Below are 557,210 nucleotides of genomic sequence, written 5' to 3'. Positions count from 1 at the left end.
CCACATCTTCTTTACTCATTCATTAGTCGATAGACACTTGGGTTGCTTCCATAATTTGGCTAGTGAGGTGAACATAGAGGTACATATATCCTTTCAAATGAATGTTTTCATATTATTTGGGTCATTGCTCAGTAGTGTAATTATTGGGTCGTAGGGTAGGTCTATTTTTAATTTTTTAGTTTTCTAATTTTTTAATTTTAAAAATTAAATTAAAAAAATTCTTTGAGGAAACTCTGTACTTTCTTCCATAGTGACTATACCAGTTTGCTTTCCCACCAAAAATGCATGAGGCCTCTTTTTTTTACACATCCTCACCAACACTTGGTGTTTCTTGTGCTTCTTATTTTAGCTATTCTGACAGGTGTCAGGTGCTATCTCATTGTAGTTTTGATTTCCATTTCCCGGACAATGAGTGATGATGAGCATCTTTTCATGTGTCTGTTGACCATGTGGATGTCTTCCTTGGAGAAATGTCTATTCCTGTCTCCTGCCCATTTTTAATTGGGTTAGTTGCTTTTTTGGTGTTGAATTTATAAGTCCTTTATGTATTTTGGATACCAACACTTTACCAGACATGTCATTTGCAAATATGTCCTCCCGTTCAGTAGGTTGTCTTTTGGGTTTTTGTTGTTGTTTCCTTTGCTGTGCAGGAGTTTTTATTTTGATGTAATCCTAACAATAAATGTTTGCTTTTGTTTCCTTTGTCTCAGGAGACATATCTAGAAAAGTATTATGGTAAGTGTCAGAGAAATTAACTGCCAGTGCTCCCTTCTAGGATTTTTATAGTTTCAGGTCTCACATCCTTCATCCATTTTGAGTTTACTTTTGTATATGGTGTAAGAAAGTGGTCTTCTTTCACTCTTTTGCATGTAGCTGTCCAGTATTCCCAATACCGTTTGTTGAAGAAATTGTCTTTTTCCCAATGAATATTCTTGCCTCTTTTGTCAAAGATTAATTGACCATAACATCACAGGTTTATTTCTGGGCTTTCTGTTCCATTCTGTTAATCTATGTGTCTGTTTCTGTGCCAGTACCATACTGTTTTGATTACTATAGCTTTGTAATATAACTTGAAATCTTGAACTGTGACACCTCCAGCTTTGTTTTTCTTTTTCAAGATTGCTTTCTGAATATTGCCTCTGTGGTTCCTTACAAATTTTAGGATTGTTGGTTCTAGTTCTGTGAAAAACGTTGTTGGTTTTTTGATAGGGATTGTGTTAAATCTGTATACTGTTTTAGGTAATATAGATATGTCAACATTATTTGTTCTTCCTATTGTGAATATGGAAAGTTTTTCCCTTTGTTTGCGCCATCTTCAATTTCTTTCATCAGTGTTTTATAGTTTTTTGAATACAGGTCTTTCACCTCCTTGGTTAAGTTTATTCCCAGATATTTTTATTATTTTTAGCACAGTTGTCAATGAGATTGTTGTCTTCATTTCTCTTTCTGCTGGTTCATTATTAGTGTATGGAAAGGCAATGGATCTCTGCACATTGATTTTATATCCTCTGACCTTACTGAATTAATTGATCAGTTCTAGCAGTTTTTTTGTGAACTCTGTATGGCTTTCTACATATAGTATCATGTCATCTAAAAATAGTGAAAGTCAGTTAAGTGTCTCCCTTTAGCTCAGGTCATAATCCTGGAGTCCTGGGATTGAGCCCCACATCTGGCTTCCTGCTCAGTGTGGAGTCTGCTTCTCCCTCTGCTCCTGTGCTCTCTCGTTCTCAAATAAATAAATAGATAAATAAACAGAATACACCAGCTGTCTTTATATCTTAAAGAACTGGAGAATCAACAACAAATTAAGCCAACTCCACACACAAGAAGGGAAATGATCAAAATTAGGGCAGAGATCAATGAGATAGAAACTAGAGATATAGTAGAATGCATCAACAAAACTAAAAGCTGTTTTTTTGAAAGAATCAATAAGATCGATAAACCATTGGCCAAAGTAATCCAAAAGAAAAGAGAGAGGACCCAAATTAATAAAATTATGAATGTAAAGGAGAGATCATGACTAACTCCAAGGAAATAGAAACAATCATCAAAAATTATTATCAACAGCTATAATGCCAATAAGTTAAGCAACCTAGATGAAATGGATACATTCCTAGAAACTTAAAACTTCCAAAACTGAATCAGGAAGAAATTGACAACCTGAATAGACCAATATTTAGTAACGAGATTGAAGCTGTGATCAAAACCCTCCCCAAAAGCAAGAGCCGGGAGATGATGGAGTCCCTGGAGAATGCTACCAAACTTTCAAAGAAACAACACCTATTCTCCTGAAGCTGTTTCAAAAAATTGAAGCAGAAGGAAAACTTCCAGACTCTTTTTATGAAGCCAGCATTACCCTGATCCCCAAACCAGGCAAAGACACCACCAAAAAAAGAGAATTTCAGACTAAAACCCCTGATGAATATGGATGCTAAGATTCTCAACAAGATCCTAGCTAATAGGATCCAACAGCACATTAAAAAGATTATCCACCATGACCAAGTGGGATTTATCCCTGGGTTGCAAAGGTGGTTCAAGATTCACAAATCAATCAGTGTGATAGAACAAATCAATAAGAGAAGGGAGAAGAACCACTTCATGGTCCTCTTCATTGATGCAGAAAAAGCATTTGACAAGATACAGCATCCGTTCCTGATTAAAACACTTCCAAGTATAGGGACAGAAGGAACATCCCTCAACTTCATAAAATCTATCTATGAAAGACCCACAGCAAATATCATCCTCAATGGAGAAAAGCTGACAGCTTTCCCTTTGAGATCAGGAACACGGGAAGGATGCCCTCTCTCACCACTCTTGTTCAACACAGTATTAGAAGTCCTAACAACAGCAATCAGACAACAAAGAGAAATAAAAGGTATTCAAATTAGCAATGAAGAAGTCAACTTTCTCTCTTCACAGATGACATGGTATTTTATATGGAAAACCCAAAAGACTCCACCCGCAAACTACTAGAACTCATACAGCAATTCAGTAATGTGGCAGGATACAAAGTCAATGTACAGAAATTAGCTGCTTTCTTATACACTAACAATGAAAACACAGAAAGGGAAATTAGAGAATCGATTCCATTTACTATAGCACCAAGAACCATAAGATACCTGGGAATAAACCTAACTAAAGAGGCAAAGGATCTGTACTCAAGGAACTACAGAACACTCATCAAAGTAACTGAAGAAGACACAAAAAGATGGAAGACCATTCCATGCTCATGGATCAGAAGAATAAACAAATCTTTTAAAAAAGAAAAAAAATAAAATAAAAACAGTGAAAGTTTTGCTTCTTCCTTACCTTAAAGTTGAATGCCTTTTATTCCTTTTCCTTATCTGATTGCTCTGGCTAAGGTTTTCAGTACTATCTTGAATAAAAGGGTGAGAGTGGACATCCTTGTCTTGTCCCTAACTTTAGGGGGAAAAACTCTCAGTGTTTCACAACAGAGAATGAGATTAGCTATGAGTTTTTCATACATGGCCTTTATTATGCTGAGGTACGTTCCCTCTAAACGTACTTTGTTGAGGGTTTTTATCATGAATGATAGTTGTACTTTGTCATATGCTTTTCTGCATCTATTGAAATGATCATATGGTTTTTATCTTTTCTCTTGTTGATGTGGTATATCATGTTGATTGATTTGCAAATACTGAACCACACTTACCCTTCTTGGAACAAATCCCACTTGATTGTAATCAATGATATTTGAAATGCATTTTTGGATTTGGCTTGTTAAGATTTTCTCAAGGATTTTTGCTTTTTGTTCATCAGAGATATTGACCTGTAGTTCTCTTTTTTTAAGAGTCTTTATCTAGTTTTTGTTATTAGGGTGATGCTGTCCTCATACATGAGAAAACTTTTTTAAAGATTAAAAATAATCTTTCAAGATCCTGTGCAGTGTTGACATTCCAGACTCTCTGTTCTTTAATAATAGTGTTTCTCAAACCACTTCCATCAGAATCACATGGTTGGGGGAAAAAAAATAAAGAATCATATGGTAAAATACTTGTAAAAATGCACTTTCCCGGGTCTCCCTCAAATCTGAGTAAGAATCTTTGGGAAGGCACCAGAAACCCGCAGGTAAATAAATTCCTGCAGGTGTTGTATATATCCAGTATGAGGCTGAAGACTCTCCTTTGTACACTTTGCCTAAATGGGGCCACATATGCAATCCCTCCTTGGCTCCCACTCTGGCAGAACAAGTCGGGCTCCCAATCCTTATACCCACTAGTGTTCTTCAGCAAGCCCTTGCCACTGTCCCGAGCCATGACCAATGATGTAGGCATCTCACACAGAAAACGTGCCAGCACCACTCAAGTCACATTTTAAAAATGAGCCAATATGGCTAAGCCCATCATGGTTTATGCTGGCAAGGCTGAAAATAGCAACAACCAACAAATATTTTGCCCTTCATGTGGCTTCTTGCAGCGCTGCAGCTGTTGCCTCATCTAGTAAAAGTGCCAGGCCTAAGGGTAAACAGACACTTAATTAGGTTAGGGTGAGTTCCAGAAACTTTCAAGCAGGCAGACCAGTAATGGCCACCATGCTCTCACTGATACTCGGTGTGTGCTAAGAAATAATTATCCCACAGCTGGAGTGCTGTGGTTTCTCTCCCCTCTGCCCTCCCTCTTTGAACAGTGTTGTTTCAATTCTCTGACCTGATGGGGTGTTTAGTCACCAGGAATGCGATGGCGCCATTTCCCGTCAACGGTGCACTAGAGTAGATGTGCCTCGAAGCACCTGGAATCTGGTGCTGCCTTCTGGATTACAGCCTCAGCACAAGACAAGTTTCAACAACCCATGGTCTCCCCAGCAGGGGCCATAGTAACAGAAGAACACAGTGCCTCCCTGGCCTGGCTGGGAGATGACAACAAACGTGTCCCAACCAAAAAGAGGTGCAGTGTTCCGAGGAAAAACTCATGCTTGGTAGGTCCAACCAGGCCTAGGGGAGCTATTGTGGACATTTTCAATATGTTTCACTCTGTATTTTATGGTTATTGTTGTTCAAAATGACAGCCATCTGCTACCCATGGGCAAGAATCCCAGACGGTCGAGCTGGAGTTCGGGAAGCATCTTTTGCCTCCTGAGAGTGGCCAACACGGAAACCGCTTCCATCTCTCACCTCAGCCAGGCCAACGAAAGGCCCGTTCCTCTAAGGGCCAGAGGAAGCGAGATCATGAACTCATGGGAACGTGCAAGCGCTCATTCACTTTAGACGCCGTTCATTCTGGTAGGTCCCTTGCCTTGTGCTCTTTCTTGTCTTGTTTTGAGTATTTATACTTTGTTTAAACTATGCTGTTATGACATCTTTGTGGTGTGTCAGCTGGACGAGGGTAAACCACATTCCCCAAATTCCCTTCGTAGCAGGTGGGAAGGGTGTGGTATAAGAGAGGCTCTCTCATGAGACGTAGAGCAGAGAAGCAGCAAGCATCCTGTAGCCCACCCCCCCACCCCTTGCTCCCAGGTATTTAGTCCAACACGAATCTGGTGCTGCTGTGAAGGGGCTTTGCGGATGTCATGGAAGACTTTAATCAATGGACCTTCGGTTCAGGGAAATCATCTTAGGTGGGCCTTACTTAATCAGTTGAACTTTCTTAAATGGGAACCTCCGCCTTCCCTGGAGAGAAAGAGATTCTTCCCTTTGGAAGATGGTTTCAGCCCATGGGGTTTTGGCTGCTCCTGAGTCCTCCCGATGACCTGCATTAACAAACTGGATTTGCTTTCCAGCCCCAACTATTGCATAAGCCAATTTCTTGTCATAGAACCATCGATCTATCCATCTGTCTGGCCAGCCATGATCTCTCTACCTATCATTCATCTCTCCTATTGGTTCTGCCTTTGGTTAAACTCTGATACAGATGTCAGCTCCTTAATGTCATTAATTATGCCTCTTTTTTTTTTAATCCACCATGGCACATAACACAGTGCTCTGAAATACATGGTACATTAAAGCGTTACTCTGGGATTTTTTATTTAGTGTATATTTAGTATATATTTAAATACATTTAAATATATGTAAATGTAAAATATATTTATATTTAGTGTATATTTAGTAATATTTAGTAACTAATTTTTTTATTTAGTTACTATGTGATCTACTCATCAGATAAATATCTACACAATAAATTTCTGAGATTGTTTCAGTTTATCTGTGTTTATTGAACACCAGAAAAGGGAAGGGATGTATGTGCGTGTGTATGTTTGTGTGTGTGTGTGTGTATGCATATGCATGTTAGGACCTATTCTATATTAAAGCAGACCCCAAGGCCTTCCTAGTTCAATCCCAAACTGGGTTTTAGTGAGGGCAACAGTAATGCGGAACTGAGGTTGCTTGACCTGGTAGATTGTTTTTCACCTGGTGTTTGACTTATCAGTCACTCAATTTTCCAGACATTGTGGCATAAACTGCAAACTTATTCTTGCAGAAACATTCATTGAATTCAGTAGATATTGGAATATTTGATCCACACAGGCTACCACATATCCCTAGTACAGCAGATACTGTGGTCTATTTGCAAGTGAAGGAATTATATCACTTATTTCAAAATACCAAGAGAGGATCTTGTCTGTCAGCAATGAATTTTGAGGTATAACTTTTAGGGGAAGAAGCTGTGTTCAAGGGAGATTAAAGAAGGGAGCTTAAAGTTAAGGGGAAAGCTGGCAAAATGGCCCAGCAGTCCTCTGATCTAATCTTGGGAGTATGGGCCCCCATTCCTAGAATGGCATCCTGCAGGACCAGGTAGCCCTTGAACCTCCAAGAAAATACCCGGCTGCTGTCTGTCCTCTTGAAACTTGCCACTGGAGGGAAAGTCCGTGTCTCTTTTCCCTAGATGTGTCGAGAAAGGGCTCTCTTCAACGATGGCGGACCACACACAGAGACACTGTTTCTAGACCAATGAGATGATGTTGGCAGCAGGTTTTAGCTTCTTACTAACAAAGGTGATGTGCAGATGTAGGCTTGGGTCAACAACCACAGCGAGTCGATTCCTGCTTTTAAGGTCTGGTTTGACTAACTCGTTAAATATTGTGATGTCACCGCTGGCTCCCAGTCAGAAGACACAGATCCCAGTTAACACAGTCTAATAAGCTAATTTTCTACTCTGATACGATCTTTGAAATGAGTTTCTAATGATTATTTTTACAAAGCACCTACAAATGTTCAGCCTATCACAGTGGCCCATTAGCCGAGCGATCCCAACCTGGAACCATGCTTCTGCTCGGGCTGCTACTGTTTTGCTAGAGAAGACGGTACCTTCCTCTAGAAGATCAACCAGAGATCATTTCGACAGAAAATTCTTTTGACTATGTTGAAGTGCTACCTTCCTTCTCTCCTACCCTAGGCTAAAAATCATTAAATATCCAGATAAGACTGCCTCCTCCATCCCACGTTAATAGCTGACTTCTCAAATCCTTTCTGTCCAGACTGGAAGGAATTAGGCCCTGCCTGCTGAGGCACCTCCCTGGGTCATGAATTTGGAAGCAGGACCCTGCCTGTCCCATTGGAGGTGGGGGTTTCTAAGCTCAGGAGTCTGGCTGTGACTCTGTGGCATGGCTCTCTACAGATACATAGAGTGGGGGAGATGCCTCATGCTGGTATCCTGGTGGCCCCAGACTGTAGAGAGTTCGTTCACCTGCTCACTCTTTTTTCTTGGATGCTATTGAAGAAATGGAAGGATGACTGTTCACAGTTGTCCCTGGGGGAAGACAGTATGGTGGGGGAGGGCTACCACTTTTCCCCCAAGCCCACCACACTGATCCTTTCTGAAAACCAGCAGATGTCTATGGATGAGATTGGTAGATTGAGTTTTGTAGACAAGATTTATTTTTTTAAAGATTTTACTTATTTATTTGACATGCAGAGAAAGAATGAGAGCACAAGCAGGAGGAATGGCAGGCAGAGGGAGAAGGAGAAGTGGGCTCCCCGCTGAGCAAGGTGCCCGATGCAGGGCTTGATTGCGGGACCCTGGGATCATGACCTGAGCGAAAGGCAGGCGCTCAACCACTGAGCCACCCAGGTGCCCCAGCAGATAAGATTTAAAGTGTCAAGGTGCCAACATCACACTTTAGGGATTGGAGAGGGGGGAAATTAACTAAGTGCTTGTGGAGTTTAATCTATAGCACACAAATGAGAAGCCTGGGAGCTAGATGTGACCCATGGATATATTTTGGTTTTCCCCCACAAAGTTAGACCACACTGTGTTTTTAAAACAATTCAGTTAGATCTCCTGGAAGGCATGGTCAGTTAAGCATCTGACTCTTGATTTCAGCTCAGGTCATGATCTCATGGTGGTGAGATTGATCCCTGCATCAGGCTCCGAGCTCAACGAGGAGTCAGCTTGAGATTTCTCTCCCTCCCCTTCAGCCCCGCCCCTCTGTGTTCTCTTCCTCTTTAAAATAAGTAAACAGGGGTGCCTGGGTGGTTCAGTGGGTTAAGCCTCTGCCTTTCGGCTCAGGTCACGATCTCGGGGTCCTGGGATCGAGCCCCGCATTGGGCTCTCTGCTCAGCAGGGAGCCTGCTTCCTCCTCTCGCTCTGCCTGCCTCTCTGCCTACTTGTGACTTCTGTCTGTCAGATAAATAAATAAAATCTTTTAAAAAAATAAAATAAGTAAACAAATCTTAAAAAATAGATTTAGGGGCACCTGGGTGGCACAGTTGGCTGAGTATCCATCTCTTGGTTTCAGCTCAAGTCTGATCTCCAGGTTGTGAGATCGAGCCCCCTTTGTGTTTCTCTCTCCCTCTCCTTCTGCCCCTCCCCACTGTGTTCTCTTTCTAAAATAAATAAATCTTAAAGAAAAATTTTAGGTGTGCATTCCCATTTCAAAGCAGATTTTAGATAACATTTGCAACTTCCTGCTTATCTCGAAGAATCAGAAAACCAGGTCACCCAAAGGCTCCTGTTCCCACATGCCACAACCATTCAGCTGAGCCGCTGGGGACTGGGATTCTCCAGGATGTGCAAATCACACTACTCTCTCATCTCCCACCATGGAGCCCAAGTGTCCACCTCTATTTGTTGCTACACCTGCACTAGTATATGTCCCACCCCAAAGATCAGAAGGCAGTCACCTTGCAGAGGTGACAAGTGCTCTTATGTATTTAATATGCAAACAGAGAATATTGAAACAACACAACTTAAGGAGCTTTTATGAAGCAAATTGGACAATTCTACCTGCTTATATTACCTCTCTGCCCTTCCTGGTATTTGCTTTTGGAGGACTTCTCGGGCTATCTAGGGTAGGGCAAGTTTCTAGGCTCACAGAAAAGAGCTTCTGAATTGAGAAGGGGCTGGGGTGACCCACTGTCCCAGTTTTCCTGAATCTGAGGGATTTTCTGAGATGAGGAGTTTTCGGTGCTAAAGCCAGAGAAGTTCCTAGTATAGTGGGATGGTTGGTCACCGCAGGGGAAGGCTCCACGAAGGCAGTGAAGGGATCACTGGTAAAGCCTGCCTTCCTCACGGCTTCCCCCAGAGAAAGCCCATGGGGAGCTTGTCCCCTTCACTTTCCTGATCCTAAAACTGCCTGCTTCCCTGGTCCCTGTGCCCTGACTCGTCACTGAAGACTGTACACCCATGGCACAGGGGGACCGCCCTCCTGCTGCATTCCTGGAACGGACCTGGCTGTGGGCTTAGGCCTGGGGTTCTCTGCAGAAACGATCACATTGCTGGTCATTTCAGTTTGCTTCTCTCTCCAGACCCCACTGCGGTCCCTACCCCAGATGGAGAAGGAAGGCCCGGGAGCCCTGTGATGGGCTCTGAAGGGCAGCAAGGACACAGAATGAACGTGCTTGGCCTGTTCATCTGGTTTCCAGTTTACCAGCCGCTCTGCTTGTATTGTCCCCTGAAGCCATCTTTAAGAGAAGAGGATCCTCTGTCTTTGCCAGGAGAGGATCTGAAGCATTCCCTCCTTCCAGGGTCCTCTGCTGTCTGTCAGCTGGATGCCCCCCAGGCTTCCTCCTGCCAATCCTTGTCTTTCCCCATCTCAGCTCAGCACAGCTGCCCCCTCAAGATCCTTTCCTCAGCCAGCTCCACCTGACTCCGGTCACCATCCTCAGCCCAGGGTCCCCCTGGGTCCCCTACCTCCTGACGACTCAGCTCTGGACACATGTGTGATTCGGATTCCACTCATTTGGAATTCCCGAAAATTCCATCTGCGCCGAGCAGAGCTTTATTGTGGCTTATGTTTTACGAAGAAAGGTTTCCACAAAACAAATGAATACTGACAACAAAATTGCATGGATGTTTAGTTTAATAAAGAGGACAATCTGCCAAACGCTATCTGGGCTCCGGGGCCTAGTTCAAGTCCCTCAACAGATGTAGCAGCTGGCGCACGAGACACGCGGACCCCTTCTCTTTCCTGTTCCCGAAAGCCTCCATCGCCAGCAACCCCCTTACCCCCCTGCCCTGGGCCAACCCTCTGGCCTGCCTCCTCTGACCCCCAAGGCAGCTGGTGCCACAGCTTCTCTAGCCTGCATCTGTCCCTTTTCTGGTCAATTCTCCTTACCTGTGTGTGTGAACCAGACAGCTCTTGCAGCCACTTCCGATATCCTGGCCTCCCTTTCCTCGAAGGGCTGTTGGCCACTCTTCTGACCAGTCCCCATCAGGCGAGCATATGCTCCGACCAGCTCCCACCAGCATAGTCCTTGGGGCCTCCCCTGTGTGCATGCCCCATATCTCCTTCCCAGCTGATGCCGCACATCTCCTCCCCTGTGCGCATGTCCCACATCTGCTTCCCAGCTGATGGATGCCCTGTGACCTACTAGGGGCCTCCGCTGGCTCAGCCTAAAGTGGGGAGGGTCCATGCCTATGGGCAAATTATGACCTGTAAGACCCAAACACTAAGGATAAGTTCTTGTCCCTTCCTCTTCTTTGCAACAATTGTCCTGAGACACATTTATTCTCGTAGCCTCTATTGGCCCCATGGGGACCATGCCATCAGTGGCCGTTGGTTGATAACACATCCAGTGTGGCTCTCCGTCCTTCCCTGCCCCGCTCCCCTTCCTGTCTTTCCTGCTTCCCTGGGAGAGCAATGCCTCATGAAACAGGAACTTTGGCCTCAGGCAGTGTTTCTGAAGAACCCATGCCAAGACACCCTATATCCTTCTGATTGCCCCATCCATCACTCCCTACCTACCTTGGGGTGTCTTAGAATAAGCCAAGATGGAAACTGGGACAGGAGTCCTGGCACCAGTAAATGGGCAAGAGGTTGAGTCTTGGTGTGGTTTTGATTCAGAAGGAGGAATTGTGGGCACAGGGTAGTGAGTTCAGGGACTGACTGTACCATTGCTAGTCTCTTCCAAAGATAATCTACAGTTTTCTTGGTTTGTGTTTTCTTTCTTGAGGTAGAAGAATCATTCTTCATTGTTGCTCAGTCAGTAGGGCCCATGAGTTTTATTTCTCAATAAAGCCCATGTTGTTCATGCGCTTTCCCTTAAAGATGATGAAGTGTAGGGTCCTGGTTACAACAGCCAAGCCCCTGGGGTGAGAGGCGAGTCCTGTATGCCTTCCCCCTAGGCTTCCGAGTCACGTGAGAACACACACCATCTTTGATTTGCCTCAAGCGGAGCAGGTTTTCCAGCACCTGCAACAGAAAGAGTCTTAACTGTTGCCCAGAATCTGTGGCAGCATTTTGCTACTAGTTGGTAAACCTGAAAGCAGTAAAATGTTTCCTTTAAAATATTGATAAATTCTGATTGTTCAAAGGAGATATAGCTCAGCTTGTCTAAAAACGATTTTGTATTTACCCAATTACTTCATAAAATAATGATTTTTACCATGTTCTCTGTCCCCATCACACATATATGTTTATAATCTTAAGGTTATGGATTGTTAGAAGTTGAGGACTTGTCCCCTTCCTCTTGGGAGTCCCCAAAGCCCACTGTCTCAAGGTCTATGTCATGAGCCCTCAGGGAACAGTGCTGACTCGTCGTGGGGAGACTTTAACATGGTTCTAGGACAGTCCAGGGTCTGGTCCTGATATTTAAGGATCCAAGTTAGAGCAAGGGCTGTGACAACTCCCATGTCATGAGTGGGAGGAGATAAGGGGTTTATGGTCTCAGCCTCTGAGAGTCAGGGGTTTACGGTCAAATGAAAGCTAGAAACAGTTTTTGATTTAATCCCACTGTACCTTCTCCAAATCCAACCCTGGTTTTGACAAAAGAAATAAAAGAAGCAAGAGAACACACAGGGGTCATAGGGTCCTGTTTCTGTCAGATGCTGTTTCTTACCCACAAGGTGGGCCACACTGAGGTGTAGAGGGATCTCTTGAGGACATGGTCAACACTTTCCGCTCAGAGAGAGGAGGCAGGCAGGGTCCGGGGTCTGCTGAGAGCATGCGCGGCCCACCACGCCGCTGAAGCCAAGCCTTTGGGACACATAAGAAGAGGCTGAGTGTTTTCAGTCGAAAGACAAGCACTCGGGCCATTGGCTGCAGCTCTGAAAACATCACTGAAGGGACAATCTCAAGTGATACTGGGGCCGTCACTCCTTTACATTCTTCACCAACTCTTAGTCATAGATTTGTTGTATTGTGTTAAAACACACAGAACATGAAATTTACCACCTTAGCCATGTTCAAGTATATAGTTCAGCACTAGGCAGCACATTCCTATTGCTGTGCAACCATCGCCACCATCGCCTCTAGAACTTTCTCATCTTCCCAAACTCAAGTCATCTACCCAGGAAACATCAACTCGCCTTCCCTCCCGCCCCTAGTGCCTGGCCACCACGTGGCATCCTGCTCCCCGTCTCTGTGAATTTGATTCTTCTGGGACCTCACAGAAGTGGCCTCATTCAGTCTTTGTCCTTCTGTGACTGGCTTTATTTCATTTAGCGTCCTGTCTCCAAGCTGCATCCACATTGTGGCAAGTGTCAGACTTTCCTTCCTCGTGAGGCGGAATGCATAAGAGAACTTTAAAGCATAAAATTCCTGAAGGGTTCCTCCTTTTGCTAAGAGGACAACCGGACTGAGACCTCCCTCAGAGGCTGCTGCCTGGGTGATGGCAGGGCTCACTGGGGGAAGGATGGGGGGCAGTGGAACCTCTGTGACCCCACCCAGAGCAGCTCTGTCTTCCTCATCCAGCACCGGGCTTCTGTGCAAGAGTTCACTGGGGAGAGAAAAGACTCTGCTGCCAAAAATAGCTTGAAAACCCCTAGAGTCCCCTCCCTCTTATCCTTTTCCATTCTACATTTCTCTCCCCAGCTAATCTTTACAGAGTAAATGTCAAGGTACCTACTTTACCCTGGCTCTTTGAGTAAAGGTCAAGGGTCTCTGCCCATTCAGGACTCACCAATGATAAGAAGAATGATCCCAGTCTCTCCCAGGTCAGACGCGTGGATGTTTGTGGGCACAGAGAAGGACTGAGTGCAGCTCTGGACACACATCTCACTGAAGAAATTATTCTGGGATCTGTTACTATGAGATCTGTTCAGTGGAGTTGAAAACTAATTTCCCATGCTGAGACTGAACTTAGTACTTTCCCTCCCCATCCCTACCTGGATCCCTCTGACGCCACGAAGAAAACCAGAGATTGTAATAATTATAAATAGAAAGCCACACCCTGAATTCCAAGCTCTCTGAATCACACCCAGATTTATGTCTCTGGTCGTAGACTTTGTGGGCTTCCTGTCTTCCCAACACACCCTAAGCTTTCCTGCTTTGGTTCATTTGCTAAACACCTTTTCTCCATCTGGAGAGGGCTTCATCTCCATATCCACCTGCCACAGGCTGCATCAAAGGCCTGAAGTGATGTTTGCCATCTGGAAAGTCAGCTCCACCCAGGTCCTGAATCATGAGAGCAAGACCTCACGCTTGTAAAAAGCCCGTCCTAATCAGCAGTGTTGGGCACCCGGGGATAAACATCATCCTCTCTGCCTGGGGTCTCGTGAGCACCAGGGAAGGATAGAGCACCTTGGGTCCCCAAGTGGGAATCAGACCGCAGCTTGCCAATGACACAATCTGGGGCAACTGGTCTCCAGACTGGCCTTTAGGTGCAGCTTCAGGGCAGCTAGAAACCCCCTCTAGCCCTTACAGGGGTATGCATCAGGCTGATCAGAAACCGATGATTTGTGGACTGTAGGGTTTGGTCCCAACACCTAGTTTCCACTGGTCACTTTCCTTTATACTCTGACAAAACCTACTGCTGAACCACTCATCCTACTGCTGAACCACTCATCCTACTGGTCCTGAGAAGCAATTGCCATAAACTTTATTTTTTTTTTAAGAGTTTATGTATTTGAGAGACAGAATGAGGGCGAGAGAGAGAGCACGAGAGGGCGGAGGGTCAAAGGGAGCAGCAGACTCCCCACTGAGCTGGGAGGCCGACACAGGACTCAATCCTGGGACTCCAGGATCATGACCTGAGCCGAAGGCAGATGCTTCACCAACTGAGCCACCCAGGCGCCCTGCCATAAATGAAAACTCTGCCCATGACAAGACCATTACACTATCTTGATTCCACAGAATACCTTAACCAAACAGCTCGTTTTGCCAATGCTTATTTAAGGAATAGAGGAATAGGAGGGGCCTCTGTCACAATTGAGACAGAACCTTCTTCGTCGGGGATTCCTCCAGCTCCTGGACTTCCAAGGGACCCCAGCCAGCACTTTTATGCGCAGGGTCTGGTGACCCGAAATAAATGTACTAAGTGGACATTGACTAACAAGGTCACACATTATTTCTCATGACAACATGTCTTCAGCTTCTGCCCATGCACATTTCACTCCCAATTCTCCGATGTCTTAGAATTACCTGCAGCTCTGTAGCCCCAAACCTTTCCCTGGCCAACTGACCCAGGAATTGCAGCCAATACTGGCACAGCTGACCTCCAGGGTGCTTAGGTGGGTTTGAGGGACATCTTTGCTGGGTGCTTTGGGCTGGAGAATGGCAAGATGCAGAGAAGCTTTCTGATCTCCCACTAAGACCCCCCCCCCCCAGGCTACTTTTCTAGGGCCTTACATCCATGTTCCCCTCAGCACTCATGCTATAGGCTGTGACTGTTGGCCAAAGACGGTCACGTGGCTAAGACCAGAGTCTGTGTTGAGGACACCACACAAGGTAATTGGAAGGCCTATGCACTGGGGACCCTGCAGAAGAAGTCTACCCAGAATGAGGAGATCCTCTCTTCTCACCCAACACATAACCTCATTCCAGGTCATTCTGCAGAGTGGTTGGTTAGAAGGTAAGCAGTCATGGTGCATAAGTCAGCACAAATTGTGGCCCAGACACTGCCCTGCTAATATATCATAAACAGTATCACATGAGTAGAGTACATGGCCTGAATGCCCATTTTAACTTAAAGCCCAAAGCCCTACATGGACATGGTCTTCTGAGGAGCCCCTGCCTCTCCAGCTACTTCCCCCTCATCCATTTGTAGGCTCATGGAAGAGGAAGGAGGAGCTTCCCTGCCCTCCCTCACAGACGGAGTCCTAGACCTCCGCCTGAGGTGATCCCTCTGGAACTGTCAGGGAAAAAAGAGTTTCCATCTTTCCCAGACTCTCTCAGATTATGGGCCATGAGTGGGTGACAGATTGTCATGAATAATAGTGACAGAGTAAACTTACAGGGGAAAAAACCGAGAACCCATTAACTAGGAAGAATATTCTGGAATTAAAAACATGTAAGCTAATATAAGCTGGGCTGCCCTGGCAGGATGGGACACCTGTCAGCCGATGAGTTCTTACTAAGAGCCAAAGCCAGGTCTAGGAAAGACTCAAGTACCTCTTAGCCCGATAAGGCTACGGTTTTTATTTCACAAGGGACGAGGTCCCATGCATGGGAACAGAGGAATGCCCTCTTCCCATAACAAAACGAGACGCGGCTGCTCCCAGAAAGTCAATGCCTGCTTTGACTCCCCATGCTTCTTCTCTAGCTCCTGAGGTAATTGGCCTCCGGTCCGGCCGGTCCGGACACAGATGTAGAAATGGGACTTTCCCCCCACCTCCTGAGACTCAAGTCCCCCTCCTCGTCCCCCTTTAATTAAAACAAGCACAGAACACCTGAAGGAGGGAATGGTGCCCATCGATGGAACCGGAGGCTTCAGGCTTGAGGAGGGACCTTTAGAAGCTCATCTTGGGGCAAGTGTCAGTCTCCTGAGGGAAGGGTTGGAGGTCCCAGGCTGACGGACCTGGCAGAGAGGAGTGGAGCGCCAGATGGAGAGACAGAAACTTGAGAGGCACCTCCCTTTCACATCGGATCATATGGGTCCCAGCCCCCATGTGGTACAAGAGAACCCGTGGGGGACCAAGTTACAACTTCTGCTTGGAGATTTGACTGTCTCTTTGACCAGGAACTTCCACTTACCTCCACTGTAGTCACCCAGGCATGGTGTGGGAGTGTAATAATGAGGCTAGCGCTGTGCCAGGAAGACCCAGAGAGCTGGGGGCACCCAGGAAAAGAGAGTCCCACTTAGAATCATCCTTACTGTCCTGAAACCCCAGAACCATATTCCCCGCCCTGATTCCATTCTACGGCCTCTGCTAACCCATAGAGTGCCATGGTGCAAATCTAGAAAAAGGTACCCCAAGTGTGGAGCTTGTGGGCATCTGGGCAGATGCTGCATGTCAAAGAGTGGATTCCAGCCCCCCACTTTGCCCTTCACAGAGCGATTTGTGATCTACATAACTGCTCCCCCTCTTCCTGGCTGTTCTCCATCAATGACCAAGTAAGCATTTGCAGACAAAATGAGGGGACCTGTGGGAGAGAGGCTGTAATCATCACATCACAGCAAGTCTTCCGGGCACTGAGCTAGCGCTCGCCTCCATCACCTAGTCCAGTCCTCCCAGTGAGCAGATCGCTCCCATCTCTTGCTCTTTGGTAAATGAGGGTTCTGGAGGCTTCTTGAAATAAGAGAGCTGTCCCAGGACGAGCAGCAAGGAAGCAGGGGAGCCCCTGCCCACCAGCCTTTCTGAGATTTCCGAGACTGGCTCTCTGACCAAACCCAATCTCCGGAGGTGCTGCTTGTTTTCTGCTATTTTTGTGTCATTCCACTGATTCCTGAGAGCTGGCTGCAGGTTCAGATAAGGTCATGCCAGAAAGTAGATCCAGAAGGTCTGCCTGCCAAGCCCGGGCGCCTTCTGCAGGCCTCACTGTCTCCCCTGCAGCGCCTCACTGGTCTTGCTCTCACTCGTGCCTGGAGTGGCCCAGAGAGACAGAGCGCAGGGACAGGGTGGCCAAGCTCTCCCCCCCCCCACTCTTGCTCAGGTCCAGCCTCCTCCTGTCAACCACCAGAGACCGCATCTGCTTTCCTGCTGCCCCTTTCTGTCTTCCCTGCGATGCCTCGTGAGAGACATATGTGGGCCATCTTGACTCCAGGGACACCTGAGACAGACCCCTCTACTTTTCTGTTTCTCTCTAGTCTGAACAGAAGCCTTCTATGACAGATCGCGAGGATAGCGGCTTCTCCCATGTCCTCACCAACAAAGAAATAGTCACTAAACCATTCTGGTTTCATGGCCCCTGGTTTTCCTTGTAGACAATCCCCTACAGGGTTAGGGTAGGGGTTCCCTGCTGCGGAAGGGGTGTGTGACGCCTGGGGCCCCTGCACCCCCTCACCTACCGACGGACAGTCTCAGAAGCATGCTAAGACGTGTGCCCCGCTGTCTGCTTATACGTGTATGCCTGTCAGCTTTGGATTCACAAGTATTACCGAATCATTGGCTGTGCCCATGCCACTGCTGTGTAGACACTAGGTTGGTTAAAAAAACAATAATGCTATGTTTCGGTAATTCCTAAGAAACCAAAGGGATAAGTATTAGTGTCTTTCAGGCTCTTGTGCAGCTCTCAAAGAATGGAAATTCAGGACTGGGTGGTTCTCTCTTCTCATCTGGATGCCATGCAGTCCCATGTGCACTGGGTTACGCAGACACGATTCTTGGCAGTCCTCTCGGCGCGGAGCAGAGAGCTGCTGGGGAGCTCCCAGGGAGCAAGACTGTGGCCACCAAGCGGAAGGACACTGGTAAGGAGACCTCTGCTTTTCTGTAAAAGCTCAGATGCTTCTACATATGTGTGCTTTCAAATTCAAATCATGAGCAGAAAAAGAAACAAAAGTACAGCATTAAATAAAAAATCCAGCAGGAATGATTTATGTGTAGCATGTCATTTCATGAGATGCAACTTGGAGACAAAGGCTAGTTTTAAAGAGACAGGAAATCCTGCAGGAAAAGCAAGGGGCTACAAAAGAAATGTTTGTTCCTCAGACTGGAAGGAGTCTTGCCAGGTTTGCGGCACCTTGGAGATGTGGGGAGATCTCTTTCTGGGGTCAGGGGGGCACTGGCCTCATGATTCCAGGTGGGGAGCTCAAGGACAGGATCACCATATGAGGTGGAAAGGCTTTAAGGGGTTACCAGATTCTGCAAATGAAAGTATAGGGCACCCAGTTAAATTTAAATTTCTGATGAACAACAAATATTTTCTTAGTATAAGTATGTCCCATAGAATCTTGGAGATGTTCTTCTACTAAACCGAATTTGCTGCTTATTAGAAATTCAAATTTAACTTGGTGCCATCTTTTTTCTGGCAACCCAGTTAGGAAGCCTCCCTTGAGTCTCTGCCCATATAATTAAGAGATCAAGAGACACAGGATAAGAAAGAGGTGAATAGGAAGGTATACAGGGAAATCGATGTCTTCTTTCTGGATAGCTGAAAGTGAAGAGATAAAAAAGCTTTGATGTTAAAGATACATTTTTCTTTAAAGATTCTATTTACTTATTTGTCAGAGAGAGAGTATGTGCACAAATGGGAGAAGTGGCAGGCAGAGGGAGAAGCAGTCTCCCCACTGAGCAGGGAGCCTGATGCGGGACTCGATCCCAGGACCCTGAGATCATGAACTGAGCTGAAGACAGATGCTTAACTGACAGAGCCACCCAGGCATCCCTTAAAGATACTTTAAAACAAACAAGCAAACAAATAAAACAACTGGGACGCCTGGGTATCTCAGTGGGTTGAACATCCAACTCTTGATTTTGGCTCACGTCGTGATCTCAGGCTAGTGAGATCGAGTCCCAACCCTGGTCTTGTGCTCTGCGGGGAGTCTGCTTAAGATTCTTACTCTCCCTCTGCTGCTCTCCTCTCCCCCCATCAAATAAATAAATATATAAAATCTTAAAAAAAAAAAAAAACACTCTCAGAACAGAGTCAAGTCTGAGTTCAGTGGACTTGCCAGCATAAAATGTGGTTCTGATTAGGTTGAAAGTGATTTTCTTAAAATAATACCAGTACATTAGACGGTGATTAGAAGCAGTTACATTTAGGCAAGAAGTTCCCCAGCTCCCTTGACCTCCCTTCCACCTTCCCTAGATCCGCCTCTTCCTTCCTTCCTTCCTCTCCTTCCTTCCACCCTCTCCTTCTGTCTTGTCATACTTACTCTCATCGCGTAAATATTTACTGGTGATCAACTCCACACAAAGCAAACCTTCTAAATGGTATTTTCACTTTTACCCAATTGCATCTTTCTTTAAGACTGCTAAAAAACCAAGCATCACATAAATGAACTTCTATGCATGCCCTGGGACCTGGAGAAGAAGGGCTAGAAATAAAGAGGCCAATTTTGTAGATTGCTGTGACCCTGAGCGAGCTGGAAGCTTCCTGCCCCCATCTCAATCTAATCCCAGGGCTAACCAAAAAGGAAAAGAGCTGAGGCAATTGTCTTAAAAGTAAAACTCTACAATGTGCTTAGCTGTTTCTCCATCTCCCTTTGGAAACACCTCAACAGAAATATAAGGTGACAATTTGGGTCACGGAAGAGGCAAAGCCCCAAAGACAGGGAAATAGAGGTTGTTTCTATAATTAATTCCTTGAGAAATAGTTTCTGATCAACTCCCTATCACTGTTAGCTGGAATAGAATTAGAACGAGACGTAGAAGAGAAACCGTAAAACCTGTTTTGTTTCTCTACCTGCACCATCTTTGTCCGGACATTGGGCAGGCCAATTCTGATAGCAGGACCTCCCTGTGGGACGTGAGAGACAACCCAACAGGGTAGATTGAATGAGTCGTCTGTAAATATTCATCATCTAGAATTTATTGTGCATCCCTATGAATGAAGAGCTCTGAATTCCCAAACTCTTTAAGGCCCGCACTTACGACCTCCTCTCTCCTTGTGAGTACCAGACCTGGGCTATTTATTTTCCATGGAGCTTGAGTTTGCTGGCTCTCCTGTTAGTATTATACAAACAGATGTCAGTCACCCTCCCCAGACTCATCTTTCCAGCCCTTCTTACTCCATTAGGGAGCTGTCACCGTGGGCAGCCTCTAATTCACAACCTGTCTCCTCTGGCTGTTTCTGGGCTTGATCTGCCAAAGCTTTGTACCAGAGCCCATCCCTCCATGTGAGAAGATGTTCCTGAGGAGGAGTACGCTTCCACCTTTCGTCCCCTTTCTTCAAATGGAAATTGGTTCTGTTATGAAACCATTGGTTGACACATCATTTGTTCGGGCTGTGATCTCGTAGACAATTGTACATTAAAAAAAAAAAAAAAAAAAAAAAAACCTTGAATCCAACGGCACCCAAGCTGAAATCCTCCTGTTATTTCTCAGACAGAAGGACAAAACCCAAAATGTATCAGAAAATATTGGGAACAATGGCTGATTTTCATTAGTGTCGGATGGCCGGCTCAGCACTGCTGGAATTCCAGGGGCTATAATTTAGCTCCATGCTAAGTCAATTGTATTAAACCTTTCCTTTTTGGCCCATTTTCATGCCTCCTATGTGTTTAATTGTGCAGTTTCTCTTCGAATCAGCTGCCTGACATTTTGTTCCGGTCCACGGGGTCTTTAGGGCCAAAGATAGATTGTGAGTCCAAAGGACTTGTTAAAAGCAATGCCATTGAATGACAGTGACATTGTTCATAAGGTCCTGAGGTCAGAACTGGACATCTATCTTTGGGAATTCCTACATAGCCAGTATATTCACTTGGTCAAAGTCCCATTTATTTCATGGGTCCATCCTGTCTACTCTCAGACAGGATGCTTTTTCAAACCACAGAAAGTCAGCACTAGAAGAAACTTTGAAGATCATCTAAATCAGCTGATGACTTTTTTTTTTTAAGTTTAGGAAGCAAAGGGCCAGAAAAACCAATTGGTCAAGATGATTGACATCCCTCTTTGGTTTGCACAGCAAGTCATCAGTACGTATCAACTGCCTCAAATGGCAGGTATTGTTTATTTTATACATCTTTGAACTCACTGCACTCTTTTCAAAAGATGGTGCTGGGAAAACTGGATATTCACACGTAAACGAATGCCTAATGCCACATACAAAAATTAATTCAAAACAGATTAAAAACCTAAATGTGAGTTGTAAAGCCATAAAAATCTTAGAAGAAAACATAGGACAAAGGTATATGGGATATGATACCAAAGGCACAGGCAACAAGAGAAAAAATAGGCAAATTCAAGTTCATGAAAAGGTAGAAATGGTGTGCAATGAAAGACAATGTCAGCAAATACTTGTCAATCTGAAAAACTGGATGAAATACTTGCAAATCCTATGGTAAGGAATTAATATCTAGACTATATAGAGAACTCCTGAAACTCAATGAGAAAATGTACAACGGACTTGAACAGACATTCTTCCAAAGAATATTTCTCTATTTGGTCAATAAGTACCTGAGAAGAGGTTCAACATCACTTGCCATCAGGGAAATGCAAATCCAGACTATGAGATATCACCTCACACCCACCAGCATGACCACTATAGAAAAAGAAAAAAGGAAACCTCAGGTGGGGACTACTATTGGCGAGGTTGTGGAGAACATAGAACCCTCGGGAACTGTTGGTGGGAATGTAAAGTGATACAGCTCTGTGGAAAACAGTATGGCAATTCCTCAGAAAATTAAAAATAGGACTATCCTATGATCTAGCCATTCCACTTCTGGGTATATACTCAAAAGAACTGAAAACAGGTCTTGAAGAGATATTTGCACAGATTCACACAGCATTATTCACTATAACCAAAATGTGAAAGCAAAGTAAGTGTCCACAGATGATGAATAGATAAGCAAAGTGCAGTATTTCCATACGATGAAATATTACTCAGCCTTGAAAAGGAGGGAAATTCTGACCCAGGCTACAGCATGGTTGAAACTTGAGGACGTTAGGCTAAATGAAACAAAGCAGTCATGAAAAAAGATAAATTGAGTTTGATTCCATTTACAAGAGCTACTCAGAGCAGACAAACCAAAGAGACAGAAAGCAGAAGTGTGTTTTCCAGGGGCTGAGGGAAAGGGAACGGGGAATTGTTGTTTAATGGGTAAAGAGTTTCAGTTTTCCAAGATGCAAATAATTCTGTAGATGGATAGTGGTGATGATTGTACCACATTACGAATATATTCAGAAATGGTTGAGATGGTAAATTTTTTGATATGTGTATTTTATCACAGAGGAAATTAGAAAAAAAACTCTACTGAACTATTATGCTGTCCCAGGCAAGCCCCTGAATGACAAAGAGAGGAGACGCAATGATTTAAATAGTGTTTAAATATTATTTCTTAGTCCTGGACGCCAAACTAGACACTTTATGTATTTCAGTGAAGACAGCCACGGTATTCTATAGCATGGGCTTTTAAAAAAAACCATACTGCAATTTTCTTGTCCAGATGAGGGTTTGAATATTTAAATTAGTCAACTTTTTCTGTGTAACAAACCCCTCCAAAACTCAGTTGTTTCAATAATAACAACTTATTAGCATACAATGCTGTGGGTTGCCAATACTGGTGGGGTTCTACTGATTGGTTCTTCCCTGCTGGGCTTGGCTGGGCTCGCTCATATGTTTGTGATCTGTCCACTGCCTTTCGGGCTCCGTTGCTGGGGCGTGGGCTTCTGGAAACTGCACAACAGAAATGAAGGGGCTGTTACTAATATCCGTCATCATCCAATAGGCTCTCTAGCTTGGGCTTATAAACATGGCATGGAAAGGCTCCAAGTGTAGCACTGGGGCAAATGCTTCTCAAGTCTCTACTTCTGTCACATATGCTACTGTTCTGTTGGCCAAAGAAGGCCACATGGCTAGCCCAGACATAAGGGGTAGAAGAAGACTTCATCTCCTGATGGAAGGAGCTAAAAAGCCACACACATAGGTGAGGTTAATAGGAAGAAGACCTTTTGACTAGTATTACAATTTACCACAGTATCACAAGTGAAAATAGGCATGGCTCCAAGAACAAGGAATGTTCCTTGGCAATAATTCACATGGAGGGTGACTTTTATCAACCAAAAATATGAGAAGCATCTTAAAATACTGCTCAAAGTGTTCATGCCTCAATAACACACCATATTAAAAAGAGAAACAGAGAATTCCCACAATATCATTTCACTAAATAGAACATGGTCCCATTTACAATGGGAAGCTGAGATGTTCTTGAGATAAGACCATAGATAATGGGAACTGGATTAAGACCTCTGTTCATCTTATTTGTCCCCTCATTTAACCTTTAGATCCACTCTGAAAATCCCAGGGTCTTCGGCACATATTTTGAAAACCCACCTCAATGGCAGAGCCACTGGGCAAAGATGGTGACCTTGCCAGCCTCTCCTGGTTTCAGGCTTCAGGCAACACTCCTGCCTCTGTCTCTAATCTCTGAGGCCCAGTGGCCAGACTCGCTAGGTGTCAGAGAAGCAGGCCCTCCACTGATAAGAGCGTTGACCTACAAACCCACTGCCAAGCTGCGAATGTTTACATCAGGTTGAATGAAAAAAATAATTGCCTGTCAACACATGTAATTGCATTTGAGAAGCTTTGTGTCCATCTTTCATTTTGACAAGGTGTCCTCCGCATTCTCTTCTTAGATCCAGAACTCTCAGCTGATATTGGCTTCAGTCTGTGTGAATGATGGACAGACTGTCACTAACCCATTCAATTTTAGATGGTGCCGGGAGGTCCTTCTAGGTTGGAGGAAAGTTGGCAATGAGGAAAGGAACGCCCGAGGTCCTGAGGGGAGGGGAATTTTATTTATTCGTGCACCGCTCTCACAAAAAGGGGATTTCAGGTGGACTCTCAAAATACATGTGTAGCAGAATTTAAAAAATAAATCAAAATGAAGGGAAAATAAAACAAAAATAATTAATGAAATATTAATTGGGCACAGAGTTTCCTTTCAGACAATTCAGTCAGGAAAATATAACCCAGTGTTCATGAGATATAATTCAGTCAGTTTCTCAGGGGAAAAGCTTTTTTTCCTACCATCAGACTTCAAAACATATTTTTCCCAAGGGTCTTTACAGAGAGAATGTTGCCTGTGGACATTTTCCTCACCAACCTCCTGATGTAACAAATACTGGGATGGCCAGTGACAGGGTTGGAAGTCGGGAACCCCTGAGGTCTGGCATGACATAGATGGGCCTTCTCAGCTCAACCGCTGATAGGACCCACAGGGACAATCAGTCAGGGCCCAGAGGATTTGAATGCACTGACCTCTTTCAAGGGGCATAGACAGATCATTAGCAAGGGTTCAGCCTTGCCTGTGGCACCCTGAGGGATTTTTGAAAATGTAACAAGAGTACATTCAAGGTAACCAAAAACTGGGTTCTTCTCCTTAGAAAAGAAACATTGACCTAAAGGCCATGTACAGCATGGGATTAGTAAAGGGAAAAGGGAGATTGCCTGACATAAGCATGGCTGGGATTGGGGACATCGGCCTTCTCTGGAGCACACTGGTAGGGCGAGATCCACCCAACCACTCCTGGAAGGTTCTAGACTGGGTTTCCTTGGGGAAGCTGAAGTCACAGACTATAGGAGAATAGGGTGAGAATGGGTAAGATTGCCTCAGGAAGCTCCTGAGACTGGGATAACTCCAGATTTCTTGTTCTTAAGGAGGGAAAGAACATGCAGGCTCAGTGCAGGCACAGAGATTGGATACCCCTGGACTCCCAGCATTACCACCGTGGGCTGTGCGGATGGAGCAAGAGACAATCTTTTGAACCTTGGACTCCTTCGGTGAAAACAAGTTATGTACCTGCCACAATTATCCCAGGCTTAAACAGAAAGGGTGTTATTCATCTCGCACAACCAGAATTCCCAGGGAGTGAACTACAGGGCTGGTGGGATGGCTCGGCAGCCCCATCAGGGACTCAGGCTCCACCTTCCTCTCAGCTGTCTTTGATTTGTACCCTTCGTTCTCATGACACCCCTCCAGGCTTGGTGTCTGAAGTCCCACGTAGGGGGAAGGCAGGAAAGATAAAGCCTTCTGTTGCAAAGCTTCACTATTTTCTCCAGAGGAGAACAAATTCCGAAATGCTTGGATGCATTGCATCAGTCCAATGTCGCCCAGTCATCCCCAGCTGCAAGGGGTTCTGGGAAGTTGCTCTGTTTGCTGCCAGCCTTGGAATTAGAGAAAGAGGAGGGGAGGGTCCATGTGGCATGTAGGTCATTCTTTTACATTGCCAGTCTGTAGCCAGTAACATTTCTGTCAAAGAGCTGTCTTTTAAGCATTTAGCTCACTCCTCAGGAACATGGCGAAGACACAATAAATGTTACTGTTTCTCCCACTGCAGGGCAGAGCCCCAGAACGAGGCAGTCTTGGCTAGCCGGACCCGAGAGATCTGTCCACCAAACGTCCCAGATTTTCCAGATGAGCCTCTGTTTACAAAGTATTTGTTGTCTAAACATATATTGGATAATGAATCCTGATTTGGGGGTCAGAAGACAGGACCACCACACTAAAAAGCAGTTCTGGTGAAAGGTTGATATGAAGTTAATGGACATGGAATTGACATTACAGCCCTGGATACGGGAGAAATGTTTGGGAGGTATTTCTACATAGAAATGCAGCAACATAATAAGGAAAACAAAGGCTTCAAATCTCTTGGGAAAATCTAGGCCCGGAGAAAAGAATAGGGTGTTTTTTTCTTCACCCACTGAATATTTTGGAGAGGAAAAAGGGTTTTCTTAAGAACCTATTACTAACTGAGCTAGGATCCAGAGCTCTGAATTTCAGTCCTCTCCCTCGCCCACTGAGACTGAATAAAGCCCCTGCTTAGGGCATGAATACTGGGGAGCCCCTGGGGATGCAGTCTCTTGGGGATAGGGTGGGGACCACAGTGAGTCCTGTGACTGGGCAATCTTCCAGCCCCTCCCCCCGTCCTGGGGTCTCACGGAAGCCTTCCAAGCTTCCAAGCTGCCTTTCCTGGAGGGAGCTGGACCCGCCCTATATGGTGGTTAGGAAAACAGGGATAGGAAAAGTTTCTCTCACCCACCTCTGGGTTGCTGGAGCTGCCAGCCCTGCCGTGTCTTGAGTGTGATGCTGCACTGTGGCTTTGGGGCAATTTCAGCACAAAGAGGGTCTCACTGTTACACATGGAAGCTCTATCTCTTGCTTTGTTAGGTGCTCTAGTGTCCTTTTCCGTTCTTTCTGGAATTCCAAGTCTGGCCTGCTGACTCTGGAAAGCTAAGGAGCGGGTAGGGAGATAGACTATATAGAATACATACATACTGATCAGAGAAGAAATTTATGAGAGATGGAAGCATGCTTGATGTTTTGAGCCAATCACAGCAAAGCAAGAGAGCCAGTCTCTCATGCTCCACCACCTAGAAGCTACCCTCTTTTCGTCAAAAGCCAGGCCAGCTCCTGCCACCATTCCAGCTGTTCAGACTATGGAGACAGAAAGAGAAGCAGAAGACAGGCAATCATATCCTGGCAATAAGCAACAACCACAGCTCTCCCTTTAGAGGGAATGCACAGAAAAACCAAGAAAGAATCTACTCGATGATGCTAATTCAGGAACAGAAATCACCAAAATCTGCCTTTTGTGGGGTCCTCCAAGCCAGCTCAGCCTTTCTAGGCATCACAACCCACATGTCTCTAACGGTTGTTAAGAACCAAATTCCCCCATTCCTCCTTCTTGAAAATACTGGGAAATGTTATTTCAGTGCCCACCTGCATGGACAGGGTTCCCCAGGGAACACAGAGGAGAATCGTTGAGGCCCACAGCTGGGTTGGGGAGAAACAAGAATTTGGAAAAGCTGCACTGAACTCTATCACATCTCACTAGAGGTCTCAGTGATTCCTTGGTCAGAAGGGGAGGCAGAATCTGCTAGCTGTCCTCTTCTTTTTTTGTAGGAGTAGGGACACTAAACTCCATCCTAATCTATATGGCTACTCAGAGTAAAATTGCTGTAGTCTGTAGTGTCCTTTGCTGCCTCGGTGTGGCTATATGACTGAATTCTAGCCAATGGAGTATGATGAATGACTTCTGGAGAAGGTCCTTAAGATGCCAAGTCATGCTCTTCCCTTCCATGCTTCTGCCATCTGGAATGAGCCTATGATGTGATGACTGGGGCTGGAGCAGCCACATTGGACCATGAAGTGGCTTTGGTGTAGGAGACAACTTGGAGAAGACAGGGTATAGCTCATATAAACTTGCAGAATCACTATGTTGTACAACCCATCATCAAAATCTCCCAACAAATAAGAGCTCAGGGCCAGACAGCTTCCTGAAACTGCTCCAAAGAATAGAAATGGAAGGAAAACTTCCAAACTCATTTTATGAGGCCAGCATTATCTTGATCCCAAAACCAGACAAAGACTCCATCAGAAAAGAGAATTACAGACCAATATCCTTGATAAACACCGATACAAAAATTCTCACCAAAATACTAGCCAGTAGGATCCAACAGACATTAAAAGGATTATTCACCATGACCAAGTGGGATTTATTCCTGGGCTGCAAGGTTGGCTCAAAATCCACAAATCAATCAGTGTGATACACTACAATAATAAAAGAAAGAACAAGAGCCATATGATACTCTCGATAGATGTTGAAAAATCATTTGACAAAGACAGCACCCTTTCTTGGTCAAAACTCTTCGCAGTGTAGGGACAGAGGGTACATACCTCCATATCATAAAAGCCATCTATGAAATACCCACAGAGAATATCATTCTCAATGGGGAAAAACTGAGAGCTTTTCCCCTAAGGTCAGGAACATGGCAGGGATGTCCACTACCACCACTGCTATTCAACATAGTACTAGATGTCCTAGCCTCAGCAATCAGACAACAGAAAGAAATAAAATGCATCCAAATCAGCAAAGAAGTCAAACTCTCACTCTTTGCAGATGAAATGATATTTTATGTGGAAAACCCAAAAGACTCCACCCCAAAACTCCTAGAACTCATACAGGAATTCAGTAAAGTGTCAGGATATAAAATCAAGGTACAGAAATCACTTGCATTTCTATACATCAACAGCAAGACAGAAGAAAGAGAAACTAAGGAGTCGATCCCATTTATGATTGCACCCAAAACCATAAGATACCTAGGAATAAACCTAACCAAAGAGGCAAAGAATCTGTACTCAGAGAACTATAAAGTATTCATGAAAGAAATTGAGGAGGACACAAAGAAATGGAAAAATGTTCCATGCTCATGGATTGGAAGAACAAATATTGTGAAATGTCTATGCTACCTAAAGCAATTTAAACATTTAATTCAACCCTTATCAAAATGCCATCAATTTTTTTCAAAGAAATGGAACAAATAATCCTAAAATTTATATGGAACCAGAAAAGACCCCAAATAGCCAGAGGAATGCTGAAACAGAAAGCCAAAGTTGGCGGCATCACAATTCCAGGCTTCAATTTCTATTACAAAACTGTCATCATCAAGACAGTATGGCAGTGACACAAAAATGGACACATAGATCCATGGAACAGAATAGAGAGCCCAGAAATGGACCCTCAACTCTATGGTCAACTAATCTTTGACGAAGCAGAAAAGAATGTCCAATGGAAAAAAGACAGTCTCTTCAACAAATGGTGTTGGGAAAATTGGACAGCCACATGCAGAAGAATGAAACTGGATGATTTCCTTACACCACACACCAAAATAGACTCAGAATGGATGAAAGACCTCAATGTGAGACAGGGATCCATTAAAATTCTTGAGGAGAATACAAGCAGCAACCTCTTCAACCTCAGCCTCAACAACTTCTTCCTAGGAACATCGCCAAAGGGAAGGGAAACAAAGGCAAAAATGAATTATTGGGACTTCATCAAGATCAAAAGCTTTTGCACAGAAAAGAAAACAGTTAACAAAACCAAAAGAGGGTACCTGGGTGGCTCAGTTGGTTAAGCCACTGTCTCTAGATTAGGTCATGATCCCAGAGTCCCAGGATAGAGTCCTGCATTGGGCTCCCAGCTCCATGGGGAATCTGCTTCTCCCTCTGACCTTCTCCCCTCTCATGCTATCTCTCACACTCTCTCTCTTTCTCAAATAAATAAATAAAATATTTAAAAGAAAAATAAGACAACCAACAGAATGGGAGAAGATAATTGCAAATGACATATCAGATCAAGGGATAGTATCCAAAATCTATAAGAACTTATCAAATTCAACACCCAAAGAACAAATAATCCAATCAAGAAATGGGCAGAAGACATGAACAGACATTTCTGCAAAGAAGACATCCGATGGCCAACAGACACATGAAAAAGTGCTCCACATCACTTGGTATCAGGGAAATACAAATCAAAACCACCGTGAGATACCACCTCACACCAGTCAGAATGGCTAAAATTAACAAGTCAGGAAATGACAGATGTTGGCGAGGATGCAGAGAAAGGGGAACCATTCTGCACCATTGGTGGGAAGGCAAGCTGGTGTAGCCACTCTGGAAAACAGTATGGAAGTTCATCAAAAAGTTGAAAATAGAGCTACCTTATAACCCAGCAATCGCACTACTGGGTATTTACCCTAAAGATACAAATGTAGTGATCCAAAGGGGCACGTGCACCTGAATGTTTATAGCAGCAATGTCCACAATAGCCAAACTATACAAAGAACCTAGATGTCCATCAACAGATGAATGGATGAAGAAGATGTTATATATATTCCATATATACATATATATATGGAATACTATGCAGCCATCAAAAAACAGAAATCCTGCCATTTGCAATGGCATGGATGAACTAGAGGGTATTATGCTGAGCGAAATAAGTCAATCAGAGAAAGACAGTTATCATACGATCTCTCCGATATGAGGAATTTGAGAGGCAGGGCGGGGGTTCATGGAAGGAAGGGAGGGAAAAATGAAACAAGATGGGATCAGGGAGGGACACAAACCATAAGAGACTCTTAATCTCAGGAAACAAATGGAGGGTTGCTGGGGGTGGGGGGTAGGGAAAGGGTGGCTGGATGATGGACATTGGGGAGGGCATGTGCTATGATGAGTGCAGTGAATTGTGTAAGACTGATGATTCACAGACCTGTACCCCTGGGGCAAATAATGTATGTTAACAAAAAACCCCGATACATTTAAAGGATAAAAGCCAATTACTTCAAGTGAACCTGAAAAGTATAATAAAAATTTCAGAATTATCTTCATTTAAATTGAGCCAGAGATGGAAATTATTAGGCATACCCAAAAGAAAAAGAGATAATGCAACCATTCAGTCACTGGAAACCAATGTTCTGGCAGGCAGGGCTGGTTTGTGGGGTAGTAAAAAGGACTCTAAAATTCATCTTTGGGGGAAATATGAGAATAATCAGAGAATTTTTTTCAAAAAATAAGAATAACATAAACTGCAAAAGTGAAACGGTGCATCGTTTATTTTAAAGTGGTAATATTGATACACAAAGAAAGACTGACGGAATGGAATAAGATCTATATAATGTAAATATATTAAAGGAGTGGAATCTTAAAAAGAAATCAGAGGGGATGGGGGTGATAAGGATAAAGAATCCTTCTGTGGAAATGAAGAATAATTTTGTGGAAGATTTAGCCACAATTGGATGTTCTTTTTGTTTTTTTTTTGTTTTTTTTTTTTCTGGTACTTTAATTTGCTTTTTCTAGGCTTTCATTATTTGACTTAAAAAGGCAACTTTAAGCAGCATGAAGGGTGCCTACAAGTTAACTATTTCCTTTCCTCTTAATTTTATCAATCATGATGGCAGACACACAGCACCCACTAGATTAGGAAATTAAATGATTTCTAGTAATTCAAGATGAGTCCATTTCCCGACAGCCTCTTTATTATCTCTATATTTTTTTCTTTGCAATTCTTCCAGAAAGTTCTTGTCCCCAATCAAACAGATCAACTTGTTTTTCTCCTTTTCCTCTCCCTTCCCCCTCCCTCCTTCCATCTTCCTCTTTCTCCCCCGCCCCCCTTGCTCCCTCCCTGCCTTTCCCTCCCTCCTCCCCTCCCCTCCTCCCAACCTTCTAGTCTTCTCCCTCGTGCCTCAATCTCGCCACTGCTCAGAAGAAACATTCTCAAATGCCTAACCTTTTAGGCCTCAGTGATGAATAATGGGATCTGTTATCAAGGATAGCCTTTTCTAAAACTGTAATTTTTAGACTGTTTCCTGTTTTTTGGACGGCAGCCAGCAGTGGTAACCAGGTACAAAGCGACATAAAATCGTGTCTCTGCAAGTCTGGTTTTTTAAATGGTGCTTTTTAAGTCTCTGACTAGATTCGTCCCTGAGACTTTGAGAGAGCGGTTGAAGCTCTCTTTCTCTTGGAGACAGAAGGTGAAGACTCCTACCTTCCAAAACAAGAGGCCAAGAGCAAAATGGCAGGAAGTCACCTAAGGTTATTTTCTTTCTTTTTTCTCCTTTTTTCCCCAGAGGCAAATGGCCCTCCAGGTGAGCCCTAGGACAGGGAGCTCTCATGTCTGTCCCTGGAGCCTAGGTGACCCTAGCAGATGTTGGCTGAGCTGAGAGTGCTGGGAAGGACACGGTGACCGCTACTGCTCCCAGGGGGCATTTAATTGCCACATAAAAACAAACGAGGGCACAGTGTGCGGGGACAGCCTCTAGCTGGACACTGGGCCGGAAGTGCCCGGCACATGGTGCTCAGTAATTAACCGCTGAGCTGAGTTACTGAATTGAATGGATTCTTCCTCCAAGCAGGGCTTAAAATGCCTCTCCCATCACAAAAGAACAGCACAGGAGTGGCGATCTGCCACTTCAGGAGTCATCTAATTAACTCGTTAAGTAGGAGCACTTCCCAAAGTATATTAGTGAGAGGAGTTTTCTGGAAATCATCAACTGGCGAAGACTCAACTCACAAAGACTGTTTTTAATAAAGAAGTGAAGAGCAGGTCGCGAAGGAGGGACTGAAGGGAGCTCCAGACCTCCTGCGGCCCATGCCCTCCTCTCCCGGCCTTTTGTCTGTGTCCCTGAGGAAATGGAGGACGAGAACTTCCATGCATGTCTCCGTGAAAGCGCCACGTCGCCCGCCTCTGCCCACTTCTGTGTATCCCTGGTGCAGAGCCCCGGAGCCCTCCCTCGTTCTGAGGACTTGGCCTTCAGTCATCCCTCCTCTTGATGCTCATCCTGCCCCGCCCTGTGAACACGCCCCCAGCTCTCATCTTAACAATGGCGGCACAGGACCGTAGGAAACCCACTGGGGCCACCGCCTCTCCCCACTGCTGATCTTCTCTTTACCTGTTTTCAGGTACCCCCCTCAGAAGGGTGGCTCAGCTGTCCGTTCCACCTGTGCCCCTCTCAGGGTCTCACCACCGGCCCTGACCGAGCCTGCATCCCCCCCACCTCACCTGCTCTCTGCAGGGTACCCACTCTGTCTCTCATGGCTCCTTCTTTCTTGACAGTCTTTCTCCTCTGGGCCTCTAGGACACACTGTCTCCTGGTCCCCTATAGCTTCTCGGCCTCTCACATTTGCTGGTTTCCCTTCCTTTTCCCAACTTCTGAGAACGGCCTTCCTAGGACTCTATTGTTCTTTGTCCTTTGTTAGAGTCCTTTAAAAACAGAATCCTTTTTCCTTTCTGGGATCACTCTCTGTCCCCAGGCTTCAAAGGCACATATAGAAAGAAGACTTCCATATTTATGCCTCCATCTTGGACCTTCCTTCTGAATTCCATGCTCACACACCTGACATTTCCCTTGAGGGTCTATAAACCTCTCAAATTTGGCAGGTTCAAAGCCAAACTTGTGATTTTAATCCACAAACATGTTTGTTCTCATAGTCCTTCCCCACGTCAGCAAATGGCAAAATCATTCTTCATGTTGCTTGGATAAATAATTCTAGAGTCTCCTATTCTCCACTTCCCAGCCAAGAGCAGATCTTGTCCATTTTGCTTTAAATTATGTCCAGAATCTGATCCCTCCCACGACCTGGGCCTCATCAGGATGGACTGTTTCCTGATTCCATCCTTGAACCTGGCCCATCGCCTCTGAGAGCCGTACTTGTTCTCAGTCATCACTGGCCAGAGTTGAGATACCTCATCGCTGAATTTAAGGAGGATGACATGCAGGGACATTGAAGGATACTGTCTCAGCTAATTCTTGACTCCTGGACCAAATGGCTCAATTTCCAGTTCCTTCCTTCTTTCCCGTTTTTGAGGCTCTGACCTGACAAAGGAAAATTATAGAAAAATATATCCTTTCCTTCCTTCCTTTTTTGGGGCCTGAAGATTTTGAACCTCCCTTTTCCTGGGCTGAAAGATTGTCCCACAAGTGTCGACAAGCACTTAAACAAGTATGGACCTCCCTCTCAGGGTGACCAAGCAGAAAACCCACCTGGGACCCCAAAAGATAACCCAGTTAAAGCTAAGAGGTACATTCCCAGGAGTTAGAACAAAGGTTTCTGAAGATGCCACTTACAAGAAACACAAGAAAAAGTTGGAAATTTTCAAATACAGATCTTCAAAAGATGTAATGGACTTTATGTCTATAAACCTAGAGAAGACAGCTTTCTAAAATCATAAAGCGCTAGATGAAGGTGGTAAACGATCTGATAGGTGATCACATTTACCCCTAAATGGAGAACCCCAGGGAAGGCAGGGCAGGCAATACAGGGGTGGTATTGTAGAATATCAACTAAGTGACTATAAACCAGGAAAGAGAAATACCACCAGAACACATACACACAAAAGGAAAAAAATAAGACTGAAAGAGTACAATGCAAGCGATGTAGAGGGATCCCAAAAAAGAGAAGAGAGAAAGTGTAAGAAAAGAGATAATTAATAATTGTAAGAAAGCTTTCCAAACACAGCAAAGAAGGGATTGCAGTACCATAGAAAAATAAAGGAAAGGGGAAGAATTTGAATTTGAAGCATAAAGTAAAAAAAAATTTATATATCCAGGTGGAATAACTGAGGAAATAGAATTTTAAAAGCTATCTGCAAAGGAATGAACAGACTTCTCTTCGAGTTCTCTTCCAGAACAATGGAGTTACCATGGAATGCTATATGTCCAGCCAAACTGTCATTTATGTGTCATGTTAATAAGAAGACATCTTAAACTATGGAAAGATCTAGAAAATACAGTACCCCATACTATCCCTAAAACAATCATTTCTTTCTACACACTAGCCAACTGATCGATGAATTAAACTGAACTTTGAAAAAGAGAACTGTATTCAGCCTAATACCGATGAAACAGGGTTGGCTAAGCCCACGAATTCTTCTAATCCTGTTCTAATAGGATACAAAGGCCAACATCGTCATTGGAAGAGATGTTACAAAAGGGACCTAAATTTTTAAATACTTCTGATTGACCGTCAGAAATCAGATCATATTCCTCAGATCATATTCAGAACAAAGGGAATGACACCAAAGTCAGGGAGTGTAGTGAAGCCCAAGAAGGACGGTCCACACCCCAGTATGGCGTATGTGTGGCACCCATGCCGGTAGGACATGGCTTGCGTGGTCCCATTGCTGGGTGCGTGGTGGGAGTCACAACTCTTCGTTCCCAGATAAATCCAGGCTGGGAGCGAAGAAGACACTTAAGAGAAGATAAAGGGTGTTGTTATAGTCCAGATGTTGAGAATAGAGAAGAAGTATTCCTGATCTACGTCTTGAGTGTCGCCATGAACCGAATAAAAATAGCAGGGTAGTTCCCAAAGTTTTAGAGATAAGCAGAAGAAAAAAAAAAGTTCCAGCATTTTCCAGGAACCTTTTGTTGACTTCAGAATAACTGAATTTTGGAAACCTTCTGGGTATTGTTAAAACGACCTCCTGAACCCTGAGGCCACTTTGTGATGATGACTGTTGTGATTCTAACACCTAGTGTGGACAAAACCAGTGGGCAGCACCTGCTTCTTTCATAGTTGTGCAAAAGTACGGACCCTTTCTGGCGAACGTGTGAGTTAGGCTGTTTTTCTGATTTTGTTTTGCTTTTAAACCCCCATGACAAAATCCTAGCAGACAGTGTCCTCTGAATGGAACATCAAACCACATGAAAGCCAATTTGCAATTGCTTAAAAAATTGCAAAACAAATATTGCTTTAACAAGATTTATTTCTATCAGGGTCTGCTGCAGACTGTTGCGCCCAGGACTAATAAAAGGACACGGGTTTATTTCTGGTCCTCTTGGGCAAGCATTTCCCAACATTCTGGAAGTTGCAACATCCTGTTGATTTGATTCTGTAGCTTTCTCTCCGGTTCCCTCCACCCAGATTAAACATGCTTTATTTATTTAATATTTAAGGGTGGGAATTGAAATTGTTATTGTTCTAAAAACTTCTAGGCACTTTTACGATATCCTTTTACATAATGGGAGCTATTACCACAGGCTGAGAATCAGAGTTTTAAGGCAGTATTCAAAGGAATGAATGGGACACAGAGACTGCAGGGAAAAATAAATCAACAGAGAACAAACGTGACATAGAGTTAAGGAGGGGGGAAAATCAGCAGGGAATTTAACTGGTAAAAGAACCCTCAGAATCTGCCCCTCAGAACCTGGGGTTGGGGGGAGGGTTATATTCGTGTTACTGACAGGGGGACTAAGTTGACTCAATTCAATTCAAAAAGAAGTATTTTTGAGAAGGTGCCGCATTATGGGCAGTTTGGTGGGCATGAAAGGGAACACTAAAGATAAAATATTTATTCCCTTGAGGAACTCCAAACCTGCCAGGGAAAAGGAATGGTCAGCTGAGTCAAAAAACAGTTAACAACTATGTTCACTAAGACAGGACCAGAAATCACAACCCAGTCACCTTCAGATTCCAGCAAAACTGGGCTCCCTCTCTTGTCATCACCGCTTTGTTCCAAGCCCTGGTGTACCAAACAGCTTGGGTTTGCTCGCAAAATAGAATCTCTCAAGACATGAACAAAGAACACCCATGGGAATGTATCCACATTTACCTAGTACAGGACTTTTTAAGAAGGTTTCAGTACTGAGTATACAGTTTGTGCAGGTAAGGAGGGAGTATGGATTTGGGAAGGCAAAAGCGAAGAAAAAAGATGAATTCTCACCATCTGAGAGCATCTAGCCTTAGGTCAGAAGAGGAGAGTGCCAGGGTGAGAAGGGGGGTTTCAGAGAAAAGATTAGAGCTGACCTTCCAGGCAGCCCCAGATTTCATTTACCAAAGGCACAGCATCAGCAATAACTGCTCGAAAAAGTTGCACAGCTGGAAGGCTTCCCGGATGGTGAGCGCAAGGGACTTCTGCCAGTTAGCTCAGATGTGGCTTGGAAAGTAGATCGGCCACTTTCTCAGGAAGAATTCCACAGCCTTCCACACTCCTGTGTTACATAATAATTTTTTGACTCGGTGTTCCTATTGTGATCCTGTAAATACTTGTAGGGTAACTCTTTATTGAGCTCTGATGACATTTCCTTTCTTGAACAAATCATGCTTTCCCTGGAGTTTGTGAATGTCTCTGCTGGATCTATACATCCGTCCGAATACTGGAAAAGAGGTCTCCTACCAGTTTAGTTCTTTTTCTTGGAGCCCTTCCCCCTGGACACTGTGGTCGTCCCGCCCATGTGCAGAGGCTGCTCTCTGGGTCTGCTTTACAACAAGCAGCTCGTGATCTCTCTCCAGCATTTCCTGCAGATTGTTTCATTTCTCTCTTGTTGGATTTCTGATCTGTGAAGTCAGTGTCTTTCTCCTATATTTATTTCTTTGTTTCCAGCAAAGTACCTATGATGTTTCTTTTTAAAAAATTTTTATTTATTTTTTTAATTTCTTTTCAGTGTTCCAGAATTCATTGTTTATGCACCACACCCAGTGCTGCATGCAATCCGTGTCCTCCTTAATACCCACCACCAGGCTCACCCAACCTCCCACCCCCTGCCCCTCCGAACATTTAGATTCTTTTTCAGAGTCCACAGTCTCTCATGGTTCACCTCCCCCTCCAATTTCCCCCAACTCCCTTCCCCTTTCCATCTCCCCATGTCCTCCGTGTTATTCCCTATGCTCCACAAATAAGCGAAACCATGTGATAATTGACTCTCTCTGCTTGACTTATTTCACTCAGCATCATCTCCTATGATGCTTCTTAAGAGAGCGTGTATGCATGGAAGGGTTTTGTGTTTTATTTTGTTTTTTAGTTTTCTCAGATATTGCCTGTCTAAAAATGTCTTTAGTCAGGGAAGACTCCCCCCCTCCCCCACTATGGGACCGACTCAGAGTTGTAGGAAGAATAGCCGGACTCTGAGGGACCGTGGCCAAACTAGAGGAGCCCTAAGAGATGCACGAGGTAGGGAAGAGACACCATGAGGAGCGATGAAGACAGGAGGACACTGAAAGGCAGGGACACCGAGCAGACCACTGAAGAGGAAGACCCTGCCTGAGGATGTCATTTGGTGTAGAAACCAACCAGGAGGCTGCGCACAAGAGGAAAAGCACTGGACAGAGCTGGAGAAGAGGAAAGGGGTCTAGGAAAATGAGAAAAGCTCCCCAACAAGAATGGAGCCAGTGGTCTTTACAAACTTGCAGAAAATGCCCATTCTTCCTCAGCGCAGAAGACCCTGGGGAGACCCGCCAGCCCTATACTGATCTGTGTCCCTGAAGTGGACCTTCACGAGATGCTTAGATACAAAATAAGGCTTTAACAGGGTTGATTGCTATCTGGGTCTGCTGCAGACTGTTCGGCCCAGCACTGATAAAGGTGCATGGGCTTGCGGCAGGCACTCCTCAACGTCCTCTTTGAAAGATCTGAGGATCTACTCTTTGTCCCCAGTATTCCGAAACCTTGGGCCTTGGTATATTACTTTCTTTGCCCATTTAAGTGAACATTAGGAGGCTACTTTGAATTTCAGTTCTAGGGAGTTTTATCGGATTATTTTTTGGAAAATTTCCTCCTCCGCTTTTCCTCTGAAACTATTCCTGAAACGCTTAGGACTCCGATGTGGATTTCAAGAAGAATCCTTCAACTTCCTAAGCTTTCTCTACTTTTTACAGTTTCTTTGTTATTTTGTTCTCTATTTAAAGTTTCCTCAACTTTTTCTACCAAGTATTCCAGGGAATCCAAGAGTTCTTTTTGTGAAGTGTAACATGGAACCATAATGTGTAGCTTGGTGAGTTAGCTCCAATTTAATCTACCTTGTTATCATCACTCATATCAAGAAATAAAACCACATCCCCATTCAAGAAGAGTACATGAGTCCTTCTCTGGCACTGCATTCCCCTTTCTCTCCAAAGATGGAGCCAGCTCTGACTCAAACTTGAACTTTTAACTTTGTGTACTTTTGAACTTTATATGAATGGAATTATATTGTATGAAGACTTTCATTTCTGGTTTCTTTCACTCAATGTAAAGACTGTGAAATACTTTCATGTTGTTAAACGTAGCAACAAATGTTCATTTCTTAGCTTTGCTTTATAGTATTTTATTGTATAAATATATACAGGAGGTTATTATCTAGGTATTCCATTGACACTTAGGTCATTTTAGCTCTTGGTCAGTACTAGCAGCATTACTATGATGATTCTTGTACAAGAATTTCATGCACGCATACATGAAATTGTTGTCATTTGTCATGAGTTTATCAAAGTTCAGAAAATGTTAAACTGTGTCCAAGAGTTGTATAAACTTTCCCTCCCATTGACAGCATGTGAGAGTTTTAGTTTCTCCATATCTTTGCTAATACTTGGTACCGTCTATCCTTTCCATTTGAGTGTCTGAGTCTTATTATAGCTTTAATTTACACTTTCCTGATTACTAGTAAGGTTAAACACTTTCTTAAATCTTTACTAGCCATTTGAAGATCTTCTTTTATGAACTACCTGTTCAAGGCTCTTGCCTATTTTTCTACTTGGTGGACTTTTTCCTTAACTACGTATTATCATCTGGATAAGAACCCTTAGTTGTGGTTATTTTCTCTTGTTTGGTGGTTGGCCTTTCACGTTTGTTTGTTTTTTTTTTAAATTGTGTCTTTGATCAATAGAAATCTTGAATTTTAATGTAGTCATTACAATTTTTCTATCTCTTCTTTATGGTTGGTGGAGTTTTGTTCTGGTTTGGGTTTGTTTTTTTTTTTTAAGATTTCTTATTCATTTGTTCATTTGAGAGAGACAGACAGAACACAAGCAGGGGAAGAGGCAGAGGGAGAGGGAGAAGCAGACTCCCTGCTGAGCTGGAAGCCTGACTCTGGACTCGATCCCAGGATTCTGGGATCATGACCTGAGCCGAAGGCAGATGCTTAACCATCTGACCCATCCAGGTGCCCTAGGCTTTTGGTATTTTTTTTTTTTACCCTGCTTGACAAATCTTTTCCTATCCCAAGGTGCTATTGATATTCTCCTGTTAGCTTGTTGAAATTTTATTGCTCTAACTTTCCGTTGAGTTTTAAAATCCACCTGGAGCTGATTTTTTTGTGTGGTGTGAGGTTGGAATCAGGTTTCCCCTTTTTCCATATAGAGATCCATTTGACCCTTCACCATTTATTGAAATGGAACCATAATGTGTTTCCCAGTGCTCTACAGTGTCATCTGGTTATAAACCAAGTGTCCATATAGGAGTGGGTCTCCTTATGGATTCTGTTTTCTGGTCTGTCATCATATTTGTCTCTCCTTGCCCAAATACCACCCTCTTAACTTCCTGCAGCCCACAGTAATTCTCAAAACCCAGCAATGAAAGTCTCTCTACTTTGTTCTTCCCCGAGATTGCCTTAGCTATTATTGACCATCTGTATTTTCACACAAATCTTAGAACCAGCTTGCAAAATTTCACAAAATCCTGTTGGAATGTTGATCCAGATCGCATTGACTCTGCAGAAAAGAAATTGAAAAATGCACCTGTTTACAATACTGTATCTTGTGCTTCCTGAACTTGGTTTATTTCCACATTTAGGTCCTTATTAATTTCTCTTAATAATATGAGTTTCTTTTCTTTTTTCCTTTTGAAATCTTGTCCACTCTCATTAGATTTATTCCTAAGTATGTGATCCTTTGATACTGTTGGAAAGGATACCATTTTTATAGTTTTATTCTTGAATTGCTTTTTGCAGTTATACAGAAATACAATGGATGTGATATTCACTGACCTTGCTGAATTCTCTTTCAATTCTAGTATTTTTAGCTAGAGTTGCCTTTGGATTTTCTACATGCACAATCATGTTCCCTGTGAGTAATGACATATTGATTGTTTCTTCTCCATCTCTAAATCTTTATTTATTTTATTCTTTTGTGTGTGTGTGTGCTACCTAAGACATTCAGACAACATCAGTACATTTCAACACCTCTATCTGCAGCCTTGTTGATGAGCCAAGGCTGAATGTGGCAGGATTGTTTCCAAGAAAATAAGGAAAGAGATTCTCTTTAAGGTTTAGAGTAGAACTGGCCTAATCTAAACCTTAGAGAGAAATTTCCATGGGAAATATCTCTAGAATAGGGTTCTAGGGAAATGTTTGGATTTTTTATCATACTTACCTCCAGGATAATCAAGATCTTAAAGAAATCATCCAAAAAGAATCTACAGAGATGATAGAGAACTCCCCACCCCACCCCCTAGACCATGTAGGGAGCTTTGACTCCTTTCCTTGTGTCATCCCCTACAGATGGGGTTTTCAAATATTTACTGAATGTATCCGAGGGAAATTGGTACAATACAATTATTATTGTTATGGATTGAATTGTGTTTCCCCTCGCCTCCAAAAATACCCTTCCTATGTTAAAATCCTAAGCCTCAGGACCTCAGAATGTGACCCTATTTGAAAACAGGGTCATTTGCAGATGTAGTTTGTTAGGAAAAAAGTTATTACACTAGGCACTACTCAGATAGGACTGGTGTCCTTTAAAAAGATCACACACACACACACACACACACACACACACACGAGAATGTCATATGAGAATGAAGGCAGAAATCAGAGGGATGCTTATATCAGCCAAGGAACATCAAAGGTGGCCAGAGCTAAGAGAGAGGCATGGGCCAGTTCCTTCCCTCACGGTCTTCAGAAGAAACTCACCTTGCTGACATCTTGATCTTGAATTTCTGACCTCCATTACTGTGAGACAATAATTTTATTTTTTCAAGCCAGCCAGTCTGTGGTATTATGTTAGGGAACCTCTAGCAACCTAATGGAACCATGTTTTAATTTGCTTTTCTCTGATTACCAGCAACAGAGAATATTAGGTGGCTTTGTTTACTGGTTGTAATTTCAAAGGGAATTTATGAGTACTAAGAAGTCACTAAGATAACAGAATGACTTCATGATGTCATGTCACACAAGGTATGCCTTTCAGAAGTGTCTTTACTGGAGTTTCTGGAATGCTTCAATGTGTGGACCCCAGCTGTGAGTTTCTGAGGAAGATTGTCCTGGAGTGGGGTCCGGAAATCTGCATCTTTATTATGCTTCCTGGTCACTCGGATGTACATTAAGGTTTGAGAACCACTGCTCTAAAGGGACACTTTAGCTGTTGGTGGAGACATGCTCCTCCCTTGAGTATTCTGTCCTGTGCAACTCAAATCACATCACGTTGGTTAATTCTAGGTGTCAGCTTAGCTAGGCTATAGTGTCACATAGCTCTAACTCAACTCCAGATGTTGCTGTGAAGGCATTTTTTGATGGCATTAATATTTAAAGCAGTTGACTTTGAGTAAAGCCTATGAATATGGGTGGGCCTTGTCTAATCAGTTGAAGGCTTTAAAAGGAAACACCAAGATCCCCCTGAGGAAGAAGGAATCCTACCTTCAGATTCAAACTGTAGCATCAGATTTCCCCTGGGTTTCCAGCCTGCTAGCCTACTCTGCAGCTTTTAGACTTGCCAGCCCCCACAATCATGTGAGCCAATTCCTTAAAATACACCTCTCCACATACACACCTCCTGTTGGTTCTGTTTCTCTGGAGAAGCCTAACTAATACCTATGTCATGTCTATTAATGTCTGTGTATCTATGATTAAGGCTGGGCCTGTAATCGGCTAATGTCTTCATTAACTCCAGTTGGTTATGCCAATTTTACCTTTATTCTGTAAAAAAATTTTTGAGCACCTACTATGTGCTGGGCAATCTTCTAGAAGTGCAGACTTTAGCACAAATAAAAATAGCTTTCTGACTTCAAGAGTTCAGAAGTTTACTAGAGAGATTGAGATACAAGACATCTAATTCTCAAAGGCATCTTGTATGTGTTTACTTAAGAGTGGTAATTTGCTTGTTTTGAGAAAATTTGCCTGATGACTTCATCAAGTAAAAAGTTTGATTTTTGAAGTTCCCTCCCTTGATTGGCCCAAAAGAATTCATATTTTGGCATAATGATGGCCAATTCTGCCACTCCAACAATACATCATGTATTCCATTTGTGTTTTAAGCAAAGCAAATAGCACTCTGCTAGAGTATTTGCTTTCCTTTCTCAAAAAATTGGTGTGTTTCTTGGTAACAAGGGGAATCTGGGGGAACATTTATTTATGCTCGAGCACTTGACAGATCTTGAGTCAGATATGACAATGTGGAAGGCTGCATCAGGGAGCAAAGTCAAGCAATGGTAGACATTCATTAGCTCTTCCAGATCATTCTTTTTTTTCCCATGTAGTAAATTGCTTCTTCAGGCCCTCAGGCTCAGGGGAGGACCTGACTCACTCAGCTTTGATTATGTGCTAAGAGTGGGTGGCAGGCCTGGAGCAAGGTCAAGTAAGGACACGCCACCTCCCCCATGGCAAAGGGAACGTTCCAATCCCCATCCCTATCCACGGGTCACTAGGTTGTGCAGCTGATATCTCTTTCCCTGTTGTGGCTCTGAAGGGGTGGGAAGTTGGCATTTTCTGTGAGGTTGGAGCAAAGGTACAGGAATGCCTTTCCAAAAGAGGAGCATCTCCTGGTGATGGGATCAGATTCTGTGACACTGATTGTTGTCACGTGTTAAGTCAGGCACAGCCTGATGGGTATTAGGCACCAATGAGGCTAGAATTTACCAGAGACCAACTGAGTTACAGCTACCATTTCAGTCTCTGGAAGCTGGTGGAGATAAGCAAAACCATCCTTAATTTCTAAGCCATTCACTATAGCAAAACACAGTTCAGAAAGGAGGGAAAAACCAGTGCCCTCTGAGCAATTTCTCCTTTCTGACTTTCTGATTGGGTTTAGGGCAACAAAAATGACTTTGACCCTGATGTCACCTTTAGGCTCCAAAGACTCTTTAAGGGTGTTAGTAAATGCAGACACTGTAATTAGGAACTCCCAAATGCAGACACTGTGATTAGGATATCCCAAAGCAACAGCATCAGGCTGGGCCTTGGACTTGGTGGTAGCCAATGTAAAATGGCTGCAAACCTCCATCTTCCATTTTCATGGGGACAACTTGTTAAAGGATATAGCTTGGTCAGTAAAGGACTTCTATAGAATCTGGAAGGGGATTGAGATTTCTAACGTTTTCACCCTTGGTTTAGGACCAGAGACTGTGGATACAGTTTACCCAAGGGACATGGATATCAAGAGATTTTAGGGTGGGAGGCCACAGAGTCGTCTGCCTGGTGATGTCTCCATGAGCCAGGATAGAATGGATGGGAACAATCTTCTGCTTCGCTCAACTCTGTATTTCTGGGTTGCAGACAAACTTCAATGAATTGCAATGACCTCTCACATTCCTGTGACCTCTGCTTTTGTTGCCCCCCAATTTACTCCCAGAGACTACACCACACCAGGGAAATGTACATGGAAAATACCTTGTGAACATCCCCAAGATGGACAATAAAAACATACCATTCAGAGCTAGATTCTGGAGCCTGATTAAGCCCCTTTGGTGATTTAAAATGAACTCACTGGACGCCAGGGTGGCTCAGTCAGTTAAGCATCTGCCTTCATCTCAGGTCATGATCCTGGGATCCTGGGATGGAGTCCCGAATCTGGCTACTGGCTCAGCAGGGAGTCTGCTTCTCCTTCTGCCCCTCCCCTGACATGCGTGCGCGCTCTCTCTCTCTGTCTCGGAAATAAGTAAATAAATAAAAATTAAAAGGAATTGACTGAATTTCCCAGTACATTCCCACAGCTCCGTGTTACCTCTTGATGGACAGATGCCATATCAGTGGTGTGAGTAGGGTTAAAATTTGCTAATGTTAACCTGAAAAATAAAACTGCCAGTTACTTTACTGGCAAAATGGGCTAATTTGAGAAGAGCAGAGAATTGAAATTTGGGACATGTGAACTACGGCAAAACCCTAGGGAAGCCCTCAGAACAAAGGAGAGGACAGAGGGCATGGGGGACTGGCTGCTATAAACAAAAAGTCCGTTTATGTAAACTGAGAGCCAGAAGTGTGCTGGCTTTTCATTGGCTGAGTTGTGACAGTCTGTCTTTGGCTGGGCTGTTGCTGGGCAAGAAGAAAATCTTTCTTTCCCCTGGGAGATAGTCAAGGGTAAGTTTTTTCCAGTTGGGAATTCAAGGCACTTTTCTTCCTGGTGGGTCTGCCATTGGTAAGGACCCGCAGTGAGGCGTGAGAGCTCCCCCTTCTGGCTTCCCGGCTCCCTCTTAAATGAGGTTTCCTTGATCCAGTCTCACACTAATAATTCTCTAGTCCAGAGCCAGGCCTGGGAAAGGCCAGATGTTAAGGCTGGAAGAAGCCACAGACACCACCGGGTCCCACTGCTGGTTTCTACAGATGGAATCCACAACAGTCAGACTAATGACTAACCTAGGACCACACAGCTAATGATGGCGACGCAGGGACTAGAATCCAGATCTGAACTCCAACTCTGGGCTTTACTTACCTATTTTTTAATTTATTTTTTATTTTTTTATTATGTTACGTTAGTCACTGCACAGTACTTCCTTAGTTTTTGATGTAGCATTCCATGATTCATTGTTTGCGTATGACACCGGTGCTCCATGCCATCTGCGCCCTCTGTAATACCCATCACTGGGCTGGCCTGGGCTGTATTTAAAGACTGCTCTGCCCTGCCAGCAACAATAGTTCTGGTCATGCTGACGATGCTCCACCTACCAGCTGAGATAGACCCAGACTTACTTCAGCAGTCAGGAAGCCAGAGGAGCAAAGGAACAATTTGCCCCTGCAAGGTAGAGACAAAACAGCTTCTTTCACTAGTTTGCTAAGTTCCCCCATTTAACATGAGCCAGGGAACAAGCCCAGACAAAAAGCATCTCACAAACAAAACTCTTCCTGGGAGCTGGGGGCCATGAGGGCCATGTGCTGGTCCGTCCACTAGCACCAGATGTCTGCTGCTACTTGAAGACTTCCCTGTGATGTGGTTATTGTTTAATTCTCCTATAAAGGGAGTTCTGCTCAAATTCAACAGGACGGCTTAAATTCAAACCAGGGTGCGGGGCCCTGCCGTGCATTAGTTCCAGTGGCACATCAAAGCTCCAAGAAGGGGGCCTGGGGTTTCTTCAAGCGTGCCAACGGCCCTCGAAGCACCGTGCTGTGGTGAGGACGCCGATCTGCGTCTCATTCTCAGATGCATTTATGTTAGGCTCTGTGGCGGGATTGCCCTGCCTGGCCCATTGGGCCTTTAGTTCAAAAGTCTAGACCTTGAAGTAAGCGGGCAAAACTCAACCACAGAAGGCCACTTGGTCAGGGCCCTTGGCCAGAGGCTGGAAACAGGGGAGGAACAGCCAAATTCTTCACACACAGGCAAATGGGCTCCTTGAAGAAAGGGCTGTTAAGAAGCCAAATAATGAGATGGAAGATGGGTGTCCGCTGTGACTCATGTGTGCTGAGCCAGAGAGAGGAATCAATGGACTCAAGTCAATAAATATTTTCCTAGAACCCCCCCAAGGGTAAGAAGCAAAAGGCTGGGCCATGCTTGCCCTCAAGAGGCAGTTGTAACTTTCAACCAACTCCTTTATCACATAGGTGTCCGACTAAAACACGGACATATTAGAAATTTAAGAATGAGGGCCAAAATGCTATTTCAAGAAGGGATATCCAAGCACCGTGATTCACTAAGCGAGTAACATTGTTTGCTGTGGGTCTGAGAAGGGAGAGAGTGGCCTGGCCCAGCACAGCTTTCCAGAGAGGCTATTCTGGTGGGAGGCATTTGGCACAGACTTTGCTAGATGGCATTTATATCTGTGTATTGTGAACAAGTGAGGTTTTATTCGTTTGGGGAAGGAGTTAGGAGCCACCTGACTGTCGCAGACAGCGATTCCTCTGTGATGGGATCCAGTCCAAACAAAAGAAAACACAAGATTAATGATGCGATGGCTTTGCTTTTAGGTCTCAGCAGTCTTTCAGGTTCATGCAGGAGACTGCCATGATTTCTGGCCACACAACACAGCCTCTGTGATGGCTCTGCCCTTGACACTCTGACAAATAGCCCCGCAATGCCTAGTGTCACTGCCGTGCGAGTTACGGTTTTCTTCACTTCTGCACTGAACCTTGTCCTTACCTTCCAAGTAATCTTCCAGGTTCACGAAAAAGGACATTTATGGAACTTCTGTTTACCTCTTGCTGTACCTGGACATTTATGGAGCTCTAGTCTTTTTCATTCTTGGGAACAGTTGCAACCACCCACCCTTTCCCCAAATTATACTCATTCCTGTATTCATTCTATAATTCAATGATACTTAATTGAGCACCTGCTGTGTGTAGGTGCAGGATAGTCAATAAAAAACATTGGAGGTCAAGTGAAGGGATGGAGGAAAGTAAAGAGGTTGTGGAAATACTCTGTTACATGCATGGTGCCCAACCTGGGGTGTGAGGAACAAATCCCAAAGTGACATTGAAGCTGAACCCAGTGAGTAGGAGATGGTGCCATAGAGATTGACAGAGGAGAGGGGGTTCTGACCAGATAGGAGTGTATGTAAAAGGGCCCAGAGGCTGGGGGAGCGGCCATGTTCCAGAAGCCCAAAGGTTGTTTCAGAGGACTGAGCAGCAGTCAGTTGCTGAAGGCTTTGTAGGAATTCCAAGAGTCTTGACTCTGTCTTCAGGGCAGTGGGGAGCTCGTAGAAGAATCTTAGGGTCTTCAGCATGACAAGATCAGAGCAACTTGCCATGAAACATTCATTGGGCGCTTTGATCTCCCTCAGCATTTTAAAGAAATGACAGCACCCCAGGGGAGCCTTAGCAGGCATGCAATGAAGCAAAGGGTTTTCTCATTTTACAGGTGAGGAAATTTGAGATACATGGAGGTGACAGGGCTTTCCAAGGTCACAGAGAAGCCAAAAGTAGAAGTTGAGCAATCAGCGAAGTTTGTGACAGGAGAAGAAAATGGGATCATGGCGTGATGAATATACTGCCCAAGTAGAACTGAGCTAATGTACAATATAAATTCTCTCAGGATTTCTTTTTTTAAAGAACCAAACTCCCTGATTGAAAGTTAATCAGGAATGTATCATGCAAGTTGGGACATCAAAGGTCAAGGCTTTGCAACTGCACTGCAGGTACCTCTTATCCTGCCTCCTAAAATATAGCTAGTCAAACAACGATGTCACCAGACAGTGAGTAAAAGTGAGAGCTTCCACCTTGAGAAAAGAATGCACTTCATTAACTCTATACACTTGGTAGTGGATCAACAGTATTCTGAGTGGTTTCAGTTCCAGGGGGAGAAACAAGACACCAGTGACTTTTTCTCTGTGAAAATGTGAGAGGAGGAGCCCAGGATCAGTTATTCAGAACCACAGGGAGGTGGACAGTGGCTTGTTTCCTCCTCCATAAGAAGGGATAATAAGGCACCCAACTCATCGGACTTTGGTATGAGGATGGCATGAGTTAATGCTCATCAAAACACTTAGGGCCATGCCAGGCTTATGATACATGCTCAATTTGTTAACCGTCCTTTCCTTAAAAGATATGTGCACCCATTTGGAGAAACCTGGTGGTAGAAGGTCTTCTGCATGTAAAGGCTTCCCTGGGATCTAGAGGGGCCATAACTCTTATCTTTAGGAGAATGGAGTCAAGTGGACATGAGCCCCATCTCCCTACAACACCCAAGAGATGCAAGTACAGAATGTCTCTCCATCATTCAAGCCATGTCCACCATAGAGCAGAGGTGAGTAAGGAATGCCTCCGTGCTGGTGCTAATGTACCACTGGGTTGGATTCTTGTGTGGACCATCAAGAACAGCTGACCAGATATAAATGGCCAAGAACATCCATGTGAAGGGTGATTTAGCTGAAAGTGCGGTGTTTGAAAATTATTGTAATTTTAAAATTTTATTTGTGGGGCGCCTGGGTGGCTTAGTCAGTTAAGTGTTTACTCTTGCTTTCAGTTTGGATCATGATCTCATGGGTTTGAGATCGAGTCCCGCGTGCAGCTCCATGCTCAGCAGCCAGGTGAGGGTGAGGAGGTAGGGGTGGAGGGGTGGGGAGGTGGGGGAGGTGGGGGGGGAGCGAAGCATCCTGCTTGAAGAGTCTCTCCCTCTGCCCCTCCCCATGCACTCATGCTCGCTCTCTCCCTCTCTCTAAAAAGAAATCTTTCAAAAAATTTTACTGTAACTTTGTTGTATGACTTTAATTTAGTGTATAATATTTAGTAAAAATCCCTGGAAAGTCAAATTGGAGTACTACATAAAAAGGAGAGGAAGACATATCATGTTCTACTCAAAAAAGCCACCCTTCTCAAGGACTTACATCAGTTTAACAAACCCATGCTATCTATTTTCCAATCTCTGACTGACCCTTTCTACTGATCTCTGGACCACAGATTCAGTGAGGAATGAAGACACCTCATCCTTTTGTAAAAGCTCTTGACCCTTCAAGTGGTGATTAAGGAGATAAATCTACCTAGCCAAAATCATCCTTAGAAGTCTTTTCAGTGTTCTAGGCAGAGAGCTACAGGCAGCCAAGAGCTGTCTAAATTCAGCAACAATCTATAGGCCAGTTCTTTCCTTTAGAAGGCTGCTCATTCTTGGTCAGTGGGTCCTGGAGTAGAAGAACTGGTAGTGCCCACATCTTCAAAACCATTTACCCACCACCGTGAGTATTATTTTATTTTATTATTTTATAATTTTTTACCGAAGGATCCCCTGGTTGGTTTCCCATCGGTTGTGCGTGTAGGCAGGGCTGTGCCTATGGCATCTTTGTTTCCCTGGATGACCTCTCTTCTTGGTCTCTCTAGGATATAGACAGAAATAGCTACCCTCAAGTTTATGCTTTCTTATATAACGAAATGCTATGACCTTCTGGAGTCAGCTTTCTCCCCCTGCCCCAGATTTAACCAGAATGGACTTGCGCAATAATCTTGCTAATTTAATTTTTGCATGGCCATGGCATGAGTCAATACCTTTGATTTCAGCAGTGATGGGCTTTGCCTGTGACCTCTTGTCTATGGAGCTTGCAAAAGCAGTCTGAAACGGGAAGTCTGACTCCCTCCTGTGTTATACTCCTCCCACCTGTAATGTGTTGTCTTAGGTCTATAAATGCTTAGTTGATTAAGATTTCAGCAAGTTTGTACTATGTCTACTTAAGGCTTTGCTTAAAAATTCTAGCATAGCTAATTAGGGCCAGAACCAACATTTGCTGTTTCTCTGACAAGGAATTTTTATCGAGAATATACAAAGTACGATTATAACTCAGTAACAGGAAGACAAAGAACCTAATTAAAAATGGGAGTGGTTATTGGATACTTCCCTAAGGCAGATATATGAATGGCTGATTAGCATATGAAAGTTGCTTAACATCATTGGTCAGCAGAGAATGTAAAGTGAACACATAAGAATGTTTCACTGGATAACATTTTTTAAAAAGGCCTGACAGGGGTGCCTGGGTGGCTCAGTGGGTTAGAGCCTCTGCCTTTGGCTCAGGTTGTGACCCAGGGTCCTGGGATTGAGCCCCGCATCAGTTCCCTGCTGGGCAGGGGGAAGCCTGCTTCCCTTCCTCTCTCTCTGCCTGCCTCTCTGCCTACTTATGATCTCTGTCAAATAAATAAATAAAATCTTTAAAAAAAGAAAAAGAAAAAGAAAAGGCCTGACAATACCAAGTGTTGGCAAGGATGCTCAACTTCCAGAGCTGTCATACATTTCCAGTAGCGATGTAAAATTTTACAAACACATTGGTTATTTGGCAATTTCTCATAAAGTTCACAGACACCTGCCATGTGACCCAGCCACTCTACTTTTCAGTGAATACCCAAGAGATAAAGACATAGACACACAAAGACAGTGCATGAATATTTATGGTGGTTTTCTTTCTTTCTTTCTTTTTGGATAGCTCAAATGTCCATTAGTAGGTGAACAAACCCTGGTATATCAATAGGATAGAATACTATTCAGAAAAAAAATGGAATGAATAAAACACTCCTTGAAGTAAATTCATAGAGCCGTTTATTTCTTTAGCTTGTACAATGTCAGCTTGTGACCCTTCTCCCTCTTTGATTTCTCGGGCTTTGTAACTGAGTTTATATAGATGGACCTCCTAGGTCGTAACTCGTGGAACCAGCACTGTGTGTATTATAAGTGAATATAGTCAAATACACACAGAGATATATGCTACATAGCATTCTAAAGAGTAAATAAAGACTAACCTATTTTGATGGAAATCACATGAGGTTTTGTTTGGTGTATGTGTGGCAGTGACTATCTGGAACGAGGACAAGGGAACTTTCTGAGGTGATGTAAATGCTCTTGTCATCCATTTGTCAAAACTGATTAAAGGATGTTCCTCCTCTAGTTTAAAAAGTGCCCACTTTGGTGGTGGTGTTGTGTGGATTAAATGAGTAAAGCATTAAGCAGAGATCCCAACACATACCAGGTCTGGTTTCTGAAGTAGTGTTAGAAGCTTCTGGTTTCAAAATGGAGACCAAAATGAAAGACTGAAATGTGAGACAGGAAACCATCAAAATCCTAGAGAGAACACAGGCAGAAATCTCTTTGACCTTGGCCATTCTTACTAGACACATCGCCAGAGGCAAGGGAAATAAAAGCAAAAATGAACTCCTGGGACTTCGTCAAGATAAAAAGCTTCTGAGCAGTGAAGGAAACAGTCAACAAAACTAAAAGGCAGCCTATGGAATGGGAGAAGATATCTGCAACTGACATATCTGATAAAGGGCTAGTATCCAAAATCTATAAAGAATTTATCAAACTCAACACCCAAGAAACAAATAATCCAATTAAGAAATGGGCGGAAGCCATGAATAGACATTTTTCCAAAGAAGACATCCAGATGGCCAACAGACATATGAAAAGATGCTCAACATCACTCATCCTCAGGGAAATGTGAATCAAAACTGCAATGAGATATCACCTCAGGCCTGTCAGAATGGCTGAAATTAACAACAGAAGACACAACAGGTGTTGGCGAGGATGTGGAGAAAGGGGAACCCTCCTACATGGACACTATTGGAGGGAATGCAAACTGGTGCAGGCACTCTGGAAAACAGCGTGGAGGTTCCTCAAAAAGTTGAAAATAGAGCTACCCTACAACCCAGCAATCGCACTACTCAGTATTTACACAAAGGATACAAAAACACAGATTCAAAGGGGTACATGAACCCTAATGTTTATAGCAGCATTACCAACAATAGTCAAACTCTGAAAAGAGCACAAATGTCCATTGACTGATGAATGGAAAAAGATGATGTGGTACATATATACATTGGAATATTACTCAGCCATCAAAATGAGTGAAATCCTGCCTTTCACAATGGCATGGCTGGGACTAGACTGTTATTATGTTAAGCAAAATGAATCAGCCAGAGAAAGACAAATACCATGTTATTTCACTCATATGTAGAAATTTAAGAAAAAAAACAGATGAATATATGGAAGGGAGGGAAAAGAGAGAGAGAGGGAAACATACCATCAGAGACTCTTAAAGGTAAAGAACTGAGGGCTGATGGAGAAAGGTGAGGGATGTGTTCCATGGGGACAGGGATTAAGGACGGTACTTGTGATGAGCCCTGGATATTGAAGGTAAGTGATGAATCAACTCCCAAAACCAATATTGTACTGTATGTTTATTAGCTAGAATTTAAATAAAAATCAAAGAAAAAAAAAGGAAGCCCTAATGAATTAGAGAAAAACATGTATTATGAAAGTTATCTGTCAGTTTAAAACTTCTCCCCAAGCATTCAGGACTTATAAAAGCCTGCCTAAGAGCATTAAGGAGAATGAATTAAGGGAAAGAAGAAGAAGGCAAATAGTTTCTCCATTTTAGATAAGAACAAAGGAAAGATTAATTTTCTTTGCAACTTAAAATAGTCTCTTTGTTTGTATAATTAAAGTACCACTGATTTGTAAGCCTTAGTAGAGGGGCAAAGTGTACACAAAATTTGCAATTTAATAAAACATGTTTTAAATAAAGCAAGAAAAACATTAATTATAAGTTTGTTTTTTTAAATTACAGTAAGAGACTATGAGGCAGTTCAGTGAAATCCTTCAGTTTTCTAAAAAGAGCTCTAGGCTTAGAGTCCATGAGCAGCTTAAAAGTAATTTAAACCCACACAGATGCTTAGTTACTCCGGAATCCGGAGACCACTGGAAGAAATCAAACTTGGCACAGGGGAAAAACTAGGTTAGCCTTTAAAATGTATAAAGGGGAATTTGAAAGTGGTTATTTTGTCCAAAAAGAGATTTCGAGCCTAAGTGCAGATTTCTGCCATATTCCTTGGTATAAAAGTGATTCTGAGAATTTCTTTGAAATCAATTCGTAGAGTTAATTATATTTCTGAGCCCTGTGTCTGCCTGTGTTCCTTCTTCCTCCTTTTGTTTTCTCCAGCTTTTATAGCTGGGTTGATACCAACGGGTCCCCCCCAAGATGTACCCAAGACCATCCCAGGGTCTGAACCAAACAAGACTTGGTACTTTACTGTCTTATCAACTGGTCTTAGGATAAAGGGTACTGGGACACCCCTTGAGTGCCATCGTGGGCACTTGGCGTCCCCTCCCCAGCCAGGCTTGGCCTCTACTGAAAGCCTGGGTTCCTACAAAGCAAAGCAACACCAACAGGCAGCCACCGAGCAGCCAGACAATGAGAAAGGGCCTCTCTGAGTCAAGTGTCAGTGCTGCAACCTGATTCAGCTGCAAATTTGACATGTTTCACAAGTGCGGTCTGTGTCACAAAGCCAAAGGCCAACTTTCCACCTACACACAGTGCTGTGTTTTGCAGACCATGCATCTGCACCTTTGGGGACATTTCTGACTAAATCACTTGACTCTTCGGTTGGAGAGAATGGGTGGAGACATTCTCTTTAGGCCAGAAAGGCCCGTGAGAACTGTTGTTACTGAAATAGACGCTCTGCATTCAGTGGGGATTTTGGAGTCCTGGGATTTGGGGATTAGGCAGAAGCATTGAGCCACAGACAAGGACTCGTAATAGGACAGCAGAAACAAAGCCACTCAGCGATCAGACTCTTTAGGAATCAGAATAATTGGTACTGCAGTGTCTTCAGTGTTAATCATGACACCCCATAACTGAAATATGTACTAAAATCTTAATTTCTAGAAGCAGAAAAGCTCTACATCTGGTGAGCAGAAGTCTGAGCTGAGTCACCACCACAAGAGAGTATTACAGCCTCTCAACCATTTCTCAGACTGGTGCCAGCTCACATCCAGCCAGGGCCTGGGCTGAGGTGAAGCAGGAAAGACACAAGTTAAGGTCTTAGATTTAAGGAGGCTCTCACCCTCAGGGTTATATAAATGCAGGACCAGCCCCTGCAGGACCCCGGGAATATACTCACCTCCTTAAATCCTGCACACAGGTCTCTCTTGGCTCACCTTAAGCCCTGTTAACAGATTCTACTTGAATGAAAAGGAGGCTAAGCCCTCTAGAGGAAGGGCCAGGCTACACTGCAAACATTGGTACTGTGAATCCTTCTCCACAAGGAGCTGTGGCCATTTACCAGAGTGATTGCATTTTGGGGAAAGGTAAAAAATCAGATCTTCCGGGGCTTACAGGACACGTGCTCTGAACTGAAATTCATTTCTGGAGCAAAACAGCACTATACTCCACTAATCAGAACCAGGGTTTATGAAATCAGGTGACCAATTAAGTTTTGATATAAGTTTCACAGTGGACCCAATGAGCCCCCAGACCACCCTTTGGTGATTTCCTCAGTTTGGAATGTACGAGTGGAATATAGCTACAGGCCTTGCATAAGGAATGCATAATTGGGGCATCTTCAGCAACAGGCAAACTCCCCACATTGGTTCCCTGATCTCTGGAGTGAGGATGTGAGGGTAAAACAAGATCAAATAGAAGCCGCTGACGTTGCTTCCACTAAACGAAATAGTAAAAACAAAACTACGTTCATGGAGAGATTTCAGAGATCACTGCTACCTGACCAAGGTCTTAAAAGATGCAAGAGAAGTGACTCTGACATGTCCCCATTCTATTCACCTATCTGGCTTGTGCAAAAGACAGATGAGTCTGGAAGAATGAAGAGGGATTATCACAAACCTAGTCATGCTGGGATTCCAATTACAGTTATTGTTGCAGAAGTGGTTTTATTGCTGTATTGAATCAATACATCCCCCAAGCCAATGTATACAGCTGTTGATCTAGTGAATACTTTTTTTCTCTGAACCTGTTAGCTGAGACCACAAGAAGCCATTTGCTTTCGACTGGTCTTTTGGCCTCTACTGAAAGCCTGGGTTCCTACAAAGCAGAGTTAGAAACACATCTCAACTGTCCTATCTCAGAGCTATATCCACTCGCCAGCCCTAAACCATATTCTAAACACCTTTGCGTCACACAGAACATCATGCCAGTCCATTATATTAGTGCTGTCATGCTGATTTTTGCCTGGTGATCAAAAGAAGCGACCATCGGGAGATAATACTTTTCACATTTTTGCATGTCTTATGAGCAGAAAAACTGACTGCCTTTATTCTATCTTTTCAAGGAAATTTGTATAATGACTAGCCTTGGAAGAAGATAGAGATAGTGTCTTAATGTCTCCCTAAAGCCAAAGGTAAGCATGCTTACAGGGTAGTATAACGGTGATAATGTCTCCTTCTGGAGCAAAGGGCAGACACACTTACTGCCTATTATAAAAGAGTCAGCTTCCCTGACTTCAGGGTTCTTCAGGGTTCATCTGTGTGAATAGCTGTCAAATGGTCTTCTTTGTGTTTCCTCGTAGGAAATGAGTTTGTGGAACTGGTACAAGAAATGCTGATATTCTCCTATTATGATTTTGAGTAATAAAATCCTTTGTCTCTGACCTAGGAATCTCATGTCTTCTATCAGCATCCATGAAACTATGGCATATAACTTGTTAGCTTAGGAGTAGCATAAAATCTCAGAGCCTTCACAGTTATTAACAGCAATTAGTCTAGATACCTTGATAAGACACAAAAGGTTGGAAATGAATTCCATAAACATCCAGAAGGGTTCCACCCCCTTGATTCAATTTCTAGGGGACCAGGGATTTGGACTCTGTTGGGATATCCCTTCCAAGCTGAAGAATAAGCTGCTGCATTTGTCCTCTGTGATATTCTGATTTGTAATAAGAAATATGTATTTGGACTTTGTTCTTGTTTCTGGCACAGAGCTCCCAAAATCCTTGGAGTTTCCTAGATGAGAAGAGCAATAAAAGTGTCTTTTGTTTCGTTGACAAGGTGATTTTAGAAAGCATCTAAAGATGGAGGCTGGTTGCCAGGGGAGCCAATCATGTCATTAGAAAGTTGAAACTTTTACATGGAGCACTGGGTGTGGTGCATAAACAAGGAATCTTGGAACACTGAAAAAATAAAATTAAATTTAAAAAAAAAAAGAAAGAAAGTTGAAACTTTCAGTCCCACATTGCCTGACCTCTGGAGAAAGAAGAGGGCCTGGAGATCAAGTTCAGTTACCAATGGCCAATGATCTCACCAACCATGCCTATGTAGTGAAGCTTCCATACTGAAAGAAGAGAGTTCAGAGAACTTCTGGGTTAGTGAACCTGTGGACATTTGGGGAGAGTGGTGCTCAGAGCGTCAAATCTCCACACACCTTCCCCCAGATCTTGCACTGTGCATCCCTTCCATCTGGTTCTTCCTGAATTGTGTCCTTTTATAATAAATAGCCATAATTTGGGGGCCTGGAAATCAAGGAGTGGAAATGGGAGTGTGTCCTTTCATTATTATCCCTAATGATATATGTTTTCTTCCATCCCCATGACTTTAGGTTCTGCTGGTCAGGAGGTCTTCACAAGGATACACATGATACACATGAATGGCTGAATGGTTCCGTTAATATGGAAGGTAAAACTTTGGGCTTCCCCATGCCAGTGAATCAACCAGCAAAGGAAGGGGTTACTATACTGACTGGGGTGATGGATCTCATCTGTCAAAAAAAAAAAAAATGGGTTGTTACTATATACTGCAGGTGGAGGAGGAGGAAAAGCAGGTCAGGAATGTATCTATTGGGCATTATCAATGGAAAACCAGCAACCCACTGTAGCAAGACTGCTAATGACCAGAACCTTCTGAAATGAAGCACGGAGGGTTTCAGTCACTTCACCAGGCAAGGAATCACAACTAGCAGAAGGGTTTGTTAAGGGCAAAAGGAATTGGGAATGAGTAGTATAAGAAGACAGTCTTAAATACCAGCTGTGGCTATGTGATCAATTATAGACATGAAGACTGCAATGGTCTGAGCATTATTTCTTTATTTTAATATGTGTACATTAACCAAGTCTTCTTCATCTCTTCTATTCCCCTACTATCTAATATAAGTCTCCGTAGGGGTTCATTCTGATCTCAGCACTAGTTACAGGATACGTGAGGGCCCGTGAGGCCCAGCTAGAACAAGATGACCGCAGAAAGGTGAATAAAGGGTTAGCATACCCTCCTTTGTTTCCTTCTCACTAGGAATTAACTAAATCACACTAAGGAGAGGCCTGGACTCCCAATTATCTTGACTTGGAGCTCACATCGGCAAAGCCCTGTGCATGTGGACGCCAGGCTCACATGGGGTAGACTGCAGTGACTTTGGGCTGTGTTTCCTTAACTAAGCTGGAATTCCATTTTCCAGAATTCCCAGCTCTCCTCCACTTTTCTGGGTTAGCTTTGGCCTCAGGAAGCATCTCAGGAAGAAAGGAGAAGGCAGCAGCTGTGTGTTTCACCCTCCAAGAGACAGTTCACTGCCCCAGACATGGGGTGAGCTCTGCATGTCGTCGCTGATTTCCCAGCTCCCCCTGTGGCTGGGTGCACAGCTGGGCCATTGGCTCCCCTGGCTCCAAGGGTCTGAGGGTGTGGCTCCAAGGCAAAGGCTCCTTCCTCAGTCACCCATACCACCGATGCTGGAGGTGGTGAGAAGCAGTGTGCCCTGGCCCTCGTCCTTGTCCAGCTTCCCTTCCTGACATCAGTCTAAGTGGCCTTTAGGGATGTCAGGCTGAACTCCGGGAGCAGAGGCAAGCTGGCTCTTTACAAGCTCTAACTCTTATCCCCTTACTCTATGTCACCCACAGAAGCTTTGTTTCTTTGACCAAACTATATCTGATCCAGAAGGTGACATTATTAATGGGGTCATCTTTAAATAGAGAAGATAGAATTTGTTACAAGAGGAAATACACATGAGGGAACAAGAGCAGTAATTGTGTGGCAGTGAGAGGTTCCCTCAAGGCCGCTGAGAAAAGCATTGAGTAAGGACCTTTGTGCTGGCTGGGCCCTCAGTGAGAGTGGGTGAGAGTGTGCAAGTTCATGTGTGAGTGTGTGTGTGTGTGTGTGTGTGTGTGTGTGTGAAAGGTCCTTCACAAAAGGGCACAGGAAGGCCATTTGCCTCTGGCCTGAAATGATCTCCTAGTACACAGCCACAGCAACACACTGGTAGGACTTGATGAAGACAGACACCATACAAGTAAATCAGAATGGCCAACTTGAAATCATTAGCAGTCCACATCATGCACCGTGATGGTTAATGTTACATGCCAAAGTGGCTGGACCATAAGGCCCAGATATTTGGCCAAATGTTATTCTGGATGTTTTTGTGAGGGTGGTTTAAGGGCTGAGATTAACATTTAAACCAGTGGACTCGGGGCACCTGGGTGGCTCAGTGGGTTAAAGCCTCTGCCTTCAGCTCAGGTCATGATCCCAGGGTCCTGGGATCGAGCCCTGCATCGGGCTCTCTGCTCAGCAGGGAGCCTGCTTCGCCCCCTCTCTCTCTCTCTCTGTCTGCCTGCCTCTCTGCCTACTTGTGATCTCTGTCTGTCAAATAAATAAAATCTTTAAAAAAAATAAAAAATAAACCAGTGGACTTTGAGGAAAAGCCAGATTCTCCTTCATAATGTGGGTGGGACTCATCCAATCAGTTGAAGTCCTGACTAGAACAAAAACCGAGGTACATTAAGTAAGATGGACTTCTCCAGCCTGGAGTGCTTTGGACTAGAACTGTAATACTGGCTCTTCCCTGGATCTCCAGTCTGGTGGACTACCCAGCAGATTTTTTAACTAGCTAGTCCATATAATGTGATTCTCTTCCGTTTCTCTGGAGAACCCTGACCGATAAACCCATGGTGAAGTAAAGATTAATTTTGAAAAATTATTGTGATTGTTTTGTGAAAAGAAGCACAGTTACATTACATTGCATTTCTGTTTGAAAATTTGATTTGTTACATGTCAGTACTCTTTTAAATTACACAATGTTTTATAATCCTGTTCTACTACTCTCTCTCTAGATTACTCTGTTCTAGCCATCCTAGCCTCCTCCCACTCTTCAAATATGCCCCCAAAGACTTCGCATTTGCTATTCCTTCTACTGGAAATGCTTTTCCCTCAGATACCTGCATGGCTTGCACCCTTGCTTTCTTCAGAGCATTGCTCAGATGCATCTACAGAGGCTTTCCCTACCCTCCACTCATCTGAAATGACACCCTCCCTGCCACTGGCTCCTCTGGGTTCACAAAGACTCCCCAGACACCCAGAAGGCCCGCTGCTTACCATAGAATTCCTTTCTGCAGGTGGAAAATGACAGCAAGTGTGACTGATCATGAGATCTCGTAAAAACCAGAAGAGAAAGAATTGGCCCCAAAATGTGGATTTATATCTCAATAATAGCATTTCCAGTTCTCAATCTGCTTCATAGAGTTGCTATTTTAGAATTTAATGGATTTTAAACACATATTAACTGGTTTCTACACCGATACCTGTGTAGAGCTACCTTCTATTTCTTGTCAAAGGGTTCTCCACTTGTAGAATGTCAATATTGTCTGATTAGAAAAGTGACACATTTGAAGGGCACCTGAGTGGCTCAGTTGGTTAAGCTTCCAACTCAAGGTGGTGGGATCCAGCCCTCAGTGGGCTCCACGAGCAGTGCGGGGTCTGCTGGGTGGGGATTTCTCTCTCTCCCCCACTGTCTCCCTCTTTTTAACATCTTTTTTTAAAAAAGTGATACATTCAAGCCCACTTAGAGACACTGAAAAAAAAAAACAAAAAACAAAAAAGTGATGCATGATTTTGTAGAAAACAGGAAGATACAGTAAAACATATGTGAGAAAAATTGAAGTCATTGAAAAATCCAAGTATCCAGAGATAAGCAATACCAAGATTTTAATCATTCACCTTTTATTTATTTATGTTTTATTTATTTATTTCTAGACATATGTAATATATACAGCTATACTTTAGATTTTGTGTAGTTTGGTTCCTTTATTTTAAAGGAGTAACGTGTTTTCTTAGGCTCATTAAAATTCTTCATAAGCAGAAATTTTTCCTGGCTACATGACATAGAATATTCTATACGATTCTGTCATAACATATCTAACAAGACCTTTATTTTAGTACATTTAAATGATTTCCACTTTTTCATCATAATTGATAACAATAAGGTGAGCGATTTGTTCATAAATATTTGACATGAATCCCCTTTATTTTTTTATATTTTGACACAAACCTCTTCAATATTTGAATACTAACCTTGCCTTTTTACCTGAAGCTAAGCCTACAAATGTAAAGAGAATTATGAAAAGAGAAAATTTCAGTGAATAGTTTGGTACTGTAGAAATATTAGCTAAATTTCCTGTCACAATGTGTCATTTCTTTTTCTTTTTCTTTCTTTTTTTTTTCCCCCTTCTTCTTTTTTTTGCCTTTATAGATATTCTAAGCCTCAGGTTTTGCTTTTCCTCCTCTTAACTGTATTTCAGAAACAGAATTTGAGAGCCAAGGACCTCCATAGAGGCTTTCTGGTCCGACTTCCTCATGCTGCCAGTGAGAGGGGGAGGGAGAGGACACTCATCAGACCACAGTCAGTGTTAGAATTGCCAGGTTTAGCCAAGAAAAATACAGGACACTTCATTTGAATTTCAGAGAAACAATAACTTTTTAGTTTCAGAACGTCTCGAATATTAAATGGCTAAAAAATCAATATGCCTTGTCTACCTGTGTTTTCTAGCAAATGGGGGTGGGGGGTGCACACTGCAAACCCAGGCGTCCTGCTGCCTTGGGTCACGCACTCCGCATCCCCCAACACTGCATCCAGAGACACGGACCACCTTTATCCTCCAGCCCCTTCCCCCAATTCTGGGCCGTCTGTTCCCTTAATTTCCGTAAAGGCTACAGAAAACATGGCTTCAGACTCTGTGATTTTTGTTTCCATTGCAATGCTGCTGGGATAAGTGCCCTCACTTTGGGGCTCCCCCAGGACTAATGTGGCAGAGGTGCTAGTTAGGCTTCCGGTCCTCAAGTATTTGCGGAGTCCGTGACCAGGTCCTTTTTGAGGAGCTTCTGGTCCTGCAAAGGCAGTGCAGTCTGGGGGGGGGGGGGGCGCACGGCACCCCCGGAGTCGAGCCGGGACAGGGAACTGATCTGAGGAGTGGCAGCGGCCGCAGCAGAATTTTGACCGTGGTCAGGTCTGCGCGTGCGCACACGTGCCCGCAGGCGCTGCTCCACATCTCCTCGTGCATCTCCCGTGTTCCCTGGAAACTTGCAGTTGCTTTCCAGGGTCACCGCGCAGAGCCCATCTAGACGCTTGTAGCCGTGCCAAACCCTTCCGTACTAGCCATTTTCAGAGCAGTGACTGCGCCGCAGTGCGTGCTGGATCCAAACACAACACATTTGGATTTCAACGAAGCCCTCACAAATAGGGAAATAAAGTCGAATTATCAAGTTATGCATTAGAACGAGCCAGAGGATGTCCTTTCTTCGCCTGATGCAGTGCACCTGTGGGGGAATTAGGGCCTAATTCCTGGCTGTGCCTAAACCCCACAACATTGCCTGTGTTGGTTGGTGGGGGGGGGGTTATATATGTGTACATTTTCAAAAACGTTATTCATGATTGGGAAAATATTGATAAGTGTAATGATGGACGTGAACTCATTTTCCCACTTTCATCTGCACCACGCCTAATTTTGGATTACTTCTTCCCAACCATTTTTTCATGAAGCCGTTTTGAATTTCATTTCATTTCCGTGTAGTTGTAATCCCATTGTACTTGTAATATCCTACACTGTTCCTTTATTTTATATTACTCTGTAGTATCTTTCCATCCTATCAGTGAAAATTTTTCTGATTGCCAATGACTTAAGTGACATGAGGGCTTTATACTCTCATATGCCCTGAAGCAGGGTTGGCTCTGGGTGCCTGTGATTTGGGGGCTCATTACAAGGAGTAGGTTTCTTGTTTCTCTGCTGCGGTCTGCAAAGCCAACTTCTTCCTGGCCTCCGTGTGTTCATGGGGGACTCAAGTGGGGGCTCAGGGACGACTCAGGAGGAATCTCACAGAACAGCTGTCCCCCTCTGGCCCTCCAGGCTGCAGCAGAGCAGGAAGTAGCCCCCAAAACAAGAAAAAGGGTGTACGTGCTAGGCAGCAAAAATCACTGTTGAATTTAGGAAAACAGAAAGGGATCATGTCTGTAAGAGTGCAGCACAGCACCTGGCACGTAACACATTTGTTGATGAAATCGTATGAGGTCTGATATTTTGCTTGGAAAAAGCCCAAGGAGGGAAAGGCAGATGGTGGAGGCACAGAAAAAATCCTATTAGCCATGAGATGATCGATAATCGCTTAAGCGGGGTTTGGGTCCGCAGGGCCTCTGATTCGACTCTCTCTACATTTTTACGTGTTTGTAATTTTACATGATGACACATTAGAAAAGCGGGGGGGGAGAAACAACCCTGGTGTGTAAACACAAGTTTAAGAAATGCTTCTTGGGGACAGTGCAAGTCCTAAGAGGAAGTGCCAGTTACATACCTAGCATGTTCCCCTTTGGGGCAGGTAGGAACCTTGATTGACTTCAGCCTTTGTACAAGCTTCTCTATAAATAATCTCACATCCTTCTTACTGCACATGTGAGTGTCCTGCTGGGCAGGAATTTTATTTTTATTTTTCCGTCATGGACGCCGGGGCCCAAAGAACGAGTGAGGCACTACGCACCCAGTACTCCTCGGACCCACAAGCTCACACTCCACCACACTAGTCCTATTTTTTCCCACGTCCCCCCCCCCCACCCTGGCTTCCTTGCCTCCCCAGTCTGCACGATGGGGAGAATGGTCCTCCAAAGCCCTCTGTCAGCCCTTCAGACTCACTCGGACTTGAGGGAGCTGTAAGAAAAGGAGCGGAGTCCTGGATCTCCCAGCTGTCTGTGCCGGAAGTCTCCAGCGGGAACTTTTCTAGGGACAAGGAGGGGACACGCAAGTCTTTATCATAACAAGGCCTGGGTCGGTGGGGGGGGGGGGGCATCAGAGGGAGGCCCTGGAGCTCTTCCTCTCAAGGATCTTCACCAGCCTTTAAATTCAGGTACCAGTTTGCCGGGATTCCAGCTACCTTGAAAACCCCCATTGGACAGAAGCTCTGCCCTTGGACATGGGAGTTACTCACAATTAGTGAGGATCTGCCCCTTGGCTTGCCTCCCCTTCCCATGCTCATCCCATTGGTGATGTGTCCCCTGCAGCCCCACTTAGAACCCCAGCTCAGAACCCGCTCTGACCACCCCAGCCCTTACGGATCTCTTCTCTTTTGCCTGTTAATTATGGTCAAATACACATAACACGAAATGCACCGTCTTAACCATTTTTAAGTGTGTGGTTCCGCGGCACGAAGTACATTCACGGTGTTCTATAACCACGGCCACCACCCACGCACAGAACTCTTTCCATCTTGCAAAGCTCAAACTCTGTTTCTGTTAAAGAGTATCTTCCATTTCTCCCTCCCCCAGCCACTGGCAGTCACCCTTCTACTTTTTGTCTTCATGAATCTTCATGAATTTGACACTTCTAGGGACCTCATGTGAGTGGAATCATACAGTACAGTCATTGCTTGAACAACCTAGGATTGAGCTGTGCAAGTTCACTTATATGTGGATTTTTTATGGTTCAGTACTGTAAATGTATTTTCTTTTCCTTATGATTTTCCTTTTTTTAAGATTTTTACTTATTTATTTGAGAGAGAGAGTATGAGTGGGGGGAGAGGCAGAAGGAGGAGCAGACACCCCACTCAGCAAGTAGCGGGATGTGGGGTTTGAACCCAGGACCCCGGGATCATGACCTGAGCGGAAGGCAGAGGCTTAACCCACTGAGCCACCCAGGTGCCCCCTTATGATTTTCTTAACAACACTTTGTGTCCTCCATCTCACTTTATTGTAAGAACACAGTATGTAGTATATGTAATGTACAAAGCAAGTGTTAGTGGACTACTTGTGTTTTCGGTCAATAGGAGACTGTTAGTAGTTAAATTTGGGAGTCAGAAGTCATACGTGGGTATTTACTTGCTCAGGGGGTTGGTACCCCTAACTCCTGTGTCATTCAAGGGTGAATTCTATTTGTCTTTTTATGTTTGCTTTACTTCATACAGCACGACGTCCTCCAGGGTCATCCATGTTCTATCACATGTAGGAATTTCGTGCCTTCTGAAGACTTGCTAATGTTCCATTGTGCAGACAGACCACATGGTTGATCCATTCATCCATTCATAGACACTTGAGTTGCCTCCACCGACTCTGTTGTGAACAATGCTACAGCGAACATGGCTGTACAAATCTCTCTTCAAGTCTCTGCTTTCAGTTCCTTTGGATATAAACTGGGAATGGAATTACTGGATTTTGGTGGTAATTCTAATTTTTGAAGGAATTGTCATACTGTTCTCTCCAGTGGCTGCCCCATATTGTATTCCCACCAACAGTGCATGAGGGGTCCAGTTTTTCCACATCTTTGCCAACACTTGTTCTTTTCTGTTTTTTTTTTTGTTGTTGTTGTTTATTTGTTTACTAGTAGCCACACTAATGGTGTCAGGTGTCCATAGTATTGATTTTTATACAGATTTCCTTTTTTGTCATTACCTAATTGTGTTGGGTGTGTTGACGTGGTTTCCAAAATAGATTATATGTATTTTTAGGTCAAAGAGCCTATTGTATACATGTCACCCTCTGTAAGCAGAGGTGAGAAATACAATTGATGACAATGACATGTTATTTCTTCAAAAGCTGTTATGAGCAGTAAGTTGCTACCATTGATTTGTATTTCTTTCCCAATTATCTTTAACAGAGAGGAAGATTTTCAAAAATATTGCACTGAAAAATAAGTTAGAAACTCATTTATTTAGCAAACATTTACTGAACACCTAGATGCTGGGGATAGAGTGGTGAATAAGTCTGATTCAGTCCCCTCTCTCATTTTTATTCCAGCAGAGGAGAAAGTCATTACATTAATTTAAGTAACTAATTATTCATTTATGACTATGGTCAGTAAAATGAACTGGAAGTTCGGGAAGCTAAAGGAACTATATCAGGGGCATTTGGCATGTTCTGGGGGATTGGGAATGATGAATAAATGTTAGCTAGGGGAAGATGATAAGGGACAGAGAGAGACTTTAAAACAGAAGAAATAGCATATGCAAAGGCCCTGTGACAGAGAGCACATGATTCCTCTGCACATGTGAGAATATTTTGCATCTCCTCCCTACCAAGCAGGAGCTCTAGGAAACCCATGGTTGGACAAGCCCTTCCCTACAGCAATACTGTCATCTCTACTCTCCTCCACCAAGATGGTATGAGAGCACTCTTAGTATCTTGCTGGGTTATTTCCAGGCAGGGAAGCCAAGAAGCCAATTACACTCAGCTCCTCAAACATGAGGGTCTATGGAACAGTAAACAGGACCAGGCCTTGAGTGCCTTCCCACTAACTCATTACTCTATCCACTCTTGCCTCCGTTTGGAGTATCATCATGAAATAAGGACTAGAGGTAGGGGTTTTTAGGTAGAGTGGGTTCTGTCTGTCTTCATCTGTATGAAAATTTGCCCTATCTCACATTGGGTAACCAAAATCAAGTATCCAGGATCGTTGCTTCACTAGCCAGTAGGGTGTTGTTTATGGGGCGTAAGAACAGAACTTGCCTTAAAATGCCCCCAATTATTTCTTTGCCACAAATTGACACTTCATACATCTAACCCCACTGGCTTTCAGACTGCACAAGATGTTAGGAGGGGGTGATGGGAAAGGAATCAAGGTACACTGCCCCTCTGGGAAAACGAAAACCCTAGACAAAGTCTGTCACGAAAGTCATTGTGTAACACAGGATGGTTTCAAAGGCACCAAATCTGATTCTGGTCTCACCCTTGGAATCTAAGAGTTTTCTGACTTTGGTTAGGAAAGTCACTCTTTCTCTAAGGCTTGATTTAGCTATAAAGTGAGGGTGTGACAATCTCTGCTTATAGGACATATAAAAATGCAGGGCATTAATATAGATCAAGTGTTTAGTTCATGGGCGGTCAATTTTAAGGTAGTTTTAAAATACATTCGCAAATTCTTTAACAATTATCCAGTCGGAAGGTACAGTCTATGTCCCCCATATGCCTCCAGGTATAACATGCCAGGACTGAAGCTGGCCTGGAAAGTTCTAGGATGGGGACACAGGTGAGTGCTCACATGGTCTATCTGGTTCCATTGCTGGGTCACAAATTACCACAAATTCAACAATTTACAATCCCATTCCTTTATAAGCTAACAGCTCTGGAGGCCAAAAATCCAGTCACTAGTGTAGCTGGTTTTTCTGCCCAGAAGGTGTGTGTTGGGGTGAGTTCTCATTTGGGGGCTCTGGTGGAAATCCACACTCAAACTTATCCTTATTTTCAGCAAAATTAAGGTTTTTGAGGTTGTAGGAGTGAGGTCGCCTTTCCTTTCTGGCTTAGGGTCCACTTAAGGTGATTTCATATAAACTATATACATTGTGGATAGAGTTTGGGGAACAGGGAATTTGGGGGGTTATTTGTCCAACAAGTAGGACTGCCGCTTCTCCCCACACTACATCTGGGAGCTCCTCAGAGCAATTCTTCTAGCCAGTGCACTGGCACTCCCTCCCCCAGTCAACCTCTGTAATTTCAGGTGACCTTGGCAAAGAGAGGTGGATGGATGTGTTTGACCCTAATGGGGTACCACAGAGCTGTGACTGGGGCTTTCTAGTTGGGCTTTGCTGTCCCAGTACTTAGGGACACTAACCAACCCCATCATCTGTATTAGAAAGGTAATCTTTGTAGGATTCCTTGTAGGATGTGAGTGCCCTGTCCAACTTGGTCAAGCAAAATCTTGTGACGACTACAGGGATATTACTACCTGAGCATGACTGGTCAATGTTACCTCAATTACAACTCTGCAAGGCTGGGAAAGCCTATGTGACTCTCCTGCCCCTCTGCCATTGCTCTACTCCTTCCTTGACAGGCTGGTGCTGTCTGTGGGAATGGCATTCTTATTCACTCACTTATGCAAAATAAAATAAAATAAATAAACCATCTACCAAGCACCTATTTTATGGGTCAGTGAACACATGATCATCTCTCATCTGGATTGTTACAGTAGCCTTCTGACAGTCTCCCTGCTTTCACCCTGCCCATCTGCAGTCTATTTTCCACACAGATGTCTGAGGATCTTCTCCTAAAAATAACTTAGATAATGCTACTCCTCTGTTCAAAACCCTCCAGTGGCTCTCCCACTCGCTACAGTAAAAGCCAGAGTCCTCACCAAAGCCTGTAAAGCCTGAAGGATCTGGGCCCCCGCTGCCACTTGGACTTCATCTCTGACCTGTCTCTCCCAGTCTTCTCCAGCCACACTGGCTTTTGCTGTCCCTTCTTCAGCTAAGCACTCGTGCCTCGGGACCTTTGCACATGCTGATCTGTCTTTCTAAACTGCCATCCCCCAGACTTCTTCTACAAGCCTCCCTTCCTTCAGAGCTCTGCTCAGGAAGTATCTTCTTAGGGATATCTTCCTCGATCACCCTCTGTAAAATGCACACACACCTTTTGCATTCCCCAATTCTTAAAAAAATTTTTTCCATGCCCTTACCACCTCATGGCTTTCTGTCTATATATCTTGTCTATTTGTTTGTCTCTCCACACCAGAAAATGACTTACACCACGACAGACTCTGTTTTCTTTACTGCTGTGTCCCCCAGCACCTAGAACAGTTCCTGGCACTCAGTGGGTGGGGGAATGTGCTAAGTACTATATGGCATGTTGTGTATAAAAAGAGATGGATAAGAAAAGATCCCACAGGACCTTGCCTTTTAGGTGGCAGGAGAAGAGGCGTATGTAAACAGATCCTTGTAGTGTCATGACATGGGGTGCTCAGGGAGCCCTGGTGAGGGGCCAGGTGAATCAGAAAAGCTTTCCCTGAGCAGGGACATTTGATCCTGTCTTGCACGGTAAGAGAGAACTGGGGAGAGAAGGAGGGGTCTCCAAACCTCCCCTTGTTCTTCTGCTTCAGTCACACTGGCTGGTGGCTGTCCTCAATCCTGAGGTCCAGGGAATGACGCGGTTAAAAGAAAGAGGAACAGGTCAGATAAAAGATTTAGGCTTCTGTGCCTCTGGGTTAGCTAGGATCATGTGTTTCCTGGAACCAATCACTGAACGAGAAAGATGGAATGCTCTCATTGGCCAGGCCCGAGTCACGTGTCTCTACCCCACCCTCCCGCCGGGTGGGAAAGGGTAGGGAAGGAAATCAGCTCTTCAATCATGGGGACTGGGCATGCAGAAGCCCCCGTCCCAAGAGGCTAGGTGCTATTTCCATATGGGGAAATACATGCTGGGCGCAAAACACGGTTACCACTTTTGATTTAACCACTTTCTTCTTTTCACATCCCTGGTAGCCGTAATCTGTGTTCTGGTCTCAGTTTTCTTGTGCTCAGGACCCACCACAAACTACACGTCGGAACCTTTGTTCTGTATCCAGGCGAGGGAGAGGCCCCTGGACACCGGTGTGAGGGTGTGTGTGTGTGATGTGGGGAAACATCCGGTCATGCTGGGCAGGGAGAGCGGGTGTTGAGGGTGTAAAGCCGTCCCCAGGTCCCTATAGTGAGAAGGCCGGGAGTACCAACAGAGCAGGCTTTACCTACAGACTGTTAAATAGGCTTTTCAGTTATTTACTAACAAGGTAAGTTCTTCCGGAATAGGATCCTATGTTCAGAGCATCTGAACTCTTAAAGAAGAAAACAGCTTGCATAGTGCCTTAGTCTGTTACCTTTGCTATAACACAACACAGACTGGATGACTTATGAATAATAGATACTTCTCAAAGTTCTGGAGGCCGAACTTCTGAGATTAGAGTGCCATGATTGGGTGGGGGCGCTCTTCTGGGTAGTAGACTTCTCTAGGGTCCTCAAGAGATTGAGGGAGGGACTATAGTGGAAGGGACTAAGTATCTCTCCCTGGTCTCTTGTAAGGGTACTAATCCCATTCACAAGGCCTCCACCTTCATGACCTAATCGCTTCCCAAAGGCCCCACCTCCTAACAACATCACTTTGGATATTAATTTTCAACATATAAATTTTGGGAGGACACAAACATTCAATCTATACCATTTACTCTGACAAAGCCCTTTGTTTTGCTTCTTAAATGCTCCTCTGTCCTTCAGCTGTAGAACAACCAGCCATCCTGGTTTGCCCAGGACAGAAGGGGTTCCAAAAACAGTTTTAAAACTAAGACAGTCTTGGCAAAGCAGAGCTATGAAAACAAATAAACAAACAAAAACACCTGTGTTTTTAGGACTTTTAAGATTCTGAAATCATGGAAAATTTAAGCATGTACTTACAAACTGCTTTAATAAAGCACTATACTGCGTCTTGCCAAAAGGGAGACCACTCCTAGGTCCCGCAGGAAGAAAGAATTGAAATCACCTGTTCCTTAAGTAATTATCCCATGGCTCAATTGTAAGCAAAAGTTAGACTCAGCACAATACTTTAATCACCTATTTTTCTGAAATATGTTTCTAATTATTCTCTAATATAAATTATTTCATGTTATTGATGTATAACACATAGAGGAAACTATACAAATCAAAAGACTCAAATCAATGGATTATCATGAAGTTAAGACACCATGTAATCACCACCCAAATAAGTCGTTTTTAGTGGGAAAGAACCCACATCCAATTACAGAAGAATATTCTTTTTGTTCTCTAAGACATCAATTCTCTACATCTGGAAACTATGTTCCTTCAGCTACCTAAACTGATGCCCATTATTAGTTACCAGAATGCCAGGTACAACATCAAAAGACAAATAATCCAACTCCTAGCAATCCTTGTGAATTATAAATGGTTTTCCAATGATGGAAATTTTTACATAATTAGCATTTAACGTTTAAGTGTTTCTGGTTGAATTTTTTTTTTTTATATAAAAACGAGTGTATTTATGACAGTGTACATGTTTCCTTTCTTTTGGAAACTACTACTATGGGTTTACTTGGCTACATCAGCTGCTCATGATTCCAGTTTGCATAGGTTAAAGATAAATGTAGGTGAAAGGCCCTACATTATGAGTGATGCAGCTTTATAAATGTTGCCAAAATGATGGTAAGAGCTACACAGTACAATTCTTATTTTTTAGATGATTACTTTTTAAATAGCTAAGAAACTGAGACCATCTGACTGATGTATATAGCAGACTAAGGGGAGCCCTGGAGGGCCGGTGTGGGCACAAACCAATTAAGTTGAGCACTCAGTGAAATTGCTTTCTCGGCCAGGATGGAGAATGATTGATCACAAGTCAAATCGTACACGTGTCAGGCTGAAAGAGTTTACAGGTAAATTTGGCCCAAGGCCATTGCCACTTCATTTCTCCGGCTGAAACACTTCAAGTGGTTAAGTGAGTGGGGGAAAGCCACTTAATTCTTTGTACAATGAGACCCTCCAGCTGGGTCTTGCGTTGGTTTCCACTTAAGGTACAGAGGTAAGAAAGACCAATTTCTGGTGTTCATATGCACGACTGAGGTTGGGAAGTCTGCCTGATCAAGTGGTTCTCAACCCCACTGGACTTGAGAAATTGCTGGGGAGTTCGAAACAACAAAAAAGACCCAGATACTCAGGCCACACCCGAGATCAAACACTCCGAATTTTAGGTATGTTAGAGCCCAGGCATCAAGCACGTTTAATCGGGCAATTCTACTGGCAGCTGTGGTTGACAGCGCTGGGCAGATTCGAATGGGTAAAAGCCTCTTCCCTTTGAAAGAAGGGTCCTGAGACCAAACTTGTAGAAGGGCTTTCCCCGCAGCCTGGGGGAATTTCAGCTCGCAGGTCTGGAGGTCAGCGGCAAGGGACCGCGCTCAGGTGCCGCAGCACCGGCTTAGTGATAGACATTCTCGCGCACGTCTCCTTGGAAACACCCCGCATTGAGGCTCAAACCCACGAACCCGGAGAGAACTTGATCACCAATCTCCCGACCCTTCTAGGGACATACATCGGCGCGCGCCGAGACCGAGAACCGAAAGCGCATGCGCGAAGGATGAGCCCGGCGGAGGTACAGGAGCGGACCGAAGCGGGACCTTGAGGCGCATGCGCAGTCGCGAAGGCGAGGCTTCCGGCCGGCGGAGGCGGGGCCTGGGTTCCGCTGGGGGGCGGAACCCAGGCCGCGACCCCGACGTAGGTCGCGACCCCCACGCGGGCCCACCGGTATGGCCCGGCACGTGTTCCTGACGGGGCCCCCAGGTAACCCCGCCCAGGAGTCCGCTTCCGGGGGACCGCGGGGGTAGGCACTGGGGGCGCGCGGGGTGGGGGAGACCCGTGCTCTCGGGGAGGCGCGGCAGGCTGCAGGGCTCTGGCTGCGGCCGCTGAAGCTCCCGACCGAAATAACAGGCTCTGTGAGCGGAAGCCTGCGTGCTGCTTCCCTGAAAGCGCGATTTTAAGTACGGAAGATCGGATTAGAAGCGAGGCGGACGCTGGTTAAGAAGAAAGTTGCGGTTGGGTGGCGGGCGGGCTTCTCCGTGACCGTGTGGAAGAGCGGGGCAGGGTCGCTCAGTGGCACCGAACTTGGTGGGCGCGAGCGGTGTTTCAGGCCGCCTGCCGCGCCGGGACTGACAGGACGCCGTCGGTCTCTGTCGGTATCGCCCGTGCGCGCCGCAGGTGCTGGGGGTCTGGCCCCCACTCAGGGAGGGAAGCGCGGGTGTTCGCCTGAAGGATAGTGAACCCGAAGAGGAGACCTGCCCCCACCCAGGCTCCTGCAGGGGCGAGGCTGCAGGGTGAGAAGCCCGTCTCAGATCCTGTGTCCCTGCCCGGCCCTCCTGATGCCAGTCTTTGACAAGGCCCTCAACCCTGCGGGCCTGCGAGTGGATGGCATCGTGTTCCCGCAGAGGAGCTTGGAGGAGGAGGTCATTCCGGGCCTGGAATTGTCTTTCACTTTATTTTAATGGTTATGTTTTGCCTTAAGCAGGAAAGGCCACACTTAATAATATCGTAGACTTCGGAATTTTATTGTTACCAAGCGGAGGGGAAGCCGTGAGGAGTGCGGTGGTGGTTGGAGGAATGGCTGACATCCAGAGGACTCCCTGACCTGGCAAAGGACTGTCTTTCGACTGATTTGTCGGTCCTTTATTTGATAAACTGGGAATACCATTTGCTCAGCAGGCTGGCCCCAAGACACCTACGTGTTTCATAACAGAAGTGATCTGTTACTGTGTTAGTACCTGCCCTGGGTCCTGCAAGTGGCTGGGGACAGAGGTTGGCCAGGGCAACGTTGGCTCTTCCTCTTTCCTTTTTTATAAAAGTCTCATGTGCACACAGTTGAAAGACTCAAGTAATTCCACAGTATAGCTCTCCTGACCCTGTGTTAAAACCTGGTCACCCTCTCCATCTTCCTAGTGCAGTTATTTTGTAATCTTTATTAGCCCAGTACATGTAAAAGCTAATCCCAGAAAAGCCACGTGGTCAGTAATCTGTAGTTTTCTTTTCCCTTTATGTACAACTTTTTTTCCCCTTTGGAGTTACTGTCAGGCTTTTTTAAAAAGATTTTTATTTATGTATTTATTTGACAGAGATCACAAGCAGGCAGAGAGGCAGGCAGAGAGAGGAAGGGAAGCAGGCTCCCTGCTGAGCAGAGAGCCCAATGTGGGACTCGATCCCAGGACCCTGGGATCATGACCTGAGCCGAAGGCAGAGGCTTTAACCCACTGAGCCACCCAGGTGCCCCACTGTCAGGCATTTTAAAATAGTTTCTATCACCAGCTCCGTCTCAGCCTCTGCCTGCTGTCTAAATCGAATCTGTACACTCAGATCATCAGGTAATGTATCTTCTCAAAGTGGCCTCTTTTCTCTATGTTGTCGGTGTCCCACCAGTGTATCCTTAGCACTTAGCATTTTTCCCCAACTTCCAGCTGTCCAACTTGTGACCGATCTTGGAGGGCTTTCTCTGGTCACTAGATTCTACTATACCAGTGCACAGGGCAGGTCTGAAGGGCCAGGGAATTCCTGTCCCCTAGGAGCAGCCTCGAACCCATGACAGATGGAAGTTGGTGGCGGAACTCCCTATTTCCTCCACCCTTGGGAGAACTGAGTCCTGCATCTAAAACTGTCCCTTAGGATTCCCCAGTGGGATTAGCTACCCACACGGGCAACTCGCTTGATAACGCAGTTACTTCCCTTAGTGTCATGGGGTCACTTTCCAAATTAAACTACCTGCAGTTGAATCTTTATCTCACGGTAACTCTTATGAGAGAACTAGAGCCAAAAGGGTTCTAGAGCTGTCCAACCTGCTCGTCTTGCCTCTGTGTGGTGTGTGGAGCTGTCATTTTGGGGTTTCCTTCAGCATCGGTTACCTCTTAGTGTAGACAGCGTGAGGGTAACGGCTGAATGGATGGAGATGAAAAATTAACTGAAAGAAGATTCTAGAGCTTAGGAGGAAGGGTCTTGAGCCAGTGCCTCCTCTTACTTCCCCGTGTCCTAGCCAATATGCAGGACACGCAGAGCCCCCTTTATTACAGCTGCTCTGCGTTACCACCTTCAAAATGCAGTAACTTTTTTTTTTTTTTTTACATTTAGAGTAAAATCCACTTAATATAAGACCAAAAAAAAAGTCAAAGTTTGACAGAAGAACGTGACAATCACATGGAATTGCTATGTACAGAAATAAGTGCTGTGATCCTTCCCAATTCCTTCTCGACATTTCCTTGTGTAGATACATATACTTTACTTTTTTTTTTTAAGCTTAATGGAATACCACTGTATATGCCTGCTGTGTCTTAACCTACTCTTTCTCCATCTGTCCACATATTGTGGTCTGCTTTCTGTGCTGATACATCTAGGTTAACAGTGTTCTCTTTAATGGCTGCTTGGCTTTCCTGCGTGTTTTATGCACGTAGTACCATAATTTAACACTCCCTTACTGATCAGCATATAGATTGCTTTCTGTATCTTGCCATTACAGTGAATACTGACGTAAATACCGTTTCATATATCTTTGGGCTTCGGTCAGATTTTTGTGGAGGGAATTCACAGCGATAGAATTGCTGTGTGCTGTGGAAGGCGTATTGAAGCTGCCCTTCGGAAAAGTATGAGCTTACATACCCACCAGTGCCACTGGCCGGCATTAACCAGGTTCTTCAGGGACTTTCTGAAGGCAGCAGTTACTGGGGGACGGAGCTGGGATGAAAAACCTACACCATTCTCTTCCAACCCCAGGGAGCATGTGGCTGGGTTGCAGTTCATGTTCCAGAAGGCCAGCCGCCATTGTCTGCTGGTGTGAAGTTGAGAGGAGAGATTTATTAAAGAACTGATCATCGTTTATCTCAAGGAAGCTTAAAAGGGTCCTTGAAGAACCCTGATGACTGTGGCGGCATCCTTAGAAATAACATGATTTACAACTTTGTGGTATCTCGAAACAGTCTCTTGCAGACTTGCCAGAGGTTTCCCCTTTTTCCGTGTTGGGTCATCACGATGCCATTGCCTTCGGTGTGTGTGGAACAAGGCTCATAGAAACAAAGTCATGGGGACACACCAAGGCCCCTATTAACGTGCATGATCCTTACTAGTTGTGTAAGCCTGGATAAGTTACCTAGCCTCTCTGTGCCTCATCTGTAATCCAGGATCAAGAACGGTGACTGCCTGAGAGGGGGAGTTGTGAGGATTTAACCAAGGAAATGCTTGTGGAGTGTGCTAGAACAGTCTCTGGCTCCACAGGGACGGGTTACTTTGTCAGCTCACACGTGTTGGTGCTTGTGAACACATAGCAAGAGCCAGTCAGAGTAGTTAACAGGCCAGGTGGGTGGGGGGGTGAAGGTGCAGAAGCTGTAATTTGGGGAAGGGTTGGGGCAGGCTAGGGGAATGCTTAGGGACGCTGGAGGAGGTCAGAGAAGGGGTTGCCAACCTGTTAGGATTGCTCTTGTGAGAAAGTTTAAAACTGCTGTTTCTAGTGGGGTTTGTGGTATTTAAGAGACACTTTTTTGGGAGACAGAGTCATTTAAGTCCATGGAGGAGTGTAGGGATCTTCCCACAATTAAATATAGGTCCAGGGGCGCCTGGGTGGCTCAGTGGGTTAAAGCCTCTGCCTTCGGCTCAGGTCATGATCTCAGGGTCCTGGGATCGAGTCCCACATCGGGCTCTCTGCTCAGCAGGGAGCCTGCTTCCCTTCCTCTCTCTCTGCCTGCCTCTCTGCCTACTTGTGATCTCTGTCTGTCAAATAAATAAAATCTTTCAAAATAAATAAATAAATAAATATAGGTCCAGAGTGTTCCGAAGGTTGAAATCCCAACTTAAGGTGCCCAGCATTTGACCCAAGTATGACCAGGTTTACCTCCTCGTGAAAGAGTGTGGCTACCCACAGAGGCAAGTAAACCTAGTTCTAGAAGCTTGTCTCAGAGGATGCAAATTGCTCCTGTCATCACAGAGCTACTCAGTTGGTCCTGGTATTGTATATGTGACAAAATTAATGGTGTCTCGGAGGAATTTTAAAATCAGACTTTAAGATCCCATTCATATTTTTATTATGCTTGAAATTAAAAAGTTTTAACACCCTGGAGCAATCAGAATTGAAGTGCAGTTAATACTCCTAAAACTCAGGTGCAGCCCGTTTCACTCCCCGCCATGAAGTCTCTCAGAGTGGGTGAGTGCTGTGTGTCCTCTGGCAAAGGAGTGGTTCCTAATGGGCTTTTGTTTTGTTTTCTTTTTCTTTTTTTTTTTTTTTTAGGAGTTGGAAAAACAACGCTGATCCAGAAGGCCAGTGAAGTGTTAAAATCCTCCGGTGTGCCTGTGGATGGATTTTACACAGAAGAAGTCAGACAGGGAGGGAGAAGAATAGGATTCGATGTTGTCACGTTATCTGGCCTGCGGGGAGTTTTGTCCAGAATTGGGTACTGGTATTTCTGTTCTGTGGTATTTTATTCCCCCTGGGTACAAGGTTAAGCCAAACGATCCCTTCTACCTTGAAGAATCTGGGGCCTTTATGGATTTCTCAGAGAAAGAAAACAGAGATTGAAACCATCACATGAAAAATAAAGTATAAAAATAGCATATGTCACTTAAAACTCATTCCGCCAAGTAATAAGTGTTTAGCATTTTGTAATTCGTAGTCCTGTTTCCTGTGTGCCGCTTTTCTGTGGCGCGACCCCCCTGCGGCTTCAGGATTGCCCCCCAAGGTCCCTGCCAGGCCTGGTGGTGGAGGTGGAGGTACGCACTCCTGTTGGTAGCCCTGTTGTCAGGCATCCGGTTAGCTTTGCGTACCGGAGTGATTTTTAAGGGTGAGTGAGCCTACGTGGAGGGCCAGAGGCTCACTGGAGTGGCTACAAACCAGAAATCAGCATGGGGGCGTCTTCCAGCAGAGAATGCCCTGTCTTTTCATTCAGGTCAGAGCCTCCAGCCAGAAAATGTGAATGCCGGGTTGGGCAGTACGTGGTGGATCTGACTTCCTTCGAGCACTTGGCACTTCCGGTCTTAAGGGATGTAAGTATGTGATTTCTGCCTCTTGAGTCCATCTCTTCTTAGTGCATTGGGGGACTTGCTCGCCCTGGGAACAGTGGTTTTGCTCCAAAGGAGTGGCCAGTTTTGCATTTGACAGTTGGAAAGTTTTCAGATGATTAAACCTTATAAAGGATGTATGCACCATAATTTGATGTCACTCTGAACTACACAGAAATTCCTTTACACATACTCAGTTCATGGGAATATTTTATTCTGGGAGGGCTCTGATGCTTAGCTACAAGACCCCAAAAGTTAAATCTTTGCTCTGCCTTCCTCTCTTTTATATCTTAACCCTGTTTTCACAGCACAACAAATAAACATTTAGGGAGGGAAAATGTCATTATATAAATATAATGGGAAGCACCTCACATACTACAGATATTCCTCAACTGACTATGGGTTTACCTCCTGATAAAGCCATCGTATGTTGAAAGTCTGGTAAGTGGAAAACACGTGTAATACACCTAACCTACAAACCATTACCACTCAGCCCAGCCGACCTTCAGCATGCTCAGGACACTGTACAGTTGGGCAAGATCATCTGACACAAAGTGTATTTGATGATAAAGTGTTGAGGATCTCATGCAGTGTACTGAATGCTGTACTAAAAGGGAAACACGTAATGGCTGTGTGGGTGCAGAATGGTTACTAGTGTATTGGTTATTCACCTCCATGATCTCATCGCTGCCCTCAGACCTGGGACTCCAGCTCCTGCCCAGCGTTGTGAGAGATCATCCTGCATGCTGCCCCTAGTCCAGGAAAAGGTCAAAATTAAAAATCTGACCTGTGATTTCTATGGAATCTGTATTGCTTTCGCACCATCGTAAAACTGAAAAATCGTAAGTTGAACCATTGTAAGTCACGGACCATCTGTGATATATCGTATATCACTGTATTACCTGTTTGGTTTTTTTTTTAACAGCTTATTGAGGTATAATTCACATACTGTACACCTCACCCATTTAAAATATACAGTTCAACTTTTTCTAGTATATTCACAGGAATGTGCAACCATTCGTCACAAGCTAATTTTAGAACATCTCCGTCCTTTCAGAAGGAAGCCCCATACACACTGAGCAGTCATACTTCATTCTTCTGTCCCTCCCCACACCTGGCAACCACTACTCTACCTTCTTTGCCTGCCAGTTTGCCCATTCTGGGCATTTCCTGAAAAGGGAATCGTATAAAGTGGGGTCTTTTGTAACTAGCTTATTTCACTTGGCACAATGTTTTCAAGGTTTATCCACACTTCAGTACATATCATTCTTTTTCATGGTTGAATAATATTCTTTTGACTGGATATACCACATTTTGTTGATCTGCTGATCAGTTGATGGACATTTGGATTGTTTCTACTTTTTGGTTATTGCGAGTAATGCTGCTCTGAACATTTCTGTGCAAGTTTTTGTGTAGACGTCTGTTTTCATTTCTCTTGGGTTATACCTGGGAGTAGAGATGCTAGGTTATAATGGGAGTTCTGCATAAATCTTTTTGAGGAATCACCAGACTGTTTTCCAGACCAGCTGCATATTTGCACCAGCAGTGGATGAGGATTCCAGTTTCTTCACATCTTTGCCAGCACCAGTTATGGTCTTTCTATTTTCATCCATTCTAGGAGGTGTGAAGCATTATATGATTTTGATTTGGATTTCCCTGATGACTAGTGATGTTGAGTGTCTCTTTATGTCCTTATTGGGCGTCTGTATATCTTCTCTGGAGAAATGTTTATTCATTTGCTTTGCCCGTTTTTAAATTGGCTTAGTTGTGCTTTTATTACTGGGTTATGAGATGTCTTTATAAGATCTGGATACCAGTCTGTAATTAGATACATGATTTGCCAGTATACTCTTCTGTTCTGTAGACGCAGTCACTTTCTTCATGGAAAGTGAAGTTCAAACATTTTTGAGAAATCCAGCTTATCTGTTTTTCTTTTGTTGTTTGTGCTTTTTGGTATTGTATCAAAGAAGACTTTGCTGACCTAATTTCATAAAGATCGACTCCTGTGTGTTCTTCTAGGAGTTTTACAGTTTTACTGTTACATATAGGTCTGTAGTCTAAAGTAATTTTTGTGTGTGCTGTTAGGTATGAATCCAGATTCCTTCTTTCACAGATAAATATCCAGTTTTTTCAACACCATTTGTTGAAGACTCTTCTCTTTCCATGTAATTTCCTTGGGACTGCTGTTGAAATCATTTGACCATAAAATACAAGGATAATTTGTATTCTGAATTCTGTTCCAATAATCCTTATGTGAGTTCCGTCTATTCTTAGGTCAGTACCTCACTGTCTTTATTATGGAAATTAGGATTTTGACAGGGACTATATTGGGGAATATTGCCAGTATTAAGTCTTTTGATCCATGAATACGAGATGTCTCTCCGTGTACCTAGATCATCATCATATTTTTTTTTAAGATTTATTTACTTAAGAAAGAGAGCGTCCACGTGTGAGTGCAGGGGAAGAGGGAGAGATCCCAGGCAGACTCGCTGCTGAGTGCAGAGCATGATGTGGCTCAGTCTCAGGACCCTGAGATCATGCCCTGAGCCGAAATCAAGAGTTGGACACTTAAGTGACTAAGCCACCAAGGCGCTCCTCCCTAGATCTTCTTTAATTCTTTTCTTTTTTTCTTTTTAAGATTTATTTATTTTAGAGAGAGAGAGAGAGCACACAAGTGGCAGGGGCAAAGGGAGAGGAAGAGAAACTGAGAGTTGGAGACTTAACCCACTGCACCACCCAGGCACCCCTTCTTTAAATTTTTTTCAACAATATTATTTTATAGTTTCTAGTCTCTTAAGTTTTACACTTTTTAAAAAAAAATTTACACCTTAGCATTTTATACTTTTTGACACTATTGTAAATGGAATTGTTTCCTTTATGTCACTTTGGAATTTATCATTACGAATGTATGGACGCACAAGTGGTTTTTATTTGATGATCTTGTATCCTGTAACCTTGCTAAATTTGTTTATTTGTTCTAAGAGTTTTTCAGTGAATTCTTTAGGGTTTTCTGAGTACAAAATCGTATCATCTACAAATGGATATAGTTTTACTTTCTTCCTTTCGACTTTGGATCACTTTTATTTCATTTTCTTGCCTAATTGCCTTGGTTAGAATTTTTAGTTCAGTGTTGAATAAGAATGGTAAGAGTGGACATCCTCATCTTGTTCCTTATTGTAGGGAGAAAGCATTCAGTCTTCTACCATAAAGTATGACGTTGGCTGTGAGCTTACGATAACCATTACCAGGTTGAGGAAGTTCCTTTTGTTCCTAGTTTGTTGAGTGTTTTACAATGAGGAGGTGTTGGATTTCGTGAAATCCTTTTCCTGCATCTATAGTGGTGATTATGTGATTGTTATCTTTCATCATATTAATGTAGTGTATTATGTTAATTGATTTTTGGATGTTAAACCAACCTTGGTTCTTGGACTGAATCCCTCTTGGTCACGGTGTGTGATTATTTTTATATGTTGATGGATTCAAAAGGATCATATGCAGATCCTTTTATGTATGTATTTTTGGATTTTATAAAAATAAATAAAAAATTGTTCGCAAGTATTTTGTTTAAGATTTCCACATCTGTATTCCTAAGGGACACAGTCTGTAGCTTGCTTGTGCTATCTTTGTCTGATTTTGGTATCAGGGTAATATTGGTCTCAGAATAAGTTGGGAAGTGTCCCATCTTCTTTTGATTTTTGGAAGTTTGTGACATATTGGCATTTATTTTTTCTTTGTTTTTCTTTGTTTGATTTACCAGGGAAGCCCTATGGCCTGGGCTTTTCTTCACGAGAAGCTTTTTAGTTATGAATTTAATCTCTTTGCTTGTATAGGTCTGCTAATTTTTTATTTTTGGTTTTGACACTTGTGGTAACCTCTCTTTTAGTAATTTGTCTGTTTCATTTATCTCATCTGTTGGCATACAGTTCTTCATATATTCCCCTATAATCCTTCTTATTGTGGAGGTCAGTGGTGTTTTCCCTTCTTTTGTGTCTTATTTTAGTCATTTAAGTCCCCCCCCTTTTTTTAAGCCAGAAGAGAGAGGAAAATAGGAAAAAGTTTGTCAATTTAGTCAATCTTTTCAAAGAACCAACTTTTGCGTTTGGATTATAAATATATAATTTTTTATGTTCATTCATCAAATATTTATCAAATCCTAGATTTGATAGTTGTAAACAAAACAGACATGTTTTCTCCTCTCTCGAGACCCTCGGTCGAGGGGGAAATGTAGACATTAAGCAAGGAAGTGTATGTTATAAGCACTGTGAAGGAGACCACTGGGGTGCTGTGAGAGGTGCAGAAAGCTGACTTTAGATCAGGTGTCTGAGAAGGAGCTCTAGGGAGGTGGTGTGTAGCTGAAATGGGAAGACGAGAGGGCACCATCGCTTCAGAGAGTCAATACTGGGTGTGTGTGTGTTGGGGGGGTGGCGGCAGATTCTGTGGACAACATTATAGATGAGGGGAGCAGATAAACTGTGGCCCCAGGGTCCTGGGGCAGGAGGAGGTGAGGAAGAAGGTGTGGCTGGTAGGGTGGGTGGGGCACGTGATCAGGGTCTCCTGGACCTTATTAAGTACTCTGAGTGCCTTTAATCTGTGATAGACGTACTACTTTGATTAATTTTTGTAGAAATCCAGTGGTGACGACCTATCTCACAAGGCAGGTCTAAACCTTCCAGAGGTATCTGTTCCACCAGCAGGAAGGTCCAGGGTTTTTCTCATGGCCTGGTGGGCTCCGTGCGGTCTGGCCCGCTAACCTCTGGCCTTCTGACACCGTTCCCCAGTCTGGCTAGCTCAGACGCCTTCCCCACAACATTGCAGAGCTGGTGCCGCACCAGCCATTGGCTCGGGGCCCTGGCGGTTTTCTTTGGTTGGTGCACTGTTATCTTTGCCTCTCTGTTCTTCTTTGACCTTTGGGGCTGAGCGGAACGGTGCCGGTGAGGGCTTTGGTAGTTACCCGGGGCTGCCGGAAATTTAACCACAGCCCTCAGAGGGCAGTTGCTGACTTCAGAGGGCGGGCAGGGTCTTGCGCTCTGTTCTGTGGGGGCTGCTGCTCACCAGAGCCTGCCGCCTCCTTTGCTTTTTCCCGGTTGCCTGCTACTCCCACCTCTTGCCTCTTGGAATGTTCCCTCGGTCCCGTGCTGGGTCTGTTGTGGCCATTGTTTTGGTGTGAGCAGTCAGAGCACATGATGTTTTTCTCTCTGGTTTTTTCCCACCAAATGCTTACCTTTCTACTTAAATGTTCAAAGGGCAAGTGAAATACTTTAAATGAAACTCCAGATGAAGACTCTGGCTTTGGGCCCTGGATCAATACAAAGGACTGATTTTTACTCACTTGGCTCAGAACAGACGGAATCCTGCGAGAGCAGTGTGCACACACATGCATGATATCTGTCTGCGAAATCATGCAAGAAATCGTACAATGACTAGAATTAGAGCTTGACTCTCTTTTTTAATTAAAATGTAGAGGAAAGCAGGCTTCTCCCAATTTCTTATACTTTGGATACCAAACCCAGACACCCATATTTTAGGAAGAGTTCCCAGGCTGAAGGTTCTTACCTAGTCCAGGTCACAGACTTTTTTTTTTTTCTTCCCTGAAGAACAAATCTTTCTCCCATCTCTTACTGGAATGAAGAGAGGAAAAGGAGTTAGTGTTTTGCCTTTAGAAAGAAGAAATGGTGAAGTAGCTACACAACGAAAACAGAGGAGTATGAAGAGACAGTTGTTCTTACTGACAAGTAAACGGAAAACTCAAGCAACCACATCTAGGCAGGGGAGAGCCTTGGTGCAGGTAGCATGTTAGGGTCTCGTGCCCGGGATGTCTGAAAGCGCTAACTGTAAGTTCGGAAATATATATTAAGTGCCTCCTATGTGTAAGGTATTTCACCGTGGATGAAAAATATTTTGAGTCATAAGACGGAAGGGAGCTAATCCTTGGGTCCAACAGGGCCAGCAGGGGTGTGGGCCTGCGGTGAACTAGGTCAGAGCCTGCGGGGCTGGAGCCCAGAAGGGGCTGGAGGCCAGGGCAGGGCTAGAGGAGGAGTTGCAGTAAGGTTCTTAGAAAGTCCTTTTGTAGGGTTGACTGCAGTGGACTTTTTTCATTCTACTGGTGACGACTTTCCTTATTTGACAGCATTTTTATTGTTTTTTTGAGTATCGACACTCTCTACTCAAGTTAGCGAATTTGTAAAAAATATGAATAAAAACAAAGAAGAAAATAGGAAAAACTCATAATCTTATCACTGGGTTAACCGCTGTTAGTGTGTTTGTTTCTTCCCTCTTTCTGCTTTATTCCATCATTCCAAAAGGGGGACAAATACTGCGTCTGGTTTTATAGGTTTGGCTTTTCCTGTTAATACGATCCAGTGATGTGGGAATGGCCTATGAGGGGATGATCATCACAACTGTGATAATGTAGTGATTGCACAGTGTTTCCTGGCGTGGGTTTTCCGCTCTGACTCGGTGGTGGGTGTTTATCAACATCACAAGGACCCTTGTAGCGAACCCCCTTTGCACAGCCAGCCTTTCTCCCCAGTGGTGGAGCTTTCCCGGGGGATGATCTGAGAGTGAGGTCCTAGGTGAAGGGCTGACCTGGGGTATCGCTGGGTGCTGTTGAGGTGCTTCTGTGACTAGTCTGCCAGGTGAGGGTGTGTTCCTCTCCCTGCACTCTGGCCAGCAGGAGCGCTATACCCGTCTTCCGGTCTTCCGTAGAGAAACAGGCTTCTTCGCTTTGACTCCTGCTTTTAAGTTGCTAATGAGGTTAAATGTTTTTTAGCTTGAGTATTTTTTTAATCTAATTATTTTTGTTTATCCCTTTTCCCATTTTTTCCCCTTTTGGCTTAAAAAGATCTTTTATAAGGCAAATGACCGTTTCATATTTATTGATAGCACTTTTCTCAATTTGTCCCTTTGGTGATTTCCGTCCGTCCTTCCTTCCTTCCTAACTTCCTTCTCTCCGTGTTTTTCCTCTGATCATTGACACAGTCTCTGTATTCCACATTAACACAGAATTTCGTTCTTCTTCTATAGTACTGTAGTACCTTTTTTTCCTTTTAACATGTTTTTAATCCATCTGGATTTATTTTGACTATAATATACAATGAGACTATGAGTTGATTTCTTTCCAAATACTTAGCAAGTTTGCCAAAGCCATTTGTTAAATAACCCATTTCTCATTGGTTTGTTATGCTTTATTAATTATAATAAGAAATATATGGATGTATAATGTTCTAGGATTGTCTGTTCTCTCCCATTTGCCCATTTGAGTCTCACGTCAGTACCATGCTGTGTTAATTGCCATGTTGTCTTCTAGTTTAAAAAGTTGTCTTACCCGTTCTTGTTTGTTTGTTTTTCCACACTGTCGTGGTATTGGGGGTAACAGTGCTAGGGGTAGGGACAGTAGTGCAGGTCATCAGCAGTAATCCAGTGCGAACTGTGCTGTAGGCACGGGCACGCTTAGTCCTCAGGGTGTTTCTAGCACTCTCTTCCTGGTTTACAGAGGAGGAAACTGAGCTATAGACTAGAGGTTAAATTGCCCAAAGGCCCACGGCCTATAAGTGACAGAGCTGGCATGAACTGTAGGATCAAGACTCTATTATCCATCACAGAAGTCTTACATGGAGTGATTGGAACCATATAAAATTATAGTTATGTAGATTCAAGGAGCATCTTAATTTTTCAGCTCATAGTCTCCAGAGCCAAAAACCCGATTATCTCTCTGCTTTTCCATTTCTTTCTTTCTTTCTTTTTTTTTTAATTATTTTTTTGGCAGGGTTATTTATAGGTCTCTTCTACTTTCTGATGCTCCTGTAATTAGGATTGTTTTTCCAGTTTTTTAGTGACCAGGGCTGGCAGGATAACACTGTCCTTTTTCCTAATGGTCTTTTTGACAATGACACTGACTGCTTTATTAGAATTTGTTGCAGTATGGGATTTAACGTTTTATTGGCACCCCACCTCATGTATCTCCTACTCACACAAAAAGATGACAATAGATGATAATTTTTTTAAGAACAAAAAGTGTCTACTCCAAGCTGTTTTTTCTAGACTGACCCATGTCATTTTTAATTAAGATCCATGAAAAGAATAGGCAGCTAGAACCAGGACGTCTGATGAAAATCAACATAGTAGTACCTTGTTTTGATCAAAATAAGGCTTTTGGTGTATATTTGTTTTTAAGAGCAGGATCTGCTTTTGATTCTGAAATGAGATTCTGCTTCAGATCTTTGAAACTTCATTTGAAGGTGAGAGGATTCCCGGCTGGGGAAAGTTCATCTTTTACCACTTGACCTGGAATTGCTATTTCATATTTCGGGCCACTAGGCTTTAGAGAGAATTTGGAAAAATCAATTTCTAGTCAGGATCCATTCTTGAAAGGTTGACAGGAGCCCAAGCATTGCTTTTGAGTTTCCTTCATCATTAGCAAATGTGACATTTTTTTTCTTTGTTCCTCCTCACTTTCTATTTCTGGACCTCATGATCATATATATGCACTGAAAGATCGGCCAGGGAAACAAAAAGCTGTCTGGTGCAAACATAAGAATTAATTTAGAGATTGTCAGTGGAAACATTTTTGCAGTGAATCAGAAGAGGAAAATGAACGGAGAGTTCCGTGTAGGGTTGATGCTGCCCTTTATTTTGTAGGATTTTTGGGTCTACAGCCTTGTCAGGAGCTTCCAGGTGAAATGCAAAACCAGCCCCCCCTTTGTTGGGAGGGCGGAGGGAGACCAGAAAGAGGCAGGCCACTCCAGGCTGGGAGGTGGCAGTTGTATTAAGCAGCAGGAACTCACGTGTTGGATACAGCAAGATGAATGGGGCCCCCTCCTGCCCACCAGATCTTAAGTCTGTATGGAGAGAGGCCTTAGCTGGTTTTAGTCACGTAGGCCATGTCATTGTTCTCAGCACCACGTCATTATCTCAAGGCTGTGTCCTGGGAACAGTCTCTGGGGATGAGAAAGGCAAGTGGAACCCACACGCCAAGGGGTGGGGGGGCGGGGTGGTGAGAAGCCTCTGATTGCCCGGGTCCAACTCATGGAGCAGCTGGTGGTCTGTCTTTTCGATGACTTTCCCCAGGAGTCCCCCTCATTGCCCTGGGCAGGTCTGATGCTCTGTTCCTTCTCATTGCTGGCCTGTGGTTCTGTGATGTAGAGGCTGAGCCGGCCTATGCCTTGGGTTCTTTACCTTCCTGCCCACTCCCCGGAGGTCTCGCGGAGGCACGTGCTCCGTGAGTGGGACTGGGGTAGAATCTGCGTCAGCTGCTCTTTCTTCCCCATTACACCTCTGCTCTGTCCCATTTCCAGCACGTGCCACTGGCTGCCTCTCCCCGGACACGGCAGTCCAAGGCCCTGCTCCTTCGGAATCAAACTCACACGTGCGTGATCAGCTGGTGGTTTTCTCAAACCTTACACCGAGAAAATGTGCACGGGTTGTTCTTTTTTTGTATTGATTCTAATTTTTTGAACTTTATTTGGATACACTTTGACTCTTAGAGAAAATAACAAGAATAAGAATAATGCCAGACCACCCATATACATGTTACCCAGAATCACCTGTTTTTACCATTTGCCCTGTTGTTTGTTCATCCTCTCACGTGCACGTGCATGCTCTCCGCGCGTGCACCTGTGTGTCTGTTCGTACATACCAGTTTGAAGAGGGGACCATTTGAGTATATTGCAGTCACTGGGGTTTTGTTCAGTATATTTATATATATACTGAATATTTATATTCAGTTATTTATAAACATAAGTATATATATAAGCATATATTAAACATACATATTTATATAAGTAAAATATATTCAGTATATTTATATATAAAGTTCAGTATATTTTTCCAAAGAATAAGCATATGCTCTTATGTAATTGGTACAGTTCTCAACCTCAGTACATTTTTACACCAAGAAAATACTAATAGGGGCACCTGGGTGGCTCAGTCAGTTAAGCGTCTGCCTTCGGCTCAGGTATAATCCCAGGGTCCTGGGATTGAGTCCCATGGCTGGGTCCCTGCTCAGTGGAGAGTCTGTTTCTCCCTCTGATGCTGCTCTCTCTCTCAAATAAATAAATACAATCTTAAAAAAAAAAAAAGAAATACTAATAATCTTCCATTCCCAGGCTTGTTTTGTCAGTTGACTGGGTGATGTCCCTTGTAACAGGTTCAGGGTAAGGTGTTGGATGTAGCTGCCATATCTCCATAGCCTCCTTCAATCTGGAACATTTCCTTAATCATCCTTTGTCCTTTGTGACATTGACATCTTTGAGGAATACAGTTCTACTCTCATGGGACTTTCCTTTTGAGAGCTTTTCTGCTTGTTTGTGTAACTTCAGTCAGAATGATGCGTAAATTGTGATGCACCTTTCTCGGGCATCTCGTCCAGAGGAACTCAATGTTTGCGGATGTTTGTTTTGATTACGTGAGTGAAGAACTGTCATGTCCCCACTGTGCATTTACTCTTCTTTCCTTTAAAATTCATAAGCAATGAGTGGGGAGACGCTTTAAGACCACGGACGTCCTTGTCATGAAAATATCTCCTGGTTCTCCTATTTTTTTTAGCTTTATTAGATTATCTGAAAATAATACTTTTCACAGAGGCTTTACCTGGAAAGCCAGTTTAACTACTGCCTTTTGGAATACTTCCTGTAACAGGGTGAGTGGTAGCAAAGAGTAGGATTGCTGTGCATCGGAAAGGCGAACCACAAGAGCCGTAACGGTTGATTTTTCCTCATCAGAGCTGTGCCTGTTTACTTCTCTCCGGCCTCCTTGTTAGTTAGACAAGAAGTCATCACTGTTTTCCTGTAGCTAAAACATTCAACCTTCTCTCTTCTGAGCAGTATGTAATAAAAGGGTATCAGACCTCAAAAATAACTTGAATGAAAAGTTTAGGGGCACCTGAGTGGCTCAGTGGGTTAAAGCCTCTGCCTTTGGCTCGGGTCATGATCCCAGGATCCTGGGATCTAGCCCCGCATCGGGCTCTCCGCTCGGTGGGGAGCCTGCTTCTCTCTCTCTCTCTGCCTGCCTCTCTGCCTACTTGTGATCTCTGTCAAATAAATAAATAAATAATCTTTAAGAAAAAAAAAGAAAAGTTTAAATACTGAGAGAGATTCTTACTCAGAGGAATTATTATAAGCGCAGTTACTGTCAACACCATTAGTCGATAAGCAAGTGGCAGGAGTGAGCACCTCTGGGGGTGCCTGGTCCCGTCTCTCGCTGTGTGTAAAGGAGGGAGGCCTACTCCTGTGGCGGGGTTGGGCGGGGGGACGGCACATCTGCCTACTAAAGCAGGCCGTGCTCTGTCCTGGATAAAATGATGTCGATGACGTGAATTGTTCTGCGACCCCAACTATGTCATCCTTTTTGAGAAATTAAAAGTAATGTGGTTCCTCCAGAAACAGATGAGGGTATTTGTGGCTCTGCCTCCATAGCCCCTAGAAACTGAAGTGCTCCTGCTTCTCATTGGAGAGAAAAGTCCTTACAGGTAGATGATTTCCTTCATTTCTTTCCTTCAGCGTCTTGGATCCTTTCCTTCCCTTTCTTTCCTTCCTCGGCCTGACAGTGCGCAGGCGGTATCGCACGTGGGGATGGAAGGGCGCTCTGGCATCAGGTGATCTTGGCTTTGACTCTGAGCTCTCACTTAGGGGCCCAGTGACTTCGTCTGAATCCGCTGTGCTCCTCCTCTGTAATCCAGGCAGATGTCTGAATCCGCTGTGCTCCTCCTCTGTAATCCAGGCAGATAGCTGCAGGGCGGAGTTACTAGGACTGAAAGCAGCATTGTTAGTAAAGCGTGTGTGTCCCGGGCGGCTAGGGGGTGTGGATGGGGACAGGTGTACTTATCTCTCTCGAGAAGGTGAGCAAGGTGATGGGTAGGAGAACCTCGGGAGGACCCTCACATTAGCAGTTTGCCACAAAGCCCCCTGGGGGCCAGAGCAAGCTGTAGGTCTGTCACAGAGACCCACGAGCTCAGATGTCCAGGCTGGTCCCAAGGTGCTGGGATCACGAGGGTTGGTGGGTTCTCCGTGCACAGGGCTGACTGTCAGCCAGCAGATGCTGTTTCAGTCCTGGGATAGTTCTCGTAGCTTGCAAGATAGCAACGGCACCGTCTGGTGCTCTACGATCGGGTGCTCACGTGGGTGAGCCCCAGGGAGGCCAGTTAGGGACATCCGGGCAGAGCCTCAGCCCTGGTCTGCTGGGGTGGGAATCTCTGGCATTTGGGTGGGCACCGCTCCCGCCCAGAGCACACCCAAGGAGAGAAGGGCTGGGCTGCAGGGCGCGGCAGGCCGTCTAGACAGCTCACCCTGGCTACCAGCCCGTGTCTTCATCCCTGGGGACACGAGGTCCACATGCCACCAGACTGCTAAGGGGATCTGAAGCTTTAGGCTGGGAATAAGCACACGGAGAGGTCTAATTGGAGCCCTTCACTTTTAGTTCCTAACTTCAGACGGTTGAGCAGTTGTGGGCTTAGCGGCGGCCGCTGTTCCCACCACGTGCTTTCCTGGCCTCCCAGAACCAGTGGGTTTGCAGGGAAGGGCCCTAGTTCTGCCGCCAGACTTCTGGCGGATGCTCCCCAGTTCTTTCGCATGACTTTTGATACCTGTTATCCTAGACAGGCCAGCTCAGAAGCTGGTCCATGTGTCTAATACTTAAAAAGTTAAGACCACCAGAAATATTTATTAAGTAAATAATTCACAATAAGGCAAAAGCCACTTTAATTAGCTTTTTCTCGGATCAGTATTTTGGTTAAATGGAATTGCCTCCGTTCAGTATTTCTGTTAAATGAATTGACCACTTTGGTTAAATGAAATTACCTTTTCTTTCGTGTTCTTAAAAGTACATGTGAAGATTAAACAAAAACAAAAGTCACAGTTTTCAGTTCTCTGGCATAATTGGTACACAGATATTTTGTTGTTGCTCTAAATGTATTTAATCTTTTCAGAAAGCAAACTAGCTGAGTGTAAGCAAAGCTGTAAAATTATTCATAACTTCCCTTACCCCTGGCTGGTCAGTTTCAGGACCATATCCCGAGGAAATCTCTTCTCCCTCAGAACAAACAGAAGAGGTAAAATATGCTTTGCCCCAAGTGTTTCTCCCTTTCCATGACTGTGAAAGTGGATGGATAGTTCTGTGACCTGTAGGCCTGGCTAAGGAGTGGTGCATGATTCGTGCCCTCCCGCTGCCTCACGGTACCCTGCAGAGAGAGGAGGTGCAGGGGAGAAGGGCCGCACCCCAGATGCACACACAGTGATGTTCACCTGCGGCCCAAGGTGGCCCGAGGTGCTGCACGAGTGCCTTACTCCATCCCTTCAGGTACGGGCTCTCCAGGGTCTCCTTCTGACTTCCCCACAACCAGCACCCGGGAGGACTGCGCGGGCTCCTGACTGTTTTCAAACCTGGGCCCTGGGGCTGTCAGGCTGCGTCTTTATGAACTCAGAATTTGGAACAATGTAAACATGGTATGTGCTCGCTGGCTTGTTTTTTGTTTCCCTCTACAGTTGCTTGACATTCTATAAAAACAATTTTGAATATGATAGTGATCCTTTTTATTTTTATTTTTTTAAGATTTAATTTAACTTTTCTTTTTCTTTCTTTCTTTCTTTCTTTTTTTTTTTTTTTTTTTTTTTTTTTTTTTTTTTTTTGAGAGAGAGCAGGAGCAGGGGTATGGCAGAGAGAGAAAGAGAATTGAAAGCAGACTTCCTGTTGCACACGGAGCCTGACACAGGGCTCAGTCCCATAACACTGAGACCATGACCTGAGCCAAAGTCAAGAGTTGGACACTCAACTGACTGAGCCACCCAGGCGCCCCGATACTGGCTCTTGTATTTCACTCTTGAATTTATGGTCATGAGTTATTTAGAAAAACCAGTCTTGACAGGCTTCTCAGTGGCTTAGCATCTGGTATCTGCCTCTCACTTGAGCACCAATAACAGATTTTTCATCAAAAACCCCAGGCTTATTTTTGAGATTCCTACAGTTTCTGGATGATAAAAGTCCCTACTTTTGGACAGAGAGGATTTTATATAAACTAATGTTTCAAAGTGAGCATTTCCGGTTGGTAGAACAGAACGTATGCATGTGTGTCCAGATATCTTTGTGCAGGTGTTTAATGTTGGTGAGCGGTCATGGGTGAATGTTGCAGAGACTCCCAGGAAGGGTGGTTTTGGAGCCTCATGCTTTATGTTTGTATCTACTCGTGTGTATTTACATACATGTCCGCGTTCACTACCTCCCCACATACGTATACCCAAATACGTACATATACACAGGCATACACACGATTTTTTTTTAATTTTTATTTTTTAAATTTTATTTCTTTTCAGTGTTCCAAGATTTTGTTCATGCACCACACCCAGTGCTGCATGCAATACGTGCCCTCCTTAATACCCACCACCAGGCTCACCCAACCCCCCATCCCCCTCCCCTCCAAAACCCTCAGTTTGTTTCTCAGAGTCCACAGTCTCTCATGCTTCGTCCCCCCCTCCGATTTCCCCCAACTCACTTCTCTCCTTCTCCCAGTGTCCTCCATGTTATTCCTTATGTTCCACAAGTAAGTGAAACCATATGATAATTGACTTTCTCTGCTTGACTTATTTCACTCAACGTAGTCTCCTCCAGTCCCGTCCATGTTGATACAGAAGTTGGGTATTCATCCTTTCTGATGGAGGCATAACACTCCATAGTATATATGAATCATATCTTTATCCATTTGTCTGTTGAAGGGCGTCTTGGCTCTTTCTGTAGTTTGGTGATTGTGGCCATTGGTGCTATGAACATTGGGGTGCAGATGGTCCATCTTTTCACTATATCTATATCTTTGGGGTAAATACCCAGTCTTGCAATTGCAGGGTCATAGGGTAGCTCTATTTTTAATTTCTTAAGGTATCTCCACATCGTTTTCCAAAGTAGTTGCACCAACTTGCATTCCCACCAACAGTGTCATAGGGTTCCCCTTTCTCTACATATTCTCCAACACATGTTGTTTACTGTCTTGTTGATTTTGGCCATTCTAACTGGTGTATGGTGGTATCTCTGTGTGGTTTGATTTGAATCTCCCTGATAGCTAGTGATGATGAACATTTTTTCATGTGTCTATTAGCCATTTGTATGTCTTCATTGGAGAAGTGTCTGTTCATGTCTTCTGCCCATTTTTTGACATGATTATCTGTTTTGTGTGTGTTGAGTTTGAGGAGTTTTTTATAGATCCCTTTGTCCATAGTGTCATTTGTGAATATCTTCTCCCATTCTGTGGGTTGCCTCTTTGTTTTGTTGACTGTTTCCTTTGCTGTGCAGAAGCTTTTGATCTTGATGAAGTCCCAAAAGTTCATTTTCGCTTTTGTTTCCTTTGCCTTTGGAGACATATCTTGAAAGAAGTTGGTGTGGCTGATGTTGAAGAGGTTACTGCCTTTGTTCTCCTCAAGGATTTTGATAGATTTCTGCCTCACATTGAGGCCTTTTATCCATTTCGAGTTTACCTTTGCGTATGGTGCAAGAGAATGGTCGGGTTTCATTCTTCTATATATAGCTGTCCAATTTTCCCAACACCACTTATTGAAGAGACTCTCTTTTTTCCACTGTTTATTTTTTCCTGCTTTGTCGAAGATTAGTTGAGCATAGAATTATGGGTCCATATCTGGGCCCTCTATTCTGTTCCACTGGTCTATGTGTCTGTTTTTGTGCCAGTATCATACTGTCGTGGTGATCACAGCTTTGTAGTAAAGCTTGAAATCAGGCAACATGATGCCCCCAGTTTTGTTTTTCCTTTTCAACATTTCCTTAGCAATTCGGTATCTCTTCTGTTTCCATACCAATTCTAGGATTGTTTGTTCCAGCTCTTTGAAAAATGCCGGTGGAATTTTGTTGGGGATGGCATTGAAATTATAGATTGCTTTAGGGAGTATAGACATTTTAACAATGTTTATTCTTCCAATCCATGAGCATGGAATGGTCTTCCATCTTTTTGTGTCTTCTTCGATTTCTTTCATGAGTGTTCTGTAGTTCCTCGAGTACAGATCCTTTACCTATTTGATTAGGTTTATTCCCAGGTATCTTATGGTTCTTTGTGCTATAGTAAACGGAATCGATTCTCCAATTTCCCTTTCTGTATTTTCATTGTTCGTGTATAGGAAAGCAGGTGATTTCTGTACATTGACTTCGTATCCTGCCACTTTACTGAATTGCTGTATGAGTTCTAGTAGTTTGGGGGTGGAGTCTTTTGGGTTTTCCCTATAAATTATCATGTCATCTGCAAAGAGAGAGAGTTTGAGTTCTTCATTGCCAATTTGAATACCTTTTATTTCTCTTTGTTGTCTGATTGCTGTTGCTAGGACTTCTAATACTATGTTGAACAAGAGTGGTGAGAGTGGGCATTCTTCCCGTGTTCCTGATCTCAGTGGGAAGGCTGTTAGCTTTTCCCCTTGAGGATGATACTCGCTGTGGGTTCTTCATAGATAGATTTTATGAAGTTGAGGAATGTTCCCTCTATCCCTGTACTTTGAAGCGTTTTAATCAGGAACAGATGCTGTATCTTGTCAAATGCTTTTTCTGCATCAATTGAGAGGACCATGTGGTTCTCTCTTCTCTTACTGATTTGTTCTATCACACTGATTGATTTGCGAATGTTGAACCACCCCTGCATCCCAGGGATAAATCCTACCTGGTCACGGTGGATAAGCTTTTTAATGTGCTGTTGGATCCTATTAGATAGGATCTTGTTGAGAATCTTGGCATCCATATTTGTCAGGGATATTGGTCTGAAATTCTCTGTTTTGGTGGGGTCTTTCCCTGGTTTGGGGATCAGGGTAATGCAGGCTTCATAGAAAGTGTCTGGAAGTTTTCCTTCTGTTTCTATTTTTTGAAACAGCTTCAGGAGAATAGGTATTATTTCTTCATTGAATGTTTGGTAGAATTCCCCTGGGAATCCATCAGGTCCCGGACTCTTGATTTTTGGGAGGTTTTTGATCACTGCTTCAATCTTGTTACCAGATATTGGTCTATTCAGGTTGTCAATTTCTTCCTGATTCAGTTTTGGAAATTTATATGTTTCCATGAATGCATCCATTTCGTCTAAGTTGCTTGACTTACTGGCATATAACTGTTGAGAATAATTTCTGATGATTGTTCCTATTTCCTTGGTGTTAGTCTTGATCTCTCCCTTTTCCATTCATAATTTTATTAATTTGAGTCCTGTCTCTTTTGGATTATTTTTGTCATTGGTTTATCAATCTTATTGATTCTTTAAAACAACCAGCTTCTAGTTTTGTTGGTGTGTTCTTCTGTATCTCTAGTTTCTATCTCATTGATCTCTGCTCTAATCTTGATTATTTCCCTTCTAGTGTGTGGGGTGTGTGGGGTTAGCTTAACTTGTTGATTTTCCAGTTCTTTCAGGTGTAAAGACAGCTGGTGTATTCTGGATTTTTCAGTTTTTTTGAGTGAGGCTTGGATAGTGATGTATTTCTCCCTTAGGAGCGCCTTTGTCAGATCCCGTAGGTTTTGGACCAATCACACACATTCTTCATATGGTTTCTCTTTGTCTGAATTGACTGCTTTCAAACGATCGTTTTCATGTGCCAGATAGAGTTCTGTTTGACTTCTGGATGGTGCCCTGTGGGAAGACGACATCCACCATTAGTCCCAGTTCCTGGAGGCAGCAGAATGCCCCAAATACTCCTTGGTCAGAGCTCATTGGAATGCCTGGCTCTTTTGGGATCATCTGTTTTTATGCTGATGAGCTGGTACCTGACCGTTTTTTAAATTTCTCCCAATTTTGGCATTCATTTTCAAAGAAAAAATTTGGAAAGGACAGTGACTGGTTCCATAGGTGCTCGCCTCTCCTCCCTCGCCGCATCAGCGGGGCGCATTAGCTGCCTCGGCCTAGCTTTGCATCACTCAGTTCCGTGGGAAAGAAAAAGATGAATATGACCTGGTCCCGCCCCTGAAGGGGAGACGATGTCTGTGTGGGTGTGTGCGCATGCGTGGGTACATGCCCACGTGCATATGTGTGGGCGTGCGCGTGTAGCCCTCTCCGCGCACACAGAATACAGTTGAAAGTAAAAATGCAGTGCATTAGAAACACGGAAGTTTGAGTAAGTATACAGACCAGCTCTTGGATGACTACAGTGGGCCCCTTCCTGGCCTTTCTGCTAGTGAAGTGAGGGGGGAAATAAGTCGGCAGATGAGACGAGTACCCCTTACGTAAAAGTTTGACAACCGCTGCTCTAATGCTTCCCCTCCAGAACTGCCTCGGACTAGACCCCACAGTCTCACGTCGTCTGTTCCAAAAGATTGCCCGCTTGTCGCTGACGCCACCCAGCTAGCAGCCTTTCGGGAAGAACCCGTGACCCTCCCTGGCTTAGCATCCCTCGGTTGTTGGATAGAACCCACAGCACTCTGTGTACCTTAGAGGCTTCAGGACCTGCCCCTCAGCCCTGTCCCTCCCCGGCTGCCACGTGCACCCCGCCAGCCGCACCGCACTCTAGCTTCACGATTCTCAGTTGGAGACAGATCTGGCTGAACTCAGCCACACATTCTGAGAATTAACGGACGTCATTATTTATGGAGTGCAAGAACTGGCGTAAAAAGCACTTTGTAAATCAGCTTTAGAGTTTTCAGAGTCCTCATTTATACAAAGATACATAAAATGTGTTGGTCACTCAGCATTCACCGAAGAGTTACATGTTCTTTCGTGTCCCCACTGCCTCAAGACCATTCAGAGTCCTGTCAGCTTTCTCTGGGAAGGCTTTCCAGGGAGGGCATGGATGTTAGTGGTCGGTGGCTGTGGAGCAAATGGCCCCAGAACTGAGGAGTTTCAAACCACGGACTTTATCTTACATGGTTTTCCTGGGTCAGGAGTCCAGGAAGGGCTTAGCCGGGTGGTTCGGGATCAGGCTCGGTCATGAGGTTACAGTCGTCCCATGCTTGGCTGAGACGATCCGCCGCCCGGCTCACTCTCATGGTTGTCAGGAGGCCTCGGTTCCCTACCACGTGCCTCCTGAGCGTGCTTACACCATGGCGCTCCCCTTCCCCAGAGGAAGCGATCTGAGAGAGATGGAGACCAAGCTGGACGCAGAGGTCTTTTCTACCTAATTTCAGAGGAGGACATGCCATCCCTTCACCGTTCTGCTGATCACAGAGACCAGCCCTGGGACTGTAGGAGGGGTCAGAGCAGGGGTGGGAGCCAAAGGAGCTGGGAGGCCCTGGGGCCCGTGGAGGCTGGCTACCGCACCTGTTCCGAGAGGGGCTCCGAAGGAAGGAGAGGGATGAAGTTGTTAGGGAATCTGCAGTTCAAAGTTCAAAGGGCATTCAAAGGGCATTTGAATGCGGTTCAAAGGGCATAGTCCTGCTCACTTGTTTTTCTTCTAAACAGGACCCCTTTCCGTTTACCATTCAGTTCTCTCCACCAGCCCTCGCCGTGCAGACTGTGAAACACGCAGGCATTTGCCTGCAGCGGTTACCTCCTCCAGACAGGGAAGCTCCTGCAACTCAGAACCACACACACAAAGAGGCCAGTGTTACTAATAAGGGCTCCCAGGCTTGCTGTCTCATTTCTTTTAAACCTGAGGCATGCGGGTGCTGCTAATTTCCTGGGTGTATATAAATACAAAGCTCGGTTATTACTGGAACCGTTCTAGACGAGTGAACATTGCCAGGAACCTGGGTTGCTTGGGGAACTGAACTTCCTGGTTGCTGCTGTTTCCGAGGGAGGTCCCCCAGATCTGCTTGCCAGCGGGGCCCCTGTAGAATGAGAGGTCGTCTCCCGCCTTCCAAAGCTTAGTTGGTGAGTGACTGGGGAGTGGGACCCCGGGGCCCTTCGCTTATTAACATGCCTTGGGTGTCTTTGTCATCTTCAGGCAGGTTCCAGCGGTGGCCCAGAGCACAGAGTGTGCGTCATTGACGAAATCGGGAAGATGGAGCTCTTCAGTCAGCCTTTCCTCCGGGCTGTTCGTCAGACACTGGCCACCCCAGGGACTGTCGTCCTGGGCACGATCCCAATACCGAAGGGAAAACCACTGGCCCTCGTGGAAGAAATCAGAAACAGAAACGACGTTCAGGTGTTCAGTGTGAGTACAGCTGGTCCCCTGCGCCTATAAAAACGGAGCGGGTGACCTCAGACATGGGGGTGGCTTTGAAATGTACCTTTGCTTTGAATTACCATTTCCCCCCCTCGGAGGCCAGATCCAGGTGAGTCTGATTTTCTAGGAATTTATAGAACATACATTTTGCCTGTCCTCAATGACAAAACCCACTTCCCTGTGGCCAAAGTGTGAAACACAGCCTCCAGCTGCCAGAGAGCAGCACCGCGCAGTAGAATGGCCGGCGAGGGTGGAAATCCCCCGTCCGCACTGGGCGGTAGCCATCAGCCACTTGTGACTCCTTATGCTTAAATGAAAAACACATCTCTTCAGTCACCCTGCCTGCGTGGCAGGGCCAGTGCAGAGCGCGTCAGGCCAGGTGACGGAGGCAGAGCAGCTGCCCAGGCCTCACCCGCAGGTCCAGGGGGCGCACGGAGCTGTAGGCCCGCCCTGACCTCACGAGTGGGGCCCCAGGCCCGGGCCCAGTGGTGTGCTTTCACAAGCCCTCGTGCGGTTGTCAGGTGCCCGTCGGGGCGGGGGGTGGGTGTGTGTGGTAGAGCACATGTGAGTGAGGGCAGGCTCCTTCCTGCCAGCCGGTGGCCGTGTCCCGAGCCAGCGCCCGGGCCTCTGATAGCACTGCTGACACTTGGTCCACACACATGATGTCCTTTCCCCTTTGTCTCTCCGGGTCCTTCTTAGCTCGTTGTTTTGTCCTGAGCGCCTTCGTCTGTGTCAGGGAGAGAGCCACGTTCCCGGCTGCGCCCTGCCTGTCACTGCACCCCGCTGCCAGTGTAACGGCTCATAGGCCCACAAGCACCTTGTGAGTAGGTCGGGCTGGCTGGGCACCTCCACCTGGACACGGAGTGAGCGCCAGCCGCCCAGTACCACAAGCACCTTACGTCACTGGCTAAAATGCCACCACTGTGGCTCGCCCACCCTGTGGGACGTCCACATGTCATCACCAGCATATCCTGGGGTGCTCTTGCAGCAGTAAACCATGTTAGGGTTCGAGCAGCCGGACTTGGAAAAATTCGTGCCTGCCTCCCTTCGTTTACTCAGTAGGAAGTGAGCAGCACCATGTGCTAAGTGGTGATGCTGGCAGGGAGTGACCAGGTCGGTGCCCCCCGAGCGCGCAGTCTAGCAGAGGCTAGGCCCACCAGTGTCAGCCAAGTGGCCGCAGCATGTATCGACAAAGGCAAAGAAAACAACTACTGGGGTGATGTGGCCCTGGGGCTGGAGGCCTTTGGGAAGGGAGGTGCTGACCCAGGAGGGAGCTGCCCAAGGTGCTGAGAACCCTGCAAAGTCACGTGCTCAGTGACGTCTCCAAAGTCTGGGGGGCCCTTGTCTTCAGAGTTTCCTGTTGCTCTCACCATCTCTTACTTTACATGGCCTCCAGGTTAGAGTTTTTGGTTGTGATTCTAGAGTTTCTGTGGAAGTAGAGTGAGAGAGGAGGAAAGACCATTCATCTTCGGGCCAGGCGGCTTCCAGGCTGGAAGGTGGGGCGTTGCTGCCCTTCAATTCCGGAGACTGGCGGTCCCTGCAAACCAGTGTCATCTCCAAGTCCTAGATGGGATTGAGGGGCTGCGGCTGCTATATCCAGGAAAAAACGGTGTAATCTTAAGATAATAGCACATTTTCTCCTAGGACTGGAAATTATTCTCCAGGCAAGGTAATCATTGCTCCTAATGATGTGTAAATAAAGTGACTAGCTTTGGGTTAATTATGTAAGAGATAGGGGCTCCCACGCCCCATTGTTCTTATCTGTCTGTCCTGTGTTCCTTTCAGGCTGGTGTGGGCTTTCTCTTCCCCTTTTACAAATGAAGAATCTCATTCTCCTTATCGCAAGTCCAGGGGTGGGATTAGATATTTCCTGGTCCTGTCCCTTTCTCATATGCAGGGAAGTTCTCTGAACCCTGTCTGAGAGCAGCCCGTGCACCCAGCGCTTCGTCCAAGACACCGCAGAAGCATGTTCCCTTCCCTCGAGAGACGTAGGTGATGTGACATCAACATCCGGAAGCAGAGAAGGGAGAGAACTCTGTGGGGAGAGGTGGCCCGGGGGACATGGTTCCTGGGTGGGTTTCGAAGGAGGAAGTGGAGAAAAGAAGGAAGAACATTGCGGGTGAGGAAGTAAGTTCTGTAGCCTGGGGAGGACCCCCTCCCCGTGCTGACAACCGAGCATGTTAGGACATGGTCGTGGGACTGAACTCAAGAGGGAAAGGATTCCACTGAGTTACTCCTGTTACCTAGATTTACTGATAGCATCGGTAAACAGCACTCCTTTTCAGAAAGAACCCCCTGAATGCTTCCTGTTCCACAGAAGGTGGATAGATACACTTGCCCTATCCCTCCTCTCAAGTGGAGCTGAAAACCTTGGACATTACGTATAAAGCAAACATCAGGAGACCTGGAGGGTGGACAGAAGAAGGCACACTGGCTGGGAAGTGCAGCCAGAGGACAGCACAGCAGACACAACTGAACACTGCCTGTCCTACCAGGCACCAGGACAAGCAACTGGAACAGAAAAAACATCACGTGCCGACAGCAAGGAGACGGAGATGCTGGAATTACAGGGCGGGATCCTGAAACAGCCGTGACGAAAGTGCTTCAGTGATCAGTTACAAACATGCTGGAAACAAGTGAAAATAGAAAGTCTCAGTTTTAGCAAAGCTATAGAAGACGTAAAAATCAAAGAAAAACTTTAGAACTGTAACGTACAGTGACTGAATGAGAAAGTCTGTGGAAGGACTCCTCAGGAGAATGGAGGCGGACAAAGGGAATATTCGGTCAAGTTGAAGGTAGGACAATAGAAACTGCCTGACAAAGAGCAGACTTTGGGGGAAAAAACCCACCAAAAAAAAAAAAAAAAAAAAAAAAAAAAAAAGCCTCAGGGACTTGTGGTACTATAATAAAAGATCTAACATTCATGTCATTGGAGGATGGTCTTGGTAATTTAGAAGCTTCTATTATCATGGTGCAGGTATGGGTATTGACAGTCCCCTTCCTGAAAATGTTTCTCTTTCAGAAGTTTGGTTAATTTTGTTTCTAATGTCTCGTAGAGTTTACCAGTCTCTAAGTGGGGCCACCGAAAAATGTTTTCAGTTTATTTCACATTTGCTTGTCTGAGCATAATTATGTGAATGCTGTAGAGACAAGACAGAAAGCCCGTCACGGATCAAGATGACTAGAAAGAGCTGTGTGCACTGTTTCCCTGGTTCTGTAGCAACATGAAGAAAATACCCCTGCTGGCCCCCTCCTACCACGAGCACGCACAGACGTGTGAAAACGTGCACGTGCATATACACACACGAGTTCTGTTGTTGTAGTGGCATTTAGAAAGCTTGTCTCATTTGATTTCCTTTGAAATATCTGCTTGCTGGAAATGCTGGCAAAGTTATCTGCCGAGGGCCCAGAAGGGACAGCTGGAGCCTGGAGCCTTGACTTAGATGCCACTGTGGGCACCAGGCACTAAGCACCTGGACTGAGGTGCTGTGCTTGGTCCAGTAGATCACCGGGGCACATAGACCTCACAGTACTTGCTGAGGTAGATCTGCAATCTGTATTTTATCAATGAGAGGCTGCACAGCATGTCCAGGGTTGTCGGCTAGGAGGTGGCACAGCTGGGACTCAGACTTCTGTCTGTCCGTCTGCACGGCCTACGCTCTGGCACAACCCTTTTGGTGATAGGGATGGTTCAGATCATTTTGCTAAAAATACCTCAGATTACTAGAAATTATTTGGGTTTTCTACTTTATAAAATTTTACTACGACTAAAATCTCTTCCACTGTGAATTCAGAGCCCTTTATACTTCTTTTTTTCCCATAAAGCAGTTTTTAGACTTTTACTTTTTATTTGTGGATTGCAAGATCACAAGAGTAACAGGAACTAGGTCCTGATTTCCTTCCAGTTTGGGCATTCGTAGACCTCTGCTTGCTCATTCCTGCCATGGGTATTTTCATCACGCCAGGCATAAAGCATTTTTATTTCACCAGGAATTCGATGCTGTCCTCGGGGTCTGTGGACTTCTGTAGATAACAGGAGTGAGGGAGGGTCTGTTAAGCTCTGCTTCGAAAGCCAGCAGGGTGTTTGTGGACACTGACAAGCAAGCGAATCCTAAAATGCATGTGGACATGCAGAGGACCCCACTGAAACAGTCTTGGAAAAGAACACTGTTGGGAGACTCGTGCTTCTGACTTTAGAACTTTCCACAGAGCTACAGCGATCATGATAGTATAGGACTGGCCGAAGGCTAGACACACAGATGCGTGAAAATCCGGAAATAAATCCTTACATCTAAGGTCAGTTCATTTTTGGCAAGTGGGCCGGGACAACTTAATGAGGAAAGAATTGCTTTTTAATAAATGGTGCTGGGAGACTGGATATCCGCATGCAAGGGAGCGAAGTTGGTTCCTAACATCGTACACCAGAATTAACTCAAAGTAGATCCTAGGCCTAAACTTAAGAGCTAAACTCTACAGCTCCTTTTTTTTCTTTAATTTATTTATCTGAGAGAGAGCATGCATGCAGGGAGGGGCAGAAGGCGAGAAGCAGACTCTGCTAAACTCTGTGCCTCGTGGAAGAAAATAAAGGAGCAAATCTTTGTAAACTTGGGTCAGGCAAAGTCTTACTTGACACAACATGAAAGTAATTTTTGGTTTGGAATCTAACCTTTGTGGGAAAAAACAGAGCTAGAGGGACTGGATTTAGGAATCCGCTTATTTTTAGGTTCAATAAAATAGCATGAAACAGGCTAGTAATAACTTTTGATATGTGTTAACTTAAAACGAGCATTGTCAAATTTCTTTCCGTAATCCTGTGCTTATTAGGGATTTGTCAAGGTCCTTCCCACCGTTTCAAGGAAAATAGGCGGTTTTGTTTTGCTTTCTTGCATGTCGTGTATAGGCACTTAGGGGCATTTATTTCCTGCATATGCCTGTGTCCAGAGAGTCACAGCTACTCTGATGTCCTGGTGCCCAGGTTGTTGACTGGGAACTCTCAGGCCCTCCCATGGTCCCTGCAGACAGCACAGAGCAACTTGGATGCTTGAGATGGTCAGGATCTTCATAATCTGTCTTTTACCACTCAGCTGTATTTCAGAGATAATATTCAGATATTTTCAGAGATCGGTTAAGCTTAGATTTTAATGAACATTTACTGAGCTACCACCCCCTTGCCCCCGTGTGCCAGACGCAGGATGAATGAATTGCCTTGGTCCCCATGGAAGTCAGGGTCTATGTGTCACCAAGTCATCAAGGGCCACCGCGCTGGGCAGGGGCTCAGCTTTCCCTGGGCTTCCAATCATTTTCTGGAGGCCACAGTGTGGAGGGGAGGGCAGACCAGCTTCCTTCCTTGTTCTCTTCCTCGCCCAGTACCCTCTCCTGGCCAGTCTCTTGGGAAGGGCTTTCCGCAGAACCAGATCCTTGGTGGTTGACTACAAGACGGGTTGTGCATGCAGAGAAGGGCCCCCAGCAGGCCAGGTGGTGCTCCGCTCGCTCTCGAGTTTGAGAGCTTGGCTTTGGAGTACAAGCGCGTCTGTAACTGAACACCGTCGACAGTTTCAAGTACACCTCTAACTGCGTGATTCTCAGAAATCGTCTTAGGGAAATCAAAGGCGGTGGCGGGGGTTTAGTTAGCCAAATATTAATGTAGTTTTACATTCATCAATTTTTAACATGAAAACATTCCCAAAATGTACCTTTCTCGGTTCTTATTTTTTTTCTGTGGAACCAAGGCTTGGAGAGCATCTCTGCATGTGGGACGCCCCGCCGCTGCCGGGTGCCCTCAACTCCCAGCAGTGGGGCAGGGGCTCGCTCCCACCTGGTGAGAGGGAGGGGGCGTTTCTCACCCGCGGGCTGGGTCCTGAGACCAGTTGCCGCCTGGTGTTCGTGGTGCCGATGGAGAGGACTGGAGAGGACGGGGCATTTCCCGGGAGCACGGGATGGTGCCTGCGTGGCACTTGAGTGCTCCTCGGGGCTCCTTTTGATGACCTCTGCACTCCCACCCCTGTGAAATCGCACCCCTCTGCCGGCTCCATGTCTCCTTCGTAAATGTTGTGTTTCTGGAGGCAGTGAGGAGCTGCTGAGAAGGGAAGTGACCTCAGATGCCCCTCACCTAGGAGGCCTCCCTCTGAGGCACACAGTGAACTCTCAGACCCTGTGGGCGGAGCCTGGTGTCACGCTGCGGTCGGGGCGCAGGAAAGGGAACTAGTGGCCCGTCTGCTCTCTGCTGCTGAAGCCACAAGCCCCTCGACAACCCCGCTGAGCTCCCACCGCCGACGCTCACCTGTCTCCCCCTTTCCTCCCTTCACATCCACGCGCTTCCTTGAATGCAAACAGCAGAAACGGACTTTGGCTCATTTGAGCAAACACAGCAACAAAGAGCCTTGCCAGGCCGCGCGGTGCTTTCTCCTCAAGCTGGAGGCAAAGCTGATGGTCCCCATTTCAGTGGGACCAGAGCTGCGAGGGAGCGACAGGGTGAGGACAGGTGCACCCTGTCCTTGGACAGACGGCTGAGGGGCGGCCCCAGCTGTTGGCTGCTGAGCTCGCTCCTTTCAGGAGTCGGGTTCTCCGGATCTCCAGGGCCCGTCCACACTTGGGGACCGTGAGCTAGTTTCCTAGACTGTGTGGTCTCCCTGGGGGAAGTCCCAGCGCTCTTAGAGGAGGGCTAGTGGATGTGGGGGAACCATGGGGATAATGCCCCTGTGCCTCTCCCCATCGGACAGTCCTCCAGCACCTGCCCTGTGCCGGGCGGGCCGGCACACAGCGGCGGCTCTGCAGTTTGCAGCGGGCAGGCCCACTCCCCTCTCAGGGTGCGCCCGCACTGACCCGTGGCTTCGCAGATGTGTTCACTCGTCTTCGCGTGGTTCTTCGCCTGAGTCCTTCTCTGTCTGGGTGACCTTTGGGCAGAGCCCGCCTGGGAGCCTTTCGTCACCCTGCCCACCCCAGCTCCCGTGCGCCTCTCCGGGCCTTCTGTCCTGGACTGTTGACCGGTGGTGTTCTCACTGGCCTTGTCTGCTCCGCTCTTCTCTTCAGGCTCCCTATGGAGTCCTCCCGCTGTCCCTGGCACCTTGCTCAGTTTCTAGTTGATGCCCCGTCAGTGTTAAGTGGGTGAATGTTGGGGCGTGCCCATCGGGAAGGCCATGGTGATGGCAGGAGTGATGGCCCTGCCCTTACTTGGGGAGACACCCCCCCAATCCAAAGTTCCAGGAGGTGTCTGAGTGCTTTCCTTGTACTCGTTGGGACTGAACTAGTAAAGAAAAGTAAAAACGGATCACGGGGTAGAGCTTGAATAGGCCCTTGGTTACATTGCGTAAGGGCAGGAACTACAGAGAGTGCTCCCGGAGTCCAGAGACCCGGTCTGAGTGTGTACTGTCCCCCCAGCTGCCTCTGAGATCTCTGGATGTCCCCGCGCTTCCCGGGCCTAGCATCCCCCTTCCGTCAGATGTGGAGTTGACCCGTGCCAGAGGCACCTCACCACACTCGGTTTTTCTAAGTTCATGGAGGTGAGATCACTGGCCTTTGGGCCTTCCGTGAATCCGGGTGTGACTCATGGCCGCGTTGTGGCCGCTCTTGGTGGGCCCCTCGTAGGTGGCTCTCCTGGCTTCACTCAGGCACTTCCTTTTGTTCAGGTCTGGTCACACAGGGGTTGCGTCCCTCTGCATTTCCATCGTCCTTCCCGGAGCCCCAGCAGGGACTTGTGAAAAGCGCCCAACCTGCTTCCATGGTCCGAGCTGTCCGTTTGCAGAAGCTGGGGCTGGGGTTCCGGCAGGCCTGTCCTGTCCGCAGAGCGCCCTCCAGCTGGGCCGCCTCCCTCAGTCCCGAAACTCGCGGCACCCTCTCTGGGCTGTTTGGGCTCTTCCCGGAGAACACGGTCTAGCAGAGGACTGAGGAAGAGAAAGGATTCTGAAGCCCGCTCTCCTGCTTCTCCCCACAGGTCACCAAGGAAAACAGAAACCATCTTTTACCGGATATTGTGACGTGTGTGCAGAGCGGCAGGAAGTGAAGACGGTCCGCACCCCTGCGCTGCGCGCTTAAAGGAATGTGCTGTTTCACACGGAGCCTGGTGGGTGCTCCGCCTGTCAGAGATTTACGCCTTCGGGCTTACCAAACCTTACGGGCGTTTCCAGAGAAAGCCCAACAGCTGTTTTCCATAAAATGTTTAAAAGCTCACATTAGCCCGAGTGCTGGATTGGCCCGACGAGGTGAGCCGTCCGCTGTGGCTTGTTCTTGCTGAAAGATTTCTCTTTATTTCCTCTTGCAGTTGTGCATACGATTTTGGCAAGTTATGAAATGAGGAATGGTTTTCCGAGTATCAGATGGAACTTGTCCCCATCGAAGTTTGTGTGTTCCGGGGAAGGGGGAGAAGGGCGTTCGCTACCTAATCAGTTTTGCCCGTTGTGAAAATTAACCCCCTCTCCAGGGGTGGCTTCGGCTCCCAGGCGTAGGAGTTAGTTGTTTTTTTTTTAAATGGTTACTTCAGAGAAAAGCCGTTTGGGGTCCTCCCCACGCATCTCATTGTTCATGTGATTGCTTACTGCTTAATAAAAAGAAACAGAAACGCGGTGGTTGCAAACACGGGAGTCCGGTGTGGGAGGGGCACGGCGTCCTCGGAGATGCTGAGAGCTGCAGTGCCCCGCGGGCTCGGGCCTGGGGGTTCCGGTCAGAGGCCCCACTCTGGACACATCAGCTTAGACGTGGCCTTAAACTCTTCTGTGCCCCGTTTCCCTTCAGAAAAAGGGGGAGATGAGTGTCGTCAAAGGAAGGCAGGGCCACCGCACGGGAGGACCCATCATCAGCCGCCCGTGGGATCCCCTGGAGAGGGCCCGGTGCCTCTACACCAAGAGTCCTGGTGGGGAAAGCTCAGGCTGAGCCCACAGCAGGGCAGCTGCAGGAATGCCAGAGTCCCCGAGGCGTAAGACTTGCCTTCCTGGTGGCTGGTGGTCACTGCAGTGATAAACCGCACATTGCTTTTAGGTCATTTCGGGTGAAGATCTATGAATTTCCAGGATATTTTAGCAACTAGCCTTAGCTCCAAATCCAGCTGGCGTTCATGCCAGGTGTGTCTCCATCTGTCACCGAGGCCCCATCTGGCCATGTGGAGCCTAGACTTGTGTGTCCTGTGAGCCGCGCGCTGGGCACACTGTGCCGGGAGCACTTCAGTTTCTAACCCAAGATGGCGGTCGGGAGCCGGTGATGGGCTCTCTGGTCAGGATCCCTTCCTCAGCGCTTTCCCCTAAGGGAGCCTCCTGAAGCTTGGTGTGGATTTGCTAAGCCTTTGAGGGCTCACATGTGAAGGGCCTCCCGGACTGTGAACTAATCTCATATGAAGGGGTCACCTCTGTCCCACTGTCCCCACCCGGTTGGGTTGTTCAGGGAGTCCGAGCTCGTGCTGACAGGCGGATGTGACTTCTGCCAGGCCCTTGGGGACCGAAGGAGCACTGCACGCAGGTGTGGTCTGGCAGCCCAGCCTCTGGATCAGACCTACTCTCGTCCAGCCCAGATGGTGCCGAGGAGCCCTCCTTGGCCTCAGTTGACCTGAGAAAGGGGACAGGCTGGGGAGGCGTCACCTGTGTGCCCCCTGAAGACAGAGCCAGCAGGGAGCCCATCAGATGGAGGCTTTCTTGGCCTCCAGGGGTGCGGGCTCGTCAGAGCTCTCCATGCGGAACAGACTCGGGGCGGCCCCCAGCATGCGTGCGGGACAGGGAGCTTCTGCACCCTCTCTTTAATGGTAAAGAAATGTGTTTTTCGTGACAGATGGAGAGTTTGAACCAAGTCCCTGTGGCTCCAAAGCCCATGCTCTTTTTTTTTTTTTTTTTTAAGATTTTATCTATTTGACAAAGATCACAAGTAGGCAGAGAGTCAGCAGAGAGAGAGGAGGAAGCAGGCTCCCTGCTGAGCAGAGAGCCCAACGTGGAACTCGATCCCAGGACCCCGAGATCATGACCTGAGCAGAAGGCAGAGGCTTAACCCACTGAGCCACCCAGGCACCCGCCCATGTTCTTTTTTTTCTTCCCACTGTGTTGGTGCTTTCTGTCCTTTTCCGTGCATCCCGTGCCCCCGATCTCAGCGTTGAGGGGTAGCTGCGATCAACCGTAGTGGTCGTCAGCTGGAAGATCTCGGGGTGCTCGCTGCGGCAGAGTTCTTGAATGATTACCGTATGCCTCTGGCAGATGGAATGCTCAGGGGCATGTGTGAAAGTATCCAGTGCTCTCCCTGTCTTCTAAGAAATGAAGCCTAAGAGAGGATACTGTTATGGTCTGAGTATTTGTGTCCCCCACAAATTCGTGTTGGGCTCTGACGCCCGGTGTGATGGTGTTAGGTGGGTTTTGGAAGGGGCTGCGGTCATGAGGGAGCCCTCAGGAAGGGAATCAATGCCCTGATGAAAGACCCCGGACGACTGTCTCCCTTCAGCCCCTGGAGGTCATGGCGAGAAGTGGCCGTCTGTGAACCTGGAAGCAACGCCCTCACCAGACGAATCTGGTGGCGCGTTCACCTTGGACTTGCCAGCCTCCAGCACCGTGAGCAGTAAGTGCTGTTTGTGGGACGGAAGAGGATGGAGTCAAAGATATGTCCGACTCGGCCGCACACGCGCAGCCCGTAGTAAAGGCTAACGGGGGAAGAGAGGCCGAGGCAGGGCACCATCCGAGGCTGCTTCCCCGGCTGGCTCGGGCCCAGCGGAGGGGCGGACGCATACCCAGCCCTGTGGGTGCCGCTCCCTGAGAGCAGGTGCACTCGGTTAGAGACGGGTGGGGGGCCGGGACAGGCTGACATCAGGAGTTCACATGTATTCCTGAGCTTGAAATGCCTGCCCTCCAGCCAGGCCCAGACACCTAGCAGACACTTGGTCTGGGGCAGGACTCGAAGGAAGAATTTGTTTTGGAACGCGTGAGATGGACGTATGTGCTGCGGTGTGACGGACTGACGCTGGAGTAACAAGGCTGGACGGGCCAGAGCGGAACCGATCTGGGAACGAGTTTACGAAATCCTCCTCTCTCTTCCCCCGGAGCAGACTGTTGCACCAGCTACTTACCACGTACATTTAAAAGATGATTTCTTTTTACCTCTGAATAAGCACGCGGGCAGGGAGGACAAGTTTTCAAAGGCACAGACTGTCCCCTGACGGTCAGGCCTGATGCACCTGGCTCAGTCCACTCCCGGCCTTCCGGTCAAGTGCAGGGCGGGAGGGCGATGGCGGCCCAGGAAACGTAAAACCGGCCAGATTCCTTTCTGTCTTTTTGGGAGTTCATGAGGGGGTGTCTGGGAAGGTCGCCCATGCGCGCACACGTGCGTGTGCAGGCGTGCTGGTGGCGGGTGCCACGTCCCTGGAGCATAATGATTTGGACGAAACCTCGGGGCAGCGGAGGGGGCTGATGGGGGTCAGGAGACAGGGGTCTGCGCATCGCCCACTTGAAGGAGAAGCCGGAGCATCGCGTGATTTTAGAACAGCACTTGCCAGACAGATGGTCTCAACACACTATGCAAAATTTAGAATCAATAATGCCAGATTAGCCCCATGATTTATATAAAACCAAGCACTACAGTTTTTAGATCATTTTTAGAGGAGAAACAATTTCGTTCGGTGTCCAAATGCAAAAAGTAACCCCGTGGTTGTATGCCGACTGCACATTGCAGGAGCCCCAGCCCGAGATGCCATCTTAGCAGCATTTCCTTTAAGTGCGGGCGAGTCCAGTCTTTTGCAAGGAATACCCTGGATAAACGCTGGACTGGCTGAAGATCAGGCTAACGAGCGTGTGCGTGCGTGCGTGTGGCGGGGGGCGCCTGCGCGGCTCAGTCGGTTAAATGTCCGACTCTTGGCTTCAAATGGGGTCATGACCTTGTGGTCGTGGGAGGGAGCCCCGAGTTGGACTCCGTGCTCAGCGTGAGTCTGCTTCCCCACCACGTGCGCACGCGCCCCCTCGTCCCAGTTTTCCAGCTGTCAGGAGATTCACGTTCTGCGGCACAAGGTGGCTTTCTGGAGTTCTTACTGCCGGATGCCCACGGGGGTGGTCGGCCCACAAGAGGCCGACTTAATTCAAGGAGATGCCCTTTGTGGGAAGGCCATGCCCACAGCTCAGGACCAGCCATTTAGTCCTTCGGGCTTGGCTGTAAGATTGCCCAAGAGGATTTCAGGGACTACCCGCCAGGTTTGGTCTGGCTGACTTCGAGAAGTGCAGTGAGGTGCCAGCAGCCTCTCATTGGAGAGACCTGCATTTCAGTCAGTAACCAACTTTGCGTCTCGGGGGCTGGCTGGTTTGAGAATAATGCACAGTGTCTCTGATTACACAGACACCTGGTACTGTTAATTGGCAATTCTTATTTTGGGGAAAAAAAATTACCATCTGCTTCCAGGGGTAAGAAATTCTCTGCCATGCCCTCCCCTAGTCCCCACACTTCAAATCATAGATACCTTGAAGAAATATCTCCAAAAGACTATTTCTATGATCCTATTTCTATGATTTCTATGAACCATCCCCAGAAGGGCTGGTTCACCAGGTCAGTGATGCTATTCTTCACAGATTGTGTTTCAGGACCCCTTCACCCTCCCGTACATCCACAAGGAGTCCGGTTTCTGCTTTCCCCAGGTTCCACTTGGGGAAGGTCCCAGAATTTGCCCGAACACCGTTCTCCCAGTAGGGATGCAGCAGAGCTCACACAACCGGACACAGCAGTAACTGTAAACATTTTAATTCCAAAAACACAGGTGTGTGTGTGTGTTCTGTGACATGGGAAGGATGGCTTGGCTTGGAAAACAAGCGAACATTCCTGCGAGTGGACAGGTGCGCCGGGCAGCACAGGCCCGGCTCGTGGGAAACCGCGTGAGTGCGGTCGAGCGTCCTGTGAGTCTGAACGGCTTTCCGTTCTCCCGCAGGCCTCGATGTCTGCACTCGGGTCACTAGTATCGCTGGGTCTTGCGCGGGATACTTTAGACATGACTGCATGCACTACCACGCTTCAGTAAAGCTGGTTTGTACTTAACATCTGCGTAAACGTGGTGGAAAAGGTGATGTTTTCTCTATGCAGAGATGGAGCCCTACCGCATCTGACCGGCACCTGGCAGGACGCGTGCTGCTGTCCGTTTCTCGAACGTGGTTAATGGGAATGTATGAAACGCCTGTCGGTTCACATGCAGTTGTTGTATGTTCTGCAGGGCAGGAAAGGGACAGGCGCTCTACTTAGCCTAGCTGTTTTCGGAGATTACATGGCTGTCGTTAGAATGTTCAAAGTCTGGGAGTTGTGCGTGCCCCGCCCGAGAGCTCCGGGGCAGCTTGGAGCGGCGTCAGGGTGGGGGGAGGGAGGTGTGCTGTCAAGTGTTGTATCGTCGTGGGAGATTTCCTGTGCGAACCTGAGGTACAGTCGCTCTGCTTTCTAGAGCGGCGCTCGTGGCTACAGAGCCGGGCCCCGGGCCAGCCCCGTCCCTACTGCTCGTCGGAAGCGCTCTGCTGGGAGGCTGTGTCATCCAGGCCCATGTCCTCCTGGCTGGCTCTCCTGCACAGCAGCTCCCCGTTCTCTGCCATGGCCCCAGCCGGATGGCAATCATGACACTGCCCCTGCTCGGTGGCCTCGGTGGCCTCACACGGCTCGGAGAAGTGCTGGAGAAAAAGGAAAGGCAGCAAACATGTAAGGGCACTTCTGACCACAGCCCACTGCTGCAGGGGCTGACCTACCCCGCCCGCAGGGCAGGGGCTGAAGGCAGGGGTGGGGGCCCGAGGGGTTGGCCTCCACCGAAAGGAAGGAACCCATGGGTCTGCCATGCTGGGGTGGGTTGGGGGCTCTGAACATGGGGACTTTCCCCCCGGTGATATGGACGTGCTGGGCACACGGGCCCTCGGGTAAGAGGTCACTGTGTGTCTAGGCATCCTGGGTTCCAGCAGCTTGGTGCCCAAACAGTAATGCCAGTGCCCAGAGTGCCAGGGACGCTATTGTCCTTCAGGAAAGAGGGAGCGAGAACGTGCCAGAATCCCAGAAGCACACCCACAGATAGTATCTTAAACGGATTGGGCAGGTAGCAGAAAAGTGTGATTTTGTAGGTTTTTTTCTGAGGAAATGGAATCACAGAGGGGAAGTTTGTTTAGACATGCCGTGACCTAACTACACCTAGTTAAAGCTCCGGAAGTCAGCAGCTTCCCTTGCTTGCTCTTGGCCCCTGCCTGTGGGCCTCCCCCGTGGGTGTGACCCCATCATCCACGTCCACCTAACCAACCGCAAACCGAAGCTGGGCAGGCGGTAACCCTCGTGCTCTGTAAAGAGCATGAGTCTCTGGTCGGAGAAGGTATGAGCACGCAGAAGGGGCACACGAGACCTCCAGTGTGACACCCGGGTCTGCCTGGGGCGTTCCGTTCTCCCTCCTGACCGCAGAATGGAAGGCAAGTGCTGGGGGTCTATTTCCTTCCTCCCTGCTCCCCGCCGACAAAGCTCCAGGGTGAGCTGACCTCAGCTGGCGTGGACTCTGCGCAAGTGCCCGTGTCGTTAGGGGAGTCCCTCAACCTCTCTTTTCCTGATGTTTGCATACGTGGAAGTGGAAGCCCCCTGGGCAGCTGGGAAGTGAGATCCGGCCTTCGGAATCAGTGGGGGTCTAACTGCAGTGCTGGCGTGTCCTCTCCTCTCCCTCGGGCCCGAGTGATGTGAAAAGAGGCTGAAGTAGGACACGCCGCGCTGTGGATGCGGGAGCACATGCCCGCTCCCCTCCCCGGTTCAGGGCTCGGGATAACTGGTCTGCGGAGCACAGGCTTCGGGCCCCCTTCAGTGCCGCCCGCCGTGACCTTATCACCTACAGGACGTGTGCTGTGGGTCTTGTCTGCCTTTGAGCACGGCCAGAACATCTCCTGTCTAGCACTGCTCGGCACCTGTCACTCTGGGAACCCCATGGATGGGGTGATGGGAGTCTACAGGCAGCTGGATGGGGGGCATCAGGCCAGGAACCCGCACGCCTGCCCTGGCCGGTGAGCTGAACCCCTTACCCGTGTGGCCTGGCTGGCAGCCCTGGCCGAGGGGCCCATGACGATGTTGACACTGCTGGACGACTGGGTGTCGCTGGTGTTGCCCCCTTCCGCAGCAGAGAGTCCAGAAATGACCAGGGCACTCGAGAAGCTCCTCTTGCCGAACAGGAAGCTCAGGGTAGAGCTGGTGGACGAGCCCAGGCTGGACCGGATCAGTGCCTCTGCCCGCTCTCGGACGCTCAGGTGGCCCGTGGTGGTGACGGGTGGGGGCTGTGAGTGCAGGGACGCGGCCGAGGTGTGTAGGGAGAGCCGGCTGCCCGAGAGCCTCTGGGCCAACTCATGGACCGACGTGGATGTCTGCAGGAAGGCCTGGTGGCTTTCTACGATCGGGCCGGACGAGCTCAGCGTGGCTGGCCTTTGGCTTAAGGCTGCATGGGCCTGGACAGACTGACTCCTGCCTTTCCTCCTGCCTTTAAAAGAAAGCAGAACAGGTCGCCAGAGCACAGGGGCTTAACTGCGCCAAGGTCCATGCGACGGGGCAACAGCCTGGGCCCCAGGCGCCCAAGTTGGTCCACTATTGTCAGGGTCGGGATGGCCCCATGGGGACCCCTGAGAATGGAAGGACTTGATCCCAGGGCACCCGGCAGTCCAAGGGCGTGTGGGAAGCGCTGCCACAGGGAGCCCAGACCTTGGACCCTGTATGCATGCGATCGGCAGTATAAAGGGAAAACACGCAGGCTCTTACCATTTTTAGTCGCCTTAAAAAGGTAAGAGGGGATGGGCTGAGCCACATGCCAGTTGAACCTTTGTTTTCTGCCAAAGTTTTTCTTAAAATCAAGGTCTTAAAGTAAGAAGCCCTCACACAGGCCCCTCACAGACGTGACTGGCCAGGCCCAGGCCTGTGCCGACACGCACCCCAGCCCCCTCTTGCTAGCCACCGCTCCCCGCAGGGCCCCTCCTGTCCCCAGCCCGTGTCCAGGCTTGTCGAGACAGAAGGGTTTGGGCTGCCCCAAGGACTCAGTCCTGCCCATGTCTCGGGGAGAAGGAGCCTGCCCATGCAGCTTTATAGAGAAGCAGGGGGAGGAAAGCGTGTGATCGTGACTTAAGCCTCAGGAATCACTGGGCGCTAATGTCCAGCTGTCACTTTGAAGGGAGCGGTCAATGAGGTCACAGTTCTACCAGCTGCCTTATCCACGTCTCCCGAAGCTTCTACAGTTAGGCAGGCAATCGGTAAGAACAGAAGTGAACAGGTGGGCTCCCATGAGGTCCGTCCCATGCATTTTCTCACGTTAAGCCTCACCCTATAGGACTGATTGTGCACCTGGTGATTCCAATATACTTATGTGTGTGTAGAGGAGTGACACACAAGTCACTCTTGGAGGTCACACAAGTGACCTCCAAGCGGCTTCTTAGCGGGAAGGGCCCTCTGCCTCACGTGGACATTAGTGCGGTGTGGACACTGGGATGGCGGGGTGCCCGTTCCCCACAGGGGTCCCCACCCAGTCTCTCCTGCCTCCTGCCCACTGGCCGGGACCACGGTGTGTGTGGGGGGACACCCCCCATGGTGCGGCTCACAGCCCCGCAGGATGAGTGTGGGCAGCCCGGGGCACGCAGGCTCTCCCAGGGAGCGGGGGCGCATCTGGCTGATCCCTGCTGCAGAGCTGAGTGAGTTACTCTTACGGAGGGAAAACCAGGGAGAAAAGGGACCCTGACGGTCAGAACTAGCAGAGCCCGTGGTCTGTTAGTCTGTTGAGTCTGACAAGGCTGAGCATCTGTGCGTGATTTCTCCGGTCCCGCTGACCGCTGTCCAGAAACACTCCACATCTACCCGCAAGTCTGTGCTTTCGATGCTGGATCGCAGACCACCCGTACCTGGCCGGGGAGCTTCCCAGCTAATTCCAGGAACAAGGGGACAAAGACTCATCTACATGTCAGAGGGGAATGGTCTATGCTCGAGGCACGACGGGTATCTCCCCCCATTTCCTTGCTTCAGACTTTTTTGTTCTCTCTGTTGTTACTGTGGCTCTTGATGTTTTCTGAATTAATTTTGCAAGTGGAACAAGTAAGCGAACCATGCAGGGGCACGTGTGCTGCCCAGGATCGCCATCTGATCATTGAACTTCTTTGCCAATTACATCAGTATCAGATCATGAGTGCTTCCCCAGAAAACCTCCTCAGAACCTGGGTTTTGAAATAACCAGACAAATTCTCTCTCGTGGTTCATTAGCCAGCGCCGTTCTCTCATCTCGGCTGGTTTACTGGAAGGTGGTGGTTCACGTCCTCGCAGCTGAAGGCTAGAGTCTTCCTCGCCAGTCTGGGATTCAGACGAGCTGGGAATTCCTGACTGCCTCCCGCAAGGAGGTCACCAGCCTCCCCCATGGGGACCAGTCCCCTCCCAGCTGGGACGTCTACTTCGTAGCAAGGCAAGAAGACGGCAGGCTGTTGGGCCAGAGTTGAGGCCGCATGGGGAGTGCTGGGCACGGCAGGGTCAGCAGACGCACAGGGTGGGGGGCCGGGGACAGGGCTCCTGCCTGAGCGGGACCCCAGGCCTCTGGGAGCCTGGCAAGGGCCCGGGATGGGGACGCTCGGCTGGGAACTGACGGAGGGAGCAGTTGGGTCCCCAGGTACGGAGTTGGGCTTGGACACCATGAAACAAGATCCTTTCTTCAAACGTGGTTCACAGTCACGCTTCACACTGCTCCATCGCTGCTACTTGGCTCGGCTTCTCGGTCGTGCCCTTTCAGAGAGTACAGCCCCCACCTAGACCCCGGGGCCTCCCTCCCGCACGGCGCTTAGCACGTGGTGGTCACTGTCTGCTTTGTGCCAGTGTGTGGTACAGGCCACCGCCCTCCCAGGCCCTTGAAGTGACAATGACTGCATCATCCCCACAGGCTCGGCACATGGATTGGCAGTAAGGGACAGCAGGGACCAATCTGCAAAACTGACTTATCCTTGGCCATTAGAATCCTTTGGAAAGATTAGAAAATGCTGTGCCCGAGAGGCTGAGACCCCGGGTATGCACCTGCAGGCTGCCCCAGGCCCTCACTGCACGGGAGGGTGTCCTCTGGGAGGGGAGCTGGGACAGGGATTCCCCTATTGTTCCAGGGGACAGAGAGATCCGGGCGCAGAAGTCCCCAACCCTTGACTGGCAAACAGCCTAACGGCTGTCGTCGCACCGGCTGGACAGGCTCCTGACTCCTCTCTGGGAGCTGCGCTCTCCACTGCTATGGGTGCAGGAGGGTAAGGAAGCCAGAGCAGCCACAGCCCCACGGGAGGACCCTTGGGGACTGGGGAATGGAGAAATGCTGGCCTGCTGGGCACGGCGGCTGGGTGGCTTTCCACCACTGGCTGCGCCTCGTGGAATGATCGCAGCAGCAGGTCGGAGGCCCCGAGGGCAGGGCCAGCCAGCCAGGTGGGGCTGCCCCTCCCCAAGGGCAGCTCCTTCTCGGGGCCACCTGTCCCTGCGATCCCGGGGCTACTGCACACACGGCCTCAGAATGGAAAACGCTGTGCCCTGAGCCATCTCTGAGCCAGAAACCTTCCCTGGGTGCCCATGCCATCGGCCAAGGAGGAGGTGGGTAGAAGGGGTCCCGGCCAGTCCTCGGAGGGCCAGCTGGGTGTGGCTTCCCCCCCACACCGTGGGCACTTGCTGGTCCTTGCTGTTTACCAGGTGCTAAGCGAACACAGCACGGGAGCCTCAGGAAGTTCTCAACGTCCTGTGCTTTGGTGCTTCCGGTCCTGGGGCTCCGACATGCTGCTTACAAGATAGCACGTGTTTCTAACTGCTGAGGGATGGGGAGAAAAGAGTCGAGGGTCCCATCCTTGTACTGCCCACAGGGAGCGGGCAGGTACAAATAACCTCATGGGAAGGTGCAGAGATCCCTGTATGGCTTTAACCATGGTGGTAGGAAAAAGAAGTCGACATTGAACTTTTCCAGGGGGCAGGAGGGACAGAAAGGTGTCTGCATCTTGAGTAGGAGAGACAGGTTGTCCCCTCTTATGTACCCATTTTGGGCCTTCCTAGATTTCTTTCGGGGGATCTGCTACGCCAGTATGTCTCCAGATTTCCCTGTATCAGCCAGAGCTCATTTGGGGAGGGGGTTAAGGGGTGATCCCTGCCATTTCTTGTCTGGGACCCAGGACCCCCAGCTTCCCTCAGTTCCTTGGGCCCCCTTGGGGATGCTAATCCAAATGGTTGGGAAGAGTGGCCCCTTGCACAACTTGGACCTTTCCGCAGACTAGCTGAGGACCCTGGTTGCCTCCAGAGCCACAGCCTGGATGCCCTGGGGGTGGCAGCAGCCTGTGGGAGACCAGGGATCTGGTCCTCAGCTGCCCTGTGGGGTCTCCCTTCTTCCCAGGACTGTGCCAGCCCTGTGCGGCCAGGGGCATGTCCCCAAGGCATCACCAGGAGTGTGTCCACAACTATGTTTCCTGGAGAACTTCCGAAAAATGTGAAGCTGGGCCCTGGTGGGATTCTGACGGGGACTTGGGGCACCAAGGACGAGCCAACAGGATCTGCAGCTCCCGGGGCTGCTGCTCAGGGCTGTGAAGAGCAGATGCCGCCTACAGATGAGGTCCCGCTTGGGGAGAGGACTCGGTCTAGCCCTAAGGGAAGCCTCAGTGAGTGGCAGAATTCAGCTGTCAGAGTTTAGGGTGGGGGTAGGGGACCACCCTGCTGAGCACAGGGCCACCACAGACCTGAGCGGCCACCTAGCCGCCACTTCAGAGGGCCCTCCTCAGGTCCTCCTCCCGCCCGCCTCCCCCCACAGGACCAGGGAGCCGTAGAAACAACAGACAAGCTGACCCCGCTCCCACATGCTCCCACTGAGAGCCCTTGCCAGCCTGGGGATAGGACAAGCTCGGGCCTGGCAGGGACCCTGCCCGCGGCACAGATGGAGAGCTGGGCCAGGTGCAGGATGGTGGCTCCATCGGCTCGATCCTGGGCTTGGGGACAAGGGCAGTGCTCAATGAGGGGACGCAACGTCCCTGGGGCTAGAGTGACGGGACCGTGCGCGGTGGTTAGGATGGCAGGTTCTGGGCTCATCTCACCTGGGTCTGTCTGAATCCCTCTGCTGGGTGACTGCACAGTGACTTCTCTGTGCCCGTCTCCTCAGCAGCAAGATGAGGACAGGGAGGGCTTCTCTCTTTGGGTCACGGGGAGGACCAGTGACCCTGCACTTGGAAAGCACGCAGGACGGCACCGGACAGTTGTGAGGGCTGGGGCTGGGGGGCTGTTACTACTATGCTTTGTCACTGCTGCAGGGGTGGGCCTGTGGGCAGGTGCACAGCAGGAGGGGACAACAGCAAGCCAGGTGACTTCAAAACCACTGGTGTTTGGCCGTGGGCTCTGTCAAGCGCCTGAACAGGACGACAGCGGGTCTCAGAGCCTGAAGTGGACTTGGGCTGCAAGTGGGGACTGACGGTCACACGGGTTGGGAGCCCAAGGCCCGTGGGTGATGTCCCCGGCCCGCCTTGGTACCTTGTAGAGCAGAGAAAGCCAGGAGTGACCTTGGTAGGAGCAGTTCTAAGAACCAGTGATGACAAACTAAGTAGGATCTGGAGGATCCTACTCCAGCGTCTGCCACAAAAATCTGCTGTGTTCCCAGCTGCAGGCCTCTGGCTGGGAATGGGAAGCAGAGTCACTCCCCAGAGTGTCTGGGTCCTGGGCGGAGGGACGAACACTAACGTCTGCCTGGCCAAGCAGCAGTGGCACTTTCTACTCATGGAAAAGGGAAGAGGCGTCTCACAGGGTCCTAGGCTCGTCCGGCGCAGCCGCCTCCATCTCTTCGAGAGCTCGGGCACCTCCGACCAATCCCACCCTCCACCCCCGACTCTAGACTTTCGCTGGTGCAGACAAGTCACCTGGACAGACGTGCCAAGCACACAGGCCAGTCTCCATTTGGAAGCCACCTTGCATTTTCCCATCTGGAAAATCGCTTCAGTGATTCTGAAACCTAACATTGCTCATGCCGCAAAACACGTGCTAACAAAGCAGGAAGATTGTCCCCGCGCGAGGGCCTCGGGCTGGCAGGGGTTCTGCCCCGTGCTCAAGACAGGTGGCTCCAGGAAGGAGCAGCTGACAGCAAGCGCTCTGCCCCGCTGCCCGTCTCCCGTCTCCCTCTCTCCTTGCCTTCTTCTTTCCTTCCTCTCTAGCTCCCGTATTTCCATCGCTCAGTCTCATCTCGCTGTCTGTCCATTAGTCATCTGTGTCTCTATCTCCCTTTGTATCTGTATTATTTTACCATCTGTCTGTCTGTCTTTATCTTTCTATCTATCTGCCCTTCTGTCTATCATCTATCTACTGTCTTGCCCGTGTTTTATGTAAATCCTGTTGCAGTGAAATCCTCACCCTTGTCGGGGCATTTCCAGGAAGCGGGGACTGTTCCCTGCTAACTCGCTGGGTACAGAGTTGGCCTATGGGACAGGTACACAGAGGCACTTAACAAAGGCTTCTGGATGGTGAGGAAGCACAAAGGCCAGAAGACCAAATCCCTCCCAGGTTGTGAAAGGCAAAGCCCAGCGCCGAGGTGCTGGCAGGAACCGGGACAGAGCACCTGCTTCTCCCGCATCCATCCACCTGGTATGTCCTCTGCGAGCCCTCAGTGCCCCCTTTCCAAACCCATCCCCCCCACCCCCCAGTGGCACGGGTTCCAGAACCTCATCCGTCTGGTTGAGCCTAACTAGGTGGGCAGGAGTTGAAAAGCGGTTTTAGACTTTAAACTCATCCCAGACTTGGACCAGTATGCTGCCTCTATCCCGTGTGCTGGTGCCCCACCCCCTCTTGTTATGCTCTGAATGTCCGGTGTACAGGGGGAGGTGGGAGCCAGAGAGAAGCAGGAATGGGGGAGCAGGAGTCCTGTCCACACCCCACAGATTCAGAGAGGGACAAGGCATTCTGGGGGGTGCGCACAGCAGGCTGGATCAGTAGCTACGGATCTGCCAGACACAGAAGACACACAATTCAGTGGCCACCGGACGAGAGAGATGTAGGAGGGGAGGGCGTTGCCAGTGACAGATGGGCAGATGGACAGATGGCTGGCTAGGGTAACAAACGAGAAGGATAAAGGATAAAACCACAGTCTAGGGTACCTGGGTGGCTCAGTGAGTTAAAGCCTCTGCCTTCGGCTCAGCTCATGATCTCAGGGTCCTGGGATCGAGCCCTGCATCGGGCTCTCTGCTCAGTGGGGAGCCTGCTCCCCCCCCACCGCCTGCCTCTCTGCCTACTTGTGATCTCTCCCTCTGTCAAATAAATAAATAAAATCTTTAAAAATAAATAAATAAAAACCACAGTCTAAGAATTTTTTTGCAAGTAGCGTCAGTAAATTTGGGGCATCCTTTGGCCCAATCCTGATTTTTTTTCTTCTTCTAAGAAGGAGCCGTTACGCCTTAGGAGGACAGCATCACCCGTGACATTGGTCACTAGGACCCAAGGAGGTTTGATCAGTACCTATGAGGCCCTTCTGCACCCACCTGTCTTCTGTGTCCCTTCGCGGGGTGACCAGTGGTGGGTCCCATCTTTTCTGGGCTGTTCCGTGCTGCTCTCCTGGCTCTCGCCGCCGGGAGCGCGGCCGCCGCCTGCAGAGGGGGCAGCCCTCCCGTCCGCGTCTTCAATGTTACCGGTACCTGGCTGGCCGGAATCACAGCCCTTCCGCACCCTGTGAGGGGAGAGGGGCCTCAAGCACTCTCTGCGGACAGTTCTGCCCCCTCCTGTGCCCCAACTGCACCCATGTCGAGGTCAGGGTGGGAGACCATGCTCCATGGGTGAGCAGTGCGCCGGGGAGGCGTGCGGGGGCGCTCCTGCTCCCAGACACAAGTGCCCTGGGGTGAGTGAGCCACAGCCCTGCCCTTCCGGAAGCACCCCAGGCTCTGAGGCCTGAGCTAAGCCGCTCGGCCACCCTCCGGCCACCCCTTCTCGAATCCGATCTGCCTCATCAGAGACCTTACGAGCAGGCAGAGGGCTCATGGGACGAGAGCCGCATGCTCTGGGGGCGGGGGCTCAGGCCCAGTCTCCCTGACAGCTGTGCTCTGTGACCCCCAGCGACCCACAGCCTCGGCTGCTCTGCAGGAACACGAGCTAGACCCCAGCCCTGGCAAGCGTGAGGAACAGTCACATCCACGTGAGTTTGCCAGGTGTGAGTCTCCCACCATCCGAAACCGCTCGCGGAAACAAATGATCTGCTGGGCCGCTGGGGGACAGCAGTTTTCATCGTACGTGGAAATGCTGGTCAACGGTGAAACTCTAACCAGAAGTCGGGGAGCTCTGCATACCACACCCCCCCGGGACCCCCTCCCCAACATCTGGATGAAGGCCTGGGTGGGAAAGACCTACCTTAGCCACTTGGTCAGGAACCACGTCCTGATGCTGTCCAGAGGGACCGGGCCGCTCCAGACACTCTGCAGCTGCCTGTGGGTCCCGAGGTAGGACGTGGTCAGTGGGGACACATACATGGGGTACCCCAGAGGCTGGTCGCAGGAGGAATTGATCAAGTTTCGGAGGACCTGCTTGTTGTTCTGGATGCTTCCACGCTCTGGGTTGCGGTTCCGAAGGAATATGAGCTCTTGCTGCTGTCCGGCCCAGAGGCCGCGGACACATTCTTTGTTCACCTGCGGGTTGGGGAAGGAACAGGGAGGAGAGTGGATGACGGCGCGTGTTTTCAGTCCGCTGGTTTTACGCTCCAGACTGTGAGCAGGGCTGCGGGCCAGAACATCGGGGACCACACCGCTCAGGCCCAAAGCTGTTTGCACGGTCAGGCCAGAGGAGCGGTCCTAGAAGATGGGGGTCCCGCCACTTCCGTGGGGAAATGGGGTGAAGAGAAAGATGTTGTTTCGGTCCAGCAGTTGGAAGTAATACAAAGAGAAGAAATACTGGATAGAAAGCCTTCGGGACCAGGACTAGGCTACTAGAGATCTGGAAGTTTGGAGAACTAGAAAGTGTTTACAAGTAAGCCAGATCCTGCCCCTCATCTACATGGGTGTCTGCCAGGACTTCTGCCCAAACCCCATGAATGACCCTGGCCTCCCGGCCCACCTCTGCTCCTCTAAGACCATGTTCCTGCACCAGAGGCCGGTGCAGGGACGCGAGCACCAGTGCCAACCGGCAGGTAGGGCCACTGTACCTTGATGACCTTGAAGCTCAGGAAGCCCCTGTGGAGCATGATGACCTTGTACTCGTCCGTGCCCTCATCCACCACGTGTCGCAGGGTGAGCAGCTCCTCCTTGTTGGACAGCACGGCGCCCCTCCAGGCCGGGTCACCCTCGTGGCAGATCACGACTTTCTTCTCAAAGGACTGGATGGCCTCATAGAGGACCCCTGGGTCTTCATACTCGTCGGGGCAGGTGAACTGGTCCTGGGAGGAAAGAAGTCTGACTGCGGGCTCAGTGTGGACCAGAGAGCTGACTGCGGTGACGGTGGCGGGGGTGGGGGGGCGGAGGGGCAACGGAGGTGAGTGTCCAGACAGCAACCAGCTAATGACCCCAAGAGCTAAGCCCACATCTGTGTGGACTGTCTTCCCACTCTCCTCCCACATCCCAAGCAACAGGAAAACGTGCCCAGGGAAACAGCTTTGTAGCTTGGGCTCAGGCACCTGCAAGGTCATTTTCTCTGGCCAGTTCCTTTTCTGTCCTAGCGGAGTATGACTGCCTCCTAGCCACTCTCGAGGACCAGTGGCCACTGGCTGATGTCAAGGATACCTGGGTGGCCTCGGTGTTTAGTTTCCAAGTGACACACCCACTCACATAGGTCATGCCGTGAAAAGGGACTTACCTGAAAGGTCTTGTTTGCCCCTTGAGAAAGGAGTTTTCAAAAAATTCTTTTTAAAAAGTGGATTTTTATCTTTTAATTTTTTTTTTTACCTGGTGAAGCTTCAGGGACATCCTGATGGCTGGAGCGACGACCTTATGCAGAAGGTCCATGTCGGCAAAGACCCACTCGTCTCGTGCTGTGATCCTGAAGTCACCTTTGAAGAGGGCGTGAAGGCCGTACAGGAAGGAATCCAGGCTGCAAAGTAGAGTCCGACTTACCATTTGCTCACCCTGAACCGCGTTCGGAAGCCTGCCCTTCGGAGCCAGATCTGAGGCACCCGTCTGCGCTGTCAGGAATGACCTTCATGCCTCTCAAAGGTGGACCGAGGCAGAGCTCACCCATGCCCGGCCAGAGCCCGCATCCACACCCTCCCGACAGCCGGCGTCATGGCCAGCCTCAGTACCGTGGGAGCCCCCGAGCCCCTCGTGCTGAGCTCCAAGAGTGACGGTGCAGGTCCTGGTCACCGCGTCTCTGCATGCGGGGGGTCTGTTCCAGGACCCCCAGTGGAGCCCTCCTCGGTGGGGGGGCAGAGGGCGGACTGACAGGGCCCCCTGGGGACAGCCCAGAGCTTATGCTGTTCTCAGCATCCCTGGCAGGCTGCGTTACTCGTAATACAAACTGGATTCTACCCCGGCGTGGAAAGAAAATGAAACCCAGTGGGATCTCAGATGGGTCATCCAGACCCTCTGAGCACGTCCACTTCCCAGCCGCAGCCTTTGATGTACAGCTGTGGAAGAGGCATCATGGTGGGGGGGGGTGTTTAAAATGAAAGACTGGGGGTGCCTGGGTGGCTCAGTGGGTTAAGCCTCTGCCTTCGGCTCAGGTCATGATCTCAGGGTCCTGGGATCAAGCCCCGCATCGGGCTCTCTGCTCAGCGGGGAGCCTGCTTCCTCCTCTCTCTCTGCCTGCCTCTCTGCCTACTTGTGATCTCTGTCTGTCGAATAAATAAGAAAAATCTTTAAAAAAATAAAATAAAATAAAATGAATGACTGAAGGGTTTTCCGGGTTTTCACATTCCGGGGTCTTTCCTACCCTGCCTCCATTCCCTGCACATAATTGAGCACCGCCAGGATCTCGAACACGAGCGTCCTCCCAAGGGAAATCCTCCACGGTCTGGACGCTTTACAGTTGGGATGAAGGTCAGGAACCCGAGTTCGGGAAGGCAACGGATCCCATATAATGGGAACAGGAAGAGGGTTCTTCTTTATTTCTGCTGCTAGACTCCGTCCAACAGCCCTGGCCTCTCAGGTCCCTGAGCAGCAGTTAGGAGGCGAGTACAAGCAGCAGCAGCCCTGATAGGGCTGAACCAGGACAGAATGAGCTGGAAAACGTGTGAGAAGCAGAGTGTCATAGGATGGCTGCTCACGAGGATTTAACGAGCTGGCTCACCGCATAAGACTTCCGATTCCGCGCAGCCCGTTAGACCTGCACGTCAGGGAAATCGCTCCACTGATTGCTATTTTAGCATTTCGTGGCAAAACGTACCACTATCATTAATTTCCTTCTGGAACTCTCTGGAGAGGAACGCCGAGGCTTCGAGTCAGAGCAGACTGTGGGAAACGGAAGCAGCTGAGGTCTAGGTAGGTGGGGCTCGGGGTGCTGCGGTCTGGCGGAGCCCAGAATTTTCCAGAAGGAGTTCCAGGAGGCAGCCTTCCCAAAGGGCTCTCCCCTCACAGAACAAAGACTTCCTGGGCTGTGAGCTTTAGTGACCACCTGGGAGGCACCTAGGAGAGAGCTACAGGACAGCAGGGCCAGGCTGCAGAGGGCTAATGCCAGCAGCGGAAGTTGTCAGCTGAAAACGTCCGAAAATGCCACTGTCGTCGGATGGGGGCTAAGCACTGTGAAGGGACAGCTAAGTGGCAGAACATGGGTGAGCTGTTCTGGAAAGGGTTCAGAATGCCATGTTTCTTGCATACACAGGAAGACAAAACACTGCTCCAGACATAGGACGGGTTTGGTGGCAAAGGAACATTAAGGGACTTGACAGATACCCAGAGGAGCCTCTGCAGACCAGAGGACCCACCAAGGAGTTCCGGGTGCCAGGCTCTCGTGTGCTCAGTGCAGGTGTCCAAAGGCTGCTTACTCATCAGGAGGGAAAACTCCCCTTCCTCGGGAAGTCCCCCAGCAACAGACAATTTACTTGTCATTTTGGGGGGAGAAAGTGACGCCATTGCACTTAATGCTCTTCTTTTGAAATAATTCTCGGTGTAGGAAACAAAGCCCTAATTGGACTGGTGGTATCATCCCTACCACCTTAAAGGTAACGGCGTCCTGAAAGAAAGCTGTTTCCTTATCCTTAAGAGAATGAAGCTGAGGAAGGCAGAGGGGAGTGATGGGCTCGAGGTTGACGCTGAGGGACAGAGAGCCGGACTCTGGGACACCTGGGGCACATTTCTCATTTGGAGCTTCATATTGCTCTGTCTTTTTAAGATTCCACTGAGAGAGGATGAGCTCCCACCCCCAGGCCAACAGCTAGAATGGGGAAAGACGACCATATCTGAGTCAATCAAGGTTGGCCTTCATGGGGACTAAACAGCCCCCTCCTCCCCCTCCAGCCCTCCCCGACCTGACCTGGGATATTAGTGAAACAGGCTGTCAGCCAGGCAATCCCCCAGTGCAGAGACAACTGTGTCCAGATGTGCCGGATGAGGTAGGGGCCAAGGCAGACTGGGTTCCAGAAGGAACCTGACAATAGGTATAATCGTGTGTTCAAGATGCATAACGAGGTGCCTGGGTGGCTTAGTGGGTTAAGCCTCTGCCTTCAGCTCAGGTCATGATCTCAGGGTCCTGGGATCGAGCCCCGCATCGGGCTCTCTGCTCTGTGGAGAGCCTGCTTCCTCCTCTCTCTGCCTGCCTCTGCCTACTTATGATCTCTGTCAAATAAATAAATAAAATCTTAAAAACAAACAAAAAAAGGAAACAGGCCAGAAGGGGATAAGAAAGAGGGTAAGCGAGGTGGGAACAAATACTCGTATCTCATCCCACTGAAGACACATCGGAGCAAAGCCACGGCTGCCTTCTGGCTCCCCTCTGGCTCCCCCCTGGCTCCCCACCCGTCCAGGAAACATTGCTCTGAGAGCATGCAGCTGGAGCCATCTTCTTACCAACCAGCCCAGAGGCTGTGTTAGAATGAACCAGCTCTTGAACTCAACCCCATCTCGTCCTCCTGAGGTCAGCTGCCAGTCATTTTTGAAAGTTCAGTTTGGTGTATATACTCAGCACGCACCCTGAATTGATATTGTATTAAGAATGCTTTCATGCACGCTTTACCCAGGAAGCTGGTCTATTGGCTCTAGGATCAAACCAGCCTGCGGTCTGGATCCCAGCGACCTGCCACCTGAAGGGCACGCTGACACCAAGCGACAGCGTCCCTCGGGTAGAATCAAGGTGCTTCACTCGGTCTCAGAGTTCAGGGACCACACGGCGAGGCAGCATATGGCCCAGAAGAACTGGAGGGATGGGAGCCAGAAACCTAAACCCAAGCTTCAATTTTGGCTCTGATACTTGTTGATATTGGCAAGTCCCTCCACCTCAGTATCATCTCTTTCTTTCTGTGTTCATCCTTAAAATGGAGCTTGTCCAGGGAGATGTGGAGCCTGGGTGAGCAGCCAGCGAAGATCTCCTTACGTCAGGGACTGGGTGGACGCACACGTGTGGTCTGAGGAGGAGGGACACATCTCGGTGCTGGGGAGGGAACCAGTCCACCCCGGTGTCCAGCATTCATCTGCTCCCTGGGACCCAGGCCTGAATCCTGAAAAATGCAGAAGTCAAGTTCAAGAGAGCGGGAGACTTGAGAGCGCAGGCAGAAGCAGCTCCCACCGGAGAGGGCCCCAGCCAGCAGGACAGGGCAAGGTGCAGGCCAGAGGGTGGAGCATCCATGAACACAGAGGGCTTCGGGAGCCGGGAGGCGCGTCCACAGGCACCTTCAGCAGTTCTCAGAGGTACACGCCACAGACGAGCCGTCCACGAAGGAAGTCTGTGTATGTGGAAGGTGGGAACACAGGCCAGAGGAATGAGGGTGCTCTGAGGAGTTCCTACAGGACAGATCGGGTTCAGGGGGCGCAGAGATCAGGAGCAGGACTCTGGAGGCTGGGCGGGATCCCACTGTGGCGAAACACTGTGCCAGCCACTCCCCCGCATCCTGGGCCTTCTAGCCAGTAACTACCTACCTCATCCTCTCTCAAGCCTCGACAGTGTATAAACTTGCGTCGAGCATGGAGCACTGTCCCCCGTATGTGTGCAGGGAGCACATCGTAAGTGTTCCCTGCTACCTTTCGTCTCATTTCAGCATAAGCTTCAGGTGTAAACAAAAGGATGATTATGCTGCAGAATCCCGCTTCATGACTGGAAAGCAAGGGGGTGGCCTTCAGGGACGTTTTTTCAACTGAATCCTGAACAAATGATGAAACCATAATTCCCAAGTAAGAAATCATTAAAAGGCAAGATTTGATGAAAAGCTTTTTAAAAAAATGTGTTTGACCTCATGATGTTTTAACACCAACGCTCTGTGCTCCTGAGCCTCCATATCGATGTGCCACTACCATTAGCCAGTGAAAGTGCTTCTTGAGGCCGCCCAGGGATCAGGCACACAGCAGCTGTTCAACGTCAAACGTAGATTTTCTGACCCAGTTCCTGGAGCTCCTCTGCTGGTGGTTTGTGAGGGGGGCCTGGGGTCTATATTCTGACCAAGCTTCCCGGGTAATCCTGAGATCAAGGGACTAGAGAATCTGGGTGTCTCCTAAAGATGTCCAGCCGTGTCAGAGAAGGAAGGGAGCCAGGACCATGGAGTTTAATCCCTACACCAGGCCAAGGAAGAAGACCGTCCCATGTAGTATCACAACCCAAGGTCCCAGAAATGCTTGCTCCTTTTTCTAACTTATAAATTTGCAGATTTTCTATACACTCCACCCCTCTGAGTTGAGCTGGATGATCCTGATTTTAGTCAGGATCTTGCATCATATTTACTTTGTCTACTTCTTTCCTAGATTCTGGCTTCTGAGTTCCCAACCACAGTCGAGCAAGGGGACCTCAATCTTGTTCTGCAAGATGATCCTGTAGGACATCTGGCCCTCGTTTGGGCATCATCTCTAGTGGAAGCTTGGGAGAAGAAACTGAGATCATGTCCTGGAATTCTGAAGAACACTGTTTTCCTCTGTCCACTGTGGGTGAGAAGGGTGGGCAAATGGCATATGCGACCTCAGACCACAACAGCGACCTGCCATAGGCCACATGTCGGGGTTCCCTGTCTCCTGCATGGGGCTTGGCACAGCACATCTATGGCTGGCTTGTTTGTCTACCGTTTTTCAAGACTGTTGACCTTGGGGTTCTCTATCCTCTTGGAACCCTAGTCTACTCCAAGAGCCAGTAAGATTTCTCCTTCGAGCAAACATGCTGCTATAAAATGCTGCCATCTTCTCACCTTTATCTCTATAAATGAAGCATTGGCCAGGATCTGCTCTCCACCTTTCATGTAATAGAAGATAGCAATCAAGCTATCTTTTAGCTTGGGGTCAGTGAAACTATTTTGACTTCCTGCTAAAGCATCTCTTTATGGATGTATGCCTTTCTTTAGTGGCAGACACAGTTCTCCAGACCAAATGGGCCTTAAAGTCCAAATCCAAAAAAATTACCGGTATTTGCTTGGGACATCCATATTAATGCATTCTGTCTCCAAAACACATCGATATTTTATGTTAAGACACTAATATGCTTGTGCTCCTGGCTTGCTTGCATTCAGCATATTGTTTTAGTTGATTCTCAATTTACTCATTTTGGTTTTGCGTGTACACGTTTTTATTTCTTGAGGATTTCCATCAGTGCTGTGTTCCTGGTTGTAAGGTCAAAAATACTTTGCCAAAAAATCCATCAAATAAGGCAGAGCCTATGACTTATATTAAGCTGCTGTGTAAGACCCCTCTGGGGAGTCAGAGTTTGAAAATCCTCTGTTAACTCTTTAACATTAAATATGTGAGAATGACCTGTGAGGCTTCATCAAGTACAGCTAAGGACATATTCCTGATCTTAAAATGACATAATGGTAGATTGCACACATGCACACACACACAGAGGTCACGGGCCACACATCCTTTGAACACAGAGATAACTACACTAAATAAAATATTAGCAAGTTGTGGGGCACCTGGGTGGTTCAGTCGGTTAAGAATCTTTTTGACTCTTGATTTCAGCTCACGTCATGATCTCATGGTGGTGAGATCAAACCCCACAGCGGGCTCTATGCTGGGTGTTGGAGCCTGCTTAAGATTCTCTCTCTCGAGGCGCCTGGGTGGCTCAGTGGCTTAAAGCCTCTGCCTTCGGCTCAGGTCATGATCTCAGGGTCCTGGGATTGAGCTCCGCATCCGGCTTTCTGCTCAGCAGGGAGCCTGCTTCCCGCCCCCCGCCCCCGGCCTGCCTCTCTGCCTACTTGTGATCTCTGTCTGTCAAATAAATAAATAAAATCTTTAAAAAAAAAAAAAAGGATTCTCTCTCTCCCTCTGCACTCTTCCCCTCCCCCATTCAAAGAAAATTAGCAAGTTGAATTCATCACTGTATAAAAAGAATAATATAACATGACCAAATAGAGGTTATCTCAGAATTGTAAGGCGATTTCAGCAATGAAGAACCCTATTAATGCAACTCATTACATTAATAGATTTAAGGAGAAGAATATCATTTGAATGTATGCTCCCACATTTTAAAATAATTTAACATACTTTCCTGATAAAAGTTTGATTTAGCAAGCTAGGAAGGGGAGGAAACTCCCCAATTTGATAAAATCTCTATTACAAACCTAAAACAAACCTTACTTTTTAATGCTAAGGTGTTACTCTTATTCCCTGTAATACATGGATTAAGGCAAGGATGCTGTGGTAACAGAATAAGGGGCCCCCAAAGGTATCTGTATCCTAATCCCTGGAACCTGTGATCATGTTACCTTAAACAGCAGAAGGAGTTTTGCAGATGTGATTAAGAATTTTGAGATGGGGAGATTATCCTGGACTATCTGGGCAGGACCGATGTACTCATAAGGATACTTGTAAGGGAAAGAAGGAAGCAGGAGAAGTCGAGTTTGAGTCAGACAGAGATCAGAAGATGTTGTCCTGCTGGCTGGAAAGATGGAATAAGAGGCAGCCTTTAGGACAGGGCATGGACCCTTCCTCAGAACCTCTAGAAGGAACGCTGCCCAACAGATACCCTGATGTTAGCCTAGTGAACCCCACTTTGGACTTCCGACCTCCTACACTCTAAGATAACTAATTTATGTTGCTTTAACCCACCAAGTCTGCGGTAATTAGTTCCCGAAGTAATAGGAAACAAACACAGATGCCCATTTCCAACACTGCCCTGGAGGTCATAGCCTAAGTAATAAGAATTGAAGATAAATATCGGGGAGAAAAAAAAAAGCCATAACCATCATTATTTGCTGATATGTCTTCCCACCAGAAAATCAAAGAGAATTAATTGTAATATCATGTTTATAACAGAGTTCATAGGCATGTCCCAAATGAGAGCAAATAAAAAAAGATATCACCTTCCCATATGCCAGCAGTAACCAATTAAAAATGTGACAGGAAAGAAAAATTCTATGCCCAATCAAAATAAACCTACAAAATATCTAGAAATAACCCATTCAGAGATGAAAAATCTCAAAAAAATGGTAAAAGTTTACTGAAAGACATTAAAAAAATGGAATGATTGCAAAGATGCACCGTGTCACTGAATGACATTTGTGTTTTTCTCAAGCAGCAAATTCAATACAGTCTCGATCAAAAAGCCAACAGAGCTTTTTATAAAATGTGACTCTAAATTTCACCTGAGGAGAACATGAGCAAGAAGGGGTCCCACCACAAAACAACAAGGAAAAAGCAAAAATAGGGGGACTAGACTTCTCAGATATCAAAACGACATTATCACTTTAGGAAACCAAACAGTATGTTATTGTTATAAGACAGACGGATTGATCACTTTAACAGACCTGTAAATCCAGAAGCGTACCCCCTATGAATGGGAATGTAGACTATGGCAAAAGTGGTATTTCAAATTAGTGTTTTTAACTCACTGACTGAATCACTAATGAGCTACTTAGCAAATGGTATTGGACTATTAGCTATCCTCTTGGGGGGGGGAAATGGATCCCTATCTCCCATCATGTATGAAAATACATTCTACTTGATTTGTTAGGAGCTGGTAGTCTAGTGGGATCCTTCTCCAACAGATCCTACTGCTTTGCCCAGAATGCAAGATCCAGGCCATTGCCCAGGGCCAGGTTTGCAGTGAGAATCCTCAAGGGATGAAATGGCATCTCTTTCAGCTACAAAATGGCTGGTTCCTTGAGCTAAGTGCTCTTCTCCTGTCATGGAAAATGGTGCTCTGTGGGTCTTAGGGGCCAGGGGAAGAGAACCAAACACTCTGAATCTTATGCTGCCCCTGTTTATGAGAAATAAAGTCCTTTGTCTCTGACCCGCGTGTCTCGTGTCCTCTGCTAGACTCCATGAAAATATAACAACGTAGGTAATTACCTAATAAGTAGAGTATAATCAAATCCCAAGACCCGATAGGACTCAAAAACTAAATGGAAAGAAGTAAAAGCGTAGAATTATCAGAGGAAAATAGGGGCAATTATTTTTATGTCCTAGAGCTGAAAGAAAAACACTTCTAAGAAAGACACAAAATTTAGAAATTGTAATTTTTTAAAAGGGGTAGTAGATAGAAGACAAGTGTACCTTGTTGGAAAATATTTTTAACACATATTAAGATCATAAGATGAGAATACCTCCTAAAAATCAGTAAGAGCCTGAGAAAAACGGGTAACACACATAAATAGGCAGGCAATTCACAGAAAAAATATGTGGCCAGTAAATATGTAAAATGATCTTTACCCTCGCTATTAATAATAGAAATGCAAATTCAAACGAGAATGAGATAATTTTTCACCCATGAGACTAGAAAAATTAAAAACTGAATCTCCAGCATTAGTGAGGATACGGCAAAACACTCTTGGTTAGACTATAAATTGGGGCAGCTTTTTTGGAGAGCCATTTAACTGTATCTATAAAAATTACATTAAAACGTTTTTTGAACTATGGAAATTTTTTTTTTTTTTTGCAAGCAAAACCATTTATTGAATTCTAGCATATAAAATGTAGAGCACAGATGTTCGGCTCAAGTAGAGCTGGGGTGCTGTCACGCTCCGTCCCACCTCCCGTCACACTGCGTCCCTCCTCTACCCCACAACACAACCAAGTCAGAACTCTGTGGGCGTCAGGCCCCGGAACCACTGGGCCAGGCCGGTCTGTGAAATCTGTTACCTTCATTAGTCCACGGCTGACAAGGTAGCGCGCTGTCGGACTTGGCTGTGCTGTGGGACCGCTCAGTAAAGGGAATCAGTCCCAGATAATCAGAGCTTTCCCCAGAGCACCAAGAATATTATTCCCAGATTTATCTCATCACTATGTTTGGAACGAGCAGAGCTGACATGGAGTATGAGAAACTGCTTGAGACAAAGAAAATCCCATCAACGTGAGGTTTAAAAAAGCAGCTGGTGAGCCTGATGCTTAATCAAGAAAAAAAAACAAATAAATCCGACCCGGCAGGAAACCCCCAGATCAGGAATGACGGAACAAGTTCCTCGAGGAGCAAGAGAGAAGAAGTCTTTGCAAACGGTGCTCAGGTGGGAACTGAAAGAACAAATCCTTGAAGCATCTTAACTGCAATTTGTACAGAAAATTGGGAACTTATTTTTTCTTTTTTAAAAACCAGCTTTGGATGGATCAAACAAAACACCGCCTGCCTGGATGCTAGGACTATCTGAAGACTCCAGAAGTCTCTGGAAGATTCCAGAAATCGCCGAAACCCTTCCCCAACCGTGTTCCCGCCTTACAGTTCCCCCCTACAGTTTCATAAGGGGCTCCTGCTACAGCCACATGATCCTGTTTCTGCAAAGCCTGCCCTGGAGCCTCCTGCTGGGCTTCCCGTCATCAAATGAGGCCCCGGACGATGGACCGCAGAGGGCACCGCCAGGGCCTAGCTGGAGGCTGAGTGCGGCGGGAGAAGCCCGTGAGCTCCTCCCCGGGGTGCTTCCTAGGACAGGGCTTCACTGAGCGCTCACATGCGTAAGTCACTGAGCATTTCTCACCTTGAAGAAAACCGGAAAATTCGGAGATGTGGGTGATGAAAGAGTCACACGTTCTGACGTCCTAGGTGCTGACCTCCTCGGAGGCATTCAAGGCCACGGCCTTGAGGGAGAAAGGAGGAGACGCGCCAGCCATACCACTGCACCCCTGACGGATGCACAACCAGTAGCGGCCGAAACCCGCCGCCACCCCCCCCCCCCCGGGGAAGGGTCAGCAAGGCTGCCAGGGCTCACTGATCGGACGCCCAGGGCTTGCGAAGGTTGTTAAGCCAAAACGTGAGGGGTTCTGCCCTTCAGAAGCTTACAATCCGGCCTAACAATGCGCACTTCAGTTGAGTCCCAAAGGGCCTGGTGTGAAGGACATGATATAGAAATCCTGAAGAAAGTGCAAAGCAGACAAGAAACCAGTGAGGAGAGCCTACGTGGAACTGATTTCGAGCTCCCCGGGTCTCTATGATGCTCAGCCTTGGCCACACACTGACATCACTTGGAGGGGGTGCGTGGGTAAATCCTCATGCTTGCCCCCTCCCCGCAGGGTTCTGATGTCACTGGTCTGGACTAGGGGAGGGCCTGGGCTACTGTTTAAATATTTAGAAGCCCTCCCCCACAGGAGACGTTAATGTGCAGCCATCAAGGTGATCCTGACAGACAAGAGGAATCTAGAACACTTGGCCCTTGGTGCTAAGTGCCAAAGGAGAAGTCTGAAATGGCCCGTGATCTGGGGTATGAGAACCTCATCTCACAACAGCAGCTTCACGGGGGTACCAGGAGTGGAAGGGCAAGTGGCAGTGGGGTGGTGGGGGCCACAGAGCTCCGTGTCATTGGTGACGGAAAGTTCCAGAGCTTGTGCATGAATGCAAGAGAAGACTGGGTGACAGAGGGTGAAGGGTGAAAAAGGCAGGAGAGAATTTAACCTTGTTTTTGTTCTTTAAGAAGAGAAGCTTAAAAATCTTATTCATCCATAAGAAGAAGGAAATCCTACCATTTCTGACAACATGGATGGACCTTGAGGGCATTATGCTAAGTGAAGTCAGAGGAAGGCAAATACCGTGTGATCTTACATACATAGAATCTAAAAAACAAAATGAGGAAAAAAACCAAGCTCATAGATACAGAGAACAGACTGGTGGGTGCTAGGGTGGGGGTGGGGGACATACGAAATGGGTGAGGGGACAAAAGTCACCAACTTCCAGTCATAGATAAATAAGTCATGGGATGTAACGTAAGACATATGAATCTAGTTAACGATACTGTATTGCATACTTGCAAGGTACTAAGAGAGTAGATCCTAAAAATTCCACCACAAGATAAAAAGTTTGTAACATAATAAAAATACATATGGGGATGCACATTAACTAGACTTATGGAGGCGATCGTTTTGTAATATATACAAGTACTGAATCATTATGAAAGTAATACAAAGTTATATGTCAATTATAGCTCAACTGTTTGAAAAAGGAGAGAAACTTGAGCTATTTACATACAGGACAGGAAGATCTGGTAGAAAGAGAGCTTGAAAAACCAGCCAAAGGGACATCCAATTAATCAAAGTCCCACAGAGACAGGGAAGGGTAGTCTAGACTAGAGTACAGACGTGCCGCTTTTCTTTTGTGTGGAAACACAGGAAAAGGGAATGAAACTTTTTTTTTTTTAAGATTTGTTTATTAGAGAGAGGGTGTGTGAGTGCAAGCATGGGGGCGGGGGAGGCAGAGGGAGAGGGAGAGACCATCTCCAGCAGACTCCATACTGAGTGTAGAGCCTGGTGCAGGGCTCGATCTCATGACCCTGAGATCACAACCTGAGCCAAAAGCAAGAGTTGGATGCTCAACCGACGGAGCCACCCAGGAGCCCTGGGAACAGACCTTTATTAAGCATTCATTTTGCTAGAGACCAGGTTAGGCAGTTCTAATAAATGGTTTCATTTCATCTTTCCAGCAAACCCACCAGGACCACTGTGACACAGAAGTTCCTGTGCCTAGAATCCTGGGGATTTAGCTGTTCTGTATTCATGCTATTTCCAAATGTAGAGCTCCCAAAGGTCACAGTGACCCAAAGCCTCCTATGGGTCCAGCACAATTTATTATGGCAAGAACTAGCTACATAAACAGTCCAACTTTAAAATAAAGAAAACAACTGACAAAAATATAAAATCTTGGTGCCTGTACAAATGGTTTTCTCACATACCTGAGAGCCATGTTGTGGGCAGCCGTTCCCAGAGCTCTCCTCCCCAGGATGCACAGGGCAAAGGACAGGGTCACTAAAGCAGAGTCCTCATCACTGTCCAGGTTCTTGGAGGGCTGGAAGGGCAAGGTTGTTAATTCAACTTTCCCAGGGATTCCATCATGCAGCGACACAGAGTCATATCTCAGGGGGCTTTGTAAGTCAGCCATTGGGGTCACTTGGTCCTGTAGCATGACCCAGGGATGGGGGAACTCTCCGATTCCTGAAACACTCTCTCTTGTGGTTGGACAGGGAAAAAATTGAAATGAGGGAGCTACTTTTGAGAAGCTGTCATTGTCCTTGGTTTCATTCCTAAGAGGCTGAGTTCATCTCCAAGTGTCCTCAGCATGGGACCAATAATGCCATGAGACCCAACTGCGGGAGTGGGTTGGACCATCTTGATTGCTAAACAGATTGGTTCCCCAGTCCACGATTCAATACCCCGCATTTTGGTATAGATAATCCTTTTTATATGGAAACCTCAAAAAGCAGCTCTACACAAAGAGGTTTCCAGAGCTTCAAAGCCACGCCAAAGGCTTAAAATTGCACTAACCCTGAGCACAGTATAGAGGGAAATATACCTTTCAAGGCTCCTTCGCTGGAGACAGGGTATATGGATTCTTCCTTTAAAATTCTGCTTACGTGTTAAACAAACACTTATCCAAATACCAGTGTTCTCGCTGCTCTATTTGATCATTGTCTACCATACTGACTAAGCAGGATATGGACTTTATAAAATGCTCCTCGTGTTTCAAATTTAACCCAACGTCTCCAGCCCCGCTTCCCTGACCCACCTCCTGTCTCTTCCATGCACAGTACTGAATCCATTCTAGATAAACATTGCAGTAGCTGGCACGGGTTATCCCCTGGAGACACGGGACGTAGTCATCATCCACGTTCATGTTGAACATGGCAAGGTCACGCTCAATGTAGTGCCACTTGGCAAAAGGCTGCAAGGACTTCAGAAGGGATTCGTTTTTGATCCAGGAGAGAAGTTTGGGGGATGTTACCATATAGTAGATTATGCTCTGCGGAAAGAAAGCAAGATTATGAGCCCTTTTATCCGTTTTAAAGACAGAACGACTTTTTATTTATTATATCTCATAAAGTCAGTCAGTGTCAGGGATTGACATGTGGTGTCCTGCTAGCTTTTTTGTAAAGATTTTTTTATTCATTTATTTGAGAGAGAGAGAGAGAGAGAGAGAGAGCTCGAGCAAGGATGAGTGGGGGGAGGGGCAGAGGGAGAGGGAGAAACAGACTTCTGGATGAGCAGGGAGCCAGGCTTGGGGCTCGATCCCAGGACCCCGGCATCACGACCTGAGCTGAAGGCAGAGGCTTAATCGACTGAGCCATGTAGGCACCCCTTTCCTGCTAGATGTAATGCGTAGAACTCACCTGAGACATTCTAAAATGTCCTCTTTTACGGGTCACCACAGGGATGAGGGAAGTGAGAACAGAACACTAACGGAATGTGCCAGAACAGAAGTTCCGGGGTGAAGAAGAATGACAGCCAGCCTGATCCTTTCTGAGGGAGACACACAAAAGGGGCCTTGGGTTACTGCAGGCTTCCGTGGATGCCCAGCGTGTCTGATCCGGCCAAAAGAGATGGGGGCAAACCCTCTTCCAGGACCCCAGCCCAGGAGTGTTCAATGAACAAAAACACCAAAGTTCTTATGGAACGTACTTATGACGAGGCACTGTCGAAACACACATGCGTATGTAATCCCGGGTGCCCAGACAGTGGACATCTGCGATACCTTCCAAAATAACCCGTGTTTTCCCCTCCATCAGACACGCCACTTGGGAATCCCAACTGGTAAAAATGCCACCCTCGGGCCTTCTCCTTCTGAGTCACAGATTTATCGAAAGCCATCTTGTAGCTCGTGAATGGATTCATCCTTCAGAAAGGCTAGCTCCGGGCCGGGAGAGGTCCAAGCACAGCAGAGAACGTGAAACTCCAGCTCCGGTATGGGCGCATCCACGTGGGTGGGAGCATAGCTTCCCTGCAATCTTCTCTGTGCTTTATTACCACGGGCGGACGGACGTGGTGCTCACGCCACTGAGGCTGGGCTCCCCTCCCCCAGCAGCCCCCTACCCCCCCACCCCGAGCCTGGCTCGCATCTCACCTGGGAATCACCAGCATCAGGGAGAGGGGGCGCTTGGTGCCAGGAGGCAGTGTGGCACGCTCTCGTGGCCCCAAACCCTTAGTCAATGGCCTTCTCTGATTGTAGACACACGTTCCTCCGAAGGGAGACGACAGACAGGAGTGCACACAGCCTGGCCTGGGCATGGGGACTGTCACCTGTGACCGCAGTGGGCGGACACTTCCGGGCACCCTCCTGCCCTCTCGCCTGCTCTTCCCTGCCCTGGCCTGGGATGTGGAATCTGGAGAACCAAGCTTGGAGGTTGCTAAGGAGGGTCTGGTCTCAGGGTCTGAGGAGTCTGAGCAGGTGAGGGGACAGACACACGTGGTCCCCGGATTAGGGCCAAACCACCGCAAAGGCCTGACTCAGCCGTTCTTGGCTGTTGGGACTGCCGGCAGCCTGGACTCTGGGAAGGTCAACCCGTGGCTCATGACGTGTGGCCTTCCTCTGCGGCATATTCCCTACTAGGCTTCACAGCCCACCCGATCCCAAATGGGGAGAACAGGGGACCCCAAATGACATCTGCGGTTCTCACTATCCCATTTCTGCAGCACTGCGCCCAGGACAACCCTGCTGGCCTGGAGAAGTCCCTTCAGTGTAAGGAAAGAGGGACAGAGAGGGAGGGAAGGAGGTAGAGGCCCAGGAAGCTGAGAGTGGGAGGGGGGAAGGACAGACGCTGTAGCGAAGCCCCGTCTCTTCATTATTTTGAGGCTTAAAATGAGCGAGTGCGCACAAAGGACTCAGCACGAGGCCTGGTGTCTCTGCCTTACCCCCCAGGAGCTGAGGCGCAGGGAGGCCACAGTGGTCTGGAGCAGCGCCGAGGCCATGGATGACATCAGGGGCCAGGAGACAGCTGAGTCTACGGTTCTCGAGTCAATCTACTTGCTGGCAGGATAATTTAGAGCTCGTAGGAGGCAGGCAGTATAAGCAGTTGACCCAAAGCTACAAGCAGGAGGGGACCCGTGACCGTGGCCAGAGGCACGGTGTCTCTGCCAACAGTGACAAAGGCCACGAAGAAACTGGGTCTGCGTGAACATCTGGCTCTAGAAACATCTGGTCTAGTTTTTCCCAGTAAGTCCTAATCCATGTACCAGACAGGAACAACAAACAAAACTCAAAGGACGTTTACCTTTTCATCCGCTTCTAGGGAAGGAATGGAAATCACGCCTCTGCCAATGAAGTCAGAATAGTGAACGAGGACTTCGAATCCCAGAGGCTAAAACTTCCTCCCCCAGGTCTGGCAAAATCTTGCAGTGTCGACTTCCCAGCACACCCCGCAGCTCGGCTCCCCCTCCTCTGCCCCGGCCCCCCTCCCCTCCCCCCACCAGTGCATGAGGAGAATCGATTCCTCTCTCCCAGAGAACACAGAACATGCCCAATCCTTGCAAAGCATGCCCCACTTCCACTTGACATAGGCAGAAATTCCGTGAGGGAGACAGAGTCAGTGAACAGTGTGGAATCCTTCCGAGTCTGTCAGGATGAAATGGGTACAGCACTAAGTAAACCTGATAAGTGAGGACGCGGAAAATGAGTCGATGACAAGAAGCCTGATCCATGTTGAAAGCGAGACCTCTTCTGAATGCATTCACCGTGTCTGTCCTCCAGCAGGGATTCTCCCGGCTCCTCATTTTAATTGCAGATCGACCTGTTCTATCAGACCACTGCCCTGTGCGCATTCTAGGAGCGGGGCCCTGGCAAGAAGCCCCACGTGTCCGGGTTTCACGCTCCCCATTCTGCAAGGCAAGCGATAAGCCCCTCTCCTTTCTGAAAGGCCTGGATGGGAACAATGGCAGTGGGAAAACCCAGCCCTCGTGGAAAGCTGATTTCTTGACTGCGAAAAGGGTTTTGAACACTAGTAAACCGAGGGGAGGCGGAGGAGGCACCAGGGAAAACCTCCAGTCATCAGGAAGGAAATGATTTCAAATATATTCATAGAGGGTGGCGGAACTGACCCAGTTTATTAGGGATTAAAAAAAAATCCTTTTGTGTAAAGGGATGGTTCCAAGCTTTTCTTCCTTCTTGATTTGCCTGCCCAATAAAAATAATAATAGTCATGACACAAAGAAAGAAACTGAGCTCTTGAAACTTGAAGCAGCCCAGCATGACAAAGGCCATTTTGTTCACCACGTAACCAAGGCTATAGAAGAAAACACTCATTAGTTTTTACCCTAAAATGCTACTTCTCCTGCGGCTCGGCACTCCTGACACTTTAACTAACTCCGCGGCGGGGATAAGCCCAGGTTCTGAGCTACCCCTCACCAAAGGGCGGGCAAGCCCTGATTGCCGTATTTAGAGAAAGCCTCACAGGAACAGTCCCGTCGGTGGTGACGTGAATTAAACAGGACGCGCCAGGAGGCCCCATCTGCCCCCAAGTCTCAGCCCCTCCTGAGCACCGATTCGGAATTTAAGAGAAATCTGTTTCTATGGAGCACAAGTATGTCTGTAGTCGCTCCCAAGCCTCATTGTGTATTAAATCACTTTGGAGAGTAATTTAAAAATACAGGTGCTAGGGCCCCTCCCCAGGTCCAGGAAATCGGAATTTGGGGGCAGGACGTGCAAATCCGTAATTAGCGGCGTATTCGGGGAGTGGGATGCCACAGGGCTGCCCCCGGCTCGTGAGGAGACCCCACCAGGGAATGCACCATCGCCCTGTGCGCCTCTCCTACTCCACCTGAAACTCTCATGTTGGCATCGGCCCCCTTTCCTGGAAAACAGAGTTAAGGACATTGTTCTCCCACAAACTAAATACTACCTGGCAGATTCCATGGGTGGCCGGGGCTCCTTCAGCCTCGCCGTTTGCATATTATCCTGGACTTGTTTCTCAGACTGCAAATTGCCATTTTAGAAAACATACAGGAGGGCGCCTGGGTGGCTCAGTGGGTTAAGCCGCTGCCTTCGGCTCAGGTCATGATCTGAGTCCTGGGATCAAGTCCCGCATCGGGCTCTCTGCTCAGCGGGGAGCCTGCTTCCCCCCCCACCCCTCCTGCCTCTCTGCCTACTTGTGATCTCTTTCTCTCTGTCAAGTAAATAAATAAAATCTTAAAATCTTTAAAAAAAAAATACAAGGAATTGGGAGACATGTTTCTTGGAGTTAGGAGAAGAGGGAAGTGAGTATCGATTCACTTACTAGTGCACGGAAGGGATGCATTAAGAAGCAGGCCCCGGGGGGTGCTCCCAAGGCCTCTGGAAAAGCCAAGAGGGTAAACACAGAAAAGGTATCTCCTTCCTTCTCCCTCACTCTTGGTGACTTGCTGTGTGGCCGCCCACATGCGTGGCTCATGGGAAGGCCATCTACAGGGGGCTCCCGGTTCACAGAGATGTGGCTCAGTAGCGAACCCCATTCTCAACACGAAGACCCACAGTGGGTCACTCAGACTCTCACCAACATCTGAATCCCGTCTGCATAGACCGGTGTGGCCCAGACCCAGGACCCACATTACCTTTGTTCATTCAGTCCAAAAAAAATGCCCTGGACACCGCCCTATGCAAGTCATCACACTGAATCCCGGGGACCCAGAGAGGAGTCGGGTGCGTGCGGCTCCTCTGCTGAGGGAGCTGCTAAAGGGTAAAGTAGGAGGGATTTCAGAGCAAGGCGAGGCGAATGTCCGCACGACCCCAGGGGAGCTTGTGTGCAGGGGGGCGGTGGGGGGAGCTGGAGGACACCTGGCGGGGCGGGGGCAGGGACCACAGGGAATGTGTGTGCAAAGGCAGGGCTAGGGGGGATGGGGCGGAGTGGAAACCACCGCAAACAACACGGGGGCTCTGGATGGTTTCTGTCTGAGTTCCAGGCTTCCCAGAATGCACATTCCCCACCCCGCTCAGCTGACATGGACAGGACAAGCTTCTGGATACAACAGGGACATACTGTGGCAGCTGCCAGGAGCCTTTCTCGGGGACCACAGGTGCATGCCTGTGGATTTCCTTTCCATCCTCTTAAGCTTCCATCTGGGAACACGAAGTTTCCAAAGTGGTGCAGCGGGCGGCAGAAGGAACACGGGTGCCTAGGACTTCCTGCACAGAGCTGCCACCCCCTTCCTCGTTCACGTGTGAGACAGACAGACTTCTCACAGGAGCGTACCACGGCTCTTTCACGACCCACTGCCAAATCCAGGATTGGCTCTGAAAGAAAACTTCTTGCAGCCTAGTTCATAAGGCCGAGGGAGCAAACTGTGGGGTCAGGAGGCAGGAGCTCACCTCTCCCCGACCTGTTTTCCAAATCTCCCCCCAGCGTATATAAGGCTGGGTGAAACACCGACAGTTTGGGTGAGGTAGGATGGAAACTTGTGCATCAAGGTGGTGACCACGAGCCACTGACCCTGTCTTACAGAGTCTGTGCAGGAGAGCGTGTCACGAACATTTCTCATTGCAACTGCCTGGGGATGTGATAATTAACGAGTTACATAACCTTCTTTTTGCAACCTGTCTTCGATTTCCTGTAAACTTTCGCGGTACTGGTGCACACGTGGGACCCTCCTAAGTAGCTATTCCAAGTCTCTAAGCGTCTTCCTTTCCAGTTGGTGGAAACCCCTGAAGCTCCAGGCCTCCGTGTTCTCTTTCTGTTTCGCATTTCCTCATCTCTGCCGGACCCCCTCTTTCAGCCTCAGTGGACAGGCGTCTGGGATTGCAGACGGATGAGTGTCCCCATGGGAAAAGGCATTAAGATGTGGGCCCCTCCGAGGCCAGGCTCCAGGGCTCCCGCCAGGCAAAGGGCTCCTGCCAGGCAAAGTGCTCCCACAGAGCAGGAGCCAATGCAAAGATCTCAGCCTTGGCTGCTTCTACCTGTCCCTCCTCCTTTGATAAACGCCATCGCCCCCCTGGCCCTCTGCACCCTCGCTCGAAGCTCACACTCGTTCTCTGGGAGACTCAGCTGCAAACAGGGATATTTTCTGAGGTTGAAGGGGTGGCGCAGATGTGGATACTGAGCTACGGGCAAAGGATGTTCTTCGTCTCCACCCAAGTGAGGAAGAAAGGCTGTCGTAACTAATCCTAACTGGACCATTTCACTCTACTTTTGGGGTTTTTCTATTAAGCTTAAAAAACCATTCTGGTTCTAGAGTAGAAATGGCTGAGCATCTAAATCAATACTTAGAGGACACATAACCACGGAGGCCTGGTGATGTCTGGACGCTGCCATTTATAATCTCCTCCCTCACCAGGACTCGGCTGGGTTAGAAGGGACGAAACAGATCCGGGTAAGAAAAGGAACTGCCTGTGAGTGTCCAGACTTAGACAGTGACTCAGGCCACGAACCCCAAGCAAAAACCAAAGCCCTAGAGGATTTCTCGCAAAACCAGTGGTTCCCAAACCTAGCGGGGGCTCCGATTCAGAAGATAAGGGGAAGCTTCAGAATCCAGCTTTTTGTAAAACATCTCAGGAGCCCCTGGACCCAGCCCAGAACTATTACTCAGACAAGTGTCTGGGGCCCAGGGCAGCAATACCTTGATGTAGTAGCGAATGAGGATCCTCCGGAGGTCAAACACCTGCAGCATGGTGGCTGCGTTGTTATCTATGATGCTGTAGCCCTCCAGGATGTACTGAGTCCGTGTGATCTCCCAGGTGAGCCAGCGGAGGTGAAAGGCGGCATTGCAGGACAGCAGGTGTGGCAGGTGGCCGGGCTGGCAGCAACAGCAGCCTCTGTCCTCCTCGTCGCCTTCCATGATGGCCTCGACCTCCCTCTGCTGGCAGTAGGTTCCTAGCAGAGGACAGACAGGGTGGAAGTTACACAAGGAGTCATTGGGTCACCTTGGTTCAGAATGGACTTTCCCCTTGGCCTCCGTTAGAGGGGAAGATGCTGGAGAAAGTCTGGGAATCAGTGTTTAATTCTTTAATTCCCACATGAGTCACAAAGCTCATCATCATTAATTCCTTTCTTCGTTCGTATTCATTCTGATGGCCATCTCCTCCCCATTCTGTGTGTGTGTTAGAGGAGACAGGTTTCATGGTGCTCAAGAAAGACATCGATGGTTGAAATGTGGGATGGTTATGTCCTTGAGTTCCCCTTTCCAGAAACGCTCAGGTCGCAGCTGAGCATGTAAGAGGTTACATAAAGGTGGCAGGTGGAGATGTCTGAGAGTGAGTAAGAGCCTGCTCAAGAATTTTCAGGAAGGCTTCCTCCTTGCTGCTTTCCCTGGAAGAACTCCATTGCCCAACTCTGCAGGCACACCACACATGCTACCCAGCCTCGAAAGTCACCTCACCTCGCGTGACTGAGGGCGGCATGTGGGGGGCCCCAGGTACACTACCAAAGGAGTTCATTCCAAAAACAGGAGACGATTATGGGTGTCAACCACGTCTGAAAAAGAGACATCCTATCTTCCTCAACATCTCTGTCAATGATTTGAAGGGAAGCACACACAGTATGCCCATGGCATGGTTCCTGCTACCACCTGCAAGGCAGAGAAGGGACCTAAAATTATCTCTGCAGATGGGAGGGAGGACTGAAAGTGACCTCCTGAAAGTTAACAGAATACATGAAGTAGCCCTCACAAACCAGCCACATGGTTTGTGAATATCTAGTAGCGCGTTTAACAAACACTTCAGTTGATCGTCTGTATGAACCAGAAGTAGGAAAAGAGAAAGATCCTACGCGGAATGGGTTGAGAAGCCCTTGGGTGTTTTTAGCTTAGGAGAAACGGAGTTTGATTTCTGTCGGAGGAGATCATGCTGGCTGCTGTTCAGAGAATGGGCTGGAGAGGAATGAGGGGTGGGAGCCGTGGCATCGGGGAGGCTGCTAGCTAACACAGATGAGACAGCGGTGATTTGGACAAAGGCCGTTGGGGGAGGCAGGGAGAAGTGATTGGGTTCTGGATCTCTCTGAAGGTAGCCTGATAGGATTTGCGAAACAATTTGGATATGAGATGTTGAAAAGATAGACAAAGAATGGTGTGAGGGGTTCTGACCTGAGCAAGGTGAAAAGTGAAATTATGCTTCACAGAAGAGGTAAGATTGCGGGGGTCGGGTAGGGGGAGCGGCCTCTGGGTGGGCAGATGGAAAGACAGGGCATTTTCTTTTGTCTATGTGAAGTTTTAGCTGTTCACTATTAATCAAAACGGAGATGTGGGCAGACAGTCGGATGAAGAAATCCGGAGTTCAAGAGAAAGGTTCTGGCAGAGATTCATAACATCTGAGAGAATTATCAGGAAAGAGGGGCTGTTTAAAATAACCTGCGGAGAGGGGAGAGGTCTGAGAGCTGAGCTCTGAGCCTTCCATTCAGAGGCTGGGAGCGTGAGGTGCTAACAACAAAATGACTGAATAGAAGTGGCCTGTGAGGTCAGAAGAAAACCAGAACATAGCAAAAGCAAGTTAACAAAGAAAATAAAGAGTTTCAAGGAAGAGGGAACATCAGCTATGCTAAATGATGCTTAGAGGTCAAATTACAAGAGGAATTAACTGTTAGATTTGACAATAAGGAGGCGAACGATAATCTTTGCAAGAGGTTTCCGTGTCATGATGGGTGGGGGAGGGGATGGCCACTTGAGCGAACTCAAAACAGTGGGAGAGAAAAAGGCAAGGGCAGTTAATGCAGGCAACACTTCTGAGGAGTTTAAAAATATGACTTTATTATATTTTTTACACGTATGTCGGAACGCCTGCTATTGTCGCACAGATCACTGGTTTCTGTTTTTCTTTAAACTTTTTATTATTTGCATCAGTTTGAATAGTTTCTATTGCCTTGTCTTCAAGTCCACTGATCTTTTCTTCTATCCTCTAAATGTTTCACCTCAGACATTGCATTTTATTCACTTTTAGAATTTCTCTTTTTTCCTGCTGGTAGTCTCCATCGGATCATTCATTATGATCATTTTTCCTCTAACCTCCTAACCATATTAATAACTCTTTGCAACTTGTTTTCTTTTCCCTTCAACATCTTTGGCTGTGTTTCTATTTATTGTTTTCTTTTCCTGGGATCACTTTTTTCGGCTTCTTTTCATATCTAGAAACTTACATTACACGCTGGATACTGTTGATGCTCTAGTGTTGACAGTCTGGACTTTTCTGTTATGTTCTGTTGTTAGTTTGTTTGCACATTGGCTTGATTCTTCTGAAACTCCTACTTTAATCTTGAGAGTGTCTAGAGTAGACCTCTAGCACGACGATATCTCTACTCCTACAGCTTGGTCTTTCCTGGGTCTCGGTTGAATTCCTGGGATGTTCGACAAGGTTTCTCCACTGCATGACTGGAAGTGCTACACCTCGGCTCTGTTCGACCTCCATATCCTCCAGTGAGCTCACACCTCCAGTGAGCTCACACCTCTCCGGTTACTATTCTCTGCCACGACTCACCTCCAACATTTAGCAGGTGGACATTTATTCAATCACTAACGAGGGTCCCTGTACAGATCTCTACAGGACCTTCTCTGTGAAATTTGCTCCTATCCACTACTCTGACCCACAAAGTCCAGCTTTATTAGTGGTCCAGAACTCGGATTCTGCCTCGTTAGCTCAATCCGAGAACTTGTATTCTGTTTGGATGCTGCCTCCCCCTTCTACACATAAGAAAGGGCCTCCAGGAAGAGAGCAAGGATAATGTTAGGGAGACTTCTTTGTGTCTTCTTTCTCTCAGTTGACTATATACATATTTTTTTCCCCAGTTTTATAATTGTTTATGGCAAGAAGGATAATCCAGGACCCGTTAGTCAGTCATGGCTGAAAGGATCCTTCGACATGTCTTCTGAGACAATTCAAACATGAGAACTCTCCCTACATCCATTTCCATACCATTCACTTTTTCCAAGACCCCACCGTGCCTGGTACTTAGTGGGTGCTAACATCTCACCAGGTGAGATGCCCGAATGACTGAATAATGAATAAATGAGAGAGAGATGTGAATCCCGATCACTGTACACACAGTATTGAGAAAATAAATGTTCAGCAGATGACATTACGCACGTGGCAGATAAAGCCAGTGTCAGTGCTAAGCTTCTCTACAGTACAAATGAGATGGTCATAATGGGTCAGAGATGGAAAACTACAACATTCAAATAATAACGTACCCACGGAACGGTTAGGAAAATGGGCAATGAGATGGGAGTTGACCAGGAAGGGGGATGAAGCAGGTTGTGTCACACAAAGTATAATGGTGAAGGGCTGATCCCAGATCTTGTGACTCCATTTGTCTTTCCCCAAGACTTAACTGCTTTTGGGTATTGGCTGAAAACACTCTTTTTAAAAACATTTCCAGGATCTCTTAGCGCATCTGCAATATAAAACTGGTAGAGATGTATATAAATACATCCATGAACTATAAACAGTGAGTTAGTCCGACTGCACACTCTGGGCCTTCCAGAGTGAGCAACGACCACGGTGTCCTAACCGATTCGCCCACCGGGCCTTGGGACTGTGGGCACTAGACTCTGGGGGTGGGAGATGTCTTGTCCCACCAAACGGCACACTGACCACCCTGGAGTTCTGCCAGCAAGTCATATATTTCAGCAAGAAACTCTCTTTCCATGAAGAAGTGAGACTGTTCTTAGGCTACACAAGGAGGAAGCAGAGAGGAGGATTTTCACCTCGAATAGATTAGCAAAACTGGTTAAATGCAATGTCCCCCCAGATTTGCATTTCTTTACAATTTCTCTCTCTATGTGGGGCTGGATGTCAGGGTTGGTTTTCTCTCCCCTTACATCAAACAAACTGGAAGGGGGGTGTGTGTGTGTGTGTGTCACAGACAGTAGAATGCAGAGTTTAGATTTCCACCACGTGAATGAGGTAAGTAAAACCACACACCATGAGGAATGACACCGATGAAAGGACAGGTGGGGACACAGTGTGCCATGAAGGACCGCCATCGACAGAGACATCGTAACTGCTGCGGGCTTTTAATAAACATTCAGTTAAGGTAGGTCCCAGCACCTTCTCTTAGGAAACACCTTTTGTTCCTTTTACAGGATCATACTGTAAAAGAAGAGGAAACTAAAAGACCCAGTCGCTTCCGTACGTGTACTAATTTGCTGCTCACAGGCAAGTCAGGACCCCAGTCTTCTCGGAGAGGCTCATGCGGTTCAGAGCACGTCCCCTCCAAAGGGAGCACCAGAAGCCAACTGTCCCCACACCGTGACCTCTTGCACCGTCCGTGTCAATGAATGACAAGCGGGCTGGCTGTTTCACTCTGCTGTTTCCATTGAAACCGACTCCTGGCATCTTTTGTGTCGCAGTGTTCTCATGATCTAAGTCAGCGGGCCACAGGAAGGCATTCAGTAAATAATTTTTGAATTATTTTGACAGTGTCCTAGGGTCTTAGTTCTGATAGACAAGAATGCCTACTTAAAGCAGCAGGAATTAATGTTTTGAACTGAAAATATATCTAGTAGATCCCAGATGTCTTGTCACACAGGATACGTATCCATTTCCTGAGTGTGGCCACAATGTGGGGCAGCCGTTCCTGCCCACCGACACTTTCTGCCTCTCTTTGCTGGTGCCCCAGACAGCAAGCACTGCTCCCCTTTAAGTGCTGTCTGCCGTATCTACCAGCGAACAGGCTGGGTCTGACTTATTTATTCACACTTATTTCCCAAAAGGAATGAAGTCAATTTAAAAAGACATACACGGTACAATGGCAAATGATACAATTTAGGTAAAAAGGGGGATAAGAAAAAAATAGACGAAGCCAGAATGATGTTGAGGGACCCTAACTGCATTCTGTTATACCTTATCTATTTACTAAAGATGGGCCACAGATCATACCAGGGCTTTCTAGAAGCCAATGTACAAAGAGAACGTGAATAGTTTCTTGGGTCTCTAAGACAACAACAAAATAATTCCTTGCAAGGGTCACAGCTATTTCTGGCAAAGACACCGGAAAGATAATATTCCCAGGACCCTAATAAAAAGAATATTTCAGAACACAGTGAACACCGTCCTTAACGGCATTGCCCAGAAAGTACAAACACCAGCTTCAGCGAGCTGTTCTATTACGGCCCAAGAGCCATAAAGAAAAATCATAAGATCACCTCTATGGGTGGCCAAAGAGTTCAGCCTTAAGTATGTGGTTCTCGTGTCTCCCAAGGGCAGCTGTCAGGGACTCTTGGGGACAGGAGAACTTCATCCTTGTGAGGAAATCCTTGCTATGGACCGTTTTCTCTCCACCCAGTTCTGACAATTATTGTGTACTGAGCGGCAGTGGATTTTACTGTGTCCCCCCGACAAGCCCAGAAATGTAGATACTCTGTGTAGCTGGTGCGACCCTGCCCTCATTGTCAGCCGGACCAGAGGTAGAGCCGACGTTCTCTTGGGAAAGTCGGGAAGCCGAAGCGAACGGTGCCTGAACAGAAGGTCCCGTAACCAAAACACAACCCGAAGTGTCCTCCATTCCGTTCCAGACAGCCCCGTGGGGGAGGGGCCATCCAGGCTGGGAAGGCTGGGCCCAAGGAGAGAGGACTCGGGGAGGGGAAGTCAGCCACCTTCCTGGGGGATGGGGCTTGGGAGTGGGGATTAGGGAACGGGCTGTTCACCAAGAGGTCAGAAGACATGAAGGAGATGCTGGGCCATTATGTGATGGGGACTTCAAAGGGACACATTAAAAATGGTCCCTTGCAGCCAGAAGGCTTCCCTGATAGAAAATGTTAGCTCGCAGTATGATTTTCTAGTGAGAACACGCAGGAGGAAGCCTAAATGCATGACATATTGTACAGATCGGGCCTCTCGACCCTACAACTTTCCTTACCTGATGCATGTACTTTGAGAAACACCACTCAGGTGTCCCGAAGCGTCTAACAGGATTCCACAGAAAACCCCACATGTTGTCCCTACTGCATGCAGCGCTCTCCAGGAATAGCATTTCAAAGCAACTTCACTGGACATCGATCTGAGCTGTGCTTCCGTACAGTCACTGCCTTCATGGGCCCAGCGTGCCAGACACCGGGCTAGGGTTTTACAGATGCCAGGCAATGAGGCCACCAGGAGGGGACTGACAGGAGAGAACTAGTCCCTGGCCGCGGAGTGCACCGTAATTAGGCAAAGATCTGATTTAGCCCGTGCGTTTCAAGCTGCAGGGGGGACTCAGAGACACACACTTGGGGATGCATGTGGATTTTATAAATGGTATGCTTTGGGTCACAGTTAAGATCCTTTCTGAATTGCCATGGCCACTAAGGAGGAGGCCACCATCGGGCTCTCTGCTCAGCAGGGAGCCTGTTTCCCTTCCTCTCTCTCTGCCTGCTTGCGATCTCTCTCTGTCAAATAAATAAATAAAAATCTTTAAAAAAAAAAAAAAAAAAAAAAAAAAAGGAGGAGGCCACCAGATACAGTCAAAGCTAAGCTCAGAGCAATTCACTTCCATGAACATTTGGACCTTACACATGCATGTTACATGTGTGTGACAGAGCTCGGGCCCAGCCAGCTGGAGAAATAGCGCACCCCCCAACAGTGAGCTTCTCATATGGTGCCAGACACACAATGATAGGCATGCTAATGGGGGAAATCTAAACCAGCATTGATATCAGCTGGTGATATCAAGGGGCTGTTATGTGACGGGGTAAAATAATATCAGAGAAGACTTTTTAAGGTTTTTGAATTATGGTCAATTTCAGGAAAGTCACAGTGTGATTTGTCTACTCCACCTCCCCCAGCCCCGCAAACCTCCTCTATAGTTTTAAAGTCACAGAGATGAGTTTCTCTAGCCCCCCTCAGCCCCACTGCTTCTCGGAGACAATGCTGGTCATCTATCCCCAGCTTCCTGCCCTGGGAGGAGCTCTCTGTATCCGCTAGCCTTCACCAGATTTAATTTCTGGGAAGAAATAATTATTCTAACAAAAATATATTTATATGCAAAACTGTCCTATTACACATCCCATCTCTTGCCGGCTACACATCCATTGGATAAGCACCCCTTTGAAATTAATCCGAACTTAACGATGTAGAAAAAGATGGCCAGGAATGTGTGCGCGACACAACGGAGGTCAGGAGCCGAAGTGAGTCAAGGGGTAGGACTGGTCTCCTGAGACACGCAATGAGTTTAGTTCTTTATTATTTTACTGGATAGTTTCTCCTCTAGTCCCAGGTTCCAGGCCTTCGCAGCATTGGACTGTGGCACCTTTTAAGTATCACGGGGAGAATCTGGAAGTGTATCAGGCCAGTGTGCAGTAGGGGGAAAATATGTTGGGATAATTTATACCCGTTTGATTCTGTGGTCCCAGCAGAGATTTTTATTGTAACTGTTTTATATTCTGAGGAGACTCGATTTGTTTTAAGACATACCCACATGAATAAAAATTCTCTTGTGCTCTGTTAGGCAAGCGGGATTTTAAATGCGGTGAAACGCCCTCCAGTGAAACAGCATTGTTTTTTCTCAGAGAATTTGTATTTCAAAACCTCATCTATTTGTGTAATTTTTTTAAAGATTTTATTTATTTATTTGACAGAGAGAGAGAGATCACAAGTAGGCAGAGAGGCAGGCAGAGAGAGAGAGGGAAGTAGGCTCCCTGCTGAGCAGAGAGCCCGATGTGGGGCTCGATCCCAGGACCCTGAGATCATGACCTGAGCCAAAGGCAGAGGCTTAATCCACTGAGCCACCCAGGCGCCCCTCTATTTGTGTAATATTAATCAACTTGAAAACTGGTCTCTTAGATAGCATCTCACTTCTCGCACACATTAACCTGCTTATGCAGGCGTAATTTCTCCTTTCATACATGAGGACTGCGGGTCTCAAAAGCGACTTCTCTGGGAGAAGGGTCTGGTCTTTTGGATTTAAAGTCAGTATTTCCCCCTTATCATACACTGTCTAGTAAGACTTCACAAATTATAAGCAAAAGTTCTCTGTATCTACTTTCTTCTACCAGCCCATAGGCGAACATGAAATGAACCACGTCACTTTGTATACAGAGTAATTTATATTGGGCAAGTTTGAAGCACAGGTATAAGAAACAATGAACTATATAATAATTATATGTGAATATTTATATGTGAGTACTATGGTTTTTCTCCTCTTCCGGCCCCACTCACAGATGAGAAAACCAACACACTCAACTTTATCCGGAAGAGTCAGATTCTTTCTCATTCGTATTTAATTCCAAGTTGTCTTATTTTACTTTTCTCCAACAAACTTATTCTTGAGTGTTGTTAAAATAGGCAGATTCTGTGAATGTTAACAGGAAAGCCCCTTTCCTTCCCACACTGCCTATTTAGACAAGCGTGGCTTTGTCTCTCTCACTGATGTGTCACACAATTTGAAATGAAGAAGATTATATGTGTAGGATTTCTGAATGGAGAACCTATTTTTTTATGGGTGAACTTTGGACCCAAGGGATTTAACTGCTTACTCGAGCCATGTAGACATAGGAACTCAGGACTCGCTAATGACCTGAATGTTGTCATAGAGAAGAAAGAATTCTAGATAGTTTCAAGATTAGCGGGAAGCTATGGCTCTCCATGGACTCGCCAGTTAGGCAAAAGGTTTGGGTTGGATTAACTTGAGATAAGATTAGTGACACAGATATATTAAAAATGTCCCCACAGACCGGTGATTATGGGGTGTTAGCCAAACTCTGAGATGGCTGAGAACATTCCACACAAACAGGCACATAAATCCCACTTTTTGATGTTTTCCAGATCCACCGGTAACGTATGGCTACATCCTGATAACTGTGCTTAGCTTCCCACGTTCATTCTGCAAGAGCCTTCCAGGTTTCACAGTTGCTAAGGCAGCTGATGATTCAAGAAACTGAGCTGCTATCAGTGGTGACACCATCTTAAGATTTAAGAGCACGCTCAGGTTAAATTTCTGAGTTTCAACAACCAGAGAGATTATTTTTAAAAATGGTTACTTATTCTTTCCTTCCCCTTCCTTTTTTCCTTCCTTCCTTCCTTCCTACTTTCCTTTCTTTCTTCCTTCCTCCCTCCTTCACCCCCCCCCCAAGAAAGTATGGCATACTGCAAAGGTCATGGACTTTGGGGACCTCCATATCCATATGCTTACCTCTCCTCCACCACTGGGGACTGTGAAGCCTGGAGCAACTTACTGAATCTCATTCCCCCAATTTCTTTATGTCTCAGATAGGAATAATAACACCTGCTCACTTATAATAACTTACAGTTATTATAGGGAATATTCTAGAATATTCTAAGAACTATAATTAAAGTGCTTAGTATGGTACCTGGCAGAGAACTCATGCTCAGGAAACCTTAGATAGGTTCTACTTTCTCCCTCAACCAGTATTTACGGGGCATCCTGCATGAGCCAGTCAACACACCAGGGGAGGGACACGAATAAGACAAGGGGTCTCAGCCTTTGAGAGCCTCCCAGTCTAACAGCAAGGGTATTTCACAGCCTACAGGAATAAAGAACTGCATCTATAAGCTTTGCAAGAATACTGAAAATAAGCTTTGGTTTTAAAATTATGAATTGTGATTTTATTATCAAGAAACCTTTATTGACCACCTACCACATGTGGCCACATGACCAACACCATGGCCACATCCTGATCCCCAAGATTCATGATCTAGATACAACAAACAAAACAAACTATAATTTTCATCATGACTTTGTTCTAAATAAGACGACAAAGTAATCTCTATTGGTTGTGGTTTCTTGTTTGAACTACTGTTATGAGCAAACACTGGAGGTATTTGATCCCATGGGAATGTATATATAAAACATAAAATATATATACAAATACAGTATCATTCATCCTAAAGAAATACTGAGAAAAGAATAAATCGACAGAAAACAGGAGTTAGACAACTAACAGAAAAGGTAAATGTGCACATAACATCGTGCATTTCTGACACGGGTTTCCAAAACCCCACTTGACCAAATGACACCTTAAGATTTCCTAAGCCCTGGGGCGCTTGGGTGGCTCAGTGGCTTAAGCCTCTGCCTTCTGCTCAGGTCGTGATCCCAGGGTCCTGGGATCGAGCCCCGCATCGGGCTCTCTGCTTGGCAGAGAGCCTGCTCCCCCCGTCCACCTCTGCCTGCTGCTCTGCCTGCTTGTGATCTCTGTCTGTCAAATAAATAAATAAAATCTTAAAAAAAAAAAAAAAAGATTTCCTAAGCCCTCCCCTAAGAAGATTTCTGGAAAACTGATCTTGCTGTGATAAAAGCGTAGTGGTCCCGTCTGTATTAATGAGGCTAATGGAAGCTGCATGCATAACTAAATCTCATCTCAGCAGCCCCAGAACTTCGCTACGTGTGACCCTGCTGCATGTGACCCTGCTGCGTGTGACCTGGCCTTAGATGAAGGATCTGCTTCATCACCCTGGAGAGAACATTGCTTTATGGCAGTTCACGTCATCTGCCATGGGGAGCCCAGGACCCCCTATAGCGTAATTTCCATTGCACTGGATAAACCACGTTTTCTGACCTGATTTTAACCCGACTTCCACCCAGGCCACAAACTCCTGGGATCCTTTTGCTGTGCCCTCGGGGACTCATGATCTTTCCTCAAATTACTGGCACGTTCTCCTCCCCTCCTTGGTGCCCTTTTGGAAGGCTGGCTCTCCCTATCCCTTCTGCAGCTCTCTGGAGTGGGGCTCATTGTTTTCCCGTACTCCTCTGGCGCCCAGGTTGGAGGAAAATGGATTATGTCCTCTTGCTTCTCAGGGATGCTCTCAAGCCATTCTCTCTGTCTACTCTGCACCACTCTCCTTCCAGGGCCCTCAAGGTAATTCCAAGTCTGTGGAGATTCTGGCCCACGATCACTGGCACTCTCCAGCATACCCCTGGCCACCTCTCTTGGAGATTTCAGGATCCACAGAGATGCTCCTTCCAGCATCCTGAGCCCCAACTCCCACTCATCTAATGAACTCATCTTCCACTCAACCTCAGCCATTCATCTCCATGGCCATGACCCTAAGCTGTGATTACCAAAAACTGTCTCCCCCGGGAGTGTTAGTTTCAAAGCTCCTGCTCTCCAGCAACCACCTCCTGTCTTTCTAGCTCATTTCCTCTAACACTACAACTTCAACAATGCTGACATACATTTCCTGGATCCAGAAAGCCCACCACCAGGTCCTATTCCTCACCTCTCTCAAACCCTTACTTCCCCCCACCCCAGGTGGCATTCCATGGCTGGCCATTGCCGTCACCATCACACCCTTGCACACGCTGTCAATTCCCTTGTCCTTGGTTTACCTTACGGCACTCAGTCAACTCGGTCTCAATCCCGATTAAGGCTAGCTCTGCCATTCTCTACCTGTACCCAAGTGGCTGCATGTGGGCTTAGGAAGAAACACGAGCAACCTTAACATGTCTTCCTTTAAAATCATGATACCTAACCTCATGTGGCCTCTTCATACAGGCCAACTGGATTGCCGCCACCCCATCCATTCTTCCGTCCTCACACCCATCTCTTACCTGCATCTGGGCCATATGTTCCCCCTCCTCTCCTGTTACTGTCAATGAGCTACTATGGATTCCATTCTCCCAGCCCTTGGGATTCTATCACTTGCCATCACAGCAAGCCTCCTCTTCCCTTTGCCTGAAATCCTTCCACTCTGCTTCACTGTCCAGGCCTATCATCATCTGGTGCACTGATGCTCCGGGGTGCCGACCTTCCCTGTGTGGCACCGTATTAGCAGGAAGTTCACAGCCATGGTCTCAAGACTGGGATGTCCACCAATAACACCTGCTCCCTGTGAGAGAATTATACTTGGAGTCCGGCAGAGAGGACACATTTAACTTTCCGGCAAGTGCATCATATGGTGGAAGTATTTTATACCTCCTGACCTGATGGCTTGTTGAGCTGGAAATACACTAGGAACTTAGAGATCACACCGAGGTTCCAATGGTAAGTCCAGAATCTGAGAGGTCAAGTCACCTGTGATGCTCTGTTAAGTATCTTGATATCTTAAATACCTTTTGGTTGTTTTTTTTTTTTGCGGGGGGGGGGGGGGGCGGCGGGGCGGGCAACTAGAAAAATAATGTGGAACTTCTGAAAGGATGTGCCAGTGACTAAAGGCATTTTACCCAGTTACTTAGTGTTTGCAAACTAAATAAGCATTACAATACAATCCAAACAAATATCCAAAAGGAGAAAGGAAGGAAGAAGGTAAAATAGTAATACACAAAGAGAAATTCCGGTTAAGAGCTAGAGAGTCCCGTGAGTTCGCCTAGCTCCAGCACTAACTAGATGTGAGCCTGCAGAATGTATTTACCTCCTGGCTCCTCGCTTTCCCATTTGTTAACTGGGAGGAAGCGATGGGACTGCGGCCGTTCTGACCGTAGGTGTCATCTTCACAGGCTGGTGCTCTCTCCTTAGCTCGGAGTTCACATTCATGTCATAAGAGACTCCCTCCAGTGCCTCTTACTTTTGGCTCCTACTCTTGGTTCTCCCCCTCTTTAGACAGTGTTTTCAAGTAGCCTGGCTTCTCTTTTTCACAGCACCATGAGTTCTCATTTGTCTCCCCTTCTAACAGGAATGGATGAACCCGTCAGCCTGGGTCACCTGGATGACTAAAGGAGAACAGAAATGGATTGAACAGATAATCAACTCTCGTTTTTCCATGTTTCTGTATCCACCTACAGTGATGGTTAAATGGACTTAAAATCCAATAGATTCCATTTCTTTTGAAAAACCTTGAACTTGGTGCCCTCACACTGTGGACCTTCTAAAGTGTTATCTATTACCTTGACTTTCATTTAAAGCCAATGATTAATCTGTCAAGTCTTGAATGGTTTCCTGAGAGGCTCCTTGGTGAGGCAGATGCAAGTAATACTCATAAACCCAAGAGCAGCAAAGGTACCACAATCCCATTTCTTTAACAAATATAGAATTTATTTCTATTCTGGGATATGTGAGCCAAAAGGAGTAGGACAGAAAAATGCGGCTTCCTTATTTGTATTCTTGGTTTGAACTGGTTTCAATTGTTCCCTACAATACCAGCCAACAGAAAAAAAAGATGTGTCGTGGACCTTAATCATTTTTGGGGCTATCCAGGATCTAAATCTCTATTGCATATTTGGAAAATTACCCGGAAGTCAAACTGGCCAACTGTTCACGAACTTTATACTTTTACTCTTTCTCCTGGGTACTCAGCTAGACAACATCTCCTAGTTTCTCTTACAGCGAGCTATGTCATTTCTAAACAATAGAATAGAAGAGTAGATGATGTATTCCAGGTACAGTCCTGTCCCAAAGCAACTTTTTAGGCAAGTCTCCACTCCCTGCCACCTTGATGTTGAAGCTCAGAGTGACCTCTAAAGCAATGTGTAGGGACTAAGCAAAGCTTCTGTTAGCCAGGACCCTTGACGGTGTGGAAGGGAACCATCCCCGACTTCCATCACCTCTTCTCACTGATTGGAGTCTACGTGAGTACAAGAATAAGCCTCTGTTGTGCCAGTCATGGAGACTTGGGACTTAATGATGACAGCAGCCAGGATGACTTCAACCAAAGTACTCATACGGTGAGTCCTGACAAGAGGCAGTGGTCATCTCCTGCTCTGGGAACTGAGAACTTAGACACCCTCTCTCCCAGCCTCCCTTGCATCTAGAGCATAGGCATAAGGCCTCTGCTTCATCCATGAGCTGCACCCCAGACTTTGACTAATGTGCTGGTGACACAAAGAAGCAGGTGCATGGGATGTATTCTGTAAGGGGGGGGTGGCAGCAGGGGCTCTTCATCCAGATTCAGGGGGTAGCAGTGGCAGCAGCAGCATCCAGAATCACGGTTTCAATAAAGTGAGGGCAGCGCCCATGTCCCCCCTCCTCCCTGCCAAGATGTGACCGCTTCTTGGGATCAGTGCCGCGGTGTGATTTTAGATATGGCTCTTGACTTAGAATCACGAAGCCTGGTTTTCCAGCCTTCTCAGAAAGTCTGTGCCCTGTGCAATGTCTTCCAATAAACCCTCCCCCTGGTTAAGTTCACTAGAGTTGATTTCTGCTGCTTGCAATTAAAAACTACTATGGATACAGCTGCATCCCTTGTAGTGAGAAATGGACAGGTGGGCTTCCTGCTCCCCGGTCATGGGAGGTTGTCCTCATCTTCCTCTTCCTCCGGCGTGTGCTGTTCATTTCCTAGACTCGGTCTGTGCCATGAGCGGTGCACACTTCCACTGACGGCTTTAATGCGCTTCAGAAAGGGAGCGCTGCTGGATTTTGACTGCCCCAGGTTATAATGAAGTAGGTCACAGTTGACCGAAAAAAAGACAGCTATTTGGGAATATAGGAAACTGGAGAAAAAAGTGAAACACTGAAGGAATATCTTGGAAAAATGGTCCAGGAGGAGAAAGAAAACAAGATCTTCCCTGGGAATACTGTAATAGATACTGAAAAAGATATAAAAAGGAAGAGTCCTTTTAGGTCAGCTGGATCCCACCTGCAAATACAGCATAACTTGGGTTTTTGTCCTGCTCTCGTAATAGCATCGCGTTCCAGTCTATGGTAGAACTAGGTCAAAGAAAACGTATTGTACAGGAGTGAGCGGTACCGGGCAAGTCAACGGATGTTTTGTTCCCAAGACATCATTAGTAGGCTTAGGCCATTCTTATAGGCAGGCTCCATTTCTCCTGTGGTTGGCAGGAGGAAGAAAAACCACCTAGGAGACCCTCCTGGGCGGTCTCACCGAACACAACAGTTGGTGTGTTGGTTCTGAGCCATGGTCTGGGCTTCACCTGAGGCAGCTTCGGGAGCCTGGTGTGTAGTTCCAAGACTGGCCCCCAGTGACTCATGCTGTATGACAGGGTTACTTTCCACCACACGAATTGGAGCTGTCCTTGGGGATGACTGGCCAACAGGACATGATGGTAGTGACATGGTGCCCGTCTCAGAGACTGGGCCATAAAGGGCCTCACGGTGGCCACATTCCCCTCTTTGGAACACCAAGACCACCCAGACCACACCTAGTCCAGCCCGCTAGACACTGAGTGGCACGTGGAGGACAACCACAGGGCCCGAGTTGGTGGCCAGCTCCAGATGTGGCCCTCAGACCTTCCAGCCTGGTTCATCTCCCAGCTGAATGCAGCCGCCTGAGAAACCCAGGGTGAGCCCAGCAGAAGAACCACCAGCCACCCACATGGCAGTGAAGAAGAAACATCCTTGTTGTGCTAAACCATTATGTTTTTGATGGTTGGTTACACCCTCCAAAATGGTATGAGGCAAAGCCCTAATGCTCAGGGCGATGAGTTAAGAAGAACGCCTGTTCGTGGTCGGCAGAGTTCACAGGTAAGGTTCCGCACGCTTTCAACATCCAGGTAACTTGGAAGCCTGGGAACTCAAGGCTCAGTTAGTTCACCAGCAGAATGGAAGCCCCATGGCACTTGTGATATAAGCGCTAACTCAGGGTCAATTGGGCTCACTTTAAAAATCCTCCTTTGAATTCTAGGAAAACTTAAAAGCTCTCAAAATGGACAAGCCTGTTGCATTATTGTACCCCCTCCTGTGGCATTTTCTGACATTTGGGCACAATTTCAGGGAAACACGGCTTCTCTGTTCATCGTGCTGAATTGGATCACTACTCCCTTGGCCCAGTACCGTTTTCCAAAGTAAGTTCCCTGAATTCGATTCTTAAAATTTGTAAGGATGCATAGAATTACATGCTTAAACCAGAGAACTCCCCATTCTAAAATATATATATATATATATATATATATATATATATGCATATATATATACATCTGTGTGTGTGTGTTTACACACACACGCACGTACGTGCACACATATATATGGTACAAAGTTATTTAGGAATTCTAATAAAAGTAAGGGATATTCACAAGACTAAAGCTCCGAACCAAAATGCTTGGTTAAAATGTTAGGAAATTATGTTAAAGATATAAAATGATGGCAATTTGTTCTTGGCTAAAAGGTGTGTTTTCATCACTGTGAGGTTCTGGAGGGTGATGACCTGGCTCTTACTGATCTTTCCACCCCTTCTTCCCAAACCACCTGGAAACCCCAAATGGCTACGTTTGGCCCTTTTGTCATCACATACCCACCCTCCCCTCCAGCTGCAGCCTCTCCTCAGCCGAGCTGACCCGGAGCCTGGTCTGATACCTCGTCTCTGGTCCCCATGGCGGCCCACGCATGGCTCCGCCGTGATGCTCATTGCTCAGTATGTGTCTCTTGTCAGCAAGGCTCCAAGCTCCTTAAGGTGGGGCCCCTGCACGTCTGTACTCACAGCACCCAGCCCAGTGCTTGCTAAATGTCTTCTGAGTGAATATAAGGCCCTTAAGTCCAATTAGCCGCTTGATAGATCCACTTATACGAGTCGACAGCATTTAAAAGTCCGTTTAAATATCCGACATGGAGCCCTTGATTACATTCCCAAACCCAAAAGTGCTGTTCGCCTCCAGGCTTCCCAGTCTCAGTAAAGACACCTCTGTCCACCCACGTGCCCAACCTGGAAACCAGGGAGCATGCCAAGACTCCTCTCTCCCGCACCCCGCAACGCCGCTGAGCCCAGCCCTGTCCACGTCCAAATCTCCCTGAACTCCTTTGTCTCCCCCTTCCTCCCCTGCTTGGGTGACTCCGAGAACTCCCTAAACGGCTCCCCATCATGCACAGAATGAATGCAGCCCCTCATCCCAGCTGGAAGGCCCCACGTGCCTAGGCTCCCACCCCCTCCCGTACCACACTGTGGCCCGCCTGCTGGTTTGCTCTGGTCACGCCAGGGCTCCCCGCTCATCCACAGAAGCCCCCAGCCTGCACCATCCTTCTCCCTGGCTGCCTTCCCTGGCCGCCCCGTCTAACATAGCCACCCCCAGCCCCGCCCTCTGTGGTGATCACGGTCACAGACACATGATTTACTTCTTTCATAGAACTTTCCGCCATTGTGTTCGTTTGCTCATTTGTTTATTGTTTTCCACATGTCCCACTGAAGGTCAACGCACAAGGGTAGGAGTCTTTTGAGTCACGTGCCCATGGCACCGCCGCAATTTGAACTTGGCCAGACAAGAGGAGGTGTTGGAAAAACATGGACCAAATGAGGGAACAACCAAAGAATACAGGAGAAGGGCCCCTGAGCACGTATGTTGTGCTAATCCCTGCCCACTCCCCCACTCGGCCCTGGGGGCAGATTAATGGGAAAAGTGGGGTCACGCTTTCAAGATTCAGGTCAACTCCATAACCGCAAACCAATAAGCATCCCCACCGTGCCCGCAAACACATGATCTCATCTAAGTCACGCAACTTTAAGAGGCCGCCATTCTTCTTTTCTCATCGTACAGTTGAAGACAAAAGGCTCAGACACAGAACGATGACCCCATGCAGGCCTCAACACCTGAAACCCCAGAAGCAGCTTCTGTTTCAGGTCTGGCTGACCCCAGGTGGAACCCATGCACACTCCATGTCCTCCTGGCACATCTGAGTTTTTTCTAGAAGGATTAAAACCAAAGTTCTGACTTGCCATGCCAAAGGTTTTCATCAGATGGTACGGTTCACCTCGTCACTCCCTCAGATGGCCGGGATGGGTCCACACCAGAATATATAAATGAGGGCGGTTGTAAGCAGCTCCCCCCCCCCCGCGCCATCTATAGGACAAGTGTTACATTCTTCCCCTCATGGAGACTTCTCATGAAAGCTTTGCGCGATAACTAATTTAGCCAACCAGCCTCCAACAACTTCCACAATGAAGAGATTCTTACCTCGAAATTCCAGTCCTCGAAGCTGAAAGGTGACAAGACCATTTCCAATTTCAATCAGGTGAACGAAAGCATTGAGGTAGTCGGAGGCCAAAATAAAGCAATCGCCAGAGCTGTAGTTACCCCATCGACCAAGAACTAAGTCTCCACACAGGGACTCCTGCAGGGCCCGTGTCAGGTGCTCATAAAAGATGGAATTAAGATTGTTGTCATCACTCCCTAAAGACAGAACAAGAAATACAATCAGTGGGTACTTAGCCCTATACACTCAGATCTGGGAAACAAGGAGTTGTCATTTGATCAAGGGTAAATCAGGCTTTATAGATACTTTGTCTATTTTTGTTGACTTTGTGAAACCCTCTTATTTTTTTTTTACCTTTCTCTTCTCTCTGGGCAGTCTCGTCTACACAAATGGATTAAATTATTGTCTTAATGCAGATGACTTACAAATTCATACCTCTGAGTTCTCTTGTCCAAGCTCTAGGCGTGTGTACCTACTTGTTTACTTAACATCTGCTCTGGTATGTCCCAAATGCTCCCCACCTCCAACATGCCCAAGTCGGGTCCCCCTTCTGTTACCCATTTTAGCAAATAGTACCAGCACCCAGAAAGCCATAACCCGGGGTCTCTGTTCCCACTCCTTCACACGCCGGCCTCTCAATTTTACTTTCTCCGATATTTTTTGCATCTTTCTACCCTTCCTCATTTGCATTACGTCTACCTTATTGCAAGCTGAATTATTTCTCAAGTGGAGAGCCACGCTAGTCCTATGACTCCCTGGTGTATCTTTACTGGGACCCCTGTTGCCTCATCTACTCCCTACACCACAGCCAGAATGAGCTTTTTGACTTGAGAAGGTGAATGCTCTATCTAGGACTCCTCAGTCCCATTACTTCTAGTCCTTAGTGAGTTTTTCAATGATCTTAATATAGGAACAAGGCTTCTTCATGTCACCTATAAGAGGATCCCATATAATTTAGCATTCCCGGGTATAAGCTGGGACAGTCGTAGGTATAAGCTAGGAGCAAACCTAGGATATAGGGACACCCAAAAGGCAGGTGGGATCTGCTCCCTATTCCAATCTCCATCCTCTCTTCACACAAACATCCTCCTCCCTTCTCACTTACGCTCAGCAGAGAACTTCTTCCAGTGGAGGGACTCATGAGCCCTTCTCACCCAGACCTTTGTAGACACCAATCTTTCTGCCCGGGTTGCTCTTCCACTCCTCTCTGGCTTTTGCACACTTTCTGCTCTTCAGATCTCATCTTAATGGCTACTTCAGGAAAGCCTCCACTGACCACTTTGCTGGGCCAAATCCCCTATTACAGGTTCACAGCACCGTGCTCCTCTACTCCAAAGCACCTGTCAGTTAGAATCTGACTTTCGGCTTTTGTGTATATCTGGGTATTTGATTTGCATGTGATTTCTCCAATCCAGTGGAGAAAATAAAGTGCAGAAGACGAGACATGAGGGAAGACAGATCTGTGTCTGAATCTGCTTACTTCTCTGTCCCAACCCTGGTGGAAGTCCTAACGCGCAAAAGGAACTAACTGAATGTCTGTTGAATCATGGATAACACCGTAGGTCCTACAGCTTCTTTAAGAGAATTCTGTTTTTAAGGACACACCTGTCAAGTAACTCCCGGGGCTTTGTGAAATCAAAGTCACTGAGGCATAGAGACAATAAACAGCATCAATTCATAAGTGTGTGTGTGCGCGCGCACATGCGTGCGCATGTGTGTGGATACACACACATATATGCTACATATAAATATAAACGATTATTGCTAGTATTATGTACTATAGACAAATTCAGGTTTTTATGTATTATATACACATAGATATATAGATGTCATTTACTGCTTCTAAATTATATATATAATTCAGATTTATGGAGGGATAATTTATGTGGAGTAAACGTTATCTTTTTTAATGTGCAATCGTATGAGTTTAATAAACGCATCTTCACATAACCAGGGATTAGAAAGACGCGTGTGAGATTCGCGCATGTGGCTGTACCCAGCAGTCTCTCCGTTTCAGTGCTGCGTAGTATTCCATGGTGTGCATGCACTAGCGCCTGTTTATGCATTTATCCGCTGGAGGAAATTTGGGCTGGTTCCAGTTTTAGTGATCGGGGGAAACCCGCCAAAAATATTCATAAGCAGAAGTTTATAGGAACGTAAGTTTGGGTTTCTCTTGCGTAAATACCTAGGAGTGGGGCTGCCATTCTCCAAAGTGGCTATACCACGTTTGCTTCCCCTCCAGCTGCAGTGACCGAGAGTTCTAGCTCTTTCTCATCTTTGCCAAGACTCGGCATTGTCAGCAGCTGCTTGCTTGTTTAATTATAGCCGTTCTGACTGGGTGGATAACACTGAGAGAGGAGTGAAGGAGGGGTACAGGAGAGGAGATGGAAGGTTGGGGGGCATGGGATTGGGGGTTGTGGTATCTTTCCTTTAATCCCCCTTCCATTCCCTCTATCAGATCTATCACAATGAAGGACAAAACACACTTTAAAGAGAAGACTGGATAAACCTGGACGTCCTCCTGCTCGGTGGTCTTGTGCGTAGAGGAAGTGCCAGGAGGGTCTGAGAGAAAAGTTTACATTCAGTACTCTTATTTTAGGGGCCTCTTATGTTTGGGACTGAACTTCTGGCTCTGGAAAGTCAGAGAAGCAGAGCCGCCCCAAGGAAGAAATCCTTCTAGATGGTCTATTGGAGTGGAGGCGACGTCGGGGGAGGTCCAGGTAAGGACTGCACATCTGAGTAGAGCTGCCCCTGGTCCGGACCCTAGGGAAAGGGAGCGTGACTGGGGGTGCGGGAAGGTGATGACTAGCCCCTTCCTACGTAAGGAAGAGCACCGGTCCGCCCGTCAGAAATCTAAGACGACACCGTCACATTATGACTATCCTTGCTGAGCACCCACGGCAGTTAAGGCTGAATTGAAATTAGTGCACTTATAGCCTAATTATGATTGATGGGGAGAAACAGACGGTTCTGTGGCTGAGTCATGTTACGCAGCCTTATCAGCACGCTCAGTCTTCCGTGCAGCAGAAGCCTGCCTGACCCGCCACTCGGTGCGCGTCCGATGATGAATCAGCACGCATCCCGGGACCCTAATCAGAGATTACTTCAGAGTCTCTGCCACTTTTAAAGGGAACGCCTGAGTGAGAGAATTAATTTTTGCTTAATTCTCCAAACTGTTTGATATTTAACTAAAACAAAAACAGCTTCAACCACCGAAGTGGAGTTTTTGTAGAAAGAACACCTTGACCACGGAGCAGCATAATTGCATTAAAATGAGACAGCGATCATGAATAACTGAAGGGAAGACGCACTCGTGCCTCTGTCCGTATGCCTTGTGTCGACGGCCCGGCAGTGTCACAGAGTCCCAGGGCTGCGCATCAGAGACACTCGTAGCCTACCCGGCCCCCCGCGCCCCCACGTTGTAACGATGAGTTGAACTTTAGGTCAACAAAAAATAAGCCTGTCTCGCCAGGTATTTTACCATTTCTAATTATGAGTTCAAAGTAATCGTGTACATGCAATTCAAATGTAGATAATGACATGATACCACTCCTCCTAGACAAAGCCGTCGGCACAGCCAAGAGGGAGGTGGATAAAAACAGAGATGAGTTAAACTCTGCATTCTGATATGAGGAAAAAAGATAGAATGGTTAAAAATGTAACAGAATGGAGAAAGCAAAAAGTAAAATAATTTCCTAGCAGGTAAGTCCTTCCACAGCTTAATGTTGCAAGAAGTTTCTGAAGACTATGGGACCCTTCATGCAGGAATGGTTTGCCATTGAGAACATTGTAAGGCTGACGACAAATTTTTTTTTGCTACAAGACCAGTAACAAGGTTTAGAGTCCGTATTTGCCTTTTGCCACACACAAACTAAGATGTCCTCACTGACAGTCGCTTTAGACTGAACAGGGACCACAGCAAGTCTAGGTAACAGAGAAGAGTATTTCCAAACCCAATCAGGAGGCTTGCTCCGTCTATCTGTATCATTTCAGTTTTCCGGCCAGCATATTCATTACCCAGACATATTTCCAGTGACTAAAAAGAGTGAGTACTCATTTCCTCCTATTTGGATTGAAGGAAGCCATCTATATAAGGGAATAAATAAGGAATTTAAAGAGTAAGAAGGAAGGTATTTGCTTACCTGGATCCTTTTCAATTTGGACCACCAGTCTCGTGTTGGAATTATCCACACGCCGTGTGCTAGAAGGGGGCACAAAGGGTAGAAGGTCACAAGTAGAACACTACGGAAGAGAGAGTTGGTTTGCGGAACTGGCTGTGTGGCGGGGAAGGCAGGGGACGTGGAGCTCACCAATCAGGGGGATTGCTCCTATAGGACACGCTGCAGGAAGGGAGAGGGGTCTCACAATAACAAAGAGAGGGAAAATTACAAGAAACCCAGGGAGAGAAGAGATGATGACATCTCAGGATTGGGAGACCGGCCTTGTGCCTTATCAAATTTGAGCACCAGGTCCATAAAATGAAAGCTAGCACTTGGATCGCCGATGGAATGTCACTCGCCTTCTGATTTTAAAAGCAGTACCCACACAGGCATCTTTCTTTTCCAACTGACCCCAGAAAACTGGTGAGCGATCAGCATCACCACCACTTGCTTTCGAGCGCTGGGCGCCTTCTTCCAGGCCTCTCTTCCGTTGAAGCACAAGAATGAAATTGGGTCTTACCAACTAGAAGAAGACAGATTGTCTGCAGCCACAGTGACAAACGGCCATCAGAACCAGTTTTAAATCTCTCCGATTATGACAACTCACCTCTGTTCAGACCCTCAAGTAAACCAGCCAACCCATGTGGCCCCTTGCTTCTGAAGACAGCCAGTGCAGGCAGACTCACTCCAGAATTCCAAGGGGTGACTGAGCAACAGTGTGTCCCCAAGGAACTGTCTGTGCCCATGCTATCAACCCGCTTCTGCCCTAATACTTCAGCCATCCTTGACCTTCGTGTGTCCCAGAAACACTTTATAAGTGCAATAGCTCTGCTCGGAGAGACTGTGCCTGACCTGCTTTGTCTTTTTATTTATATCTTTTAATCTTTTTAAAGATTTTTTTTAAGATTTTATTTATTTATTAGACAGAGATCACAAGTAGGCAGAGAAGCAGGCAGAGAGAGAGAGTGGAGGAAGCAGGCTCCTCGCCGAGCAGAGAGCCTGATGCGGGGCTCGATTCCAGGACCCTGAGATCATGACCTGAGCCCAAGGCAGAAGCTTTAACCCACTGAGCTACTCAGGTGCCCCTAAAGATTTTTTTAATTCATTCATTTGAGAGAGGGAGCTAGAGAGAGCACAAGCAGGGGGAGAGACAGAGGGAGAGGCAGATGGAGAAGCAGAGGGTGAGGGAGAAGCACATTCCCCACTAAGCTGGGAGCCCAGCGTGGGGCTCAACCCCAGGACCCAGGATCATGACCTGAGTTGAAGGCAGACGCTTAACCACGGAGCCGCCCAGGCACTTTGTGTCTTTTTGTTTCAGATCTTCAGTGGTGGTCTCATCACCCTTTGAAGGATGAAACAGGAGATTGACTTCAACCACATGACCTTGAATATTTAACTGTTCATGATGTACAAAGATGGCAATTTCACACGGTTAAACCGAAGCCATTAAGAAAGGGTTTTCACTAGAAATATACCATCGAATACAGGCTTACGTACAAGTTTGAACAATAATGAGGGTCCTCTTCACATTTGTGAAAAAACTGACCTTTCACATGCCTGGCGCCTGCCTTTCCTGTCTCTGCTCCAACCACGCTAGCCTTTTTCTACGTCTGCAGCGTGCCCTGACCTCCTATTCCTGTCACCCTGCCTTCCCTGGCATCCTTTGTGACTCTGGCGTCCTCCCTCTACTTGGAGTCTTTTCTACCCCGTCTGCCTTCCTGACAGACTCCTCTAGTGCTTCAAGTCTGGCCCCAGTATCGCTCTCAGGGAAGCCTTCCTGACACCTGCTCTAGGTGAGACTCATGTCATATGCTCCTTCACACATCACACCTCTCCTGTGGGGAGCCTGTCATAGTTAATATTACTAACAGTGATGACAGCTAATAGTCCCGTAACACGTCTCTGTGTAAGTACTTCACGTGAGCTAACTCATCATATCCTTACAACTACCTTCTTAGGTAGGTATTATTATTATACCCATTCCCTCCGAGTATGAACTTGAGCCACAGTGAAATTAGCTACAGTCCCCAAGGCCACACATAAATGTGGAGTCAAGATTTGAACCTGGTGGGCTGATTATTTGATTATATCCGCCTCTCACTCCAGACCCTGAGTAGCATGAAGACCCACCTTTGCTCACAACTAGTATGAATAAATGAAGGGCCCAAAATAATGCTGTTTCTAATGTTAATTCTTCTCTCATGACGTCTGCTAAGAAGAGAAGAGACTAGCCACCACCAACTTCCAACTTAGAGTTAAACGTGATCATTGACATCCTGAGTGTGATTTAATAAATGACAAGCACTCCTTAGTAGATATGGTGCTTAAGAAGAAATCTCAGAATGCAGGATTCTATTGTGAACTTGTCTCTTGGGAATCAGAGAGATTAAAAAAAAAATAGGGGAGCCTGAGTTGCTCAGTAGGTTAAAGCTTCTGCCTTTGGCTCAGGTCATGATCTCAGGGTCCTGGGATCGAGCCCCGCATTGGGCTCTCTGCTCAGTGGGGAGCCTGCTTCCTCCTCTCTCTCTGCCTGCCTCTCTGCCTACTTATGATCTCTGTCTGTCAAATAAATAAATAAAATATTTAAAAAATATATTTATATGGAGCTAAGAAAAAAAGTATTCTCCTTTTCCATCTGTTTCAGATACTTGAGAAGCATCTAGGTGAGATCCTGTTTGAGCTTTGTGGGACTGGAGAGAAGAACTATTTGGCTGCATCTCAAAAACGCTGTTAGCCCCACCACTCTGTTCTATTATTGCTTCAGTTTTCCTTCCAAATACCCTCGGATCAGCTTTGAAAGTAAAAGAGCCCAGGGTGGCAAAAAAATACAGCAAACAACAAAATTCTTTCTAATGAAGGCTGAAATCCCATGTCGGCATAAGAAGTCCCTAAATGGAATTTTAATTTCACCTGAAGACCTAAGACAAATGGAATTTTGAGCAGCAGAATAAACAATTTTTAAAGTGGGGCTGAGCCAAAAGAAATTCATTTACTATACTCCTTAGGGAATTAAAACACCTTCTAAAACTATGTTAACTGGAAAGCTATCTTTTCAAAAGGCTATTGGATGCAGAGTGCTAAGTTCGATCAGCAATAACTAAGCCAAGCTGCCTGCGTACCCCAGGGCCTCTGGCTCTCCACCAGACTCTCTAAGAAGGTGAACTGTCAGCCATACCAGGTCATTTGAGTTTTTCTCCAGTGCTTTCCTCCCCTATGTTTGGTGCTTACCACTCAAAGGTGCTAATTAGCTCAGTAATTGGATTTCTGCCTTAACTGTCCGATTGCATCAACATCAATTCTGTTTGCTCAGAGAGAAAATGGGGGCTTGTATCTCACGCCTCCGTCTCCAGGGGGGTACAGAATGCTGGTACATGTTAGGTGTGTGTCTCTCTGCACGTACTCTTCCCAGCACCTGCCTGGCAAGTCCTTGTTCATTGCTAGGCAACATTGTCCTGAGGGCCACAGGCCAACAGTCTAGCCATAGGCCTTTCCAGATAGGTTGACTTACTCCAAAGCATCTTCCCTTATGTTAATGTGGAATGCAAATAACTACGCTAGTTTCCGCCCTTCAAATTTTGCTTTCTCACCTCCTGATATGTCTCCCTAAGTCAAGCACCTTCTCTCTTACACAGTTTCACCAGAGGCACTTAAATAATTTAACAACAATTTAATTATACTGCTTCAAATTCCCATTTGTCAGCACACACAGACTATTTATGGGAGAATTATTCCTGTTTTTCTTTCGATGGGGAAGTGTGACTGGCTGGAATGAGAAGTTTGATGGGTGTCTGTTCATACAGCAAACCCAGAATGGAGTTATGGATGGACTGTTGTTCGATTCATGGGACAGGATGGCCTTAGAAAAATCTAGACAAAAGAAGGTAGCCAGAGCTGAAATAGAAGGACACTGTCACCTCTTTAATTGGATATAGACACAAGGTTCCTTCAGGTTTGTTTCGCATCTTTAATTTTTGCTGCCACTGACATACTGGTTCTCTCTAAGCCAGCGCTGCTCTTCTGGCAGCTGGGTCACCATGTGCCTCACATGACTTGGCAGGAGAGAAACTTCCAGAGGGCATAGGGTTGTACAGCTGGCATCATGGGCTCTGCCTGAGGACAGACATTCAGGAACTGCCAACCTTGCTACCATCTGGGAGGTATGGTTTAGTTCTGGTTCCCAGTACCTTAGGGATTAGCTGTTTGGGATCCCAAACTAAAGGCGGGAGGTCTTTTGTGCGGCTGGGTAGCACAGTCGGGTAAGCATCCAGCTCTTGCTTTTGGTGCAAGCAATGATCTCAGGGCTATGAGATGCAGCCCTGTGGGGCTGCTTGGGATTCTTTCTCCCCCTGCCCCTCCCACTTGTGCACTCTCTCTCTCTCTCACATAAATAAATCTTTAAAAAAAAAAAAAAGGTGGGAGGGTCTTGGTCAATGCAGCCACCTTTGATGGCCTGGGCTTTGATTTCTAACTCCACCTGAAGGTAACAAAACAATGCTGAGTAGTGTCCGTGAAAGACAGTTAAGACAGAAGGCTGAAATAATCCAGAGTCTCACAACATAGTACCCAGAATCTTGTCCAGATTTCAATAGAAAATTACTTGTCATAATGCAAAGCAAGAAGATCTCAGAGTAAAGAATGACAATTAATAGATGCCAACACTGAGATAATAGAAATGAGAGAATTATCTGAAAAAGATTTGGAATTAGTGTTCATAAAATTCTTCAATAAGCAACTAAGAATACTTTTGGAACAAAGGAAAAAATAGAATCTTAACCAAAAAAGTAGAAAGTCAACAAGGAAATAGAAAATACAAGAAGAACCAAATAGAAATTTTCTAAGTAAAAATATACAATAGAAGCAAATACAAAATAATGCAAAATATATGTGCAAAATAAAAAACTCAAAGGAAGGACTCAGTTCCAAAATGGCAGAGATAGAGAAACGAATTAATGAACTGGAATATAGAACAATAGATAAATAATCTGAACAAAGGAGAGAAAATAGATTGAAATAGCATAAACAGTCTCAGACACCTGTGGGATTATGACAAAAGGTTTAACATTCTAGTCATCAGAGTTCCATAAGAAGAGGAGAAATTGGTGATAAACTCAAGGAAGTTCACGCCAAGATACATCACAGTCAAGCATATACCAAGACAGAACATAACCGGGAACAAAAAATTATCTCAACAAATTTTTAAAAACTGAAATAATACCAAGTGTAATTTCCAACCATAATGAACTCAAACTAGAAATCAATAACTGAAAGATAACAAGAAAATATTCAAACAGTTGCAAGCTAAACAATACAATTCTTTTCTTTCTTTTTTTTTTAAGATTAATTTGTTTACTTTAGAGAGAGACCACATGCAACTATGAAGTGGAAGGACAGAGGGGGAGGGAAGAAGAATCCAAGAAGACTCCATGCTGAGCACAGAGCCCGAGGTGAGGCTCAATCCCAAGACCCTGGGATCATGACCTGAGCAGAAGCCAAGGATTGGATGTTCAACCGACTTCACCATCAAGGTGTCCCAAACAACACAATTCTAAATAACCCGTTTCAATGATAAAGTTTCAGTGGCAATGAAAATGAATTAAATTGAAAGAAAATGAAAACAGAACATATCAATATTGGTGAGACACAGCTAAATCAGTAGCGAAAATTCACTAAGTACATACATAACAGAAGAGGAAAAGTCTCAAATTGATCTAATTTTCCACCTCAAGAATCTAGAAAAAGAGGAGCCAAAGAAAGCATAAGGGAAAAAAAAAATAAGGAACAAAAATCAGTGAAATTGAAAACAAAATAAAAAACTGAGAAAAACATAGACAGAGAACCAGTTCTTTGAAAATGTCAATTAAGTTGACAAATCTCTAGCAAGCCTGACCTGCACACCACCCCCCTAAAGAGAGAGAGAGAGAACACAAGTTACCAATATATTGCCAACACTGCAGATATCAAAGGGATAATGGGAAACTACAAACAATTTTGTATGCATAAATTTTATAATGTAGATGAAATGGACCAATTCCTCAAAAATCACTAGTTGCTACAACTTACCTGTTAGGGAATAGATCATTTGAATAGCCCTCTACCTATTAAGGAAATTCAATTAGTAATCTAAAAACTCCTCAAATAAAACAATAAAATAAAATAAATAAACTAAATAAATAAATAAGTAAACAGACAAAATAAATGAATAAAAAATAAAACAAATACTCAAGCACTGATGCTTTTACCAGAGAATTCTAACACATGTTTAAAAAAGAACAAACACCTGTTATACACATTCATCTCCAGAAACTGCAAGAGGAAGAGACAATTCCCAATTTATTTTATGAAACTAGTATTACCCTGATACCAAAGCCTGGCAAAGATAGAATAAAGAAACAGTAAAACTACAGACAAATTCCAGGAGTTTAAGTCTGGTTTAGCATATGAAAATCAGTCAATGTAATCCAAGATGTACCATATTCATGGATTGGAAGACTCAATATAGTAAAGATGCCAGTTCTTTCCAAACTGACATAAAGGTTTAGCACAATTTCTGTCAAAATTCCACAATATTTTTTTTGTAGATATTTAAGAATGAACACCAATGAAACAAAATCTTTTCCAAAAAATAGAAAAGGAGAGGATACTTCCCAGTTCATTTTATGAAGGTAGCATTATTCTGTTAACAAAACTAAGGATAGTACAAGAAAGAGAAGAGAAGAAAGAGAAAGAAAGAAGGAAGGAAGGTAGGGATGAAGGGAACAGGAGGGAGGGAGGAGAAAGCTACAGAAAATTCCCCAAGAATTTAGATGCAAAAATATACATTTATAAATAGAAACTATTCTAAAATATATATGGAAGGACAGAAAAATAATGATAGCTAAAACAATCTTGAAACAAAAAGAAGTGGGAATTTACTCAATTTCAAGGCTTATTACGTAACTTCAGTGATGAAGGCTATATAGGATTGGTGGAGGGAATTACACATAGATCAATGAAACAGAACAGAGAACCAAAAATAGACCCACACAAACTTATCCTACTTATTTCTTTTAAAAATACTTAGGTAAAATTTGTTTAACATAAAATTCATAATTTGACATTTCAAAGCAACAATGTATTGGCTTTTAATACTCTCACAATGTTGTGTGACTGTCACCACTACCTAATTCTGAAATACTTTTATTACTTCCCAAAGAAACCTTATACCCATTAAGCAGTCACTCCCTGTTTATCCCTTTCTCCAGCCCCTGAGAACCACCAATCTGTTTTTTGTTTCTATGGATTTGCCTATTCCAACCATTTCATATAAAAGGAATCACACTATATGCAGCATTTTGTGTCTGGTTTCTTCAGTTTTTCATAATGTTTTCAAAGTTCATCTATGTTGTAGCATATATCAGAATTCCACTTTTTTATGGCTAAATAACATTCCATTGTATGATGTATGACATTTTGTTTGTCAATTCATCAGATAATGACATTTGGGTTGTTTCCACTTTTTGGCTAGTATGAACAATGATTCTAGGAACATGAACTCCATGCACAAGTTTTTGTTTGAAAACCTTCTTTGAAATGTCCTTGGACTTATACTTCAGAGTGGAATTGTCTCTTCTTGATCGTGTTCTTCGGTGTAAAAAGATTTTAATTTCAATGATCTAATTTTTCTTTTGTTGCTTGTGACTTTGGTGTTTAAAAATTCATTGCAAATCCAAGAGTTTCACAGTTACAGCTTTTTACACTCAACTCTGAGTCATTTTGATTTATTTTTTATGTATGGTGTGATGTAAGGGTTCAACTGCATTCTTTGGCAAGTGGATATCCAGTTGTCCCGGCATTATTTGTTGAAAAGACTGTCCTTTCCCCCACTGAATGGTCTTGGCACTCTCGTGGAAAGTCAATTGACCACAGATGTACAAATTTATTCCTGGACTCTCAAGTCTACTCTATTAATCTATCTGTCCACCCTTGTACCTGTAACACATTGTTTTGTAGCAACACTGTAACCTTACAGTAAGTTTCGAAATTGGGAAGTGTGAGTCCTCCAACTTCTGTTTCTAAAAATTGTTCTGGCTATTTCAGGGTCCCTTGAAATTTCACAGGAATTTTAGGAAACTTGTCTTTTTACATAAAAAAGGCAGTTGTAATTTTTGACAGGAATTAATTGAATCTGTAGACCAACCAGAGGAATACCACATTCTTAAGTCTTTAAATTGCTGAACATGGGATGTCTTTGCATTTATTTGTCTTCTTTCAATGATGTTTCTCTTTTTTGGTGTTCATGTTTTCCACTTCTAGCTCATCGAGGCTAATCTGTTAGCATACAGTAGTTTATAGAATGCTCTTGTAATCCTTTTATTTATGTAAGGTTCATAGTAATGTCTTCACTTTTATTTGTGATTATAGTAATTTTTCTTCTCTCATTTTTTTCTTGGTCATTCAAGATAAAGATTTGTCAATGTTATTGATATTTTCAAAGAACCTTTTTTTTGTGTGTCACCTATTCTCCCTATTGTTTATCTACTCTCTATTTCATTTGTTCCCACGCTAATCTTTATCATTCTCTGTTGTCTGTTTGCTCTGGGTTTACTTTGTTTTTCTTTTTCTACTCATTTAAGGTGGAAGGTTAGGTGAATGATTTGAGATTTTTCTTATTTTTTTAATGTAAATATTTATAGGTCTGAATTTCCCTCTGATCACTGCTTTTGCTACATCCCATAAATTTTGATATGTTATGTTTCCATTTTCTTCCATCAAAAAATATATATTTTTTAAATTTTCTCTTGTCACTTCCTCCTTGACCCATTGGTTGTTTGAGATTGTTTTATTTGACACATATTTGGGGATTTTCCAAGTTTCCTCTTGCTGTTGATTTATAATTTCATTCCATTGTGGTTGGAGAACATATGTTGTACAATTTCAATCCTTTTACATTTACTGAGGTTTGTTTTATGGTCTAGCACTGGTTCTATCATGGAGAAGAGTCCATGTGTCCTTGACAGGAAAGTCTTTTCAAAAACTTTTTCCTGAAAAATACTCTGTTAGGTGGATATAAAGTGTGGTACCTGGAGAAAGTATTTTCAAGCCACATATCCCACAAAGTACTAGTATCTAGAATATATAAAGAACTCTCAAAACTCAACAGTTAAAAAAAAACAAAACTAGAAAACAAGCACAAGACTTAAACAAGCAGTTCCCTGAAGAGATTATACCAATGGCAAACATGCTCAGTAGAAGATGTTCAACACTGTAAGTCATTAAGGAAATATAAACGAAAACCACTATGAGAGATCAGTGTACACCTGTCAGAATGGCTAAAAGTAAGAATAGTAAAAACACCTGCCAAAGATCTGGTGAGACTGGATTTTTCATACATTGCTAGGGGGGAGGTAAAATGGCATACAGCTCCCCTAAGAAAGTTTGGCAGTTTCTTAAAACACTATCATATGACAATTGCAGTCCTAGGCAATTATCCCAGAGAAGTGAAAACTTGTGTTCACTCGAAATGTCCATAGCAGCTATATTCATTATAGCCCCAAACTGAAAACACCACAGATGTCTGTCCTTCAACAGGTGAGTTGTTTGATAAAGAGACTGTGGTATATCCATACACTCGGTGTTAAAAAGGGGAAACTATTGACACATACAATGATTTGGATGATGTGCATTGAACTATGGGGAGTGAAAACAACTAATCCAGGGCATGGGTGGCTCAGGCGGTTAAGTGGCCAGCTCTTGATTTGGGCTCAGGTCAGGATCTCAGGGTCTTGAGATCGAGCCCCACGTTCAAGTTCAGAGGGAAGTCTGCTTGAGATTCTCTTCCCTCTCCCTCTGCCCTCCCCGCTCTGTCTCTCCCTCTCTCTCTCTCTGTCTCCCTCTCTTTCTCTCACACTTCTCTCTCAAATAAATAAATAAGTCTTTAAAAAAAAAAACAACAGCTAATCCCACAAGGATAAATACTGTATGATTCCAGTCATATAACATTCTTGAAATGACAAGATTACAGAGTTGGAAAATGGATTAGTAGTTGATAGGAGTGTTCTGGAATTGAGTCCCACATCAGGCTCTCTGCTCAGCAGGGAGTCTGCTTCCCTCCACCCCCCCCTCTCTGCCTGCTTCTCTGCCTACTTGTGATGTCTGTCTGTCAAATAAATAAATAAAATCTTTTTTAAAAAAATAGTTGATAGGAATTAAGAAGGTAGTAGCAGCAACAAGGACGAGCATGAGCTTATGAGAGGAACAACATGAGAGATCTTTGTGATGGTAGAAAAGCTCTGTATCTTGAATTTATCAACATCAATATTCTGATTGTGACAGTTTTGCAAGATGTTAACATCTGTAAACTGGGTGAAGGTTATACAGGAGATCCCTCTGTATTATTTCTTTCAACTGTACATGAATCAATAAAGAGAAAGACCCTACATTTTTTTTTTAAATAAAAAAATGTCATAGCTAACAGCAGGCCTGAATTCAGTTACTGTAATAATAATCCATTCATGTGCAATTTTCATTTCTGATCCAAACTCGCTTACATTTCCAATTAAGATCGCTTCTCCCATTTCAGCCAGAAGAATTCAAGATTATCCAACATTTCAAATACAGGACATGAAATCCAACTACTCATTCACTGGAAGGTCATAAATATTTAGGGGGTGAAAAGTGTTTCTTCTCTTTCTGCAAACGCAACTAATAAAAACAGTAATAAAAACATTCGTGTTGCATGCAGTTGGGCAAAGGGTCAACCAAAGGGAGACTTGAATAAAGAAAGATGCAGAGGATTATAATGGATTCATAAAAATTAAATTATCAAGGAGGTGCTGGTTTTTCCCCAGGTTTAACACGCTTGATTGAAGGTTTTGACTTCTGGGTGCTATATCCTTCTGGTAGCAAGAAGTCTGATGTCATTTATGCAACAGTGTTTTAGAGTTGCGGGCAAAATTTCTCCTGGGAATGAAGACACACGGAGTTTGTTTTGTTTTGTTTAGTTTTCATTAGGGACCAGTGGAATGCACAGGATTTGGATGAAGATGAGCCCCCTGCCCAGAAAAAAGGACATGGTCATCCTTGGCAACGAGCAGTCCCATCTGTGCAGGGGCGCACGCAGCCCTATGACTTCCCTGAGGTCCTCCCGCTGGCTTGGCTGCTTGTGTCAGGAGAGGCAGCAACATGAGAAGACACCCTCTCTCAACACGCAGCCATGAGCACACGGAGTCGTTTTTGTCACCGAGGGATGCAGCACTTAATAAAAGCCCGCCCGCGCGCTCACCGCTGAGATGGACTTCACTTTTCCTTTGCCGTTCTCGTCCCTTCCAGATCATGACACGGTCCTCTGCTCACGTTCCATACCCCCAACACTGAAACTGGAATTTTAAGCGAATACAACTGGATTTCTGTTTCTAACTTGGTTAATGACTTATTAACCTGTGTGAGGGGGGTAAAGGGGAGCATCGTTTGATTCTTCTGATCCCCTGGTGTCTCAGTGCATACAATGGCAACTAAACATTGCACAGGACTTGAGGTAGGAAATTAAAATGCAGAGCTGCACCGGTGACCACCAACCGACGCAAAATGAAACAAAGAATCCCTTTAACCTTGTGATGGGCCAGTCACCCCAGGGAACGATGAGAGAACAGAAAAGCCTCTTGATATCCCTGCATCAGTATATTCGGGTATGGATTTTTCTGTAACGGGGAAAAAGGAATAGTCAAGTTTACCCTGAAAATGTTTTCCATATTGATTTTTTGAATACTGAAATAGTTTGTGTCCTGTCTTGGCTCCGGGAGCTCAAGGACAACACCGAGCACATAAAATCGTTCATTCCTCTCTCCCAGGTGTCCTGCATTTGCCCCAGCCTTTCCCCAAGTTATTTTTTAAAATTTATTACTGAAGTACAGTTGACCCACAATGTTATTTTGGTTTCAGGTAGACGACACGGGGATTCGACAATGCTCTACATTACACAGTGCTCCCCACACAGCATTATTACAATATTATTAACTTACTGACTATATTCCTGTACTTATGACTAAATGCTGTACTTTAAATCCCGGCAACTTATTTATTTTATCACTGGATGTTTGTATCTGTGAATTCCCTTCGCCTCTTTCACCCCTCCCCCCGCCATCTACCTCTTTTCTGGAAAACCCCAGTTTGTTTTCTGCATTTATGAGACTGTATTTTTTTTATTTGCTCATTTGTTTTGCTGTTTAGAGTGCACGTATAAGTGAAATCATATGATAGTTCTCTTTCTCTGACTTATTTCACTTAGCATAATACCCTCTAGGCCCATCCATGTCATTGCGAGCAGCAAGAGTCCATTCTTCTTTATGGCTGAGTAATATTCCATGATATGTATTTAGATCTAGACATATTAAGTAGAATATATATCTTCTTTATCCATTCATATATGAAAAGACACTTGGGTTGCTTCCATATCTATTATAATAACTATTATAAATAACACTGTAAACATAAGGGTGCACAAATCTCTTCAATATAGTGCCAAAACAGGTTCTTTAGCAATGGTAAGAAAACCTTCTCCCTGCTGGCTGTGCTTTACCCATGATAACTCTACACAGAATGCTAGTATTCTATCATTTTGGACTGCTCTTAAAAACTGCTTTTTAAAAACTTCATTTCTTACCCAATTTACTTTAAAACCCATTAAGAACTTTCTCTCCTTCCTCTTCCCCAAACTTCAAAGTATATCTCTCTCCAAAGCCTTCCCTGACACTAGGAAATAAAGTTTCCGCTCTCTAACCTCTAAAACGAAGTCCTTTCTTCAATGTAACATAAGAAGGCATCACAAATGGAAAAGGAATGTGATACATTAAATTAGCCTTGTTTTTATCAGATAATAGATTTTTTTTTCCTAATTCTCCTGCATGTGATTATTTTTCCGTCATTGGTCATTTTTCATCTAACTATCTTGAAGGCGAGCATCAATCTACTTAAATGTTTACAAAGAGAAGCAAACATAGCAATCCAGACACGACAAAGTGTCATAAACCCTGTGAGTAGTGATGATGACAGAATGTTCCCAAAGGGACAAGAAAAAAAAAAAAAAAAGAAAGAAAGAAAGAGTATGGCTTCCATGTCCACATAATGTACTAATTTCATTAATCAGTTGATACCACTGTGTACCAGGAAGCAGCAACCATATGTGAAGTCTGGGCCAGGTCTCTTGGCTCTCAGTAAAGAAGGATTAAAGTCAGTCATGGAAATATGCCCTGGAAACAAGACTAAAGGAGCCCCGCCTGATCACTAGAAGGCTAAGAAATGAGTTCCTACCTAGAGCCTCAAATGCACACATTCCCCGCGGCCCAAAGCGGCCGCCCACAGCCGACTCCATCGTCACAGGGAGAATGGGCAAATGACCATGGCCGGCAACATCCATTTTGAGCACTGGCCGATCACAGGAAAGACCTAAAGTGCTCGAGGTTCTTGGGTTCTTGGGGATTAAACTTCCATTAGACAGAGGTCTTGATCTACACAATAAACCCCCTGCACTACTGTATATGCGATCCAATGCAATAAAAGAGTTTGCAGATTTAATGTGGATTTAAGAGCTATTTCCTGCCTTCCTTTGTTTGGAAGAAATCAGCCCGATCTCCAACACTTCCCTAAAAGCTGGAGAAGGACGCCCCTGCCCTCACTTGCTGCAGTGAAAAGGGTTCTGCTCCATGCTGTTATTGACTTACACTCCCCCGAAACCATCCATCAACCTGACTCGGTCACAAAGCCTCCCTCCTGCGTGACCTTGAAGTGTAGAGTCAGCAGCCCCAGACAGCCGGGGAGCAGGTGGGCATGTTGGACTCCTTCCTGCAGGCACATGGTCAACTTCACTACTCTGCACTTTTCAAATTCCTTAACCGCTCAGCAAAATGTAACAGGACCCTGAGCAAAATCATGCAACACAGCATAACGAATAATAAGCTTGAACCGAGGCTACTTGAGAAATTCATTGCCCTGGAGTTCCTCAAAAGCGTCATCCTTCTGGAATATATTTGCATAATAGCTCATCGCCACACCTGAAGTGTCAAACCTTACCCCTGGGTATGAGCGTGAGAGCTTTCTCAACCGTCAGCAAAACAGCACGATGGGGCCGAGTTCGTCATTTAGTTTCTCAGACACAACAGCTTTCAGACACAGACCAGAAATTCTGGTTGAGAAAAATGTGAGGCAGAGAAGGGATGTGAAAAACGAGCATCAGACACGGGGCACGTGAGCCATGGAACCAGGAAAGGCTCAAAACTCCCCAGCTGCCCCTCGGTCCTGGAGGCACCCCAGGGGACGCCCCAAACCTTCTCTGGCTTCAAGCCTAGTTAGAACCACAGCGTTCTGGCGATAAAGGTCTGACCTTCATGCTGTCACTCCCCCAAAATAGAAGGCCGAGAGGAAGAATCCCTTCGATAAAAGCCTTCCCTTGCTTTTATGATTGATTTCAAGTGGCAGAAAACCCAACTGGAAGTGACTTAAGCAAAATATGGAATTGGCTGGCTTACGCAGCCCAAAGCTCCACCAGGCCCAGCGGGACCCCAGGGTCGAGGGTGCGTCATCAGAAATCAGTCTCCGCGTCCCGTGCCCTGCATTCCTCTGTGTTTGCTGAATTCTCAGGCCAGTCTCGCTTTGTGGGGGTGAGAAGGCTGCCAGAGGCCTTAGGCCTGCACCCCCCCACCACCACCGAGGCTAGGGGAAAGAGAGGGTCAGCCTGACCGGCACAGCTCCCTGCCCCCGGGACCCCAGAACTCACTGGGGCCAGTTGAAACAACAGATCTCTGGGACTCTGGGGTGAACTGTCTTTCCATTGCCTGGGGCCTTTGGCCACCATGTCACTTGCTTGTCTGTTTCTTACCTGAGGCCTAAAGTCCGGAGACTTTATGCGGAGATTGTATGCAGAGCTAAGTTCAGAGGGAAGAGAAACCTGAGGTCGGCCCAGCACGGCTGCACGTTCTCGATCAGCCCCAAGTCCCAGCCGTTTGGCTGCGCTTCATGGACACTGGACTCTTGAGCAATTTGGCTTCTCTGTCGGCCTTGACATTTTCCTTTTACCATCCATGACTAAGAACGTTCCCTGCTCGTATCTCTTTACTTCTTTCCTTCTGGGAAGTTTAGGACGTGGTCCATATTCCTACCCTGGCTGCCCCGGGAGTCCCGTACCCACTGTTTCCCCGGACGTGACCCTGCGCTGGCTGAGCAGTGTTAGCCCCAAACATGTCTCTGTCATCAGTCTCACAGGGATTCCTAAGCATTTTTAAATCTCTTAAAATTCTCGAATTTATATGTGCATCCAGACAAGCCTGCATTGTCCTTTCTGTGGAAGGAGATTCCCGAAGACCTACCCTGAGCTCCTGGGGGAACTGAGGGCCTGTGTTCATGCCTTTCACAGTTATCTGGCGTTACTGAACAGCCTGGAAAATGAAGGGCAAGTGATGGCCTCCAAGAGGAATTTTTCAGATCAGCCATTTAAAAAGAAAATTGGCATCTTGAATGAGTTCGACCCCCTTTCTGGGCCTGAGATTTGATTCAGGACTGCAGGTGGTAACTCGGTGCCCAGGAAGGGCCCGGAAGCTGCATTTCTGCTCTGATCTCATGGCTCCAGTCCTGGAAAGGGGGCTCACGGTGGTCGGGGATCACAGATTTCCCCGTGTGGGAGAGCCCACGCTCACACCTCCCGGCTCGGGCTCTGGAGCTGCTGAGAGCCCGCTGGGCAAATGACCAGGGCCCGGGACGGAGGCAGCCCTGCTGAGAGCCAACGGCCAGACCCCCCGGACTGAAAGAAGCCACTTCTGGAGTCAGGCCCTCTCAGGGAAGGGACCTCGGGGCCTGGGTGGCACTGCCTGTCCAACCAGCCCGGCTCCTCCTCTGAGCAGGGGGTTTGTGATGGCCCCTTTCCAGTCCCAAGTGAACCCTCTAACGGATGTTCACTGAATCGCCTATAGTGTGGGAGGCATTTGAGAGGTTTGGGGACAACACGGAGAGCGTTCAAACTTGGACTCACACCAGACCTGGTTTAAAGTCTTGGCTCAGCCACCGACTTGTCCTGTGACCTTGGGCAAGTCATTTAACTTCCCGAGTCTCCCTTTTCTGATCTGTGAAATGAGAAAAATGAAATTTGACTTCCGAAATGGGTATACGGGCAAGAATGCATAGACTTGGGGAGGTGCACAGCTGTCCAGTAAATACAAAATGAGGACTAGTGCTGCACTACTCCACCACCCGCATAACCGCCAGTAGTAATGCCTGGGAGCCCAACACACGCCTAGGCATGGCTCCAAGTCTAACAGCCCTAAGATGTCTGAAAAAGGAGCCTCAAGGCTTTTATCGCAGTATGTCCAGGCACTTTGTAAACATATCCAAATAAATTGTGGGGTAGCTTAATTGCAAGCTGAGATATGTAAATCCTACCCTGCATAATTGCAAATTTTAATTATAGTGCTCCATTTTACTATTAACCCATAAGCCGAATAAGCTTGCTGCTTTGCATTTGAGAAAAAAATTGCCTTTTGAGAAACCCCATGCTTTGCACAAAGATCTTACAAACCATGCTTAAAATAGCTCAGTGGGTAGAGAGCATCCAGAAAAATCTTCCCCATGGTGAAAAGGTAAAAAATAAAATGCGTGTTGAGAACTTCTTTCTTTGACTGCCTTGCCCAAGTCAAGCACACATGGCCTTGAGCATCCTCAGTAAGAAACCATGCGTGAGACAGAGATGCTGGTGGGTCTGCAGAGAGTGCAAGGGAGGGGCTGGAGAGATGATGAACGAACGCTGTCATTGAAAAGGACCTCTATGGGGGTGCCTGGGTGGCTCAGTGGGTTAAGTGTCCACGTTTAGTTCAGGTCATGATCCCAGGGTCCTGGGATCAAGCCCCACATTGGGCTCCCTGCTCAGCGGGGAGCCGGCTTCTCCCTCTCTTCCCCACCCGTGCTCCCTGTCACTCTCTCTGTCTCTCAAACAATTAAAATCTTAATTAAAAAAAAATAAATAAAAGAAGGAAAGAAAGAAATGGACCTCTATGGGCTGGAATATGAAAGCCAATGATGGATCAAGAGTTGGTAAAGGAAATGTAAATTTCTTTTCTTTTTTTTTTGAGATTTCATTTATTTATTTGAAAGAGAGAACAAGTAAGCACAAGCATGCAGAGGCAGAGGAAGAAGAAGAAAGAGAGTCACCGCTAAGCAGGGGCTCGATCCCAGGACTCTGGAGTCATCACCAGACAAAGGCACACACCTAAACGACTGAGCCACCCAGATGCCCCGGAAGTGTAAATTCCTGATTTTCACTAAACCGCACACATAAGATTGGCATGATGAAGGCCTGGCTTGGCACCACTTTAGTAAAATAATTGAGAGGTTTTAGATTTTAGAAGGCAAAAATGAGAGCAGAAAATGTCTGGCTCACAAGAGGTCACATCTGTTGGGACCTGAGTAGACGGCATCTGGAATAGGCTAGAGGGGAGGGTTAGAGGTCGTCCAGCAGACCTCTGGATGAGGGCAGTGAGGCTTGCCCAGGTCTGCACCATTTAAAACACAGGTAGGGGGGACATCTGGGTGGTTCAATCGTTAAGCCCCTGCCTTGGGCTCAGGTCATGATCCCAGGGTCCTGGGTTTGAGTCCTGCATCAGGCTCCCTGCTCCTCGGGAAGCCTGCTTCTCCCTCTCCCACTCCCCCTGCTTGTGTTCTTGCTCTTGCTATCTCTCTCTCTGTCAAATAAATAAAATCTTAAAACACACACACACACACACACACACACAGAGGTAGGAAGGGCTGTTGAGCCTGAGAGAGAGGGCAGTGAGGGAAGAGCGCTGTCTTCCAAGCAGTGAAGGGTGGGATACGCAGGAGGCACGAGGATGCTGGTTGCTCTGGCAACAGCAGGTGCATCCAGGTGACTGTAGCATCCAGGTGGGGACACAAGGAACAGATCCCGCACAGGGGAAAGCCCGCAGCTATGGCAGACGAGGCTCACCCAGGGCTGCCTAAGAAGGTACAGGGGCTGCTCCGCCCAGAGCAGAAGAGGCTGGAGGACTCCCTTCCATGAGCAGCACGAGGGGGATTCTGTAACTCCAAGGGCCCGTGCTAGCCTTGCTTCTGTATTCCAAACCCACGACAGCACTGGGAAGTAACACAGTAAGATTCACAGGAGCCCACAGAGACCAGTTGAAATATTTTGATCATATAGTCTGTCTTTTGATAAACCACAAAATAGTGATGCTTTAGAGATGTTTTTCAACTCGGGCAACTCTGCTGCTCAAAGGCTCTGTGACAGGGTAAGACGTCAAAAGAAACACAGTGCTTAAAGGCGAAGACAAATATTTAAGGGGCATGTGACAGCATGCTGTCTGTGGACTTGAGGTCACATGGTCTACATGTGTGTCTTTTCACCGGTTGGTACGATGGTGCTCTGCCATTTCAGAAAGGAATTCTGATAGGCTGCAAGGACTTATAAAATATGTCTCGACGTAACTGAATTAAAAGTCTAATGAGAGAAGATAGAAATATAGGGAAGGGGAACAAAATGGGACAGGATTAAAGATACAATCGCTGCACATAGAAACGACCTGCGCATTTACCACAGTGAACCATGTCTTGTTCGGTATCTGTGACTTCTGGAGGGGTGGAGAGCCAGCCACCCCATTTCACAGATGAGTTAACCGAGGCTCACAGACTTACTAGACTGGGACCAAGGACATGGAATAGAGCTGGATGTTTCTGCAGACCAATCTCAAAGAGTGACTCCTCTTAGTTAAAGCCTAGCACGGTGCCCTCACGTAGATGCCTAGTGCTCATTTGTGGAGGATGATGCCCAGAATGATTTAACATTTTATTTCTAAAGACTTTATTCATCTGAGAGAGATGGAGAGAGCACACACCAGGGTGGGTGCAGGGAGGCAGAACAAGAAGGAGAGGAATAAGCAGATTCTCTGCTGAGTGCAGAGCCGGACACAGGGCTCAATCCTGGGATCCCGGGATCATGACCTGAGCTGAAGGCAGACGCTTAACCAACTGTAACCAACTGATCCACCCAGATGCCCCTGACTTAACCTTTTTTTTTTTTTTTAAGATTTTATTTATTTATTTGCGAGACAGAGATCACAAGTAGGCAGAGCTGCAGACAGAGAGAGAGGAAGGGAAGCAGGCTCCCCGCTGAGCAGAGAACCCCATGCGGGACTCGATCCCAGGACCCCGAGATCATGACCCGAGCCGAAGGCAAAGGCGTAACCCACTGAGCCACCGAGGCGCCCCTGATTTAACATTTAAAACCAATCTGGAGGGCGCCTGGGTGGCTCAGTGGGTTACGCCTTTGCCTTCGGCTCGGGTCATGATCTCGGGGTCCTGGGATCGAGTCCCGCATGGGGTTCTCTGCTCAGCGGGGAGCCTGCTTCCCTCTCTCTCTCTCTCTCTCTGCCCGCCTCTCCATCTACTTGTGATCTCTCTCTGTCAAATAAATAAATAAAATCTTTATAAAAAAAATAATAAATAAATAAAACCAATCTGGAGAATGTGATAGAAATGTAACGGCCACAAAAGCCACACTTGCCTTTCAGGTGGTTGTTCTATGCGTCTCCTCACAGTGATGGTGTTTAACATCTTATACAAGACTTCTGATCTATCCAAACAAACTCATTATTAATGGAACTTTTCATTCATTAGGACTAAAAATAGTCAACTTCTTTAGGACCAAGATATTTGCCGGGATAACCAAAACACGAATCAATATTTCTAGCCTAAACATTTGTCTCATGGTAATGACAAAGTTTGGTTATTTAGTGATTGTTTATATGCAAGGAGAAGGGTGATATATCATAATATCGGAATGTTTCTATCATACGGGAATTTATACACACAAGGCACATTACAATTTATAAATTACAGTGCATTTGTTGCCGTTGTCTGTAATTTAAGTGGAGACCCCAGGCAGAGCTCATCAGCACAGATTTTTAAGACCTTATTACTTGACAGAACATCAGTGTAACAGGAAACTTCCTAACGCTGGCAAATGAGACCCAGGTGAAGATCTCCTTTACCTTTGACACACTGTCGCGGGACTCGATTCGTTTAAGAACTAGAGAACACCTACTATGCGCATAGCCTCTCAGCGGCACAAGATGAAAAGGAAACAGGTCTAGACTTGGCGATAAGTATTGTCTCTGCCAATCCTGGGTAGAATTTGCTGATGGCCACAGGCTGATTCATCTTCCAAAGATGGCTACTGTAATACCTCTCAACTCAAAGGCCTCCTGAAACTAACCCCCTTTGAGTCCATCAAGACGTGGAATCTGGGTGGGTGTGGGTGGATGGGAATTGGAGAGGTCCCAGGGCGGGAAGGGCACTTAGGTGGAGGACACAGCCCAAGGCAAGGCTTGGGATGAAAAAGCCACAAAGTGTGAGGTGTGTCAGAATGTTTTGGGTAATAAGCTGGAAATTGAGATTAAAACTGAGGAGGGTCTAGACCTGTGCCGTACATCGTGGTAGTCTCTAGACACATGTGGCTATTGAAATTTAATTCATTATAATTAAATAGAAGAAGTAAAAATTCAGGAGATGACTGGGGGCTTCAGTCCATTATGTGTCTGACTCCTGATTTTGGATCAGGTCGTGATCTCTGGATTGTGAGATCAAGCCCCGCATCAGGCTCCTGGCTGGGCAAGGAACCTGCTTGAGATTCCCTCTCTCCCTGTCCCTCTGCTCCTCCCCTCCCCGGGCTCTCTCTCTCTAACAGAAAACAAACAAACAAACAAACAAAAGTAAAAATTCAGTTCCTCAGTCACATTGGCCCCATTTCAAATGGTCATTAGCCACACCTGGGCGGTAGGGCCGCCATATTGGACGGTGCAGGTGCACAGCATTCCCAGCACTGCAGAGCTCCTTACTTGACAGGGCTGGACCAGGTGGTATTCTTCTCCTCAGGCAGCTACGAGCCACCACAGGCCTCTGGGGCAGCATGGAACCTGGTGCTCTATGTGCAGATCTGACCAGAGTGCAGGGGAGTCAGGAGGGCAGAGGACACATGTGTGTCCCAGGGAGAAGCAGTGTTGGGGAACAGGAAGCCTGTGGATTTCAAGATAGCCCAGGTGGGGGGAAACAGACCGGCCTGGAAATCACCAGGAGGCTGGTGATTTACTTATCAGTTCCTTAGGGTACTGAAATGGTTTCATGGGGCACCTGTGGCTCAGTCGATGAGGTGTCTGCCTTCGGCTCAGGTCGCGATCCCAGGGACCTGGGATCGAGTCCCACATTGGGCTCCCTGCTCAGCGGGGAGGCTGCTTCTCCCTCTCCTCTGCCCTTCCCCTGCTTGTGCTCTCTCTTTCTCTCAAATAAATACATAAAAATCTTAAAAAATTTTTTTTTTAAGTATAAAATGGTTTCATTGGTGCTGGGCTCACTGGAGACTTGCAGGAACAAAGTCAGCTTTCAAAGGGCTGAGAGAAAGCCTGGAGGACTGGGAGGGCTGGCAAGCGAGGCAGCAGGGGTGGAGAGGGAGAGGAGGCCCAGGAGAGGGGATTGTGAGTGCAAGGGCCACAGCCCAGGCTGGGGGTGGCATGCCGAGGTACCCTCTGGCAGCATGTGCACCCCCCAACTCCAGAGGAAGAAGATCTCTGACCGGCCTTTGAAAGCGAGGAGACGCGTAGTAACCAAGCCCACAGATTCGAAGACCCAGTAACCAAGTGCTCCCTTGTAGGCAGTGGGATGGCCACGGAGATGCGGGACAGCCACAGATGCTCTCCAGCCAGAAACCAGGCAGGCAGTCATTACCATTTGAAATAAAAAACAACAGTTTAAGATAATCAGAATGAGCTTTCCAGAGCCTTTACAGGGATCCAGATGAGATTTCCTGCCATTTCCTCTCCTGATACCTCCTCTTACTGTCCATAATTCCATCACTGATCTTTTAAGCAGCTGGGCACGGGGCTCCGTGTTCTGATGTCCCACAAGGTGACCAGCCTGGGTTTTGCATCAGGAATTTTTTCCCCAGCAGCACTGAACATTTTCCCCAACTTGGCGCCTTCAGAGAGACCTCGTAAAAGCTGGACAGCCTTCCACACACCTGCAGACCCCGCCCCACCCACAGCCAGGCCGAGGGAAGGCAGACCCCTCCCACACGTAACAGCGCTCAACCGAGTTAGCAGCAGCTCACGACAGAGTCAACTATTTGTGACACAGAGTAAGGAAATGGGGACCCTGCTCTAGAGGCCCATACACGCAAGGAGCCCCCAGAAGCCGACGGTTCAAGAACCAGACTGAAACCTGCAAGTGAAGAAACTGAGCAAACACGGATGTCCAGGAGCACCTTGCTCCCCACACGGGTTAGGAGATCACCTGGCACTTAAACTCCCCCAGAGCTTGTCCCCGCCCCCTTCCTGGCAGGGACCCTTAAAGCTCTGTCCAGCTCAGTGGGGATGCATCTTGCTTATGTCAGATTCCAGGCCAGAAAAACTGGCTCTTAATTTATCTGAGACTAGGAGACAAAAAGGAAATCTCTTGTAGCAACGATCAAGTTGAAACAAATCTTGCGCTTTCCTGCATGGTTAAGAGCAAAGGCATTGCGGGGTCCTCTTAGTGACAAGTGTAAATGCTGTTTTCAGAGCTCCAAAAAGATACCCCAACTTGTCTTTCCCTAAGGAAACTGAAAGTAACAAGCCCGTGCCTGTCATTTTCTTTTACTCTCTGGCTCTGTAAATACGCACGGTTTCTCCTTAAACACACACAAAAGAGGACTCGTGCTTCTGTGCAAAATTTCACACAGGTACTCATTGTACTGCAAAAATCCCACCTTTCTTGAATATGAGGAACATGCCAGAGGGTCTAACCACCGAGTCCTGGTCCCCCAGCCCTGGCCCCACAGGGACTTCTAAGCACAGCAGAGAAGGATCATAACAGCGCAGGCTCGCATGGGGCTCTATGTATATGAACCCATTTTCTCTTCACAGCAAGTCTGTGAAGTAGGTCCCCTCATTTTGCCCCCATTTTACCGGAGAGAGAGAGACCTGAGGTCACCAGTGTTAGGTAGTAGAGGTGAGACATGAGCCCAGGTGGGCAGGCGCCCCAGGCTGAGTTTTAATTACTCCCTCCTACTGCCCGTCCCCCAAGGGTGTGATTTTATGGTCGCAGGAATCCTCTAAGGGGAGAAACAGAAACCACAGACCTCCTACGTTAGTGGTGTCTTGTACAGGACATCAAGAGCGCACCGTCAAGTGCCTGAGTCATGCAAAATGTCGTGTCAATAATACCGTGGAGGGTGGACCAGAGTTTATGGGGCTCAGCGCAGGTATGGCTATAAGTTAGGGGAGGGGTTCTGGAATAGTCCTTCTCCTCTGCCCCAGCTGAAGATGGACCGGCTCACCAGTGTTCTCCTCCACCACCTGTCCGCAGCGCCTTCCACTCACTCCCCCAAGCCCTCAGGAGTTCTGGAAAATTAGTTGGTGGAACATGACTCCGCCTTCACGCCTTCCCTTCAGAAGTAGGCGCCCCCACTGCATCACTGTTTGCTGGAGGAGGTTTGTGACTGGCCGGGCCACGTTGTCAAGAAAAGACATAAATAACTTCTGCAAGTTGAACGCTCTGGAACACCTGGTGTTCTCCGGCGTGTCGAGCTGTGAAGCGCGCACACTTGCACGCGACACGCACACTCAGGATGCTCACGGAAGGTACAGCCGAGAGGGGGCATGTGCCATCCAGGGGCAATCCCCGCCGGGGGCTCCCTCAACCTTTCTGAGGGCAAATGCCAATACTCAGCAGAGGGAACTCATTTTTCCTGCGCGACCAGCGAAACCCAGGCCGGTACCCGATTGTAGAGCTGCGATCAGACCCGTTCGGTTCCGAGCCCCGAAGCCCCCCTACCCCGATCCCACCCCCAGTGCTGAGCGATGAACGGAGGAAGCCCCCTAGGGGACACACTCAGCCCCCAGCCGCCGGCGAGGCATGAAGGCTGAGCTTTGAGACGGAGGGTCAAGGAGCATCAGGACGCACGAATTTCAGCAAAGCACGTTAGCATCAACTTTAGGATCTTACTTGTAGTTTTTCTCCCAGAATTTCACTGGCCTGACATAGGAGGTGATGAAAATGACACTCCCGAGGAATGGACTCAGTGGGGTAGAGAAGATGGAGGTGATTATCGTCTGAAAGAAAAGCATGGCGGAATCTGAGAATTCTGAGTTAAGGCAAAAATAAAAACCCCAAAAAACAAAAAACACCACTTTTTTCAGTGTTATTATGTATCGAAATATTATTTCAGATTTTGACTTGTTTATAGGAAAGCTGTTTTCTCGCCAAGGAAAGAAAAGATGGCATGTACGTGATCTCTCTGTGTACTGAGTCAGGGATATAAAACTTTCAGTAGGATCCTGCCAGGTCTCACTTCGCCAGCATCAAAACCAAATGATTCTCATAAAAATCCCAGCGGTCTCAGGGTGATTTATGGCAAAGATGTAATTTCTAAGATTTGAAAAGAACAGTCTCTTTTTACTAGGGTATCATTAGTGAAGCAAACCGCACTGTGCTACATTTGCTAAAGTATTAAGTAGCTTTATAAATAATTAAAATTAAATTACACGTTTTAGAAGAAATAAATACCATTCTGTGAGACGGTAGCATCTCTGTTTCTCAAAGACTCTCCTCCCACTATTCAAAAAAGTATGTTCTTTATGATACGTTGAACACTGATGGCTCGAGTCATGTATGCTGTATAAGCTAGAACTGTAGACACATGAACTCACGGCATGTTACACGCTGCATGGGTTTCTCACTTACTGGTGGGACTCACTCTGACACACCCTGGTTGATCAGAAACATAACTGTCCAACATTAAAATCAGTGCTGCTGCCATACTTGGATGAAGACCAATGAATTAATCTCTAGAAATCTGAGGAAGGTGCCCCGAGGGCTTGTCCCTCCCCAGTCTCTCTCCATCAGTGGAGAACTGCTCCTAGCTGCCAATCCCACATGTCCCTGTGGTGCAGGGGTGACAGTGAGACCCATGGTTGAGGTGGCGGAGGCCAACAAGGTGCCAGACTGTCTAGGGCTTATGTAGGCACCTTGTTCCTTGTCCCTTGTCCCTGCAGGTGGGGGCTCAGAGCGTCCCTCTACCGGTCTGATTCTGATCTCCTACTGGGCTGATCTTCCCACCTGGAAGAGGGCTTTCTCTCGGCTGCACAAACGGAGGTCTTCTTTCTTTAGCCTGTGTTCCGAAGGTTCTGGCACAAAGTAAGAAAGGAATGCCTGACACAGACAGTTAGACTCTATGTGTCACTGCCCATCAGGACATAGAAGTGACCCAGGCATCCAGATGCTTTCATTCCCTCTCAGCCACGTGCTGGCAAAGGGGTGGCCGTGGGGACCTCACCACCCGTTTATAGATAAATCCAGAAAAGGAGAGCCTTGTGTGGTTGCGGGCACATCCCCAGGTATTTTCAAAGACTTTAGCTCAGAGTTTTGCTTCCGGAATAACTGTATCTTTATTTTATTCCTTTCAACTTGCTATTTCCTTCTAAGCAACTCCAGGAGGGAATTGACACGTCCACCATTAATAATCCATTCTGGTGCTGATTTGTTTGGGTATCAAAAAGATCTCTATGGTGCGACGGTCTACATCCAATCCCTTTTATTTTGACCTGGGTTCACACACAGAGCTACAGAACAACGAGCTGCTGTGAGATCTGTCACCGCCATCAGTTTTCTCTTCATCAGAAAGCTGAAAATACCAAAATACCGGGTCACAAAACGTACCAAATAAACCATGACCCTTGTCTCCGGAAGAAAAGGGACCTGCACAGCGGATGTCATGGAGTAAAGGTACTGAAAAAAATGTGAGGAGGCAGAGCCACGGGAGGGATTTCTCTGATGGGAGGAGGGCTCAGGGTGGGAGGGTGGCGGTGTTGCAGAAAAACCAGGACAAAGCCCCACAGAGCTGGGGCTGGGCAGCCTCCCAGAGAGGCTGGCCCTGCTCTTCTAGATGATTCTACGTACTTCCCCCAAGAGTATGTCGTCCATTTCTCAAACGCCAGACGCAATGAGCCAGAAGCTACGTCAGGAAAGCCATGTGAAGCTGCAAATGAAGTTCAATGTGGTAGGAAAGGAAACACAGTTCAACAGGTCCGAGGTAGGGCAGACGTGGATAGGTGGCCTCAGAGGTTGTTTTATTTAGGGGGAGATCGATAAAGAAATGCAGCACGTTCGGGCCAGATATGAAAGCCTGTGGCTATAGCTGCTTGGGCAACACCAGGAAATGGGGACTCCAATGACAGCCCAAGCAGGGAGCCCTCTTGGTTTCTTTCCCACGGGGACAGGGTGACTCCGTCAAAAGCTTGCCGTAGTGTACAGTTAAAATGAAAACATCTACGTCAGTCCTTGAAGTTAGAAACAAATCATCCGAAACTCGAAATGATATTCCAAAGAGAAATTCCTCAGGCTTCCCAGTACACACGTCTAACAGAAATGATCTGGCTGTGCCTGCGTAACTACTAGGAGACAGTGGTCTTGCACGGTCTGTACACGTAGTTAAAGAGGGAGCGTTCGCGTCCCTCCCTGGAGGTTACCAGCTCAGACACTAAGAGAGGCTACCAGGGGAGAGATGTGCTAGTACTGGAAAAAGCAATTTACTAAACAGTGCCCCGCTGGCCTGAACGCTAATTCACTTCCAAAATAGAGCAAATTAGTCCCTTCCTGATGCCAGGATTGAACCCACAGCTTCTTAATAGAGTGATAAAATAATTAACATTTCAGAATTAGTCAAGATCCAGGCCTGGCGCTTAGGAACCTCAGGGCTTGGTCTTGACAGCACACGGTTTTCTAAACGATTTCTCTCATTGTATTCGGAATGGTACAACATTGGCTTCCAGATAACCTGTATCTATCCTTTACAACTAGTCAAGGATGGGAAGGTGTCCTGGGATAAAGGGGAGGGGGTGACAGGTCCTGTCAGCTGTCACAAGACTGCAGTCCTCAGGCTCTGAGGTCACTTGGAAGGCTCTGTATCTTAGGGGGAGTGTGGACGTCACTATCAGGAGCAGGTTTAGGAACAAAAGCACAGGGACCCATCGAGCGTTCTCAAACAGAGCCACCAAAGGCCCAATGAAATCTACATCTCAGATGTTCAATTTCTTGAGAACGAGTCCGCCCAACAAGAAAACACTTAGATTTAACAAGCGCCGTGTGCCATGTGACGTAGACACTAACGCCGTTTTTATTCTTAGAGATGTTAAGCACCAGATACAAAGTGCTTGTGCGCGAACCCTCAGCACACCAAAGGTCAGGTAATTGAATGTTATGGCTCCCAGAAGGGTCCTAACTCAGCTGCGGAACCACAAGGAGTAATTAGCATCGCTGAACTCACCTCACGAGGCAAAAACAGGCACAAGAAATGCTACAGATCTGCGTGGGACTGAAGTTAGGATAAAACTGGGATTTAAAACTTCGAGTTTCACATTCTTTGTGCAGCTCCTCGACCACAAATTTGCGTCACCCCATAGTTCTCATTCAGTAAACGGGCTTTCAACTCTAGGTAGGATGTCTGAGACGCACTTCAGAAATAAATATCACCTCTCTTTGAGCTCGCTGTCTTTGTTTTAAAGGGCTCTTTAGAAAAACCAAAATTACTGGTATTGTAGAAAATGATTGCAGTTCCAGGGAAAAAGTGGCGGAGGAGCTCGCTCACAGTTAGCAGTTTTTTCCTTCCTTAGCTTGTTCTGCCAAATAACCTTGAAACATTTCAGAAATATCAATGCAGGTCTAAGAATAGGAGTACAGAACACCGTGCGTTGTAAGGCCAGCTCCTGGTATGCTTGAAAGATGCTTGGAGAAGGGCATTGTTAAAAGCCTAGAATATATTATCCTTTAACGATTACCACACATATGTTTCCCTGCCTGTTCACGAAGTTCAGGTCCCGGAGACTGCTCGTGAGTTGTCTTAATGAGCCCTGTATGGACATTGTATGGAAGGAAGTCCTAGAACTGGGGGTCACACACGCCAGAGGGTAAGGATCCCGGGCAGGCTTTTGAAGATGAACACTCCAGGATCCACGCCCTGAAACATGATTTTAGAATTATGTGCTGGCTCAGGGATTTCGTTATTTAACAAGCTCCTTCAGGGACTCTGAAATAAGTAATTCCCGAAACGCATCGTGGAAAGCACACATTTAGAAAGTGTAAATGAGGTGGGAAGGAAAACCTTTGAGGGCAAATTTGAGGCCTGAGTCTAGGATATTTTTGTCTAATCTCTCTCTCTTCAAGAGTATTTTTTCTTTTTATTAATCTCTCTCTCCTTACGCACACACCCTACATAAAATTTCGCTATCTGTGTCAAAGGGATCTCTCCGAGGAGGGTCTCAAGATTGTTTTGAAGTAAATAAAAACTAATTATCATTATGGAAACACTTAAAAGCAGACAAAGCAACCAAATGAATGTACGAATGGTAAAACTAGGCTTCTCGGCTAAGAGCAGCTACAAAACGAAACCGTCTATTAGTTCTCTCATCTTTAGAAGACTTCGGGTAATTCTATGTGTATCTAATTCTGAGTTTTGAATATTACTCAAGTATGTGATTACCAAGCTCTATCCTTGATGCTGTTAGATAATCTATAATAGTACATCAGAGCCATCAGCCCTATCCACCTGTGTTTAATAATAGCAGATCGAATTACACTATTTTGCACTGAGTCACCTGAACCATTTAAGCAGTAACTTTCCATTTAAAAGACAGGATAACCTTAATGCAGATCCGGGTGTGGGAAATGGAAGAATAAGAGAAAAATAAACTAATCCTGGTGAGGCATTAGGAAGCAGGAGGAGTTCAAAATTAAGCAATGACTTTGAAAACTAAGTGGCCTAAGGGGAATCTGAAGTGCCTCCCCGGGTCCCCGTTAAAATGTAATCTTAAAGTCTTGCAAATCTTTTCATTGCCAAGGCTTCTGGAAAGCTCGCATCCTTAAACTGCGACTCCCGGCTCACTGATGAAAACGGAAGCACAAAGGATACGAGGGACGGCAAAGAGCTGAGCAAACACGTGAAATGAAGACCCCCAGGCCATCTGCCACGGAGCCACGTAGGTCAGGACGAACTGCACCTTGTGAAGCAGGTCCTCGAGCTGAAAGCAGAAGGAAAATATTCATCAGGGAAGACAACTGACACCCAGGGTGGTGGCCGAGTCAAGGTCACTTACAGCAGGGAGGGGGTGGCCAAGCCATTGCTCTCCCTCTTGCTCTTACCGTCCCTTGTCCTACAGGCAAGGCAGCCATATTGGGAAATGTTAAAACAGCAGCAAGATGATCTGAGGGGTTCCCGTCCCCAAGTTAATGACTCCAGCCAATGGGTGCATCTCTTGCCTCTCTTGGAGGACCGCTCACAGTTTGCTCTTCCCGTCTTCGGATTCGGGCTTTTAGGGGAGAGTCATGTAGAAACCCGTCATCATGGCCACTGTTCAACTTAGAGCCCTTTGGCAGCTCTTGACCAGGAAAAGAGCTCTGTGCCATCGAAATGCCAGGTACAAGGCGTTTCAGAAAGCCAAGCTGAGCTACCGAAGCTGCTGCGTTCGCTCCACGAGGCGGACAAGAATGGGTGAGCTGGGCTGGGGCCCTCTGCTCTGTGCTACACAGAGACTGATGACCCCTGATGCGGAAACCACAGCTGTCGCTTCCACGTGCAGTGAGCATCCTACCACCACCTTCCCCGGATTCCACGTACACACACTCGCTATGCCTCCTGGAAACTTCCAGCACGACATGTTTGCTCCTAGACTGGTGAGCATGCCGGGTCATAAAATACATTCCTCAAGGCCAGCATGTGAAAAGAGAAGAACAAATGCAATTCTTTCTTTCTTTTTTTAAGATTTTATTTATTTATTTGTCAGAGAGAGAGCACAAGCAGGGGGGAGCAGCAGGCAGAGGGAGAAGCAAGCAGAGGGAGAAGCAGGCTCCCTGCTGAGCAAGGAGCCCAATGCGGGACTCGATCCCAGGACCCTGGGATCATGACCCGAGCTGAAAGCAGATGCTTAACTGACTGAGCCACCCAGGCGTCCCCAAATGGAATTCTTAATTAGGCCAACAGGTGTTAAACACAGGACAACAGAATACCACCGTGAAAAGAAGACAAAGATTGGGAAGCAGGGCCATTAAGGAAAGGTTCACATGGGGTGCCTGGGTGGCTCAGTGGGTTAAAGCCTCTGCATTCGGCTCAGGTCATGATCTCAGGGTCCTGGGATTGAGCCCCGCATCGGGCTCTCTGCTCAGCGGGGAGCCTGCTTCCTCCTCTCCCTCTGCCTGCCTCTCTGCCTACTTGTGATCTCTGTCTGTCAAATAAATAAATAAAATCTTAAACAAACAAAAAGAGTAGGAGTCTGGGAAAGAAACACAGACGTCTGGTTCTTGCTGGTAACTTTTCACTTTCTTCACTCCTGCTCACATGCATTGGCCTCAGAGGGCTGAGTGCAACTGGCTTCCAAGTTCTTTTAGAAAGGCCACTTTAGTTCTACCTGGGGTCGGTTCAAGCTTCCTGAATCCATTCTGGATGGGACTGTCAGCTCCCAGTGCCTTAGACAGTCTACCAGTTGAGAGGATGGTAGTTTATCCTGTTACGTCCGCTCAAGGTCGCATCTCTTAGGCTCAAAGACCAAAACAGTCTTCTCCGTACCACCTGATTTTTCCACCAGTCAGCAGGTGACTTGTACAGACTGAGAGAGACAATCCTAACACAGACTCAAACCCTTGACTCACTTCTCTTAAGACCAAGTATTTTCTTTAAAGGCCAATATCATTTCCTTTCATGCCCGCCATGAACCCAACGAGAAAAGGAACGGGCGGATCACCAAAGGGAAGACTCACAATGCGTGACACTGAATTACAACAAAAGCCCAAGTCCTGAGAAGTGATGCCGGGCTCTCGTGCATTCAGTGGCTCAGTGACACCTAACAGAATGCACACAAAATCCCTCTGGATCGGAAACACTCTGGTCACTCCACTGTTAAGTCTAGGTATTCAGAATGAACCTTGTGACTTGTGCCTAGGCGAAAACTATGGGCCCGAACAAGATTCCCATATGTGACGCATGGCTCCCCAAACACTGGACCCGTGAATCAGGGGTTATGGAGAGTTAGTCCTGGAGGATTTTCCATGTATGACTATATCCTGGGAGGCTTTTAAGCCATCTTGTGAAAAGCTGGCAAGTAGGTCAGGCATAGCAACTACAATCAGACAGGAGCCTTAGGGAAAGCCTCATCTGCAAGTTTAAAGCTCTAAGTGAAACGTGGTTGCATTATGATTCAATGAATCTATTACAATTATTTTCTGCTTAGCACCACGAGTGGTATTTACATATAAGCAAAATCAGTCATCAGGCACATGCAGTCTCGTGCTCTAATTGCTGCTGAGACCCCAGGTATCTTTGCTCTTTTCCTGTGCCGATGCCTCGGCTTTTTCATAAACATCATGCAGAATAAAATACAAGTTTTGTGAAAGATTTTCAATCTGAGGCTCAGAAAATAGACGCTGCTGTTCTCACTGAAGAAGCCAGCACTCCTGAATGCCAGTTCTTTGCACATCCAGGATGCCCCCACCGCACAGTAACGTAATCTCCTCCCCAAGCCCACCATAAAAGGGCTACGCTATCTATGTGTCAGGTGTCAACACAGTATGATGTTTAAGAGCATGGGCTTGAGGACAGGCTGCCTGAGCATGAACCCCAGCTGGCATCGGCCACGGGGATGAAACAGTACTTCCTTACAGTGTCATCTGAGAATCAAGTGACATCGTCTTTCTTCAGAACTTAACACTAGCACCTGGCAATTGTAAATGTAATATGAGAATTAGACACACAGACATTGGAACAAGTAGAGGTTGTCTTTTGAGGATGTACTTAGCTCACAATCAGGAAATCCTAGAGCGCCCCCCCCCCCCACTTTAAAACAATGGAAACTTAACCAAGTCTAGGTCCTCCTGGTTTCCAGAGGAGGAAAGAGACTCGGGGGGTGCTGCTGGCTGAGGTCAGAGAGTGAGTCACTGGCCCCTATGAAACCAGTGAGAGAAGTGCCTGCCTGGCAGTAGATATTTCTACCCCCAAACGTTACCACGTCTCCTTGAGGCTAGGAGCCCTTCTTCAAGACAGCAGCAGGAAAACCTGCCTAACATGCAGCACCAGAGGACGGCAAGTTCTCTACTTAGGCCTTCCTGCTGACAGGCAAAGGACAGGGTCCCAACCATGGACATGACAAATGTGGCTGCAGCCACCAGCAGGGACCACTTCTCCATGCGCTCAGGGACGAAGAGCTCTGATCCATCCTGGAACATTGCTTTCAGTGTATATTTCAGTTAATAAAACATGACACCCCCCAACAAGCCTGGAGACATTCAAGTGGTTCTCAGAAAGGCAGGCCTCTTGGTTCCCTGAGTTTCTTGAACACACAGCTCCAAGAAGATAGATACAGCTTACCTAGTCTATTCCTAGAAGTGTGGAGAGGTGCGTTCCAGGTTAAAAAGACCCAGCTTTATATTTTCCCTTCACACTTCGTCCTTCTCTTCAAGAGTGAAATCAAGTGAAAGAATGAAAAATCTGTGGGTATTCAAAAGGTGATGCCTAAGCACAAAAGGAAGGCCTTCCTGTGGACCATCAATGCAAAGTGTGTATGAAAGGGCACTTGGCGTCCTAGTACACCATTGTGTATAAAATCATGAAGCATTTAAGATGAGATTGATTCAGTGGAAATAGCAACATTAACACCTTTCTAGGAAGTGCCACATGCAGCATAATATTGTACCGAAGCACTTTAAATAAAAATCCCACTTAGATGAGCTATGAAAATACATCTCCAAAGACAGTTCAAAGTCTCTGCTGTTATGAAGCTTATCTCACTTCTAACGCTCTGCTTCCAAGATCCTAAATCTCAGCCCTATGACAGTATAATAAACTTCACAAGTTACCCAAGTAGGACTATAGGGAAAACAAAATCATTTGGGCCTTTTCCACTGAAACACTAGGAAAAGAGTAAATAAGGTCACAGTAGAATAATTCTGGCTATTTCCCAAAGAAAGACACCATAAATAGTCTCACTTCCAATTATCCTTTCAGGGAATATCTTTTCCATTAGGTGTGGACAGTGCTGTTATACCTCTGCAACAATTCACAAACTATGTTAAGAATAACATCACTAAATAAAGATGATCCAATGCTTTTCCTTGCCAATACATTCTGAAACAAGATGTGTGCCATCTTTCCTGAGGGGACTCCCTCCCCTGCTGACAAGATAACTCACAATTTATTGGACATTTTGAAACTGAACACTATCTTAGGGAGATGCCCATATGCTATTCCATTTGATTAAAGTGGAATTTTCCTTCCCAATCCCAACCACCACCTTTCCTCCTATGACTCTAACCCTAACCCTTACCATCTCCCAGATTAGGTGTATCACATAACTTTTCTTCCTTCTTTTTTTGCTTTCTGTGGTCAGAATCAGCTGGTTTCCTTCTCAGAAAGATATGCAGCTTGTGATTATGAATGTGTGGCCGTGAGAGGCACGCAGGACTGAAAGGAGTCTCAGAAACTAGCTGCTGAGTCAAAGATGCAGAGTTCGGGATGAGAACACAGAGGGAATAGAGACTCTTGAGTGCTTGGGAAGGAGGTGATGTGAGGAGCAGAAAATTCTTCAAGAAGGAATGGAAAAAGTAAAGCTAGTAACACCTCAAATGTGGAATACCACCTTTTGGGGGAGGGGAAGCACCCTTCTTACAGAATAACAGATAACAGCAAGCATGATAATTAAGTAGGGGGACATTGGCTTTAGAACATAAATATTCTCAAATAAAACCCAAGAAGATGAATTAGAATTTTGTAAGTTAAGTAAACATATTCAGGTCAGGTGGTTACAAGGGGTTAGAAGCCTGAATTTCAGAAGGTCAGTAACAGATTCTACCTCTGTATACAATGTGTGTTGGGATTTTATTAAATAGCACACAGTTTAGCAAAATATCAATGTGCTTCAGGGAGCATGCATGAAGATTACCACCCCACTGCAAAAATAATAGAAATAATCTAAAAGATGGTAGGGACAAAATGTAATTAATAGTTGAAGTCAAAGGAAGGGAAAACTTCCAATAGTCAGAACAAAAAGGGAATTTAAGATGAGAAAGATAGAGGCACCTGGGTGGCTCAGGTGGCTAACATCTGCCTTCAGCTCAGGTCATCATCTTGGGGTCCTACAATGGAGCTCCACATTGTGCTCCCTCCTCAGTGGGGAGGGGCCTGCTTCTCACTCTCCCTCTGCACTCCCCACCCCACTCATGCTCTTTCTCTCAAATAAACAAAATATTTTTAAAAAAATAAAATAAAATGAGAAAAATAAGTCTGAAATGACACTGGAATGACCCTAAGAGGATACAAACATAGATGTGGACTTTAGCAGCCCAGGACATGGATTTAATGGACTTGAAGGGCTGGTGGCCATGCCCACAAAGAAAAAAAAAGTGGATTGGAAAAACCCCACCTACCATTGCTGGGAAAAATCAAAAAACTTTACCTTCTTCCTAATACAGAATAGAATCTGTCATCCATTATACACCAAAACCTTAGCCATCATAATGTAGAAGAGTGGAATTTAAATTTAAACTATTCCAGAAATATAAAAAAGCCAAGTGGCTGTAAATAAAAAGTAGGGGAGGATGACAAAACTATTTTGTAAAAATAAATGCATACACAGTCTTCAAGGATACTTCCACAACCATATTATATAGGTCTCCCACAGATAAAACAACAATCTCCCACTGAAGATTAGTCCACAATGAAAATTATAAACTATGAAAGGAAAATGAGCAAATGAGAAGAAACCAGTAAATTCAACACACAAGACAATTAGCATCCCAAGAATTTTATGTAATACAGTAAATAAAAGAATCTAAATAAATGAGTAAAAAGCTGACATAAAAAGTAAATAATACTAAAAGAGTAACATAATATGAAGAATGAACAAATGGAATTGAAAAAGAAATACCAATTCTAGAAATGAAAAGTGAAGTCATTAAAAAAAAAAAAAAAACCCACAAGAGGTGGTTTCAAAGCAGATTAGTTACAGTAAAACAGAAAGTAGAGAAATAGAAGACCAGAGTAAGTTACCAAGAACACAGCACAGAGAGAGAAAAAGATTTTTTTTTTAATCTGAAAGGCTAAGAAATATATATGACAGAGTAAGAAGACATGACATATGTCCATTTGGAATTCCAGGAAGTATAGAGAGAAAGAGGAGAGAAAATATTTAAGAGCAAATGACTCAGAATTTCCCAGAACTGAGGAAAACATGAGTCCTTGATTGCAGAAGTACATCAAGTCTTGTAAAGGATAAATAAAAAGAATCCACAAAATGCATAACATCAAAATCAAAGAGAAAAATCTTTCTTACAGATTGTACATACAAAAATTTTTTGGATAATAACAGATTTCTCATTAGCAAAAATATATGGCAAAAGACAGTGACATAATGTTTTTAAGGTTTTAAGAAAGATGATCAAGTTAGAATTTTGAACAGAACTTCAGTATCATTTAAGTATAAGTAGAAATAAAGACCTTTTCAAAGACTGAGAGAATTGATTACTCATAGAACTTTGTAGAAAAAAAAAATTTAAAGAATGTGCTTCAGGAGGAAGGAAATTTAACCCTGAACGAAGAGAGAACATACAAGAATAATGGTGAGAAAAGAAATGGCTAAAATGTCAGAATCTCAATATCTGGATTAATTAAACAACTAATCACAAAGCTAGTAATTCAATTGAAGTAGAACCAAGTACAGGATGTCATAAATATTTAAGATATGAGAAGGGAATTTGGAGTTAAAATGTTGTCTTTGGATTGTTTGAGAGGAGGGAAGAGATTTTAATTAATTTTCTATGCTAATCAAATGTGCTTATTAATAATTGAAGAGTAACCTCTAAGCCACCAAAGTATTCAATCTCTGAGGTGTGTCACAATCACCCAGAGAGCTTGTAAAACAAAGGCCCTGGTTCCCACCTGCAGAGGTTCTGAATTAGTAGGTTTAGGATGGAACCCAAGAATAACTTCCCCTGTGATGCTGATGCTGCCTATCTGGGGACCACACATTGAGACTTACTACACTAAAGGACTAGAATCAGAATATTCAATTTCCAAAGCACTGGAGGAAAAGGGAAATTCTAAAAAGTCCATTCCATTCAATAGAAGGCCAGAAAGAAGGGGTAATGGGACAAAGAAAAAGCACACATATGAAGCAAAAAACAGGACAGAAAAAAGTGCAAACATATCAGTAATCACAGTAAACATAAATGAATAAAATTTGCCTATTAAAATATAAAGATTCTCAGTATGCTCAGTATTAATACAGATTCTCTGTATTAAAAAGAAGTCTTGGGCGCCTGGGTGGCTCAGTTGGTTAGGCGACTACCTTCGGCTCAGGTCATGGTCCCGGAGTCCCAGGATCAGGTCCTGCATTGGGCTCCCAGCTCCATGGGGAGTCTGCTTTTCTCTCTGACCTTCTCCCCTCTCATGCTCTCTCTCACATGAATGAATAAAATCTTTAAAAAAAACTAAAAAGAAAATAAAAAGAAATCTTGCTAGGTGCTTTTATAAGAAATATTAAAATGACTTAGAAAGTTTTAAGTAAAAGAGTGAAAAAAAAAGATGCCAGATATATTCCAAACAAAAGAAAGCTTGCTTATCTATATTAATACTAGACAAAATTGATTTTCACTCAAAAAAAGGATAAAAATCAGTACATCGTGATAAAGGGAAGAGTCATGAGGAAGACAACATGATTGGAATCTACACACTTAGCTAAATAGTTTCAAAATATCTAAAGTCAAAGTGAACAGAATTACAAAGTAGGATTACAAATCTGCCATGAGAGGTGGAGATTTTTAGGACACGCATCTCAGAAAATAATAGCTTAATTAGACATTAAATAAATAAGCATAGAAAACATTTGGCCAATAGAATTCATAAGCTTCGTCTAAGAGATATATGTATTAGAATCCTGCAGTCAACGAATCCTGCAGTCAACCAAGAGAATAAAATGTTGAAGCATATATACATTTATAAGAATTGATGACTTACGGAAAAGAAGTCTTAAGCAATGCCAAGACTTAATACCATGCAAACTTCTTTGCAATCACATTAGGAGTCAATAATAAAATGAACGCAGAATAACAGGAACAAGCATCACAAACTTTGCATTTAAGTGTATTCTCAACAAATATGACACTACATTAATTAAAAATGATAACACTTAGAAAATATTTAAAAATGAATAAAAATAAGGGGTTCCTGTGTGGTTGAGCATCTGACTCGTGGTTTCAGCTTAGGTCATGATCGCAGGGTCATGGGATTGAGCCCTGTCTTGGACTCCATGCTCAGTGTGGAGCCTGCTCAAGATTCTCTCCTTCTCCTCCTGCCCAACCCTCTCTGTTTCTCTCTTTAAAAAAATTGTAATTAGATGTTTTTTTTTAAATGAATGACAATAAAAAGCAGTAGTACCAATCATAACAGGTGGGACTCAGCTAAAGCACTTTGTAGAGGAAAAAATATAGCCTTAAAATGTGCATCTTAGAAAAACTTCACAGTTTATATTGGGAGGCTATTTTTAATATAAAAAATGAACAAGAATATGGTAAGAAAGGAAAATACAGATGTTCTTATCTATTAATATAAATGCAGAACTCCTTAATAAAGTATTTTCAAAATGAATCTATAAATGTATAAAAGTAATCATGATTAAATTTGGTTAATCTAATAAAGGTTTAATACTAGAAGAAGGTCAATATAATTCACAAAATGAAAAAAAGTAAAAGAAGAAAACCCATACAACGCTCAATTCATACAGGAAGGATGTGGAAAAATAAATTCAACACTCATTGAAACAAATCTCTTCCAATCTAGTAATAAAAGACTTCTTCTTAAACCTAATAAAGGATATCCATGCCATATTACATTCAGTGTCATATTTAATAGTAAAATATAAAATATCAGAATTATTCAGGCAAGAGGTGTCAATCAAACCTTATGAATATGACTAGCCTCTACCAGAAAAGTGAAAGTAGAACCATTAAGGGAGACTAAAGTCTAGGGAAGGAAGAAAAAGGAACCCGGGACAATAATTTATAGTTTATCAATTGTGAAGTGCAGTTTGGAAAAAGGAAACTGAGGAGAGAAACAGGGATGATGGCAGATGAGAGTACCCAGTGGCGGGGGAGAGGGGGCTATTTAGGCAAATGCATGTGCAGCTAATAACAGAAAATGCAAAAAGCCCTCATGCTTTGATTAGCCGACCTTATGCCACCAGACAAATTCAGACCCCTAGGAGAACACGACAGAAAATATCAGTTATGTTCCTACTTCATAACTGCTCATTAGTGAGTCCACAAATGCAGATGAAGTCACCCTTGCACAGTGAAATTTTATAATCTACCAAGAGCTGTGAATGCACAAAAACTAAAAAGTCTTCTCAAGATCCCTGAGAACTAGGAATTAAATGGAACCCAGCATCTCTGGGTGTGTTTCCAGCAGGGGTGTAGTCTCTGTTATGTGGGGGTGGGGGGTGCATCACTGCGGAAGGAGACTAGGAGGGACTCAAGGTGGAAGAGACAAGAGTGAGTTACCTTTGGTCTCTAAGCAGCCTGTTCACATTGACCTTGGAGTGAAGTAATAGAAGCCCTGTAGTTTATGCATACATCCTGCCTGCTTTTCCATTCCTTAATCCTTTCAATTCCTTATGTTAGCCTTCATTCAGCTACCTCGATGATGCAGGATAGAGTTTTCCTGCCTTTGTTATGGATTTGATTTAAGAAAAGGCAGCTTTCTGGATTTTGTTCTGGGGGACTTCTTCCCTCTTGAAGTTCCATTATAATCCCATGGGTGGCAAATACTGCCTTTAGGAAGAAGGTGCAAAGACCAAGTCCATAAGCCTCTATGAGGACAGACGGTGCTTAGCATTTTAATGAGAGAGGGAAATACTACTATTGCATGCAGTTAGGAGGCACCTTTTCCTTCATCAAGTCTGAATGCCCTTCTGCCCATGCCATCCACCACGTGCATCTAGTACATCTCATTTATGTATTCTCCGGAGATCTGATACTTGTGCAAACATTTCTCCAGTCTAGCTCATGTAGAAATAAAGTGATCCATGCAGTGATGTTCCATATAATGGAAGCCTTCTGCTTTCAGCACTTATACCTTCAAAATGTATGTCCTTTTTGATAAAAATATAATAATAGTCTCACTTAAAAAATACCAAATAGCTCTGAGAGAGAGCATGAGCAGGGAGAGGCACTGAGGAAAGAGGAAGACAATCTTCAAGCAGACTCCCTGCTGTACACGGAGCCCGACGCAGGCTCCTGAGATCATGACCTGAGCCGAAATCAAGATTCAATTCTCAACTGACTGAGAAACCCAGGTGCCCCAGGAACTTGATGTTTCTACCTTATATATCCAACACTGGTACAAACTGCTCTACCTAACCCCTAATTAGCTGGCTAATACTCCATTGTTTGGCTAGACAGCCTATTGAATCATTACACTACTGATAGACATCTAGATTGCAAAAATTAATTTAAAACCACAGCTGAAGAAAATTTCATATGCTTATCTAAGACATCATGCAGAGCCAGTGCAGTGGCTGTTAATTCAGTATAATCACCAGACCTTGACCACTGGGGTGGACACATGGTCTGCAATGGGCTCCCTAGTAATGCACAGAGGGGCATGTCAGACTACAACCCCCCTTCTACTCTGTACATGATAACTGAAGCCAGAGTAAGCAGGATCTGAGATACAGACAAAAAGTACACCCCTGCACTAAAAATCTGGCAGAAGGAAATCTGTGCTTAGTTCTAGGCATATAAACTATTTACTTTACTTGCTTGGGTCCTCCACAAGATGTCTAGCTTTCAACAAAAAAAAGTATGACATCTACAAAAAGGCAAGAACAAATATGCTCCGAAAAGACAAATCACAATCCAAGCAAGACTCTTATGTGACGCTTATGTTGGAACTATCTGACAGGAAATTTAAAAGATGATGATATTTTAAGGGCTGTAACAGAAAAAGGTGTACAATATGAAAGAGTAGATGGATTATTTCAGCATAGAGATGGAAACTATATAAGGAAGACTCAAACAGAAATGATGGAAATGGAAACACTGTGACAGAGACACAATGCTTTCAGCAAGCTCATCATACTAACACAATCAAGGGAATGATCGATGAACTTGAGTATAAGTCAACAGAAATGACCTAAACTGAAACACAAAGATAAAACTGAGCCAATTCAAAAAAGAAAATATTCTCACACACACACACACACACACACACACACACACACGGATGAAAGACTGAAATATGAGAACTGAAACCATGAAAATCCTAGGAGAGAACACAGGCAGTAACTTTTCTGACATCAACTATAGCAGATTTTTTCTAGATACTTCTCTGATGCAAGGGAAACCAAAACAAAAAATAAGCTATTGGGAATATATCAAAATAAAAGCTGCTGCAAAGTGAAGGAAACAATCAAAATAACTAAAAGGCAATCTATGGAATGGGAATAGATATTTGCAAATGACATATCCAATAAAGGATTAGTATCCAAAATATATAAAGAACTCATAAAATTCAACACCCCAAAACCAAATAATACGATTAAAATATGGGCAGAAGACATGAAGATGTATCTCCAAAGAAGACATCCAGACGGCCAACAGACACATGAAAAGATGCTCAGCATCACTCCTCATCAGGGAAATCCAAATCAATACCACAATGGGATATCACTTCATACTTGTCAGAATGGCAAACTCAACAAGACAAGAAACAACAGGTATTGGCAAGGATGTGGGGAAAAAAGGAACACTCGTGCACTGTGGGTGGGAATGCAAACTGGAACAGCCACTGTGGAAAACAGGGTGGAGTTTCCTCAAAAAGTTAAAAATAGAACTTCCCTACAACCCAGCAATCACACCACTTGGGTATGTACCCCCAAAATACAAAAATACTAATTCAAAGGGATACATGAATCCCTATGTTTATTGCAGCATTATTTACAATAGCCAAGATATGGAAGCAGCCTGATTGACTGATGAATGGTTAAAGAAGACATAGTATGTATTCATATAATGAAATATTATTCAGCCTTAAAAAAGGACAAAATCTTGCCACAATGGCATAGATGGAGCCAGAGGGTATAATGAAATAAGTCAGTCAGAGAAAGACAAATACCATGATTTCACTCATATGTGGAATTTAAGAAACAAAGCATATGAAGAAAGGGGAGAAAAAGAGAGACAAATCAAAAAACAGACTCTCAATAGCAGAGAACAGGCAGATGGTTGTCTGAGAGGAAGGGAATGGGGGTAGGTTAAATAGATATTGTGGATTAAGGAGTGTGCTTGTCGTGATGAGAACCAGGTACTGTACGGAACTATTGAATCACTATATCATACACTTGAAAATAATAGAACACTAAATGTAAACTAACTGGAATTAAAATTAAAAACTAAAAAAAAATATTACTGAGTATCTAAAAACTACATAACAGTATCAAAGTATCTAACATATGCACAGTTTGGATGTTGGAAAGAAAAGAGAAAGAGAACAAGAGAACAAAGAAGTATTTGAAGAAGTAATGGCCAAAATTGTCCAAGATAAAGACAGACACTGAGCCACAAGTTCAAGAACAGATGACACGGGATAAACACCCAAACAACAACAAACAACCCTACACAACTAGGCATGCCCTATTCAAACTGCTGAACACAAAAGAAAAGAGAAAATCTTGGAGGCAACAATAATTACTGAAAGACACATTACACAAAGAAAAACAACAGTAAAAGTTACAGAAGAATTACATCAGAAACCATGTAAGGCAGAAGGCAGTGGAGTGACATTTTTAAGTGCTAAAAGGAACAACATTATTTTAAAGATACTACTTATTTGAGAGAGAGAGAAAGAGAGAGAACAAGCGGTGGGGGGAGGGAGAGGGACAAGCAGACTCTACAGTTAGTTCAGAACCTAACATAGGGTTTGATCCCAGGACCCCAAGATCATGACCTGAGCTGAAATCAAGAGTCACCCAGGTGCCCCTAAACGGAATGACAGTTTTAAGGGCAAGGTTGGGGTGGGGAAGGACCTTCAAAACAAAATTCTATACCCAGTGAGATTATCTTTCAAAACTGAAAAAGAAATACTGTCTCAGACGAACAAAACTGACCCAAGTTCATGGCTGATGGAACTCTTCAAGCAAGTTTAGGCATAAGAAATGTTATACAGTTTGGAAACCTGGATCTACACAAAGAAACAGAGCATCAGAAATGGGAAAAGTGGCAATAAAATAAAAATGAAAAACATATTTTTTTCTTATTTGCAATTGCTCTAAAAGGACACTTTTGCTCTAAAGCCTGAATAGTAATTCTGTATTATATGTTTATCAAACATGTAAAATTAAATGCATGACAACAGCACAAAGAATAGGAAGGAAAACTATTGAAAGTCCTTACCCCATAAAGGAAGTGGTATAACATTTGAAGGTTCATTACGATGAATTGGGATTTATATTTTTAATGTAAGAGCAATGACTTAAAAATAAGAGGCATAAATAATAAGTCAACAGAGAAGTAAAATGGAATTAAAAAGTAGTTCAAAGTGTCATCTCTCCACGTTCTTCTTGTGACCCTGCGGGCCCACTGCCCTATCTAGTCACTCTCTCCAGAGGTCCCCAAACCTGTGGCTTATAACTTCAAATCACATATAAAGTAGCGCAACATCCTAGTGACAAGAGCAGGGTGGGTGGGTCATGTAGACCTGAGATTCTACACCAGCCCTGCTTCTCATGAGCTGTGTGATCTTGGGCAAGTTTATGTCCATGGAGCCTAAGCTTTCTCCTCTGCAAAGGAGTGGGAATGGTACCTATCTCAGAAATGTATTGTAAAGATTAAATGAGATAATCCAGGTAAGTTTTTATCTCAGGACTCAGCACGTAGTAAGTGCTCGATAAATATAGTTTAGTTTATTTATGACCCTTACAGCACTGTTTCAAAAGCACTTTTTAGGGGCACCTGGGTGACTCAGTAGGTTAAGAGTCTGCCTTCGGCTCAGGTAATGATCTTGGGGTTCTGGGATCCAGGTCCGCATCGGGCTCTCTGCTTGGCAGGGAGTCTTGCTTCTCTCTCTGCCCCTCCCCCCTGCTCGTACTCTCTCTGTCAAATAAATAAATAAAATCTTTTTTTTTAAAGTACTTTTTATATGTTTTTATCTCCTTTGTCCCCCACTGGAGTGTATGCTCAGCAGCAGCAGACCCTGGGTCTTATTTATAGTTGTACACTTATCTTCTAGCCAATAAGCAGTACAGGCAGGCACACAGTGGACATAAGTGCAGTGTTTTCCAGAAAATAAAATGGTGCATGAATGAAAGCTTTGGGTGTTTTCCCAACTCATCAAGAGATATGACCCATAGCTATAGCAGGCATGAGTTTAGTGGAAATGTTCTTGTTGCTTCCAGCTTCTTTACATGCCAGATCCTTGCAACACCCACAGGTTTTCCTTCGCGCGCTATCTACTCTCTTTCCCCCCCTGGAGGTTGTAGACTTACATAGCCGCCATCTCAGAAAGAGCAATATCCTTTCTTCAGACAGAAGCCCTGTCGGTTGGTCCATCAAAGCATTTCCAAAATTGATAGGTTAAGGAAAGAAAGAATGGGAAAGTCTGTGATCTCAAAGTTCTTGTCCTAAATATGGGCGCCTGTTAAAAGACACGATTTGGAATCTGTGGATTTATATATTTACATCTGTAGCACCAGGAGCCTCCCACAGGAGAGGATGGCAAATGCCAGTGTTCAGCCCTGTAAGGAAAATGCTGCCTAATGTGACCAAATTAAGTTCTCCCTTTGGGAAGCATTTTAAGGAGGGCACTCCCAACTGCTGAGTAGGAGAGGTTTTCAAAATTCTTTCAGGGGCACCTGGGTGGCTCAGTGGGTTAAGCCTCTGCCTTTGGCTCAGGTCATGATCCCAGGGTCCGGGGATCGAGCCCCGCATTGGGCTCTCTGCTCAGCAGGGAGCCTGCTTCCCCGCCCCTTCTCTGCCTGCCTCTCTGCCTCCTTGTGATCTCTGTCAAATAAATAAAATCTTAAAAAAAAAAAAAATTCTTTCAGTGAGGAGAGTCCAGCGCTGTCACCGCTCCTGAATTCTCTAAAGCCACTCACATAGGTTTTTGTGTGCCCTAGGCACACATCCTTTCACCATTCCTGTGAAGAATGACCAGCAGTGGCTCTTCGGTGCTCTGGCTTAATGAAGCACATCACCACTGCCCTGATGGGAGGACTGCAACAGTGAGCCAGCGAGCAGCCTCCTTCAGGAGAGAAAGCTGTGGACTTAAAAAAAAAGAGAGAAAGAAAAAAAATGGGAGCGGACACCTGGGTGGCTCAGTCGGTTAAGCATCTGCCTTTGGCTCAGGTTATGATTCCAGCGTCTGAGGACTGAGTCCCACCTCGGGCTCCCTGCTCAGTGGGGAGTCTGCTTCTCCCTCTGATCCTCTCCCTATCGTTTCCCCCCCAACCCTTCTCTCGCAAAAATAAATAAATAAAAAATACAGTTAAAAAATGGGAGCCTGTAAATACTTCTCTAACACATTAACAGGGACACACTTAGCTATATAGATCTTTGAACATTATTAAGTCCATATATTTTTTATAGTATAATTTTATGGGAGATTATAAGAAACCTGAAGGGGAAAAAGGTGTAACTTGTGCATACCAGGCTTGCAGCCCCAAAGAGGGAGGAAAAACCAATCCTTACTTTGAAGGTAGAGGTTGAGTCGCTGCTAGCATTCATTTCAGCCCTACATCCCTTCCCTGGAAATAAATTATAGTAACTTGCATGGTTTGAGTTAAGGGAAACTCGTCCCTTTGATGTGTGGGTGATGTACTGGGGAGGGGAAGACAAGAAAGTTGATGTGTTGGGCTATAAATCTCAACTAAAGGATGTTTGGGACTGTTCGGGCACCTCCCAGCCGTGACATGACACAGTTAAGAGCTGGCCAGTTGGATGACATCAGCTCGTCACCCCTGAGAGAGTACTACAGCTATAGGTGGGTTGTGATTTACCCCCCACTTTGCAAGAGGTGCTCAGCTGACTCGAGAGCACAAAGCAAACCACTGACAGCAGAGAAGCCAGTCCTGCTGGCCATGTGTTCAGCTCAACAGATTTACAGGAAGCCAGAAAATAAAAACACACACCATGAAAAGCCCGAGGACAGAACTCTACGTGACTCATATGCTCAGTCTAAAACCTTTCCTCCTCCCTCATAACCCCCTGCCCCTGCTCTGTGAATCATCATCTCCCTAGAAAAATAAAATGTCATCCAATCACCACATCCAAGCTTAGACTTCATTTTAAAAAAAAAAAAAAAAAAGAGTTTTCCCATCTCTCAGCTCTCCACTGATTTCCATTTATATGTGTTGAGTGATCACTCTGACCGGGCATTTTGTTAGATGTTGCAGGACGCAGGAAACAAACAAGCATACCCATGGTCCCACCATGTGAGGAGTTTCCAGTCGCTTTGGGAACATGAGCACCTTGGACCATCTTCTTTGTTTCTAGATGCAGTGCATGGCTTATGAAATTTTTCTCCCGCACCGTCCCGAGTGGCAACAAGTGACCATAGATCCCTGAGAGCCTGGGAGGTAGGCTGTGTTTCTGAAGTGGCTTTATCAACCTCCTGCAAACCGTCCTGTACTCCTGTCCTTGGGCAGAGTGGGACCGAGTTCAAGTCACCCGCAGAGAGAGTGACTTTGGCTAAATTACCCAGTAGCCAGTGCAAGCGAGAAACATTCAACATCACACAGAGGTTTACAGCTCACTACTGTGTGCTTGACCCTGATCTGGAAATTGGGACACATCGGTACACAAAGCAGGCAACGATCTTTACCCTCGTGGAATTTACATTGTAGCAGAAGGGATACTAAAAGCGTAAATAAGTCAGTCAGCGAGGGAGCATGTTAGGAGGTGGTGAATGCTGTCAGGGTGGTTCTGATTTGAGAAGGTGAAATCTCAGTCCAGGCAGGAAAGAACTAATGGGGGGAGTCCAGGGGACATGTGGGGAGAAGCATTTTTAGGCTGAAGCGAGAGCCAGAGCAAGAGGCCCTACATGAGAGCATGCTTCGCACCATTCCTGTGGAGGAATGCTAAGGAGAACTGGGTTAAACAGGAAGAGAAGAGGACAGGAGGCGAGAACAGCGAAGGGGACCCAGCTGGTGTCAATCAGTGGGTCTGTGTAAGGGATCTGACCTTTGCTCCATGTGAAATGGGGAGCCATGTCAGAGTTCTCAGCAGGGGCAAGATCCAGTTTGTGTTTTAGAAGAAAAACTCAAGGGACTTCTAGTTTTAGCTCCAACATGAAAAAATATGGAGAGGTGTTATTTCCACTTTTGCAACAAGAAAAAGCAAAATGGACAGAATATCAATATTTCTTAGAGCCATCAGACAACTGACGTCCCAGGGAGAGCTGCCTCTCTGTAAGGCTCGATGAGACCTGCTCATCTGGGGCAGAAGCTGCTGGAGCCATGAACTGGTAGGGACACCTAAACAGTTATTCTAGCAAACTCTTAGAGGCTGAGTGTGGAGTAGCACGAAATTTAGAAGCCCCTGGGCACCACAGTCTTAGGGGGCCCTCCACACTTTCATACCCTAGAAACCCCAGCCATTTCTCAAGGTGAAGAGCCAAGAGAGATCTCCCCATGGGCCTTGAAGGGGGAGGAAATTAACCACTGTGAAACCCAGTGGCCCACCAGGAAGTGTGAAGGGCTTTGCCTGAGCCTTATTTTGGCTAAGGGAAGGGAATTCCTCCCCTTCTAACTTACCCCACCTAAACAAGGAAAAAACAGTAACAGAGTTAGTGCTTTAAGGAAACAGAGCAAGAATGCTACTCTCAGCAAAGGGAGTAGAGTGCATGGGGAGAAAAAAGCTATACCATTCTGGAAACACTTATGAAGATCCCAGTCCTGACACACAGGCCCAATAAGAGACTAAGATTTAACTGGAAAATAACAGACCATTGCTCCTACCCCATGCCTTACCAGTGCACCAACAAAGATCTGGTAATAGTAACACTAGGATACAGCTAGTGTTACAGACATGACTCTCTCTGAGGAGGAGTTTTTAGGGAAGCCAAAAATCAAGAGGAGACAGAAACAAGGACCTCAGAAAAACTTGAAGCCTCTGGGACCTACAGTTAGAACAGACATTAAACACAGTCCCTCTTCTAATCAGACTAACAGAAATGCTCACACTGAAGACCTAGTCTCCTCAGTTTCTATTACCTGATATAACATGTCCTGATTTCAACAAAAAAATTAAGGGTGTGCCCAAAGGCAAAGAGAAACAGTCTGGAGAGGCAAAGCAAACACCAGAACCAAACTCAGATAGGACATGGATGTTGGAATGACCACACAGGGAATCAAAAATAACTATGATTAATATGTCTGTAACTTTATTTGAAAAGCAGGTAGCATGCAAGAACAGATGTGTAATGTAAGCAAAGAAATGGAAACTTTAAGAAAGGTCAAAAGGAAATGTTAGAAATAAAAACACTGTAACAGTAACAAGGAATGCCTTTATTGGGCTCATCAAGAGACAGGACACAGTCAAGCAAAAAAATCAGTGAGTTTGAAGATATGTCGATAGAAAGATCTCTAACTGACATGGGAACAGAAAAAAAAATGAAACAAAAACATCCAAGAACTACAGGACAATGAGGAAAGGTGTAACATATGCATAAATGTAACACCAGAGAAAGAAGAAAGAGCAGAATCTATATTTAAATAACAGCCAAGAACTTTTGAAATTAATGACAGACATGGAAACACAAACCCAGGAAACTGAGAGCACCAAGCAAGACTGAACACACACACACAAACACCTAAGCATGTCATGTTCAGGCTTCAGAAAGCCAAAAAAGAGGAAAATCTTGAAACTCAGAAGGAAAAAACAAGTTGCTTATAGAAGAACAAAGAAATAGAAGCAGATTTCTCATTAGAAATTATGCAAGCATGGAGAAAGTGGAGTGAACTCTTTATTAAAGTGTTGATGGAAAAAAATCCTGCCAACCTGGAACTCTACAGCCTACAAAATTGTTTTCTAAAATTGAAGGGGAAAAAAAATTAAGATTTTGTAGAGAAAAACTGAGGAAATCCATTACTAGGTGACCTTCCCTGCAAGAAATGTTGAAAGTTCTTCACGCTGAAGGAAAATGATACGGGTCAGAAACTTAAATCTATATAAAGAAAGAAGATCAGAAAAGAATAAGTGAAGGTAAAAGAAAATATTTATTATTATTATTTTCAATTGATATGAATATGACTTTTTGTTTAAAGAAATAATAGGAATAATGTACTGGGTGATTTTAAAATATGGATAAATAAATGAGTAACTTCCATGTCAGAGGAATAGAGGGAGAAATTGAAAATACTCTGACAAAAGGTATTGGGGTGGGGTGCCTGGGTGGCTCAGTGGGTTAAGCCGCTGCCTTCGGCTCAGGTCATGATCTCAGGGTCCTGGGATCGAGCCCCACATCAGGCTCTCTGCTCATCAGGGAGTCTGCTTCCCTTCCTCTCTCTCTGCCTGCCTCTCTGCCTGCTTGTGATTTCTGTCTGTCAAATAAATAAATAAAATATTTTTTTAAAAAAAAGGTATTGGGGTTAGAAAATGAAGCAGCATAGTGCTTTTTAATGATGGATTTAGAGTAGCTTAAAATAGACATTGTAAAAAAAAAATATATATATATACACACACACACATTGTAGGCTTCTACTTTAGAGAACAGGAAGAACACATCTTTCCCTATTACTCCTGTTAAATATAACTGAAAATGTTAGAAATGGTTTATTAAATGAACCTAAGAAGATTCTGGACATTGGAGAGAAAAGGGGAGACAAACTAAAGACCCCAGGATCTGGGGAAAGCAATGGTAGTGAGTTTCCTGGATTTTCTTGTGACCATGTATTTCACAGAGTTAGACTTAAGCAGGCCAGCAACTCGGAAATGGCAAGAAGCATAGACCAAAAAATCCAAAATAAAAATAAAAACAAAGTCTGCTTTCTCTAATTGAATGACCAGAAAACAGGCAGCCTCGTAGGACAGAAAAATTTAATAAATAACCTCTCTATTCCAGCTGAACATGACAGATCTGAAAAACACACTATTAGTAGAATTGAAAGACAAGCCCAGAAAGCATGTAACTAATAAAGGACTTGTATCCAGAGTATGCAAAGAACTCTTAGCAATAAGAAAATAAACCAATTTAAAAATGGGCAAAAAAAATCTGGGCACTTCAATAAAGAAGATATATACTCAGCATGTCTTTAGGGAAATGAAAATTAAAATGAGAGAGCACATAAATATCTACTAGAACTGCTAAATTCCTAATTGCTAGATTGCTGAATCGCTAAAACCCCAAAATTTTTGGTGAGGTGAAGGAACAACAGGAACCTTCTGGCAACAATGGAGAACAACAGACAGCACTTTGGAAGATAATTTGGTGGTGTTATACAAAGCTAAACTTACTTTTATACCATTTAGCAATCAGGTATTTATCCCACCTAATAGAAAATTATGTCTACACAAGACCTGAAGACAAATGTTCATAGCAGCTTTATTTGTAATCAGCAAAAACGAGCAATGACTAAGATTTCTTTCAATAAGTGAGTGGATAAACACCCATACAATGGAATACTATTCAGTGATAAAAAGGGATGAGCTGTCAAGCCAGAGCGATGCAAAGACACAGATAAAATCAGTAATATATACTGCTAAGTAGAAGAAACCCACCCAAAAAGCTGTATGATTCCAATTACACGACATGCTGGAACAGGCAAAACGAAAGCAGGGGTAAATAAATACAACACTGGTTGCCACAGTTTGGGGAAGGGGAGGAAGGATTGGATTGAATAAGTGAAGCACAGGGGAGTTTTTAGGGCAATTGAACTATTTTGTAAGATACTCTAATAATGTATGCATGCCACTCTACATTTGTTAAATTCCATAGAAATGTATAATGTGAGAAAATGTAACGTATGCAAATTTTTAAAAATATCATCTAGGACACTGGGGGACCCCTAAGTGGAATGCAATGTAGCTGTCGTACAAATAAAGGAAACAACCTCACTAACAGAGGTGGAGGTAGAAGGTGCTGACTCAAGTGACTCTGAAAATGAATGGAATCCGGAAGACTAAAGGCAAAAAGGAACAGCTTTGCCCATGAGCACTGTGCTCTAGGTGATAAGGTTGTTTCCTGTGGGATGCAGGTTAACCATTTTGAAACTAATACACAGGCACACTAGAAGTGAACAGTTAAGTAAACGAGTGACAGATGACAGAGGCCAGGTTTCTCACTGATGGAGTGGGAAGTAATAGTAAGCAAGGGGAACTGGCCAGAATGATCCCTTTGGTCATAGATTCGATCTGGAGATACCAGTATGCACTCATGTTTAGCTTAATGTAGATACAAGGGGTTACATACAGGATTATCTCTAGATGTGTGGATATACATGATACTCATGTATACACACACATATTTCCTTGCTCTATTGGCTGATAGTGCCTGGAATCAATGACACTCAAGGATCAAGGACACACCTCGAGTCCAGATTTTGGTTTCTAAATACCATTCTCTAATAAAAGGAAGCAGGACTCCCTTGGAGAAATGGCAGATTTTAGGACTGGGGCAGGAAATATGCAAGACACACCTAGAACATCTTATAGTGCCAGGAGGTAAGAAACTGTTAACACACACACACACACACACACACACACACACACACATGGGGCTATGTCAAAGGGACACAAAAGTCAACTGAAAGAGCTCCAAAGAACCAAAGGAGCAACAAGATGAGTAAAGTAATATTGTATTATTAACCAACATGAGAAATAAATATATACGAGTCCACACTGATATAAAAACTAGGTAGATAGATGGCAGACAAATCTCTTATGCAGAAAAATAAAATAATTTTCAAAATAAATCAAATAACTTATTATTGTTTCCGTTCCCATCAAGGAAGTAGCACATACCTTCCTACTCTTCAAGTGTGGACTACACATAGTGATTTTTCCTCCCAAGAACACAATCTAGAAAGATTCACAAAAGGGCAACTTTACAGTGGAAAAACCTCAGCCAGGTGATGAAGGTCAACATCACCAGAGATAAGGCATGCTCCTCGCATGAATCCTTGAAACGATGTGACGAGAATGGCCCCGTACCTCCGTCATCCTCCTTCCCCAAAGCTGTAACTCCAGTCTTATCAACAGAAAAGCATCACACAGACTGTACCAGAGAGATATCTTACAAAATACCTGCCCGATATGCCTCAAAACTGCTAACTTCAAAAGCAAAACAGCAGAATGTCCACCGCTGAGAGGAGCCTAAGGAGACAAGGCAACTAAATGCAGTAAGGTATTCTGGGTGGAACTGATAAGGGACATAGAAAAACTAAGAAAATTTGATTAAGTATGGACTTCCGTTGATAGTAACAGATCAACTTCAGTACCTTACCTGGAACAAATGTAGTATACCAACATAAAATGTGAGTAATAGGGGAAACAGAGTAGGGTGTGTGGGAACTCTGTACTATCTTTACATCTTCTCCATGAATCTAAAATTTCTGAAATAAGTTGATGTAAAACAAACTCCTCTGATGCCCTCTGCTGAGAACAGGCCGAGGCAGTGGGGACAGAGGCAGGAAGGCCTGTTGGAAGGCTACGGCCGTAACACAGTGGAGGTGGGGGTGCTCGCACCAAAGTGGTGGCAGCAGCAGGCGGTGAAAACTGAAAGATGCTGGGTGTATTTCCAAAGGCTGATCTCTGAGCAATCAGAATTTTAGAGTGCTAGAGGAGGAAACTTAAGTCCTTGCTGTTTGTAGATATTCTGTCTCTACAAGGGCATTTCTGCCAAAGCACCTCTGTTCCTTAGGCAGCATACCTAATAGGTGGTACATAATAGTTGCTGAATTAAATCCTCCATGCCTTGTGATGAGATCCTGCACACCCTCTTCCTTCAGTCTGGGCACAGCACCTCGCAGAACACTGATAACAAGCAAATATAACTCCCCCCTACTTATCAAAGGACACTTTCCTTTAAATATCCACCTAATTGGGGTGCCTGGTTGGCAATGTGGGTTCAGTATCCAACTCCTGGTTTTGCCTCAGGTCATGATCTCAGGGTTGTTGGGCTCTGTGCTGGATGTGGAACCTACTTAAGATTCTCTCTCTCCCTCTAACTCTGCCCCTCCCCCCAACATGCATGTGCATGTGTTTGTTCACTCTCTCTCAAATAAATAATAAATAAGATCCACCTAAATAACTTTCAGACTGATTGATATTTACATCTGCACTGTAAAACTTACTGATGAATCCCACAACCCACAGAACACTGAAGGCCAGTAATGTTTTCTTTCAGGCCAGTAAGATATTTTTAATTCCTTTTTATTACACTCCTGATCAATCCCGCCATTTGAGCTAAATGCTTAGCAGGAGGTGTTATGCTGGTTGCCCAAACTGTCTACATCAGTTTTACCTGTTGGCATAATGGATTTTTACTCAATTAAATATTGTATAAGCTGATTCAGTGTGAGTACAAACGCTGTGAGTACAGACGGAAGACGGGGGTTTCTATTACAGCCAAGTTGAATGCTGACGACGTGAGGAAGACATCGCTAAAAATACTGTGGCAGACTTAGGTATGAAATGAGAAGAGATCTGGGAACAAAGAAAATATGAACTGCTCTCAGACCGTTTCACAGGTAACTTTCCCTTTTCATTTTAAGTAGAATTTTAAAAATCAGAAATGGGAATGGAACACCCTAGAAACCACATACTGGGCATGGCTCATGGAATAAGACCAGAGAGTTCTCATTCTTAGATTCTCGCTTAAAGAAAAGTCTTCAAAACACTGGTAATAAGAGTTCACATGTAAGTTTTATGCTATTATAAAATTACCAGAGAGCCACGTAGGTATCATTTATTACAATTTCCTGCTTAAGATTTTCAGTTAGCCAACCAACCACCTGCCAAATTTAGTTGAATTTAAAGGTTCTACTGGACTGTAACCTTCTTCCCACTCATTCCCTTCTCTTTTTCTCTCTCACCATTTTCTCCTTGTCTATACTTTTAAATGATATCCAGGATCTTGTAGGTGATCCAGATAGATTTCCTATAGAAAGCTGCAGAGGATTTGAAAAGTTTTATCACAACAGACTTCATTTCCTTGAAGACAGGACATTGCAGGGCATAAAGAATGCTCCAGGCCTTATGGGTTGATGTTATTACAGGAGTCAGTCTTGTCTAGCAGAGAGGAAACTGTGAAATGACCTTGCTGAAGATTCCAGAGTTATGAAAAAGATCAATAAAACTTGACACGTGCCATTTCCTACTTGCTTACCACTCTGTTGTATTTTATCTTGTTTCAAGAGTCCCCCTTCCTACCTCTTTCTTAAATACTGGTCATCCCTTCGTGCATCTGGGTGGCTCGGTTGGTTAAACATCTGCCTGCAGCTCAGGTCATGACCCCAGGGTCCTGGGATAGAGCTCCGCATTGGGTTCCCTTCTCAGCCTGCTTCTCCCTCTCCCTCTGCCTGCTGCTCGCCCTGCTTGTGCTTTCTCTCTGCATCAAATAAGTAAAATCTTTCTAAATAAATAAATAAATAAATAAATACGTACATACATACATGCACGCTGGTTATTCCTGCTGGAAGGGATGTAAATCTTTTCCAAGGATTCTCTATTGAGACTATCCACCCAGCAATTCCCATCATAGGAATCCATGTTTCTGAGACACTCTTGTGTTTCCTAACACCGGGATGTTAGTTTTGATCATTGTGTGGTTGGATGCAGTAGCATCAGACACTTCTTTTCTAACATTTCTTCCCTCCCTGACTCTCAGACTAAGTCTGGTTAGGACTCAAGGAGGGACAGAAAGTCTAGGCTTCATTAACTAGAGGATGCACATACCTCTGGCCATTGTCCTTGGTTCATGAATGAGCACATGACACCAAGGGAGTCAATGAGACTCACCCCAAGAACACTGACTGGTTATTAGGAAAGACACCTTCTCTCCTTTCTGGGATTACTGGGTGTGAGGACGCTGTACATCTAGAACTGCTAGTGACCATGATTAGACCATGTGGACAGAGCCGGCCTACGGATGAAGCCAACAGAGGAGAGAAGGACAGCCAGCATGTGGATGCCAAGGAGAAATAGAAACAGAATTTCAGTGCCATGATTAAAGCCTCGGATCATTCAATCAGTTATGTGAGCTATTAAAATCCCTTTTTTCATTAAGCCGTGTAGATTTCTGGAGTTCATGAACATAGAAGTCCCAACTACCACAGGGGGAGAAAAAATCTGTAAACGAACTAGATGCTTATCAGTAGAGGAATAGCTCATCAAATTATGATACGCAGGCATCAAAAGGAGGAGGCCATATTAGATGTATTGTCATGGAAGTTCTCCAAAATATATTTTTAAGCAACAAAGGGAAGTTAAAAATGTGTAAAGAATGATCCTATTGAAATGTGTGTGTGTGTGTATGAGAATTTGCAGGAAAAAGAATGGAAGGAATTATTCTGAAATGTTTTCCATGGTTATCATTAGGGAGAAGAGGGGGTAAGAAGTGAAGACTGTGTATAAGATAGACATTCTTTGATTTTCCCACTGTTTTTCTAGTTTTATTATAATGAGCATATCTTAATGCATTACTTACACAAATTAAAATATTTAAATGATAACAAATCCTGTTCCCAAGGTCATTACCTCGTGTCCTCATTGCTTCTCCTTCCACAATTCAGCACATCGAGAACCAACGTTCTTCTCCCCCCGTTGTCTCTGCCCGCCTCGTCAGTGGCAGCACTAATTACAGAGGAGCGATCCAAGAGCTCCCAGGTGTGGCTCCTCCTCCCACAGTCCACTTCCCTGTGTCCCAGCGGTCACTAAATTTGACCAGCTCTGCCTCCCAGACTCCTGCTGGGACTGTCCCTTTCTCTGTCTCACTTCTGCAGCTGCAGTTCAAGCTTTCATTACCTGTACAAGCGTGATCCTGTCCTACCCAGTTTCCAAGACTCCAACTCCCACAAAGAGATGTTCCTAAAATGCGTGTCTGAGCCTGTTACTCCTCACTTAACAACCTTCCGCCAAAGAAGGAATGAAGTCCAAACCCAGATGCACAGCCTGCTCAGCCTTTACGACCTGACTTCTTAACCTGCCGCTTCAGCCCTCCCTACTGTCTCCCCCAAGTGTTCACGCTCGCCAAGGGTCTCGTGGTTCCAGAACATGCCCAACTCTCTTGCTTCGGTGACTCTGCACATGCAGTTCCCCTGGCACAGCTCACCTTTCCCTGGTTTCCTTGCCTGACCCACTCCCTCCCTCTTCAAAGCTCCAGGTAATAAGCATCGTTGTTTCGGATTCTCCAGGGTGGGGCTGGGCACCGTTTTTCTGTGCCCTCTTGAAGTCCTCTGCCATGGTCACCTTCCTTAGCACACTTTGTTATTACTTTTTTTATTTATTCAAGAAAGAGAGTGAGACAGATCAAAACAGAGAGCAGGAGCAGGGGTGGGGGGGTGGGGGGAGGAGGAGGGACAGAGGGAGAAGCAGACTCCCCATTGAGCAAGGAACCCAGTGCAGGGCTTGATCCCAGGACCCTGAGATCAGGACCTGAGCCGAAGGCAGAGGCTTAACCCACTGAGTCACACAGGTGCCCTATCACATTTTATTGTAATTATCTCCTTATCTTTGTGCCTTCTTTCTAGAGTCCCCAAGTGCAGGAGGCAGAGTCACAAAGGACAGCCTCAGAGAAGAATCCTGTGTTACCATTGTTGAACTGTGAGATCTTCGAGCAAGTAACTTAAATTCTGTGCATCTCTTTCCTCATCTGTACCCAGAAGAGCATCTGACGGCAGAGCTGCGATGGGGATTAAACGTGTCAATGATGTGTCAAGTGCGTCGAAAGCACAAAGTGAGGACGGGCTATCATTCAAATCATTAGTAATCTTTGGGTCTAGTACAATGTCTGGCACTTAAGGGATGCGAATTAAATGAACAATTACTTTGTTGGATAAACTATTCTGAACAAATGCCTCTGTAAAAGCGTATATCCCCAAACAAGAGGTTCAGTTTTTAATGGAGGACTTCCTACCTCCATACAGCAAATAAGGAAAATGCCATTTTGAAACTCCGATTTCAAACCATCTGAATGCTAATCACAGTCATCCTGACATAGCTGCACATCCTGGCTCGGTTGTGATTATTCCTAGAGATTTGTAGAAAAACAGCTTCACCCAGCACTGCTCATTTGCTAGGTGGTCCGAGAGCTAGCCCCCATGTGGCACCAGTGGCTTGTAGGATTTCATACTTAACGCATTCTGGAAAGGCTGGCCGAATTATCCTCTGGCTGGATTTTTTTTCAAGTCCTGTTTCTACAACTAAGCATCCCTAAAAACGTCAAGGCAAGATGGTTTCTAGGAACTTTTTCAAGACCAGTGGGAGAGCACGAAAGCAGTTTTGTCATCTTTGTTCCTGTCATAACGTCTGTACCTGAAGTGTGCCCCCTCACCCCACCACCCTGGACCTAGACACACCGGAAACATGATAGATTAATTACAATAGTTAATTCCTGAAAGAGAAGGCTGACAGGTGGCACAGAATGAAAAGAAGGAAAGGACTGGGAAAATGAGGAAGTGGGGAAGGATGGCCTGACTTCCCAAAGGACGTGTGCCACGAATTCACACAGCTCTGGATGGGATCTCCAGGGAAGGCGAGGAGGAGCCCAGGACACCACCACGGTGAATGTCTCTCCCTCCTAGTCCATGCTAATTTTTTTCCCATTGGGCTCTGGCCCTGGAACTCATTAGGTCCCATTTTCCATGAGGTCTGGCTATGGAGAAGAGCCAACATCCAGCTTCGGATCTCCAGGGACTCGGGAGCTCAGCGAAGCAGAGCACCATGCAGCGGGCCCTCTGGAAGCCACCTACTTCATTCTGTGGCTTCCTGGTGCTGTGATCTCACTCTGGAGATCACATCCCTCTAACCTGGCCTCCCCTTTCTTTCTACTCATCATGACTGAAGGATTAGGGGCTGCCGACTTATAACAATAATGAGTCCCCTATTCCAGCAGCTCCTGAAGGAGCTGGATGCCCTTTCTGTGTGTCTTCATTAATTGTGCAGCCTTCCTGTGGGGTGGGCTGTCCAGCTAACAGTGCCTCTCAGTTTAGCAGAATGGGAGCAGGGCTGGGCAAAAGGGTAGAGATATCTGCACTGATCGGATGGGATGACACATCACCAGTGGGGCTTTGATGAGCCTCTGGGACAAATGAAATTTCATACCGTGCAGTGAATAACCCTGGGGAGCCCTATGGCCAGTAAGAACAATATACGGGGTTTCTAGGAAACGTATGAATAGACACAACTTTTTAAAAGGTATATTTAAATGATGAGAAAGGACAGGAAACATTAGCTGGGATTTGCAGGCAGAATATTTACAGGAAACATTAACTGTGGGTCTTCTCATCGCCTCCACCGTCTTATGTCACTAATTTCTGTTGTTGTTTTTTCCCCCCAGGAAGATCTCAAATGCTTTCTCTTTAACTGCATATTTCTATTGTTTCTCATTCCAGTAAATGCACTGTTCCCAGCTCTCTCAAGATCGACCCTGAGCAGGTATCAGAGGGAGTTAGGGATGTGTCAAGACTAACTCTCTAAATCGTACACTGATGTTTCTCGCTTTTGTTCTTATCCCCGACCTAAAAGCAAACTATTCAAATCATACGGACTAATCCTCCCTCAACTAGAGGGAACAGGAATGCGGCTGCTAGAGTTGTGTCTGAAATTATTAGTGTTGGAACCGGTACTTCAAAAAGATTACAGCAGGTGAAAGTCAAATGCCAGTGGCAACTAAGTTTGTCCGGGTTTAGTTTCAGACTGTGTCCTGTCAGGTCCCAGGTCCCACCCTCTCCATCACGCACGGGACAGCAGCATGTGTCAGCAGGGAAAGGCCGCCCATGCTCAGGGAAATGAAAATCACTCCCCCTGCAGCAAATGTACAATCCCTTGGAAACCACGCTCTTCAGAATCTTACAGGGAGACCCTCCCTCCTCTCCGCCACGGTTCTGATCACGGGGGCCTCTCACTTTACAGGACGACGCTTAGATGGAGTTCAGTGTGGAAAACCCTTCCCACACCCCTTCCCACACCAAACAGCGTGTAACTTCTTTTTCACAGCGTACAGTGGCTCTACAAATTCTGCCTGGGATCTGGAAACCGCGTTCTACTTAAAGACTTCTTTCAGAGTTGTATTAATTACTGCTCGCAACACCCAGGTGAGAGTGCCAACCTTATTTTTCAATTTTATCAGAAACTGAGGTTCAGAAGGGCCAAAAATATCACCACGTCAAAATATTAAATAATGCCCAAGTCAGGAATTCAATATATCCGGACCCATTTGGCATCTGATAATAAACTCTTACCCTGTGAGTGGTAAAATTATTTAGAAGAACTTCATAAATGCTTTAAAAATCATAGGATATCGTTTCACATTTATTATGTGCGATAAAGGGAATACATACATAATGAAAGAAAACAGAATATGAAGCCTGTTATTTGAACCATGAGAGAACTGGGATAAATTTATCAAGACCAAATAGAACTCAAAGAGAGAAAAAACGTTTGTGGGGAAAGGACCAAGGCGAGGGTTCTGGAATATGACGTATGCGGTAGAAGTAACAGCTGGAGCAAGTGACAAATGACACAAGGAGGGACTTAGGCAGCTGAAAACTCAGTGCTCCGCCAGGGTTCTAGGAAGAACGGCGCGTGCCTGATAGCATGACGGTAATTACTCATGGGGCATCGTTAGGAAATGGGAGAGTTCTGAGATTTTGTGACCTAAAACAAGCAGAGAGAGAGGTAGAAGGAAAGGAGAAATAATAAAGAGGAAATGAACAGAACTGATTCAAAAAGAGGTTTAAAAAAAAAGAAGAAATGAAGTGCAGGAAAAAATACCTTAAAATTTACAAAGTATTAACCAAAAGCAGGGAGGGGTTGGTTGAGTGATGCTCAGGGCGGAAACCTGCAGTTGCCTCAGGAAACAGCGCACGAGGAAGCCAGATGTGAAGTGAGTCAGATCGTCAGACCTCATTTCCCAAGGGCTCCTCCAAATCCTCTTCCATTTCTGTTTGCAAACCTTGGCTTTGTGAGATGCTCAGAATACACCTGGGCAAGTGTCCAGGAGATTTGAGCCCTGCCCCCTGCCATGGTGGACATTAGACCCTGTCCCCGCATATTTGCCTGGATTGTGATTAGGACTTCTCATTGCCAGAGTATCAATTACCACAGATGAAAGATTGACTTGACACCAGCCAAGAGAATGAAAATATTCCCAGGGACCTGGCTTTCAGGCACCGGGTCACAAGCGTCACCTCAAATGCTAGCTGATTTGAAACAAAAAAATCTCGGCCTGGTGGCTAATCTTTAATTCAGAGCGTTTCGAGGTCTAGGGAAGTTTTATAATGAGATTGTTAACAGAGACGAAGATCATAAAATTTCAAAATTTCTAGCAACACTAATGGCTAACTCCTTCTAATTAGTGATTTTTGGCAAATGGCATATTCGTATTCCATGGGGAAATGTTCCTAAAATGGAAGCAGGAGCGTGACACGCATATGTAATTCAATTTAATTTTGTTCCGTAATTTTTTTTTTAAGAAAACGTTTACAATTCTCAAAACCTGTGCCGAGAAGCACACCCTTCAAATTTTAAAATGAAGGAAACAGAGAATTTCACTTGCCTTGCTAAATAAGATGGACACCATGAAGAAATCCAGTAAGAAACTCTCTGAAATCTCTTTGCAGTCAAAATGGAAAAAGATGACCGTGAAGCCCAGGTGAACGAACTGGGGAGCCGGGTTGCAGAAAGACGTCCGCAGCAGCTTCATGCCGGCCACGGTCATCAGGAAGACGTCCCAGCTGTCGGAAGGGCGAGAAAGGACATGGTTAAAGACTGCTGCGGACTCTCAGGTGAGTTGCACCAGCTACGGTTTCGTGAGCATTTACTGTGCCAAGCTGCAACTGCCAGGGCGGGCGTGGGGAAGGGGGGCTCTGTCGTCATCCACATTTGTCAAAGGAGCAAACACAGTCTCAGAGTTTGGGTCCCTTGTCTGAGGTCTCATGGGGCGGAGCGAGGATTGAAACTCAGTTCCGGGGGACTCGAGCACAGCACGAGGAGCAGCAAATTTCCGCCCCATGATTTTCACAGTCCCCGGTCCTTCACAAGGGCACGGGGCTCCCTTGGATGCCAGCAGAAACAGAGTACGTTGTCCCACCCTAGTGTCTCCCCAGGTTACGCTTTTTTAAAAAAAAAAGAATTTATTTTTTAAAATGTTTAATTAATTTATTTATTTGACAGAGAGAGAGAGAGATCACAAGTCAGCAGAGAGGCAGGCAAAGAGAGAGGAGGAAGCAGGCTCCCCGCTGAGCAGAGAGCCCGATGCGGGGCTCGATCCCAGGACCCTGAGATCATGACCTGAGCCAAAGGCAGAGGCTTAACCCACTGAGCCACCCAGGCGCCCATTTTTCATCATATTTATTACCCCCAATGAACATTCGCTCTCTGGGCTCCCTTTTTTTCTTCCTTGCTGAAAATGATCTCATCGACTTTTTTCCCCACATGGCACTGACCTTTTTCGTGAAGGAACTCACCAAAGGAGTCTGGTAAAGAGATACCAGGGCTTTGCTTTGGGGCCTGGACTCCTGGGTGTCTCCGTGGCGGGAGTCCAGTGGGAGCATTCGTTATGCGCATAGCTCCAGTAGGTGCCAAGGTCAACAGTAAACATTCTGCCTACCTTGAGCTTGGAAGGTCAAGAACAGCTCAGAAGGGCCCGAAAGACCAACTGTGTCCTTTCTGAGGGGAGGCTTTGCCCTTTTAGGCAGATTCCTGCCCGCCTCCTTATAAAATCCTACTTGGGAACTCAAAAGACAGTAATGGGAATATGTTCTGGAGAATGATTGCCCTTAGAAGAGAGAGGTTTTCTTTCTCTGGCTAAATACAGAAACCTGCAGCTATGTCTCAGTTTCCCTGAGCTGGAAGGATCCTAGCTCTGGACCTTCATCAGCACCATTATCATCCTCTCCCGGGATGAGGGCGTTCAGAAAGTGCATTTAAAGCCTTTGCACCTAACAGGTGCAAAATTGACATTTTTGTTGCCAAAAAGATTGAACGTTAGCAATTCCACCTGCCTCCATGTGGTATCTCATGTGCCTTCAGACCCGGGGCTGCAACTGCCTTCACTCTGCTCCGGGACGTGCCCGGTGAGGTTTGCTCACGGCTCCTCTGAGAAAAACTAGCCCTTGATTACACACAGATTTGGGCTGAGCAGGAATGTTTTCCTATAACTTTGACATAAAACCTTCAGGGTTCCCGCAGCAAGGTTGAACACTGCTCCATACCCATCTTTCTTTTCCGGTGGACAACGAATGCCCCTGGCAAAAATACAATATAAAAATATGACTTTGGGTCCAGTTGGTTTTGACAACAGCCCAGAGTACAAGAATCCCTGTGGGAGGAGGACCTGGGTGGCTCAGTTGGTGAAGCGTCTGCCTTGGCTCAAGTCATGATCTCAGGATCCTGAGATCGAGCCTTGTGTCCAGCTCCCAGCTCTCCCTGCTTCTCTCTCTCCCTCTGCCGCTTACCCCCCAGCCTATGCATTCTCTCTCTCTCTCTCTCATATATAAAATCTTGGAAAAAAAAAAAAAAGAATCAGGATGGGATACCAAAGCCCAATGATAAGCCATCTCAAGATAAGGGGTATTTGGTATTTTAGGGAGGAGGGTGATTTTTCTGGGTTATTCAGGCCAAATCTAGACTGAGGGTCAACTCTAACTCTCCGTAACCATGGTTCAAATGAAAAGCCTTCATTTTATGTTTATTAATGAGGACTGGTTAAGACTATGGAAGGTCTTAAGGGCTGATGTTTACAGCCTTTGCAACATTGCAACAGTAATGGTTACAGTTAAAGTCATTCATAGATGATTGTAGGCTCAGCTGAAGGTTTAATAAAGGCTTATGTGGCAACCAGTGAACATGGGCTGGGACAGCTGCAAAACCCCCATTTGGATCAGGCTGGGAAATATACAGACCTAAAAAGATACCACGACTTACTCAGTGCTCCATCCACCCAGCCTTCTACCACTTACTAGGGAGTTGGTATTAAAAGTTAAATAAGAAACAGTCCGGTTTTTGAAGACGCGCTACCTGACTGTCTGGTACAGTGGTTCTCAACGCAGCCAGGGTGGGGGAGAGGTTTCCGTATTGGAAACAGGTTTCTAGGTACTGAAAAAAGTGAAACTGACAAAGAAGGTCCCGCTGTCCTGCTTGGGAGCAGAGGGTCTAATGGGGCACTTGAAATTACTGTCTAAGTCTTCTGATGGATGCTTCAGGAATGCAAAGGAATCGTCGGTTTGAGGCTCTAAGGAGAGTAGTTCTACTGTCATCATGTGGGATTTGAGAATATTTGGAGGTACATAGCTAAGACGCTACTTTCTGATTTAAGGGTCGAGAAAAAATTGCAGGGGATAAAGGGTATTATTACTCGAAACTGGACTCTCTCCAAACTGTTTATTTGACTCTGCCTGATTCCCAACCCTTGCATCTGTCCTCTGCCAACAGCCAGAACCGCTGGGTCTCAATCGCAGGCTTAGCATGGGATCCCAGTCCTGATGTTGGAAGGCGATGACTTTAAATCCTTCAGCTCCTTACCCCGGGGATAGCACTGCTCTGTTCTTTGCCATTCTGGTGTTGATCGTGAGCCCTTGTTCTAGAAATTGAGGCTTGGCTTTGTTTCGGGAGGTCACTGGGGTCAGCCAACATTGTGCATACTGGAGACACCTGTCACTAGGAAAAGCAATTGATGGTTCTGGGTGGGGAGGCATCTCCTGGATTGGGTGCCATCTACACTGTGCAAGAGGGCTACATTCCTGTCATCTGTGTTCTTTATCCAGTGAGACTGATTTTCAGCCCTGGATCTGAAGTCTAGGATTTTAAATACCAAAGGGCATGACTTGCCCTGGTCTAACGGCAACAGGTCTGACCTGCAAGGAAGGCAAAGTCTGATAAAGACAAAGTCATAGGATCATTTCATTTAGTGTCTTCTCTGTGTGACTACGAATCTACTCAAAGTCCAACAGAGTATTCAAATGCCTTGCTCAATCTTTGGCAAATATTCATTAATTTGTCCTCATCACATCCTGAAAGGAGGAGGGGCTCTGAATTAACATGCTTGGGATTATGCATGAGAGCGGACTTGGGCACGTAATGTTTAAGTAACGTGACTTAATAAGCAAATCCAAGAAAGAACCTCTTCTGCATTCTCCTACTTGAACTTATTTGACCAGAAACTTCAACCTTTTGTCAGAACAACAAACCCACCAATTATTGAGTAGGATTTCCATTTGCAAATTCAAAGTTAATTTTAATATATGAAAGATAACTCAACTGAGAATCATCAACGCTTTGCAAAACATGGAGGCATCTTGACGGCATGGTGCCTCCGAGCTCCATTTTTTTTTTTTTTAATTGGGAGGCCTCTGATAAATGCAGAGAGAGCAGTGACAGTGATTAATCCCCCCCTCCCTCAAGCCCAAAATGATAGAGTATTTGCTAAATGAAATGACATGGGGCTGCTCATAAAAGCTCGGCATGATGGGAGAACTCCAGGAGCCCCCAGAATCATACTGTGCTTCTGTCATCTTATTAAAGCTCCCTGGCTAAGCTTTTGCAGGAGGATTTTCAGACTGACTGTCATTTACTCACAACATCACTTCAAGCAGATCTACCTTCCTTTTCAGCCCGGTCCCTCTACAGTAACCATCAAGCTCTAGCGAGCTTGAGTAAAAGACCGCCGTGGCTTCCTTGCATGTGGCCAGTGAATGAGTCAATGTACATTGGCTTCTGCTGCAGCCTGTTTAGGGAAAATTCACTGGATTCGGAAATCATTGTGATCGAAAGCATGATGAGAATAAACCGTTATCCACTTACTGGGTACCGAGTCTCTGGTAATTGCTGATTGAAAATGCATCAATAGTGAGGGCATTCAAAATTATTGCTGGGTACAAGATATATTTTTCAAAACACTGAAGCCAAACATAGAGTCTTTCAAACCACATTAAATGGGCGACATCTGAAAGAAACACAAAAACCACTTAGAGCAGCCACTGATCAAGTTATTTTTAAGTGCATGTAATAAGAATATCCCCCCCTTTAATTCAAAAGCTGCTGATTCGGACTCCAGATACTAGACAAGATCTACCAATTTTCTTTCCAGGCAGCAACTCTTAGCTTTGTTTCTACATAGATCGTAAATAATAATAAACAGCAATACAGGCCAGTATCCCCATTTTTCAAGTCAAGTGATTTTTCCATATATAATTATTCCTGGGACCAATGGAAAAATGTTGTCATCTCAGAGGAAGTGAGTTGAACTGAAAAACAATCCAGGGGCCCATCTCGTCTTAAGCCGGGGATACTTCCAAGACTGGGCTTTCTTCTACCTCTTTGTAGTCTTTAAATCTATAATCAGATCCCTAAGCAACACATACAAAGAAGAGAAAGCTGATCCCCAGGCCCCATCATGATGAATGTGCGACGTTCTCGTGGACCCTGGCGACAAAGGGAGCACCGTGGGGAATGAAGTGTATTCCCACGAGGGCTAAGGTTTTAGGTCAGACCAGCTGTGTTTGCACAGATTCTACCCGCCACCTCGGCGTGGTGGTGCCCACCCTCAGAGTCTGCTACCGGGGAAGTGGCCGCCCCTCTTTCCGTCCGTGCGTGGCAGGGGAGAGATCTGCTCTCCCCTAAGACAGGGTAATCTGGAAGGCATACTTGCAATGCTGTTGCCCATCTCTGACTACTTTTCTCTGTGAGGAGGGGCAGAGGCTGGTCCAGGTGGTCAGAGCACCAGCTGCCTCAGGCCACAGCATCCCAGGGAGAGGAAATCATTTCAACCCTGTGGCAGATGGAGCTCTCCTCTGCTTCTGGCTTCTGTGAGGACAACTAGCCTGGTTCAGCCCAGGGCGGAGGGTGGCCTAGCTCATTCCCCGCTGAGTCTCTCTGCTGGTCATCGTGAGGCTGACGTGGACCCCAATCCACAAGCCGGTAGCCAGGAAAGTGAACCAGATACGCGGGGACTCTGTTCCCTCCACAGCAGGTCTCAGAGGCCAGACCTCCAAAGGGCAAATCCAAATTCCTGAGCTTCTGGACTCACACCCCTTCGCCATTTATAATACAAAATTTACACCCTCAATAATCTACAGTAAAAAACAAGAAAGCCATGTAGTTTTTACGTTATTTGAATTGCACAAGAATCAACTCATGAAAGACAAACAGGTCACACTCACCATGTAGGGTGACACAGCAGTGATATGCGATGTCCCCTCCAAGTGCCTTCACCAGTTTTAGGAGACAAATGACCTGCTTCCCACATTTGTTACTGGGACTTTATGTAAAGGGTCTCAGGAAGCAACACAAATACACATGTACCATCCACACAGAATCAGAAACTGGTATTTTACTTTCTGGCTTATATGGCTTACATATCTATGCAAGAAGGTATTACCATGACAACTCAAAACACCAAAGCTATGTTCATTTGATTAAAACTATGAGGAGAGGTTGGCGCATTCAGAAATCTTACTCAAAAGGAATTAATTTGAATGAGATAGGAATGGGGAAGATGGATAGGGTGGGAATACTTCATGACAAGGGAAATAATATGAACAAACATCCCAATGATTAATTTAGTAAGTAGAAGAGAGGTGCAATAAGAAATTATCAAGATAAAAATAAAAAAAAAATTAGCAGTAAATAAAACAGGGAGGAAGATTGGGTATTTACCCAAAGAAAATGAAAACATTAATTTGAAAATATACATGCACCCCTGTGTTCACTGCGGCATTATTTACAATAGCCAAGATATGGAAGCCACCCAAAGGTCCATCGACAGATGAATGCATAAAGAGGAGGTGGTGTGTAGGGGTGTATGTGTGTGTGTGTGTGTGTTATTAGAATATTACTTGGCCATAAAAGAATGAAATCTTGCCATCTGCAACAGCATGGATTGGTCTAGAGGCTGTAATGCTAAGTGGAATAAATCAGAGAAATACAAATACCATATGATTTCACTCATATGAGGAGTTTAAGAAACTAAACAGATAAAAAAAGAGACCACAACGGGGCGCCTGGGTGGCTCAGTGGGTTAAGCCTCTGCCTTCGGCTCAGGTCATGATCTCAGGGTCCTGAGATCGAGCCCCGCATCGGGCTCTCTGCTCGGCGGGGAGCCTGCTTCCCCCTCTCTCTCTGCCTGCCTCTCTGCCTGCTTGTGATCTCTCTCTGTCAGATAAATAAATAAAATCTTAAAAAAAAAAAAAAGAGACCAAAAAAAAAAAAATTCTTAAATACAGAGAACTGATGGTCACCCGAGGGGAAGGGGGTGGGGGATGGGCAAAACAGGTGAAGGGGATAAAGAGTACAGTTATCTTGATGCGCACTGAGTAATGTACGCAATTGCCGCATCATGGCTTTGTACACCTGCGACCACTACAGCACTACACGGTAATTAGAGCTCAACTAAAAAAGTATATATACACAGTGGGATACTACATGCTCGTAAAAAAAGAACAACTTTGCTATTTGTGACAACATGGGCAGAGCTTGAGGGCATGATGCTAAGTGAAATAAGTCAGAGAAAGACAAACACCATATGGTTTCACTGGTATGTGAAATACCAAAACAAGTGAACAAATGAAAAACCAGAAATACACTCTTAAATACAGGGGAAAAAAAAACTGGTAGTTGCTAGAGGGGAGTGGAGAGGGGCCGGACGAAGTAGGTGAGGAGGATGAGGAAGTACAAACTTCCAGCTGTGAAACAGGTAAGTTACAGAGGTGAGAAGTACGCTATAGGAAACACGGTCAGTTACACCGTCATAACTTCGTATGGTGACAGGCGGTGACCGTAGGGAACGTGGCGTAATATATAGCATTGTCTAAGTTACACACCTGAAACTATACAACATCGTCTGTCGACTATACTTCGGTAATTAAAAAAACAGCAAGGATGTCGGGCAGGGTTTTAAATTTGGGTATTCTTAATGGCCAATGGGTAGTGTTTTCTGGTGAAATTTGGAAATGGGTTCTTTCATAAGCAATCACGTTTTTTACTTATAATTGATGAAATCTAGGTATATCTTTTACAGATAGATAAAAGGGTTTTCATCTTTTGTGAAAGCATATGAAAATTTAGAGACACAAATCTTTACTATCCATCCCCCATTTCCTTTAGGCAAATGATGTCAACCACTACTTCCTAGCGAAAACTGGGGCTATCAGGCAAGAATTGCCTAGTGTTCCCACCCTTCAACTACCAATTTATTTACATTCACCTCTGCCCTCTCCGTTCTCCTGAAGCTGAGCTCCCTTGGATGCTCTGGTCTCACTCCTCCTGACATCTGGTTCAGGAGTCACACTCCCCAGAGGAGCTCTTTCCTACTGGTGAGTGGCAAGATTCCCATCTTTGCCAAACTGAAAACTTGCTCTCTGCTCCTCACCTCCTTGTGCTCACTCTGCCCTTTTGTGCACAGCTTCTTGAAAAGGCTGTGAGTGTCTGACAACCCCAGGCCCTTGACTCCTACTTGCTGGGACTTGACTCCTACTCCATGGGTATCTGCAGCGACGCCTGCCCAGAACAGTGCAGGACGCAGGACGCAGCCACCTGTGACTTCCTAAATAACAGACAACTGATCCTTCTCGGTCTATCTTACTGGACATTTCTAGGCGTAAAACATCACGTGTCCTTCCTTCTTTGTAAAACTCTCCGTCCGGAGTGGGACACTGGGGTGGTTCCATCGGTTAAATGTCGATTCTTGGTTTCAGCTCAGGTCAGGATCTCAAGGTTGTGAAATCAAGCCCCACGGTCACGCTCAAGTGCAGGCACTGAGCGTGGAGCCTGATTAAGATTCTCCAGGGCGCCTGGGTGATTCAGTTGGTTGGGCCTCTGCCTTAGGTTCAGGTCGTAATCTGTAGGTCCTGGGATCTAGCCCTGTGTTGGGCTTCCTGCTCAGTGGGAAGTCTGCTTCTTTCTCTCCTTCCTTCTGCCCCTCCCCAGCGTGAGTTCTCTCGCTCTTTCAAACAAATAAATTCTAAAAAATTATCTCTGTCTCCCTATATACCCCACTCACTCACACTCTTTCTCTCTAAAAATAAAATAAAATAAAATAACTCTCGGGGCAGCTGGGTGGCTCAGTGGGTTAAGCCTCTGCCTTTGGCTCAGGTCATGATCTCAGGGTCCTGGGCTCAAGTCCCGCATTGGGCTCTCTGCTCAGCAGGGAGTCTGCTTCCCCCTGCCCCTCTGCCTGCCTCTCTGCCTACTTGTGATCTCTGTCTGTCAAATAAATAAATAAAATTTTAAAATAAAATAAAATAAAATAACTCTCTGCCCTTGGCTTCCCCAGGCCCCCCACTCCTGCTCTCACTTAAACTTGTCAGCAAGCTCCTCTTCCCTTGGTTGGTCATCTGCTCTCCTTGGACTTCTCTATTGTTTTTCTCTCTTTGTGAAGATGATGCCTTCCACACCCTTGACATTCATGATTACTCCTAGGCTGATGACACTCATCTGTCACTCAGCCTCCCGTCTCTGGGCCTCCGGGTCTTGATATTCCGTGAATAGCTTCACCTGACGTCCCGAGGGAATCTTCAGATACACATCAAAGATGGGACTTGCCACCCCCTACACCTGCTCCTCTGGATGCACACTTTACCGTATTTAATGACACTCGCATCCACATTAGTCATGCAGGCAATAGGCTTTGGAGTCACCCTAAGTCAGTTCTTCTCGATCATAGCTGCACATTGGAATCACCCGGGGACAGAGCTGAAAGACACTGTCCCAGATTGGTGATGCTCCAACTTTGAAACGTAAAAAATTCACTTGCTAAAACGTGGGATCTGATCCCAAGGGGTCTGGAGCGAAGCCACGCCTTCTGCAGTGGCCACTTTGTCCCTCTCTGGAGTCATGATCACCAGTTTCGCACTTACATTATATATTCTTCACCCGTTACCTGAACGAGCCGCACTGGATTTTTGAAAACCTTTGCACGCAGCTTGCACAAACCATACGGGTTAGAGCTGGAGACGAAACTCTCTTGAACACCCCTCCTACCAGCTTACAGTCACGGCTACATGAGGTACCCACTGCCCCAATCCCAACACCACTGTTTGGTTGGCCTCCTATTCTCTTGCGTCTCCTACTCAACAATTTTTGTGAGACTTAGCCACCTTCGTGGGTGTCCTCGTCGTCCTCTCGTGCCCACCGCTGTGTGATAATCTGGGTGACGATGCACAGGTCATGTTTCCGGGCTCCTGGTCGTGGGCACTCGTTTTGTGAATGAGCCGTAGAGAGCTGCCCCCAGCGTCCTGCTATGTGTTTTCTGAGAAGCTTGCGTGTGCTTCTGCAGGGCACAGATCCAGGTAGAGACCTGCCAGGTGATTAAGTGTGTGTAGAGGAAGCTCTTGGAGATTTTCCAAAGATGCAGAGCCAGTTTGTACTCCCACAGACAGCACAGAAAGTTCCTTCTGTTTGCTTACATCCTTGCCAAAACATTTTCTCTCTCCTTCACCCTAACCACACTGTGGGTGTAGAGTGGTATCATGTTGGGGCTCTGTTTCGCATTTCCCTGATGACTCATGTGGGTAAGTACCTTTTCATCTGTTTACTGGCCATTTGGATCCCACGTTTGTGAAGTGGCTCTTCACGTGTATCGCCTGGTTCTCTTTCCCCTCGGACAGATTTTGCCTTTACTCATCTTTAGGAAATACAGAAGGACATTGCGGGAAGGCAATTAATCACTTAATAGTCACCCAGATTATCACACAGCGATGGGCATGAGAGGACGACGAGGACACCCACGAAGGAGGCTGAGTCGCAAGAAAATTGTTGAGCAGGAGACACAGGAGAATAGGAGGCCAACCAAACAGTGGTGTGGGGCTTGGGGCAGTGGGTACCTCGTGCAGCCGTGACTGCAAGCAGGTGGCAGGAGGGGGGGGCTTCAAGAGCGTTTCATCTCTAGCTCTAACACGTATGGTCTGTGCAGGTTTCAAAACTGTGTGCAAAGGTTTAAAAAAAAAAAAACAAGACCTTCTTTACTGATTTGTAGGATTTCTTTGTACACCTCGGATATGAGTCCTTAGGGAGCATTTGCGTCAGAAAGCTGTTCTCCCGTTTTATGGGTCACCACCCTCTCAATAGTACCTTTCGTAGGAAAGAAATGCTTTATTTGAATATGTTCAGACTTTCATTTGGCTTTTCCTTTTGAAGCCTTTTGCGTTCTGTTTAAAAGACAAAGATCAGGACCACACTCTCCTATGTTTTCCTCTCAGACTTTGTTGCTTTACCTTTTGCATTTAGATCGGAAAGCTCTCTAGAATTGATTATTGTGTATAATGTAAGATAGGGATTGAGACCGATTTTTTTCCCATGTGGATACCTAAGTGACCACAACTATTTATTGAAAATAATTTCTGTTTCCTCCTGCATAGTAGGGGACTACGCGTTGTGCGTGCCTTTCCGTGTCCTGGATGCCTTCCTGCAATGTCCTTCTGTATTTCCTACTTGAGAAACTCCTAATCTTTTTGCAGAATCTGGCATCTGGCCATGGGGAACTTTCTGTCACCCCCTTTGCCATTATTCCCAGGAGAGTTGCTACCATCATTGGGCAAGGCAGCGCACCCCAAGTTTCCATCCCAGTAGAAGGGTTTAATCACGGTCAGTGTTTAGAATTGTCAGTACCTGGGGAGAGTAAAAAGGAGGCCAAATTTTAACTGGCTTTATCATTGTTTTCAAATTCTTAATAAACAATGCACCTCCCCCTTTCTGCCTGCTTCTGGGCAGACCCTGCATTTTCCCCACCGTCGGTGGCCCCACTGCCTGCCATGTCACGAGTACCTGTGAGGAACCTGCCCGACGTTGAGCCCGGCATACCGTATAGATTACCTTTAGTTTTCAGGCTAAATACAGTCCTTCTTTGCGCCATCACTATGCACTGTGAATTCTATAATTACAGTACCTGTCACACTGTATTCATTTAAATATTAATCTCCCCAGTGGACTGTGGATTTGTCAGGAGTAGATCTTGTCTTCAAACCAAACCATGCCGTCGTCAGTTGTGTATTCCAAGTCCCTATGAAACGCCTGGCCTAGAATCGGGGTTCAGTAAATGTTCACTTACTAGCGTATACTTTTTGTGTCCAGAGGAACTCACAATAGTTAAATCGAACAGAGAGAGGCTTAAGAAAGCAGCACCCCACCCCGAATGACTTTTTGGATACAAAATAAAAATCTCTCAAACTATAGCATATTAAGTAATCTTTCCTATTTCAGTCTCTCGTAAAGTACAATCAGTTCCATTTAGGTTTCCTTCCAAACAGATTATTTTTCCCTCATTTCTCAATTTATATTGAGAAAATGTATGTCAGGTTGAGGCCGTCACATCAAATGCAACTGTCTGCTTATAAAAATACATTTACAGAGTTCTATCAACATTTGTCACCAGTTCGGAGAAACATGACACCCTTAGCTAGATTCCTGCAAAAATATGTAAATTAAGGAAATACAAGCCAACCTCATGCTGCGGGGCTGTTAGAAAAACATGTGAATTAAAAGGAACATTTGAGTAGCTTATCACCGAAGAATGCCCAGTGCCGTCTGGACGGCGGAGTGTGATCGGGCTTTTAAACACTCGTCACATTTCTTTTAGATGATATTTTCCAGTGAGTAGGGATAAGGCTGATTTGAGGGCAGGGACACCATCCCATGGCAGTCTTCCCGAGGATTTACTGTGGATAATGATAACCAATATGGCTTTTCCATAAGAATTTTAGTTGATCCATCCCGGAGACACAGCAAGCAATCAATTCCAAAAAAAAAAAAAAAAAGTACAGGAATCACTAATAAGCTCTGAATTCACCCTCCATGTCTTTCCAAATATTTGAAAGCAAAAGTACTTATTCAGTGAGACTTAACCCTCTGTGGTACCTGGGCAGGGGGGCCGGGGGGCCACGCATGTGAGACTATAGCATAGACACACTCTGAGGCAGACAGCTAAGATATTCAAGCTCTAGAAGTCTTAGATTGTAAGCACCATTCTGCTGTCTCACTTGCAAGAACAACGTCATAAAAAGCCCATTCAATATGGACACAGTAACATACATGCCCGGCTAAGACCTTGGATCTTTAAAGGTGATCATTGGTTCTCTAGTTAGAAGCCAACAGATGATAGCGATGAAGGAGTTCTACGAAGGATACAAAGAAATTTCCAAAAAACCAGAAGCCAATGCATTCCGAAGCCACCAAAACTTCTACTACTTTTTTAATAGCACCGTTACTCAGAGGTAGAAGGTAGGGCATTCCGCCATCTCTAGTTTACTACCTGAGGTGCTACCAGGGAATGCAGGTTACAAGAGACCGTGATATGGACGCTCCCACACGCAGCCCCCTGGTGCATTCTGAATGTCTAGATGAGAGGACAGAGTGTTTCACACTGCCTGCATACACCAGCAAGCTCAGGGCCACACACTATATGTTAAGGGAAACTCATTCAAGATGAAGGTGCATCCCAAGGCACGGCTTCTAGCCAAAACAGAGGTGGAAAAGGATGTGCGAAGCGGGGGTAAAATAAATACACAGGAACGACAGAGTAGAGAGCAAATTCCTGAGGTCACTACCTCCAAACGTTTGACTTCGGATTCTGCTAATCCTTTACATTGAAAGAAAATTAATTTCCCTTTAAATTTTACTTACCTCCAGACTCCTTCTAGCAAGTTCAGTAATTCATTCCAATGAAGTGTTACAATCTCTAGGGTATCTGGTGGCTCTGTTGGTTAAGTCTGCCTTTGGCTCAGGTCATGGTGCTGGGGTCCTGGCGTCAGGCTCCCTGCTCAGGGAGGTGGGGAGGGGGGGCCTGCTTCTCCCTCTACGCCTCCCCTCCCACCACTCGTGCTCTCTCTCACATTCACCGTTTCTCAAATAAATGGATAAATAAATCTTTTAAAAAAGAAACATTATAATCTCTAGATTGTTTTCATATTGAATGTTTATGTTTGGGAGCAGAGGGAAAGCAAAGAGAAGGACGAATAAGAAGCAGGAGGAAACTAAAATCATAGTATAATTCCAGAATTCCGAGTTCTCAAAGACCAAATTCAATCCTTCTTATGGGGTGGCCATGGAAAGCTACTAAAAAAGGATGCTCACAGAGGCAGTAGCATGGTTAACATGTTTCTTAGGGCCCCAAACTGTTCCAGTATTCACACAAAGTCAAGCTAGAAAGAAAATCTTTGCAATGGTATTTTATAACTGTCTTTGTATAATGCCCTGAGTATGCACAGAGGCCATAAAAAGACCTTACTTGAGCATTAGTATTTTTCTTTTCCCTGGAATATTAGGCCCGTGAGGAAAAGAATGCAAACTAATGATGCCATTTATAAGTTCTATACGACTTATTACAAGCACTCACTTCAAATTTTCTTAAAGGCTTTTCAGGTTGTGTTTTATTTAGATGCTTATGTTACTAAAATAAGTTCTTCTTGATAATTAAAAGTGAATCAGAAATCTTCAGGATGTTTTTATCTTTAGGAAGATAATTTTCTGATTTAAATCTTGAATTACGATTTAAGCTACCAGGGTACGTGGTATGTACCAGGAGGGTTCCTAAGCATTTCCATATGTGCACAGCTAGGTTCAAATGGCCCTGTCACCCTGAGGCATCAAAGGCAGAGACACTCCGCAAAATGGAATTATCACATCCAGGCCGGTGGCACCCCGATTACAGGCACTCGTTTTTCCCCATGAATGCTTCTCCCTCCTGTCTTTCTCTCTGGGCCAAATCTCAGATCATAAAGTCCTTAGCGATATCATGTACACATGTCATGGTGTGTTCCCCAGAAACAGGCTTCACTTCCAAAACCAGTAGCATGAAGAGGGTAAGTAATCATTCTTACATGTGGAGCAAATCACATCACGCTGCTGCTCAAAGCCCTTTTATTCTGCCTAGGATAAACCCAAGGTCCCCATGACCTTTCCATTCCCATTAGCTGACACAGGGCGTGCCCGCAGCTTCCTCTCCTGCCTGGGATCCTGGAGTCCTCTTCCTCCGCTTTGGGCTAACCCCCTCTTTCTCCTTCAAGCATCCCATTAAATGTCACTTCCCCAAAGCAGCATTTCTCTATCTCCCAGATCTCAACCGGGATCCTTTTATACTCCTTCCCTTCATTGTCCTTTAAACCCTGTACATGTGCGTCACTCGGTGGGGTCGATGTCCAGTTCTCTCCCAGGGGCCGGGCCTGTCCATCACCTTCGTCCATAGGAGCCGCTCAGTAGATTTAGGCAACATCATTAATTAATAACTCAATGAACTAAAGCAGACACCCCGCAGGACAGAGTGTGAGGAGAAGCTGGGGCTCCGGTGGGGGGTGCGCCATCTGCCTTGCAAGGCTTCGAGGTTTGCTCCTGACCACAGCGCATTTCCCTCCTCAGAAGGTTCAACTCAGGGTGGGGCTGGGATGGCCACACTGTCCCGCACGTTCCTGGCATGTGACAGGTCCCACCATTATTTGTGAATGAAGCAATACCTGTTATCAGGTTAGGTAAACCTCTCCGAGAAAGGCAAGCGGGGGAAGAGCCAGGAATCAGGATATTAAAATTTTGTTTTTCAAGGAATACAATGTTTAGCTGTTTCCTTAATGTTTTTTGATTTTGGGTCATGCTAAGAAAATTAGTTTTCTCTTCCCACTCAAGATTATGTAACATGACCTATATTTTCTTGCAGCTGCTATTGTGGTTCTTTCTTCTTTTCCTTTAAAAAAAAATGTTTTAAACCTTTAATCCATCTGGAATTTCATTTGATATGAAGTCTAACTCAATTTTTGAGAAATGTTTAGCTCATTTTCCCAAAACTTCCCACTGATTTTTTTTTTCATTAATTCAGTAGGAATAAAAATGCATCCTTCGCCTCTCCTCAAAGGGATAGAGAAGCTCTCGGGAGAATCAAGGCAATAATGTGCTTTCTCCTCTTGATAGAAAGGTCCTCTGCTAATATAAAACCATCCGATTTAAACCTAAAAACACTATTGAAATATTTTACGACTTTTTCGCATGAGGAAGTTTAGGTCAAAAACTTTCATGTGAAAAGCGTTGAGAGCAACTTCCAAACGTTCTCCGGACGAGTGAGGGAAGGAAGCTACTTCTCGTTACAACAGCCATCTCGCCAAGAGCAAGGACTGTGCGCTTACTCATTTCTGCATTCTCAACACGGAGCATAGCACCTAGCACACAGCCGGTAACCGATGAATGTCTAATTTACAAAATCCGACTTTCACCCCCAAGTGAAGTGTGATTTGTCTGTTATTTAAATTACGAGATCGCTCTAAAACACTGCTTGCGTTTCTCCACCGCCATCTCCGTGTCTGAGGCTTCGGCTGCGTCCGACAAGACCCCAGGGGATGTAGCTCAGGGAGACTAAGTTGGCCGCTCATCACGGGGCCTCACCCACTGCAGCTGAGCGCTAATGTCATTCCTCCGATGGCCTGCTTTGGCCCTTCCGTGCACGTGTCAGCAGTGCCCCAAGAAGCCTGTATCCCACCCTGCGTGAATCACATGCATATTTAGATCAGTGTTAGTTTTTCTACACTTCTCCAGTTTCTGGCCATTTATTTGACTTGCACGTTGTTTGAAACGTATTGGTGGCCTGGAAGAATCCCACTGGGTCCTCAGGTAAACCCCCCGTGGCTTGCTGGAGAGTGAACCTGGCAGCTGATCCCTGGGTTCTGTCCCCAGACCCTCTTCTGCCTGAGGCCAGTGGTGAGTCTCTGGGCCTCCTTCAGCCTCGCTCCCCTTTGAGCACAGGAACCTGGATTCCACTTCCCAGGTTTGCTGCTGCAGGTGTGAGCCTGGTTCCACTGCCCGCCCCCTGCGGCCACCCCCCAGCCTTGTGAGACTGACAAAGAGAGTTGCATACCCCAGCTGATCAGGAGGCCAGCCAGAGAGGGAAAGTGTAGAGGAGCAGTGCCTGCCAGGGAAGGAAAGAAGACGAGAGGAAGAGAGTGTCCATGAAAGGAATAACAACGGAGGGAATAATTAATCCAGCAGGCTTCCACCCAGGGGGCTGTTTTGACACATCAGCCCTGAGCCACTCTTTTGGCACCTGCAATGCTCTGGAATGTGCCTTCCCGCGGAAGCATTACAGCGCAGAAGACTGTTGGGCAAACACTCGTTCAGTTCATGCTTCAAGCCATTTTAGTTGCTTTGAATTAAAGAGACTTCGCAGGGTTTTCCAGGTCTGTAACTACCACCTAATGTTAGCGTTGTTTTATGTGGGGAAGAAAAGGGAGGAGGTGAGGAATATATTCTCCTTCCCGGAACTATGGCTTCTCCGCGTCATGCTCCAGAGAGGAAATCTTCCCAAAGATGCCAGCACGGACTTTATGTTTTGAAATCAAGCAATGCCTGTCATGCCACAAAGGATTTTTACATAGATTATTGGGTTTGACTTAATCACCATAGAATTTCTGCGAATGAGGTCCTTCAAGCGGTACTATCACCTGTTGACAAAATGTCAAAACCACAGACCATAAATATCCAGATTATAAAGGGCCACCCACCACCTAGCACAATGGATGAAATGAGACACAAAGCAAGGTGCCAAATGAGTGAATTTCAGAACTCTGGGGAAGAGGAGGAGAAGTAGGCACTTACTGAATACATTCTGCCTGCCAACGGTGATGCCCATCCCCTGCACTTTTTACCTTAATTTCATCCCCCACCAAAACTTTCTTGTAGGAACCCCCAATTATAAATACAAACCTTAATCATGATGGTTAAGCATAATTATTATATGACATAGCCAAAATCTGAGCCCATTCTCTGGGCCATGGCACTTTAATTCCCTCCTTAGCTTTCCAAATGCTTCCTGCAGGGGAGAAGCTGGTCACATACAAAGGACTGGGGTAGGAAAGCCATCAGACTTCTCAGTGGCAGCAGTGGACCTTTACCTTAGAATTCTTACAGAAGTGTTTACATCCTCAGGTGCGACACAATACATTTGCATTAAATGCAAAGTAGAATGGAAATACTTTGAGATACACAAAGTCTCAAAGTTTCCTTCCTATGCATCCTTTGCCTGGAGTGACTAGAGGAGGTGTTAAAGTCACAGATAGGGAGTGAGGACAGAACAAACAGAGACGTTCCAGGAGGGAGCCTGGGGAGGATAGAACTAACAGAGGATTGGACAGGTTTGCTTGTATGGAAAACTGAGAGATACGTCCCATAGCTATGGGAAAGGCTAGCAAATCAAAGATGGAAATCTTAACAAGAAAGGAAAGGCAATCTTGGTATACCTTTGGACTAGAAGTCAGCAAAAATCAGACTTAACAGAAAAAAAAAGTCCTGGGTATTTGTTCAAAAAATATTTATTAAAACTACATTGTGAGGATGGAGAAAGGGAAAATGTTAATGTACGAGGGAAGGAAAGAGAGGAGTCCTTCTCATTCATAACAGGAAGTCAGTAGATAGGCAAATCTGAAATATCAAGAAACAGCAGAACAACAAGCAGATCATGTAGAAGAATGATGGTAAATATCGGAAGAACTATTTAATGAGCGGAAAGTAATTTTTCATGGACAGGAAGAATCAGACGTGGGGAAAAGTGAACAAGAATTCTGCTGCTTGTCATTACAACTTGTTCTATTTGATTTTTAACCTATGTATCACTTTGATGTAAATGAAAAATACATTAGAAAAAGCAACTCTCAGAACTCTTAGAACCACGTCTCTGACATGTAGAAACCAGTCTATAGGGAAATCAACAGCAAGATTTGCCAACAAGCAAGGGAAATCGCATGTAAGAGTGACAAAATCAGGACTCATTTGTGACTTAGTTTCGTGACAGTGAATTTTTTAAGTTAAAATTTCGGTGAGATTCTCAACTGGTATTTTTTATAATTTCTATAATCTTTTATCTGGCTATTGTAGTACATCCAAAAATTGTAGTTTTAGCTTTTTCAGCAACCATTTGTTTATTTGTTTGTTTATTTGCAGAGGAATGAACCCATTTGTATATATTTTACTTACACACATATACCCTTGGGTCCTTCAAACCAGCCTTTACCTTACAAGACTATTTCTGCCCACGTCATCCTGTAGAAAAGTCTTCTTTTGGGGAATTTACAAAGCACTGATCATTCACCTGTTCATTCAACCAATATCATTGAAGACCAGACTCAATTTAACATTTAGTCCTAAAATTCATACATTTTCCATTTTATATGCATATCCAACCAGTTAGGACAACTTAACCACTGAACATAAAATTAATTATAACCTTTTCATTTAGGGTCTGGGCATTCTACTTCTTTGTATTTCCTGCAAGGCTGAACCTAGTGTTGACCCCACCTCGCTGTGTGTGCAGCAATCACATCCAGAGGTTTAGTAGGTCAGAAACTCTTTGATAACAGAAACCGTATCTTAGTCAACTTAGTGATCTCAGTTATCTTAGTTAGTAACCACTTAGTTATCTCAGTGGTTCACAGGCTTCATATTATGTAGGAACCCAGTAATTGTTTTTTTAATGAATAGGAAATTCATAAGCATTTTCTGAATGAATAAATAACAAGTGAGGGTCACTAATGGAATTATTCTTGGGCGCCTGGATTGCTCAGTCGTTAAGCGTCTGCCTTCAGCTCAGGTCAGGATCCCAGGGTCCTGGGATAGAGCCTCCCATCAGACTCTGTGCTCATTGGAAAGCCTGCTTCTCCCTCTCCCACTCCCCTTCCCTGTGTTTCCTCTCTTGCTCTGTCTCTGTCAAATAAACAAATAAAATCTTTTTTAAAAAGTGGAATTATTCTTTGTCTCAATCTCTTTTAACCCCATTACAAGCCACTTTCATGGTAAGAGTAAGGTCATCAAATCAGAGCATTTCAACTTTTCTTAAACTCTTAAGAGCCAAGAATAATAATATTGTGGAAATTTCTTCTCAGAGGACCATGTGAAAATATGACCCAACTCCATTAGTCCTTTTCAAAATGACATCATTCCTTTTGAAAATTCTTAGATAAAATAAATTTTCTTTTTTGGGGTGGTTAGTTTTTATTTTAATTCCAGTTAACACACAGTGTTGTATTAGTTTCAGGTGTATAATATGGTGTTTCAATACTTCCATATATAACCCTGTGCTCATCACGACAAGGGCCTCCTTAATCCCATCCCCCTGCCCACCTTTCCTGCAGTAACCATCAGTTTGTTCTCTATAGTTAAGAGTCTGTTTCTTGATTTGTCTCTCTTTTTCCCCTTTGTTCATTTGTTTTGTTTCCTAAATTCCAGGTATGAGTGAAATCATGGTATTTGTCTTTCCATGACTTATTTCACATAGCCTTATACTTGCCATTTTCAATGACATGGATTCATTCCTTTTTATGGCTGAATAATATTCCAATATATGTGTGTACCACATCTTCTTTACCCGTTCATCAGTCAATGGACACAAAGGCTGCTTCCATGTCTTGGCTACTGTAAATAGTGCTGCTATAAACATAGGGTCATTTGTATCCCTTTGAATTAGTGTTTTTGTGTTCTTTGGGTAAATACCCAGTAGTGAGATTGCTGGATCGTAGGGTAGCTCTATTTTTTACTTTTTGTGGAATCTCCATACTGTTTTCCAGGGTGGCTGTACCAGTTTGCCTTCCCACCAACAGTGCAAGAAGGTTCCTTTTTCTCCACATCCTCGCCAACACCTGTTTCTTGTGTTGTTGATTTTAGCCATTCTGACCAGTATCAGGTGATATCTCATCGTAGTTTTGATTTGCATTTCCCTGATGATAAGTGATGTTGAGCATCTTTTCAGGTGTCCATTGGCAATCTGGATATCTTCTCTGGAGAAATATCTGTTCATGTTTTCTGCCTTTTTTTTTTTAATTGTACTATTCATTTTTGGGGAGTTGAGTTTTCTAAGTTCTTTATATATTTTGGATACTAACCCTTTATCAAATACGTCATTTGCAAATATCTTTTCCCATTCCTAAGATTGCCTTTTAGTTTCGTTGTTTCCTTCACTGTGCAGAAGCTTTTTGTTTTGCTGTAGTCCTAATTATTTATTTTTGCTTTTGCTTCTCTTACATAGGGAACCTACCTATCTAGAAAAAGGTTGCTATGGCAGATGTCAAAGAGATTATTGCCTGTGTTCTCTTCTAGCATTTTTATGATTTGAGGGCTCATATACAAGTCTTGAATCTATTTTGAATTTACTTTTGTGAATCATGTACGAAAGTGGTCCAGTTTCTCTTGCATGTTGAAGAGGTGGTCTTTTATCCCATTGGACATTCTTCCCAGTTTTGCTGAAGATTAATTGACCATGGCTGCGGATTTATCTCTGGGTTTTCTATTCTGTTCTATTGATCTATGTGTCTGGTTTTGTGCCAGTACTATTCTCTTTTGATCATTAAAGCTTTGCAATATAACTTGAAGTACAGAATCGTGATGCCTCCAGCTTTGGTGTTCTTTTTCAACTCTTCTTTAAATGTTTGGTAGAATTTGCCTGTGAAGTCAACTGGTCTTCGACTTTTGTTTGTTGGGAGTTTTTTGATTACTTATTTGATTTCTTTGCTGGTTATCAGTCTGTTCAAATTCTATTTCTTCCTGTTTCAATTTTGGTAGGTTATATGTTTCTAGGAATTTATTCATTTCTTCTAGGTTTCTAATTTGTTGGCCTATAGTTTTTCATAATATTGTCTTATAATTGTTTGTAGCATTGGTTGTTATCACTCCTTTCTCATTTGTGATTTTGAGTCCTTTCTCTCTCTCTCTCTTTTTTGTCAATAAGTCTGGCTAGAGGTTAATAAATTTTATTGTTTTTGTTTTTGTTTTTGTTTTTTTCAAAGAACCAGCTCGTGGTTTCATCAATCTGGTTTTTTGTTTGTTTGTTTTTTAGTTTCTATAGCATTTATTTCTGCTCTAATCATTGTGATTTCCTTCCTTCTGCTGGTTTTAGGTTTTACTTGTAGTGCTTTTTCTAGTCCTTTCAGGTGTAAGGTTAGATTGTTTATTTGAGATTTTTTTTTAATTTTTTTATTATTTTGAGATATATTTGCTTCTTGAGGTAGGGCTATAATGCTATAAACTTCCCTCCTAGAACTGCTTTTGCTCAGAGGTTTTAGACTATTGTGATTTCATTTTCATGTGTTTCCATGTACTTTTTAACCTCTTCTCTGAGTCGGTTGGCCCATTCATTGTTTAGTAGCGTGTTATTTAACCTCCATGTGTTTGTGGTCTTTCTGGATTTCTTCTTGTGGTTGACTTCCAGTTGTATAGTGTTGTGGTCAGAAAAGATACCATGGTATGGCTTCAATCTTCCTGAATTTGTTGATGCTGGTTTTGTGGGCTAACATGTGATCTATTCTGGAGAACGTTGCATGTGCACTTGAAAAGAATATGTATTCTGATGTTTTAGTAGGGAATGTTCTAAATATAACACGAAATCCATCTGTTTCAGAGTATCATTCAAAGCCATCGTTCCTTGTTGATGTTCTGTTTAGATGATCTGTCCATCGATACAAGTATGGTGTTAATGTTCCCAACATTATTGTATTATTACTGATTAATTCCTTTATGTTTGTTAACCACTTTATGTATCTGGGTGCTCCCGGGTTGGGTGCATAAATATTTACAATTGTTAGGTCTTCTTGTTGGATATCCCCTTTATTATGATACAGTGCCCCTCTTTGTCTCTTGTTATAGTCTTTGTCTTAAAGTCTATTTTGCCCAATATAACTATTGCCACCCCAGTTTTCTTTTGATATCCATTTACATGATAGATGTTTCTCCATCTCCTCACTTTCAATCTGCAGGTGTCTTTAGGTCTAAAATGAGTCTCTTGTGGACAGCATATAGATGGGTCTTATTTTTTTTTATCCATTCTGTCACTGTAGGACTTTTGAGTGGAACATTTAGTACATCTGTATTCAAAATAATTATAGATAGATATGTATTTATTACCATGAAATAAATTTTCAAACAGATTCAGCTTCTTAGTCTTTTATAACAGAGGCTGATCAATGAAGTCATTTGTTTGGAATTACCATCACAATTCAGGATCATAGATTTGTCTTATTTTCTAAAACTACAGTGCTTCTTAAACATTTGGTCTTGGAAAGTTCCATACTTGACTAATACAGTGCCATCTGTAGTGCCGTCTACTCTGTTATCTTGTTATTTTCAGCATGAATCACTCAGATTAAACAATTTCACATCCCATTAATATGTCAGTTATAGCCACATCACCATATGTCAGCTAAACTGTATTATGAGTGATAGAATTTTATTCTTTTAGCTCAAATATTGGTGAAATGTTTTGTTGGGGCTAGGATGGGATAAAGTTTACATAAATGAGTCCCCAAAGTAAAGAACTGAATTGGCTAAAAAAATACATGTTTCAATTTCCAGTCTTCAACCTATTGTAGACTGAATTTTATATCAAAATTTATTTTGTATCTCCACATAATTTTATATGTCAAGTAAAATTACCTATCGGAGGTATGCAGAAAGGAAAGTAAACTGAAAGTAAGCCTATACACCAAGTTTAATTTGTTCTAGCCTATAGAAGGTGGGTGATACTTAAATGAGTTGCCGTTCAGTAAGCACATCTCTGTGCCCAGCATCACAGCAAGCAGTGGCGAGCCAGCACGAGCAAACAGGCATGTTGCTCACATTCACTCGAGAGACTATGATGGAAAGGGAGGTTCAGGGTTGCAGCCGGGAAGTGAGTCTGACCCAGGTGGTCAGGGAAGGACTTTCAGAGGGACTGGTTTTTAAACAGAGACCTGACAGCTGAATCATCTGACCTCAGTCAAGTCTGTTTCAACCCGGGATTAAAGCTTTGCAGAGCTGGCCTGGGACGACGGCACGATGGACTCTTCAGAACTTACGGCAGTGATGAAGCCCTTCGGGATAACAATGACGGCGGCACCATGCTAAGAGCTGCATACAAGCTACACACGATCAGCGCGCTAGACCGAGAGCAGAGCAGGTAGCAGAGAGAGCACTGGACTGGAGGAAGATGCCCTCCGTGCTGGTCACTCACTGGCCACAGACTTGCTGGGACCGAAGTTATGTGCCTTGACTTCTGCAGGCTCCCAGGGTGGGATGGCATTCCATGAACTCGAAGACGGGACAGCACATGTGCCTCACCTCACATGCCAATTCAATGCCTGCCCCGGGCCCAGTTTTTGGATTGTTCTCAGTTAGCGATGTCTGCCAGGGGACTAGGGGATTCTGTGACTTTACCACAGATCTGCTCACCCTGCTCTGCTCTCTCTTCTTTTGCAGTTATAATACTCTGTGATCCGATGAAGAGAAAAGATTTGAGCACAGTTTTCACGTTAAAAGGTATACTGTTGGTCTGAATTTCCTGGGCATGTTTTCTTAGGAGTAGAAGAAATAAAGAGTGAACTATCTAGAAGGCAGAAGGCCAGGGGCAGAGGAGGAAGGAAACTCAGGACTCGGATGATACCAAAATGAGTAATGGCTTTTCAATGAGTTCATACTAACATATTTTAAATATTTGGATTTTCCGTCTATGCACACAATTTTGAAATGCAATCTGTTCTTCATTACATGCCTAATTTGTCAAATCTATTACTTTTGGCTAGAATTCAGGTGGCTTATGAACAGCTAATGCAGGCAAAGGAGAAACATCCACAGAGCCCGTGCTCACAAGCATGAGCTCCCAGCCCAGCATATGGGATGGAGACCCAGCACCGCCCGGCTACTGGCCCTCAAAGAGGAGCTGATACATGCAAACACGCTCACGTTACTTGGACTTGAATCTGGTACTGAAAAGGCCACACAGGTTTAAAACGTCTAAATGATTCTGTTTTGAACTGGGCTCCGTTTGATTCCGGGAAGAAAACCACCACACTAACAAAATAAGCAAACTAAAAACCAAAACCAAAGCAAACCAGACAAACTGGTTTTGAACTAAACTCCTGACTGCTGAATTCCATATTGTCCCTGCGAACTCCACGCTCTGAACAACCACAGTAAGCTAAGCCTGAGCCCCGTCTGTCTTGCCCTTCTTTCTCTCAATTCGACAAGTTCTCTGTGCTCATCCCAGGGCATCCAAAGAGCTAAGCAGAGGAAGGGGTAGCTGATATGGATACAGAGATGCATGCAGCCTCTCAAGGCAAAGCCTCATACTTCAAATCTCCAACCAAGATCAATGATGCCGAAATAACAACCCCTCCCCCAAATTCCACGAATTTCACCCCAAAACTTAGTCTTCCTAAAGATTTAGAAGATGAAAGGGGGATGTGATCTGAATACTTTCAGAAGCTCTGTAGACATCGGTCTCCTCTGGTTGCTCTACCTGGCCACCAGCAGGCATGGGATGCGCCTCTCTGCACAGCGAGCTGTAACATGAACTAGCCGTACACATTGCCCTGCTCTGAGCCCATCTTCCTTCAGGTTTCATAACACTGATAATCATTTACATTGAAGTAGCACCTGACATCAAACAGAACATTTAAAAAATGTATATTATATGTATTAATTTAATTAAAATATATACATGTGTATACATGAATATATATAAATATTAAGCACGAATATATTAAGTTTCACCCTTAAGCGAGCTGCTGGTGTTGCAGGTGGGAAGAGGAAGTCTCTGAGGGCAGGACAGTTGGGGTGATGACCCTTCTCCACCTTCCGAACCCCATCCGGGTGGCAGACCCATGAGGCCATGTCTCTCCACTAAATGATCTACACTTTTCCCGAGTCGGCTGTTTTAGATCAAGGCAGCTCCTCATACCCACCCCGAGATGCTCCTTGACGAAATGCTCTTAACAGCATTTTAAGTGATTCTTCTGCGTCTTCATTCTTAGATTATTTTGCCCCCTTTTCCCTTTGTCGCACTAGTCCACCAAAGTTGCTGCTGACCAGCCTTGTGAGTCCAGTCCACTCTCGCAGCTCAGCAATCCTGGCCCCACTCACATACCCGTGTACCTGGAATGGGACGACGACTGACTGTGTCCCTCTACAACAGAGGGGTACAGAGGGCTATAAAGTTATACCCAGTGCTAGCTCGTTATAAACTATAGCTATAAACTCTGACCAATGCCTTCAGTGTGTCTGAAAATGGGGAGAAATCAATCCTTCCGCCATCCATTGATCACAGAGCAAGGGAAGAGCTACCAGAGAAATTCCCGAGATTCCTTATCTAGAAGCTCTGACACTGTCTAGATTATGACCAGAAATAGCCCTGAGAACTCCTAAAGCAATCAAGTATGGGTCTAGGTCTAAGTAACCAGAGCCAGTGAAGCGAAGTTCAAGGGTTCAGAGGTCCCAAAGGTTCAGCAGTTTCTGCTACATCCCCGCCCAGCCGCACCACCCCTCCCCCCCAAAAAAAAGCTTTGTAGAGGATGGGAGGGCAGCGAGGTGTTCTTCCCGGTCCCCAGCCAACTTAAGCTGGAACAGCATAATCTTGAGGTCGGAGTGATATAAATTAATCTCCCCCAATACTAAATAACCGAGTACTGTTTTTATACAACAGAGTTCTCATTCACTCCATTTTAGCTTTCTTTTCTGAAACAATACTGTATACTCCAAGGTACACAGTCTCCTTTTTTAAAATGATGGTAAGATAGATATAATGTAACATCTAACAATATAACGTAACATGTAATCATTCTTAAATACATAGTTCCAAGGCATTCAGGCATTCACATAAGTTGTGCACACTGTGGTATAAAGGATGCCTACCGCTGCACCACTGGTGTTGAACGAGGGATATATTACTGACCTCTCACTTCCCGTTGCTGATACTCTCTGTTTTTAAGAACGGGGTGTGCAATCCACATCCACGGATGGTGCTTGCGGAGCTGAGGGAGCATATAATGGGTCACAAATCCCACCGAGCCAGCCAGGGCAAACAGCACAACACTGAGAAATGGCTGTGGTACAAGAGGGCAAATCTCATTGTTTAGCCTCGCAGGAGAGGGGAGGGACGTCCGTGAATAATCTATAACACTACTGCCCTTCCCCTCTTCCCTCTAGCAGAACAGAGAGGCAACCCCAGTTCTCATTACAGACTTCCAAAAATTTCTTCCATGCAAAACCCACCTGTGTTGCGAGCCACTAAGTGGGGGGCCAGGGGGGAGGGTTGAGAGCTGGCCCCGGGAAGTTCAAAGGCCAAGGGAAATCTGCCCTTGGCTGTGTTGCTGTTGTTTTTAAAAGAAGAGGTCAAGAATAACCAATACAACTAACAAGACTTTCCTTGTTGGAAGGAACCCCTCAGCATGTAATACTTCCACTCGGAGAGAGTAACTTTTGGAATGTCAAGCCAGAAACCCCATCTAGAGCTCGCCACTTGTTTTTCTAACTGAAAGTTATGTTTCAAAGCTTCTTTTGGCTCCAGGACCTCTGTCTGACTCCTGATGTGCTAATGCCTCCAGTCTCTGCTCCCCGCAGGGTGCCGTCAGGCTGACTCACTACCTCTGGGTCCCAGGACGTGTGCTGATGCTCTAACAAACAGCACAGCTCCCAGGTGTGGGAGGACAAAGGATAAAGCACTTGAACCCAATCTGCCATGTGAACCAATTCTCATCTTGGGTGTAACTCCTCGCAGCACACAGGTATGTTCCTTAAACCTCTTAGCTGGTGTCCTGTTTTTCTCCTCCGGCTCCACTATCCTGCCAATGCCCTGGAGCTCCACAGCGGGCTCTGTTGTTAAGGAAGCTAAGAAGGTGGGGAGAGCATAAAGTCGAATGGATACGTACTCGCAAGGACAGGAACACGGTGCTGGCACTGATGGCAAATGACAGAACAGCAGCCACCGAGCAGATAACGAGATCCGATTTTAAGATGTCCTTCTGCAAAGAGAGAACCAGCTGTAAAGTCTGCCCTTCTTTGTTCTCTCAGCAACTCTGTAGTCACCGGTCAAGTCAGGGAACAGGATACTGACTCTGGATACCCTAATCTCCCGGCGTATCACTTACCTGATGTGCTCCCAGGGGCACATACGGGATGGGCCATCCGTGAGAATAAGGCAAAGGGTGGTGAAAGGGGAATGCACAGGGGGAGGTCGGCCTGCACCTGCTAGCCACAGCAGGAAACAAGCTTTCTATGCGTATAAAAGGCATAAGGTTCTTCTCTATGAACACAGATCAGATACAAGAGCCCACGATCTGGTAAAGGAGGGTAAAGTGTTCATCTTGGCTTCAGTAGAGCTTACATGCAGGCTGTTTGCCAAACAGAAGCCTCTTACACATTCACTTATTTCTTTGGACCAGAAGATTTCACAGTTTAATTCCCCAGTCAGATTGGATAAAGGCCACTTCCAAATCATTTAAATCATGTATCATGGACATGTATGCAGAAAATGAAAATGTCAGTAAGTTGCTAATAATTTTCCATCACATAAAATTGCGGTGTAAGCGGGGGCTGGGGGGAAACAAAACAATGTTAGACCAAAGGATGTTATTAATACTGCATGAATATTATAGGGAGGATGGCCTGTTAGTGCAAATCCAGCACAAAAGTGCTGGCTGGTAGATCTTAAAGAGACACAAGGGACCATCACATTTTTTCTTTCTACAGAGGCCAACTCGCTGCAGTACACAATTATTGAACATTTTAAGGTACCACGCACCGGAAAACTCTGAAGCCATCGCTATAAATATATCAATATCTCATACTGAAAGGGAATAATGCCTTTTAAATCATTGCTTTGAATGTTCTCTGCCAGAAAATTATATCTGTGTACATCTGTTTCCCTACATTTTTTTTTCTTGTTTTTAAAATTAAAATGTGGCATTCTTGCAAGTCGTGCTACTGGCTTTCTGAGTGAATTAGCACCCAAAGTGATGGGAAGAAATCAGAAAGACAGCTTAAATGGAGTAATAATGAACCTGGAGCCATATGATGAAAAAATCAACACTCCTGATAAAAGTAATTAATAATACAGTGAAAAGGGGCACCTGGGTGGCTCAGTTAGTTAAGCATCCAACTGCTGATTTCAGCTCAGGTCATGATCTCAGGGTTGGGATCAAGCCCACATCAGGCTTCACACTCAGCAGGGACTCTGCTTAAGATCGTCTCTCTCCCTCTCCCTCCCTCTTCTCTCCCCCCTGTCCCTCCCCACCTCATGTGTGTGTGTGCACATACATACACTCTCACTCTCAAATAAATAAAATCTTTTAAAAATAATAATACAATGAAGAGATATATTCTCAATGTCCATTTACCAATTATCTGCTAAAGCTGTTCTATAATTCACATACAGGTATTGAATATGGGAAGAATCATACAGTGATAAACTAACTTCTAGATTTATTCTTAGTAATGGTATAAATAATATGGCTAAAAAGTGGTTAAGAATTTCCCTGATTTTTGAGCAGGGCAAATCATTGGGCTTTTTTGGGGGGGGGTTTCATTCTGAATCTATAAAATTTTTGTGATCACAAGGTTTTCACCAGAAATTTACTATTAATGAATGGCCAAAATTCAGGTATCCTTTCATTCCAAAGATTTACAAAAGGCCAGACTTTCCTGAAGGAAAGATCTGTATAGCTCATTGAATCTTTAGGCTATGAAGAGAAATTAACTTTTCCTTCCTATTTCTTACTGACATGGTTTTATGTCATTTAAAAACTACTGACTGCTAACCCAGAAGGGAAGATAAACATTTTCTCAAATATTCTAATTTGAATCCTGCCTAAGGCAAAGTGGGCCATCAGGGCAACTTCTGGGGAGAGGAGGGTTACATTTCTGGGTTCCTTAAAGCAAGAGGGAGAATGAGCTCTGGTGATTGTTATTTTTTTCATAGTTGGATGACATGTGGGAATTCCACTGATTTTTGTCAGTGTCATGAGTATCCGTTGTAAATACAAATGATTGCATGGCCTTTTTTTATTCAAATGTTCCTCCTGCCCATTTCTTTTCTGTATTGTATTTTTTAAGCAGGTCTAGGGAGATATGCCTGACACACAAAACCCTGCATGTGTATAAAGAATACCACTTGGTGAGTTTTGACATATGAACATCCCCATGAAATCCATAATCATAATTAGGGTAAGTAGCACAGCCATCATGCCCCCAAGTTTCCTCCCCTGACCTTCCCTAACCTATGCCCCCTTGTCTCCTCTGTCCACAGAAAACCACTGATCGGCACCATCACGGTGGTTTATCTCATTCCCTAGAATAGGATGTAAGTGGAACTGTAGAAAATGTATCCTTCTCTGATCTGGCTTCAATCACTCAGTGTAATTATTCTGAGAGTAATCCAGGTTGTCTGTATGAATAGGCCACCGCTCTTTATGGCTGTGTAATATTCCTTTGTGTGCACACAGCTGTGGGTAGACATTCGAGATCTTTCCAGTTTTTGGTGATTACAAATAACGCCATGAATATTCACGGCCCTGTCTCCAGACATGTGCTCTCATTTCTCTTTTAGTAGAATGGTTGGAACACATAGTGGATTTATACTTAACTTCTTAAGAAACTGCCACACAGTGGTGCCTCGGTGGCTCAGTCAGTTAAGGAGCTGCAGTCAGTTAAGGCAGCTGCCTTTGATCTTGGGCTATGATCCCAGGGTGCTGGGATTGAATCCCATGTCTGGCTCTCTGCTCAGCAGGGAGTCTTCTCCCTCTGTCTGCCTATCTCTCCGCCTCCTTGTGCTCTCCCTCCCTACCCCCCCATAAATAAATAAATAAATAAATAAAATCTTTTTAAAAAAGAAAGGAAAAGAAACTGCCACATGGTTTCCCAAAGTCATTGTAACCTTTTTGCATTCTCACTGGCAGTGTGTGAGAGTTCCAATTACTCCATACCCTTGCCTACCCTTCGTATAGTCAGTAATCTTTATTTTAGCCATTCCAGGGTTGTGTAGTGCTGTAACAGTTCTCAGAAAGGGACAATTTTACCTCCTCAGGAACATCTGGCAATGTCCTGAGACATTTCTGACTACTATATTTCAGGAAGAGGGAGAGTGACTTTGGCATCTGGTGGGTAGAGGCCAAGGGATGCAGCTAAATGTCCTACAATGCACAGGACAGTCCCTGACCACAGAATTATAAGGCTCAGGATATCAACAGTGTGAGGCTGAAAAACCTTGATGTAGTGCTAATTATGGCTTTAATTTGCATCTCCCAATGACTAATGATGTGGACCATAATTTCACACACTTGGTTTTTAAAATACCACTTATAATAGCATAAAAAATATAAAATACTTAGGGATAAATTTGAGAAAAATGTACAAGACCTGTACATTCAAAACTACACAAACCTGCTGAAAGAAACTAAAGAAATAAATGGAGAGACATTCCATGTTCATGGATTTGAAGATTCAGTCAGTATTACTAAGAAGTCAGTTCTTACCAAACTGATATACAGATCCAGTGGAATCCTAATAGGACTTTTTTGTATAAATTGCTAAGCTAGTTCAAAAATTACTTGGAAATGCAACCGTCTGAGAAAAGGTAAAAACAACTTTGAAAAGGAAGAACTAACTTGGAAGATATATAATATCTGATTTCAAGGCTTATGACAAACCTGTAGGAATTATGAATTGATGGTATTGGAGCAAAAATATATCTAGATCAGGAGGACAGAAAAAAGAGCCCAGACCGAAATATATACAGTCAAAGGATTTTAAATAAAAGTGTCAAGGTGAAATGACAGCTTTCCCCTAAATGAGGAGAAGATAATTTTTCAGCAAATGGAACTGAACAACTAACTGGATGGCTATCTAGAAAAAAACAAAACAGCAACAAAGAAACCTTGACATTTCCTTCATGTCACATATGAAACTTACTTAACTCAATGTGCATTATAAACCGAACTTAAACTATTGATTTATCAAAGAAAGCATAAGGGGAAATCTTAGTGACCTTGGGTTTGGCAAAGCTTTCTTAAATAGAACATTAAAATGTGGAATTTTAAAAGAAAAGAAGTCATTAAATTGGAGTTCATGAAAATTTTAAACATTTTTCTCTTCAAAAATACATTGTTACAAAATGAAAAGGCAAACCAGGGACTGAGAAAAATAATTGCAAAATATATACCTAACAAAGAACTTATATCTATATTAATATATAAAGAACATTAAAATAAGAAAATACATTTAAAATTAAAAAATAAATTCAAAATAAGTTTAAATTTTTAAAATTTAAAAATAAGAAAAAGGAACTTTAGAAATCAATGACAAGAAGTCAAACAATTTCTCTCCATCCCCATTCTCAGCTGCAAATAGACAAAAGTTTTGAAAAGATTTATCACCAAATATGATGGCAAAAGGTAATTATTGAGATTTTCAAGCTAGTGTTAATTTTTTTAAAGATTTATTTATTTATTTGAGGAAGGAAGAGAGAGAACAAACAGGGGAGAGGAACAGAGGCAGAGGGAGAAGCAGACTTCCTGCCGAGCAGGGAGCCTGATGTGTGGCTCGATGCCAGGACCCCTGGGATCATGACCTGAGCCAAAAGCAGACGCTTAACCACTGAGCCACCCAGAAGCCCCACAACTACTATTCTTACAAACCTTTCTTTTTCTTGTGTATTGAATTGAGTGTCTTAAATGCAGTACCATATAACAAACGTGATAATATTATCTTTTTAAAAAAGCAATCTTGAAAACACCCAGACTTCAGAGACTTTTCTTGTGTCCTGTAAAAACAGCCTTTAATACTGTAAAGATTTATAATCTTGGTTTTCTAATTAAATGACTTTGATGATTTTAATATATATTATACATCTCTGTTACTGAAAGACGTAAGAATGTCTGAGGTTTTACTTTCAGTTTTGTTATACGAAAGGAGAATTGCTGGTGTTGCCTTTCTTCCTCCACGTGCTTGAAGGCTAATAACTCCAAGTCTGTTGAATTAGTTATTTAAACAACAGGTTTAGAATCTTTGCTTCATTTTGATAAATATCCTAAGTCTTAAAAGTGAACCACAGGATGTTAGGTATTGCAAAAATCAGTGTACAAAGTATCTGAGCAAAATGCAAATTTAGGTCTCTGCAATTTTTTAGTATGAATAAATGTTTCCATTATAGGATAACATAATATTGCAGCCCTCTACAACACAGAGAAAAAAGGAAATAGATCATTCGTGATCATTATATCCTGACACTAACAGCATTAGCATTTTTATGCTTTCTGGACCAGTATTCTTGCCTGCGAGTGCTGAGGCATGGATCTAGCTGCCATCATGATGTGTGTGGGATTATCTGTGCATATTTTATAAAGGTCTGATCATAGTTTACATGCAATTTTATACATTTTTCAACTGTACTTTCTTTTGTAAGCACTATCTGTATGTATATTATTGTAAGACTTACTAATAGTCACTTAATGACAAACGAATTTTTTATCTTGTGATGCCATAAACATACACACACATACACATACAAACAGGGCCGTAGTGGAAAGGCCAAACATTAATTTCACGAATGAAACTGAATGTGCCATGTTTAGGCAAGCGTTTCCTGATCGCTAGGTTATTAGATTGTTTCCCACGTTTTACCATGATGAATTATGCTGCAATCATGATCTTTATGCACCTAAATCTTTTTTTCCTATTTTAAGTTCGTTCTCTAGAAAAACTCTGACAAATCAACTTACTATATTATAGGTTATGAATTTTATAATTCTTGACAAATTATGCTTTCACAGATGATTCTACTAATTTACACAAATATAAACAATATCTAAGAAATCTCATCCTGTCCCAGTTGGCAATATCATTATTTTACTCTGTGCTGATTGAGTGGACAAGAAAGAATGACCTCTGGGGCACCTGGGTGGCTTAGTTGGTTAAGCTTCTGACTCTTGATTTCAGCTCAGGTCAGGATATCAAGGTTGTGAGATGGAGCCCTGGGTTGGGGTCCATGCTGGGTGTGGGGCCTGCCTGAGATTCTCTCCCTTTGCCCCTCACCCCCAATCATGCACATAAATGCTTTCTCTCCCTTAAAAAAAAAAAGAAAAAAAAGCCATCTAAATTTAATTTACATTTCTTTCTGTAAAAGTAGGGTTAAATATAATTTCCACAATTACTTGTGACTATTTTATCTCTAAATGAAATATATATACATATATATATCATTTGATTAGTTTTGAAAATTAAACTGTGAGTTGTTAGTATAAGAAAGATATTTAACTTTGTCAAATTTGCAACGAATATTTTAACAAATTATTTAATTTTATTGCCTTTAAACCTATAGACGTTTAAAAGTTTTATGTACTCACATCTAACTGTGTGTGTATGTGTGAGTGTTTTATTTATTTTCATTTTATAGATTCCAAGCCTGGAAAATTATCCCCTTTCTAGTATGTGAATAAATGTTTGACTTCATTTCATACTTTTTTGAAAATTTCTTTTAAATTGTTAAAATTGTGGGCCAGACATATAAGAAAGTGCTTAAAATATGTATGTACAACTTAAAAAATAATTATAACGTGAATACCTCAGTAACTATCAACTGATTCAAGAAATCTAGCTTTCTAGTACCCAAAAAATCCCTTATCTGCCTCCCTGATCACAAACTCTTCTTTCCCCTCTTGGGGGCTCCATATCAACTTCCTGGACTGTGGTGAAAATAAGTTTCTTACTATTTGAACAAGAATGATCTGCTCCTTGTGTACACAAGGTAAGCAGTTTGGCTGGCCTATTTTCACCCAACAGATGGCACCAGATGTGTCCTGCTTCCTTTGTTCAACATTACATGGCTAAGACTCATCCCTGCCATTGCGTGCACGTCCAGTAAACAACGCTGTGTACTATGCATTCCACTGCTGATGCCATTTCCAACGGCTCCAGCTTAGGGCCCTTATGAATAAACGAGATGAGGAACAATCTCATATGTGTATTCTGGTACAAATGTGCAAGATTTGCTCCAGGGTAAGTATCCAGGAACAGAACTGCTGGGTGTACTGTGTGTCTTCAACTTTATGATACCTAATTGTTTCCCAAACAGCAACACTAATTGATACTACCACCAACAGTACATAAGAATTCCCTTGCTCTACTGTTAGTATTGTGAGAACTTTTCATTTTCGGTTAGTCTAGGAAGAATGAAATGGTAACTCGGTGTGGTTTCAGTGTAGAGTTTCCTGATTATTAATTAGTTCACACGTGTATTCATGGTTTGGGGTGTTTTTATTTCCTCCCTTGTGAAGTGTATTTTGACCATTTTTAATTGAGATATCTGGCTTTCTTAACGATTGATAGCAATTTTCATCTCAACACTAGTGCTTTCTCTACTATATATATTTAAAAAATCATTTCCCATTCTGTGTATTATTTTTTAATACTCTTTTTGGTTATTATTTGATAAATCAAAGGCCATAACTGTAATGAACTTCCATTGTTTTTTTTCTTGTTTGAAAAAGTCTTTCCTACGTTAGAATTATCCTAAAGATTACTTCCTTTATTAGGATTCTAAGCACTTCCAGGTTTTGTCATCTCATAGTTGGGTGTATAACGCATCTGGAATTGACTTTTAAGCAGAGTGCCACATGGGAGTCCTATTATGTTTTGTTAACTGAGGAAGAACACTTTTTTATCATCCCGTTTTTCCCTCTGTACAGAGTAGGAAGTTACACGCTGCGTTTCTACTCCTTGAGCAGTTACACTGAACATTCCAACATGCATCCTTCACTTACCACGGTTTTGAGCTAATCTGTACCTTTATTTGTCTCCTGGACATTACTAAGAATTTTTAAGTCTTGGGTCCACTTCTCCTTCCAGCCAAAGTTGTAGGTTATCCTCTTCTTATGGTTTTATACACTTAACGCTTGTTTAAATTTCTCTTTGCACTTTCATGCAAATTAGACTTTCCATCTGAGACCATCTGTAGAATGGTCTCAGCATTACATTTAGTGAGAGTTTCTCAGCTTCCTTTTGCCTAAAATATTTTCATTTTGCCCTCCTTTGAAAGATATATTTTTTTAAGATTTTATTTATTTATTTGACAGACAGAAATCACAAGTAGGCAGAGAGGCAGGCAAAGAGAGAGGGGGAAGCAGGCCCCCCACTGAACAGAGAGCGCGATGCGGGGCTCGATCCCAGGACCCCGGGACCATGACCCGAGCCGAAGGCAGAAGCTCCAACCCACTGAGCCACTCAGGCGCCCCGAAAGATATTTTCACTGGGCCTAGAATTCTACCTTGGCAGTTACTTTTTTTTAACAGAACATTAAATACATCAGACTTCTGCCTTCTATAATTGGTTCTGATAAGGGAGATTTTGTTTTTCATGCATTTGAATGTAATCTGTTCGGTTTGACTGCTTTAGGATGGTCTCTGTCCTTGGTGTCTGCAGTCTCACTATGGCTTGTCCCCTGTGGATTCTTATATTTTACTCTGCTTGTCTTTCACTGGGATGCTTGAATCTCCAGATTGGAGCCTTTCATCACTTCTGGAAAATTCTCAGATAGGATCTCATCAGACATCGATGGTGTGCTGGTCTCTCTCGCCCCCCACTTCTCTGAAATTCTGATTAGTTTTATGCTAGGTCTTCTTTCTTTCGCATGTCTTCATCTTTATTTTGTATTTCTTAATTGTTGGTCTGCAGTGTTACATCCCTGGATACTTTCTTCTTTTAGCTCACTAATTCTCTCATCAGGGGTGTCTAATCTTCCATACGTGTGTGTGTGTGTGTGTGTGTGTGTGTGTGTGTGTGTGTGTGTTGTTTTCTTCAGCTGCTTCATTTTCTGGTTTGTTTTTTGGTTAGGAAGGTCTATTTGGTTCTCTTTCAAACATACTGTATCATTTTATTATTTTCTATTGTCTATAAGTTTTACTTTTCATTCCGTCAAACAAAGTAGGTACAGTTCTTTTAAAATACGTGTCTAGGGGCACCTGGGTGGCTCAGTCAGCTAAGTGGCTGCCTTTGGCTCAGGTCATGATCTCAGGGAGCCTGCTTCTCCCTCTGCACTCTGCCCCCGCCCCCGCCCCCAACACTCATGCTCTCTCAAATAAATAAAATCTTTAAAAATAAATAAATAAAATAAAATCTGATAGTTCCAGTATGTGAAGTACTTGAAGACCTATTTCTACTGGTTCCTTGTTTCCTTGTGTAGTTAAATTTTTTTCTTTTTTTTTTTTTTTTTTCTTATTGAAAGCTGCTCATTTTCCTTAGAAAACTGGTTTGGGAAATGCTGGAGACCTAGGAGGAGCAAATATTTGGTTTTGCCATGAGGTGCCTTTTCCAGTTCGCGGCCAGTTCAATCTCTATTCATAAATGTAGGGGGTTTGTACCATGCAGGTGTTAGAACTGGGACTGCGAACCCCAGGCAGATCACAACACCTCCAAGGCTCCATTGTTCTGCTCCACACCCAGGTCCGTCTGCTTGCATTCTCCTGGCTCTGGGAACCGGAGGGATTTCTTCGGGGTCATCATCCCTCCGAGGGTGGGCGCTTCAGGGATCCAGCCCCATGAGCACACGGTGTCTCCCATCGTGCACCCGCTTTGGCAGCCTTGGGCTTTGGTTTCTTAACCCCCCTTCCCCCGCAGCTTGAGGGCTGACAACTGAGGCTCAGGGACCTCCCTTCTGGGCACACGACCTTGAGGCAAAAGAAGCTTCCTGCTCTGCTTCCTCCTGGTTCCCCTGTTCACTTAAACTTTGACTTAATAATTCCTTATCCTTTTGTCAGTTTTTTCTCACACCTAAGGACTTTTTTTTTGTATTTTATTCAGAATTTTCAGTTTTAATCAGGAGAGAGTTTGGTTATAATAATTCAGTTTGCCATAGAATCAGAGATGGAAAAGTCTCATTTGATCTTTGTCTTTCTAACTTACATTGGTGTCCGGTGACAGATGGGCACATAGAATTCATTTCTCCCTCCCACTGTTAACAATGACCTCGACACCATACATTGATTAATCCATTCTTGATTATGACATTTAATTTTCACATAATACATTTGTATTAATAATTGGTCTCCTTTCTGTGTTTTACTGGTTCACTAATCCCATTCTGTGGTCTTGGATGTGTCTCATATTTTTTTTTTTTTCTGATTACTCAATCTTTAAATCCCCAAGTGCTAAGTTCCTCTTTCTTATTCTTCTTTTTCAGATTTTTTTTAAAAAACTATTATTAATGGCTATTCTTCTAAATGAACCTTAGAATAATTTCCCGAAATTGTGAAAATAATTCCTCTGGAACTGTTTTGAATGATATTAAACCTATAAATTTATTAGAAAGAATTGTCATTTAATAAATCTCAACCTTTCTACCCCAAATCCAGTTATGTCTATATATCACCGCTTATTGGGAACTTCATTTACATTTTAATAAGCTGCGGTGGTTTCCTTCATTTCTGACACTACTTGTTAAAATCATTCCTATTATCAATTCATATGTTTTGTTTCCATTGTCAGTAGGATCATATTTTCATTATATTTCCTAAGGTTATTTCTGATGTGTTAGAATGCTCTTGCTTTTCTAAATTTCCTTGTCTCTAAGGGTATTAGTGAATTCTCATATTGATCATAATTGATTTTAATAAACTTTTCTGTGCATTCCACATGTATACAATAACGTAATCTACATTTTTTTTCTTTTAGGACTTAACACGAGCCAGAACTTCCAAAATAATATTCAATAACGTTAATGTTTTGGTTCCCTATTTTATTGGTAATTCTAGACATGTTTAACTAATCAACTGGCGCTTGGCACATTGAACATTTTAAATCCATTGTGACATCTTATGTAGTACTTCATGTTCTCACCCTAAAAAGAAGCTGAAGAAGCCTTGGTCCCACACTGCACAATGCAGCAGATCTAGACAGCATGGCCCCCGGAAAACCCAGATGATTCAACCAATGATTAACAAGAAGCTGTTTGAATTGTATAGCTAAAAATGAGGCTGTTTCTTTTGTTGTTCTATTTTTTGTTTCTAGGAGCTGAGAAAAAGATACAACGGAAGTAACATAGACGAATGGGTGAAGAGAGTAGAGACTGGTGAGGATGGGTGAGGACAGAAACAGGAAGACCAGGCTCCTAAGGCCAGGGGATAAGGGGAAACTGAGCCAGGAGTGGAAAGTTGACATTGCTGTTAACAGCATGTTGGTAATGAACTGAGTGCGTAGCTGGCATTGCACATATGGGCATGTATAGGCCCACGGATGGAGTGCTGGGCACCTCTATTTCTAGATCGTGGTTCCTCGAAGCTCAGTCTGTGGGGACAGTCTCGTAAACATGCAGGTTCCCAGGCCCCGCTGCAGGCCGAATGCATTGGAACAGGAGGAAGGGCTGGAAACCTGACCTAAGGAGGCTCGTTAGGGGCCACACATACGCAGTATGAGTCCTTTAAGAACTTTCAGAAAAAAGAGAGAGAGAAAGAAAATCAGAGACAAGAAGGGAAACCTTGTAATCGTACTGAGCACAAAAGGTTTTCTGCACCAAACTCTAAAAGCTGAATCTCGCAGTCCTGTTAAAATATTACTATTAGACCAGAAGACTTTGCAGCGCAAAGAACACCCACATCACATCAGATCCCCCACCAGCTGTGTGCTCTGCATTACACAAAGCGTGTCCACGTGATGAAAACTCACTAAGGCAACGCCTCGCCCACCACAGCGACTCATCCTAATGAAGCGCCGGCAGCACCTGCCAAGCAAATTGCTGGTCGATTTCATCGCTATTCATACATCATTTTTCAATGCAATAAATCAGAAAGCATCTTCATCATTCATGAAATCAAGGAACATCTGGGGAGAACAGTTTTTCTCAGACTTCCATGGGAGAACTTTCGTGTTGACATCAGGCCATTCCCTAGCTTTTAGAGAAACTGACCCAGGAGTGTCAGCTTGACCTTGTCAAGTCTCAGGGCGTCAACTTTAGAGATCGGGTTGCTGGTGCTATCTGTGCTTCAATGTCAAATGTTTTCCACCCTTTTTAGCGGCCATCCCATCAGCCCCAAAGGTTCACCTACTGCCCTGCTTTGCAAACACACTGCTACTTTTAAAATTCATGATCCACGCCCTTATTCATAGCGACCTCCCTTTGGTTCCTTGGTGGTGGCAAAAAAGGCCCTTCAACCTCCCGCTTCCCCTCCAGCCGCATTCAAAGGCACCGGCAGCGGAGTCTGAATTTTTTACACTATTATCATGTTGACTGAGTCCTGCACATTGTCTTAAAATTGCGGACTGCAGTTTAACTTGTCTAAATTCAATGCGATGTAGTACGTGTTGGATGCTGGCACCGTGGAGACCAAGCCGGACAGAGAGGCCGTTCCAGGATGGAGGAGCGTGCGATCCTTGGGTCATTAACTGCTGTTCTGTTGGTCTGCTCTTCCTAATAAAAACGCAGGACAAGCATGCCTGCGAGACAGCAGTCCGTTCTCTGCAAGCTCAACACGCACATGACTGGGAGGGTACATCATCAAGGAGCACTTACTTTTCAAAAGAATAATGCTTGGGAGTTGATACCAAAGAGGCAACCCCTGCTCCAAGGCCTTCTGAAACCGCCCCAAGCCATTGTCCTGGTGGACAAAGAGCAACCTTCTTCTAACAGTCTTTGTGTTCTGTTCCTTCTTCCTTCTTTTACTCTTTCCTTTTCCCTTAGTGGGCTTCAACCAGTGTCACGGCTCCCATCTCCCACATCCCAGATGTTAAGTCTTAAAACTCAAGGGCTCCTAACGAAGGCTGTGCAAAGGTCATACTTGAACGTGGGCAGAGTACGGGGAGCTCAGCTTCAGGCTGAGGCCAGAAAGGTGGACGGGCTGCCAGGAGCACATCAAGAACAAGCTTGGTGGAAGGTTTCTCTGAACAGCTCAGACTGGTACACACTGGCCTGCCGCTTGCTGCCAGCAGGGGGCGGAGTGGAGTGACCTTGTTTCACTGGAGCAGCCAAGCAACCTCCATCCACTGAGGACCCAGGGAGAGCCCGCAGCAGGCACAGCCATCGGCCTCCCAGAGGCTGGAGAAGGGGCCACACCCTCCAGGCAGCTCCATGGTCCCCGTGTCGTGTGGGCTGCAAACCAAGACAAGGCCCCTCTTCCCGCACTGGTGACTCCTTCCTGGCTGGGGGAGCCCTACTGAGGACCTGAGCTTTGCCCACAAGACTCCATGCCACCTTGAGCAAAACCCTTACATGTGTCATACAACACAAGTATCTCACCACAGACTCCTGCATCTTCTTGGGGAGAGGGTCCGCGGCCAGCTCTTCCAGGCTCGGGTGTAAAAATTTAGGAAGCAATTTACAGGGAATAAAGGACCTGAAAAGGAGCAAACGCACAGCTGTTACATATTCAAAGTACGTGGGTATTACAATGTTTGAGTAAACCGCCTCTCCTGACACCTTCCACTCCCAAATGACAACAGCGGGGGCTCTCTCCTTTAACCAATTCATAATAAAGGAAAAGAGGTACAGGTCAAGTCATCACAAATATCCCGTTTGGATTCTCAGATTCCCTCCTCGTGAGAGTCAAGTCTGGGGTATGGGTACCCTGACTGCCAGCAGCTAAGCTCACAGAGACTCTCTGTTTCATCAGCCCACCAGCCTTCAGCCTCACAAAAAAAAAAAAAAAAAAAATGGCAGCAAAATGCAACACTTCAGCAAAAATATTTGAGAGGAAAAACTGTGCAAACCATATTTAACTTTTGTCCATTTTCTGTGCCTTTTATTTTGCTGCACGTGGGCAGCGTAAAATGCTGGTTTTCTCTGGCCCGCAAAGAGCTAGGGCCATCCAAATATTCCCTAGGTTGGGAAAAATTACACGAGATGATTGATTATCTGATCACAATCGACAGGTTGATATTGGAAACTCTCGTCTCCCATGAAGCATTTCCACTTCCAAAGGGCGTATTTCTCAAAGATTCAAAAGACAAGATTAAAGGAAAGATAGGAAAGTGTATTTGAAGTGACCGAAGATGGTTATTAAATACCTTTGAAATGTAGGCGCCAACTTCACTTTGAACCGAGATAGCCCCACCATGTTGGGAACCAGAAGCAACAGAATGAGACACAAACCTTTCAGAGATACCAGGGTCAGGTCCTCAAAAAAATCACCTGGTGATGCTGCTTAAGGGACCCCAAAAGGACCCTTGTCGAGGTGGGAGCTGCCCACACAGTTCATCCAAGGGGAAGTCTAGCAGCCTCTACTCCCGGCCCTGTGCATTTTACTCCAAAAGCAGCAGAGCAAAGGGCACATGTGTGCTGGAAGTTGACCCCTGATTTTCCTCAGTGTTGGGTCCAGGCTGCCTTTCTCCTACCCTCCCTGGTGGCTGGCTAGGTGAGCAGCGAGAGTCCAACTCCCCACTCCGTGACAAGGCGGGGTGGTGGGACCTGGGCCTGGCTGTGTGCGTGTTACTCACAGGAGTACAGAGGGGTCACTGCTCTGCCTGCTCAGATGGTAGGAAAGTGCAACCAAGAGGCCACAGAAGGCTGAGAACAGCGCTGGGATGTGCTGTGTGCTCCACGGCTCCTGGGGAAAAGACATCAGATACCAGGTCATTGCAAATGGCGGTGCAAAACGTCAGGGTCACCACCTGTGAAACACTGAGTGTGCAGCCCCAAGTTCCCCCCAGACGCACGTGGTGTGCTGTGGTGACTCCTGCCAATGGACATACCAGCACCTGATATGCTGTATCGCACGGAAACCTTGCCTATACATGCACAAACATTGCTTTTTTTACATTTTAAATGTTATTTTATTTAAGTTCAATTAATTAACATAGAGTATGTTATTAATTTCAGATGCAGAGGTCAGTGATTTGTAGCTACATGTAACACCCAGTGCTCATGACATCATGTGCCCAGTTACCCCGTCCCCCTCCCCCCCCCCTCCAGCAACCCTGTTTGTTTCTTATAGTTAAAAGTCTCTTATGGTTTGTCTCCCTCTCTGATTTCATCTTTTTTATTTTTCCCTTCTTCCCCCTACAACCCTCTGTTTTGTTTCTTAAATTCCACATACGAGTGAAATCGTACGGCATTTGTCATTCTCTAACTTACTGCACTCAGCATACTACCCACCAGTGCCACCCACATTGTCGCAAACATAAGATTTCATCCCTTTTGCTGGTTCAGTGATATTCCATTGTGTATATACAATACATCTTCCTTATCTATGGATCAGTCGATGGACCTCTGGGCTCCTTCCACTGTTTGGCGATTGTTGACATTGCTGCTATAAACACTGGGGTAAGGGTGCCCCTTTGGGTCACTACATTTGTACCTTTGGAGTAAATACCCAGTAGTGTGATTGCTGGGTCATAGGGTAGCTCTATTTTCAACTTTCTGAGGAACCTCCGTACTGCTTTCCAGAGTGGCTGCACCAGCCTGTGTTCCCACCAACAGTGTGGGAGGGTTCCCCTTTCTCCGCATCCTTGCCAACATCTGTCATTTCTTGAGTTGTTAATTTTACCCATTCTGCCAGGTGTGAGGTGGCATCTCATTACAGTTGTGATTTGCATTTCCCTGATGCTGAGTGATGTTGAGCACTTTTTCATGGGTCTGTTGGCCATTTATATGTCTTTGGAGAAATCTCTGTTCATGTCTTCTGCCCAATTCTTCACTGGGTTCTTTGTTTCCTGGGTGTTGAGTTTGAGAAGTTCTTTATAGATTTTGGATACTAGACCTTTTTCTGATAAGACATTTGCAAATATCTTCTCCCATTCTGTGGATTGTCTTTTGATTTTGTTGACTGTCTCCTCTGCTATGCAAAGGGATTTTTATCTTGCTGAGGTCCCAACAGTTCATTTTTGCTCTTGTCTCCCTTGTCTTACAAACACTGACTTTGACACAGGATAGCACAGGGGTAGGGGCATCACAAACTAATTGTACATATTTATGAGTCTATTTAATTAATCTTTCCGGAGAATATTTTTAATTACTCTTTTCTGAAATTAAGTTTAGGATTTATAAGATGTAACATTAAACATGTGTTGCCTCCCCTGAATTCATTATAATGATAATGATAAGAATTGTGTTTCCTAGTGTTTATTGAATCAATGGTTTAAAAGTTATAAGACACATAAACGCTGCATTAGAGATCAAATGGGGACTGAAGAAACTCGGTCCAAATTAGACAGTCCCTAAAGAAAGAGAAAAACCATTTGAAATGAAAAGAGCTTAACATGATAGCAGCACAGACGCCAGAGATCAACACACTGTGCTTGGAGTGGAAGGGAGAAAAGGGCTGGCAGTACGTGTCCCCACTGTGAGCAGTCCGGGGGTGGGGGGAGGCCCAGGACCCCGCAATCGTCCACCCATACTTGGCACGCCCTCCAACACCAACATGGTTTCCTACACACAGAAACCTGCGATATGTGCAGCCTTTCCGTGACCATCAACAGAATCTACCGGTGCCTTCTGAGAGCTGAATCTCGGACAGGACTGCGAGGCTTTTCTCTGAAGGTTTTGATCCTTTAACTCACCAGGTGTTTCATCAGAGACGCAGGGAATGTTCACGAGGCTTAAAATGAAATATGCGAATGGACGAACCACCCTAGCGGGTTTTCTATTTGTGACTGCTAACATATGCTGGAAAAGCAAGTGTCACCTTGGCAGAGGGAGCGGTTTTGTTTTCAAGGGCCTCACATCTGCAGAAATTAAAATGCATTTCTTTATCTCCCCCAGGGCGAGGGTCTAGCAGCCTGGGAGGGCAGCATCTGGAAGGAAAATGAGACCAACTATGGAGCAGGCCGCGGGGCCGGGGGAGGCCACACTAACCGGCTCCGTACACGCCCCTGGAGCAAGGGGCCTCCGCCTGGCACCCCAAGTCCTAGCGTGCTGCTCTAACTTTCCCAGCGTCCTGAAGGTGCCACATCACAGCAGCTTTTGTGACTGCAGATGCCTTCCCCACCACTGTGCCAGGAAATCCCACCCTCCCATCCTCTCTGCTCCTGTCCAAGTTTCCCTCCACAAAGTGCTGGCTTCCCGTGTCCAAGGGAGAGGGGCCCTGCCTCGGTCCTCAAGCCGGCCCTACACTCACGCCCACAAAGTCCTCTTACTCCCTGACCTCTCCTCGTCGGAGGAAGTGGAATCCTCTCTTTGCACTGGTTCCTTCTGTCCTGCCTATAGAAATGCTTTTGCTGACGTCTTCATTTTTTTTTCAAGATTTTATTTATTTATTTGACAGACAGAGATCACAAGTACCCAGAGAGGCAGGCAGAGAGAGAGAGAGGAGGAAGCAGGCTCCCCGCTGAGCAGAGAGCCTGATGCGGGGCTCGATCCCAGGACCCTGAGACCATGACCCGAGGCGAAGGCAGAGGCTTAACCCACTGAGCCACCAGGCAGCCCCTTGCTGATGTCTTTAAAAAGTAAAAAAGGCCCACTTCCCCCATTTACCCTGGCAAGCCACCTGACTATCTGTATCCCTCTGTCAGTGGCAGCCAGGCCTTGCAAGGGACCCTTTGGCTTCCTTCATGTGGGGCACCTCCCTGTGGGGGCAGCACCTCTTCGCAGGGTGGTCTTTGAGCTGGGCCGACCTGGATTCGAACCCGAGTCCCACCACAGATGGGCTGTGTGACCTTGGCTAAGTTACTCACCATCACTGAGGACCGGGTTACTTTCCTTTTCTTTAGAAAGGGACACAATACAACTCAAGAGTGGCTGCAAGGGGACTCTTCTGTACCCCAGGCCATTTCCTAATGTTTTTGACGCCAGAGAGTCCAATGCAGCCCCTACTTGGTGACTGACACCCAGTGCTCTGAGCTGGAAAGCTGGCTCTCCCGAGATGTTTCCTCCCCAAGGCCCCCATCAGCTGGTCCCCATGTGTCACCATTGCATCCTTTTGCCCTGGTCCAGCCCTCTCTTCGTTCATTGCATCCCACTGGGTCGGGCCTCCACAGCCTCTCTCTTCCCAGTTCTACTGCTAACAGCTTCTTAGCAGGAGGACTGACTGCATCTCCACGTTGCTCCCCAACTCCGCAGACCCCCCCACCAACGTGTCCTCTACGTGGCAAAGGAACAGTCCTCCTCACCTAAAAAGCATATGAATCACGTTACTGCCTTTCACACAGTATCTTCTCAAGGATTCCTCATTGCCTACTAAAATACATCTACTCCACAGGAAGCTACCTAAGCCAGTCAGGGCCTGACCCTTGCCCGAAGTCCCAGCCTCATTCCTCAGGTTTACAACCTGCACAGCAGCAAATCCATAAAGATACGCTGCTTCCTCCCCGCTGCCTTCACACACGGCTCCATCCGCACAAAGGACTCTTGTGCTCTCGCCCTGCTCCATTCCCCTCTCCCTGGTGAACTCCTACCCATGCTTCAGTACCCAGGGTAAGAATCTCTTCCCAGACAGACTGGAGCCCTCCTCCGCGCATCAAAAATATACCTTTAAACTCTTCAACACTTAAGATATTTCACTTCTGCTAGCTGTGGGCATGGGTAGGACTTGGTCCCTCATCTGACAGCCGCTGGCCACAGTTGTGCTTAGAACAGCCTCCCGAGGGGCCAGCTTGCATCTGTCTTTCCCCTGTACTTGGTGCAAATGTCAGGACGTCCATGTGTCCGTGAGTGACTGACTGCGAGGGGTCAGTTTTCATGATTACATCGGTCCCTTCTCTGTGACCTATGTGGAAAAGAATTTTCAGCAAGAAAAAAGGGTGAAGAAATTAAGTAGCTTAGATCAAATGTGGACCAGGCAGTGAAGTGCCACTGACATAATTAGACTCGGAGGAAAGGCGACCTTCGAACTCATCTTTCGCTTCAAACAGCGGCTCCAATGACAGAAAAGTTATTCTTAAGTTTAACAGCTTTGTTCTTTCTTAAGAGTCCATTTGTGACACATGCACTGGCCCTTTGCTCTGTGGCAGGCACCAATGTACGCACTTGTCAGGAGGACAGACACAGGGACGGGGAGGAGGAGAGCACGTCAGTATGACGATCCATGTGAGGGTGTGTAGGGGCCACTAGGCACTCCCGGAGCAAGAAGCAGAGGCTCACGTGAGTCAAGGGAGGGGCTTTCAATGGCACAGAAGCAATCAGGAGCGTGTGGTCCTTCCCCTCTAGGGCCTTCTAGACAGGCCAAGCTCACGGCTCTTTGGGCCCCTGTGTGTAGACAGACACGCCCTCCTCCCTCCTCCCGTATGCTCCTCCGCTCCCTGCTCTGGACACCCATCTAGGGCTTCAGATTGGGCTGTTACAAAAACAAACACAAAAAGTTTTCCAAAAGGAAAAACTCTGCAAAATTTTACTTCCCTCCGTTAACTCCTCCATCTTTTCCTATGCTGTATATTTAATTCACAATTTTGTAACGGTAGAGGCTTTCCTTTCATACGCAGCCCATAAATATGCAAATGCTGGGAGGGGGCAGAATCACGCTGAAATGGATTTAGTGACTGTGACTACAGAAATAACTGTCACTGCATGGAGCAGAGAAAAGGTCAAGGGCACAAGCAGAGGCAGAAAGCGATTCTAGGCTCATCAGTTCCTGGAAGAAATGATTCTGTGGAAGGTCCGTCCCTTCTCCATGCCTCCGTTCCTCTTGTGTGAAGTAACGGTGGCACCTTTCTTGAAGTATTGTTGTAATGACCCAATGAGATCTGAAACAGCCTTGCCCACCGCAGAGCTGCGTGTTGGAGTCACTTTCTTACCGACTGGAAAAGAAGGAGAACCCACGATGGATGGTCCCCACAGACAATCAATTAAATCTGGACCAAATCTATCTAAACAATCAAGTTTGCCTACTTTGCCCACCCAGTACACTGACCTAATCTTCCCTCATTTATTCTTGACTTAACTAAATCCCTCCAAAGCAGACATGAAAGGTCAGTACTGAGGGACCCTCCCTGCTTACCCACTGAGATGGCCACTGGTAGAAAAGCCAGCGAAAGGTAAAAATATCAAGTCAGAAACAGTGAAGTAGGAGGTGAGTGATGTCCCCGTTCCTTCTACTTCCCGGCATTTGTCTCAGTCTGTGATTACGTATCGGTGTAAGTGACTATTTGATCAACATCTGATCCCTCCACTGGGCCCAGCCCACTGACAGCAGAGATCCGCTTGCCTTATCCCAGGGTGTTCCGAGCACCTTGCGCAGGCCCCCCCACCCCAAAAGGCATTTAATAAATATGGATGGAGCCAATGCAACTGTTACTTCCTTACTATATAATGCACACCTAAGAAGGGGAACAGTATGGATCTTTTTAAGTGTCTACAAGTCCAACTTGTGCAGCGAGCAGTGGTAGGTAAGAATGGTGTCTGTTGTCCCGACTCTGCTGATTTTTTGCACTAAGACACTGGGCAAGCCACAAAGCCTGGGTTTCCTCATCTAAGAGAACTATGTAGTGCACACCCCCTAGGGTTACTGTAAATATTGTATGAAATACTATGTGTAAAGTACTTAGTGTAGCCAGTATAAAATGCTCTGCTATTACTATAATCTTTACTTGGTTACTCTCTGTCCGATTGGGCTGCTATAACAAAATATCAGGCTCGTAAAGAACAGAAATGTACCACTCAGCGTTCTTGAGGCTGGGATGTCCAAGATGGAGATACCAGCACATGTGGTGTCTGGCTAAGACCTACTTTCCCCTCAGAGCTGGCTTCTTCTTGCTGTGTCCTTATACCATGGAAGGGCTGGGGGAGTTTCTCGAGCTTCCTTGATAAGATCATCAGTCCCATTCATGAGGGCTCATGACCTAAGCACCTCCCACACCCCCCACCTCCTAGTACCATCACCTTGAACTCCAGGATTTCAACTAATGAATTTTGGAGGAACACAAACATTCAGACCACGGCAGATACATGAGAGGACTAAGACCTGCAATAAAACCACATTTCCTGAAAAAATTAAGACTGACATTTAGTCCTTCTCCACAAGGCGAAAAGAACAGTGATTTTTGTTGATCCCTTTTATCCTGTGTCTAGAGCCCAGAGAGAAAATAAGGAAAGAGAAACCCTTCCACAAGATGCAAATGGGACCTCACCAAGATGCAGCGTGAGTATCCCAGGCTGCACTCTCTGAACGGACAGGTAACTCTCACCTATTATTTTAAGCTTCTGGTGGCAGATGTCTGTATTCACTCCTCCATACATGTGGTTTATTTTAAGCATAACTAATAGCTTCAGGATAACCTGTCTGACCCGAACAGACAGCAGTGTGGCCAAGAGGGCAGGACAGAAGGAATGAATATTTCCTCTACCAGGAGATGGTGATGAAGGAGAGAGATGCCAGAAGGGCATCCACATCCTTCCCAGAATAAGGGTCAGATGAAATACGGTCAGGAGTCCATATTCCAGGCACAGCTCTGCACGTTTCGCAGCCCAACCTCAGCTCATCACACGACTGAATCTTAGAACCTGGGCTTACCTGAACTTAACAGATTGCAGAAAGGCAGACCGCCTGGGTCTCCCTCAGCTCTCTCCTGGGAACAGCCTCAAGTCCAAGTTCGTAACCTTGCTCTCATTTTCAACAGATCCAGATATAAATATAGATACATAGATACACATTCCTCACTCTCTCTCTCTCACTCTCGCTGGATACATATACGTACTTGGCTACTTGGATATGAAAATCAGTTATTCTTTCATGTGTGGTATCAGAATTTGCAAAACCAAGCCATCTTCCAGAAAGATTATTTTAGCTTTAGAGGAGATCTCATAGCTGAGCAAGACTCACCCATTCAAATTATCGATCAAGTAAGAAGACAGGAAGAAGGGAAAAGACTTGCCCAAGGTGGCCAGATGGGGATGAAGCCCCCAGTTCAGTGCTGTGTATACTCCGCTACCCTAAATGTCTCTGCAGGTCATTGTGCAAAATACGTGCCTATCTCACCACCTTCCATAAAAAAAGGTTGGTGCTTTTTGTACGATCACTAAATTAAAAGTTCCTGGCTTTGCAGGCTGTGTCATTCATGTAGGAATCCCCCATTCTACAACGCTGGACATGTCCTGAGGCAACTGCCTAGTGGAGGGCTTGCTGTAACACAGCAGAGCAAGAGCCCAGCACAGTGACCTGGGAGGAGCTCCAGGGCAGCCTCCTGGAGGACCAAGAAAGGAGCTGGGATGCAAAAGGCGACAAGGATCAAACCTGGCGAATGTGCCACAAGTCACGAGAGTGCGATGTTTCCAGGGGCCTGGGTATGCCACCGCGGGGTACTGCTGGGTGTCATGCTAAAGGTACACCTCCAAAAGCATGGGGAAGATTACAGGAAGACATAGAAGAATGGGAAATGGTTAAGCTTGGAGGAAATACCTGGAAGAGAAAGGACCTTTAGGGTTTATCGTCCCATAATTCTCTGCACTGGGAAGAGAGGCAGCTGAGTGCCACTGACTGAAGGTCAAACGAGAGGGCATATGCTTCTCCATCAGCGGTGGAACCGCACGTGCTGTAAGGAAGGACTTCCTGACACGGATACACAAAGTTACAACTAGGGAGACATTAGCATTTCCTTATCACACCTTACGTGAAAGCACAGATCTTTCTTTGGAGAGCAAAGACCGAAGCACGCCTAGAAGGGAAGGAAGGAAGGAAAAGAAGCTTGGTGAAGCTTTCCTTATGCTTTTCTTGCATAGAACAGATTACTGTCTAACAGCTCCACAGTCTATCACACACACACACACACACACACACACACACACACACACAAAACTAATAAATAATGTGAGTAAAAGAAGAAATTATCCAGAATTATTTTATAAAATTAATGGGGGGGGGGCAACAAGATAAACTGGCTTTGTCCCATTGTTTTATTCCTTCCTCTTCAATTTCTGATTGCTGTCCAGGCTGTCCCCTTGCTAATTGCCACCCCCTGCTTCTCTTTCTGCCCAGTCTCACAGGCAGGACTGCCCTACCCTGAGGAAGACCAACAGCAGGACAGAGAGCAGCTTTCCATGGCACTGGGAGCCATCCCAGCCACACTTCTAGAAGGAGCTGAGCTTGTCAAGTCAGAGATACAGTAAGAAAAGAAATACACTTAGGGATGTTTTTATTTTAATCTTTATTTAGGGGATAGAGGAATACTGACATTTGAGGAAGAGAGCAATGGACCTGAAGAGGGCTTTTGAAAGAAAATTAAAAATTAATTAAAAATTAAAATTCACTGTGTATTTTATCTATAAGGTTAGTACAGTTTCATCTCCATGAAGAGAACCAGGACAGAAGAGGCAAAGTACTGACTCAGATTCCTAATGGATTTTTATCAGTAAACTTCTCTATTTTAAACATATACATATTAATTTTGAATTTTATATATGCCCTTTATTTATTATACTCACAGACACAAACACACACATGTACATGGACACTATATATATATATAGAGAGAGAGAGAGAGAGATTTATATTACATAAAGATATTATGTATTATTATATAATTATTGTTATTATATTACATAAAGATATTATCTGTGAGTATAATAAAGGTATATCTTTATATGACATAAATCTTTATACATACATAAATTTATATGTAAAATACATATTATACCCTATTTATATTATGCCCTACATATATCTTTATGATAAATTTTTATATATATAAAATATATATATGAAGATTTGGAGGGAGATAAGGTTTTAAACAATCACTCACTGATAATGAAGTATAGACCATGTGACAGTTTGTCTCAAAATTAACATCCCTAATTGCTTGGAGATGTGTCTCCAGGGCCCCTGGATTGGGAGTGATACGGACTGATGAGAGCCGGCTTCATAAAACTCCCACAGGTTTTGAAATATTTTTACGAGGTAGAAATAAAACTGTCTAATCGTCCTACAATTCTATGGTAGATTTCACATGCATTTGGGAATTCTTTTGATGAAATGCATAGGGAAGTTCAGCTTCTCTCTGAAGAGACTCTGAGTTTCAACATTTTTTTTTTTCTCGGGCATGTCAGACATCTCTACGAGGGAACTTAGAAGATTGAGGGTTTGGTTATGAAATGAATGCAAACAGACCACAGGCCAAATTTTCACTTGGCTAAGCCCTTCATATCAGGTTCACACACTTTCTTTTTTAAGGAAAAAAAATGAATGGATTTTCTTAGCCCATTAAACATGGGGGCAGTTCCAAGATCCAGGCTTTCATGCATCCTAAAATAAGAATTAGATCATATCGCTCTAACTCTGATATAAGTCCTGATTCTCCAACTGTTTTTGACAAGAATCTCATCTTGTAGGAGAAGGAACTCTGGACACCTAATGTTCCAGAAATTCGTAAGATCAGATATGCCTCCCAGTCCTGTACGTGTGCCCTGTTCATCCTCCGTGTATGGCTCACAGGCGACCATCAGACAGGCGCTCCTGAGCACTCAAGGGGCACATCAGGGCTCCCCCTCCCTTACCCAGAGCTCACCTCACAGCAGCCTTTGTTGCTGTTCCTCTAGATCTCCAGCACTCTGTGCCCTCTCCCCGCCCCCAGCCTCCCACTGAGTCTAACTCATAGTCAATAATCACTGTGTGTTCAGTAAATAAATGAATGAACCTATGAAGAAGTGTGACAAATCAGACTTTGTGGTTTACTGAAAGAAGAGTTTTCTTATCTTGCATTCTGTTTCATTTTGGTGAAAAATGTCATATGTTTATGATTCAGGAAAATAGTTTAAGGAATACTCACTAGGGAAAAATGAGATCATGAGCTATCGAGATGGACGGATAGGTGCCATTCATGCAAACGTGTCCATATCAACCTAGATAAATAAACACACGCACATACACACATGCAAATATGTATATTTTTGAAAAATATTGACATTTACTTTCCTTCTCATAGCTTTCTTCTCTGTTACCTGGATTCATTCCAAATGCTTTCAGAACTCCTTCTATGTAACAGACAGTGACTTTGCATATGATCTACAAAGCCTATGTAAACCACAGTCTGTGATTGTGAGGGCCTCACGGTCAAGGCAGGAATGCTGGAATGTACACAGCAACAGTAAAAATCACAGTCACGGTTCCTGTGTATTGAGCAAGGGCTGGACTGGACACTTGGCATGTATTATCCCATTCAGTTCTTGGTTCACTTGAAAGGTAAGTGTTGCTCCTTTTAAACAGGAGGAAACAGCGGCTTATATTTAACTAGGTGTTATTGTGACATAGAACTGATTTTCCGCAGAGAACTGGTTACATACAGAAGCAATGAATACTGAGTGAACACTGAAAGGACAGTATCGTCCACAGGCCTTTGGAAGAGAGAAAAATATACTCCTCCTGGCATGGCTGAGAAAGGTACAGACTTCCATGTCTACTGGGTGGGCATGCCTCCAGCTCCGGGCCTCGCATTTTCTGTTCCATGCACAGGTGCCCGCCCCTCTCCCTAGCACTCCAAACTGGACAGTCACCGAATCCTACCGATATTGATGTCACTACATTTCCTGGATTTGACGATTTCATACTGTGTCTACTGCCAAAACCTGAGTCCACATCTTCACTCAACAATTGCAGTTCCATTTCCAACAACTGAGCTATCATTATTCTTCTTCCTGTTTACCCCCAATCAGGGTCAACTACCACTGTCAACGTCAACCTATCCAAGTTTGAAGATCATGACAATCCAGCCTTAACTGGGTTTACAGACCAATCATACCTTTTCAACTTCCTAGGGAGTATGACAGAAAACACTGGCTGCCTACCTCATACACATTTATTCTCCCTTCTTCCCCACAAGAATTAATGCCTTACCAGTTGTTCAGACAGCCAAAAGACTGGTAATTCCCACTCACTGGCTGCTAGGAGTGACAAGATTCTAAGCAAAAAAGTATAATCTTAAATCCAGAATAATAAAAGCAAATTAAAACTTGGATTTCATTTTCAAACTTCTTGCTATTAACAGTGTCATTATGTCCATCATCATCATCATCACCATCAACTAGTAATGCTAATAACAGCATCTGCTGTAGTTTCCTATTATAGTGTAACAAATGACCACAAACTTTGTGGCTTCCACAACACAAACGTGTGCTCTCATAGTGTCCAGCAGTCAGGAGTCTGCACACAGCATGGCTGGTCTCCCAAGGCTGAAATCACAGTGCTGGCCAGGTTGCTATCTTACCTGACACTTGGGGTCTACTTCCAAGGTCGCTCGTGGTTGGCAGAACTCAGTTCCTTGCAGCTATACGGCCAATGTCCTCGTTCTCTTGCGGGCTATGGGCTGGGCTCCCTTTAGCTCCGAGAGGCCAATCTCAGGTCCTTTACGTGTGGCCCTTTCCAGAAGCAGTTCTCAGCATGGCTGTTCACTTCTTCAAAGCCAGCAGAGGAGGCCCCCCTGGCTTCTTCTGGCTCTGACCTCTAGATCCTCTTTTAAGGAATGTGTGTTTAGTCAACTGATTAGGGGGCCTTACTTACATTGGCGAAATCCCTCCAACTTTGCCCGAGTTGTAACCTAATGTAATGTAACCTAATCACATCCCATCATACTCACAGGTCCCGCCTACACTCGGGGGCTGGAAATTATCCAGAAGTGGCACACCAGGGGGCAGAAGTCTTGAAGCAATTTTAGAATTCTGCCCACCACACCATTTAATGAGAACACTTGAGCTAGGTATTTTATATACATTATCAATTTAATTTCATTTACTTCTGACAACATTCATATGAGGGTAGGCATTTCTAATCCATTTTACAATTGAAAAAACAATGTGAATTAGCCATGTGCCCCCAGGCAAATAACTTAAGCACTCTGTGCTTCACATTCATGGCTGGAGCATAGAAATGCTATTATCTTCCTCGTGTATTACATAGAGCTATAATAAAGGGCAAATGAGAAAACGCTTGGGAAATTATTTCAAAAATTAAAGTCCCATAGACCTGCAAGGTATCTTATATGCCTGCGAACTGTTCTTTGGGCTAGAAAATATATTTACACTTCAAATGTGTTGGAGAGGATGGAACAGAAGTAAGCCAAAAAGATACAAGATCTGGGAGCTGGGATGTGTGATATTGAGTGAGAAACTTGATCTCTCGCTGGACCCACATTTTCTCATATTAAATAATAAAATGAAGGGGCTGGAGTAGAGGATAGCTAAGGTCCATTTCAAAATTAAAACTTTGTTTTACATCTATAAGTACCTTTTAAATCCTGAAAACAGAGGAAATGCCATTGTTTTAGCTGCAACCCTGTGGTACCTAGAAAAATACAGCAAAACCTCTCTCACAAGCAATTGTTAATGATGTTAGAAAACATTAAATTATAACAATGAGTCTCAACCTCTGGGTCCCCATGCCATCAATAAAAATAGAATCTCTTTGTAAGCGATAAAAGGAAAAAAAAAAACCCCAAACAGAAATACTGGTTTATCTAGACATACAGAAAACCCAGCTAATTAACTACTGAGCCATTTCTCTGGGGAGCCAACATTCTGGTTGTTTCTGTATATCACTGTCAAATATTTAAGTCAACGAAGAGACCATGTCTGTTATTTGCTACCATGTTGGATGATTCAAAGAGAATATGAAATTAAAGAAGGAATCAAATTTTTCTCCTAATTAATATTCCAGAAAGCGAAATTAACTCACACTCCCTCAATCTCATTCTATCAAATGAGAATAATAAAAATCAAGGACATAAATATACAGCAAGACCCCTATAAAGAAACAGAGCTTGGGAAGGCAAGTGACAGGCTGAAACCATTCACAGGGGCTCCACAATGCACTATAGTGTAGCAGAGATAAGGGGGGTGGGGGATGAATTCCAGCAAAGCAAGGAGTAAGCATAAAAGGCATAAACAAAAGCATCGTTAAACAAGAAGTGGAATCACAGCTTTGGGTAAGTGTGTTAGACTGAAAATGGGTGAACTTTTTTTTCTGAACGACTCCCTTGCCAATTTGCGAACCACGTTCTTTCAATTCACAGCGTTTAACAGGTGCTTTGTTTTAAAGTGGAGAGTCATCTGCGGCCATCAGAACACTCAAGACTTACAAATAAGAAGGGAGAAATGCAAATCGCTCTATTTTTATCAAAAGCACTTTTCAGAATGCTGTAGAGATAGAACATTTAAGATTCCCCAACAGCAGATCATATGATTCCTCAAAGGGATGCTTGTTCCATGCCCAGCAAGGGAAGTCGATACCTCTCTGAGATGAAATCAACCTTCCAAAGGAGCCCAGTTCCACCTGTTTCCACACCTAAGGAAGCCTCGGAGTTTGGAGGACTCATCCCCATCACACAGCTAGCCGTGTGCTTGCAAAATGCAGTCCATGTACTGTGACCCAACAGTTACTTGGCCGTAACTTTCTGCCACCAACAAAAAAGGAAACAAATAAAAAGTCTCAGCCCAGGAAGGTAAATGGATTTAATCTCCTCGGCCAGTTTTGGTCCCTTGCACTATCTGGGCAGCCTGCGGCCGGACGGACCTCAGTGAGAGCAATGCTGTGATCAGCCGGCAATGTCTGATGTGAAAAAATCAAGAGAAGGTGAAGGAATGGTAACAAATGAATCACGACGAGGTAAAAACTCAAAAAACTTCTGATTTTCTGAGTGCCAGATTCTTCACTAGTTTCTGAAAGCTTCCAAGAATTTTGCAGGAAAAACGTCATTTGACAATCCCAGGAGGGTACATTACGTTGGATAATATTTGAACTGGAAATAATGAGGCTTCAGCACTTGCCAAATGAAATGGGTTTTTCACGGCCTACAACTTCCCCTTTAGAAATTAATCTCAGGAATCCCATGAGCTGTTCCTTCACAGAGAGCGTCCTGAGGGCGGGAGATTATTCTGTCTTCCGTAGGTTCAACCATGAGTCTATGACCAATGGGGTATTTTTCTCTATCACAGGAGGCCTACCTGCCCAGAAGCATGAGGCATGAGACAAAGTCAACCGGTGGGATGTTTTAATGCTTTTGTTTCCATCTCCACTGGCGCCATGAGCTCATCTACGGCGCTCGCTGTCTTCCGGCAGATGACATTCTCTAAGTTCCCCTCATGTAACCACGATTCTTAGGATACACAACATGCCCACTGGATCAAAAGCATGCATTTTGAGCCTTATATTCAATATTTTTAGTAACTTTGATAACAGCCCAGAGAGCCAATCTCCTCTCTCATTCACCGTTAGTAGGTTAGTTTCCTCAGCACCCCGTCCACCTACCCTGCTCATTCATTCCTAACTCTGATGAAAATGGTTCACATGCTTGACTGAACACTCTCACAGGGAAGTTCTTGGGTCAAAGACAAAATGTTTGAAGACTGTGCTGAATGACCACCTTCTCTGACTAATTTTCCCTTTTCTGATCATCCACAGTGTATCATCTTTGAACTGACTTCTCCTGTATCTTTATAGGATGTGGTCCAGTGATTTCTGAAGAAATAAATATATGCTGGCCAGCAGTGGATGCAAACTTTTCAGCTCCTACATTTCCTACAGAAACTTGCATGCTCCCATTTCCAACAACCAACAAAGCTACACATACATCTGATGCTGTTTGTTAATCAGGGCTGCAAAGAAGGGTATAGAAGTGGGGGGTCCTGGTCAAAATGGCATTAAAAACACAGGGAACTAGCTCTCCACCCCACCCCCATGAAATGTCCAACAAAATCGTCAAAAAGGGAGAAGCATAAACCCACAATAGGAACCAGAGAAAGCACCTGTGCATAAGCCATGTGCTCTAAGGAGTTATTCCAGACTTCTTCTTCTAGAGGTGACTACACTGAAGGAAGGTTTGGGGGTCGACACATGACCCCAGCTCCTACTTTCCACCTGAGAGAGAGAGAGAGTAGTGTACTGGGGGAGGTGAGTCATAAAAGACCTTGATCATCCCCTGCTGGCATCACCTACACCAGAAGTGGGAGAGCTGGAGTTGAGGTCAGCCAGGGGACTGGGAGGCCACCTGACGTTTGGACTTGCACATTTGTGGACTCGCCGTATTTGCAGACCCCCACTGTCTTGGAAGCAGCAAGTTTCATTGGACCAGTTCGTGGGCAGGCATGTTGGAGTAAAGCGTGAAGTACAGAAGAGCATTGCCCAGGTGTTCTACAAGCACATCTACTGCTTGTGGCGAAACTTTCTGATATCACCACCTGAAACTCCATCCTCAGGACCTTTGAACACAGGAAGTTATATCTGAACTGGTCATACGTTCCTAGAACACACTTCACTTTGCTTTCTTCTCTTCCTATATTTTAGACCTAAGGTACCTCTGGAAACATTGTTTAGGGAGCCTTAAAATTTTCTGACAGAAATCGGCTCAATTCCTACCTGGCTATAGGACAGAGATCACAAAATCTAATGTCCACCCAAGCAGACAGGAGAAATAAATGCAAAATATGGGTCCAGTGTTAAGAGAGGATGACAGGGTGTGATGAGATCTGGGACTGTGGGGCAGCAATGACTCACTCTGTCATTTCAGCGGGGTTTTACCACGTGGGAATGTGGGCTCAGGGGTGCCAGAGCTTCAAATTCCTTAAATAGGAAATCATACTTTTATATCAAGTGGCCTAAATTTTTTTAAAGATTACATTTGTTTATTTTTCAGAGAGTGAGAGAGAGCACAAGTAGGCAGAGAGGCAGGCAGAGGCAGAGAAAGAAGCAGGTTCCCCGCTGAGCAAGGAGCCTGATGCGGGATTTGATCCCAGGACTCTGGGATCATGACCTGAGCCGAAGGCAGTGGCTTAACCAACTGAGCCACCCAGGTGTCCCCCAAATGGTCTAATTTTAAATGCTGGCTTTAGGGGCATCTGGGTGGCTCAGTCTGTTTAAGCAGCTGCCTTTGGTCTCAGGTTGTGATCTCAGGGTCCTGGGACTGAGCCCCACATCGGGGCTCCCTGCTCACCGGAGTGTCTGCTTCTCCTTCTCTCTCTGACTCTCCTCCCTGCTTGCACTCTCTCTCTGTCTCAAATTTTTTTAAAAAAAGTATTTTTTTAAATTTTAAGTGTTGGTTCTAAACTAATTTTAACCCAAGGAGGCCAAAAGCAAAACATGTCTGTGGATGGAATAAAGACAATAGTAGGTTGTCAAAGAAAACATGAAGAAAAGAGAAAACATAAGACTAACAAAAGGCACACTTCAAATGAGATATTTCTCTAAAGGAACCACTTAAAGATACTTTCCAAAACATATTTATCTCAAAAAAATAAAACAAGAATATGTTTCAGAGAGGATCTGATTCCAAAGATTAAAAAGTATACGAGCACATTATAGGCAAACAAGCAATTATGAAGAAGGAACAACATGCGCACACATTACAAACATCAATAAAATCAGGATAATAACAGTACTCATCTCACAGGGATGCTGTGTAGATTATATAAACTATGTAAAATAATTAGTAGTTTCTAGTTCATAATACAAATATTTGTTGCTGTTGTTGTTTTAGCCTTGAGAAACTCTAGAAACCGTACCAGACAACAAAGGAAAAATATCAGAAGAGAAAACTCATTAAAAAAAAAAGGAAAGAGAGAAATGAAAGACAAACAAAAACAAAATTCTATGAAAAACTAATACCAGATCATATAAATAAAATCAGTAATGTCATTAATCAAAAAAGAAGAGCAGGAAACCTTTCCCATTTGTAAGCCTTCAGTATGAAAAGTGAGAATGGGCATGATGTCCAGAAAACCCAGCAAAGGAGAACCAAGTCTAGTCATAGTCTATTGCTTTTCTCTGAAACTTCAGAAGATAAGGAAGAATTCTATACGAATTCAGGAAAAATTCAAGTTGGTCTCGTTCTCATTCTCAAAACAAAATATTGAAGAGTGTGTCTCTACTTCAATGTAGAAATCAACAAGAGTATGGCTCACATTCTAACAACAAGAAAATACCAGTCAATTTATAAAATCTCAACTACAAAATAACTATGATTAATGTGCTAAAGACCTAGGAGTTGGTAGACAATATTCATAAATATGAATGTAAGTACATATAAACAGATGAGTAATTACAGGTATATTTATGGAAACCATATATAGGAGTCAAATGGAACTGCTGGGGATAAAAAAGCATGCCATGAAATATTTAAAAATTCCTTTGCTGATCTTAAACTCAGAGTAGACACAGTAGAGAAAAGAATTAATGAACTTCCAGATAGGACAATAAAAATTATTCAAAAGAAAACCCAAAGAAAAAGAGAGTGTGGGGGGGGGGGAGACACAGAACAATATTAAGTCATCTAAAATCTATATAATTGGAGGCCCAAATAGAAACAAAAAAAAAAAAAACAGAATGAGGCAGAAGACATATTTGAAGAGATAATGGCTGAGGATTTGGAAAAATCAATTAAAAAAAAAAAAAGATCAAAACAGCTCAGGGAACCTAAAGTAAAATAAAGAACAAACACCATAAACTTAGTCACACTGTCAATCTGCTGAAAACCAAAGAAACTAGAAAATCTTGATGATGGCTAAAGAAAAAAGAAACATTGCTAACAGAGATACAAACATTAGAATAACAGATTTTGGGTTAAAAAAAAGTATACAACCTAAAAGAAAATGGGAAACATATTTAAAGTATTGAAGGGGGAAAAGAAGAATTCTATACCAATGAATGTATCTTCAAAAAATGAAATCAAAATGAGGAAAGCTTCAGACAAAATCTGAAAGAATTCACTATCAATAGATTTGCACTGTAAGATTTCTTAAAGGAAGTTCTTCAGACAAAAGGAGAATGACATGAAATAGAAAAATGGGTATGCAGATGACTACTCTCCATGTGGGGGTCCTGCAAAAGGGCAGAAATTCGTTAACCCTCTGTCTTCCCCTGGGGAAGATCACTGAGGGCTCACACCACAGGAGTCTGTAGAGTTTGGCACACACAAAAGGGAAGATGGATTATCCCTGAAGGTTTACTGAAGAGAGAAGACCACAATCTTTCACTCCAGGCCAGGAGATCAGGCTCAGCTATTTTTATTTTCATCCTCTAAAGAGGCACAAAAAACCTTCAGGGAACAAAAGCCACACAGAGCAACCAGAAGCAGCTTGCACTGAGCCTGGCCCCCTGGCAAGGGGTGAACTCTAGGCAAAGACACCTGAGAATCAGTGGAGCAGGCCCCTCCCACAGAAGATCCCTGGAACAACAGGCAAACATCAAGTTTACAGAGCACACAGGACTGCAAAACTTCAGCACTGGGAGATCATGGTATATAGAATTCAATTTTTTTCTCATGATTTGTAGAACTTTCATTTTAAAATTTTCATTTTCTTTTTCCTTTTCTTCCTTTTCAACTAGCTTCTTATTTTATTAACTCTTTGTTTTTAAATCTTTAACTTTCATTTTTTTACATGTACATTTTATAGATATATTGTTCATTTTTGGCTTCCTTTCACCATATTCAATTTTATTTTTGCGCATATATATATATATATATATATATATATATATATAAAGTTTTGTTTTCTTTACTATTTTGGGATTTAGTGTCTTCTAACAAACAGACCAAAATATATCCAGGACCAAGTGGATCACCCCGTTTTGTCTACTGGGGAGATTATATTCTCTCCCTGCCCCCTTTTATATTCCGTTTTTGGGGTTTTTTTTTGTTTTTTTTGTTTTTGGTTTCTGACCTCTTCAGATTTGACTAGTGTGTATTTTCCTTGGGTCACAGTTGATATTTCTGAATTTGTCCTCTCATTCATCCATTCATCTCTGGGAAAATGACTAGAAGGAAGAATTCACAACAAAAGAAAGAACCAGAGGTAATACTCTCTGCCACAGATCTAATGGATATAGATATAAGTAATATGTCCAAGCCGGAATTCAGGATAACAATTATAAAGTTACTAGCTGGACTTGGAAAAAAGCACAAAAGCACCAGAGACTCTCCTTTGGCAGAAATAAAATCTAATCAGGCCAAAAATAAAAATGCTTTAACTGAGATGCAGTTTAAATTGGATGCTCTAAAAGCTAGGGTAAATGAGTCAGAAGAGTCAGTGACATAGAAGACAAGTTGATGGAAAGGAAGGAAGCTGAGGAAAAGGGAGAAAAACAACTAATGGACCATTGAAAGAAGGTTTTGAGAAGTCGGCATTATCATAAAGCAAAACAATACTAGAATTATTGGAGTCCCTAAAGAAAAGAAAAAAAGAAGGGGAGACAGAAGGTATTTTTGAGCAAATCACAGCTTCCCTAATCTGGGGAAGGAAACAGGCATTCAAGTACAATAAGTACAGAGGACCCCTCTCAAAAATCAATAAAAATAGATGAACACCCTGACATATAATAGTGAAGCTTGCAAATTTCAGAGATAAAGAGAAAATCCTGAAAGCAGCTCAAGACAGGAGGTTCTTAAACTACGGGGTAGAATTATTTGTCTATCAGCAGATCTATCCAAAGAGGCCTGGCAGGCCAGAAGGGCTGGCATGATATATTCAGGGTACTAAATGAGAAAAACATGCAGCCAAGAATACTTTATCCAGCAAGACTGTCATTCAGAATGGAAGGAGAGATAAAAAAGCTTCCAGGACAGACATTAATTAAAGACAGAAATTAAAGAATTTGTGACCACTGAACCAGCCCTTCAAGAAATATTTCTTATAAGTGAAGAAAGAGACCAAAAGTAACATAGACCATAAAGAAACAAAGGCTATCTATAGAAACAGGGACTTTACAGGTAATGCAATAGCACTAAATTCATATCCTTCAGTAATTACTCTGAATGGGCTAAGTGCTCCAATCAAAAGACACAGGGCATAAGATGTTATAAAAAAGCAAGACCCATCCATATGCTATCTATAAGAGACTCATTACAGAACTAAAGTCAACTATAGATTCAAAGTGAAGGGATGGAGAACAATTTATCATGCCAATGGACATCAAAAGAAAGCTGGGGTAGCAATCCACATATGAGACAAATTATATTTTAAACCAAAGACTGTAGTAAGGTACAAAGAGGGACACTATATCATACTTAAAGGGTCTATCCAACAAGAAGATCTAACAATTATAATGTTTAAAGATTTTATCTATTTATTTGACAGAGATAGACAGTGAGAGAGGGAACACAAGCAGGGGGAGTGGAACAGGGAGCAGTAGCCTTCCCACTGAGCAGGGAGCCTGACACAGGGTTTGATCCCAGGAGCCTGGGAACATGACCTGAGCCAAAGGCAGATGGGTAATGACTGAGCCACCCAGATCCCCTAATTATAAATATTTATGTTCCTAACTTGGGAGCAGCCAATTATATAAACCAATTAATACCCAAATTAAAGAAACACATTGACAATGATACAATAATAGTGGGGGACTTCAACATCCCACTTACAGCAGTGGACAGATCATCAAAGCACATCAACAAGGAAACAAGGGCTTTGAATGACACAGATGGATTTCACAAATATATACAGATCATTCCATCCTAAAGCAACAGAATTCACATTCTTCTTGAGTACATATGGAACATTCTCCAGAACAGATCATATACAGGGTGACAAATCAAGTCTCAACCAGTACCAAAATTTGGGATTATTATCTACAATATTTTCAGACCACATGCTTTGAAACTTGAACACAATCACAAGAGGAAATTTGGAAGGAACTCAAACACTTGGAGGTTAAAGAGCATCCTACCAAAGAATGAATTGGTCAACCAGGAAATTACAGAAGAATTTAAACAATTCACTGAAACAAATGAAAATGAAAACACAACTGTTCAAAACCTTTGGTTCTAAGCAAAGGCCATTCTAAGAAGGAAGTACATAGCCACACAAGCCTTTCTCAAAAAATTAGAAAAGTCTCAAATACACAAGCTAAATTTACACCTAGAGGAGCTGGAGAAAGAACAGCAAATAAAAGCTAAACCAAGCAGGAGTAGAGACATCATGAAGATTAGAACAGAAATCGATGAAATAGAAACCAGAACAGTACAACAGATCAATGAAACTAGAACTTGGTTCTTTGAAAGAATTAATAAGATTGATAAATCCCTAGTCAGACTTATCAAAAAGAAAAGAAAAAGGACCCAAAACAATAAAATCATGAATGAAAGAGGAAAGATCACAACAAATACCAAGGAAATACAAACAATTATAAGAAGATATTATGAGCAACTATATGCCAACAAATTAGGCAATCTTGAAGAAATGGATGCATTCCTGAGAACTTATAAACCACCAAACTGACACAGGAAGAAATATAAAACTTGAAAAGACCCATAATCAGCAAGGAAATTGAAGCAGTAACCAAAAAAATCTCCCAACAAACAAGAGTCCAGGGCCAGATGACTTCACAGGGGATTTCCAGAAAACTTAAAAAATACCTATTCTTCTGAAGCTGTCTCAAAAAATAAAAGGGAAAGGAAAACTTCCAAACTCATTTTATAAGGCCAGCATTATCTTGATCCTAAAACCAAACAAAGACCAAACCAAAATGGAGAATTCCAGACCACTATCCCTGATGAACATGGATAGCAAAATTCTCACCAAAATATTAGCCAATAGGATCTAACATTACATTAAAAGAATTGATCAATATGACCAAGTGTGACTTATTCCTGGGGTTCAAGGGTGGTTCAACATTCATAAATTGATCAGTATGATACATGACATTACTAAAAGAAAAGACAAGAACTATATGAGCCTCTCAATAAATGCACAAAAATCATTTAACAAAATACAGCATCCTTTCTTGATTAAAACTCTCCACAGTATAGGGATAGAGGGAACATACCTCAATATCATAAAAGCCATCTATAAAAAACTCACAGCAAATATTATCAATGGGAAGAAAAAATGAGAGCTTTTCCCCTAAGGTAAGGAACATGACAGGGATGTCCACTCTCACCACTGTTCTTCAACATAGTACTCGAAGTCCTAGCTTCAGCAATCAGACAAAAAAAAAAAAAAAAAAAAAAAAAAAAAAAAGATATAAAAGGCATTGAAATTGGCAAAGAAGATGTCAAAGTTCCACTCTTTGCAGATGACATGATACTTTATGTGGAAACCCAAAAGATTCTACCCCAAAATTGTAGAACTCATACAAGAATTCAGCAACATGGCATGATATAAGTCACTGCACAGAAATCAGTTGCATTTCTCTACACTAATAGTATAACTGAATATCTGATTCCAGCAGTTCTAATCACATTGCCCTAGAGATTTTGGCCAGTGCAATAAAGCAAGAAAAATAAACCAGAGACATATGGATTGGAGAAAAAAATAAAACTGTCTATTCACAGACAACATGGCTATCTATATAGAAAATCCCAAAGTAGCTACAAAAAAAGCTACTTGGATAAGTATTTAGCAAGGTTCCAAGATATATATATACAGCAATTAAGTATATATATTATCAATGAAAATTAGGAATTTAAATTACACAACACAATACCACTTACAATATCATGAAGCACATGAAATTGTAATAAGTATGAAAAATATGTGTAGTAATTGCAGTTTGGAAAGTACAAAATATTTCTGACAGAAATTAACAAAGACTCAAATAAATGAAACAATATCACGTTCATGGGTAAGAAGATTCAATATTGTTATGTCAGTTCTCTCCATGTTGTTCAAAATTTCTAGAGAGTTTTGTTACAGGAATTGACAAACGCATTCTGAAACTTACACTGAATGAAATAAGATCCACCATTTTATTTCAAGACTTAAAATAAAGGTAGTGTAATCAAAATAGTGTGGTATTGGTGTAAACACAAACATACAAATAATAGGAAAAAAAATGCAGTCCAGAAATAAACCCACACTTATCTGAATAATCGATATAATAGATTCTATTTCTTAGTTTCACAGCAAAATTTCAGGCTCGTAGCAACACTAAATGGAAAATACAGAGGGGCACCTGGGTGGCTCAGTGGGTTAAGCCTCTGCCTTCGGCTCAGGTCCTGGTCTCGGGGTCCTGGGATTGAGCCCCACATCGGGCTCTCTGCTCAGCAGGGAGCCTGCTCCCTGCCCCCACTCTCTCTCTGTCTGCCTTTCTGCCTGATTGTGATCTCTGTCTCAAATAAATAAAATCTTAAAAAAAGAAAATAGAGAGAGATCCCATATACCCCTTGCAGTCACACATACACAGTCTCCTCCACTATCAAAATGCATAAGCGTACTACATTTATTACATTCAGTGAACCTACACAAAAGTCTATAGTTTACATTAGGGTTCAGTTTTGGTGTTGTACATCCTTAAAGTTTTGACAAATGCCTAATGACAGACATCTATCATTATGGTATCATACGCAGTAGTTTCATTGCCCTTACGCAGCATTTTTATCATGTTTTGCCTCTTCATCCCTCCCCAGTAGCTGCTGGCAACCACTGATGCTTTGACTCTCTTCAGAGTCTTGCTCTTTCCAGAATGTCCTATAGTTGAAATCTTATATGTAGCCTTTTCAGATTCGCTTCTTTCACTTAGTAATACGCATTTAAGATTTCCCTATATTGTTTGACATGGCTTCACATCAATTTTGAGGAGAGTGAATAATGTTCCATTTTCTGCATGTACCATAGTTTATTTACCCATTCACCTACTGGAGGACATATTGATTGTACCCAAGTTTTGGCAATTGTTAATAAAGCTTCTGTAAACATTTGTGTACAGGTCTGTGCACAAACATAGCTTTCTAATTCTTAGGGTAAAGACCAAGGTGCTCAGCTGCTGGATTGTATGATACAAGTATGTTTACTTTGAAAGAAACTGCCAAACTGTTTTCCAAAATGGCTATATGAGTTTGTATCCCCGCTAGAATGAGTCAGAGTTCCTGTTGCTACATATCCCGGCCAGCATTTGGTGCTGTCAGTGTTCCAGATTTGGGCTACTCTGATACCTGTACAGTAATATCTTGTTATTTTAATTTGCAATTCTTTAATGACATACGATGTCGGGCATATTTTCGTATGCTTATATTTGCCACCTATGTATCTTCATCGGGGAGGTGGGGGGTGTCTGTTCAGGTTTTTGTCCATTCGATCAAGTTATATTTCTTGGTGTGATTTTTAAGAGTTCCATATATATTTTGAATAACAGTATCGAAAAGGATTTTTGCAAATATTCTCTCTCAGTCTGTAGGTTGTTTTTCATTCTCTTGACAGTGTCACTCACAGAGCACAAATTTTTAATTTTAATGAAATCCAGCTTATCAATTCTTTCATGAATTGTGCCTTTAATGTTGTATCTAAAAAGTCACTGGCATACCAATGTCATCTAGTTTTTCTTCTATGTTATCTTTCAGGAGTTTTATGGTTTTGCATATAACATTTAAATCTAGTATGTATTCTGAGATAATCTATGAGAGAATGCAATGTCTGTGTCTAGACTCATCTTTTTCATGTGGGTGCCCAATTGTTCTAGCACAATTTGTTGAAAAGAATATCTTTGATCCACTGTATTACTTTTTCTCCTTTATCAAAGATAAATTAGATCTATTTCTGTGCCCTCTGCACTATACCACTGATTTGTCTCTTCTTTCCTCAATAACACACTATCTTGAGTATAATACTTTTATAATAAGACTTGAAGCTGAGGAGTATCAGTCCTCCAACTTTATTCTCCTTCAAGATTGAGTTGGCCATTTTAGGTCTTGTCTCTCCATATAAACTTTAGAATTAGTTTGCCAATATCCACAAAATAACTTGCTGGGATTCTGATTGAGATTACATTGAATCTGTTGATTAAGTCAGGAAGAACTGATATCCTCACAATACTGAGTGTTCCTATCCATAAACTAGAAATATCTCTCCATTTTTTAAAATTATTTGATGTTGTTCATTAGAGTGTTGTAGTTCTCATATAGAGTGTGCACATATTTTGTCAGATTTATACTTAAGTATTTCCTTTTAGGAGGTGCTAATGTAACTGGTACTTTTAGTTTCAAATTCCACTTGTTCATTGCTGGTATACAAGGAAGAGATTAACTTTTGTATATTAACCTTGTATCCTTCAATGTTGCTAAATCACTTGTTAATTCTGGGGGCGTGGTCAATTTTTGAATTTTCTATATTTATTTCTTCCTTCCCACTCAGTATATCTTTATTTCCTTTTCTTATCTTATTGCATTAGGTAGGGCCTCCAATATGTTGAAAAGGAGTAGTGAGAGGACATCTTTACCATCTTCCTGATATAAATGGGAAATCTAGTTTCTCACCATGATCATGTGAGCTGTAGGTTTGTTGTACAAGTTCATTATAAAGTTAAGGTAGTTAAGGTAGTTAAGGTAGTTCCCCAAATTTCTAATTTGCCAGGAGTTTTTGTCATGAATCAGTGCTGGATTTGAAAACATGTTTTCAAATGTTTTCAAATGTTTTGTCTGTGTCTATTGATATGATCATGTGATACTCCTTCTTTAGCCTGTTGATGGGATGGATTACATTAACTGATTTTTGGATACTGAACAAGGCTTGTATATATCAAGTAAGTCTCCTTTGGTCATGGTGTATAATTTTTTTAGATGTCATAGGATTTGACTGGGTAATGCTTTCCTGAGGACTTTTGCCTATATTCATGATATTGACCTGTAGTTTTCTTTTCATGTAATGTTTTCATCTGGCTTTAGTGCCAGGGTAATTCTGACCTCACAGAATGTGTAAAAAAGTATTCCTTCTGCCTCTATCTTCTAAAATCAATTGGAGAGTATTGGTAAAATTTCATCCCTCAATGTTTGCTAGAATCCATGAGTGAACCCTATCTAAGCCTGGTGCTTTATGTTTTGGAAATTTGTTAATTATTGATTCAATTTCTTTAATATAGGCAAGCCTAATCAGATAGGACTTTCATCTTGTGTGAGTTTTTGGTAGATTATGTCTTTCTAGAAACTGGTCCACTTCATCCAAGTTATCAAAGTTGTGGGTATAGAGTTATTCATAATACTCCTTTACTATCCTTTTAAAGTTTTTTTAAAAGATTTTATTTATTTTTTTGAGAGAGAAAGAGTACACCAGGGGAGAAGGAGAAGGAGAGAGGGAGAAGCAGACTCCCTGCCAAGCATAGAGCCCGATGTGCGGCTCAATCCCAGAACCCTGGCATCATGATCGGAGCCAAAGACAGACACTCAACCAGCTGAGCCACCAAGAGCCCCTACTATCCTTTTAATATCCATGGAATCTGTAGCAATATTTCCTCATTACTTTCTGTAATTAGTAATTTACATCACCGCTCTTTTTTTCTTATTTGGCCTGGCTACAGGTTTACTGATTTTATTGATCTTTTTCAAAAACCAGTTCTTTGTTCTGTAGATTTTCTCTACCGGTTTCTATTTTTCAATATCATTGATTTTTGTTCTCATTTTTATTATTTATTTTCTTTTGTTTACTTCAGAATTCGCTCTTCTTTTTCTAGTGTTCTACGGTGGACGTTTAGATTACTGATTTTACATATTTCTTCTTTTCCAATATATGCATCCCATGTTATATTTTCCTTCCAAGCATTGCTTTTGCTGAATCCTACTTTTTTTGATAAGTTGTATTTTCATTTTCATTTAGTTCAAAATATTGTTTAAATTTTTCTTGAGATTTCTTCTTTCACCTGTGTGTTACTTAGAAATGTGTTGTTTAATCTCCATATATATGGGGATTTTTCATTCCATTGTGGTTTGACAGCAGACCCTGTATGCTTTCTATTCTTTTAAATGTGTTAATATATGTTTTATGGCCCAGAATGGGGGCTCTCTTAGTGAATGTTCCATGTGAGTTTGAGGAGAATGTGGATTTTGCTGTTGTTCAATGAGGTAGTTCTACATGTGTCAATATATTCAGTTGATAAATGAGGCTACAGCGTCCAACCACGCCCCTACCGAGTTTCTGCCTGTGAATCTGTCCATTCTGACAGGGAGGTGTTAGAGTCTCCAACTGTGATAGTGGATTCATCTCTTTCTCCTGGCAATTTTACCAGTTTCCCCTTCACATATTTTAATGCTCTGTTGTTAGGTGCATACACCTTAAGGATTGTTGTGTCTTCTTGGAAAATTAATCCTTTTAATACTATGCAATGCTACTCTTTATCTCTGAAAGTCTGTTTTATTGCTCTGAAGTCTGAAATTAGTATAGCTATTCTTGCTTTCTTTTGATTAGTTTTAGCACGGTATATACTTCTCCAGCCATTTACTTTTAAGACATAAGTGTCTGCATATCTAAAGGGGGTTTCCTATGGACAATATATAGTGGGGTCTTGTTCTTTGACCCTCCCTGACAATCGCTACCTTTCACTTGGGGTGCCTGCCCCACTGATATGCACAGTCATATTGATACAGTTCAATTAATACTGGCTCTAATCGTTACTATTTATTCATTGCTCTTGTTTTTTGTTCCTATTTTTGTCTCCCACTCTTCCTGCCTTTTGTAGTTTTAATTGATTTTGCATGATTTCATTTTCTCTCCTTTATTAACACATCACTTATACCTCTTTTCTTAAAAACACTTTTTAATGGCTACCCTAGAGTATGTAATACACATTCCTAGTTAAGTCCACTTTCAAATAAACTCCATCACTTTATGGATAGAGCAAGTATCTCACAATAACGATATCCTTGTATTTTTGAATACATGGTTGCAATAAGGATAGGAAAATGAAAGTGTTTACTTAATTCCTTCTCTGATAATCTTCCCTTCTTTATGAAGTCATGAGTCTCAGATCGACATTATTCTCCATTCCCTGCAGAACTTCTTTTAATATTTCTTGCAAGGCAGGTCTACTGGCAACAAATCTCCTTCAATAAATCACTTCTGAAGGACAATTTTGGGGGGTACAGAATTACAGGTTGGTGGAGTTTTGTTCTCTCCACCCTTCTAACTATTTCACTCTCCTCTTGTCTCACTTCAATAGTTTCCTGTCACAGCTCACGTTGCCATAGCAAAATACAGTCTGTATATCACTAAACACATTGTCTTAAACAACATCAATCTATTTCTCACAGTTCTGAAGTCTGGAGGTCAGAGATTATGGTGCTGGCCCAGTCGCTCTCTTCCTGGTTTGCAAATGGTCATGTGCCCTGTGTCTTTACACAGCAGTGACAGAATGAGCTCTGCTATCTCTTTCTTTTCTTACAACAGCGCTAATCCCATCACGAGGGCACCACCCTCATGACCTCATCTAAACATAATTATCTCCAAAAGGCCCATCTCCACATACCAGCCCACTGGGGATCAGGGTTTCAACTTACGAATTTGAGGAAACAATTCTGTTCATAGCCATTCCTGAGAAGTCAGATACAATCCTGACCTTTGCTCCTCCGAGGGTAAGGATATTTATTTCCTCTATTTTCTTTCAAGAGGTTTTCTTTAGCTTTGATTTTTAGCATTTTGAATGATAGGCACTTGTTTAGTTTTTGTTTTTGTTGTTACGGGGTTTTTTTATTTATTTTTTATTTTATTTATTTTATTTTTTTTTTTATTTATCCTGTTTGGGGTTTTTTGAGCTTCCTGAATCCGTGGTTTGGGGTCCGATATTAATTTGGGGAAGATCTCAGTCATTAGGACTTCAAGTATTTTTTCTGCTCCTTTTTCTCCTCTCCTTCTGACATCTTCATTACATATATGTTACACTTTTTGCAGTTGTCCCACAGTCCTTGGATATTTTGTTTCTTCAGTCTTTTCTCGTGCCAAAACGAATTGGAAATTTCTGTAGACATCACCTTAAGCTCAAGGATTCTTCGGCGGTGTTCATCAAAGGCATCCTTCATTTCTGTTACAGTGTTTTTGTTTTCGTTTTTTAATTGCTAGCATTTCCTTTTTGGTCTTCCTTAAAATTTTCATCTTTCTGCTTACATGGCCCATCTGCGCTTACAGCCTGTCTACTTCATTCATTAGAGTCATTAGCATATTAATCATAACTGTTTCAAATTCCCAATATGATAATTCCATCATCCCTGCCATATCTAAATCTGATTCTAATGCTTGCTCTATCCTTTCAAACTGTATTTTATGCCTTGTAGTATGCCGCATCGTTTTTTACACACTGGGTGAAAAGGCCTGGGATAAACCAGCCTTCACTGATGGGGTGGCAAGGCGTATGGGGAGTATTCTACGGTCCTGTGATCACTTCTGAGTCTTTCAGGGACCCTGTGCCTGGACTGTGAACTTTGTAAGTGCTTCTGAGTCCCGTCCCCATTTCAGGTGGGACAGAATGGCCAGAATGGGTTGGATTGGAGTTGGTATTTCCTTTTGCCCACATGGAAGGCTAGAGCCAACTGGAGTTTGGGATTTCCCTTCCTCCAAGTCATTTAGGCTCTGACAAAAATTATTAGTTCAGGCTGTGGTGAAATCTTGAGGGCAGGCCTTGTTAAGAAGAGACTAATGCTCTAATGTATTTCAAAATGGTTACTCTTCCCTTCCACCTGCTGAAAGCAGGTGGGGATTTTTCTCTGATATTCACCAGGGAACCTGTTCAAGCCCCTGGAGGTAAAATGCACAGAGGTGTGGGTTGTCCCTGATGACTGGGTCCCCATGGAGGTCTGAACTCCCAGACTTGCCCACACTGAGTCTCCAGCAACACCTAGCTGGCAGTTCAGGTTTTCCTGCCCTGGGACTTGTTCCCACAGAGGTTTCTGCTCCCGGGTTCCTGCTCCAGTGAGACCTGATTCCCTGCATCGACCTGTCTCTCTGACTTTGGAAGGAGCTAGCTGCTTGCTTCTTGCCTTCTCTGGTGGATTTAAAAAGAGCTGTTGATTTTTTACTTTGTTCAGCTCTTTACTTATTGTAGGATGGAGATACAACTTCCAGACTCCTTACATGCTGGACCAGAACCTGGAAGCTGGTATTTGTTTCCAAGGCTTCCAAGGTAATTCAGTGGGGAGAGGTTAGTCTTTCCAGCAGTTGTGCTAGTGAGTCTCAATCTTTACTTCATCTCATACATAAAAATCAACTCAAACTGGATCACAGATCTAAACATTAGAGCTACAACTACCAAACTTCGAGGAAAAAATATTTGTGACCTCGTGTTAGGTAAATATTTTTAGATAAGATGTAAAAAGCACAGATCATAAAATAAATAATTGACAAACTGGATTTCCTTATAATTAAACACTTGTGCTCTTTGAAAAATGCTGTTAATGAAATGGATAGAGAAGCCAAGAACTGGAAACAAATATATTGCAATATATATTTGTTAAAGGACTTCAGAACATGTAAAAAAAAATTCTTATACCTCAATAAAAACATGTAGTGCAATTTTTTAATGAGAAAAAAAGACTTTAACATATTTTTCACCAATGAAGATGCATTAAGTAGCAAGCAAGCATGTGAAGCCTACTCAACAGCATTCATTATTAGAGAAATGCAAATTATAACTACAATTAGACACCAGTTCATAATAGGAGTACTATTTTTAAAAACTAGTAAAACATTAAGTGCCAGGAAGAATCTGGAACACTTTGAAATCTCAAAGATTATGAGGGGATCTAAAATGGTACACACTTTGGAGAACAGTTTGGCAACTTCTTAAAAAGTTAAATATTAACTAACCATGTGACCCATCAATACCACTCCTAGGTCTTTACTATGTATAAATAAAAACACATATCCACACTAACACCTACACAAAAATGTTTATAGAAAATGTGGTATATACACATAATGGACTATTATTCAGCCATAGAAAGAGTGAAATCTTGCCATTTGTAATGACATGGAGGGAGCTCATAGTTTAATGCTAAGGGAAATAAGAGACATATGATTTCACTCATGTGTGGAATTTAAGAAACAAAACAAATAAGCAAAAGGAATAAAAGAGAGAGAGAGATAAACCAAGAAACAGACTCCTAACTATAGAGAACATACTGATGGTTACCAGAGGGCAGGGTGGGGGGGGGGCGATGAGTGAAACAGGTGATGGGGATTAAGGAAGGCACCTGTCATGATGAGCACCAGGTGTTGTATGGACGTGTTGAATCACTATATCGTGCACCTGGAACTGATAGAACGGTGGTGTATGTTAACCCACATTAAACTAAAAACTAAGACAAAACCTTCAAAAATACTTATATCATTAAAAAAATTAAAAATTTAAAAATTAAAAATGGATGAAAAATAAATATGTACACAAACACTGAAACACAACAGAGTACATACCATACAAACGGCCCTGCAAGTAAGCACCTGCGACCCCAAAATTTTATAGGCAGCTGTTTTACCAAAATGAACAGAAAGAGGTCCTCAGAAGGGCAAGGACTCAGAAAATAACTACACCAGTACTGTTCCTGAATAAAATACCTGTGGCGTCCTGTGACAGAATAAAGAAATGCATTCAGAAGAAAGAACATGCGATTTGCTATGTAATTGTTATTCTGCACGATAGGATAAACGTGGCGACAGGGTCACCACCAACACCTGAATTACCTTTGTGTATTAGAAGACGGAATCTTCCTCTTTCTCCCCCTTTCTTTACGTGAAAGAAAGTATCTATATGGAATGGATGGAAGGAGTGAGGGAGGAAATTACGCTGTGGACAATCACGGACAGTCCATGGGAATGCCCTGGGAGATAATCATATCACACTCCTTCCTCTGCACAACGGGGAACAGACAATTATCTTCCTGCCACCCACAACCACACGTTTAATAAGATTTTAAGTTACTCATTTTAAGAAGTTAGCAAAAGAGTGTCACTGGATAGATATTAAGAAGCCTTTGGAACATGTTTAATTTTTATTTGATCAAAGAGGTTATCTGTTGTTTAAAATAGTAAAGGTAGGATGTCCGTCAATTCAAGAAACATGTGTAGTATTAATTAACGTTTTTCCAGAACGGAGATGCCCGGACAACATTCTGTGTGTTACTGTCTTCAGACATTATAGAAACTCTACAGTTTTATGACACTGAAAATGAGCAAGAGGGTCCCCAGCCTACAGCACCTCATGGCCCGAAGGCCTGTTCCTGCGGGCAGTGCTTTCCAGCTGTTTCTTCTGCACCTATGACCCTATTTCCAAGTAACATGCTTGTATTATTTCTTGACTTTTTCCAATTTTAGGTATTATTTGCCAACTTTCCGGTATGAAGAACAAGGTTAAGATGGTCCCAACACAACACTCACACACACACACACAGTGTCACACACAAACACAACAACAATATGCACACCCTCCCCTATTTTTCCATTCTCCATATAACCATTATTCAGGGCACCATAAACGCAAACTGCCGTCCACAGCTGAGATTCGTTCCCTTTCTCTTCGGACACAGCTTTTGTGTTTTCCTAAAGTTAACGCTCATCTTGGTTTTCATCTTCTCGGGCCTCCCCGGCCGCCAGCCTAGCTTCAGCTCTCTCCATCTGGATAAATCGACAGGCCATCTGTTTTCTAGATCTTAAAATCTTGTTGCTATCATCTCCTCTCCTGTTCTCTGTCCACGAGGCATCAGGCAATTCTCTCTCTCCCGTCTTTTGAGCGATATTCAAGAAAGCGGAGAAGGCGAACACACAGGTCCTCCTGACCACCGCGCTCAGCAGGGGCTCCGGCAGGGGCCGGTCATGATGCCGGGAGACAATCCGGGGGGGGTCGGTGCTCCCCCGCCAGGCACATGCTTCGGGTGTCTTCAAATACCACCCAGCGACCCCCCCCAGGCCCCGCTATTCCTGATGCGCTCAGATCCCGCGTCTTTCATGGTTAGAGGAACACGTGTTCGCTTAAACCACCAGGGGGTGTAATGGACGGGAGGAGCCGGGAGAAGGCCCTCGGGCCTCCCACCTACCTTCACGGCGCCGAAGCAGAAGGCGTGGAGCAGGCCCGCAGCCGCCGCACTCCGGGCCACACTGTAAACAGCCGAGGTCATGCCTGAAACGGCTGCAACACAAACACGCACAGGCTCACAATGGAACACGGAAGAAAGGGCCAAGACAAGCTTTTGACTGCAAAATGCCTGCCACGGGGGCCAAGAAAACCTCCGTGGGATCAGTCAAAAGTACCCGATGACTTCATGCAAAAGGAGAGAGAGAGAGACACTAACCGTTTACCAAAAATTCTGCAGGAAAACACTGGAAAGGAATTTCTGGCAACATTCTTAGAAGATGTGTGAACACGTCCAGCCTGAGGAAGGGAGGCCTCCCGGCTTACAGCGGGACGCCGCTGGCCAAAATAAACAGCACAGATGAAGGTTCCCGCGGAAGAAAGGGCGGACACAGATCCGTCTAACAAACGAGCAGTGCTCGTGTGCGTCCGTGTGTCTGTGTGCGTGTGTGCGTCCTTGCAACCGTGCACGTCTTAGCGCACGTGAGTGCATCTGTGTGTGCATGTGTGCGTTTATGTGCGTCCGTGCATGCATGTCTGTGTGCGTCCGTGCACGTATGTTAACGAACGTGAGTGCATCTGTGTGTGCATCTGTGCATATGCATCTGCGCGCGTGTTAATGAACGTGACTGCATCCCTGGATGTGCAAGTGTATGCATCTGTGTGCGTCTGTGCCTGTGTGTGCATCTGGTGTGTGCATCCGTGCATGTGTTAGTGCATGTGAGTGCATCTCTGTGTGTGCATGTGTGCACCTGTGTGTGTGTGCGCATCCCTGTGCATGTTAGCACACATGAGTGCATCTGGGTGTGCATGCGCGTGTGTGTGTGAGTCCGTGCGTGTGTTAACAAACATGAGTGCATCCCTGTGTGTGCATCTGTGTGCATCCGTGCATGCGTGTGCATCTGTGCGTGTGTGCATGTTAGCACACGAGTGCATTTCTGTGCACACGTGTATGCGTGTGCATCTTTGTGTGTGTGTGTGTGTAATGAGAGGGGAACAGTACTGGCTCACCAGCTGTGCTGTCGTGCTTCATGAACGATTTCACTTCATTCTTATAGGGACTCTAGGCGAGCCGCGTGTGTATTTCCATTTAGAGAAGAGTAAACTTTAAAGTCAAGCAACCAGCACAGTCTCCAGCTAAGGACTAAGCGAGGTTTTAGCCACTGCCGGCTGAATCTAGAGGGGTGTGTCAAGGAAAGGTCACCCGGGTGGGAGACATGGGTCCCCTCTCTGTCCAGGTGCACACAAGAAGTAGCTGAGTGTTGAGGACAAAGAAAACCGAGCTGGGGGCACCTGGGTGGCTCATTTGTTAGATGGCTGCCTTCACTCAGGTCATGATACCAGCGTCCTAGGATCGAGCCCTGTGTCTGGCTCCTTGCTCCGCAGGAAGCCTGCTTCTCCCTCTCCCACTCCCCTGCTTGTGTTCCCTCTCTCGCTGTGTCTCTCTCTGTCAAATAAATAAATAAAACCTTAAAAGAAAAGAAAGAACACCAAGCTGTCTGGACTCCATTCCATGCAGCCCTTATCAGAACTTTAGACTCTTTTACAGGAAGACTGGGATGTAGATGACTTACCAGAACCTCCGAAAAACAGCATGTCAATTTGTTCCAAGAGATAAATGCAGAAAGTGTTGATTTGCGGGAAGAGCCCGAGGAGGGAAATTGCAGGGAAGCAATATAAAAATACTGGAAGTGAACAGACAAAACGGACCGTAAGTGTGCGGCGGGTGGCCCCTGGTCCCCGAGGCAATCCTGCCTGCTTCCCTTCCAGCTCCCAGCCACCCCACCCCTGCCCACATCCTGGAGGCAGTTCTGGACTCCTCGCACTCCTAGGAGGAGGGTCTGCAAGCCCAGTGGAAATGTGCTCGTGGAAGTAACACGGGGCTGCGTCTGAGGAAAAGGCCCAGGCAAAGAACACAGGCGAGTGCAACACCCAGCAGAGACCTCAGATGGTGAGGGACACAGTGGACCAGTCCTCAGTGTGCAAGAGCAGGCTTGCACTTGGGGGGCATGAGGGTCGGGGGACGAAACTGGGAAACTCCAGGAATAGGTAAAGCTAAAGGCAGTAGGTAGGCAGCTCTCTCCCTGCATGGGGGTGGGGGGGGGTGTAAACTTGGAGCTGGGGGCTTGTCCCCGGGAGCATTTGAGGTCCTGAGACCTGAACGCCACCTGAAATTCAAGGTCAGTGGGAACTCCAGGTTCACAGAGGAACAGGGGAGGGTGGTGATGAAGAAACCACACATGGTGACAGTGGGACAGTGATGGGCCTGAGCTCCTGGGGACTGGAGCATCTGGGACATGAAGGCGACCCTGCCTGACCAGAAGACAGTGCCCCCTCCCAAAATCGGAACAGTGCATCTGGGTAAGACATCCACATGCCAGGATTCCACGTTTCACAGAGATCATTCGTTGGAGGAAATCAAACATGCTAGAGCCACATTTTACAGTTCTGTCCCTGTCATCCCCTCTTCCACACGTCTGTGCAAGTTGGGTTTCATAGACACACAGAAACTGCCATTCCCTCTGCTGTGACACATCTGTCTTCTGTCTCAGTTTATTGAGGAGAATGTCAGTGAAGTTTGATCCTGGTAAGCCCCAATAAAACTAAGGAAATTTGATTTGAAATCCCATATGCCTGAACTTTGGAACATAGACCACAGTCGACAGTGGGAGTGGGGATGGTGGGGGCAGGGGGCTTCAGCAAGTTCTGAAAATCAGAAATGTACACTTTCCATCGTGAAGCTGTACAAACGAGAGTCCTTGTATGTCACATGCTCTTGCTAACAGTGGCTTGAAAGTATGAGACAAATCCTTCTACAACAATATCAAGAGACTATTCCAGCGCTCTTGGGGTTGAAGCCATATTTTGATACACGTGGTGATTATGCTGTAAAGTCTTCTGTGGCAAGATTTCAATGATATTGCAATAATCTAGAGCATCTGTGAGGAATCCACTTCTCAATCAAAGTAGGCCAATAGGATACAAACACTGATCTGCTGGACATCACTTTATAGGACAAGTTTGTTTGGGAAAGATAGAAGAAAAAGAAATTTGGGGTGTCTGGGTGGCTCAGTGGGATTGGGCAGCTGACTCTTGGTTTTGGCTCAGGTCATGATCTCAGGATCCTGGAATGGAGCCCCACACAGGGCTCTGCCCTCAGTGGGGAGTCAGCTTTGGGTTTCTCTCTCTCTCTCTCCCTCTGCCCCTACCCACCCCCTACTCTCTCTGTCTCCCTAAAATAAATAAATAAATCTTTTATAAAAGGAAATAAGTCGAAATTTAATTATAGAACATAGGAGCATCAAAATTTTATTCCCATATAATTTCAAGCAAACTGACTCGTACCTCTTCTCTGAACTTTGAGACTCAGACCCCGCAAGGAAGATGACAGGCTACACTGTAGTCTGGAGTTCTCTTGTCCAGGGTAGGGGTGGACGGAAGGCATGGTAAGATCGCATTAGTTCACCTTCTCAAGAGCTGTGTGTGTGTGTGTGTGTGTGTGTGTCTGTGCCTGTGTGACAAACTACACCAAGAACTCCAGGGAGAAGTATGGGTGTGAAAGAAAATTTAAAGCAGCTGAATACTGGAAACTGGTCACCAACACAGGTGTAAGGAAGCGTTTTCTGTAAGAAACACATTAGGTAGTGAAACCTCAACTTGGAAGGGAAAAGGAGAGAGCCAGTGAACTGTGGCTTGAGGGTGATCCGATGGAGAGATGGCGGGCGGCAGTGGGAAGCCGCAGCTGGGCGCGCAGGACGGAAGCTCACTGAACTCAACGAGGAGCCCAGCATCGAGCTCCTCTCCAGGATGTTTGCGAGCAGGAGATCTGGGGACTTTAAAATCCAAGCCAGGGAGGTGGAAGGAGAGCAAGGCAGAGGCAAAGTATCTCATCTGTCGGGCTGTAACTCACGTGAATAAAAAAAAAAAAAAAAAAAAAAAAAAAAAAAGCAGCCAAATGTTTCCTGCATTAGTAGGGCAATTAGAAAATCATGCTTGGGGGCACCTGGGTGGCTCAGTGGGTTAAAGCCTTTGCCTTCAGCTCGGGTCATGATCCCAGGGTCCTGGGATCGAGCCCCGCATCGGGCTCTCTGCTCAGCGGGGAGCCTGCTTCCTCCTCTTTCTCTGCCTGCCTCTGCCTACTTGTGATCTCTGTCAAATGAATAAATAAAAAAAAAAAAAGAAAGAAAGTCATGCTTGAAGTTGCTGAGGTCATTTTGCCCTTTTTCCAAAAGTTAAAAAAAAAAAGTTCCTGTGGCTGTCAGCAATTTTCCCTGTGAACAAAGATTTTTTTTTTTCTTAGCATACCACTGAGAGGGTGTATAATTTTCTCTCATGGCTACTCCTCCTTTTCCCTAATAATTACCATAAATGCAGAAATTTCTAGTAGGGTTCCATTTCTTTACAAGCAACACTTACAAATAAAAACATTGTAACTTGCTTGTTTTTCTAAATGCAAACAATGATATTCGTTACTATTCTATCCCATGACTATTGCTGTTGTGGCTTTGGGGCGAAAACAAGCAGAATTAAAATAACATGGAAATAAAACTGAAACCTAGGGAGGGAGTCGATGTGAATATATACAGTGTGTGTCTCCAGTGTGCCATATCTCTGTGTTAACCCATTGTCCTGCCTGTGACCTGCACCGAGCCCTGGAAACCGTGTTTACAGAAGGGGGTACGTTCCAGTAAGTTGTCCCCAAACCGCCACCTATCTCTAAGGGTGGCATTATTGAAGTTGCCTTGTTGTAGGTTGGGGGGGTCACAGTCCTGAGGACTGTGAGTTAGGGTTAGGGTTAGGGTCTGAGAAGGACCCACGCAGTCCCTTCTACAACAGACAGCCAGTCTTCCTGCCTGAGCCCCTTCCAAGTGAGGACCTCATGCTTCAGTAGGCAAGCCCGGGCTGCCATCAGACAGCTCTAACCCAGACCATTTTACGGGTCTCTCCTGCAGTGAGTCGTGATGCACCTGCCATGGGTCGGGACTAGTTATTACTGCTGCAACTGCAGAGAACCGCCACCACGGGGACATCCCAGTCTTTTGCCCCATCTCCAGACACAGCGCAGCCCATTCCTTGGGGCACACTCTACCATTGCTCCTGCTCCTTTTGCAACACGACACGATGAATTGAAGACCACTTGGCTTCCTCATCCGTGGGATAATTAGAAAGCCGACCTCCTCTTGTAGGCTTTCACTAAAGTGAGGCTAGTGGAAAGTATTAAAATTGCAGCCCAGAGGTTCCTATCTCTGACTGAGCAAGGACGGACTCAGCGGTCCCTTCCCCTTGCTCCCGGAAACATTTTCTGCCTTTTGAAGAAAGAGAGAAGTATCCACAGGAGTATTTTGAATATACAGCAGGGGTCGTAGAAGGAAAAATTAGGTAAGAATATTACCCTCAGTGTTTCAATGTCTTTCATTCTCCCTGCCCCCCCCCCCCCCGCCTATAAAAATCAACAAGTCCCTGCCACTGACCCTGTCTTATGTCCCCAAGTTCCCCACCTCCTGGCAACGTACATCCCGCCTTCATCCATTGTCCTATTATCTGACTGGGATGCTTGCCTTTGAGATGCTGCTCTCCTCACATTAAACATGACCAGAAGCTTCTCCATCTTCCCCACCAGCCCAATTCCCATTTGGGTCATCTCCCAGCGCTGGTTCACATCCGACCCCATCTGCCCTGGGAGGCGGAGGGGGCAGGGTCAGCTCTGGCCGAAAGCAGCAGACGCGGATACTCCCTGCTCCTTTCCTGCTCCCTTCCCCGGCTGCCTCATCTCTCTCATGAGGGAGAGGTGTTGCACAGAAAGCAGGAGAGGCAGCCGGTAACAGAAACAGCAGCAGTAAGGCACAGGTTTAAAGAAATATTTCACATCCCCCAGCACCGGCAGGAGGAGGACCACAGCGTGAGAAGCCCACGGCACCCTCGACCACACGATGGAAAACAAGGTCACGTGGGCTGAGTTCCTGCTTCTCTCTTGTCCTTTTTCTTAAATGCTCCATGTTGAAAGGACTGAATCGTGTCCCTCCAAAATGAAACCTGCACACGTGACCTCACCGGGCAATAGGGTCTGGGTCATGGTCAAGTTACAGTGAGGTCATGAGGGTGGGCCCTGATCTAATATGCCTGTTGTCCTCCTAAGAAGGGGGAATTTGGACACAGAGCCAGACACACACACATAGAGGGAAGATGATGTGACAGATAGGGACAAGGCCGTTAATGAGCCAAGAAGAGAGGCCAGGGCAAGTCCTTCACTTGCGCCTTCAGAGATCTTAAACTCCAGGCTTCCAGAACCATGAGACAGTAAATCTCTGATGTGCTCAGGCCCCCATGAGGAGTGCTTTGTTATGGCAGCTATAGGAAACATACACGACTTTTTCAACCCAATACCCTTCTGCTCTCCCCTCATTTTTTCTTCTCTCCTTGTTAGTCTCTGAACCTAACGCTGGCGGGAGCCACATACACTCAGATCCTGTGGTAGTAAGGGACAGAAGGTGGAGAGCCTCCACACAGGAGAATGAATGACTTTGAATTGCCCTTGCTTCCCTCATCAAGTCAGAAAATCAGGATATACCTCTATCGCCTTCCTCTCGTTCCCAATGGCTCTAAATCCGTTCCACAATCTTCTCCTGCTCAGTGCAAATTAGTGTGTTTAACACATTCCCTCCACGGGGATTGCTATTGTTCTATTTTCCCATTTTTCTTTAACCCAGAAGTCATTTAGCTGGCTGCCTCGCTTATTTACCACTATTTTTACTTGTTACCGTGGACAAGCAGACAAAAATATCTCTTAAGGTAAAGCTTTAATGAGAAAAAGGGAATTCCAGAGAGAAAGACAAGGAAGGCCATATTCCCTGCCTCATCTCCTCCCCTCAGCGGAATTGGTCTGAAGAAAAATAAAATAAGAATACATGCAGCCAGTAGCTGATTTTAGAACAAGGGTTTCTGCTAAAAGTAAGACCTCAGGCTTTTACCAAGTACACTAAGGTCTTACTTTTTGAGCCCTCGTAACATTTTGCCTTCTGATGCCAGGGCAAATCTGTTCCAAACAACTACATGCGCTCAGTGGCATTGACTTGTTTATTGAAGCAAATTAAAGAAAAAGAGAAATGAAAGACAACTGTGTACAGAAAAATAATTTCTACACAGAATGTATGACACCCTTTTCTTCTTCTTTCTCCAAATCAGCTTCAAGAGGTGCTTATCGTGTCCCTACTCACTGTAAGGGCTGAGGTGACCAGTCGGAGAACGACAGTGAAGGAGTCTTCCAAACGCTCACCCGTACGTTAATTTCCTTACTACTTAAACACACTTGTGTTCATTAGTCCATCCACTCAACAAACATTTCTTTAGTGCCTGTATTTGCCAGACACAGCACGGGGTGCCAGGGAGTCAGTGTGAGAAAGGAGGCACGGGCTCTACCTTGTCCTTACCGAGCAGCACGCAGACTAGAGAGGGCACAGACATTAGCCAAATAATCACAAGTGAAAAGATGACTCCAAGATGGTTTGGTGCTGTGGAAATATGGGTTATGAGGGGCAGAGAAGATGGCGCCAAGCTTAGGGAAATGGGCCATCAACTAGCACGGTCAAGGTTGTCCCGGGTGCCCAGAACAGGAACACAAGGAATGGGGATGAGACGAGGAGTCACCAAGATAGTTAGGGCTCCAGGTCAGACCCCACATCCTTGTGACCTGTTCTGGGTAGAGCTCTGTCAACACTAACCCATGCTCGAGATCCTGGGAAAAGATGGTCAGGAGGTACCCAAGATTGAGTGTGGGCTGCAGAGAAGGGAGGCAACATTTTGACATGGACATGTGTTTCTTTTTTTTTAATATTTTATTTATTTATTTGAGAGAGAGGCAGTGAGAGAGAGCATGAGCGAGGAGAAGTTCAGAGGGAGAAGCAGACTCCCCGTGGAGCTGGGAGCCCAATGCGGGACTCGATCCCGGGACTCCGGGATCATGACCTGAGCTGAAGGCAGTCGCTCAACCAACTGAGCCACCCAGGCGCCCTGGACATGTGTTTCTTGAACACCTTCCAAAATGCTTTCCTGCCCTCTTTGCTGCTAATCCCCAGGCCCCCCTGGGTCCATGCGCTCTGGACTCCAGCGCTGTTGTCGGCAAGAAGACAATAGGAAGGGACGGTCTCCAGCCTGCACAACCGTGCCTGGGCATCTGTGTCTACTCAGACTCCAACTTTTTCATTGCTTCATCTCAGAAGGGAGATGGGTCGGTTCATCTATAGAAAGGAAAAGTTTCCGAAAGTCTTTCTCGGGGTGTGTGTGTGTGTGTGTGTGTGTGTGTTCCAACTGACGGAACTTCAAGTAATATAAAAAAGTAAAGTGAAAAATATCCGAGAGGGTAGTAAGTAGCAAATATTCTTGGGCAAGAGGCACAGCCTGGGAATGTAATCATGGGATCAATTCTTTCCCCTCCCCCACCCCCCCATGTTTCCTACTTGAGCTCAGAGATTCTCTAAACACCGAGCCTGACCCTTTGCTATTATCAAGCTACTCAGCCCCTCCCATGATGTAACAGGAAGAGAGATATAGAGGACACAGACAAAGGTGGGCTGGTGGGGGGCTGTGTGTGGGGGAGTGACTAGTTTACTGCCACTACAGTAGGAAGAAGAATGGGGAGATAGTGGTTGGGAAGGAGAGTCAGAGGGCGGCATGTCTACCATGGTTTCCACCCATAAAGAACACAAGGATACACCATGTCTGGGAGCCCTTCCCAGTCCCGCTGCAGAGACTCGGGGAGTTGTCATGGGGGCCAGGGAAAGAATGACATGGAATCTGTGGCTTTGAAAAGCTCCTCTTGAGTAAGATATTCACAGGGGCTTGTGTCTTTGGTGCTTGCCCTTTATCAACTCATTTGGGCAATGTGATCACAGCCAGTCACAGGTTGGCATGCGTGTCAACCTTTGCATGTCATGACAAGAATTCTCAGAGCACTGGCAGTGATGTCTTCATAGCTGAGGACAGCACTGGGCCAGCCTCTCCACGTAATAATGATAATGACAATGATAATAGCTAACACCTGGTGCCCAGCCCTGGTCCTCAGGTTTACATGTACTAAATCATTTAAAATTCGCATGGACCTCGGAGGTGGGTATTATTTTTGTCCCCATATACTGTTGAATTCAAGGTCACACAACTAGCAAAGTGGCAGAGCTGGAACTCAAACATCCAGGCGCTGAACCACGACCCTGGGCAGGTTATCTTTGTAAACAGAGCACTTGACAAGAAACACTGCCTAGACCTTAAGAAGCACCTAGAGAACCAGTGACAGGCTGGGTGCCTAGCACATCCGGGACGCTGCCTGGACTGAGAACCATGCACACTCAGGCTTTGCCAGAGTGTTTGTGCCACATGGGTGGGACCGTGACCGCCACCCCAGTGGCAAACCCTGGGGAGCCCCCAGTATCCTGCACCAGGCACCACAGCCCCTGGTCTTCTGATACGAGAGCGTTACGCCTTCTCAGTTACGGACACCACATTCCTTTAGAATCATTCTGCTGCTGGATGCTGTGGGGCTCCAGCTCCCAGACCATCTTCTGAATGTGTACAAGTCAAACGAGAAATGCACATCTTTTCATCCAGTAATCCCACAGGAGGTTTTCTCCCACTAGCGGTTTAGAATATAAAAGGGAGACGTACCCACCCTCCTCTGTATTCTTCCCCACAACCCCAAAGTTCACTCACCTATTAAGAGGTCCCTAGCTGACTGGAGGGACCTCGGAGAGAAGAGCTTCAGGCCATAGACAACGTAAGTGGGAGGGTGCCGGGCTTTGGCCCCTGTATTAAGAAGCAAAATAAGGCCACACAGCACACAAAAATAGATTGGTCTGCTATATGTTATGATTTGGTTGTGTCCCTAGAAAACAAACACAATGTCTGAATGGTACCTATTATTTTGATTAAGTGACAAAAGCTTCATAGTCAGTAATTCATATCATCTCATACAACTTACGCCATAAATCACATCCCCCCCCCCGCCATAATGCATATACACAAAACACCAGGAAAAGAAACAAAAAAAAAAAAAACACCTCGGATACTTATTCTGACAAGAACAAGAATATCAAAAAGAATGTTATGTCTTTCAGACTCAACAAGTCTTAGCTGAAAATTTAATTACCATCCTTGGATACAATTTAGATCTAATTCAGTGCTTCCCCAAGAGCAAAATATCCATTTGTATTCTTCATTTCAAGAGCAAAACTAATATAAGCCATTGCTTGCTTTACATGGTCTACCTTGAACCCTGCTATTAATAAGAAACAGAATTATAAGTGGTGGGCTTTGATTTCCTTGTCTTAAAAAGCAAGATCGCACAGGTGCAAATTTATACCCACAGAGACTGCATAAAATGTCTTAGCGTGCACAGGGAATAATCCAATTTAAAAAAAGTCACCATTTATATACATTTTCCTTTGAGGAGAACCAAAAATTTAACAGGTCTCATCTTAGCCCTCAAAATATTGTTATGAGGAGAAGTAGAAACATTTTTATTCTTCTCCTTGAATAGATAGAAAAATTAAGGAAAAGATATAAAATCAAATTTTCCAGGGCAAAAGCCAATGAAGAATTTACATGTCATAAACCAATATACAATTCGTAAGGTTCAAAAAAACCAACAACAATGAATTAGGGGGAGAATTTTCTTTGCAATTCATGAACTACTTTGGGTATAAAAAGTAAAGATTAAAGTGATATGGGTTTGGATGTGAATATTTAAAGTCACTGCCTTGAACATGTTATATTTAGAAATGCAATTTAAATTGCCACTGCTTCTATAATAGAAATGGTCCTATTCTGAGACCATCTTTTAATAGGAAGGAAAACACAGGCTGTCCATGGGGGCTGGCTATGTTTGGCCCTGAGTCCAGACTCAGTCTTGAAAGGAATATTTGTACTCTTATGAAATTTCCTTTTGAATCCAACTGGGTCATAGATTAGTGGGTTTGGGAATACTTCTTCTGCGTTAAAAAAAAAAATTGAAACGAAAGCCTAAGTGAAATCTTAATATATTTCGTATCAAGTGAAAAGCAAAGTAACTTGGTTGGTATAGACAGCTACTTGATATACAAACGCGTGAGCATGCGAGATATTCCTCAAAGTGACATCGCTTAGGATATAAAATTAAAGAGCTGCCTCCCTGTTGCCCTGATTCTTCCTTTTCCTAAAAGGTTAAAAATACATTTTCTAGGAATGGAGATTCTGGTCTTGAACAAGTTTGTGATATCATCTAAAATCGGCCAAGTTCAACTTTATGTATGGACAGGGGAATGCTCCCTTCCTAATTGTAATTTAAGGGGCAAAACTTGCGCTGGCTCGCTGGCAAAGAGCCTGCCCTCATCATCATGCCAAAGCTCCGCTTCCCTTCCCGTCCCAGGCTTTGGGTCCCTAAACCATTCTAAGCATATCACTAGTGTGTGGCATAGATGCCACTTTTATTTTTCTCGATTCCTAACAACGCCTTCTACAAATATCCACTCCCCTGCTCCCCAATTCCTTCTTTCACATACGAATCAATCATCAGACCCCTGAGGATGGATGTTTCTTTCATCCGATAGAAAAATTCCACTCATCCCACCAGGTAAAGTCTGATCAGTCTTTTTTACAACTCATCCAACTGTTTCCCATGTGACTTCAACTTTAAAATACCCTGGGGGAGAGCCACAGCTTCAGCTATGGGCATCTTGGAGACTGTCTGCGTGTGCAGCTGGATTTCCTATCAGGCCCCCCCCCCACACACACGTACAAGGTCACGGGCCTGCCACAGGTGTGGGCTCCAGGCATTACACACGGGTGTCCTCTGCTTCCTCGGTCCGCGGGGCAGGAAAGGGCCCCCTCGGACCTACGGAGTTTGCACACCTGCTGGTCCGGCCACGTTCAGGGGCCCGGTATTTTTGTCGGCTGCTGTGAACAGCCAGGGCAACAAGAGCTAACATGTATCCCACCCCAGGCCCCAGGCTACCCACATGGTTAATCCTCGGTACAACGCTAAGAAGTATTTATTATTCTCATTCTGCCAAGAGTAAACAGAGGCACGCATTCTATGCCTTAATTTTTTGCCAAATTAAGAAATCTGTCCCCAGCCTGAGGATCTGTGCTGGCCACTGCATCCTGGCTCCCAACAAGAACCAGGAAGAGGAGAGCATTCGGCACTGGGACTCAGCCTGACGGCATGGAATTTCATCCACAACCATCATTCTTTAAACACATACTGCGAAGCAAATACGGGTCTGGGGAACAGCATTAGCAACAGCTTTCGGTGTTGACTTTTCCTTAAAGAGCTCTGGAGGGGGGAGCAGGGGAAGAACTATAACCTCAGGCTCCATCCACCGCCCTGGGACACTGTGTTACGGACCTTGAACCGCCACCACTAGCATAGGAGTTTGCTGCTTCATAGTTTCTAGCGATGGTGCAGCTTCTCTGATTCGGACTTCATCGCTCTGTGCTTGCTGGTAAGTTCTTTTTTACTTTAGGGTTAGTAACTCAGCTGTCCGTTTAGAGTCATCTGAGCATTTTTTTTAAGTTTTTTTTTTTTTTTTAATTTATGTATTTGAGAGAGAGAGAGAAAGCACAAGCAGGGTGAAGGTCAGAGGGACCTTCCCGAATGGGAAGCCTGAGGTGGGACTCAGTCCCCGGACTCCAGGATCATGACCTGAGCAGAAGGCAGTCGCCCAACTGACTGAGCCACCCAGATGCGTCGTCGGAGCATTTTTAACGATATACTTCAGTTCCCCTTGTGTGTGGAGCAAAAGGAGGAACACGGGGTGGGGGGCTTCTGCCCACGGAGAGCAGAGCCCCCGCAGAACCTGAGCCAGTGAGTAGGCTGTGACTCCCACTTGGGGTGTAGAGGAGAACCCAAAACATTTCAGAGAAGGCAGTAGTAGATATGCAGCAACCAAAAGTCCAAATAACTCCTATCAGCTGTTAAAATGCTACTTCCATTTAAATACGGTTGAAATCCGATCGACTACTTTAAAAATTGAAAAGGTGCAGGCGAATGAGTTTCTGGAAGCTCGGTTTATAATTTCACATAGTTTATAATTTCATTTCACAGAATGATGTATTTCAGGGCCAGCTTGCTAGCTTTCAGGTCTGTGAATCTTGACAAACGGGTCAATGCTGTTGTCCAGCCAAGGGGTACGCGAGGCGGTTGAGGCAGTACCCCTCAGAGTAGGGGCCGAGGTGCCATCGCTCTGCCTGCACCCACCTTACACGCTGGCCCACTGCCTCAGCACGTCCCCCAGAGGCAGCGAAAGACAGACGGGAGGGAGGTCACTTAAGTTCCGCCCCTATTTCATGGCAGAAATCCAGTAGATAAGAATTCAAAGAAGGCCATTTAGAGTGGCTCAGGCTCTAAAGAACACTTTTTTGGAGCAAAGTAAGTACATAACTGAAGAGATAAATATAATTTCATTTTCAATCAAGAGCCACAAAGACTAAGTTGACCTCATTTCTAGGACTGAGTATTGAGAAAATTTTTATGTGTCATTCAAGATCATTCCTCTGATAAATGCTAGGGGATCAAGGTCAACACCGACAGCAGTAAGTCAGGTAGACAGTACGTACCCTCAGCGTGACGTGATGAAAATCTCTCTTCCCCTGGATGGCTTTGCTCCCAAAGGTGTATGACCCCAGTCTAATCATAACATAGACGTCGGATAAATCCCAGCTGAGGGGCAGGCTACAAAATCCCTGACCACTACTCCTCAAAACCATCAAGGTCATCCAAAAAAAAAAAAGAAAGTCTGAGAAGCTGTCACTGTAACAAAAGCAGTGTGCTATCCTGGGTGAGTTCCTCAAGCAGAAAAGGGATATTAGGTTAAAACTAAGAAAATCTGAGGAAAACATGGATTTTAGTTCCTAATAATGTGTCATTATGGGCTCACTAATGGTGATGGATGTGTGGGGTATATGGGAACTCTCTGTATTATCTTCCCAAATGTTCTAAAATAAAAAAGTTTATTTACAAAAAGCATTCCTGGGGCACCTGGATGGATCACTCTGGCTTCAGCTCAGGTCATGATCTTGGGGTCCTGGGATGGAGCCCCATGTCGGGCTCCCTGTTTGGGGCCTGCTTCTCCATCTCCCTCTGCCCCGCCCCACCCCACCCCCGCCCATACAGACATGCACAGTCTCTCTCTCAAATAAATAAATAAAATCTTCAAAAAAATCATTCCCAGTGATTTTTTATAGAATAAGAAGTGGTACTAAATGTCTTCCCTGTAGAGTAGTCAGAGCTGACCGACCAGAACACATAACAAGTTCAGCCCTTGCTCTTTGGAGTTTGTACTGTGGCGAGGAAACAGGAAACTTACTATATTCCAGGCCCAGTGCTAGGCTCACTGTATGTATTGTCCAATTCAGTCTTTACCAAATCCAACTGAGGTTGCTCTTATTATCCATATTTTACACCCTCCAAAAAACAAACAAACAAACAAAAAAACCTGCTAAGATTTGTCAGCTCCTTCCACAGTACCAGGCACTGTGCCGAGCACTTGAGATGCCGTCTTGTTTCATCCCCACACCATCCCATTTCATGATTTCCTCTTGCACAGGTGAAAAACTTGAGATACAGAGAAATGACTCGCCCAAGATCTCCGGGTTTGTACGCGGTAAGGCTGGATTCAAATCCCCAACCCCGCGCGCTACCCCAGGGTGGCTCATGGGGCATCTAAGGTCACGGCCCACCTTCATCCTCTGGGGGCAGGGTAGGGGGCGGATTCCCAGGGGCTGCCCCAGCCACACCCACTGAGAATCCCGGGGGCTGGGAAGGCCCCCGAGTCTGTCTCTGCCCAGGACCTGCCCGTTTCTTGCTGCCTCTTAGACACCCTCCTGAACTTCGCTTTCGGGGTAATCCACGGCAGTAATGGCTGGTTAGACCGCGTGCCCACCCGGGGACGCACGGGAAAAGCCTAATTGTCCGTTACTCCGTGCGGCCGGTCTCTGATCCTCAAATGCTGCTGGGGTCCACTCAGACCGTCAAGTTTTTTAGGCTCGGCTCACCTAGACCTGTTTTTTTCATAACCAGATGCATCCTGTCAGCCCCTAGGGTCTATTGTACTGTATCTACCAGCATGACATTAATTCTGCATTTATATCTGAAAAAGACAGAGTGCTTTTATTTTGCTATCTTCTGGCTCGAACCACTGACTCAAAATCTGGCCTCTGTGTGCTCTGGAGGGAAACAAAGAAGAAACTTCAGCCATTTGCTCTAAGAGCAAGAATTGGCTGAATTTGGGGATAACCCCTCCCCAGCAGCGAAGTTAAGTACTTGGGGTCACGTGATGCCCAGGGCAGGAGTCGGTGGTGACCCCGAGAGCCACCTCGGTGGCCAGACTTGGTTTGCTCCCCTGACCACCTCCTTCCTGAGGTTTTCACATTTATAAACTGGAGATCACGCATCCGCCTTCTAAATGCCCACATGGCTCAGGCAGATGACAAGAGGAACCATTTCGTACCTCTCGTATTTTCTCCCCCCCCCCCCCCCAGAACTGTCAGCAAGCTGGCAATTCGAATCGGGGGCTAATCTACCGAGAAACCTATGTGAGCAAATCATATTAAACACAACATCTGACGACGACAGTAAGAGAAGTCACTTCTTAATCTCTGTGCGTAGTCTCGCTCAGATACAGGACGGCTGCCTGACCAAGCCCTCTAGGAACTCGACCGGTTAAGGCACCATAACCCCAATTCAGAGCAAGGACAGAGGGCGGCCAGCCAGGACAGGTCCACAGGGATTGCTTGGGCCGTTCCCGCCACCACCTCTCCTAGCACGGTCTGCATTATTGGGGAAGGTACATGCAGAACACGAGCGTTTAATAGCATCTAACACCCCTCCCCCAAGTCGCCCAGGAAAGCGGTGATACCGAAGTGCCATTACTAGAAAGGAGGGTGTATTTCCTGAAGCAGGAGGTGGATGTGACATCTAGGGAGGGCTTGAGCGAAAAGACTGCAGAGCTCCGCATCTCTGGGCACACCACCTGACCCAGATTTCTGACGATAATCACAACAATACATCTTAATACCCTAATTATGCTGCTTCTACTTATCCCGACATTCAAACTCTGGAATAAAAGAAGATGTATTATATGTAAACCAATTATGGGGAACAGAGGAATTCAACAAGATAGCAATGTATGCCATGTGATCGTCCAATTATAAGCTTTTCTTAATTACTATGGGCTAAACATGAGCCATCACAGACTTAAAAGCAGCCCTAAATCCTGGATATGAATTTTTTTCAAAGCACAATAGAGGGAAGATCGAGCTTTCTTTCTCTGGAAGGGTTTTGGCTCAGGGACGGGGTTGTGCGGGGCGGCACACAGCTCACCATACCAAAAGAAAGAAGGGCCTCAAAGAGCCGAGAGGTTCTCCAGGCAGGGGCTCGGCACAAAGGTGTGCAGCTGGGGTACCTGCGGGGACCGGGCCAGACCCCATCGCCCAGCACCCTGCAGGGGCAGGGCAGCTGGGTCAGTGGAAACCATGCTCGTGGGAGGACGTCCGAGCACCAGCAGATTGGTACAGTGAGCCCAGAGGCTCTGCTCTAAGTTAGCCCAAAGTTGTGTGGATGAAAAGTAACAATATTCTTGCAAAGGTGGGACAGGAGATCAGCTTCAGGTAAAGAACGTAATGACCTGTGCTTACACAAACGATGTTACCAATGATGATATGTCCCGCTCACTCAGCATCTATGCTCCAGGTACCATTTTAAAGGAAGTTAAAACAGATTATTTAATCCCCAGAGTCATTTTCATTATCCTTGTTGATAGGCAGAGAAACAGAGATGTGGCAAGTGCACATATCCCGCCCAGAGTCCAACATTCAGCGGAGGAACCAGAAAACAGAAGCAGGCAGGCTGATGGCCGAGGGCAGTCTTTCCCACCCTGGGCTGCATGGTCGGCCCTGATGTGAAGCCAGCGGGTTTGAAAAGACCCTCTGTATCCTGTCACTAGCCCCCTGTCCCCAACCACCATCCCCACCACGCTCTCAGATGGAGCCTGAACTTGGCAACCATGAGTTCTCATTTCTATTTCCATATTCACTATATGTACATTGATATATATTCTGCCTTTTGAAAAGTTTTTCCCCCCATCTTTAACACAAACAGACAAGACAAGCTCCTTGCCCGTTATTTGCAACTTACGTGGATTGGCGAGGCAGGGTCAGGCTGAACGCTCTAGAACAGAAATCAGAAGTCTCTGTGTCATCATCTCATGATTTCAAGGGTACCTTAGTGACGGTAAGAATTAGAGGTGGTCTTGCCTTGAGCAGGGAGTACTGGCAGCTGGCCATGACAAGGCAGAAGAGGAGCACCCACGCGTCTTTGCAAAAGCCTTGGTTCAATGTCAGAAATCCGAGGAGGGAGACCAGGACAATGAGTAGAACCGCCAGCACGTTTTCCTTGATGTCTTCAGTCCTGCGTAAGATAAACAAATAAAAACAAAGGAGATAAAAGATAAGCCTATTTCTAAAGATCGCACGTGAATGCGTCTCAAACGACTCGCAGAGACAGCAGAATAGTTGCCTTAAGCTCACCTTTATGTTCAGTAATGAAATTTTAAGGTTTCTTTCTTTTCTTTCCCTCCTTCCCTCCTTCCTTTCATTATCCCTGTATTTTGCAAGCACACTCCATGTTTTAACCCCAGTTTCCTGTTATTAAAATAAAAGAAATATAATTCCACTGCGTCTCCGTGATCTCTACACGGGGCCTCATGGTTAGCTACTCTGTCCGCTGCCTGAAATGCATTTCAGATGAAGAGCTGCGCTGGTTCCTCTAGAGGGGGAAGGTGTGCATTAACACTTAGCTAAAGCAGGAAATCCCTTCCAGGTACAAGCTCTGAAGCCAGAATCTGCTTCCCAGTTTGTGGAGCCAGGAGAGCTCCATCCCGAGAGCTAATGTGCAGAGGGTCTAACAGAGGTGTGCCAAGACCACAGTCTCCCTGGGTGGTGTCTTCTTGACAGACCTCGAGTAAGAGGTGTGAGTTGTGGAGGGGGGCTTGAGGATGCTGAGACAAGGAGATGAAGGCTGGCTCTTGGAGGCTGGGTAGGATGGGAGGCACTAAGGAGAGGAGAGGCTGCTAGATGGGAGCAAGGGCATTAATGGGTCAAGAGCTCGGGATGGCCGGCCAACAGGTGAGGATGAGCCAAGGCTACGCTTAAGACTTGAGATGTGACCGACTTCTGTGAAAGACAACAGGCAGGGCATAGCGATGGGAGGAAGGGGCTGAAACGGACTAACGGAGCATGGCGTGGACTGCAAGGTCAGGAGTGTAGATGGGCCATTCCCAAGAATTCTGACCGTATTTATAGGCTCACCAATGTTTGCTCATGTACATATGTTATTCTTAGGAAGGGACGATTGTCTACTTCATTCCTGGCAAGTAGCACTCATGAACATTTTTTTTTTAAATGAATAGACTTTATTTTTTTTTAAGAGCAGTTTCAGATTCACAGCAAAATTGAGGGAAAGTATGAAGAGTTCTCACATAGCCCCTCCCTGCAAACACACGTGCGCACGTGCAGGCATGCACACACACACACACACACTCACACCCTGTCCTACCATCAACACCCCCCCACCCGGAGTGGTACATTTGTTATAACCAGCCAACGGTGACACATCATTATCAACCAACGTCCATAGTCCACATTATGGTTTATACTTGGTGTTGTACCTTCTGTGGGTTTGGACAAATGTATGGTGAATGTATCTATCCACTATTACAGCAGCCCGCAGAGTACTTTTACTGCCCTGAAAATCCTCTGCTCTGCCTCTCCACCTCTGCCTAAACCCAACTTCTGGCAATCATGGATCTTTTTACCATCTCCAGAGATTTTCCTTGTTAGAAAGTCAGATAATCAGAATCATACAGCAGGTAGCCTTTTCTGGTCAGTTCCTTTCACCTAGTAATATGCGTTTAAGGTTCCTTTGTGTCTTTATGTGTTTTGATAACTTGTTTCTTTTTATCGCTAAGTACTATTTTAATACACAGATGCACCATGGTTTATCTATTCACCTATTAAAGTACATCTTGGTTGTTTCTAAATTTTGACAAGTCTGAATAAAGCTTCTATAAACATCCATGTGCAGGTTTTTGTGTTAACCTAAGTTTTCAGTTGATTTGCTCCATGGAGCATGATTGCCGGGTCGTATGGTAAGAATATGCTTGGTTTTGCAAGAAATCACCAGGTTATCTTCCAAAACGGCTTTACCATTTTGCATTCCTATTAATGATGAATGGGAGTTCCTCCTGCTCCACACCCTTGCCCACATCTGGTGCTGTCAGTGTTTTGGATTTGGTCATTCCAATAGGTGTGTGTGTCTCCCTGTTGTTTTCATTTGTCACTCCCCAACAATGCTGTGGAGTATGTTTACATAAGCTTAACCACCATCTGTACGTATTCTTTGGTGAGGTGTCTGTTTGATCTTTTGCAGATCTTTTAATCAGGCAATTAAGATGTATAGAATCAAAGTGCATAGACATGGGAAGAACTCAGATATTATGATGCTCAAGCTGAAAGTTTAAAAAAAAAAAACTTCTGGAGGGATCAAAATATATTTAGTAAAAGGGAAAATTCATGAAGTTTTTTTGTTGTTTTCCACTATGCACTTCTTACAGAGCTAAATATATTTTGTTAGTTCAGGTCCATAAAATTCTTTATGTATTTTTTAGTGCGCTCATAATATTTTGATGTATACTTAAAAATATCTAAAGGCTCAGGACCTTTAAAACAATTTTTTTTCAATTAAATGAACAGGCTTTTTTCCTATTGAGGGAGAAAAATAATGTTCCTGAAAAAATATTTTTCCCCAGATTCTTCTCCAGCGGGACTCCATTCCCCTGGCCCAGCCCCCAATCCTCCCACTCCCACAGCGCCCCATGCATCTCTATTTAAATACCAGGTGAAAAAGTTTACTCCCTGGGCAAGGAGCACCATGATGAAGGCTGTACTTTAGAAAGATTTATCTGGCAGAGTTTGATGAGATGCCCTAGAGGGGAAGCAGCAGAGCAAGGATAAACAACACTCCAGGGGAGAAGGAATGAGGGTCTGGAAGAAGGTCAAGGCTGGGAGGCTGGGAAGGCGATGTGGCTTTGAGACGCAATACAGACCAGAGCAGAGAGGGCTTTGAATGGACTATGTACAGTGAACGGTTGACTGAAAAAATAAAGATGACTCCAAGAGTTCAGTCTGGGAAAGAAAGGATCTTGGCAGAGTCAATGGCAGAAGGTGAGACGGGGAGCCAGTTTGCAAAGGGAAGTGGATTCATTTGATTCACACAAGACTGCTTGCCGCAGCTCTATGTACTTGGAATACATAAGTGAACAAAACTTCTGGAGCTTTCTTTCCAGTGGGTAGTGGCATAAATTAGTAATATGCACAAGAAATATTATATTATACAGCATTTGGAGATGATTAACATAATCAAAAAATAAACAGACAAGGTAAGAAGAATTACTAGCGTCTGGGTAGAGAACTGTTGTAATTTTCAGCAGGAAGGGCAGACCACGCCCCACTGAGAAGGGACTTCTCAAGTGTACAGCACCTGGGGACTCCAACATGGGGGGCCGGGAGGGAGAGGTTACCTGCCAAGGTGACTGTGGTATGAAGGAGTAACCAGCAAGACAGAAGGAAACCAAGAGAGGGCTGAGTCCGCGAAGCCAGGAGAGGAAAAGCCTACCAAGGAGGGGAGCTGACTCTGTCAGAGGCTGCAGATGGTCTAGTGCAATGACGGCTGAACGGCCAGGTCGACGGTGACCTTGACCAGGGCAGGCTTGGGGTGGGTTCGGGGAGTGAATGGAATGGGCTTATGAGAGAGTGGGAGGCAGAGGCCGCAAGCCAGCTCTTCCTGGAGTTCTGCTGCAAAAGAGCGCGGAGAAACCTGACGGTGGCCTGCGGGAGAGTGGGCCGGGAGGACTTCTACGGATGGGAGAGAGGAGAGCATGTTCTCAAGGTGACGACGGTGACCACGAGATCATGTGAGAAGCAGGAACACTCTTCCCGCCTCTTGTCGCGCGGCTGACTCTTTCTCTTGTTTCTATCTCCGTCTGCCTGCTTCGCCTCAGAAAAGGCTTCTGCAAGCCCCTGTTGTGACAGGAGTGTCCCTTCTCCCCCAGTTTTCTCTACCTCAGGCCCTGTGTGTGTCTTTCATGGCACCTACTCCAGTCTATTCCAGCCTACCTCACACGGCAGAATTCAAGCTCCATGAGGGTAGGGCCGTATACCCCTTGCCCACCGCAGAGCCATGCACGGAGCAGGTGCCTGGCATCAGCGGCGTTTTAATCTGATGAATGAATGAACGAATGAATGAAATGACGCCCAGATGGGCAGCTTTCTCTTTTAGATGCCAACCCAGAAAATAAGATAAATGAAAATAAAACCTGAGTGTTTTGCAAGATGGGGTAATAGCAGAATAAAAAGTAAGAGAAAATGAAGGAGGGTGCCTGGGTGGCTCAGTTGGTTAAGCGTCCGACTCTTGATTTTGGCTCAGGTTGTGATCTCAGGGTCCCGGGATCAAGCCCTGTGCTTAGTGGGGAGTCTGCCTGAGATTCTCTTTCTCCCTCTCTGGCCCTCCCCACCACGTGCTGTCTCACCTTCTAAAATGAATAAATCGTTTTTTAAAAAGAGAGAAAAAGTCATTCTCCTTTTAAAAAGGAGAATGAGGACAAGTCCAAAAATATATGAGCAGAATGAATGCTGAACTGAAAACAAACAGGAAAGGCTTCAATTTTAAGAACCATGAAGGTAAGATCAGAAAAGGAAATATTTTCAAGGAAGATCAGCCTGAATTCCAGAGTAAAGTTGAAAATTACCAAGCAGAAGGCCTTAAGCTATGGGAGTTTATAGCAACGATTACTTCAATTTCAGTGCTTATAATTCACCGATTTCTTCTACTTCTTGCCCGATTCTTTGTTTGCTTTTTATTATGCATTTATTTCCTTCATAAACTTTAATTTGGCAATTCGAGTTCATTAATCCTTGTGGAGCTTTAAATACAATGTCCCCCAATGAACACCAAAGGTAATTTATTTATGCCTTTTGAAATTTTACTATCAGAGTAAAAAACGTGAAATTTATTGTGTAAATTCCTGCTCTCTTAAACAGACATTTCAGACCATCCCTGTCCTAACTAAGGAGGCGAACTAGGGAGGTGTGCCTTAATACAGCCCTACGTTGTACTCAAGGCCAGGCTGAAGGGCTGATTTCACATGCCTGGAGTCTGTACTTCTACAAAGCTCCCAGGTGATTCTGATCCACAGTCCTGTTTGGGGAAAACACTCCTTGCAACGATCCCATGCTGCTGGGTTTTTCTAGGTTAGTGTTTGGGTTTTTCTTCCTCAGTCCTCACTGGCGGCTCGGGGTTCGTGCTGTCTTATTTTCCCTTTCAACTGGCCACGAGCTGGAAAACCAGCTCCCCTCATGTGCTACGAGATGCCCGAAAGTGGGCTTACATGGGCTCTGAAGATAGGGTGATTTCTCCCATGAAGGAAAGGCCTAAATTTTAGCATCTGGGCTTAACAAAATCTACTTTGGCTACCTTAATTTCATTGTATTTTTATTTATTTTTCTTCTTTCTGGGTTCTGGAACACATTCCAGGTCATACTAACAATAACAGCAACTAATACTTAAAGAAAACTTTGTATGGCTAACTTGATTTAACCCTTGAAATCTCTCTGTATACAGATTATCCCCATTTAACAGACCAGAGACTGAGGCACAGGGAGGTTTCACACCCATCCTTAGATCACAGCACTAGTCAGTGGTGGGCACTGGGCCTGATTCCCAGGGTCTCCCCACACCAGCTGAGGGACCCACGAGGGACCCACAAGTAAGGGAGCTGCTATCGCTACACATCCTTGAACACTGCCTTCTAACTCACTGTGACCTGCCACAGAAGTGATTAAAACTATAAAACTATAAACTTTTAAAAACTGCAATAATCTTCATCAACCTTTTTAAGACCTTAATTAAATTTCCAGTTAATCTGTTGCCACTGAGCACATTTAAATAACCCACCTAGAAATCTATAGAATATTTGTTTCTAATATGAAGGGTTAACACAAGGGAATCCAACTGTCAAGAGATCCTTTTTGACAGAAAATAAAACTAATATTTCAGGGGAAAAAAAGTCTGCCTCATCTAACAGGATGCATTATCTTGGACTATTTCAGTTACGTTTAAACATTCATCTTAAATGTGCGCCCCTGGGGTGACATAGCATTGTGAGAAAAACCATTATAACTCCGTTCCCTAGCTTGTGGGTCCTGAAATTTACTATTGTAATTTTGCATGACTGTAGTTTTTTAGTCTGTGATCACACCACTTAAGACATTACTATAACAGGAAGTCACTGGGGGACCAGCTACAGCAAGGCAGGGGATCAGCCTTCCCACAGCCCCCACTGGCTGGCATTTAACTGTGAGAATGCGTTTGCTGATGATGGCATCAGTAGACATCTTGAATTTTCAAACCAACCTTCCCATCAGAACAGCGTGGCACCTGAGGATCAAAATCCTGATCTCTGTAGATCGTGAGATCAGCGGGGCCAAGAAAGAGGCGGACACGGGAAGGCTCTGACCTGGCCCCAGATCCACCCGTGACTCAATGAACTGGACCCTCTCCCGTCTCCCTCCCTGTGTACTGACACAACTCCAACCCCACATTTCATCTTAAGGATCAATGCAAAGAAGAAGAAAGAAAGAGTAAAAGGGTTTAAAAGGAAACATTAACATTCCAACTGGTGTATCTCTTCATTTGCCCTCATCTCCCCCTGCCCACATCCCATGGGCCAGGTTCCAGGCGACCCATGGAACCTCAAGCCTTCCTACAGAAATGTGGGAAGCCATGCGGACACCAAGGCATGACCCCATCCCCAGAGCTAACCTCAAGTCTAAGCCATGTTCCCCAATTCTCCTATCTCCCACTGTCTCCAACAGTCAGGATCTCACCACTTCACCTTTGGGTCTGCAACACAAAAGGTATGCATCTTGAAAACATTCCAGAGAACATTAGCAAGTGGCAATTTCTTTTTACAAGCATGCGAGGGCCCTTGTGTGCCCCCACTGTGTCTTCCATCCACACATTTGCGTGCTCGGCGGGCTTACCGGTCCAGTAACGCCAACAAGGTAAGTCGATCGTACCAGACTTTAATCCACTTGCCGGGGAAAATGATAAACTTGTAAAACTGCTCTCGGTTGAATTTTCCTTGTGTCGAAGAACATGACGCATCTTCCAGATCCTGACTCAGATGCTTTCAGGTACCAAAAGAAACAACAGAGAAAGCATTTCATACTGACATGGTATTGACATAAATATACCTCGTAATAACAAAAGTACAAAAAGCAGATGTTCCGATTCTGAAACGTAAACCAACACACGTCATAAAAATGGGTATTCTCAGAGAAAGGTAACGATCAACAAAAATAGCCTTTCTTACCGAGACACTTCCATTCCGTTATAATGTACCATTAAATTTATGCTACTCCTATCAAAACACCGCTGTTAATTAAGCCCGAGAAAATAATTCTCATAAAAGATCAGGATTCAACAAAAGATCGGAAATGCCTTAATTTTTGAAAGGCGTGTTATTTAATAGAATGTTGAAATAAATATTTAAATTTTACTAAGAGTAAAAAGGTTTTCATTGCCAGTTTTCTAGGTTGTTGGTGAGACCTAAGATATGAAACACCAAGATGTCTATAGAAAAAAATCTAAACCAATAAAACAAATGGGAAAGTTTAATTCCAGGTTTAAAATGTGTTAGCCTCAAATACATCCCAGGATGGCTTTAATTTTATGGAGAAGAACTGAATTTTCAACAAAACAAAACATAGTCTTCATGGATATGTCTAACATACAAAATGAGTAACTCTTAGGAGCCTGACACAAGGCTGGGCATGGGAATATCAGGGAGAATATGGCAGACACACCCCGTGGCATCCCACTGCCAGTAAAAAAATACCCCTTGGACATCTAACAGTCACACAGACTCCAAACCAGCCACTGCTTGATACCATCTCTAAAACATAAGCCATGAAGACAGCCTGTTACGATGGCATTTCCAGGGACTACATTTGCAATTAAATATCGGTTCATAGTTGTTTCATTTATTCATTAGCAATGAGGAGCAAAATGTTCCATATTGCTGGACTTCTCAGAAAACCAAACATCAGGCTCTCCAAATCTAATGAATTTAATGTTGACCTCTGTCATATCCATCTTCAAAACATATCCGGTTTTCCCTTCTTGTGCTGTTAAATAGAAGCTACCGGGCACACCTGCATACCTTCTCACCGTCAAGCTCAGGTGCACTCGGTGCTCATCCTCCGTATCATCAGTGAAAGCCCCAGACTCTGGGGTACCTTGAGATATTGTTCCCTACACTGAATAACACTAGATATCATGCTTTTATTTTTTTAAAGATTTTATTTATTTATTTGACAGACAGAAATCACAAGTAGGCAGAGAGGCAGGCAGAAAGAGAAAGGAAGGGAAGCAGGGTCCCTGCGGAGCAGAGAGCCTAATGTGGGGCTCGATCCCAGGACCCTGGGATCATGTCCTGAGCCGAAGGCAGAGGCTTTAACCCACTGAGCCACCCAGGCACCCCTAGATACCATGCTTTTAAAAAATACATCATTGTTTAAACATGGAGTGAATGCAAATACACATCTTTTAAATGTACATAGGGTATTTTAAGGAAAAAAAAAAAAAAGCTAATTCAGAGCTAGATGTGTGGCTCTCACCCAGTATAAGAAAAAAAACATTACCGTTAGCATAAAAATTCCCTGTGGGCCACCGCTTGGTCCCATCCTCTTCCCTCTTGCCTCACAGGATCATCACTGTCCTGAATGTTGTGTTTATCACCCTCTCTTCGCTTCTGTTTTACATAAAGCCCAGCGGTTATGGAAGCTTTGAATGTTCTTATGTATCGAATCTGTTGAATCCTCCAAGTTTTATTGTTATTATTATATTGCTCTTTTCTAGTATCCAGTGCTCTTATCAGATCTGCTTGGTCATTACATGGCCTTTTGCTTCTTACTCAGACTTTCAACCTTTTCTTTTATCTCTAAGACATACTTAGTCCATATTCTGAATCTAAGCATTATCGTTTCTAAATCCTTTGAGAGTCCGATTCTGCTTTCTGTTTGGCATTGCTGGCTCTTATTTCTGGTCTATTTTACAACTATTCACTTTTCCTTGGATCCTTATTAGTAGGAATTCTTTGACAGCAATATTGAAGCTCTGTTCTTCCAGTTTAAAACTTAACCTCTGTCTCTGCTAGGCACTAGAATACCACAGCAGCCTGGCACCACTTTAAAATGAAATCTTTGTGTGAGGTGCTTGGACCGGCCATGTGATCCACGGTGGAGAAGGGCTGTGAAGCCACCCCGAGGTGTGAGGCAGGAAGCTCTGGGCGGCCCCTTAGTGGGGATGGTGTTGACTGAGTGTTGACTGATGTGGCTTCTCGAAGTCACAGGTTAAGTGGAAAGACTCCTGTTAGACTTCCCACACTGTGCTCTTCCTGCCATTCTCTGGGCACAGAGGCCATTAAAAATGAAGCCCCCCACATGCACCCCAATATTTATAGCAGCAATGTCCACAATAGCCAAACTATGGAAAGAACCCAGATATCCACTGACAGATAAAGGAGATGTGGTACACACACACACACACACACACACACACACACACACACACAACGGAGTATTACTCAGCCATCAAAAAGAATGAAATCTTGCCATTTACAATGATATGGATGGACCTAGAGGATATTATGCTAAGTGAAATAAGTCGGAGAAAGACAATTATCATGGGATTTCACTCATAAGTGGAGTTTAAGAAATAAAACAGATGAACATAAGGGAAGGAAGGGAAAAATAAAACAAGATGAAACCAGAGAGGGAGACAAACCATAAGAGACTCTTAACTATAGGAAACAAACTGAGGGTTGCTGGAGGGGAGGTGGCTGGGGGGAAGGGGTAAATAGGGGATGGGTGTGAAGGAGGGTGCGTGATGTAATGAGCACGGGGTGTTCTATGCAACTGATGAATCACTAAATTCTGCCCCTGACACGAACAAAACAATACAGTATAAGTTAACTAAACTGAACTAAAAAAAAAGACACAGCCCCCAGGTTCCTCTTTGCTGTTGGCCATTGCTTGTCGCTTCTTGCTACTATCGGTGAGACTTTTCTAGGTGCCCCAGCCCTCTGCAGATCTTCTATGTCTAACCTGTATTTTTTTTTTTTGCCACTGTGCTTAAAAAAACAACACAGAATTTACCATCTTAACCACTCATCAGTGTACAGTTCAGTACTGTTAACCGTATCCGTACTGTGGTACTACAGATTTCCAGAACGTCTTCACCTTCGCAAACTGGAACTCGGTCTCCAGGAAGTACTAACTCTCCCTTCTGTCCCCAGCCCCTGGCAATCACCTCTCTACCTTCTGTCTCTGTGTTTTGATGAACCTAGGATCCTCCATAAGTGGAATCATAGAGTGTTTGTCTTTCTATGGCTGGCTTATTTCATTTGGCATAATGGCCTCAAGGTTCACCCATGCTGCAGCAGGTGTCAGACGTCCTTCCTTTTTAAGTCTGAATACCCCATTGTGAGGACGCCCCCCATTCTGTCCCTGCATTCACCAGTCTGCGGACGCTGGGTTGCTCCCACCCCTTGGCTACTGCACATAATGCTGCTACGGCCAAGGGCATGTAGACATCTGCTGGATTCTTCTGGAGCGATGTCTGTGGATCTCTGCTTTACGTTCTTCTGGATGTACACCCAGCCGTGGAAGGGCTCGATCATTCTAACCTCTACTTTCACCCGTTTGTTTGGGCTCTGTACTTCTGCAAAAAAGCTTTAAGATGGGCTGTAATTTCCTGTAGGCTGACACACATAAGGCACAGGAGACTGGTAAGGAGGGCCAAGACCAGACAAGGGATGAGAACAGTAGAGAAGAGCAGCCGTGAAGGTGGAGGAGGTGCCACCTTTGAAAGATTGCGCAGCTTCTCCTCGACCTCGACAGCAGAAGGTTAGACTTGGGCAGACTTTTTCTCAATTCAGTGGAAGTCGCCGGGGTCAGAATGCCTGGCTTGCATCAGGGGCTTCATGGGGCACCACAGCAGAGCTCTCCAGGGAAGCCCATTTTACCACCTTTGTTCCCAGATGCTAGTGCTCTGACTCAGCTACGGAACATGAAGTTATTCTTCAGATTATAAAATATTAAAGCAAACGGCATTTCAAGGGGCAGCTGATCATCACGAAGGCAGGATCCAGGACGGCCGTATACAGGATGGACTGGCTGTAGCACTGCAGGAAAGTTGAGACGGTAAGTGCTGCTTGTGTCTGGGAGTCTATTCCGACATGAAAGAGACCGGAGCAGAAACTGTGTCTTGTCAGCCAGAAGACCATCTTCTGTTAATGACAAGAAATTAATGTGGTTTATGATAAACCTCCCCCAACAAAGGGGAACTTTTTCCTTTATGTCCCACAGACAAAGAGTGCCAGGGCTACCACAGTTTACTGCTTTCTGATGTGGGAATTCAGGTCAGATGGGAAAATAGGTCAAGGGTAAGCAGCAGCAAAGATGACAGCATTCTTCGGAATTATAAGAAAAATACTGGCCTTAAGTTGAGGTTTAATATTATACCCTTTGCTGTTAGGGAAGGTCCGTATGAAAACAAAATCACATGAATATTCACATCTATAGTGTTTGCAAACTTCTTAAAGATTCTAGTAAGTTGTGCTATTTTTGCTCCTTAAATAAAAATCCTTGTTTAAAAAAATCTCAGAAGTTAAGGCAAAGAAAAATGATTTGACTTCTCTATTAGTTTCGGATTGGGCGGGCTGACACAACAGAATGTTCTGAAGGTGGAAGTCTGAGTCTTCTAAGGCCTTTCTCCTTTGCTTGTCAATGGCCGTCTTCTCTGTGTCCTCACGTGGTCTTTTCCCCGTGTGGATCTGTGCCTGAATTCCCCTCTTCTTAGAGGGATACCAGCCCTATTGGATTAGGGCCAACCCTAATAACCTCTTTTGAACTTAATTACCTCTTTAAAGATCCTCTCTCCAAATACAGCCCCATTCTGAGGTACAAATCAGCCCATAACTTAACTTCCTGGACGAGAAAATCAGGTTCATGGAGTTTCACTTTTCACCTTGGCTAACGAGGAACCTCAGAGCTAAATGTTTCCGTGGATTACAGCAATTATTCATGGCCTGTTTTCTGGTACAAATTCCAAATAATTGAAATTTTTCTCATCATTTCGGTCGTTCATTTCCTTGCCCATCCAACAAATACTTGTTGCACAGATTCCCTAAGCCAGATCCTGTGAGTACTGTACGCTGAGAATTCAAAGGATAACAAGAAAGAGTTTGTAGCTTAAAGGGGTTTGACAAGTCTTGGGGGGCAGACAAGCGATCTAGCCGTCAGAACACGGTGATGAACAGCAGCATATCAATGCCTGCGTGTCTAGAGAAGGAGAGAGGAGTAAGCCATGGGAGCAGGTGCGTTAGATGACCCTGGAGGGAGTTGGGAGTAAGGGGTCTAGCAGAGCTCCTGCGGAGCATCAGCAAGACAGGGCTGGCCAGGGTAGGGTTCACGATGGAGACTGAGTCTCTGATTTATGTGAATGCATAGACACACTGGCCAAAAATTTCTTTCGGTCTCTGATTCACTAATTAAGCCTGAGCGAAGAACCACCATGTCACACTGCCCAGTGGGCTAGGCTCGCACATTTCATTCTACTATTTCAAAAAAGAGATTAGCAAACATAGTGACAGGGCGTAAGGTGAACACAAGTTCTTTTGAAGAGATAAGATAAATGCATTGTTCACACTCCCCGTAAGGATCTGTATTTACAGCATAATATGCGAGGCTCCTTTCATGAGTCTGAATTATCTGCAACAATTGAAATGATTAGCATATTCAGTTTAAGAAGGGGTGTGTGTGTGTGTGTGTGTCCATGGTACATTTCAGAAATATTTTTTGGTAATATTAAAATATTTAAGAACGTAAAGGTCCATCCCTCTCCCCTAAGCTACCTGAAAGTTCTACCGCTCAAAATAATGATACCTTCAAGAGCTCCATATAACTCATAAGAATTTGGGGACACCTGGGTTGCTCAATCAGTTAAGCATCCAACTCTTGACTTCTTTAGGACATGATCTTTTTTTTTTTTTTTTTTTTTTTTAGATTTTATTTATTTGACACACAGAGAGAAAAATCACAAGTAGGCAGAGAGAGAGGGGGAAGCACACTCTCCGCTGAGGAGAGAGCCCGACGCGGGGCTTGATCCCAGGACCCTGAGATCATGACCCAAGCTGAAGGCAGAGGCTTTAACCCACTGAGCCACCCAGGGACCCCTTCACATCATGATCTTAAGGTTGTGAGATGGAGTCCCGAGTTGGGCCCTTTGCTGGGCATGGAGCCTGCCTGAGATCATCTCTGTTCCTCTGTCTCTCTGACCCTACCCTCTCCCCACTCAAACATTCTCTCTCTCTTAAAAATATTTTTTTTGATGATATTAATCATTATCATTGATTGTATGACATAATTTTGCCATATATGATCTCTAATCCTCATAACATTACAAGATCTCTTCCTCATAAATGCTATTATCCCAATTTAAAACGTGGTGAACTGAGCCTCTGAGAGGTCAGGTCGCTTTCCCCGAGGCCCTGCTTGGGAGGAGGAGTGTGGGACGCTGAAGCCTGCTTTCCTTCTGCAGTCTCGTTTAGGGGAACTCAGCAGAAATCAGAGCTCAGACATTGCTCACTGTTAAGGCCGAAGCCACCTGAACAGCTAAACACAACAACACGGATGGGTCCCCCTGTGAAGAAACAAATTAAAAACACAAATTTGAAAAGGAAACCATCAGAAAAATGGACAATGACCAAAGTAATTAGGATGAACAATAATGGAGATCAAATAATATGTTACTTAAAAGGATCTTAAAGTCAGACTTGGGACTTGGAGCATGAACTGTACCTAATAAAAGCTAAAATATAAAGGAGGGCCTGTTATGCGGAGGAGAGCAAGTGACCAGGCCTACCGTCAGAATGCACACAGGTGGGTTTAAGTTGTTGGCCTCCTGTCAAGGGCAGAAGTGTAGAGCTCCCTGGAAAAGCTCCTGCAGGGAGAGGCAGAGGAGTAAAGAGGATACAGTATAGGTAGTAGGCCAGTCAGCCCAATGCTGGGATGGGGGAGTTGAAAGGGCCTCTGTTTGGTTGTCAGAAGTGGGCTCATGAGACATCATGGTGGAAGCTGCTGGGGAGAGGTGAGCAGAACTGGAAATCTCAATAGTGACCAAAGGATAAAGTGAAAGGAACGTTGGGCTGGGATGAGTCCAGCCAATGTCCCAACACCAGGGCCTTCTGCACTGGTTTCCTTAGATGATAAGTCTAAGGGAAAATCACACCTAACCTCCAAGATTTCCTATAAGGTTCAAGCTCCAAGTCTTGGCTGACTTCAAAATTCTTTTAAATAACATATTATTTGATCTCCATTATTGCCCGTCCTAATTATTTTGGTCACTGTGCATTTTCTTATGGTTTCCTTTTCAAATTTGTGTTTTTAATTTGTTTCTTCACAATGGGACTCATACGTGTTGTGTCTTGAAGCGTTTGCTCTGCCTCTCCCAGAGTCATCCTCATAAAGGTGTGCTGAGTAAATGAATGAACATCAGTAAGTCACCTCTTGATAATATAATGGAAGCCTTCATCTTTTAAGCCCCCTTGATGATAATGTCATTTGCTCTAAGAATGAAATCTCTCTTCATGTCAAGATTCTCTTTAAGAATCTCTGAACGTTTAGTATATAAGTTTGTCATAAATTAATAAAGAAAAATCCAGACTATTTTCCAACCATGGTGAGCAAAAGGCATCCCAACCAAGGAAGCCCTTATGGGATCCCTGCATCTTGGCAACCAAAGAACGATGTCGTGAATTTCTAACGTGCTTGGAAGAACAGTAAGACAATGACAATCCTGTTCATGTCAACGAAGGATACCGGGCATTTAAACGGCATCTTTCCCGTGTTCACCCCATAGACTACCGTGCAGTGAGATAGCCACAACACAGCCACAGCATGGACTTCATAGTAGGACCTGACTAATTCTGTCAGTCTTTTGACCACAAAACCAGTTTCAAGACCCCAGATTCTGGAACCTTCCCAGTGGGGCCGGAACGTACCCGTGGGGTTTCCGACTGGGTCCTCCGAGCCACCATGAGTAGCAGCTGTTGTTGAAGTGCACTGACCGCTGGGTCCCCAGAAGAAGGGTCCTGACTCTCAGATGTGGTGGTGCTGGACGAGCTGATCTGCATCTCTCTGGGGAGCGGCAAAAGACAAGCTCTGGTTACGTGGAAGCGTGGGAGCATGGGAGTCATTGGCTCATTACCCACAAACACAAGGACACTGGGGATCCCCACTGTAGGGAGCGGCTAAGCCTTCTACAACCATTATCCCCTTACATGCCCAGGGAAGGGCTGACATTTTGATGCGACGCTATCCGCGGGCAGAAGGACGATCACCCTGCACACATTCAAGTTACTCAGGCTGCCCAGAGTTGCCGCGTATGGGAGCAGGTAGGTAGATCCCTGGTGTTCTAGAAATGACGACCTTAATTTTCTACATAGTTCGTGGATGGGGAAGTGGAAGCAATGGTTTCTAGCTTCCCAGTCTGTGAAAACAATAAACAGTAGACTGGGTAATTCAAAGACAGTGATCAGGAGGAAATGTTGACAATCTAGCATCTCTGTTACCTCCCCCAACCCCCAACACACTCCGCATTCCCTCTTCACGCCCCCCAAAGCAAAGAAGGTGCACAGGGGGTACAGGAAATGCCTCAGATAATTGGAAAAGAGGACACCACTAAATTAGTTGTAATCTATATTAAATAGTTTTATTGTCTTTAATCACATATAGGTTGACAGGATGTAAATTAATAAAACTCTTCCAGAAATCTCAAGCCTGGCATCTTTCCTTTGGCTCAGAAAGCAAAAACTAGGACACACTTCTCCACCTGCTTCTCTAGCAGGGTGCCAATCACCTTGAGGGGGCAATCCTGACTGCCTACCCTACAGTCATTTCTAATGGAATTCCTGCTAACATAGCTCCAATTTTATTCACTCATCCAAGACTATGGCTTCAGAAGAGAGACTAGGTCCCTCTCTAGTCCTGGGGATCAACCCTGGTCATTTTATGGGCATCACTCTAACCCCATTTACCCTGGACCAGTGCCTAGATTCAAGAAGGGAGAACGTATCCTAAAAGGCCACTGTGGCACAAAAGGGAGGTGGCTGAGCATATCAGGGAGCCCGTGCATAAGTTTTTCTATTTCTTAGAAGATCACAAAAGTGAGGCACTCTCTTACTCCCGGACTTTAGACGCTACATGAGTAAGAAACATTCGGGGCTGCGGCAGCCACACTGTCAGCATGAGGAAAAAGCCTGAGGACAACAGAGCCAAGAAAACTAATTTCCTGATGACAATATTGAATGCCTGAATTCACTAACCTCCACTGATCATATCTTTGGACTTCCTGTCTAACCCACTGTGATTTTGGGTCTTATGAAAATTGCAGCTGGAGCTACCTCAAGAACGTAGGTGCTACAACTAACATATGCCTTTCTGATTTCTACCTCACATTTCATTATAAAGCCCCTGACAGGTTTTTGGATCTTTCTTTCTCTTTACTCCTTATGGCTGCATTCACAGACACGTAAATATTTATCCCATCAGAACAGTGTTTTAAATAGTCCCACTGTACGCACACACATGTGCACACACACACTTCTCTACATTTTTCAGACATAATTCATGACCATTTGATGATCCGTTTGGTAAAGGCGTCCCTGTAAAGAACCATTCAGGAAACCTCGTGTGTCAAATACAGGATTTAGGAAGCAAATCAAGAAGTACATGGAGTTGGCAAACTTAAGAATCCTGTCCTTCCGTTATCTAGCCGACTGTTCCACCGACAATGCCTTTGCTTCCTCTCTGTGGTCTGGGTGTAACATCTTTTACTAACAGAAAAAAGAATCAGTCAGATTTATAAAGGCAATGGCTCATTCAAACTTTTTTGCTTTGTACAGAAACCACGGCGTCCTGTAATTCTGTTGTTCCGTCGCTAAATATAATAGGGCTGAAAGTGCCCAATCAGATTCAGGGAAATCTGCATCTCGGCAAATTCGAGCACGTCACTCCATGTCACTAAAACCGAAAGATCAGTCTGACATCATGTCAATAATGTAAGGGATGGCTAGAAACCGGCAGGCACGGGCTGGCAATGTGTGCATCTGTGAGAAAGATCTGGAAAGTGAATAGCGCCCTCTACTGCCAACCAAAATAAACCAAGAAGTGGCTATTGTGTGCGGTGTAACAGACAGCTGTTAGAGCCAGCCTCCCCCGCAGGTGCTTCCTGCCAGGAAACCTGACAGGAGGGAAGTGTTAACACCCCTCAGTTACCATCTGCGTATTACTTAGCCTATGTCTGATGGTAAAATAATAATAACAATAGATAACTTTATTTTCTTATTGAGGCCATTTAAAAGTCCCATGTAAAAATCTAGGGTTCAGTTTCTTTTCAAAATCTTTTGGGTAAGTTCTAGAATGAAACAAAACGTGGCTTGAAATATTGCTCTCCTAATCACTGTGACTGTAAGCATTTGTTAGCTCAAATCCTCACCTGGAAAACAGGGATGATATCTCCTGCTTAGGGGTCGTGAGAATCCAATGAGACGGGGTATGTAACCACCAAACGGTGTCTCCCCTATAGCAGACATTTAACAACCTTACCTTACTGTTTTATTTCCTTCTATTGACGTAGGACCCAACTTTGTTTATTTTCATATGGAAAGGGCGACATGATCCCTATGCTTTTCATACACACACATGAATTCTTGTTGTCTCAATGAGGAGACAGTGTCATGCACTCAACTCACACCTAATCCTCTTTATTTTATAAAAAGAGACCCATACTTCAGCTTATTAAGTTAGCTTTTTAAGTTCTCACTTAATTAACCTCTTTCATGAAAGTTGCATATTCGAAACAAAGTATGATGGTATTAAGAAAGCCTAGCTTTGCCCCAGCTTCAGGACCAGTAGGTCCGAATCAGAAAGCCTGCCGTGGCTTCCTACTTGGCCTTACAGTCAGCACTGCTCAACCAGAAGAGCCCCCCACCACCCCGCTTAGATGTTCTTGAGGTCCCGATGCGGCTGTAATCCCCATGCGCCAGCTGGCCCACTCAAGATCCAAAGAGGCAGTGATGTCACAAAAATCATGCAGTGGACGCAAGTCTGCCCACCAGCCTTTAAAGAACGCCTGTCTGTCTTAGACAGCTCTTCTCAGACTACCTGCTGCTTATTTTCCCTTTCCTAGATGTGCACTGTGAGCTGCACAGCGATCTAAAAAGTCTTTGTCTGGGGCACCTGGTTGGTAGAGTTAGTTGGGCATCTCAATCTTGGTTTCGGCTCGGGTCATGATCTTGGGGCTGGGGGGTCCAGCCCCACGTCGGGGTCTGCGCTCAGCGTGGAGGCTGCTGGAGATTCTCTCTCTTTCCCTCCACCCCTCCCGCTTGTGCTCCTCTCCCCCCTCTCTCTCTCTCCAACAAATCTTTTAAAAAATAAAAATAAGGGGCGCCTGGGTGGCTCAGTGGGTTAAGCCTCTGCCTTCGGCTCAGGTCATGATCTCAGGGTCCTGGGATCGAGCCCCGTATCGGGCTCTCTGCTCAGCAGGGAGCCCGCTTCCTCCTCTCTCTCTGCCTGCCTCTCTGTCTGCTTGTGATCTCGGTCTGTCAGATAAATAAATAAAATCTTTAAAAAAATAAATAAAAATAAAAATAAAAATAAAATAAATACATAAAAAATCAAAAGTCTCTATTTTACTAACTTAAGGCCAGAGATTTCCCCTTGCATTAATAAATGTAATGGGAAAGGGCTGAGTTTTAAGAGATCGTCCCTTCTCTAAAGCAGTAATAGTCTAACCCTGTAGTAAAAAAATGCACTCGGAACTACTGCAGAACAACACTTGCATATTTGGTCTTGATTACCCGCTCCCTGGTTCATCTCTGGTAAACTCGTTTGGTTCAGGGTGATGGCACTGATCGCATGGAAATGAGCTCAGAACAGGAGCAGAAACAGTGACTAAAGATAGAAGCTGCTAGATAAAAGCAGACGCTAGAAGGAAATAAAGAGGGACCAGGAGCTAGAAGCTGGTCTGGGCCAGGACGGTGACTCTCGTATGGGCAGAGCTGGGCCTCAGATCGATGGTGACAGTGTTCCACCATTTGGTACCCCTCCCCCCACCAGGTTTCATTCCATTCATCTAGGCTTCTACAATTAACAATCAAAATACATGTGCTTCTTCTATATTTTCCCATTAATGTGGGGGGAAAAAGTCCTGAAATTCTTCTTCTTCCCAAGATCTCCAAAACTATGGCCCATCCTCTAGATGGACAGAAAGGAGGGCCTCTCTTTCTGTCCATCCCTCTTGTTTTTCAGGCTTCCTCAGGGGACCCCGGGAACAAACCACCCAGGCGGGCATCCTAAAAATGCAAGTCACAGCAAGCAACATGTTCAACATGTAGGATATTTATGTAAAGCAACAATGTTTTGAAAACGATAACCTTTATTATTGAATTTTAACAGGGATTCTAGATTTAAAGTCTGCAAACAACTCAAGGGTAAAAATTCACCTGCGCAGCCAAGCAGGAGGCAAGACCGGGACAGGGCCTCCAACCTAGGGTCTGCTGCCACTGTGTGGCAGTATGGGGTATGGCCACCAAAACAGAAGTCCAAGGCGCGGGCTACCCAGCCCAAGCAAGCCCTGGCCTGCTTCCCAGGGAGGCAGAGAAGGGGCCTCAGAAGACTTTCTAGAATCAACCTCGCCAACCTTCCATCCTTATGATTCTGTGCCTGGATGAAAATTTAATCTCTCTCTCCTGTGTCCAAGACACTGAAATAAGGATCAGAGCAGAAGTTTCAGAGAGTGATTTGGAATGGCAGAAACTCTTCAAAGACAAGCCCTGGACATTTCTTCCAGATCACTCCCACCACTGTGTGATCAAAAGCACCCAGATCTCCCAAAAGTGATGGGTTGGGTTTTTGTTTTTTTTTTTTTTTAATTTAAAGCGGTACACACATAACTCTCCACTTTGCAAGTCAACATTGTAATGAGACTGTATGCAAACTCTGAAACACTTATAACTAGAGTTTCCCTTCTCAACTTACACCTGAATGGGACACAGAACTGAGCATATCCAATATGGGGAGAATTCACATTTTTCTCCACATTTTGAAGACGTAATTGACTAACTTCAATTCCCCATACTCTAGTTCAGCTAGTCCAAACCAGGGATCACTATTTCTTCTGACTAAAGAAAAAGGGTGGGGGGGAAGAATTCTAAAAGAGAGGATTATTTTTGACAACTTTCTGCTACTTGACTTCTTTGGGAACCAGGGAAACCAAGGGCTTTCCTGAGAGCTGATCTCAATGAAAAGGAAATTTTTACTAGAGATAAGGGTCAAAAAGCCTGGTAATGTCAACAAAAGAGTAAGAATTCTAAAGAGGTGACAGAGAGTAAGTGCAGAGCTTTGACCCATCTTTGGAGCATAGTACACAATGGGTTTAGAGACTTAGCAGTGTCCAAAAATAAGCCCAGTTTATAACCAGAACAATATCTGCTTTGATATGTACTGCAAGGATTCAAAAGCAAATAAAAGCCAAAAGCAAGTGAATCCAGATAAATCACCGCACTACTGCCCAACCTACTCTACGTTTTCAATTAAAAACAAGGTGAGGTACAAAAATCCCCCAGTAAAAATCCTATAAACTAAGATGCCCCAGTAGCACCTGGGTGGTTCAGTCGGTTACGCATCAGACCTTGGCTTAGGCTCAGGTCCTGGTCTCAGGGTCATGGGATGGAGCCCAGCGCTCCGCTCAGAGTCAGCCTGTCCCTCTCCTTCCCCCACCGCCTCTTTCCTTTCCCCTGCACTCGTGTGTGCACAGACACGTCCTCTCTCTCTCAAATAAATAAATAAAATCTAAACTAGTATTCTCCAGAATGAGTCTTCCATTCAGCAGACTACTGCGCCTACTTTTTGAATAATGGATGTTCAAAATAAGTATAAATACTATGTCTTCCCACCAGATTTCACTGGAGGTCAAACAATAAGCATTTTGTATGCATTTTCATTAAATCGTTTATGACACTGGAAAAGCCAGATTAATACTGAAGCACGGTTATATATCTCTCCCAGAAGAAAGCTCTGCTATGTTACTTGGGAGAATTTATAGACAAAAACAATGTAAATCTTTGCTGAACAAAGAAAAGAAACTATCAAGCTTTAATTGTAAGACCTACAGAGGAAGTAAACAAAGGTCCAGTCTGCAAGGAACCTTTTAGACACAAGACACACTTTCCAAACAGAGAGCCTACATCAACTTTGATTTTTCTGGGTAGACTACAGCCTTCTAGGTAGATTAGCTCATTTTGGGCTCTGAGCTACTGAATCGGTCCTATGTGCGGGGTAATGAATTTATCCTCTGCAAGTTTCTTTGAGTAGCAATTCCAAATGCTGCCATTGAAGCCATAGCTCTTTCATTCTAGGGTCTGGGGAAAGCAGAACTGTTAGCGTTATCAAACAGCCTTATGGACAGTTACTGTGCAACTGGAAAATGCTGCTTATGTTTCTTTGGCAGTTAATGAGAAATGCACTGGTTCCCACAATGACAGTGAGAGCGAGGAGGGAAATTTGCTTCCTCTCCTGGTTTCCTCCAGGAATCCCCAAAGAGACATGGAAGTTACACTGCAAACAATTCCCTATTCATGCTTGAGAGTCAAGGATATAAAACTGTCACACGGCAACCGAATTGAACAATGGCAGAGGGGAACAGCTAGCTTCCAGTAATAAGAATCGGTGGTTTAATGGCCTAGTTGGAGGCAATCCCAGTCACTGAAGTTGCCTCCCAGGGAAAAAACTGCTTTTCCAATATCTTCCATGGCTGAATGGCTTAGCAACAGCCCCAACTAGGAATCCTTCCAAGTTCAAAATCAAAGTTTGTATTTACTATAGTGGGAGAACTCGACATTTAATGGCATGAGGAGCCAGAGATACAATATTGAAGGACCTACCCTGAAATTACGACAGAGTTCCAAATGTTGGAGTACGACGGGTTGACAGAGAGAGTGCAAAGTCCTTAGCCACCTGAAAATCTCATAAAGTTACTCAAAAAAGCCCAAGAGGGAAGGCTTCCACCCAGGTAAAGTCAGGATGCTGAGCTCTACAAGGCCAGTAGTGAACGTGAGCCCCTGGCCCACCGCTTGTGTTTGCAGATACCAACAAGGTCCTTACGGCAGGTACCGTCCAAAGCACTGTAACATCTATTATATTTAACTTGTAACACCACTGCAGTGATTACTATGTTATTTCCATTTATGCATTAGGACACTAATACCTAAGAGGGTTAAATGAGTTGCTCAATGTCAACCAAGAAGTTCATGAATGCGGGAACCGAAACCTTGATCCGCCTACGACAGACGTTCACCTGCGTGCTCCAGGCCACTCTGGATCCTGATGTCCCATCACAGCCCATGTCCCACCACAGCCCCCTTCCACGTGGATGCCACCACCTCACAACTGAACAGAATACAAGACAGGAGCATCTAATCTCAGTTCCAATCTCTGATTTCTATGTGCTGTGGGTTTAAACAGTCATTTCACAGGTTTGTTTGGGTTCTGTGGGTTTTCTTAGTTTTAGTTTGAGGGTTTTGAGGTTCCATTTCCCCACTTACAAAAAGATCAGATTCTGTACTCAAATGAGCAGGCAAGCCACGGGTGCTCCTGGCTCCTGCGTTCCCACCTTCGCAAGGTGACGGCGTCATCTGATGATGTTGTCTTGATAATCAGTGCCACGTTCGTGGGACTTTTCCTGTCTACAAAGGGGTCAGAGTGTTCCTGCCACCGGGAGAACGAAGTGTGAGCCACCTGACCAGTCTCATGGCCCCCACGGCCGACTCCCCTCCTCCCGTTCGGCTTCTCTCCGGCTCCCCGAACTGCCCCGCTGGTCCACACCCAGTCCGGAGAGCCCACGGACCTGCCCACATCCTGTGCGGTGATTGGATTTGAGTCCGGTCAGTAGTCAGGGAACACCCGTCTGCAGAGGGCTGCGTGCAGGCTCTGACGGGACGGGAGTCCTACCCAAACGGCTGAAGTGCTAGAGGGAACGTGGTAAGTCCTCCTCTAAGGGCAGCATGGAAAAGTCACTTTATTTTCATGGTAGGGACTGATCAGATAAAGAAGCATAAGGAGGCAGAGTGTCATCCGTGCTCTGGGAGAGGATTACTCCAAACGCCGGGAACAGAGAAGGGCATTCAAGGCAAGGAAGAGCAGGTGCTTAGAGAGGAAGGGCTGAGAGTCGGCTCCTGTGGGCTTCGCAGAGCGGAGAGATGAGGCACAGGGCCGCGCAGGGGTGTGGAGGAGCGGGCTCGCTGCACCCCTGCCCAGACACGCACTGGGGGCCACGTAAGGGCATCTCCATAGGACATGTTTCTGCAGGGAGGGCGGCTCCCCGGGAGGACACAGGGTGCGGGGTGAAGGCCTGGGCTTCAGAGAGGGAGGGACGACCAGGAGTCCTCAGGCCACAGCCAGCCACGCACGTCATCTGTGGCCTGTGGTATTGCCAAAAAACGAATTAAAACTGATAACGTGAAACAAAACAGATTTTACGCTTCAGTGTGGATTCTAGGCTCCCTGCAGAAATTACTGGAAAATCTGGTCGGGCCAGGTTTTCTGGATCAGGCCTAGGCAGACGGAGGAGAAGCAGCAACAGCCCCTGCAGACAGGATAAACGCCCTCCTGGGGACCGCTGTGGCCACCACGCCTACCCCTGCCACTGGCCAGCTTCCCCTATTTATTCTCCCTGCCTGGGAGTCCTCCATCGGGCTCCCTGCTCAGCAGGGGGTCTGCTTCTCCCTCCGCCCCTCACCCCGCGTGTGTTCCCTCTCTCTTGCTCTCTGTCAAATAAATAAAATCTTTAAAATAAAATAGCTCCGTTGAAACAGCCTGCTTGCTTTTATCCTACTTCCAAGAGTTCTTCCTCCGTATAACCAATTCAGATACCCAAATCATCATTCTATCATGAACTGCCATGAAAGCCAAGGCTTATTACGAACCCAAAGCAACCAGCCTCCGGTGACGGGTGGCATAGCTTTCACTGTCCCCCAACGTGGGGAGGACTCTGAGACTGCTGGGATATCCAGCACAAGCCTGTGGGACAACAGTTTAAATCCCGAAGATCATCGGACTCTGCAGAGCACTGAGCCGTTTTTCCTGCATGAGTTAAACAGATGGCGGCCCCTTAACCACTTTCCCAGAACCACCGAGGGAACCGCTTCAATGCTATAATTCTGCTAAGTGAAGGGACTTGAGTTTTGTTCTCACGCATTAAGCAGGAAGCACGGTCCATCTCCTATGCCCAAATGAGCCATTGAATTGCCACAACACCCCATAACCAAGTCCCCTCTAAATGATGAACCTATTTCAGAGCATAGACCGTCTGGGAACATGGATCATCTCAAACACCGGCCTGCCCGCGGGATAGCAAACACGTATATTATCCCACGTTATCTGTGAAGCACGACGAGGACAAGCTATGCGGGGCTGGGTGCCATTCCTTCCTGGAGCTCTTAAGAACCAGCGTCCTGTCAAATTGCCTTGGAGAGAGGGCAGGTGGACAGAGACAGAACTTGGCATGTGAGGTGGTAGGCCAAGAAGTCTCTATGGGGACGTTCACAGACAAGAAATATTAGTGACAACGAGGGACATTATACAAAGCTTTTCTTGAAGGGCAAAGCTGCTTCTACAAAACTTGATCATCATTCTCTTTAACAAAGTTCGGTAATTAACCTGATCAAACAATTTTACCAGGAACAGAGTCCACGGGAGTAATCTGTTGGTTTTTGCTGCCCTGCCTCCATCCAGCTCACTCCAAACTTCCCTCTGCAGAGCCACCCCCATGATTTTTTTCTGGGGAACCTGCAATCCAGCTCTGCAGCTGAGCGTAGAGCTAAGTCACGTACTTGCCCTGGCGACTGGGCTCCGAGAAGGTGGCCCAGCCAGAACCCATGAGACTCAAGGAGACTCCTCAGGGGTTTACAGGAAAGAAGCCTGGTGTCCTCACTGGACTTGAACGAGAGGAGAAAACACAGGCCTGAGACTACAGGAGGCATCTTCTGACACCAGAGCACGTGTCTGACTGACAGTGGAATCAAAACACAGGAATGGGAAAGTGGTAGAGAAAGAGACACCGCACCCTTGGAAACATCTATAAGATGCCTCCGTTGAATGACCCCAAATCCGCACAGTGATGAGACCTGTTTGACTTGGATTGTCTCGTGTGCACCAGGAACGGGGTCTCACTGCGGTATGCATGGGAAAAGACGGAGCTTGGGAAGGACTGACCCGAGATTCTCCACGTGGCTACGAGGGGCTGCTCAGCACAGATGTGCAGCAGCCCCCGGCACCTGTGCGGAGCCCCCGCCTCACCTGGCAGAAAGCCCTCAAACTCGGAGGACATGCCCTGTGGCAAACTGAAACCCAGGCAGCTGTGGGAATGGAGGATAGGCCACAAAAGTGCTCAAATCTGGGGAGGAAATTCAGAGGGGATGAAAGAAAGCAAGACCTCGGGGAAATCTAATAAGAAGGGAGAACCTGGGGGAGAACAGGAGTCAGAGGGCAGCTCCCCAGGAGGCATGACCTGAGGAGGTAGAGCCTCTTGGAAACCCTGTAGACATTCTCTCTGATTCTGATTGGCACACGCTACGTTTTTAGTCTTTTGAGGCCCTGGATATGTGGCCTTATGCTAACGGGCATTACCAGCAAATGCAATTAAAGTATTTACCAAGGGGGGAAAGTGAAGCACATTTATCCAGGAAAATAAAAATAAGAAAGTCTTGTAACTTTATTTTGGAATAGATAAGGGCCTGATAACTGTTCTAAATTTAGTTTAAAAACACGACAGCTTCCAACTAAGGATTGCAAAAAAATGTGACAGCTTTCAAAGCTGTGTTCACACAGAATTAAGTATTTAGCTTCAGAAAGCTGCCATCTTAGATCTCTAAATCCATGAAGCCACTGCCACGAAATGTCCCATGGGCTGGGGCCGAGGTGTGGAGGGCAAACCTCCCTCTCCTCGTGGGGGACATGTGTATGGAGACTTGCCATGTTTCTGGTTGGAGAAGAATTTTGTTTTCTGTCTATTTTGACTGGAGTGTGGGCACCGGAGGGAGACGGAGGGTGAGTGAAAGGCGTGTGAGTGATGGAGATCATGCCCTTCCCCCACAGGAGTGACTCAGGTTCGGGGCCCAGGTGCATCCGTGTGGCCTGGGGGAGCCACGGCCCGCAGCACCCGTCAGATCTGCCCCAACGGCCGACCCCAGCTTCTTCGGCAGCAGGGACTGCAGTGAGGGAACGCCCTGCAAGGCTGGCACACAACATCCCAGCTGGAGGGCAGACAGCAAGGTCAAAGACGAACTTTCTTCAAGGCCCTTGTGAGGCTCCCCCTTCAATTTCCTGGGCACACCCCTGAAGGGAACTTTGACCTTGGGGAGGGGTCATCAACCACAGGGTCTGGAATCAAGGTTCCTGCAACTCCCTTTGAACGCTCCAGGTGTGAGGCCCAGGGCATTCCAATCGCATCACAAAGGACTCCCCTACGTCTTCAAGTACACACACAAGTACACACACAAGTCTAACGACACGTACACGGGAAACGTACTTCCTCGCTCAGGGCAAGCAACGGAGGCACGTTCATGGATTATCCTCAAAGAATCTTCAAGTCTGGGGGCGCCTGGGTGGCTCCGTCAGTTAAGCATTCGTTTTTGGCTCAGGTCATGATCGCAGGGTCATGAGACTGAGCCCCAACGGGCTCTGCCCTCAGCAGGGGGTCTGCTTGGGTTCCTCCCCTCTCCTCCCAACGGCGCATCCCTGCTCCACTGCTCAGGCACATGGGAGCGCTCCCCACCCTCTCAAAGAAAGAAAGGAAGGGAGGAAGAGTAAGTTGAAGTCCAGAATGAACAATGAATTCAGTCCGCCACTGGTAGGATCTACAACTTGCCCAACGCTGCCATGAACCCAGCTATGTTCTGGATGCACAAGCTAATTTAGTATCAACTTAATTAACATAATTTAGAAAGTTGGTCCATCCATTCTGAAGGAAGGAAAAGAGAACAAACACTCAGATCACCTCTCTGTGAGAGAGCCAGCCTTCACCAGTGCGGATGAGCGCTAACTACGCTTCTGGTCTGTCCTCGGGACACGTTTAAGAAAGCGTTCTTCTCGAGCTGCAACACTGTCTTCCCTGAAGGGGGCACTACGGTCTGCATAGGATTCCTCTTTATGTTCATGAGTTTAATTCATTGCTGGACACAGCTGCTATGAAAACGGGTCAGTTTATTCTTTATTTTTCTAAAACATCAGATTTTCTTTCTCGCATAGGAAACCCACAAAGCTTTGACACCTACAGACGGATTAACACCTTCACCCCCACCAGGATCCTCACTTCATTTGCAAGTCAGAGGAATTTGCATGCCCCCCAGCAACAGGACAGCTCTGGAACCTGAAACCAAACCTCCACCTACCGAGCATGAGAGAAACTGTCATAATTCGACGGCGGGTGCTGGAAAGGGCCTTCTCTCTGATTGCCAGACTTTAAGTAACAGGATCTAATTTCCCCTGGAAAACCACAAAATTTCGGCAAAGAATATTAGGCAGTTATTAGTATCTGGTCATTTCAGCTTAAATTTTGTCATGTCAGAGGAAACTCACTTTAGACTGTTTTAATAATAATTGTGGGTAATCTAGGTCCATTCTTTCTATTTTTTTCCACAGGATGTGTAACTTAACAAAGAAAATCTTCTTGTCATACCTCTCTAATAACATGCTTAGACAAGCTTGCCTCAGTTACCTAGACTTAATTGCTTTTCTTCAATTAATTTGCACTATCTCTTAATTCACTTTTGTATACATTTGACCCTGGGACAACTTGGGGGTTAGAGGCACTGACCACCCACATTGTTGAAAATCCACATATAACTTTTGACTCCCCCAAGACTTAACTACAAACAGCCTGCCTGTTGGTGACCAACAGCCTTACCCATAACATAAAGTCAACTCATATACAGTTTAAATGTTGTATGTTTTATATATTATTTTCTCATAATAAGGTAAGCCAGAGAAAAGAAAATGTTATTAGGAAAGTCATAAGGAAGAGAAAATACATTTACTATCCTGCACTGTATTTATCCAAAAGAACCCGTGTACAAGCGGACCCACCCAGTTCAAACCCTGTTGTTCAAGGGTCCACTGTATTCTCTTGGGTTCGCTGTTTCATCATGGGTCAGTCCGACCGGCGTGAGCCATAACTGGGGAGTTTTTGTACCATGTGCATAAAAAGGCTTATCAGGTATGGCTTTGCTTGGTGGCGTGCATGAGGCCATCCCCACGTGGGAATTTTCAGATGAGCCCTGGGGCAGCCCGAGCTGACTGGTGTGTCAGCCCGGTAATGAGGAAAAGCCAGAGATGGAATTAATTTGCAGAGTTAAATTAGCCCACTAAAGAGGTTCAGGGTACTGAGGTGTGAAAACCAGTCCGTTTTGTAAATGTCAGCGGTCTCCCCCGGAAGAGGTTTTAGGAATACCTTCTCCAGGTGACACAGGAGTGTAATTAACCAGCTGGAATGGAGAGGGAAGGACTGGACCTCAACTTGTACGTTCCTGCCACCAAGAGATACACTAATAAGGACAAACCGCAGCCCCCTGGAGGCTTTGATAGAAGTGTTAATGTTGTTCTATATAATGTAAAAGACTCCCTTGTATTTCTGCAGATGCAAAAGCACTTCAGTCCTTAAACTACTGTTCTGCAGAGAGGGTAACCTAGTAGTTTATGATCCAAACCTGGGATCATTTATCGAGTAAAATAACAAACATTAACAGATCTATAAGGGACTTAAACAAAAGACCCATCCTGAAAAAGCAAGAACCTATATATCCCTTATCTACAGAACTTTGAACTTGCCACTTAATATTCTTTCTTTCTTTCTTTTTCCTTTTCCCTTCCTTCCTTCCTTCCTTCTTTTTTTCTTTTTCTATTCTAAATCCTTTTTATAACAAGGCACTAAAAATATATATCAAGGTCAGATGTTCAACATACATCCAAGAAATATTTACTAGGTGCTAGGCATTGCTTTCCTAAAGTTCACAGTTGTGAGGTGGACAACATCATTAATCAAATCATAGGTCAATAAATAATCAGAAGCTATAATAGTATCAAAGAAAGAGAAGGATAAGGTGTTCAGAGACTGAAAAGCATAGGAACCTGATTAAGTCTGGGGAGTCCAGGGAAGTTTTTTCCTGAGTAACTGTCTTTAGAATTAAGATATGAAGGACACGTAGCACATTGTTAGCACAGGGATCTGCTATGTGCAAAGGCCCTGAGGCAGGAGGGAGCACACTCTGCTCTAAGAACGTTATTACATGTGAGCCACCACTGGACTAAGTCTTCCTGTTCCACAGTCTTAATGCTGAGCCTAGGGGACCATGTGGGCCTGAGAAAGCCCCCAGCTTGATCCCCTCTTCCTCACTAGTAAAGAGCTCTAAAGACTTACCATGTTCATCAATGAAGACATGCATAGCATCCACGGACATCTCATCTTGCACAGATGTCTCAGGCCCGCTGATGACTTGCAAGACAGAACTATCTTGCTGGGAAGTTACCCGGTAGATTATTTGTCTCTGTCTACTGCCCTGGAAACTTAACATATACAGAAGTTTCAAACACTATTCGAACTCCTCCTCATCCTTAACAAACCATTACAAGCAGCAGCCAGTAAAATGAAGCGGCTGCACGCTTCACACCACCACGAAGCTAAGTAAGTAAGTTACGCTCACAGGGTCGTGATCTTGGCAGGCTCGGTGAGCACAGGGCTGGTGCTAGTGTGGTCTTGACTTTGCATGTCCGGTTTTCCTTGCTTGGAACTGTGTCCATTAGGCTTTTCACTTTCCTGGATTTCCTCCTTTTTCTCATGGGAGCCGTTATCTGAAAAACATTGGTCTGTGTGTGAACATAATATTAAATAAGAAATTAATGAGAAGGCACTTGGAAATAAGTTACCAAAACTGAAACAAGAATAGACAGAAAATCTATATAGCTCCGATGAATTCAGAATGTGTTTCAATCAATTTTAATTTTACTAATTATGAAATACCTAAATATATTTGAAAAACGTAACTGTATAGATGTTGGAGACAAGTTACGTAGACCTCTACAGACAGCATCTACTTTATGTGCAGATTTCAGGATTCCCTCGACATAACTCCAGTGACCACTGGCCTAGCTGGTTGAAAAATCACCACGGACAGCATGGTGTTGCTGTCCGCATCAGATGGAAAATCTGATGCTGACAGCATCAGATGGAAAATAAATTTCATAAGCAAACTTGGCTATTTTGGAGCAAGGTCCCATTTACCGCTTTAAAAAATCTTTTATCAATACTTCCTTCTCACTCATTCTCCAGGTCTAGATTTTCAAGGTAAAGGCGGACTCAGTACCTCCATAAGGTAGACACTCAAGCCCGGCTGACTTTACACGACAAACTTGGCCCCGTGGAAGACACAGTGAGGCCATACTCCTGTTTCTTGCCCTGAGAGTATTTTCAGGTGAATAAGGATGCCAAGAGCAATGCGTACAGATTGGTCATTTGACTTTTTACGATCCTCCTTAAATAATGGACCAAAGTCTTAGCTTGGATCACTATGCACAACAGAATCCACCGCTAGGGGTCAGCCCTTCCTTGTCTCAGGATATATAACCCAACAGTCGTTTTTAGGGTTACAATGACCTCCCTATTCCCAAGACCAAAGATCCCAAGAGCTACCTTCCTCCAAGGAAATTGTCTAAAGAACACAAGTGAGTGGTTTGAACCTCAGGCCCTTTCGAGACGTGCCATTCGAAAAGCCCACCAAGATCCGCCAGGACCCTCAACAAGTAAAATGGCGTTGGCTACCCTGAGGTATGAATCACATCACTATTATATAATGAAGTTTTCATCCTCAGACTTTGAGAGAAACATTGCTGGTTTCTATGTGAGTTCTGGAGATAAACATTCCCAGCACATCTGTGAAACTACCACTAGAATTGCTTTGATACAGAAATGTTTGCCTTTCATTTGACAGCTTGTCAAGATAGAAGTTTTCACAGTTTTCAAGAAACACATTTGTGAGAAAGTGCTATCATAACAAGTGGCTTTGGCCAGTGACCATATTGCGTATGTAACTGCAGAAAGCCATCGCAGACCGCCCTCCCCCCTCACACTGCATGTAGCTGGACTCAATTGTCCATGCCCCTTTCTCATATTTTAGTCTCTCCTTCTCTTAAATGGGTACATTACATATGTCAACATATGGGCTATTTGTGTTCCTTTTTCCCTTGAAAATAACACATTAACAGGGATTTTCTGCCTATAAAAAATGGTGCACATGAATTGTATGTAATTTAAAACTACAGAAAAGAAAAAATTTTAAATCACTCTGAACCCCACCATGCTGAAAACAGGATCCGATTTGATACTTAGTACACCAGCCATATTTTTTTTTTGGCAAATATACTTTTCTGTTTTATAAAAAATAAGTCATAATGTAGATAATTATGTTAAAGTTCAATAGATATTTAATGAGATTAGATATTCTTCTATATCATCTAAAAATGGTAGTTAGGTAATATTACATTGGTACAGCATAATTTACTGAATTAGACCCCTATTGTTGTAAATTTAGGTTGTTACCATTCTTCCGTACTTTGGATAATCCTTCAAAAAGCATCTCTACCTACATTCATGATTATTTTCTCAGAAATTCTAGAAGAGATTGAATATGAAATAGGTAGTGGCCAGATGCCCAGCCCAGGAAGCCAACATACGATGTGTTAAGTCAGACTTTGTAGGAAGTCAGATCATTATTTTTAGCAAACAGTCCAGGAAGCCAAATAATTACCCCTGTAATAATTGGTGCAAAATGGCCAGGACTTGATTAATTACTGAGAGCTTCCCTGATTTTTGTCCCTGCTTCCAGCCAAAGAAAACCAAATACGTTCCCATGACCAATCCCAAAGGATGCTCTAATTAGCCTGCTTCTAGCTCCCCAGCCTCCAGTCAGAGCACACCTGAAGCCTCCCCTCTCTCCACTACAAAGCTTTCCCACTCCTCCTCCTGCCTTTGAGTCTCTGCCAAAACACGGGGAATAGTGGCTGACTCCCTTGCCATCGAAAGCTCTGAATAATGTATTGCCTTTGCTTCTTCTCATTCGAGTGGTCTTGGTTTATTCCCACAGAGTAAAATAAAGGTGTATCAAAAAAAAAATGAAATGAAAACATGGTTTTAAAGGCTTTTGATAAGAGGGTGGTTTTTCATTGTCTAGAACCTTGATATATACCCAAGGCCTGAGGATAATCATAAAGCCCTTTGCGGAGAGGACCAGGGTTGGAAATACAAGAATACCATAGAGAGAACTGAGAAATCATGTATATACAATTGTGTAAATGTCAAGCATTATTTCACTATCAAGCAGGGGAAAGAGGAGGACATATCGCCTAGGCTGCTGATATCACTCAACACTGTCATGTTGTTTTAGAAACACATTCTGAAATTGGGTTTTTAGATTACAACACATAGCAAGTTATTATGTAGAGATTGAGGAGCAGGGAGATATTATTGATCTCAAAGACACAAGGCACCACAGAAATAGCATTTAATTTGCCACCTTTCATTCTTGCCTTCCAGCAACTAAAAGACTTATGTCCTTCTCTTTCATCCTTCAATTAAAAGCCTCTGTCCTTTCCCAGAGGAGGCACATAATCCAGCCAGTTCCTCCCTCCCTGCTGTACCTGCAGACTCCGGACAATCAAGCCTGTTCTTTCCATAGAAAGTCTTGTAGCATCCCTAATTTCTTTGCACACCCCTCGATTTCCAATTTTATACTGTTTGGATTAAGTGTTGTTGGCTGAAAAATTCAAGAGCAGGAACTTGAGTAGACAAATCCAGTAAATCTTACATATGGCCTGAGGGGAAATTCTGAATAAAAGGCTGAAATTGATCAAGGAGCAGGACTTTTCACTTACTTTCCTGATTGGGTCCTCACAGCACATCTGTAACATATCCTTATTCCTGCTTTACTGAAGAAATTGTGACTCAGACAGATTTAGTAAGTTGCCCAACCTCACCCAGCTGGTGTGGCAAAACCAAAACCTGGCCCTGGGCTCGAAGCTGTTGCAGCCTGTGCTCTGTCCACCATACACACTGTGTCCTGGGCAGACACTATGTACGGGTCAGCGCTGTCCAATACGGCAGCCAGCGGCCACGAGGGGCTATTTAAATTTAATACCATTAAAAATTCAGTTGCTCAGCTGCACAATACCCATTTCAAGTTTTTAACAGCTGCCTCTGGCTACTGGCTACTGTACTGGGCAAGCAGATAGGGGGCTATTTCCATCACTGCAGAAAGTTCCATCGGACGGTGCTAATCTAGATGCATGAATATTTATATAAAACAGATGAAGGCCTATATCCTGTATCAGAAAGATTTTTTATCTCCCAGTAACCAATGCTTTCTTACACTGCCTGGGCTTGTTAAAATGTTTATCTAAATTTTTCCTGTTCTTCTTACTCTATATTGAAAACCTTAGATATATAGACATAGTAAAACAAAGAATACATTCACTTTACATAAGTTAAATACCCAGACTTAATGTGTTTTTAAGCAAAGGTGGGCCAATTAGCAAGCGCAGTAATCTTTTCGGCAGAGCACCAGAGAAGCCAAAGAAACAAGCAAATTGCTGGTCAGTGCCAGCACGGAGGCAGAGGGGCCTCTGGCTGTCCCAGAGAGCAGGGAACAGCCAGGGGCAAAAGGACAATTCCAGCACGAAGGGCTAAGAGCTATAGCAAAGGAAAGGAGCTGCCAATGCAGATACAGATACCAGCACCCAATCGTACCAGAGACACTATTTTACCAGACACATAAGCAGAACTGTACTCAAAAATCACATGAAAGTGGACATTTATGATGTGGGACACAGAGGCAGAAGAAAATTATTAAATTTCCTTACCCACTGACAAGCCCTTGAAACAGGCAGAGTGACATTCCTCTGGGACTCAACTACCCCTACCTTAACCCCCTACCTTAACACTTCACTAAGGGCAAAGGGCGATCCTAGCCTGACCGACTCCTACCCCCTACCAGGATCTTGAAGTCTACTCTAACAACTCCTTTGGAAACTTTATCGCTAAACCCTCCAAGATTCATGTTGACAATCATTCCCAAGCATATGGCCCACTGATATACATCTATAGGATCTCACGAAAAGGTTTTATTACTGGTAAGAATAACCTTTTTCCCAACAATAGCTAGCCCCTCGAGGTCCTGGAAACCTTGCTTCCAGAATTCCTCAGACACCTACGCCATCCCTAACCTTACCCTCCCCAACTTGCAAGTATGTAATGGACCACCCCTCACAGCTCTGGACAGCAGCTCTTCCTGCCCACGGGTCCTGTCCCCGTGCTTTAATAAACCACCCTTTTGCACCAAAGATGTCTCACGAATTCTTTCTTGGTCATCAGCTCTGGACCTCACCCCACCGAACCTCACCTATATTCTAAGACTTCATTATTCAAAGTTAAAAGATTTTGTAAAAACTCTAGTCTAGTAACACCCTTTTGCCACTGAGGCTGTTGAGCCCAGGGATACTAAGCAACCTGAAAAGAAATGAATCTGACATTCATCAAGGAAGTAGAGTCTGTGGGAGCACTGGCTCTGGGTCAGGATTGCCTGGGATCAAAGCTCAGCTCTGGTACTTCTGGACTTCCTAGACTCACTGGGGGGGAAGTTAGTGAAACTCTCTGACCTTCATCTGCAAAAGAGAAATAATAGTACCATAATGTAAGGTTCTATGAAGAGAAATGAGTTAAGACGAAAGTAGCTGCATAATTCACTGTTCAAACTGGGAACGCCTCTGAAGGTGAAAGGCGGTGCTGCTGCTAATTGTGGTGGCAAAATGGTACATGAGGACCCTCAGGGGCAAACCACAACGTACAGTCATTCCTGTTAATACACGTGAAGTACTCTGGACAGTGCCTGGCGTACACTGAGGGCTGCGTGTTTGTTATAACTATGTTGACAAGTCGGGATAATTGCGGAGTTCTGCGTACAAGGATCTTAAAATGGAATTCAACAGGAAAGTGGGTTCAGCTCACAGAACTGCGCTCTACAATCAGCTCTCCTAGCATGCATCTGCTCCATAAAGGGAGAGAACTCTCCTGTGAGTTCTTGTCATGGTGATAAAATATAATTGCTCATTTCCTTGGAAATAAATATTGTTGCCTTCTAGGGAAGCCAAACATTCATTACTCTGCCTTAAATTTCCTGCTAGAGTAAGCCAGTGTTAATACATGCTCAACCCACAGCTTCGTATTGGCCCATCTGGCAATTACCAATAATATCACCAAGCAGCAATGACCCGATACTTGCAAAACCAAGTCACAGAAGCTCATGGAGTAGGGATCGCCTTCTCTGTGTCATCAGGACAGAGCTGATGTGGAACCGTACCTCCGACAAGCCCACTGTCTTGGTTCTGCTCTCCTGGGCCATTCCTTTGGCCAGACGCCGTCAGCTTGGAAGTATTGATTGATTCTAATAGGGAGACAAATTCCAGGAAGTTGGATTCATTCGGTATCTGTCCTTCCTTAGCCTCTAGGTCAGATTTAGAAGTTGGCATTGTCTTTTCTTTATCGTTGATCACTTCTGTGGAACTTTTGCTCAGGAAGACATCTGTCCCACTGTCCACACTGAGAACCCGGGTGTGTCTCTTTTCATGGCTAGTTTTACAAGATGATGGGTCAAGGTTAGCCTGGCCTTCCTCTGCCCCCTCGGACGCAGGGACCTCATGAGGTGCGAAGAGGGGGGTTGTTTCACAGCGGTCTCCCGGGGAAGGACTGCCATCCTTGGTGGCATTTCCGCCCTCCCCGGATTCATAGCCAGAACACTGATTGGATGACACCTCCACCATCAGTCTCTCCGGGGTCCTGTCACTGCCGTTGCTTTCGGGACACTTAGCACCTCCTCCCCCATCCTCGGAGAGCTCCAGGGTGATGACAGGAATTCTCATCTGCTCCGTGTTGGGAGGACTGGCCACCCCTGGGGTGGCCGGCTCTGCATCAGACTTCAAACCAGCTCCCTCGGTGCCAATCACCTTCAGGTGGAGTGAGCTCTCCAGGTCCGTCATGGAGTTCGGGGTGCTGCTCATGGTGATGACGATTTTAATGGGTTCATGCAGACTCAGTGGGTCTCCAGGTTGAGAAGTATCAATAAGAGTGACAGCTACCTCGCTGTCCGAGCAGTCTGCTTCCTGGGTCCGGGGAGGGTCCTCATGCCTGGTGGCATCCGGTGGCTGGGGTGCAGCTCTGGCGATCACCGTGTCGCACTGGGGGCAGCTGCTGCTCAGGCTGTCTGCAGGTGACTGGGTTTGCAACTGTTCCCGTAAGGAGCCCTGGGCATAAATCCCAGGTTCCGGACTCAGGACTGAATTCTCACTGCCCCATGGCTGGAAGGAAACATCTGTTTCTAGTAAGTCGTACTGAGACAAGGACAGGTGTGGCAACTTCTTCAAGGCTTCCTTCTCCACTAAGCCGCCCTCGGATCTGTGGCGGAAAGGGGGCTGTCCCCTGCCTCCTCTCTCCTTCCCTTTATCACTGACTCGAGTTTCCGCCACGGCTGGCCTCCTGGGTCCTGCAGGCGTGGTCACGGGGTCCAGTCCGCGTTCTTTAGAAACAGGTGAGCTTTCCCTTTTAATGCCAGGTGAGGTAGATGACACTGGTGCCACCGCGTGGTCTTCGGAGAGAATGACACCTGAAATGAACAGCAGAACTTTCTTAGCAGCCGAGCTGGATGACTAATGTCCCTGCACAAGGCCTCCTGATAAGGAAGCTAAGAGCCGCGCAGGCAACCAGTGTGACTGCATGCTTATTTTTAAAATATCACCTCCACTGTGAAATTGCTCTTAAAATCTCTGCATTTAAAGTAATAATTCAGGCTTTTAGATTTTGCTCTTTTGTATCCTTGGGAGGCAGACCGGTTTCAACACCGTGTTTGGGACTCCCTATCGGAGGGATCCTGGCTCTGCTATTTACTGGCCACGTTACCTTGGGCAAATCACCTAATCCCTCTAAACCAAGATCCTCAACTGCGGAGCTACTGACATTTTGGACCAGAGGAATCTTTGCCGTGGGGGCTGTCCCATGCATTGTAGGAAGGTTGGCAGCAACCTGACTTCTACCTGCTTGATACCAGTAGCAACTCTGTCCTCAATCATGACAATGGAAAATGCCTTCAGAAATTATCAAACATTCCCTAGGGAGAAACCTTCCCCCTGCTCTGACTTTCAACCTCCTATCGGTAAAAAAGGAATAATTATCCCAACCTCTTAAGGCTGCCACAAGGATCTATAAGGAAAGACATGGGAAGCGCCAGGCCAAGGGCTTAGCCATGGGCTTCCTGGGGCCTTGATTTGAGGAAAATAATAACCTTACATTTCCTATGTGACTCACATATTTTCACAATATTTCTAAATAGTAACTGCAACAATACATACTTATGATGGTGGCCGAAAGTGAGCTCTGTCCTCCCAGCTTCCCTGTATCTGTTAATGACCCTATCATTCATTCCCTAAGTCTCTTAAGCTTGAAATCATGGGATAATCTTTTGGATGTTCTTTCTTGCCTGGCTTTATGGTCATTCAATTAATAAATACCCTCAATTTTCCTTCCCTTCTATCATGAGGACTATTCTCTGGAGGCCCAAGGAGGCCCAGAGCAGGCAGGAATAACACTTACTCTCCTCTGCCTCCAGGCACACGTTGGTAGAAAGAATTGAGCACAAACTCTGGGCATAGCTCTCCCAGCTGGAATGTTCTTTCTCCTCGTCACTGAAGGCCCCACTCAAGGCTTTTCTCATATCTGTCCTTCAACATATAACTTCCCCTGATCACCTAAACCACAAATAATCTTTCTTCCAAACTCCGTAAGCAATTGTTGTCTATAGAACTAAACTTTATTTACCATAGACTTTTTAAACTATAGCTTAATTTTATACATTAAAATTATCTTCATAACTGGATCGTACAGAGTTCTAGAAGAACAACCATAGTTCATATTCATCGAATCCTCCAAAGAAACCAGTCTATTATCATATCCCCATTCAAGAATGTTAGCTAATGATAACAGTGAAGATTATTTCACTTTGTAGCGACCTTACGCAGGTTATCCTACTACACAGAGTAGACACCTTTTCATGGAAATAGAAGAAAAGAAGGGTCAAGAAACTTGTCCAAGTTCACCAGCTACTGATGGAGCTGAGACTAGAGCCCAGACCCTCTGGGTCCTGATCTGACCCTCCTTTGCTCCTTCTCATGGCCTCTGTGTGTGTGTGTTTGTGTGTGTGTGTGTATGCCTCCTTTACTTTGCCATTCAGATCTCAACCTGAATACTGTCTCATCAAAGAGGCTTTCCTTGACTGCCCAACATCAAGTGCATTTGTTGAAAATACTGCATGACAAATCTAAACCACCAGGCAGGGCCTCAGGAACAAGGTGTTGGGTTGTGTCTATAGAACACATTCATAATGGATTTTTATTGCCTCATTACCTCCCACACTACACAACTGAGATTGTACAGATTAATAAGCCAAGACATCTCCTGACATACAAAATGAGATGAAAGATCACCCCAGGTTTTAAAACAAATAAGGATTTAATGCAAAGACCCTGTGATGGGAACTCACTTGACATGTTTAAGGAAGAGAGAGAAAGTACATGGAGCTGGAGTAGAAAAAGCAAAGGGTGAATGAGACTCGCAAGAGAGATCAGCAAGGTCGACAGGGTCCATGTATAAGCCAAAGTGTGCAGCTTGGATTTTATGCTAAGAATAATGTGAACCCGGATGCCTGGGTGGCTCAGTGGGTTAAGCCTCTGCCTTCGGCTCAGGTCATGATCTCAGGGTCCTGGGATCAAGCCCCACATCGGGCTCTCTGCTCGGCGGGGAGCCTGCTTCCCCCTCTCTCTCTCTGCCTGCCTCTCTGCCTACTTGTGATCTCTGTATGTCAAATAAATAAATAAAATCTTAAAAAAAAAAAAAAGAATAATGTGAACCCAGCAGAAGTTTTTCAAAGGGACACATGATTCTGAACTAGGTTGTTAAATAGAACCCTGTATGAGGGGTAGACTGTGCAGAAGTACGAGAAAATTTGAAGAAGAGAAGAGTACTACAAGACCTTCATAAAGGGAAAAAAAAAAAAATAGAGGAGAAAGACCAGGGAAGAGGCTGTTGCAGGTGATGAATAATGGTGTTTTGGACTAGGGCAGTGGGGGTGGACATGAAGAGAAACAGATAAATTTGAAATACGTTTTGGAGTAAAATTGACAAGACTTGTTGATAGACTAAAGCTACAGTAGCAAGGGAAAGACAAACCAAGGAACACCTCTTGATTCTAAAGCTTTGATAATGGGATTGGTGATGGGACTGTTTATTGAAAAGGAGAACACCAGAGGAAGTACAGATTTAGAGACAGCAATTGGGAGATCAAGTGGTGATCCATTTAATATAATCATTACACAACTCGTCCAGGAGGAAATAGGTGTAAGCAGCTGGCTGCATGAGACTGATAACCAGACAGAGCTCAAAACTGGAAAAGCAGATTTACTCACCATCATCACATAGACGGTATTTAAAGCCAGATATAAGATCACCAAAGGAGACCGGGCATCTGGAGAAGAGAAAGAGGTCCAAGACCAAGACCAAGGATACTCCAGCCTTTACATGTGAAACAACAGAGGAGGATCAATCAAAGGTCACTGACAGGGAAGCCAATCAGGAAAATTTGAAAAGCCAAGAGAAGATAGTTGGTCAGCTACACCTTATTGCATATACATGAATAAAGTCATAGTGTGGCCCATAAGTGGGTCTTTTGTGAATACATTAGCATGTCATTCCTCAATATCCTACGTAAAAATGGCCATAATGAATTTCCTACCTGGAAAACCAAGAAACACAATTGGCCTAAAATGACCACCGAGATATCGCGTAGCAATGAAATCCAACCAGATATAGTCATTTGTTTTCTATCCTTAACACTTGAACTGTAAAAACATACCATATTACTAAGCAATATGTGTCAAGAAAGACACTATAACAAAACTATATGATTATGTCACTAGACGCAGAAAACCCTCTGACAAAATCCAGTACCCTCTCATGACAAAAACATTCAACAACCTGAGATGGAAGAGAACTTCCTCAACCTGATACAGGCTAAATACTCGAAACTAACATCATATGTAATGGTAAAAGACTGAATGTTTATCCCATAAGATAAGAAATAGGCAATGATATCCACTCTCACAACATCCAATAAACATTGTACTGGAAATTGTATACAGGACAATTAGTCAAGAAAAATAAATACAAGGCAACTAGATTGGAAAGGGAAAAGCCAAAGATTTCTATTAACAGGTGATATCACTCTGTCCATAGGAAATCCTAAGGAATCCACTAAAAAACTTAGAACTAATAAACATTCAGGAAGTTTGTACAATATAAAAATCAGTGTGCAAAAATCAATTCAATTTCCATACACTAGTGATAGACAAGCTAAAACAAAATTAAGAAAACAATCCCAGTTATAACAGCATCTAAAAAAATACTTGGGAATAAATTTAACAAGAGTACAAAATTTGTGCACTGAAGATTACAAAATATTGTCAAAAGAATTCAAAGTTCCAAATAAATGGAAAGACATCCCAAATCCATGGACTGGAAAATGTACTGCTGTTAAGATGCCAATTCTTCAAATTTTTCTAAAGGTTTAATACAGTCTTTATAATATCCCAGATGGTTTTTTTTTTTTTAAGAAATTGATGTTCACATGGCAATGTACAAGACCCAGGATAGCCAAAATGCGTTAGAAGAGTCACAGTTCCCGATTTTAAAACTTATTATATAGCAACGGCAATCAAGATGGTACAATGATGGCATAATCGTAGATATATAGACCAAAAGAACAGAACTGAAAGTCCAAAAATAAACCGTTATTGTCATTATGGTCAATTGATTTTCAATAGGGTGCCAGGACAAGGTTAATGGCGGGGAGGAGGGAAATAGTTTGTTCAGTAAATGATCCTAAGACAACTGATAAACTTTATGCAAAAGAAATAAGTCAAACCCCAACCTCACATCATACACAAAAATTAACCCAAAATGAATCATAGACCTGACCAAAAGAATTAACCCTATAAAACTCTTAAAATAAAACATAGGAATAAATCTTTAAGGCCTCAGATTCAGCAATGGTTTCTTATATATGACACCAAAAGCCCAAGCAACAACAATAACAAAAAATAATAAAGTGGACTTCATGAAAACTAAAAACTTTTATAATTTAAAGGACCCCAGTAAGAAAGTTACAAGAAAACCCAGAGTGGGGAAAATATTTGCAAATATATCTGACGAGGGACTTGTATCTAAAATATATAAAGAACTCTTACAATTCTCCAATAAAAAGACAACCTTATTAAAAACGGGGCAAAAGACTTGAATAGGCATTTCTCTAAAGATAATGATGATCATGGAACACCAATGTCATTAGTCATTAGAAAAATGACTAATTTCATGCAAATCAGTGGCTCCTGGGTGGCTCAGTTGGTTAAGCATCTACTTTTGGCTCAGGTCATGATCCCAGGGTCCTGGGATCAAGCCCCCCATTGGGCTCTCTGCTCAGCGGGGAGCCTGTTTCTCCTCTCCCTCTGTCTGCCTCTCTGCCTACTTGTGCTCTCTTTCTCTGTCAAAGAAATAAATAAAATCTTTTAGAAATAATAATAGTAATTTCAAACAAATCAAAGCCACAGTGAGATACCATTTCATACCCACTAGAATGGTTATATTTGAAGACATAGTCAATAACAAGTAGCATCAAAAACATGGAGAAATTGTGACCTTCATGTATTGATGATGGGCATGTAAAAGGGCACACCTGCTTTCTAAAACAGTCTGGTAGATCCCCGAATGGTGAAACAGTTTCTACATGATCTAGCAATGCCATTCTTAGGTATATATCCAAGAAAATGAAAATACACATCCGCACAAAATCTCGTACAATGAATGTTCACTGAAGCATTAGTTATAATAGCAAAAAAAGTGCAGAGGACTCCAAGTTCATCAACTGATGAACAGATAAATAAAACACAGTATAGCCCTTTAATGGGATATTATTTGGCAATAAAGTGAAATGAAGCACTGATGCAAGCTACAACACAGATAAACCTTGAAAACATTATGCTAATTGAGGGGAGCCAGTCACAAGGGATCACACATTATATGAAATGTCCAGAATGGGTAAATCCATAGAGACAGAAAATCCAATAGTGCTTGCTTGGGGCTGGAAAAGACAGGGAGATTGAGGAGAATGGCTAAACAGTCTGGGATTTCTTTTCAAGGTAACGGAAATATTCTGAAATTGACTACGTGAGGGATATACAACTCTGTGAATATACTAAAAGCCATTGAGTTATAATCTTTGAATGAGTGAATGGTGTGGCATCTGTGTTATAACTCAAGAGACCTATTTAAAAAAGAACGCCATTGTGCCTATTACAAGATTGGCCTAAGGAAAAGAAAATTGCTCTCACGCAGTGTTGTTGAGAAAACATTGGACTTAGCAGCCAGTGGTGGCTCTAAATGTCACCCGTCCAGTTGACTCGTATGACTCAGAATGAAATGAAACATGCAGTCTCTACTGTAATTCCTAGCACAAGGAAGGAAAGAAGGGATTGTTTCAGTTGGAATGGTGGAGTCAAAAGCCCAGAACAGACAGTGAAAGGATGCAGAGTAATGCTGTTAATAGCTTGAGCTGGAGTAAGTAGTGTAATATGATAATACAATGCGAGTGTGTGTGTGTGTGTGTGTGTAAATGGACATAAAATAACATTGTTATGGAAGTTTGTGTGTAACTAACATATCTGAAACCTAACTAAAGCTCACTTCTTCTTTTGGTAGTAGTAGTATAGAAAAAAGAACTTGAACAATCCTCTACACATTATCGTGGAATGCTGAGTGATGACAAAAGGAACTTCATTTAAGTTTTCAGATCCAAGTGTTAATTTCAGCTGTTTTCCTGAAGATAAAATTTTATGCTACTTTCAAAACTTAGAGCATAAATTTCTCTTAGTAGGACTGCTAGAAGAAAATAAAAATGCAGAGAATGGACCTCTAAACACCTCTAAACACTCTTTTCTGAGTCTTCTGAAGGCAAGCGAAAGATAATAAAATGAAATCTCCGTGAAAAAGGAAAATAAAAATCTTGGGGCTTAAAAGAAAATTTCCAGAAACAAAATTTGTATCTTGAAGGAAATGCAGTATACAAATGCAATAACATTTCTTCTGTCATTTTTCAATGTAAGTGCCACAATGAAAAGTCTACATCAATAGTAAATTAATTCTACTTTTTTTTTTTTTAAGAATTTATTTATTTGACAGACAGAGATCACAAGTAGGCAAAGAGGGAGGCAGAGAGAGGAGGAAGCAGGCTCTCCGCTGAGCAGAGAGCCCGATGTGGGGCTCGATCCCAGGATCCTGGGATCAAGACCTGAGCCGAAGGCAGAGGCTTTAACCCACTGAGCCACTCAGGCCCCCCTAATTCTACTTTTTATCTGCTATTCTGAGCCATATGAAATAAGCACACACTGGAGAAAGGACAATAACAGAGGATCTGAAAAAACATTATAATCGAAAAGTAGATGTGATGTGAGAAGTAATTATAGTTAAGAGTGGAAGAAATGAAGTTGAAATACAACCATGCAGTCTTAGGTATGGTTCTTATTTTAAATTAATTCCCTGACATTCTGTTTTCCAGAAGTTCTTTTTCACATCACTGAAGATAATGCTGTGATCAATTATTAAATGGTGACAATAAACACTCTACCTTGGAGATCTTCCACTGTTTCCTGCGCCGGCAACTCCTAAACAAATGAAAAAAACAAAAATCAATAGGAGACGCAGCTCAGTGCCCATTTCCAAGCAGTCAGCAGACACGGAGTGGCAGTGGCTGGTTTTCCAAACGGCAAGTGGGAAAGAGACGATACAGTGTCCTCTCTGCGTCAGCTTCTCATCAGACAGAGAGCAAAAGCAAATACAAAATATAGCTAAGTGCGGATCTCTCAACAAGACCACTGCACTGTGATAAAAGGCGTTTGATAATTAAGGAGGTAAAAAGGAGAGAGAAGAATGTTCTACTCTGTATGACGCGAATAAAGCCCTGTAAGGTTCATCCGGAGCAAAGGGGTTTATTGACTTCCCGAGAGACAGGTGCGATTTACTGCAGAGTGGCACAGCTGATCCCAGGGGAAGACAGCGAAAGACAGGCAGGAGAGGGAGAAAGAAGTCAAGGTCGGCTGATAGGCTTTTCGGGACAGAGCCACAGGCCCGGCAGTGGAGGGCAGCCAGCAGACCAGCCCAGGTGTGGTGTGTCCAGCACCTGCCGGGTGTTCATCTCATGGCCAAGGGCTCCCCTGAGGTCACTTCTGCACTCCGAGACGTGGCACACTACCAGCACGAGGGCAGTATTCACAACTAGAATCGCTACCTTTGCACACTCCCATTCTAGGCAGGATCAACACTGCGCGACAAGAATGGCAAGAAACAGAAAAAACACACACTGACCAGTGGCCCAGAGGAGTGGTGAGAGTTTATGTTTTGGCCCCTGGAGCTGCAGCGGAGCGGAGGCGTGGAGAGGCTGGGAGGAGCTTTCTCCTTTTTGCCGTTGTTAATCTGCCTGTTATTGCTAAAGCACAGAGAAGCAGAGCAGTGAGGTTATCAAAGTGGACTCGTTGTATTGTCCCAAACCAACTCCTTTCCCTAGATTCTATTTTGTAATATTCACTGTATGCAAATGCTGGTTGTAAGGGAGAATAACGAATCTTCTTTTAAAATAAGACACGCTTTCTAAAGGAACTGTCAGAAATAAGGGCAAGAATAGTGACAATGACATTCAAGAATTACTTGATTTTTCAGCAGTGTATTACTTCAATATTAACAAACACAGGTGTTCTTTTTGAAACTCCTCTGGCATGCACTAAGCACTTAGATGACAATATAAAAATGCTGGAGTAAAATATTTTGCTGTGTTAAGCCTAATGCAAGTGAATTCCAGAGCACGGTATAAGGTCACATTAATAGTTAAACCATCTTGATTATCAATATCAATTTTATGCTTAAGTGTATGCTCCAAGAGAAGAAAAGTGTACATATTTGTGTCTGTCCATATTGGTGTATTTTTATAAACAACTGATAAATGAAAAAAAATTTTAACCAAAACTAAAACATTTAAATGATGAACCAACACATGAAAAGAAAGGTTACCTTGGAATTTTGGGATGGGTTATATGTTCCTTGTTGGCCTCTTTGTCTTTATTTGGCTTTTCTTTCTTTCTAGAGGGCTTCTGCTGAATTACTTCTCCTTTATCGAACATGAGGTGTAGGCGGTAACTGACCAGTTTGATGACTGTAAAGAATACAGTCACTGAACTGCAGTAAAAAAACGCAGTGATAGCATTTGGAGGAAAAGCCTAAAGAAGAGAAAAGAAAGAAAAAATTCATTCGTTTGCAGGGTGCTCTTTTGTTTTAAATCTGAAGGCCCTGTCAGACTATTCACTGAATACAAACTGGGCAAGATTTCGAATTTTGTTGGCTTTATAAGTTTTCCTGGTTGTGATGCCCGAGGAGAAAGAGCTGCTATCTTTTTAGGTTTTTAAAAAAATCTCTGTTTCTCAGGTTCTGGTACTAGTTGTGTGGATGCCCAACATTTCGTTCGCAGGCAGGAGCCCCACAGAAAAAAAGGTGTTTTACACTCAGCTTTCGCATGTCCTGTGAGTTCTTTCCCAAGCCTGGTCTGGCTTTCCTGCACGTCTGCTTGTAGCAAAGCCTGAAGAAAGGCCTTTGAGATGTTGTTTCCTTCAACAAAGCACAAAAAGCCTTGTTGAGAACAGAGGGAAGAAGGAAGGAGAAAGGTTAATGTAATGTCTCCCTTCCTTCCTTCCTCCCTTCCTTCCTTTCTTTCTTCCCCCCTTCCTTCCTTCCTCCCTCCCTCCGTCCCTCCTTTCCTTTTCTGCTCTCCTGTAGGCCAACACCATCAGGACATGTATTTCCCTAGTGGTTTAATGCAGCCAAGGAGCCACAAAATGGCACACTGGGGGTGCCTGGGTGGCTCAGTGGGTTAGAGCCTCTGCCTTTGACTCAGGTCACGATCCCAGGATCCTGGAATTGAGCCCCACATCGGGCTCTCTGCTCAGTGGGGAGCCTGCTTCCTCCTCTCTCTGCCTGCTTCTCTGCCTACTTGTGATCTTTGTCTGTCAAATAAATAAATAAAAAACTTTTAAAAAAATGGCACCCTGCTTCCAAAAGGAAGATAGTTACATAAGTGTAAAAGGATCTGAGTGTAGAGATCATGGTAAAGTTCAGTTCAATTCTGTCCAATCCCCTCAAGAAACAAAAAGAATCACTAGGATCCAAGCAACTATCCCATTCTGCAGGACCCCCCACATAGCATCCTAATTCTCTCCCAGGACCATGGAGAACAGCAGGTTCTCTACTCCTTCCTAAACTAAATTCTTATCTTTGGAGATCGAAATAGATCCCAGTGTCTCAAGGTAATATGAGGGACAACCTCAATAAAAAGCAAGACCCTTTTATCAATGCGCCTCACTAAAGGATCTCAAGAAATCCAGTGATAAGTGTAGTCTCTCCTTCAACCTGAACCTGATGAGCCTGTGGACAACATGGCCCAACCCACCGTGGTCCCACGATAGTCCATCATCTAGGTAAGACTCTTCCATAAACAACATGGCCACACAAAAAGAATAAAGAAAAAGGAAAACTACACTGACTTGCTTTTACTTCATGGGAAAAAGGTGCACAAATAAATATAAATTAATAAATAAGTGAATGAGAGATTAAGTAAAACAAATTAGATAGATGATGATGATACATAGATAATGAGCAAGAGATAGAAATAAAGTCAGGTTCCCTACCTGGAAGCAGATAAGTTTCCCATTTACACACATACCTTCTGAGGAGAAGCTGGGATGAACCTCAAGGAATACAGAGAAAAATTAAAAGAGAAAGAGAGACAGGGGCCACCAGTAGTCCCCAGCACTTTTTCTTAGCATGTCTATATATTTCAGGTCTAAAAAATTCAGGCTAAAGCTAGAGAGTGAGTTTAAAGAAACTGGTAAAGGAAGACTAAAACGCAGCAAATGTCCTGAGACTAGATTAGCATCCTATCAGACACAAATTATATTCAAAAGTTTTTTAAATTATAATGTAACATGGGCTTCATAGTACTCTGGTTAGTGGGGCCACAGAGAGAATTCGTGCTCACTAAACATGGGACCCCCTGCATTTTCCAGCCTCCTTTGCTGTCAGGCTAGGGTCATGTGACTACTTTTGGCTCATGGACGATAAGGAGAAGTGGCTGGCGTTGCTTCTAAGCCTGGACAGTTATGAGCTAGGGCTTCCTCCATCTCACGCTTCTCTTTAGTTGGCAATCACAGAGGCCACGTTTCTAAGACATTCCATCTGCAAGCAGGCAGAGCTTCCTGCAGCCTGGGTACCTGGTGACTCTGGAACAAGGCCCTTATCAATCTGAGACGGACATGTACTAGAAGTGAGAACTTAATCCTTTGATTCATTAAACCACTGAGATTTGGGGGTTTGACTACTGTGTCAGCTAGCGCTGATTAACCCAATACTGGGGGTTCCATTTCCACAAGGAAGCTTCCATTCAAACTATATTAGAAATAAATGGGGTAAAAAGCCCTCAGGTATTAGGAAGAGAAGGCTAGGGAAGGTAAGAGAGAAAAGATTACATATGGATATTGGGATAATTCGTTTGGAAAGAAACTGACTTGCCACAGTAAGAAGAGGTACTTCTCAGCTTACCCTCACAAATATAGAGGCAGCCCTGGCTTGGTAGTGTTGAAATTAAGAGAAGGCAAGAAGTTACAATGAGGTTCAGTATCTAGTTTGCAACCCAGGTGAGAAAAGGCCCTTGTCTCATTCTTTACAAAAAACCACTGGCACTTTGTCACTCCCCCAAAAGCCCATAGACCTCACCAGGCCATAATGAAAGACAGCGATTTTACTGAAAATTTCCAGGGAGAGAGGAAAAGTTTTACAACATGCTAGAGATGGTACATTATTCCTTCCCAAAATTCCCTAATGTCCTTTAAAACCTCTCCCTTCAGAAGACCTTGCAAACAGAATCTAGAATCCTCCCAAATATCCCCTTTTTAAAAAAATTAACATAAAATGTATTATTTGTTCAGGGGTACAGGTCTGTGATTCATCAGTCTTACACAATGCATAGCACTCACCATAGCACATACCCTCCCCAGTGTCCATCACCCAGCCACCCCATCCCTCCCATCCCCCAGCAACCCTCAGTTTGTTTCCTGAGATTAAGTCTTTTATGGTTTGTCCCCCTCTCTGGTTTCATCTTGTTTCATTTTTTTCCCTCCCTTCCCCTACGATCCTCTGTCTTGTTTCTCAAATTCCTCATATCAGTGAGATCATATGATAATTGTCTTTCTCTGATTGACTTATTTCACTTAGCATAATACCCTCTAGTTCCATCCATGTTGTTGCAGATGGCAAGATTTGGTGGGTTTTTATGATGGCTACATCGTATTCCATGGTATATATAAACTACATCTTCTTTATCAATTCATCCTTTGATGGACATCTAGGCTCTTCCCATAGTTTGGCTATGGTGGACACTGCTGCTATAAACATTGGGGTATACATGCCTCTTCGGATCACTACACCAAATATTTTTTTTTAATGTCATGTAATTAAGCTCTGCTCAGGCTCCTCCAATAGTACATTTCCAGGGACACCACTGAAAATTATTTTCAAGGCCAATTTTACTTCTGACATCATTATGCTCAGTCAACAAAAGATCCTCAACTCCTAGGATTTTCTGTCCTTATAAGTATGAATGCAAGGAGAGGAGGAGGATTTAGGAATAAACGTGTCATGATGAGCAGTTTTTAATTGGCTTTTAATTTCTGTCAAAGATTCCAACCCCCCCCCATATTAGGTTGATTCGGATTTTGAATAGAGGTTTATTTGTTTCAGGGAAATCATATTTTTTTTCTTTGTTTCAATGAACTTACCGTTTTAACACTTCTAATTAATAGGAGGCAATATTTTTCACAATTATATCCTTGGCCAAAGCAAAGTTGTATGCTGTTCTCTGACACATTATTAAGATTGTCTAGTAGTATAACAATGCATTTTACCAAAATTTCCTGACAAAATGTCATGAAAAACAATATGCTGTTACGAACTAAGCAATTACAAATATACTTGCATGGCTCACAGAACTGGACTTCTTGGGATTTGGCACCATCTAGAAGAATCTGTCTTCATGGACACCCAGACCACGCGCCGTTCTCCCAGATGGAACCCACCTCTGTTCCTTGAGGCTCATGGCTCAGGTCTCTCATAGAGTGTACCCACTCTTTTTTTTTTTTTTAATTTGTTGTGGTAAAAAATATATAACATAAAATTTACCCTCTTAACTTTTTGTAAGTGCACAGGTCGGTAACGTTCAGTACATTCACGTCATTGTGCAGCCATCACCCCCCATCCATCTCTGGAACTTCTCCATCTGTCCAGACTGCAAGTTTATACCCATTCAATGGTAACTCCCCATCTCCTCCTCCCCCAACCCTGGCAACCCACATTCTATTTCCTGTCTCTACGAATTTGACTCTTCTAGGTACCTTATGTCACTGGAATCATGCAGTATTTGTCCTTTTGTGACTGGATCATTTCCCTTAGCATAACGTCCTCAGGGTTCAGCCATTATTGCAGCATGGGTCAGAATTTCTTTCCTTTATAGGGCTGAACAATATTGTGCTCATTCATTAGACATTTTGCGTATCCATTCATCCGTTGATGGACACTTGGCTTGTTTCTACCCCTCCATTACTGTGAATAGGGCTGCTCTGAACATGAGTGTGCAAATACCTCTTGAAGACCTGCTTTTAATCCTTTTGGATATATATCCAGAAGTGGAACTGCTAGATCAAGCAGCAATTCTATGTTTAATTTTTGGAGGAATCTCCATGCTGTTCTCCACAGTAGCTGTGCCATTTTATACCATTGTGGTTTTTCACTGCAGGTTAATGGCTTATTACTGACCATCTCTTGAGTGGCCTGGAGAGATCAATACTCTGGCTGAGTGAGTCCTACCCATAAATAATGCTGGTGCCCAGTGAGGATAAACCACTTCTGAGGGCTTCTGTCTGCAGACATAAAGAAGGGCGCTCTTGGGAGTTCAAACTTTACCAACTCCTATTTCATAAAGGAACCTCATTTATATACTTCCACAAACTAATTTTGCAGAAGGATTCTGCAAAATTCATCTTAAAAAAAAGAGGAAGCTGAAGCATAAATGAGTCACACTTCCATGCTGATAAGCACATGTATCTCTTCTCGCCTAGAAGTTACTTACCTAGCCACAGCCATGACCTGATTGGAGAACCAAGCACTCAAAAGAAAAAAAAAAAATTTAATGTCTTCTGGGCAGTCAAAACACATTACTGTTACAGAGAAACTCCTTTTGACTCGTATGGTTTCCAGGAAAGGGAACTCTTCCTTCTATAGACTGGCCTCTTTGTGCTTCTAGCTCCTTCCTCAGTGATTCCTGTCCAGCATTCTGGGGAGCAGGAACCAGGCATGCTGTCCCCTCTGTCTCAGGACCCAGCCCTGATGGAGGAGGTGTGTGTCTGGGTGGCGTCTCTCCATATTACAAGGTTCCAGCACCAGTCCTGAGTCAAAGAGGCTCAATGCTTCCCACATGGCTCCTGAACAGCTAGATAAGGCTCCATGACTCTAGGGCTCACAATTAGGAAGTCTACCTACCTGCAGATCGAACACATTTCCAAATAATAGCTTAATTTGCAATAAGGGTGATACCTGAACTCCATCTCCTTGATTATTGTCTCCCTTGAGTGACTCAGAAAAAAAGAGGAGTTATTGATTGGACTGCCAAGTCTACACACAAAGTTTATGACCTTGACTGGAAGGGTAGTCACTCAGAGCAACAGTTGGAAGCTTTGTGCTCTTACTCTAGGCATAATTTATTTATGTGGCACATTAGAAGCCTAATGGTACCCTAGCCCACCACAGAAATTAGAAGGGGAAATGAGGAATGAGTACAAGTGACCACAATAATGTAACAAGACATGCTAAATGACTGTGTACAATAGTGTTGGCAAAGTACAAAAAAAAAACCCCCAAAAAAACAAAAAAAAACCCTATGAAAAATCAAGTCACTTGTGTGGTCATTTTCTGAGGCATAAGCATGGCCCAGTCATTCCCTGAGGACATCACTACAAAAACATAATAAGCTATCCAGGAGGACAAAGAGAATGTTCAATGACATTCAATATCATATCAGAGAAGGCAGGAAATTGTAAAACCATCAATGTGGTTAAAGTAAATTGAATTTTCCTGCTTTCAGATTAAGCTTCAAGTAATTTAGCAAACGTCTTTACTCAGAGTATGTGGCCAATGAATTAGGCATTAATCTGCTAAACGTAGCGCACTGTCTCTCACACGCATTTGCCATGTGCTCGGATGGTTCTCCGTGGGCCAGCATGCTCCCTCTGGCTGTGAGGAAACGCCCCATGTTGGGACCTGTGCTCCGGGAAAGAACCCCCTTCTTCATGTTTCTGGGAGCCTAACCAGGTCTCGACTATTAGAAGATCCTAGGTTATTCTAAAAAGACAGGGCACACTGAACAACTGTTGTCTTCTCTGCTTCAGAACTAACAGAGAGCTCCCTCTTGTTCATCCATTTTGTCAGACTAGGAGAGAAGAGCTTTGGCCATCCATTCCTCATCCATCCGTCCATCCATCCAGTCACTCAACAGACACATGTGGAGTGTCGTGTCAAGACAGTAGTTCCAACGGTTTCACTCAGGTAGGATTTTTGAGTCTACTGACGTCAACTGTAACCACTTTGGAAGAGGGAAAATCAGACCACAGGACAGAGAAGTACAATCATTTCTCCACATTTCTATACATGAAGGGACAGACAGGTTTTCACATCCTAAATAACAGTTCATTACCTATCTTGTGACGCTCCATTATGAAAAACAAAAACAAGAAACGCATTTAATACTGTCTCGGAAAAATCTGGAACTTGGGATTTTATCTTGAAACCAGAATGAGCTGCGCAGTCCTGTGGATACCAAGAATGTGGACGAGAGCTCCAGAAGGCAGATGTGTGAGAAGGCACGCGGGTGTTGGAAACTCCTGACAGGATACCGGGGCGGGGAGGGGCTCTCCATGCAGCACCCTCAGAAGTAGGCCAGCCTTGCAAAAAAATGCTTGCTGAAAAATGGTGACGTGAGTAGAATCAAGAACTCTGACTGGTTCTCAAAAGAAAGCCCAGCGGTCTTCTATCTTGCCAAGGAACATGCATGGAAAGGAGACCATCATGCGTCCTCTTGGGTCTGCCACTTGACTGCTTCAGGGCCTGTCTGTTTTTCTGATCTGCTGTGGTTTCTCTGAGCTCCTGGGCCGCCTCCTTTGTGTGCAGCTTGCATGAGGGAAATGCTGGGTATGGAAGTGGCAAGTGTTTGACATTCACCAAGGCAGTGGCAAGGCAGTGCTGCAGGGACCAATAAGAGGGGAAAACAGCCAAAGGCTGCAGAGGCCGACTGGAGACGGGCATGCAGAGGAGAATCTCTGTGGGCCTGAGTGCTGTGCAAACCATTTAGAAAGCTGGTGCCTGCAATTACCGACTCCTTTCTCTCTCCTCTTCTCATGAAGAATGTGTATGGTGGACGGCTTAGTCAATGGATGCCCAGGACAGTCAAGAAATCTACATGCATGTTGTCTTCTATTTCAGATGGTCACAGTTTAAGAGGAGACATTTCATTTCCATGTCGAATGTACACTGAGCTAAACAGGTTGAACCATCGGTAAACTCACTGAAGGCCAAGGGATGTCAATCTCCAGGCAGTGATAAGCTCAACCAGGAATCTCTACAGATAATGAGTTTGAATATCATTGAGTATCAATGCCGTGTGTTTCCTAATAGAAAAGTGTGATTTCAAATTTACAATGAGACTTTAGTAATGTGATTGTTTATCAAAATATAAACCATACCTGATCAATTCTCTATTTGATAGATAAATCTAAACTTACACATTCATTTTTCATAAGGAATTTCAGATTCCTTTGTGTTTTTAAGTACTCTCAAAACCCAAATGACAGAGAAAATGTTTAGTGTCATGAAATTTCAAATGTTTCAGTTAATATTTAAATGTAATGAATTAAATATTGTATTTCTTAATTCTTAAGCAATAGTCTTCAAAATCAATTATATGAAAAGATTAAAATCAACCAGCAATGCTGCTTTTTAAAGGGAATAGCAAGACAAAAATGAATTGAATTTATAAACTTTTTCTTTACACCGCCTGCTTCACAAACACGCAGAAGCCACAATGTTGTCTGAAGCACAGAAGAGGGGGCTGGTTCACAGCTCCAGGTGAGAGGCTGAGCTAGAAGGGGTCCCTGCACAGGCTCCAAGTCCACCTGCAGAGTCTGCACACCTTCCCTTGCTCTGCCTGCTTTTCAGCATGCTAGGCAGAAACTGGACGTTGGTATGCCTCAGGATCCTTTCCTTCTACTCAATGGCGAGTGTCTTCGGTTTGATTCTTCCATAGCCCAGAGCTACCAAGGACTGCCCAGTGGGCTTCTGCTCCTTCCTGTGCAACGGTGTCTTTCAATCGAATGGAAGTTCTATGGGCATTTGAGGTCCAGCAATTTCTCATCACGCAACATGCTCAGCATGTGTGACCCCCACTCTTTAGATGCTACTGGGACATTTACTTGAAATGCCACTGTGATAAAATCATTGAGATGAACCTCAAAATGCTCCTTACAAAAACTGCCAGTGCTTCTCGGGGGCAGTTACTTCTCCCAATCTAGAACCACGGTGCCTACTTAATTGTAACATAGGGAGTAGATATTATCACGCTGCAGTGAGGGCCGCTAGAGCCATAGGCTTCACCCACTGATATCCTACAATGACCCACCTCATTCTTTCAGCCTAGAGCTACTCAACCCCAGTACTACTGACATCTCGGGCTGAGCAGTTCTCTGTTGTGGGAGCTATCCTGGGCACCAGAGAATGTAGCGGCATCCCTGGCCTGGACACACCAGGCACCAGTAGCAACCCCTCCAGTGTGACAGCCCAGATCATCTCCACACATCGCCAACTGTCCCTGGAGGGGGTACAGACATGACCTCCTCACTTAAAACCACTACTTAGCCCATCAATGTATATGTGACTACCTTGTACCAAACACAGAGAGAGAAAAAATGTAGTCCCTGTACTCACAGAGTTCAAAGTCAGGATAGATGAGGAGACAATTACAAGACAGAGCAGCAAGGGTGTCATTCTGGTCCACTGAATTGCGTCTAACTCAGACTGAGAGGTGGGGGTAAGAGGCCAAGGAGATGATTCCAGAACAAGCGGTCATCTGTGAGAATGTGAAGGACCCCGAGACAAGGCAGGCAGAAGGCACACCACGCAGAAGCACAGAGCCTTCCAGGAAGGCACACGTTCCAGAATAAGACACATGGGGCACCCCAGTGAGAACAGAGAGATAACATACAAAGAGTCGCACACACCACATGCCTGGGAATTCCATCACTACCATGAAGAAAGAGTGTAGAAGACTGTTTAAGCGTGGAAACCAAAAGGTGCTGCCTGTAGTCTACAAGGTCATCAGAGTGCATGGCAGGCTGGATGGAGAACCACACTAGCCACAGGGAGACCAGACAGAGGTGGACTTACTTGGGGAGTGAATGAAATCATCTGTGTGGATGCCACCTGTGCAACACAAACTCTGATTTTCCACAAAATCACGGCAAAAACTGCGAAGTACAATCTATATAAACTATTATCTTTGCTCTCTTACATCGGCATTAGAAACTCCAAAGACATCCCTAAAAGAAACAACTGAAGCCACCAACATCAATGGCAGGACTGTTGGAATAAATGAATGATCTTGTAAGGTGACGACTGGGAAGGAGCTACCATATGGAAAAGTTGTCACTTTTTTTTATTTTAAGAAGTTCTTATTTATGGAAAACAGCATGGCAGTTCTTCCAAAAATTAAAAATAGGATAACCATATGATCCAGCTTCCACTTCAACCCAAAAGAAGTGAAAGCAAGGTCTCCTGGAGACATCTGTGCACGCATGTTCACAACAGCATTATTCTCAACAGTAAGAGGCAAAGCAGCCCAGTGTCCCTCCAAAGATGAATAAACAAAATACAGCATATATACATGGTGAACTACAGTTCAACCTTAAAAAGGAAGGAAATTCTGATATATGCTACAACACAGATGAATCTTGGGGACATTATGCTAAGGGAAATAAGCCAATCACGAAGAGCCCCCCAGTTCTCTGTGATTAGACTTAAACGACGGATCCACAGTGATCAGACTCATAGAAGGGGAAAGTCACATGGTGGTTACCGGGGACTCAGCGGAGGGGACATGGGGGTCGTTTAAGGAACACAGTTTCAATTTTGCAAGATGAAAACGTTTTGGAAACTGTTTGCACGACCATGTGAATACGCTTAACACAATTGTACACTCAGAAATTATAAAGACGGTCGGGGCGCCTGGGTGGCTCAGTCGCTTAAGCATCTGCATTCAGCTCAGGTCATGATCCCAGGGTCCTGGATACACTGGGCTCCCTGTTCAGCAGGGGGTCTGCTTCTCCCCCACCACCGCCAATCCCCGCTCATGCTCTCTCCCTCTCTCTTAAACGAATAAATAAAATCTTAAAAAAAAATGATGAAGACGGTAACTTTAAAGTTATGTGTGTGTTACAATTTTTAAGGTATTATTTTATAGCAGTTGAGATTATGTATGGCATTTTCTACCTGGGAAATAAGAACACATGAGCTCCTTCTGCCTGAAGACAGCCACTCAGCGGGACCAGCTCCTCGGAATGCCTGCTGATCCCCCCCAGAAGACCTCCTCAAGATCAAATTGCATCCACTCAAGTGTCCACTGCCCAGAGCAAGCTAGAGATAAAAGCCCCCGCGGAGTGAGCTGAACCACAGAAGGAGCCAAGCTGCCTCCCTATTCTCTCAGCCTCTCACAGGTCCGTGCTGAATACGCACTCCATGCAGGTGCTGTGTCTGGCGCGGGGGAGGGAGCTGTGGACAAAACATGCAAATGTCTGTCTTCAAGGAGCCTCTGTGATAGCACAGATTAATTACAGCTAATTACAAAATTAATTTATTTTTGTCCAACAAGGGGACCTAGCCTAGTAGGGAGTACCAGGGAACAGTCCTGTATGAAACTGGCATTTAACTTGAGCACCGAAGAATGAACTAGAGGAGACTTGGAGAGGCGCGTGGGGGAGATTTCGGGCCATGGGGACAGCTGTAAAATCTTTAAAGCGGCCTCGGAGATGGGGAGCTCTGCAGAGCTGAGCCCTGGGGAGAGGCGGGAAGAGAAAGGAGTGAGACGAAGATGAGAATCCAGGAAGAGCTGGAGGCCTGCTGCAGCCCTGTGAGGAGGTCCCTAGGGGCTGGCTTGCTCCTCTCCCTTCCTCTGCTCCCCAGTGCCCCAGAAAGTCCCTCCCAAGCACCATTTGAAGCACATCACTGCCCTGTGCGAACACCAACACTCAACTCTGCAGCACCACTTAGAATCCTTCCAAACCTTTTCACGGCAAGGCCCCCTTGAGCCTCTCGGTGTGTGCTCTGGGGTACCCCACTGAACGCAAAACCCCAGAACAACCTGGCCTCAAAGAGTAAACTGCCTAGATGGTGAGATGAGATGAACACGCATCAGGGGGTATACAAACGATACAGACTGGCACACAACTGACAGGCTCGCTCAAGTCAACTGTCCTACCTCAGCGTGAGGCTGCCCACTTAGGGGCAGTGGAGGAAATCTTAGAGAAGGGGAGCTGTTGTCAAGGGCCTCACGGGGAAGCTGGGCTTTGACCATGATGCCGGAAAATGATAACGCAAGACACGGAGCAGGAGTCTAGGGAAGGGCAGGTGCCGGGCACATTCCATTAGCACAGTCACAACAGGCAAAGCTATCAGAGTGGCCTGACTCTAAAGGGAGAGAGAAGATAATGAACTACAGAGCTAGGTTGAAGAAAAAGGGGGAAATGAAGCCACACAGAGAACACGGAGATGCAATGAATGACAAGTGCAGGAGGAGGAATGCCAGAATATACCCTTCTTTGCAACACAACTGGTTACGTTTACCATTCTTTATTGATCAGTTGGTTAGTGAATGGTTTAGCGTACGCTGTGTGTTAAGCACTCTGATTTCCAAATTAGCTATGATTTGTGCCACTCACAGAAGGCTATCTCACTTTTATGCACTCTCCTTCCCAGTCTTTATAAATTCCTTGAATGCAAGGGCTGCCATCCTGCAGTGCCTGACCCAGTCAGCACCGTCCCCTCTCTTGGCTTCAGCAGTTATGCCAAGTCCTGGTCTCCCTCATGTTCAAGGCTCCCAAACGATGGCAAGGACAAACTGTGCTTTCCTCAGGAGCTGACAAAGCCAAGTGCTGGGAGAAGTCACGAGAAGTAGCTGACTCATGGTAAGGTGCTGGGGCTTCCACCCCAGGCTGCCTTAAGATCCCCCTGAGATGACGAGTATAGGGTGTGTGGAGGGAGAAAGAATCCTGCAGCAGAGAGAGCACATGAAGGAGACCACGACCTTGAGAAGCAGCTTACTCCCATGATGGGAAGGGGGACATGGGCCCCTATCTCATGAGTCAGAGAGAGAAAGAATTCTTAAAGGATTGTGCCTGTGGTGGGAGTATGGGGTACACTTCTGTGAGATGGAGTGGAGATATCTAAGAACTGAAGGTTTTCTGACAACCAAGGGACATGAATAGGATTGTATGTCTTTTCTTTGGTGTTATCCCTGCTTCCCCACTCATCTGCAGCTGGACACATGGACACCCCCTACTCTGTTCCATTCTGGAGCCAATCACAGACCAGCTGCAGGTCCGGGAGCAAGTCTTGCTAACAGAGCAGTTGATCAAGGTAGTAGAGATGAGCCTTTCAGCATCCTATATCACTTCCATATTCCATCACTAATGTCTGGTCCTCCAACAGGGTCATCCTACTCCTAAATGCATACCATGGATGCTCAAATGGACTCATCTTGGATGGGAACCTACAAATTTGCCCCTTTAGCCTTTTAACATAACTTCAGTATTTTTCAATAGCTTCTTTGACTTTGGACTCCTCTTCTATGTTTTCTGGCCCAGATCTGGGATGGTCCGTTTCTCCAAAGAGCCTTTGTTCCTTCTAGAAGGAAATGGCATTTAGAGCCCAGAATCTGAGTGTGGGATTTGCACATTCTCATTGAGTTATTGTTGCTTTAGATGTTTTAATAGACAGAGCTAAAAAATACAATTTTTTAAAAATTTGACAGACAGAGATCACAAGTAGGCAGAGAGGCAGCAGAGAGAGAAGAGAAGCAGGCTCCCTGATGAGCAGAGAGCCCAATGCAGGGCTTGATCCCAGGACCTTAGGATCATGACCCAAGCCAAAGGCAGAGGCTTTAACCCACTGAGCCACCCAGGCACCCCAAAAAATACATATTCTTCAAGGAAAAAAAATAAATCATGATTTCAGTTGGGTATTTCTAGTTCAAATGAAAGATTACAAGGATCTATATAACTTCTGGGATTTGATTTATATGTTTCCTTTCATTGTCAAAATCGTGATTCCTCAAAATAATAACATGATTTCTTATTTTCTCTACATATATATATAAAATAAAATTTCAAAATAATAATATAAAATTTTATTGAGGGCAGTAAGAAAACTAAAGTCAATTTAAGATTTCTTTGTAGTTGTTTTGTTTTTAGATTATACCCCTAGGCCTTGAAGCTCTGTGTTTATTTTCTTAATGATTTTATTTATTTATTTGAGAGAGACAGCAGATCGAGAGAAAGAGCATGAGCGGGAGTGAAGGGCAGAGGGAGGGGGAGAAGCAGACTCCCCACTGAGCAGGGAACCCAATGCAGGGCTTGATCCCAGGACCTGAGTTCACGACCTGAGCCAAAGGCAGACCCTTAACCGACTGAGCCACGCAGGCTCCCCAGAAGGTCTGTGTTTAAAGTCATTTAAAATATTTTTTGAGTAAGCCACCAAATTAGGAAACAAGTTCACTTCTTGTTGCTAGCTCTGTTGCCTTCCCCCATTCTTTCCCTCAGCTTATTTTTTATCAGTTTTTTTAAAATCTATTCTTCCGCTGTGGCTTCTTCTATATGTACGTGCTTACGTGGAACAGAAGCAGCTGGATACATGCTTCACATTTCCCTTCTTCTTTCTAGTCTATACAGGGCTTCTGCTTTTTTTTTTTTTTTTCCCAATAAGAGTGGGTCCTGGAGATCGTTTTTACAGCAGCCTACTTCCTCAACCACATTCTTCTAACTGCACAGCACTCTGCTATGCGGACATACCAGAATTCATCAAACAGCTCCGTATCAATAGAGATCTGTGTCTGGTCTTTTGCTATAACAAATAGTGCTCTGGTGACTCACCTTGTTACATACGTGCCTCTAAATTCTTAAGAATAGCTATTTATTTAAAATACATTAAGTGGGGATGCCTGGGGGGTTCGCCGACTCATGATTTCAGCTCAGGTCATGATCTCAGGAGCTTGAGATGAAGTCCCACATCGGGTCCCCCCCCTCAGCAGGGAGTCTACTTGAGATTCTCTCTCTCTGGCCCTCCACCCACTCATGCATGGTCTCTCTCTCTCTCTTTCTAAAAAATTAATTAATTAATTAATAATAAATAAATAAACTTTTAAAAAGTGCATTAGGTGTTATCTTTTAAATCTCTGTTATCTAGATATGCCATATTCACATTATTTTAATATGTACTCCTTGAATTATTAGTAATATAATCATTCCACATGTTTATGGGTTATATGTGCATGTACCTATGTATATTTCTCTGTGTCAACTCTCTGTTTATGTCCCTTTTCAAGGTGTTTATATTTTCTTTATTTATTCTTACTTATTCCTAAGAGTCATGCAAGGGTAGTAAGTTCCATAAGGACAACAGCCAGATCCGGCTTGCTCTCCACTATACTCCCAACACCCAGCCTGGTATCCAGCAAATAGTTACTCAAAAATATTAGTGAATAAATCAGTATTTATGATAGTAATGTATGTCTATATGTTTTCAATTTTTCTCATTTTCACAATTTTGCAACTTGGGGGAGCTGTTTAGCCTCTGTAAGTATTTTTTTTCTGTGAGATGGGAATAATAGTTCTTAACAGGTTGTTAATTATTTTATTCATGTGTTTTCTAGAATGTAATATGCACTCAAATGTTAGTGTCACTTATCATCACCACCATCATCATCCTTATCTATGCATCATTAATCAAACCACAGAATAAAAAGTTCAGATAAGAGGTTTCAAGATGGAGCAAAGGATAACAGAGCAAATGTTTTTATTGTCTGTATAGACAGTCAGGAGTGTTAATAATAACCAATATTATTATTGTATTATATTATAATATAATATATTATTATAATATACACATTATTTCTGTTATTATATTATTATAATATATTAAAATATTATATCGATCAAAAATTTATGAAATAAGCCAAGACAGTTGTTTTCTTGGGAAAATATTAGTGTATTTCTATAGTCAGGGATTTTTATTTTCCTGATTTTCTAGAATCTAGTAGCCATCTTGAAAGGAAGAAGATATTATCGAAAGATGAGGAAGACCAAAGGCAAAAAAGCACTGGTTCTCTTGATTTTCTTTTGAGATGATAAAGATTTTGAGGGAAGGAACTGAACCATACACAGGATCCAATATGAAAAAATTACTCAGGTCCCTCACAGTCTAAAACTTCCATATTTAAGATCAATCAATATCAAAAATTATTTTCATTTGATTCAATGTTCTTTTTAAAGTACAAATTTCCCATCATGTGGGAAAAGTTTATAATTATTACACAAATGCCACCAAAAAACACATAATCATCACATAAATAATTAAACAAAGATTATCTTGGAAACAACAGCAAATTTGAACTTCAAGGAAATCCAACACAAAGAATAACGCCAGGGTTTTCAAACCCCATTTTTAATCATCTGGATCCTGGCTGCAACGTTGTGGTGAGTATATTGAAATAAGCCTGACCACAAACTGTATATGCACTATCAAAACTGTGTTTTTTCTTACCAAGTTAGATTCCATTAGTGGAAAGAGAGAGTGTGTATAAAGCACCACACCAGCAGCAGAGGAGAAGTCAGATTGCATCCCCGCCCTCCTGCACAGTTGGTGGAGGGATAAGCCTCTCTTGAATCCAAACTTCTCCCCAGATATTGTGCCATTTCTCTGCTCCCCGCACGATAGAACCATCCTCACCAGCTGTCTGCACTCCTTCACCTCCCACTGCCTCTTAAACGCACAGCAATCTGGCTTCAACTCCCAAGCACGCCACTGAGAATATTCTTGTCAATGTCTGTAAAGGGAAACATTTAATGCAAGATGCCAAGGTCTCCAGTCTTTTCCTTGACTCACCCATACCACCCGTTTGCCCTACATCTACAAAGAGAGCTCCTTGGACCTCACCTTCTGAAATGTAATAAGCTCCCAAATGTTAGTATTACTCGTCACCATCACCATCACCATCATCTACTCATCATTCATCAATACCACGGAATAATAAACTCAGATACGGTATTTTGAGAAGAAGCAGGGAAAAACAAGGCAGACGTTTTTATTGTCTGCAGAGAAAGGTAAAGAGTTGGAGATCACATCTTCCCTCTTTCTACACATCTTCTCTAGGAGCTCTCACTTAGTCCCTTGATAGTAAATAGAATCTCTACATGGATGACTTTCAAATTCTTATCTCTAGCTACTCTTGCTTCCTATATATGACTATCTACTCAATATCTATATCTGACTATCTATCTGTTCAACATCACCACTTTGATATCTAGAAGGAAACTCCAAATTAATATGTATAAAATTAGATGTTTGGTTTCCCTGCTCTTCCCACCAACTGTCCTCTCCTACCTCTCCCATCTTAGGCAATGGTAGCTCATACAGCTGCTGCTCAAACCAGATAACCTTGATTCCTCCCTCATCTTCACTCTTCCACCCTCAAAATGAACGTATCATTAAATCTTATGAAAATACATTCAAATGCCTCCCTCTTAATGCCACCACCGTCTCTTGGCTGGGCCACTAAAAATGCCTCTGAATGTCCCCTTCTATTTCTGCTTTTTCTCTAATCTACTTTCCACCCAGCAGTCAGAGAAAATTTTTTATAAAGTAAAACAACATATCTTTGAAATGTGTTTTCTGAACCACGTTAAGATTTTATACTTACAAAAATTATTAAATCAGGGCACCTGGGTGGCTCAGTGGGTTAAGCCGCTGCCTTCAGCTCAGGTCATGATCTCAGGGTCCTGGGATCGAGTCCCACATCGGGCTCTCTGCTCAGCAGGGAGCCTGTTTCCCTCTCTCTCTCTCTCTGCCTGCCTCTCCATCTACTTGTGATCTCTCTCTGTCAAATAAATAAATAAAATCTTAAAAAAAAAAATTAAAAAAAAAATTATTAAATCAACAAGGATGAAGGGAAAACACTAAAATTATAAATCCACAAATGGACCTAAACATACGTCAAACTGACAATGTACCTACGAAAACAAATCAAATATAGAAGTAAAGAATGAATCCTATACAAGTATCAAATCATTGTGTGGTACACCTGAAACTAACACAATTTTAAATGCCAATTAAAAAATTTTTTTCAAATAATTAATCCAACTAAGTTTATTTTTTTAAAGACTATTTGAGAGAGAGAGTGAGTGCATGTGCACACGCACGTGCGTGAGCAGGGGGAGGGGCAGAGGGACAAGCCGTCTCCCCATTGAGTGGGAGCCCAACACTGGGCTGGGTCCCAAGACCCTGAGATCATGACCTGAGCCTGAGTCAGACTTAACCTACTGAGCCACCCATCCAAATAACTTTAGAACACAACACTCTCATAACACACTTCTGGTGTATTCTTCAACAATAACAATTAAAAACTCAAAGCAATTTTGCACTTTACTGAAAGATTTTATTTTCATAGCAGTATGGGAGTACTACTTCTTGTGAAATTTCAAGACTGAAAAAAATTATATTTTTGGCAACTTGAGTTCTCCTTTTGGGAAAAAGTACAACTGTGTAAGGAGTAAAGGAGAAGAAGAATCCTTTGACTTGTATCAGATTAAAGGTTTCAGAATAAAGTCTCAATAGACAGATGGATACAGAGATAGATAGATGGATAGACAGACAGACAGATAAGCTCCCTCGGCTCTGTCTACTAAAAGGATCCCAAAGTAAAGATAATCCAGTAGTAACGAACACAACTACTGCTGCCCTCAATCTTGGTTTCCAAATGCCATTGCTCACTAAAATGATCCAGGCTCCTTAGAAAAATAGCTATTTTTCCCAGGGCTGGGGTGGCAAAAGTCTAAGCCTGGCTATCTTACTGGGCCAGAAAGCAAGAAAGTACTCAGAACCTGCTGGGGACATATCCAAAGTTTGCAGAAACTGCTGCAAGAAAGTCCCACTTGCCAAATTATGTGTAATTTGAGTATCAAAAAGAATGATCATAAGAACAGATTTTAATCCATTGAGTTAAAAAAACATGAGTCTAGGAGCTCTACCAAGCACAACAAAACTACCGGGATGGGGTGGGGGGGGGAGCTTTTCTTTATGGAAGAAAACCAATAAATAAAAAATCACTATTTTGCAACCACCATTGCAATAATTATTTTAGGCAAGAATCAAAGCATGTTACCACCATAGAGTGAAAGATTTGGGCGAATACAATAATATATGATGCCTCTAGATTTCTCCTCACAGATTCAAAAGAACAAATAGGTACCTTTATAATAGATTAATGTAGGTTACACCTCCTTAACCAGTGACCAGACTTACCAGCACTTAACAGTCATAAGATGATATCACATGTTTGTGATGTTATTCATGACAAGGATATATTACTTATGCAGATTTCATGCCAAAGAAAGCATAATCACACATCTAATCTCAAGGAAATGATCCAAAATATCCAAATTAAGGAACAGTCTGCAAAACATCTTTCGATGCCATAAAAGAAAACAGAAAGGTTTGAAGAACGCATTCTAGAATACAATGCAATTTAGAGACATGACAACTAGAAGCAATGTATAACCCTTGATTAAATCCTGGATCCAGAAAAGCAAAACAAAAAAAAGCTCCAGCTAGGTAGGGCATTATTGGAAAAACAGAAAACTGGACAGGAATTACACATTAGACAACATTAGATCAATAAAATTTCTTTTGCACATGATAATTATGTGGGAGAATGTCTTTCTCCTTAAGACATACCTGCTGACATTTTTAGGGAGAAAGTGTCCTTTTTTAAAGAAATATTTTCTTAACTCATTTTTTAAGAGAGGGAGAGAGCGTGTGCGCAGTCAGGGAAAGGACAGAGGGAGAGGGAGAGAATCCTCAAACTCCCCACTGAGCACAAAGCCCACCACTGGCTCCATCCCTGGACTCGGACCATGACCAGAGCTGAAATCAAGAGTCGGAGACTGAATCAACTGAGTCACCCAGGAACCCCAGGAGAGTCTGATGCCTGCAACTCATTCTGAAATGATACGGCGGAATCCAAAAAACACATAAATATACAAAGAGAATGATGAAACGAATGTGGCAAATTATTAAGAACTGTGAATCTAAGTGAAGGGCATATAGTATCCATTCAGTGTTTTTGCAACTTTTTTGTGCACAAGGAACTTTCAAAGATAAAATGCAGGCAATAAAAAAGTAATATCCTACTTCAAATTTGACCAAAAACATGAAAGAAAACAAAAAAACAAAAAAACAGCATCCATGTGTCTCACTATATTGAGAATTTGATCCCAATTCCTCGCTGTCTACCCATTTTTTGCATGGCTAAGTCCATAGGCATTTGTCGGGTCTCAGATCAGAAGTCATTTCCTCAGGGAAACCTTCCCTAAATACAAAAGCCAGGATGGGGTCTCCCATCTTCACTATACAGCACTTAGTGCTTCTCGTATAACAACTATCATTACTTTATTTATGCCTGTTTGCCTTTATCTGCTGACTTCATGAGGAGAGATCCCGATCTATCTTTTGTCTGCTGTTTCCCCAATACCCATCAGAACATCTGGCCCTTTGCTTGCTGGCATAGATATAAGTGCTGCTCAACAAATATATCCAGTTCCTCCCTGGACACATGGTACGACTGCACTTTCCTCTCCTTTTGGAGTTAGGTGTGACCATGCAACTTGCCCTGAAAAAGAAGTCTGAGTGCAGAGGTATTTGCCATTTCCAGGCAGGATCTTCAAGAGTGACTCTGTGACCTTCTCTTTCTCCCTCCCTCCATCACAGTGACTGGCAATGATCAGCCAGGGTGGGGATGAGGGGGAGAAGACCCGTAGCCAACCCAAAATGGAGATTCTATTAGCCTAGGTGCCTATATGCTTACAGTGAGCAGGACCCCCAGCTAACCATGCCTCCCACCCCCTACTGATCATGTTGGACATATAATGGAATAAAAAATAAACTTGGTAAAGTCAAAGAGATCTTAAGGTTATTTGTTACATCAGCACAAACCAGCACATCCAGACTGATGTATATATGTTCAAATACTCAATGAAACTCAATACAAATAGCCAAATATTCACATTAGGGTAAAGGTCATATGAAAATCTAAGTATCCTTCACAGGAGATAGGTCAAATAAATCACCCTTTACTCATACAGTGGAACTATGTGAACATCAAAAATAATGATGTACCTCTTTATGTATTGATGTCTGAGATGTTCCATAAAGTGGAAAAATAAAAATATATGTACAAATGACTGCATATGTTTATAACACAATTTTCACTTGGACATGTTGACCAAAAAGCCAAGATGGGATAAAAATTGGATTCCAACCAACTTCTGGATAAAACCACATCTAGAAACTTCTAAATGGGTTATGAAAGTGAATTAGAATACTCTGAGGGGCGCCTGGGTAGCTCAGTGGGTTAAAGCCTCTGCCTTCAGCTCAGGTCATGATGCCGGGATCCTGGGATCGAGTCCCGCATTGGGTTCTCTGCTCAGCGGGGAGCCTGCTTCCCCCTCTCTCTCTACCTGTCTCTCTGCCTACTTGTGATCTCTGTCAAATAAATAAATAAATAAAATCTTTAAAAAAAAAAAAAAAGAATACTCTGAAATCTCTCACCCAAAATGAAGATGCAATATAGTCCAGAGGGAGAGGACTTGGGCCTTCACTCCCCTTTTGGAGGGGACCAATGGTATTCAGTGAGTCCTATGCACCTGCCCCAATCAAGACAGCAACACTGCCGTGGGACCACTCAGAGACTCACTATGAGTCCCCCCAGTTTGAGAGGGAAGTGAGAAGGAGAATGTGAGTGGAGTCTGAGTCCTGCAGAAGCCACTTCGGTGAACTGCCAATTCTGAGAAACCGTGTCCTGCAAGGGACAGAGCGCTGGCAAGGAGAACAGGGTCTCCGAAGGACCTGGGGAAGGGCTTGCCAGAGAGGTGCAGCAGGAAACACGTGCCAGACTTCTAGAGCCCAGAGTCAGTTTAGCATTGCGCCAGTCAACAAAGAACGTTCCAGCTCATCGAGACTAAAGGCGTCAGAGACATCAACCAACATGTGAGGGAGGGGGAGAATGGGACCCAGTGTGCCATCCTTAGACCCAGTCCTGCCCGTAGAAACGTCTGAATGGTTGGAGCTTTGATCACCATACAGAACGGGACATTCTGAAATCTCAGTCTAGTCTGTGTTTTGTTCCTTAAAGCATCTCTACGACTTTTATTACTTGTGAGCTGAAGTCCTGGGGCTTGTGCCTGCTTTTATCCGGGAGCAGGAAAAAAAACCCTTAATCGAGAGCATACCACAAGGGCAACAGAGGACAAAGAAGGCTGCTTTATGATTCAGCCCAGTACCCCCACACCAAACTTCCCCCACCTGTGGATAAAATATCCTTGGAACACACACAAGAGCCCATATGCGGTGCTGGCCCCTCGGATGAGATACTAGAGGCAAGAGGGAAGTTAACTTTTCTCCAGATGGTCTTTTGCACATTTTCAGAGTTTGTACCTCTTCATGCCCACACGCAGGATGTAGACGCCCGTGTTGTGAGTGAAGTGACCTTATTAGGTGGGTTGGCTGGCTGGTATGAGCACCGGCTGCTGGGACTGTCCCTCTGGTTAGGTCACAACTGGCCGTGTGCCCTTATGCATGTCAACCACCCTCTCTGTGCCAATGACATCAACCGTAACATGGGAATCAGGGCAGTGGCTCTCTGGGTTGTGAGGATGAGGTAGCTGAGGGCCTGCAGAGCTCTTAGGAGAGGGCCTGTCCTGTATGTGTTTGGAGAACATGAGCTGTTGCTATTGCCTAGTTTATAATAATAATATAATAAATGTTAAAGGGGAAAGATTTATCAGAAAACAAGGGGAAAATCTGAGTACCACTAAGAACTGTCCATGTTTTTCTTCCATGGGATGTGGAAAAGAGATTCAGACAGGATAAAATGGTTAAAACTTCAAAGTAACCATCTGAGAGACCAAGAGGTTAAAATCAGGAAAACAATCATCACTTACCAAGTGTCAACTTCCCTGCAAACAAACAAAAAACAAACATACAAACAAACAAAATCCCAAAAAGCAAAACAGAACAAAACCCATCAAGGGTATTAAAATATTAGACATCACAATCAGAAAAACTAACAGTACCTCTGAGGAGGACAGCATCCAAATATAACTAGTTACTAATTGGGAGAAATCTCAAAAAGCTCCAAGGGAAGTGGGGGTGGGTTGGGAGACATAAATTTAACCACCAGAAAATTAGTCATGAACTTGAAATACTAGAACAGAAAGAGAGGGGGAAAGAGCACTATTTTTGGACGGTGCTCCAGAGGCTGACATCCCAGGGCCAAGCAGGTGCTGGTTCCATTGCCACAGACACAAAATGCAACCTGCCCACAACACCCATGTGGTTAAGTGGCGGGAGACGAGGGTGAGCAGGAAGAATTCTGCAGAAGGGTGGCGATCATCAGCCAAGGAGTTATGACCTTGGAGAGATCGAAGATGACTACCCTGGGATACCCCATGGATGGACGGACACCCCTAGTGAAAGGGCTGGCCCCAGGAAAGCAAAGTCCTCACGGAGCCAAGACTGTGCACACACAGTCCCAAGAGCCACCTGGGACAGCAAAAAAAAAAAAAAAAAAAATTAAGATTTTATTTATTTATTTGACAGACAGAGATCACAAGCCTGCAGGGAGGCAGGCAGAGAGAGAGGGCGGGGAAGCAGGCTCCCTGCTGAGCAGAGAGCCCGATGCGGGACTCGATCCCAGGACCCTGGGATCATGACCTGAGCCAAAAGCAGAGGCTTAACCCACTGAGCCACCCAGGTGCCCCATGGAACAACAGAATTTTAAAGAGAACTGCATGGGATGGCATTGGGCCCAAATCTAGAAGACTTGGATCTGCTCCTCTTCGGAGGCCCAGGGCCAGGAAAGAAGGCCTTTAAGCATCTGCAAGTTACAGTTACTTCACCTCCAACCCTTGTCTGTTGTAGGCAGGTGAGGGCAGGAGGCAGGCGAGGGCAGAAGGAAGGAGGCTCAGACTTGCAAGTAAGTTATGGAAAAATACAAAGGGTCAGGTGAGAATAAATAAGCCCCCATAAGTCAAAGGACCAGATAACAAGCTTCTCAGAGTCAAAAGAGAGATAGTATGGTCCCTGTGATTCCACAGCACAAAAAGCCTTGTTATGGAAAAATTGAATATATAAATACTAGGACTGACAAGGATGAGAGGAAACCTTTTGGGGACAGCAGCATGAGAAGTACATGTAACATGGTGACAATGACCAAGCAGACCCAGCCAGGCCTGCCACATGAGGCTGTGCAGTTTGCGTTTTGCACAAAGGCTTCCTCCAACTGATAGGGTCAAATGGTGGCTGAGGTCTGGTCCTCAAGTCCCGAGCCAGGAAAGGGTCACTTCTGGAACACACCAACTTTTCATAATTCATGCATCTTAGATGTTAGAAGTGGGAGTGGAAGGAGGGGTACAAAGAAATGTAAAACCTAAGGAAAAACTGTTATGTACCCAAATGGAGAACTGGCTACAGACTACAATGGCAGAGTGGTTGACCAGTTGTAACAGTTCGCAGGCATGGAGTGGTTATTTTTTGTCTAGTGCTACACTGGCACATGATAGATAATCCTGTTTGATAATTACAGCAACTGGAAATGAAGTAGTTCCTATCAAAGGAAGATTCTAACACTAAATTAAAAAGCAGAACTGGAAACAGAGCTAAAGTCTAGCTAAAACAAAAGAAAATGAGGGGCGCCCAGGTGGCTCAGTGGGTTAAGCATCTGCCTTCAGCTCAGGTCATGATTCCAGGGTCCTGGGATCAAGCCTTGCATCAGGCTCCCTGCTCAGCACTCAGCACAGAGGCCTGCCTCTCCCTCTCCCACTCTCCCTGCCTCTGTGCTCACATACTGTCTCTGTCAAATAAATAATAAAATCTTTTTAAAAAAGAAAGAAAGAAGCAACATAAAACTAGAGTCACAAGATAAAAGACAGGCTTTATGTGTGAAAATCAAATATAATTTTGCCCTACAAGGGGTCTTAAAAAATACCAAGGTTCCACCCCATTTTTTCCACTACTCAACTCTTTGTCTGCTCAGGGCAATCATACCACTAGGACAATGAGAATGCCACTTTATGTGTACCTACTGTTTGAGGGCGTTCACACGCTCTTGCGTGTACGAATCTGGCAGCACAGCGTCGTGCGAAGGCCAAGAACTCAGTTACAACAGGACCTCAACTAAAATTCTGGATTTTACCCCCTTGTCTAGATGACCTTGGGCAAGAAACCCACTCCCTCTGGATTTCGGTTGCTAAATCTCTAAAATGAAACCCACACTCCCCATTTCACAGATGCTAAAACTGAGGCAGGCAGAAGGGAAGTAATGGATAGCTGGTAGAGCAGGGATGCCTTTTGATGCGAGCCTAGTGCTGTCAGAACTGACACAGGGTCAGAATCATGCCCGTGGTGTTACTGTTCTAAAGCTCCATATGAATTTCCATTCATTGTCTCGAAAAAAATTAGGACAAGAACATGTGTAATAAGTGAAATTTAAGCATCTCTAATGACAAATGCATCTTTCATTTTGTCCAAAAGAAAATCAGATGTGATCGGGCATGTTCAGGGTGGTATGGCCGTAGACTGTCCAAAAGAAAATCATACTAATAATAAATCAAAGTAAAACTCTTTTCCAAATTATCCAAATTGGCTTAATGCTTTCAGTTGATCATTTCCCAAAAATATGTAAATACTTTGTAACTACAAATAAATAATCTTTTATTTATTCCACATTACTCATGAGGCCTAAGTAAACTCTAGGGCTCAGAGATAAGTCTGCCTCAATAATTATTAATGAAGTTATAATTTACATACTCAAAGTCCCCTTTAAATTAAATGTGGGTTTTCCCTACAGTAGAACCATCTTGATTAAACATGTTTTATCTCAAATTGTGCAAAAACCAGAAAAGTCCGGGGCCCCTTAAATAACAGAACTTCAAATAAGTCCTTGCTATCAGTGAGCAGCCAGGTAGTTTTTTTGGACTAAGTTCTTGTGAGCAGAACAAACCAGAAAAGATTTTAACAATCACAGTCAAGCACTGAAGTTCAGAAGATAGTTAAACGTCAGGACCTAGAGAACAGAAGGCTCGCCTGGAGAAGGAGGGTCTTTTATTACTGAAGTCACTTTCAGAGACCAGAAAACCAGAGACACAAAAGGCTAACTTGCATTTTTGGGAAGATATATTAAAAAGTAGCATAACAACAAATGCACTCCCATAAAAATATTCTGTAATACTTGAAAGGACACTGGCAGAAAGATACAAAAATTTTGGCATACCTGGCTTGATCCAAAAAATCCAATATAAGAGTAAAATCATTTAAGCTATTGGGTTTTTACTTGCTAAACTCTTCAGATGTACACAAAAATTATTTTTAAATAGCCTTAAAGAGAAACTTAACTAAGGACAATTTCCTATTCACAAATACAAGTCAGAAATCAAGCTACTCAATAAAGTATAATTAGATAGAAAGTAAGGGTTCTGATCACATGCATATATCAAATCTCAAAAGGAGTTTACATTAAAAAATGAGCCCATATGTCCAAAAAAAGATCTGTAGGACTATACATTAAATGCTAATATGGTTGTTGCTGAGACGTGCGATTAGAAGTGGAATATATATTGCTTTCACGACCAGAAATACTCAAAATATATACTGAGATGGACAATATAACGCTGATGGAACAGGAAGACAGATGCAGGTTGATTTTATTTCCACCAGTTTATTATCTATGAGATCAGTGTTAACCAAATGCAGGGCACTTCGCTAGATGCAACAAGAAAAACCAAGATGAATCAACAAAATCAAAACCCATGCTCTCAAAAAACTCCTGATAGAGGAGGAGAGGTAAATACAGGTTCCAGCAATGAAGTACAAAGTACAAAGCATTTACAAACAAAATGTGCTTTTGTGCTAACAGCAAATACAGAATGATAGAAGGGCAAGAGAGAAGAGAAATGAATTTTAGCCACATGGAAATCAGGAGAGCTGAGACAGAGTAGGATGGACAGATTCTGGCAAGTGAGTGATGAGAAAAGAGGGCAAAAAAAAAAAAAAAAAAGCCCAGTTCCTACTGAGCAGTCACTATGTGCCTGATACTGAGAAGTACCTTCATTCATTCAATCAACTATTCATTCATTCACCCAATCAACCTTCATATTTGCCCTATAGGAGGTGCTCTTATCCCTGCTTTATAAACCAGGAAGCGAAAGCTCGCTCAAGCTCATATCACTAGGAAGCGGAAGAACCAGGACTGAACCCAACCGTGTGTTCCTCACCACTCAGCTATGCTGCCCCTCTAGGCCAAGAGAAAACACCAAGACCTGTAGGCCAGGAAAAAATAATGAACAAGGTCATAGAAGAAGAAGGAAACTTACATTTACTGAAAGTTTATATGGGTCGGCTTCTCTGTCTTCATACCTTTTATATGAAAATTTATTTATTTTTCCTCTGATATGATCATTATCACACCCATTTTAAGGCTGAGAAAACTAAAGTTTGGATAGGTCAAACATCAGGCCAAACAGCTACTATGAACCAAACAGAAATTTAAACCAAGTCTGAGAGTCCAATACTGGGACAACCAGTCAGATGGATAAAAGTGTCTCAGTTAAGCCCCAAAACAGCTCTGTACATGTGGTAATATTATTTTTCTCATTTTACAGCTAAGGAAATGAAAATTAAGATAAGGTAAGTAACTTCTCCAAGGTCACAGAACTGGTAAGAGGTGAACCCAAAGTTTAAGCTAGGCAGCCTGATTTCAGAGCCAGAATTCTGACCCTCTGGATAAAATGCAGAAAGAGTAAACACGAGGGGTGCCTGGGTGGCTCACAGGGTTAAGCTTCTGCCTTCGGCTCGGCTTGGGTCATGATCTCAGGGTGCTGAGATCGAGCCCCATATCGGGCTCTCTGCTCAGTGGGGAGCCTGCTTCCCCCTCTCTTTCTGCCTGCCTCTCTGCCTACTTGTGATCTCTGTCTGTCAAATAAATAAATAAAGTCTTAAAAAAAAAAAAAGAAAGAAAGAGTAAACTCGAGTCAAACCGTGGACAGCCTCTAATGGCACACTTGGAATTCATCAGCTATGCAAACTTACTGAAGATTTTCCTCTGGGAGAACATGATTAAATTACATTTTAGGAATAAAATCCTTTAAGAAACATATCAAAATTAGATTCTTGACACATAACATGTAATAAGACATAGAGCACCTTACCTTTACAGCTTCTCAAATAAGCTTAACCACTGTTTCAGTTAGGTGTATTTCATTTACCCAAGAAGGTCATCGCTGTAGTTATTCTGCAAGTATGGGGAGGGTTACGGTAACCCTCTTAAAGTGTCAAGCCCCAACTAGGTATTGCACTACTTGACATAAACTACATTAGATTTATACATTATTATATCTTTCTATAGATCCCTTTACATAGTGGCGTAGAAATTGGAAGCAAAGTAATTGATCATTGAACCTGCCTTCTCAAAGCAAAGCAGGAAGAGAGGGGAGGGGGACAAAATCCACAACTGAAATAGGTTTGCTTTTCACAATTCATTTTGCATTTTGACTTGCATGCCCAGCTAACGAGCCAGGAGGCCTAGGATGTTCCATCTCCAAAACAGGTTCAACCTCCCCCAGCGACAAGCAGCCTGACTCATTCTAACAGCCAGCATCAATTCTTAATGAGCCCCAGAGCTCCCCAAGTCCTTTCTACTTTTCCTGCCTGGGAGTCCCTGGCCCCCTTTCCCTCTGTCCCAAATTCCCAAAGACCTCCCTCATTTCACCTCTCTTCTTTAAACCTGAGATATAACTGACACGCAGAGTGATACGAGTTTGTGGTGCATAACACAGTGATTCGACATTTGTACACAGTGTGAAATGGTCCTCACGGAAAGTCCAGCCACCGTCTGTCACCGCACAAAGTTATCACGACATTATTGACTGTGTGCCCCACGTTGTCCGTGGCATCCCCGTGACTCATGTATCTTACAACACTACATTTACACTTCTGGACCCCACCCCTTAAGAACCGCCGCCAGCCCCTTCCATCAGGAGGCAGCCCGCAGGTGTGGGTGGCTCTCTCCCCCCTTCCCTCCATCCTCAGGGCTCCCGGCTCGCCCCACCCCCACCCCCCACCCCCACTCACCAGGTGCAGGGCCAGGGGCAGCAGCAGCAGGAACAGCCACAGGTAGAGGTGGCAGCTGTTGGTGAACGTGCTCTGCTCGGGGTCGTGGTACCAGCCGCCGGTGAGCGCGGCCCACACGCCCTGCCGGAGCAGCTGCAGAGCCTGGGACACCATGCCGGCTGCGCCCCGGGGCCGCCGCGCCCCGCCGCACGCAGCCCGCCGCCGCCGCTGCCCGCGCGCCCGCGGCTCTAACAGCCCGGCCCCCGGGCGCCCCCGCCGCCGCCACCGCCGCCTCCGCCCCCGCCCCCCACTTCCGCCCCGCGACCGAGGCTCGAGCTGCTCTTCTGCCCCGACCCGCGGACCGCGGCGCCGGACCCGGCTGCTGCCGCGGGGCAGGTGGGCGCCATGTCCGAGGGAGGAAGGATTTTCCCATGGTGCTCAGGGGCGCCGCTCAGAGGATGCTCCGGAGGCTCCGCCCAGCGCCCGCCCAGACCCGCTCCAACAGGCCTGCGTGCGGGGTGGAAGGACTTCTGAGTCCCTCCAACCTCTCTTTCTGGCTCTGCCCGCAGCCCCCTCTTTTACTCCGCATCCTCTTATTAGGGGGTGTGAACGGCTGAAAAATCAAAGGTGTTCTCATGCAGAAGAGACCCACCGAGACCCGCTCTGTTCCCTTTCCCCCTTTTGCTCCCTGCACCAAAAATATTTATGTAACCAAGATCCTGTCACGCATCATTCAGTGTAATTTCTCCCTCCTGAGCACTGTCTGCACAGGTTCACTCTCCTTAATTAACCGCTGACTTCAGACGCGCAATTAGTCAGCCTACGCCCTCCCTGCACCCTTGGCACTGACCCTGTTGCTTCCCTGACCTTTCCCCCTCCTCCCCTCTGTGGTTGTCCAACTTGTCAGATAAAGAACATAACAACCTTTCTGGAATGATCTGAGGGGCCTCGGTTAGGCTTGTCTTTTTACATTTTGCCTCTAACATAATCCCAGTCATCAATCGTCTACTTAGAACGTTAGTCTGTCTTTTTATACTGTTTAGATAGGAAGACCCACTAGAAGATATCAGGGAACTAATAATCTTTACGCTTTTATACTATTTTATAATTTATAGTAGGTCAATCTCTAATTCTCTTCTAAAAGCAGGTTTTGGACAAGAACGAAATAAAGAAGAACTCATCTTTTGAATGAGGAAAGGAAACTCTCATTATTAATTGATAACTTCAAGTAACTGAGTTTCAGGTTCTCGCAGAGAACAGGTTTTGGAAATGGGGGAGATGAAAGGTAACTTGGCTTGATCAGGAATGAGCAGAGGAAGCCTTGTGTCAGTTAAGGCCTCTGGGCAAGAACAAGGAATAGAAGCTTTCATGGTCCCCAAACATGCCTTTCCTGTGTCCTCTGTCGGAAACACATCACATCTCCCCTCTGATGTGGGCACCGCATATTCCCTGGCCACGTTTTGGACTGCAGCAGAGTTTGCTGGTGGCTGTCTGAGCCAGGCGGGGGAAAGCCAGGCATGCCAGGCTTCCTATGCTGAAATGAAACAAGACGAGGTCCATCCTGAGGAGATGGTCTGGAACAGGAGAGTCCACTGGGGGGCAGCAAAGTCTCACCCTGGTGCTATGCAGTCAGGCTTAACCACTTTTTCATCCTCTCAGCATTCATCTGCAAGAATGACTAACCAAAATGCAATAATGCTTTCTGTATTCGAATAAGACTTTTCTCAAAGCCAAGAGGATGTTTGTGATATGGTTCATGCTTGAAACCTACCAGGTGCTCTATAAATACTTAATGAGTGAACGAATCCATCAACTCCACAGGGAGCCCCACACTAAAGGATCCCTTCCATGTGCACAGGTCTGTTCATGCACCAGAGGCGTGCCCTCTTCCATGTGCACCTGATTCATCCAATATTTATGGAACACCTTCTATCTGCCAGTCATTTTGTTGAAGACCAAGGAAGCAAATATCAATAAAAATATAATTCTTTCCATGAAGGAGTGAACAGAATACAAGAGGAATCAGACAAATCAAACAAGACTTACAACAAAATGTTCTGGGTGCTATAATAGAAGCGTATCTATGTATCCTTCGGTAGGAGGTCATCGAGAGGTCGTGATCCCTGATGGATCTGAGAGCTGGGCCCAGGGTTATCAGAGGCTCCTTATCGCCCCCCCCACCCTACACCCACCCCATAATGGAATATATGTAATACCCACTGTTTTCACTCTAGGAGCCACAGCAAGGATTCAGACTTGAGACAACAATGTATTCCTGAGACCATCTGGACTGTTTACACAATTGAACCCCGTTAAGGCCTCCATGTGAACTCCTAAGATTCTGGTGGACAGCAGCAGATATCTTGTGGCTGTGCAAGACAAGCCACAGATATAAGTTCCCTGGCTTATTAAAACTCCCACTGGGTGCCTGCATGGCTCAGTCATTTAGGCGTCTGCCTTTGGCTCAGGTCATGATCCTGGTGTCCTGGGATCGAGCCTCGTGTGGGGCTCCCTGCTCAGCGGGGATCTGCTTCTGTTTCTGCCTCTGCTCGAGCACTTGTGCTCATGCCCTCTATCTCTCAGGTAAATAAATAAAATCTTAAAGAGAAAGAAAGAAAGAAAGAAAGAAAGAAAGAAAGAAAGAAAGAAAGAGAGGAAGGAAGAAAGAAAAGGGAAGAGAAGAGAAAAAAGAAAAATTGCCACCTCCCAATCTAGAATGGCCTGCCTCTCTTCCTTTGGTCTCTCCTCACCCTCAGTGTATGGGGGCCAGTTTCAAATTCCCAAGAACTTCTAAGGTTGCAAGGTCAGTTTTGTGGACCACATGAAGTTTCAGAACTTATCCTTGGCAATGGACACCCGCTGAAAGGCTTTAAGCACAGATGTGACATGAACCTGAGCCAGCGAGAGTGGATGTGAAGTTGAGGGATTAAATATAACTTAGGACTTGGAGAACAATTCGATGTAGAGGCAAAAGAATAAAGTGACTTTCTATTTGGGGTTGGAGTGACTATGCTATGAAATTAATCAAGTTGCGGAATATAGGCTGTCTAGAGGGGAAGAAAAAAGGACTACACTGATTGTGGGTTGCCTGGGGGTTTGGCAGGTGGGGCAGGATGAGTATGGTTCTGGAGCTTGAAATAGGGATACAGACTTGGGGTGGGGGCAGTCTGGAGTTCACGAAAGGGAATGACAATCTCCTGGAAAAGAGTGTGGAGGAGGGAGCATGAGGACTGTGGGTCACAAGGGTTAAAGGCAGGGGCAGGAGGAAAAGAGGGAGGAGAAGAGTAGACTAAGGTGGGCCTGCCATCCCTAAACAAAGAGCAGTTCAAGAAGGAGATGGTTCACAGTGTCGAGTGCCATAGAAGAACATTGTCCTTAGGAGTGACCTATGCCACTGCAGCTTCAAGATTGCAGATAGTGACCGGGGCAGTTGCCTAATAACGTTATATTTTAAAAAGAGTGAACAGGGAGTGGAGAAGAAGAGGCAAGTGAAGTCAGCCACCCCTTAGAGGCCATGAAGGTAGATGTGATCTACATGTAGGTACAAGGTCAACAAAGTTTGTCAAAGTTCCTTTGGACAAATTGGCGCGGGGCGGAGATACGCACATTTCTTCTCCACCACACTCTGCTTTTCCCAGAGAGTCTTCATCTACTCTCCTGGCTTTAACTATTATGCACGTGCTGACCATCTGAAATCTCTATATCCAGCCCTGACCTCTTTTCTGAACTTCAGGTTTATATCCCCATAGGTGCTGCCCCCCACCCCGGGCTCTCAGCATGTTCACACACATACTCACTGACCTCTCTCCTGTTGGTATTTTCTGTACTTCAGTGTTTTGGATCTCAGTTGGTAACGTGACCACCCGCCTAATCATTTAGAACCCAGGATCTATCTTAGATGTCCCGTCTCTCTCACCACCTCCTTCAGTCAATCATCAAGTCCTATCATTGTGTCTCCAAGTGACTATTGACTAGATAGGCTTTGCCCTAGCCCTCCTGGAGCAAGTCAGGTCTTCAAAATTTCTCACTTGTGAACTATCTCAGTGGCTTCCTAATGGGTTTTCCTATCTCTAATCTAACCCCCTATGTGTCAATTACGGGTATCAGGGAGGAGGTGAGGCGGGAAAGAGCAAGGCTGGCTTTCAAACCGAGATCGTTCTACATGGCAAATGGGAATGCTGAGAAATTAGGCAATGGACAATGAAGCTGGAGACGAGCAGAAGCAGAACTCCTGGACTGGAGGTAGTACCATCAGGGCTAAGACGTCAGGGATCGGCAGCAGGAGATAGACCCGTGGCAGCGCAAGCTGGAGAGAGCTGGAGCCTTAGCAAACCCCATGACAGGCAATAGGGGGAGGTGTGACAGTGGGGGTAACACGTGGATACCCTGACTTCTCTTCTCCAGACTTCCGATCTCCTACTTCTCCCTTCTGTTGGCCAAACCTACCTGGAAGTCCTAGTGCCCAGAAGCCCAGAGAATGTAGTCAGTTACCTGCAGCAAAGATCTGAGCAGGTGAAGGGAAAGGCAGAGTGATTTCTATAAAACATAAATCCAACCTGGTTACCCCTTCTTAAAATGTTTTCCATCACATGCAGAAAAAAAAACCCCACAGAAAACAATTAAGTGCCCTCCAAGCCTTGACTTCCCCAAATCCCTACAAGCTCTTCTCTGGAAACCCAAACTACCTGTGCTATCTTTGCACACACCATGTTCCTTCATGCCTTTCTGCTTGTGCCGATACTGTTCGCTCAGCAAAGCAGCACAGGTCAACACACCTTCACACACTCAAACGCACACACACGCACGCACGCACACTCGTGGGATTTTCAGAGGGACTGTAGCTGAGTCTACCAGTCAGTTTTTAGAGAATTGACATCTTCTGAATATTGAGCTTTTCTGTTGATGAACAAGATGTATCCCTTCATTTATTAAGACCTTTCAATAACATTTGACAGTTTACTCCATAGAATTCTTGGACATTGTTTACTGGCACTCAGTGTGGGTCATGATCTCATTGGCTAGGGCTGAGGGAAATAATGTAAAACTGAAATATTATGGAACTGGAATTAATTGGGGTTGAAATATTAAAATTTATATGGGAACTGGAACAGCACCCCTTTGTATCCAGAGGCCCATCCAGGTTTCATTCTGTAGAAACGACCTTCTAAGTAAAGTGTGTCTGTCTAGCAGCCCCTAATGTGGGCCACACAGCCGGAGCCAGGGCAATGACTCCGCTGTGTTCGAGTTACCACAACATGAGGAGTGGAGTTAGGTAGAGTCTGATGGTCTGGCAGAGCAGTAAAATTCCCAATGTCCTTGGCTTCCCAAGGCTCCTTCACTACCTTGCCCATCAACAGCAGCTACTCCCAGTGGATACGGACACCATGAAGATTGTTCCAGCAAAGGGTGACAATATGGCTATGTCCAAGAGTAGACCCTAGCGAACAAACACGAGTAGTCTAGAGCCTGGGACAAGGAAAAGCTGAAAAAAGTATCCAAAAGTATCCAGCCTTTACCCTTGGTGTGCCTACCCACTGAGCCTTGTGAAGAGGTCATTTTGCTGCTCAAGGATCCTTGTTGTTCACCTGCTTCTGGTTCGGGGGCCCCAGCGAGGCTCATCCTTGCTCACTGACTATTCTGGATGAAAGACTCTTCGGGCTCCAAGAAGGCTCTGAATGTGACCAAATGGAAGAAGTTGTGTCAGCTTTTGATTAATAGGATTTGTCACAGAGGTAATATTAGATACCTTTCATGGTGGTAATGAGGATTAATCCTCTTCGATTTAGAGAACCTCATTTATAAGTATAAGCAAAATAATAAAAGTGTTTAAATTATCAAAATAATTTTTAAAAAGTCAAAGGCTAACTGTTCTAAGAAAATAGTCCTCACTAGAATAGGACACATGAGAAAACAAGAGAGGTCCTTAAAAATTATAATTCATAAGAGCACCACTCAGGTGGTGAGTGGGTGCTCAGTTGGTTGAGCATCTGACTCTTGATTTCAGCTCAGGTCATGATCTCAGGGTTGTGAGATCGAGCCTCCCATCAGCCTCCATGCTCAGCAGGGAGCCTATTTGAAGTTTCTCTCCCTCTGCCCCTCCCCACCCCATGCATACCTTCTCTCTCTCATCTCTCAAAAATAAATAAATAAATAAATAAATCTTTAAAAACTGTAATTAATATTCTCCATGATATTTAAGGGAATATTGGATTGATTAAAATAACAATACATTAATAAAGATGAGAAACTGGAAAGTAGAAGAGAATTTTGGTTATTAACAGAGCTTGTGATTATCACATACAAACATTTTCAGGAAACACAGAAGGAAGAATACTTATCAACTCATTCCCTGATACCAAAACAGGTGAAGGAAGATATGACAAGAAAAGAAAGCTACAGAGTATTCTTTGTTCCTCTATAACAAAAGCAAAATCTTCAGCAAAATATTGGCTCTTTAACTACCTGAATCCAATAACATATAGAAAATATTATATAGCATAATTATGTAGGATTCATCCCAGGAATTCAAGGTTGGTTTAACATCCCAAAATCAATTAAGCGTTGAAGGGTGACCTAGTGTCTGTGTTGCAGGGTACCACAAATCCTGCTACACTCTTGTGTACTCATCCTCAGAGCTACTGGAAAATACGCTTCCTCCAAATAAGTGAATACACAAGGGAGGAGAAGCTTTGGAGAATAGGGAACAAGCTCTGGGAAAAGGAAAGGGAAAATAAAAAACAAAACACAAAATAAAAAACAAATCACAAAACAGCCTAGAGAATAATCAATCCAGATGAAGACTCAAGTTGCATTTTGAATCCGGTATCTATGAAATTTTAGGTCTATTCGAATATTTCACGTCTTTTGACTTTTTGGTAAATTGAATTTTGAAAAATAATTTTCCCAGCCCACCCAAATTTTCTTCTTTATTGGCCTAAATTTGTTAATACCATCCTCTCATGATTTTTAAAACATACACAGTGATATGTGGCTTTCATGCCTAAAATTCACTCCTTTTTCTTTTAGGTTCACTCAACAGGGATTTTTCAAGTTCACCAGTCTTTACAAAGAACAGGTATTTGATTGTGTTGGTCTTCTCTATCAAGTCTTTGCTATTTTGTTAATTTACATTCTTAATTTGTTTTCCTGGCATTGACGGTATTTGAGCTTAATTTGCTCTTCTTTTTTTTTTTTTAAACATCTTGAGGTGGATGCTTGGCTCATGTGGTTTTTGTCACCCCTCCTAATATATAGTTGAACCTATATAGGTAAGCCTATATAGGTTCAACCTATGTAATTAAGCCTATAATTTTTTCTCTAACCATGGTATTAGTTGCACTCTACAAGTGTGTGTATATATATATATATATATATATATATATATATTCAAAATACTTCTTAGTTTCTATTGAGATTCCCTTAACCCATGGGTTTTTTGGAAATATATTGCTTTAGAAATATATACGCATACATATATATATTTTATATAAGAACATTTTATAATAATCTATGATTTTGTATTTAACTCCAGACAACATACTCTGAATGATTTCAGTCACTCGTTGAGACTTGATTTGTGACAAAGAATATGGACAATTTAGTAAATCTTCGTATGTGCTTTAAAAGAATGATTTACCTACACATTTCAGGTGTAGTATTCCACAAATGTCCATTGATTAAGTCTGATGCTCATGGAGTAGATATTATTCTTTTTTAAATTTTTTATTTAAATTCTATTTAGCTAACATACAGTGTATTATTAGTTCCAGGGCAGGTATCATTCTGTTGTGAAGAATAAGGAGGAGGAGGAGGAGGAGGAATAAGGGGAAAAAAGGAAAGGAAAAGCAGAGTAGCCTTTACTCATTTGTAACACTAGGTGGCACCAGAGTACTGCTCCAAATGCAGTAAAATGCAGTTCGTTGCCCTTATTACAAAGCAGATTTTAAACACAGGATGAATTCAGTACTCTAGAAATTGTGTCCCCAAAATAACAGTTCTATTTTTCACCTGTTTAGTTTGTTCATGTCCTGTGAAAGTCAGTGTGTATGTGCGTGTTTTTGTGACTATTATTAATTTATCAAATTATTTTTTTCTTAATTTTCTGTGCAATTTGATGTCCCTAAACAATAGAATAGAAATACTTGAACCCAAGATATATTCTAAATTAATTAAGGAAATTTTCAGGAAAAAAAAGAGGATTTTTTCCTAGACATTAAAACTATATCAGGTCCCCACCCCAAAATGACCAAAAACAGTAACAAAAACAAAAAAAAACCTGACATTACGATGGATCCTAAGGCAATTGACATCTGTAGCCACAGAGTAAGGACCCTGGTGAACTCACTCTCCAACAAACACAATGAAAACAGAGGCACAAGCAAAATTGATCATTTCAGAATCCTGGACATTAACGAAAGCCATGGATTGAACAGCAAATCACCTTTCCAAGAGTTGCTGAACTTCAGTAAGACAGTGGAGTCTGTGATGTTTTAACAGGGGTTATTGTCATCCCTTCTGCACCCCAGGCCCAGCGACCTGCCCTACCGAAATAGAAGAGTGTCCTTTAGATTGAAATGAAAGGACACCAGACAATAAATTGAATCCACCCAGAGAAACAAGGGACACAAGCAAAAATGACTACACGCGTAAATATAAAAATATTATAAACACACTTTCGTTTATAATTCTTTTACACCCCTATCTGTTTTAAAAAGGCAACTATAGGGGCACCTGCTCTGGGGGCGTGGCTCAGTTGGTTAGGCCGCTGACTTGGAATTTGTCTCAGGTCATGAGGTCAGGGTGGTGGGATCGAGCCCAGAGTCGGGCTCCACACGTAGCGCAATCTGCTTGTCTCTCTCCCTGTACTCCTCCCTCTGCTCACTCTCTCTCTCCCTCTTTCTCTCTCTAAAATAAATAAATAAATAAATAAAATCTTTAAAAGACAACTGTATAAAGCAAGAATTACAAAACTGTGCTACTGTAGCATTTATGATAAAAAATTAATGTCTATGAAAAGAATAGCATAAAAGAAGGGGGAAGTAACAGAGTTATATGGAAGCCAAGTTTTTAAATAATATTGTAATTAAATTAATATCAATCTGACTTAGAGTGTTAATTCCTAGTACAACCACTAAGAAACTAAATTTTAAAAATACAGTAAAAGAGGGGTGCCTGTGTGGTTCAGTAGGTTAAGCCTCTGGCTCTTGATCTCAGCTTAGATCCTGATCTCAGGGTTGTGGGTTCGAGCCCTGCACTGGGCTCCCCACCCAGCATGGAGCCTGCTTAAAAATAACATATTTTTAAATATTTAAAATTACAGTAAAAGAAAGAATAAGGGAATTAAAATGGCATACTCAATAAAGAAGGCAGTAATGGAGGAACAGAGACACAAAAAAGACATAGAACAGATAAAAACAAATACCAAAACAGTAGATATAAGTTCCTCCTTAGCAGTCGTTACACTAAACACAAGTAAATTAAGCCTGCAATCAAAAAACAGATGGGCAGAATGGATTAATAAGAATAATCAAATGTTATGTTACTCCAAAACACACCTCAGATTCCAAGACAAAAATAGGTGGAAAATAAAAGAGTTGGAAAAGATACAACACGCACACAAAGGGAGTCTGAGGGACTATCCTACATCAAAGAAAAAAAGTAGACTTTGAGACAATTAAATGGTTGTTACCAAGAAAGAGATGAACAAGAAATTAAAGGATTAATTTATTAAGATTTAACAAGTATAAACACATATGCACCTAACAACAGACCCCAATCACATAGGAAACAAAGAGGGACAGAATTAAAGAGAGAAATAGACAATTCAACAATCCGAGTTGGAAACTTCAGTAAGCCACTTTCAGGAATGGACAGAATAACTCCGCAGAAGGCCAACAAGTAGAGAGAAGTCTGGAACAACAGTATGCTGCGGATAGCCTAGACAGGGAGCATCAGCCCCACCCGGAATTTGGTTTGGATGTCCAGACTGCTGATGCCACACAAACACCAGGAGAGTGTGAGCACTTTATGACTTCTATAACTAGCTTTTCTGTGGAAAACAGAGCAGGTCTCCCAAACAAGTTTGAAAAGGGATCCAGAGAGTGGAGAAAGGAGAACACATTTAGGTTTTTTTCATGATGAAGGAGTAGGACAGGGTGAGGGCCCCCACATATGAGCAAGAGGCATGCGTAGTTTGGATTTCCTGCTAGTGCCAAAGGAAGGGTACCTAGTCCTTATCAGATTGTCCAGATGTGGGAAAAGCAATAGGGAGGTGAGGCTTAAAGGCTGGGAGCAATCAGTAACAACTGTTGGAAGGGCCGTGGAGGGACTGGAACACTCATACAGTTAGGGGGAAACTCACAATGCTGCCGCCGCTTTGGAAAACAGTCTGGCAATTCCTCAAAATTAAACATTACATGCCACATAACCGTCTATTAATCACCATATATACAAATACCATAGAACCTATCTATCCCACTCCTAGATATATATGGAAAGTAAGTGAAAAGATGTATCCTCATAGAACTTGTATCTGAACATTCATAGCAGGATGATTCCTAACAGCCAACAAAATGGAAGCAAACCAAATGCTCACCATTCGGTGACTGGATAAATTAAATGTGATATATCCACATGATATTATTTGACAATAAAAAAGAATAAAGTACTGGTATATGTCACTAATGGATCACCTTTGACTGTGTTAGACAAAGTGAAGGAAGCCAATCACGAAACACCACGTAGTGTATAAGCCCAAATCCAACAACATGAAATACGCTGAATGAGCAAATCAGCAGAGCGAGAAAGTGAATTAGTGGTTGCCTGGGGCTGTGGGTATGAGATCAGGTAATGAGAAATGACTGTTCAAGGGTCTGGGGTTTCTTTTCAGGGAGGTGAACATGTTCTAGAATTAGAGAGTAGTGTTGGTTGCACAACTTGTGAACATAGTAAACACCTCTGTACTGTGTGCTTTCAAGGGGTGAATTGTATGGTATGTGAATGATAATTAATAAAGTAGTTTTTAAAAACCACGTAAAACCATCCAAACTATATGCTTGAAGGTCTCTGACCATGTTCACAGTACAGTGAAGAATTTGTTTTGATTCTGAGGTATCATATTCCCTTGGGGTGTTTACCAATTCTGGCAAAAGTCACTTTGGTTGAGGAAGCTGAGATGATAATGGGCAGTCAGGGGGCTTCTGGGACATGAAAATGTTCTGTATCTTTGCCTGGGTCATGACTGCAAGGGTGTCTGCTTCCCAGTAATTCATTGTGATGTGTATATATGTTTTATGCATTTCTCTCAATGAGTGCTCGATCTTAAAATAGTGATTTTTTAAAAAGAGATAGATTCTAGTGAAGTTATCAGACATCAAAGAGGAAGAAGCTTTGGGTAGCCTAGACAAAAAAAAAAAAAGAAAAGAAAAAGAAAAAGCCACCTATTAAGGAGAAAATATTATATTGGCCTCAATTTTTTCAGAATTACATAATGCGAAAAGTTGATGACATCGTGGTTACAAATTTTTTGGAAAAGATTGATATAAGTTTTTGCTACCATCTCAGAATTTTATAACACATAGTAATGACTTCCACTGAATAGACTCCTTGGGTTAGGCATGATTATTAGCATTTTATATGCATTAACTCATTTAGTCTATAAACCAACTCTTCGAGGTAGGAGCTGTAATGAGCCCCATTTACAAATGAAAAAATAGGCATAAATAGCATAACTGATATTTATCAACAAGGTACCCCATTTAGATAGAATATATCATCATCTCAGAAGTTCACAAAGCATTCACAAATCTGATCCTATATTCATGAAAGAAAACCTAAATAAGAAGAGGAACGATACAAACAGTACTTTCTGATCAAATTTTAATAAAAGTAGAAGCTTAAAAACCCATCTAGAGAACAAAACAACCTCTGTCATTTAGAATTTTCAAAAATTACTTCTGAAAATGTTTCCCAAAAAAAAGTAAAGGTCACAATAATGGAATACCTAGAAAATAATAACTACATCAGGGGTGCCTGGGTGGCTCAGTCGATTAAATGTCCAACTTGTGATTTCTGCTCAGGTTGTGATCTCAGGGTCTTGGGATTGAGACCGGCATTGGGCTCCCTGCTCAGCAGGATGCCTGCTTGTCTCCATCTCCCCCTGACCCTACCTTCTCATATTTCCCTCTTGATCTCTCTCTAAAATAAATAAATGTATCTTTTTTAAAAAAACACATGGTGTATCAGAAGCAATGGATAAAAAAAAAAAGTAATGCTCAAAGGCAAATTTATAGCTCCAAATAATTATGCTACTAAAAATGCATGTAGGAAACCACTGGTTGTCTATGAACAATGGCTACTGTCCCCCATCCTCTGAAACAATTGTTACACAATGTGTTCGTATTCTAACCTTGTATTTACAACCTATAGATAAGTTATGTAACATACACCGACGTCCTAAATATCAACAACAAAAGACCAACCAGAAATGGATAAAGGAAAAAAAATAGATAGTTCATAGAAAGGGTCGTTCAAATGACTCAAACATCTGAAAAGATGTTCCGTCTCAATCACAGTAAGAAACAAAGTTTAAAATTGAGGAAAATGGGCTGTCCCTATCCGCAGTCCCTTGATTTTTGCAAAGAGCGAAGTTCCATGTCCCACTCTGTTGAGGAGGATGTGGGGAAACATCGCTGATGGCAATGAAAAGTGGTACAACCACCGGGGGGACCATTTAGCTAAATCCATCAAAACAGCGGTGAACACACCGTTTCATTCAGTAATCCGCTCCTAGAAATGGATCCTACTTGTGTCCTGGCACTTAGGGGAACGGCTAAAGTATGAGCATGGTCTCTGCAGCTTTTCATGATGATAGAAGACAGGAAGCAACCTAAATTTCCATCAAAGGATGCCATTAAGGTACAACATACAGTGAGTACTACGTAGAGGTCAGGGAGAAAGAGGCAACTTCCAGTGTTCCACTACCAAATGATACCTAGGTTATACTGAGAGAAAATAGGTAGAAGATAATATATAAATACATGTATATTCGTAGGACTCTATATCTGGTGAGATACAATTTAACTCTTTGGCAAAGAAATGGATGGTGGGGAGGTGGAGGGCATGTAGAAGAGAAATTAACTCTTCCAAGTATCCTTTTGTATCCATAGCTTTTAAAAAAATATGTATGCAGATAATCATCTAATCAAGAGAACAATAAACTTCTAAAATATTTTTTTAACTTCTAGAATATTAGTGTTACTTCTAGAATATTAATGTTAGAGCTTGGAATACATCTAAGTAGGAAAAAAACAAGGTCGCCCATACAAAGGTTAATATTAGAATCAAAATCCAGAACAAGTGGAAGATGGGCCTCATATATTTTCAAGATGTTTAATTTCAAATATTTGAGAGGCTGAGTTTTTCTTTTTTTAAGGGCATTCTTACTGTTAGTCTAGAAAACCAGTTTGTCCAAGAGCATTATCAGATAAGAAAACACCCCTGAAAGAGATATTTACTGGAAGCATTCCCTCACTGAACCCTCAACTTTATCAAGTGACTGGAGAAAAGATTAGAAAGACTTCAAATAATCCTGTGATTAAATGACAACCACAAAGCCATATTTTACAGGGCACGAGACTGTTTTTAAAGGATTTTACATGGATCATCTCCTTCAGGATAACGTAACCAACCCAACAAGGTAACAGTAACACCCATAAAATCAGGAAGTTCACATCATGACGCAGAAGCTGTGGCTTTAGGCCCTGGAAATTCTTGCCGAGAATAAAACTAACATTGAGGCATGAGGAATGGTGGCCACAAGAATGGATTAAACCAGAGTAGTTATAACTGTTACGTTCCACTTTTGTGTTTGAAGCAAGGAGAGGTCAGCTGGGCTAGTTGGAGAGTTCTGGAGACATTCCTGCAGAGATTTTCCAAAGACTGAGAAAAAGTCTTCACTTCATGAGAGAAACCTCAGCTACCTGGATCAGAACCCAATTAACCTATGCCGAAGCATGAATTAAAAAGAAATGCTTGGATTTATTTATTCTTATTTATTTTTCTTATTTCTTATTTATTATTCTTCCAAGAATCTCAAAAGAGTGGTTTCATTTTGTTATTTCATTAATGCTCAATGTACTCATCAACTTCTTAAGGGAGCAGGTTAATCGTCTTCCAATTTTATGAACTAATTATAAAATTGGAGCATAGAAACAAAGGTCAGTGGTGTAAGTTGGCTTTTGTTGTGTATCCCAGTATCTTTTCGGAAGCTTATGGATCTGATAACGCAAGAAAATAGATCTGATATGCAGGAACCATCATTTTCATTTTTTTTTAATGATTATTTTTTTATTTTTATTTTTATTTTTTTTAAGATTTTATTTATTTGACAGAGATCACAAGTAGGCAGAGAGGCAGGCAGAGAGAGAGGAGGAAGCAGGCTCCCTGCCAAGCAGAGAGCCCAATTTGGGGCTCGATCCCAGGACCCCAGATCATGACCTAAGCTGAAGGCAGAGGCTTTAACCCACTGAGCCACCCAGGTGCCCCCATTTTCATTTTCATAATGAATAAGATAAAAGGGCACTACAGAGTAAGATTGTTCCAAGTAGAAAAGTCAACTCACAAAAGGAGACCCATGAGTCCGAGAATCAGACATTCTGATCAAGAGCATTAACTTACTGTATGTTTTGTAATGTAAATAGCAAGTTGTTTACACTTAATGAAAAAATGGCAAAAATCAACCTATTATTCTATGGTTTTTTTCACTATGATCTTAGAATGATGACTTGCTCTTTTTTAAAAAGCCATCTCTGTCCTTTGTGTCCTCTGTTTAATATTTCTAGCAGGTTAGGAAGAATTAGTCACTACATTTGAAAAGAGTCCAGTAAATTATAAATAAAACTAATTTTGATAGGACAAGATGTACAAAAACGGTAACTCAGGGTGGAATGGCAACCTTCCTATCTCAGGTCCAAGGTCAGGAGCTTTGTAGCTTTTCTTCAGAAGAGATATCTTCAAGGGTTCAAAAATGCCCTTGGCTCTGTGAAACGACTCGCGTTTTCACATTGTTGTGTTATTCAGCGAAGCAGTTCATTGTCCATTTGGGTAGCCCTGATCGTAATCTGTAACTTTCAGCATGGACAGGCAAGGCTCCAGTCTTGTCCAGTGATTAAAGTTCCAGAAATTCTAAAACTCACGATTACTCTAAAGCTGAAAGCCAGCTGAAACTTGGAGAATGGTTAGTAACCCAACACACGGACTGAATCCAAAGCTTCCCCACTTCTGATACAGGCCGATAAACGTTACCTCGTCATTGTTGCCATATCATCACCGTCTTGCTATTATTACTCACTGAACCCCACATCCATAAGCTCATGAAGCCAGAGAACCAGATGCAAGACACAAATGCTTCCTTGACAACCTCAACACATTCACAAAAGTACTTCTCGCTGCTTTGCTTTGTACTCGTGCTTCATTCCTACGATACTGAAGTCACGAGTTGGGCCTTCCAGAGAGCGTGAAAGTCAAAGTGTACCGTGAACTCCCTTGTGGTATACACATGCTCAAGTGATCTTTCTCCAGATCATTGTTGTCTGATTCCTTTATCTCCTTCCAGTTTTGTTCCGATCTGATCTCACCTTCTCAACAAGGCCACCCTGTCCACCTACCGACGAGGACATACACCTGTTCATTCCGACTCTGCCCCTATTCCTGATCCATGTTTTCTTGGTCTCCTTTTTATTTTTATGGAGCAGTTCATCGACTTCTAATAGACTATGTAATGTATTTATGTATTCTCTTTCCCATCTACTGCTTCTAAGATGCAAGCTTCATCATGATAGAGAACTTTGTTGTGTTCAGTCTTATATCCCAAGTACCTTGATTACTGCCTGATACTCAAAAAAACAAAGAGAAAAACAAAAACAAAACAACAACAAAAAAACAAAAAACAAATGTTGAATGATGAGCCTATTCATTCTCTAATTCTGTCCTATCTCAACTGTAACTTACCCGTATTGTTGCTTGGTTTTATTGTAGCGTAATTCATGACAGGTAAATAAGAAATCTGATGACTCCAGGGTAAAGTTAGAATTCGTGGCATACACGCCCAATTCGGTTTGTTCAGAAAGCATTACGTTTTGAGTTGTGATATTCCCAAGAGTCTTGGCAATTACCATTCCAACTTTTAATTCTGACCTCCTTGTGAAAAATGTTTAACTTCTGTTGGCAGATGAAGTTGATTTGGGGTGTAGGAAAATAAACAAAATGGAAACAGAAAAAAAAAAGAATATATATACTTTCTGGTTTTTCTTCTAATGGGTCCTTTATGAACAGTAACTAATATTAAAACAATACAAGCTAACATTTATTAGCCCTAATGAAGTGTCGGTACTTGAATATGCTAGTCGAACAAATCTTCAAAACAATGCCAGGGTAAAGATATATTGCCCTACCATGCTGCAGAGGAGGCAATGGAAGAACAAAGATCCAGTATAATCGAGCAAGTAATGGCAAAGTCAGGATTGGAACCCAGGACTGAGTTAATGCTTGCTGTCAGTCACAGTGGCATGGTCCCTTTCTTTGTTCAGTAGTTGATGACAGGTTATACCAAATTATACCACATGAAAACACATCACACACACCATCTCCTAAATGTAATTCAAGTAAGTCACAACAGGTGACATTTGCAAAATTCCAGGATATCAATCAAAACACTTGCTGTCTTTAAAAAAAAAAAAATTGTCGGGGTGCCTGGATGGCTCAATCGATTAAACGTCTGCCTTTAGCTCGGGTCATGATCTTGGGGTCCTGGAGTTGAGCCCCACATCGGTTCCCTGCTCGGTGGGGATTCTTCTTCTCCCTCTCCCTCTGCTCCTACCCCCACTTATGCTCTTTCTCTCAAATGAACAAATAAAATCTTAAGAAAAAAATTGGCACAGTACCAGACAGAAGCAACTAAACTGAGCTGTTAATAGTCTTCTTAATGTTCTTTATTTCACATCCCAAAGTATAGGGGTCTGAGAAAAATAACTAAAAATTCTGGGAATCAATTTTTGAATCCCAAATATTTTTCCATTTTTAAAAGAATTCACACACACAGTTCCTGGGGAAATATTTTTTTCCTCTCCCTTCCTTCCTGCCTCTCCAGGGTTTGTCACTTCTGGTCATGTCCAGACACCCAGCCCATTTTTGAAGTTCTTTCTAATCTGTCTTTTTTCTCAACTCCTCCCAAGAAAACACACTTTCCTGCAGTTGAGTAAACTCAGTGGCCAGTGTCTGGGAACCTGGAACAGCGGTTGCAAACAATCTCTCTTCTCACTGACCTCTATCTTCCAACTGCTCTGTCATTCCACACGTTCCACAAAATATGGCCGTCTCACATGGCTATTTTCTCGCACCTGTTAGTCTTGGCTCTCAGACCCTTGATGGCAGGGACGGCACTAGATGAATTTTCACCACCTTACCTCCTCAACCCATGTTTATTCCACAGTAGACCACATCTCAGCTCTCCTGAAGCTGAATTTTTACATGTCAGCAGCCTTCTCTACCCGCCCAAGAAAGGGATGATCTTCTTGGCTGTTAGCTACTGAAGTTCCTTCAGGAAGGAAACTGGAAATCAAAGCAGGTGGGAGAGTCAACATGACTCTCTCAGCATTTTTTAAAAGATTTTATTCATTTAATTGACATAAAGAGCACAAGGAGAGGGAGCAGCAGGCTCTCCGCTTGCTGAGCAGGGAGCCCAAGGCAGGACTCGACCCCAGGACCCTGGGATCATGACCTGAGCTGAAGGCAGACACTTAACTGACTGAGCCACCCAGACACCACTACTCTCTCAGCTTTTGTCTTTAAGCCTAAGCTAAGGCAAAGCCCACGAGAAAAAGCCCACTTTTCTGGTTTAATGTGAGGGTTTTTTCTATTTTGTGAATTCATTGCCTTTACCGCCATATTGTTGAAATGTCCCAGTTTTGCCTGTACTGTCCAGCAGTAGAATAGGGTATTGAGAAAGGGGTCTAATGCCCATTTAAATAAAAGCCCCATTTAAAAAAAAGCTTTTTTTTTTTTAATCTTCTCCTTAACTACAACTCTAAACTTCTCAAATATCAGGACCCCTTTACATGCCTACAAATTATTGAAGACCTCAAAGACGTTTTGTGTATCTGTATATATTTTGTGTATTTGTGTTCTAACTACCAGTAATTTCCATGTTGGAAATTAAAACTGAGAAAATCATAAAATATGCATTTATAGCTTTATTTTAAAATAATAACAATAAACCCATTACATGGCAGCATGTAATACATTTCTATGAAAGAAATATTTTTTTTCCCCAAACTGAGACATATAAATAAGTTGACTGGTATCACTTCAGATTCTTCTAGATCTTTTTTCCACCTGGCTAAATAGGAGATAGCTGCATTCTCTTCTATGCTTCTGCATTCAACTTATTGCAAAACATTGTGCTGCTTGAAACATACAGAGAAATTCCAGCCTCATACAGATAAGCGATTAGAAAAAGCAGAAGCATTTTTCCATTTTTGAGGTAATTATAGATTTCCATGCAGTGTAAGAAATCATGCAGGGAGACCCTGTGTTCCCCTCTCTTAATTTCATCTAATGGTAGCATCTCCCATAACTACGATATCACACAAACAGCAACACATAAAGTCCAGCGAACTGACCTGGGTTTTAACATGCATTCATCCATGTGTGTGCATGTGTGTGCTTATGTGTGTGTGTATTTATAAACTCTGTGCCATTTTTTCACATGTGTACAATCATATGACCAACACCCCAATTAAGACACAGAACAGTTCCATCCCACGGATCTCTCCTACCACTCTTTTATAACGATATCTCCTTCAGGGCGCCTGGGTGGCTCAGTGGGCTAGGCATCTCCCTTTGGCTCAGATTGTGATCACAGGGTCCTGGGACTGAGCCCCGCATTGGGTTCCCTCCTCAGCGGGGAATCTGCTTCTCCCTCTTTCTTTGCCCCTTGTCCTGCTCATGCTTTCATGCTGTATCTCAAATAAATAAACAAAATCTTAAAAAAAAAATAATCAGAGTCATTTTCCAATCTCTTTCTCCACTGCCCTAACTCCTAAACACTGTTAATCTTTTCTAAGGCAGACGTGTTTTTCATAGCCTTCTCAGAGAAATCATGGATACTCTCTAATACTATTCCAAAACTGGACAAGTGGTGCTCTTGTAAAGACTTTAGCTACAATATAGAATCTGAAGTCATTATTGATGAATCATAATCTGCTTTGAATGGTTCTCTTTTTCCATTCATGATTTTGTGATACCAAAAACACCAAAAAACTTTCTTTGGGAAAGTATTAGTTCACGGAGCTATACAGATCTTTCAAATGTTGGTTTTGTTCCTTACATAATACCAGGAAATTGATTAATATTACTACCAATCCTATCAGAAAAGTCTTTAAGTATTTGGGAAGTTATGGAGCTCATGAAAGCTGCTGAAGTTTTCCAAAATCCTGATTTTTGCTTGGAAGCTCAAATTTTATCATTGGAAACTCAAAACTTATCATTTTACCAGTGGTTTTCCATGAAATAATAGTCTTGCTTTGTTCATTTTCTAGGAAGTGTGTCTGCATAAGGACAATTTGTTTATCACTCATTCTTCAAGTAAAAGTTGTATTCCAATGACAAAAGTGACTAGGTCAACATTTAACTCAAAGTATCACCCAAGTGCTTTTTTCTTAAACAGCCATCGTATTTGGGTTTGCAGCAGAATTGTTTTATATATCCTTTTCATTATGTCACAGTGACTATTAAAGACCTATACTCAAGAGTGAAGATTTGGGGCACCTGGGTGTCTTAGTTGGTTAAGTGTCCAACTCTTGATTTCAGCTCAGGTCATGATCTTGGGGTTGTGAGATCCACCCCACCATGGAACCCCCCATCAGGCTCCATGCTGGGAAGGGGGTCTGCTTGAGCTTCTTTCTCTCCCTCTCCCTCTGCCTCTCCTCCTCACCCACCCCCAAGAGTGTGCGTGTGCATTCGTGTGCTCCCTCTCTTAAAAAAAAAGTAAAGCTTTAATTAATAGTTTTTACTGCTTTATCAAGGATATTTCAAAACAAACCTGACATTTTTTTTTCTTTTACTTCAAGTGTGTGACATTGAAGAATATAGTGGCTACTTGGGCAAGTCGGGGTCACTGCCCTGATTTGCTACACTAACCATCAGTGCAAACATCAACACAGTGAAAAAGGCAAATAATATTTTGGTATAATTATGAAAATAATTTTAACCTTGTGGACCCCCGTGAAACAGGGATCTCTTGGGGCCCCCAGACCACACTTTGGGAACTGTTGACCTAAGACCATAAGGGTAGTGGTAATTAAGTGGAGCAAGATTCCCAAAGAGAAGATGATTCTTAAGGTCTGGTTCTCCTTCTGGAACCAACCCTGACAGATACAATTTTTCAAGAGCACCATTCCATATAGCTGTTCCCCGTTTTCCCTAACATTAACCTGTTCTCTTCTTTGTCTGATTCCTTTTAATTTTTCCCTCTTGATTATTTTTTCATCTTCCATTTAAATGTGTCTGTCACCAAAGCTCTGTCTTAGCACCCTGACTTTCCTGTGTTATGATGTTCCTGGAAGAATGTACTGGGCTAGACAGAGTGGGCATGGGTATAGCACATATGTCTAAGTAGTGCTAGTTGCCCAAGTGTAAGATTGGGGGAGGTGTTTAAAAGAAAAGACACAACAGTAACAACTCATGAATTTTAGGATCATCAAGCCCGGGTGTATCCCATCAGGACAGTCTGCTGCTGAGAGGTCCCAAATGGGGAAAAGGTCCCAGGGGATCACAGTGCTGGAGGTTCCAGGCGGGTCTAGAGAATGAGTCCTTGAATCGTAGTCACTTGGTCCTCCTGTTAGTATCAGTTGTGTGAGTCAAATAAGGGCTCAAGTTTAGCCAAGTTAAAAAGCTTCACAGGGTGCCCAGGTGGCTCAGCCAGTTGGGCATCTCCAGGTGACTCAGGTCATGATCTCAGGGTCCTGACACCAAGTCCTGCGTCTAGCTCCCTGCTCAGTGGGGAGTCTGCTTCTCCCTCTGACCCTCCTAGCCCCAACTTGTGCTCGCTCTCTCTCTCTCATAAATAAATAATATCTTTTAAAAAATAAAAGACTTCATAGACTCATCCATCTGGAACTGGAGAGGCACGAGGAGTCTGCCAGGGTAAAAAGAGCTGTCACTTTGCTCACATGGGCCTTCCAAGTAAAGGGCACACAGGAGGTCCTCCTGCTTTCCGCACAACCTAGAATAGTTCTCTAGAGTGTGAGACATCACCTTAGAAAATTACTCCCCAAATTCAATTCCCCCCCCCCGGTCTCCTTTTGGAGTCCCTGATTTTCTGATATTCCCACTGTATGACTAGGTGCCCCCAAGCCATCCCAAATTCAACACATCAAAAATAACCCTAAAACCATTTTCTAGGTCATTTGACATCACTACCTTCCACCTACTTGCTTAAGTGAGAAACCCGGGTGGGCTCTGCTTGAACCCTTCCCCACAGGCCCTTATCCACAATTCTAAAACCAAAAGACTCCGAAATCAAAAACTGATTGCTAAGGTGGCATCAGAACTCACTGGGCAACAAAACTTACTTTGAAATGACACGAGGCTTTTTGTGGTCTTTATTTACCTCACTCGGTGAGATTACTTTAATATCTGGGTGCAGAAATACCAGTGTGTTTGATCGTGGGGTGCAGTCCCATCCCCAACTGGAAGAGTTTATATTAAAATATGTACTGTATTATTAAAACTCCCCCAGTTCTAAATTCTGGGATGTACCTGGACCCTTGAGTTTGGGATGAGGGGCCGTGGGCCTGTAATTGGTGACCAAGTCCTTTTGCTTCTTCTCTGAACGCATCTGGCCCCCGTTTCCTTCCCAATACCAGCGCCATAACTTCTAGGCCCCCTTAATTCTCCCTTTTACTGTCTCGGGAGTCTCCCTCCTGGTTCTCTTGTTTCTCACCCTGTCCTAGTCAAACCTATTATTTCCATGTTTGCTCATTTCATCTCCAGGCAGTTTCAGTTTAATCCTGTCACCACTTGGTCCTAAAGCATCAAGGCTCCCCACCCCCCAGCCATGTTATTTCCCATCTCATTCATTCCAGGATGACCTCCTTGATATTTGCCATAGCCATGTGCCAACTGTACTATTTTAATTGTTTTAAGTCGAGTCATTTTTTTTTACTTCATTTGTTTGCGTAAGAATCTTAATTTCATTGCTGTCAACGTAAAACCCATCATGCTAGTCATACACAGAAGCCAACCCTGAGTGTAAGTGCTAGAAAAACAAAATGACTAGAAACTATGTTTGCCAGAGGGGCTGACCACAGGCAGACCGGACTGCTCTCTTTACCGAAAGCACTCAATTATAAGAACTAATATATATTGAGAACTTAATATGCGCTAAGCACATTGCACCCTTTCCATCCATTACCTGCTTCGGTCTTCCCTATCCCCCCCTATACTATTCTTATTATTCCCATTTTACAGATGAGGAAACTGAGCCATAGGGAAGTGAAGCAACATGTTTGGGGTCACACAACCAGTCACAGTATCATCTGAGGGACTGTAAGTAAACTGGAAAGGCAGTGAGTTTCTCATTGTCCTCATAAAACCCAAATAGTCACTCTGTTCTCTGTTCACTGGTGGTGAGACTTCAGGAGACTCTGGCTCACTACAGGGCACTCTCATTTCTTTGGAATTTTTATAATTGGGCTTTCTTCTTTCTAGTCTCATCGCTTGCCATGGTGATCTCTCAGGCTCTAGCAGTACCCTGAGCCCGATATTTATTTGTTCTATCTTGCATTTGCTCACAATGTCTAGGATGACCTTCTTCCTCTTTCTTCTTCTTCTTTTTTTTTTTAAAGATTTTATTTATTTATTTGACAGAGAGAGATCACAAGTAGGCAGAGAGGCAGGCAGAGAGAGAGGGAGAAGCAGGCTCCCCGCTGAGCAGAGAACCTGATGCGGGCTTCGATTCCAGGACCCTGAGATCATGACCTGAGCCGAAGGCAGAGGATCAACCCACTGAGCCAGCCAGGTGCCCCTTCTTCCTCTTTTTATTAATCCTAGCCATACTCAGCTCAAATGACACACCACAAGGCATTCCCCAGTGACCCCAGGCAAAATGAAATGCTTCACCTCGATCCCAGGAAAGCTGGTTCATTCTTTTGCTGTGGAAGTTTCTCTTTTCTCTTACCACTCTCTAAAGAAGGGGCTTTGTAACCTCCAGTCCTTAGCACAGGGTCTTACACAGGGTATGGACTCAATAAACATTAGTTAAATGAGAAGTGCTGACACCTGGAGCGGTTCTTCCCACATCTTCATCAATATAGAGCAGAGCTCCACGTCTGTACAGGCTTGTCACGATCAGGGCAGAACCTGTAAATGGGGGTAGAACGGGGATCATGGGGGCGGAGAAGGGAGTTTCCGTGAGTCTGGGCTGGGCACTGCTGCCCTTTCAGCAACGCAGGGAGAGGAGGTGGGCTTCTACCCCTCCAAGATGATTTTAAAAAATAATAATGGAAAAAATGACAGAGAAAAAACACGTGCATACAAGAAAATCCCAAAGCTCCTCCTTATCGCTAGACTTGAAACGATCCGTGTCCCCAGACATCTAAGCTTCCCTTCCCATCCGTGTTAGGAGGCCACCGTTCCCGCACCGAGCGCACCTAGACGGGTGGAGGTCCTGCTCCGGAATGCTCCTTCGCACAACTGGTCCTGCGCGCAGCGCCAGGTGCGCCGCGGTGAACCGCCCGCGGGCGGGCCGGGGGCCTCCGGAGTCCTGCGGACCGACTCGCTCTCCTCGCCGTTTCTGCGAATACGGACGGCTCAGGACTCGAGCACGCAGTCGTGGCCAACGCCTCCTACACCTGCACCTGCGGCTTCACAGGGGACAGGCGGTCCTTCCCCACTCGAGGGAACAGTAAAGGCAACCGCGAGGTGACCCGCCACGAGAACGAGCCTCGGGCCTGTACCACCTGCAGCTCACCGCGCGGGGGTGAGTCGTCCGGTCAGTTCCGCGCGGCCGGCCGGGGTTCGAACTCCCGCAGACGCGCACACCGGTCTGGAGACGCGCTCCGCCGCGTTCTGCAGCCCGTCCCGGGTGCACAGGGACTCTCCCCGGACGGCCACCTACTCCCTCGCGTCCCGCCCCAGAGCACCGAGTCCTCTTCGCCGGGGCCCTGCATTTTAGAGGATCGTGGGCTCCCCACAGCCTTTCCCTTGGCTTGATTTTTCTCGAAAACCTTGTGCAGCCGCGGCCGGTTCCGCCTCCCGGGCCGAAGGGGTGCGGTGCACCCAGCCCGCGAGCCGCGGCGGCGGGCGGGGACCCGCGGGTCTGGGCGGGCCCCGAGGGGGCGGTGCGGGGCGGTGCGCGGGGCGGGTCCTGGCCGGGCGGGACGGGGCGGGGCGGGGCGGGGCGGGGCGGGGCGGCCGGAGGGGCGGGCCCGGGAGGCGGCGAGGCCCAGCCACAGCCGCAGGCCCGCCGCAGGCCCAGCGCGCCACCATGGTGCGACAGCGCCTGCGGCCGCGGGCACCGCTGCAGCAGCAGAGGCGGACCAGGAGGAACGCGGGCTGAGGCCGGGGCCTCCGGGTAGCGGGGCCTCCGGGTGGTGGGCCCGCGAAGCCCCGCGTCCCCGAGCCCCGACTCCCCCTCCTTGCCGGACCATGCGCGCCCCCAGCCGCCCCGGAGGCTGAGCCCGTCTGCCCGCGCCGCCGTCGCCCTCCCGGCTGCCCCGCCATGGCCTTGCCGGGCGCCGAGGGCGCGGCTGACAGGCCGGTCTCCCCGGCCCGGAGCGCCCCCGCCGGCTCCGCGTCGTCGTCGTCCGCCTCCTCCGGCGGCTCGGCCTCCGCCTCGGCCTCGGCGGGCGCGGGGCTGTGGGCCGCGCTGTACGACTACGAGGCGCGCGGCGAGGACGAGCTGAGCCTGCGGCGCGGGCAGCTGGTGGAGGTGCTGTCGCAGGACGCCGCCGTGTCGGGCGACGAGGGCTGGTGGGCCGGCCAGGTGCAGCGGCGCCTCGGCATCTTCCCAGCCAACTACGTGGCGCCGTGCCGTCCGGCCGCCCTCCCCGCGCCCCCGCCGCCGCCGCCGCGGCCCGGCTCGCCCGCGCACGTCGACTTCGAGCGGCTGGAGCTCCGGGAGCTCATCGGCGCGGGCGGCTTCGGGCAGGTGTACCGCGCCACCTGGCAGGGCCGGGAGGTGGCGGTGAAGGCGGCGCGCCGCGACCCGGAGCAGGACGCGGCGACGGCGGCCGAGAGCGTGCGGCGGGAGGCGCGGCTCTTCGCCATGCTGCGGCACCCCAACATCATCGAGCTGCGCGGCGTGTGCCTGCAGCAGCCGCACCTCTGCCTGGTGCTCGAGTTCGCCCGCGGCGGAGCGCTCAACCGCGCTCTGGCCGCCGCCAACGCCGCCCCGGACCCCCGCGCGCCAGGCCCGCGCGGCGCGCGCCGCATCCCCCCGCACGTGCTGGTCAACTGGGCGGTGCAGATCGCCCGCGGCATGCTCTACCTGCACGAGGAGGCCGTCGTGTCCATCCTGCACCGGGACCTCAAGTCCAGCAACAGTAAGTGGGCCGGGGGTGGGGGGTGGAGGTGGGGGGACGCAGCCTCGCCCCGCGAAGCCCTCCTTGGTGCCAGTCCTGGGCCGGCCCTTCCCGGCCTTGAGCCAGGTGGAAGGAGGCGGGGGTCAGCCTGCCGACGCCTGCAGCACCCTCTGTGCCCGCTTTCCGGGGCCCGGAGGTCCAGCCGGACCTTGGTTACTTGCCTTGGGGCAGGTGACGCTTACCTTGACTTTGCTTTGTTGCTTTTTGGGCGCCTTTAAAAAAAAAATGCAGATCAGACTTGCTTGCTGACTACACAGTTGTAAAGTAGCTGGATCTTCTAAACCTCAGGGTGCTCTTTGGCCTTTAGGTACAATAAGTGGGTCGTTTTGTGCAACTGCAAACCGAAGCCTTCCTGAGATTGTGAGGAACCCATGACCCTCCTTCTCTACTTCATCAAACTCCTCCTTTCCTTCAGCTTTACAGGTGCTGAATTGAGGTCGCTCTTTACCACTTTAAATATGGCTTTATGTCCCCTGACATCTCCAAAGACTTTTCAGTCAGACATCTCTGCCCACGAAGTATGCTTTTATCCTTCGTTTGGTGGCTTGAGTGTTGGTGGATCGTCTCCAGGCAAGAAACAGCCGATTGGGCCAGCATGCACATGTAGGCTTAGTTAGACACGTGTGGGGTCCTTGCACAAGTACTTGAACTCTTGAAGACCTGGTCTGTATCGTTTACTTTGTTTATAAACCAGGGTGGATTTTCTAGCTGTCAATAGAGAAGTGACAAATGAGCTAAACCCAAATCCTATTAAATTTCACCTCTTTATAAAAGACCTAATGGGATCCTCCTTTAAAGTTGGTTCTTGAACATTGAAGATCACCTCGTACGTAGTCTTAGGATGGGATGAAATCGCATGAAAGATTAAAAATGCAGCCAGAACTGGCATTGGCCTACCACAGCCGCGTGTCTTTCAACCTGGTAAAACCTGCTAGGACAGGCGCTAACCTAAAGGGAAACACTGTCCTTCCCCAAGTCTGCAGGAAGAAAAGTGACAAGAAGAAATGATGTATTTGTTTCATGTTTGTGTACATTCTTTTTCCTATTCGAAATTCTTCCGCTGGGAAAGTTAACTTGCAAATGATGAAGGTGGCATTTTCGTTATGGGAATCAGATTACTTAAGTGTTGGTAACTACATGTAAGTGTTGGATACTTGCTTTGGATTTTATTTTATGCCTCCTGCTAACCCCCAGTATAAATTATAACCTTATAATTTAGATGACAACTGGTCAAGTGTCAGAAGCAGATTCAAACAAGATATGGCATTAGAGAGTGGCAGTAGTAGCGTATGTTCTTAGAGTTCGGACAGAGGACACATAAAGGACTCCAGAATTGTTTACTTTTGGACTGTGGAATGATAAAGACATAGCACAGTTTTGAATATACTTATTTTTGTCAATGCTTCAGCCCCTACGGCTGGTGCTTATTTCCTAAAATGTGCTTTCAGTGAACAATGTGTTTAACTTGCTACCACTGAGCAAGGCCTGTGTGCCCTATCTGTGGGTCCTGTAAGCTCTCTCACCAGTGATGTCCTGCAAGCCCTTCTCTGCTGGTTATATTCTGCAAAACCAGCTTATTTTAAGGACAGCAAAAAAGACCATCATTGCTTGGGCAGTTTTGGCATTTGTGGCAGTTCTGTGATATACATGGGACCTGGCTTCTGCAGACCGATTCTGTTACAGGACATCAAATTACCAACACAGGCAAACGGTTAGGGTTAGACTGATCCTTAGGCCAAAAGAGCAAAAGGGCCTGTAACGATTATTTTTTTCATTACTTTTAGTTGGTTTTGTTGCGTTTTGATAATGCGTGAGGTCCCTGTGATCTGTCCCATTGGCATGTTTGCTAATGTTCCTAAACACATAGAAGGGTAGATTAATCCATGTTCCAATATAACCTTTTTATATGAATTCAGAACTTTCAAAGTATTAATACTATTAAATGGGAAAAAAGAAATATCATGACCCTGGAATAAGAACATGGTTAAATGGTTTTTATTGACAGCAGGAGACTTGAACAGCAGAACAGAGATGGTAGATATGTCATTTGGAGGTGGTTATATGCCGCAACTTAGTTTTTTGAAAGACTTTCCACGCTCAGAAGAAATTGCCGAACTTCCTGGAGCATTTTAATTTTTATAATTGTCAAGCAAGGTCGCCTTTGCTTTAAATTTTTGCACTTTGAAAAAGACATAATGGGCTTGGTCACTAGCCTAGCCAAATATTTGTTACAATATGACCATTACTATAGTTTTTAATGACTATAACAGGCACATTTTGCATAGGGCCTAAAATGTGCACATCACAGTGCCCAGCACAGTGCCTTATCCTCTCTCTCTGGTGTTAATTCGGCAAATAAATGTGGATACTTTGGGACTTCTCTTGTGGTACATGAAACCATGACTTCTTGGTCAGACTTTTGAGAACAGCAGAAACACTATTACAGTGTGTTTTGTTTGAATTTATTGGTTATTTGCTAATGGTGGTAGTGAGTTAATGATAATGTAAACAAGGTTTTAAAAATCAATATTGAATTTTATCTTCGTTCTGGAGTCCACATAGAGCCAGTGTAAAACAACCTGGAGCCACCTTAGTTGAAATTATTGTTTAAAACAAATGTTTAAGTTTGTCCTAGGAAGATAATGGTTCTTGACATGTTTTCTTTCCTCTTTTCTCTTTGGTCTTCTTTTAAGTTTTATCATATGTGGGAGACAGTGTTTATGTTGAAATAAGAGCTGTGTTTTGATGGTACAAACAACTTTGTTCCTTTTCTAACAGTAAGAGATTGAAAGTTGAACCAAATGACCAAGATTTAAGCATCATTTTGCTTAAGTGCTAGGCCCTGGCACTCCCTGGATGAGAATTGTGTAGAAAATACTGTGCTAAGTCTGTCTATATGCAACAAGAGAGGAGTATGAAACAACGCTGGGTTCCTGTGAACATGGCCAGTTCTCTGTGTATGCAGGGAAGAGAGAAAAATCACTGTGCATTTGTTCAATATGTCTTGAGCCTCCCCTCACCCCCCAGCCACTTCTGGACCCTGGGGACACGGGGGCCAACCAGATGACCGCATCCCCGTTGGCATCGGGCATATTCTCGTGGGAAAACTAGACGGTAGCCATGCAGTGTCAGATACTAGTAAGCATCGTGGGGGTAGATGGTGGTGGGGCCAAGGATGTGGACGCCCGTGAGACTGGGTGGCGGACAGAAGACGCTCTGAGGAGTGACACAGAGATGTGGGTGAGGAGGAAGGAGAAGTCCAGCGAAGATCCAGGCAAAGGGAGGGTGGAGGGTAAGGACCCTCACTTCCTGGGGAGTGGAGGGAAAGCTGGGAGGCTGACGCAGAGGGAGGAGTAGAGGTCGTCACTGTGGGGCTTCTGGCCGTGACCTACGGGTGTCCCACTCTCAGTGCCATCTGTCCAGAGCCTGGGAGAGTTCTGTACAGAGGACAGGTGGGATCTGATGCTGTGTTTACAAGATTCCTCCGGCTGCTCTGAAGGATGGACTTGAAATTGGCCCACGTGAAGGCTGTCGAGGTGGCACTTTTCAAAGAATGCGGTGGTTTCACCCAGGGTGCTAGGAATGGGGAGTGGTTTTCAGGGAAGTTACCAAGGAGGAGTGAAGATAAACTAGTATGGTATGTGACTTACTGAGGCTGGTTTGAATTATTAGAATTTAGTCTGTGTTTTTCTGGCATAATTCAGTATTAAAAGAAGATTGTGTGGCATAATGTGTTTTTTCTGTTGTTTTGTTTTGTTTTGTTTTAATAGTGCTTACTGTGTTGTACTGGTGGTGGTGGTTTTAGCAAAAATAAACATTCCAGGAGAAACTGAACCACAAATTTTATTTTTTAAGATTTTACTTATTTATGTGACAGACAGAGATCACAAGTAGGCAGAGAGGCAGGCAGAGAGAGAGGAGGAAGCAGGCTCCCCACTGAGTAGAGAGCCTGACTCGGGGCTCGATCCCAGGACCCTGGGATCATGACCTGAGCTGAAGTCAGAGGCCTTAACCCACTGAGCCACCCAGGCACCCCTGAACCACAAATTTTGATCCCTACCTACTTTTGTATTTTTATTTCAATGAGTAAGCACCTTTTTAGCTTGCTTTTTTTTTTTTTTTAAGCCTTCTGGGGGAATAATTCTTTTATGTATTATTATCTACAATGGCATTTACAGCCGATAAATAGACATAGTTACATTTAGTAGCAAATGCAGTTTAGAGCTCTTACTAAAACTACAAAAGGGATATAATTTTTTGAAAAAATTTTCTCATTAATACAGTATAAATAAAGGAACTATTTGAGAAAATTATAGGAAATGTAATCTCCAAATAAGGTGCTTAAATAGCTCATTGAGGTGATTTGGAGGAACTGTTAATTACACTTTTATCAGTTAAAAGACGCACGTCTTCTTTCCCCTCTCATCGGTTCTTTGATTGCAGACGTGTAGCTTCATGCCACGGCCTCTTCCCACTCCAGGGGGCACCGGGAGGTCAGCACAGATGCCCCAGTGATGGCAAAAGCTAACCTGCTTCTTATAAACAAAAAAGCTAAAGGATATATTTTTAGAAGAATAGCCATGACAAACGGTCCCCACGTCATCCCCTACCATTTTCATACTTACATATTAAAAAAAAAAAACTAGACCACCACTCATTTCTTTCTAGTTATAAGGGCGGGGGTCCGTTATTTGGTTCAGGATTATGCAAACTCAGTCATCCCTGTACACGCCTGATCACGTCTGCAGTCATCGTCAAGTGTATCAGAGCACGTGAAGGAACAAGGAGGGGGAAGACTCCTCCGTCCACTTCAGAAGATGTCTGCGAGCCCTGCTTTCTCCTCTCGCACCAGCACGCAGGTCGCAGGTGTTGAACTTCTCCAGAAAGGTGCAGTCACCGGGAGGAATGTGGCCTTCGAAGTCCTTGAGACCTGGGTTCAATTACTGGTGTCGTCATGTACTCGACATGTGACCTTGGACAAGTTGTGTAACGTCATTGAGCCCGAATTTCTTGATTTCTGAAGCTGTCTGCTGAATTCCTCTCTGGGGTATGGACAGAGTCCCGGAGGGAACATCTGTTTGATGCTTCTTCAACCCATCAAAAGCATTTGTGGGAAAACCGGCATGAAAACGTAGGGCTTTTTTTAGGGAACCGAGAGTAGTTGGGTGCAGCTAGAAGGAAAGAGAGACAAGGGGTTTTCCGGGGAGGAAACAAGCATGGAAGCCAGCAGGGAGTGGGTGGGCGACTGGAACGCCATCCTAACACGGAAAGCCCCACAACAAGACCAACCATGGGAGGTTTTGGAGAGGAAAGTGGTCTGCTCTGCTGGGAGATTAACACCTCTACAGAAAAGAAAAATATGAGCTTGGGGTAATTTGCTTTACAACTGTGCTATCACAGGATATCAGTAGGGCAGTAAACATTAAAATTCTTAGACACTGGTTTGACGTAAATTGTTTATCATTTACGACTGGAACCTAGATTTTTATAATCAATATTCATCTGGTGAGTTGGTTTAGAGCAATTTCTCCCTCTGGTTCACGAGGGTTGGAAAACAGTGACGAGATTTACCAGGCCAGGGTGACGATTTTCAGTCCAAACCCTCCCCAGCCCTCAGGCCCTCCCACAAGGTGAAACACCCCCATAAAGGAGTGTTGGGGGGCAGGGGAAGCGTTCCCAGACAGGCCGGCAGAGCTGTGCTGGTTTCGTTGTGGCACTTGAAACACATTTGTACGGGGGACTTCCAATCAGTGCGAATTTCGTCATTTTTAAGAATTCATCTTTTCCAAATACTGCTTCACCTCGGCTGCCTTACTGAAGGGATGGTCTCAGGCACAAGCTCTCAAGTATCTCGAGCTTACCAGGCACTGGGTGCTGCCCAGCCTCGATCCGCACTTACTCTTCACAGCAACTTTCGAGGTTGGTATTTTATTCCCATTTTACAGGCAGAGAGAATGAAGCCGGGGTTTGATTGCCTCTGTGAAGCTCCCTTGTCAGAGAGCTGAATCCAGAGCCTCTAATCCTGGAGCCTCAGCATTTATCTTCTCCATCTGTTGCCCAGATGAGCAGTTCTCAAGTGTTTGTTATCAGGCCTGCAAGGAACTCTTGTTTACATGGGTGATAGCTGCTGGTGTTTACTGAGTTAGAAACTTAACATGATACATTTAAAAATGCTGAATAATATAAAAATAACAGACCCATGACATGTTAGCATAGCATTTTTAATGGAAGAAAAGTCTTATTTTAGAAATTTAGAAAGGAGAGTGGCACTGCTTTACACTTTCGAAGCTCACTTTGATGCCAGACTTAAGACCAATGGATGTTCATATCTGCTTCTATATTTAATCTGTTGCTACCTTAGGGTTGCCCAAAGGTCCCTACTTTGAGACCCTCCCCCGCAAGGCTAGGTGATCAGTTCTGTTGGGAAAGAATGGGACTCTGGAGGAGTTGTTCCTACACTAGCATCAGAAGCTCCTCGTGAGCTTTTAAAAAATAAAACTCTCTGTCTCACTTTTGGATGTTCTGATTTAGTTGACCTTGGTTGGGAACAAGCAATGAATTCCCCCCCACCCTGATATTTTACTTATAAAATATTGAAATATGAAATTGAAGGAGCTTGAAGTGAGCACTTACATCCTCACCACCCAGATTCTACCATTTGTGTTTTATCGACTTGCTTTAACACAGATCTAAACCTATCCCTCCATTAATCCATCTGAGCTTTTGATGAAGCAATATATATATATATATATATATTAAAGATTTTTATTTATTTATTTGGCAGAGAGAGACACAATGAGAGAGGGAACGCAAGCCAGGGGAGTGGGAGAGGGAGAAGCAGGCTTCCCGCCGAGCAGGGAGCCGGATGCAGGGCTTGATCCCAGGACCGTAGGATCGTGACCTGAGCTGAAAGCAGATACTTACGGAGCCACTCAGATGCCCCAACAACATATATATATTTAGAAATCTTCTGGATGCCTTAAAAGCAGAGCCAAGTTTGGAAACTGCTATTCAAAGGGCCAGATTTTGGGTTCCTTCTGAGGGTTCTCTGGGTTGATCTATACAAATCCTTCCATGAACCCAGACTGCATCTCAGATCTGGTTCAGTGTCTGATGAAATTGCACAGTTGGTCATAGAAGGCACCAGGTGAGACTGTGGGTAGCTTTTTCTGGGCTTGTGTCTCTGGGGAAGGGAATCTCTTTAAGCATTTGTTCCTTTGACACTGGGTGACGAATAGTGTCATTGTGGTGTCTGAGGTTTGCCCTCTGACTCCACAGTTGAAGCAGCCGTGGGTTCACAGCCCTGACTTTCTGAATAAGGTGATGTGAGGATAAAGTGAGACAGTGTACTGCCGGGGTTGGCACACTTTCCCTATGAAGATCCAGATAATAAATATTTTTGAGTTTGTGGACCATAAGGTCTCTCTTGCAACTGGTCAAGTCTGCTGTTGTAGCCCAAAGCATCTACAGACAGTATGTGAAAATGAATGTGACCGTGTTCCAATAAAACTTTATTTACAAAAATAGGCAGAGAATTTGGCCCATGGGATATAGTTTGCCAACACCTGACCTATGTTAAAGTATTTAGAAAACTGTAAGACACAATCTCAGTGGAAGTTGGTGACTATGCTCATTTTTATATATTGTTTAGGAACACTTTGCTTTAAATATCTCATTTGTGTGTGTGTGAACTCATCGATACTTAACAGTTTTCTACAACTCTCTATCATCTTAAGAACATTATTATTAGTCATTCAGCAATATATAGTGCCGGGTAATCACATATTTGTTCATCTTGCACAGGGGTGAGGGTCTTTTTGATGTGGCTAATTTGCTTGACTGGGGCCAGCCAGCAGTATGAGGAAACAGTCTGCAGCTTTGTTCTCTGTAGGAGTGCTGCCATCTGCGCGCTTTGGCAGGTCCGCTGGTAACTTGGGTTGATAAGTTGAGGGTCAAGGAGGAGGCATGAAGTACTATGTTGCTATTGTAACTGTTTCACTACCGGGTTTCATTACCAGTTGCTTTTCTAAGCTATTGGAAAAAGACCAAATCACACGCCATGTGGGGAAGTATCTTGATTGCATACAGGAATGTTTGAGTCATTACTGGCTCAAGGCGATATGAAGGAGTTTATTTAGTTTCAGGTTTTCTGCAAATGTTGAATCACATAATATCAGGTATATGACTTTCTGTTCACTAATATACTAGCATAGGATACTGTCGAAGACTTCCTCAGTTTGCTTTGCACCTACTTGGTGAAAATACTGAGGGGACACAAATATTGAACTAGATTTGCACACACAATGAAAGGTAAAAAGGTTTCTTGTTAAAACTGAGCGTGGTATGTGTCCATAAAAAGGTTTGTACGGTGGCTTTTCTTTCTGGCACAAGAGCAAGGTGAAGCTCTATATTAGGCAATCACATCTCTATTTTCTTCAGAGAAGTCCGTCTTCTTGTATTCAGCAAGCCAACTCATTCATTCATGCAGCAGCTGTTTATGGACATGTACAGTGGGCCAGGAACCATCCGGGGCTCCTGATGTTCGGTCGTGAGCAAAGCAGAAATGCTTTCCTCCACTCCCAGAAGTTACGTTCCAGTAAGCAGCAAAAATGTTCACCGAGAAATAGTAAGAGATGTAGCATGTTGGAGAGTGGGGAAGTGCTTTAGTAGGAAAACGGAAAGAGTAGGATCAAAGAGGTGAGTCTGTTGAGGTGAGCGGTTGAGGTTTTAAGTGAGATGGGTAAGGATGGCCTTCCAGAAAAGGTGGCTGATCAGGAAAACCTGAAGACGTGAGGGCACGTGTCATCATCAACCGCAAAATCCCCAAAGCAGGAGGCCAGTATGGCAGGAGAGGACAGGAGAACAGTAGGACGGGAGGGGGTGGGGGGTCTTGCAAGACCTTTGACTTTACCGTGACGGTGGAGAGCCTCGGATTGAGGACTGGGATCTGCCTTACTTTCTAGCAGAATGTGCTGGCTGCAGCGTGGACGAGAGATGGAAGGGAAATCAGGGCAGAGGTGAATCTGGGAGTCATCTGTGTCCGGATGGTATTTAAAGCCCTTGAGGTGGGCTGAGATTAGCTGGGGAGTGGGGAGATAGAAAGACCAGAGATCCACAGCCCTAGTCCTGGCGGTCTGCAGTGATTAGAGATCAGGGAGATAGGAGGAACCAGAAAAAGGAGTGGTTAGAAGAGAAAGGGAGCCCCAGGGAGCCGTGGATGCTCTGGAGTCAGGGAAGAACGCGTGTCAGGGAGGAATGATCAACGAGGTCGAATGCCGCAGACGGGCGGGAATTCAAAACAGCTATTCGGTTGTAATTCTCCTTAAAATGGTCTGTGTTTCCTAATACTGTTTCGGGAGTGCAGAGGCGAGTTGGTTTTCTGTCGTAGCCACTGACTTCATGTGAGAAAGCTGGTAACTCATCTTCTTCATACTCCGTTTTCCCCCGTATACTATCTATGTACCCATTCACTTAACAGATACGAACGGCTCGTGTGTAGCATCAGTAAATCAAACACAGTACATTCATTGGGTGCGGATTCTATCCTCCAGTTGCTTATAATTTAATCAGAGAGATGAGAGGAACAGGTAGGGTGAGACATGATGATAGAACTTCAGGGCATTCAAAATGGGAACTTCTAGCTGTGGTCATGCGGGAAGGTACCCAAGGGGAGAAGGTATTTATTGACTCGTGGAATATTGGACCAGGAGGAGAGTGAGGAAGTTGCCTTTTTTTTTTTTTAAAGAGAAGGGGAATTGGAGATTGCACAGGCTAACGGACTTCAAGTGGTCTCCCAGTTAGCACGGCAGTGGGAAGGCGGTGCCGGTGCCCTGACATGCATGCAGGAAGTGGGGTGCCCCCCCCCCCCACCGTGTGGTTTTCATGGAAGGTGGGAGGGGAGAGGGTTCTACGCAGCGAACGCCGGGATACAATGTTGTGTTTTCCAGAGGTGGCCAGCAATACACAGAATTGTTAAGATGCAGGCTTCATCGTAGAGGATGCAGCATCTGGAAGGTCATTTCCAGTGAGGTCCAGAAGGGGCTTGAAGGCCAGGGAGAAAGTTTGCGTTTGCCTCCATAGACTGGAGAGAGTGAGTAGAGTGCAGGTTGGGGGAGACAGGTGGTACCAGTGAAGGACAGATGGGAAGTACTGATGCCAAATGTGGTGGCGAGCACCTAGTGCTTATCCCCTGCAGGCACTCGTTTTCAGACTTGAAATTCTCAGAGCAACCTCCCTTTAGCTGAGAAAATTATCTTCATTAATACTATATTCTTCCACATTTTGCTTTTCCTCAAACCCATTTGCTTCCTTACTCCTTTTTTTTTTTTATAATATATTCTTAGTTAAAGATTAATTGAAACTAACCCATTTGCCTCACATGGAATTTGGACGCAGCAATCCCATAAATGTTGAGAAAATAGAACGGATACAGCGTGATCGCTTTTAAAAAAATATATACATTATATGTATAATTCTGAAAATAGCAGTGTGGAACTTCAAAGGAGCCGGAGAAACCATGTGCCTCATGGTTGAATAAGTAGAGTTAAGTACAAGGTTGTAAAGGCTGATTGTTCGAGAACAGGGCTAACAAGGGTCAAAAATCTTCACTGAAGTCTCACAAAAGGGGGCTCCAACACCCGTCGCTAGGTTACCCACAAGAATTTTACCATTTCTGTGGCCAAAAAAGTTTATGTGCCTGGTCTGTACATTATACCTTCTGGTGGCGGGCCGGTGTGCTGGGGCCCTTCCTGGGGCACAGCAGGAAGCGGAAATTGGCTGCCAACCCGGAGTCCCCAGGCTGAAACCTGGCCAGGTGCCTGAAGCTACCTGTCGGGATACTGGCTATTTTTGGTTTCGGTCACTTTGCCCAAAAGATAAGGAATTTCAGGAATTCTGCCGAACACCTCTGTAATAGAATCTGAAACAATGGGCCTTTCATGGAACTCTAAACGCTTGGCAATCACAGTGTTATTTTAACTTGTTTTCTGTGCAAAGTGTGGAGGCACTTAGCTCCCGTGGAAATCTGGACTGGGGTGGGCGTGGGGGGAGGGACGCCCGGAAACCATCGATAAAAAGGCTGCTCATAGCACGTTGTGCCCTGACATTTATTTAGAAAGTGATCAGTTTTAAATGTTTTGTTGTTAGTTCTCACTTTTATCTCTGTTTTCACTTATCTGGGGGCATTCTTGGGCTTTGCCTCTCAAGGCTGCCAGGCCTTCCTGGGGCCTGGGGAGGGACAGTCAGATTTTTATGCCTGTTTTAATCAGTGCTTCCTCAAGCCCCCCTAGGTGGATGTTTGTAAGAGTGAAGGACACACGCGAAAATGTCTTGGAAAAGGTTGATAGAACTACAGGCCATTTTGATCATTGATTTGGGGTTCTTTTTGGTGGTAAAAATAACCGTTGCTTAAAAGTGAAATTAGCAGTGTTATAAGTGGGAAAATGTCACACTGCGATTATTTGATTATTTGATTTTTTTGTTCGTTTCTGTGGCTTAAGTACTTAAAAGGGTTTTCAAGGACTAGATATTTTGCTTTTCTTGATATAAGAGTAAGGACTGAGAAAGAAATATGCCCTAAGCTGATGTGGAAGGAAGGGAAGTTCAAAATTAATCTTTTAAGCAATCTGCAAAATGAAATACCGGGTCCTTTTGCTCCTTTCCTACAACCAGTGGCGTTCTCAGTTTTGCAGAAGGCTGGGGAAGCCGTCTGCCCATGGGGTCTGGAACCTGGCTCTGAGTTGTAGCCACGCGCTTTGGATCACATATCCAGACTGTAAGCTGGAGATGACGATCCCCACCTCACAGAACTGTTTGAGGGTGAAATGCGATGTCCAGTGTGTGAAACGACTACCGTAGAAGAGGACCAGTAAGTGGGAGGCAGTGTTCTCTGTGTGGGCACTGGTGGCAATTATCACTATTGTCCACGCTTCCATGGAGCAGTCAATGTAGAGGGGCACAGGGGAAACCTGTAAAGTGCAGCTCCTAGGAATAGGTAGCTTTGTATATGATTTAGGGCAATAAGTCTTATACAAAAAGATAACAGACAGAACAACATAATACGTGGGTGATGACTGACCGGGAAGATAAAATAGTCACTATTTTGTAGGCTGCCCCACAAGGTTTTCCCAAGGCAGCCGGGCTTTGAGAATAGGTACAGTATAGATGCGCAAAAAGCACAAGAGTCTGTTCCAAACGGAAGTGAGTCTCCCCACCAGCCCCCCTCCATCCTTCTCTTTATAGTATAGTGTTGAGATTACAAGCAGGAGAAACAGTAGAATTTTGGCCTTGCTGCTTCCCAACTGTGTAACCATGGGCAGGCACATAAACCATCTTAAAGCTGAACTGTCATCTACGTAACGGATGTAAAAGTAGAGCGGGGGGCCTTGCTCTCTAAATCCCACAGTTAAAACGTCAGTTGGGGAAAGAAATGTTACAACACAGCATTAATCATTCAGTATTGGCAACCTGTGCCAGTCCCCACTCAAACACCTCTTCCTGTTGAAATCTAGTGTTGGCTCTCTCCAGTTGCATTAACTCTTTGACTTTTATGACCATTTAATAGTATAAATATTTGACGATATGATGCAAACACAATACGAATCCATTGCAGAGTGAAATTTCAAGTCTTGGGAAAGATAAGAGGATTCCCTGAAGTCCATGAAAGTGATTTGGAAAGATGCATTACTAATAACACTTTAAACGTATTGATAAAGGGGGTGTGTGCGTGTACGTGTGTGCGCCTGAGTGTGTGCTCGGCACAAAACACTCTTTCAAACACTGTTATATATTCATCTCTTGCTCCCTACAACCTCGCTATCATGATTCCTGCGACAGGCAAAGAAACAGAAGCGGGGAATCTGAACCAAGCAGTGTGGCCGAGCAGTGCACGTCCTTCCTCACCACCCCGCAGTCCCTCCACGGGGATCAGGTGATGATCTTGCAACGATAGGAAATCAGAACAGAACAGGCACCTGAATGGAGAGAGATTTCCAACAGATACAGAAAGCTCTCCTGAGAACCTGATAAAAGCCACCCTCCGAGCAATGCCACGGTGGTCAGGAGTGTGTGTCTCTGGGGTCAGACTGCTTCGAGAGTGTCGCTGCTCCTCAGCGGTGACCTTGGACGCTTACGCAACACCTGTGTCTCGGCTCCCTTATCTGTGAAGCACAGAATAGTAAATAGTAAATACCTTTTGTACTGCGGTGTGGATTTCATGATTGAAATCGCTGTAAGTGCATTTGACACACAGAATGAATGTACTTGGTAAATGCTCGTTATTCTTATAACTAACATCTGGGAGAATGGTCCTCTTTAGGATCATGTTCCAAAAATCAAAAAAGGAGAAGGTCTTATGCCTTGCTTCAGTTTTGTTTGGATAATTTATTCTAAAGGACATCCCCTGTGTGTTTTGTTTTCATCCTTCCAAGAGTTAGCACATGGTTACAACAATGACGTAAACATCCTTTCTTTAAAAAACCAAACGATGAAAAAGACTTACTTTCATTTTATTTTTCAAGATAAAACCTGAATAACAATATCCCGTTTGCCTTGTTTACAATGAAATTTGGATTACTGTTTCAGTGGATTCATTCTGTGGCTTTATTTTTTTTGGTACTGATTGTCTTCAGATAATGAAGGCCCATCCCTTGGGATTTTTATGATTGAATGAAATCATGGATGTGTGCAAGGCATACAGGAAAACTCTGCACTTGTTAGCAACTCTCTTATTATATTTGTTGTCATTTGTATTAGGTGGGACTAGCATGAGCACAGGGCAAGTATAAGAATGTGCGTGTTGGGTGCCTGAGTGGCTCAGTGGGTCAAAGCCTCTACTTTCCGCTCAGGTCGTGATCCTAGGGTCCTGGGATCGAGCCCCACATCAGGCTCTCTGCTTTCCAGGGAGCCTGCTTCCCCCTCTCTCTCTGCCTGCCTCTCTGCCTACTTGTGATCTCTGTCTGTCAAATAAATAAATAAAATCTTTAAAAAAAAAAAAAAGAATGTGCATGTTGTGTTCGTTTGAGAGCCTTCAGCTCCTGCTCTGAATAAGATGAGACACGGAGTGGACAGGTGACTACGAATGAGAATTGAACATGTCTGTCCCCATCGTCCTCCCATCCATACCAGCTTCCTCTCTCTCTCTCTCTCAATCTCTCTTATACACTCACTCTCTCAGAGCTAACTGTCTGGTGGAGAAGTCAGAGTGACTTTGGCGGGGACTGTGGTGGGAGTTCTGCTACCAGAAGTGGCTCTCGAGGGGTCTGTATTTTGTCAGGAGGCTGGGGAGTGAGGAAAACTACTGTCCAGATGACATTTCTCTAAAGTTTCTGCTTCCTGCTATATTTTGAGCTTTAGTAAAGCAATCCTAGCTCATAAAATACTTTATGAGTTAAAAATCTCTAAACATTTTGCAAGTTTACTCTAAGATCCTATTTAATAATAATTATGGTGACGAGTCACCTGCCTGTGATACTCTTGAATACCTTTGGTAGAAAAAGCTCTGCACTGGGTGTCACACACAGCTAAGAACTGATGATGTACTATATGCCGGCTAACTGAATGTAATAAAAAAAGAAAATGAAAGGGCTCTGCATTTAAATCAGGAACTAATTTATAGGAAGAAAACAATGTATTCTTACCAGGGAAACTCTCACAGACTTCTGACCCTATCCGTGATGCCTCAGTAATGTTTCTTGCCCCTAGAAATCATTTACTTTCTCTCAAGAGAAGCATTCATAGAGTGCTAAGCAATGTTGATTTTTTTTTTTTTTAACTTGTAACTGCAGGCACCAGTGACCCAGTAAAGATTATGGCACAGATAATGTAAGGCAAGATGGCAGAACACAAGCCCATTCTCATTTACGCTGCTGACTGAGCTGAAGGTTGTGCCTTCAATATCAAGGAAACAGTGTGACCAGAAAATTTTAACAATATGAAAATAGCCTACCTTTGAATTTTTTTTTTTTTTTTTTTTTTTTTTTAGTTTTGCTGCTTGAGAAGATAGAGCACGATGATTTCTGCAATAAAACGTTGAAGATTACAGATTTTGGGCTGGCGAGAGAATGGCACAGGACGACCAAGATGAGTGCAGCAGGCACCTATGCCTGGATGGCGCCGGAAGTCATCAAGTCTTCCCTGTTTTCTAAGGGAAGTGACATCTGGAGGTAAGCACCCCACTTTTCGCTCTTGTAGACGGCTGCAGGAACTGGTTGCCTCACTCCCTGTAGATGAGTCCCAGAGTTTTCAGGAATCGGGCGGAACAGAGGATACAGGCCTTTTTTTCTGTACGTTCATTGGAGAGATCTTCTCTCAAAATCTGTTTCTTTCTTTTTTTTTAATGGTGATTGTATTTCAATAAATATTTTTTTATTATTTGTTCATTTATTTTGATTTCAGGAGTAGAATTGAGGGATTCATCACTTACCTGTAACACCCAGTGCTCATCACAAGTGCCCTCCTTAATGCCCATCACCCATCGAGCCCCTCCCCCACCCACCTCCCTCTGTCAACCCTCAGTTTGTCTTCTATCCTCAAGAGTCTCTTATGGTGCCTGGGAGGCTCAGTCGTTAAGGGTCTGCCCTTGCCTCTGGTCATGATCCTAGAGTCCTGGGATCGAGCCCCACATCGGGCTCCCGGCTTAGTGGGAAACCTGCTTCTCCCTTTCTCTCTGCCTCTCCCCCGGCTTGTAGTCTCTCACTCTCTCTCTCTCTCTCTCTCTGTGTCAAATAAATAAATAAAACCTTTTTTTTTTTTTAAGGGATCTCGTATGGTTTGCTTACCCCCTCTCTCATTTTTTTCTTTTTCCCATATCTTCGTCTATTTTGTTTCCTAAATTCTACATATGACTGAAATCATATGGCACTTTTCTTTCTCTGACTTATTTCTCTTAGCATAGCTCCATCCACCTCATTGCAAAGGGCAAGATTTCATTTTTTGAAGGCTGAGTAATATTGCACTGTATACATACACTGCATCTTTATCCATTCATCAGCTGATGGGCACTTGGGCTCTTTCCACAGCTTGGCTTCGTTGATAATGTGGCTGTAAACATTGGGGTACATGTACCCCTTTGAATCTGTATTTTTGTATCCTTTAGGGAAATACCCAGTAGTACAATTGCTGGATCATAGGTTAGTTATATTTTTAACTTTTTGAGGAACCTCCATACTGTTTTTCAGAGTGGCTGCACCAGCTTGCATTCCCACCAGCAGTGTAAGAGTTTCCCCTTTTTCCACAGCCTCGCCAATACCTGTTGTTTCCTGTGTTAGTAATTTTCTCCCTTCTGACAGGTGTGAGGTGGTATCTCATTGTGATTTTTGATCTGTGTTTCCCTGATGATGAATGATGTTGGCCATCTTTTCATGTGTCTGTTGGCCCTCTGGATGTCTTCTTTGGAAAAATGACTATTCATCTCTTCTGCCCATTTCATTTCTTAATTGGATTTTTTTTGGGGGGGGGCGTTGAGTTTGATAAATTCTTTATAGTTTTGGACATTAACCCTTTATCAGATTTGTCATTTGCAAGTATCTCCTCCCATTCCATAGGCTGCCTTTTAGTTGCATTGATTATTCCCAAATCTGTTTATTTCTGTTTTACAAGTTCAATTGTCCGATTTTCAGTAAAAGCAGCTAATTGGAAGAGGGGAGAGGGTTGCTAAGTTGGTAAAAGTTGGCAGCTGAAAACAAAATAGGTGTTAGGAAGAAAAAAAGGCATGAAATTCCGTGGAAAGGAGTAGAAACTACTGAGGTCTAGAGCCACCTGGTTGTGGAGCCAAGCATCCCCACCCACCTGGAGAATGCATTAATCCAGTAAAGCACATTGGAGCCCTGGGGTGTCAGGATGCAAATGGTGGGAAGACCTCCCCTCCCCCCCTTCTGAATTGCACACTTCTTTGCTTTAGAATCTCCTGTTATAACATTCACATAAAAATGATTTCATTCAAGAGAGGTTACGGTTCTCTGCGCAGCGGACTGGTGGACTAGCATACGGACTAGGACGTTAACTAGCGTGTTCACTGATCGTTTCGTGCCCTTCTTCCTCCTTCATGGTTAATACAGCACAAAGTAACTTAGAGTCGTCGCTGAATTTTCACAGTATCTCCTGAGATGACTGCACTTCCGCAGAGCAGGTAACCAAGGCACGGGGACATTAGGACCTTTCCTCAGGGTTATAAAGCTAGTAAGTAGCTATACTCAGCATCTCAGGCCTGGGAGCCAGGTTCCTGCAAGCACAGCCCTTCCGTAGTCGCAGGCTGTCTGAGTTCTTCGGAGACAGCCTTATTTATATCGTATCCTGCCCAGGTTCAGAGAACAAAAGAAAATGCATTACATTCTGCAAATAGTCCCATCAAAATAGTTCTATTTTTTCCATGTTTTTTTTCTCCATATGGGTTGTTAACATAAGCCCTCTGCTCTCTAGAAACATGACCTGTCTTGAGTTATTCGTTTGCTGAAACTCCCAAGAAGCAAAGTTATGCTGTTGTTATTATTTTAGTTTTGTTATGTGCTAATGAGAAGAGCAAGGAAGTGGCTTTGAATTTAGACAGTTTTCAGTTATCTGCAGGAGTTTTATATCTCCTGCTCTGAGGTGATTTTTGTTAATTGATCTATGAGTTACATTTATTTATTCTCGCAATTAAAGTGTCTCTGCTAAGGCACCATAACGTAGATAACTTTTAAGAACCTAAACTGGTAATTACCTTTGGAAAATACTGGTTTCAACTTAATTGTTAATAGTTATAGCGTTATATAATTTAAAAGCACTGTATTATATATTCTCTCTTTTTTCAATGTAACACAGTGCTTTGAGATGGTAGAGTAGACATCGCTATTACTGAATAGATCACCTACTTCACAATCAGCTGTTAAGGCCTTTGTGAGTGGAAATGTAGCTAGTAAGTAGTGATCCTTCCCTTCCCTCCCCTCCTCTTTTCTCCTTTCTTTTCCTTTCCTTTCCTTTCCTTTGCAAGATTTATTTACTTGAGAGAGTATGTGAGCACGGGGTAGGGAGGAACAGAGGCAGAGGGAGAGAGAAAATCAAGCAAACTGTGTGCTGAGTCTAGAGCCTGACATGGGACTCGAACTCATGACCCTGAAATAATGACCTGAGCCGAAACCAAGGTCAAGTCTTGAGCTTCCAGATCCAGCTGTCTTTCGGCTGTCTTACCAGGTGCCCTGGTACTCCACCTGCTCAGGGAAGGAGCCGGACTGAGGGCCCTCGGGACTCATACACCTTCACTCAGAGCTGGTAGAACATCATCGGGAGGATCCCCAGACCCCACTGACTGGGCACATTATGTCATTTCTACATTTTTATTCTGAACGTCTTCAGTAGATAGTCTAGATTCCCACTGGCTCTAATGGCGAGGTCTTTAAATGAGCGGCTGTCAGGTCTGGGGTGGCCTGAACCTGGAGTCTGGAGAGCTTCCAGCTCTTTCCAGACCAGGTCTTCAGAGACAGCTTGTCCTATTATAGCCAAGATGCTCCGAGTATCCACATCCCTTTAGATCAGGAGGTAATCAAAGGAGACTCAGACATCAATTCCATAGCCAAATTTCAATGCTTTTTTTTGGCGTTATTTTGAGCTGTTCTGCCTTTCCTTTAGGCGTATTTTACTGCCTTCTGTCTGCTCTCTTTAAAACGATGCTTTAATGTTCTATGTAAGCAACAAACATAAGAAATGAGAATCAAGTTACTACTCTAAATTTCAAACTTTTAAAAAACTTAAATCTAATGATGTTTTCAAAAATTAGAAAAGTAAATCGGACTGTACGAATTATGTTAGTAGAAGTAAAGCAAATAAATACGACTGTTGGTTATATGCCTGTGTGTTTCCATTTAAAATCTCATGGGATGTCTGGAGTGAGTGTTATTTTATGTATTAACAAAAGGTAATTTGTACTTTATGTTTTGAAGAGGATAAAGGGAAACTAAGGTAATAATGGATACAAAGTTACAAAGAAGAGGTGTTTTGTCCAACTTGCGGCACAAAGAGGCCCTGCAGATTTATTTGTCAGTAACTATTCAGCAATATTGTGGATAGTTTTACTTCCTGTCATGAATGCATAACTGACTTCTGGGAAGGTGTGTACATACGTGGGTTTGGGAGGTTCGCTGAAAGGGGTTCGCCCCCCTCCCATCTTGGGGTAAGTGACACTTAAGGGTTTTGTTGGAAGAGAAGATTCTTAATCAGAGCTGGATGAGGGCTCTGATGCATTTATCCCACCACTTAGTTTGTAAGGAACAGACATCATTTAACCCATGTGACTTTATGGCAATTTTACTTTGCAGCTATGGAGTCCTGCTGTGGGAGCTGCTCACAGGAGAAGTCCCCTACCGTGGCATCGACGGGCTCGCCGTGGCCTATGGGGTGGCCGTCAATAAGCTTACTTTGCCCATTCCATCCACCTGCCCGGAGCCGTTTGCCAAGCTCATGAAAGGTATTTGTGCACCTCAGTTTCTGTGTGTCTGTGGAGGCAACGGAACTCACTCAGGAGAACATCTGTCTATTTTTTTTAAGGGCTTTTTTTTTTTTTTTTAAGATTTTATTTATTTATTTGACACAGAGAGAGAGAGAGAGAGATCACAGGTAGGCAGAGAGGCAGGCAGGGAGAGAGAGGGGGAAGCAGGCTCCCTGGATCCCAGGACCCTGAGATCATGACCTGAGCTGAAGGCAGAGGCTTAATCCACTCAGCTACCCAGGTACCCTGTCTGTCTATTTTTTAAGCGAAAGAGTAATTTCTAGGATTCTAGGGTTGCCTGGATGGCTCGGTCTTTGGGTGTCTGCCTTCTGCTTAGGTCATGATCCCGGGGTCCTGGGATCGAGCCCCAGATCAGGCTCCCTGATTAGTGGAGAGCCTGCTTCTCCCTCTCCAACTCCCCCTGCTTGTGTTCCCTCTCTTGCTGTGTCCCCCCTCTCTCTCTGTTAAATAAATAAATGAAATGAAAAAAAGTAATTTCTAGGATTCTAATATACAGATGCTTGTAAGCAAGATACTGTTTTATGAATTAGGAACCTTTTCTTCACTCTAAGATGTCAGGTAAAGTACTGAGGGATTAAGTTACTTTTTAAAAACCCATCTAGTTGTATCAGTGACTGGATTATGTACAAAATTCGGACAATTGGTAATGAAGTTTTCACCAAGTACAACAGTAGCACTCAAAGACAGAGCTTAGTTGGTTCCATTCTGCTATTTTAAATTCTACCTCATGATCAAAAATGTTTTATGATCCTAACCAGCATGGTTTTGCCATGACCTTATCTATTTCATTCTTGTCTTTTAAAAATTAACTGACTCCTTTTGCAAGCAGCTAATTACCTTCCTTCATTATTAGGCCATTTCTTAGAACCTCTCTTGTGATTATAACCTTTTAGAAACTTTAATTTTCTTGGGTCAAGTTCTAGAACTCTGTACCTGTACATCCCCTGGCTAGAGCAGCCTAGGCTCCTGAAACAGAGTTCACTGTAAGGCACGAACGGCCCACACCCACATATTAACGTCCTAGAAGATAAACAACAGGAGCCTTATCTAATAGTAAATATTATGCATGCCACCGACCTGGTCACTGTGTAGAATAAAACTTCCAAAACCATTATCAGTTGACTTTTAAAATCTCCAGCAGACACCATCAGCTTGGGCTGATAATCCAAACTATGCTGAGAAATGGAATTAATGTGGTTCTTGTTGATTTTAGAGTGCTGGCAACAAGACCCCCACATTCGTCCTTCATTTGCCTTAATTCTTGAACAACTGACAGCTATTGAAGGGATGGTTATGACTGAAATGCCTCAAGAATCTTTTCATTCCATGCAAGATGACTGGAAGCTGGAAATTCAACAAATGTTCGATGAACTGAGAACAAAGGAGAAGGTGAGCAATCTGTCGTTGCGTAATGTACCCACATTTGTGAAGATTATGGAAAACATTTTATTAGGGGAATTTTTAAAAAGTAAAACAAATTTTTAAAAAGAAGAGAATAGCATACTAAGCCCTTTGGATAAATTAACCAACTTCAGTAATTGTCAATATTTTGTCATTTTGTTCATCTTTTTTTCCCATTATCATTGTTTTTTAAAAATGGGGTACCTTAAATTAAATCCTCGACTCATGTCATTTTACCTTTAAGTCCTCAATATGCATCTCTAACCGGTAAGAATTTTAGAAATAACTTTTTTGCCATTATTACCTTAAAAAGCAATTGCAATTCTTGGTATCATATAATATTCTATATTCAATAGTCACATTTTGTCTGAAAGGTGTCTTTTTGTATGGTTACTCACATAACACAGCTTAAAAAAAAATGAAAGGTGTCTTTTTACAGTTTTTGGTTAAAGCCTTTTTTTATGCTAGCCCTCCTCCTTCCCAACCCCCCTCCCCCACACCCAACCTTTTATCTCCAAAGCATTGCTTTGTCAGAGTAACTGGGAGAATGTGTAATTTTTGAACTTTTATTTATTTTTTTTTAAAGATTTTATTTATTTATTTGACAGAGAGAGATCACAAGTAGACGGAGAGGCAGGCAGAGAGAGAGAGAGAGAGGGAAGCAGGCTCCCTGCTGAGCAGAGAGCCCTATGCGGGACTCGATCCCAGGAACCTGAGATCATGACCTGAGCCGAAGGCAGCGGCCTAACCCACTGAGCCACCCAGGCGCCCAATTTTTGAACTTTTAATATGATGAGTTAAGGTCTGGTTGGTTTGTATATTTTAAGAAGCAGCACAAAATAAACATACATGTTAAACATGGCAAGGCTGCCACCATGTGCAGTGACACGTGAGATGGGAGGGCACACGGGATCAGAAGGCAGATGGTTGGGGAGTGAGTTCAGGTCTCATGGTCCCCCCGGTGATGGACCAGGCTCACAGTCCTGAAGGACCCCGCCGTCACGGACGGCCCGGCTCTGTGCTACAGCGGCAGTCCTCACTTTTTTAAAGACACCTTTGTAGCACTTGAGTGTTTCGATGAATCAAGGTTTATTCTGCTCGAGTGTGTAATTGTTCAACAGGTTAAATTCTGTTGTATGTGCAGTCAGTGTCCGGACAAAGTCCAACATTGCAGGCTCTCGATAACCTTTATGAAGCCGTGTCATTGTCCAGGGAGGAATTTTTATGCCTCATACATTTGTGATTCTAAAATGGTAGAATTCTCTTGAAGAAGGCGGTAGTGCTTTGCTCAATAGAGTCCACCTGCCCATTCCTGTTTACCCCACGGTAAAGCTACTTGGCCTTCTGTAGCGGGGCTGTGTTACATCTCTAGACTTTTACATCTCAAAGGTCTGCAGTCAGCCCAAGTGCAAAGGTCAGGGCAGGAGCGAGACTAGCAAGTTGTGGTGTGAGTATATGTGCGTAAGCCTTTCTTGAGTTAGAGAAACTATCGCCACACGACTGTGGCGATACCAAGACAACGTAGGCCCACATTCTGCTCTCGAGCAGCCGACGTCTACCATTGTCTTGCTGAACTGGGAATTTATACAAGGCTTGTCGTAGGTATTCCCCAAGGTGCAACTTGTTTTCTTAAAAATACATGTAATGTAAAAATGTGTCTATGGGGACGTTGGTCTCAATTTCAAGGTTACATTTTGTTATTGTTTTGTTTTCCCCAGCAAATGTTTTGACTGTGCACTGTGGGCTGGGAGCAGTGTTAGAGTCCTGGGGTACAAAGAGGGATATGACGGTCTGTATCCTTGAGGTCCTTAGAAGGCCAAGCTAGGGATTTGGGATCTCACTGACAAGTTTTTAAGAGGGGCCGGCTACGTATCTTGGCATCCCTTTCCCAAGAGACACTGAAGTCAGAACCTACTCTTCAAATTTAAATTAAATTAAATTAAAAAAATAAAAAATAAAATAAAATAAATAAAAATAAAATAAAATAATTAAATTTTTTTAAATAATGGGATTGCTTTTCTCATAGCTATCCAGACTAGAGTTCTTGGAAGATGTTTCTGGTGGTCTCCTATGTGACAGAGCCCATCAGTGGGAATCCCTGCCCTCGTCCCGGTGGTCCTCACTCGCCACCTCCCCACTGCTCCCCTCACCACCACTTCCGGTGCAGATCTGAGCATCCTTCTTCAATGGCCAGTCCCTTTCCTTATGAATTTCCTTTGTCCTGACAGATTTAGGACACTTTGTCACAATCATACTGAATTAATTTTGGTTCCTCTGGCGCCATGCTCTTGACCTTAGGTCTTGGTGTAAATTCTCTTCTCTGTCCAGAAGACTGTCCCCTCCCTCACTTTTGGTCCCACCCCATGGGTGCCGGCTCCTTGACAGTTAGTGCTGCCCAGCTCTGTTCTCTTACCGGGACTCACTGGATGGACTGTGTCCCGGCATCCCACACCTCCCTCGTCAGGGCTGTGCTGAGTCCTGCCGGATTACCGTTCGCATGCTTCATTGTCCTTGGTTTGCCTTTTCTGCTCGGCAGTCAGTTCGTCTGCTGTGCTCTCCTGTTCTTGCTTATTTCCATCCACAGCACTGAACAAAGTACAGTGTACCAAGGCAGATAGGAGGTAAATTAACCTGCGTAATATTTTTTAATATGCTCCTATTATCCTTATCACATTATTCCTGTAAAAGGGAATTTAAAAGGTGTATTCTAAGCCTGTTCTGAGTCTTGTGCCATCGAAGCGGTGTACAACTCTGCTGTCTGACTTCTGCTCGTATGTTCTTGAGAGAGTCCCACACACATGCACAGGGAAATTTTTGTTGTTCACGTCAGCGTGGTTTGTGAGAACGAAAACCTGGGAACAGCCTCCGTATCCCTAACAGCGAAGAGACACCCCAACCGCTGTGTATTGATTCAGTGGAAATCTGCAAACTAGTTAAAACCAATGAATTCTAGCTGCATGTTTCAACGTGGAGAAATCTCACGGAGCGGAAAAAGCAAGTTGCGGAAAAATAGTTACATTAGACGCCATTTACGTACGTTTACAAAACACCACCACTCAGATGTACAAAAAGACTGAAGATACAGATAAGGGAAGGACAGAAAGCAGCTGAGGCTTAGCAGATCTGCAGGGGGGAAGGGAGAAGATTAGAGTCCCCGCGTGTCAGCCTGCAGCAGACCTGAGATGGATCAGCTTAAAAACTTAGCATCTGGTGGGGCGCCTGGGTGGCTCAGTGGGTTAAAGCCTCTGCCTTCGGCTCAGGTCATGATTCCGGGGTCCTGGGATTCAGCCCCGCATCAGGCTCTCTTGCTCAGTGGGGACCCTGCTTCCCTTCCTCTCTCTGCCTGCCTCTCTGCCTACTTGTGATCTCTGTCAAATAAATAAAATCTTTAAAAAACAAATAAACAAAAAACTTAGCATCTCTTAAATATTGATGGTGAGTGCATGGTTATTTGCTATTCTAATTGTAGTATATTTTAAATATTTCATGATTTTAAATGATTATAATAAAGACTAAAGAGAAATATGTAAACTGTTAGTCATTTTTTCCCCTAAAGTCATTTTTTTCAAGTAGTAAATGTGTAGGTAATTCAGTCCCTTCTTAGATCTTTCAGTATTTTGTGAGTTTAAAAATATAAAACAGGCAGAGACGCCTGGGTGGCTCAGTTGGTTAAGCGGCTACCTTTGGCTCAGGTCATGGTTCCAGGGTCCTGGAATCGAGTCCCACATCGGGCTCCTTGCTTGGCGGGGAGCCTACTTCTCTCTCTGCCTGCCTCTCCCCTTGCTCTTTCTCTCTCTCTCTCTGAAAAATAAATAAAAATATTTTTAAAAATATAGAAAACAGGCTAATGCAACCTTAGATGGTGGGTTTGATTGTCAGCACTGGGTTTTAAAGAGCCCCACAAGGAAGATGGCCTGGAAAGCAGGGAAGGACCTGGGAACCCATCCAGTGTGGGCAAAGAACAGTAGGGGTACCAAAGGGGGTGGTGCTTTGGGGGGCTACCCTGGAATACTGGAGGAGCTTGAAATGGGGGGACTATGCTTCCTGTTGTTTCAGAGTTTGGAAGTAGGACTTCCCAGGCGAAAGCTCCCAGGATTTAAACGTCTCAGAACCACCAGCTTTCTGACACTTAGAGCCCACAGGGACAGTGGTGGGGCAGACTGTGTTCAGCTTCCTTCCCTCCAGGGATGCAAGCGTCCCAGCCCCAAGGGGATTTCTCAACAGGATTCTAAAAAGTGTGACAGACCCCCGGCCCTTTTGTAAATATACATTTGTAGCAGAGAGCCAAAATCTTAAGCAGTCCAGCAAAGTGGTGACTGGAGCCCGGCAGCTGGCTGGAATCAGGGCTCTACCGTTTGCTGACCCAGGGCTCCCCCGCCCACCATCACGGGAAGGCTGCTGTCTCTCAGGGGTACTGGGAAACTCACAGAGTGCTAGGTGCAGAGTGCTCAGAGCAGTGCCCAGCACTTGGCAAGTGCTGAGGAAAGTGGTGGTTTTAATTTGAACCCACGCAGGTGCCAGCGGCCACACCATTCCCTGGGCCAGACAGGCAGGAAACTGGGCTCCCCTGAGCAATAAAATGCTTGAAAATGACCTGACCGGGTTTCTCGGTAAATCTTGCGTTGAGTCGAAGGATCACTTTCTGTGATATTATTACTACGTTTTTTTTGGAAACTTTAATACATTTTGTTGACTTAGTGTAATAGAGAAAATACTGACTTTTTTTTTCTTTTTACACTTTGTCAAATTGTTCTCGGGAATTCTAAGATTAGATGTTTAAATAGCAAAAATAAAAAAGATTTGGGGCATGGGAGTGGACTTTGAAGAAAAATAGAAGAAATCACAGGATTTACAATTTAGAGGTGATATTATTAATAATGCTGATTTTTATTTATTTCACTTATTTATTTTAAATTGTTGATAATTATTTATGACACTGCAGGGTAGAAGCGTACTCAGTGAGTTAATTGTTACTATGTATGTGGTATAAAAGGCAAGAAGCGTGCTTCAGGAATGCATGTCTGCTCTTTCTCCATTCTGGGGCTTTATAGTAGTTTCTTTATTATTCTTTGGGTACACTTCGGAGCTATCCTCTGGAGGAGCCTTTGCTTTTTCTCTCTATATTCTTTTGGTGCGGTGCCCCTTGAAAATACAGCATTCGTGGCATCTCGTGAGCCTCTGACTTAAAATTAAAGAGAATAGTTAATGCTTTCTTTTTTTCCTCAGAGGTTTCTAACTGCGTCTTTTTAGACAGAGTCAAAGGCACAGCGTACGTGCACTATCTCCCTTTCTCGTTCACTGATTGCTTAAGGTAGGAGGGCGTCAGACTTGGAATTAATGGTCAGTAACTTGGCGGAGCTCTGCGTTACTCAGTAAACTGCAGCCTCCGCACATAGCTGTTCCTCCCTAAATTCCTGGCCTCTTATCTTCATGGGTCCGTCTTTGTGCATTGGGTGGCAGCATGCACCTGTTTTTGAAGTACTATTAGAAGGCATGTCACCATTAATGATTAACATCCACTGCCAGGAATCCGGGTTTGCCATTACTAGAATGGCCCATGCCAAGCAATTAAACAAATATTACTGCCTAGAAATCTCAGCAACCAAAAGAATTTTTGTGAGCGGTTCATAATTTCAGTGTATTCAAAGGGGTTATAAAACCCCAGGCCTTTTTTTTTCTTTTACTTTTGAATGTTTTTTTAAAATTCATTCAGAAGGAAGAGTACTTTGGCTGCTTTCTTTTTGATCTTTTTATTTTTTCTCTTACGAAGTCTTGGGCAAGGGATTTTTTTTTTTTTTTTTTTTTTTTTTTTAATTTGTAAAGCCATTGCCAGGGATTCACATTTTAGCCTGGGGACCTGGAATTAAACATGGTTCCTTCTTTAGGTTTTGTAGGAGTAACACACAAAATGCCTAATTGAATTTACTGCCCTTATCTGTTCCTCATGCCATTTCATTTCACAATAGTTAATTGGATCATTATCAATACCACTGAAAAGTCCTATCTTAAGAAAAGAGCAGATAGGAATGAGTTAGACATTGGAAGTTGACTGGAAAGTATCCTCTGTCCCCAAATAGACGATGGTAAGAGCTCCAGTTTGGACAAACTGGTTGGAGAAGTCCATCAATTAAATAACAGATTCCAGGATTTTTTTCTAATATGAACTATTTCTTTTTTCCTTTTCTTGTAATAAATAGTAATTTATGTCCGGAGTAATGTAATTAAAAAAATACTGGTCTGCTTGTAAATAAGAAGCAGTTGGTACATATCACCAGAAGTGACTTGAATTGCCCAAGTTGGTTTTAAGTAAATTTTTGCTTTTGCAATTTTATGAAGTTTGTTTAGAAAAAAAATAAATTTAAAGAACGTTTCAAAGATGAATTTCAGCCCACTTTGGTCAATTTACAATAAATTCAGGATTAGTTTGATCTGATTAATTTTTTGTTTCGTTTTTTTTAGAGCTCCCTAGTCTCTTCTTGATATTCTGATGTTTATTTGTGGAAGGAGGGTCTTCTGCGTTTTCCTCTATGATAATGGTACCAATGAATAACCTCCAAATATTCTTTGAGCCCATCTGCAAAAAGTCCAAGGGACTAGTGGACTTCAGTCGACCTGTTAGTCCCATGGCTCAGCTCTGGTTTCTCCCAGGCGCTTTGTTTTGTAGTGTCCTTTCATGCGTCAGTGTTCCTGAGGTGGGCTGTGCAAAGTGGGCTGCTTATAAATGTGCGCCATGTCTGCCCGATGCTCTGAGCTCCTGGCCCGAAGCTCCACCTGAGGAGGCGTCTACGGTTTCTAACAAAGATCTTGGTATTAGGATGGTCTACGATTAAATTCTCTGGAGCAGTGTAAATGAAAGTTTGCAAATGCCTTGATTTCTGTGTGAGACCTTGATTTAGTAGCAGGTAACCAAGGAGAGAAAGTAGCTCAGCCCTGAAAAGACCATTTATGTCTCTGGTGAAGGACGGATCATGTTATAGAAATGAAAAAAGAATGGAAGTGTGATTTAAAAACTTCGTAGAGCTCTTGTTTTTACTACTGAATACTTTTTTCCTAAGAGGAACAAAAATGCAGTTGACCCTTGAATGACATGGGTTTGAACTATGGGGGTCCACTTATACATGGCTTTTTCCAATAAATACAGCGCTGTGAATATATTTTCTCTTCATTTCGTTAATAACATTTTCTTTTCTCTAGTTTAGTTTGTTGTAAGAATACACTGTCTGACGCATACAACATACAGAATACATGTTAATAGACTATGTCCTCACTAAGGCTTCAGTAGGCTGTGATTAGTAGTTAAGTTTTTGGGGAGTCAAAAGTTATTTATAGATTTTAGATGGCACGGTGGGGGGAGGGTCAGTGCTCCTAAAACCATGTTGTTCAAGAATTAACTATATGCTTCAATTCATAGATTTTTCTGTAATAAATAATTCTGAAACCCAAACCAAGAGGAAGCTAGACTCTAGTCAGGAGGCACTGGGCAGCGGGATGTTGTGAGCTCATACATGAGATCTGCCTGTAACATGATAGTTTGCATTCACCCACGGGGTCCTAAAAACTTCATTTCCCATTGACTTATTTTAGAGATGCTCATTTTCAATTCTGATGGGCCTCCAGCTGACTTTGAACACATCAGCTTTGTTTTTCCTTTAACCTCGCCTCCATGTTGTTTCAATCTCTGCGCAAATTCTTAAAGACTTTGGGCTTTATTTGGAAAAAGGTTGTTCCCACCTATATTTTGTTGCTCCACGTTAATGTACATTTTGTATGTCAGGTGATTTATAAAGGCCAGAGATGAGAGAGAAATGTTAAAATCAGCTGTAAAAAATCTGTGATGCCTGTCCCAGGGGGACTGGAGGGGCCAGGGGGTGGGCTGAAGGGCAGGAGCCCCTGCTTCTCGCTCACAGCAGGTGTGCTTTCTGCCCAGGAGCTGCGGTCCCGAGAGGAGGAGCTGACCCGAGCCGCGCTCCAGCAGAAGTCCCAGGAGGCGCTGCTCAGGCGGCGGGAGCAGCAGCTCGCGGAGCGGGAGATTGACGTGCTGGAGCGGGAGCTCAACATTTTGATATTCCAGTTAAACCAGGAGAAGCCCAATGTCAAGAAGAGGAAGGGAAAGTTCAGGAGAAGTCGGCTGAAGCTCAAAGATGGCCATCGAATCAGTTTACCTTCAGGTATGATTTTCGTCCTCCTGTTTCGTAAGTTTTGTTTTTTTTTTAAGATTTTTATTTATTTATTTGACAGACAGAGATCACAAGTAGGCAGAGAGAGACACTGAGGAAGCAGGCTCCCCGCTGAGCAGAGAGCCCTATGCGGGGCTCAATCCCAGGACCCTGGGATCATGACCCGAGCTGAAGGCAGAGGGTTTAACCCACTGAGCCACCCAGGCGCCCCTCGTAAGAGTTTTGAATGTCAGCCCTGAAGTCGGCTTTGCTTCTCTAGCACCGGGAAGAGTGGGAGACTGAGATTGCAAAACATTACGTGAAGGGCGCCTGGGGGGCTCTGTCAGTTAAGCATCTGCCTCCTTTGGCTCAGGGGGTGATCCCAGGATCCTGGGATCAAGTCCCGCCTCAGGCTCCCTGCTCAGTGCAGAGTCTGCTTCTCCCTCTGCCCCTCTCCCCTGCTTGTGATCTCTCTCTCTCTCTCTCTCTCTCTTTCAAATAAAGGAATAAAATCTTAAGAGTATAAATTGAAAAAAAAAAAAACACATTACTTGAATAAGTATCTTCACTTGCTTGCTTCAGTTCGTGGTCATAACATAATGACCCAACTCATGGTCACGTTCACGTGAGAAAAGCATCAGTCGTGCCTTACAGCACATTGTGTCCTGAGAAGTTAGCTCTGGGTGTGCTTGGCTGTAAATGGATTCATAGATTTACTCCTTTTGAAATTAAAGGAGAATTCCTTTTTAGTTCATGGCACTGAACCAGCATTGCATGACGTGGTGAAAAATTCCTAAACAACAGAATTACTGCTAGTTCGTCACTCGGTTGCTTCCACAAAGATCTACAATGTCATCAGGTAACTGAGCACTTGGGGCATTGAAGATGCTGTTCACAGCTTCAACAAAATACATCGAGTACTTTAATTGTTTGCCTGTCATCTCTACATTTACTGGTTCATTTTTATACCTCCTGGATTTTAAAACATTATGACTGTTTTAAATGTTGTAATACATTAGAAGAAACTAAACAGAATAAAAAATAGCAAACATAGATCAGTTTGTAAAATTACATTCTTTAATATACATGGTATACTTGATTTAAGGAAAAACCGAATACCCCTCCCCCCACCACCATACTTTGTGATTCTCCTAATACTGGGGAAGAATGGTGACACGGTGTCGTCGGAATGAGAGCTGGCTGCATTTTCATGGAATGTGCACTAAATATCTATTTATCTGTTCTCCTTGTGTCTCCACCTCTCCCTGTATATTACAGAGTCCCTTTAAGGATGCTAATGTTGTCCTAAGCTGTTTGTTAATGGTATGGAAACTGATTTTAAATAGCTGTATCAATAGCTTGGCTTTATATGTAAAGTATGTGTAAATTGTCTTGTAAAATTACTTATTACAAAGTACTGGAAGGCTTGCAAAACAATGTGACCTTCCAGGTTATTGCAGAAACCCTCAGTTGATCGGAAAATCGCTAATACGTGGCCGTCAGTATATAGTATACATTATTGATTATTTGGTTTACTGAAGTGAGGATAGGCTGTGGCTCCTTACTCATTTTATACCTGACCTCGCTAGGGGAGAAAAAATATACTTTTTCAGGTTCTCTTCTGATGTTTGCTTTTTAGCCAAAGGGTAACTTGGGGGACCATGGACTGTGCTATCTTTCTTGAATGTCAGATATAATTTAAAATAGACTATTAAAAAAATAAATAAATAAATAAAAATAAAATAGACTATTTTATTTATGATGAGGCTTCTGCTTTCAAGTGTAGATGATAGAAAAATCCAGAGAAGCACTCCATGTGCATTTCTCGAGTTCTTAGCTATAGCAGCCTTCTATCTTTGTGGTGACTATGTTATCCTGATTACAACTCACTGATTCGGGAGCTGGCCAATAAGAAGTTGATGGAGAATAAATTTGGGAGAAAAAAATTAAATCATTCCATGGATCCTTTCATCTTCAGTGGCCAGATCATTAAAGTACATATCTCAGGATTCCTGAGTTCACTTTCGCTCCTGCTTTTCTTCTCAAATCGTGTTTGACCAATATTCATATTCATTCCAAGGAGATTGAGTGCATTTGACTATTTTTAGATTTATATTATTTATATTTTATATAGTATATATAAATACCTATTTTTAATATTTTATATATTAATATTTTATATATTATATTGTATATTATATACATTTAGATTTCTATTATTCCTGAATTGCACTATTTGGCTTTTCTCTCTCTGAGAAATTTAGTTAAACATTTTTTTACCTTGTGGCACTTAATAAATGATTCCATTTAAAACCATATCCCCAAAAACCTGCTATAATCGGAATCCACCCGAAGGAATGAAATTCAGTTGCTGTTGATTTAGTATGGTATGTACCTCTTCTGGCCACAAGGTGGTGCTACATTGTTGTCACACTGTTACCACCATGGAAACTGTTTTTGTTTAGAATCCCCCAACTCTTTGTACACACACACACACACACACACACACAATTTACTTACACAATGTCCCAAAGCAGGATACATATCCAAAGATTCAAGGAGAAGAATGAACCCTAACAATACTTACTTTTCTCCTTCAGGAATTTGGCTTAGTATAGAAGTAAAAGCAGTTATTCATGCCTTAAGTTCAAGAAAGTTACTGTCTGCTAGAAATTTCCTTGAGTTACCAAATGTTAGTACTATTGAATGGTACACTACTAAGGAAGAAACACTGGCAGTAGGTTGAATGGCAATGACACTTTCCTTTCAGCGTACCAAATCCCTCCGACCCCTTTTGCAGGAATTTTCTCCATGTTCAACTAGCTTAAAAATTTTCTCAGAAACATATTTGAGACTCCTACAGACTGGTTTTTGGTATCTGTGCCTGTGCCTCTTTCATAACCTTGTTATTAAGTGTGAATAGTTATCGCAGCATAATTTTGTCCTTAAGAATCACTGAGGTAACTTTTGTCTTATTGCTGTTTATAGCTATGATGACGTACTGCTAGAAAACTCAATTGTAGTTCCTCGCGCCGGCAATCCTTCATGGAGCCCTGACCAAATAAGGATAGACGCTTATAAAAGGAGAAAACATAATCTAAGACAAGAGTTTTTAAGTTATATTTTATGAATTCTTGGAATCTGTAGGAAGAAAACGTGATCGTGGTAGATATTTTCCTATTGTGACCACTTTCTATCATTCACTCTGCATTATGCTTATCTTAAACCAAAGTTATGTTTTTAGAACATATAAAACAAGGCCAAGAGGCTTTGAAGCCTTCAGAAGTTGGTAGGTTTCTGAAACTATGGTGTTCCAATTTCAACCACTCAGCAATGCCGGAAGCCCGCCCAGTCATCTGCCTCGTGTGCAAATATGAGAGTCAGTGCATGCACACGCAAATGCGACTACTTTCAGCGCCAAAATGATCATTCCCACTGAGACTATCATGACACATTGCCAATAAAAGTACTAGTGTAGGTTTTACCCCAAAGCCTGTGGACCTCACGATAACCTGCCATGAGAAAACTGTTCTCTCAAGTTCAAAGAAAAATAACACCAGCCTGTTTCCTAAACGCATAATGGGGACAGAGTCAACCTTTCCCCACTTTATAGGGACAAGGATATTTATAATAAAAAGCATTTTATGTTTAAAAGATCAAGAGTGCCCTTTTTTTGAGAGAGAGATTAGGTTTTTTTTTCTTTTCTTTTTTTTTTTAGAAAATCAGAAGCACTCTGAAGCTTAGGTATCGTTGAAATCCAGTTTTGTGTCTTTGCTACTCCTCCTTGGTCTTACCGACGTTCTGTGCCAGTTACCCTGCCATCATCTGTTCCCCTTGGTCTCTGGTTCACATGCTGTCACTTGGTTCTCTAGTTCTGAGGATGGCAAGAACACACCCACCTTTGGCCCTCCTGTTCTGAGGGCTGGCGTCTCCTGGACAATTTGCTTCCAGAATGTTCTGACATGTCATGGGGCTAGCTGAACCTTCACAAAGCACTTCAATCTAAAATAAACTCTTTTGTGTCTATGGGTAAGGGTAATTCTTTCTTTTACTTTTTCCCCCTCCCCCACCAAATCCAGTCCGTCACCATGTCCTGCTAAACTGCTCTCTTGCACCCATTCTCCACTGAGGTCAGATCTTTCATTTTTCTTACTTGGTAGACGGGAGGAACCGCCTACCTGCTCCTTCATTTCCCCTCGCTTTGTCTTCCAAACCACCGTGCACCCTGCTAGCTACATTCCAGCCATCAACCGTAAGCTCCAGTTTGATTCTACTGCAAAACCTTACACCGCTTTCTTGTTCAACAAACACTCGCAGATGTACCATGATCAAGTAGCAGGGATTATGAGAAAATAAACAGGATCTCTGCCCTTATGTTATTTATAATCTTAAGCAGAGAAAATATTGACTCAGCAAAGATTTCCTAAGTAGCCGTTCTGGGCGGGGCAGTGTGCCAGCCTGCGGTGGGGTGCTGCCGTGATGGAGGTTTCTGGCCCCTGCCCCAAGAGCTAACGTTGTCCTGGGGGCAGGGGAATGAGACCAAAACAAATAATTAAATACTCATTTACTCGCTAAGATTATTAACTACGATGAGAGAAGGGTCATATGACAGTGATTAGCTGAAAGGTGTCACCTTTTAGCTGAAAGAAGTCATCCTAATGAGGTAACATTTAAAATGAGACTTGAGGGGCGCCTGGGTGGCTCAGTGGGTTAAGCCTCTGCCTTCAGCTCAGGTCATGATCTCGGGGTCCTGGGATCGAGCCCCGTGTCGGGCTCTCTGCTCAGCGGGGAGCCTGCTTCCCCCTCTCTCTCTCTGCCAGCCTCTGCCTGCTTGTGATCTCGCTCTCTGTCAAATAAATAAATAAAATCTAAAAATAAGAAAAATAAAATGAAACTTGAAGTTAGGAATTGACTGAGTACAGAGGAGGAGGAAGAGATCAGGCAGCGAGCACAGGCAGAGAAGGCTTGGTTCCTCCCAGGAACTGAGAAAGACCGCTGCGGTTTGTCCGGGGGTCAGCCAGACCAGCCCCCCACCCATTCTGTGCAGCCCACAAAACGGTTCAATGGTTTATGCACTTTTAAACACTCGAAAAGAAGACCAATAATATGTCATGGCACGTGAACACTTTATGAAATTTAAATTGCCATTTCCATAAATAAAGTTGTATTGGAACACACGTACGTATCGTGTACGACCAATTGCTCACGGGATCGGCAGATTTGAGTACCTGTAACAGAGGCCATGTGGCCCACGGTGTTTAAAACATTTCCTCTGTGGCACTTTACAGTAAAGTTTGCCAACCCCCCAGTTCAGACCACAGCAAGTGACGGGAGAACAGGGCAGCAGGAGGCGGGAGGCACGAAGAACCCAGACTCAGACTTGAGGGCCTACCCAGCATGTGACAACTTTGATCTCTGTCACTTAAGTAATGCAGAACCTTTGAAGACTTGTCAGCAGGGGGATGCTGTGGGCTGGCATACATTTTTAAAATGCATCTGGCTGCCGTGAGCTAGACCCGAGGGACCCAGGGCAGACACAGGAAGCTGGGAAGGGAGCTGCGGCAGCTCCTCCAGCGTGGGATGGCAGCGGCAGTGGCATGCAGAGAACAGAAAGAGTCACCGACATGTGTCACGGCAGCTTCTGTCCGAGCCCCGAGCCGAGTGTTCTCTATACTTTCTAGTTAATTGTTCAGCGCTGTCCTGCAGAGTAGAAATTGTGATTTACTTTCCATTTTTGTACGTGGCGACAACTGCGATGCCTCCTGAAAATTCATGTGGCTGCCAAGCGCGAGGCTGGGATTGACATGCGGAGTCTGCTGCTTCCAGAAGCTGGCGTACAAGCTTCTCAACTAGAGCTCTCTGGTGAATCTGGAGCACGGGACTGACACGATATGTTGTGTGCGCTCGGATGCGGAGGGTCAGGGAGAAGAAGACAATGTTCCACATTTCCGGATGCGCAGCAGGGACGACCGGAGACATTTCTGACTGCCGGGTTCCAGCTCTTCCTCATGTTAAACACTAGGTGGTTCTTTCAAGTCCTTTAAAGTGTAAAGTACAGTCTTCAAAAAGGAAAATCATAGCTCTCTTGCAAATATGAGATGAACGCATGTCAAAGATTTTTATCCAACTTGCCAATAATTAGGACAACCAGTTAAAATTGGTTTCAGTGGGAGTTTGAGGAGCTACATATCTATGGGCAGTTGAATAAGGAAACGTTAGGGTTAGATTTCTAGGTTAAATATAAACAGGGTTAATGTCCAGTGTGGCCACAAGCCATAACCTTTGGGATTGTCTTTCACACCAGACGGAAATTGTTTGCATCACCACCAGACAGAACCTACCAGTTAACCTCTGCCCCCACCGAGCTGTAAAAACAGCCACTAGAAAATCCAAAGGTTCAGCCCTGCAGTGCACTGGAGTAATTTCTTTTACCTGCGCCTGAGGTTTTGATGACTTTCCAACAGCTGACAGAGTACTCCCAGACACTCTCCTCTTCCACTCTGGTGACACTACCTCTAATTCCTAGTCGTTGGCTGCAGTTTCATGACAGCTGTCCGTGTGACCGTTAGGTCCTAGGACTGCGGAATGCTTTTAACCGGGGCAAGGTTGGGGGAGTTTTCCTTGACCTTCTTAGGGTCCCCGTTGGGGTCTGAAAGTCAAACTGTCAAAGGTGGATTAATGGGGGGGGAGCATAAAAAATTATTTAACATAAATTTGATTTGACAGGGGAGACTTCATAAGGAAATGAAGACCTAAAGAAACAGACCGGAGTGTTCTTCTACTGGGTTTGATGAAGAGTAGACGGTCGTGGAGAAATGTAATAGGTTAAGGGAAGGTTTTGGGGGGTAGCATGTTCCAGACCCCCTAGAGCCAGCATTTTCTGTTTTAATTACCACAGCAGAGATGTGATGTGTTGGTTGTTTCTGTCCAACAGTAGCAGAGATGAGCTCAGAGGGTTCCTTACCGGTTTGAGGTCCCTAGATGGTCTGCAGCAGAACCAGGACTCACTGAAATCCACAGTGTCTCCTCTTTCAAATTTGTTTTCCACTGTGTTAGACCACACCAAGGTCACGTTCCTTCCTAGAAGATGGTTAGGTTCTACAAGTACTCAGTAATGTCCCATTGGTCTGTGCCTGGGTGTCTGACTATACCTAACATATCCTAGACTCCTATTATTTTTTTGAAAGATTTTATTTATTCATGAGAGACAGAGGGAGGCAGAGGGAAGAGCAGACTCCCCGCTGAGCAGGGAGCCTGATGTGGGACTCGATCTCAGGACCCCAGGATCATGACCCAAGCTGAAGGCAGACACTCAACCGACTGAGCCACCCAGGCGCCATTGTAAACTCTGATTATTATTGACTCTAGAGCCCTGAATGGAAGATAAGAAGGAAACCAAGAAACAGACCCAGAGATACCTCCTTCTTACCCTCTGGCAGATTTTGCTCTTAGTGTTTTGTACTGACAAAGTACCTGTGAATAGAGCCTAAAACCATGAACTCTCAATTCTCACTTCTTTGCCTGTCCAACAGACTTCCAGCATAAAATCACCGTCCAGGCCTCTCCCAACTTGGACAAACGAAAGAGTGTGAACAGCAACGGCTCCAGCCCACCCAGCAGCCCCACAGTGATCCCTCGGCTCCGAGCGATACAGCGTAAGCCTTCCCCCGGGGCATGGGGGCTCCTCTGGGGCTTTCTGTCCTTCACTGACTTGGAGTCCATCAACCCAACGTGTACCATTGCTCACTGTCACTAACACGTGACTTTAATAGGTGTCCCAACTATTCAGAAAACAAAATTTGGTCTTACATTTCTTAGTCTAATTTTCTTCTTCTTTTTTTAACTGAGACATAATTGACATATAACATTATACTAACTCCAGGCATACAACATGATTATCTGATACTTGTGTATATAGTTGACCCAGAAACAACATGGGGGGTTAGGGATGCTCACCACCACTGCACCCACCACCATGCCATACAGCTGAAAGTCCACATACAACTTTTGACTGCCCAGAAATTTAAGTGCTAATAGCCTGGTGTTGACTAGAAGTCGTACTGATTCGCAAGAAACAGTCAATGAGCACAGATTTTGCATGTTATACGTATTATATACCATATTCTCATAATAAAGTAAGCCAGAGAAAAGAAAATATTAAGAAAATCTTAAGAGAAAATACATTTACTAGACTATATTGTACTTACTGAAAAAAGTCCACATAAAAGTGGACCCACACAGTTCAAACCCATGTTGTTCGAGAGTCAAATGTATTGCAAAATGATCACCACAGTAAGTCTAGTTAACATCTGTCACCATGCATAGTTACAAAATCTATTTTTCTTACCATGAGAACCTTAAAGATTGACTCTCTTGGCAACTTTCAGATATGCAATACAGTGTTTCTAACTATAGTCACCACACTCTACATTCTGTCCCCATGACTTAGTTATTTTATACCCAGAAGTTTGTTCCTTTTGACCACCTTCACCCATTTCGTCTACCCTCTGCCTCTGGCGGCCACCAATTTATTCTTTGTACGTTTGAGGTCTTTTTTAAAAAATTTGATTCCACATATAAACAAGATTATATAATATTTGTCTGTCTGACTTACTTCCCTTCGCATGAGGTCCATCCATGTTGTTGCAAATGGCAAGATTTCATTGGTTTTTTTTTTCTGGCTGAATAATATTCCATTGTATAGATATACCACATTTTCTTTATCCATTCATCTGTTGATGGACACTAAGGTTGTTTTCATGTCTTGGCTAGTCTAAATAATGCTGCCCTCAGTTTGAGGGTGTGTATATATTTTCGACTTAGTATTTTTGTTTTCTTCAAGTACCCAGAAGTGGAATTGCTGGATCGTATGGTAGTTATATTTTTTTCCAGTTTTATTGAGGAATAATTAACATGCATCACTGTATACATTTAAGCGTGATCATTTGATTTATGTATACGGTGAATTGATTACCTCAATAGGTTCAGCTAACGTCCATCTTCTCATATAGATACGATAAAAAGAAAAGAAAGAAAAAAAAAGGTAAAATGTTTTTTCTCTTTGTGATGCAAACTATTTGGATTTACTCTCTTAACTTTTCTTTATATCATACAGCAGTGTTGGCCATAGTCATCCCACACATTATATTCCCAGTACTTATTTATCTTATAACTATAATTTATCTTATACCTTTTGACCACCTTCCTCCGATTCCCCCTTCCTCTACCTTACACCTCTGGTTTTAAGTCTGTTCTCTTTTTCTGTCAGTTTTCTTTTCTTTCTTTTTTTTTAGATTCCATGTGTAAGTGAGATCATATAGTATTTGTCTTTTTCTGTCTGATTTATTTCATTTAGACTAATGTCCTCTGGGTCCATCCATGTTGTTGGAAATGGCAAGCTCTCGTTCTTTCTAATGGTTGAGCAGCATTCCATTGTGTATATATACATTCATCCATTGATGGACACTTGGGTTGTTTCCATGTTTAGGCTATTGTTCATAAAGCTGCTATGAACATGGGGGTACGGATATCTTTTCAAGTTAGTATTTCCATTTCCTTTGGGTATATCCCTAGAAGTGGAGTTGCTAGATCATATTTTCTGTTTTTGAGGCTCCTCCATACTGTTCTCCATAGTGGCTGCACCAACTTGCTGTCATACCAGCAGTCCACAAGGGTTCCCTTTTCTCCACATCCCTGCCAGTATTTGTTATGTCATGTCTTCTTGAGGGTGGCCATTCTAAAAGGTGCAAGGTGATATCTCATTGTGGTTTTGATTTGCATTTTCCTAATTACTAGTGATGTTGAGCATCTCTCATGTGCCTGTTGGCCATTCATATGTCGTCTTTGGAGAAATGTCTGTTCAAGAACTTTGCCTATTTTTTAATCAGGTTACTTGATTTTTTTTGGCTATTGAGTTCTGTGTTTTTTTATATATTGGTTATTAGCCCCTTACCAGGTATATAGTTCACAAATATTTTTTCCCATTCCATAGGTCTTTCCACTTCGTTGATGGTTTCTTTTGCCGTATAGACACTTTTTAGTTTGATGTAGTCCACTTATTTTTTATTTTGTTGCTTGTGCTTTTGGTGTGATAACCAAAAAAATCATTGGCCAAGACCCATGTCAAAAATATTTATTCTTATATTCTAGGAGTTTCATGGTTTAAGGTCTTACATTTAAGTCTTTAATCTATTTTGAATCAATTTTTATGAGTGGTTATAATATATGGGCTTGAATTTCATTCTTTTACATGTGAATATTAAAGAGTCTTTTCTCCATTGCGTATTCTTGGCACCCTTGTCAAATATTAGTTGAGCATAAACGGTGGAGTTTACTTCTGGGCTCTCTGTTCTATTCTGTTGGTCTATTTGTCTGTTTTTATGCCAGTACCATACTGTTTGGATTACTTACAGCACTGCTGAAAATCAGGGAGTAGGATATCTCTTGCTTTGTTTTTTCTCAATATTTCTTTGGCTATTTGTGGTCTTTTGGGATTCCATATAAATTTTAGGAAGGGATTTTCTACTCCTGTAAAAAGGGCCATTGGAATCTTGATAGGATTGCATTGAATCTATAGGTAGCTTTGGGTAGTATTGACATTTTAGCATTTTCTTCCAATCCATGAACACAGGATACATTTCCATTTATTTGTGTCTTCTCTGATTTCTTTCATCACTATCTTACAGTTTTCAGAACAGAGATCTTTCATTTCTCTGTTGAATAGGAGTGGTGAGTGTGGGCACTCTTGTTCCTGATCTTAGAGGAAAAGTTTCAACTTTTCACCATATAGATGATGTTAGCTGTGGGCTCATCATCCATGGTCTTTATTTTGTTGAGAGATATTCCTTCTGTGCCTAATTTGTCAAGGGTTTTTAACATGAATGGATATTGAATTCTGTCAAGTGTGTGTGTGTGTGTGTGTATCTATTGAGATGACCATATGATTCTTTTCTTTCATTCTATTAATGTGATGTATCACATTGATTGATTTGTATATGTTGAACCATCCTTGCATCCCAGGGATAAATCCCACTTGATCATAGTGAATGATCCTTTTAATGTGCTGCTGAATTTTGCTTGCTAGTGTTTTATTCAGAATTTTTACATCTATGCTCATTAGGGATATTGGCCCATAGTTTTCTTTTCTAGTAATGTCCTTTTCTGGTTTTGGTAACAGGGTAATGATTGCTTTATAGAATGAGTTTGGGAGTGATCCCCCATATTCCCCCTGGTGCAGGATCAGAGTACGGCTCCTGCAAAAGTGACCCACGATGATGGGGGTGTACTCTTCCCCCTGGTTTCTCTTTGTCCACTGGAAGAACTGGAGGGTCAGGGGAGACCTGTCTTTGTGGTGCTGCACTGGGCCGGGGAGGGGGGCAGTGCACTCCATGTGTAGCTGCTTCCCTTAGCCTTATGATGTGGTTTGTCCTGGTCTCTGGGGTGTAAGGGGAGTGCTGTAGCCTCGCCCCTGTGTTCTAGGATCCTCTCAGTGGTATCTTATTCTCAAATAGTTGTTTGATGTTCTTGTGAGGAGGAACAAAGTCAGTATACCCTATGTAACCATCTTGGTCACAATTTGGTAGTTCTTTTTTAATTTTTTGAGACACCCCCATATCATTTTCCACAGTGGCTGCAGGAGTTGACATTCCCACCAACAGTTCACAAGGGTCCCTTTTCTCCACACCCTCACTAACACTATTTCTTGTCTTTTTGATACTAGCCAGTCTAACAGGTGTGAGGTGATACCTCACTGTGGTTTTGACTTGCATTTTTGTGATGATGAGTGATGTTGAGCATTTTTTCCTGTGTCTATTGACCATCTGGATGTCTTCTTCGGAAAAATTCAGCTCTTCTGCCCATTTTTAGTTGGATTATTGGCTTTTTGTTAGTGAGGTGTATGAGTTATTTATACATCTTGGATATTAACCCCTTTCAGATATGTGATTTGCAAATATTTTCTTCCACTCCGTAGACTGCCTTTTCATTTTATTGATAGATTCCTTTGCTGTGCAGACTTATTTTCACAATAATGGTTTTTAGATTCTATGCAATTGGTGATCTGCCCAGGCCACAGAGTAGAACAGGGAGTACCATATCTTGAGACACTTTGATAAACACTTGTATGCAAAATTAGCATAACCTAATTATATCAGTAGCATATTTATGGATATTTTGAAAAATGAAATCAGGAATTCAAGATTTTTCCATTTCTTTCCTTGTTTGGAAAAAAAAAATTGCTCTTTGAGCTCTATGTTTCATTTGGTCTATGCTGGGCAACATAATACTTTAAAATACTATGTAGTATTTTGATTTTAGAGAGAGTGTTCAGACTGGTGGGGGAAAAAAAGGCATGTAGCTAATTTGCCTGGCACCAATGTGAGAGTTTTCAGTTAGACCTTAAATCAACGTTTAGTGGAATTAAATAAAACTATTGACTTTTATCAAAAGTGAGTCCAAAAAGTAGGCAAAGCAAAACAAGAGTGTGTTTTATATGTATATGTAAGTAATGTGGTGATCGTCCCATGTTACCGTATTAAATAATTGACTTGCTGCTTCTCCTTTCTTCACCAAACTTAATGTTTTGCTACTCACTATACTTATTTGGGAAAAAAAAAAAAAAATCCAAAACAGTATTTTCCCTGATCAGGCCTACAATCAATTTCTTTTTTTGTTGTTTGGTTTTTGCTTTGTTTGTTTGTTTGTTTGTTTTGTAATGAAAACATTGGCACCGGCAGAGAGATTTTTTTTTTTGAAGCTCCCAGGATCCCAGTATATTAGTCTCCTCATAGTTAAAGAGACGTGATCTGAATAAATGTTTAATAACCTGAATCAGTTTAAGGGACTGTCGTTTTATCATAAGTAACATGTCTTTCTGAGGTAGCATTTCTAACAAAGCCATACTCGGCCTTTCCTTAGACTGAGTAGGAGCTTAATGAAAGGACAAAAAGGATGGCAGGTCTTACCTCATAGCCTGTAGAACAGACAAGGGAATGGGAAGTCATGATCCCTCTGTCTTTACGCCGCTGTTTCTCTCTTCTCTTCCATGTTTTCATATTCCTTTTTTTTTTTTTTTCCAAACTTGACTTTTTCAGAGCAATTTTAGGTTCATGGCAAAACCGAGAGGAAGGTGCAGATATTTCCCCGGTGCCCCCTCCCACACCCAGGCCCCCTCTATGACTGCAGTGGATGCTTTGTCATGATCAGGGAACGTCCTTGTCACCCCAAATCCGTCGTGTGCCCTGGAGTTCCCTCTCGGTGCTGCGCATCCTGGGCTTGGACAAACGCACGACGACATGTGTGCACCACTCTGGTATCACAGGGAGTGTTTTCACGGCCCTAAAAATCTTCTGTTCTCTGCCGATTCACCCCTCCGCCCTCCGTGCCTGGTGGCCTCGGATCCTTCCCCTCGCTGCAGTTTTGCCTTTTTCAGTCCTTCGGCAGGAAGCCTTTCCAGACTGGCTCCTCTCACTCAGCAGCGTGCATGGACGTGTCTTCCACGCCTTTTCGTGGCCCGTAGCTCTTTTCTGTCGGGCGCTGTTCAGGGAGTGGCGTGCCGCTGTGTGGGCAGAGCTCAGCTCATTGTCACCCGCTCACCTGCAGAAAACCATCTTCGTCGTTTCCAGCTTTTAACTCTGACAGTTACGAATAAAGGTGCCGGAAAGTCACGCACGGGTTTTGCGTGGATGTAGTTGTTCAACTCCTGTGGGTGAGTACCATGGAGTGTGATCGCTGGTTCGTGCAGTGAGCGTGTCTGGCTCTAGCAGACACACCAAACTGCCTCCCGGAGTGGCTGTGCTGTTGCCCAGTCCCACCACAACAGAGAGTCCCCGTCTCCACGCTGCTGCGCCGTGGCTACAACCTCGCGGAAGTGGGGAAGTCATACCTGGATAAGCCCGGTGAGACCCAAGACTTGTACTACTCAAACTGAATACTTCAGGGATGTCACGTAGGTTCTCACCTGGTGGGGCTGCCTCAAAGCCAGCTCGGGGAACATCCCCACTTTCCCCGAACAACAGGGCGCTCAGCATTGGTTCTCGAAAGTGACAGATGAAAGCGTCTGGAGGCAGATCTGCCAAACAGGCCCAGCTCTGTGCGCACAACTGTTTGTTCCCATTCTATGTCCCGAACCATCATCCTCTTGTTTGTGACCCCAGGTGTTCCCAGCAGCCCCTCTTATCTACGTGTCTGTCCCCTCTGGTCCCTAGCGGGCATGGATATCCTGCTTCGAGGCTTCAGGAGAGCATGACCGTTGAGGGCGTAGACTGGAGCCGCGCTGCCTGGGACAAATCCCAGCTCTGGCCCCACTACCCTACGATTTCAGACTTTCTTAAGCTCGTCCTGCTTCAGATTCTATTTCTGTGAACCGGGGACACAGTAGTTGACCAGGGTCAGGCGTATACATGTGGTAAGAGCCCCATGTGCGCCGGTAGTTGTTTTGATCATCATGTTAACCATCGCTCTTCCCGTGAACTTGGTACGGCCTGCGGCTCTCCCGCGGCCCGCCTTCGTCACGTGAGCGAGCCTTCATCCTGAGGATTTTGCCTCTCGGGTGGATCAGTAGACGCGTCTGATTCGGAGGAACGGGCTTCCTGCCGCTGCGGGTGGTAGCTGGGTCTGCACATTTCCCCCCGATCTAAGACAGGGCAATGTGCGTAAACTTAGAAAAATTTATTATGAAAGCATTGTGAGAAGAAAAGAAAAGAAAAACGCCTCCCAAACCTCTGAAACTAAAGGAGGCAATAATTATATGTACTGAGAGACGTGAGCATCGTTTCAGTGAGATTGAACAAAAGCGATTACCCCCAATTTGTTTAAAGACTCCCGGAGTAAATACCAAAATCAAAATACAATATAAGCTTGACTTTAGGTAAAAATATGAGTATGTCACCATCATGGAAAGAAGCACAGTCTGCCAAAAACATCTGATATTGGCACAAAATATTTTCTTCCTAGTTTTTCTTACTCTGTGTCCTTTGGCTTTCTCTAACGGTTGGTATGACTACGTGACACCATATGCAGGGTGTCCTTCTCTTTGGGAATAAGAAAAAAATTATACTCCTCTTCTGAGAATTCCGGTTTCAGGGTGTGTCTCAGAGCAAGAGTAAAACACACCTTTCCCGCGTTGTCAGATAGAATCCAAGGGCGGAGGAGCCCACCAGGTAGCGTGGTGCCCTTCCAGGAGCCTGCCGCTGTTTACGGCTGTGGCATGCTTCTCAGTAACCGAGTGTCATAATCTAGAGTAGAGGTAGAGCTCGTGTTTTTCCAAGGAGAGGATTGATACAACCTGAAGATGTCAGCAACCCTCCCTCCTCCGACCCAGCCCTACTTACCAATTCTCATACCGGACAAAAACCAAGAAATTTTGCTAGCTCAGCGTCGAGATGCCTAGTCTGTGATGCTTCGGTGAAGGCAGAAGGAGCAACCTCGCCACCTAGAACGCGTGCCCTGCCCCGCTCCGTTCTGAGCGGTTTCCATCTGTCCATTCGTGTAATTCTCAAAACGACCTCATGAGGTAGCTACTTCCGTGATCCTGCAACAAGGCAGAGAGGTTGTGCAGTTTGACCCAGCTCAGCAGCTCTGCAGTCAAAGAGTCTCCAAGAGCGTGGACTCCTCCATGCCCTTCCCAGCCTCCTAGGACAGTAAATGTTTAGTAAAGGGCCCAACAGAAAGCTCTAGGGTCGTCGCTGTCCCAGGGGCCGCAGGCAGGTGGCTTGTGCCGGTGTGAGCGGGTCGGGTTTGGCGGTGCCACAGCCCTGCAGAGCCGGTCTCCTCCAGCCCGGGGCCCCCACACACCTGCAGACTGCCCGCCAGTCCCCTCTGACTCTGCGCTGACGCCGTAGTAAGTGCAAACGACTTAGGATTGTCGCACACACACGCACACATACACATGCAGACACACAGACACCTCCCTGCACAGGGACACGTCTATTTTCAAGTGTGGAAATACTGAAACACACAAATCAAGCATCACCCACAATGCAGGCAATTCTTAAAAAACTGATTATAAAGAAGTGAAATTTCCGTCTTTCCGTAAGCAGACGTCTCCCTCGAAGGTCAACACTTGAATAAGAGCTTGATGCCTGTGTTTATACACACACGTGCATAAACACGTACATTTCCTAAAATGGGTCTGTGCAATCTGTGACGTAGACACTTGACATTCTCCATATCTGAGCCTCATTCCCTGTGGCCATGGAATGCTCCCCTCTGTAGATGTGTCATGATGTTTTGCACTGGGCTTTGGGCCGTCTACTCCCGGGACTGGTTGTCAAAGTCTATGGCAACAGGAGCCACTGTCCCCAGGGATGCCTGAATCCCTTGCAGGCACCAAGGGCAAGCACACTTCGAGGCTAGAAGGATAGCGTGGGGTGTGTCAGCAAAACACGGACACAGTGGGGCACCTGGGTGGCTCAGTGGGTTAAAGCCTCTGCCTTTGGCTCAGGTCATGATCCCAGGGTCCTGGGATCGAGCCCCACATCAGGCTCTCTGCTCAGTGGGGAGCCTGCTTCTTCCTCTCTCTCTGCCTGCCTCTCTGCCTACTTGTGATCTCTGTCTGTCAAATAAATAAAATCTTTAAAAAAAAAAAAAAACACAGACACTAAATGTGGATGCGGACCTCCCTGTGAGGCCGGGAGAAAAAGCAAGGGGGTGGGGGGCGGGCAGGGCAACCATTCAACAGCTGGAGGTTTGAAAAAGCTACTGTAGCGATGGCTGCGGGAAACTCGTGATAACTAATAAAAACTTGGATTAAACCGCAACCTAGAAACTGGCTTTTGTTCCTTAGGCTCAGTTTGTCTTTTCTTTTAACTCATTCCACTTTTTGGCTACTTTAATGATGAGAGGAAGCCACTTGCCATTGGTAGGACGGGAGAAGTCCCTTCTGCACCTTCCCATTTCTTCTCTTTTGGCGTTCCTCGAGTGAGGGAGCTGTACCACTGGTTGGATCGGTCTGACTTCAGGTTTTTTTGGTAATCGTTTAATGCGTGATGCTCTCCCCCTAGTGACTTCAGACGAAAGCAATAAAACCTGGGGAAGGAACACGGTCAGCCGACAAGAAGAATTTGAGGATGTGAAAAAGAACTTCAGGAAAAAAGGTTGTACCTGGGGACCCAACTCAATTCAAATGAAAGAAAGAAGTGATAGCAAAGAAAGGTAAGTGTGTGACACCCAGTGGCCCGTCAGCGTGGACCATGACAGGTAGCGGGTGCCTTCTAGAATTCCGCATCGGCCAGACTTCACTTCTAGACTGCGACTGGGATAGTGCAGAGATACCCGAATGTTAATTTCATTTCTAGGACGAGTTTGTCCTACTAATTTATGTTACCACGTAGTGAGGCAGTTAAAACACTTTGATCTATTTCCTGCCTCGTTTCCACGTTCTGTTTGTGCTTTGTCAGCCCTTCAGAACGGTGCAAATGTGGTCCCTCTCTGACTCAAAAGTGTCGTCGGTATGTAGCTGTCAAAACCCAATCTGTGTGCCACGTGGTTCTATCGAAATAAACGTCTTTCTCTTTTAGAATAAGACCTCTCTCAGACGGCAACAGCCCTTGGTCAGCTCTCTTAATAAAGAATCCGAAAACCACGCCGTTGGCTTCATTATTTGTGGACCAGCCAGGTAAATCTGCTTCAGCAAATAGAATCTGTTCGAGTTCGACGTAGCATCTGAGTGTTGTAGACGCTTTGCTTTGAAAGTTTCATGTGGTCCTTCAAGTAGCACAGGGAAGGTTAGCAAGAAGTTCTCCTGCGTGTACCTTTACTTAGGCTCAAAACTTACTTGCTGTCCTGTCCTGACGGATAGTAATTAGGCTCCACATTACTCCTTGGGAATTTGTAACTCCTATTCTCTACCAGAAAAATTAGTCTCATAATTAATTCTGTAGAATTAATGTAGTATAGGAGATAGCAACTATGAAAATGTAGACATCCTGGAATTCTCCTGAGATTTAGGGGTGGGCTTCGGCTGCATTGCCACTGCTTAACAGGACAAAATCCTGTCAAGCAGGTTCTCTGTGGAAAACCACCACTTAGAGAGGATTACCTTAGAAACTCTTTAATTTGAGGAATCATAATTATTTTCAATACTTAGTATCCTGTTCAGTATTCAGATATTAAAAGGCTGAAGAGAGATGGTGTTGAAAAACCTCAAGGAGGGGCACCTGGGTGGCTCAGTGGGTTAAGCCTCTGCCTTCAGCTCAGGTCATGATCCCAGGGTACTGGGATTGAGCCCCACATCGGGCTCTCTGCTCAGCAGGGAGCCTGCTTCCTCCACCACCTCTCTGCCTGCCTCCCTGCCTCTCTGCCTACTTGTGATCTCTCTCTCAAATAAATAAATAAAATCTTAAAAAAAAAAAAAAGAAAAAGTAAAACCTCAAGGATTGTCATCACCAGAGAAAAGAAAATTGGTCTTTAAACTTGACTATTTAAGACCACTCTTGGACACGGTGGCCAGATTAAAGATGTTTTCGCAGAACATGGTGTCCACTTCTTGAATTCGTCATCAGGGCCGTGCTTAATTCAACAAGCATCCCCGTCAGTCACTACCCATGTTCACTTCTCTTTCGCATTGTCATGAGGACGTGCACAAGTACATGTGGGCACATGCAGGATGGGTGCTCAGGGCTTCCTGTTGTCGCGTTCACGATGACATTCTGACTCTTGCCTCGGAAGGTGAGAGGTTCCCCTCTTATTACATGTTGCAATTTATTGTCAAATATGGTTTGAAGACCAAGGAAGAACAGCTAATTGTAATAAAACTGTTCAACCTAGAGTATATTTTTCATTATTTGTAACTAAACAGGGAGATTAATCGGAGAAGTCCTCCCTCTTTTCCCCCTCAATTCTTTTATTTATTTATTTGTTTTAGAATGTTCTGACCCATTAGTAGGTCCTCCACAGGACAGTTGGAGGAAATACTAGGATATATTTGGCTCTGCTCAAGCTCCATTAAGTGAACTCCAGAAGTTCACTTGATGAGTTAATGAGAATGACACACTTGTGTGTCCCTCCTGTGTGGCCCCTCCCACCGCCTGTCTGTGTGGTCCTGTCCTCCTAAGCAGTTGTGTCTCAGCCCCAGGTCTCCTGAGAGCTTTTCCTGACCGTTCACTGAAGCAGCATCACACCCCATCCCTGTGTCTCATGACCCAGTCTTACTTACTCATAGCTCTTACCGGAAATCCTTACTTGCCTACATTGACGCCCTTATTGTGTGTGTTCTGTTTCACTCCCAAACTGGAATGTCAAGGGTTTTATCACTTTTGTTTACCACTCGCAGTGCTTGGAACACAGCGGACACTCACCACCTGTCCAGATGCCTACATGAATCCTCAAAGGACACATTTTGATGTTATGTAGATATTTACCTTGGTTTGAGGGCTACAGATGCTGGTCATCAGTAATCAAAAGGGAAGGTTACAATGGACCACCATAAGTTGATGCCCACTTCAGGGGCAAGAGTCTGCTTTACTGACCAGTAAAGGTACCCATGAACACACATTAGGAAAGGCTCAATGTACTTTTTTTTTTTTTAACAGAGAGAGATCACAATTAGAGAGAGAGAGGAGGAACAGGCTCCCTGCCTAACACAGAGCCTGATGTGGGACTCGATCCCAGGACCCTGAGATCATGACCTGAGCTAAAGGCAGAGGCTTAACCCACTGAGCCACCCAGGCAGCCCAGGCTCAATGTACTTTTAAGTCAATGAATTTCACTTGTCGATAGCATTCCCCCCACTCTTGTTTTTTAAATGATGAGTTGATAATTCGTTGCCCGTTACATGTGCTGGGCACATGTGTGATGCATATTCATTTCACCCAAATGCATTTCGTGCCTACATGATGAGAGTACTATGCAGGGGAGATCCTTCCAAATTTAAATACGCAAACAGGTGGTCAGAAGCCTACCGGCGTGCACATCTGGACTGTGATCTCAAAGTACAAACACCGAAAGATGCAAGGGTAGGAGAGCTTCGGAGGAAGCTGAGATTGCATGTGGGGGGATGGGCCGCCTTCGGCTCTGTTGGCATCAGGGAGTACTTTGACAGAGGGCTCTCTGGGGGAAAAGGGAGCTTGGGGTCAGTGTGAGAGCGTGGAAGGAGGCCAGGCAGAGGAAGGAGAGGGCACCCTGAAGGACAGGGATGATGGGAAAAGCACCTCCAGCTCGTTGGGGGCAAAGCTGGTGTCTTGGCTTATCTGGATTCTAGATCACACTCAGGTATTGTAAGACATAATACTGGGGAAGTCATGGGAGGCTCTGTTGTGATTGCTTGGAACATGGATTAAGCCATTTGTTGTTTTTGTTCACTCACTGCTGAGCACGTCTGTGATAACAATGACTGCTTGTTCTTTAGCTGATCTAATGTGTTACCCTTTGGGGCCTCTTTGGAGAATCATCTTCTAGTCCAGTGGCTCCCAAACTTGAGTAAAAGCTTATTAAAACACAGACCCCTGGGCTTCAGCGGTAGAATTTCTGACTCCATAGTCTGGAGTGGGTCAGGAATTCACATTTCTGCAAGTTTCCGGGGGATGCCGGAGCTCTGAGCCAGGAGGCACACTCTGAGAACCACTGATCTGGGGCCTGTTGGTTCTTGTACACGCAGGTGAGCTACAGATAACCGGGCCCGACACGCTGAGAGGAGGCAAAGGGCATGTGTTGTCTGACACGTTACAGGGCCTGCATGTGGGTGTGTGCGTTTCTGTAACTTGCTGACTTCTTCTGATAATAACTATATTGCCCGTGCCAGTGAGGAACCATTTTCTGGAGGACAGGGAACAGCGGATGATATGCTCGCTGCGTCCTCGGCAGGGGACCGTGAGTTCTGTGCCCCAGGCTCCCTTTCCTCAGGTCCTCCTGGACAAACGGTTTGCTGAACTGAAAAGGCCTCTGTGTGCTTTGACTTAGAGTGTTTATTAGATTTTAGCCTTATTTTATGGTACAGTTTGAATTATTTTTCCTTCAAATTGTACTTAACAGGTACAATTTATATCTTTGTTTAGGTGCTTCTGAAGAGCCAAAACTTTCCCCCGATGGACCAGAACACAGAAAACCAAAGCAAATAAAATCTCCTAGCCAAGCCTACGTTGATCTACCTCTTTGGAAAGATGGCCAGAGAGAGGATCCAGTAGAGCCTGGAAGCTGGGAGGAGGGCCCCTCTTCGAGCCCTGCTGCAAGCCCTCCTCAGGTGACCCCTACAAGTAGTCGGAGCAGGTCCCCCCAGAGGAAGAAGACGGAGTCTGCCCTGCACGGCTGCACCGTTCTGCTGGCATCAGTCGCTCTGGGGCTGGATATCAGAGAGCTTCATCAAGCACAGGCTGCCGGAGGACTGTTGCCCAAAGAAGAAAGGAAGAAACGTGAGGGGATCTTCCAGTGGGCTCCCAAGTCCCGAGGCGGGGCCAGTCCTTCCACAAGGCCACCGTCTACGGGCGAGAGGGCCAGCAGCCCACCCTTACTCCCTCCACCAGGTGCCATGAGCCTTCTGTCCGGGCCCTCTCTTTCCACCAAGTGCTTGCTGCAGACGGACAGCACAGAGCTGTCCGAGGGCAGCCCACACGTTGCTTCGGACCCCGAGATGCCCGCTCCAGGCTTTTGCGCAGCCATTGGAGGACGTAGTCACGAGCCGACCTCCACGCCAAGACTCGAGACTGATTGCAGTCGATGGAAAAACCCATCTCCTCCTTTCCTAGAGCGGACATGCGGGAATGTGCCTTATTCTGCTTCTTCGAAAGAACGAGCATCACATCACAGACGAACCCTGTCCGAGGGAAATGCTTGTCAGACCCCAAGTAGGTTGCGTTAGTTGGGTCAAAGTACAAATCCCCACCACAGAGATTAGAACGTAAAGTTGCGTGGTTACCTGCTTGTATCTTTCCAAGTGGTCACGTTGAACAAGCTTGTTTGCACAGTTAATATGGCTCCTTGAATTTTACCCTGCTTTTTTATTTGACTCTATTCTTTGAATTCTGAGAAAGGCATAATTGATCTCAGCAGTGCCAGTGTATGCTAGCAAACTGAAACAGAATGGGCAGGTGGGGAATAACTGCCCCCAAGCCCCTCACAGGAGAGAGGACAGGTCATTTGCCCACATCTGAACCACCGATTGGCGGGAGAGCTGGAGTTCAAACTGGCCGCCCAGCCTCCCCTGTGATAAGCTGTCCTCTGCTACCCCCAGCATCACTGCTCAGCTTACCGTCAGGCTAAATTTTAGCAGGGGGAAGAGCCAAACATGCTGTGTGGGGCCTCACTATTATTTCTTTTGTATATTAATTACAAATATATGTTATGAGTATTAAGCAAGGTCATGTGTACGAAAATGCCTTTTAGATTGTAGAGTTGTGCAGTATGGCCAGTTGTCCAGTGTGATTGAAACTGAAACTGTTCCCATTCTGTTGCTTTTCCTCTGCTCTTCCAAAACCCTGCCCAGAAGTGATTTTTTTTTTTCAGTTTATTGTCCATTGTCTTTAGATAAATGTATTCCTCTCTTGTAAGGCAGTAGCTATTAGTAACTGAGGACTGCACAGGAGAAATCCTAGGACAGCAATCCCATGAGAAACCATTTTTTTTTTCTCTTACTTAGAAGCCAGTGATTATGTGCTAGAGTGGTGCGGAGTCCAGACTTTGGGACAAGAAAGAGAAGGGGTGACATATAAAATCTAAAATCTAACTGCTTTCTTGCTGTCATCCATTTTTTTCAGATCATAATTTGAAAGTGAAGTTTCATCATGTTGCCCATCATTTAAAAAAAAAAACAAAAAACCTTTAAAACCTTTAGTGTAATCCATCGTGAAACTTTCCCTGTTTCTAAGACAGCCCTAGTGATCGTCGGCCTGAAGTGCTGTGGAGGTGATGAGCCACGTTCATGGTTGCAATTTTCCCCAGGCAGAAACACCCCTTCCAACCTTGGTTACTTCTTCATAGGCACACACACACAGTGTCCCAATAGTTTGGAAAGGTGTGTGCTGAGGGTGTTTTGTTGAAGCTCCCTTGAAGGTGACCCCGTAATTGACCGGTCCTCCTAGTTACGGGTCTGCATGTCAGCTGGCTTGGAAGTCTCGATCTAACCACGCACGGTCTTTGCTTTCTCCAGCAGCTGCTGCGGGCGCAGCTCTAAGCTCAGATCCCGGAGCCTCGGACCTGCCCCTCGAGTGGACTCTGGGAACGCCTCGGTGCTCCCCGCCAAGGGAGGCCCCACCGGAAAAACAAAGAGCCGGTGTCCCGGTGCCCCCACCTCGCCTGCCAACCTTCAGGAGCCGCTCGGAGTCACAGCCCGCCAGGCAGGCACAGGTGCTCTCTGTCGGGCCGGGTCCGACTCCTCCCACCGCTTGTCCCCCCGGGGGGGCCGAGGACAGGACTACACCCCACGTGCCTTCCCTCCTGGATGCCGACTCCCAAGGCCAGAGCAGGGACGGCCCGGTGCCTTTGGGCAGGATGACGAGCAGAGCCAGCCGACCGTCCGTGCGGCAGCTGGAGAAGGAGTTTCTGTCTTAAGTGCCTTATGTTGTTCAAGCATTTCTATGTTTCATTTTGTTTTTAAGGTGAACAAATGAAAACACTTTGAACTGTTAAATGCTGCTGTGTTTTCGAAAGCTGTGGCCATGTTACTGAAGTAGTAATGGATGTCAACCTTCCTAAAAAAATGTATGTGATTGCTGTTAGCGGTCTGTCGTTTTTTGGCTACTGGAGTCTTATGTAGTAACTTGGAATGTGCAAAACAAGCGTAAATGAGTGTGAAACAAGAAACGTGCAGCAGCGTAAAGCTATGCTGGGTACAGTTACCTGAAGTGTAGTTGTAAAGTTCTGTTGGTTCTCACCAGCATCCCCCAAGACCCAAATCGGAATGAGGTGCGCCATGTTTGTCCCTCCTTTTGTTTTCTCCCCATTTGCCTTTCCTTCCTTCTCTTTTTTCCTTCCTTCCCTCCTTCCTTCCTTCCTTCTTTTTTTTCTTTTTTTTGTTTGTTCCTTTTGTTATTTGTACAACAAAAAGCCAAGAATAATGTGATACTAGTCGGTAAAGGTATGTATTTTGAAAAAAATTGAAGACTAGGATAGATGGTGAGCCCCAGTGACACCCCCTGAACTGAGCAATGGGCTTACGACGCATGGATATGTTGAGGTGTTACATGGATTATGCCTATTTCTCTCTGAGGAAATTTTACTGAATGTACTTGTAAACGTTTTACTGAATGTAACTTCTAAACATTTTATCTATCAGAACCCCAAAATGGATTTTTTAAATTTTTATTTATTTATTTGTCAGAAAGAGCACAAGCGGGGGGAGCAGCAGGCAGAGGGAGAGGGAGAGAGAGAAGCGGGGTGACCAAGAAGCCCGATGTGGGGCTCTATCCCCGGACCCTGGGATCATGACCTGAGCCAAAGGCAGACGCTTAACCAACTGAGCCACCCAGGTGTCCCCCAAAACGGATCTTTAAAAGGTCAGTCAGTCAGTCAGTCGTGGGCATTTGGCTAAGACCACATTAGGTCCCCCTGAGCAAGGCTAATCGGTAGGTTCTTCCTATAGAAATGGTTCTTGTTTCGTCAGGAGCCACTTACTCAGTCTCCAGACTAAAAATCTTTTTCATTTTGTAGTAGGATTTTTAAAAATTAAGTGACATAGGTATTCATTGTAAACATTCATGTCATTCCATTTTATTTTTCTCTATATAAATGTGTGATTATTCTGATAACCCCAAATACCGTTAGAGAGAAACACTGCCAAATCAAGAAACAGTGACACTGTTAGAATTCAAGTGTTTTATAGTTATCTTCATGCTTCAGTAAATTGTGGAAAAATGTTAGACATCTGCTAAGATAAGCTGACATGGTGGAAATGACAAATATGGATTATTTTCAGATACGGGATTTTAAATGGATTTGAGGTAGCAGATCAGGATTTTAAATGATTTGAAATGATTTTATGAGTTATTTTATAAAATCATACCTCTATGGTACAAATAGACTACTGAGTTATTAAGCTACAGAAATGCTGTCCAGGAGCTTTTAAATTTGTCTGAACTCTTTTGTCAAGTTCCATTATGCTTCCCTTCTGCCACTAAAATGTGGTTATTTTGGATGACAATAAACACTTAACATTTGTTGTACAAGGGAAAACGAAATTGCAAACATCATGACATTTCATTTAAGACTTTACCTTGGTTAAGGTTTCCCGAATAACCGAAATGTCGGCAATTTAAATCAGCCGCGATAAAACGCCCACCTGTAGCACAAACAAGAAAATGATACTCTTTGGCCACTCGACACATCCAGTGACTTGGCAGGTAGCCCCCCGCAGATGGTGAACAGAGCACTGAAAGGATTCTGTCAACATGAGTGCATTCTACCCCAAGGAAAACAATCCTGGGTTTAAAATTCTTGCAGCAAAATCTCAGGTACTTCCCTTTGTTTTGTCGTAGTACAGGCTGTTCTAGGACCCGGCTTCACTTTCGGGAGATTGTTCAAGTACGAAATCAAAATCTGATTTCCTCAAAAGTGTATCACATTTGAAACTATGGCTGGCTGCTTCATTCTATGTTCAGTCATTTGGGGGCATGTATTTCCTGCTAAAAGTAAAGGAAATACATGCCTAAAATAGCACGTAAAAGAAGTATAGAAACTCAGTTTCGCTTCTGCCAAAACGTTTTGTGTGTGTGTGTGTGTGTGTGTGTGTGTGTGTGTGTGAGTAGGGGTGGAGGGTAGCGGTGGGTTTTCATCTGTCTTCTCCCTCTGCCCTGTTCCTGCTCCCATGTAGCTCTGTTTCAGTCCACTGGACATTATGATGAATTTAGAAATGAAACTACATTAAAAAGATAGTTGCAATACCAGGATTCAATCTCATATTCCAGCAGGTTGTTGTTTTTTGCTGAGATCTGTTGTATATTTGTGATTTTCTATGTGTGCTAGGATGTTTAGCAGAATCTGGCTATTTATTTTCATGTAGACTTACTAGCTCGTCGAAAGAGAAATTAAGCTGATTACCATTAGTCAACATTGAAGGTGCTCCCACTGCAGAAACTTAAGGCCTGAGCCTGTTGTGCTGTATTATGAAGCCTTGTGACTGAAAAAGATGTTTACATATGTTGTCTATTTTTTTAATAAACTTCTTTTTATAGCTAGTCTACTTGTCCCATGGCTTTCATCTGATGATGGTGACTATAGTTTGTAGTGGTTTATTTTGTATTTAATAAGGAAAAATACGTTAGTAAAGATCACCAATGCTTCATTAGACAGGCATTAGCCTGCTAACTTCATTAAACTAAAGATCACCAAGTGAGTCATGAGATTAAATACTTTTTTAAATTTTATTTATTTTTAAAAGATTTATCCATCTCTTCTAGAGAGAGAGCATGCGCATGGGGGGGTGTGGAGGGAGAAGGAGAGAGAAACTCAAGCAGACGCCTTGCTGAGTTCAGAGCCCAACCAAGGACTCGATCTCATGACCCTGAGATCAGGACCTGAGCCAAAACCAAGGATTGAATGCTTAACCATACCACTCAGGGGCCCCTGGGATTAAATACTTTTTAAAAAGTATAATGAGATTCTATATTTGAAAATGTGTGGTTGACATATGCATTGAAAAGTTACATTTCACTCTGAGAATTTTGCAACTCCATCTTTTCAGAAGGAACGCTTTTGCAACGTGGAACTAGTAGGAACTTAATCTCCATTGATCTGCAGGGATGTGATTAATGAGACATGCTAATTATTAACACGCTTGAATCAGAAGAATTTTAAGAATCGTGAAGCATCCAGTAGTTCTTACTTAGCAATGGAAGCTTGGGGAGATCAAGAAAGAGATCATAGTAACCCACGCAGACCCAAGCATCACCTTGCCACATGAGACAGATGGACAGGTGACAGCCATTGCATATCCAAGTGTTAGCGACCCTCCTAGGTGCCTATGTAAGACACCTATAATTATCTTCAGTACAATTTGGGAGGCAAGTGTAATAGCCCTATTTCATTAGGAATGGAAAAGACACAGAGAAGTTGGGTAGATTTCCAAAGACCCAACCTATATCTACTCCCTACCATCTACCTGTTCACATCTGTCGTAACCCGCCATACACATAGTGGAGAAGCTGGAGACTTCTGAAGTGTGAGCTTTGTAAATGGAATCCAAAGCTAACATAATTTTTCACCAAAAAGTTCGGAAGTCTAGAAATGTGTGAGTACTTAAAAGCAAAGCTAACAGTGGTTAATACAGTGGGATACTTTTTAAGTATATGTGAAATGAAACCGAAAACATGCATACCTACTAGGTCAACTCAGAAAAATGGCATATTCTGATCAGTAGGTGTATACACATGAAGTTATTTAAGAACTGCAAGGTAAATGTATAATAATCAGTCAGAAGCAGTCTATACTTTTCTGAAAAGGCCAACATGGTAAATAAAACACAGTGAAAGAAGCTTTTATAAATGGTAATAGTTACCATACAGTGCAGTAATTATTACCTATGTTTTTATATCCAAGCAAAACAAATAAGCTGAGTTAGGGAACTTCTGTATGCTGACAGACTCACTGAGTGCCTCCTGACTGCTGGGAAAGACTAAAGGACTTAGTGGTGAGCCAGGGAGAGACCACCTGTGTACCCAACCTGCGTGATTCGTAAGATCTAGTAAGAAAGACTTTGAGTGAGCAACTAGGCAGGGCAGGCTTCGAGGGCATGGACTTGTGCCATTCAGAGCTCAGGGCCCGGAAGTTCCTGAGCTTGATACTAATGCTTTGCTACCATCATCTTGAATTCCTTAATACATTTATTTATTTATTTTAAATATTTTATGTATTTATTTGACAGGGAGCACAAGTGGGGGGAGCAGCAGGTAGAAGGAGAGGGAGAAGCAGCCTCCTCCCTACTGAGCAAGGAGCCCAATGCGGGGCTCGATCCCAGGACCCTGGGATCATGACTTGAGCTGAAGGCAGACGCCCAACCAACTGAGCCACCCAGGTGCCCTCTTAATAAATTTAGAACACGGTCTGCTCATTTTTTAACTGGCCTCACAGACTATGTGGCCAACTCTGACTACTGGAATGAGTTATAAAAGGTGAAGTAGTTGCTGCTTTGTTAGTTCTGGAAGAGGGATGTAATCTGAGGGACTCAGAGAAGGTGGGAGGAAGCCAGACCCCAGCAGAGGGAGAGGTGCTCCCCAGCCACTAGCTTGTGGGAGGCGTTTGACTCCTTTTCTCCTTGTTGCTTTCCAGTTTCTTTGTTTTTGGCTTTCAGTATTTTTACCTACCATGATAGGTCTTAGTGTAGATCTTTCTCTAGACTGTATCCTGCTTGGAGTTTTGGGGTTTTTTTTTAATTACTTGGAGGTGTAGGTTAATGTTTTGAGCAAATTTGGGGCTTTCAGCTGTAATTTCAAATATTTTTTATGCTCCTCTTGCTCTCTCCTTCTTGTACTCCCATTACACATATGTTGCTGTAGTTAATGGTGTCCCACATTTCTCTGGGGTTTTTCATTCATTTTTATTCTTTTTTTTTTCCAGATTACATTGATCTGTATTGATCTGTATTGATCTTTCCAAATTCTCTCATTCTTCTGTTCATATCTACTATTGAGCCCATCTAGTGATTTTTTGCTTTAGTTATTGTATTTTCAACTCCAAAATTTCCATTTGATACTTTTTTGGGTAATGTTTATCTCTTTACTGATTATCTTTCTAATGAGAGTCATCATATCTTCCCTTACATGAATTGTATCCTCCCTTAGTTCATTGGATGCATTTATAATGGCAGCCTGGAAGCCTTTGTGCTGTCTGAAATCTTCCATGGTCCATTTCTCTTGCCTCCTTTTTTCCCCAGCATATAGGTCATGCTTTCCTGTTCCTTTGCCTATCTCATATTTTTGTTGTTGCTGCTGAAAACCAGACATTTTAGGAAATGCACTGTAGCAGCTGTGGGTAATGATTTCCCTCACCCCCTCTCCAGGTCTTACTTTGTGGTTTTTGTTTGGTTGGTTGGTTAGTGATTTGGCTTGACTATTTTGGTGAAGTCTCCTTCCCCCTACAGTGTGAAGACTTTGGTGTTGCTTCTCAGAATGTGTAGGCTTGGTGTGCACCCACCACCTGGATGACAGTTGTAGCACGGTTCCCTTTGACCTTCTCTTCAACTCATCTCTCGTTTACGCTATGTGCTTCATTGGGTATTACACCCAGTTGTTAGGCCCCAATAATTGCTGACCAGTTGCTCTATTATTTTTTATTATGCCTGAGGCACAAATTGCTCTACAATCTGTTCCAATTAATTTCAGACAGGGGTGGTTTGGGGGCTGGACTTTAAAGCTTTGTTCTGACCCCAGGCAGGATCTTATTCAATGCCTTTTGCCTGATTCTCTCTGGTAAAGCAACTCACCTGTGGTTTAGCTTTATTGCTCTTAATTAAGAGGAGCCATGGTTTTTGAGAGTGCTCTTAGGCTTGAACTTCCCCACACTGTGTTTTAAGTAAAATTAGATCCTTTGGTGAGAAATTTGCAGCTCTGTTCTTGAGTAACATCTCCTGCCCTGAGCAAAATATCTGAGCCACACTCTGGGCACTGGATAGAGTGGTAACTTGTCATGTTGGTTTGCTTCTCTCAGAGTAGAACCACTGCCCTCCAAGTGAACTCATGTAAAAACATTTAGGAATCCAATATTCTCACTGGGGTAGAGCCTTACCCTGTGAGTGGGAGCTGGATGGAGGAAGAAATCTGAGACCAAGGTGTTGGCAGGGTTGGTTTCCTCTGAGGTCTCTATTTGGCTTGTAGATCATCTTTCTGTGTCTTAGTATGGTCTTTTCTCTGTACATTTCTGTGTTTCAATTCCTTTTTTATAAGGACACCTATCATATTGGATTAAGGCTCACTCTAATGAGTGATAATCACATTGACTTGATTATCTCTGCAAGGGTAATCCCTAATACACTCACATTCAGAGATATTCAGTATTAGGGTTTCAACATACAAATTGGGGGGGACACAATTCATTCCATGACAGACTGGAACATGTTTCAAAATATTAAATATGACAGTTGTGTATAAAATAGAGGGCAGAACTAGAGCCAAAGAGGAGGTTTCATCAGATATACCAGCAAGAGGAAAGAGGGAAAGGATCAAGTGAGAGCAAGTTTCCAATCTCCAAACTGGGGATTATTAGCGGTGGAGGACAAAGAAGAACAAGAAGTCAGTTAGGGTAGACAGTTAACTGCAGGGGAGGTTGAGGGCCAGCCATGAGAACTGAGGCTCTGAGAGGAGAATTGGCACTTAAATGAACTGAGGATGTATTTTGGACAGGTGCAGTTTGCAATTCTGAGTGACTGAAAAATTCTAGAGACATCCAGCTGGCAGGTGGAGCTGGAATTTGACACAGAGACAGATAAAATTTTAATTTTATCATTAAAATTTGAATTTTAATGATAGTGGAAGGTGCCGAATGGCTCTGATGAAGAACGTAAAGAGAAGCAAAGTGGAGAAAGCTCTCTGGAAAGACTGAAAAGAGCAAATAATGCAAAGAGGCCAGACAACTCAAGGGTAAAAAAGACCCAGAGAAAAGAAAGCAGTGGAAGCTCACATTACAGCTTCTTAGATACCTTCCCTGATCCATAACAAAACTTTTTAGGTTACTATTATCTGAGAATGGGCCCATTCTTGGCTGCTATCAACAGAGATAGTCCTCCTAACTGGAAGTGGGTGCTCCTCAGTTGTGTTAAAAGAGGCAGCCCTTTTGAGTTCTACCTACCTGCCTACAAAATGGCTGCTGGATCCCCGAGGTGATGTCGTCTTCTGGCTGGTCATGGTTCAGCCTAGCCCTGTTTGTTTAGTAGCAGGAGATACCACCAGGACATATCTGCAGAGACTGACAAAAATGGGCTGACAGGGAACAATGAGGAGGTACAATTTTCTCATTCTGGATGTCAAAAAGTCAGAACACATTCTCACATGTCTCCAAAAAAGCTTTAAGTCAATTATTAAGGAATGTTTTCCACAGGAAATACACATCTAATTTTATTACATGAGTCTATAGAAAAATGTTAATTGAAAAAAAAAAAGACTGCTATAAGAACAAAAGGGTTTTCTTTTTAAGGTGTTTGGTCATATGAGTTACAGTGATCCTTGGTCGTGTAAAAGCTCTAACTAAAAACTAGAAAAATCTCTATGTCTCATGGCTTAATAAGTATTGATGTTCTCAATAAGCCAAGCCTTTTCTCTGAAATAGGTAGTTATTTTTTTAAAGATTTTTTTTATTTATTTGACAGAGAGAGATCACAAGTAGGCAGAGAGACTGGCAGAGAGAGAGGAGGAGGAAGCAGGCTCCCCGCTGAGCAGAGAGCTCGATATGTGGCTTGATCCCAGGACGCTGGGATCATAACCTGAGCTGAAGGCAGAGGCTTTAACCCACTGAGCCACCCAGATGCCCCTGAAATGGGTAGTTATTTACAAGAGGTGCTAATGTGATTCAAATCAATGAATTGGTAATTGTTTCTTCAATCTCTTCATCACCCAAAGCCAAAGTACCTGTTTCAAAAATTGAAGAATCCTGTTTGCATTATTTGCATTGATTTTTCTGCTTTCTGCACACTAGATGGCACTATATACATAATATTTCACAGACAAGGAAGGCCAACATAGCTTTATTATTTGAAAAATTGTAGCCAAATTTATACCCTTAAAAGAAAAGGGAAAAAAAATAATGAATGTGATTTGGAAAAGTATCATGAAGGGAACAAAATGAAGGGAGCAAAGAAAACTGATTTTTTCAGTGATGGTTACACAAGAACAAGAAGATAATCTTTATAAAGTGATCTTTTAAAATATGTCTGTTCCAAATACGGAGACAAGGAAGTTTTATAGCTGCAAACTACATTAAATCTCCAAATATTTATATGCAGCCTAGGCAGATTTGAATCAAAATGTCTCAAGTAGGTGTTCCACCATCATTAGACACTGGCTGAAAATAGAATTCCCCTGCTGCTCAAACCCATCCAGCACCCATCAAAATATCTACTTAAAACCCATCTTGAAACCCATCTGGGTGGCTCAGTCGGTTAAGCATCTGCTTTTGGCTCAGGTCGTAATCCTGGAGTCTGGGATCAAGTCCCACATCAGGCTCCCTGTTCAGCTGGGATCCTGCTTCTCCCTCTCCCTCTGCTCCTCCCCCTGCTTGTGCTTTCTTGATCTCTCTCAAATAAAAATAAATAAATTCTTCTTTAAAAAAAAAAAAAAAGAAATGTTCTCCATTGTACACCAGAAACTAATATTATAAGTATGTTGATTATACCTCAGTTTTTAAAAAATGTTCCCTAATATTCATTTAATTAATACAAACTAACCACGTACTGTATCCTATAATGGACACCGTGGGAGCACATGACACACACATATTTAAATATACAAAATACAATAATAATGATTTAAAGGGGCACATCACCCAGATGTTTATAGCAACATTACCAACAGTTGCCAAATTATGGAAAGAGCCCAAGTGCCCATCAGCAGATGAATGGATAAAGAAGACGTGGTGTATATATGCAATGGAATATTACTCAGCCATAAAAAAAGAATGAAGTCTTGTCCTTTTCAATGATGTGAAAGGAGCTAGAGTGTACTACACTAAGCAAAATCCATCAGAGAAAGACAAATACCATATTATTTCACTCATATGTGGAGTTTAAGAAGCAAAACAGATGAATATAGGGGAAAGAAAAAAAGAGGGAGGCAAACCATAAAACAGATGATAGAGAAGGAGCTGAGGTTTGCTGAAGGGGTGGTGGGTGGGAGAATGGGTTAAATGGGTGACAGGGATTAAGGAGGGCACTTGTGATGAGCACCAGGTGTTTTTGTAAATAATGAATCTCTAAACTCTACTCCTGAAACCAATATTGCACTATATGTTAATTAATTAGAACCTACATAAAAACTTGAAATGAAAAAAAAAATAAGTATATACAACAACGTACCTATATACACTCGACATGTGCACATATATACACAAAACACACACAGCGTATAACATATACACACTTATAATACATGCCACGCACAACATATTTACATACATTCACACTAGACTTAAATACACAACACACAAATGCATAACTTATACAACATATACACACAACACATACTTAAACACATAACGCATACTCACAAATACAACATGCACTTACACTTGCACCCATATTCATACATTCATAACACCTAGTCAATACACACAAAAAATAATACACTTATACACACATACACACATACTCATACACCCAACACCAACACCTTCAAAGGAAGGTACCTCCCAAAACATATTTGGTGGAATTCCCCTGGGAAGCCGTCTGGCCCTGAGCTCTTGTTTGTTGGAAAGTTTTTGATGACTGCTTCAATCTTCTTACTGGTTATAGGTCTGCTCAGGTTTTCTATTTCTTCCTGGTTCAGTTTTGGGAGTTTATACATCTCTAGGAATGCATCCATTTCTTGCAGATTGTCAAATTTGCTGGTGTATAGTTGCTCATAATATGTTCTTATAATTGTCTGTATTTCTTTGGTGTTGGTTGTGATGTCTCCTCTTTCATTCATGATTTTATTAATTTGGGTCCTTTCTCTTTTCTTTTGGATAAGTCTGGCCAGGGGTTTATTAATCTTATTAATTCTTTCAAAGAACCAGCTTCTAGTTTCATTGATCTGTTCTACTGTTCTTTTGGTTTCCATTTTATTGATTTCTGCTCTGATCTTTATTATTTCTCTTCTCCTGCTGGGTTTAGGCTTTCTTTGCTGTTCTTTCTCCAACTCCTTTAGGTATGGGGTTAGGTTGTATACTTGAGACCTTTCTTGTTTCTTGGGAAAGGGTTGTATCACTATATATTTTTCCTTTCAGAACTGCCTTTGCTGTGTCCCATAGATTTTGAACAGTTGTGTTTTCATTATCATTTGTTTCCATGAATTTTTAAAATTCTTCTTTAACTTCCTGGTTGATCCATTCATTCTATGGTAGGATGCTCTTTAGCGTCCATGTATTTGAGTTCTTTCCAACATTCCTCTTGTGGTTGAGTTCTATTTTCAAAGCATTGTGGTCTGAAAATATGCAGGGAATGATCCCAATCTTTTGGTACTGGTTGAGACCTGATTTGTGACCCAGGATGTGCTCTATTCTAGAGAATGTTCTATGTGCACTAGAGAAGACTGTGTATTCTGTTGCTTTGAGATGGAATGTTCTGAATATATCTGTAAGGTCCATCTGGTCCAGTGTGTCATTTAAAGCCTTTATTTCCTTGTTGATCTTTTGCTTAGATGATCTGTCTATTTCAGTGAGAGGGGGTTTTAATGTCTCCTACTATCATTGTATTATTGTCAATGTGTTTCTTTGATTTTGTTATTAATTGCTTTACATAATTGGCTGCTCCCATGTTAGGGGCATAGATATTTAAAATTGTTAGATCTTCTTGTTTGACAGACAAGTGAATAGAAAAGAGCCACCCACTTGATTTGGGGTGTATTTTGGTCTGTTAGAAGAAACCGCCTCCCAAAATTTTAAAGAAAGAAAGAAAAAAAAAATATATATATGTGTATATACACAAAAATATATATATATGTGTGTATACACACACACACACACACACACAAAATAAGGGTAAACATGATGAAGGGATGGAATGTGACTATAAAGATGAAAATTTAAAAAGATTCTAAGAAAGGAATTGATAAGATAAGAAGTTGGTTGGAAAAAGAAAAAAAAAGAAGAAGAAGAAAAATGTGATCAGGCAGGGGGCGCCTGGGTGGCTCAGCCGGTTAAAGGTCTGCCTTTGGCTCAGGTCATGATCTCAGGGTCCTGGGATCGAGCCCTGCATGTCTGGCTCCCTGCCCAATGGGGAGTCTGCTTCTCCCTCTACCTCTGCCCCTCCCCCTGCTTACTCTCTCTCTCTCAAATAAATAAAAATTTTAAAAAATAAAAAAGAATGTGATCAGGCTGAAGATTAGAACAAAGCCATTTGCTAGATTTAGGATTTATTTGTACTGTTAGAGGGTACAAAATTTTAAAGAAAGATAAACCTATATGTATACAAAAAAATAAGGTTAAATACAATGAAGGAATAGAATATGCATATAACAACGAAAATTTAAATTTATTTTTTAAAGAATATTTAAATTTTTAAAAAAAATTTTTAAAAAAATTTAAAATTATTTTTTAAAAAAGTAAATAAGATAAGATAAATAGTTTTAAAAGGTTAAAGTAGGAAAGAGGAAAAATTACAAAAAAATAGAATAACTAAATATAAAGTTAAAAAATTTAACTTGGAAAGAATAAAGAATCATGGGGGAAAAACTATGAGTTCTATGCTTTGATTTCTCCTCCTCTGGAATTCTTCTGTTCTCCTTGATCAGTGAGCTTGGTCTTATCTAGATGTTCTTGCTGATCTTCTGGGGGAGGGTCTGTTGCCATGATTCTCAAGTGTCTTTGCCTGAGGGGGAATTGCACCGCCCTCGCCAGGGGCCAGGCTAAGTAATCTGCTCCGGTTCCCTCTTGGGAGCTTTTGTTCCCTGAATACTTTCTGTACAGCTCTGGAGGACAGGAATGAAAATGGTGGTCTCACAATCTCCAGCCCAAAGGAGCCAAGAGTTCCGGGCCCCACTCCTCAGTGTGCCCTCGGAGAAAAGCGCTTAATCACTCCTGTCTCCCTGGTCTCTGGCCAAGCTCTGAACTCACCTGGCCTGTGACTGAGCACTTCTATGTCTGGCACACGGCCCTGTTTGGAGTCCCCAAACCCAGCAGACTCCCTCAGCGTGCTTCTGCACCACTCACCCCAGAGGAGGAAGAAGGGGTGCCCCCTAGATCTGCCACCTGTGGGCTCCCTGCTCAAAGAGTAGTGGACCAACTGTGCCCCAGGTCACGGTTTAAGGTAACCCCGAGCTGAGAGCTTACTCCTCTGCTCTGTCTCTGTAGTGGGCTTCTCTGCTCTAATACCTGCGAGCTCTGCTACACTCAGACACCCCTGAACCTTCTGTGACCCCACAGGACCTGAGATCATGCTGTTCCCATGAGGGTTCCACCCCCACTTAGCCTCTGGAGCAATGACCCTCAGTGGAGCAGACTTCTAAAAGACTGATTTTTTTGCTCTGTTGCTCTGCTGCTTGCCAGGAGCCAGGCCCTTCCCCTGAAGTCTCTCTTTTCATAGCCTCGGATTCATGTCTTTGCACGGCCTACCTTCCAGAAAGTGGTCGCTTCTCTGTTCCTAGAATTGCTGCTCTTCTTCTCTTCGATCTCCTGTTGAGTTTGTAGGTGTTCAGAATGGTTTGATAACTATCTAGCTGATCTCCTGGGATCTGAGGATATTTAGGTCTCCTACTTCTCCACCATCTTGCTCCTCCCCCTTGTGAACCTTAGTTTTAAAAATACTTATTTTCATTGTTTGGAAGCAAAAGATAAATTTCCTTGAAGGGACCAAATTTGATAATATGCAATGTAATGGAAAACATAAGCTGTACGTGCAAATTATTTTCAATGGATCATGCATTTTGGATGCTTTCCAGAACTTTTGTTGAAATCACATGAATATCCTTATTCCTAGCATATTCCTCAGTTGAAATTCAAATGAAGATAATTCCCATTTATTAGGGACCAGAGTGTGAGTACAAGACAACTTTATTCTTTTTTACAGCTTACCATTTCAACCTACTCTAACAATTCATTTTTCCAGCCCTTGGGGAAATCTCACACCCATCTGATGCTTTCAGAGTTATTTTCAGATATTAAAATGCCCATCTGAATTTTCTTTTTTTTTCCCATCTGAAATTTCTTGTCTGTATACCTGATCAGCACTGTGTCAGGCAGGAGGCCTACATGTCTTCTTCCTCTTGCCCAAGCCTTGCTTACATCTCTCACTCTGCTCCTCTGCAGGCCTTGTCACCACAGGACTGGTGAATGGGGCAGGAGCAGGGATTTTACTCTACAGGCCATTTGTGATTGTTGCTGGGGACCTTTGATGGCAGTTACCTGGTAGCAGAGATGCCTCTGTTGACTAACTACTGCATCCTGTCCCTGGTTTCCAGCCATCAGACTCCAACTCTCCAGGAGTCCATTTGAATAGTCTCTTTCAAGATGGCTCTAAACCATTTTTAGGTTTCATATCTGCCCCCAGGGACATGAAACTTCATCCCTTCATACTCCAGAGAGGTGTCCTTTCCCAGTGTAGCCTTGTGTTCTTGCTCTGTGGCCAGGACTAACTGTTCCAAGCTAAGCTCCCATTCTTGGGGGTTTAGATGAGATAAGTACTAATTCCCAGAGTCCCCAGATTCCAAGGATGCATGCTAAGCTCCCTGAGTGATTCTTTTGAAACACCCCTCATTTAAAATGGGGAGCCTCCCCAGCCCCACCTCAACAGAAGAAAGACAACATAGATGAGCAGAATCCCCTCAACTCTCTCCAAGAAACCTCACCCCCAAAACTCTTCCCTTCAACCATCTCCAGGCTTCCCCTTATGTACCCTTAAAGTATGGAATGGGGTCACCACTTACAGGCTCTTTTATGGGGCCATTCCTTGGCAATTGCTAGACAGCTAATCTGCCTCTCACCTTGGTTCTCAGCCTTTGGACCCCACCAAACCCGGGATGAAGAGAAAAGTCCTATTTAAGTTTCAAGAATGTGTTTTGAAGTCAAGGCGTCTTGAGAACCCAGAGAGTAACAGATCTAGTAGTTCTCTTGTATTCTTCTAATGCCCCATTTAAGGATCTTGGGTAACAAGGCATGGTAGGAGCATCTAGATTTCCATATCTCTCCTACCCTGCACCAGTCACAGTCTTGTTCACATTTCTCTGGTCACTCTCTGCCTGGCTTTCTGCGACTTCATCCCACACAAGAATGTCTCAGTATTGAGCAAACATTCAAGGGATTCAGGAGCTCTTTTATTTCTTCCTGCACAGCTCCCTCTTCTGTAGCTCTGTGCTCTTCAACTTCCTGCCACATCAGCCTCCATGAACTCCTTTCTTCTTCTCTGAAACTCAGCCGACCACTCTGCTGTGCTTGGGATCTACCTTTCTGTTCCATGGGTCTTGGGTGTGCCTTCCAGGCAACAATCCCAAGGAATCACAGACTCCCTTAGTTTGTTTCCCTTCTCTCAGGGATCACAGCCCAATACCACCTACTGGCCAATGTCTGAAAATGGGAGTTGGATGTTTTAGGCAATTTCAAGGATATGGTGGGAGGCTAAGTTAAGTTCCTGTTATCCCATCATGGTTGGAAGCATAGCAATGTGTGTGTGTGTGTGTGTGTGTGTGTGTGTGTGTGTGTGATGTCTTTTACATAGTGGTATTTGCCAAATATTTAGATATTAAAGGTCTGCTCATTCTTTTGTGTTCTTACAATATTTTTCCAATATTTCAAAGAATCTCCTTCTTTTGAGATTCTTATTTTTAGAGCTTGCTCTCTTTGACTTCAACTTAATTTTAATCAAAGCTGAATTAAAGACAACTTAGGCTTATACTTTCTGATTCTACATGTATTGCACCTGTATTATTTTAGCGTATTCATTACAGGTCCCCCTGTTTTTAATCTTTTTTCTTCTTCAGTGCCGAACTGTAAGGCCAGTGGTTTTTTATATGCAACTTTTAATGTGCAGATAAATCACTGGGGATCTTATTAAAATGCAAATTCTAATTCAGTAGGTCTATGGTGGATTCTGGGATTCTGCATTTTAACTAGCTCCCAGTTGAAGGCAAGGCTGCTGTTCTGGGCACCAGACTGTGTAGAGCAAGATTTGGGTCATTCTCTAATTACCCATGAAATTATTCTTTAAACAAATGAGAAATTTACCTAGAGAGGGAAACTCCCATTTTCTACCTTGTGAATATGGCATGAATATGACGAAGTTTGGAAGAAACAGAAACCAAGATACAAAATATTTTTAATTTTTAAATTTACTCATAGAAATATTATTTCAAAATCAGTCTTAGCTACCAATCCCTGTGTAGATCCCCCATACTTTCCATGTTGTATCAATACATGTTTTTTATTTATTCATGGAACAAATATTTATAAATCAACACACATTATTGAAGACAGAATAGTAATATCTTCCCAGTCATTATTCTTCATTGCACATATGAATGTCAGTGAAATAAAAGATCTGAAAGGATTTTCAAACAATACCATCCCAAACAGATACAGCTGACTCTGGAAAAACAGTTTTGAACTGTGCTGGGTTCGCTTACACATGGACTTTTTTTTAATAAATAAAGTTTAGTAATGTAAATGCATTTTTTATACACATGTATGCAGAGATTCTGTAAAGTTGTTTACTTCTTCCTATTATATTGGTGGACGCACTCTTAAAATTATGAGTCTACCATGTCCCTAACTACTCATAATTTATTTTTTTAAGATTTTATTTATTTATTTGACAGAGATCACAAGTAGGCAGAGAGGCAGGCAGAGAGAGAGGAGGAAGCAGGCTTCCCACTGAGCAGAGAGCCCGATGTGGGGCTCGATCCCAGGACCCTGGGATCATTACCTGAGCCAAAGGCAGAGGCTTTAACCCACTGAGCCACCAAGGCACCCCTCATACTTTCAATAAATTCAAACACTAAAATAGAATAAAAAGGAAATTTGGTCTAGTACTCCTGTCCTTATTTGCTTTTTAAAAGCTGACACATTCTCATTTCATTTCAAGGATTGCAAGAATTCACAAAATCTTAAGTACATAATTAATTGAAAAATTTGAAATGCATTAACTAAATAAATCCCTTGATTTGCTTTTGGAAGGGCGGTAGAGAGGGAGAAAGACGTCAAACTGAACAAATCCTGACAATTTCGGGGTTTCCAGAATAATTAAAATTTCTCCTACGGGGCATTAGTAGCTAAACTCTGATTACCTTTTTTAAAATATTCAAATCTTGCAGGTTTTTAATTTACTAAATTGACCTTCGTGATCCTCACTACTTGTTGTTGTTGTTGTTTATACTGAACAGCTAGAGGGAGCAGGGAAGTGAGAATCAGGATAATTGTTCTACGGCAGATTCTCAGCCAGGAGAGCAACACCTACCTTGATGCCTACATCACAAGGCACCAGGAGACCTTTTAGTAGACATGTACCGAAACACCTCAGGTGTGTTCTTGTCTGATGAGCTGGAAGGACTTCAGACAGGTGAACAATGATTTCTTTTCTCCTGCCTGTCCTTTCAGACATTGAGAAGGGTTCAGCCAAAATGGGGGGTATAATTCAGGAAAATGGCGGCAAGTTGTGCATACAAACACCCACAATAGCAAGTCTAGGAAAAACTGGTCCAGCAGAGGATCAGAATAAAAGAAGCAAGCTGTGAATGAATACTATTTACAGAAAGGAGCAAAGGCTCAGCAACAGTGACATTGAGCCAGGAGAGGAGCCAGGAAAGGAGAAAGGAAGGAGGCTATCTTTCCCACTGGAGATTTGGGGAGAGTGGCCCATACCTACCACCTTTCACAAAGGAAACCATTTTGATCTTAAGAAGCACTTCTTGGTTCCCACCATACTGAAATAACAAAGAGAAGGGGAAATGAGATGCACTCGCTCAAGTGAACGGGCCCAGACTCCTCTGGGGGTGTTCTCAGATGAAGTAATTATCTCTTGCTTCTATTTCCCCTTTTCCACTCAGCTGCCTTCTGTACCTGTCCCCTTTCTTATCTCTATCCACGTGACTCTTTGGAAGTGCCTCCAGGCTGTCTCCATCACATCCTTCTGGCGCCATGATGGTCTCCGGACAGCCAGGTGACCCAGTCCAGGCCAATGGAAATGAGACTAGCTGGAGTCCCATGGGGAGAGATGTCCCCTTTCTCCTTTTGGACTTGCAAATAAAGTCAATAGAGGGGCTGGGCTTTCTGAAGCCATCTGCCTCTCCTTTGTGCAAACAGACGGAAGCCCAAAGTGGAAGGTAGAGCCAAGGTGTGAATGTAACAGGCCTGATTCTATCATTGGAGCTCTCGAATCTAGCCATGTCCAAAGTTAGCCCTACTTCCAGAATTTTCTGCTCCTCTGAGCCAGTATATTTCCCTTTTACATAAGCCACATCGAGTGGGTTTTATTCTGGCACAAACTTCCAAGGCTGTATCTGAGGCCAAACCGGACAGACCAAACTAGACACACACAGGAGGATTCCACGCTCACATTTGTAACTCAGGTCAGGTGTTCAAAGGTGACAGACTTCAAATTATTCTCTTCAGAAACAAATATTCTCAGACTATCTAGGGATAGAGAGTCAGCCGCAGCAGGAGTTTTAAAGTGAGTCTAGATATTTAGAGGACAGTAAACAGTAGAATGGACTACAAAAGAGATTCCTCAGGTTGGGAGTAAAATGTTCTACCATATTCCATATGGATAATCTGACAAGATTTGATAAAGTCCTCTTCCTTGTGACCTTTTCCCCATGTATAAGGAGGTTTCAGAGTTGCTCCTTTAAAATAAAGAATTTCACCCATTTGTAAATTCTTGGGATTCATTTTCTCCATGGTAGCAATGGTCGCAGAGCAAGAGTTGGGATTTGTGAAACCTGGGTCTGCTTCAGGGATGGCTTTCAACAGAACACTCAGGCTTCAGTTTTAAGCAATCTTTAATTAAATAAATAATACATTTCACCTCATTAAATCACGTCTAATGAAAATGACCACATAAGACACAGCCTTGAGGATTCTGATAATTCGTTGATTCTTCTTTCGTATTCAGAAACTGAACAAAATTGGGAAATTTAACAGCTCATTTGTGATTGTGGCAGTCATTTTGAAAAAAATTTTTTTCAATTATTTTTCACTTAAAAGGAATGAATTTCGTGAGCTTTCATCTCCTAAACCTAGTGGCATTATTCATTTTGAAACATGAAGAGATCCCTACGGTCCTTGGAGCTAGCTCACCACCCCTCTGCTACACACACACACCTGTGCAACGTGGGAGCCCGGCTCCTCCCCGACTGACCCCCAAGACCCCCTCTCCAAGCACTTTGTTCCATCAGAAGCTCATCCTTTCCGTGTTCCATTTCTATCAGGTTTATGATGGTTAATTTCTCTCATCGACTTGACAAGGTATTGGTCAAATATTATCCTGGGTATTTCCATGAGGGCATTTTTATATGTGATCACTGGAATGAGTAAACTGAATAAAGAAGAAGCCCACCCCTCGGCCCCCCACCGGCTGGATGAAGTGGGCCCCATCCAACCCCTTGAAAGCCTGAATAGAACAAAAGGGCTGACCCTTGCCCCAAGTAACAGGGAATTCCTCCTATCTGCCAGCCTGCCTTCAGCGGGAGCAGTGACTTTCTCGTGCCTTTGGACCTGAACAGACACCTGGGCTTTCCTGGGTCTCCAGTGGCTTGCTTTATACTGGAATGTACATCATCAGCTCTCTTGGGGCCTGGGTCCTCGGACACTTAATTGCATCCCAAACTCTGAGTCCCCAGTGTGTCAGCTGCAGATTCTGGGACTCGTCAGCCTCTAGGATCATGTAAGCAAATTCCCTCCAATAAATCCCTTTCTTTCTCTCCTTCTTTCTCTGTATCTCTATCAATACTTATATCTATATATTGCATTGGTTCTGTTTCTGGGAAGAACCCTCATACTGGGTCCTCCCCAATCTTGGGGGGGGCGGGGGGAGGAGAAGAAAAGGAAAGTACTTGAGGGAATCCTGCTGCCTCTCAGAAAAATTAAATAAAATCTTATTTTATTTGACCCCATTATTTTCTTCCCTTCACTCTGTGTCTCAGGTGTCAGGGGTCTGTGGCCACATTCCCACAGCTCAGTCACTGGGTTTTGGATCCCTTGCAAATCTGGCTTCTTCCTGCTCTACAGAAACCATAGCCTTGAAGGAAATCAATGGCTTCTTGATTGTACAGGTCCGTATCCCTTTGCAGCGTTGGAGGTATCCAGTATCCCCTTTTGGCCTCTTCTAGGCTAGCATGGCTAGTAAAATGTTCCTTAAAATTACAAAAGTTTCACTTTATGCCGTTGAAAAGTTTTGAAAACTGCAAAGAAGGAGAAAACCTTACTCATAATCATAATGATTATGATTACTCAGAGATCATCACTGCTGGGATTTTGGCTCATATTCTTCCAATATTTTTCCCCATAGTTACACACTGTTTTCAGTCAAAATTGGGATCACAAACATATGATTTGATCATCTGGTCTTTTACATTGAATATATTATGGCTATTTTCCCAGCCAGTAAATATTCTTCTGCAACAGCTTTTTATCATGCCAGCAAATCTGATCATCATGTGTGTCCTCTAGTAAGCCAGATAAAAGAAAAGGTTATTAAGGAGATCATAGGAAGACAAAATCCATTTACACTATTAGTCATGTCTATTTTTCATTTATTTTATTTTTCCTTCTTTTCCCCTGTGTTCATCTGTTTTGTTTCTTAAGTTCCACATATGAGTGAAATCATATGGTATTTGTCTTTCTCTGTCTGACTTATTTCACTTCACATAATATCCTCTAGTTCCATCCACATCATTACAAATGGCAAGATTTCATTCCTTTTCTTGGCTGAGTAATGTTCCATGATCGATCTATCTATCTATCTCTCTCTCTCTCTCTCTCTCTCTCTCTCTCCATAGATAGATAGATAGATAGATAGATAGATAGATAGATAGATAGATAGATATCACATCTCCTTTAACCATTCATCTGTCAATGGACACCTGGGCTCTTTCTGTAGTTTGGCTATTGTGAACATTGCTGCTATAAACATTGGAGTACAGGTGTCCCTTTGAATCACTGTGCTTATACCTTCAGATAAACACCTAGTAGTGCAATTGTTGGGTTATAAGATAGTTCTATTTTTAACTTTTTGAGGAACTGCCATACTATTTTCCAGAGTGGTTGCACCAGTGTGCATTCCCACTTATTTTTTTAAATCCAGATGTAAGTGGACCCAAGAAGTTCAAACCCACATTGTTCAGAGCCCTGTTTTTTTTAATTTACTTTGAAATTTCTAATAATTCATGACCCATGAATTATTTATAAGTATGCAGTTTAGTTCCCAAGTTTTTGGAATTTCCTGTCATCTTTCTGTATAACAATAGGTCAAGAAATCAATTGATGTATCAATCAATAATAAGTCAATAGATTTCTAGTTTGTGGTCAAAGAATACAGTCTGTATAATTTCAATTCTTTTAAATTGCTTGAAGTTTGTCTTGTGGCTCAGGATGTGATATATACTGGTAGACAGCCTTGAAAGGAATGTGTAGTCTGTTGTTGGTTGGAAGGTTCTATAAATGGCAAATAGATCCTGTTTGCTGATTGTTTTGTTGAGTTCTGCTACACTATTGCTGATGTACTGTGTCATCTTTCTATCGATTATAGAGAGAAGGGCATGGCAGTGTTTAACTCTGATTGTAAATGTGTCTGTTTCTCCTTTCATTGCTATCAATGTTCCCTTCACATATTTTATAGTTCTGTTCTTTGGTGAGTACACATTTAAGACTGCTATGTCTTCTTGGTATATAGAGCCTTTTATCATTATAAAACATACCCCCCCCCACTCCTGGTGAATTTCTTTGCTTGGAAGTGTACTTTACCTGATATTTGCTTTCTTTTGATTCACGTTTTCATGATAGATTTTTTTCATCCTCTTACTTTCGACCTGCCTACATCATTGTGTCTGAAGGGAGTCTCTCCACTTTGGCACACAGTATCATGGTCTTTCACCCACGTTGCCAATCTGTCTTCAAATGCTGTATGTGTATGTGTACAGTTCTGTGATATTAAGTACGTTCATAGTGTTGTGCAACCACTACCACCATACACCTCTGGAAATTCTTCATCTTCCCCCACTGAAACTCTGTACCCTTAAAGGCTAACTTCCCCCTTCCCCTCTCCTCCTAGCCCCTGGAAACCACTGTTCTACTTCCTGCATGAATTCAGTTACTCTAGATCCTCAGATCCTCTAGATACTCAGATACTCTAGCTCTAGTAATCTAGATACTCTAGATATCTTAGTGGAATCAGACAGTATTTTTCTCTTCATGATTCACTTATTTCACTTAGTGTGATGTCCTTAAGATTCATCCATGTTACACCAGTGTGTGTCAGGATTTCCTTCCTTCCTAAAGCTGACTAATACCCCATCATTGGGGTATCTCCTATTTTGTTTGTCCGTTCATCATCTGTCAATGGACACTTGGGTTGCTTCATTTCTTGGCTACTGTGAAAAATACTGGATGTATGAGTATGTGTTCAAGCCCCTGCCTTCAGTAATTTTGGGTATGTACCCAGAAGTAGAACTGGATCATAAAGAATTCCACATTGAATTTTTTCAGACACTACCACACCAATTGCAAGAGGCTGCACCATTTTACATTTCCACCAGCAAAGCAAAAGGCTTCTAATTTTTCCTCATGCTTACCAACACTTATTTCCTATTTTTTTGATAAGAACTCTTTGTACTCTGGTTTTTACATCTCATCTTCTTTCTGCTTTTTTGTGCATTATTCAAACATTTTTTATAATTCCATTTTTATATATCTCTATGGAGTGTGGAGTGTGTCTCTTTGTACAGCTTTGTAAGTTTTTGTTTTGGGTATGAAATTATATAACATCACAGTCTACTGGTGTGGTCATTTTATGAAATGCAGCACCAAAGAGAGATCTCACCACTCTTTATAGCTCCTTATTTATAAGCGTTTTAAACATTGCCTCTATACATTTGGAAACACATCAGATAGTGTTATAATTTTTCCTTAGACCATCAAACGTAATTGAGTAAACTAAAGAGGAAAAGGAAGGTCTACTGTATCTATAATTTTCTTACCATGCTCTTTCTTCCTTCTTGATGTGGGGTGGGGCACACTATTTTCTGGGCTGTTTGGCTGGTTATTGTTTTTTATTTTTTTTAGGAGGGGGAGGGGCAGAGGGAGATGGTGAGAGAGAATCCCAAGTAGGCTCCACACTCAGTGTAGAGCCCGACATGGGACTTGATCTTATGACCCTGAGATCATGACTTGAGCAGAAATTAAGAGTTTGATGACTGACCAACTGAGCCACATAGTGGCCCTTGGCTGGTTATTATTGAAAATGTTCTGGCTTGCTAGCCTCCTTCTTTCCTTCTTTCACCACTTCCTTTCTGCTTCAGGAATCTCCTTTAGCTATTTTAGAGTTTGTTGACTGGGTACATTCTCTGAGTTTTATTTTATTTGAGAATGTTTTGCTTTTCTCCCTTCATTACTAAAGGATATTTTCACTGGGTATATGATTCTGGGTTGACAGTACTTTTTTGGCAGCACTTTCAAAAGATTGGATCACTTCCTCCTGACCTTCAGGTATTTGATGAGAAACTGGCTATTTTTGAACTGTTGTCCTCTTTAGGTAAAGTGTTGTTTTTCTTTGACTGCTTTCCAGAGTTTGTATCTTTTCTCTCAGAAGTTTCATTCCAATGGGTCTTGACATGTATTTCTTGGGGTTTATCTTATTGATGTTTGCTCAGGTTCTTGCATCTGTAGAATCAGGTCTTGTGCAAAATCTGGGAAGTTTTCCACCATTATTTCCCTGAATATTTCTTCACCCTCTTTCTTCTCTTTCAAATGCCAGTGGCGTGAGTGTTAAGTCTTTTGTTGTCAAGGCAGTCCATGGAGTTTCATTATCCAGTAATGTTCTGGAGCAGGAATTTTCTCACCTTCAGTAGAATATCAAAACTCAAATTTTAGCCAGGAACTAAGGTAATATGATATTTCCTTGTCTCACCTCACAGTGTTTCTCTTCTTAAATTATTGAATTTTACTATATATGGTTTGCCATTAGCATAAGACTGTCAGAGGGCGCATACAGATTCCTGGCACTCTGTGCTCACTCATCAGGCACCAGTGAGCATCAGTAATTGGCCAGGCTCCCACTGGCTCTTGGTGGAACAAGAATGGCCCTTGTTTGTCAATGCCGAGCACAACCTCGCCAGAGCATCTGAAAAACCTTTTATGAGATGGTTTTAAATTGCCTGAAATCTGCTATCAGCATTTTCCCCAGATAGATAAAGCATTTACTAGTTGCCAAGATCCACTTATTTGGGAAGCACTGGGCTTTTGAAAGCAAAAAACAAATGTAGCAAATGGCCGTGGTCCAACCTAAGTGTCAGTGTCTTCGAAGCTAAACCCACCAGAGTGAGACAGGACTAAACAATTGCATTTATCAGTCTGGACTAATTAATTCCTTTATCCCAAAGAAACCTTTCAAGTTCAGGCCATGGCACTTAAAATAAAAATCAGTTTGCTTGCTAAAATTGCACACCACGGTAAGGTCTGCTTAGTGGTTCAGGGTAGGGGCACGGACTTTACACATAATATTGCCTTTTGAAACCAGAAAACATGACTCCACTGTGGGTTTTTTTAATTATTATTTCTTTTCAGCGTAACAGAATTCATTGTTTATGCACCACACCCAGTGCTCCATACAATACGTGCCCTCCATAATACCCACCACCTGACTCCTCCAACCTCCCACCCCCTGCCCCTTCAAAACCCTCAAGTTGTTTCTCAGAGTTCATAGTCTCTCTTGGTTCATCTCCCCTTCCAATTTCCCTTGACTCCACTGTTTTAACTCACATTCAACAATTCAAAATTCCTAAGATGGCTAAAAATCAAGTGAGAGACTCTTTGGCATTACAAAAACATTAAGCCTCAGAGTTCAATAAAATAGTGAAATTCACTTTTTTTTTCCTGGATTACCTTAAAGATGTGAACCACTTGAGAGGAAAAGATATTGGGAGAATTGGGAGGATATTAGGGATATTAGGGTATTGGGAGTCAGAGAAGTTACTGCCAAGGGAAAATTACTAAACACGAGATAGAATAGGCCTGAAATGCTAATACAACCTCTCACTCCCCAGCTCTGGGTTTTATGTCTCCCTTTACCTGCAATATGGTTTCACAATGTGGCCACAATGTGGCCTCTGGGCAGGTTCTTACTTCTGTCTGGACTGCCTTTCCTACCTTTCCTCCACTCCCCTCTCTGTCTCCTCTCTCTCCTGTTGCCCAAACACACAGTGTCCTTCCAGTGAACTCCTACACATCCTTCAAGATCCAGATTTAAAGGATTCCCTTCTCTACAAAGATTTAGCTTTCTTCCCACATCTGACCATATTTTTAGCTGGGATGGAGAGGCTGTCTCTTAGCAGAGGCTCAGGAAATATTTGTTGAACAGATATAAAAAGACACACAACCCAATTAACTGGAATGATTCTCCAAACTCTCATACTCTGAATTTAAAATTCTCATAACAAATTATTTTAATATGAAATATAATTTAAAACCTTCAATCAAAACTAACAAAATAAATGTAATTTTTTTGCTATGTTTTCAGTACTTATTTGAATTTTCCACACCAAACCTTTTTAACTTTTTTCTGTTGTTGATTGGGGAAGTCAGGATACTGAGACTTTTGTGATCTACTGAAATGCTCTGAACCTCTGACTTTCTTCAAACTGACTAAGATTTCTTTTTTAAAACTGTTAATTGCTTAAATCTGGACCTGTGTGAGCTTGGAAAGTTTCCAGGCATGTCAACCATCTGGCTGGACTGTGTCCATTTCCAGACTCTTGTAATGATTGAGGAGAATGTAAAATGTGATTGCTTTCCAATGGTTTCAAATTGAGCTGAATCAAGAAGGATGATGGTCTTTTCTCGAACTTGCTGCCTGTGGGTAATTCATAATACACTTGGCTGGTGATGACCTAGGGTGATTTGGAACCCCATATCTCAAAGAATGAGGCTGGAACAGTGAGTTTATCAGTGCTCTTTCACACACACACACCAAAAAAAAAAAAAAAAATCAATAGTATTGAGAACTAAAAAAAAAAAAAAAATCATGCATAACAGAAGATGAGAGAGAAAATGAAGAGATAGAGGTAGGGACGCTATAGATCTTATTACTCACCTAAATTTATGTTTGAAAAGTGACCAGGTCAATAACATACTACTATACTGGAGAAAAGCAGCAAAGCTATCACCTCCGATTTGTAGTATTTAAAAGCATCTTGGTTAACTCACACTTTAACCAGAGGCAGTTGAAGAGCCTCTATTATATAAGCCATTGACATTTCCAGAGCCCTTTTGTGTGGTCGATGGTCCCCACTTGTTGTTTCAGTCGGCTAAGCCCTGAATAGGATGAGGTCAGACGTGCATTCACTCTGGTACCCGTGACGACTAGCGCAGTGTTTGGCGGATGATGGGTCTTCAACAAATGCTTGTGGAATTGATATTTATAAAATGTCACGGGTCTGTCTGTCTCACGCGCTGTGGTATCTCTAGTACCTTGAACAATGTTGGCGATGTTGGAAACTTGCTGGAATTAGCCCTCAGTTAACAAATGCTTTAGAGTAAACAAATGCTTTAGAGATTACCTCTCCACCCGTCACCTTGGAAGGGAGGACACAGCGCTTATTGATTTGTGACGTCTGTGATAATAGAATGATAGATAACAGAATGATAGGGAGCCTGAAACACCATCTGTGCACCCCCAAATCATCCAGACGCGGAAAGGGAGTCTCACAAGATTTAAGCAACTGGACATAGTTCTTTCTTTGTCCTGAAAAAGCCATTTCTAGATTTAAAAAGTTCTTCGGTGTGGGGAAGTTGAAGAAGATAGTCGTATGGTCAACATATATTGAATTTTAAAATTCCTCTTGTGTTTATAGATTTTCACATGACCTCCAAGGTGCAGTGGTTACAGTGAGAGCTCCAGGGGATTCTGACGTGCCTGGTGCCTGCTGGGACCCCACATCATTGCTTTCCTTGGAGGATCCACAGGAGGGTCAGGGATGCGAGAATTGCAGGAGAGGACAGAGCCTCATCTACAGGTAGGACTGGGAAATGGTCTTCAAAAAATCAGGAGCTGCTGGCAGGGCAGAGCTAGCGCAAAGGCAAGGAAAGCAACATGTCCAAAACTACACGTTTTGGAGGCAAAGCTGAGTGACGAACTAGCGTGGTTTCCAGAAGGAAAGACTAGACTCTGAATTCCAGCTCTACCACTTTGTCGTTTATCTTGGGCAACATTTTTTTTAAGACTTTATTTATTTATTTATTTATTTACTTGAGAGAGAGAAAGAGAGCATGCACTTGCACAGGTTGGGGGAGGGGTAGAGGAAGAGGGAGAAGCAGACACCCTGCCAAGCAGGGAGCCTGATGCGGGGCTCAATCCCAGGACCTCGGGATCATGACCTGAGTCGAAGGCAGACACTTCCCCAGCTGAGCCATCCAGGTGCCGCATGTCTTGGGCAACATTTAAAATTGTCAAAGCTTTCATTTCCTAACTTGTAAATGGGTTGTGACAGTCACAACACATGTGAAACATTTATCACAGTCCCTAGCATTAGTGAGAATAAATTATTGACTGCTCTTAGTTGCGTAGAAATTTCTAAGGAAAGATCTAGTCGGGGAAGCCAGGCTCCACTGAGCGGCTACTCATAGTCAGGGCTGTGCCTGAGTGAAGATAGAGGAAGGGGTCTTGGGGACCTAGATCTAGACCACCCAGCCAGTGCTGAGCGCACAACAGATGACTCCAGGTGACGACCGATGCCACGCCCTTCTTCTTTCCACAAAGCTCTGCCATTCATCTCTGCCGCCTGGAGTACAAATTCAGCTCCTTGGTTTGACCATCCCGGTGGGTCTCTTTAATGCCCAGGTAGAGCGTCCTGTGTACAAACACTTGATCTTCCAGGAATCCCCCTACACTCCACGAGATAAGAAGGTGTCATTCCCTCGTGCAATTCTGACATTTTGTACCTGAATTTTCCACATGCCCTCCTGGCTGGAAAGCAAGATTGCCTTTTAAGCTCCATTCATTTGACTAGAGTTGACGTTTCTTCTTTAAAATCCTCGCATTCCATGCACTGCGCGCCAAGCATCTCCAAGGGAGGCAGGCACTCAGCCACCTGCTCAGGTCCCCGGAGAACATCGCAGAGCCCTGCCAGTCCTTCCTGTGCACAACTGCCCTGCAGGAGAGTGAGAAAGGAAGGAGCTGGGTGTCCCATTTCTCAGAACTCTGACCAAAAGAAAGATGAGTGAAAGCTAAGTGTTCCTGGAAAAGGCATAAATGAGTCACATTTAAATCTGGAGAAGTATTCCATGAATCCCAAGAATACCTATGTTCTTCAGAGGCAAAAGAAAAGAAATAATTAAGTCTTCCTAAGGGTGTGTTTACCTGTGACAGTCTTGGGACTGGCTCTGGGCACAATGTAGAGTGTGTGAAATGTGTTCAGGGTATGTGTGTGTGTGTGTTTTCTTCTTGACTTTCCTTTTTTTGTTTAAGATTTTATTTATTCATTGGACAGACAGAGATCACAGGTAGGCAGAGAGGCAGGCAGAGAGAGAGAAAGGGAAGCAGGCTCCCTGCTGAGCAGAAAGCCCGATGCGGGGCTCGATCCCAGGACCCTGAGATCAAGACCTGAGCTGAAGGCAGAGGCTTTAACCCACTGAGCCACCCAGGCACCCCCTGACTTTCCATTTCTATCTCAGTGAGCCTGTGAACCCATTCTGGGCAAATCTCTTTGTTCCCAGAGGAAAACAGCTAATGGATGAGGGTACGCAGTCTTCTGATTTAAAATGAAGTCAAGCTTAGCTTTATGCTTTTGCAGGGGGATTTGGATTTTCAAGGTGATTATTAGAGAGAACATGCTTTATGCAGTGGAAAGCACTCAGGAGGCATTTCTGGCTACAGTGACGGTGGGATGCCCAGGACCCCCCTCCTTTCCCCGTGTCACGGGTGCTCGTGGTCCAGTCTCAGAGATCAGAGCAGCTCCAGCCCTCCACCCACCCCCTCTCTCCTTGCTCTTTCTTTGTGAAGTAGATAAACCTTCCTCTCCACGATGATCCCTCAACAGACCCAGATCAGAGGAACGGAGATTTTCCCGGAACAAAACCGGGGCACCCCCCATAGAGGTCGCTGTTGGGCTTATCTTATCTTGTTTCTCTTCCAAAGCAAGGTGTCCTGAGCTGCTCAAGGTCAGGGTTTCGCTGTGCTGTTGGGCCTCGGAGGCTCAGGGAGAAGCCCTCTGCTTTCTCAGAGCTCTGCAGAATGTTTCTTGGGAAAGACTTTTCTTCGGAGGTCAGTGTGAGCTGGCGACGGAAGCGGGAATAAGGTTTCCTTCTGTCCCTGCCTCGACTTAACATGAACTTGGGGTTGACTGAACAGCATTCTGCCCAGACGAGGCTCCTTCCCTTTCCCCTGAATAACTCTGAGTGGTCCTTTGACACAGTGCTCGGAGTACACCCCGCAGGTCTGCTGCTGCCCTGGGACCGTCTGTGACTGCTCTGGGACAAGACAGGGAGCATGTGTCGGAAATAAGTCGGCTGAGTCACTGAGCACAGGGTTCAGTTGCGTTTTTTCTTAGAAAGGCCTCCTCGCTCGAGGGAGCCGTGTGCTGATTTACCTTCTGACACGAGCTCCTTTCTCAGCTGCAGACGGGAGGGCCTTTGTACAGGTAGGCCTCAGTCCACATCCTTTTCCAGAAACTTCACACGGCTCCGCATCATCTCCTACCCCCAACCAGGGTCAAAACGCCCGGTGAACTCTCTCACAGTTGTCTGTCTTCCCCAAGTGGTTTTTCAGCATCTTTAAATACCTGGACCTTGACCCGTAATGGGTGTTTAGGAAATACGTGTTGAAGGAATAAATAAATGACTTTTTTTTACATTCCCCTTTTGTGTAGTTACCAACTCGAGGTGAGAATTTTTAATTACCATTTTATGCAGTTTTGGATATCGTACTCCCCGTCTTCCTTTTATTCAAAGCCTTAACTAGGATTTTAGAGATAGATTTAGCCCTTCAAATAAATTCCCCTTTCCGCAAATATCACCCAGGAACTGGAACTAGGTTCAGTCGTGTTCCCTCAGATGTGAACTGCCCATTTATTACCATCCTCTTAAGTTGTAAATATGGTAGAGCAGTGCTCGGGATGTTTAAATCACACATCCAAGTTCCTGGCTCCGTCTCTCTGCCTGTTTCCACTCTGGAATCTTCTGGCAGTCTCGCGGATGCCTTCTCCCCCACTCAGTGAACCCTCGCCAGTGCCGTGGGAGGAGAGAAGGTCCAGCAGGAGTCTGCATCTCTCCTAGTGCTCTCAGGACACCCCTTCTCTCTTACTGACACCCGGGTGTCCTTGGACAAATATCCAGAGTTTGCGGGGCCATGAGACACGGGGGTGTACCCGCAACTTGCCAGAGGCTGCATTTAGGTAGCAGGTTTGATCTTTCCCCACGTTTTGCATCTTTTGCTCACAACTAGACTTCCTTCTGCTAAATCATAGGTCCCCTAGGGTCCCAAGTTTGAGAATAGTAAGTTACCCACTACCCACGGAGCCAAAGCAGTGTCTTTCCACCAAAAATAAAATGCGTGAAAGAAAAGATAAAACTGCCCAAGGTCCGGGGGGGGGGAATGGACATAAGGAAGGGCTGGTTAAATTCATCGCTGGCACAAATTTCCTCATTTCTTTCTCTGTGCTGTTACATTCATCCCACATTTAGGGTGTGTGTGTGTGTGTGTGTGTGTGTGTGACTGTTTCAAGTAAACATTCCAGGTGCAACTGTAAACTTTTTTTAAGTCAAGCCTTCCTATCCCTACACATTGGAGGTTGAAATTACCAGAAGAATCCTTGAGACAGGTACCCTCCACGGTGAGACAGGGGCCGGCTGGGTGCTATCTGACTGCCCATGAGATGACACATTCAATAGACTTAGCTTTCTATCTCCTGTTCCTGGGAGGAAGCCAGCTTTCCTTGGGAATCAGCCTTTCAGCCAACAATATCCCAGATTAAAAGCAAAAATACCCCTTGGTTATAGGCAGCCTGGAAATGGTTGTTTGAGGAGGTTCTCATTAACAACAATTACACAAATCTGACATTTGCAAAGTGGTTTTCAAATGTATCACGTACTTTCATTTTCCTCCTCTCTCCATCCTTCCAAACAACATGTGCTTTAATCTGTCTCAAGAGAATTTGAGACTCCGAGATTTCAGGTACATTGCCCCAAATTACACAGTGGGTGGCCAATCAGGACTCCCTGCCACATATTCTGAGCCCAGTTCTGTCATCTTCCTCCATGTTTTTAACCTCCAAAAGCTCGTGGGAGCGGAGAAGGGGTGACTCTGATTTTCATGACTCATCATCACCACCTGTTTCCCTGTTCCCCGGCGGTCAGGGTGGGTTCAGAGAAAGTGGCTTCCTCGGTCTGCAAGGGCAGGGTCTGCTATACCACACTTGCAGGGGCCTGGTGGCCTTCGACACACCTGCTGGTGGCCTCTGCCACGCCTGCTCCTCCCACAGCCTCATCAGCTCGCTGGATGTAGGTCTGAGCTCCTGCCCTGGGTGAGGTCAAGTCCACAGCTGCACTATCGGAGGAAACTTCCCTTTCCTCCAGCACCAAAGATAATGCAGCGTGACAAAGAGCTTCCTCCAACTGTCATTGCCTCTAGGCCACAAGATGACTCCAATGGTTGGGGTAAGGATGGAAGGATGACCCTGGAAACCTAGCCCACTGCAAGGAACCTGAGCTTCCATTTATAAATGATACCCCTCTACTGTAATTGCCAAGGGGGCTCAGTAGTCGCCGCTGAGATCTTCTTTGAATTAAATGAATAGATCTTGAGATGTCCATTAACCTTGTCGGTTGAAGGTAATCATTTCCCTGGAGCTGTAACGCCAGCTGAAAATATTACGTTTTTACATGAAAAAACTTGGCTGAAAACATCTACTGAAAATTTGATCTAATCTCACAGAATTTGCTCACAAAGGCCTTGGGAAAAAGGAAACTTAATATTAATTAACATCTGAAAATTGCTTATTGTTGTACTCGCCCAAGCTATGCGGGTTTGTGTCTGAATGTCTAAAATCGGAATATTTAATACGCATTTATTGAACATGGGTTAAGATAAATTCTTTTGTCTCCCTTGGTGTTGAAATCACTCACACCCCAACCGTAGGAAGATTTCAAAATTCGTTTTAGGTGGAGGCTAAACCAGCTGCCCCCCAAGAGGGCAAGAGAGAAAAAGCAAGACTGTCCTTCACCTGCTGCTGGGCCTCAGGACTCTGTAAGGATCCCCAGGGCCTGTGGGAAGCAGGGGCAGGACCAAGACACCAAAACAAAACCACGTGAAAATGGAAAGGAAAATGGGAGGATAGGAGGGAAAATAGGGGCCCCGAACTATCCACTCGGCCGTCCCTGTGGGCCCCAGCATGGCTGCCTCAGCTAGAAGCCGCAGCCCGCCCACTGCTGACCGCAGAGCCACCTGTGAGCCTGGAACTGGCAGCCAAAGCCACGGAGGGCCTGCGCCTGTCACAGTCCCATCGCGGGGCGGCCTGATCCATGACGCAGGGAGGAGAACCAAGCTCCGGATGGAAGTTTCCACCGCACCTTGCAACAAGGATCCCCCCGGAATGCCACACAGCTGGTTCCCCCGTCCTAATGTGGAGGTTTATTCACGAGAGACGGAGGAGCCTATTAATGATGTTTAGACATGTCCTGTTATTAAACGTGTCCATAATAACCACGTGTTCAAGTTTTTCAAGGAGAAACACACACTAGGTGGAGTTCCCCAAATTGAGAAGGAAGAGGGGAAAGAGAGCCACGAGTGTGTGTTCCAACTATTGCACCTGGCCGCGGGATGCTTCTGTCTCGGTGCTGTCGAACTGGGCAGTGGGTACCACCTTATTAGCTCCAGTCCCGCGAAAGAGCCTGTCCTCCGTGCCCCGTCCACTCGCCTCATCTGTTCTGTCTGCCACTTAATGGTGCCCAGTTCCGAGCTGCGCACACAGCAGGCACTCCATAGATGCTGATGTGATCGACAGACCAAAGCTCCTGTTTGCTGTTACCTCTATTGACCCGGCGATCTGAGCACGCTGCTTCTTGAGTCAGGACAATCGGAAATAACAAAATTTCTTTTCCAGCGAAAACGAATTCCCCCTTAGTGAGGATTTAAGCCCATGGTGTGCGCACGGCATTGTGCAAGATTTACCAAAGTCTGTCGAGCGTGACTGAAGCCTTTTGGGAATTTGCATCGTGGATGGAAAAACACACGTGCGTAAACAGGAAGCAGAAGCAAGGGGGGGGGGTCATTACCCTGCGGCTCCTGTCCTTGCGGAATCTCATCACAAGTCTGCCTGCCGTTCCCCTCTACTCCACACGGTGGCGCTCTATCCCTTGGCAATTTTGCCAAACCCTGCCTTTGGCCGACAGCTTAGAAATTTAATTAAAAACATTTTTTTTTAATTTAAATTCAATGTCGTTAACATATAGTGTGTTATTGGTTTCCGAGACAAAATTTAGGGATTCATCAGGTGCATATTGAAAATTTAATTTTGCCACTTTTTTTTCCTAGACGCAGACGCATGTTCACGGAGCTCCGAAGAGCTGGAAGCCGGTTGTTAATTTGTGAGAAATGCTTCGTAAGGCTCCAGCACCCCCCACATGCATACGACCCGCGGGTTTTCCAGCCGTTGAGCAGGAAGCCTTCCGGGGCGGGGCGGGGAGGCAGCTGCCGAGCTGGGCGAGGTCAGAGCCCTGAGCTCAGGGACCGGGATCCCACGACCCCCCGCGGGTCCGGCGCCGCGCAGCCCTCCTGCTGGGGGTCAGGCCCCCTGTGCAGGAGGTAGACCTGTCCCCGCCGGGTCCTGTGGATCAGGTCCCGCTCATTCCGGGATCCAACATGAGTGTAAACCCAGGTCCCAGCCTCAGGGGGCTACGGCTCCTGCTGGGGCCAAGGAAATGGCTTTTCTTACCTTCTTTGGCGAATGTTTCAAATTCCGTTTCCGGATTTGTCAGCTACTGACGTGTCCGTGGCGAACCCCCCCCGCGCGGTGACACCTTTCTCCCTGCACCTGTGGCGGAGACCCCGCCTCGCCGGGGCCGCCCCGGTGTCCAGGGGTGCGGGCTGCGCCGCGGGCACCTAACCCCAGGCAGAGGACAGACGCGTGAGGGTTCGAGTCTAGGCCTCCGGCTTTGCCGTCCTGCTCTGAGTCCCGGGAGAAACAGCGAAACAAATAAAGGGAAGGGGGTAGGGGAGAATTCTGAGCTTCAAAACAGTCTCCGAGAGGAAGGGGGCAGGGAGGGCCCGTGCACTTCTCTCCGCAGAAGGGGCCTCCGTGTTCTCACTGAAACGAGTCCGATTTTGTCCATTTACCTAGTACACAAGTTGAATTAAATTTAATTAACTCGTTCGCTGGCACATAGACTATGCTGCGGCCACAAGTGCACGTCGGGGCTCGCACTTGTGATCCTGACTCGGGAAGGGTAAACATCCATTGTGATAGCTCGACCTCATCGAACCCTTCAGACTGAGCCCAAAAAATAACTTGCCTCGAGTGATCGGAACTGTTTTTAAATAAGTACTTAGAGGATTATATTTCCATTCACTGTGAAATTCAGTTAAATTAAACAGCTTCTTTCTCTGCTGCTGAGTAAATGCAGAGGAAATCTCCCTCCCCTTATCCCTTGACTCTAATCTAAATGTCTTTCTTCAAATTCGTCACACTTTGATTTTTTTTTTGTCTTCTCCTTTAAGTGTAATAGAATTTTTAAAATCTCCCTATATCCCTTTCAACTTCATCCTTACAGAAGAAAGTGCTGAATAATTTTTTTTTTTAAATCGGTAACTGCAAAAAATAAAATAAAATCCTGAATGCTATAAGGACTCTGGGTCTAAGAAATGGCTCATCCTTTATCCTGGGGCATTTTAAATCGGCCTCTCTTTATAGTGTCAGTACCAGAAAGTCCCTTCATCTTCAAGCTCTTGTCTGTTATGGTAAAAAGCATCACATGTGTTCACAGGCGGGACATCCTAAGTCTGTGACTGACAGAGGGATTCAGACAAGAGTTTGGTGTAAATGGAGGCGGGACTGGAAGTTGGGGTTCCTAGTGGACACAGGGAATGGGCCGTGGAAGGAATGAAAGAGTGTGGGCAGAGGGGACAGTGACTCAACAAGGAGGTGAGGCCTTGGACAGGCGAGCAGACAGAAGCAAAGGTTTTGTTCTCTTGGACCCCCAGCCTGGGGTGGGGGCTCGAGTCACCTGCCAGCTGGAAATCAGGCATTTTGAGGCCTGGGGGAGTTTGGAGCTGGGCTCAGCAATGAGGAAAATCCAGGCCCCCGGGGGTCACGGTGAAGGAGAGCCTTGAGGGCAGGCTGGCTTGCAGGGCGGTTGGCTTAGGAAGCAGATCCGAGAAGCACAGAAGGTCTCTGGCCGGGGAGTCTGGTTGTGAGCAAGCTCGGGGCGCTGAGGTCGGGGGCTGAGCTTCCTCTAGGGGGTCAGCACGCCACGTCACAGCCGATGTGACTCCTTTCCTCTTCTTCTCAAAGGGCTGGGCCTGCCTCCCAAGGAGAGAAGTGGGCTTCCTTGTGGTGGTATAGATTCCAAAGGATCCCAAATTCTTTGACCTTCCCACCAGGAGCTGAGGACATCTCTTGGCCTCCCTCTTTAGTCTGGGTGGTCCCTGGTGACCCTGGGACCGACAGGACAGCAGAAGGGACACCTGTGAGGTCGTTGCCATTGGCACAAGTCCAGCCTGGCCTCCTGGAGAAGAGAAGCCCCTGAGAGCTGAGAACGCACATGAGCAGGGGGCCCTGCTCCAGTCGGGAGCCAGTCCGTGCCTGCTGTCCTCAGCAGCTAAATTCTGGGGTGGGTGGTGATGCAGCCATAGAAACCGGATACTCTGAGTATCCAAACAGCCTTTTCAGCATGTGGCCTGGGTACAACCATAGGCTCTGATGGCCCTCCTGGGAGAAGCCACCTCTCACCGGCCTCCCTGTACCCGCTGACCCTCAGCACACACACCCCTCTCCCCCAGGGGCCCAGCGGCTTCTGCCTGAAGGGCCAGCTTTATGGCTCTTTTCCAGCTGACAGTGGTAGGTACTCAGTACAGGCCTGCTGGCCAGGCCTGCAGAGATAAGAGGGATCTGGAAAGTCACGTCCACATTTTCCCCAGTGGCTTTACTGGTCAGTTGTCATCTGCTTGCAAAATGCAAGGAAATGGACACAGGATCCTACCGCTTTTTTGCTTGCTCTGCTGGGGTACTTCTCCTGACCGCAGGAATGGCTGTGTGTAAAATGGAGCAGAAGTAATTCCGTGAGGCTGTCTTGGGTCAGCAGTGAGCCCCTGGCTCTTCGGGTCTGAGGCCTGTCCCGTGGGAGTTAGGACGCTGCTCCCCAGAGCCCTGCCCACTGCCCCAGGGCCACACTGTGCGAGGACAATGGGCCACTAGGAGGCCCTGGCAGCCAGGGGGACAGTGGTGTCCATTTAAATGCCAGGTGACACATGCAAAGAAAGATCTGTCTGCAAGCCGCGTTACTGTGTTGTGCAGTAAGTCAGTGTGTGTGTGTGTGTGCGTGTGTGTGTGTGTTGGGGAGGGATTTCCTGCAAGTTTTGCTTCATGGTTGGAATCACATCTTTCTGCTTCTTTTCCCTGTTCTTCTAATCGCTCTCTCCTGACCGCTCCTCCTGACTCCTGCCATTTCTTCCCTTTCTCCTCGGTGCACAATGCCCAGAGAACAGAATTTAGTTCAAAACGACAACAACAAATAATAAAAACCTGGGCCAAATGCATTAATTGGTAAAAAGAAATATCTTTAGACATTCATTTTTTTTATTCCTTGCTCACTTTTACGCTGTTCCTCAAATAATTTATGTTTTTGCAGCATTTGTCCAAATTTTGGAATTTTCTAGGGGCTTGTACTAACATGGAAAAGATTCACCACAGAGCAGTTTTCTTCATTTTGGCATTGTTATGCTTTCCGATGTTCTTGGTGTGTCTCTGGCAATATTTTCATGAATTTGTATCTTCAGAGCAAAAATAAATTGGTTGAAGGTACATGCTTCCAACCACCAGTTCAAGCTCTAATAACTCACGGGAACCCTTGGTGGTTCTATGACTGCTCAGTGAATTCGTCTGCTTTCAAATTAATTTTGCTGTTTAGAAATTCTTTTTAGCCCTCAGCTTTATCTTTTATACAGTGACATAGCAAACGAAAAGAAAAGACGTAATCAAGTAGTTAACTGCCCCCGTGGTCTGGTTAGAGGCTGCACACTCCTCTAAGGAAGATTTCCTGACATCCTTGAGGTCCAATGGGCTCTCCACGGCCAACCCTTCTCCTGCCTTGGTTGGTTGTTTCAGTATCTGTGTCCATCTACTAGATGGTCTCTCTCTCTCTCTCTCTTTCAGAGAGACCGCACATGCACGCACACCAGTGGGGCAAGAGGCAGAGGGAGAGAGAGAATCCCAAGCGGACACCATGCCCAGTGCAGAGTTAGTCTTGGGGTTTGATCCCACAACCCTGAGATCATGACACGAGCCAAAATCAAGAGTCAGATGTTTATCAATGATCTATCTTTAATTTAGAAAACCTTTCTCTGTTCCTCACATATAGTTGGTATTCAAGAAATATCTGTTGAAGACACTTCTTCAATGAAGACATACAAATGGCCCTCAGACACATGAAAAAATGTTCATCATCACTAGCTATCAGGGAGATTCAAATCAAAACCACACAGAGATACCACTGTACACCAGTTAGAATGGCCAAAATCAACAAGACATTAAACAATATGTGTTGGAGAATATGTGGAGAAAGGGGAACCCTTTTACACTCTTGGTGGGAATGCAAATTGGTGCAGCCACTTTGGAGAACACTGTGGAGATTCCTTAAGAAATTAAAAATAGAGCTTCCCTATGACTCTGCCATTGCACTCCTGGGTATTTACCTCAAAGATACAGATTCAGTGAAAAGAAGGGCCATCTGTACCCCAATGTTCATAGCAGCAATGACCATGGTCGCCAGACTGTGGAAAGAACCAAGACACCCTTCAACGGATGAATGGATAAAGAAGATATGGTCCATATACACTATTATGCCTCCATCAGAAAGGATGAATACCCAACTTTTGTAGCAACATGGACGGGACTGGAAGAGATGATGCTGAGTGAAATAAGTCAAGCAGAGAGAGTCAATTATCATAGGGTTTCACTTCTTTGTGGAGCATAAGGAATAAAATGGAGGACATGGGGAGATGGAGATGAGAAGGGAGTTGGGGGAATTGGAGAGGGAGACGAACCATGAGAGACTGTGGACTCTGAAAATCAATCTGAGGGTTTTGAAGGGGCAGGGGTGGGAAGTTGGGTGAGCCTGGTGGTGGGTATCATGGAGGGCACGGATTGCATGGAGCACTGGGTGTGGTGCATAAACAGTGAATTCTGGAACAGTGAAAAGAAATTTAAAAAAATAAAAAATTATTTTAAAAAATGTCTGTTGAAGAATGAGATGAAAACTGTGAAATTATACCCTCTCTGCGCATAATAATAATAATAATATCATTGATATCCTCCCCACATGTTCATTTTGGGCCAGACATCTTTGCAGGTGCGTTATCTTCAAAGCAAGGCTACTAGGTAATACTACGTTAGCATCTCCATTTTACAGATGAGGAAACTGAGTCTCAGAACAGAGTCACCCTTTTAGCAAATGGTGGAGTTGGGATTGGAATCCAGGACTGTCCGGATTCGAAATCCTTGTTCTGATTCTTAAGCTCTTTACTCCTTGGAGATACACAAAAGCCAATCAGGAATACTTCCCGAAACAACTATTTTTGCCCTATTTGTGTCTTCTGAGCAGGGGACTAATGAAGAGAGGACAGGATTTTGTGAAAACTTGGGTTTGGGCCTTGGTTGTGATACTGACCAGCTAAGGAGGGTGATCTTTGGCCTGTCACTTTACCACTTAAAATGCAGTTGCTTTTTCTGTGAATTTTAGATAATGATACTGGTTATTTCATCGAGTTTTGTGAAGATAGATAAAATTAGACAATGTGTATAGTGTTGCTTTTTAAAAGTGTAAGTAAAATTAAGCTTTGTCTAAATATTTCCCTTCCGCATTTAGCAGAGTTTCTTTTAAGTGTTTGCCAGGCTTAGCAATACAAAAGGAACAAAGGAGCTTAGATCTACGTCTGGTCCAGAATTATAAAGAGAAGTAAATAGTTTGGTACAGTGCCTGGTAGGTGCTGACCAAAAAAAAAAAAGTAACTCAAAGAATTATATCCTTTCTTGATTTGGATATAGCCAGGAATTTTGTTTCTCGAGTGTGTTAGCAAAAGTTGGCTCACTCGTTTTGGTGTGAGAGCTGGTCCTTTAAGAAATTAAGGATTCTGGGGCGGAGGGATGGGAGGTTGGGGGAACCAGGTGGTGGGTATTTAGAGAGGGCACGGATTGCATGGAGCACTGGGTGTGGTGTGAAAACAATGAATACTGTTATGCTGAAAAAGAAAAGAAAAGAAAAGAAAGAAAGAAAGAAAGAAAGAAAGAAAGAAAGAAAGAAAGAAAGAAAGAAAGAAAGAAAGGAAGAAAGAAAGGAGAGAGAAAGAAAATTAAGGATTCCGGGGCCTTCATGAGAGAGGATGAGCTCAAGCCAGATTTTTGAGTTTCAACATCAGGGAGATAGTGGGCAGGGAAGCCCTGATCTGTGCCCGGTGACAGAGAGGTAAAATGAAGTGTCAGAGGTAAAAGGATCCTGAGGAAAGAGGGAGTCAGGATGCGTATTAGCCACATCTTTTGCTTTCTGTTTCCTGATGCTTGGACATCTGGGGCTTTGCCGATGCTGGAAACATTGTCCCTCCTGGCATCAGCCAATTCCTAAAGATAGTCCACACCTCACCTGTCCCCCTGCCCTCATCGCCCAGGCCAGGTACCAGACAACTAGAGACAGGCCCGGTGGCCCAGAGCGCTGCAATTATTCAAAGCCGCTGGTCCCAAACCTGCTTATCCTGTCGCACCTGTTCCTTCCCGAAGAAAGCACAGTAGAGGCTCATGGCCACAGTCGTCCCTTGTCCTCTGCCTCCTGACCCACTCTGGTGCTTCCCTGTGGGACTCCTACCCCACCCCCGCCCCTGCATGGCCGGCCCCTTCCTCTCAGGACCTGTAACAAGCACTCTTTTCTTCTTTTTTTTTTTTTTAACTTTATTTTTTCAGTGTTCCAAGATTCATTGTCCATGCATCACACCCAGTGCTCCGTGCAATCCGTGCCCTCCTTAACCCACCAGGCTTCCTGAAATACTCTTTTCGACCGCAGTGGTCTCCTGATCTGTTCGCCTTACTGTCCCTCAAATTTTCTCTAGTAATAGGCCACATTTGAAAGCATGCCAATGGCCTAGGCTTAAGACTAGGGCTGAAGGGTTAGCTTGGGTTTAGGGTTTGGGTGCTAGCCGGCCAGAGGTGTTGAGAATCTGCCGGGCTCTGTCCCTGGGCTCAGCAGTCATGCTTCGGAGAACATGGGTGGGTGTGACGTAAGAGAGAGCCCCTTGGCTCCCTGTCAGGCTGTCCCGTTGGCCCCGCAGGCAGGTTTTCTCAAGGGCACTGAGTGTCCGTGAGAGGTCAAACCCCAAGGATCGCCCCACAGACGCCACTATTCCTCCCACTCGGAATCATCAAAAGACCAACGATATTTGGACCAAACCTCCCTGGGGTTTAGGGCAGAAGGGAGGAAGTCTTAGGAAAGGAGTATCAGGCCTCCTTCTTTTTTTTTTTTTTTTTTTAAGATTTATTTATTTATCTTAGCGAGAGGGAGCGAGAGAAAGTTTGCGAGAGGAGGGAGAGATGAAGGGAAAGAGAATCTCAAGCAGGCTTTGTGCTGAGTGTGGAGCCCGACACGGGGCTCAATCCCACGACCCTGAGGTTATGACCTGAGCTGAAACCAAGAGTTGGATTCAACGGACTGAACCACCTGGGCGCCCCCAGGCCTCCTTCTAGGAAGGCATAGATGCTTAAGCAATGGATTCCTAAGAAGAAGCACTGTGACCTGAGTTATACGGGTCACACAGATCCCGGCGTGGTCCCCCGTCACCGAAGGGGGACTGTGGCTATCACGGTGGTAATCAGAAGCAGGAGGGCCCTTGGGGAAAGCTGAGGGGTGCACAGGGCGTGGGGGTGAGAGGCAGAGGCTGTGCACACTGTCGCTCCTCCCTGCCCGGAGCCCCTCCTCTGTACCTCTCCCTGCCCGGGTTTTCTCAACATGCGATTTCTCTCTCTAAATAATTGCAGACTCCCTGCTCTAGATCTCGGTGGTGGTCCCTCCGGATTGTTTATCTCGCTCGCAGCGCTCTTCCACTTATGTGAGACACCCGTTCCCCGCTTCCTTCCTGATTATTGTGCTTATGGATCTGTTGACTGAAGGTGGGTAAGGGACAATGTTGTAAGAGGAACAATGGATTCAGAGAGAACGTGGACTCCGCAGACCTGGCACAGATCTCCCTCCCCTTCGAGTGGACGTGTTTAAAGCCTCCAGAAAGAAGCAGAGTCATCGTGTTAAAAACCAGGTGATAGAAATGAAGCAGGAACCCCCATCCCGCTGGGGCTAATTCCAGCAATTAAGAGAGTGGTTAGTTAGATTTTGAGATGAAGGACAAGACAAGAGAAAATGCCTATTAACCCCTTGATTTTGTGTTTTTCTAATTGTTTCATTTCCGTAAATAGCTCTAAGGGTGTCCATCCAAGGCACAGGCTCTTTTCCCTCCCCAGGCTGGGCTGCGTACAAAGTGTGATGGCCTGGGACAGGCATATTGACGTGGTTTGTCAGAGGGAACTTCAGCTTGATCTGTGTCATTTGACAGGTACGTTTATGGAGCGCCTGGGTGGCTCCATCAGTTAAGGTCTGCCTTCAGCTCAGGTCAAGCCCCACCTCCTGCTCCATGCTCAGCATGGAGTCTGCTTCTCCTTCTGCCTCTCCCCCTGCTCGTGCACTCTCAAATAAATAAAATATTTTTTTAAAAAAACTTATGTACATTTGTATACATATGTTAGTTGTTAATCTAATATAGTTGTTAATTTAACAGGTGGGTAGGGAAAAGGCAGCCGGTGAAGGAGACAGAGAGGGAGCAGACCGGAAACAGCAGAGAGCGGGCAGTGCTGAAGAGAACTTCTCGAAGGAGAGCCTCCCAGCAAGGGCTGAAAGCAAGACGGGAGTAGGCATGTGGTTCTCTCCTGGGTTCACCAGGGACGTGAGCAAGTATTGTCTCCATGGAAGGCTGGAGCATCAGTCACATTGCAGTGAGTGGAGAAGTGAAAGTGAGGTGAGCCTGTAAGGACCACAGAAATGGACTATGCTTCCTTTCTGGAAGTTTCCACCTGGCGGAACGGAGTAACATAAAGCAGTGGCTGGGAAGATGTACCATTTTGCAATGGAGATAGAAGTCCGATATCCTGTGGAGGAGATGGTGGGGGAGAAGTAGGTGCAGGAAAGAAGGGGTTCACTGGTAGCACAATGTCCCCGATGAAGCCAGCAGGCTGTGGGCTGGCGATGGAGAGGCAAGCTTCCCCAACAACAGAGAGAAGGAAGGGGGGTGGAGTCAGTGGAAAGAAATTTTTTCTAGGGGTATAGAGTGGAAAGTTGAAAGGATCCATTTTTTCCTGTGATGTAAAACAAGGCAAGATTTTTCTGCCGGAAGACTGTACAGCAGTGGGAGAATATTGAATATTTTTTATATGAAGACTCACTATTAAGACTTATGACTGTATCAGTATATACAGGAGTTTGGTGAGCTTCAGACTTCTTGCTTGTGAATTAAGGGTGATTCAAGTTCATTAATGAATGCTCATTTTGTCTCAGGTGGTATGCTACGTACCATGAGAAAAAAGGTGTATAAAATATGCTGCTGAAATTCTTCCTGATTATAAAATGAATACAAAATCAATAAGAAGCACTTAAAAAAATAAAAAGCTACAGGGGAAAAAATACCCTGATATTTTTCTTCCAATATTTTTTTATGCACACGCATTTTTCTCTTAAGTTAGGACAACATTATACTTAGAAATTTCTATCCTAATTTCCCATCCGTGTCATTAACTATTTTTGGAAATGCCATCTTAATTTCTAGATAATTAGGCATCATATAGATGCGCTGTAATTTATGTAGCAAGCATGATCTTCATATTGGGAAAGTAAAACCTACTTAAATTCAGATTGAGACTTATGTTCTAATACTCCATGAAAAGCAGGAGTTGGGAATTGAGGTAGACATAAATCAGCTTGTCAGCCAGTAAATTACGTGCTGACGTGTCTTTATATTTTTCCTGCTCTCTTGGATCTACAGTAAAAGGCAATTTCTTCCAGTCCATTGCAAATCATGATCTTTCTGTTGTTGTACTGACTCCTATAGACAAAGCATTTGAGAGCAAGTATTATGCTCCAGTCCTTCTAGGAACCATACCCATGCTGGCTATAAAATTTATAAAGTCTAGGGCAAAATAAAAATGTGGGATCCTTCATTCAAAAAACAAGAGGGAAGAAGTGACCACTTGATGTAGTAATAAAGAAAGTTTTCCTTCCTGATATAGTCTCTCTCAAGGCATCCTGGTGTTTTTTTTTTTTTAATTTGCTATTTAATATCATCCTAAGTAATAAAAATTAAGTTTAAGTAATTAGCCTGAATTTTAACCTTCAACTTTACGTTGTGCTTTGCTGGTTTTAAATGCAAATGTAAGCATTTAACTCCTCTGCAAACTCACAAACATTACATAATTCACATTTTTAGCTCATGTGTGCACATGTATTTTGTTCTCACAGCACAGTGGAGACAGGGCACAAAACTCACCCAACTGCTTCTCTCACACTTCTTGGTACCCACACTTTCTACCAACACTCTCTATGCTACTTTCTGATAAACAAGTTAAGACAGAAAGGAAAAGAACTGTATTTGCCCCATCTCTCTTTTTCCTCCTCTGTCATTTTTGGCATGAATGGTTGGCTAATACAGGGAGGTTATGACACCAATAAGGAAGATTATAACCGAGTTTCTTGGTCACCTGGGTTTCTTAGAATGGCGTATTCTTTCCATGTTCGACATGAGTTCTGATGCGAACAGAAAATACGGCCTTGTGTGGCCGGCAGACATCCCTTGCTTACTCCATTGGGTGTAGAAATTACATCCTTCCCTGTACTCACTTTGAGTCTTGCTGGACTCCCACACATCACAGGCCATGGGAATTCCGTGCTCGTGCGGGCGTCGTGAGGGCTTATGTGATTGAAGCGGAAGAGAATGCAGGGGACACACACATTTCCTGCTCACACACGTGCTCCAATGTCCCCAAGGCTTCCCCTACAAATGCCAATGGAAAGAAAAAAATAAGAGTTTCTAGATGGTGGGGCGCCTGGGTGGCCCAGTCAGTTAAGCCTCCAACTTTTGGTTTCGTCTCGGGTCGTGATCTCAAAGTCATGAGGTCGAGCCCTGCATCAGGCTCTGTTCTCGGTGGGGCACCTACTTAAGTTTCTCTCTCCCTCTCCCTCTTCCCCTCCCACTTGTGCTCTCTCTCTCTCTCTCTCTAAAATAAATAAGTAAATCTTGAAAAAATAAAAAAGAGTTTCTAGATGGTGTCAGACAGCAGAGCATTAATCCAAGCATGGGCCCTTCTGAACACTGGTCCTGGGTAGCTGTCCAGGTTGCAGACCCATAAAGCCAGCCCTGATATGAAGGCATGGGTCCTGGTGGGTGAATCTTGGTCACGTTTGTGCTCTGGACTAAAAGCAGATTTACTGTGAAGCTCATAAACCCTAAGCTTCAGAGACTCTCCCCTGCCCAGGTTGATGACTCTTGGGAGCTGGCGGGAGCCCTAGAATGTTCTAGGTGGGAAGGAAAAGCCAGGTTGCAAAGAGAAAGCATTTTTCTGTAAGAGTTTCTGGTAAACCTAAAGAGATCTCAGAAGAGAGGGGTTGAATCTTCCAGGCTCTGCAACGTGTTGTGAACATGCATTCTTTAAAAATTCACTTTTGGGCACCTGGGTGACTCAGTGGATTAAGCCTCTGCCTTCGGCTCAGGTCATGATCTCAGGGTCCTGGGATTGAGCCCCGCATTGGGCTCTCTACTGGGCAGGGAGCCTGCTGCCTCCTCTCTCTGTCTCTGTCTGCCTCTCTGCCTACTTGTGATCTCTCTGTGTCAAATAAATAAATAAAATCTTTAAAAATTTCACTTCTGTACTTAATTCTGTAATCATTTTCTTAATGAGAAGGCCCAAATGATATCAGCTTAGGTTCCCCCAATACCTAGGTCCATTGCTGTGCAGAACTCAGTATGGAAGATATAGTTGGCTAATGCATTTGTTCTCCTACCACTAATCCCCGAAGCCCTGAGCTCTATGAACCTGATACCTGCTGAACTTGGCCTATGGATATTTGACCCCCATCCAAGGAAAACCCCTTCTTCTCCACTCGGGTCACCATTCCATCCCACCTGGAATGGAGCTTTGTGACTGCTGCTTGTCTTCATCCCTGTAATGTTCTTTTCACTGTTTACCTCAATACACACACCATGATTAGAAGATTGTTCTCGAATGCTCTGCAGCCACAATTAGCTATTCTCCAGGGAAAGGAGACTTCAAACCCCTTATCTGTAGAAAATCCAAAATCCTTACCTCAAACAGCCCAAGAAATTCAGTAAATTTCTGAAAACGCAACTAGAGCATTGAAAGCAAACGCACGGCCTTCACTAGATAAATAACGACGTTTCCTTCTGCAGTGAGCCAATGATGTCAGACTTGTTGGCCTTGAAAAACGACATCGAGGTGGGGCTTGAGACATTGACAGGGATGGCAGGCTGGCCACCCAGGGGTACAGTGGGTGCTGTGAATTTCGAGAACAGTTGGGAAGTCTGTTGTGTCAAATATTAGAGATACAGAGAGATAATTGGGTTTGATTTTTTTTTTTTTTTAAGATATGGCTGCTTGTGGTAAAATTCCAGGAAGCTGGTCCAGAATCCAGAGACATCGAGGTTCTGGCAAAAGTCATGGTGGGAGGCGGGTCTAGCCATCAGGACTCCTGCACACCAACCATTTATCAGTAGGAGACACGAATGTGACTGAAGCCTAACAGCATGCCCAGAGGGGCACGTGCGTGGAAGGAACCAAGCAGAATGGGAGCTAGTAAGGGATCTTCCTCCCAGGCCATTCTGCGGGGAGCTGGGGAAAGAAGCAGAGGTACATACGCAGCTGTCACTAAGGGCAAGGGGACCGACCGGGATCAGTCCTTGCTGACACAGACTCCTGGGTCTCAGCAACCCAGCAGATGGAATGGAGCCACGGTGCTCCCGTCGTGACAATGACCGTATTCTAAATCTCACTGGATGGACACAGATGACCCTAAAGCCGGGAGGGCCCGAGGCTCTAGGAGGGACCCTTGTGGGTCCATCAGAGAAGCCTGTGGAACGCAGTGGCTGGGGCATGAATGTGAGTGTGGCCAGAACCACATGGAAATAATCAATAGGGTTAAAAATGTGATGTCAAAAGAGTTATTTAGAATTTTGGCTGCTGGAAGAAACGTATGTGCCTGCCAGGTAGATATTATCAATGAGAAAAATTATTTTCTAATATTATAGAATTAAACTCCTTGGTTTTTGTTTGTGTGCCCTGTAGGTCTATCTAAGGCAAAAGCCACAGGGGATATGATGAAAGATAAGTTGGTCTGGGGGCAGCTGGGTGGCTCAGTTGGTTAAACGTCTGCCTTTTGTTCAGGTCAGATCCCAGGGTCCTGGGATTGAGCCCAGTGCTCAGTAGGGAGTCTGCTTCTCCCTCTCCCTCTGGCCCCTCCCCCATTCATGTTCTCTCTCTAGCTCTTTCCCTCAAAAAAAAGAAAAGAAAGTTAAGTTGGTCTAACATAATCACATTATATAATTTTTAAAGATTTTATTCCTTTATTTGGGAGAGAGACAGAGATAGTGATAGGGAGCACGAGCAGGGAGGAGAGGGAGAAGCAGGGTCCCTGCTGATAAGGGACCCCTGACAAGGGGCTCCATCCCAGGATCCCAGGATCATGACCTGAGCCAAAGGCAGATGCTTAACTGACTGAACCACTCAGGCAGCCCTAGTAAAATCACACTTTAAACAAAACAAAACAGCAAGGTTGTCTCAGGAGCTCTGGGGGCTAAAATTCAGTCTTCCAGGACCTACAAGCAGACAGACAGACGGACACACACACACACACACACACACACAGGAAATCTCTTCAGCACTGAAGCAGATTATGTTATTAGCCCCAACTTTCCAGGCACCTGTATTAATATTATCCAATGGCAACGACCCTGGCTTCAAGGTTGGCAGGGTGTACTTCCCTGCCCCTAGCTTTGAATTTTGCCATATGATTTGCTTTGGCAGTGAGATGTTAGTGAATGTGGCCCAAACAGGGCTAAAATATGCTTGTGTCCATGGACTTGTGTTCGTGCACTCTGGTGAACCACCATGAGCGGACTGTGCCCCAAGCACCCACCTGCCCTCAGCCTGCATCTGAGAATGAGACACAGGAAGCAGATCACATGCCTGGTGGCTGCTAGTCCAAGAAGGATGAGAGACGTGTGGCGTGAACTTGAACACTTAGCGCCTGAAGCCTGCAGTCCAGCCAACCCACAGACCTGAAGCCATGAAAGCTTATTATCGCTTTTACAGTCAGTGGGTGGTAAGATCTTTTTATGCATGACTATTGCAATAATTGCTCACGAATACCAAGAATGGGGTGTTGCCATAACAAGAACCTGAAATTTGAGGAACTAATATGGTAACGAGTGGCAAAAACCAAGGAAACTATTATAGGAAGAGGAACAAATTGTAACCCACCTTATGAAGTGGAAAAACATATGATCAAAATATTCTATGGTACTTTGGTAGAAAATGTCCCCACAGAACTTTTCATCTTGGGTGAGGAAATTTGCAGGAAGAATATTGGAAGCAGGAATTGGTTGCTACAAGATGCACATGGTAAGGCACTACAGAAGGAGGAATTGTGTTCAGAAAATAGCTTGCCGGTTGCACATAGAACCAAAGGGGATTTTAGGGAGTCCAGAATTATGGGGCAGAGTTATAAAGTGAAACAATTTCTCAGAGAGTCAAGGCTGAGCCATCATAACAGAGCCTCCGGGCAAAAACCAAATCTAGAGTTTTACTGTTGTGACATTAGCCTTGAGTAAAAAGTACCTCAAGGGTCTGCCTGAGAGGCTCTTTGGTAAGACATCTGAAAGGATGAAAATGATAGCTAGTAGACCCCTTCAGCTGGACAAAAGGAGACACTAGGAAGAGTACGTAGATTATGGACACGGTTCCACAGAAGTCTGATTTCCCAAAAGTACTAGTAATTAAGGCTGGAAAGAAGCATATCTTTTGCCATACAGAGTTGACTGGAATCTCTTTCACAGAAAACCCACATTTTCAAGAGCCACATTGGCAAAAACCATGCCAGCCTGGACGAAAAGAGACTGAGACTGGTAGAGATACAAAATAACCTCTTGGCCCCCAACTTTCAACAAGCAGTGTGATGATTAATTTTATGGGTTGATATGACTGGGTCATGAGGTGTTCAGATATTTTGTCAAACATTACTCTGGGTGTGTCTATGATCCTTTCTTGGGATGAGATTAACATTTGAATCAATAAACTGGCTAAAGCAGATTGCCGCTCCCCCCCCATGTGGGTGGGCCTTGTTGAATTAGTTGAAGGCTTGAAAGGAACAAAAAAACTGATCCTCCACCAGTATACTCTTCCTGCCTGACTGTCTTCAAGCTGGGACATCTGAGACCTTGGGATTTTTTTCTGCCTTCAGACTTGAACTGAAACATTGGCTCTTCTTGGGTCTCAAGCTGGCCAACATTTGAAACGCAGCCACACCACTGGCTGGCCTGGTTCTCTAGCTAGCCGACTACAGATCTTAGGGCTTGTCAACCTCCATAATCATGTGGGCCAATCCCTCATACAAAATCTATCTTTATCTATATAGATATATAAATATGTAATTTACTTATATATACTCTAGTATGCATAGATATTCAACTATATATATGATGCTATACTATACTACATATAGTACAATATTTATGTACTATCAATTCTGTTTCTCTGGAGAGGTCTGACTAACTCAGGCAGAAACTGACTGAGACTGAGAAACAGCTTGCTGTCAACAAGAGCAAATTCTCCAGCGTCCTGTCCAGAGGGGGTCAAGCTGTTTGATGGAAATGAACAAAGGCTCAGAGGGCAGAACCAAGAACCGTGGAGTCCCTGCTACATCGTCTGGCAACATCAGCCCAGTCAGATACTAGAATCTTTGTGAGCTGCTGACTGCTCTGCCTTGCCCTTTTTCCCACTTTCGAAAGGGGATGTTGACTATAGTGGTCTTCCTGTCCCATCGCAGTATATTGCATGTGCAAAGGGCCCATGTATGTACCTGGACTTGATGAGAACCAGATGTAGCAGCAGGTGCTGAGATGGGATGAGACATTAATGGATCTCCATGACACAGGTGAGGGTATTTTGAACGTGGAGGTGATATGAGTAATTGGGGCCATTAGGGTCAGCGGCAGTAAATTCAACCATGGATCCCAATTCTTTTTTTTTTTTTAATGTTTTATTTATTTGTTTGACAGAGATCACAAGTAAGCAGAGAGGCAGAGAGAGAGAGAAGGAAGCAGGCTCCCCACCGAGCAGAGCCTGACACGGGGCTCGATCCCAGGACCCCGAGATCACAACCTGAGCTGAAGGCAGAGGCTTTAACCCACTGAGCCACCCAGGCACCCCATAGATCCCAATTCTTCACTCCATAGTAGTAGTGCTGAAATCCACATGCTTGCCATGGCCATGGCCTCTAGGTGAATGGATTCACTTCCCTGCACTTGGAGTTTGGACATTACCCCATCGCTTGCTTTTCCAGGGAGATATTAGTTGGAAAGATGCAAGCAGAAATCTGAAATGTGCTTGCTTGGTTGGACTCCCACTCCGGTGCTCCAGTGAGGAGCATTCCCAAAGCTGGAACCCTCAGCTGTGTCCTCAGCCTGGGCCCAAGAATGCAGGACATGGAGACAACTCAGCACATTCTGGACTGCTGCTCATTAGGGAGCAGGGTGGGGGGAAGGCACGAGGTTCTTTTGGGGCAGCATGAAGATGCTGACTGAATCTCTCTATGTTCTGCCTATGGCTTCACCTGCATCCCTTTCTGCCCATTGTCAGAGACCCCGGTGTCCCCAGTGCAATTCTAGAAAGTCAGCTCCCATCCCATGCAGGGAAGAAGGAGGACTCTTCATGGTGGGAACCTGGGAGGGCCAGCAGCTCCTGGTAAGGCCAAGTCCTTTGTTTCCAGCCTTTTGTCACCTGCATGGCCTCTCCTTTTGGCGAGGGGTCCACCTCAGTGGGCATCCCTCTAGAAGGACTGCCATGGGACCTACTCCGCCTCCAATCACCCATGCTCCTTCTAGATTTCAAAGCCAAGTTCAACTCCAGCCCCAGCTTCGGTTTCCACTCCTGTTCTTGTTGCTCTTTTGGGATAATAACCCTGGAAAGTTTTGTTCACTTCATTTTTAGCAGGGCTTTGGGCGAGAGAGGAGATAAACATCTGTGGTCTACTTACCATATTGAACAAGAAGTCAGTTTTCAACTTTCCATATATTCTCTGCAATTCCCATTGCAAAGATGTACATAAAAATGGCCACTCAGAATAAACTTGTCAATGAATGCAGACATGAGAAACCGGATATATTCCTATAGGTAAGCATGCATTTTTGTGTTTACCTACGAGTAGGCATGGATGTTTGTGTGAAGGTGTGTCTCCTAAGATTGTCTGGTCTCCCCAGACCATACATATTTATGGGAAAGTCACAATGACTACCAACTTTCATCTGTTCAAATAACTCACTCATTTTCTTTCCTTCCTTCTCTCTTTCTATCCATCTATCTATCTATCTTTCCTTCTCCTCCTCCTTCTTCTTCTCCTCCTTCCATGAAAACAGCTGGCTCACCTTATGGGCTCATGACTTCTAATTATAGTTGTTGAAACTCAGTCAAAAGGAACAGACGCCATGTTCGGTCTTGTCCTCACCCCTTCGCTAACTCTTCCCCCTTCCCAGTTGCAAACAAGAGTAGATGCCCTAGATGTGGGTGGGTGGTTGATACTAGGAGAGCTGATCTTGCCACTGGCTGGCTCTGATGCCCTGAAGCGCATGCGCGTGCGTGTGCGTGTGTGTGTGTGTGTGTGTGCAAAAGGATGAACATTTCTTTTCAAATGTCTATATGTTTGGAATTGGGGAAGGTGGGGTTAAAGAGATAAAGACTTTTTTTTCAAAATATTTTTTTATAATTTTTTTATTAACATATAATGTATTATTGGCCCCAGGGGTACAGGTCTGTGAATCACCAGGTTTACACACTTCACAGCGCTCACCATAGCACATACCCTCCCCAATGTCCATAACCCCACCATCCTCTCCCAACCCCCCTCCCCCTGGCAACCCTCAGTTTGTTTTGTGAGATTAAGAGTCTCTTATGGTTTGTCTCCCTCCTGATCCCATCTTGTTTCATTTATAAAGACTTACTTTTGTTCTTCTTTTTGAGCAATCCCCTTAGAATCTTGAGCAGTTCGGTAGATATTCCAGGTAACCCTTCTATTACTTAGTTAAAACTGTCCCATAAGCGTAAGTAAAGAACACGACATTATGAGCAAAGCAAGTGCACACTGCGTTATCAGGGCTGAAGACTGACACTCGTTTGGACTGTGCATTTCGCGGCCCAGCTGGGGGCATGTGGTCCAGCTTCCCTCTCGTGATGACATAGTAGGGTCTCAGTCTTACTAAAGCTTAGGTTAGATTGAAGGAGGAATAAGCAGAGGGTAAAGAAGTATAATTTGCAGTGGCCTGAAAGACTCTAGCAAGCAAATATTGATTTCGGTGCTTGGTACACAAATGAGTGTATTGATCCTGTCCTTTTCGCCGAAAGCGCCCGGTTTCATTTTCTGCTAAAATCACAGACTAGCATTTAGGAGTGGACAGTCTGATTAAGTGAGCCAGTGCAAGTCTAATGACTTACTTTTCAGATCCCACGGTGTGCTCTGACTTTTGAAAAATCTCAATATTCTTAAGGCTCCAGATGGAAAAGGAAACTTCATTGATTCTTTCAACGGTGACGTATTATAACATTACCAGCAACCGAAATTCAGCTTCATTAGGGGAAAATTGAAATAAAGACATCCCTGGGAGACATTTTGTACTCAAAACTGTTGTTTCTTCCTGCTGTTTCCCACAGTCAGGACTCTGGTATTCCAAAGAGGGAATGAGAAGAGCGGCTCAAACCGCCTCAGGTTGGCCTTTCGTGATGTGATGTGTCACCTGTAGGGATAAAGTGTCCCTGGAAACAGCTATTTAACGGGGAACTGAGTCTAGTCTAGGCATTCAATAAGCAAGACTTCAACATTTCGGGTGAGAAAAGTCCACGAAATGAAGAAGAAATCATCTGGGTATCTCTTTGATCTTTTCCATGGTTACAAAGGCATCACTTACACGTTGGTGGCGATTTCATTTCAGAAATCAGGGGCATGCATGAACGGTGGCCTCATTTGACACTGGGAGGTAACATTGCTCGGACACAATTTAGAGGATTTCAGAAGACCGCTGCTCTGAGGATGACGCCCAGTGAGGCAGTTACCGGGATCCTTGTATGAACCTTTCATGGGGACAGGGCTTTTCCAGAACATACCAGGTGGCTTCCTCCTGGCCAGCACAGGATGCCAGGATCCCAGCCCCCAAGGGTGGCAGTGCACTCCCCCTTCCTACAAGCAGATGAGCAGCATATGGCCATGTGCTTCTCTAGGACACAGCCTACGGCTTTTCCCAGCCGGTTGGGAAAATAAATGTGGATGAAAAACAGACAGTTTTGGAATCAAACCAAAAAGATTAAGTTCTGTTACCCAGGCTCTGTGCCTTACTGCACAGAGAGGGAAACACTGAGCTGAACATAGATGTGGTATCGATCGGCAGGGTGGGGAAATCACCTGAAACCCCAAAGTGCCCAGAAGTAAGGGAACCAAAAAAAGGGAGATTTTTCAGCTATGAAGTTCTCATTCTTCATGCGCACAACAAAAACAAGAACACTTCAAAATAGACTACCTCTTCAGCCTTTTAAAAAATGATGCCCAAGAAGATGCAAGAGTTAAAATACATTGTTAATAATAAAAATAACAGGGGCGCCTGGGTAGCTCAGTGGGTTAAAGCCTCTGCCTTCGGCTCAGGTCATGATCCCAGGGTCCTGGGATCCAGCCCCGTATCGGGTTCCCTGCTTGGCCAGGAGCCTGCTTCCTCCTCTCTGCCTACTTGTCATCTCTGTCTGTCAAATAAATAAATAAAATCTAAAAAAAAAAAGAATAAAAATAATGGTAAAGAGGATTAATGATCTTTGGGAAGAGAATAATAGGTGGGAAAAGACCGCGTATCCAGAATTTAGTATGGCTACATTACACAGCTGTTCCGTACAGCCCAAGCCGATTACACTGAGCCAAATCCTCATAGAAGAGACCTTTGCCATTTCTGCCTATACGGATGGACTTTGAGAGAAGGATGCTAAGTGAAGTATGTCAGAGCAAGACAAACACCATTTCATCTCACTTACAGAATCTAAAAACCAAAACCAAAAAACCATACACATAGATACAGAGAACAGACGGGTGGTTGCGGGATGTTGGGGGTTGGGGGCAAAATGGGTGAAAGGGGTTGAACACAGAAATGTCCAGGTATAAAATAAATAAGTCCTGGGGATATAATGTACAGCATGGTGATTGTAGTTTATAACACTCTGTAGCATAGCTGACAATTGTAAGAGAGTAAGTAGATCTTAGAAGTTTTTACAAGAAAAAAATTTTGTAACTATGTGTCATAATGCACTACCTAGACTTGTAGTGATCATTTTGCAATATATGCAAATATCTAATCACCATGTTGTACACCTGAAACTGATAGGTCATACGTTAATTTTATTTGAATAAAAATATGCACGGTCCCTTATATTGTTTAAAAACTTTTAAATAACATTACTACAATATATTCATTCTTCTTTGAGTTCAGTGCCAAAAATAAAAATTTGTCTATCCTGAAAAATAAATATGTTCATAAAAATTGATAATAGCTTCTGTATAGTCTTTTAATTTTCCTCCTCCCACATTTGTTAGGAAATCCAGAGAAAATGAATAAAGCAAAGTCCACTTGATCTTGGCTTCTAAGGCAAATTATCCTTTTTTCACTCCTCACTTACATAATTCTTGAGTTTTTAAAGTATTATTATATTAACAACCAAGCTTTTAAGTGTATTTCATTGTGAATTTACCCAAATCTTATCGACTGAGCTAGAGCAGACATTATAAATAATACTAGGTAAGCAATATCAGAACATCTCATTGTGAAATTCTGGAAATTGCAAGGACACAATGACAGTAAAAATAAAAATAATATTTTTTTCAACAAGGAGGCCTGGTAAGTGATGTCCACGGAGGATCACTGATAAAGCGCTATGTGGTCCGGATCGGTTGAATTGTGAAGCAATCCGGTGGGAAACACAGCTGCATTTAGCATAAAAGGATGCTCCAACCCATTCTCACCCGGGTTACGTCGTTAGCTCCCGGAGGGCCCAGGACTCCGGTCTAGCACAGGACGTGGCCCCCTGCGCACATCTGCTAACTCTCGTTGAATGCTGACCCGGCAAAGATCACCTGTTTGTTCTTCCTGGAATTCATTCAGCCTCAGAGTTCTTTTGTGGGAGAAGGTTGGGGCCTGCGTGGAAGCGGGTGATTAGTGTAGCCTTACGGAATACCCTTAGAGGGGCTCAGAGCTCCATTATCAGCCCCGCTGTCCGCCCCTCGAGCCCCTCCCCACCCCACCCCTCCGCCGTTCTCCGCTCTAATTGTTAGGAGGTTGGCCAGCTTGTGGACTCAAAACCTCACTTCTTGAAGCTTTGTAAAGCAACCCCATGGAGGCAGTCTGCTCTCCTCCCAACAGCTCTCTGGCCATTTGAGAATGATTACACCTGCCTTTGGTTCTCTCTCATTGGGGCTGACCATGCTTCTCCTCCGATTGTTTCCAATTCCTTGACCTCCAAATAAACCTCTGACTGTTCCACCGTGAGTGAATGGTTCTCTTAAAAATCTAGCATTTATAATGGAAAATATTCCAGCCAGGGTTTATGAGCCCAGAATACTGATCTATAGTCTTACTTTCTGTCCCTTGGATATACCTTCTTTTTAATTTTTATTATTTAGCTTGTTGATATGGTGGACTGCATTTATTTATTTTTTTAACCTGCCTGTACAAAATACTAATTTTATTTATTTACTTACTTACCTACTTATTTTTTAGTATAGCTGACCCACACGGTTACCACTGTAACTGTACGGGGGTACAACATAGTGATTCAACTTCTCTATATATCATTGGCTTCGATTTTCTTTTGATGACTTTAGGGTAGCACTTAACCATGGGAGTTAACCCATCAAACACTGAGGCATGTAAAAATGTATTAACTTTGTTCTTCCATCAGTCAAAACCAAAAATGGTAAAGGACACTGGACCAAGAAAGGAGTCTAGAGCTTTACGGGAGACTTCTGACGAATTAATAAAGGGCCATTAAACAACGTCTCTGATGGTAGGCTGACCTCCTGGTTTATCTAAGTGACACAACTATCCCTCCATCTCCCTATCCATTTCTTACCCACAGGGATAACCCAGGATTTTTAGTGAGATGGTTTATTAAAATCGAGTCATGAAAGCCTTGATCTACCTCTAATGCACTCTAACCCCAATGGCAAAAAAATGCAAGTATTTTAGAACATCTTGTTCACTGGATCCATATTAGAGTCCAGGAAACATTTCTGTTCTAATGGATCACGGTCTATTTACACATTTATTCTAAAATTTTTCCAGAGATTAACATCAATTTTAAAAGTCTAATTTGGTCATTCTCCACATTTAGACAATAGCATTTGTCTGTCAGATGCTCTAGGTTTCTCTGGCACTTATCTTTCTTCTTATTTGTACTATCTTTATACTAGTTCTTTTTTTTTTTTTAACATTGTCTTGCATGGGATTTTCCATGAACTTTGTAGAAGCAAAATTATGCTTTATGTTTTGTTGTAAATATGTCAGAAAAATATTTTCTTTAAGCTTGCTTTTAATTTTTGCTCTAGGGAGACAACTATCAAGTTACTGAATTGAGTATTAAAAATAATTTTGAGATTTTTATAGTGCTGAAGGGAAAATGAAGTAAGATTTTGGGGTGGAAAAAAATTTTTTTTTTTAAATCCCAATGAGTTGGAGCGCCTGGCCAGCTCAGTCAGTGGAGCATGCAACTCCTGGTCTCAGGGCCTCAGTCTGAGCCGCATGTTGGGTATAGAGATGACTTAAAAATAAAATACTCTTTTTATTTTATTAACATATAATGTATTATTTACTTCAGGGGTACAAGTCTGTGAATCATCATTCTTACACAATTCACAGCAATAACCATAGCACATAACCTCCCCAATGTCCATAAGCCATGCACCCTCTTCCTCCCAACCTCCTCCACTCCAGCAACCCTCAGTTTGTTTCCTGAGATTAAGAGCCTTTTATGGTTTGTCTCCCTCTCCAGTCCCATCTTGTTTCATTTTTTTCTCTCCCTTCCCCCCACAACCCCTCTGCCCTGCCTCTCAAGTTCTTCATATCAGAGAGACAATATCATAATTGTCTTTCTCTGATTGACTTATTTCACTTAGCATAATACCCCTAGTTCCATCCACATTGTTGCAAATGGCAAGATTTCATTTTTTTGATGGCTCCATAGTATTCCATGGTATATATATACCACAACTTCTTTATCCATTCATCTGTTGATGGACATCTAGGTTTTTTTCCATACTTTGGCTATTGTGAACATTGCTGCTATAAACATATGGGTACACATGCCCCTTTGGCTCCCTACATTTGTATCTTTAGGGTAAATACCCAGTTGTACCATTGCTGGGTCATAGGGTAGCTCTATTTTCAACTTTTTGAGGAACTCCCACACTTTTCCAGAGTGGCTGTACCAGCTTGCATTCCCACCAAGAGTATAGGAGGGTTCCCCTTTCTCCACGTCCTCGCTAACATCTGTCATTTCCTGACTGGTTAATTTTAGCCATTCTGACTGGTGTGAGGTAATACCTCACTGTGGTTTTGATTTGTATTTCCCTGATGCTGAGTGATGTGGAGCACTTTTTCATGTGTCTGTTGGCCATTTGGATGTGTTCATTGCGGAAATGTCTGTTCGTGTCTTCAGCCCGTTTCTTGATTGAATTATTGGTTCTTTGGGTGTCGAGTTTGACAAGTTCTTTCTAGATTTTGGATACTAGCCCTTGATCATTTGCAAATATCTTCTCCCGTTCTGTTGGTTGTCTTTTGGTTTTGTTGACTGCGTCCTTTGCTGTGCAAAACTTTTGAACTTGATGAAGTCCTAGTAGTTCATTTTTGCCCTTGCTTCTCTTGCCTTTGGCGATGTTTCTAGGAAGAAGTTGTGGTGGCTGAGGTCAAAGAGGTTGCTGCCTGTGTTCTCCTCAAGGATTTTGATGGATCCCTGTCTCACATTGAGGTCTTTTATCCAGTTTGAGTCTATTTTTGTGTGTGGTGTAAGGAAATGGTCCAGTTTCAGTTATCTGCATGTAGCTGTCCAATTTTCCCAAATCATGTTTTGAAGAGACTGTCTTTTTTCCATTGGACATTCTTTCCTGGGTTGTTGAAGATTAGTTGACCATAGAGTTGGGGGTCCATTTCTGGGCTCTCTATTCTGTTCCATTGATCTATGTATCTGTTTTTGTGCCAGTACCATACTGTCTTGATGACTATAGCTTTGTAATAGAGCTTGAAGTCTGGAATTGTAATGCCGCCAACTTTGTTTTTCTGTTTCAACATTCCTCTGGTTAGTTGGGGTCTTTTCTAGTTCCATATAAATTATAGGATTATTTGTTCATTTCTTTGAAAAAAAATGGTGGTATTTTAATAGGGATTGCATGAAACATATAGATTGCTTTAGGTAGCAATCCGTGTGCATGGAACATTTTCCCATTTCTTTGTGTCTTCCTCAATTTCTTTCATGAGTACTTTATAGTTTTCTGAGTACAGATTCTTTGCCTCTTTGATTAGGTTTATTTCTAGGTATCTTGTGGTTTTGGGTGCCATTGTAAATGGTATCAACTCCTTAATTTATCTTTCTTCTGTCTTGCTGTTGGTGTATAGAAATGCAAGTGATTTCTGTACATTGATTTTTATATCCTGATACTTTACTGAATTCCTGTATGAGTGCTAACAGTTTTGGAGTGGAGTCTTTTGGGTTTTCCACATAAAGTGTCGTATCATCTGCAGTGAGTGATAGTTTGACTTCTTCTTTGCCAATTCAGGTGCCTTTTTTTGTTTTGTTTTGCTTTGTTTATTGTTGTTGTTGTTGTTGTCTGATTGCTGAGGCTAGGACTTCTAGTACTATGTTGAATAGCAGAGTTGATAGTGGACATCCCTGCCATGTTCCTGACCTTAGGAGAAAATTTCTCAGTTTTTCCCCATTTAGAATGATATTTTCTATGGGTTTTTCATAGATGACCTTTATGATATTGAGGTGGGTACTCTCTGTCCCTACACTGTGAAGAGTTTTGATCAGCAAAGGTTGTTGTACTATGTCAAATGCTTCATCAGCATCTATTGAGAGTATCATATGGTTCTTGTTCTTTCTTTTATTAATGTATTGTATCACACTGATTGATTTGCAGATGTTGAACCAACCCGGCAGCCCAAAAATAAATCTCACTTGGTTGTGGTGAATAATCCTTTTAATGTACTATTGGATCCCATTGGCTAGTATTTTGGTGAGAAATTTTGCATCTATATTCATCAGGGATATTCATCTGTAATCCTCCTTTTTGATGGGGTCTTTGTCTAGTTTTGGGGTCAAGTTAATCCTGGCCTCATAAAATGAGTTTGGAAATTTCCCTTCCATTTATATTTTTTAGATCACTTCTGGGTCACAAATCAGGTCTCAACCAGTGCCAAAAGACTAGAATCATTCCCTGAATATTTTCAGACCACAATGCTTTGAAACTGGAACTCACCCATGAGAGGAAAGTTGGAAAGAACTCAAATACATGGACGCTAAAGAGCAGCCTACTAAAGAATGAATGGGTCAACCAGGAAATTAAAGAAGAATTTAAAAAAATTCATAGAAACAAATGAAAATGATAACACAACAGTTCAAAATCTTTGGGACACACCAAAGGCAGTCCTGAGAGGAAAGTATATAGCAATACAAGACTTTCTCAAGAAACAAGAAAGGTCTCAAGTACACAAACTAACCCTACACCTAAAGGAGTTGGAGAAAGGACAGCAAAGAAAGCTTAAACCCAGCAGGAGAAGAGAAATAACAAAGATCAGAGCAGCAATCAATGAAATAGAAATCAAAACAGTAGAACAGATCAACAAGACTAGGGAGCTGGTTCTTTGAAAGAATTAATAAGACAGATAAACCCCTGGCCAGATTTATCCAAAAGAAAAGAGAAAGGACCCAAAGAAATAAAATCATGAATGAAAGAGGAGAGATCATAACCAACACCAAATAAATACAAACAGTTATAAGAACGCATTATGAGCAACTATACAGCAGCAAATTTGACAATCTGGAAGAAATGGATGCAATCCTAGAGACATAGAAACTCCCAAAACTGAACCAGGAAGAAATAGAAAAACTGAACAGACCCATAACCAATAAGGAGATTGAAGCAGTCATCAAAAATCTCCCAAAAAACAAGAGCCCCAGTGCCAAATGGCTTCCTAGGGGACTTCTACCAAACATTTAAAGAATTAATACCTGTTCTCCTGAAACTGTTCCAAAAATAAAATCTTTTTAAAAAATCTCAATAGGTTTATTTAAAGTTGAGTTACACTGAAAATAATTAACAGCAAGAATAATCATCCATCCCCACCATATTTTATAGCTTCTTATAGTAATCTACACATTTTCACATTTTGAATGAACAATAAAACAATTTGACAGTAACAGTGATCTGACCCTCTTTTGCATTGAAGGCAAAAAACCAGAATACCGGAAATTTTCCTCCTATGATCAAACGTAGTCAAATTTTTGCTCTCTTGGCAATTTGTTTCAATTCAGCTACTTAGCTGGCTTAGTTCTTTGTTTACCTTCCTGGGTGGTAAACATGCAGTATCCTTGGCTTCTCTTCTAAGTAAAGAGAAATCGATTTATAACATAGAAGCAAAAATATATATAAGTAGATACTTTTCAGTTCTAAGAACTTGTTTCACCATCTCCCTTTACTTAAAGCTTCCCTCCTGCTTAAATTGAGGTACATTTGCAATTTTATTTTTCTCCCCTTTTCAGAAAGGGTATTCAGGTAATTCTGTTTTTGTACCATCTATCCATATTTTTCTTTTTTCCTAAGTGCTATAAATATAATCATCATCATATGATTCCTCATACAACAATCCTTCCATTGGCTTTCAATTTATTTTCTCTTACATGATGGAATACAAAGATAATGTATGGCAAATTCAGGAAGAATGCACTTGGTTTATTATTCTCAAAGGTGGGTGCTATTTATTGGTTCCTGGTTCTATCCACCCTCAATATCATAATATTGACTATGAAATCTAGACTAGGCCTACAGTGTAGTAACTATATGGAAGAATTTGTAATTAATGAGTGAATCTATACTCTGTATTGAAAACTACCAATATCATGCTAAAAAAAACAAAAACAAAAAACAACCAAAAAGATGGTGTCATGTCAAAGAGACACGGGAGCCAATGGAAGGAGCTCCCAATGGCCCAAACTGGGACAATTTGACAAAAATAAGTACAGGAGTATTGGATTATAACCCAACATAGAAATTAAATATCTGTGAATTCATTCTAACATAAATAAATGATTGAATAAATGAATAAACAGGGAAGAATTAACAAACTTCTTGTACAGAAAATTTTTAATAATTCATGAAGATATTCTGCCTTCAAGGAGGTAGAACATAACTCCCCCCCTGTGAAGAGTGTGCTGTGTATAGTGATATCCTTCCAGGGGGCAGGGGGCGGCCTGAAAGGGGGAAAAGGGTAACTCTAGTGGGGAAACCGGACAAAGACTCCCTCAGTCTCCAGGTGTTCAAGGCATCATCATAGCAATAGGTAATGTTGGAAGATGTCCCCTCGATGCGACATGATGAGAAGGACAATTATCTCTGTATTCTCTCTCCACAAAAGCCCATAACCCTGTTTAACCATGACAAAACATCAGATAAATGCTAATAGAGGGACATCCTCAAATATGCCTGACTGGTACTCCTTAACACTGTCAAGGTCACCAAAAACAAGGCAAGTCTGAGAAACTGTCACAGCCATGAGGATCCTAATGAGACATGAGGAACCTAATGAGACACGAACATGATGTACTGGGTGGGATCCTGGAACAGAAAAGAGACGTTACGTAAAAACTAAAGAAATACCAATAAAGTATGCACTTCAGTTCATAATAATGTGTCGATATTGGTTTATTAGTTATAAAATTTAAATTTAAAAACCTACCAACATCACGCATGCGTGTAACATACCTTAATGGACACAAGTCACTCAGCCCACTCCTCTAAGAAGCTAGTAGCAGCCCTCACAAATGAGGCTTGCAGACTGGTCTCTGCTCCCATCTCATATTTAACCCTGTCCATGCATCCTACACTGCTCTCAGTCCATTTTACCTCTCCTGGGAAGTCTGCTTCTCACCTTGAATCTTTAAGAATTGAAAGATGGTTCTATTTGTTGAGTTTTTATAAACCAATGTATTGGTTTCCATTTACCACTGTAACAAATTGCCACAGACTTAGTGGCTTCAAACAACAGAAATTTACTATCTTATGATTCCGGAAGTCAGAAGTTCAAACTGGTTCTCACTGGGCTAAAATCAAGGTATGCGAACATGGAGGTCCCTTCTGGAAGTACCAGGACAGAATCAATTCTCTTGCCTTTTTCAGCTTCTAGAGGTTGCCTGCCTTCCTTGGCTCACAGCCCGCTCTCAACTTAAAGCCAGCAAATGGCCAATCAGGTCTTTTTCATGATGTCGTCTTTCTCTTCTTGACCCCTTTACCTCCTTCTTCCCCATTTGAGGACCCCATGTAAATAGATTCCACCAGGATGATACAAGATGATCTCCCCATGTTGATAACTGATAACCAACTTAATTCCCTCTGCAACCTTCCTTCATTGCTCCCTGTCATGTAACATGACATATCCACGGGTTCTGGGGATTAGAACATTGGCTGTCTTTGGAGGTGTGGACATTACTCTGTCTACCACGATCAATTTCTTTAGAAGGTTTTGCACACTTCCAACACACTCTAAAGAAACCAGGCTTAAATTTCTGCAGTCTGTAATACTTTTACTTAAATGTATTTCTTTTCTGAGTACTTTCAGTGTGCGTGTGTGTGTGTGTGTGTGTGTGTGTGTGTTTCTCTCTGACATCTCCCTGCCAACCTTCCCTGCTTACTTTGGTGAGGATTTCTTAAACTTTTTTTTTGGCAGGCAGAGTTTAAATTCCGCTTGGAGACTGAGATTCAAATCATTATGTTTCACTGGGTAGCACCAATGCTTGGAAGACAAGCCTTACAACGCTGAAAGAAAAATAAAGAGAAAATCTGGCTGCCTTGATATCTACTAAAATAATCAAATCTAGGGGCGCCTGCATGGCTTAGCGGGTTAAAGCCTCTGCCTTTGGCTCAAGTCACGATCCTGAGGTCCTGGGATCGAGCCCCACATCGGACTATCTGTTCAGCGGAAAGCCTGCTTCCTTCTCTCTCTCTCTTTCTGCTTCTCTGCCTACTTGTGATCTCTGTCAAATAAATAAATAAAATCTTTTTAAAAATTCACTAAAAACTAATCAAATCTATCATTAAAAATATGTCTGGACAAGGCCTTTGGCTGTGATTACTTATGCAAAAAGGTTGATTGGAAGCAAAATGACCATAAGCTGATTATGTTCTCGAGGAACTGTATGACCAAAGAAACGCAAGCTTATCCATTAACAGCCCCTTAATGATCAACCCCAAGAACTCCCAGTCCAAATCTGTACCTGTAGGAAGTGAGCTCCTTAACTGTGCAGCCCAAGGGAGAAGGAGACTCCAGTGCCCACCTTGGTGACAGACATGGAAGAAAGGGTTTGGGGTAAGGTTCTACTCCATGATGGGTAAACCAGAAGCCATAGACAGCAGTGCCCAAGGGAGTGGGGGCCAAGGAGTGGATTGTGAAGGGACTGCTACCAGCTTACTCAATATACCTTCTTCCTTAGGGAACACTAATTTATTCATAGCAGTAGTATCCAAAGGATATTTCCAATCTTCCTTTATAATTAGTATGTATAGGACCTAGGACTGGCCAATGCAATATAAATAGAAATTGCTGGGTGGAACTTTTTTGAAGCAAAAGCCCTTTAAAAGAGCGGTAGACTTTTTTGTGCTGCTCCTACAACCTCTTCCCTCCTACATGGAATCTTCACATCATGGCAGCAACTCAGCACCACCTGAGTTTTTGAGAAGGATGCTGAGAACAGAAGACCACTAAGAAACCAAGAGCAGGAGGATAGAAGGCTCCCTGGTCTCTGAAACTCAGATCCCCCACACCTCCCCTGTACTACCTCCCTCTGATCATCTCATATGTGGAAGGAATTCCAGCCATCCTGAGCTCAACAGCTTTTCTCCTATTGTCTTCTACCAGCATTGGAGGGCAATTCTCAAAAGCATATTCTCTTTATCAAAGCCATCAACATCCTCCAAACCCTGCATGTTATTCGTCTTATGGTGAGCAAACTCAAGCTGATAAACCAAGCAGTTTGCTAAAAATTTCTGACCTATAGCCAATTACAGAGCAGTCCACTTCTAAAAGCCAAAAAGCTTTCCAGGATTCTTTTAGAGATGCAACTATTGCCCCAAATATGTCTTTCTCTTCTGTATAAATTCCACTGTGCAGCATGAGAGGGATGGGTTCTGGCTGCATAAGGTTTAGCTAAGAGTTGCCATTCAAGACCTTAGAAAAACTACAATGTCTTCATGGTGAAACCTCCTTGTACATGACTTCAACCCTCAAACATTCACTGGATCTATCATGGAGTTTCCTCTTCTCATTTACTTTATTTGGCAGGACTGTGGTTTTCTTTGGAGCCAAACGGGCATTTGGTTCAGGCAGAATGTCTAAATTAGGAATATCTTTGGCTGCGATGAACAGCAAATCTAACAAGCTAGGTTGCTTCTTGTGAGAAGTCTGGAAGCAGGAATTTCGGGCTCCTGCAGCTGCTCCAAGTCGCTATCTGGGACACTGGTGCCTTCCAGTGGCCTCTGCTCTTTCTAACACATGGATTTATCCTCTTCATTGTGAGATAGACATTCCATCTCTGAGCACCATGTCCAAATTCCAGGCAGAAAAAGATGTGAAAGTCAAAGGTCAATGTACTTTCTCCAATCCAAGCATTAATTCAGGAAAGAAAGCTCTCTCTGTGTAAATCTTTTGCCCCCAATGGTGCCACATGGCCACATCTTGCTGGCAGAGAGCAGGGAAAATAAATATTTTTATTTCAGGACATGGACACCCCAAATAAAACCGGGTTCTCTTTTCTCTTAGAAAGTGAGAGAGGAGGGCCAAAATTGAGTATCTCCAGAGGAAAAAGGCATGTAAAGAGAAGGGCAATACCACATTTTCAATTTAAGTAAAATGGTGGTAGGTGAAGTCATTTTTCCAACTGTAAACGGTATTCTTCCCTGCACAGACTGTCCTTTCCTGTGACACCATTGATCCGAATTATAAGAAGTACAAACGCATGAGAAAGTCATAGCGAACTTCAGCAAAACAAAGGAAGAAAACACGTAGTAGTGCCCCCTGCTCCATGCTAAGAGAAGGGTGAGAAATCAAGGTCAGTGATTTTAAGGAGTCACTTTAATAAAGAATAAGGTGTTGGGAGTTCACTAGAGTTCAGAGCCTAAAGGAGGTTATTAATGCTGTGGCAAAGAACTTGAATGAAGACTTCTTTCTTGGGAGACACTTGTCACCTCCTCCAGGCCCAAGGAGGAGATGACTCCCATTCATCGGTGAGCTCACAGGCAGTGGGTTATTTCTGGATAAATGTCAGAAACAACTTCTTAATTCCATATCTGCGACCACGCTTAATAGTCACCTACACAGAGCCTATAGCAGTGCTTTCCTAAAGCAAGATTGTCCAAATGTCATCTTCGAGCATCTCACCAGTACAGCGAACGTCTACAGTAGGGAGACATTCCTTTACCTTATGAGTGAATAGATGACCCCTTACTTGTCTTTTTCTCTTTTTTTAAATTCAAAGAAAAGCTCCTTATTTTAAGAAAATATTGATTAAATTTATTTTAAAAAGTGAGTCATTTGCGGGGTGGTGGGGTGGCTCAGTCGGTTAAGCATCCAACTCTTGATTTCAGCTTGGGTCATGATCTCAGGGTTGGGGGATCAAGCCCCAGGTCCAGCTCCATGCTCAGCACAGAGTCTAATGGACATTCCTCTCTCTCTCCCTATCCCTCTGCCTCTCCCCCCACCCTCCTCATCCTCACACTCTCTAAATTAATTAACTTATTAATTAAATATTTTAAAAAGTTAGTCATTTGCCAGTGAACAATACTGCTTTCAGACCTGAGAGGGACTCCAGCCCTACACCCCCTTGCTTAAAAGGGTCCCACTCTGGCTCTCCTCTAGCAAGACCCTTCACCATGGATCGAGGAGTCAGTGAAGCCTGTGGGACCTGCTCCAAAGCCTGCTGTCCCCCGTGAGGCTATACTCTAAGATCCCAGGATACTGAAATGCCCTTGATCAACAGTCCCAGCCCATTTCTGCACCTGCCTGGGACTCTCTCGAGGCCATCTGTCCAAGTACTTGAAGAGTAGCTGAAGTACAGCTCCTTGCAAGTCCAGAGCATGGAGAAAGAGCTGGACAATGACACCAGGGTACCAGGCCCACCTGGCTCTGGACAGAATGGGTGATGGAAGAGAGGGGAGGTGGGCAAAGCCAGGGGCCAGCTCTCCAGGGACCATTACATTCCAGAACAATACTCCACAAGTCCAAGAGTTGTGAATTTGAGCCTGACCTACCAGGTCATTGTGAAGGTCTATATGTCAAGGTGGAACATGTTTTACTTAATGGTTTAATAATTTCATTTCTAACTTTCCAATATTTAGGCATACAGTATGCAGGTCTTCATCTCTACTCTAAAATCCCCTCTCCTCCCGTCTGGTTAAAATCACATATTTTGAAATTTCAAATTGTTATGTTAGATTTCTTTGAAAGCAGCATTCTGTTCAAGAAGGTAGTATACACAGATCCTCATTTTAAAGATTTCTTCGAACAACACTCTCTGTTCTGTGCGACTGGAGTAGGATATGCACATGAATTGTTTTCCATAGCTGTGACAAGGGGTAATTTGAAGGAAGAAACAGCACATTAGACACCTTTCTTCAAAGGAACCTACAAAACTTGGTGTAAAATCCTGTTCTCTGTTCTAACACAACCTCAGTCTTTTTCATTTTGTTTGTAAATTATTCCCATTTCATTTCTTTTTTTAAAAAGATTTTATTTACTTATTAGAGAGAGAGAGAGCATGAGCCAGGGGAGGAGCAGAGAGAGAGGAAAAAACAGACCCAGGACCCCTGGATCATGACCTGAGCCGAAGGCAGCTGCCCAACTGACTGAGCCACTCAGGCGCCCCTCCTTTTCATTTCTTAAAACAATATCAGTAAAGACATTATTGTACTCATTTTAAAGATAAACTGAGCCCCCCAAAAGGCACAAAACACTCTTCTATTTCCAACAGCATGGTGACCTCGGCCATGGGAGCTAGAATTAGGAGGTGAAATAGGACAAAACAGCTCTACGAAAACCTAGCTTTCTACGTGCAGGCTGGGGCTTCCCAGAGCTATTTCTCTGCCTTTTGCGGCTTTGGCATTCTGGGGCAGCCTATACTGCGGGGGCACCTCAGGTCAAGGGCTGTTTCAGCAGCATGTGGTGCCAAGATATCAAGTGGGGGTGCATACTGTCGGGAACCAGCCTTTGCTGAAATGGATCCATTCTCCCTAATCACATTTGACCAAGCATGTACCAGTGACTTTCATCACCCTGGCATCCATATCACCAATGTCTGTCAGTACCGTATCTTCAGACCTGGCCCAGCTGCCGTGTGTCCAAGCGTCCTGTCAGGTTCTCCAGATTTTAGACCACACTGGTGGCCATTATATGACTTTGATTTTGTGCAATATTCATAACACCCCCAGTGCCAGCCCTGTTCATCTGGGGCTTTGGCAGCTCACCACAGAGACCGAGCCATGGGGAAGGTGCCTGTGTGGAGAGTGGCAGGTGCTTTGCATGTGGGAGTGTATATGAGTATTGTAACTGCTTTCCAAAGCCGTTAGATTGTTCACTGTCTTGACTTAGCTACACCATCTCCCACCCCTTAACCGAATATGCACAAAGTTCATTGAATCAAGAATTAAAGTCTTAGATCTTTGTTTCTGTCCTCCACAGATTTTCTTTTCTTTTCTTTCTTTTTTTTTTCCAAAAGATTTTATTTATCTATTTGACAGAGAGAGACAGCAAGAGAGGGAACAGAAGCAGGGGGAGCAGGAGAGGGAGAAGCAGACTTCCCGCTGAGCAGGGAGCCCGACTCGGGGCTCGATCCCAAGATCTTGGGACCATGACCCAAGCTGAAGGCAGACACTTAACGACTAAGCCACCCAGGCACCCCTCCACAGATTTTCAGTTGTGTACAGTGGGTCAAGATGGAAGCCATATTTTTCCGAAGAGTTGGAATGAAACAGGCTTTAAGAATCTGCACTTACTTGGCCTATTTGTAGGTCTTACCATTCCTATCACTCTGGCCTCCATAACCCCCTTAAGAGGCTCTTCCTGACCATCCACTTCAAGTCATCCCTCTCCTGACAGTCTGGGTGGCTCAGCTGGTTAAGCATCCAAATCTTGATTTTGGATCAGGTCATGATCTCACGGTTGTGAGATCAAGCCCCGCGTCAGGCTGTACACTGGGCATGGAGCCTGCTGAAGATTCTCCCTCTCCCTCTCCCCCTCCCCCACAACTTGCGCTCTCTCTCTCTCTCTCTCAAAAAAAAAAAATATATATATATATAAATTATCCCTCTCCCATTGCCGTGTTCTATTCTCTTCCTGGTATTTACCCAAATTTAAAAAAAAATTACATAGCATGTTTATTTGCTTGTCTGTATTTGCTGTGTTCCCATACAGTGAAATCCAGATATTTTGGTTGTGAATTTTTTTTTTTGGTTGTGAATTTCTATGATGAAGACAGAGTTCTAATATGCCCTTTAAAAAATATAACAGCTTTATTAAGATACAATTCACATATCACATAATCCATCTGCTTACAGTGTAGACTCAGTGGTTTTTAATGTATTCACGATTCATGCAACCTTCACTTCAGTCAGTTTTAGGACATTTTTCTCATCCCCAGAGAAAACACATACCTCTTAGCAGTTACTCCTGATTTCTGACCAACCACTCCTCACCCCTCCCGACCCCCCAACTCCTGGCATTCCTGGCCAACCATTCATCTACTTCCTGTATCCCCAAATTGGCCTCTTCTGGACATGTCACACAAATAGAATCATACACTGTGTGGTTTTTTTGGGGACTTAGCATAGTGTTTTCAAGATTCATGCATGTTGGAACATGTGTCAGTACTTCATCTCATCAGAGGGGCGTATCACGTTTTATTTACTCATGCCTCCTCTGGTATCTGGGATGTTTCTGCTTTGGGGCCATTATGGATAATGCTGTGAACTTTCATGTACAAGTTTCTGTGTGGACATGTGTTTTAATTTCTCCTTACGCTGTACCTGAGCATGGAATTGCCAGGTCCTGTGGTAACTCTATGGTGTTTAAGCATTTGAGAAACTCCTTTTGAAAGCAGCTGTACCATCTTGCATCTCTGCCATCCATGTGCAGGGCTCACAATTTTCCTCCCCACCAACACTTGTCATTGCCTTTTTGATTATGGCCATTCAGCTGGGTATGAAACGGTATCCTGTGGTTTTGACTTGCATTCGTTATTAATGGTTAAGGGTGGTGAGTATCTTCATGACAGTACTGACCATTTGTAGCTCTTCTTTGGAAAAATGTCTCTCAGATCCTTTGCACGTTTTTAAATTGACTTATTTTGTCTATTTATTATTGAGTTGTGAGAGCGCTTTATATATCTTAGATCTATGTCCCTTATCAGATATTTGCAAGTATTTTCTCCTATTCTGTGAATTGTCTTTTCATTTTCCTGATGATGTTCTTTGAAGCATGAAAGTTTTTAATTTTGATGAAGTCAAATTTATCTATTTTTTTGTCACTTGTGCTTTTGGTGTTGTACATAAGAAGTTTCTGCTCAATCCAACATCATGAAGATTTACTCTTATATTTTCTTCTAAGAGTTTTATGGTCATAGCTCTTGAATTTAGGCCTCTGATTCATTTTAAGTTAATTTTTGTGTATAGTAAGAGAAGGGTCATGTATCTTTTTTATCAATGAATTCTCAGTGCCTACGATACTGCCTAGATCATGGTAGATACTTCATCAATGCTTCATGAGTGAAAGACTCCATGATGAAAAAATAGTCAACACACAGAGATCTTAATAGAAGTACCTGAGGGGCACCTGGGTGGCTCAGTCGATTAAGTGTCTGCCTTCAGCTCAGGTCATGATCCCAGGGTCCTGGGATCGAGTCCTACATCAGGCTCCTTGCTCAGCGGGGAATCTGCTTATCCTTCTCCTTCTGTCCCTCCCCTCTGCTTGTGTTCTCTCTCTCTCACTCTCTCAAATAAATAAATAAAAATCTAAAACAAAAAATAGTACCTGAAAGAATGCTATATCAAAATAGCCTACTTTCTGAGGTTTTTCAAGTAAAATAATGGATAAGCAATTAAGTTACTTTAAAATAGCATAGAATTCGGGGCACCTGGGTGACTCAGTCAGCTAAGCATCTGCCTTTGGCCCAGGTCATGATCCTAATGTCTTGGGATGGAGTCTGGCATCTGGCTCCCTGCTCAGTGGGAAGCCTGCTTCTCCCTCTCCCATTCCCCCTGCTTGTGCTCTCTCTCTCACTCTCTCTGTCAAATAAATGAATAAAATCTTTTTAAAAAAAATAAAGCAAAATGGCATAGAATTCAAAAAGACGATATCTCTTTCCTGGAGTCTTGGTTATGGGCCGAGGAAAAGGAGTTCAGTGGTGTCAATGGGACAGTAAGGAAAGACAAAGCTCCTGTTGGGTTTTGATTTTCAAAACAAGTTCTGATCATTTACGTGTAATTCATCAGAAAGAGAAAATAATTTTTGATGTAACAAGCAGATCTTTCTTACCACTTGACCTTTTTCATATTGTCTTTCTTTCTGTGCAGAGTAATAATGTATGATAATAAAATAACTTCACTTATGAAACACTTTCACATATGGCCTGCATGTAAGATTTAGAAATAGATTCATTCATGAAATCACGCAACTAATATTTTTGACCTGGTTTGATAAGAACCCTAAAAGCATGTATGTACTTTAAACTTGATTTGGGTCTTAGTTTGAAATCATGAAACAAAATGACTCCTTAAATTTGAAAGTTTTCAAATTAAAACCATTTCTTTCATGAAAGTAATATGTAACATTTGGAAAATACAGAGAAGTCTTGAAAGATTAAAAAATTATCTTTGTTTCTATGACCTGTAAGTATGAGAAAAGTTTGCAGCCGGAGGAAGTTTCAGGCCTTTTGTTGTGGATTTTTTTTTTTTTTACTGTAAATCATAGGGTTTGTTGTACATTGTAAATATTTATTTTCCAAGTATTTTATTATGAAAGTTTTCAAAATACAGGAAAGTTGATGGAATTGTATAATGGTTACCCATTTACCCTCAGTCTCAGTTCAAAGATATTTTATGTGCTTTAAAAAATCTTTTCTGTGCCAGTACTATGCTGTCTTGGTGATCACAGCTTTGTAATAAAGCTTGAAATCGGGCAACGTGTTACCCCCAGCTTTGTTTTTCTTTTTTAACATTTCCTTAGCGATTCAGGGTCTTTTCTGGTTCCATACAAATTTTAGGATTGTTTGTTCCAGCTCTTTGAAAAATGCTGGTGGAATTTTGATCGGAATGGCATTGAAAGTATAGATTGCTCTAGGCAGTATAGACATTTTAACAATGTTTATTCTTCTGATCCATGAGCATGGAATAGTCTTCCATCTTTTTGTGTCTTCTTCAGTTTCTCTCACGAGTGTTCTGTAGTTCCTCGAGTATAGATCCTTTACCTCCTTGGTTAGGTTTATTCCCAGGTATCCTATGGTTCTTGGTGCTATAGTGAATGGTATCGATTTTCTAATTTCCCTTTCTATAGTTTCATTGTTAGCGTATAAGAAAGCAACCAATTTCTGTACATTTACTTTGTATCCTGGCACATTACTGAATTGCTGTATGAGTTCTAGTAGTTTGGGGTGGAGTCTTTTGGGTTTTCCATATAAAGTATCATGTCATCTGCGAAGAGAGAGAGTTTGACTTCTTCTTTGCCAATTTGGATACCTTTTATTTCTCTTTGCTGTCTGATTGCTGTTGCTAGGACTTCTAATACTATGTTGAGTAACAGTGGTGAGAGTAGGTTGTCATGTTCCTGATCTCAAAGGGAAGGCTGTCAGCTTTTCCCCATTGAGGATGATATTCGCTGTGGGTTTTTCATAGATGAATTTTATGAATTTTAGTGAACATTCCCTCTATCCCTGTATTTTGAAGCGTTTTAATCAGGAATGGATGCTGGATTTTGTCAAATGCTTTTTCTGCATCAGTTGAGAGGACCATGTGGTTCTTCTCTCTTCTCTTACTGATTTGTTCTGTCACACTGATTGATTTGCGAATGTTGAATGACCTTTGCATCCCAGGGATGAATCCCACCTGGTCATGGTGGATAACCTTTTTAATGTGCTGTTGGGTTCTATTAGCTAAGATCTTGTTGAGAATCTTGACATCCATATTCATCAAGGATATTGGTCTGAAATTCTCCTTTTTGGTGGGGTCTTTGCCTAGTTTGGGGATCAAGGTAATGCTGACTTCATAGAAAGAGTCTGGAAGTTTTCCTTCTGTTTCTATTTTTTTAAACAGCTTCAGGAAAATAGGTATTATTTCTTCTTTGGGTGATGGGTGAGCCTGGTGGTGGGTATTAAGGAGGGCACATATTGCATGGAGCACAGGGTGTGTTACATAAACAATGAATTTCGGAACACTGAAAAAATAAAATAAAATAACCTTTTTGTCTGAAGATATTGTTAATGGCTTTTTTTTAAAAAACCTGGATCCAAATAAGGTTCAAGCATTACATTTATTATCTCTTCAGTCTTCTTTAATCTGGAATGTTCCTGAGCCCTCATCTCTTTCATGACATCAGTTTTTTATCATTTTATTAATATATATATTATGTATAGTCCAACTGATGTATATATTTTGGTGAGTTTTGACATATACACACCTACACAACCACTACCAGAATCAAGATAAAGAACATTTCTATTACCCAAAGACGGTCTCTTGTGATAATTCCCAGTCAACTTCCCACCTTAACTCCAACCCCAGGCAACCACCGTTCTTCTTGTTATCTTCTCTAGAACTTTCATTAAGTGAAATCATACAGTATGTACTCTTCTACACCTGACTTCTTTTCCCTGCAGCGCTATGTTATTGCCGTGATACCAAGAATTTGTTCCTTTCACTGCCGTGTATTATTGCATTGTACAGCTACACCACAGCTTCCATAATTGTATATTTATTCACCTACTGATGGACATTTGGGATGTTTCCTGTTTGGGGTTATGAGGAATAGGGTGTCTGTGAGCAATCATATATAACTCTTTATGAGGACACATTTTCATCTTTCCTGAGTGAACCGTGACCAAAAAGGGAATTTCTGGGCTTTATTGTCTGTATATTGAAGAAATTGCCAAAGTGCTTTCACAAGTGGTTGTACATGTTACAACAGGAATTTCCAGCTACAGTTATGAGAATTCGAGATTCCACAGCCAACTGACCTTCTCAAGCTTTAAATTGTCATTATTCTAACACTTGTGTACCAGTATCTTCTCATAATTTTATTTATATTTCCCTATGACCCAAGCTGTTGAACATATTTCTGGGTATTTATTGTTTATTTGTATGCACCTTTCTGGGAAGTGCCTTCAAATATTTTGCCTATTTTTAAGCGGATTTTTGTTTTGATCTGTGTGAAGTCTTTATATATTCTGGATCCAAGTTTTGGCTTAGTATGTGCATTAGAAGTAATTTCTCCCAGTGTGTGGCTTGTTTTTTTCTTAATGGTGTTTTCAGAAGAGCAGGTGTTTTAAATTTTAACATTTTAACATTGTTTTATTTTAATGCTTTGTGAACTATTTTAGACATCTTTGTGGTGAAGATTTTTTCCCCCCTATGTTTTCTTCTAGAAGTTGTAGAGAGTTTTTGCTTTCACATGTAGGAATAGGATCTATTTTGCACACAATATTTTAGACATTTTTATGGTGGTAAAAATATATATATAATATAAAATATTAATTTTTAACATTTTTAAATGTGCAATTCAGTGGCATCAATTACATTTTAAAATGTTGTGCAACCAACACCACTATTTCCAAAAATCTTTAGAAACTCTGTAATCATTAAACCAAAAGTTCTACTTTCTGTCTTTATGAATTTGCCTGCTCTAGATATTTCATATAAGTATATAAGTAGGATCATGTAATATTTGTATTTTGTGTGGCTTATTTTACATAGCATAATATTTTTAAGGTCAGACAAGTTGTAGCAGTATCAAATCTTCATTCATTTTTATGGAATAATATCCCTTATATGTACCATGTTTTGTTAACCTATTCATCTGTTGTTGGATACTTGATTTGATTCCACAATTGTACTCCTATGAATAAGTCTGCAATGAACATTGGTGTACAAGTATCTGTTTGAACCCCTGCTTGGGGATCCATACCTCCAAGTGATTGCCAGTTCATGTGGTACTTTTGCTTAACTTTCTGAGGAACCATCAAACTCTTTTCCATAATGGCTGCATCATTTTCTAATCTCACTAGTGATCTACGATAATTATAATTTTTCCAAATTCTCAATCATACTTGTTATTTTCCATTTTTAAAGAATAATTATTATAATAATGATGGGTTTGAAGTGGTATCTCCGGGTTTTTATTTGCATTTCCCTAAGGACTAAAGATGCTGAGAATCTTTTCATGCACTTATTGGTCATGTGTATATGTTCTCTGGAGAAATGTCTATTCAAGTCATTTGCCATTTTAAAACTGAGTTGTTTATCTTTTTGTTGTTGAGTTGTAATTCTTTATATTCCGGATATTAAACTTTTACCAGATCTATGATTTGCAAATTTTCCCTCCCATTCTGCAGAATCTTTTCACTTTTTGATAAAGCCCTCATATACACAAAGTTTTTAATTTTAATGAAATCCAATTTATCTATTTTTTCTTTGGTTGCCTGTATTTTTGCTGTCATACTAGGAATCCAATCCAAAAGCACAAAGAATGGACTTTATATTTTCTTCTAAGAGTTTTGTGGTATTAACCTTTATAGTTAAGTCATTGATCCATTTTGAGTTAATTTTTGTATACAGTGTAAAGTGAGGGTCCAGCTTCATTCTTTTACATGTGGAAATCAAGTTGTTCCAATGCTATTTGTTGAAAAGACTGTCCTTTCCTCATTGAATTGACTTGGTATCAATTGACCATAGATATATGCGTTTATTTCTGGACCCTCCATTCTATTCCATTTGTCTATGTCAATTCTTATGCCAGTGACACATTGTTTTGATTACTATAGCTTTGTTGTAAGTTTTGAAATCAAGAAGTCTAGCTCCTCCAACTTTACTCTTCTTCAAGATTCTTTTGGTTATTAAGAGCCCACAGAGATTCCACATTAGTCTGATGACTGGCTTTTCTATTTCTTCAAAAAAGGCTATTGAAATTTTTATAGGGATTGAGTTGAAACTGTAGATTGCTTTTATTATTGATATTTTAACAATATTAAGTCTTCCTACTCATGAATGTTGGGATGTCTTTCTATTTATTAAGATTTTCTTCAATTATTTCAGCAATGTTTTGGAGTTTTCAGTATATAAGTCTTTCACCTCCTTCTTAAAGTTATTCCTGGATGTATTATTCTTTTAGATGTTACTATAACTGGGATTGTTAGGAACCTATGTCATTTTTTTGTGTGTTAATCTTGTACCTTACAACTGCGCTGAATTCATTTTTTAGTTCTAGTAGTTTTCTTGTGGATTATTTGGGATTTTCTCTATGTTGGATCATATCATCTGTGAATAGAGATCATTTCCCCTATTTCTTTCAAATTTGAGTGTTTTCTTGTTCTTGCCCCATAAACTCTAACTAGGACTTCCAGCACAATGTTGATAGCAATGATGAGTAAATGCATCCTTGTCTTATTCCTGATCTAAGGGGAAAAGCTTTCAGTTTTTCACCATTTAGTATGATGTTTCCTTATGATGTTTCACCATAGTACTCTTTATCATGTTAAGGAAGTCCCTTTGTGTCCCTATTTTCCTGAGAGTTTTTATCAGAAAGGAGTGTGAAATTTTTTCAAAAACCTTGACTGTGTTAATTGAGATGAGCATGTGATTCCTTACTTTGTTGTCAATGTCATATAGTACATTGATTGTTTTTTTTTCCATTTTGAACCATTATTGAATTCATGGGATAAATCTAACTTGGTCATGGTGCGTAATCCTTTTAATATGCTATTGAATTCAACTTCTTAGTATTTTGTTGAGGATTTTTCCATCACATATTTCATAAGGGATATTGGTCTGTAATGTTTTCTTCTTGTGATGTCTTTACCTAGTTTTGGTATTATGGTAATGCTGGCCTCATAGAATAAGGAAACAATCCCTCTTCTTCTACTTTGGGGACAGGTTGGAGGGATTGCTATTAATTCCCTTTTTTATAAAGATTTTATTTATTTGTTTGAGAGAGAATGAGAGAGAGAGAGAGAGAGAACATGAGGTGGGGAGGGCCAGAGGGAGAAGCAGACTCCCTGCCAAGTAGGGAGCCTGATGCGGGACTCTATCCCGGGACTTCAGGATCATGACCTGAGCTGAAGGCAGTAGGCTCCCTATTAATTCTTTTTTAAATGTTTGGTGGAATTCACCAGTGAAGCCATCTGGTTCTAGTTGTTTCCTTGTTGGGCAGTTTTATTACTGATTAGCTCTCTTCACTTGGTATAGGTTCACCAAGATTTTCTTCTTGGGTCAATTTATATAATTTGTTTCATTAGGTCCTTTTCCTTCTTTTAGGCAGATAGAATGTATTCGTGCATTATATATTTCCTCCTATTATTATTACTTCTTTAAAGTCAACATGCATTCAGAATTAACTCAGTTTCTCCTCAGGGTAAAATGAAGTTCTCTACATTTTTGTCAAAATGTTACTGTTTGGGGCGCCTGGGTGGCTCAGTGGTTTAAGGCCTCTTCCTTCGGCTCGGGTCGTGATCCCGGGGTCCTGGGATCAAGCCCCGCATCGGGCTCTCTGCTCAGCGGGGAGCCTGCTTCCTCCTCTCTGCCTGCCTCTCTGCCTACTTGTGATCTCTGTCTGTCAAATAAATAAATAAAATCTTTAAAAAAAAATGTTACTGTTTTCCCTATGACTAGGTTTTACCAGGTGAAGCTCAATTCATTTACACCCAGAATTTTTGTAATGATAAGAATCTCTCGGGGTACCTGGGTGGCTCAGTGGGTTAAAGCCTCTGCCTTCGGCTCAGGTCATGATCCCAGGGTCCTGGGATCGAGCCCTTGCATGAGGCTCTCTGCTCAGTAAGGAGCCTGCTTCCCTCTCTCTCTCTGCCTGCCTCTCTGCCTACTCATGATTTCTGTCTGTCAAGTAAATAAATAAAATCTTAAAAAAAAAAGAACCTCTCTCCTTCACTGACTCATCTATTACTCATTTAACATTTCAGAATAATGCATTTTCAGAAGGAAAATAACAACCAGTAGTTATTTAAAGAGTACTGCCACAATTAATCGGCCATTTGACACCATTGTCTTCTTCAGGACAACAAGGGGATACTTGCTCTTATTACCAGGATCTATTTTACTGTATTGACTATGGTGGTACTTGTAAATTGAAACATGTCTCACAGTGTCTGCTCTAATTAAAAGCATCATAAAATGTTGAATTCCCTGATCCAAAATATTTGACTCATCAAGAGTTTCCTCACATCAGTTAATGAGTTCATTAGCTAAACTCCTTAAGTTAAATCCTTTATCGACATTATATGTGGGCAAAGATACAAAATCTTCACCCGTGTATCACACAAAAATGCATAGCAATGCAAAGAGAGCAATTTCCTGTACAAGTAGTAAATAATTAAATTCCTGAAGAACTTCAACTTCAGCCTGGAGAGGGGATATTGCCCAGCAACCAGTAGATTCTCTTAATACTCTCTTGTCAATGGTCCAAGTGTCTGTGAATAACCAGTAAGCTGTAAAATCATGCCAATGATACCACTTCTATTTGCAGTTTCATTATTTATGTAAATACTTTTTCTGTTTAGGATGTCCTAGAATAAGTTAAGCAGTAAACGACCCTCAACTTCAGCACAAAATGTCCTGGGGTGAAGGTTGGAGGTGTGTTGGAGATAGTGCTCAATATGGTAGAAGTCCATCTCTTTCCCAAGTTTAAAACAAACAAACCCTGTGTGTGTATTTATAAAGAAATCATAAGGCATACAAATTGGATGGCAGCATTAAGTCTCTGACCACTGGTACTACAAGGAAACTGTCAATCAGAGCAGATGTCAGCCACAAGCAAACAGCCATTCCTAGCTCCATGCAGTCTGGATGAATGTCAGCCACAATGTGCATGTGTGTGTGCACACGTGTACATGTGCACATGCACTTGTCTGTGTGTTGCATGTGGATATGCCAACTATACATGTGTTGTATGTGCAATGGGAAAGAAATGAAAGTACAGAGGCCAAGAGGAGAGAGGAAAGAGATGCAAAAAGGTGAGAGACATCATGTTCACCCAAGTGTGGAGCCACGGATTACAGTGACTTACACATTTTTAAAGTGTAAATTTTGGATTCAAAATTACAAACGTTTTACAAACCACCATATGCATCCAAAGTGAAAGTGAACATCACCAAGAAATGGAGAACAGATTTAGTTTTCCTGGCCAATATATAAGTCAGTGAAATTTAACAATGGCTCAGGATAGCTTTATAGGACAGCATGGGAGGAAGTTACTAGGAAAATGAACATTTAATTGGAGTGGGCAGCTAGAATTTGTTATCATGTTAACACATTCAGACTTACATGTTTACATATATACTTTAACATATGTACACATACCAACACATATAAGTTTAGAACCAATGTTTGAAACTGTGACTTACAATATAAACTACTTACTCTTAAGTTTACAAACATTTGAATAATTAATTCCTTTCTGTAAGATACATCTACCTACTAGAAATACTAAAAATAAAGATAAAAGGTTTTAAAAAATAAAGTATCTTTTAGTTTCTTAAAACTTTCAGCTTTTCAAAGTGCTTTATCTTCATTTTAGCCTTATAATTAAAAATAACAAATACTCTGACTTTACAGCGTTAGTAGACAACTAGAAAGATGAGATTCAAAAGTTGTCTTCTAATTCTCCAGTTGGACACATTTTTTCTCTCTACATGGCTTGGAGAAAAATATGTTTTCCAGACTTCTGGGTTGAGACCCTTGCCCTTGAACAATGTGAACTCAGCCTTCCAGACACGGAATCTAAAACAACCCTGTCACAGAACATTTGTGATAGTGGAGACTTTGCTTCTTCTGCCAGCCTCGGCGAGCTCTGTCCTTGGATCATTCCTCACAGTCTGACTTTCCTACTCCTCTAGCTGTTGGCTCTGTTCCTGACCTTGGCGCCAGTTCAGCTTTTGCCAATCTTCCCAAGGATACGATCTTAGCTCCTGTTTCTAGCTTTATTATTCTCATGTCAATTCCAGCGGCTCAATGAGTCTTGTCTCCCTACGCGACTGAAGGTGAGCACATGGTTCTTGCATTTAGTGTGGTCATCGTTCGTGTGTGTGTGTGTGTGTGTGTGTGTGTTGCCAGTTGAGAGAGCAAAGCGTTATGTGACCCATTTTTCTCAGATCTCTTCAGTCTGCGTAAACGCAGGGTTGTATCCACAGTTAGAGCCACTCCCAGGATTGCTTGCACCTCAAAGACCAGCCCCCATTCCCAACTTTTACATGAAGCCTCAGAGGGTTCTCACTTGGGCTTTCCCATGGTGTTTGTTCATTTCTTCTCTCTTCTTCTGAACTCTGCTCACCCTTCTTTTGGCAATATGTCTACAGCTGGTAGGGCACATTGACAGTTAGGAACTTCGTGAGGACGGCCGTGTCTGGTCAATGCCAAGGGCACTTCCATGCCTGCCAAAAGCACTGGACCTCTCTTCACATCTACCAAAGCTTCCTTTGCCCTTTCTAACCACTTTTGCTGCCTTTTGATGCTGTTAAAGCTGTTTCAACGGTTGCCAATTGTTAAGGCCCTGATCTCTGCCTCTAGAGGGCTTCTGGATGTATTCCTCTGACCACGTTGGTAACGTGCCAGGCACTTGAGATATTAGAGCTTGGCCACATTCTACAGAGGCCACACTGGGCCACATACTTCCAGTATTCTCACAAAAATCCCTTTCCTCAACTTTTACATTAACCTCTGGTAAACAACTCTCTGAACTTTCGACAGTGGGAGCATATTAGATCATCTGTGACCAGGAAATCTACAACAGGATTTTAGAATCTTTAGAGACTCAACAATGTTAGAATCAAACTCTCCTATGCCCTCACCCCTTTAGGCTCCCCCTTTTCTTCTCTCCACAGCCCCCTCCTTGGTCTGTATTCATCACTAACCATTTCAATGTCTTGAATCTCTCTCTCGGCCTCATTCTCTCCTACTCTGAAGAGATTCCCTTCCGCGGTGAGTATGAGGAGTTTGGTGAGAAACTGCTTCCGAACAACCCAGATTTACACCATTCCCCCTCAACAAACTCGGAGGACAGAAACCACTTCTCTCTCTCTCAACAACTACACACAGCACCTCACCAAAGACAAAATCTGCCCCAGTTTGAATCCAGGTACTTACTTTTCCTTGGGTCAATCACTGCAGCTTGGACATAAGATACAGAGAGTGAAAGTATCACTAAGTCGTTATAAAAGATAAGGTGTGGCAGTTCCACAAAGAAGGGAAAACACGGCCCCAGAAGAAGGGAGTAAGGAATGTTGGGCAGAAGGGAAAAAAAAAAAAAAAAGGCAGTAAATGTTTAGCTGAAAAACAAATGTCTCACAAAGTTTTATGGAGAAAACCTAATTCTATTTTTTTATTGTATTGTATTTTATTTTATTGTATTTATATTATTGTATTTCATTTTATTATTTTATTTTATTTTATTGGCTGCACATCTCTGCCTAGATCTCAGAGATGAATCCAGGGAGTTGGGTCACAGCAAGAGCTTCTGGGCAGACGTACTCCACCCTCCCCCACGCCCGACCGTGACCGGGGCTCTAATATGGGGCACAGCTGTGTGTCACCCTTCTTGCCCTGGATAAGTTCTTTCTTAGCAGACGCTTCAATCTTCCATGCCGTAAACTCATGGCGGGCCGTCCCGATGTCAGACCTCCAAGCATGCTCAGTGTGTCTAAATCCGAAGCTGAGTAATCCTCGGGACTCCGAAGATGTGTAATGTCTTGTCTTTCCATATTTATAGGGCAGAATTGCAATATCTGCTTTTATCAATGTCTAGGATGCTCACAGTGATTAATTACTCAGAACTTCTGTAAAGCGTTTTAAGGTCTTTTCAAATGATATAATGACGTAAGTAGAAAATATCTAATGAATACATGTCATGATTTTGGTTGAGTTAAAGAAATGTATGAATGTTTCTATTTTTGTGCAATGCTACATTTTATAAAATGTCGCAGACAGAAACTTTCACACCCTAAATCAAGGCAGTTATGTTTGTGGGATCATTTATGTATAACCTTACCAAAAGCAGGATCACAGAATGGAAGACATTCAGACATTGTTTCTACCATTACACCAAACCCTAAACTTATTTTGCCTGATTAAAATATTGTATCTAGATTGTTCCATTTTTTTCTAGATCCCACATTATCCAAATTTTAAGCAAAGAGAAAAATGATCTGAACTGACCTACGGAAATACAATTATAGCGTGCTTTTGTGTAGCTCAGGAAAGAAAGCATGAGATGTTGAGGATCTAGTTATTAAGGCCTTAACTTTGGTTTCTTCTGTTTATGAATACAGTTCAGGCACAGTAGCTGTTGACCCTAAAATTTCTGTCTGGTTTCAACCTTTCTTGATGCTCTACTCATACAAGCCATTGTCTCATCACCCACACCGGTCATCCTCATAGATCCATCAAAGAGAATTCTTAATTCTTCCCTCCCTAAACCCAAGTTTTCTTGGGTTTACGCCTCCCCTAAGTCCCCAAAACCGACTTTTCTCTGTCTGTTGTTAAGATATCGCTCAGCTTGGACTCAGCCTTCTAAGAATCTCCTATTTTGTGGTGCTTGGGCTGGGACTTGAGGAACCCCATTCCTGCTTTGGGAGATGCTCCCCTAATAGGTGGGGGATGCTAATGGGAGACATCAGCCTGTGGGCGGGAAAGGGGACTCTCCCTGTTTCTGGTCTGCTTTCTCTTCCCGTCCTGGCTTCCTGTTCCTGCCGGTGGGACCGTGACAATGCTGTTTCACCTGGCAGCACCTGATTCCTCCACCAGCTGTGACTCCAGCCTGAACTTTTTCCAGATGTCGTCATACCTCCGTAGAGAAACCAGCGGCACCATCCACCTGGCACCCCCTTCTCAAAGGTCTGCATCTTTGTTATTCAGGGTTCTTCCTCCAAGCTGAGAGATGATAGCGAAACGCAGCTCCCTGTTCTCATCTCACTTCTGGCTCTAGGGGACCTGTTTTCCAGGCTGCTAAGCAACATCATTCCCTTTGGTCTCCCAGCCCTGCAAGTGGCCACTGTTTCCTGTGGGCATGACCTCAGTGACACCTTAGTGCTCGTTTTGCCTTTTTAGTTCTTTAATACCCAGGGCTTTTAAAAATACTAAAATGTTTATGTTAAGTTAGCTCTGTTAAAATAACCAGTATGATTTCTTTCTTCTAACAGGATCAGGACCGAAATGCTTCCTAAGTGAATTCCTTGCTTAAAGGAATCACACCCACCTGTTGACTGGGTGTAAACACAGGAAGTCACTGATTTCCCTCTCCCTACGTGACACACAGCAAATCCATTAGCAAATCTTCAAGGATCCCTTTTCAGAACGTATCCTGAATTGAACCCCTTGTCCTCACCTCCATTTCTACCACCTTCATCTCAGATACTATCTTTTTTTTTTTTTGCCTGAATTCTTGCTAGCTCCCAACCAATTTCCTGAATCTGCCCTTGCCCTCTGTTATCAGCCCCTAAATGTCTTAGCTCAGCCAGACTGATCTCTTGAAAACTAACATCAGATGCTGTCACTCTTCTGTTCTCAACTCTCTGATCGCCCCCATTTTAAAAGCTCCAGACCATTTACCCAGGCCATCAGGGCCTTTTAGGATTTGACCCCAATACGTTCTCTGACTTCCTGTCCTACCACACCCCCACCTGCTCACTCGCAGCCACTCTGGCCCCACCTTGAATGTGCTACATTCCCCACCACACCAAGACCTGCATTTGGCATCCCTTCTTCCTAAAACACTCGTCTCCAGGATCTTTTCGCAGGAGTCAGGACTTGGTACAAGGTCACCTCTTCAGGGCAACCTCCCCCTGGCCAGCCTCTCTAAATAAGAAACCTCTTCCCTATCTTCACCCCCAGCACGTGAAAGCAGAGACATTTCCTGACTTACTCATTGCTCCTAGCAATGCTCAGTAGCTCTCACTGATGTGCCAAGCACAGCCTAAAGCACTTGAAATGTATTAACTGAGTTATTTCTTTTTAAGATTTTATTTATTTATTTGATAGAAAGATAGAGAGCACAAGTAGGCAGAGCAGCAGGCAGAGGAAGAGGGAGAAGCAGGCTCTCCACTGAGCAGGGAGCCCGATGGGGGACTCAATCCCAAGACCCCAGTATCACCACCGGAGCCGAAGGCAGATGCTTAACCAACTGAGCCAGCCAGGTGCCCCTGAGTTATCTTTCATAGCAAATCAATTAAGTAGTTATGTTACCATTCCTACCTTAACATGAGAAAACGGAGGCACAGAAAGGTGAGTATCTTTTACAAGGTAACAGCCTGAAATCAGGAGAGAATCGGAAGATTCAAATATGGAAGCCCCAGCTCTAGAACCCAAGCTACTGATGTCTACAGCACTCTTCCTCCTGTTGCATTAGGAGTTCAATAGTCATTTATTGAATTAATAAATTCATAGCTAATCGTACAGGTTGTAGAGTCAGTAAGTCCTGGGTTGGATCTTGGCTCATTTGCTAACTCTATAAGTGAGTTCCTGTTTTCTTATCCCATGTCTACCATTTTCTAGAAGTGTGCGATCAGACCAGAACTGTAGTTCTCTGAGCTACAGTTGTTTGTAAAATAGGGTAAGAGCAATACTCCCCTGATGAATGAATAAACAAACAACAAACAAAAAGCAGAAACAGATCCGTGACTACCGAGAGCAGACTGGTGGTTGCCAGAAGCGGGGGGGTAGGGAGTGAGCAAAATGGATGAAGGGAAGTAGGAGGTGCAGGCTTCCAGGTATAGAATGAATACGTCATGGGAATCAAAGGTATAGCATAGGGAATATAGTCAATAGTACTCGGGTTTTGTTTTGTTTTGTTTTTAGAGAGAGTGTGAGTGGGGGAAGGGCAGAGGGAGAAGAGGAGATCTTCGAGCAGTCTCCCCGCTGAACATGGACCCTGACATGGGGGTCGATCTCACAACCCCGAGATCATGACCTGAACCAAAATCAAGAGTCTGATGCTTAACTGCCAGAGCCCCCCAGGTGCTCCTCGCCCCACCCCTGTCAATATATGATGTAATAGTGCTATATGATGACAGAGGGTAGCCACACCTGTGGGGCGCATAGAAAAACATGTGGACTTCTTGAATCACTATGCTGTAAACCTGAAACTAATGGGACATTGTGCATCAAGTGTACTTCAGTTTTTTTTAAGAAAGAGTAATATTCACCTCAGAGGGCCATTGTGGGGAGACGAGTTACTGCAGGGAAATTGCCCAGTGCAGAGCTTGAGAAGTTAAGATGAGTTATTGTTACCTGTAAGGGCCTACTTAATCAGAGGGAGCCATTTTGTTGCGGTAAACTTAGATTGACCCTATGCAGTAAACTTAGATTGACCCTGCCCCTCCCAGAGAAACTTACTTGCAAAGCCTAGATACAAGGGGGGGTCAGGCCAGGTGAAGACATCCAATCAGTGGGGCGTGCATATATCTACTAGGGTAAATTGAAATTCAATTGGCCGCCCATGTGTAACCTAGCAGTTTTTTTGTGCGTGTGGCAGACCTAGCATGACTGTGCAGTTTTCTCTGTGTATTGCAATCTCATTGGCTACCTGTGGATAGCCCAGCTAAAGTGCCTCTATAAAGGTTAGTTTGCGAGGCTAGTAGTGGCCGGAGGAGCCGTTAGAGTTGTTAGGGAGAGTCGTCAGAGCCGTTAGAGCCATTAGTTGGGAGAACCCTTAGGATAGCCATCAGGATAGCCTCGGTAGTGATAGTTGTTGGGAACTGTGCCGCCCCTACCGCCAGGGAGAGGCCTCGACACCTCGCCACCACGGAACGGCCTTGCGGGAGCAGCGTCATTCCAGGGAGCGGCTTCCTAGACGTGAGGCCTCCTCGGTGAGCAGCCTAGTCAGGAGCAGCATCGTCTGGGGAGAGGCCTTGTCTGGAGCAGCCCCATCAGGGAACAGCCTCATCAAGAGCGGCCTCTGCCAGGGAGTGGCTCCGTCAGGAATGGCCTCGTCCAGAGCGGCCACCTTGGGAGCGGCCTTGTCGGGGTCATCGTCATCGCCTCTCATTCCTTTGATCACAGACCCTAACAGCCTCTTTGCAAGAGACGGCCCTGACTGGTCAGTTTGATTCTCGATGCTTGGCGCGAAATAAAGCTTTGCTTGACCTTCACTTTGTATCAGTCTTGCTCCTTTGATTACAGACCCTAACATTACCTATACAGAAACTCCTCAGGAGAACGTGGAGAACTTTAAGATCCTTTGTAAGATGGGGCGCCTGGGTGGCTCAGTGGGTTAAAGCCTCTGCCTTCGGCTCAGGTCATGATCCCAGTGTCCTGGGATCAAGCCCCACATCGGGCTCTCTGCTTAGCGGGGAGCCTGCTTCCTCCTCTTTCTCTGCCTGCCTCTCTGCCTACTTGTGATCTCTGTCTGTCAAATAAATAAATAAAATCTTTAAAAAAAAATCCTTTGTAAGATATCATCACTCTAATCTGTATGGATTTATAACTCTTCTCATTTGGTTATAGATAATTGAAACTAGGTAGTTCAAGAGAAAAAATGATATTCTTAGAGAGGCTAGTGGTGTATATCGCAGAATCCAGGGAAGAAGGAAACAATTGAGTCTCGATGGGAAGAGCAACAGCAAGACACGTTCTAGAAAGTTCAGTCAGCTTGTGGACTTCTCTTCTGTAGCATGACTCAGTTGCAGAAACCACAGCTGTGTGCACCTCCCATAAATTTCCGAATTTCTAAGAGAGAATCTGATAAGACTGTGTTCAGGTTGGGCCAGAGATCCAAAGTTAACATAAGAATGTGTGACCACTGCAGATCTACTCATGGGTGTCAGAGACAACTTCCATTAGGGAGAACTGTTGCAAGCCAGGGAGCCATCCTAGGATTTTTCTCTGAAATGATACATGTTGGCCCCCCCTACATATGTTTACTTACACATATGGGAAGATGGCTCTGCCTATCATAGTCTAATTACCATACATAAAATCACAACTTTACTCATCACTTTCCCAAGCAGAAACAACTCAAAGTCACATTCAGCCATTGCCTTGAGATTCAATAATGTCACAGAGATCCTGTGTTTCCAGGCCAGGATGTCCATGTGATATAAATTCTTCTGCTAGTTCCACTGTGATTCTGTCTCAGATCACAATGACCCCGGAAACCATGGGTACATTTAACTGCTACTACAAAATGGTAAAGAACAGGAAGAGAGGGACCCCTGGGTGGCTCAGTTGGTTAAGTGTCTGCCTTCAGCTCAGGTCATGATCTCAGGGTCCTTGGGGCTTCTTGCTCAGCAAGTGTCTGCTTCTCCCTCTGCCTACTGCTCTCCCTGCTTCTGCTCTCTCTCTCTCTTTGACAAATAAATAAAATCTTTGAAAATCTTTGAAAAAAAAAAAAGAACAGGTAGAGAGATGAAAAGAGAAAAGAAAAAGATCATAATTTGTTTAATAAAATGAAGGTAGTAATTGTTCATTCCTCAGAGATTTCACTAGCAAACAAAGAAATGGTGACGGAGGCTGTAAGTATTCATTTCTTGAGTTGGCCAAGAGGTCATAGCAGGTGTTGGTGATTTCCCTTCTCACCCATTCAGTTCATGATGCCTTTAGCCCTCACCCGGAATCAAGAACAATAATCCAGATGGAGTTCACAGTTGCTTTTCCTTGGGCTTGCTCCCAATGCGAAGCAAGGATATACATGAGATAAGCGATTGAATGAAAAGTCAGGGCTTTCCTTTACCTCTTCAATTATCTCATGGAAGCATACCTGAAATTTGGCAATCCAGATTCTGAATGTAGAGGGAAAGTCAGCCATGTCACATGATAAACTTCCTTGTATACTCAGAGTTATAGATCACTCACCAGAAATGATTTTTCATTTAGTATTAAATGATAAATATTAACTATAAATGACATAGGTGGACAACACTGGGACTAACTCCCCTTATCTGTTCCAGAGGACAAGCCTGGGAGGTTGCCACTTAATGTCCATGGCAGAGCTTTCTGTAAATAGTTCTAGCCTTAGTCTATCTTGACCTTAGTCAACACCTCACTAGTCAACTTTCTTTGTTCATTGGTTAACCTAAACCTTTAGTTCTGTGAGACCTGAGACTTTGATGATCCAACCTGAGTGTCAGGTGGTTTTCCATGGCCTGCCATAGAAATGCAAGGATTTCTTCGAGTTTCAACCATCCTTCCCCAAAGTAGCAACATCGTCAATGCCGACTACAATGACTGATAGTCAAAGCCATCATCCCACCCCTACCAGGACTATTTTTTATAATCTCCTCAGTCATGTTAATCACTTTTAATGATGAGATGACAGTCTCAGCTTTCCGTTCAGCAAAACCTTTACTGTGACCCAGGGTGGGAGTATTCCTTCTTTAGTGCTAATATCTCCAGATCAGGAGAATTCAGTCACATGGGAATTCAGAAGAAAAATTTCAAGAGTGAGTCATCAGGCGCAATGGTGAGATTCCATTTCTGTTCCATTTCCATTTCTGTTCTGAGATCCGAATTTTCTAGCAGTTAGTAAGATGGCAGCATGTATTTCTGGCTGGTTAGAGCCCAAGAAGAGCCAAAATGTACTGTGGCATTGCTTGTCAATTTCCATTGGCCCCTGAACAATACAGGGAGTGGGGCACCAACCCCCATGCAGTCGGAAACCCACATATGACTTCTGACTCCTGAAAAACTTACCTACCTACCAACAACCTACTCTCAACCGGAGCCTTACTGATAACCGAGAGTCTATTAACACATATTTTGTTTGTCCTATGTATTCTATACTGTATTCTCACAGTAAAGTAAGCTGGAGAAAAGAAAACATTGTTAAGAAAATCATAAGGAAGAGAAAATGCTCTTTCAGTATTTTATGTTATTTTGGGGGGGAAATCCATGTATAAGTGGACCCATGCAGTTCAAACCCATGTTGTTCAGAAGTCAACTGTATACAGAGTCATGTTATCCAAATATAGAACATTTTCATCATCTCTAAAAATTCCCTCATTCTCTTGCTTTCCTCCGTTTTTGAAGCCAAGATAACAGATTCAACATTAGGCTTGACCCCCTTGATGATGGAAGTTTTCCAGCATAATTAACCTTTCTTCCCACCAGAAAACTGCTTGGTCCCTGGAGCTGTGTCAGGAATTGTGGGTAGATGATTGTTGGCAAAGCAGACATTCAGAAAAAACAGTGTCTACTGACTCTTGTAATTCTAGGTCCCTGTTTCTGTGGCCCCGCAGGGCCTGAGTTTCTACTACCATTGCCTTCTTATCCATGAGACTATTGCTCAAGCTTGGGGCTGGCCGGGGAAGTGACACTGACCACCATAAAATGGGTCATTTTGTTAATCTATAAATCAGTAGCAATCTCTTCATGGAAGGCCTTTTGCTGAACGTCTAAAAAGAACACAATTAAGTGATTAATGGAATAATGAGAAGAGATGTTATTGGGCAAATAAAGCTTTTAGGGAGCTCTTGATAATGACCTATATTAAAAATCTATCATTTAAGGGCAAAGTCAATGTTGCACACGAAGCAGGTGACCTAGGCAACTGCCTGGCACTTGGATAGGCAAAGTAAAAATGGAAATTGGAGGACCGCAAATCTATCAGCCATGGTGTGAAGCTTTTCCTGGTGTGCACTTGTTAACCATCCCATGCTTTGTCTTGTACTCAGGTGGATAACTCGGCATGGTCATGTAATTATGCAAGCGTGTAACCCAAATTTGAGTGAGGCCATTTCTCTTGAGTGAGGAGCACATTTACTGATTCTTCAAACATGGAGTACTTTCGAATTGTATCCTTGATGTTATGAACGTTCTGGGCTAGAGGCTCCGTGTTCTGTTGTATTCCCCCAGGGACTGTTGTTATTTGAGTAGGAAATTAATTTGTTTGGACCTGAAGCCAGAAGTGAAGTCCAGCACACTCCCAGTTCTGTTCCTTTGTCCCCAGTTGAAAGACTTGAAACCTGCCCCTTGCCTATGTCTTCAGGGGTCAACCAGAGACTTAAACTAATTATATATATTCAATGATCCCCCCTTTGCCCCTTACTCTCCAGGGTTTTCCCCTTACAACCAGTAGATAAGATGTCTGTCAACCTAAAAACCACAGAACATGGGAAACTACCCCCATGCTCTTTCTTCCTTCCAGGTTCTGGCTTTCCTCCAGACTGTCTGCTCTGTGTACACTCTATCTGCATTCGGTGTTGATAACCCTCATCATCACTGGCAGTAAGGGGGGACTTGGCCATCACATCAGTGCAACTGACGACTTCGGTTTTAAGCCCACCTTGTCTCTTAATGCTGGTGTGAACTTAAGCAAGTTTTAAAATGCATCTGTGTCATAGTTTCTTCGTCTGTAAAATGGAAAAATTATGTGTGCATGCTTAGAGTTGCTGAAAAAGCACATGTATATAATACATCTAAGTGCTGGGGGAACATTGCTATTATTAATTTTATATCTGGGAGTGTTACTTTTGTGCATTTCTCCCAATACTTTGAGTCATTTCCTCAATGAATAATTACTGTGATTTATCTGAAATTTTCAGGCAAGTTTTCATCTAGGAGAGCAGTAGATGAAATTCACTGATAAATTTTCATAAATGTAGTAAATCCCCAATTCACAAATCACCATTCTCATTTCACGTAATGTTTCCCTAGTTACTCAAACTCTATATTACATTGTATCTTGTTTCCAATGTCCTGAATATTGTGATTAATAACTACTTCATGAACAGTTAGAATTGAATTTATAGTTTTTGCAAGTCACTCTCAAACATTTATTGCAATTCTCTGTTAAGTTAAAAAATAATGTTAGAGTTGGCCTTTTTACAGTTTTCTGTTGAAGGAAGAACTGACTGTCTACTGTTTCCAAGAATAAAAATTAGAAGACAGGCTTGCCTACAAAGATCTTGTGATGTTTTTGATGGTATTCAAAACATTTATTTTATAAATTTATCTTATTTAGATCAGAAAACCAAGTACCTATAATAATGCATAAATGTGATTGTGTAACAGTTCATTAGCACTCTGTGCAGCATTTAGCAAAATCTTTGAGGCCAGAAAAATAAATCATGTATTCCCCAAGGTGTGAATGAAAGAATGATCCTTTGTTTCCATTAGGATTTGGTGCCAAGAAATAAAAAACCTGACAACAGGGGCTTAAACAATTGGGGCTTATTTTTTTCATGCAATGATGCCTCAGGTGCAGGCAGCATGGAACAGGTGCAGATGCCCAGGCTTGTCAACAGAGACCCAGGCTCCTCAATGAATAAGCTCCCCGATTCTGGCTTTTATTCTCTTGTGTGCAAGATGGTCGCTGCCCCTCCTGAGATGGTGTTTGCATTCCAGGAAAAGAAAGGAAGGCAAGAGAAAGTGCAGGGACCAAGTGAGTTGGTCCCATGTTATCAGAAAAATAAGTGCTCCAAGGGCAGCCCCCTCCCTGGGCAACTCAGCTTAGATTTCATCGGCAAGAACTAGGTCCTAATGAAGTCAGTCTGGCAGGGTGAGTATTGGAGCGGCATCCTATACCACCCAGAATAGAACTGGCACAAGGAAGAGAAGGACAGATGGACACTGAGAAGCTCAGAACTTTCCCGCCATGGGTAGGTGAAATTGTGGGAGCACATGAAGGCTTTCCAAGAAAGCCATCGAGATCATTTTCTAGTTTTTCAACCTCCGTTTATACAGTCTGTTCTAGAAGTGAGCTGCCTAAACAAGCATCTGAGTTGAAGACATCACACCCGTTGTCTCTAACCACTCTTGCTATTAAAACTGACTTCTGGGATGCCGGGGTGGCTCAGTCAGTTCAGTGTCTGACTCTTTGTTTGGGCTCAGGTTATGATCTAGGGGGGTGTAGGACTGAGCTCCTTATGGGGCTCTGAACTCAACTGGGAGTCTGCTTGGGGAGTCTCTCTCTCTCTTCCCCATTTCTGCCCTCCTCCTGCTCATGCTCTCTCTCTCTCTCGAATGAATGAATGAATGAATGAATGAATGAATGAATAAATAAAATTGACCTCTTTCTACTTTGCAAAAAAATAAATAGATTGATCACTTTGCTACTTTGGGCATTCAAACCCAGAAAAGGAACACTTCTTTTAAGT

General features: G+C 44.2%; 3 protein-coding genes across 5 annotated transcripts; 2 read left to right on the top strand and 1 right to left on the bottom strand.

The window, feature by feature from the left end:
* The first annotated feature begins 70,753 nt into the window (after window positions 1-70,753).
* Window positions 70,754-104,134, top strand: NTPCR (nucleoside-triphosphatase, cancer-related). Its single transcript, XM_032841107.1, has 5 exons — window positions 70,754-70,828; window positions 75,297-75,459; window positions 75,952-76,048; window positions 95,890-96,099; window positions 104,042-104,134. Exons 1-5 carry the CDS (start codon window positions 70,795-70,797, stop codon window positions 104,108-104,110), a joined length of 573 nt encoding a protein of 190 aa, XP_032696998.1. The 5' UTR covers window positions 70,754-70,794; the 3' UTR covers window positions 104,111-104,134.
* A 4,642-nt stretch (window positions 104,135-108,776) lies between these two features.
* PCNX2 (pecanex 2) lies at window positions 108,777-414,226 on the bottom strand. 3 transcript variants are annotated; one of them, XM_032841083.1, is made up of 34 exons: window positions 414,207-414,226; window positions 360,104-360,309; window positions 359,405-359,525; window positions 358,668-358,704; window positions 350,250-351,548; window positions 344,547-344,694; window positions 344,264-344,409; window positions 342,240-342,333; window positions 329,793-329,928; window positions 321,709-321,854; window positions 314,866-315,019; window positions 314,747-314,779; window positions 307,288-307,459; window positions 299,163-299,273; window positions 297,554-297,645; window positions 264,434-264,543; window positions 263,238-263,334; window positions 249,892-249,984; window positions 248,916-249,066; window positions 227,069-227,210; window positions 222,825-223,002; window positions 191,991-192,099; window positions 187,031-187,160; window positions 163,010-163,068; window positions 158,849-159,064; window positions 140,778-141,031; window positions 133,990-134,223; window positions 133,160-133,272; window positions 120,897-121,041; window positions 120,161-120,391; window positions 119,374-119,648; window positions 118,515-118,699; window positions 111,066-111,514; window positions 108,777-109,697 (listed from the first exon to the last, which is right to left on the bottom strand). In XM_032841083.1, exons 2-34 carry the CDS (start codon window positions 360,211-360,213, stop codon window positions 109,524-109,526), a joined length of 6,144 nt encoding a protein of 2,047 aa, XP_032696974.1. In that variant the 5' UTR covers window positions 360,214-360,309; window positions 414,207-414,226; the 3' UTR covers window positions 108,777-109,523. The 3 variants fall into 3 exon arrangements, with proteins under 3 accessions (XP_032696974.1, XP_032696972.1, XP_032696973.1); XM_032841081.1 differs by lacking the exon at window positions 414,207-414,226 and adding an exon at window positions 388,682-388,916; XM_032841082.1 differs by lacking the exon at window positions 414,207-414,226 and adding an exon at window positions 388,682-388,916 and having other exon boundaries at window positions 248,916-248,994.
* On the top strand, window positions 413,439-466,818 carry MAP3K21 (mitogen-activated protein kinase kinase kinase 21). The gene is made up of 10 exons (XM_032841084.1): window positions 413,439-414,261; window positions 429,281-429,461; window positions 433,587-433,735; window positions 434,991-435,166; window positions 443,106-443,346; window positions 450,867-450,989; window positions 460,335-460,485; window positions 460,851-460,948; window positions 464,325-465,110; window positions 466,415-466,818. Exons 1-10 carry the CDS (start codon window positions 413,439-413,441, stop codon window positions 466,810-466,812), a joined length of 3,126 nt encoding a protein of 1,041 aa, XP_032696975.1. The 3' UTR covers window positions 466,813-466,818.
* The last annotated feature ends 90,392 nt before the right edge of the window (window positions 466,819-557,210 follow it).

The sequence above is a fragment of the Lontra canadensis genome, unplaced genomic scaffold (genome assembly GCF_010015895.1).
Source record: "Lontra canadensis isolate GAN:19392208 unplaced genomic scaffold, GSC_riverotter_1.0 scaffold120, whole genome shotgun sequence".
Classification (NCBI taxonomy): domain Eukaryota; kingdom Metazoa; phylum Chordata; class Mammalia; order Carnivora; family Mustelidae; genus Lontra; species Lontra canadensis.
Note: the sequence above shows the minus strand (reverse complement) of the source record. Positions and strands in the feature narration are given on the sequence as shown.

What these genes read in the sequence shown, in the direction of transcription:
- NTPCR (XM_032841107.1), top strand. Translation starts at nt 70,795, where the DNA reads ATGGCCCGGCACGTGTTCCTGACGGGGCCCCCAG. An exon ending in GTTCCTGACGGGGCCCCCAG is followed by an intron (nt 70,829 to 75,296) that starts GTAACCCCGCCC and finishes TTTTTTTTTTAG; the next exon opens with GAGTTGGAAAAACAACGCTG. An exon ending in CACTTCCGGTCTTAAGGGAT is followed by an intron (nt 76,049 to 95,889) that starts GTAAGTATGTGA and finishes TGTCATCTTCAG; the next exon opens with GCAGGTTCCAGCGGTGGCCC.
- PCNX2 (XM_032841081.1), bottom strand. Translation starts at nt 388,834, where the DNA reads ATGGTGTCCCAGGCTCTGCAGCTGCTCCGGCAGGGCGTGTGGGCCGCG. An exon ending in GCTGTTTTTCGGAGGTTCTG is followed by an intron (nt 297,646 to 299,162) that starts GTAAGTCATCTA and finishes TTTGTGTTGCAG; the next exon opens with CCGTTTCAGGCATGACCTCG. An exon ending in TTCTGGGAGAAAAACTACAA is followed by an intron (nt 163,069 to 187,030) that starts GTAAGATCCTAA and finishes GCCCCCTTCTAG; the next exon opens with CACACGGCGTGTGGATAATT.
- MAP3K21 (XM_032841084.1), top strand. Translation starts at nt 413,439, where the DNA reads ATGGCCTTGCCGGGCGCCGAGGGCGCGGCTGACAGGCCGGTCTCCCCG. An exon ending in AAGGGAAGTGACATCTGGAG is followed by an intron (nt 429,462 to 433,586) that starts GTAAGCACCCCA and finishes TTTACTTTGCAG; the next exon opens with CTATGGAGTCCTGCTGTGGG. An exon ending in AGAAGTGATAGCAAAGAAAG is followed by an intron (nt 460,486 to 460,850) that starts GTAAGTGTGTGA and finishes TTTCTCTTTTAG; the next exon opens with AATAAGACCTCTCTCAGACG.